This window comes from Mauremys mutica, chromosome 6 (assembly GCF_020497125.1).
Source record: "Mauremys mutica isolate MM-2020 ecotype Southern chromosome 6, ASM2049712v1, whole genome shotgun sequence".
Lineage (NCBI taxonomy): Eukaryota > Metazoa > Chordata > Testudines > Geoemydidae > Mauremys > Mauremys mutica.
This window is the reverse complement of record NC_059077.1, coordinates 58903176-59479891: the sequence shown is the minus strand read 5'-3', so window position 1 is coordinate 59479891 and position 576716 is coordinate 58903176. Positions and strand designations below refer to the sequence as shown.

Here is a 576716-nt window from a genome sequence, read left to right as displayed (position 1 = left end):
GACAGTAACCATAGGGATGTGAGTGATTGCTGGACCCAGACTAGAAGGAGGCTAGTTTGTAAAATAAACTTACTGGAACATCTCTGAAGGTGAGATTTCATCTGTAATCACTTTCTTACTGTATTAGGTTTAGACTGTCGTGTTTTATTTTATTTTGCTTGGTAATTCACTTTGTTCTGTCTGTTATTACTTGGAACCACTTAAATCCTACTTTCTGTATTTAATAAAATCACTTTTTACTTATTAATTAACTCAGAGTATGTATTAATACCTGGGGGGGCAAACAGCTGTGCATAGCTCTCTATCAGTGTTACAGAGGATGAATAATTTATGAGTTTACCCTGTATAAGCTTTATACAGGGTAAATGGATTTATTTGGAGTTTGGACCCCATTGGGAGATGGGCATCTGAGTGTTGGAGACAGGAACACTTCTTAAGCTGTTTTCAGTTTAGCCTGCAGCTTTTGAGGGACGTGCTTCAGTCCTGGGGCTGTGGTTGTGGCAGGCAAGCGTGTCTGGCACAACCAGGCAGGGCACTGAAGTCCCAAGCTAGCAGGGAAAACAGACTCAGAGGTAGCCAAAGCACATCAGGTGGCAGTCTCAAAGCGGGTTTCTGTGATCCAACCCATCACAACATGCCAGAAGCAAAAGTGCCAAAATATCATGAGTAAGACTACAGTATTTCTGCTGTGACCAGAAACACAAAGGATCATAAATCTTCTGGAAAAGCATGTTCTTCAGATATTTCCAAATAATTTTACAGACTTAAGAGGTGAGGATAGCTCAGTACTAGGCCTGTTGGATGCGTCTCAAAATAAAAATAGAATGCCAGACCTTGTGAGGTTCACCTTTCACTCTTTTTTAGGGACAGAATTTCAGTAAGAAATACCTGGTGAAGTCAATGGCAAAACCACACTGATTTCAAGCAGACAGGATCTCACCCCAGTTTTTTTACCCTTCTTTTGGAGTGGCCATTCTTCAGCACAGCTACAACATGTTTGTTGTTTGTGTCAAAAAAGACAGGAATTGACCAAAAAGGGTACATTATTAGTGCTCATGTTTAAATCTCCCTCAGCAAATGTCTCTATTACTTTTAAAGGACATGACATTACCATAGCAAAAAAAAAAATAAAAAAAAATCTGACTTGATATTTATCTAACTCATTTTTTATTTGTAAAATGAAGCCAATTACACATGACAAAGCTGGCACGCATATCAGAAAGACTAACAATTATATAAAGAATAAACACAAGGCCTAAAGCCAGCACCAACCCACCCATTAGTAACTGTCAAAGGTTTAAGAGAAATAAAAGTGACAATATGTAGAAAATATTTTAAGTGGTTTTTCTGTCAAGAACCAAAAACATTTATTGTGTCTATTATTCTTTACAGTGATGACTTATAATCTATGTCCCCAATCCTACGAGAATTGCTTCAATGAGAGTTTTCCCCAATAGGGGAATATTCCAGACCTTTCCCAAATACACAGTTACAGCCATATTAACTAAACTAACATTTATTTAAAAAGAAAAGATAGAGTGTGTTGGTTAAAAGATCAGTGTACATACAGACGTGAGTACAATTCTTGAGATTCAGATTCATAGCAGAGATGCCAAGTATCAGAGGGGTAGCCATGTTAATTGGTTATAGACTAACACGGCTGCCCTTCTGTCACTTGGCACCATGCAAGGCACTGAATTTAGCCGTATAACTTGGAAATCCATCAACCTCATGGAAAAACTCGCACAGATACAGACAGACATCATCTTCCTCTCCAAGTGCAAACAGATGAACATCATACCAAATGGACTGAAGGTAAAAAATCCATTGCAATTGACATACTACACTGACTATGGTGAGAGATTGTGCCACACACTCTCAAAGAAACTGAGGAACCACCTGATCAGCATCATGACAGCAAACAGGAGAAGATCAAGAATGAGTTCTCAAAACTGGAAACTCATACAAAACCAACCTTCCATACAAACTTCCACGTGGCTGGACTTTACAAAAATAAGACAAGCCATTTACAATGCACACTTTACTTCTCTACAGAGGAAAAAGGGCAGTAAACTATCTAAACTCCTACATGCCACAGGGGGCTACAACTGGGGTACCCTTAACTCACCCAACAATATTGTTAATCTATCCAACCACACACTTAGCATGGCAGAAGAGTCTGTCAAAGAGTCTGTCCTATCTTGGGACACTCTTTCTGTCCTCCCTTTCCCCTCCCCCGGAACAGTCTAGCTCCATCCTCTTTGGAACCCCCTTTCAGGTAGTTGAAAGCAGCTATCAAATCCCCCCTCATTCTTCTTTTCTGCAGACTAAATAATTCCAGTTCCCTCAGCCTCTCCTCATAAGTGATGTGCTCCAGCCCCCTAATCATTTTTGTTGCCCTCCGCTGGACTCTTTCCAATTTTTCCACATCCTTCTTGTAGTGTGGGGTGCAAAACTGGACACAGTATTCCAGATGAGGCCTCACCAATGCCAAATGCTAGATAAGTTTATGGAGGAGATGGTATGATAGTATACCGGGCATAGTCAATAGGTTAATTAAGTGCCACACTGGTAAATAGTACAATGGGTCAATGATATGATATTCTTAACCTTTTTCCAGAGGGTATGGCTGGAGAGTCTTGCCCGCATGCTCGGGGTTCAGCTGACCGCCATATTTGGGGTCGGGAAGGAATTTTCCTCCAGGGTAGATTGGCTGTGGCCCTGGAGGTTTTTCGCCTTCCTCCGAAGCATGGGGCAGGGGTCGCTTGCTAAAGGAGTGGGGGGATCAGCTTATGTGGCCTGCATCTTGCAGGAGGTCAGACTAGATGATCATAATGGTCCCTTCTGATCTTGAATTCTATGATTCTATGAAATGCTGTTAGCCTTCTTGGCAACAAGGGCAACACTGTTGACTCATATCCAGCTTCTCGTCCACCGTAACCCCTAGGTCCTTTTCTGCAGAACTGCTGCCCAGCCATTCGGTCCCTAGTCTGTAGCAGTGCATGGGATTCTTCCGTCCTAAGTGCAGGACTCTGCACTTGTCCTTGTTGAACCTCATCATATTTCTTTTGGCCCAATCCTCTAATTTGTCTAGGTCCCTCTGTATCCTATCCCTACCCTCCAGCGTATCAACCACTCCTCCCAGTTTAGTGTCATCTGCAAACTTGCTGAGAGTGCAGTCCACTCCATCCTCCAGATCATTAATGAAGATATTGACCAAAACTGGCCCCAGGACCAACCCTTGGGGCACTCTGCTTGATTCCGGCTGCCAACTAGACATGGAGCCATTGACCACTACCCGTTGAGCCTGATGATCTAGCCAGCTTTCTATCCACCTTATAGTCCATTCATCCAGCCCATACTTCTTTAACTTGCTGGCAAGAATACTGTGGGAGACCATATCAAAAGCTTTACTAATTCAAGGAATAACACGTCCACTGCTTTTCCCTCATCCACAGACCCAGTTATCTCATCATAGAAGGCAATTAGGTTAGTCAGGCATGACTTGCCCTTGGTGAATCCATGCTGACTGTTCGTGATCACTTTCTCTCCTCTAAGTGCTTCAAAATTGATTCCTTGAGGACCTGCTCCATGATTTTTCCAGGGACTGAGGTGAGGCTGACTGGCCTGTAGTTCTACGGATCCTCCTCCTTTCCTTTTTAAAGATGGGCACTACATTAGCCTTTTTCCAGTCATCTAGGACCTCCCCCTATCACTATGAGTTTTCAAAGATAATGGTCAATGGCTCTGCAATCACATCTGCCAACTACTTAACACCCTCAGATACAGTGCATCTGGCCCCAAGGACTTGTGCTCATCCAGCTTTTCTAAATAATCCTGAACCACTTCTTTCTCCACAGAGGGCTGACCACCTCCTCCCCATACTGTGCTGTCCAGTGCAGTAGTCTGGGAGCAATCTCTGTCACTAGGTTGCCTCCCCCATTCAGTAAGGGGCCCTGTAGTGGGGCAGCTGCCCCACTCCTGGATAACGGGTTAAAACAGCCAAGCTAGGCTGATTGGAGTAGCAGCCACAGCTGTGGCCAGCTCAATTAGGGCCCAGCTGGCCCTGATAAGATGTTTGTGGGCCAGAAGCTGTGAGTCTCTCTCTCTTGCTCTTGAGAGGGAAGGACTTGGCTGCCTGGGAGCTTAGGGTACTGGGAGTATAGCAAGGCTGAGGAAAGACAAGAGGAACTGGGGAGCTCTGGCCTTGCAACTCCCCAGGCTGCAGGCCTTGGGAAAAGGCCAAAACAGGTACTGGGGTTTCAGAGACTGCAGTCCGGGCTTAGGCTGAGGCAGCTGGTCTGAACCCTTTGCCAATGATGAGTAGCCATTACAGACTGCAGTCTGCCCCAGTAAGCAAGGGCTAGATGATAACTGGCAGTAGGCAAGGTGGATTTAGAGGGCTGGGGGTTCCTCTGGGAGGGGAGATCCAGAGCGTGGGGGTACTGCTGGGGCAGAATCCCGAGGTAAAGGGCACCGGGGTCCGAGAGGGACACGGGGCCAGCGGCAGGCCAGCGGCCTGCAGCGGGCATGCCATACGCTAGAGAGCTAATTCCCAAGACAACCAGCAGGAGGCGCCATGCTGGTGAGTCATATCTTCGCCACAGGCCCAAACTTTCCCTGACCTTCTTCTTGTTGCTAACATACCTGTAGAAATCCCTTTTGTTACTCTTAACATCCCTTGCTAGCTGCAACTACAAGTGTGATTTGGCCTTCCTGATTTCACGCCTGCATGCCTGAGCAATATTTTTATACTCGTCCCTGGTCATTTGTCCAATCTTCCTCTTCTTATAAGCTTCTTTTTTGTGTTTAAGATGAGCAAGGATTTCACAGTTAAGCCAAGCTGGTCGCCTGCCATATTTACTATTCTTTCTACACATCGGGATGGTTTGTTCCTGCAACCTTAATAATGATTCTTTAAAATACAGCCAGCTCTCCTGGACTCCTTTCCCCGTTATGTTATTCTCCCAGGGGATCCTGCCCATCAGTTCCCTGAGGGAGTCAAAGTCTGCTTTTCTGAAGTCCAGGGTCTGTGTTCTGCTGCTCTCCTTTCTTCCTTATGTCAGGATCCTGAACTCTACCATCTCATGGTCACTGCTTCCCAGGTTCCCATCCATTTTTGCATCCCCTACTAATCCTTCCCTGTTTGTCAGCAGCAGGTCAAGAAGAACTCTGCCCCTAGTTGGTTCCTCCAGCACTTGCACCATAACCTCAGCCATACAGAACACAACGCCATCCACAGCCTCAGAAACAACTCTGACATTATAATCAAAGGGGCTGACAAAGGAGGTGCTGTAGTCATCATGAACAGGTTAGATTATGAACAGGAGGCTGCCAGGCAACTCTCCAACACCACATTCTACAGGTCACTATCCTCCGATCTCACTGAGGAAAACCAAAAGAAACTACACCATCTGCACTGAGACACCCCTAGAGCCCTGACCAGGGGTATTTTATCTGCTACCCAAGATCCATAAACCCAGAAATCCTGGACACCCCATCATCTCAGGCACTGGCACTCTTACAGCAGGATTATCTGGCTATTTGGATTCTCTCCTCAGACCCTATGCTACCAGCACTCCTAGCTATCTTTAAGACACCACCAACTTTCTGAGGAAACTACATTGTATTGGCGATCTTCCTGAAAACACCATCCTGGCCACCATGTATGTAGAAGCTCTTTATACCAATATTGCACATGAGGATGGACTACAAGCTGTCAGGAATAGTATCCCTGATGAGGCCACGGCACACCTGGTGGCTGAGCTTTGTGACTTTGTCCTCACCCACAACCATTTCAGATTTGGGAACAACTTATACCTTCAAGTCAGCGGCACTGCTATAGGTACCCGCATGGCCTCACAGTATGCCAACATTTTTATGGCTGACTTAGAACAATGCTTCCTCAGCTCTCGTCCCCTAGTGCCCCTCCTCTACTTGCGCTACATTGATGACATTTTCATCATAGGGACCAACGGGAAGGAGGCCCTTGAAGAATTCCACTTGGATTTCAACAATTTCTACCTCCATCATCAACCTCAGCCTGGACCAGTCCACACAAGAGATCCACTTCCTGGATCAGTGCAAATAAGTTATGGTCACATAAACACCACCCTATACCAGAAACCTACTGACTGCTATACTTACCTACATGCCTCCAGTTTCCATCCAGGACACATCATACGACCCATTGTCTACAGCCAAGCGCTAAGATACAACCGCATTTGCTCCAGTCCCTCAGACAGAGACAAACACCTACAAAATCTTTATCAAACATTCTTAAAACTACAATACCCACCTGGGGAAGTGAGAAAACAGATTGACAGAGCGAGACGGGTAGCCAGAAGTCACCTACTACAGGACAGGCCCAACAAGGAAAACAACAGAACACCACAGCCCCCAGCTAAAACCTCTCCAGCACATCATCAATGACCTACAACCTATCCTGGAAAATGAACCCTCACTCTCACAGACCTTGTAAGGCAGGCCAGACCAGCAATTACACACCACACCACAGAAACACTGACCCAGGAACCAATCCGGGTAACAAATCCTGTTGCCTACTCTGTCCCCATATCTACTCTAGTCACACCATCAGAGGACCCAACCACATTAGCCACACCATCGGGGGCTCATTCACCTGCACATCTACTAATGTGATATATGCCATCATGTGCCAGCAGTGCCCCTCTGTCATGTATATTGGTCAAACTGGACAGCCTCTACGTAAAACAATAAATGGACACAAATCAGACATCGAGAATGGCGACATACAAAAGCCAGTAGGAGAACACTTCAATCTCCCTGGACATTCAATAACAGATTTAAAAGTAGCCATCCTTCAACAAAAAAACTTCAAAAACAGATTTCAAAGAGAAACTGCAGAGCTACCATTCATTTGCAAACTTAACACCATTAATTTGGGCTTGAATAGGGACTGGAAGTGGCTGGCTCACTACAAAAGCAATTTTCCCTCTCTTGAGGTACGTCTACACTACCCACCACATCGGCGGGTAGTGATCGATCTATCAGGGATCGATTTATCGTGTGTAGTGTAGACGCGATAAATTGATCCCCGATTGCTCTCCTGTCGACTGCTGAACTCCAGCTCGGCGAGAGGCAGAAGCAAAGTCGATGGGGGAGCCACGGCATGCCGCAAGGACGCGAAGTAATTTTAATTCGATCTAAGATACGTCTACTTCAGCTATGCTATTCTCGTAGCTGAAGTTGTGTATCTTAGATCAATTCTCCCCGCCCCAGTGTAGACCAGGCCTTGGTATTGATACTTCCTCATCAATTATTGACATCTCCTCATCAATTATTGGGAGGGGACCACATCCACCCTGACAGAATTGGCCTTGTCAACACTGGTTCTCCACTTTTCTTCATGTGCAAGTGTATTTATGCCTGTATCTGTAATTTTCACTCCATGCATCTGAAGAAGTGAGGTTTTTTACCCGTGAAAGCTTATGCCCAAATAAATCTGTTAGTCTTTAAGGTGTCACTGGACTCCTCGTTGTTTTTATAGCAGAGATGGTGAGCTTCATAGATGCAAACAGTTCTTTCAGAAATAGTCCATAGATTATAGTCTAATGTTTATTCTCAGGGCGGTCCAGTCAGAGCTGGGATCTCAGTCCTTAGGGCTTAGGCTCCCCTGCATGAAACCTCAAGCAGATATGAGATGACAGTATCAGGACCCAAGCCATTTTTATACAGTTTCAGGCCTTCTTGTGACAAGTTGGAGTCCCTCAGTGAACAATAAACACTAATTTCCTAAGCATCGCCTGTAATTATCCACACAGATTAACGTAAGACAATTGCCTGTTTTTCCACCACTTACAGATGATTTGCTATATATTTCAAAGAGAGATGAATACAGTGATATCCTATGTTTATAGTTCATTTAAATGTTAAGATATTCTTTTGATCTCTGAATTAACAGAATACAGCACAGACAGGGACTGTTTGATTACATTGTTGACCATTATCAATATATATGTAAATACACAAAAACACAAACATTATCTCCCCATATGTTTTTAAGGGTTCAATTTGAGTAATTTATCCTGCAGGATGCATAACCCTTTCTGGTCATGTGTCACACCCCCAACACAAGACTGGTGTGGAAGGGAGCTATTAGAGCTCCTGAATGCACCTCAAGAATCTCCCAACCTTGACAAGGCATCAGCCACAAGATTCTCTTTTCCTTTGATATGAATTATGTCCATATCAAACTCTTGCAAGGACAAATTCTAACGGCGTAAGCTAGAATTGGTTCCTTTTGCTTTGTGTAACCATACCAAGGGAATATGATTACTGAACACGGTAAACTTCTTGTTATACAAATAGGGTTTGAGTTGCTTTACTGCCCATAAAATTGCATAGCATTCTTTCTCTATAATAGCATAGTGTTGTTCAGTAGGTGTAAATATTTTGCTTAGATATGCAATGGAGTGTCTCTTACCTCCTTCCCCATCCTGCATCACCACAGACCCCCAACCCCACATTAGAAGTGCCTGTGCACAGCAAGAACCTCTGCTTGAGGTTTATTGCAAAGGAAGATTGGACCTCCCTGAATACAAACATTGAACTGAGACCTATGGACTCAATTCTAAAACTCTTTGCATCTACAAAGCTCCCCATCTCTTCTATGAATCTGAATCTCAAGATTGACTCATGTCTGTAGGTATACTGTTCTTTTAACCAATTCTCTCCCTTTTCTCTCTTTCTTTTTATGAATAAACCTTTAGATTTTAGATACTGAAGGATTAGCATCAGCATGATTTTGGGGTAAGAGTTAAGTTATATATTGATCTGGGTGTGTGGCCGGTCCTTTGGGATCAGAAGAACCTTTTATTTGAAGAGATTGGTTTTAAAGAGCCACTCATCTCCAAATCCAGTGTTTTTGGTAGTGATATAAGAACTTGAATGCCTAAGGGAACTGCTTTTATGACTTCTTGTTAACCAGTGCGGTGAAACAGAAGTTTACTTTTGTTGCTGGTTTGGTATATCTTATGGAAGAATAACCACCAGTTTTGGGTTGTGTTTGCTCTATTTCTCAGCAGTTTGTCCTGAATTTGGCACCCTCAGTTGTGACCCACTGAGGCACAGTTACAATGGGAATGAAGGGAGAGCCAAGTTTGGGGCAAATGTCACCAAATGTGAGAAGTAATCAATTTATTATTATTTTCCTCCATAATGTGCTGGTCTCTTCCCAATTATAAAAAGAATATACGATCACTGCCACAGGACTAGTCTTCACAACAAATGTTACACAAACAAGATAGTTATTCTGGTCTTGACTATGTCTCAAAGAGCTTACAGTCTGAAAGACAAACTGACAAAAAGTAGGAGAAAGGTCTCCAGTTTATAAATGAAGTGGTCAGTTGGCCATACATCCATGCCTTCTCTGTTGCTTCAGTTTGTTCATTACTGACTAACTTGAAAATTGCCATATTGAGTTTTGAGAAAATATTGCTTGGTCCATAAACTCTTTGGAAGCTTTTAGAGCCACTTAATGACAGTCTGAAATGTTCAGAAATAGCTGCCACAGCCAATGAACTTACTAACCTAACCTCAAGCAGAAGGCTACAACTCAGTGGGACTCCACTTTTGCATGCTTGAGTGGTTCTACAAGCAACAGAAAACTGTTCAAGTACATTATAAAAGCATTGTTCCAGTGACATTTTATTACTGTCAGTTGCCATTCAATGGTCATCTCAAGTTACTTACCAAAGCACATTTTTCAAAAGGTAGGGACTCAGGTAAATATGAAAAAGCACTCTTGTGTTTGCATGAGTAAATAGGGTTTGTATGCAGGTACAAAGAAGTCTAACTTTAGCCATTTCTGTATGCATTTAAATGATTTGTGCATACAGTTATGGTAATAGCAAATGGAATGCAAAGGTAGTTGGCTCTCAGGATTCCATTTTGTCATCATAAGTGTACAGAAATGAATTAGACAATTTCTTATCAACATATTTCTGATTATTCATGAGTATTTGTCCTAAATAAGAAGAAATGCAACGGTAAGAGTTTAGGCAATTGGGCATACAGAGGCAACTGTTGCATGGATCTGCTCAGTTTTCCATGCCCATTGTCAAAAGGGTACTCTAAAATCTTTACGGTTTTTTCTTCAGATTTTATCTCAGCAAAGAGGTGATGGGGGGATCCAGCAATGTTCTGAACAATCACAAAAGTGCATAGCTGAAATCCTGTAAAACGTTATCTTTCTTTGAAGGGAAAAAAGAAGCAAGTATTAAATGTCTAGAATAACAGTCATAAAATTGTGGGGATTCTTTTACAGCGGTATAGACTGAACACTCATTCCAGCTCTGCGCTAAGCTGATACAAGTGTATATTTGTGAAAATATCACAAAAAGAAGTGTAATACTTTATTTTAATTTATACTATTTCAAAATGTTAAATGAAACAAGTTATTGAATATACTAAAATGCATATGTAATACAGGAAGTAAGAGCAGTTGGTCCAAAATATTCCACAAATAAAATGATCAAGTTATCAGCAATGAGGTGAGGTGGAAGTGAGTTTACTGTTGTATTCTTAGACCTCCAACTGTAAACATTCCAGCTTTCACTTCATTTTCCATTTGTTTTCTGTATTGTTTTAACCTTTGGAGTGCAATCTATAATCTGACCATCACCAATTTATGTTGCATAGATAACAGAAACTGGTGGTGAGGTGGTATCAACTCCACCTTTCCTCTTTTAATAGTAACAGTTAGCTGACTTTTTTTTACCAAGACAATAATCTATAAAGCAGGAAGATAATTTGAAGTATTGTTAGATTAAATAAAAGGTAGTAGATCAAGGAAATGAAATGTTTCTTTTCATATGCTGTTTTTGTTTAATACTACATAGTATTAAACTGTACTCTGGCCTAAATGTCTCAATACTTATATTTGGCAGGAAACATTCCATGCAAAATTAATGACTTTGGCTGCTGGACTTTACACCTATGTTGTTAACCTTGTAAACATTTTAATAGCCCTTCATTGCCAAGTTGCTGTTGATAATGACTTTTGATTATATGTCAGTTCAATTTCTAAAAGCATCAGTCTTGTTTTCTGGTGTAATTTCTCTCCCCTTCCTCCTCTCCCACAGGTCCTTCAATAGTTTTTATTTGCCATAATTGGAGAAACCCTGTCTGGTTTTTTGGTTTAACCAAATAAAATCAGGTTATAACTTTTCCAAGCAGGGCAGAGAATTTGGAACACATTAAGTGATGCCCACTGAGTGAAGTTTAGAACCACCATGTACATTCAAAACCTGAACTAATGGCAAACTGAATCTCAGTTGGAAGTAACAGAACACTAGCATATTGTGCCATCTTTAAAAAAAAAATAAGTCCAGATTTTCAAAATTAGGTGCAGACAAGCACTTGTGCACATCTGACTCATTCTCATGTGTCCCAGATGTGTTCAAGTGAATAAATCTCTGCATGCCTAAACATGGCAAGTTAATTCTATAACTGGTTAAGTCCATGCACAAATACCTGATTGGCATATGTGCATTTAGTATTTGAATCCACAAGTTAGACATAAACACAAATATTTGCATATTTGAAAATCTGGCCCATAGAGTTGCTAATATTAACTAACCTATATTTACCCATTTTCATCTCTGAAATCTGCTTAAGGTTACAAAGTTAGTAGGTGACCACATGGGATTACAATGATAAAAACTCAAACTGGAACAGGGTGTAAAGTCCTCAGACGTAAAGGATATGTCAGAAACCAGTCTACCTAAACTTGCCCTCTGTTCAACACTTCTCTTGGGATGCACTAAATGCTTCCTCAGCTGTAACAAGTGAATAATTCATCCCCTGTATTTCCTCCCATGGCCAAACATGAAAGAGTACAGGGTCTTTGAAAGTTCACTGGTTACTGAATAATGAAACTGCTTACAAATGGGATGAATTGCAATGGTTATTAAATATGTAATGATGGTGACATTAATCTAATTTTATTTTAGACTGAGTTGTTTGTTGAAGACTGCGGCCTTGATTCATAAAGTCAGATTTTGCTTATGGAACTTTCATGATGATTTCACAAGAAGAAAATGTAAAGCACAGTTAAAAGCATGCTAAAGTTTTTGCTGTGGATTAAACAATAATATTACAAGTGGTTACCATTAAAATAAATGTCAACACTTACTGAATTTCATAGATCTAAAGTCTGGAAGGGACCATTTTGATAATCTATTCTGACCTATTGTGTATAAAACACAATTTCCCACCCAGTTTTTTTTTCCTGTTTGAACTACAGCATAGCTTTCAGAAAAACATCCAATCATGATTTTAAAATTGCCAGTGATGGAGAATCTACCAAAACCCTTGGTAAGTTGTTCCACTTTTTACCTTCACTTTTACAAATTTACACCTTATCTTCAGTCTGAAAAGTTACCACAGCACAATCGGAAATTAGCACAATCCACTGTACCTTGGAATGAAACTGACAGCCCTTAAAACTCCAGTTGGTTCAGAATGTAGGAGGCTGCTTACTCAGCAACACTGGCTACTGACATCACATCTCACTGCGTAGGGCTGCTTAGGGATACTGGCTACTCAATGATATGAGCTTCCAGCACCTCAGAGCAGCAACAGGTCTCTTAACCACTAAGCAGGCTCACAGCTCTTCCATCATCCTCCCCAACCAGCCCAACTATTACTCATTATTGAGGACATGGAGCAATAAGGGATAATATGCCCTTTACTGCTGTGTAAAACACTGTTTTGCATTCATTACAATATTTTTTGACTGTCCTCTTAACCTAAAAGTTTTTTACTGTTAAATTTTGCCAGGTTACTCTGCTGAGTTCAGGAGAATGTCAGCAGGTGAATGTGTGCACTATATAAAGCTGTACTAATGCAATCATACTTCACATCAATGTACTGCAAGGCACTTCACAAATTAAATAAAACCAGCTTATCTCAAATCAACAGGAATAGGCATAGCAAACAGATCATCTTTACTCTTGATTTAAAAAGTCAGTGGCTCAGTCCATGGATGTCAAGAGGGATAAAGTTCTCAAGGTGTGATGCATGACAGGCAAGCATTTCACAGGAAAATCTTTGGACTAAAGATAAGTCAGAGGATGAAGATTTGAAAAATCATTTTTTTCTGTAGAGAATGAATAGAAGTCATTAATATAAGAAATAGGTCTATATTCCACATTCAGTGCTGAATCAAATGAGACCCTGAAAAGTCACTGAGTTTTAAAGGAAACTAATAGCAAACAGTTCCATTTTTATCCAAATATAAATCATATCAAAATACAAGCCAGACAGACTACTTTTCAATAAACTGCCTTTCTAACTCAACTAAAACACTATTTGATGAGTGGAAATTATAAAAAAATTCAGATTTGGGCTACACATAGAAAATGTGCTCTCGGACATGCAAAATATGTAACTGTGCACATAAAAAAGATGATTGTATATGCAATTATTTTGCAGATGCATAACCCTAGACCAGCTGCTCATTGTCTCTTTTATCTGTGATGCTCCATATTTTGCACACGTAACTTAGGGTTTGTTTGTTTGTTTGTTTGTTTGTTTAAGATTTGGCCCCTTCTGTTTAAAGGTTAAAATGAAACTTTCAAGTGCTAAATTTTCAACTAACAATCTAAATTGCCATCATGAAAAGTGTGCTCTTATATGCTGTGTCCTCAGAATCTATATTTGTATTCATAAACTGGGTAATGGTGTATGTACACGAGCATGTGTAATTAGCTGATTTCCATGCACAAATGAGAGTTTCTCAAGCACTTTTCTGTGCACCTGGACACAAAGGCACAATACTGTAAGCTGTGGGTTATGGTCCTCTGCACTCACTGAGCTCTATTACATTAAATGAGACTTTATGCATGCATAAGGGTGCACAAGAATTTGTTCAATTTGAAGTATTGGGCCATATGTTGTTCCCACAACTTTAACTATATTGTATGATAATTTAGCCTTTAGAAGTCAATGTAGGAAGCCAGTCAGGTATTATGTATTGTGATTTTTTTGAATGATACAGCTACTTAGCTGTTTACTTTCTATTCCCTTTGTGGATGATATATTGATTTATATAATGGCCATGTTTGTTTTACTTTGTACTCATACGGTACTATCTAATCATGGATGTCTATTTTTCTATAGAAGAAAATAAATAAATAATTCAATTTATTTAAAAATATGATAAGAGACCTGCTGCAACTGCACAAACAAATGAGGTCACTTTTTTTCCTGGGTTAAACAGAAGCAACTCACAGTGAAGTCTGTGTTTCACCAGTTTCTGTGTTAGTATAATATTTTATTAGTGAATCATAACAAATAAATAGTATCTTAACAACAAGGACAAAAGCGCTCAAACCAGAATAGGGAAACAACAGGTTAATGAATATGTGGATATGATAGATGTATTCAAGTCATCAGGGCCTGACAAAATGTACCCTAGAGTACTTAAGGAAACAGCTGAAGCAATATCCAAGCCATTAACAGATATTTTTGAGAACTCATGGATGAGTATGGCTCCAGAGGACTAGAAAAGGGAAAAAAATCATAGTACCTTTCTTCAAAAAAAGAATAAAAGGAGCACCTGGAAAATTATAGACCAGTTAGCATAACTTCAATACTGGAACAAATTATTAAACAATCAGTTGGTTCAAACCTAAAGGATAAGGTAATAAGTAATAACCAGCATGGATTATCAAGAACAAATCATGCCAGACTTATCTAATTTCCTTCTTTGACAAGGTAACTGGACTAGTGGATAAGGGGGAAGAAAAAGATGCAATATCTCTGGACTTTAGTAAGGCTTTTCATACAGTCTCATATGACATTCTGATAAACTAGAGAAATACAGTCTAGATGAAATTACTTGTTATGTTCATGGCATATATACAGATAAAAACATAAAATACTCTTTGCTGAAAGGTCACAATGTAACCCTACTTTATTTCTTAGAATTCAGAACTCTAACAGACAAGAACCCAAAAAACAGAGAGAGAGAGAAAGCAGATTGGCTGAAGACTGCTGCTAGACCCAGATCACATGCTTTCCTATAGAGCCCCCTATCCTGCAAGCAGGACTGGCTTCTGCAGCTAACTCAGTTGTCTTCACCTTCATTTTCCTGTTTGTTCATAATCTGGAAAAGAAAAACAAGCTTTCCTGCTTCTTCAGGTCCCAAACGATTTCTCAATTTGGAATGAATCAGTCCAAAGGAAGAAAATATTCTTTCTACATCGGCAGAAGAAGCTACTGCTATTAAAAGTGAGATTATCATTTCAACAGTCTCCAAGTGCTTAAGTGACTTCCACCAGTTCACTGGTGTGACTTTCTTTAAAACATCATCAGCAACGTATATTTCTTGAATGGTTCATCCTTAGCTCTGAAGTTTACTATAGTTAGCATTATGGAAGGATGATTGCTGGATGTCCATGTCATAGCCAACTCCTCTTCTTCAGCAGTTAAGGTTTGACTCTGGTAGTGAGTATTGAGAATATTTGCAAGAAAATGAGCTGGAGATAGTGCTTGTCCCATTTTTTTTTAATGCTTGTCATTTAACTCTGTCATTGCATATTTCTCTTTTTAAGAGCTCACTCAGTTCCTTCCAAATTTAAACAACATCAGCAATAAAAAAAGTTATTTCCCTGAATTTTGTTCAAGGCTACAGAAATAGGCTTCAGGGTACTCAGCATGTGTTCAACATTTCTCTTAAGCCCAGTGTTGAGAACTTTGGCTATGACAGTGCCATCTACTTTTTTCATGATTTTGTTCACAAACTGTCATCAGATTAGGCCAGTTCTTGATATAGTGCTCAAAACAGTCCACTACTGAGTTCAGTCACACGTCTTGTGGGAGAGTTAGCTTGGTTCCTCTCACTTTTTTCAGAGCAACTGCTGCAAAGTGGTTGTTACGGAAGTATTTAGCAATTTTAACATTAGCCTTTATTTCTGGAACACTGAAGTCTTTGGCTAAGAGGTGTATCAAATGAGCACTGCAACTGTGCTTGGGACTCTCGTCACTCTCTTCTAAATAATTTCTTCTCATCTTGGATACATTTGCAGCATTGTCTGTGACCAAGCTGTGTACTATACATTTGAATTTTTTTTCCACAGTTTGTTATAGCTTTTACTGGTATTTCTTGTAAGTATTCTGCTATGTGTGCATTTTCTGATGTATCAATTGTTTCTGTAAGGAAGACATTCCCTTCTTCTGTTGTCACACAGGTACATACAACAGTATCACTGTGGACATTGCTCCACCCAAGACTCAGGTTAACAATTTTACCCAATTTTACCCAATTTTAGACCTTTTGCACACTGCTCAATTTCTCTTTCATACACTTTATCCAGCAATTTGCCCGTGACATCTACTCTGTTGGTATCCTGGTCATAATGACTGAACCATGTTAATGAAGTGTGGGTTCTCAATCATACAGAAAGGAGAGTTTGTTGCAATTTTTCATCAATTACCTTTTTTTGTAATCTGCTGGTTCTTATCACAAACTTATCTATGGTTGTTTCTGGATGATGGAGATTTTTTTTTCCTGTTTGCTACAGGTGATAAACTCTGGCTATGTGACTGAAACACTATAATTGGCAGATAACTCTGAACCTATAGAAAATGATGGTGATCTTGAAGGTGGATAGTCTTCAGAATCCTGTATAAAGAACAGGAGTACTTGTGGCACCTTAGAGACTAACATATTTATTTGAGCATAAGCTTTCATGGGCTACAACTCACTTCATTGGATGCATAGAATGGAACATATAGTAAGAAGATATATATACACATACAGAGAACATGATGGCCAGCAATGCCCCCTTGCCATGTATATTGGCCAAACCAGACAGTCTCTACACAAAAGAATAAATGGGCACAAATCTGACATCAGGAATCATAACATTAAAAAACCAGTAGGAGAACACTTCAATCTCTCTGGTCACTCAGTAACACACTTAAAGGTGCCAATCTTGCAACAGAAAAGGTTCAAAAACAGACTCCAATGAGAAACTGCTGAACTTGAATTAATATGCAAACTAGATACCTGCCTGAGGACCTGAGCCACTGACTCTGTACTGCCACACCCTGACCCAGGACCGGGGCTTATTGTTTAATGGTTTGCTCCACCCCATCTGATGACCGGAGCGTGGGACTCGCTACTGCTCACCAGCCTGGGAGGAGTAACCATTTGTTTTGCCTCTATCGCTGCTGCGGCATGAGATCCCACAGCCAGACTAGTTCCTCGATGTAACCGGATGGACGTAGTGAGGCGGTGTGGTTCCCCACTGCCCCGGGAAGGGACGAGCTCTGGCCAAACCCTTCTACATTCAGCTATTTATTTTTTATCACAACTGCATCTAAAATTATAGTACCAGAAAGTAACAACTACATTTTTTGTTCAAACATGAGAATTCAAGAATAGTCCAGAAGGAAGACAGGCAGTCCTTAAGAAATAAGTATGAAATAAAAAAGTTTGCCAACATGAAGATCTCTAGCATGTACAGTCATGTTCCTTTCATCATCTTCAACACAGCTTCCTCCTGAGAAGGAACACTTCTCATGATGTTGTTTCATTCGGGCAACCAGGCCTTGCATTTCTTTGTTGCACTATTTGCATTTTGCACACATTCCTGTCTTACCCACAGGTAGAGGAACTTCATTCAATTATTCCCAAATTGGGTCTCTTTTATGGCCTTCTGCCAATATAGGTTTTTCCTTCTAGTGAGAGAATGAGAGTATGGTAGGTCTCAAATCAATGAAGGCTACACTCAGAAAGACCTCAAGACTTCTGGAATATGCTGCTCAAATAGTTTCACTTTTGTTTCTACTGCCTGTCCCTCACTTTTCATATTTATCTCCAGACTTCTTGTCCAGATCTATTCCGCCCCCAACAATCTTCCATTCATTGAACTTTTTGAAACTTTGCACTTTTAGAGAGAGGTAAGGGACTGACTCTGTGTACACAAATTTGCAGAGGGACAATAGAGTTGAGGTCTGTTATTTCTCACCTCTATATATTATTTATTTATTTATTTATATGAAAACATTTTTGCTGTTAACAAGCATGTTATCTCTGGAGACACAACTCCTCAGTCTGAGAACTGCAAAACTAAGCATCTCTGATGGTATCTTCTAGACTGAGCACTGAGTCCCATTGGGTAGATAGAAAGATTAACCTAAATAATCTATACAGAAGTCCCTGGAACCCCATAAGATTAGGTCCATAATCCATGAACTATTGGAACTGATTTACAAATCTTATCTTAACCATTACATGACTATATTGTCTCATACTGTAGAATTAGAATTTATAATCCCTATTCCATGATGAGATATCTTTGAGCTATAATGTATCTTAATTAAAACTATGTTTAGATAGGTTTTTTCCTCAAAAAGCATTTTATCAAAAAAACCTGATTTAAATAAAAAAAATCCGATTTTTTTTAAAATCATTGATTTTTATCGACCCTGCCCAGGAATTCTCAAAGACCTCTAAACGTTTAAAACATCACAGCTATTCAAGTTGTTCCACTGGGACTTCATATTCCAGGGTACTGTTGGGAGATCCAAAAGTGCCAACACTGACTCTGCCCCACTATTAGCCAAATGAATTACATTACTTCATACTTGAGTTCAGGCATGGCGGTTTTGGTAGTGCTACCCAAATTAAATTCTGATTAAACCTTACTACATATCCTATTTGCATATCACTGAGCCAAAACCTCTTTGTACCTTCCCTGGTATCTTTCTTAATAGCAGCAAGTTAAAAATTGAATGAAAGTGAACAGGATCATCAGCCAAAAAAGGATGCTTTTAAAAATAAATAAATAACTGTTTCTTAATAGATGTTGGTGCTATACCAGAACAAACAACCTCATGATTGCATAAATGATTGATCTAATTAAATTAGTACACCCTTAAAAGTCATGTAGGGCATGGGTCCAAAGAACAGATGGCTGAATGCATCTGCTGAAACACTTTGACAAACTTAGATAAAGAGATAATAAAAACTATTAAGATAATTTACTTGCGATTCAGACAATGTCTGCATTTTCACAGCTGGGGGAATAGTCAACAAAATGCCTATGGAGTCCGCTTTACTTGAACATAATTATTAAATTGCTGAGATTCAGCTACTGAATGATGCCAGCATGGACAGATGAAAGATTTAGATTTAAAACAGTTACTGTAATGGAAAAGAGTTGCAGGTTATATTTCCCTGCAGCCAGTCTCTTTCCTACATCTCTCTCTCTCACACACACACACTTTGGTATGGGCTGGTATTGCTATTATGTCTTCTAGACATCAGATGCAGGAAAAAATTAGGTGTCATAATTTTAGATACCTACTCCCTCTGTTTTATTTCTATCTGCTTCATGTGGTTTTGATTCTCTGTTCCTACCCCATCTTGTATAGGAATACTTTTCCTGGTATAGGTTACTTCACTCCGGCAGGGAGGAAGGCCAAAAGCTGTGTAGGCTGTGTCTGCACTAGGAGCACTTTGCCAGTATAGAATACTAGTATGGCCATACTGTCAAAGCTTTTCAAATGTAGACCTGTCCTTATTAAACAAACATTTAATGCACACACAAGCATTATAAATACTATTTAGAAAATTTAACTTTAAAAAAAATATATTAGGTAGCAGATCTACTGGTCCTTCTCCCTATTCAAACTCCCCCACTTTGTGGCTATTGCATATATTTAAATGAAAGATTTCAACATACATATAGATATATATACACACACACACACTTTAGCACATACATATTAAAATGTTCCACTCGCTGCTTCTTTCAGTGACGATTTCTCCATTTCTCTAGCATGTCCATAATATTTAGTGTGTGTTCCCTGGAATTTTCAGAGCTTGAGAAGAATGGCAGCATCTCCATTGTTTTTTAAACACAGAGCCTAATCAGCAAGCAGAAATCTGCAGATCCTTACAGCTAACAGCATTCCAGCCCTTGGGTTAATAAGTCTTCTCAATTTCTGGTGAGATAGGAAATCTGTAGCCTGTATCCAGTACAGTATAGTACAGGCTAGCTGTGCAATGGACACATCTTTTGGTCCTGCGTTGATCAGCTACTGTGTTCACAGGGCTGTCTTTAACTCTTATTTTAAGGCCTTTCTCCTCCAGTCCTCCAAGCTTTAATTATCTCAGCTGTTTAATTTGTGGAACCTGCAGGATTGTTTGCTCTTATTGAAAACTTCTCAAACAGTTTCAGAAACTGTGGCAGTGTCTCAATGGGACCTTACTAGCTGAAGCACCTTGTTAGCTGTGGTTGAGCCTAGTTCAATTTCTCTGAAACGAAAACACTGACCTAGCAATGACATATTTCAATACCCTAAATAAAATGGATTGCTTGAGGGTGGATATCTTTCCCTACCATCAATAAACATAATTGAAGATCATTAGAGATGATCAACAGTCTAACTCACACACAAAAATATTAAATTGATAATTGGAATTTCTAAATATAATAGATGACAATTTCCTAATTCAAATAGTGTTGCAGCCAGCATGGGGGGATTCTATATTAGACCTTGTCCTACCAAATAAAGAAGAACTGATCACAGAATTGGGTACAAGTGACCATGACTTGATCAAATTTATACTGTACATGCAGAATAAAGTCCAGAACAGTAATATATATACTTGGTGTTTTAATAGGACCAATTTCACAAAGCTGAAAACAATTATGAGTCAAGTCAGCTGGGAGGAAGAATTAAATCAGAAAAATGTGAATGATAGTTGTGAATTATTTAAGAAAACCTTACTAGATACCCCCAAACCCACAATCCCATAATTGAGGAAGGCGGATGTGTTGGTTAAAAAAATGGTTAAAAAGTGAAGATAGCTGTACAAAATAAATAATATATAAAAATGGAAGAAAGGGAAACTTGATAGTAATGAAGTAAAGCAGAAGTTAGGAACTGTTGAAAAATGATAAGGGAAGCCAAGGGATACAAGGAGAAATCTATGGCCAGCAGAGATAAGGACAATGAAAAGGAGTTGTTTAAATATAATATGAACAAAAAGAATCCTGACATATGGAAATAGTAGAAAAGGCAGAAGTGTTCAATAGATATTTCTGTTCTGCATTTAGGAAAAAAAGATAGTATAGTCTCAATATATGGTGACAGTACACTCTTTCCATTCCACTAATATTTCTGGAGAATGTTATACAGAAGCTACTAAAGTTAAACATTTTTAAATTAGCAGGTCCAGACAACTTGGATCCAAGAGTTTTAAAAGAGCTGAAACAAGGGTTTTCTGGATAATTAATGCTGATTTTTAATAAGTCTTGGAACACTGGGGAACTCCAGAAGACGGGAAGAAAAATAATGTTGGGCCAATTTTTAAAAAAGGGTAAACATTATGACCTGGGCAATTATAGGCCTGTCAACCTGACATTAATCCTGGGCAAGGTAATGGAGTGGGTGATACAGGAGTCGATTAAATCAAGACAGGATGTTTTTCTAAAAGATAAGCTCTAGAAAGTTCTTTATGGAAGTTATATGGCCTGTGTTATACAGGAACTCAGACTAGATGATCAAAATGATCCCTTCTGGCCTTAGAATCTATGAATGAACTTCAAACAATTTAAGGATACTTCAAAGACAGAGAGAAAGAAGTGCTTGTTCATGAAAGAACTTCTCCATATTTGTGTAGCAACTATGGCTCTAAAATTATGAGTTATTACTATTTAAAAATTGCCCAGAGAGCAAGGCCTTTTTAGAAAAGGTAGAATGGAGGGCTAAAAGAATAAAAGCCCACGGTCTAATGGCTAGATTTCTTCAAAAGTCTGACGAAACTAGAGTTGTTGCTGCTTTTTTTGCAAGAGTGTACAGCTGGTACAGCTAAAAAAAAGATTTCCCATTTTTCCCCTTAATCAGACTAAATTAATATCAAACATTGATATTATATGATGTGTCAGGTACAGTAATAAAATAGGGAACTTGATGGACTCTAATATTATAATTAAAATGAGTGTAAAAGGGAAGTTAGTTATAAATGATAGATTTGGGCAAAATATTGTAAATTTTAATGACAAGGTTTAGCTCATGGGCACGCCGGTAAGAAAAGAAAAGGGGTTGCATTCATATTGATTTCTTTTAGTTTTAGTGATAAAGTGAAGAAATAAGGCTAATGTTTCCAATTGAGCATGCTTATGCTATCCAGTTAACAAAATACACCTGTGCTAAAAAAGGCAATAAAAAAGGAACTGAAACCAAATATCGTGTTTATAAGCACACTTGACCACAGAGAGGAATAATCAGAAAAGTAACTGTTTGATTAATAATGCAGAGACTCAGTTCAGGCGTACCCACCAAAGTCCCACCGTTGTTGTTAAAACAAGCAAAACAGAAATGGAAGATTTATACAGCAGTTCTGGACTGCCAGACTGTACAATGGATTGTTAAAACAAGTTTAAAGAGCATCAACAAATATGGACTGACTTCATATAAATTATATAAACTTTAACTAGACATTTCAGCAGCTAGCAGAATGTTGATGGAGAAACTAAAACTTGAGCAAGTTTAATGGCAAAGTTGGCCAAGGGATACACTGCAAGGGGTCCATGGAAAGTGACTTATAGAGGTAAGTTGCTAACTAGAGCAATTGGTATTCAAGTTATGTACTAATATGGCTGTACCAACAGTTCTGACCTAATTTGTCTTACAGAAGCTGGTGTGATAACATGTGTTGCACAAAGAGACTGGAAACTTCCAGTTCCAATTGCATAAACTCAAAATCTGATATCTCATTCCCTGATTGGATGGTGAGAGAAGACATCTCTCGTTTTTGTTTGGATTTGTCAAGTCTTCAGAAGACGTATGGGTACTATTTGTGCCACTGTACATTTTATATGTCAATAAATCCTGTATGCCAATAAATTTAGAGGAGAAGAATTAACTCCTTGATTGTATTCATCGTGTGAACCACCTGCATTTACATCAAATCTCAAATGGTTTTACTGGGTTTGTCAATGACATTTGTCATTCAGTGCCAGCAACTACAATATTTCCCATTTAAAAAAATGATAATATTAGTAGACAAGCTATCTTTTCACTTGCTTCCAAAGGTTCAGCTAAGGTGAGGGCAATAGAGAAGAGAGGCAGAGCAATTTGATTAGGTACAGTATTATGCATACACTGAAGGAAAGCTTAAAATGATACCTGTATAGCCTTCTCTCAGATATCAGTCCACTGTTGTGTGTGAAGTACATACAGAAACCATTAAATATTAGACTGCGCTATGAACAATAGAAACACTGAATAGGATTTCCATGAGTCTCTTCAAAAATATCTTTGGCTTGAAGGCAACAGGTCAGGTATACAGGAAAGCCAAATATAAGTGAGATGGCAGGAATACCCTACCAGCCAGAGAGACCTGCAAATCTTTTATTTGAGCATTTCTATTCTATTCAAATTCATAATGCCTATGACAGTGTTATGTTACATTTGGTGTTTTCTCCACTCTAGATGTAGAATTTGAGATTGTGTATTACACGCATTTAAACCACAGATGGTGGAACAACAGAAATGTGTCAGACAAGGTGTTTGAGGTAATATCTTGTGTTGGACCAAGTTCCTATAAGAGATATTACTTCACCCTCCTTGTCACTCTAATAACCTGGGACCAACACAGCTACACCAGCACTGCAAACAAAACAAAACAAAAAAGAAAGAATGGGGGGGGGGAGGAATAAGTCTGTCTATTATAGATCACAAATAAATTTATGAGTGAAACCCTAACCCCAACAAAGTCAATGGCAAATCTCCCATTGACTTTAATAGGCCAGGATTTCAATTTATATATCTAGTTACCCTAGCCCCCCAAAAGAAGTGGATTAGTCCTGCTTTGGTATCTTTAACCACATAAATTTGGTTATAAACAGATTCATTCTAATCATCGCTAATGTCTATTGTCTTAAGAAAATTAAGCATAAATGATATTTTTAAAAGGCTAAATATGTGAGATACACCTCTACCCCAATATAATGCTGTCCTCAGGAACCAAAAAATCTTACCGCATTATAAGTGAAATTGCGTTATCGAACTTGCTTTGATCCATCGGAGCACGCGGCCTCACCCCCCCGGAGTGCTGCTTTACCACGTTATAGCCGAATTCATGTTATATCGGGTCGCGTTATATCGGGGTAGAGGTGTATAATAAACACATCTTGTAAACTGGACTGAGAGAGGGTTCACAGAATGGCATGAAAACAGAGATCAGAAAGGCTTTCAAAGCTCTGCTCTTACTGTTATTAAAGAAAATACCTAGTAATATAAAGCCTTATCCTGTTGTGAACAGGTGAAGCTACAATCAATGGTAAAGCTACAATTGATTACAACGGGTATATTATTGGGGTGTAAAATATCAGAATGAAAGTTAAGGAAAGGAAAAGTTAAAAGGAAAGGAAATTTTAAAAAAATGTTTACACTTAGGAATATTCACAGATCTTGATAGATTTCCTTATAGGGAAATTCTGAGTATCGGAGGCACCCTTGTTGTGATAAGTATAAATATTAAATAGTTGACAAACATATGATGGAAAATACATTTCCTCTAGACAGAACATAGATTACTCTTCTTTTCCAACTAAATCGAAGCATTTTGATTCATTTGTCTGTGTTGCCATGTAAGTAATCTTCTAGAAGTCCTGTGGGCCATATCTCCAGATGGTGGACATTGGCATAGATCCATTAGCTTCAATGGAGCTATGCTAATTTACTCCAGCTGAGGATCTGGTCTTGTATGTTTTTTTTTCTCTGTAGATAATTTTAGACCAGCAGTAAGAGCCTCATATTCTCCAAATGTTCTATTAGGTTTTTTTTTCCTTTCTTTCTGGAAATGAATTAACACACTTTTCTCCTGAGATATGCTCTCATGTTCCTCTCTGCTTTTCTGTGGAAAGTCATTTCAGAGGAGATTGCTTAGATTCTGTTCCACGATAAAGTTATTTTCCTGCATTGCACCCAATATTGCCTAAGAATGCTTGAATGCTTGGCTTCAGTTTTCTCTTCAAAATAAAAAAATATCAACCAATATTATTGTGTGTCAACATGTAATCTTTTTTCCAGATTTGGCTTGTTTTTTGGTTTGGTTTTTGGTGCATTCTTGACAATGAATAGTATATACACACATTTTCCATTATAATTCTTAATTTCTGGCTATATTTGCAGTGGTTTGTCCTGCGTCATTTCATAATATTGATTTCAGAAGATACAATTCTAAAGGGTTCTGAAGGTCAGATGTTATTAGGCATGCAAGTATACAATTTGCAGTTAAAGTGCTCTCCCTATCGCTGACTAGATATTAATCCCCGGTTTATTGCCAGTGTCTAAGGGTCTTGGAGAGACAAAACCTTTGCACTTTCATCCACATAATTTATATACAGTATAACTGAATTGAACATGGTAAAGGAAAACATGACTAATAAATTACTTACAATTTTACTAGTGAAAATTCTACCCCAATCCTTTTATCTAGTATCATCAGGAAACGTTGTCTAACCCATAGCACGTATATTAGAGACATTGTGTGTGGTAATAAATATAGGCCAGATCCAACAGCAACATGTAACATTGTTGTAAAAAAAAATATTCTTCACAAATATTTTGCTGATCTATTTTTTTTCACCAACCCAATTTACTTGCCTACATTTTTCTCTACACAAAGCAAGAAATAAAACCAGCAAAGACATACAAGTTATCCTGGAATAATTTAATACCTGATGAAGAACAGTTTCCTACTTTGTTTGCTGTCATGGAGTGCACAAATCCACCACTGGACAACAAGGTGTTAAAGAGCTACTCTGGGCTCAGCTTCACCACACCACACCTGCAAGGCATGCACAGGCTGGAGGAGGAGCTGGAGGGGAGTAGCACAGCTCACTTGTTGGCAGACCAGGGGAGAGAACAGATCTTCAGCCCTCATCTCCTGAGGAAAAGGTTGCCTGAAGGTCCCTTCCTGAAGGAAGGGAGGCCCAGATTCTGATACACCCTGAGGGGGAATCATTCCCCTCTATTTCTTATTAACTCTGTTTATTTGTGTTAATTCCCTTTTCTTTTTGTTCATGGACTACTCTGGAAGGGAAGAGACTTCAAAGTGTCCTGGCTGGAGGAAGAGGCACGTCACCACAGAGGTGGAGCTACCTTGGTGGGAGAGAGCTGCTACGCCACACCTGGCCACAAGGAGGGGCCAGCAGTGAATTGACTCCTTCACAATGCATACAGGCATGTTGCAAAATTGTCAAATCTTTAGTACTATATTAGGCATATTTTAAACACTGAACAAAAAGAAATATGGTTAAAAGCATCTAAGAATGAAATTTAGAAACTCACTTTGTATTGAGTATAAAAACCCAGCTTTATGTTTCAATGGTATGGTAACAGTCTTCTTAAAAATTTAAGACATCCAGTAATTATCCATTACTTAAACTGAACATTAACAGTAAGAGAAAAGGAGACCAACTGTTGTGTTCAGTGTCTCATGACTAGTACATACATTATTATTATTCAGCACTGTTTCTAGTTGAGTTCATTTATGTCTCCTCAAAGCTTCACAGAGACTGACTTTAAATTATTCCTGACAAATAACCACCATGTCAGTATTGAAACAATTGTGCACACTTCTTCTGAGAAAAAGCACTAAATTAGCCTCTAGAAGGAAAGGGACTCTTCATCAAAAAACAATAGTAGAAGACAATATGCAGTATAGCCATCAGCCCTTTTTATACTTCAAGAGAAAAGGAAAGGAGACAAGCAGTGCAAAGCTTTGGATATTAAATTCCTAAAACTTCTCCAGCTCCATCATGTATTTTTCATGATGTCTCATCAAAGCCATTTTACAGTGATCAAATTCTCTGAATAATGCTGTAAGAATAAAAAACATGTCAATATTAGAACAAATCATGAATAAACCAGTTCTGTAGAGAACTGTTTTGAAGATCTATTGGAAAAGAGAAACTACTGTTGCTGGAAAATAATTCTTAGAATACAATATCTGTATCCGGTAATGGATGAGTTTTGTATTGTACAGTACAGTGTTTAATGACTAATCAAAACACAGCCTGGAAATCAAACAATGCCAATACTTCCAAAAACACTGTGAGCCATTTAAAAAAAAAAGTTTCAGATCCCAATGCAATTGCACACCTGCATTTGAGTACACAATTAACTGTTCAGTAAATAGCCCATTCACTTATTTTACCTTATAAGAACTATTTCCCTGTAATGACACAAAGCCCTACAGCAAAATATAGTTTTCTACAGTATAGCATTTGTAAATGATTATCTGCTTTAGACCTCTGTATCAATATATATCAACAGTTACTTTAGACCTCTGTTTGGTAACTGTTGATATATATTGATACTTTGGGAGCCAAGTATTCCAGAGAGGGCAGAGTATATATCAGACATTTACAGAAATATGTGCTTCAGCTGATGCAATGTAGAATAAAGGTAAAATGTTTAAAACCTGAATAGTTTCTGTTAAAACAACTTGCTCCTAGTTCTTTCCAAAATATCCCTTTGTTCTGTATCTTCCAGATTAAATAATACCTCCATAGCCATGTCCTCATTATGTTTCAATTAGACGTGACACGCTTTCTTGCAATACTTTCATCCTCATTCTCACTCATAAGCTACAGCTACCTACATTTCATTTTGTTGGCAAAACCTTAAGAACAGCTGAGGAAGCAAGCTGGAAAAAGAGAGAAATATTTAGGTTTTCAAGCTCAGATACCAAAACAAAAGGAAAAAGATTTCTCTTTATCCATTACACCCTGTTAAAATGCAGGTGGAAACTCTATAATCACACCATATAGCTGACTTCCTGTATCTCAAAAATATATACATAATAAATATTCATAGTCAAAGCTAATGGACCCCACCAAATTAGTAGCATTTTAACTTTTTGACTGATGGATAAAGCTAATTCACAATGATTATGAAGCTTGTCTCTCTCACCAATAGACACTGACCTAATAAGAGATACCTCCCCCACCCTGTCTCTATAATACCCTGGGACCAACATGGCTACTACAATACTGCGAACTCAGAATTACTCAGGTATTTATAAACACGAGTAACTCATGTCTCCACCAAGGAAGGAGCAGCTAATTGGAAATAATTTAGATCTTGTTCCTATTCATAGTTTCTAGTCTGATCTCCTGCATCAGTGGTTCTCAACTAGGAGTACACGTACCCCTGGGGGTACACAAAGGTCTTCCAGGGGATACATCAACTCATCTAGATATTTGCCTAGTTTTACAAAAGGCTACATAAAAAGTAGTCAGTACAACTAAAGTCAGTACAAACTAAAATTTCATACAGAAAATGACTTGTTTATACTTCTCTATATACTTATACACTGAAATGTAAGTGCAATATTTATATTCCATCTGATTTATTTTATAATTATAGGGTAAAAATTAGAAAGTGAGCAATTTTTTGGCAATAGTGTGCTGTGACACTTTTGTATTTTTATGTCTGATTTTGTAAGCAAGTAGTTTTGAAATGAGGTGAAACTGGTGGGTACACAAGACAAATCAGACTCATGAAAGGGGTACAGTAGCCTGGAAAGGTTGAGAGACACTGTCCTGCATGACCAGCCATAGAACTTCCCTGAATTAATGCCTGTTTAAACTACAGCATCTCTTTGAAGCTATGTCTACCCTAGTGACTGTACATGGCTACTTGTGTTATTGTGCCATAACCCCTCTATTGTCCACACCTGAACCACTGAAGCCCATGCATGAAGGAGCACAGTGAAAAAGGTAGCATGCATGAGCGGTGTGGGTATATACATGTGCCATGGTATGGTACAGCGTGGATGGTGGAAAAGATGTATCTCAGATCAAAAATTTCAGTAGTGACTCTGTTCCATTTCCACAATGCATAGAATCCTTTCGTGCCTGACCCCTACCCAGTGTATAAAGGTCCCCGGCTTCCAATTGTCAGAGAGAGAGAAAAAAAAACCACTCCCTTTCCCAAACTTCCTGTAAAAACTTCTCTATTTGCTGTCTCTTGTTCCTCCTCTCCCAAATTCGCTTTTCAGCTGCTTTACAAGCCAGCCTACCTGAGTCGGCACCAACCCAGTTGCTAACAGGGAGGGGGTCACTTGACAGAGAACACACACAGGGCCTGATCAAAGGTCTGATCAGGCCACAGAGCTCCGCCACATGGCCCTTGCCATAAACAGTAACACACCAACCACATAACCTTCACAGACAGACACCAGCCACAGACACACATGCAGTAGTCAAGTCCCTTCCTCAGGATCTGCAGTTCTTCCAAAAAGTCCTGTTTGCTACCTCCTTTCCTAGAAAGACTGCAACCAATTAAAACACGTTGCATCAGACAGAGCTGCTAACACAATAGAGTAACAAAGGATTGTGCCTAAACTATAGCCACAGTTTCAATTTTTAGATGTCCTAATTTATACACCCATCCAGTAAGACCTATTTTCAGAAATGATGATCATCTACAACTCTGCTGAAAACCAGGTCCTGGGTTTCTGAAGTACTGAGCAGTCAGCAGTCAGCTAGAGATCAATCTTGAAAATTTGCTTGAGCACTTGCTCCAGGCATTTCTCTTAGCATGGCCTTTAATTACTTTCTGAACAACAAGAATGCTGAAACTATATGAAAAGCAATAACAAGGCCAGATCTTCAACTGGTGTAAACAGCTGTATCTCCATTAGCTTCAGGAAATAGGCTGATTTACACCAGATGAGGATCTGGCTCACATATATAGTTCACTGGAAATAAGTTTCTCATAAACAAAGAGCAACAAGTATGTAAGAGTCTGTCTTTCTCCCCTACTTCCTACAGATCACTTAGGATTTGATGCTGCAAGTTTCTGGGCACCCTCAACTCCCCTCTGACTCCAATGGGAATCAACAGCAGAGAGTCTTGTGGCACCTTATAGACTAACAGACGTTTTGGAGCACGAGCTTTTATGGGTGAATACCCACTTCGTCGGATGCATGTAGTGGAAATTTCCAGGGGCAGGTATATATAAGCAAGCAAGAAGCAGGCTAGAGATAACGAGGTTAGTTCAATCAGGGAGAATGAGGCCCTCTTCTAGCAGTTGAGGTATGAAAACCAAGGGAGGAGAAACAGCTTTTGTAGTTGGAAAGCTATTCACAGTCTTTGTTTAATCCTGAGCTGATGGTGTCAAATTTGCAGATGAACTGAAGCTCAGCAGTTTCTCTTTGAAGTCTGGTCCTGAAGTTTTTTTGCTGCAGGATGGCTACCTTTAGATCTGCTATTGTGTGTCCAGGGAGATTGAAGTGTTCTCCTACAGGTTTTTGTATATTTGCCATTCCTAATATCTGATTTGTGTCCATCTATCCTTTTCCGTAGAGACTGTCCAGTTTGGCCAATGTACATAGCAGAGGGGCATTGCTGGCATATGATGGCATATATTACATCGGTGGATGTGCAGGTAAATGAACCGGTGATGGTGTGGCTGATCTGGTTAGGTCCTGTGATGGTGTCGCTGGTGTAGATATGTGGGCATCGAGGTTTGTTGCATGGATTGGTTCCTGAGTTAGAGTTACTATGGTGCGGTGTGCAGTTACTGGTGAGAATATGCTTCAGGTTAGCAGGTTGTCTGTGGGTGAGGACTGGCCTGTCACCCAAGGCCTGTGAAAGTGAAGGATCATTGTCCAGGATGGGTTGTAGATCACTGATGATGCGTTGGAGGGGTTTTAGCTGGGGACTGTATGTGATGGCCAGTGGAGTCCTGTTGGTTTCTTTCTTGGGTTTGTCTTGCATCGGTAGGTTTTCGGTATAGGGTGGTGTTAATGTGACCATCACTTATTTGCACCATGGTGTCTAAGAAGTGGACCTCCTGTGTAGATTGGTCCAGGCTGAGGTTGATGGTGGGGTGGAAGCTGTTGAAATCGTGGTGGAATTTTTCCAGAGTCTCCTTCCCATGGGTCCAGATGATGAAGATGTCATCAATGTAGCGTAGGGGTGTGAGTGGACGAGAGCTGAGGAAGCGTTGTTCCAGGTCAGCCATAAAAATATTGGCATATTGTGGGGCCATGCGGGTGCCCATAGCGCTGCCACTGATCTGGAGGTATATATTGTCATCAAATTTGAAATAGTTGTGTGTGAGGATAAAGGCACAGAGCTCAGCAACCAGTTGTGCTGTGGCATCATCAGGGATACTGTTCCTGACAGCTTGTGTTTCATCTGTGTGTGGGATGTTTGTGTAGAGAGCCTCTACATCCATGGTGGCCAGGATGGTGTTTTCTGGAAGGTCACGAATGCATTGTAGTTTTCTCAGGAAATCAGTGGTGTCACAGAGATAGCTTGGAGTGCTAGTGGCATAGGGTCTGAGTACAGAGTCCGCATATCCAGACATTAGGAAATGTGTATTTGATTTTATCTTACTCCCCACCTTATGGCTTATCCTCTAAACAGGTCAGATCCCTCCCCCCCTTCCCTTCAAGCAATGACAGTGCTACATTATACTGGATAGTGAGCAGAGCTAGTCTTGTTTTGTGGAAAAATTTCTTTACATATGAAAAACCCAACTTGCACATCTTCGATTCTAAGTGGGTCAGTTTGGTTACTGGGTGTACCCAGGTGGGTAGGGAAATTTATTCTGGCCCACTGTATTCTTTACATTCCATTAGTTTACAGTTTATTATTCAGTCTCAGTTAAAAGTGATGCATGAGGGTCAGATCCACAGTCCTTTTCAATCCCAATGATCTTATATCATACCAAAGGTTATAGTCTCTAAGTACCCTATAATTGAAGTGGAAATCAAATGACATATACTGGCAATCTGTATAGGAAATATTGATGGGGTCCCAACAAACCAAATTTCTTGCCTTGTGTCTTGCCTTGTGTCTTACACTAGGGAGATGACCCCAGCTGACAAAGAGACGCCTGGCACTGAATAGAGTCAGAAAGCATCTGGTCTAAGGTCATTAATCTTTACAAATTCTGCAGAGAAGACTGAAATCTGAAAGTACACTTGAAAATGAGAAGGCAGGCTCTTCATATCTAAAAAGGTAAATGTGACACTCCTGCATCACCTATTTTCTTACTGTTTCCCATTGTCCATGTCAGTGCCACTTGTACACCAAATAGTCTAAAGCCAACAAAATGATCTTGAGCAATTTCAGCAACTTAATAGTAAGTCCCAGCTCATTTTAAAAGAGAATTCTGAAATAACCTGTACATGCGAAAGGTCCTGCTTCAGGTAATTCATTTTTTTAACTGTTCAATGCTTTTAAGGATTCAGCCATGCCAAACACATTAGATTATGGAATCAGTGATCTTTTGCAGTAAATTATACCGTCTCTGAATAAAAAGCCATTCTGATATTGGCATGACTAACATAACTTTCCACCCTATTTGTGAGCTAACGTGAAAAAAAATCTACATTTAAATAGATATGTTTTCTAAAGACTGGAACATAAACCTGCACCTTGCAGATTTTTCTGTGACTGTAGCTTAGATCTCTTTCAATTACAGATAATGTTCTCTATTTCATTCTGTAGACAGATACGGTGGCCTTATTTCATGTTCCCATATTAAAATACACAAAGAAAATTGATGTGCTATTTTATGTAATGGGGGGAAAAAAGGTAATTTATATATTATTGTGATCTACTTGGGTTGAACTTGAAGTGTAGAATGCTATTTTATAATAAAGTACTTAAAATGTTAATTAATACAGTGATAGTTTAAATAAAGTGTGCTAAGTGCAACCATTGCACATTTAAATTAAATGGAAAGTGATAAATATTGTAAGTTAAATAAATACTAATTAATTGTTAAGAACCTTCTTTATGTCAAATATCATATCTTAAGACAAAAATAAATGTTTTTCATAAATAAACTAAGATTTTACAAGGTGTGCTTTGTTTAGCTATTGGTGCAAACCCTCACTGCCAGGGGGACATGGGGTTAAAATTTCAGCCACCCAAGAAGTGCATTACCAATCAAGTAATGTGCATCTTGATTTATTAGTGTACATTGAAACAATTATTTTGGAGCATTAAAAACTTATCGATTAAGACACATGCACAAACATGCATAGGGTGCATTTTGTGCATGAAAATTCTATTACTTTGTATAATGAAGAACTTCAATTAATTTGTACACCAGCAAGGGCCCTGCTTCAAAGTACTTAAGGATGTGCTTAAATTTAAGCACGTGATGAAGTCTCGGCAACTTCAGTGGGACTTCAGCACTTGCTTGTCCATTGCTGAATAGGGATGGACTTAAATGTACTCATAGTTAAGCATGTGCTTAAGCATTTTGCTGAATCAGGGCCTAGGTGCCTGAATCTCAAACCAGTTTTGCACTGCTGTAATTCTACTGACACCTGTAGTTACTCATAATTTATATCAGTGTAAATGAGATTAGAAGAAAGTTCACGGCCTGTTGCTCCTATTGTAAACTTCTTCACTTTTTATCTCAGAGAGGTGGGCTCTTTGGACACACAATCCCATAGAATTACAAGTATTACACTTAAAAATGCATTTAATCTTCCTTAGTGATGTCTCAGCTTTTGACTTGTGAGCCCATGCAACTAAACTACTACACTTTTTCCTTTTCACTAAGTGTAATGGTTTTCTAGCACTTGGACACTGTACAAAGTGTGTCTGAACTGACATTTCTGCTAACCTTGTATGGTCTATAAAAATCAATGAGCCTGTTTCTTACATTTCACAGTTGTGAATTAGAATACAAGGTGCATACAAGTTAGGTGTAAATTGCTACAATACTAATCTGGTAATAATTTACACCCACTTTTCACAGAAATAAGTCACCACACACCATACAAGGCAATGGAGAATCAGGCCAGTAAATGATATACAGAAAGGTGAAAAAATACTCACCAACTTACAACATGAAATTCAGATTCCTAAGAATGGTCACTGTCAAACAAGAACCTTCATCTTTTGCTACTGATTATGCACACTTTTAAAACTACTTTAGATTTTATTTTTTAAAAAACTTAGAGCAGATCCTGCTTTAGGCTCACAATGTTTGGATATTTAAACATTATTGGCAAGCTGAACTCAATATCATGTTCTGCATTTTACATTCTGTATTCCAAGTTTTAAAACCTAAATTACATTAACAATAAAAGAGGGGATTAAGCCCTGATACTTTTAACTTTTTCAGAGAAACTGTATGAACATAAGAAATTCACATTGATTGAATTATATTTTAATGGTACAAATCCTTTTTTTAAGTTCTCATCACTAGTCCACCAGATGCCTGAAGGATAACATAAATTAGTGAGTTATCTAGACATGCTGAAATAATAAACAAATGCTTTCCCGACAAAACTGTCATCAAAAGCTTTAATCACTGAAATCATAATTAGAACACTGGAACCTTATCAGAGTATGAGGTAATGATTCATTAGTTTAAAGAGCTCTACAGAAGTGTATGTCCCACATAATCATATTTATTTTCTTGTCCTCACTGAGTTTTAATTATTCACAGGTTGGTTTGATCACGGCTTCTAAGTACTCATTTGGCACTATGCAGGATATCTTCCTGCTGCATTTTTCTTGATCTTCTCTTCAGTCATTTATATTCTCATGTTAATGATGCTGTATGTTTAAGCAGTTAATAAAGCTCATTTATCTTTTACACTACATGCCATTGCTAAGTTGTTTTGTAGTTCAGGTGTTTCCTCCATCCCTTTAATCTGTTTTCCTGTGTTTATTTCCCCTATGCATGTGTTTCAGTATATCATTATGGGCCTCATTATGGACAATCTAGTTGATTGACTGTGGTTTTGTTAATTCCATGAAGTGCAGACAAGGAGGGAAATAATATATCAAACTCCTCTGGTTCATCAGGTCCACTGGACAATTAAAACAGTCAGAAGAGCCTATGACCAGTAAAGATTGCAGCTTATTATTAATCATGTTTATTACAGCAGTTTCTATGGACCAGCTAAGTTTGGCCCCATTGTGCTAGGCACTGTACAAACAGAGTAATGCTCCAAATTGCTTATAAGCTAAATAGACAACACAAACAGAGGTTATGGGAAAGGACTAAATACATTTTTCCTCATGTTACCATAGGATTCTAACCACTGCAGCATACTAGAATGTTACTGAGGTATTTGGTACTATTGCTGTACAATCATTTAATACTTTTAAAAAGAGCTGGTGGAGCCAACAAATTAATTAATCTTTTCTAACTACTTGGGCACATGAAAAGTGGCCTTATTCATTAAGTTGTTACAGTGTCCTTAAAAGGTATTCATCTACTGCATCACTTTCATAGATATGGCCTGATCTGATTTTTCTTGCATCAGCTAATTTAGATATAATTAATTCAGTTGAAATACTTCATAGAGTATCTCCTAAAATAATTAATTATATTTACTATAATGATGGGCAAGGCACAAATACCCAGACAGTATAAAATGTAACTAATTTTTGGACACTAGAGCTTTATCTATATAGGGAGTTATTCTGGAATATCTACGCCTGGTTAGCTCCATGTGTGGATCTTCTTATTTTGGAATAAGAGCATCACTAGATAGAGCAGAACAGCTATTCCTGATAAGCTCTAAATTCACATCCTACATTATTCCAGATTAACTTCCATGTGGAGACAAGCTGAGTGTGAGATCATAGAATCCTGGAAAAGATACAGATCTGAACTCAGTCTGTTTGCTTTTTTCCTTTTATTAGGAAGACAGCATGTTGCATTATTGTAATTTATATGGGATGCAAGTGAAAATGTTTCTAATCTTTTAGGGGAATTACAAATGCAATTTTATATAGAGATGAGCAGAACTAGACAAATTTAATTTAAGTAGTCAACAAACAAGCAGATGCAGCAAACAGCTCACTGCCTGCTCAGTTTCCACTTGCCATTTTCATTTCAAATACCGTATGTCATCTGCTTTGTAGATCAATAACAGGTTTCTGAACCAAACGAACATACAGAGAACCTGAGTAATACTGCAGTGTGTTGAATTACACAAACAAAATGACAAGAACAAAAAAAAAATCCTTGAAATGAGCAAAGTTGAAAGCAAGCATTTTGAATTTTTCCTGGGTAGCTGATCCAATGTCATTCTGTTCACCCCAATTTATGGCAAGTATCATCCATAAAAGTGGGGAAATAAAATTAAAGAGTACATTTTTCCTAGCTGCTCAGGAAGTGCTGTATTACTGGCTTTGAGACAATCAAATAGAAAGAATTTAAAAATGTAGATTCTTTTAATAATATGTATCCTTTCCCCTATTAAACTCTAATTGTCTTGCTATAGTTGCTTAACAGCTTCACTGTGGAAATATTATGACCTCATGCATTGCACATCAATGATCCACTGAAATGAACAGCTTCACATTAATAACTTGAGACGATAAAATTCTGCTAGTTTCTGTTTTATGGATGCTTGCACAAGGACCACACATTGATTTCTGAACAATTTCACATCACAAAAGACAGACAGTTTTTATCAATGACACTGGCACTAAAATTGTCCAAATACCCTATTGTCCTGGCCCACAATGTATAAAGGTTTGTTAGATGTCCATATGGTCATTTAATTAATAACACCTATTTTTTTTACTTCGTTATCAATGACACGGTTTTACATTGATGCAGGAAGATGATAACAGTGAGCACTCTGGGACAAATTTTGGCCCACTGTTCCAATAGCACATGGATCAGAAAGCCTGCAGTAAGAAATGCCATTGCTATAGTGCAAAACAGAAGATATCCACATTAGTCAAGGCTTTCTAAATAGTAAAGAACCTTCAGCCCTAGAGTTCTCAGGGAACATAATGAAGCCTGGTCAAGGGCTCTGGGGCCATGTGCCAAAAATTAAATATTCAGTGGTCTTAGAATCATAGAATTGTAGGATTGGAAGGGACCTTGTTAGGTCATCTAGTCCCACCCCCTACACGGAGGCAGGACTAAGTATTACCTAGATCATCCCTAACAGGTGTTTGTCTAACCTGTTATTTAAAACCTCTAGTGACAAAGATTCCACAACCTCCCTGGGTAATTTGTTCCAGTGCTTAACTACCCTTAGTTTTTCCCAGTGTCTAACCTAAACCTCCCTTGATGCAATTTAAGCCCATTGCTTCTTGTCCTGTCCCTGGTGGTTAAAGAAGAACAATTTATCACCTTCCTCTTTATAACAACCTTTTACATACTTGAAAAATGTTTGTGATGCTGTCTAGCAGGTTGTCAGCTCAAATCAGAGCCATAGGTCAATTCACTTGTGTTAGTTTAGTTCAAAGGGAATGTTAATAGCATTGTATTCACTTATCTGTTAATCTGTTGCTTGCTATCACATTACATTAAGCATGTTCCTGTAATTAAATAACCCTAGATCAAAGTATGTGCATATTCAGGTGTTAGAACTTCTAATGAATACTAATGAATGATACTTGTATTGTTTCACTTGTCTATCCCTATTATAATATAATGGCAGGAAATTGCATTACGGATATCATTGTAACTAAATTATTTGTGAATGTCAGGAAATAGAATGCTAACTCCATAGCAGGGGTTGTTGCGTTCAACAATGGAAATTCACAAACTCAATCTGTGACTGCTACTCATCAAAACCCATGTGAGTGATGACACTCTTCAGATTGTTTTCTGTGAGCAGAGTCTATAAATGCTGGTTTAAAGGAATGATCCTGCATCTCTGGACTGATGGATTCTGACAGGGTGGAATACTAAGTGATTGAACAGAATTCCCTTGAGTTATTCCAGGTAACCCCCAGAGATTTACGAAAGGCTAGCAGATTACTACATCTGTACTATCATATTGGACTCTCAAACTTGGACTCACCTGTTAATCTATTTTACCTGCTTTAACCTCTCAATAAGTCTCATTTTATTTTCTTGGCTAATAAACTCTTAGTTAGTTTACTAGAGAAATTGGCTTCCAGCATTGTCTTTGGTAAGAGATCCAGAGTAACCATTGACCTGGGGTAAGTGATCAACCACTTGGGGTTGGGAGTAACCTAATGTGATGTGGTATTTGGTATAGAGACTAACATCACAAAGACTGAGTGGCAAGATTCCCTGGAGAGCCTAAGGGACTCCATGGTAAGGCTAGTACTGTATAGTGATCCAGGAGTATACATTTGTTACTGGCTTGGTGAAATCTAATTTATAGAATATATCACTAATTTGGGGTTTCTGCCCTGTTTTCTAACAGTCTGACCTGAGTTTGGCCCTCTCAGTGGTGAGTCACTTCAGACAGCGTGACACTGTTACCATGTCCCACCTCAGTCTTCTCTTCAGACTAAACAAACCCAATTTTTTCAATATTTAATCTTAGGTCATGTTTTCTAGACCTGTAATTATTTTTGGTTGCTCTCCTTTGGACTTAGTCCAATTTGTCCACATCTTTCCCAAATTGTGGTGTGTTTTGAATTCTAATTTTGTTCTCCAAAGCACTTGCAACCCCTCCAAATGATACTAAGTGTACCCTCTATGCCAGTAGTGTGCAACCTGTAACCCATCAGGGTAATCTGCTGGCAGGCCACCAGACAGTTTGTTTACATTTTCACGGCCACCCGCAGCCCCCAGTGGCCACAGTTCACTGTTCTCAGCCAATGGGAGCTGCAGGAAGTGGCGTGGGCTGCAGGGATGTGCTGGCCACTGCTTCCCACAGCTTCCATTGGCTGGGAATGGCTAACCATGGCCACCGGGAGCTGCAGGAAGCCATGCAAATGTAAACAAACTGTCTCATGGCCTGCCAGCAGATTACTCTGAGAGGCCACATGCAGCCCGCGGGCCGCAGGTTGCCTACCCCTGCTCTATGCCATGACCCAAATCATTTTGGAAGATATTGAATAGAACTGGACTCTAAACAGATCCCTGCAAGACCCCATTCAATATGCCCTTCCAGCTTGCTTGTGAACCATTGATAACTATATGAGTATGGTTTTCCAGCCAGTTGTGCGGTCACCTTATAGTACATCCATATGGGCTATATTTCCCTAGTTTGTTTACAAGAAGGTAATGTGAGACAGTATCAAAAGCTTTACTAAAAATCAATCCAAATCACGTCTACTGCTTCCTCCATATCTACAAGGCTTGTTACCCTGTCAAAGAAGGATAGTAGAATAACCTAGCTCTGATCCCCATGTACAGTTCCCTCCTTCCTCACATAATGCCCTGCTCTCAATTTATTCCTACTTCTAGGAGAAGAGATTTTGAAGTTGAGAGTGGGGGGCTTCCCCTGTTTGGGTGGACAAGGGGAGAAGACATGAGGAGCCTTATCCCCCTACTTATGATGCCACTGGGTATGTACCACTCACAGCCCTGCATTCCCTTGAGCACATGGAGTCTTTGAACCTAGTGTCACCCTTGGCTGTAGACTGCCAGAGGGGTTAGGGAGAGAAGGAGAAGATCCTCCTCCTGCCTTTACCAGTCATCAGAGGCAAAGGGGATGTTGCATCCTTTTAAAGGGAGTAGCAGCAACCACACCACACCAGAACTCTTGGAGACATTATAGCTTGCCTTTAGAAACTGCCACTAGGGCAGTACATCTCGGCACTGGCCCCAACTTGTCCAGTGGCAGAACAGCCACAGACTGATCCTGCAGTTGAATATGAAGAGCTAAAACTTTATTTCATACCATCACTAAATAAAGATGCATTTACAGACCACAATGGGATTTAGCAGGAATGAAATGGGTCAGAGGTCAAATTAAATGTTATTCCAACCAAACAGATGATGTCTTGTTTGTACAAATGAATTTCTGGAGGTAACAAGCATTTCTCCCTAAAGAAAAGATCAGAATGCACACTGGAGATTAGGCAGGCAAACCAATCATGTTGTTTACAAAAACCAAATTGGAAAAATTGTTGAAAAAGGATTATGGAAAATTATCTGAGCAGGAAATAGTAATATACATATATATACACACATACATATGCTTTCCCAAATGAATTCAATCATGTGGAAAACATAATCTTGCCATTTTGAAACTATTGCCAAGTGAGTTAATAATCTTTAAGAAAAAGTACTGTAGCAAACATATTTGCTTAAACTGAAAAACATTTAAGGGGAGAAATGTTCATATTCCACCTGGCCTAAAGTCTGGATGGGAAGGCAACTTTCCTGGCTTGGTTTTTAATTTTAGAATACTGATGACGACGACAATGCCTGAAGTCTGGGATCAGATTAGTTCCATTTATAGAAATAAATCAAGAGGATATATGTTTACCAAGCATATTAAAAATGGGCTATGGATGTAATTTCCTGTCTTCTACAAATCTCTTTAATTGATCTGTGTCAACAGATGTACCTCCTACTGCACCACCAGGACAATAATTGTTCCCAGCAATAAATATATATGTATATATAAAGATGGTTCCACTTTTAAAGAACCCATTCCCAATCCATGAATATGGGTTCTTTTTATATCAGTTTCTATCATTCAGTTTCCCCTACCAATACACAACATTATAGATCCATGGGTAGTTAAACAGCATTTTTCAGAATGCATAACTGAACATAATATTTTGTCAGTGCCAATCTGATTGTAATTCTGGATATAATACATAAAAAGACCCTTATGACCAGGGGTGAAAGTGAGCCAGTATGGGCCAGTATAGCATACCGGTAAGAAGCTGGTACCGGCACGTATGCAGCCCACATGAAAGCACTGCCAAGGCAGTGCTTTAACATCCCTGCCCCTTTTGCCTTCCCCGTCGGCGGTCCTGCTGGTAGGGTCCATTCTGGCAGGGCCACTGAGGGAGGAAGAGGGGGGAAGGGGTAGCAATGTTAAAGCTAAAACACCTATCATAATTTAGGTAGTATCCAAAGATGGAAACACCTACCCACAGGCAAGACAAATCTGCCACATTTGAAATATCTAAATAGGAATAGTTGGAGAGGAAAAAAATAGGGATTTGACTTTTAAGGGCATGGAAAGAGACTGGACACAGAGCTTTTTGGACAGACTAAGTGAGGAAACAATCAGTGTGCCTCAGCAGAAACAGCTGACTAGTCTGAGAACATGTTAAAAAAAACAGCTCTGCAAAGGTGCAGCACAAGGGCTATTAGCCCTATTTAATTAATTTAATTAAATTTCACTCCGTGGTTTCCCTGGCGTTTACCCGACCAAAGAAAGGAGTTTGATATCTACTTTTAATATGGTATCAACAAAAGGCAGGAGGTCAGGGAGAAGGAACAGAGAAACTGCCCACTAGCTGCTGCTCTCCAATATCTCTAATGAAATGCTCAGCCAGAAAGGAAAAAGGGGAAAATATGATTTGATTTTCACTTTTTGTAGACTGACATCATTGCTACCACCTGCTTTTAACAAATTAACAAACAAAAAAAAATATCAGCCACCTTTTGTGTCCACTGTTACAGAAAACCACTTTCAAGAAACATGCTGCCCATCCCTCAAAGCTTATTTTCCCATGGAAGTACTCACATGCTTCAAATCAAGCATGTGCTTAAGTGCTTTGCTGCTGCATTTAGCTTCAGTGCCCAGCACCTTGCAGGATCATGATAGTAATTCATAACCTAGTGTCACACCATTTCCTAATGGGCTAATGGTTCCCCCCACCACACACACCTGCATCCCCCAGCAAATGGCAACATGGTAACTGGTACAGTCTTTTTCTGCTTCTGTCCAATACAGATAACGCAGCTTCAGGCTTTAACTGAGTGTATGGGGCTGCTGACGCCTTAGTTGTTGTCTCACACAAAATATACACTAATATTTGGATTTCAAAGCTTAAATCTGGAGTAAGGTTCAAGTTAAGAGTCACAGCACTGAAATCTCACAAGATGCTACAGTGAGAATTTGGCTCAAAATTATGAAAAAAAAATGGTAAAATGTAATGTTTTCACAAGATTCCATATGCAACTGAACTGAAATTTGAGAGAGAAAATACCTTCTAGCTTTGAAAAACATACAGAACGAAAACTGGAGGGATGAGTTTGCACACAGGCATTTTGTACCTGCATCAGTCTTTAAATCTCCGCCAAATACTAATAATTCAAAATTACTTACCTGGCAAGCATTCACATGTGAAAACTGCTATTTTCAGTGACATTCATTGATTTGATTTAGGAGGAGGATTATAAAAAGGTGAACATTTTCCATATCGATGGAGAAAAACTGCAGTTAACACAGTGAAAATGCCTGTAATAAAATAAAATAATAATAATAATAATACAGAACGCATTGAATGTTACATTTATATGGCACCAGTGTTAGCCAAATTAATTAAGACTGGGGTAATAATGTATATCTACTTTATTGTAAGAAATAGATGGCATTAATTAAGAAAACTGTGATGAAGCTTTAATGAGAAGGTCTCCAAATAAGTTCTTTTAATATGCCTCTGCCCCCACACTCCCATCCCTCAGACATCCATATCTTTATAGTAAGAAAAGACACTTGGAGGAACATATGAAGGTGCTTTGGTTGATCAGCAACCATATCCTCTTTTTTAGTATCTTATCTTTTCCAGAGAGCTTGTTCCATGATTCAGTATCATTTGATATTCATCATTCCAGGCCTTTTACCTATTGGTCTAAATGTCAGAAATAACATCTGTTCTGAATTGTCTTTCATTTTGATTTACATCACTTTGTCACAGCACATGTATTTCTGATATGTTGTAAAAGAGTAACTCAGGTTTGGAAGGTTGTTTTCTGTAGAAGTTACAATTTTACATACTTAGTGAAATCCTCTTTTAGCTATCAGTTATTGGACCAGATGGAGGAAAGATTTCTAGCCTCCCTTCAGGGCTTTTTAGTGCTCTAATTAGTATCCATCTGCCATGTATATTTCCATATATTTATATGTATGTATTTATTTATATGTATATTTCCATATATTTCTTTCATTTTAGAGAAACAATATCAAGAGTAGCATAAAAAGAAGAACAAAGTCACTCCCAAGCCCCAGTTCAGCAAAGTACTTTAAATCCACGCTTAAGTTTAAGCACATTGTGAAGTTCTATTGATTACATTTGAAATTTAAGCATGTGCCTAAGTGCTTTGCTGAATAAAAACAGATCCAAGGTTGTTAATCAGTGCCTAAGAGAGAAGGGTTTTTTTTAGGGTTTCTCTGTTGTTCATTGTACATTTATATTATACTTTCTTTAGCACAGAAACCTATTCTCCATATCCTGCACCACTTCAAGTGTGTGGTCTCATCTTAAGAAATTAGATTAATAAAATAATAATACAAGAATGATACTGTCAAGCAATTTTAGGCACACTTTATGGTAACCAGTCTAAGCTGCTATCAATCTAAAATAAGACCTTTTTTGTGACACATGAACTAAACATAATAAGTTGCAAGCTAACCTACAGCAGATGTCACCTAGGAAAGATACATTTTCCTGAGTTCTTATCCAATATAAGAATCCCTGTGTTCCCCAAATGTGGGGCAGAATCCACTACCATAAAAGTAAAACCAGAGACAATTTCCTCTATTTTCATGGTAAAAATGTATATATCGTTGATATTTAATAAATCATTTAAAAGGTTACAAGAATAATTAGTTCTAAGTGGAAAAATCTGTCCCTATTAATGCCACATTTTAAACAAATTAGCTTTGGCCAAATTTTTGTCCCGTGTGTATATTCTCTTCATGCACTTGAGTTTTAATGACAAGTTTTCACAGAAAGTAAATTTCAAAGTAGCTCACATGCTACTCTAGTATTCTCAGGTAAAGTGGTAAAATAGCATGTAACTTAGCTGACTAATCAGCTCTTACCAAAGGAGCTTCAATAAGAAATAAAGATTAACTATTACAAGAGAACTGTTCACAATCAATCCATAGAGTTAACAAAATTCACACAACACTTGTCAAATATATACAAATAATGAATGGATTTGGGGAAAATCATGGTCTGCTTGCAGAATTTCAGTAAGCAGAAATTCATCTGATGAATTTTTCATCACATATTATTTGCTAATCTCTATGAAAAACCAAAACACAATTTGTTTAAGCACAGTTGGCACATTCACTGGAGGAAATTATTTTGAATCTGATTCTGTACCATTAAAATGCATGGAAGTTTTCCCATTGACTTCAAGGGAGCTTCGATTAGGTCCTAAAAGGCACAACACATCTGAAATGGTTTTCCAACTGTGTCTGTTTAAGGCAAGTGAAATTTGCCAGGTTGTCCCTACTTTCCATCCTGAAGTTCCATCTGAATTAGTTGAATGGCAGGGACCTCTCACTTCAGGGACATCTCTGGAACTCCTGTCCTAAGAATTTTCACTAGAATGCTTCTTGAGTGATTTCAAGGCTCTTTGCAAGGCCTTTTTTGTCCAGGTTAGCACATCTCTGGTTTATTTAGGTCTCCATTGTTCAACATCTCTTCATTTTTAAATCATTTTCCCCCTAGGTTTGTTGTGAGAGTGGCTATTTTCTCTTGAGATTGGAACCAATGTAGATTTTATTTTTATTTAAATCTTGACTGTGAACTCTAGAAAATCAAATTCTGATTAAAAAATAAAAGATTTAAGTATACTACATCTTTGGAATCATGGTGGGAAGCAGTGCTAATTGAGCAAACCTACTCAAATAACCAGCAGCAATCCTAACATACAAAAAGTCAGCCAAGTCCTACAAAGTGTGCCTAAAAGATACATTCACCACACTGCATATTAGCATAAGTGTAATGCTATACTGTAAAAGCATTACTCAGTAAAAGAAATAGGTGTTGTCACTATTTCTAAAATATTTACAGTCAGCCAGTACTCAACAATGATCTAGTAGCTAGAGATAAAGAAGTAATTCTAAAGAACAATATGAAATGCTAATTAAACTCCTAATTCAGAATCGCCTAGGTTTGTTGTTTGTGGATCCATTCAGCCTTGCACATTGGCAATTATTGGGATTATCGCCAAGTATTGTTAATTTATATATATGATTATGAGAGGATAATGAAATATTGAAGAGTACACAGATTCAGTTTCATCAATATCTAATGAGCTGGAGAAGGTTAATACTAGTTGATGATGGTTCTTTGGACAAAAACAAAGAAGGAATTTCCAGACTTTCAGACCCTTAAATAATTGTGGAGTGTGGTGGTCAGATCATCAACCGGTGTAAATTGACATAGATCCATTAGAGCCACACTGATTTATACAAGCTGAGGACTTAGCCTCTTAAATATACAATACAGTGTCTTCCCTTGATTTGATAGTACCATGAGGAATAATACATTCTATATTACCCTGTACAGAAGAGATTTAGCCTGGAACATGCTGCAGTGGACAGCTGCTTTTCACTGTGGCCATCCACTAAGGTCAGCTGATTATCACATTGGGCATCTCTTGTCCATTTGAGCAGATGCTCAAGATGAAGAAACACTGTTTCAGAGTGCACAACATGATAAACAAATGAATATAATGATATGGGGCTAGAATAGCATACCCAACAGGGAAACAGTAATTCCGTGGACTATCAGTAGAATTGGGCCAAATTCCGCTGTCGTTTACATGTATGCAACTCCAGAGGGCATGCTCATGTATAGGTGAAAGCAAAATTAGGACCATTTGTGTACCAATAAACCACTGAGAGATATAAATGGAACTGCCTGATTAGCTCTTGTATACATTTACTGAATTTCCAGCAAAACAACTGAGATTGTATGCAAACATTGTATATAATACAAAGCAAACCTGAAATGTCAGAGACTATATGTAATAGATTAAGATCCTCCTAAAAACAGTCCCCTAATACATAAATCATTGTCATGCATTGTCGTTGTATCTGATTTTAACCAACATTTTGTTGGCAAGTAAAGATCTTGCATTAAAGCACAGAACCAGGAGTCAAAAAAAAAACAACAGGTTGTGTTCATGGCCTATTAACTTCAGTGAGGCTCTGCACAGAGGAGGGTGCATCTGCGCATAATCAGTTGCAAGACTGGGGTCTTGGCCTCTTATAAAAAATGGCGTCTAGTACCTGAGGTGTTATTTCACTCCTGCAATCAAGCATACAATTGGGATCTTTGATTCTTTGGGAAAAGTGCTTTAAAACACTGTTTTAATTATTTATGTTTTAAATATTCATGCATATGTACAGTTTGTATCTGTAATTTTATTTGTAATTAATAATTGAATGGGCATGTGACTGGGTTCTGTTTCCACAGCCTCAGGACTTGTGGGAAGTAAGAGATGAATGTTGATAAGTTCATTCCTGAGGAAAATAATAAAGAAGTAAATTGAACTGAACTGAATTGAAGCTAAATACTAAAACCAAAACTGGGAACAGGGTCTTACAGTATGCTTTTAAAAAAACAACAACAGTGATTATGATTTGTCTCTTTCAGATCAGCTCTTTCAAGAAGTAAAAGAAAGAACGTGTTATCGCAGTTCTACTATTTCGCTTTTAACAAGGTTCTGTGAAATAAACCCAGGCACATAAGGTCATAAAGGCAAGTACTACAATACATGGGTGTTTTGTAATAGGCGTTGATCTCTAATTCAATAATAAAATAATTGTTATTGCAACACTGTGGTTGAGAATTTAAGTGTATAACAATCAGATGATTCAAATGGCTCCTTCAGCAACAGTATCTTGGCATTTTTGCACATATGTAGCATTTTGTATTGCTGTACAATATGTATCTATCTAATCTAGGTAAGATTTTCAAAAGTTCTCAGCATTGGCCTAATTCTGTTAAACTCCCTAGTAACTAGTTTAGGGAATCTATCATCACAGTATCTGTTAACAGTGTATCAAGATTAATTGTTCACACGTACAATGTGGGTGGAGTTATAGTTGCAATGAAGTTATAGTATAGGACAGTGGTTCTCAAATTTTAATAACCCAAGTATCCCCATTTTGATTTAAAAATTTTCAGGGACCCCCAAACCCGCTCGCTCAGCCCCAGACCCCACCCCCACTCCACCCCTTCCCCCAAAGCCCCAGTCCCACCCCTCTTCTTCCCGCCCCCCACTCACGCCATACCCCCTCCCTCCATCACTCACTCTCCCCCACCCTCACTCATTTTCACCAGGCTGGGGCAGAGAGTTGGGTTGCAGGAGGGGATGCAGCGTGCAGGCTCTGGGAGGGAATTTGGGTGCATGAGGGTGTGTGGGGTGCAGGCTCTGGGAGGGAGTTTGGGTGCAGGAGAGGGTTTGGGGTGAGAGCTCTGGGCTGGTGTGCGGGAGAGGGTAAGGGGTGTGGGCTCCAGCTGGGCAGCGCTTACCTTGGGCAGCTCCTGAAAGCGACTGGCACATCTCTCTGGCAGTGGCTTCTAGGCGGTGAGAGCGGGGGATCACCATGTGCTGCCCCTGCCCACAGGCACTGCCCCTGCAGCTCCCATTGGCTGCAGTTCCCAGCAAATGGGAGCTGTGGAGTAGGCACTTGGAGCTGGGACAATGCACAGAGACTCCCTGGCATCCCCCCTAGGGGCCACAGGGATGTGCTGGACACTTCTGGGAGTGGCATGGAGCCAGGTCAGGTAAGCCTGCCTTAGCCCCACTGAGCTGCCGGACTCTCAGCACCTAAAATCTCCCGGTTTGGCTTCAGTAGCCTCTGAGAGATACAGGGAGGGGAAGGAGATGATCAGTGGGGCCCGCAGACCCCCTGGAGTACCCTTGGGGACCCCCAGGGGTCCATGGACTCCAGTTTGAGAAATGCTGGCATAGGATGCATAAGGCTTAATTCTGTGCAGAAAGTTCCTCTTTAAAGTTCAAGTTCATTGAACTTCCAACCACCTAGCAAACATAAACAGGTTAGTTCACTGGCACTCCTGGGAACCGAGCCAGACTGTGTACACATCCCTCTGTTCTCTATTGAAGGCTCTACTTTGCCATTGCATTCTGTTGTAAAGCTGCAATTTACATAGGTGGATCTTACCCTGGGGGTTAAAGAAGTAATAAGGTCCACCAGTGCAATTCACAGCATTCCCAGTCTACCCATGGGGTTTACACTGGCATGTCTATATCAAGGACCAAACATTAATTGCTAGTATCAGGGCAAATTCTCAGTGCAGAGAAGGCCTAAATAAAAAGCCTCTCTCTTTTTGATTGTGTGCCTATCAGTTAGAAAGGCAAGTCATACTTCTTGCCCATCGTTCTTATCTGTGTCTGTCTTAAATACCTCTCTTAAAGCCTTGATCTGTGGTGATTGGTGATGTGTGAATGACACTGTAATTATTAGATAACCCAAGGCTATTAATTTAACATGTTGAAATCTCACCTCAGGACCAAAATCTATTGTTTCCTTTCCTGCAATTTCTCAAGGTTACTGCATCCCACTGTGAGGTCTTGACAGAATTAGCATGTGATCTGTGGCTCAGTCTTTATAAAATATCTAGTGCAATCAGATTCCTGCGTGCAGCACAGTGTATTATTCTCTTGCCTCCTTGTAATATCATTCATTATTTCATTTGTCCTTCCTAGGATTCTCAGGGTTATGATGTTAAAGCTTAATGAAGCATTTATTCTCAATCATCAAGAAGCTATTTAAGAATGCCATCATTCAAATAAGCTTTGCAGATCACTTAATATTATTCAATCTTCTCCTTGAGGAAGATTCCCTAGGAAAAAATGGTGACGTGTCTGATGGCTTGAACGTTGTATGATCAAGATTCAATATAAAATCAGAATCTGAAAGCAAATATTTAACAATTCTGTGACACTCTGCATCCCATAGTCACCACGGTGATATAATTATATGTTTTGTACAAATTATGCCTTGTGAGGTATCATTCTAAAAATCTTAGTCTCTTAAACATTAATATCCTGTTAAGTTGCATGTGCTATCATTGCATATGAAGTTTTGCTATGTATGTGCCACTGAAACATGTTGTGAGGTTGGGAACACCCACAAGCAGCCTTTCAGGTACAACAATAAAAACAATGTTGATGGGTCACTGAGAAGAATACACAGACTCACAAGGATTACCCCAGGAACTGCAAACAATGGAAACTTCTCAGTGATAGCACAAGAATTACCCCAAGAACTATGTACATTGGAAAGCTCTCAAAGATAGTGTATATCCAAGGGAGATTGTTTGACTCCAATCAAAGCAAAAGATCTTTCCAGCAAGTTGGGAAAGGATATAAAAGGGGGGGAGTTACATCATGAGTGGGCCTCACTCCCCACACAAGAGACCACCTGGAAACACCTGAGGAACAAAGACTGAACTGGGGGAAGTGCTGTTCTCAGACAGGAAAGAAGGAAGCCTGCATGCATATGAATCCTTGGTGGACTGCTTGTACAGGGTGAGACACTGCTTGATTTAAATCCTATTTAGTATATCAGGCTTAAATTGAGTTTTTGTTTATTTGCTAGGTAATCTACTTTGGTCTGTTTGTTATCACTTATAATAAATTAAAATCTATCTTTCTGTAGTTAATAAATCTATTTTATATTTTTTACCTAAAACAGTGTGAGATTTGAGTGAAGTACTTGGGGGAAAAAATCTCAGCTCAGGAACAAAAGTCAGTGCATGTCCTTTCCTTTGTAGACGTTCCACTCCTGAATAGATTTATTTCTGTTATAAATATTTCAGTTTCTGAAATGATATCTTAAGCCAAATTCTGTCCTCATTTGAGCACATACAAATCCCACTGAAGTCACTGGGAGCTGTACATGTAAATATAAGGCCCTGCAACATCCAAAATTTATAGAAAATTGCATTTGAATGTTTTATCTTGACCATTTTACTGATACATTCCAACTATTTTTAGCAATATGGAAACATTGTTTATTCCCATGAACCATTCCCCATACCATCATGAAGTCCTGGTAAATCTTACCTACAAACACTATTTACTAGTCTTCTTACCGGGAAACATAAATTTGTTGTGAAGCATTAATGTAATATACTCTTCTTGTGGGCCCTGCCTTATACACTAGCTTTCCTACTCCACCTGATCAAACTATTGAAGATTATCCAAAGGATTGCTTTAAAGCTGACTAACAAGTGTGAAAGAAGAAATTGCAAGTGTGTTAGGGTTGTAAATCCCATGTTATGTCCTAATCTGGAGCCTGAGAGTCACCATCCCTCCCCAAAAATAAGAGATGATGTTCTGCTAGTTTTAGACATTTACCTTATTTCAGAAACCAAATGGGTCACTCTTTTAATAATAGGAGAGAAGTGTCATTTGGGGCCGGATTAACAGCAGTCTCTCCTCATATGTAACAATGGATTGGTTTTCTACCACTGCAAAGATTGAGAATAAAATAAAAAACACCACACACTAAATCGAAAGGCAAACTTAAAAAATAATGCTAACCAAATTACACATTTGTCAAATAGATGACTAAAGACCACAGCAGGAAATTGTCAGGAATTGGAAAACTTTTTTTAAATAAACTAATCCTTTGCTTCAAATAGGAGAGTGCATCCTTTAAAATGAGCCTTTACCCTCAGATACACACTACCAAGAAGTGGCCATGGTTATTGACAGTTGCTACTATGAACTGTTGATGAATCTTATTCAAACATTAGAAAAAAATCATCGTGGCTATTGTGCCCTTTGACTCTGGTAAGTAAAACTCACTGTATGAGATGATGGTGAATGTGTGGATATTTTCGTTTTATTTTAATTGGACAAGCAGTTTCCACAATATATTGTACTATGCAGCTAGTGTCAGTTTCATTTCACTTCCCCTCAGTGTACATGACCTAGGGGAGGAGTAGCACTTTATTCTATATGTTTGCTTGCACTATCCCACATTTTGGATGATAGACAAACAAGTTTTCTGTTGACCTATGGGTAAGGTTATTTTCCCCCTAAAGATTATACTGATCTACCTCTTCCATTTGAAGAATCCAAGAATCTTTGTTGCACAGATATACTTAGACATAACCGTCCAACTGCATCGATTTAATACGTGCAATCTGCCAACAAACATGAGCAAAACATCCTTATAACCACTAATAAAACAACCTTTCCATTTAGATTAGCTTATATAACTTCACATTTCAACAAAAGTAAATGAACAGTTACTTGTGTGAAATATATTTTAAAACATTCAGGTTGTCATTTGCGAACAGGGGCTGCTAACAGGGAGTTTCGCAAGGGAGTTCTCCAGGTGAAGGAGGAGCTAATACAGCATCTGTGGGGTAAGTGACTGTCTGTAGTGTGTGTTTGTTTGTGTTTGGGGGTTACTTGCTGTGTGCTGAGCTTGTGTTTGTCAGTCTGTTTGGTTATTTGGTTGTTTGAGGGACCGTGTGCTCTGGCTGGCAGTTGGAGGCAGGTTTGAAAGCTCGAAGCCTCTGGTAATTGGCTGAGCCTTAATCAGTGGGCGGGGCATTCACTCAGGCCAGTGCTTTATAAAGCCACGCACAAGCGACCAGGGGCTGCTAACAGGGAGTTTCGCAAGGGAGTTTAGAAGGGGAGTGGGAAGGGAGTGGGAGCCCCTCGCCGGCCGTAACCCCTTCCCTGTGCCCCCCCCCCTAAAATCCTGAAACCTATAAACCAAACTACGTTCAAAACCTCTTTCTTTAAACCACCCTTACATTAACTAGGAGACAATGCAGGCAGAAGCCCAGCAGCAGGGTGGAGGCTATCCAGTTTATTGCGCTGAGTGTAGCATGTATGATTACCTGCCCTGTGGGCGGGTGGCATATGTGTGCAGTCGGTGCAAGGAGCTCCTGGCCCTCAGAGACTATGTACGGACTTTGGAGGCCAGGAGGAGAACTGGAGGAGCTAAGAGAGGCAGAGAGGTATGTTGATGAGGCTTTCCGGGACACTGTAGAATTGTCCCACCTCCGCTCAGACAGCTCCTGTGCTGTTGAGGAGGAAGAAAGGCCCAGGGAAGCAGAGCAGTCAATGGGAGCAGAGGGAAACCTTCCCATAGTTGGGACCCTCCTTCCAGATGGTGCTGGGGTTGCCTCTCGCACTGAGGTTGCCTCTCCGGGGGAGGGAACTCCAGTTTCTAGGAAAAGGCAGGTGTTAGTAATGGGAGATTATTAGAAATGTAGATAGCTGGGTCTGTGATGACCGGGAGAACCGTATGGTGACTTGCCTGCCTGGTGCGAAGGTTGCGGATATCTCGAGGCATCTAGATAGACTTATGTGTAGTGCTGGGGAGGAGCCGGTGGTCGTGGTACATGTAGGTACCAATGACATAGGGAAGGGTAGGAGAGATGTCCTGGAAGCCAAATTTAGGCTGCTAGGAAAGAGACTGAAATCCAGGACCTCTATGGTGGCATTTTCAGAAATGCTCCCAGTTCCACGTGCAGGGCCAGGTAGGCAGGCAGAGCTTCAGAGTCTCAATGCGTGGATGAGATGATGGTGTAGAGAGGAGGGGTTCACGTTCATTAGGAACTGGGGAAACTTCTGGGATGGGAGGAGCCTATACAGGAGAGATGGGCTCCACCTAAACCAAAGTGGAACCAGACTGCTGGCACTAAACATTAAAAAGGTTGTAGAGCAGTTTTTAAACTAGGAGATGGGGGAAAGCCGACTGCTGCAGAGGAGCGTGTGGATCGGACACAGACTTCTCTTAGGGGAGAGTCTGATGATAGAGAATCTCCAGGTTATAGTCAGGAGCAGAGGACTGAAAAGTATAATGTAAGGGCCGGATCAGATGATAAACAGTCACATAAAAAAGAATCTGGCACATCAGAAAAAGGCAGGCTAATAAACAGGGACAAGTTTTTAAAGTGCTTATACACAAATGCCAGAAGTCTAAATAATAAGATGGGTGAACTAGAGTGCCTTGTGATAAAGGAGGATATAGATATAATAGGCATCACAGAAACCTGGTGGACTGAGAGCAACCAATGGGACACAATCATTCCGGGAAACAAAATATATCAGAAGGACAGAACAGGTCGTGCAGGGGGAAGAGTGGCACTATATGTGAAAGAAAGTGTAGAGTCAAATGAAGTAAAAATCTTAAGCGAATCCACATGTTCCATAGAGTCTCTATGGATAGAAATTTCATGCTCTAGTAAAAATATAACATTAGGGATCTATTATCAACCACCTGACCAGGACAGTAATAGTGATGATGAAATGCTAAGGGAAATTAGAGAGGCTATCAAAATTAAGAACACAATAATAGTGGGGGATTTCAATTATCCCCATATTGACTGGGAACATTTCACTTCAGGACGAAATGCAGAGATAAAATTTCTCGATACTTTAAATGACTGCTTCATGGAGCAGCTGGTACGGGAACCCACAAGGGGAGAGGCAACTCTAGATTTAATCCTGAGTGGAGCGCAGGAGCTGGTCCAAGAGGTAACTATAGCAGGACCGCTTGGAAATAGTGACCATAATACAATAGCATTCAACATCCCTGTGGTGGGAAGAACACAACTGCCCAACACTGTGGCATTTAATTTCAAAATGGCGAACTATACAAAAATGAGGGGGTTAGTTAGACAAAAGTTAAAAGGTACAGTGACTAAAGTGAAATCCCTGCAAGTTGCATGGGCCCTTTTTAAAGACACCATAATAGAGGCCCAACTTCAATGTATACCCCAAATTAAGAAAAACAGTAAAAGAACTAAAAAAGAGCCACCGTGGCTTAACAACCATGTAAAAGAAGCAGTGAGAGATAAAAAGACTTCCTTTAAAAAGTGGAAGTCAAATCCTAGTGAGGCAAATAGAAAGAAATAAGAAATAATAAGAAAATAAGAAATAAGAAAAGCCAAAGAGGAGTTTGAAGAACGGCTAGCCAAAAACTCCAAAGGTAATAACAAAATGTTTTTTAAGTACATCAGAAGCAGGAAGCCTGCTAAACAACCAGTGGGGCCCCTTGATGATCCAAATACAAAAGGAGCGCTTAAAGACGATAAAGTCATTGCGGAGAAACTAAATGGATTCTTTGCTTCAGTCTTCACGGCTGAGGATGTTAGGGAGATTCCCAAACCTGAGCTGGCTTTTGTAGGTGACAAATCTGAGGAACTGTCACAGATTGAAGTGTCACTAGAGGAGGTTTTGGAATTAATTGATAAACTCAACATTAACAAGTCACCGGGACCAGATGGCATTCACCCAAGAGTTATGAAAGAACTCAAATGTGAAGTTGCGGAACTATTAACTAAGGTTTGTAACCTTTCCTTTAAATCGGCTTCGGTACCCAATGACTGGAAGTTAGCTAATGTAACGCCAATATTTAAAAAGGGCTCTAGGGGTGATCCCGGCAATTACAGACCGGTAAGTCTAACGTCGGTACCGGGCAAATTAGTTGAAACAATAGTAAAGAATAAAATTGTCAGACACATAGAAAAACATGAACTCTTGAGCAATAGTCAACATGGTTTCTGTAAAGGGAAATCGTGTCTTACTAATCTATTAGAATTCTTTGAAGGGGTCAACAAACATGTGGACAAGGGGGATCCGGTGGACATAGTGTACTTGGATTTCCAGAAAGCCTTTGACAAGGTCCCTCACCAAAGGCTCTTACGTAAATTAAGCTGTCATGGGATAAAAGGGAAGGTCCTTTCATGGATTGAGAACTGGTTAAAGGAGAGGGAACAAAGGGTAGGAATTAATGGTAAATTCTCAGAATGGAGAGGGGTAACTAGTGGTGTTCCCCAAGGGTCAGTCCTAGGACCAATCCTATTCAATTTATTCATAAATGATCTGGAGAAAGGGGTAAACAGTGAGGTGGCCAAGTTTGCAGATGATACTAAACTTCTCAAGATAGTTAAGACCAAAGCAGATTGTGAAGAACTTCAAAAAGATCTCACAAAACTAAGTGATTGGGCAACAAAATGGCAAATGAAATTTAATGTGGATAAATGTAAAGTAATGCACATTGGAAAAAATAACCCCAGCTATACATACAACATGATAGGGGCTAATTTAGCTACAACGAGTCAGGAAAAAGATCTTGGCGTCATCGTGGATAGTTCTCTGAAGATGTCCACGCAGTGTGCAGAGGCGGTCAAAAAAGCAAACAGGATGTTAGGAATCATTAAAAAGGGGATAGAGAATAAGACTGAGAATATATTATTGCCCTTATATAAATCCATGGTACGCCCACATCTCGAATACTGTGTACAGATGTGGTCTCCTCACCTCAAAAAAGATATTCTAGCACTAGAAAAGGTTCAGAAAAGGGCAACTAAAATGATTAGGGGTTTAGAGAGGGTCCCATACGAGGAAAGATTAAAGAGGTTAGCACTCTTCAGCTTGGAAAAGAGAAGACTAAGGGGGGACATGATAGAAGTATATAAAATCATGAGTGATGTTGAGAAAGTGGATAAGGAAAAGTTATTTACTTATTCCCATAATACAAGAACTAGGGGTCACCAAATGAAATTAATAGGCAGCAGGTTTAAAACAAATAAAAGGAAGTTCTTCTTCACGCAGCGCACAGTCAACTTGTGGAACTCCTTACCTGAGGAGGTTGTGAAGGCTAGGACTATAACAATGTTTAAAAGGGGACTGGATAAATTCATGGTGGCTAAGTCCATAAATGGCTATTAGCCAGAATGGGTAAGAATGGTGTCCCTAGCCTCTGTTTGTCAGAGGATGGAGATGGATGGCAGGAGAGAAATCACTTGATCATTGCCTGTTAGGTTCACTCCCTCTGGGGCACCTGGCATTGGCCACTGTTGGTAGACAGATACTGGGCTAGATGGACCTTTGGTCTGACCCGGTACGGCCTTTCTTATGTTCTTATATTTAGTTGCTCTCTTTTTTTAATTTCAATTTACAATACAAACTACAAACAATGATGGTAATGTAAGATGACAGCATTTCCTTTGAGGAGTTGCCTCTGAGACTATTCTTTAGCTATTCAGTGTAACATTGATCACACAATGTATTTTGTATTAACGTGGCATTTGCATTTTATTTCGATGGTTGCTCTGTTGTTAAACTTTAGTTAATTAACTCTTAAAGTGTGACCATAATGTCATTTTCAGTCCTCCTGCATTAACTCAAAAGTCAGAGTAATAAATTAGTGCAGTACAGGTCTGGTCTACACTGGCGGAGTGGGGGGAGCAGGAATCAATCTAAGTTACACAACTTCAGCTACGTGAATAACGTAGCTGAAGTCGATGTACTTAGATCGACTTACTGGGGTGTCTTCTCCTCGGTGAGTCAACTGCTGCCTCTCCCCTGTCGACAGGGGCAACTCCAGGCACCAGCTCACCAAGCGCATGCCTGGAGAGGCAAGCCACGGGGGGGGGCAGCCTACTGGTCGCCATGAGGGCGGCAATCAGGCAGCCTTCGGCAGCATGCCTGCGGGAGGTCCGCTGGTCCCGTGGTTTCGGCGGCAATTCGGCAGTGGGTACTCTGAAGGTGCGGGACAGGCAGACCTCCCACAGGCATGCCACCGAAAGCTGCCTGACTGCCGTGCTTGGGGCGGCAAAATACATAAAGCCACCCCTGCCCGTCAACTCTGCCTGTGCCTCTCACCGAGCTGGAGTACAGGAGTTGATGGGAGAGCACTCGGGAATCGATTTATCGCATCTAGACTAGACATGATAAATCGATCCCCGCCCACCAATCCGGCTGGTAGTGAAGACATACCCCCTTAAGCACGTACTTAAATTTAACTAGCAGTTCACATTCCAGTCTCCTTAAATCTTCTTTATACATTATCATTTTAGTTTGTATTGTAGGTTGGAATTACACTGCAGTGGGACTTAAATACCTGTTTAAATAGATGCTTAATAAATAACATCCAGCTTTTACATAGCTCAAGTGATTTCCTGGAGAGTGATGAACTTAAGCACGTGCCTAAGAAGGACCACAGTGCTGGGCCATAGCCCTGATAGAAAAATCTTTCTAGAAATCAACCAACCTTCCTCTCACCTTCTCATCATCCATATCAGGAAAGCACTCTTCAAATTGTGACATTACGTAAGACTGAGGGCTTTGGGGGGGGTCTCTTTAAATTGCATCACATGTATGCATCTTTGAGTGATATTGTGAAGGTCATTAGGGAAACTGTTCATGTAGGATTTTCCCTTTTAGTTTAGCAAAATCATCATGTATTCATCTACCTTGTAGATGTAAACACGTTTAGATAAAGCTGTCCCCCCACATTAATACTAAAAATGAATTTTATAAAAGCAACTCACTATACATAGTCACACTCCTCTCCTCAGAAGAGCAAACAGAAACCCAGCCTTTTGTTCTAGCTGTTTTGCAGTGATTAAATGCCTGTGAAAGCCATGTAAAGTCTTTAGTCCTGATACTGCTAAGACTTTTAGCACATGCCATATTATTGTGTTTAAAATAAAAACAAAAAACTCAATGTTACAGAGCATGGTTTAACCTTTAATGGTCTATTTTAATTTTTTTAAAGTCAGCCTAATTAAGAGACCACACATTTCAAATAAAAAAATTCTGAGTAATCAAATTGAATGAAGTCTTCTTACCCTGTTGATTCAGTCCCTTTGGTTCCACACTCTTGACAAAACAAAAGTTGTCATGAATATTTTTTTAATCATACTGGTATGTTGAGGACTACGATGCAACCTACATATAATGACATCAGTATACAAAGAAACTCCATTTGGAAGAGACGTAGATTGAAAACCCTGAATTATTTCCGAACAACGCAGCATGCCAGCTGCAGTTCTAATTATAATGTACCTCTGCTTTGAGAGAAGTTGTTCTCTGAAAAAGAAAAAAAGTGAGTGAGGATTCCATTGAATATAAAAAATATATATTGTAGGGTTACATCATCTTTTCATGGATATTTTATTGTTTCCATATATTTCACTGGTGAGACAAGTTTAGAATGACATTTGTCATATGTCTAATAGAGTGTTTTAATGTTTATGTCTCCATGTTACATCTAAGTCTCCAGGACAAGTTCATCCCTGGTGTAATTCCACTTGCTTCAATGAAATTACAACACAGATGAACCTGTCTGTCTGTGTGTGGGTTCTCTCTTGGTGACTGAATGAACTCAAACAGTAATTTAGGTGACAGAGCCAATTTAAGTGTATGTTATGTAAGTGCCAGACAATCTCCACATCCCTGTAGGCAGATATCTGGGAGTTATATGAACACTGGGGAGGGGAAGGAAGAAATATGAATACATACACTAAAATAAGTTACATTTAAGTTGTTTTAGCACAAAAAATTTGTGTTTAGTCAAATACTGAAGCAATTTTAACAATCTGAACAGGCTATATGGGCTATACCATGAGGAAATAAAAGTCTTAGCTGCATTAAATTCAACTAAGAATAATGCAGGGGTTGAATTGGTGGGAATAAAGTAGTAGTACTTTCACAAGCACCACCTACAAGAAAAGACTTGGCCACTTGAGACACTAAAATGATGTATCAATCACAAAACATTGGGCAGATGTTAAAAATATAATCATACATGCTTTAGTGGTATTCTCAGGCTTGGCAGTCATTCAGTGGCCATTAAACTAATAGCAAAGGGGGAGAATAAAAAGAGCACTGGTTTAGCACAAAATTGAGATGTTGAGAAGAAAGTTAAATCAAGGAACCAAAGGACACGAAGAAAAGAAACTTTTAAATTGCCTAGACACCAATGCTAGGAGTCTGGGTAACAGATTGGAATTGGTTTCAGAGTGGTAGCTGTGTTAGTCTGTATCAACAAAAAGAACGAGGAGTACTTGTGGCACTTTAGAGACTAACAAATTTATTTGAGCATAAGCTTTCATGGGCTAAAACCCACTTCATTGGATGCATGCAGTGGAAAATACTGTAGGAAGATATATATACACAGAGGACATGAAAAAATGGGTGTTGCCATACTAACTATAATGAGAGTAATCAATTAAGGTGGGCTATTATCAGCAGGAGAAAAAAAACTTTTGTATTGATAATCAGGATGGCCCATTTCCAACAGTTTACAAGAAGGCAAGAGTAACAGTGGGGGGAAAAATAGCATGGGGAAATAGGTTTTACTTTGTGTAATGGCCCATCCACTCCCAGTCTTTATTCAAGCCTAATTTAATGGTGTCCAGTTTGCAAATTAATTCCAATTCTGCAGTTTCTCGTTGAAGGCTGTTTTTGAACTGCTCAACCTAGCTGATATTACTGAAAGCCAATTGGATGATTCACATGACTGGAATGTTAAAAGTCAGTGTTTATAATCTATTTAGGATGAGCAAAAGGGGAGGGAGAGTGACATTATGTCAAAAGTGGCATTACCTCTTTCCTAGTCACTGATAATGCAAAAGAATATGGTCTTGAATGCTTATGGATCAATGTTCTAACAGATAAAGCAAAAATAGGGTACCAGTTGGAGTCTGCTACAGACCACCAGTCAACAAGGGAACAGAACGACCAGCTCCTTATGCCTATATGTACAATGTGTGAGGAAGAAAAGCAGCTTTTTCATGGGGTATTCTATTTGAGTGACATACACTAGAAGTCTCATTCTGCCAGTAACAAAGCATCCTTGGAATTTCTTAACATTAGAGATAACTTTCCTAATTCAAGAAGTGTTTCATCCAACACAGGAGAATTCTATATTAGACCTCTTATTGGCAGAGGAACTGTTCACAGACCTAAAAAATAATGGTAACTTTCGTAAAAGTGATTATGACTTGATCACATTGCACATTATCAAACATAATAAAGTTCAGACCAGTGATCTATATATTTAGTACTTGAATAGAGCCAAGCATATAAATTTGGAGGAAGAATTTAACCAGAAAAATGTGAATGATAATTGGGAATTGTTTAAGAACATTTTACTAGATGTCCAAAAAGCCACAATCCAAGAAACCACTTACCAAGGAAGAAAGCCATATTAGTTAAAAAAAAAAGAGCTTAGTTAGCAGGGAAGTGAATGCAGCTATAAACAATATATAATAAAATGAAAGAAAGGGGAAGTGAATAACAATGAATATAAATCAGAAGCTAGGAATTGTAGAAAATAGACAAGGGAAGCAAAAGGAACAATCAGTTGCACACATACAAAATGGGAAATGACTGCCTAGGAAGGAGTACTGCGGAAAAGGATCTTGGGGTCATAGTGGATCACAAGCTAAATATGAGTCAACAGTGTAATGCTGTTACAAAAAAAACAAGCATCATTATGGGATGTATTAGCAGGAGTATTGTAAGCAAGACACGAGAAGTAATTCTTCCCCTCTACTTCACGCTGATTAAGCCTCAACTGGAGTATTGTCCAGTTCTGGGTGCCACATTTCAGGAAGGATGTAGACAAATTGGAGAAAGTCCAGAGAAGAGCAACAAAAATGATTAAAGGTCTAGAAAACATGACCTATGAGGGAAGACTGAAAAAATTGGGTTTGTTTAGTCTGGAGAAGAGAAGACCGAGAGGGGACATGATAACAGTTTTCAAGTACATAAAAGGTTGTTACAAGGAGAAGGGAGAAAAATTGTTCTTCTTATCCTCTGAGGATAGGACAAGAAGCATTGGTCTTAAACTGCAGCAAGGGCGGTTTAGGTTAGACATTAGGAAAAACTTCTTAACTGTCAGAGTGGTTAAGCACTGGAATAAATTGCCTAGGGAGGTTGTGGATCTCCATCATTTGGGATTTTTAAGAGCAGATTGGACAAAGACCTGTCAGGGATGGTCTAGATAATACTTAGTCCTGCCTTAAGTGCAGGGGACTGGACTAGATGACCTCTCAAGGTCCCTTCCAGTTCTGTGATTCTATTAAAAGAACACAAGGACATATCTATGGCCAGTTGAGTTAAAGACAGTAATAAGGAGTTTTAAACAGTATATTAGGAACAAACAAAATCCTAACAATGATATTGGTCCATTACTAGATGAAAATGGTAGAAATGTCAATAATGCAGAAAACTGTTCAATAAGTATTTCTGTTCTGTATTTGGAGGAAAAACAGATTATGTAGTCATATCATACTGTAACACTTCTACTCCACTAGTATCTCAAGAGGATGTTAAATAGCAGCTACTAAAGTTAGATATTTTTAAAATCAGCAGGTCTGGATAGCGTGCATCCAAGAATTTTAAGAGAGCTGGCTGAGAAATTCAGTGGACCATTAATATGGATTTTCAATAAGTCCTGGAACACTGTGGAAGTTCCAGAAGAATGGAAGAAAGCTAAAGTTGTGCCAATATTTAAAAAGGGTAAACTGTATGACCCAGGTAATTATAGGACTTTCAGTCTAACATCAATCCCAGACAAGATAATGGAGCATCTGATACAAGACTTGATTAATTAAGAATTAAAGGGAGATAACAAAAAATCAATCAACATGCATTTATGGAAGGTAGATCCTGTCAGAGTTGCTTGATTTGTTAAAAACAAGACCACAAGTTTGGTTGATAAAAGGTAATAGTGTTGATATAACATACTTGGACTTCAGTAGGGCATTTGACTTGATACCACACAACATTTTGATTTAAAAACTAGAACAATAACATTAACATAATGGTATGCAGTGTTGTAGCCATGTTGGTCCCAGGATATTAGTGAGACAAGGTGGGTGAGGTAATATCTTTTACTGGACCAACCTCTGTTAGTGAGAGAGACACACAAGCTTTTGAGCTTACACAAAACTCTTCTTGTGTGCTGTGGCCTGAAGAAGCGCTCTCTGTAAACGTGAAAGTCTGACTTTCTCATACAGAGCTCTTCTTCGGGTCTGGGCCAGAACCCTCAGACCACAACACACAAGAAGAGCTCTGTGTAAGCTCAGAAGCTTGTCTCTCTCACCTACAGCAGTCAGTCCAATAAAAGATATTACCTCACCCACCTTGTCTTTCTAATATTAACATGACATACATTAAATGGACTAAAAGCTGGCTAACCAATAGGTCTCAAAATGTAATTGTAAACAGAGAAATCACCAACAAGTGTTTCCAGTGGGATCCCACAGGGACTGGTTCTTGGACCTAGGCTGTTTGACACTTATCAAGGACCTAGAAGAGAACATAAAATCATCACTGATAAAGTCTGGAGATGGCACAAAAATTGGGGAATTGATAAACAATTAAAAGAACAGGGCCTGAGATCTGAATCATTGAGTAAGCTGAGCGTAAGCAAATAAGATGCATTTTAATACAGATAAATGTAAACATATACATTTAGAAACAAAGAATCTAGGCTATACTTACTATCCTGGGAAGATAGTGACTCTGAAAAATAACCAGCTGAACATGAACTTTGAGTGTGATGCTGTTACCAAAAGAGCTAATGTGATCCATGGATCCCTAAAAAGGGGGAATCTCAGGTAGGTGTGATTGCTTCTAGAATGCTTAGAATGTTGTGGTGAATTCTCCTCACCAGCAATTTTTTAATCAAGACCGGATATTTTTGTGTAAGATCTGCTGTGGAAATCATTTTGGGGAAGTCCATGGCCTGTGTTATTACAGGAGCTTAGACTAGATGTTCACAATGGTCCCTTCTGGCCTTGGAATCTATGAATGTGGGTCAGATCAGAATAAAGGCACAGACCTGCATCTAGGGCAGGGCTGCCCAGAGGATTCAGGGGGCCTGGGACAAAGCAGGGGAGCTGCGGCGCTTGTACTTACCCGGCTGCGGTCTGGGTCTTCGGCAGCATTTCAGCGGCAGGGAGCCCTTCAGTCGCTTCACGTCTTCAGCAGCACTGAAGGGCCCCCCGCCGCCAAAAGCCACCGAAGACCCGGACCGCCGCCAGGCCAGGGCTCGCGGGGCATTTCAGTGGCAGGGGGCCCTTCAGTCGCTCCACAGCTTCAGCAGCACTGAAGGGCCCCCTGCCGCCAAAGACCCAGACCACCGCTGGGCCAGGGCTTGCGGGGCCCCTGCGGGACCCAGGGCTTGGGGGAAATTGCCCCACTTGCCCCCCGCCTCTGGGCGGCCCTGATCTAGGGCCCCATCACCCAGACTCTTGCAAGGACATCAAAATCTAAGCTTTCATTTTGAACAAAAAATATATTTCTAGCCATTTTGGTCACAAAGAAAAGCTTGAAAATGTGAATTGAGTGTAACCATTGCAGTGGCATATGGCTGAGTCTGCAAACAGCCCCCAGTAAGAAGAGCAGCAGTATCCAAAAGAATCAGAGAAGAAGCTGACCCTGCTCCCCCCACTGCACTGCAATAGCCTAGGCCCCCACTGCTTGGCAGATGTAGAGAAGTTGAGAGGGTTAGGCTGGTTGGAGTTGGGTTTGGATGTTCCTTTGGACTCCACAGGATTGGCTCCCCTTTCATGGGGCATAGATGATCCTCTGGGCTCTACTCCTCCCTTCTGGCCTTTTGACACCAAAATTCAAATTGGGAAGAAAAAAATCATGGTACTCTCCCATTGCACCAAAATGAGATACTATTCACAGTAGATTATGCAGATTCTCCTCCTTAACATGCTTTGATCAGGAGTAAAACAGAAACCAATGTAGACCTTTAAGCAATGATCGGCCATCTAAGTTAGCACCCCAGCAAGATGAATGGGACAATGTACTTCTCTCAGAACTGTTGTTTCAGGCTGTCTATAAAGGGAGACACATCACTAACAGTCAATTCACATCTCAGTTTTTTTCACAGACAGAAACTGATATTTTTAAAATGAACACTGAAATTTTCAAGAACAAGATAGCAGCCTTCAGAAAAGTGCCAGGTCACTGATCCACTGCATCTCCACATAAATCTATCGCAGATTTTTATTGACTCCAGACACCTCTATGAATTACAAAATGTCTTTAAAATAAGTGCCTATCTGTGTTTTTCTTATGCATTGTAACTGGCTAATGGACCCACCCTATAAAGAGCCAATGATCGTTAAAGCTTAATAATTGCTTTCCAAACTCTTGCAAGAGTCTCCAGCCAGGTCTACACAACAGACCTACATCAGTATAACTATGTCATGCAGGGGTGTGAAAAATCCACACCCCAGAGTGACACAGTTATACCAATCCAACCCCCATGTAGGGAGTGCTATGTCGACAGGAGAGCTTGTCCCATCGACTTAACTACCGTCTGTTGGGGAGGTGGATTAATTACACCACGAGGAGAAGCTTTCTGGTTGATGGAGGAGCGTCTTCACTGAAGCGCTACAGCGGTGCAGTTGCATCAGTGCAGCTGTGCCGATGCAGCGTTAAGTGTAGACTTGCCGGAAGTAAAACTAAAAGATACTCTCAAAACACATTTACACTCAGACCACCACTACCATTCAGATAATTAAAGAAATGAGTATGACATTTTGTGAGAGCTGAATATGATTCAGTGAATATATGGAAGAGGTCATATTTATACTGGCAATGCCTTTATGTATTAGTATAAATTTGTCACACATGTACAATGCAATGAGTCAAAGATAGTTCTGTCCCCAAGAAGCCATCCAAGTTTCAGAATTTGGATTGCATGAGTTCACTTGATATATTTTTTTAGCATAATTAGCCAAATTCAACATGTTAGCATATGGTTCTGCCAGTAAATGGGTGATGCTGATACAGTTTAAAACAAACAGATTTTGCTGGAATTCCACAATTGGACACCACATGTCTCTACTAGAGCCAACTCATGATAAATATCAACTCATCTCACGCCCTTCTCTGCATGGAGGATACCAGCCATCCCTACAGAATGCAAAGCTCATCCGCTCCTCAAAAATGTTTCCTTATTTTCTATATTTATTCATGAAGTGTGCTTCTCACTGTAATATCTCATTATGATACTAGCACATACATGGGAAGATAGTAAAATTTTACATTTTCAAAATAGCAATGTGTGTGTTTTGCACCCACAAAACTGCATGCAAACACATATGCAGAAATTGCTGAGCGCGATTATTTAGCTTGTGTTCAGCAGATGATCACTGTGGGCCCCTCTGGCCTGAAAGTCTAAGGATCTAGGAAAAAGGTATCAGAATGCACAATTCAACTAGATTTCAGTGTACAAATAAATGTGCGTGCACAGTTTGTGAGAAACCAGAAGAAGTTTTTTCTTAGGAGTGTAGTTGGATTCCCTAACTCCTTTAACTATCCCAGTAGTGTGTATGTATATATACACACTATAAATAACTATCCCTATTATGTTTTACTGTTTGACAATTCTACAACTATAAATACCACTCAACTCATCATATTGTGAGAGGGTCAGAGATATTTTAAAACAGGAGCAGAGAACAGGAAGCAGATTATTATTATCATAGAGCCTAAGAGTCCCAGTCATGGACCCAGGACCTCATTATGCTGGTGCTAAAACTTAGACTGTAACTTTTTGCCATTATAATGGAGATTTAGAACTCTTAAAAATATTTTATAAGACCAAAAACCCTACTTGTCAAGATCCTAAAAACCTAATATTAAATTCTGAAACAATATGTTGCATTTCTTCTCCTCCCCCTCATGCCCCCAATATACTCAGCCATGACAATTTATTTTTGGATTAGAAATCACTCATCTCCAAAAGTATGCCTCTCAGCTTTATATCTATCTATTACTATTCTTCAGGTAGGGAAAGGAAAGGAACCAGAACTTTTCAAGCTTTGTAAAACAAAAGGCAAAACAGCTATGATACACTGCATCCACGCTGACAAATCTGTGCAAGGTGAAAAAACAGATGTTTCTCAAATTTATTTCCTGTTTCCTTGTGACAATGAGGTAACCCTCAATGCTGGAATCAGATTTGCAACCCAGATGGCCCATCACCATTGGAATCATGGCCGAGGGCCCACTTTAGACAAAAACATTAAAATATATGGTAGTTTCATTACTTTACTACAGATCTTATTACAGGCAAGCCTAATGCCTCAGTTCGGAAAGGTTTTTCATTATTATTATTGTTGTTGTTTTTTTTAAAAGCCGCTACTCACAATATATGCTGGGTTATGGCTGGAGTTCAGGCAAGAACAGACTGTAGTTAGCTCAGTTATAAAAAAACAAAAACAGAGTCAGGGGAAAATATGTTTAAAAAAACAGATTGGCTGATCACATGCTCAGCACTGGCAACTGCATTGTTCCTTATTCAATAAAAAACGTAAAAGGCCCTCTATTGCTGCACTTGCACATCAGCAACCAAATATCATGTCACACTTTGATTGTCCTTTGCTCTTAGAAATTTCCTTCCACCACAAACATAGGCAACGAGGGGAAAACTTTCAACCAAAATGAGACAACATGGTATGAAGCAAAGAACTGGAAAGCTAGTAGTACTCTCAGTTCCAGTTCAAGCCGAGCTACTGACTCACTGTGGAATTTTGATAAAGTAATCATTCTTTGCACCTCTGTTTATTAAGCTATAAAACTAGGAAAAGACAGACTCTCATCATTAAACACACAGAGAGAAGAGGGATCTGGGCTGAGGTCTCCCTGCTAAATAAATCACAAGACAAATGTTTAATGGAATCGTGGAAGAGATCTGTTAGCTCATCTACCTTATCTTTATGCCAATGCAAGATTGTTCTCTTAAAATAGCTGCAGATATTTTCATTCACTCTTTTGAAAAACAAGACACTTTTTGAACCCTGCTTATAATTTTTTTTACACTTTATAAGGCTGGTACCCAAGATTTTTTTAAAAAACAAGAGCCTATGACTACAGTATCTCTCCCCAGCGTGGAAACTCAATTGTGGCCTCACCTTCCTTCCCTCTGATGATTTTCCACATGGCTGCTCCACAGTCTCCCCTGGTCATAGTGATGATTTGGCACATGACCTTTCTGCAAAATCCAAAAGATTTTCTTTCAAATCCAAAGGAAACAGCTTCCCCACCAAGCCCTCTCCTGGAGATCTAACTCCATAGTCCTTTATGCCCCACATGGCTGGCTCAACTTGACCCCACCCAGTGGCACAGCAAAGATGTAGGCAAGTCTAATCCCTCCATCAGTTCTAGGCTCCAGAGACTCCACATAGTGAAGCAAAGAGTCCCCTTGATTTAAAACTCCACTTCAAGTTTTCCCATCCAAAGTTTTGAATGAGACTAATTCTCATACACCTTTCATTGTACAGGGAACCTAAAATAAGTCAGGATTTGAAGTCTTATCTCTAGAGAGGCTCAAAAAATTCCCAACAAAACTTTTTTTTTTCCTGGTCAAAAAATGCCAGGATCACAACCAGAGAGAGACCCTCTCCCACTTCAGAATAACCAATAGCCCAGTCGTTGGGAATCCAGGTTCAAATGCTTTCTCTACCTGATTGAACCTGAGTTTCCCACATTCCAGGCAAGTGCCCTAACCACCGGGTTATTGATTAAGTTGGGAGTGGGTCTCTTTCTCTCCCTCCCTGTCAATGAGAGGAGAAACCTTGAAATGTTTGTGAAATGGAATTCTTGTTTTCCAGGCAGCCTGAATTATATCAGGTCATTCCACAGCTAGAGTGCTCGGTCCTATGGGGAAGCTGGTGATAACTCCTTTCATTTGGTTTAAACTTCTGCTTCTATCCCTGTAAGGCCACAAAGTACTAGACTTTAAAGCAATGACAGTTCTATACACAGAAAAGCTGTCACTGGGACGGAACTGAACCTTGACTGTCTTGGGCCTGAGACCAGTATAATTTGGAGATTCCAGTTTTGGGTATTAAAGAGAACATTTCACTGTCAGGCTGATTTTAAAAATATTTGGAGCTACTCTGGGGTTTGGAATGATGGAATAAATTATAGGTGTGATGGAATAATGGGCAGAAGACGGGCCAGGAAGTCAAAAGTGCCTGGGAAATAAAATTTGTCACATGGTTTTCACCTTCACATTTATGATGTATGTAAATTAAATCTGTGAGGGAAACTATTTATCCATCCCAGGAAAATATCTGAGATTTCAAAAAGTGTTCTTGGCCTGATTCAGGATAATGTCAAAATCTTGAAAGATTTTGCAAAACAGAACCAAAGAGATTCAGTTTGGTCAATCAAAACATTTTGTTTCAATTTTGAAGTTTCTGATTTTGATATTTGTAATATGTTTAATTCACATACAACATTACTTTTCATTTTGAAACTGGGAAAATGGACTGGTTTATTTTTAAAGGTGTCAAAACAGGATGTTTTGACAATTTTTTCAATTACATGTTTTTGCTAATACCAACTGTTCCCATGTAAGTAAGTATAGCGGTCAGTGGGTCGAGGAATTCCACCGTGATTTTAACAATTTCCATCCCACCATCAACCTCAGCCTAGACCAATCCACACAAGCGGTCCATTTCCTAGACACTACTGTGCTAATAAACGATGGTCACATAAATACCACCCTATACCGGAAACCCACTGACCGCTATACTTACTTACATGCCTCCAGCTTCCATCCCGGACACACCACATGATCCATTGTCTACAGCCAAGCTCTAAGATACAACCGTATTTGCTCCAATCCCTCAGACAGAGATAAACACCTACAAGATCTCTATCAAGCATTCTTAAACCTACAATACCCACCTGCTGAAGTGAAAAAACAGATTGACAGAGCCAGAAGAGTACCCAGAAGCCACCTACTACAGGACAGGCCTAAAAAAGAAAATAACAGAACACCACTAGCCATCACCTACAGCCCCCAACTAAAACCTCTCCAGCGCATCATCAAAGATTTACAACCTATCCTTAAAGATGATCCCTCACTCTCACAGATCTTGGGAGACAGGCCAGTCCTCGCTTATAGACAGCCTCCCAACCTGAAGCAAATACTCACCAGCAACCGCACACCATACAACATAAACACTAACCCAGGAACCTATCCTTGCAACAAAGCCCGATGCCAGCTCTGTCCACATATCCATTCAAGAGACACCATCATAGGACCTAATCACATCAGACACGCCATCAGGGGCTCGTACACCTGCACATCTACCAACGTGATATATGCCATCATGTGCCAGCAATGCCCCTCTGCCATGTACATTGGCCAAACCGGACAGTCTCTACGCAAAAGAATAAATGGACACAAATATGACATCAGGAATCATAACATTCAAAAACCAGTGGGAGAACACTTCAACCTCTCTAACCACTCAGTGACAGACTTGAAGGTGGCAATTTTGCAACAAAAAAACTTCAAAAACAGACTCCAAAGAGAAACTGCTGAACTTGAATTAATATGCAAACTAGATACTATTAACTGTGGCCTAAACAAAGACTGGGAATGGTTGGGTCATTACACCAATTGAATCTATTTCCCTATGTTAAGTTCTCCTCACACCTTCTATGGGACATCTTAATTATCACTTCAAAAAGTTTTTTTTCCTCCTGCTGACGATAGCTCATCTCAATTGATTAGACTCTGCCTGTTGGTATGCATACTTCCACCTTTTCATGTTCTCTGTATGTATAAATATCCCCTGTCTGTGTGTTCCATTCTATGCATCCGAAGAAGTGAGCTGCAGCTCACGAAAGCTCATGCTAAAATAAATTTGTTAGTCTTTAAGGTGCCACAAGTACTCCTGTTCTTTTTAGGGTTAAGTAAACAATTCCAGACAGAGTTATAGTTGTTGTTTTTATCTCGCTTTTCAGTTTTAGTTCTGAGGTTAGATGAGTGATGTCTATGTAAAACTACAACTGAAATGAGATTTCTCCCCACTAACTTTTTCTCTCAGAATATCTCTCTTCCATTACTGCTGACCAGTACATCTAGTGCAGCGTCCTGTTGTCACAGCCACAGGCTGTCTCACACAGCATCTTCTTAACAATGAAGCTAACCAGTGTCCATTTTCATGACATTTCATGGGATTAGAGTTTTGATGTTCTTTTTCCCATCTGTATTCAGTTACGCACACATCTAGTAGCGCCTCCGTTCTCCAGATACATGAGTAGAATTGTTTTGTTTTTATAAAAACAGGATTAACATGGACACTGCCAAATACCACAAGATTTTTCTCTGCTAAAGGATCCCCTCTTCCTTTTGGATTAGGCTTCCAAATTTGTAGCAAAGACCCATCTAATTATAAATCAATAGTAATTACCATTTACTTGAAGCAATAGTTCCTGAAGATTATTACTATGTACTATATTTTATCATGTACTGTAATGGAACAGGTACAGAGGCATAGCTTCTAATGAATGACAACGTTATCTTCTATAACTGTCACCATCGATTGGATATAACTCTTGGATGTAAAGTTTCATGGAGGGGCGTGGAAAGAGGAAGAGACCTTACTTCCATGAATATCAAGAAAATCATAAAGCAAACACCTTAATCTTTCTATACCTATTCCTGTGATCAGGGGCGGCTCTAGGCACCAGCAAAACAAGCTGCTGCCTAGGGCGGCAAAATATAGGGGGCGGCAAAAGGCTGGGGCTGGGGCCCCAGCTCCTCCTGCCGCTGCGAGCCGAGGAGCGGCCCGTCCCCTGCAGCCGGGCAGGGCCGCACTACCGGCTCCGCTTGGGGGAGAGGGATGGCCCCTTACCGGTAGCGCGGCCCCGCCTGGCTGCAGAAGACGGGCCGCTCCTCCTCCGCTTGTTCCCCGGGTCCTAAACAGCCCGGCAGCAGCTTGGCGGCGGGGCCGAGCCCCGCCCCACTCAGAGCCGCATGGTCAGGGGGCGGGGCTACAAGCTCCGGGCCGAGTGGAGGCAGCTGAGCTGAGCCTGGAGCTCACGGCCCCGCCCCCTCCCCACACGGCTCTGAGCGGGGAAGAGCTCAGCCCCCTCCGGAGCCATGCGGCTGCCGCGCGGTGAGCCGGGGGTAAGCAGCCGGGGCTAAGGGGCAGGGAGTCCCGCAGACACTCAGGGGGCAGGGAGGGGGCACAGGTTTTGTGGAGGGGGCGGTCAGGGGCCAGGGAAGGGGGGGTTGGATTGGGGGGGTCTCAGGGAGGTGTTTGTCAGGCACCCCCCGACCCCATTACCCCCCAGGCCCAGCACTGACCCCCAGCTCTGAGCCCAGCCCCTCTGATCCAGACACCCCCTTCACCCCATTCCCCCCACAGCCCTGACCCCCAGCTCCAAGCCCAGCCCCTAGGACCTGGGCACCCCCCCCCGGCCCCATCCCCCTCACAGCCCTGACCCCCAGCTCTGAGCCCAGCCCCTCTGATCCAGACACCCCCTGACCCCATTCCCCCCACAGCCCTGACCCCCAGCTCTGAGCCCAGCCCCTCTGATCCAGACACCCCCTTCACCCCATTCCCCCCACAGCCCTGACCCCCAGCTCTGAGCCCAGCCCCTCTGATCCAGACACCCCCCTCAGCCCATTCCCCCCACAGCCCTGACCCCCAGCTCTGAGCCCAGCCCCTCTGAGCTGGGCACCCCCCTGACCCCATTCCCCCCACAGCCCTGACCCCCAGCTCCGAGCCCAGCCCCTCTGATCCAGACACCCCCCTCACCCCATTCCCCCCACAGCCCTGACCCCCAGCTCCGAGCCCAGCCCCTCTGATCCGGACACCCCCCTGACCCCATTCCCCCCACAGCCCTGACCCCCAGCTCTGAGCCCAGCCCCTCTGATCCAGACACCCCCCTGACCCCATTCCCCCCACAGCCCTGACCCCCAGCTCCGAGCCCAGCCCCTCTGATCCGGACACCCCCCTGACCCCATTCCCCCCACAGCCCGGACCCCCCAGCTCTGAGCCCAGCCCCTCTGATCCAGACACCCCCCTGACCCCATTCCCCCCACAGCCCTGACCCCCAGCTCTGAGCCCAGCCCCTCTGATCCAGACACCCCCCTCACCCCATTCCCCCCACAGCCCTGACCCCCAGCTCCAAGCCCAGGACCTGGGCACCCCCCCTGGCCCCATTCCCCCCACAGCCCTGACCCCCAGCTCTGAGCCCAGCCCCTCTGAGCTGGGCACCCCCCTGACCCCATTCCCCCCATAGCCCTGAGCCCCAGCTCCGAGCCCAGCCCCTCTGATCCAGACACCCCCCTGACCCCATTCCCCCCACAGCTCTGAGCCCCAGCTCCGAGCCCAGCCCCTCTGATCCGGACACCCCTCTCACCCCATTCCCCCCACAGCCCTGACCCCCAGCTCCGAGCCCAGCCCCTCTGATCCGGACACCCCCCACCCCATTCCCACCACAGCCCTGACCCCCAGCTCCGAGCCCAGCCCCTCTGATCCGGACACCCCCCTGACCCCATTCCCCCCACAGCCCTGACCCCCAGCTCCGAGCCCAGCCCTTCTGATCCGGACACCTCCCTGACCCCATTCCCCCCACAGCCCTGACCCCGAGCTCTGAGCCCAGCCCCTCTGATCCGGACACCTCCCTGACCCCATTCCCCCCACAGCCCTGACCCCTAGCTCTGAGCCCAGCCCCTCTGATCCGGACACCCCCCCTCACCCCATTCCCCCCACAGTCCTGACCCCCAGCTCTGAGCCCAGCTGCTCTGAGGTGGGCACCCTCCGACCCCATCCCCCCACCCCAGACCCCCAGCTCTGAGGCGAGCCCCTCTGAGCCAGACAACCTCCGACCCCATCTCCTCACAGTCCTGAGCCCAGCCCCTGTGAGCCGGGCACCCCCCAGAACCCAGCTCCCCACCCAGCCCTGGGCAACAGCAGCACCACCTCCAGGCAGTGACAGCCCATTGGCACCATCACCCAGCAACAGCCCATTATGTAATTGCAAATGTATACAGACCAGTAAAGCATTTAATGTTTTTAAATAATGTATTTGGTGTATTTTCAAATTATTACAAATTAATTTTCACTAGTTATTTTTTACATTTCCAAATACATGTTACTATAGTATTGCAACTTTTTCTTATGGAAGGGGCCCCCAAAATTGCTTTGCCCTGAATCCTCTGGGCGGCCCTACCCAGTGTGTGTGAGGAGCCGGGGAGGGAGGGAAACGGGGTCCCCTGGAGCCGAGCCCGGGCTGCGATGGTGGCGAGGGGCTCCTGGAGTGTGTGAGGAGGTGAGCGGCCGACTGGGTTCGTCGGTGCTGAGCAGGTAGCCCCGCAGCCGGAGATCCTCGCCTTCCCTCCTGCCAGGGCTGGGCCAGGGCACCGTGAGGCTGAAGAGCAGCAGGTCCAGGGGGCTCTCCAGGTCCTCGGCCGCCAGCATGTCGGGGGTGAGGGCGGTGAGCGCGAACTGATCCACCTTGGCCACCAGCAGTGCTGCGAAGCCCAGGGAGGGGGCCGTGTTCTTTGCGCCACCCCGTAGCCGTGCCGCCACCTGGAAGTACTCCCGCTCCGTGCTGCCCAGCAGCTCCACCCGCATGGGGACGGAGTCTCAGCTGGGCCAGGGCTCGGCTGCAGTGTGCTGGTAGCGGATCCCACATTTGGGGGGGGAGGCCAGTGCTGGGGCAACAGGGGGTATGAGTGGGGGGTACTGGTGGGCGGGGGGGGTCTCATGTCTGGGGGCGGGGGGGGGGGCAGCCAAAAAATTTTTTGCTTGGGGCGGCAAAAAACCTAGAGCCGGCCCTGCCTGTGATTATAAAATAAGCGTAAGATTGTAAAATTTGAGAACAAGTTTATGTTTACTTAGCACAAAATCTCAATGGATTGCAGCATCAGGCTTGGTATAATCTTGATACAAAGGTTGTGAGGTATAATGAAATTCTGTAGTTCAGGACTCTTCCTCAGCAGCTGGGGAATCCTATGTAGCCATGAGCTATCAAGCTGCTCCATGAGGTGGAGTTTGATCCAAAATGAAGCTTTTCATCAGTACAGAGACCAAGTGCAATTGGTGGCAAAGAGAGTCCTCTCCATCTACTACAAATAGTTCTGCCCCCACACACACACACCGTCCACTCCCCTGCTTTGTTCTCCCTCCTTTATATATTGGTGCCCAGGGTTATCCAGGGGACAGAAACTTGGTTGCATCTTTTCTTTACCCACTTCAACAGGTCCATGGACCCTATACTCAATATTGGCTCAACTGGTGTACAGCCCTGATACAGTACACAAGACTAACAGGTTAATTTAGACCATTTTCCCTATGAAATAGATGGACAGGATTTGAGCCATAGCTTATAAACAGTTTTAGTTTAAAAAGTAAAATTTGACTTGCCAATTACATTAGGAAGTTTGGAAAATAACCATTTTAAACATCTAAAGGAATCACATTTGAAGAATGCCCACTATGCAAAGACATCAGTGATTTTCTAGATTTTTTTTAATATGTGCTTAAAACAGGGACATACATAATTGTCCTAAATTAGTAGGTGACATTATGGTATATTGGGTCATTTTAAAATCTGTTTATAAAGTTCCTTTGGAGACACTTTCATTACAAACCAAAGAATATATAAATTCTACATAAACTCACTTAATGGCTCTAAAGCGGTGGTTCCCAAACTTGTTCCACTGCTTATGCAGGTAAAGTCCCTGGCGGGCCGGGCCAGTTTGTTTACCAGCCACGTCCACAGGTTCGGCCAATCACAGCTCCCAGTGGCCTCAGTTCGCTCCTCCAGGCCAATGGGAGCTGCAGAAAGCAGCGCGGGCTGAGGGATGTACTGGCCGCTTCTTCCAGCAGCTCCCATTGGCCTGGAGCAGTGAACCGTGGCCACTGGGAGCTGTGATCGGCCAAACCTGTGGATGTGGCAGGTAAACAAACCAGCCCGGCCCACCAGGGGCTTTCCTTGCACAAGTGGTGGAACAAGTTTGGAAACCACCGCTCTAAAGAAATTTGTCAATAAATACAATGGGAGTGGAATCCATTCACATTCCCACTGAAATCAAAAACGAGTCCCATTGACTTCAAAGGGAATAAGATTGGGCCTATGTTATTTGACAAATGACAGATACTCTGGGTGGAATTTTTAAAAGTCCTCAATATTGACCTAATTCTACTACCATTGAAGTCACATTCCCATTGACTTTACTAAGAGTGGAGTTAGGTTAATGCTGAATTTTTTTTTAAGAAATCCCACCCTAGATGTATTTGTCTGATAGACTCATGTACAAATATAAATAAAAGCCCTGACTATCTAGCTTTACAATGAACCACACTTACTAGTTGTGGCAAGAACTGCTGTAGCTTAGTCTAAACTGATGCTTTTATTTTTGCTACCCTTAGTGCTAGACCAGTGTTGGGGAAAATGCTGAAAATTCCCAGTGAGCTGTTATTGTTTTCTTGAATTTCATTGATTATTTTGACCCTCACCATCGGGCAAAGATTTTGTGAATACGTAATACAGATATTGCTTCTCTGTCTTTAAATAAAACTACTCAACCACTTTCTACAGTTATTGTTTCTTTTGAAAGAGTTATTGATCAAGAAAGATTGATGAAGGCAGCATGGAAAAAAACGTAATATTCTTTACAATGAGCAAAAGGCATATATTTTCCCTGATGTGGCCAAGGCCAGAAAGCTTATAGAAAGAAGATTACTCTGTCTGTGAAGATGTTGTCTCTCTGAGTCCTAACCTTGACTATTTCCTGTAAAACTGCAATTGTGTGGAAGGAGAAAAAAAAACACATATCGTTTTTATTATGACCAAGTGGAGGTCTTGTTGACCTCATGAACTCATAGTAAATCATCTGAAAGAATGACTTACAATTTCACATATTTATTTTCCAAAATCTATGTTGTCTAGTTTGTTAATTTTTATTAACAGCTGTTTGTTGCTTCCTAAAATAATTGAATTCTGCCTTTGGGAACAAAATAGCAGGTTTAATATTGCTTATGTTTACTACTACTACTACTACTACTATGTTTTATTTTGTTTTTTAAAAGACACCCACTCCCTTCTCTTTCCCGCTCCTCTCCTTCTCCACACCCCAGTGATAATGGTATCATGGGGTGTATGTAGTAGAGAATTCTTCTCTTTTGTGAACAGAAATTTTAAGTTGGATGTGATTACATATATGGAAATTTATTTTTTTGTCCTGAACGCCTTTTACTTTTCTTATGCCTTTTTCTTATTAAAGATAGATTAAAAGTTTCACAAATTTCAAAGATGTTGGCACCATCATTTTTTAAGTGTGTGTAACATATTGTAACCATTCTAAATCACTCTCAACTCACTGCCCAAGCCCTGATCCCAGAAGTCTAATGCATGATATCTGTGCTCCTCCACTGGAAAACCATTAGCTTTGATTCTTGTGTCTTACTCATTAAGGACATTATCCTCATTACACTTTTTCAGAAATAGGTAAGTGGGTTACCAAGACTTTACTATTTTCAACAGTTTAACAATGAATGTCAGCCAGTTACAATCAGCAGGTCTCATCCCAAACATCTGTAGGCAGTTAGGCATCACAAGAAAACTGACAACATTATCTAGAAAAAAAAGTCTTGACAGCCCTATCAATCTTCTATAATATATTTCAATCACACCTGAAGAGGAACAGATTGAGAAGATTGGTCCTGGACAATTTCTCCTTTGCTCCCAAGCCCCAGAAACTCTCTTCTTCAAAGTGCCCCACAAGGCATTTTCATGATGGAAATTGTTCACACAAGTGCTCATCATAACTTATTGATTATAACTGAGCGAGCATGAAAAATGCTTGCTTGTGAAACTGCATTGATCCAGGCTAGATAAAAAACAATGAGTTTTTTAATCTGATTTTCTATTTAAGTTAAATATATTCTTCTTTGTAAAAAACCTGATTGAAATTCAGTTTGAAATTATGACAACCTATGTTAAGACCTAAGTAACTATAAACTATCAAAATCATTTAATAAAGAATATGCTGCGTCAGTGAGCCCTCCTCACATTTTAAAAAAGCAACACCATTTATACAGACTTGGGGGAAAACATCTCTAAGATTTTAAGTCAGCTCACATTTTAGGAGTATGTCACTATATCATTTACTGCATCTAGTATCTACATTTTCAGTCTTTACAATCAAGCAAATGGTGGTATTTACATGTTTCCCAACTGAATGTACTTACATTTGTTGTGCAAGCTTATCTTAGTTACTTTGGGATTTCAGTGAAGCAAGCAGGTGCAGAGAATATTTTCTTCATTTGGACTGGTTCATTCAAAGAGAAAGAGAAACCAATTGGGAGTTGAAAAAGCAGGAAAGCTTTTTTTTCCTTCTTCCAATCTATGCATAAGAACCTGGTGGGAGAGGATAAGATCTACTAATTCTAAAACTTGGAAAGATGTGGGGCCAGGTTTTCAAAGGCATTTAAGCAGCTAAGATGCAGATAGATGCTGTGAGATTTTCAAAAGCACCTAATTGCTGATTTCAGTAGGAGTTAGGCACCCAAACTGCTTAGGAGCCCTTGGCAATCTCACTAGGCACCTAAATACCTTTGAAAATCTGGTCCATGGTGATCAGAATCAACACATTGACTGTAATTCACACATCCTTTGTTAATAAACCAATTTGTTTTAAATGCAACACAGTTTTGATAGTTATATTTTTCTTATGTATCCAGCACTTTTAACGTATTCAATTATTAAAAGCAAACTATGCTAAAATGTTGTTTTGTATTTTTAACTGAATTACAATTTCTAACCCTCAAATGCAGTTTGACACAAATCCACAGTAAAAAAGTTATCTAGCAAATAAGAAATGCAACATTCACCTTTTTCTTACTCAATTAAAGTAAAAATTAAGAATCTGAAAAAAAATGTGTTAAGATGTACATTATATTTATATATGTGTGTGTGTGTGTGTGTGGATATTATATATCCTCCTGGCTAGCAAAAAGAAGTACCAGACAGTCTATAGGTTACTTTTGTTTACAAAGTATTCTAATGGTTACCAACCAATGAGAATGGATCTTCCATTAGGAAAATAACTAAGTATAAGTGATTAAAATCTATTATTTAAATCAATCCACTTTGCATTGAACAAAATGCAGATTGTGGTAACAAATTATCATGAGAATGACACAAAAGTACTGCTGGAAAAGAGAAGGCAAAACTAAAAATTCACAAAGGGAAGATGATTGTCAGGGTAGGGAATTATTAAATGAGACTTGGTTTAAACATGTCTCTGTCTCACTATCTGTTTAGAATCTATAGCTGTTTGCTCCAACTACCTCCTACTCTTTCCCTCACAGAGTCTTCACTTCAGCCCCAGTCTCCCTGCCAACTATGCTCCCCCTCTTCTCCACTCTCCTCCTTTCCTGTCCCCTTAACCTTGCTTCTCCTTTCCATTGTCTTAGGCATTTCCCTCCCAACAAACCCCACCCACATTTTAAAATAAATCATGGCTTAACTAACAACAGTTGCAAACCAGCACATTTGTTAACTCCACTTATGTGTTACATCCCTTTCCCCCATAACCCTTTCTCTTCTATTTAGATAGTGAACTCTTTGCAGCAAGGATTGTTTTTACTCTATGTTTGTACAGAGACTAGCACAATTGGCTCGTGATCTGGACACTAGGGGAATACAAAATAAAATAATAAATAATAATAATAATAATAGTAATAATAATAAGAATGCAGCGTTTTACCCTTTAGAAAGGGATATATAAAAAAGAAACAATGGAAAATTGTGTAAATCACAAATAATTAACACCAGATACCATCTTGACTCTTTGCACTTTCACAAGAATGCATGTTAGAAACATTCAAGATTGACATTCGCATTTTTCCCCAGTATTGATTCCTTGACTTTACATCACTGTTGCATTGAAGTGTCTGGAAACATAACTGAAGTCAGCAGTTGTGATGAATGGAAAACTGTTTCCTTTACTAGGAGGTAGGCAGATACACAGCAAAGAAAAGGACACAAAGGCTTGATTAAAATAGAAAGCAGGTTCATTTCCTCTTCTAAAAGAGTTATTTGAATTATATTTGATTAATTTACTTGTGGATTTCACAAAATGTTTCTAATAACATATTTGTGTTATCCCCCATTAAATTACCCCGCTTTAGAAGCTTAAGGAGCAATAGACTGAGCACTTCTGAGTTTTTATCACAAACAATGATTTCTATCTTTATTCACAATAAGTACAATATCTATTTTCCAGTTTGATAATGTTGTTCGTCCTTTGAGTTCGAAGATGACAATGGCATCACTGATTCATTGAACACATGAGTGGCTGATCAGGCCAATTTGAACTTTGAATGGTCTGTGGCCATAATGCAAGCGAGCATGCCATCATGGAATTGACAAACCATTGCGATGAATTTCTCCGGGCACCGAAATTTTGCCATGATCTTCCAAAGACCTCCCAACTGACTGTGTCAAATGCTTTTTTCTGGTCAATGAAAGTCCATATACAGGTTGGAATTCTGTTCCTGTCATTTCTCCTGAAGTTGATGAGCTGCAAACACTATGTCTATGGTCCCTCATCCTTTCCAGAAGCTACACTGACTCTCAAGCAGGAGCACTTGTTCAGTGTGTGGCACAGGGTGATTCAGCAGAATTCTGACGAGAATTTCGCCAGCTATTGATAACAAAGAGATACCCCAATAGTTGTTGCAGGATTATCTGTTACCTTTCCACTTGTACAAGTGGACAATGGATGCATTCTTGTACTCCTGGGGTATAGTTCCTTGTGTCCACATTGACTGGAAAAATTCAGTTAGATAATACTTGTTCAGGGATAATACTAAACTATAAAGTGACTTAAGGCATATTGTTCACATATAGTTTCACATTTGGTTTTGAAACCAGAAAGCACTGGTGTGAATAAACATTTTTCCTTTCTCAAAACCAAATGCACAATCAAATCATTTCAGAGGCAAGCAATTCTAACAACCATAGTTTGATAGTTTAGAACACTGAGGTCTATTTTCATGTAGCACTGAAGTATTAAGAAGTTAAATCTGGAATTGGGTTAACACTTCTAGAGTACATTTGCCTTTAGAATGAGAGCAAGCAAGCAAGCACACAAATTCTCATGTTGCAATTCTTTGTAAGACTAAACTAGCCGAGAGAGGGGCGTTCAGTGGGAATGTTCCCTCCTCCTTCCTGATTTCCCGGAAGGACACGTGCATAGACTGAGGAGGCTATGACCACCTCGCTTTCCCCTGAAAACATCATTAGAACCTCCTTCACCTCTTTGGATTCACAAGGCAAAAAAACATAGAAATAATGTCTAAACCAAAATAACTTTGTATATTTGAATGCAGTGGCTGAATTGCAGATTCTAATTATCATAACATAAGCACGGGAAATACAGCAACACAGAGTTCCCAAATTGACAGACCATTCTTTATTTGAGTTGAGGCCAGTAACTGATTTCAAATGTACACTCCATTAGATGAATTTTACACACTATACTAAAAAAATAAAAATAATTAAGTCCTGCATTGTGTAATGGCTAAGTAATGCATGCACCGCTGTGAAAGTTACTGTATTATGTTAATTACAAGGACAGCCTGATCTTTCATACCACATGTGCACATTGATCCCCATTAGGGATCAATAAACCGGTATTGACAGAGTCAGAACACCTTTCCCCAATGTCTTGCCTGAAACCTGAACTCAAGCCCACGTTTTCAGTGTTCAAGAAGATTTTTTTTACTCATTCCACATTTCTTTCTCCCTTCTCCCTTTGCACTCCTCTGCACTTACAGATCTGGCCCAACTTGAAGCAAGATTACTGGGATACCTCATGAGATTTCTACTCCACTTTTGGGTACTTACTTAAATAGACCATGAAAACTGAATCTTTTAAGGGTCACCTCCACTTCATGTCTGTAATTCAAGGCACACCAACACATATTATTGGGCTTGTCTACACTTGAAACACTACAGAAGCAGAGCTGCAGCACTTTAGCATAGACACTACCTACGCCCATGGGAGGGGTTCTACTGTCGGCATAGATGTAATCCCCCTCCCTGAGAGGTGGCAGCTAGGTAGACGGAATAATTTTTCTGTTGACCTAGCACTGTCTGCACAGGGGGTTAGGCCAGCTTAACTATGTTATTCAAGGGTGTGGCTTTTTCAGTCGTATCCAATATATTTTGTTGACCATGAAAGAGCCACTCATATATATTCTTTCCTTTGTGTATTTGCTGTGCATTATCACTCTATTGTCATTCTGTTCATTTAGGTGACGTTGGTTTAAGCTAGTTGAAAATTTTTGAGATTGATAAAAATCTGTCAGCAAAATTTTAACCAAAAAACAAGACAACTGGAAACAAAAAACTAAAGCAATATTTTTGCCACTTAAATTTTTCAACCAGTACCAGCTCTGAATATTTATAAAGGAAAAGGTAGTTTAAAGTAGAAACACTAGGGGCCGTCTTGATGTATATACCATATGCCCATTACTCTCAATGGGAGGGAATGTGCATGCATCAGTAGTAAACTGCGGTGAGTAGTTGTGGTTAGTGACGGGTGAACCGCCAAAAGTTTGGTTTTGTCTACATAAGCACTAAAGTTCAGATCCTTTTTCAAAACTTATCCGAAACTCCAGAGCCTATGAAGCTGAGCGCACAGATTTTTCCAGCCTTTCCTGGTTTTGGCACAACAATTGCAGAGACTTTCTTGCAATGTTCAATTACTGCTGCTTTGGTCCAGTATGAAACTCGGAACATGAAATGAAGCTATCTTTTTTTTTTTTAAAGACACATTTTCCCAAAGCTTTTTTATTTAAAGAGTGAGGGGAGGTTGGTTTAAGCTCTTATTTAATATCAAATAGTTCACTCTTCCTTAAATATGGATTTTAAAAAATCTTGTTCTTAAAACCATTTTAATCTAAATGCGATTGAAGGCAGTGGGAGGAGGAAGTTCTGTGAGTTTTGTGTAGGTGGGAAAAGTTAAGATTCAGTTCTACACAGATCCTTAATCAAGAGGTAAGTGGACATGCTTTAAACTGCCATTGGTCAACCTTTGTCACATAAAACACAGCCTCCAACATAATGTTGGCCATGATTTTGCTTTATTTTGCATTCATGCTGACTTTTCCCATTACTTTAAAAGTGTCCTTAAACCATAGAAAAACAAAATGTAAATTTATCAGGTAATGTTCTCAGATTATAGAAAATTTATTTAAAATGACACTTGTATTTGAGCAATATATTTTAATAACATTACCATTATACTCTCACCATGGTCTTGTGATAGAGTTACTCATAACTTAACTATAGTAATGTTTTATTAAGTTGTGGAATTCTCATCTCTTTTCTTTTTCCTCTCTGGTGTGACAAGAATAAAATGCATAATTCCCAATATGCAATCAAATAAACCTTTTGATAGGTCAGTAAAAAGATAAGGATGCCCTTGCTTAACCTCTTGTCTGCTGTTTTCCCCTGCAGCCTATTGGGTGATGGAAAAATGCTGTTTTCTTGTACCATTGACACTTCATTGCTCATGTGCCCAATACATGAAGTATAAGGTTTGTGTGTTATATATATCATGAGTGTTGTATGTTAAAGAAAGTTTCTGAATTTTAACTATGCTACATTACATCTAAAAACTTTTGGAAGGGGTGTTGATTGTTTTCATTTTGGTTTAGAAAAGTCTAATCCTTACAGGGCAGTTTAAGCAGCAATTTGTTATTATTTCCTTTTTTCATAGCAGAGTCCGATTTATTTCAAGATTACTGTGCATTTAAGACTTTTCAGCCTGCTCTGGTAACACTATATTAGCTTTTCAAGTGAATTTTCTACTAATCATTAGCAGCAATGGTTGTGTATCCTGCTAAATTACATTTATAGGCAGGCTGCACCAGAAAGGTCAAACCAGGTTTTCCTTCTGTTTTGTTTTTTTAACCCCTATCTAATAGCTCTATAGAGAAAGTGGTTCTATCCCTGATCTTTCTTCCCTGATATCTCTATATGTTATAAATCCAGGAGGAACCTATGTTGCTCTCCAGAGCAGGTGTTTAAAATGTCTGTTTTAAACCTAACAGCAGTGACCTCCTACTGTAGCACTTATTTGCTGAATCATTGATGCTAATTTCTCTGTGACAACTAGAAAACCTTGTCTTCTGTAATCTTCTGGTTTGTTCTATGAAGTGGGCCTATGACTCATAAAACTGAATAAACATTTATGTTAACTATTACATGTTACTTCCCAAGAGCCACTAACAGCATTTGAGATAGATGGCCTACCCTGTGGAATGCTATCTTTATTTGCTTGAAATATTTTAATCAGCAAAAAGTTCACTATAAGCACAACATCTCATTTTTCAGAGCATCCCAGTGGGCATGAAGAAAACCATAAGTGACATGACATAAGATTAATAGACTTTCAAAACTCAAAAGAACAAGAACAATCAGAGTCCTTCAGAATACAGACCAGGTCAATGAATTTTGAGAATGTTCTTATAATGCACTCTTGAATTTCACTGTAAATAGATGGCAACTGCCGATATGTTGCTGAACTGTTTTAGGCTGGATTGGATCAAAGCTCCAACCAATGACCTAGCCGCTGCAACAGATAATTTAACATAGTTTTGAATGTGTAACACAAGAATGTTCAGGTTGCAAAGTGAAGGGTCTGAATAACATTCACTAAATAAGCCCAATGGTCACTCATTGAACGAGGATGATAAAACAAAATATTGAATAGCTGCTCATTCAGTGCGCATCATCCAGTTTGTTCACTGAATGAGATGGCGGAGGGCTGTAAAAATACAGTATGTGATCATATAATTAAAGACTGTGCCATAAGGCATATGCACATAGGGTGAGGGAGGCAAATTAAGGTTGCACAAGTACCCTTAATTCTGGCATTTCCTCATTTTTGAGTGCTTGACTTTGCAACCCCAGTGTTTGCACGTATGCATATATGAGTATGTACTTTCCTAGGTTTGTATAGCAAACAAATAAAACCACAGAAGGTATATCATGATATACAATAACTGCTCACTTAACGTTGCAGTTATATTCCTGAAAAATGCGACTTTAAGTGTAACGATGTTAAGCAAATCCAATTTCCCCATAAGAATTCATGTAAATGGGGGGGTTAGGTTCCAGGGAAATTTTTTTCACCAGACAAAAGACTATATTTTATATATATATAGTCTTTTGTCTGGTGAAAATATATATATATATATATATATATATATATATATATATATATACACACACACACACAATATAAGCTTTAAACAAAGAATTTAATACTGTACACAGCAATGATGATTGTGAAGCTTGGCTGAGGTGGTGAAGTCAGAGGGTGGAAGAGGGTGGGGTTTTTCCCAGGGAATGCCTTACTGCTAAATGATGAACTAGAACAGCTGAGCCCTCAAAGGTTAACACATTGTTAATGTAGCCTCACACTCTACAAGGTGGCACAAATGGAGGGAGGGGAGACAGAGACAGACACACACCCTGTGTGTGTCAGAGAGAGATGCGTATTGCCCCTTTAAGTACGCTGACTCCACTCTAAGTATGTTGCCTTTTTAAGTAGATCAGCAAGTTGAGACAGCCCCTGCTGCCAGCACACTCCCTCCATCCTGAGCCCTGTCGTGTTCCCCCACCCTCGCTCTATGAAATGGGGTAATTGAGGAGTAGAAGCAGGCAGGAGGGAGACAGCTGAACTGCTGGCAATTGATAGCCTGCTGGGCGGCTGCCTCACAGGGAACTTAGGGGAGTGAGGAGCTGATAGGGGGGCTGCCAGTCCACCCTGATTCCAAGCCCCCAACAGCTCACTCCAATGGGCTGCTCTTTCTGAAAGCAGTGGACATATCAGGCGGCTGCCAAACAACGTTATAAGGGAGCATTGCGCAACTTTAAATGAGTATGTTCCCTAATTGATCAGCAATGTAACAATGAAACAATATTAACCAGGACGACTTTAAGTGAGGAGTTACTGTATCATTGAAACCAACATGGTAAATCAGCAGGGTTGGGATCCTTTGGATCCACTGCACAGACTTCTCCCTTCGGAGTTAACAGAGCAACTGATAGCTGAAGCAGATTATCTTTCTATGGGTACGTCTACACTACCCACCAGATCAGGGATAGTGATCGATCTATCAGAGATTGATTTATCGCGTCTAACTCTGCCGTTGACTCCGGAACTCCACCGTGGCGAGAGGTGGAAGCAGAGTTGACGGGGGAGCAGCAGCGGTCGACTCACCGCCGTCCTCACAGCCAGGTAAATCAACCTAAGATACACCAACTTCAGCTACTATTTGTGTAATTGTGTAGCTGAAGTTGTGTATGTTAGGTCGAACCCCCCCCCTCCAGTGTAGACTTAGCCTATATATGGGACATCACTAGAGGGTAATGGGGACACTTAGCCAGTGGAGTTCACAAATATTTGCTGAGTGCAGAAGAATAGTGAGACAAGGGAATCTCGGTTCCATTCTCAGCTGTGGAAGAGAGAGACAGACCTGTCTGCCTATTTCCGCATAGACTGTTGGTTGTATCACTTTTTCCAGTTGTTTCCAAATGGTGGCATTATTAATCTGACTGAGTATTGTGACAGACCCAGACTGGTGGAAGGAAGGATGCAGGAGTCTGGTGGAAGGAAAACACACTGGACACTGGATGAATAGTTTTCTGTTTCCGGAGTAACCAGGGCAGGTTCCAGAGCAGTCAGGAAGGTGCTCGAAGCAATTAAGTCAGGCAGACTCCATAAGACACCTCGAACCAGTTAAGAACTGATTAGAAGCAATAAAGGGAAACAGGGTAATCAGATCACCTGAAGCCCATTTAGAATCGGCTGGGACTAGTTTAAAAGGAAGCCCCTTCAGAGAGGCTGGCTGGTAGGAGCTGGGAGTAAGTAGGTGTGTTGTGGGAAGACTTGAAGAGAGAAGGTGTGCAGTAAAAGAGCTGAGAGAACAAGAGTGGTCAGGTACCTAGGAGGGGCTGTTTGGGGAAGTAGCCTAGGGAAGGGGTGGAGCTCCAGTAGTATAGGAAAATTACCTGTTGCTGCTGCCAATTAGGGTCCCTGGGCTGGAACCTGGAGAAGAGGGTGGGCGTTGGTTCCTCCCAACCCCCCTTCTTCCCCCACCCCAACTTCTATACAAATGCTCCCTGAGAAGGAAGCTAGGGACTAAAGAGGGTTCTTACACCGAACCCGTTGACTGACTGATGATGGAGAATCAGTAAGCTGTAACTCTTGCCTCTAGGAGGGGAGAGAGGCTACACTGAGGGTCACAGCAAACCTCTGAGACAAACCCTAACTGTCCAGAAGTGCAGGACCCTCCAATGCAAAGCCGGTGCTCTATCACAGTATCCAATCAATGCCTTCACTGTTGTGTTATGTGGGGGTTTTGGCTAATTTCCTGGGATAATTGTTACAAAACTCCATAAAGGCAGAGAAGCTGCATCTCACAGAAGCTTTGGAACAGTGATTTCAGTGCATTGTATAGCCCTGAAAAGTGTGAGGGCAAAGAAAGAGAACTTTAGAAAGAAACAATACTAAATACTAATACTAGTTTCTAATACTAAAGAAACTTTGGTAAGGCTGTTCCACACCTGTAACTTGGCAAACATCGATATCTTATTTTGAGTCCACAGCTATCTGAGTGACAAGAAATTAGAAAAGCAATCAGTCTAGCTTTGTACCTAAATTGCTGCAGAACAAATAACCTCATATACTGAGCTCTAAAAGGTTCTCTCCTTGTATTTATTTGCTCTCAGCAGATCTACAACAGTCTAATGTAGGAAATGAAGTAAGCAATCATAGGTTTCAAGTACATATCCAGAAAATGGTTGACTTAAGTCACCAGTAGAACTTTTATAAGTGACTATAGTTACAAGACATGAATAAAGAACATGTATTTCGCCTATATATGAAGACCACAAAGTGCTCTAATGATGTTTGGCTCATTTGATCTGATAGCAAAAGAAGTGGAAGCATGCAAAAAGCTCAAGGAATTCAAGTCCAAAGAGTATTAACCTAGAATGCCTTTGCTGGGAATATCTGCAGTCTCCCAGCCTGATGCACACAGACCACTCAGGGCTTTTTAATTTAGCTGACTGGGTAAGTTGTGGGGAAAACTGTGGTGGTCTAGACATTCCCAGTGCAGAAGACAGTACTGTGTGTTCTCAAAGAGCACCTAGAATCCATTCAGAAGAGATGTTTCAGTTGTGTAAATACGTGAGCTGCCACTAGTGCACAGTACTTCCTATGGACTCAATTCAAAAGAATCAACTCAGAGTTTTTTCCCCATGACTAAGAAGATGATGGAGAGGATCAAAACTCCACAAGCCTAGCAAAGACCTATGTGACAAGGTAGAACCAAGAGGAACAATGACAATACCATCATTCACAAGTCACAAAGTTCTTTCCATATATATTTTACTCGACATTTTGTTCAACAGCCTGAGACCTACTGGTTTTGGCCCTCCCATAATTACCCTCCATTGCTGGAAAGGAGTGTTTCCAGACTCAAAATGCAGTTTTTGACCATCAGACTTTGCTTTCAACTCAGCTGTTGAAAATAGCTGTAAAAATAGTTGGAGAAGAGACAAATTTAGTTTCAGCTTAGGGGCCAAATGTCCAAAGTGACCTCTAAATTTATACCGACAAAATTACAGGCACCCATTTTGGGTTTGTATATCCAAAGGCAGCTATATGTAACTGTGTGACAGCACGGTGCTCTATCCCCATCCTTCGATGCCCCAGAAACTGCTCAGACCCACTTTCTTCTAGTATTCAAAGTGTATTTTATTGCACACCCTTCCACCAACATCAGTACAGTGCAACATCACTGTTTTCAGTTCCTACATTTTTCAGTCTCTCTTTGCCAGGGCCCTAAAAGGGAAAAAGATCCCCCCATTTTGAGATCTTTCAGCCTGGGTTCAGCTACCCCTGTCCTCTCCCTTTGTAACAATTCCTTCCCCACTTTTATCAGATTAGCCAGCTGATGGCAAATTAGTTCCTTACCTCCTTACTGTCTCTTTCTGATTAGCTAATTGCTCAATCAGCCATCACTGGGGAAACTAACTGAGGCTACAGTGATCAGAGTACTGACCCACTTGTCAGGCCTCAGCACTTTGTCACAAACTACCTACCTGATATACTCAGCCAAGGTGTCATTGATCCCACAGGATCAGTGCTATGCCCCAGCTTTTAAATAGTCCTTGGGAAGTACCCTTCAGTGTGCCATGCCCCCAGGGGCGCCAACTCTTCCACAAGGGTAAGCCATGTGGCCTTAATGCTTCCAGGACTGAACCTCTGGGTCCAGCACTCTTGTTTCACTCCCTGAACTGTGCTGAGTAAATCCAGCTAAGCTAGACTCCTGTTCAGAGACTTTTCTCCTCTGCAAGATCAATGCACCTTAGAGAGTATTCACAGTGGCACCAAAGAAGCCTATTCAAAGCAGAGTAGGGGTTACTAGTCAATTGGAACAGAGCATCAGAAGACCTTTGAGTATCAGTGAGAAGCAAAGGTTAAAGCACAATCCATGGTGGCCAACATCAGGGTTCCCTTGAGCCATGCTTCTGTAGGAACCATCTTGGTTTTCTTTTTCTCTGTGTCTTTGTCTTAGGCCTGGTCTACAGTCGAAAATTAAGCTGACCCAGCTATGTTGCTAAGGGATATGAAAAATCCACACACCCCAAGTGACGTTATTAAGCCAACCTAACCCACGATGTAGACAGGGCTAAGTTGACAGGAGAATTCTTCCATCAATCTAGCTACTGCAGCTCATAGATGTGGATTACCTAAACTTATGGGAGAAGCCCTCTGGTCAGCATATGTAGTTTCTATACCAAAGTGCTACTGCAGCACAGCTGCAGCATTTCAAGTGTACACAAGCTATTAGCTAAAGGAGAAGAACCCTGTATCTCTTTCTGAGCCCAGTTCTTCTTACTACCTCCTGCCATCGCCTCCATTGTCTTCCTTCTGAGTTCACCTGTGCTTCACCCAGTCAAGGTGGGAGCCCCCTGTTGGAAAGTGCCAATTGTTCAGTTCTTGGGGTTTCCATTGGCTCTGGAGGGTCTTCCATTGATGTGGGTTGGTCCAAGTCAGTTCTTAACAACCCATTTGTTTCATTTTGTTCTTTACACTCAGTGCATAGCAATTCCAAACACATGCAGAAACCAAGGCACATATTAGAATAAAAAATATCAAAATTCCCACATTCACCTCACAAGGTCACAGGTGCATGCATAAATATGTTTTATAGCAATGTCTGGGGAGAAATGTGGGAAAATAGCAAGAATTTTCCCCAAAAATGTTCCACCTTCCCTTTATTTCCGCCCCCTCCTTCAAGCTTTGAAAAATTTCAATAAGCTCAATGGCTAGTACAGGAACAGGGGAAGCTTTTCATACAAAAATGGGAATTTTTTTCCTATGTTCATTTGAATTTTATATGACAAAATTTGAAAAATGTTTGGCGAGAGTGTGTTTAAAGAATGTCTGTCACTTAAGTTCTTCACTTGTCAGGCAGCAAATTACATTAAAGGCCTTTTTCGTACTCTGGAGTATATAGCTCTGTGCTGTGAATAAAGAGGCTTGAAATGCTTTTAGTTCCACTCCATCACTGGAAGTTCTATACATATGAATAGTGCATATTTAAAAAAAATACACTTAAGAAGCAGGAGATTTAATATTTTAAACATATCATGCATTAAAATCAGTTGTCTCACCTCCTTTTATGCTCCAGACTGGAGACGGGCATCACCCACAAAATCTGATTAATTTTTTTTTTTTTTTTTACTTTTTAGAGCTTGGATCCAGGGTTCTCCTTCAGTCCATTATAGACATAGAAACCAGCTTGAAATTTGGGTCCCAATGTGGTGTTATTTGTTGCAGATTATACAACAACAATGTCTGGACATGCTCAGAGTTTGCGATATGCTGAGATCTGTTTCTACTCCAGATCCTAAGTACAATGCTACTTAGTATATGCCACAGGCAAGGAAAACAAAAGAAATCCAACAGAGGTGGTATTCTTTCTTCTTCATTGTTGTTACAACACAAGAAGTGTTTAACTGAGAGCCTGAGTGGGCCCCAGGTAGCTCTGAGAGTAGGCTGTGCATATGGAGGCTTTGGGGTATGCTTTCAATCCAACCAATTTGCACATAGCCTCTTGCAGTACACACATATGCACATGCCCAGCCATTGCCTTTGAAAATCCTGTGTGTATCTATCTCCCCACTTACACCCTGGAATAAATGCTTAAACAACTACTGGAACCCATGCATGCACACACAAATGCTTCTGAAAAGTTAGGCCTGAATGTATAGAAAAACTCACTACCACTTTAAACGTTGAAAGCCAAAATCTCATATTAAACTCAGATTCCTATTTCCTACACAAAAGGTATAGCATTACTTTGGCAACAGCTATTGATCACTCTTTTCTTACCATTTATCCTACTGGAGAACAAAGTTGCTCATATCTTCTGTGTCTGAATGTTTCCCTCCTACTTACATCCCTGGCTTCTTAGGACATAGCATCCTCTTTTTCCTGTAAGTGACTACTACTATTTTAAGACATCTCTTCCAGGACTAGTATTTTGGATTAACCAGGATTAGCATGTTCAAGTGAAACTGGAGTAGACACCCTTATTCAAAGGGTAGTTCTCTGTGTGTTTCACTAAATATCTTGCAGGCCAATCCAGGCAGCCGAAGTCACTCTAGAATCCTGACTTTAGCAATGTGCAATCACATAAGCACTGGGCTGCCATGTGTTTAAACAACTACCTCAAAAGTCAGTAGAAAATTAGAGAAACAGGTGATCCATGAAAAGCAGGAAATTTTAGACTGCCTACAGGCCTGAAAATAGAAGGTGTTTTATTACCTCCATCTGTTTAGTTAGGAAACTTCATGATAGAAGCAGCAACCATGTAAGTGAAAGCTTTTATTCTAAAATTAGGATAATCTTTTACCCCCTGACTAAGACATGTTTATGGAAATCAGTCTGGTCAATTGGTTGTTCTCATTAAGAATCTGACCAGAGAACAAACTCACTATTAACTTCCCAGTTCATACCAAAATACAAACTGATTAACATAAATAGGCATTGAGTGCTTTACTAAACAAGAATCTATCCAGCCTGCAAATCTATTCATCCTTCTCCACACTGATGCCAAACAGTTCTGGGGGAGCTGGTCTCATCCAGTATTTACTCAGGTCTTCACATTCTCCTCAGTTCTTGAGCAAATTTCCCATGTGTTACTGCACAGCTGCAGAAACCTGCCAGCAAGAACAACACTATTTAGGTTCATTGGTTTAATGACAGTTACACTAAAAGGCGGTAAAGAGGCCTATTTTCAAAATGTAGCTTTTTGCCTTCACCTTTATCTTTTGACAGTTTGAATTCGATCCTTAAAAGAAAAAGAAAGAAAGAAAGAAAGGTTGCTTGTCTTTTCTTCAGTTGCCATTTCATTTAATCCTGTCAACACCACTTCTTACAGAAATGAGCTCTTCTCCCTCAGTTACACTCAACTGATCACTAGCAAGCAGCTGCTATGCAAGTCTATTTGTTAGCTCTGGGTGAATAACAACAGTATATAGTCTTGATTTTACCATATTCATTGCATAAATGTGTTGAATTATTAGAACATCTCCATAAAAGAGTGGACAGCTTTGCTTTGTTTTTTAAGTTTATTTGATAGATTTATTTTCCAAATCTGATGACATTATCAAATCAATTATTTGACAATATTAATTGGCCAACTCTAGTACATAACAATATAGTTACATATATAGTATTAAAATGATTATCCTGATTTTCTTTGAAACACAGGCTATGATTACTGTAGTTGAGTATATGCTATTGTTCAGTGCATATATAGAATAAAATACAGAATTACATTCATAACTTTAATTATATTGTATCTTGATCTGTTAATGCTAGGGCTACTTCCCAAAAAGATCCCCTAGTGTACTGCTAATCTCCATACTTAAAATTGAAACTAGTGTTTTATTGTAAGCCTAATATTGACTGCTTCCTAGTTTTGCCAAAACTAAACCAATCCACCTCAAATTTTAAATATTTTCTGAGGAGTTGAAACAAATGAACTAAGTATTTAAGAGGTATAAGAGTTTTAAAAAAAATAGGATCTCACTTCTTGAACTTTTACAAACTTTTGACGCAAAAACTTCAAAAAGCATGATCTAGAAACCCTATGTTTTAGTTCATTGGATTTGACAGGGATGGTTGACTTGGTTTTGAGAGGGCTGGATGGCAGTGGGGCTGTTGACAGAATTTAGTAGTTAAATATTGTTTACATGTATGTTGGGCAGCAAGGAATCTTTAATGCCCTATGTCCTTGATGTGGAGTATAGAAATGATCTATGACCTTGATGCAGAAGGCCAAAATAGGAGAAGCATCTGGAAGTGAACTAGGAGAGAGAGACACCTACATAGATTCAAACTGGTGACCTACAAGTGAAAGGCTCTATAGCTCATTAGCTATACCTAAGGTATCCAATCCCCCCCAACAACTGCTAGTATTACTGAAGAAGGCTTGCATTCTTGAACGATGAGTTTATTAAATCATGATCTGACCATTTTGAAGCCTACAAAGGCAGGGCCATCCACTATCTAGACACAGAAAAAAGCCTCAAAACATACCACATTCAGTCTCCTGTAAACATTCTCCACAAGTAAATGTCCTAATATGTTCCTAAAAGGACAGTTCCCATTAACCAAAATACAAACAAGTAAAAGAAATATTAACACAACCTTCACATTCTCTTCTAATTATGTGTTACATCAGAAAGTATCTCCAACAATTATTGCAGGACCGTCATGCTAATTAAGAGGGGATCCTACACTACATACAAAAATGCTGGGCACTTGATCCTTTATTTAACTGCATTACAACGGGATGGAGGACTCCACTAACTACACAGGAAGTATGGGGTGGTGGAGCTTGGCTCCATAATACTCCGAGTAGCCTAGTTAACGTCTTGATGACCACTTTACTAGAGCTGGGCTAGGGTCAAGGCCGGGGCCAGCAAAGCCAGGGCTAGGCTTTGGTTTGGGGCCAGAAAGGCTCACCAGGCTAGGCCTGGGGCTGTATTTCTTATACCCAAAATGTCAATCCATGATATGGGAGACCCACAGTCAAATCCCCCTTCTCTCTGATGTAGATCAAGTTCTTGAACTCAGGTCTTTCACCACTCAAATTAGTGCCCAAACTACTGGGATATGGTATCAATATCATCTGTTGTAGTTATTCTACTTTTTATGAAATACTTAAATAGTCATTGGAGAAGGGACTGGAACTCAGGTCTCTCAGGTAAGTGTTCTAACTCCTGAGCTATAGAGTTTCTCTCACTATGGCCTAAAATGAATCAAACAGGCAATATGAACTGCTACCTGCTTATTCTTTTTTGGTGTAGAAAAGAATGTTTGAAAAGGTTGTTTCTTTACTACTTCTTTGTTTAAACTAGTTAATTTCTATTGCCTTAAGTGATATGATGGGATAACTTTCTCAATAACTATGGGGCAAGAAGGTTTCTGGTTCCTTTAATTGAAGAAGAGATTTCTGTATAAAAATGCTTACACTAAAGTCTGAGCCTTTTTTGAAGGCTATTTTTAGCTGCTAGGTTAATAGAAATGGCTTGCTGTGGTCACATGTCTTATTTCTAATGGCAAATAAATGTCAAAGCAAATCATACTTGTTGCTAAACTGGAAGATTTATTCCACAAATATAGCAGCATAAAACCAACAACTATTAACAGATGGGTGATGAAAATATGTGCTGTAAAACTGTTAAGTAGTGTTGAACAGAAGGTTTTGGCTAGACCAATTTTGGCTTAGTTTTGCTACCAGCAATTGCAGTACATATCATAAATGCTCACAAAATACGTATGATGGCAATATGCTCCCATCTCCTCTCATCTATTATTTAAATTCCCATGTCTTATTTTGGGGAAAATTTGGAACTCCAAGTAGCTTAAAAAGTGACTGTAGTAATCCCAGAGATGCAACTGTTTTTATTTTCTTTCAAATTCATTGTAGAGTGATTTATGATATAAAATTCAAAAAAGCAGCTTCTGCCTTAATGGATAGAATCCCAGGCATCCTGTTTGGAAATGACCTTCAAACACCTGGATTCCACCAGCCTAGAAAGTGTGGAGTGGTGAAGCACTCAACCTCCTAGCAGGGAAGAGTTGATTCTTAGTGCAACTCCTGCTGGGTGTTCCAAATCCAATCCGAGTGGCCTCAGTAGCACACCCTGCCCTCTTTATCAGATCCAGAAGAAACATACATGGTGGAAGCTGTTGCTGTAGAATTGTGTTAAGAAAGAGGGGAAAGTGTGTGTTGGAGGAAGGGGGGAATGGAGAGACAGTCCTAGAATGAAAGGAGGATCCCATACACATACAAAGGAGGATCCTATACACAAGGGAGGAGCTGGGAGAGAGAACTGAGAAGTTTTATATATTTGTGAACCTGTTTATAAATAGCTTAATATGAAATGTTTGTAACTTGACTCTCACGAATGGTTTCCAAAAGCATGGATTATAATCCTAATAGTTTGAGATTGTTGCTTAGTATACTAAAACAGGATCATTTCACCATCACCTTATCCTCTTCCCCAGGGCCGCCCAGAGGATTCCGGGGGCCCGGGGTCTTCGGCGGCGGGGGGCCCTTCCGTTCCGGGACCCGCAGCCAAAGTGCCCCGAAGACCCGCGGCGGGAGCCCCCCGCCGCCGAATTACTGCTGAAGCGGGACCCGCTGCCCGGTCTTCGGCGGTAATTCGGTGGCGGGGGGGGTGTCCCCGCCGCGGGCCTTCGGGGCACTTCGGCGGCGGGTCCCGGAACAGAAGGGGCCCCCCGCCGCCGAAGACTGGGCTGCGCTTCGACGGCCCTGGGTCCCGCTTCCCCCCCCCCGCCTGGCCCCGGCTGCCGCTTCTCCCCCCCCCCGCCTGGCCCTGGCCCCGGCCCCGGCCCCCGCTTCTCCTCCCGGCCCCGGCCCCGGCTTCTCCCCGGCCCCGGCCTCGGCCTCTTACCGAGCGCGACTCCGGCGGGGCCTGAGCTCCGTCCCGCTCAGAGCCGCGTGGTGAGGGGGCGGGGCTGTGAGCTCCACGCCGAGCGGAGGCAGCTGCCCCACCCCCTCCCCACGCCGCTCTGAGCGGGGCGGGGCTCAGGCCCCGTTGGAGCTCCCAGCCCCGCCCCCTCACCACGCGGCTTGGATCGGGGCGGGGCTCAGGGGCTCGGCCGGAGACTCGGCGCTTGATGCGCTGAGGCTCCAGGAGCGGGGTGGAGGCGGGAGCCTCCGCTCTTCTCTTGGGGGCCCCTGCAGAGCCCGGGGCCCGGGGCAAATTGCCCCCTTTGCCCCCCCCTCTGGGCGGCCCTGCTCTTCCCCTCTTATTCCCCTCCCCTCACTGTATCTCAACATACACTAAGACTGTAAACTCTATAGGGCAGGGACAAACTTTTTGTGTGTGCAGAACCTATCACCAAGTATGCTGCCCCCTACCTGAATACAAATAAATTATATAAAATGTGTTTGTTAAAATATACATTAAAATAGTCTAAATACCAATCAAGCTCTCCTCCCCTGATATTCATCGATATCACTGATATTCATTTGACAAGCTAGCAGACTCAAGCATGAAGTCCAGGAAGCTGCCCTCGTGAGATGTGTGATACTGTATGCTCTCAACAGCTGCTACCCACCCAGTACTTGAACTGGGCGACAGATTACAGGTGAGAATGTCACAGTCACACTTCTCACAGCTGCCAGTTTAAAAAAAAAAGACATGTTCGGGTAAAAATTGACACTTCCTCTTGTTTCTTCACCCACTCCCATTCCCACAACTCAAGCACTTGGACCTGCTAGACTAGTTGTTAGCTTAACAGGGACACCAAGTCACAGAAGGCCTATATTCTATTTTCTGACCTTTCTTGGCAAGGAAAACTGTTTCCTCACAGAGGGTGGATTTGCTGATTTAAAGTGGTCAGCAGTTTAGGCTCACTGCTTCAGGACTCGTCCCAAAAAGAAAAGAGCAAGTGAGCTAAAAATCTGGCACTACTCTGCAAATTCGCATCTGCTGTATGGAATTGTTTTCACATTAATCTCTGAAGAATAATCCAATCCAGTTTGCTTGTTATAAGATGACATAAATGTGTGTTGTATTTAGCTTGGCCCAAGCATGAATTTTTTGGCAATTCAGACCTAATACATCATCTCTGCAGAGCATCTTCCAATAAATTTTTCCCATGGCACCAACACTTGCCCTTGGGAGACCTATAGGAATTGCAGAAGAGATTGTGAGATGGGATGTATGGTGTGAGGCACAGAAGTGGTCTCTGGAATGTTATCCCCAAAAGCTCTAAAAACAGCTGGAAGTTGTATTTTAGCCCCAGCTGGGAAGTCATGTTTGTTTAGCACATAAAGCATTATGTTATCTTGGATGGTGACTGCATCAGCAAACAACAAATATAATAATAATCTTTACATACCATAAAGTGATTGGTTTTAATAAAGGATATAATAAGAAAGCAACACAGATATGCACATACTCATATACCTTATGATACACACATCCAGCTGTCTAGCAAATTACAGTTTTAGTTTAAAAAAATCATGTTCAAGATTTTCTCTGTTCCAGTTTTTCTACTATCAAATTCTCCAAGAGCAACAATGACAGACAAGTGAGAAAAGGGAAAATAGCTTCAATAGAAAATACGAATGGCCATACAAGGTCAGACCAATGGTCCTTTGAGCCCAGTATCCTGTCTAACAACAGTGGCCAACAGAATGTGTCAGAAGGAATGAACAGAACAGGGCAATTATCAAGTGATCCATCCCCTGTCTCCAATCTCAGTATCTGGCAGTCAAAGTTTAGGGACACCCAGAGCAGGTGGTTGACTCCCTGAGCATCTTGGCTAATAGCCATTGATGGACCGATCCTCCATGAACTTTTTTTTTTTTTAACTCATTTATACTTTTGGCCTTCACAGCATCCCCTGGTAACAAGTTCTACAGGTAGATGGTGTGTTGTGTTGTGTGAAGAAGTACTTCTTTTTGTTTGTTTTAAACCTACTGCCTATTAATTTCATCTTTTTAATCTCTCATCACATGGAAGCTGTTCCATAATCCTAATAATTTTTGTTGCCCTTCTCTGTACCTTTTCCATTTCTAATATATCTTTTTTGAGTGGGGCAACAAGAACAAACAAGCTTTATTCTCCTCTCACTTACATGAGGGCAAATAAAAGAACAATTCTATTGAAGCCAATGGTGTAAAATTAGTGAGAGTGAAGATTCAGGCCCAGTGAATTGTAAAGAACTATAATCTAAAAGCTGCCCTTTTGGCTCACTGCACTAATATTCTTGTCTGTTGGACTACAGGTGAACACTCACTGATTCAATCAAACCCTGGCACTGTTAGCTGTGGGTCAGCACATTGTCAGCCCTTCACATAGAGTAGAGGGAAATCATAAAATGTGATTTAAAATATCATCCTGGGAATGTTTAATTGCTTTTTAAAAGAATTTAAAAAAATACATAAAAGGCAATTTACAAACAGTGCTGGGAGGAAAGAATTGCTATATTTGCTAATAGCAATATCTAGCTAAAGGAAATATAAACTGGTATAGGGGCATTAAGAAATAGGGGTAATATAGGGGAAACCATTAAGGCTCATGGAGTGCATGCCAATAGCCAAACATAGCAGTGTGAAGGAAAATAATGTATTGTTTTTTGAACTCCATGCAGAGAAGGAGGGCGCCATAAACCCTCCTTGCACAATAGCCTTTTTGTTCACCATCACCACTCATCAGCTGCTCTGCCAGGTATCATGTTTTCCTTCTTTGGGAGGCATGTGGCACGGTACTTCTGAATGGCTGGAGCATGTTGATTCTGGAGTGGGTGGCACAATAGTTGCTGAGTGTTAACTGTGGCAGACCGACAAAACCGTTTCCAACACACTGAAAGGCTCTTCAGTAAAGAAAATTGATCATTTGAAAGGTGCTCTTCCCCCTTGCTTTCCTTCTCCCTTGCAGGTTATTGCCAAAAGACTTTAAATAGAATTCCTGTACTTTTTCTCCCCATTTAATGGCACATTGGGTCTTGAAAGCTTATCCCAGACACTTTAGCTGACAGTATGGGCTATTTCATATTTCAGCCAGCATCAGTAAACAACCCAACTACTGGTGGTGAAAACCAGAAGAAAATTTAGAAAAATAGCACAAAAGCAAGCTGTATGTAGTGTCAAGGTGAAGTCAAAGTTTGCTGCACATGTTTTTAATGGTCTCTAGCATAGGCTTCATATTGCTAACCTATTCAAATGAATTGAGCATAGGCAGAAATGTTTATTGTCATGAAATCTGTACTAATATACATTTTGAAAGGCATTGGAAAGACGTGAACAACACACAAAAAAGGGTTGTTAAGAGATTCAGCATAGATTAAATCAGTTTATGGGATACAAATAGGACCTTTTTCTAGTATTTTTGGTCAGTGCAGAGAACTATTAAAAGCACATCCTTTTTTCCCCTTCTGAATTATTCAGGCTTGTCATTGATTCTCATATTGCTAGTAAACCTGTTTCCTGTTAGTATTGCCATTCACAATTTGTTGCTCTGAATTCTGGATGAACATTTTCCCCAATCACCCACATTCACATCACACAACCAAGAAGTTTCTCTTAAACAGGGTAGGAGATAATCCAGAATAATAATGGTAGTTCATTGAATAGTGCCAGTTCATTGCTGCAATGTTTTAAGATTATGGATTAGATTTGTGTGGGATAGAAAAACATGACAGAAGCATCTGTGTGAAATTCAGTTGTTACCATTTCCACAGCCCTTTGCCTTAGTTTCACTTTGCAGTGGTTTTGACCCTAAAATTTTGCTTTTCATTTGGGGGTTTATATAAATACCCTGCATTTTAACACAGAACTGTTCGGGGAGAGAGGGCAAGCCTAGGTTCCTCAAAAGGTTTGTGACTCTTATGAAAAAAGCTAGACTGAATTTTGAGTTTTCAGCAAATTCCAAATGCAGGTGAATTTTTCTATTGCTTTTAAAGTTTCATAATTACAATTTGTACAACTCTAATGTGACATTGCACTCCATATGCTTTATGGAAATATGCTTATGAATATAACAACTGGAATATGCTTTATGCTAAATACCCCTTGTATGGTATCATTAGAAAGCTTGTAATCTACTAAGTGTGTTCATCCTATTTGTTTGCATGTATTATTTCTATATCTGGAGTTAGGAGAATAAGATATAAACTTGTATCACTGATGTAAACATATTAAGTGGAGGCCATTAAGGGTGCCCCAGAAACAATCAGTTGTAGATGGCCTTAGTTACTTGAAAACCTTCCTGTGTATGTGTGGTCCAGCCCATGGGGAATGGAGACTAGGGGTCTTACAGTGACATGTGACCATGTCACCTGATAATAAAGTCCATCTTAAGTCTGGTACTTTTCCATTTAGAAGGAAGAGTGAGGACCCAGAGAGACAAAAGATTCCCGCCTTGTGCCAAAGCTATAAAAGGGGGTGAAGCAGAACAAAGGAGGCTGCCAGTCATGAGAAGAACCCTTCTTACCACCTGAGATGTCTGCTGAAACTAACAAGGACTATACCAGGGGAAAGGATTGGGCCCAGACTAGAAAGGAGTCTAGTCTGTGAAAGAAGCTTATTGGAACATCTCTAAGGGTGAGATATTACCTGTAAACAGTTTTTTTAATGTATCAGGCTTAGACTTTCATATTTTTGCTTTATTTTGCTTGGTGACTTACTTTGTTCAGTCTGTTATTACTTGAAAACAACTTAAATCCTACTTTTTATACTTAATAAATCACTTTTGTTTACTAATAAACCCAGAGTAAGTGACTGATACCTAGGAGGGTAAATGGCTGTGCATATCTCTCTATCAGTGTTATAGAGGGTGGACAATTTATAAATTTACCCTGTATAAGCTTTATACAGAGTAAAACTGATGTATTTGGGGTTTGGATCCCATTGGGAACTGGGTGTCTAGGTGCTGGAGACAGATAACCTGCTGAGCCATTTTCAGTTAAGTCTGCAGCTTTGGGGGCGTGGACCAGACTCTGGGTCTTTGTTGCAGCAGGCTAGTGTGTCTGGCTCAACAATGCAGGGTGCTGGAGTCCCAAGCTAGCAGGGAAAATGGTCTCCGAGATAATTTCAGCACTTCAGGTGGCAGTCTCAAGGGGGTCTCTGTGGCTGAATCCATCACATCTAGAATTAATCTTAAATTCTAAATAATAAAATTGGATTAGTTTCAACACAAAGTAACAGGTGGCTGAGTACTGCCAACAAGCGTTGATAAAGGTTTCAGATTTTGAAAGGTGGTTCAGTTCAACCATATTCATGCTGTTTGAGACATAGTGTTAAGATTCCTACATGAATCTAAGCTTTCAATTTCCTTATTTTTAAGTTTTTATTAAATTTTGACGGTAACATTCATTTAACCTTTTTAGAAAGTTAAATATATTCACAACTATAACTCTGTCTTAGCATCTTTGGGTGTGAGGAAAGATGTGCAGGAGAAGGAAAGAGACTGGGAGTGGATAGTGAACCAAATTCTGCAGAGAATATGTGTTAGAGAGAACTATGACCTGGTTATGGTAGTGCTCTTTGCCTAACAGACCTTCCACTAGGAGTCTATGTAGAAAAGCTTTCAGTACCTAAGTCCTGTCACTCTTCATAAAGCTCTCGAGTGCTATCCGGATAGAATACATCCTCGTCAGTATCAACTGAGAAGTCCTGAGCAATTCTGATGTACAAAATTATTTTAACATCTGTAACACAAGCTACAGTTTCAGTTAAAATATTGTTTGTCCTTTAAAACCCATTCTATATTAGTCATTTGTATAGCACCAAATCAACATAATATTTCATTGCAAGTGTACAACAGATGTTAGCATCTGTCTCCCTCCCCAGTCATGCTCCCTTTGGGTATGTCTACAGTGCAATAATAAAAGACTAGCCTGGGTTAGTGGACTCAGACTTGTGGGGCTTGGGCTGAGGGACTATAAAATTTCAGTGCAGATGCTCGGGCTCAGGGTGGAGCCTAGGCTCTGAGACCACATGGGTGGGGAAAGTATTTTATAGCCCTGCAGCCCAAGCCTTGTGAGCCCAAGTCTGCTGATGCAGGTATTTTAACTGCAGTGTAGATGTACCCTGAAGGACTCAGTGCTGTGGTTTTTTTAATCACATTGTAGACATACCCAAAGTGAGGCCTATCTAACTTCTTTTAACAATGCCTTGACTTCCCCTCTTGAAGCACCAAGCCATTCTTTCTCTTCACAAGCAGAGTTTCATATCTCTTACCCCATTTACCTTTGCTCTCAGCCCCCTCCCTGCCTCTCTTCAGGTCTTCTTGTCAATTCATCAGATTGCTGGTTCCTCCCTGTCTCTGGTCTCAGTCTGTTAGCAGTAACTGTGCCACTTCCCCTCTGCTGCTAGAAAAGGAGATGGTATGGAACCTAGCAGCTTGGCACAGGCACAGACGGCACACAAAATAGGAAGGAGTCATACCGGTGAATGCCAATTCCTTTCAGAAGTCCTGATCCAACTGCTGGTACCAGCTGCAGACCTTTCTTTTAACCTTCTGTAAGTCACTATAAGGTGAAGCCTGTTTCTTAAGAATACTATTAATCATCAAATGCTATGGGAGCCCACCTAAGCTAGTTTCAGTCGTAAACAGAAGTATATTCCTTTGAAGTTCTACATGAGGTCATCAAAACATAGGATAATTAATGCAAGTGGCAGGCTGGCAGCAGCTTTGCACAAGACTATGGGCTAATTAGCTTCAGGCATTATCGGCACATTCCTTTCTAAAAACAAATTTATTTGGACACAGACAGTTGCTAGAACATGTACTTGTCTTCTTAGATGTACAATTAGAATTCAGTTGTCTGGACGCATGATTTTTGCATGTCTTTCAGCAGACTCAGAGATCCAAGTGAAAAATCCTAAACCAGGGACATAATGTGAATTTGTGATACACTCTGATTGACTTGGGGTACAAAGAAAATGCATGTAGGGTATAAACAAAATCAGTGGTGTGGCAGATATAATATGGCTAATTTAATTTATTAAGCAATACAAGGGTAATTCCGTACAAGAAAATACTCTTCATATTACTGAGCTGTTTCAAAACACTAAATATAAGAGACCACCATGTATGAAAATTGCTTATACAAATATAAGAGAGGATTGGAGGATTTTGTGGCACACCTCAGTGAAAGGCACATTATAATGAAGTGTATTTACTGAAACATTCCAGAGCCTAGGTGGAATGTCACAGCTGACAGGCCAACCTGAGCTATGCCTCTCACTTCATCGAGTGGCATACCTCAAATATACTGTGAAATACTGCAACCTTAACCAAAAAATAATAGAAATAAAAAGCACCCTGGATGCACTCCTCCCTGCTACTACACCAGCATTGGTTGGAATGAGGGGATCTTGTCAGGAAAGCAGGGTAGATTAAACCTTCCAGTTTCATTATGAAATGGCCTAGTTTGAAGCAAACCCAAAACTCCTAGGGAAAAACAATTTACCATTGACTTTAATGAGGCCAGAGGTTCACCCATGGGGCACATACCTTTGCATAATAAGCTGCAACTTATGGGTTGCCAAAGAAGTCTGAACCAAGAGCATCAGGTTTAGCACAGCTCAACCTACTACTACACTGGCCTATTGTGGGTCAGTCTCTCTTTTAGCTATAACTACCAGCCAGTTCTGCCACCTCCCAGGTGAGTTCCCTAACCACTGGCTATGGGATATTCTGATGTGTCTCTCTCTTGTTAAACCATTACATTTTAACAATTAGTATTAATTAGGCTAGAGAAAGTGAGAATCACAGTATAGTCAAGTGATTAGCGCACAGACCTGGGAAAAGGTCCCTAGATGTGAATCACAAGCAGAAACAGGCTGAATTTTGTGAGGGGGTGCAGTTTAGGACACACTCCTCTTGTTGACATCTCCCATGGTTTAATTTAGCATAGCATGCACCATACTAAGCTGCATCTCTCCCCCACTCATTTCATAACGGTCACTTCCTACCAATACTGGTTATGCGGGCTGCTTAGCTCGATGTGGTATAGTTAGACTACAGGCTGTGATTCTTTTAACTCAAGGTAGTTGATTGCCAATTACCTCAAGTGAATTAGCACAATTGTAAATGCAAGTCTAGGGACACACACAGACATCGGATCCACGTCTCATCCTAGGGAAAAACAAACAGTTGTGGAACAAGTACTTTGAGGCCAGGTCTACACTGTAAACTTATATTGGTATAACTACATCACTCAGGGATATGAAAAATCCACACCCCTGAATGACACAGTTATACCAACCTCAGTCATGGTGCAGACAGACTATGTTGACAGGAGAGCTTCTCCCATCAACACAGCTACCATCTCTCATGGAGGTGGATTAACTAGGCCAACGATAGAAGCTCTCCTGTCATTGACAAAAATGGAAATAAAATACAGGAGTCCTAAATGTTATCTTTCAGAACCAGAAAAAGATACATATACTTTCCGGTTTCTTTATGAATGACATTTATACGAATCTCTAACCCAAGTTTGTGGATCTCCAAGGAAAGTGTTGGAGATGTTTTGAGAACTGGGATATCTTGATTTTGAAGGAGCTATATAAAATACTCTGTTCCATAGATTTTTGCTGATTATAGTGATTTCCACATATTTCTGCCCCACCCCACCCCGCTTTCGCAAAATGAGCAAAAAAAACCCAAATTTAAGTGAACATGTGTCATAGGTCAGCCCCCATATAGGGCACCCTCCATCTGCATGCCATGGTACAACACATGCACCCTCTTCTGTTTTCCCTTTCTTCTGCCCCTGAAGGGAACATAGTCTCCCAGTGCCTGATACAAAGCCCACCACGAGGCATAATTTATTCATGTGCACATATGACACTCTGTAGAACCCTCATGATAAAAAACATTCTCACAATTCCCACCATAAAACATAGAAAGGTACAACAGATTTCCCATTCTCTTCTGCAGGGACACCATCTGAACTCACCACCACGAGTCCACAAGCAACTTGGTGCCCATGTTCCAAGGTCTCCAGGCCATCTACCCAAGAGTGACCAGTCTCATAACTCTTCTGCACAAAACACAGTCTAAGAACGCAGGCCTTTTCAGCCTCCAGGCACTGGTTCTGTAGCTCAGGAAGGTCAGCAGGAGAGCTCCTATGCTAGCCAATTCCTCCCTTTTACCAGGGAGGTCCTGCAGAGCATTCTATTCTCTACAGACTGTCTCTCCCAGGCAGTTCTCACCTGTCCCTTTCCTTGATCCTCCAGTCTGTGCTATCAGACAACTCTGAGTCACCAGGTCTCCCTCCCCACACAGGCCCTAAGCTCCCTCTTAAAGGGTTAGTGTCAGTCTCTGACAATATGGAATTGTATTTATTTTTAAAAAAATTAGAAACTAGAAATTAAGGAAAAAATAATGTAATTGATTTTGCTTTGAAGGCCAAATCCTTCCTCCTCTCGCACACCTGTAGATTGCCTTCCTGTTTCAGTGAAACCAGTGTGGTTCCACTGAGTGGGTGGGCAGGATTTGTGAAGAGTGTGGACAGCCTTCCTCCATGGCGATTTTCTGTTCATCTATGCACAGTGGGGATGGGGATGGTCGACCTACCCCTCCACACTAGCTTTATCTCCCTGCCTAGGGTGTGACAAGATGGCCATGTAGGCTACTGAGGCTGGAGCAGCAGGGCATGCTCCAAGCCTTGGACAAAAAACGTTCCTTCCCACTGCCCCATGGAGCCACACATTCATATGAGTTACAATGATGACATTAGGCAGATGAAACCAGATAAGGCATTGATCTTTCAGGAGTTTCATGCATGCAATAGACCAACAAGCCAAAGCACAATATCTGATTGCTTGTCTCTGGTACCAAATGTCTAACATCATTACCGTAACTGGCATGGATGTGTGAATCCATAGGGTACAGTGGGAAGAAATGCCTACATCTTGACCTCAATCCTTCCCTTCATTACGTTTTTAATGAAGTGAATGGGAAATGGACCCATTTAACTGTGAGAACAAGATTCTATATTTCGAAAAGTTCTCCCTTGGTCCACAGAAATTTCTGAGCTTCAAAGGAGGTGAGAAGGGAGATGCAGGCAGGTAGAAGGCAGCCAGGGATTGGGAAGGCTAGGGAGTATGTTGACTTAAGTGACGACAGAGCTGGATATGGTCTTGGTATGTTACTTTGCATAGTGCCATGGCAAAACTCAGAGCTAACCAGTGCTATTTGTACAGAAAATCCTAAAAGGATTTAAACCAGGGGGCCTCAACAAGGTCAAATACTTATTCTCACAATTCCCACAATTATTTGTTCAAGAAATTAAATTATAATACTACATTGGTGCTGCAGTGGGATAACTAGTATAGCAGCTGCTATTTTGTTAAGAATGTTAATACAAAGGCAAAATGTTTGCCTACCCAAATTTTAAATATTTTCTTTATGCAAGTCAAACAAGCCAGATTCACATGCACGTTGGTACTTTTTGTTCCATTGCCTGCAATTCCACTTCTATACTTCTTATTTTTTTTACAAGTTTGATTAACTCTCCCAGGTACAGTAATGCCAACATACTACCTTATTTACAAAGGAAACATCCATTTCAGTAAGAACGCAGTTTAGGAAAAATCCTTCCTCTAAATTACATTGTTAAATGTAATGCAAAGAACACTAAGCCCCATCGTTTGTTTTTCAGAATTTTGCATAATGATCAGATTTATATGCATGCTGTTTCAATCTTTGTGTAATTAGAAAAAATATGTACACAGGATTATATGTGTTTACTTTTCAGTTAAGCACATTAATGCAGCCAAGTAATTTATATAAAATGAATTATGCATTTCAAAATTGTTAATAAGCAAAAGGAATTCTGTAATTTCATTATTTTACTCTACAAGAAGTGTCTACTGAGATGAAAAGCAATGTATGGTGTTCTCTGCTGTAAATTATAGGGCTCCAATTCTGCAAACATTATACTACCAGGTATAGTGCTGTGGAAATAAAAAAAAGTCAATGTGCTATGTGTGTCAATGCAGTGACAGGACAAATGCTATCCATATGCTAGAGCAATTAAGTAATTATTTATTATTTGTGCACAAATGTGTATGGTGCTTTGCAGACAAAATTAACAAGACAGGCCTTTGCCGGAAGAATCTACAAAAGAGTCCAGTACTGCATCATGTTCAGAGTCCACAATGAGCCTATTCAGCAGCTTTTGAGATTAGGTTTTAACACATGATAGCATGGAAAGGACAATGGTTACAGTGTAAGGTCAGGAAATACATGTCACGTGCACATCTTGTTGGTTCCTTTTTTAATAATAATTTGTGGAGCTAGTCAGGAATTTTCTAGCAAAATGTTTGACAAAGAAACTGTGGCTTCCACAAAATGAAAATTTTCCGTGGTAATTTAACATTTTCACCAACTTTTTTTGGATTTTCCATTGGGGGAAAAAAACAAAATATTTTCAGTCAGGTCAACCTGAATTAACACACCAAATCTTAACATTTTTTGTGGGGCATCTGGACTTTAGTGTAGGTCTGTCTGCACCACCACAGTGACTCGTGGGAACTGCAGTCAGGTAAAACTCCTGCCCCCATTCAGCCCCTATGGGCTGGGCTCTCCTGCTAGACTACACCTCCCAGGAGGCATTGCAGTCTGCCCTCTGGCTGAACTGCTTCAGTTCAGCATGCACATAAGGAAACATGAGAATTTAGTTCATCACAGTATGTCTGCACATAAGGACCTGTCCTATTTTAAATTTATGTTCTATTTAAAAAGTTAGATAAAAGTAAATCAAATGTCAAAAGGGTGAGAGATTTCATTTCTCATTGTTCCCCCATTCCATTCCACTGTGATCTAAGTATGTATTAAAGAAATGTAGCATTTAATGTCACATTAAATTTGAGATTTAATCCCACAAAAGTTTATGGAAAACAGATGATGTAGTCATGTCATATGATGGTGATAAAACTCTTTCCATTCCACTAGTATCTGAGGAAGATGTTAAACAGCAGCTACTAAAATTAGATATTTGTAAATTATCAACATCACAGTACCAGGCAATTCCATGGTCCCTCAAGGGCACCGACTCTAGGCTACAGGCATCTCAACCACCACCGAGTCTCTTGTCTAGAGACCCATGTGTCTCTCTCGCCTGACCAATGTTTTTCCAGGCTGCACAGTTCCCTGCTTACACTGTGATATCTCTTGCAAGCCAGACTGCCTACAGAGGTCAGCACCTGCACTTTGCTCTCTTTGAAGGCTATGGACAGATGTAATGGCCAGTAGTTACAAGTTACCACACAGACCTTTAAAAACAACCTGATTTATTCTTAAGGAGAAAGAACTACAGAGAAAATATATTTAACAACAAAAACATTCCTCGAGATGTGCTAAGAGTTTAACAGATTATACCCATTGGTCCTATGGAACCCTAGAAGGCCCTGAGTCAGTTTAAAGTCAGACTATTTATCCAAAAGTCCATCTCTTTGTCTGTTAGGCTCTGGAGAATCCAGTTTGAACCAGTAAATGTGACCCTCTTGAGGTATCCCTCTAGAGGTGTTACAATCTGAGTGAATTTGGCTAATCACCCCCCACTGTTCTTAATTCCTGGAGGAGCTGTGGTCACCCTCCACCATGGAATTATATACCATCTCTGGTCCACAATGGTATATGAACTTAATACAGTAAAATCTCCCAAAGATATTGCAGGAATTTGCCATGTCTTTCACAATAAAGTCCAGAAAAATTGAATCCAAGAGTTTTAAATGAGCTGGCAGAGGAACTCACTGGACAGTTAGGTTGATTTTCAATGAGTCTTAGAACACTAGGGAAGTTCTAGAAGACTGGAAGAAACCTAATGTTGTGCCAATATTTTAAAAAGATAAACGGGATGACCTGGGTAATCATAGGCCTTTCAGCCTAACATCAATCCTGGACAAGATAATGCTGAGGCTGATACGGGACTTGGTTAATAAAGAATAAGAGGAGGGTAATATAATTAATGCTGATCAATGTGTATGTATGGAAAAATAGATCCTGTCAAATTAACTTTATCTTTTTTTGATGAGATTACAAATCTGATTGATAAAGGTCATGGTGTTCATGTAATAGACTTCTGTAAGGCATTTGACTTGTACCATATGACATTTTTATTAAAAAACTAGAATGATCTAAAATTAACATGACGCACATTAAATGAATTAGATATTGGCTAACTGATGGGTTTCAAAATGGGATTCAAAATGTAATCGTAAATAGGAACTCATAATCTAGTGGGATCCCACAGGAATTGGTTCTTGGACCTATACTATTTGACCTTTTTATGACCAGGAAGAAAACAAAATCATCACTGATAAAGTTTGCAGATGACACAAAAATTGAGGGAGTGGTAAATAATGAAGAGGACAAGCACTAATACACAGGAATCTGGATCACTTAGTAAGCTGGTCACAAACAATAAGGGTTTTAATATGACTGATTATAAATGTATAAATTAAGGAACAAAGAACATAGGCCATACTTTCAGGATGGAGGGGGTCGGCGGGAGACCCTATACTGGGAAATAGAGACTCTGAAAAATATTTGGAGGTCATGGTGGATAATCAGCTGAATATGAGCTCCCAGTGTGACACTGTGGCCAAAAGGGCTAATGCAATCCTTGGATGCATAAAGAGGCAAATCTCTTTATGTAGGTAGGAGTAGAGAGGTTATTTTACCTCTGTATCTGCTATTTGGTGCAACTGCCGCTGGAGTATTGTGTCCAGTTCTGGTGCCCACTGTTCAAGAAGGATTTTGATAAATCAGAGTTCAGAGAAGAGCCAAGAGAATGAGTAAAGAATTAGAGAAAATACCTTATTGTGATAGACTCAACGATCTCAATGTATCTTAACAAAGAAATGGTTTAGGGGTAACTTGATTACAGTCTGTAAGTATCTATGTAGGGAATAAATATTTGATAATGAGTTATTCAATCTAGCAGAGAAAGGTACAACAGTCAATGGCTTGAAGTTGAAGCTAGACAAATTCAGATAGGAAATAAGGTGTACATTTTTCACAGTGAGAGTAATTAATGATTGGAATAATTTAGCAAGGATTGTGGTGGATTCTCCATCACTGACAATTTTTAAACCAGGATTGGATGCTTTTCAAAAGATTGAATGTAGGAATTATTTTGGGAATATTCTACGGCTGTGTTATACATGATGTCAGACCTGATGATCAGAATGGTACTTTCTGGCTTTGGAATTTATGAATCTATGGAAAGTTGGTACATCCAGAGTTCAGACTTCTACTCTTACAATCATGTACATATACATTTTAATAGTCTTATTTTTATTCCAAGGTAAGTGTCAGAAGTCTCTTCACTTGAGACTTTTCAAAGCAGACAGGACAAGACACAAGGGTTTTCATAATTTCTCCCTGTTGGCCTAACCTGGCTCCTGCTGAGCTGAATGGGACTATTAATCTGGTTAAGATTTTTCATTATCAGGCCTTCAGAGTGAAGTATTCTACAGTTATGGAAAATGGGACAAAAAAAACCTTCAACAAGTTATAACAGGGATGAATTTGGACCATTCACCATAGTGTTAGCAATAGAAGGGTTTGATTTATGAGGGCTAATACATAAAAAAGTCATAACTTACAACAGTTTGTAGACATAGCGTCCTCTTGGAATGATTGTCGTTCAGATCTCACCCCCTGGTGACACTATAAATCTGTTGCAATGAGAACACATTTAAAATATACCTGCCTTGTCAAAAGTATGGATGCACTGGTATCACTATAAATGTACTATACATGAATATAAAAACTTGGGAGAAAATCCTGGTCCTTTTGAAGTCAATGGCAAACCTCCAAGAGATTTCAACACATCTAAGATTTTACACCTGAAATTCTCATATTTATTCAACCAGCTGACCAACAGGGTTACTTATACTGTATGCATTTACATCACAGAGCCACTGCTTACCCCTAGACTCTCCATTCCTTGAATAAATACTCCTTGCCTCAGCTTTTTGACAGACCATTCATAGCCAAGCAGAGTCACTGCCTTAGTATAACTTCACTGTTACTCGCTTAAGAAATTATATTAATCTAAAGACCTGAGTGGCTAGGCAAATAAAGCTGTTTCACCTTGGAATTTCTGTGTATGTTCACGGTCAGAATGAGGCCCTATGAAGTGAATGTGGTTGTCTGAGCTGTTTCACTACTGAACATTTCACATTACTAAAATCTCACAGTAATTGTCAGCCTCAGTCTCCAGAGAGGCTTGGGACTGAGCTAGCAGGGAGATGTAATAACCTATCATTATACACACCACTAGCACAAGGTTCTTGGTTTCTTTTCTCTGATAAAAAGAAGCATGTTGTTTCCTCCATGTGCTTTTTGGGATTCATTAGTTCCTTTTATCATCTGCCTGAGAATGACCTCCATCTCAGTTTCACGCTTGCAAGACGGCCCTCTCCACACATACATACAATAATAAAGAACCCAGTGAGTTATTTTGGTGATGAAAGGCGTATTTGTCCCTTTAGATATGCATGCACATATTTCACCCTCTAATACACCACATTCTGGTCACATTTTGTCTACTATAAAGAAAAAAACAAGTAGAGGAAAGTCAAGTTACATTGTAACTGGGAACCCAAAGGCTATATTTGAAAATGAGAGATGGGGGCTAGGGAGAGTGTCATATAAGGGAAACAATATTGTGTGGCCTGTTTAATGGGGCATTACATATACTTAGTCCTTTTTTCCTTTTCGCAAATGGTATTTTTGTTAAACAAGGACTAAAAAGATGCCACATTTAGAGATGAAAGATAGCTGGGGTGAGTAATGCAGCCATAACCTGCTGTGCTGACATTCAGTAACTGCTGTGTGAGTGCAGAAAAATACCAGCTGAAAAGATTTCAAGGAAGTCAGTTACCATCGCTATAGAGAAATAGAAAAATGCTAAAAATGAGGCATTCAGCTTCACAATCAGATTTTATAGCAATTTCTCTTCCATTAGATTCTCCAGGGAGCAAATCCACTCCCCGCCGCCCCCCTTGCAGGGCACAGAGTTCCACAGCAGCAGAACCAGCCTAGTTCCAATGTGCAAAGGGTACCATGGGTGAGATGGATGCAGCTGAGAAAAGTGGGGGTCTATGAGGTAGTTGTCCCCGGTACAGAACTCAGCTACATAGAGACCCCATGCCTGACAGCATTCAGGACACAGCTGTGAGCAGAACATAGTGGAGCTAGGAAAGGGATACTGGAGTGCAAGGACACATTGTTGCACCAATCCTACCCATCTTAGGGAAAAAAAGGCATATAACAAGCCATACAACATACTCCTGCCATTGGTCTGTAGTAGCCACCACAGAGCAGCTTTACAGCTATTCTACAGATGATTAGGATTTTGCCCAAGGGTACAGATTTGGACCTAAATGACTCTCTTCAATTTCTCATCACCACAAGGAGGAACCGGTAAGGCCAGAGGCATCAGGATGGGTACTGTATCCACCTGACATGATTTTGTGGGACCTGAAGAAAAAAATTGTGTGTTTATTTGGAATGTGCATCTTACAGTCTTAGCATAGTTAATAGGGCATTCATTCAACCCATCTCTCAAGTAAAGGAAATTTGCACTTTTAGTTTTAGCAATTGTTCAGAATTTCATGAATTTTGTTGGCCTATGTCCACTCTTTGAATGGGTTTGGGGTTTTTGGTACTTTACTAATAAACAGTCAAGTGAGTTAGCAGTATGTTGGAAGAGAAATCTAATAAGTCTCATATAAAACAGCTACAATAGCTATGTGTACAATGAACAGGACTAGCTCTACCAAGCCATCAATAGAGATAGCAAATACAATAAATATGTTTGCCTGGGTGAATGCAGCCTGGTAAGAGGATGGATATTTGCCAGTCTGAATATGGGACCAGATTCATCACAACCACTCCTAAGAATGTATAATACATAACTATCCAGAATTACCAGACATGTCTTGAATACTCCACAATTGCTTCAGCTCCGTAGTATCTGATTTCATAGCAACATTTGTTAGCTAAACAAAAAGCCCCATATGAATCTAGAAACAGTTACTGTTCAACTTCATGAAGGGAAATAATCTGCCTTGTTTTTATTTTTTCTCCGGACAAATGGAAGCATGGTTTCTCCCCAACTTTACCTGCAAGGAGGCTGTTTTCATACATCTGAGGATCTGTGACAAGTGCTTTACTTTAAAAAAAAAACCCTTCAACTATTCCTCCCCCATTTCATGATCTGAGAATAAAGGGCTCTTAGGGATCTTACATAGCAGAGAATAGGGTTTCTTGTCAAACACTTCTTTGGTTAGGGATCCTTGAAATTGAATTTAGGAATGGAGGAAATAGTTTCCCCCTCTTCCATTAGGCTGTGGAGGCAGGCTAATATCTAACTCCTTCTGTTCACTGGGAATGGGGTGTTTGTAAGCTATAAAAATAATATTTAACTAACCTATTTCTTTTCTTCTATACATTGCTGCAGAAATGGTCTTTTTTCCTACTACAGAGTTAACTGGATATGTAAGGATTGCTGCTGTTGAGCTAAACTCAGGAGGAGAGGCTAGTGCCTTCCACTAAAAGGGAAAGCTATACTTTTGTTTTCCACCCTCCGTATTGCCAACTCTCATGATATTTAGTGCTTTTCCTCAGAGCTCTTACTGCTGGAGTTATGGGAATACACGAGAATCCCAGCTTTCATTTTTGTTTTTAAAGTACATTTCTATCCTTTATGGTTGTGCAGAAAAGCTTGAAAACCAAGAAACCAAGTTTAACTTAAACACTCAAAAAACAGAAGGTTAATAAAACAAGATTTTTTTAAATTTCATTATTTTTAAACAAGTCTTATTTGGGGGAAGGGGAACTAGATTCACAATTTTTGAATACTTAAGGTTGGCAAAACTGCTTTTGCAACCCCTGGATATAGATATTACCTTACCTGTTATGGAAACAACCATTGTCTATACTCCCACTCCCTCAGTGTATTAGTTGATCACAGGATAACTAAGAGTCACCAATGCGATGCGGTCATGAAAAAGGCTAATGCAATCCTAGGATGCATCAGGTGAGGTATTTCCAGTAGAGCTAGGGAAAAGTTAGTACCATTATACCAGGCACTCGTGAGACATCACTTGGTCTCCCATATTTAAAAAAGATGAACTCAAACTGGAACGGTTGCAGAAAAGGGCTAATAGGATGATTAGAGGAATGGAAACCCTTGCTTATGAGAGGAGACTCAAAGAGATTGGCTTGTTTAGCCTAACCAAAAGAAGATATGAGGGGAGATGTGATTGCTCTCTATAAATATATCAGAGATAAATACCAGGGAGGGAGAGGAGTTATTTAAGTTAAGTGCCAATGTTGACACAAGAACAAATGGATATAAACAGACCATCTACAAGTTTAGGCTTGGAAATGAGATGAAGGTTTCTAGCCATCAGAGGAGTGAAGTTCTGGAACAGCCTTCCAAGGGAAGCAGTGGCAGCAAAAATCCTAACTGGCTTCAAGACTGAACTTGATAAGTTATGAAGGGGATGGTATGATGAAACTGCCTACGATGGCATATAGCCGATCTGTGACTGTTAGTAGCAAATATGCCCAATGGCCGGTGATGGGTCACTAAATGGGAAGGGCTCTGAGTTACAAAGATAATTCTTTCCCTGGTATATGGCTGGTGGGTCTTGCCCACATGATCCAACTTACCACCATATTTGGGGTCGGGAATGAATTTCCCCCCAGTTCAAATTGGCAGAAACTGTGGCGGAGAGGCGGGGAGGGGTTCGCCTGTCTCTGTAGCATGGGTCATGGGTCATTTGCCATTTAAAAATAGTGTATATGGTGGATTGTTTGTAACGTGAAGTCTTTAAATCATGATTTGAGGATTTCAGTAACTCAGATAGAGGTTATGGGTCTATTGTGGGGAGTGGGTGGGCAAAGTGAGATGTGCAGGAGGTCAGACAAGATGATCATGATGGTCCCTTCTGGCCTTAACATCTATCACAGGCTGGATCTGTTAGGTATTCATTACTCCCCTCATGATGCCTATGATCAAGGCACCAATAGCCAATCAAAAGGAACTGAAACAGTCCGGACAAATTTTGATGTATAAGAGATTGCAGCTGTAGCCTGGAGTTCACATCAGGTAGGATTGTAGCTATGGATGCACTCCAAGTTTAAATTCTAATAATTTCCCCCAAAACATTTTCAGAGTGTCCTGTTACAACACACTGCTACTTCCCTGAACAATACAACCCTCTCCTCTGCCCCCTCCCTTCTCATGAGGCAACTTGTGGCAACTCTTTGAAGGCAGGAATTCCCACTTATCTTTCATATATATAATAGCCCAACTACTGACACACCAAGACTGTTCCTCTTCCCTCCAGCTGGCAGATTCACCTCACATGCACCAGTAGTTGGTTGAGAAGCAGCATGCCTCTTGAACTTCTAGAGAGACAAGGTGGGTGACCTGATATCTTTTACTGGTGACCTGAAGAAGAGCTCTACGTAAGCTCAAAAACATCTCTCTCTCACCAATAAAAGATATTACCTCACCCACCTTGTCTCTCTAATATCCTGGAATTGTCATGGCTATAACACTGCATACAATATCTTGAACTCCTAGGCAGTACAGGACTATGGGTCATTACAGGTAGGAACCCCAGCAAGGCACAGCAGGTGGACAGAAGGTTCTAATAAAACCTCAAAAGCTAAACTCCTAATTCTGAATTTTGGAATCCATATTTTATCTATGTTTTCTTTTATTAATAAGAGTCTTGTTTTATGCCTCTCACCTACCGTTGCTCTGAATCTTTTCTTTGCAAGACTGTCCACATCACTCAGCTAGTGATAGTATCTGTCCTCATCCATCCTTAATTATTCATGGCTATTTTCAATAAAGTATTTTTAAGGGTATGAAATACATCTCAGGCTAAATAATCCTATCGTCATTTTCACCAGGGTGTGCTGCTTTCACCATAAAACTGATCACCCGATTATGACCTTCATAGTGAGGTCAATGTAGTTCCACTCATAAAGCTGAAGGATGGCTCAGATACCATAATAAGAGAACAAATACAATACACATAAAAACCACAAGAGCAAAATACTTCCATTGTACTTACAAATTGTTTCATCAACTGCCTGCACTGCAGCTAAGTTGGAAACAGCTAAACAGACAGGCTGCTGAATGAAGATTTATTGACATTCACTATTAATTGTGCCCAAATAACTCCATTTAGTTTATAAGTCCGTATGATCTTGTGTGCCCCTAAATGCTTCAGCACACAATGATCATTTGTTTTAGCTACAGATTAGTCTATCTATGGTGGCCAGTTTCAAATAAAAGTAATACAAGCCAATTTAATAGCAATATGAGGTGTGAAGAATTTCTCAGCATAAAGAAAAGCATAGGGATTAGAGCAAATCTGTTTCCCAGTGCAAAGAACAGGCTGTTAGCATTGCTTTTCTTAGTCTAGTTTTCATTACTAAAACAACAATAATAAAGAACCTTCTTTGGCCATCTGGCTTTTGTTGTTTGTTTGGGGGGGGGGATTGTTTTTTAAATCATTAAACTGAAAATCCCACGCCAAGTTATAATACAAACCTGCATCTTAAGGTAGATAGGCAAAGTAGGGTAGAAAGTAGGTTCTTAATATAATTCAAAAAGATCTGATTTGAGGCATTCAGTATAACAATAGGGGCTGTCAAGTCTGAAGAAGAGGAGCATGTAGTTAGAGATCATTTTAATATAAAACAATATAGACAACATTTATATCCATAGTCTAAGAAATTCCAAGGTTTTTATAATAATTATTGTATTAAATTGTTCTCAAAAGCTGTGCCTGCTCATTTTTTGATGTAAAATCCCTTTGGGATGGGAGAAAGAGAGGTATTGATTAGAAACCTGCATACAACCTATACACTTTCTAAATAGGTGGTATTACAACTCTAGCTGTCCTCACCTTGAGGTGCTTTCTTGCTATATTTTTCCCAGTTCTCTTAACATGGATTTGTAAGATTAATTCTGATTTTTAATATAACCTATTTTTGTAAACAATTTCAACTTTTTTAAAGAAAACGTATCTGTTATAGGGTAACCATTTCATGTAACCCTCGGGTCATCAAACACCTCTCGACTAAACTGCTCATATCAACAGAGCCCATTACATCCTACTGATGTGCCTTCATTCTGATCTGCAGCAGCCCCTGCCATTGTCCGTTGGCCTCTCTTGAGTAGAGACTGTTGTAACTGTGCCCAACTGTGTCACATTGGGTGCTTGTTTTCCTGGTCGTATCAGAAATCTAGATTCCTCTAGAAAGTTTTCCTGAAGAACTAATTGACTGAGTGTTCCACTGGTCAGGGCACTAGCCTGGGAGTTGGGAGTCTGGTTCAATCCATTGCCCTGACACAGGCTTTTTGTATGACTTTGGGCAAGTCACCCACACCCAAATTCCCAAAGGTATTTAGGCTCCTAACTTCCTCTGCAACCAATGGGAGTTAGGTGCCTGTAAAGATCTAGGTCTTAGTCTATCTGCACCTGTTAAATGGGAATAATAGCACTTCTCAACTTCAGCAGGTTGTTCTGAGGATAAATCCATTAAAGATTGCAAGGTGCTTGGATAGTATGGTGATTTGGGCCCTGCATGTACCTAAAAGGGACTATGGCTCTCAGTGATTGCAAAAATAACATTGTGGGGTTCTGTATTTGTGGTGTCTCAATTAGTTTCATATCAGATAGGGATTGTTTGCAAGCAAACATAAGATTTTTCTAATTACCAGCCCTGCAAACTCAATGGGAGTTTGGAGAACCAAGGCAGATTCTTTCCTTCTCATGTACCATCCTTAGTGCTAAGAGTTCCAACGCCCAAATTATGCTGTCAGTGACACTTGTGCACCCCCCTTCACCTTCAGTCAGTTTTACAGATATAAACACGTGTAAACAACTCTATTAGTGATGCACAAGAGAAATAACAGAGTCATAAGAACAGCCACACTGGGTCAGACCAAAGGTCCATCTAGCCCAGTATCCTGTTTTACAACAGTGGCCAATGCCAGCTGCTTCAGAGAGAATGAACAGAACAGGTAATCAACTGATCCACTCCCTGTTGCCCATTCCCAGCATCTGGAGAACAGAGGCTAGGGACACCATCCCTGCCCATCCTGGCTAATAGCCATTGATGGACCTATCCTCCATGAATTTATATAGTTCTTTTTTGAATCCTGTTATAGTCTTGGCCTTCACAACATCCTCTGGCAAAGAGTTCCACAGGTTGACTGTGTGTTGTGTGAAGAAACACTTCCTTTTATTTGTTTTAAATCTGCTGCCTATTAATTTCATTTGGTGAGCCCTAGTTCTTGAGTTATGAGAAGGAGTAAATAACACTTCCTTATTTACTTTCTCCACGCCAATCATGATTTTGTAGGTCTCTATCATATCCCCCCCTTAGTCATCTCTTTTCCAAGCTGAGAATGGAAAATTCAAGCTGAGACGGGGCAACCACATCTGCATGCAGTATTCAAGATGTGGGTATACCTTGGATTTATATAGAGGCAATATGATATTTTCTGTCTTATTATCTATTCTTTTCTTAATGATTCCCAACATTCTGTTTGCTTTTTTGACTGCGGCTGCACATTGAGTGGATGTTTTCAGGGAACTATCCACAAGTGACTCCAAGATCTCTTTCTCATCCTGCTCATTTCCCCTTAGCTAGATTTGCTGGGCCATCAGAAGTATAAAGCAGTAAAGACTAATGAAAAACAGGCCACATTCTGCTTGTTGCAGCAGCCCCCACACAATACTATCAGTGTAACAAATATACAACAGAATGACCAGGCACAATATTAGGGCTATAGTGTAGTTTTAAAACCATGAGTCACAGTGCAGGGGGTTTTCAGGGCTGACTCACCCAGATTACCTCATGGACTCCTGTACGTTCCAGGGGCAACTCCATCACCACTTCATTGGGTGCAGTGTGCATTCCCGACCCCACTGTCCAGGCCTACTACCCTCTCCCTGCCACTTCACATCCTCTTATAGTTAAATAGTACCACTAGTGGTATTAGAATTGTGTCTGTACTTTCTTCCCACATATGGATGCAAAGAGAAGTATCCTCACAAACCATTGCTTACCTGCATAGGGCTGGAGACAGTGGAGCCATTACAGTTCATGGTACAAGTTACAGTGCCTTTTAGAATCATACATTTCCTAAGTGCTTTATTTTCATATTCAGAATACCCTACTTAATTTCCAGGAGCAACAATTCACTCCCAGTCCAGACTATGAGCAGAGAACACTGCTAGAAGCATCTCCCTCTAATACAATGTCTTGTATGTATGTATTCATCTAGCTATCTGTCTCAGGTCTTTCCAGCTATGGGCCCTCCCCACAGCCTGACAACAAAGATCACAAAGATCACAATGCTCAAAGCTTATTGTTCTTAATAGATATTTCTACAGCATGCACCATGACACCACCAAAGATGGTCTGGCTTTTAAATAATACATTGGAACAGGTCCCATTTAATCAATAATTTTTTTCAAGTCCCTCAATTCACAAGTAGATGAGTTGATTCATTTATTTCTCACTCCTTTTATTAGAAGGAGCCACTAACCCTCTTGATTACTTATAGTTACACACCATCTTAAACTGGGGCTCCACCAGGACACTCTGTGATCTCAGTCAGCTAAAAAGTTCTCTAGAACTTACTTATATTTTCTGCTTCAGTCACCAACTCTGATATTGTATTGCTAGCTTGATTCTGTAGTCTAATACTAATTAATGATACACATCTGCCTTAATTGTACTACAATGGCCATCTACTGGTCCTGTCACCCACAAGCTGAATGCTTTTGAATCAGCTTGCATTGCATGTCACTATATGCTCTACCTCCAGTTTCCGTATCCTGTGCAGTCTTGAAAAAAAAACACTTATTTTCAATATCATCATCCAAATAATTTAGATATAAAAGTGGGTCATATCAAGGTTCAATTTTAAGACTTAAAATTGAGCTTTTGGGATACACTATTTAAGCAAAAATCTTTCCAATTTGAATTTTTTCACCAATGGTTCCCCTTTGTATTCTGCTTCTAAGACAGATATCTCTATTTTATTCCCTCTTACTAGATTTTTACCTTAGCCATTAATCTCAGATGTGGTATACTGTTAACTGTTTTTTGAGTCTAAGGAAACTATACCCATTGAACTTCCCTTAATTCTCTCTCCCCTTTGTTCTCTCTATTCTCAGATCCCCTTTCAGACAAAGCACAGCTTTCAATGCTAAGATGTGAAAAGTGGTCATTGGTTGTAGCAAAACTGTGCTGCACTAAAAGTGATTTTATAGTTTTATCTAATAGAAACAACTATGGGAAGTGACTGAACACTTCCCATTTCATTTCAGTGCAAACTCAGCTCCATACCCAATCATCTGTTTTTATAGCCAACAAACAAGTTTCTATAGGACCATAGTGTTGATATAGCTTCTTAGAATTTCCGCTGTCCCTGAAAATTAGAGGACTGTTTTGTTTATCCTACAGATGCATCTGGTTGGAATCTGACTGAATGTTTATAGTTCATTCTTAACCCTTTGATTACTCTCAGGATTCTGCTTCAGCAATATACAGGTCTTGAACAAGACCTTGAATCTGAACTTTCTGGTAATTTGAATGCTCTTTTAATTAATTAAATTAAGTAAAAAAGAAAAAAGAACAAGGTATCCCCTGGCCGAGTAGACTGATATATTTCATCCTTAAGAAAAAGGCTCCCAACGGTTCAAATTTTGTTATATCTGATTTTGAAAATACCAACTCTACTTAATATAGCTTTGCATCAAAACAGCTCATCCTGCAGAAATAAAAAGTGCTTATCTCTCACAGACAGCATTTTATTGATGTCATATATTCATAAATAAATCCACTATGCATCAAAATACCTCAAACATTTGGGGATCTGTGATAAAACCTTCATTCATACTGTGACTACCCAGATGCTAGATTTTTCTACAGTTAAACCCTGTTATCTCGACGGCCTAGGGGTTTGCCAAAAGCCATCGAGATAACCAATGATCGAGATAAACCCCTATCCACCCCCCCACCCCCTCCCTGCCCCCTTACCGCGCTGCCTGCACGTGGCTGGATCCGGCAAAGCGGAGCCGGGCGGACGGACGGACGGACGGGCGGGCGGGGAAGCGGAGCCGGCGGGCGGGCGGCAGGCGAAGCCGGGACCAGGTATGTGGGGCGGGGACGGGCAGGGACCAGGTATGCGGGCCGGGCGGGTGGGCGGGGACAGGCAGGGACCGGGTATGCGGGGGCGGGGACCGGCGGGCGGGGAAGCGGAGCCGGCGGGCGGGCGGCAGGAGAAGCCGGGACCAGGTATGTGGGGCGGGGACGGGCAGGGACCAGGTATGCGGGCCGGGCGGGCGGGGCCGGGCAGGGACCAGGTATGCGGGCCGGGCGGGCGGGCGGGGACGGGCAGGGACCAGGTATGCGGGGGCGGGGAAGCGGGGACCGGCGGGCGGGGAAGCGGAGCCGGCGGGCGGGCGGCAAGAGAAGCCGGGACCAGGTATGTGGGGCGGGGACGGGCGGGGACGGGCAGGGACCAGGTATGCGGGCCGGGCGGGCGGGCGGGGACGGGCAGGGACCAGGTATGCGGGGGCGGGGAAGCGGGGACCGGCGGGTGGGGAAGCGGAGCCGGCGGGCGGGCGGCAAGAGAAGCCGGGACCAGGTATGTGGGGCGGGGACGGGCGGGGACGGGCAGGGACCAGTTATGCGGGCCGGGCGGGCGGGCGGGGACGGGCAGGGACCAGGTATGCGGGGGCGGGGAAGCGGGGACCGGCAGGCGGGGAAGCGGAGCCGGCGGGCGGGCGGCAAGAGAAGCCGGGACCAGGTATGTGGGGCGGGGACGGGCGGGGACGGGCGGGGACCAGGTATGCGGGCCGGGCGGGCGGGCGGGGCCGGGCAGGGACCAGGTATGCGGGCCGGGCGGGCGGGCGGGGACAGGCAGGGACCGGGTATGCGGGGGCGGGGAAGCGGGGACCGGCGGGCGGGGAAGCGGAGCCGGCGGGCGGGCGGCAGGAGAAGCCGGGACCAGGTATGTGGGGCGGGGACGGGCAGGGACCAGGTATGCGGGGCCAGGCGGGCGGGGACAGGCAGGGACCGGGTATACGGGGGCGGGCGGGGAAGCGGAGCCGGGCGGCGAAGCGGGGAACCGCGGGGCTGGGGAGCCGGGGAGCGGGCGGCTGGGGACACGGTGGGTCGGGGACGCGGGGAGCCGGGCGGCTGGGGACGCGGGAAGCGGGCGGCTGGGGAACCGCGCGGCTGGAGAGCCGGGGAGCCGGCGGCTGGGGACGCGGGAAGCGGGCGGCTGGGGAACCGCGCGGCTGGAGAGCCGGGGAGCCGGCGGCTGGGGACACGGTGGGTCGGGGACGGGCTCGAGATATTAGGGTTCGGCAAATCGACATAACGGATGAGAAACTCATAAGCCAAAGAGGGAGTCTGGCGGTTCCACCCTTAAACCGTCGACTTAACAGGATTGGCAAGTTAACCGAGGTCGACATAAATGGGTTCGACTGTAGTATGTCTTAAATCAACTCCATTTGACTACTCCATTTGACTACTGAGTTGACCATCAAATCAAAATGATTTGGGAGTCTTCTTCAACCCAGGAAGTTTAATGTATGAATGAGTGATTATCCCAGGTCTGTTTTTTATAAGCTCAAAAAGGGGTCAAAGTGTCATTGCTGTTGTACAGTTCCCAGGCAAAAAAAGTTCAGTAAGCTGGAGTTAAAGTTGACCAGATGTACCACTAACCTTATTGGAATGTGCCTTTAAAGAACATCAGTTTTCAAAAAAATAAAACAAACTTTGAGGTCTGGAAGTCCAAATTTAAGCTTCCACTTAAAAAAAAATGGAAGTATGGAAATACATGTGTAAAGTCACATGACCTCCACTCTGCTCCTACAACACTGCTTCAAAGAAAGCTGAACACTGGGTGACAAGCCTTTCTTCACACAATGTACATCAGGGAGTCATAGACATGTTGGGGCAGATCCTCAGCAGGTATAAATTGGCATAGCTTTATTGACTCCAAGTGCTCTGTTGATTCCAATAGCGCTACATCAGTTCACACCTGCTAAGGATCTGCCCAGTAAAAATATTTTAAGTGACTCAATATAAAACCCATCATATCTGTAAATTTGCTAGACTGAACTCCTCCAAACGTTCCAGAAAATATAGGCTGTGTCTTGGCAAAGTTAGTGACCAGGCCAGTCCTCATTACTTATTGTGTCTTTCTCACATATAAAGCTTTCAAAGTAATAAGTTTTTTAGATCAAAATACTAAGTGTTATAGTTAGGAAAATACCTTAATTAAAAGTTATCCATTTTTTAAAATGTAGACTGATTTATCAAAAAGAGATTTAGATTCATGTTTCTTGGCTAATGAAATATTGAATATTTGCTCTTTAGGGTACCAGAACTGTTCAACTTGATTTCTGAAATCAACAATAGCAGAGGTGAAGTCCTGGTCCCATTGAAATCAATGGGAGTTTTGGCACTGCTTCTGTGGGGCCAGCTACCTTAATTCTGTTTGATCTCTGATTTTCAGGACAGACATGCAGTAGAACAGTTCAATAAGGTCTTTATGATAGAAACACTACTATTGCTACAGTACCTGGAATAGTAACTCTATAGGCATCTCTTGGTATTTTAGTTATATCAAGCAAATAAACTCTCAAACAGAGAGAACAGATAAGCTAATTACTGGCAAGAAACACTGAAGAGTCATTATGAACATGATTCATATCAGCCTCAGCAAAGTCCCATTTGCAGGCTTCTGAAATACCATGTATTCTAATGTTCCAACAGTGCTCACACTGCAGTGACAAAGATGAAATTCTGCCATCAAGGTGTGCATACTATGCAGAAGACAATTTGCTTAAAGCAAATAATAAAGAACCAACTAATTATAAGCTCCTCTCACAGCTCATTAAGTGAGTACCATCTGTCCTGTGCACTGACTGAGGCAGGGGTCCAATGGAAAAAAATAGTATAACCATGTAGTTAAAAACAGTATCATAATGCATAAGGGCACCAAATTAAGGTTACATAGACAACCTTAATACTGGTATTTCCTAACTTTTAAGAGATTGATTTTGCAACCTTAATGATGTTTTTTCACCAAAGGTTTGTGTGTGTATTTTCTTCGGTTTAAAAAACACAAAAACCATCATATGGCATCATATTGACACCCACATGGTTCATCAGCAGGTTTGGAACCTTTAGATTCACCACACAGTCCTCTGCCACTTGACCTAACAGAGTTACTTATAGCAGCAGTAGGTGTCATCCTCTCGGTGGACCAGAACTAGAGAGGGATGGGCTGCTTTGCCAGAGGATTTCACAGATATTTGCTCTCACCAGAAGAATGTTGAGACTCAGCAATCTTCGGTTCCAGTCCAGGCTCTGGAGGAGTATATGCTCTAGTGGTCACACTCTTCTGCCTGTTTGCCCCAAGTTTCACCCTTTCTGCTCTTCCCTTCCAACCTGTCTCTCTCCCAGTTCTGACTTTTACCCATCCCTGTCTCCTTGTCCAAGTCCAATTCTCCTTGTCTATTCAGTCCCAGACTCCGTTCCTCAAACTTCTTATCCCAGCTGCAGTCTCCTCGCCCAGCCAGTCCCAGTTCCCCCCTGCTGGATCTTTGTCTGATCTGCCTCTCCCTTTCCCCACATTTGCTTCCATTCCAGTTCTGTTCCCCAATTCTTCATCCTACCTCAGTCCTTCCCACCCACTCCTTGTCTCAGGGCCTTTGCCCCATCATTCCCAGTTCTCCACCACCCGTCCCTGTTCCTCTCTCACTATTTCATAGTCTCGCTTAGCTAATTCCAATCTCCCCCTGCTCTATACCCACTGACTGATCTCAGTGTCACCCTGTCCTCCTTCCCCTGACTTCCATTATTAACTCTCAGTTTCAGTCTCCCCCATCCATAGCTTCCAGTCCAAGTCTCCTTGCCCACCCAGTCGCAGCCTCTCCTCTGCCCCCAGCTCCTTATCCAGTGCAGTCCAGGCTCCCATTCCAACTCTCAGTCACAGTGCCTTTTCCCTCTTCCAGGCCCAGTCTCACCAGACTCCTTGTTTTAATCTGTTATGTTCCCTCCACTCTGATCTGGCTTTTATCTTTGTTTAATTTCAATCAGATGGCTTCCTCCTCTATGATGCCTGCTCACCAGTGGGGATGGGAGGTTGTCAATGGGAGCACAGGACAGACAGGATCTCAGTTCTGGTGCCCAGCCCTATCTAGCCCAGAACAGCTATTAAAGGGAAAGACTTTCTGAGCCCCCAAAAAGTCCTGCTATAGAACGTGCTCAGTAACTCCGTGGGGGTGGCACATACACAGTCTGGTCAGCACCAGGAGCTGTGAGTGGCTCAAACATGCGCAATGAGGACAGAATCTTCAAAGCTGTCAAGCTCTAGCAAATCTCTACAGAGCAAGTGAAACTGCAATTTTCCAGAGACTTAGCCGAATGTGCATGGATTTTCACAGGAACAGTAAAAGGCATATCCTTAATACAAGACTGCTCCCCTGCCAAATATCAAATCCCTGCTCCAAAGCATGGGGGTTCTAGAGCTGTTCAATTAAAGGTTTAAAAAAAAAAAACCTTTAACATGGGCAAAATAACATATCTTTCCTTAGCCAAATTTCTGGAAACAGAAGAACTATTGTGGCTGAAATTTTCCAAAATGATTTCAACCCGAGGCAAACACCTGGCATGGAAAGTTCCAGCCAAAACTGTTAAACATTGGCAAAGTTACAAGCAACTGAAAACAGAGTCTTATAGTCGGAAGTTGTGATGCTCTGTACCTCAGGGGAACACCCTGCACCCCCATGTTCATCCTTATAATATGATTATGTGGTATCCAATGCAATGTTTGTCATGTCAGGTGTCTTCAGAAGGCTCATGATGCACTGAGCATTGCTGCAATAGTAATGTTATAGGTTGTAATTTCATGCATATAATTATGAGGCTGAAAATGTGTCCTCATGGCTTAAAACAAGCCCAGGCAAAAACTGTCAAGGAGCAGAGACCCAAGCAGAACTCTCCAGTAGCAGAGGGGCAGTTCACACCTCATCAGGGCATGTATGGGACAAACCCAGCCCACCCTCACAGGAACAAAGGACACTGGCCTAGGCAGCAACAAAAGATTTGTTGGACTCTGGAGTGAGTCACCCCCTTTCCCTTAGTCAGTTTGGGACTATGATGCTCACCAGACTCTGAAGTAGGGGCAAAGCCAAGAGAGACGAAAAGGTCTCTCTTTTCTAACATGTCATTTGTCATGCTCTCTCTCTCTTCAAGCTCCAGCTACAGACACCACCACCAAGCAACTGAAGTGCTGATCAAAGGGGAGAGCCTGGCTGAAGGGCAACCAGCCAGTCTGTGATGAGAAGCATCTAAGTTTGTAAGGGCACTGAAAGTGCTAAGAACAGCTTAGAATGCATTTTGCTTTTATTTCATTTGACCAATCTGACTTGTGCTTTGATTTATAATCACTTAAAATCTACTTTTGTAGTTAATTTGTTTGTTTATTCTACCTGAAGCAGTGCATTTGTTTTGAAGCATGGGATGACAAGCCTGGCATATAATCAATTTTTTTGTTAAACTGACAAACTCATATAAGCTGGCAGCAGCCAACAGTCATAATTGGACGCTGCAAGAAGGCGGTTCCTAGGGTTGTGTCTGGGATGGGAGATATTGGCTAGAGTCATTCAGTTGCACAATCCAAGCAGAGGCTGGCCAAAAGTGCTCACTCACATAGCTGGGAGCATCTTATGTGCTAGAGGCTGTGCGTGAACAGCCCAGGAGTAAGGGATCTCACCGTGTCAGGGATTGGAGTGACCTAGCCGATCAGCAGTCCAAATAACACCAGGGAAACGTCACAGAAGTGTTGGGCAACTTTAATAATAGATGATGCTATCAGCCCTGTCTATAATAATAATATTCTGATAATATTTTGGAGCGCATACACAAATGCTGTAGAAGAGCTTTTTTAAAAAGTCTTTTCCTTAATCTCCAGGCAGTCACTATTTCACACAGCCCTTTCTTTATGAAACTGGAGATCCTGTCTTTTTTAAAATATTTCTCATAATAAGAGAGAAGGTCTGTTAAAGAATTTGGCTTCTATTTTTATTTGATAGTAAAGCCATACTGGAAATACATCTGGGGTGTCTTTCAGTTGCAGTGACTGTTGGACAGGCTATTTCTCAGGGGAAAAAATGCCAGTTTTTGATACTAACCACCCAATGATTTTCATTCATATTCAGCATTCTCCATATAAATCACTGTAGTGGTGTTTCTAGCTGCCAAGAAATGCCAAGTTTGCATATCATACTGTAAACAACCAGTTCCCTAGTTTCAGTGGTTAATTACTCTTACTTCAGTGGTTAAAACTACATCTTTTTTCTAGTGTGAATTTGTCTAGCTTCAACTTCCAGTCATTGGTTCACATTATACCTTTCTCTGCTAGATTATAGAGGCCACAATTAAATATTTGTTCCTCATGTAGATATTCGGACTGTTAAGCTAAATAAATGGAGCTCTTTGAGTCTATCCTACAAGGCATGTTTTCTAATCATTTAATCATTCTCATGGCTCTTCTCTAAACTTTCTCCAATTTATCAACATCCTTCTTGAATTGTTGACAACAGACCTGGACATAATATTCCAGCAGCAGTCACTCTAATGCCAAACATAAAAGTAAAATAACCTCTGTACTCCTACTCAAGATTCCCCTGTTTATTCACCCAAGGTTTGCCTTAGCCCTTTTGGCTACAGCATTGCATGGGGAGCTCATGTGCAGCTAATTATCTATCATAACCCCCAAGTCTTTTTCAGAGTCACTGCTTCCCAAGACAGAGTCCTCCATTCTGTAAGCATGGCCTACGTTCTTTGTTCCTGAATGTATACGTTCACATTTAGCCATGTTAAAATGCATATTGTTTGCTTACACCCAGCTTAGCAAGTGACATGTATATTTAAATTCTATGTTCCCACTTACGCATTCTACAGACCTGATTTTGCTCTCACTTATGCCATTTTTATGTCTGGATGATTCCATTGATTTCAGTGGAGTTACTCTTGTCTTATGGCAGTGTAAGTTCCCATTGGAGTCAATGGAAAGACTCCCTTCAACTTCAATGGTCTTTGGACATAAGGTAAGGACATAAGGTCAAAGGACATAAAGTAAGACTAGAATCATGATCTACCCCATGAATAACTGTACACCATACAGTTCATTTCCATATATGCACCATTGTTTTTCTGCTCCTAGCATTTATTTTATTATATTTTGTGGAACACTCTAGAATGAATGATAAGGGTCCTTCTCTAGTACAACTGGGTTATTAATAAAGTCAAAGACCTGGAGTTTAAGGTAAAAGAGTTTGCCAAATTACATTTCCTGTTCCCATTTTGTTCCATTATTTTGCAAATTTGGTAACTTTCCAGGAGCTCTGCAAAAGGGCATTTGGAGAAAGCTGAGGATATGGTTTCCACAATGATGAAGGACAAGAAAGGAGTCTTTGTAAGTGGCTGGGTAGCTGAATTCCTGCTAAATTTATTATTTAATAATATTATTTTAATTTAATCATTGTAATGCTGCCAAGATGTAATTATAATGTGTTAAAGCACATGAAACCTATCTAAGGCTTTATTTTAGTTATTATGTAAATGGAAATAAATAAAAATAAAATAAATATCATTTTCATTGATTGCTTTGTATATATTAGTAGCAAGGCCGGCTCCAGAACCCAGCGCGCCAAGCGCGCGCTTGGGGCGGCGTCCCAGCGGGAGGGCGACAGGCGGCTCCGGCGGACCTCCTGCAGGCATGCCTGCGGAAGGTCCGCTGGGTAGACCTCCCGCAAACGTGCCTGCGGAGGGGCCACTGGTCCCGCGGCTCTGATGAAGCATCCGCAGGCATGCCTGCGGGAGGTCCACCAGAGCCGCGGGGCCAGCGGACCCTCCACAGGCACGTCTGCGGGAGGTTCACCGGAGCCACGGGACCGGCGACCGCTAGAGCGCCCCCTGCGGCGTGCCGCCCTGCTTGGGGCAGCGGAAATCCTAGAGCCGCCCCTGATTAGTAGTACTTTTGGATTCAAACTTTTGTTTAGGAAAAATGAAATGGTGTTTGCTTGCTTCCATTGTTTTAACCCCAAAGTATTTGCTCTATACTCCAGATAGTGACTAATCCATGCCCAGATGCATGGGGATGGGAATGTGCAAGGAACCCTCTCCCAACATTTGCACAGACTTTGTATGAACCACACAGAGTTGCATTCCCAGCACTCACGTGAGACTGGAGACTGCTTTTTCCATGCACCTGCTAGGATGCCCCAAAGCTGGTAGGGAAGGCAGGGAAATGGCCCTGCATCCCTTCCACATCAACCCTCCCAACAGGTCACATGAACCCTATGCTCATTTCATGGAGCTCAAGGAGTAGTTATGATTTAAGAACATAAGAGCTGCCATACTGTGTCAGACCATGGTCCACCTTGCCCACTATCTTGTCTCTGACAGTGGCCCGTACCTGAGTCTCAGAGAAAGTGTGCAGAACAGGGCAATTTTAGAGAGGTCCACCCTGCCTTCCCTTTCTGGCTTCTGGCAGTCAGAGGTTTAGGGTCATCCTGAGCATGAGGTTACATCAATTCATGATTTTATAGGACCTCTAACATATACCTCCTTAATTGTCTTTTTTTTAAGATGAACAGCCCTAATCTTTTTTATCTCCCCTTGTATGGAAGCCATTCCATAACTTTGATCATCTTTGTTGCCCTTCTCGGAACCTTTTCTAGTTCCACTATATCTTTTTGGAGATGGGGCAACTGGATACAGTATTGAAGGTGTGAATGCACCTGGATTTACATAATGGTATTATAATATATTCTGTCTTACTTTCTATCCCTTTCCTAATAGTTCTTAACACACTGTTAGCCTTTTTGATCACTGCTGTGCGTTAGGAGGAAGTTTTCAGAGAATTATCCACGGTGATGCTAAGATCTCTTTCTTGGATAACAACAGCTAATTTAGACCCCTTCATTTTATATATAGATATAGAGCTGGGGTAATTTTTTCCCCATGTGCATTACTTTTCATTTAGTAATGGTGAATTTCATTTGCCATTTTGTTAACCAGTCACAAGAGATCCCTCTGTAACTCCTTGCAGTCTGCATTGGACTTAACGATAATTGAATAATTTTGTATTGTCCGCAAACTTTGCCACTTAGTTCATCCCCTTTTACAGATTATTAATCTATATGTTGAACAGCACAGGTCTTGAGGTATAATACCGCCCCATCTCCCAATGGCAAAGTGCATCTCCATACAAATCTCTACATGGGACAGTATCTACCAGGAACAATTTGGCCCTAAATTTTTGGTGCTCAAAACTTACCTAAATCATGCCAACACTAATTCAGACTGGTCTCTCCACACTAGAATTTCACTTTTCATCCACAATTGAGGCCCTTCAAAATTTGCTAGCTGTGCTGTTCAACTCCTTGGATAACTAATTTTAACTCAGTATCTGAGTTATTCCCTATGGTAAATACAAGGAAGAGCAAAGGAATGCTGCATATACTGAGATAACTTCATGTATTTAGCTTAGGTGAAACTGGCAAGTTTATAAATAGTTTAGTTTTATATACAGCAGTCTATTTTCTCCAGTGTGTGAGCCAAACAGGGGAAAATATTAAATCCCATTGGTGGATCCATTGCTATGAAAGAGTAGGTAGCACTCCTGTTTTCTAGAACTCAAAGTCATCTAGGAATTGAACTGCTGGTTGTTCAAAATATTTTTAGCTGGGATCATATACCAAATAAACAGAGAGTCCAGTTAAATGGCAGTTGGCTCAGGTTTTTATGAGGGAGTGGGGTTTTAGATCCAAGCACTTTGGTTACTGAACCAAAATACTGTCATGGGAAAAACACCTGCTTACATAATCAGGGTCCAAATTTTTGTGAGCATTAAAAAGCCTCTCTAAAACACACAGTAAGGCCCAAACTGAGGGGAGGGACTAGAAAAAAAAATCAAGCAAGTTAAATTGTTTTTCGCACTTTAATATTTAAAATGGCTACATTTCCGACATTGACACCTTAATACTGCTACTATATTAGTGCAACATATTGCCATTTATTAATGACCATAGTACCTCTAACCTCCCTCCCCCACCACTGCCAACTTTGCCCAAAATTGACTGAATTTATTTTTAAAATATCAGAACAGACACTGTTTCAGAATTAAGCAATAAAGTGCTCACAGGTCTAGAGTTAATTAAGGCCAACATTCAGCAGCGTTACCTCACTCAGTTGAAAGTTAGCATGAGGGAATCTGGGCCAACTGTCATCTTCTTATGTTTCCTTTTGGCTACACTTTGTCTTCCTTGGGGCCTGATCCAAAGCCCACTGAGACCAATGGAAAGACCCCCTAGTGACTTCAGTGGCCTTTGGATCAGCCCCTTTGTAGTGCCTATGGAAGTACCAATGAACTCCATTTATCCTGACAAAACAGAATTTGCAGAAGTGGGAATTCCAATGAGAGAGATCACTTCAGTATGCCTCTTGTTTCAATCACTAGAATATGCCCAACTAAGTGGTAATGCCCACCAACATGTCTGAAGAGCTCAAGCGGCCATCGTTAATCTGAACTGCAAGTAGCTGACAGCTTTTTATTTGGCTGCTGCCATGCTGTGTGTTTTAACTAAAGCCCAGTCTGGCGGTAGCCAGATTACATCTGTACTCTCCTGCATAACTATTCTCCCATTCGTCATGTCATTAGTATTCACTCCAAGTGGACTTTTTATTCTGAATCCATAGAAATAGTCTCTGAAACATTTACTCAGGATGTCTGCAGAATTTCTAATGCATGTGTGCTAGCTTTGAAGTCAGCTAAAGGAGGTTTTACACTACAAAACCAGCTCATGTCAAGTCATCTCAAGTGGCACAGAGCTGTGAAGCACTCATCTCTCTCTCTCTCTCTTTCATTTTTAAAGACAGTGCAGATGACATGCCCTCACTTAAAAGGAGTTCTTCCCTGGCACACAGGGTCTTTCCACCAATGCCTACAGCAGCTGCTCCTTTTAATTTCAGTATATATTACCAGGAGAATAGTCTGAGAGGGAAAAAATTCTTTTTGACAAAGCCTTTGAGGTCTGACTCCTCAGAGTTCTCTGGAACCTTGAGCTTTGTACTATGACATTACCATCCTAGGCAGAGGAGGATACACATGAGCTCTTAGTGCAATAAGTGTCATAGACAACAAAAAGTATCGGGGAATGCAGTGAAAATTCACTACAGAAGCATCCATGATAAAACTGTAAGGCTTGTGGGTCATTAGTATATGGAGATAACTGGATCTTCCATTTTAGTGGATAATGACAACACTATTTATATTCAACACAAGTATCTGCTCGAGAACTAAAGCTTAACAAGCGCTTCCTGACCCAAAATCACTCCCTTCCTTCCCTCAGACACATGCACTGCTGTTCTTTAACAAAGCTTTTCAATAACATTGAGATGGAAGTTTGCTGTTAAACACGATATGTTGACAAACAAATCTGTCATGGATAATCAGCAAAGTCATCCTGGGTAAGTTAGTAGGAGGCTATTATTGCAGAACTCCATTCCAAAATCAGGGGTGTAGACAATGTGTGTCTGCACGGGGGAGGGAAACAGGGCTGCCACAGACAGAAGGTTGGTTTGAAATAATTAGCACTCTTTGAATTAAAGCCAAGGTGTCAAGTAAAACACAGAGAAACAGAACAAAAAGATATTGACTGAGCTAGTTCAGAAAAAATTCTGGCACCTGGGTCATCCTTGCAGGTTTGTAATAGCACAATTACAGTCCTGAAGGCATAAAATCCCATCTATCCTGTAGGGAGAGAGTCTGTTGTTAGAGGTACTTGGTGTCATTCCTTAGATATGGACTGGAGGGCAGGAAAATCACTAAAGGATACGGGGAATGTTTAAAGGTTTCTCAGTGTATAGGTCAGAGACAGATCCAAATCAGAATCCCAAATCTGATCATCCCTGAACTTTCCCACCTACTCCCTTCAAACTTTGGACAAGTTTGGCTCCAGATCTGAACTATGCAGCTTGGGCACATATCTATTACCTGGGACTCAAACTTGATCCTTTGGAACCCAGACTCACTTGTGGTCAGGCAAGGGCTAGTTGTGCTCTGGAGTGAGCCCCTTGTCCTTGGGGGAGGGAATACATCACATTCCTGTGTGGCAACCCATCTGATAATCTTCAGAATGGAATTAACAGGTTCTGGAAGTTAAGAGCTTCATGCAAAAAAACTGCACTGAGTTTGCAGTGCACAACAAATTTTATTGGTCCTGAAAAACTCAGGAACAATGCTGCATATTCTTGAATACCACCTACAGATACATTACCTAATAACTAACTACAGAGTTCTCTCTTTCATAGAAGTCACTCCTGTAACAAAAGTTTTTGTATTCTGTGCTCCTCGAGCACAGAGATGGTTATTTTAGTTCTGGAGCTTTGACAGGGTGCAGATGGGTAGGAGTGGAAGAGAATCAGTAAAAATCTGTTGGGAGACCCTAGCCTGTCCTTGAGAGAGTCTGCTTAACAATCAAATTGCTGTTTTCCAACTCTACCTACTATGATCATGAAGCTGTCAATACAATGCCAAATACATATACATATTTAAGCTAATGGTAACTTTCCTCGCTCTGATTATAGTCAACTGAAAGCCTCTTGTCTTTGTTCTGAGTGAATGTGGTGTAGCAGTCCCCATGAATCTGTAGCACCCATAGATTCGAAATAAAACTGTAACCCTGGGGCAAAGTCCGTGAGATAAAAAAATCCATTAGGATAGGCTAAAGGGGCACAGAGTTGCCACAAGTTCCCTTCTGCTGGGGAGCCTGAAGAGGGCCAGGGTTGCCCCCCCAAAAGGGATAGGAGTGGCTGTGGAGTGGTGGGCTGGCTATACACCAGTTTAGGAGCCTCTGCCAGCAGGTCTTCTGTAGAGGTCCCCAGCAATTATTAAAGTTGCTTTCTCCTAACAGAAACCAGGTGGTAAGGCAAACAGCTATATTAGCACCTGGCCTGTGTGGAGTGAATCCTTCCTGAGTCTCAGGAGGCCCTGCTGGCCTATTTAGATGTCCTTTACATCTCCTTGTGCTACATTCACTGAATCAAACCTCTCTCTCCAGTCTAAGGTCTACACCAAACGCCACTAGTGTGTAACTGACAGTTACACTGTTACCAGGCTAATTGCACCTCAGACCCCTCATGGTCTCTTCAAGAGCACCCCCCCACCCTCAGGTTTCAGACCTCAAGCAGTAACCTGACTCGCAATAGAATCATACAATTCTCCAACTCTCAGACTGGCCCATTGCTACGTCCTCTACAATCAACCATAATTTACCTCAGCAGGTCTGACTTATGTCCGGGGCCTGCCATTCTGTTCTCTCCAGAAACAATGACAGTGGAAGCCAGTGACTAAATGGCCTCCTAAAACCAAAGCAATATTTATTTAGAACAAAAGCATTTAAAAGACAACAGGTCTTAAAACAATAAAACAAACTGTGTGCATGCCTGATGTTATGTTCCCTAAGGCTTATCTGCCTGGGACCTTGGAATATTCAGCTCCTGCACACACTCTCAGCCCAGTCTCTCCCTGTATCCACCTATTGCTCACTTCTGATAACTTAACTTCCTTCTTCTCTCAAGAAAGAGGTTTTTTTAAACTGTTTGTTGTTCTTTTGATCTCCTGGCTCCTAGCTTTGACAAAACAAGGTTTGCAACTTGTTGGAGATTGGATACAGGATCCCGGAAGCTAATAGCTTGCCCCATTGTTGTTCACATGTATCCCTGGATGTTCTCATCTGGGATGCCACTGGGTTGCCTTCCTGTTTCTTTCCCCCACAGGACTCTATAGATCAGTGCATTCACACAGGAAAGTCTTATGTAATCCAACATTCAGTAACTTGACCTCACTGACTAGGTTACATAATATGTTAATAAAATTATTATATAGCACCTCTACATCCATTCCAACATCATGATTAGCTTCATTTTTAAAAGACTAAAATTGTCAGCAAGTGTTGTGGTTACAATGTTGCCATTACATTTTTTTTTTATAGCTCAGAGAGAAATCAAATTAGGACTCCTAGGCCTGATTCTGATCTCGAACTAACTTGACACTGGTGTAACTCCATTAGAGATCATTCGTAATTACACCAAAGTAAATAAAGTAAGAATCAGCCACCCCTGCAACTACAAGTGATTAGAATTTGTTACTGATATATTAAAAAAACCTTCATGCTAACAATGAGAAATTATTCACAGATAATTAGAGCACAATTTTAAAACATGCTTAGAAACACTTGGCTTCTCTTTTCGAACTAGAATCAAATAAACATACAAATTATTGTACTCCATGTCCTGCCAAATAGCATTTATGGACCCAGCTATCTGCAAAGATATCATAGAAACTGAGCAAAAGCACAAATAGGCAGATGTAAGTCTTTTGAGATGCCATCTGAACACTAAAGAACCTAACTAAGTTTGAATAATTAGCATTAGCTTAAGCTATCTACATTATACGTATTAGACCAGATAGAAAGGTATCTGACCTAATATGAGGTTTTATATAACAGTTCACTAGTGGGATACATCACAGACAGGGCCGGCTCCAGGCACCAGCTCAGCAAGCAGGTGTTTGGGGTGGTCAAAGGGAAGAGGTGGCACGTTGGGCTTTTTGGCACCAATTCAGTGGCTGGTCCCTCAGTACCTCTCGAAGGGAAGGACCTACTGCCAAAGAAGAAAGCAGCTCGCGGTCGTGGCTTTTTTTTTTCCCCCTGCCGCTTGGGGCAGCAAAAACCCTGGAGCCAGCCCTGAGCACAGAAATAAGGTCTGCCAGATGAAATGAGTGACTGCATTTTAAGAATGAGAGTTTTCTGATCACTTGAGAAACAAAAAAACATATTTGTTAGAGCTTATTTTGAGAATATAATTGCTGCAGCTGCCCTCACTCTTTCACTTTCTGGGCCAGATCGGAATCTCAATTACAGCAGTGCAAACACAAGGTTACTCCAGAATTACACTAGTGTAACAGAATGATGCCTTTCCTGTACATATAATAGAACTACTCGCATGCTTAAAAGTTAAGCATACATATAAGTGCTTTCCTGGATACTCGCCAGACTATTCATCATCTTGCAGGATTAAGTCCTATAAGGAGAACTAAGATTTGCACATGGAGAAGACTCAACTGTTAAATGTTAGTAACTAAAAGGACTTACCTCACCCACCTGGTAATGAAACTAGGCAACCAGATCCCACATTTTGTGCTCAGTCTGGCATTTATGCACCTAAAATGGACATTGGGGCAAAAAAAGACATGAAACAGAGGCTTGAAAATATTAGATAGCACTCACTTTTCAATTTTTTCCGCTGAAAGCAGATAAAATATATTTAGTAATATAATGTATTCATTCCAATTCTTCTTCTCTCTTTGAAGAATCTTTAAGGATAATGACCTTGTCCATATTCTGACCAGAGACGAGCTTTGTAGTGTTGTTATACTAAATGTGCTGGAGATAGCATACAAATTAGCATTACACATTGCTAGTAGTTTAGCAATGAAAATTACAGCCCACAATTAAAGTCCCCAGAAACCCTTCTAAAAGAGTGTGCATTATCTGAACATTAACAGGGTCATATTGTGCACTCAACTCAATGGGAGTCTTAGGCCTTGTCTACACTACAAGACTATTTCGAATCTACTTAAGTCGAATTTGTGGATTCGACCTTATGAAGTCGAATTTGTGTATCCACAGTAAATACACTAATTTGAATTTCTGAGTCCACAGTAACGGGGCTGGCGTCGACTTTGGAAGCGGTGCACTGTGGGAAGCTATCCCACAGTTCCCGCAGTCCCCGCTGCCCATTGGAATGCTGGGTAGAGCTCCCAATGCCTCCTGGGGGAAAAATGTGTCGAGGGTGCTTTTGGGTAACTGTTGTCATTGAACCGTCAATCACGCCCTCCCTCCCTGAAAGCTCCGGCGGGAAATCTGTTCGCGCCCTTCTCTTGTCAGTTACAGCGTGTACGCCACAGTACTGCGAGCATGGAGCCCGCTGCGATCATCGCTGCACTTATGGTCGTTGTCAACTCCTCTCACCTTATCGTCCACCTCTTCCACAGTCAGCTGCTGAGAAATCGGGCGAGGAGGCTCCGGCAGCGCGGTGAGGACAGGAATTCACAGAGTGGCGCAGACCTCTCACAAAGCAGGGTACGCCGCGCCGTGGAGATCATGGTGGCAATGGGTCAAGTTCATGGTGTGGAACGGCGATTCTGGGCCCAGGAAACAAGCACGGACTGGTGGGACCGCATAGTGCTGCAGGTCTGGGATGAATCACAGTGGCTGCGAAACTTCAGGATGCGTAAGGGCACTTTCCTTGAACTCTGTGACTTGCTGTCCCCTGCCCTGAAGCGCCAGGACACCCGGATGCGAGCAGCCCTGAGTGTGCAGAAGCGAGTGGCCATAGCCCTCTGGAAACTTGCAACGCCAGACAGCTACCAGTCAGTAGCGAACCACTTTGGCGTGGGCAAATCTACCGTGGGGGTTGCTGTGATTGAAGTAGCCCACGCAATCGTTGAGCAACTTCTCTCAAAGGTAGTGACTCTCGGAAACGTCCAGGACATCATAGATGGCTTCGCCGCGATGGGATTCCCAAACTGCGGTGGGGCTATAGATGGGACTCACATCCCTATCCTGGCACCAGCCCACCAGGCCAGCGAGTACATTAACCGAAAGGGCTACTTTTCAATGGTGCTGCAAGCACTGGTAGACCATAGGGGACGTTTTACCAACATCTTCGTTGGGTGGGCGGGCAAGGTTCATGACGCGCGTGTGTTCAGGAACTCTGGTCTGTTTAAACGCCTCCAGGCAGGTACTTTCTTCCCGGACCACAAAATAACGGTTGGGGATGTGCAGATGCCTACAGTGATCCTCGGGGACCCAGCCTACCCGCTAATGCCCTGGCTCATGAAGCCCTATACAGGCGCCTTGGACAGAGAGAAGGAACTCTTCAACTACCGGCTGAGCAAGTGCAGAATGGTGGTGGAGTGTGCTTTCGGACGTCTCAAGGGGAGATGGCGGAGCTTACTGACTCGCTCGGACATCAGCGAAAAGAATATCCCCGTAGTTATTGCTGCTTGCTGTGTGCTACACAATCTCTGTGAGAGCAAGGGCGAGACCTTTTTGTCCGGATGGGAGGTTGAGGCAAATCGCCTGGCTGCAGTTTACGCTCAGCCAGACACCCGTGCCGAGAGAATATCCCAGCGGGAAGCGCTGTGTATCCGGGAGGCTTTGAAAGCAAGTTTCCTCGGAGAGCAGGGTAACCTATGACTCTCCACTTGCTTTCAAGAGAAACTGACCCTGGGCCTGTGTCTGTATGTGTCGATTTCGATCTGCGGTTACATACCCCATTCTCCAAGTTTCCCCCACTTCCAAAGCACGTTTTAAAGCAAATTAATTGTAACACTCATTATTAATAAATCTTTGTTTTACTTTGCATTTCTGTTCAGGTGTTGAAACATGGACGCATACTGTGCTGGGCACGGTGTGCACTGATGTACAGACCGCTTGTTCCATAGAGGAATGACATCCTCCTGCTCCTACATAGGTCTCTGGGGTGGGGGATGGTTGCAAGTGGTTGTGCATGAAGGGGAGGGTTTGCAGGAAGGGGTGAGTGGTGCCTTCTTTGGATAGGGGTTTGGATGACAGCAGTGGGCTGCGGGTTTGGGCGTAGGAAGGGGTGAGGGGTGTGGGGGAAGGGTGAGTATCTGTCCGTGGATGAGGGCTCTTGTTGGGGCTCAGGGCAGCGGAGAGGCTCGTTGCTACGGTGGAAGTGCATGGTAAGGGCAGCGTGCCTTAACATTAAGGGGGTGGCAGGAGCTAGGACCCTGGACAAGCATACACATCACAGAATGACCCGGGGCAGCATACACCACACAGAGTGACCCTGGTGCCTACTGACTGCAGTGTTTGTGTGCCCTGCAATTGATCATGCCCCCAAGTCTGTACCCTGGTAATGTAGGCTATACCGTGCAATTATAAATCCCCTCCCCCCCCATACACAAAAAAATCCTCTGACACGAAAGACGTGACCGAAACAGTGAATAACAGCAAACAGCTTTTAATAATCTAATACACAGTGGGGGGATGAAACTTGGATTTGGGACTGGGTGAGCCTGTAAGGGAAGCACGTCTACAAATTTATAGCGTGAGAGGTGTGTGGTACATTAGCGCTATGCAGTGGTGCAGTGACAGTTCTCACGGCCCCTACCGCCCCTCCGTCTTGTACTTTTGGGTGAGGGGGGGGGCAGGACTTCTTGGCGGGGGAGGGCGGTTGCAGATACACTGCAGGGGGGCTCTGTCCTCCTGCCTGCGGTCCTGCAGAACATCAACAAGGCGCCGGAGCGTGTCCGTTTGCTCCCTCATTAGCCCAAGCAGCGTTTGAGGCGCCTGCTGGTCTTCCTGCCGCCACCTATCCTCCCGTTCGATGTGTGTGCGATGCTGTTGACATAGGGTCTCCCTCCACCGTCTCTGCTCTGCCGCCTCGGCTCTGGAGCAGGCCATCAGTTCTGTGAACATCTCGTCCCTAGTCTTTTTCTTTCGCCGCCTAATCTGCGCCAGCCTCTGCGAGGGGGATGCCGGGGCAGTCCGGGAAAGAGCCGAAGCTGTGTGATGGGAAAAGTAACTGATTTCCTTGAACAGATACATGTTTGCGAACAGTGAACACAGTCTAGTCAGTTTCTCTGAACAAGACCATACAGGGCAACAAGTCTCACGAGATTTCAGGACAAGTTCGAGATTTCGGAATACGCTCTCATTGGCTGCGGCATTGCACAGGAGAGCGGACAAGTGGGGAGAGACAGCTGAATCCGTCTAGCAGACAGTCCTGGTAAGCCTTACAGTACATTCTGCTTATCAGTTAATGGATAGCTGTGCCCTCCCACTAAAGGCAATCTGGAAATCATATACTCTGACCCTTTTCCAGCCACTCCCGCCAGTGCACGGGAAAGATCAATGTATGCTTTTCCTATGTGGCCTACAACACGTGGCTGTTAAGCGAGGGTCATTGTTATGCAAAGTAAAAGTCAACCATTCACAACAGTAACAATACACTAATTGCCCTAATTAGATGCAGCATTTCATGAACGAGATCACCCTGAGGCGGGTCCCTCGGAGTCACAAAGAGCGGATGCTAAGGGAAGCCCTGCAGAGACCAGGACCATATGCGGCCATGCTTGTGGAGGCGATGATTCCCATGTACATAAGGATGTCCTGGCATGGAAGAGTGTGCTTCCACGGAGCACCCAACAAGGCACCTCTCCCCAGGAACCTCCTGCGGAGGCTTTTCGAGGACCTCTATGAGACCTTTGTTGAATTGTCCCTGGAGGATTACTGTTCAATCCCTATATGTGTGGACCTACTTTTCATATAGTTTTTCATTGAAAATTTTATATATAGTATTTCTATTTTTTTATACCTGTTTTATAAAAAATAAATGTTTACATGTTTATAGCACTTACCGCCTGATCCTTCCCCTGATTCAGAGTCCGGGTTAACGGCCAGGGAGGGTTGGTAGGGGATCTCTGTGAGGGTGATGAAGAGATCCTGGCTGTCAGGGAAAGCGGTATTGTGTTCGCTGTCGCCTGCGCCGTCCTCCACAGACCCTTCCTCATCTTCCCCATCGGCGAACATCGAGGAGGAACTGTCCAGGTTCACTATGCCATCCACTGAGTCCACGGTCACTGGTGGGGCAGTGGTGGCAGACCCACCTAGAATGGCATGCAGTGCCTCGTAGAAGCGGCATGTCTGGGGCTGGGCTCCGGAGCGTCCGTTTGCCGCTCTGACTTTTTGGTAGCCTTGTCTCAGGTCCTTGATTTTCACGCGGCACTGCATTGCATCCCGGCTGTATCCTTTCTCTATCATTGCTTTGGAGACCTTCTCGAAGGTCTTTGCATTCCGCTTGTTGGAGCGCAGCTCCGACAGCACAGACTCCTCGCCCCACACACCGATCAGATCCAGGACTTCCCGGTCTGTCCATGCTGGGGACCTCTTTCTATTCTTGGATTGGCCGGACTCCTCTGCTGGAGAGCTCTGCATCGTTGAAGGTGCTGCGGAGCTCGCCCCGATGTCCAGCCAGGACGTCAGATTCAAAGTTCCCAGACAGGAAAAAGAATTCAAATTTTCCCGGGTCATTTCCTGTGTGGCTGGTCAGAGAATCCAAGCTTGGACTGCTGTCCAGAGCGTCAACAGAGTGGTGCACTGTGGGATAGCTCCCGGAGCTACTAAGTTCGATTTGCATCCACACCTAGCCTAATTCGAGCTAGCCATGCCGAATTTAGCGTTACTCCACCTGTCGGGGTGGAGTACCGAATTCGAACTAAAGAGCCCTCTAGTTCGAATTAAATGGCTTCCTGGTGTGGACGGTTGAGCGGTTAGTTCGAATTAACGCTGCTAAATTCGATTTAAAGTCCTAGTGTAGACCAGGCCTTAGACAAAAAATTTCTATTGCTGGACCTCTAAGAGATCATGTCAGAACAGCTGTTTGTTAATCTTTCATATCCCAGAAGAGCAGTTGCACAAAAACCCCACGAAAGCAGGAACATGCAATTTTAAGTCAGCCCCTTATGTTGTTTGTCTTGTGTTCAATAACACATTCATAGTTATCTGTCAATGAGGTCAGAGACTTCCATCCCCCATATAACATCAAAGACATCATTAGGAGATTTAACTGAGATTTGATGCCATTGATTTAGAACAGTATTACGCATACTGCATTTGGGACTGGTAAATACAGTGTACATTTCATTCAACTTTGCATATAATTCTTAATACTTGTTCATGACATTCATAGGGTTTAAACAATTGCATTGGGGCCATCTCAGTATATGCTTCAAATGCACATCACTAATTATAAAACATCTTTTTTTAATTTTGAAAATGCACAACTTTAAAGTTACTAAGAAGCGGCACTTTCCACATAATGTTTGAGATCACATAGGTCATACAGTCATCACCTGATTTTTCTTCTTCAAATGCAATTTACTTTTTTTTTACACCTCAGAGCCACCTTCACCTCCCCTGGCCTTATCTGCATTGAGCCTTGCTCTGTCACAGCTGAAGATGGAGTCCTAAGAGGAGTTGGTTCATTTTTTAAATAAGCTTTAGATAATCATCCAGTTTTGGGGTTGCCTCAGAATTGATGTGAATTTTTCTCTCTTTTTTGCATGTCACCCATCACTAATCAGGAGGATGGTCAGTCTGAATTATAAGAGCACTTAGTGCCAAATTTAGTCTTCTGATATGCATTAGCAATTCCCATTGAAGTCAATGGGAAGAACCAGCAGAAATACAAGAGCAGCACTTGGTCTAGCATACAGTTATAGCATCCCAATAAGCATTTTTCATTCAATGCTTTCAGAATTGCAACACCATTAAAGCAGTTCATGATTAGGTTCTGAACCAGCCTACATTAACCCAGATTTTACATATAGTACAATCAACAAACACAGGCTCAGATACTAATTTTATTTACAATGGTGTAAATCTGGAATAACTCCACTGATACATATAAGATGACTTTGTTCTGAAGGAAGTGCTTGAAGAGCTAAGGCAATGGATCCCTATCCTGGCCACTACTTCAGAGAATTTCAAGTAGCAGAACTGACTCTCAGCTGACTACTGCAGGTATGGTAGAGTAGCAGATTGATGTCAGTTACACCGGAGAAATCAGTGGTGTTACCCTAGTGTAAATAAGGACAGATCATGATGATATGATAAGAGATGGAGGACTGAGCTCTTTATTTGTCCTGATACTGTAGAAATCTTACTGGGTACTGTTAAAAAGAATGTGCAGTTGAGACAACACATGACTGACACAAATAACAGTAAAAGTTTGATACAGAAACAAAAGCTCTATCCACTAAGGTCAAATTCAAACCTGTTGTAAACTTAAACTACACCTATTGTTTTCAATGGAAGTTACACCCTCGTCCTAAGTCAGGCTGAATTTGATCCAAACTCTTTCCAATACACATTTTCAGCATCTGACACAAATTTTAATGTATTATTCTTTGACCAACATTATTTCCCCCACCTCTGCCAACCAAAAAAAGGATAAATTTTCAAAAATAATGTTAAAAACAGTACTCAAATAACGGCTGAGATTACAGCTAGTCATTATTTGCAATCCTTTGTAGACTCATTCAAACAGAGTTTTTTTGAAAAAAAAAATCAAATCACATTTTAACTAGAACATAGCAAAGATAACCTGTTTTGATGTCACTTTTGAATCCATTACAGAGAAGAGGTACAGTGAATGTGTCATTTTTATGGGCTATATAACAAATTCGCATGGGGCCTTTATCATTCAGGATCTTGGGAGAGCTTAAGGCTTCTCTTATATAAAGAAGTGCCTTCAAACTAAATTACATCAAACAATTAAAAACACATCTGTCTGTAGTTCCTTTTAACCCATTTATCCCCAGGCACTGAACAAGAGGATAAAAGTACAAAATCAGCACCAATAGCATGGTATTTCAACTATATTCTGCTAGATCAAACTGGTAAGACTTTAAGCCTGGATTTTAAGACTGAAATCATTCCAGAGTGTACATTTTAAACATTATCTCTGATTGAGGAAAAGGTACAGGGCAATACCTCCAATCTACATGGGTTGATTTTACAGCACAGGGTATGAAAAGAAGAGGTATGATTCATCACTTCTGTACTCTTCACTGATTGAAATGTAAGACACTGTCATTTTAATTGAGTAGTCAAAGAATACTTTCCAAAGACTGGTATTAACAGAGCCCCCACACTGAACTTTATTGACAAAACCAGTGCAATTGTTTTTATATATTCCATCCCCTGGATGCTGCCTATTTCCCTCCATAGTTGTTGCTATTATGATGTCACACAACCTCTGGATGGGTTGGCAAAAAATATGGCACTTTCTATAGCTACCACCAAAGTTATTCCATTTGACAACTAGCAGAAGGGGATTCTAAAATTGGCATATATTTGCATGTCACCTGCTCCTATTACTGTTTATTATGGAGCAGCATAAAGTGACCACAGTGGGGCCAAGTTTCTGGCTGATAGACACTACCCAAGAGCCCTTACGATCTCTGAGTTAGGAAAGAGGAAGCTGAAGGTTAGACTATAACCTTGTGGATACTTTGATTAGCAATGCATGCATCTTCAATGTTTTGTCATTTCCCTCCTTCTCCTCTTAAATATTGTTACAACAAGACTACAATGATTACACTGCTCCCAGAAACCCATTCTCATCTCCCCATGGCCCAAGAATCACAGGTGAAATCCTGGCCAAGTCACTAGTAGTTTTGACACTCAATGAGGCCAGGATTTCACCCCAGGAGTCCAACTCACCCAAACCTAGTTTTCCAGTGTAGCAAGATGAGCACACCTCTGAACAGAACAAACAAAACCATCTATTTGTAATTCTCTCAATCCACTCTTAGCCTTGGGAGACAGATGTCTCTTTGAGGCAAGGTCTGTGTGTTATTGTGTGATTGACCTATCAGGAGTCTCATTTGCTTCTCCATATGAGCGGTTATATTATTTTGTTCGGATAGCTTTTAGCTGGAATGGTCATTAAAAACCTGAAGCTTTCTGCTTTCCTGAAGTTAATTTTACTTTGATCTCAGGATCCCAACATTCCGTGTAATCCCACTAAAAATTAAATGATTGAATGATTAAATTAAATTAACCTTTCTTTATCCATTTCATGGCATTTATCTTTGTGTAATAGGAGGTATATGTAAAATTCCAATATATTGTAACTGGTGATGCTGAAATTCTGGGATGTTAAGATTGGAAAATGTTGCTCTGCAGCTGTACTTCTAGTTTTAGTAACTTGATAGAAAATACCTTGAAGTGTAACACGTATGCCCATAAATAATAATCCATATTAAAAATGTTTTAGCATAGTTTAGGTTTGTACACAATGCATACCATGTATTGTATACTTGTATTTGGATAGATGTAAAGACTGATTCTCTTGCTGTCAAAGAGGACAGCTGTACAGACAGACTTTGATAGTTTAAAATGATAATTGAATTTACAGGAAGAGAAAGATATCAGCTGTTTCGATAGTTAAAATCTAACTATCTAACTATGGATGATAGAGACACTGCATGACTCTGAGGATTTATCACCTCTAGGTCTCCGATTCACACCCAGCTAAGCTAATAGTAAGTTGCAATTGAAACACATTACTATCATAACTCCTAGTAGGAAGGTGTTCATAGTACAAAACCCACCATTATAATCAGTGCTATCCTTAGAACTTTTGTTGACAATATTAGTAGAGAAGGAAATGAGATACTTTCTGCATGGGCCACTGATACTGAAATACTCTGTAACATTTAGAGTTGGTTGCCATGGGCCGGGGTTCAAGTGGAGGCAGTTGGCTGTTGAGAAGAAGCTTATGAAATCATTAACCATTCTGTAATTGTTGTATGCTTCACTCTTCAGAGCCGAGAGCCTGGCACCTTTCACAAACCTAAGAGCTCCCTCATTCACTTTGAAAAAGAACATCTAAGTTTCATTCAACTCTATTTCTATTCTAGTGGTGATGGGCATTCTAGCCTTTTGAAGTTTAAACTCTCACCACTAGCATCCTAACCTTCAGGACTAAATAGCTCAGGGGTAGGCAACCTATGGGACGCGTGCCGAAGGCAGCACACGAGCTGATTTTCAGTGGCACTCACACTGCCCGGGTCCTGACCACTGGTCCGGGGGGGCTCTGCATTGAAGCTTCTTAAACATTTTAAAAATCTTATGTACTTTACATACAACAATAGTTTAGTTATATATTATAGACTTAGAGAAAGAGACCTTCTAAAAATGTTAAAATGTATTACTGGCACGCGAAACCTTAAATTAGAGTGAATAAATGAAGACTTGGCACACCACTTCTGAAAGTTTGCTGACCCCTGAAATAGCTACTCAGCTATGTGTCTCCAAAGTCACCAACTTTGTGGGATTGATTCTGACTGATGTCCACCCTTTGACATCAATAACATTAGTCCAAATTTAGAGTGGCGTAAGAAGGACACTGCTTCCTTTCAAGGAAGACTTGCTGAGCTTTCCCATTTTGTTAAAATACGTTATAACATCTCTGTTAAAAACAAGATGGTTTGAGGAAGAGAAGGGACAACATCAACTCACAGTTATCCTATTGTCTTTCTCTTTTCATATTTCTTAATATTAGACTGTCCAATTCCCTGAGTTTGGCCTCATTGTCATGCTCAAGTCTCCTTGTTAAAAGAGTACACAAGCAAATGAGACCCCATGAAGTATAGAAATAGCTACAAAAATGTGTGCTTTCATCATCTCTACATCCCTACCTTTGAAAATGCAAGCTACCAGTGAACGCTACATTTGGGGGTTTATCTCAGTAACCAAAAGGGATATAAATATTGAAACCATATCATATCACCATCTTTTACTTTCTATGCAAATTATAAATCCAATATTTTGTAAGTTGATTTAGCATGCAGCATATATTAGTAGCAAGAATAACCAGGTTATTTTCTGGATGAGGAAGGGAAGAGATTAAATCAACGGCATTGTTTAGTTACTCACAGAATCTAAGGAAATGAAAAGATAAAGTATCTTCACATTCAGTCAAAACTATATCTCCATGGTACTATGTACTCAGTTTGGTGTTAAACATATTAATGAAATATGGTAAGATGTTAAAACTAAACAATTCCTGACAGACGTCAACAATGGATCTGTAACTTCTCCTTTCTAGGACAACAAAGCTACAATAGACTGATGTTACATGGAAATTAAGTCACACTAAAACCAACTGTTGGGGGAAAGCTTTGAATGGCAGGTCAACAAACTGCTCCTTCAAAAATAAATCTTGTAAGGAAATAAAGTAGGCCCAGACTTCATTTGTCATTAAACTAAATATGTCGCCAGTTTTTTAATGATTCCCAAAGCAGAGCTAAATGAAGAGATGTTGATTTAATTAATTAAAAAAAACAACACACACCATACAGTGGCAGTGCTGGAAAACTTGCCAGTCTTACCTGAGTCAGATAGCTATGGATACTTCAGTATTTGCAGAATTGCCTTTTACTTGTTTTTTTTCTACAGGAAATACCCTTAATATTTTCATTATTCAATGTAACTAACTACTGTTTGCATTTCATTATCTAAGGCAATTACCAAAGTTTAGTATCATGTGCCACCTGATATGGAACCTGTAGCCCCACAACTCCTATTTAGAGGATGCATAAGGGCAGCATATTCAATAGGCTTGAACAGATGGTATGGATGAGGCTGTGTTACAGCTCCACATCCCGTCTGTAGTGCAACACAGGGAGAAGGATAAATTCCATCCTCCTCCACGCCCAAACACTTACAGACTTGTAGTTCATCATACAAAAATGGATTACTCAGGCTTTGTTCAAAGACTGTGAATTTCACCCTCTTTGTGTGTTTGTACACACTGATATGAGCAGTATAGTATTATTTTGTGTCCCTTGTGTATTATTAGGTTGGGAAAACTATACAAGCAAAGCTGAGAGGTTCTGGCATCCCATGGGTGTACATAGAAACACTCCTATTATTAGCACTCTAAAAGTGCTGCAAACACCACAGAAAGGAAATTTGCTTAGAATTTAATTTTACAGACCTCTTACATTCCTCTCAAAAGTTGATAGCTTCAGATGTGCATAAAAATAGACCTCTGATCACTGAACATGCTTCAGTGCCATAGAAAAACATAAGCAGAGATGAGAGGACCCAACTCAAATCCTTTGAGCATTTCATGAGAATCTAGTTTTTCAAGCCTTTTAGAATAGCATAAGCTTTATATTCATTAGAGAGCAGGGAACAAGAGACTCAGAGAGGTGAGGGAATCGCCTATAGAACACATGCAGTTCAATAACGGTAAGAGATGTGCTAGATCTATAAGATTCCTGTTTTAAAAATCCAAATCCTGATCCTACATTCCACGGCAGAAAGATGCACGGTGTCCTATACATTTTCAGCTTTTTTGTTCTAGTTTTCATCATTTTTAAGAGACCTAGTCTGAATACCATGGTCCTAATTCACCCTTTGTAACGTTACTGGAGTTATGCTATAGAGGAATTTGACCAGTGTTTTATTTGAAACAGTTTGTTTCATTGTATTATTTGTATTATCGTAGTGCCAAGGACTCCCAAGCATGGCCTAGTACTCGTAAATATTTTGATTCTTACAGAATGCTTTATAATTCTGATCTGGTAACTCCAACTTCAGACTGACAATCACTAATACCGGGGTGACAGCAAATATATTTTATATAATATTAATGACATTCAGAAATACCTGCCTACAATTAGAAAAAGTAGTACGAATTGGCTAAATTTGTTCTACATATAGTTGTCTTCCTTACTGATAGCCGACTTTGTTTTCTTTAATGTAATGCTTAATAATGTTGATGTGAAAAATTATAAAGTAACAATTTTACTTCTATTCATACTTGTTAAGGGTACATTCAAAATAGATTTTATGAACACTTTTGGAAAACTGAGCTCCTTATGGAGAAAAAAAAATCATTTTTTTCCTTTATTCAGAGACATTGAAAATGAAAAAAAAAAACAAAATAAATTCACAAATCTGTCAGTACAAGCATGAGAAATCGCTCATCATCAGCCACGGGCGATGCTAACATTGTTTTAAATATTCATACACCTCATAATGCAGTCGTCTGTTTTTTTCCTTTGTCTGATTCACACATCATCTGACACATGGAGAAAGTGAATGTCAAACAGCATCTGGGGCTCCTTTGTATATAACCAATTAGAGGGATCCACATTTAAGGCATTTTTCCCCAGGGTTCAGTGAAGAGTAATGGGGCGCAAAGAAACCAAGACCCCCATCTCACCGTGCAGAACTGTTCAATCTTTCCTGACATTGAGCTTTGATTTATGAGTCAGTGACATATGGCTGAGTTTTCTGAGGGTCTGATAATTCCGACAATAATTGCTTAGGTGTGAAACTGTGAATGATCAATAACATTATTGTGGAGTATGTGGGCAATGAGCATTCATGTTCACATGATTTACAGCTCTTCAAAACTGAATAGCGGAAACATACAGAGGTTGCTTAATAGTGTGGAAGATTGAAAAAAAAAAGAAACACATCACTAGTGTTTTTTTCCCTTTAGTGGTGTTTTTCCTTTAATGCAAATTGGGGGTCATATGCAAATAGATTATGTTTGTGTTTGTAGGTCAAGATGTTGGACAGTATTGAAATGTCTAGCCTCAGACCAAGGACCCATCTTGTTCAGTTGCAGCAAACCACAAGTTCACTGAAAGATCCTGAGCATTTTGAGCGAATTGGGAATGCTTGTTCTTCTACACTAAACCAGGTGAAACTTAGGGCTGGCTCCAGTTTTTTCACCACCCCAAGCGGCAAAGGAGAAAAAAAAAGAAAAACCCCATTGAGCTGCTGCTGAAGAGAAAGAGACAGAGTGAAGGACCCACCGCTGAATTGCCGCCAAAGACTAAAGGGGAGCTCTTGAGCTGCTGCCGAAGTGCCACTGAAGATAACGGATGGACGTGCTGCCCCTTTCTATTGCCTACCCCAGGAACCTGCTTCCTTCGCTGGTGCCTGGAACAGGCCCTGAACTTAGTGATTTAAAGCTTGTTTTGCTTTCAAACCCACTCCAACACTAAAACTTAAAGCAAATATTGGGTCTGTGATGAACAGACACTGAAAGCAAAGAAAAAGTTTCTGCAAACCCCTTATGAAGTGAAATGGCCATATTTCCTACAGAGATGGCTATAAACCATTGTTCACAGCCAGGTTAACTCATGCTGAAATGCATTAATGCCACCACATTATCAAGTAATAAGAGCCCATTAACCAAGCACTCATTATTAATTCATTTCGTATTTCCTGTAGTAACACTGATCATCATGCATGTATTTAGTACAATCTTGCCAGCTGTTGGCAAATATAATATTCCATAAGAATACTGTTGAACTTCAGAAGTAATTAAGGTACTGATACCGCAAGGAATTGATGAGTACAGTTTTCCAATTAGCTTTTAAAATTCATAAATTCTCATTCTCTGCTTATTTTTGCCAGTGGTTCCTCTTTTTCCCCCAAACTCTCTATTACCTTCCATCCTTGAACATCCGATTCAAGCTGAGTATCCTGCCACATGGCAAACATCTCATGTGGACAAATTCTAATTCTATATGAACTATGCAGAAGAGAGTGTTGATAACTCTTGATTTTCTACCCATACTCTGCAAATGAAGAAAAAAAATGGGGAAATATTTCATTGACATTTTGAAAATTCAAAAAATGTTGATGAGCTCTCATAACTAACAGTCTGGTTCTTCCACACTGACTCAGAATGATATCAATCGAATAACTCATGGAATAAGACACTGCTCCCTCTGAGCAAAGGTGGTAGAATAGAATCTGCTTGAGAACTAACCTATGTATCTATTTACCTATCTCTTGAGTTTGTACTACCACCTATCACCGCAATATGTAAGCACCTTTTATTTAAAAAGATCAGCAATAGTGAAGTCCCTAGTGGACTTCATGGAGCATCTGACTTCTCCATCACAAAGCTCTTCTAAGACTCAGAGTAGGGTTTGGGGACGGGAGTTTTGTTGGAGTGGTTAATATTACTAGTGTAATTCTTATGGTTTAAAAAAAGCTTCATCAAAGAGGAAGGTTTTGCAATGTTTTCTAAAGATTGTCACTCCTTGGACACCAAGGCAGGCAGGTGGCATTTCCACCATTGTTTTCCCCAGGTGTTCTAATAGACCAGTATGATCCAGGTACCCTATGATGGCAACAGAGAGAGAGAGAGAGAGGAATGCACAGTCCATACCCAAAGACTTGCCTGGAATGCCCAGGCAGGCACATTCCTGAGATTGCCATCTTCACAGTATTTCTCCAAAGGGGGCCATGTGCAGTCTCTCCCAAAAGCTCTCGCTGGTTGTTGTGTGATGTGTGCATGGAAAGTATTTTAACAGTTATGTAACCCATAGACTATTGTGTTCCAAAGCTGCTGGAGGTGAAATTGGTCACCTGGCAGGGGGTGGGGGGCAGTGATTCTCAGAGTTAACTCAATCGAACATGAGAAAAAAAATTATTGGAAATCCTGGGAGATGGGTGGGCGCAAGCCCGCCCATGTCTAAAGGCCCCTCCCCCAGCCTTGCGGGAGGGACCACTGGACCTTGGAACAAGGGTCAACTAATGAATAACAGGGTCAGGAGTGAAGGTCATAGGTTCAAAATTAGGATCCAGAGGGAGACACAGAGCAGAGAACTCCGGACAGCGCCCAATGCTCCTCAAAGCTGTCTAGGGAGCCAGCGGATGCCACCCAGAGGAACTCTGCCCAGATGTGTGAGACCAGGAAGGAGTGGAAATATGCCCCACAGTCACAGAGCACCCCCTCCTCTAACATCCTCCTCCTGGCGTTGAAGATGACCACTTTGGCCAGGGCCAGGATGAGGTTGACGAGAAGGTCTCGTGACTTGGTGAGGCCGCAGACAGGATGTGCAAATATAAACAGGTGTGGGGGGAAAATGCAGCCAGAACCTCAGCAGGAGGTTCTGGAGGCACCAGAACAGGGGCTGCAACCTGGTGCATTTGAGATAAGCTTGCGACAGGTTCTCCCTCATGCCCCAAGAGGGGCAGGTGTCGGAGATAGGGGTGAACCATGCCAGGTACATGCCTGTGCTCACAGCTCCATGGAGGAACCATGGGGCCAGGGTGGAATAGAGGCGGGGCCACCAGGAACCAGCTGACAACCCATCAACAGACAACCCAGCCAACATTTACAGTCTAGACAAGGCACAAGCTTGGGTCTTCTCAAAGCACAACAGTGCCCAGGAAGATGACCTTGAATAGGGAGAAACCATCAGGGACCACCTGACATTAACAAAATGCCCTGGTTATGAAAAGAGACAAAAGGTCTGGAATTGTATAATAGGAAAAAGAAGGGAACAAAATGATTTCATGAGACAGGCTGGCAGAATGTTGCCTCTGTCAATGAAAAGTGGATCCCAGCTCTCTGGATACGACAAGCACTGTACCGCCTGACCACTGGCTGAGAAATACCTTATTCATGTTAATAAGGATAATATCTAAACTGCATTTTAATCCTTATATTTGCTTCAATTTGCATCTTTATCTTAGGCATTGTCAGACTTCCATGTGATTTGACTATAGACACAACAAAGTGCTGGATGCTAAGGAGAGTGTTTAACGGAGGTAACGCTAGTGAACTGGGGGGCCACGCCTCCATGGAAGCAGCAAATCTGTGTGCATTGTGAGTGTCCAGGAGTCAAGAGACTGGACACTTGAGTGTAACGAAGTGGGTGTACAAACAAATTGGAGAGTCCTGGGCCCTGAGGCCAGCCTGGAACCTTGGGGTCTAACTACCCCACAGATTTAGCCACAGGTTCTCTCTGCTCTACCCCAACGACTCATACAGGGAGCCTAAGGCCTGTGATGTGCATACCACCAGCCTGCCGAAGGAAAGAGCACAGCTTGCAGAACCCAGAGTGGAGCGCTTGTGTTGCCAGCAGCTGGCAGTTTGGGGCGAGTTTCTCTCAGTAGGCACAGACCACACTCCCTTGTGCTATAAGCAGGTGGTAGCAATTCACCCTGTGCCCCAGGGTAGCCCCAAATATGTCACAGTGGCAGCTTTAAATTCCAGCAAATGCTCCACAGGACCATGAGCAAAGCTTGCTGATTCAGCACATCCCTAGCCACCCTCCCTACATGTCTTACAGAATAGTACCAGTCATTCTCTAGGCCCTTATGCCCCCCATATCGCACCGCAGCAGCAAGGAGGTTGCTGACAGCTTGCACAATGGCAGCCCACCCCAGCAAACTTTATACCACTGGGGGCTCTCTGCCTTCTGCTGGCACAGATCCTGAACGAATTTGGCTCATAGTGACCCTACAGCAATTCTTCCACAATACACTGAGTGCACATAGGGCTTTTTCAATGTCATGCCTCACATTCTTTGCAATCTCTTGTCACTGAAGAAAGAGTGGGCTACATTTTCTGCAGTAGTGACTTAACATCACGACCAGCCCCTTTACTTCTCATCAAACAAGCAGATGTACAGAGCAGTGACGCTACTTAGTTCAATGTACCTGACACATCAGACTCCAAGGTGTCATAGTAGTAATATGAGTGGGCTGATCCTGCCACCTTTGAATTTGATGGCAAAATATGCATTGAATTCAGTCTGAGCAAGAGTAGGACTAAGATCTCTCTTTTGTAGGAGTGATGAGGAGTAGGGACACACAGTTAACATACTGGCTTTTCTAAAGAATCTAGGGTTCATCATGCTGCACAAGAAATATTTTAGGTTATATATTATTATACTGGGTATTTTTCCCCACTGTGTTTGAGAAAAACTGATCTTATTTTTATCTGCCTAAAAGACTGGCCGTAGGACTTTTGCTCTGAAATAACCTCCCCCGAGTCAGTGGGGTGGCTATGCAACACATTTGAGAGTGAGATGGATGTTATAATGGTAGAAACTTGTCAATGCCAATCCAAACCTCACTGATAATGCATGAAATGAAGCTCCAGCCTCTTGATTACACTCTGCATGTTGCCTTCATGCAAGGCCAACTACCTTGCTCTCTTATCTCCACTGCTGTTTTGATTTGCATAGCTTTAATTTCATTGCAGAATCTGACTTGCGGTGAAGACCTAAAGGAGACATTTTCTCATATTTTTGTAACAATTTATTCTATATTTTTCATTACAAGATTGTAGTTCTATTCTGTTGTAGCCTACTTTGACTTCAGTGCTGACCTCCCTCAGACAAAGCATAGGGACACTCGGAGTCCCACCTTAGAGGCTATGTCTACACTATGAGCTAAAAGTGTGATTCCTCTGCTTGTGGACATGTACTCGTGCTACTGCGAGTATAAATAGTCGGGTAGCCGCAGTAGCATGGGCAGCAGCAGCACAACTCCACGTATCCGTTATTTTCAGGTAGGTTTGTACTTAGCGTGGGTGAGCCATGCCTCTGCTGCTGCTGCTGCCGCCGCCGCCGCCCAGGCTACTGCAGCTACATTGCTATTTAGCGTAGTATGTGTACACAAGCAGGGGAAATCGCACCCCTAGCTCATAGCGTAGACAGAGAGTTAAAACAAGGTATTGTTTATAGAAAAAAGAAAACCCAGAACAGTTCTGAGTAAAACAAACTGTGGTGTAATAGAAACTTCAGACTAAATGACAGTGATTCATGTAAACTCTGTTTTTACCAGCCTGCAGTAAACTTAGTATATGGTCAGGATGAAGCTTTTACTATTAGACATTCCACTATGAAAAAAGATAAAATACTGGCCCCACCGATGTCAATGGCAGAACTCCCTTCGACTTCACTGGGGTAAGCATTTCAACCAAGCCGTGACCGCATATGTGGTGCTGAGCCTAAATGGAGATGAGGGAAGGTATAAAAGCATAGGGGTCTTTTAAATGGAAGGTGGTACATTATGTAAAATAGTAATAGGATATTGTTAGGAGCTCAGCGAAATCTTGTTATTAGACCATTTAAAACCACTCTGACTGCTGGGTGTAAACTCACCCTTTAGTTTAGCCTCACAATTATGTTAGCTGATCATAAGCCTCTACCTACGGCAAAAAGGGTTATGTGAGCCCATCCAGGAGTTTTGGACTGAGTGGGCAGAGCGCTTTTGTTGAATAGTGTGTGTGAGGCAAAACACACAGAAAGTGAAAACAGAATACAGACAGTAAGAAGCAAAAAAATGCAAGAAAGTCAAGCGATAGCCTGTGAGTGCAGCGTGACCCTGGAAAAAGCTAACGAGAGCACCTTTGGGTCTGGTGTTGACTAAAGAGGCTTGGTGCAATAATGCAAGAAATGATTTTCTTAGCTTTTTTCTTGGTTCCTCCCTCATTCGGAGTAGAACTTTGTACATTTCTTTCAAATAAACAAGATTGAAACAAAGATGATACTAAACTCCATCAATTTCTACTTCCAACTGGAACATCCCCAGGGTCCACAGACTGGACAAGCTGCTCAGGTCAAGAAGAGGCAATAATATTATCTTAAAGCAAAGAAGAATCTAAACCTTATTCCTTTGGGCAAGATTGAAGAATTTGCAGTGAGGCTAGCATTCATTTGGCTTCAGTGTCCCTGGTCTTTCAGATTGCCTTTGAGACACCACAGCAAATGGTCCAGGAGCCCCAGCTACATGGTGCCGCAATAGTATAGGGGCTTCACTTCACTCCCACCTAAATGACCTGTCAGGGGCGCAGACTCAGGGGAGTTTACTTGTTACATTGGATATCTGGATACATGCATTTCAATTTAGCAGTAAATATCACATATACCATACGAATCTTGCCTTTTTTTCCTTCATAGTGTTGCTATCCTGCACTGTACATCAAGATAGCAATGCTATGCAGGAATAGAAAACAGAACTGGCTTCCAAAAGGTATTTTATATGATATCCCAGAGGCACAGCATCTGAAAACAGGAATGCAGCTGGGTTCAGCAGCATGGGTTGCATGCCCACTTATATATTTTACGGAGGGCCAGATTTTCAAAACAACTGAGCTCCCATGTAACTAAGGGCCAGATTTGCAAAAGTGCTCAGTACTCCCAGCGTGGCATTTATGGCCAGATTCTCAGAAAAGAACATTGGGCGCTTAGTTCTTAGTATTCTGGGCATTTTTTTACCTCCCCCCTCCCCCCAACTCACACACATACACACACATGACCCGAAGAGCTTAAGAGTCTAAGTAGACACAACATGTTAAGAGAAGAGAAAGGGAGCAGAGGTAGGGAGTAAAAAGAACAATGGCTACCAAATATACTCTTCTTATATGTCCCATTCTATGCATCCGATGAAGTGAGCTGTAGCCCATGAAGGCTTATGCTCAAATAAGTTTGTTAGTCTCTAAGGTGCCACAAGTACTCCTGCTCTTTTTACCAAATCTAAGATCTTTTATTTCAGAACTATACTACTCGGGGGGGGGGGGGGGGGAAAGGAAGGGGGAAGTGTGGGAGAAAAAAATGGATGTAGATAAAATGAAGAAGAGAAATAGTCAGCAAGGATAAAGGGCTAGGAAAAGTGGCAGAAGAGAGAATGAAGGAGAGAGGTGGGGACAGGGAGGGTGTTTATTCAAATGGTGCAATATCTTTGGGGATGGGAACATCTTTTTGTTCTGTGTATGTACAGTATCTAGCACAATGGGACCCAGGTTCATGACCAGCACTCCCACAAGACAGACAGACAGACCAATAAGCATGAGGCTTCAGCATGGGGAGAGTAGAGGTGTCAGTAAGAGGTTAGAACCATGTCCAGAGTTGAAGTTAGGATGTTGAAAAGTCCAATGATGTCACAATGCTGTGAGGGTAGTGAAGATCTCAGTTACTGCCATCATTGCTATGGTGAGATCACAACCATGGGGGAATGGGGCTTTTAAAAGGAAATAATTCTCCTTCCCTTTTGTAATTTCTTCCTTCCAGACATAAATCACTTCAGAACTTCAGGGTGGGAAGGTTATCCACCTATCTTTCAATAACAACACTGCATCTGAACAATGTGCTGAGTGCAATCCCAATCACTCTAAAGGAGTGGAGGTTTCATGGGAGCCAGTCACACTGCATTTTCAAGTTTAAAAAAAGGAAAAAAAGGGGGGGGGAGAAGAGTCTCACTACATTTAAAAGTCAGTTTTGTGCCACCTCCGCTCTCTCAGCAATTTGCATTGCACACATGATCTAAATTCCATTAGTCTGAATGGGGACTTTTACTGAAAGAAAAATTGATGCTGTAGCAGCAGTGAAAATATAACAAAAGGGAGGCTATTTTAACAGCAATCACTAAACTGCAATATTTCTCCTACTGAAGGCATAACTGCTGCAGTAAAGGACAGGACAGCCATGCGTGTCTGTGTGTGCAGAGTGCCAGTCAGTCAGCTTCTAGATTAGGATAATTGTGCTTGTGCACCAAAGTACTGACTGTGTAAGTAGAGAAGAAGAGGTTAAGTAGACTGGGTATTACATGAAGTATGGGCAACATTCATTCCTGGCATAGCCCTACTGACATCAGTGGGATTACACCAAGGATGATGGCCCTTGGTCCTCTCTAAGCTGTTTCCACTCTTTTTTAATTGTTCAGCTACTGCTCTATTTTTCCCTTGCTAAATCATGTACATACAGACACCAATATATGTTTCCCACAGAGTGAGGAACTTTTGTTGTCTCCATGCATTCAGAAGGCTCTATTCAACCCTCAGCTGCTGCAAAGAGACTCAGTCAACGTCCCATATTTTGCAGACTCAGGAGAAGATCCCTGTTCCATATGACACCTTACATAGTTGCTAAAACCTACCCCATTTTCATAGGTGGCCCACTCAACTGGCACATGTGGCAATCTGCCCTTTTGGATTAATGTCAATATCCCAGTAGGAGATGATCAGTTAGGCTGCAAATAACTGCTAACTAGGTAATTAGGCCTGAATTGCTCCTAAACAAAATCAACCCATTGGGAGAAGACACAGCTCATCAGACTGAATAGTCCCTACCCAACTGCGAACTTGAAAGACAGAAGGAGGAAGGAGACCTCAATACCAGGCAAGCAACCCCCAAGCAACAACAGCAGAATAATTGAAAACCATGGATTACAACTTGGAGTAGAAATGCCCCCAGCCTCACATTTCATTGACTGAGGTGGGAATGATCCATCCTTAAGTGAGACTGTTTTTAAACCAAAAAATAAATAAATAAAATAAATAATGCAGCCAGCCCCTCCCTTGCCTGTTACTACAGACCAGTGAACTGTGTCTCACCAGCCCTCATCTTCAGTGACTTGTACAGTCCCATTGAGGAGATGGCAGCTGAAGGGAAGGACACACCAAGAAAAGGAGTATTTCTACACATCCTGCCTATGGAGCAGGGTTATTTCTGCACCATTGGTATCCAGACAATATGGTTTTAGAATTTGCTTTCATTCAGGGGTCTATTAAGGTATAGGCCCGTGCTTAGGCCCTAGCTCCTGGAGTTATATGATTACATCAGAATCTTAGCTTTCATTTTCCAAAAAAAAATGAAGACCTGAAGAAGAGCTGTGGAGCTTAGAAGCTTGTCTCTCTAACAACAGAAGTTGGTCCAATAAATGATATTACCCCACCCACCCTGTCTCTCTCATTAAAAAAAAAGTATGAGCTCTACTGGTTGCTAATAAAAGCTTGAAAATGTAACCCAAGAACAACTAACACAGTAATGTCTTCCTGAGTCTGCAGAGAGCCTGAGTCAACAGTTCTGAGAGGTGTGAAATGTCCCATTCCTCTCCATTAACACCAAGACCCATTGCTTTGGGAGCCTTACCAACCACCCTCCCTCACCCAAGGACTTGTGTGGTTGGAAGAGAAGATAACAGAGGGTCCGGCTTCCCACCCAAGCATATACACCCCAGCTACTGGAGTAAGTACTTGGGCACTCCCTTACTACCTCTCCTTCTTCCCCCAGGAGATAAGGAGCCCCCTTGCTGACACTCCTGCAGGGAGCATCATGCTGCTGCTTCTGCCTTTTTGGAAGGGTAGGGAAGACCCCCTGCCTTTGCCACCCTAAGCAGGGGGGCAGGTCATAGTGCAAGGGTGGGGCCACAGAGCACTGCAGTGTGGTTTTGCATCCGACGAAGTGGATATTCACCCACGAAAGCTCATGCTGCAAAACGTCTGTTAGTCTATAAGGTGCCACAGGACTCTTTGCTGCTTTTACAGATCCAGACTAACACGGCTACCCCTCTGATACTTGACCTCCAGTAAAAAGAGAAGGAAATTTCCTCTCCTGGCAGCCTCAGGGAAGTAGAATGGGATAGTAAGTAATGATGATAAACAATCCATATCACTACTGTACTGCTTTAAAAATACCATCAGTCATTAAACCCACCTTGTCAGAGGAAGAGTTGCTAGGTATGTCCCTGTTTCTCCTTTGTTGCTGATGAAGCATCCCCAGTCTCTTCTACCATTGCACCTGGACATCAGAAACAGAAGGGGAGAAAAGTTAATAAGAGCAAGACCTAAAAGGAAATAAATCCCACAAAGGGAGGAAAAGAATAAATGAGGAGGGTTCTGCTGCTAGGTGGCAATTACACCGTAAAGTCCTTACAGCCTAGAGATAAAGCTGCTCCGTGACTTCTGCAAATCTCTTGCTTTTCTAGGCAGTGCATTGCCACCTAGCAGCAGTTTGGGTAAGCAGCATGGTTAGGACTTTAAAAATCCAAAATCTCTTGAAGTACAGAGTGGATTGCATTAGTAATATGCAAGGGTAGAAAACCAGCTAGCAGCTTTCACAACTGTATGGACTTTATGCAAATACAATACAAGGCCCTAAAGCATTCGATCAGCATGTCATTTGGACAAGGTGTGAAGGAGTGCATCCACCACTAGAGTTCTTCCTTGGGGGTAGGCGTGGTGTAGCCTCTCTCCATCTGCCACCCATGGCCGACCATCTCTCTGGTGGTCTCTCTTCCCATAACTCGGCCCTCCATCCAGCTCACAATTTAAGTCCAACCTTTCCAGGTTACCAGAAAAGTGCAACAAAAAAAGTCCAAGACCTTTTATCAGATCTTTTGCCCCTAGTCTGGACCTCATAGTCCTCACACCCTTTTCTCAGGGCTCTTCACCATCTTTCTCCCTGCCCCCCCTTGGGGCTTCATGCCACCTTCCCTCATGCCTTCTCACTAAACCAGGTTCTAGCCCAGGGATAACCAGCAGCCAAAGTCTGCTCCTTCAGACTATTTGTTATGGGTTCCCTCCACTTCTTCCTACCATGATCTCTTCTCAGGCCTCCTCCTCTTCATTAACCTCTCTAGGCTCAACCTTCTCTCAGGGCCAGGATTTTCAGGGCACTCCCTTGGAATCCCCAACAAACAGGGGCGGCTCTAGGGATTTTGCCGCCCCAAGCACGGCAGGCAGGCTGCCTCTGGCAGTTTGCCTGCAGAGGGTCCGCTGGTCCCACGGCTTTGGTGGGTCCTCCGAAGCCGCGGGACCAGCGGACCCTCCGCAGCCAAACCACCAGAGGCAGCCTGCCTGTCACCCTCGCAGCGCCGGCAGAGCACCCCCCACGGCTTGCCGCCCCAAGCATGCGCTTGGCGTCCTGGGGCCTGGAGCCGCCCCTGCCAACAAAGTCCCAAACTAAAATATAAACTTAAACACCCTGCTGCCCTTTTCAGGCTTTTTCCACTCTCTGATCCCAGAGAGCTACAGCAGAGTTCCTGTCTCTTTTCCTACAACCCCCAGGTTCCTTTCTTCATGCTGACTTCCAGCTCTTCCTCAGCTGGGATTCATCAACAATTGGGACTGGCCCACCCAATTGGTATGGCCAGGTACCTTAACTGAACTCTCTAGCTCTACCCTTTTCAATGCTAGCGTGGGGGTACGTACCACATCACACAGGGTAACAGTCAGTTTACAGGAACAAAGAGTCCTGTGGCACCTTAAAGACTAACAGATGTATTGGAGCATAAGCTTTCATGGGTGACAAAGTGAGTATTCACCCATGAAAGCTTATGCTCCAATACACTTGTTAGTCTTTAAGGTGCCATAGGACTCTTTGTTGCTTTTTACAGATCCAGACGAACACGGCTACCCCTCTGATTCAGTTTCCAATGGTTTTAGCTTAGCAAAGGAGACCCACATAGAAATAAATTAGGGGCCAGGTCTTGGAAACCTTTATTCATATGGGTACTCCTTAACTGTGTGAGCAGTCTGGCTGCAGTCAGGATTTGTAGGATGCTTGACCATTTGGCTGGTGAAATCTGCCTTGGTGCAGCAGCATAGGTCAGTTGGAGTGCCAGCTCCTCAGTCACAACTTGTTTTCAGCAGGGCACTCAAAAGCTGAGACTCACAAAATTAGTGAGCCCTTCTGAATAGCTGACTACCCTGAGATAAGGGGAGATTTAGTACCATTATTCAGGGTGCTTGTTTTAAACAAGAGCTCAGTTAGAAAGCAGAGCCACAGCTGCTCTCAATCCTGTGAGGAGAACAATGACCTCTAGGGGTTTACAACAACTCTTTGCTTTTTAGGCATTTCATTTAAGGAAATCTGAGATCTTTTTGCTGCACCCAGCAACCAAGGGTTGTATATACGGTTGTCCAATGCGTCCAGCTGCAGGGGTCAGGGCCAGAAAGCAAGTTAGCTGTTCTGAGAGATGAATGTGAGGCACTAGATAATGAGGAAATTGATTTGTCATCAGGGATGGATCTAATGGGCAGCATACAGGCCTGCTGCTCATGGAAACAAAGGTTTGGTAGCACTTCTGGAGGTCTGGCTCTTTGATCTGAGTAACAGAGCCAGCTGAGGAGCAGCTGCTAGCAACAGACCTGGCTACTGCTACTCCTTCCCCGCTCCCCTTCCGCTCACTAAGTCTTTGCCAAACCTTTTCCCACCAGCTTATCAACCTGTCACTCCACTGCTCCCAGGGCCCGATCTGGCTCCCATCAGTCCCCGCATAAGGGAGGAACAAAGCTTTCCCTCTTGGTCCCTGCCCCAGGATGAATTCCCAAGTCTTTTTAGGCTGGCACAGCTGTGGATAACATGGAGGAAGAAGCTGGAACACACCTAGAATGGTTGTCCAGATAAATGAAGATGGAGGTTTGGTATAAAATCCACAAAATGAAATCCCGACAATGTCAATACCAAAAAAACTTGATACCAGAACAACTCAGAAATCAGAGTTATAATTAGGGCTTCTGATTTTAGGTTTTAACTGATAAAATACTCCAATACAAAATAATTACATTGATATTTTTCCAATAAACACTGGAAAAAACTGGAATTGATTGTTGGTATCTAGGGCTTGTCTACGTGGAGCAGTAATTTCTAAAGCACACTAATGTGTTGTGTGTTAATTGGTCCATGTCGTCCCTCCTGGTGTACACTGAAGGTTCCCCAGAGCACTTTAGCGTAGTGCTGTTTGGAACCATACAACATTAAAGCGCACTAGGGAACAAGACAAAAAGATTACTCATTACGGTATATACCTTACTCATGTACAAAGAAAAAGCCCTGAAAAACCCTGATTTTTGGCCATCTGCATGTGAAACCCATCTCAGAAATTGCTAAAAATAAACCCCAAAAACATAATTAATAAACCCTGACAAACAGAAGCCCTAATTTTATAATATATGAGAATTTGCAGTGGGGCCCAGAGGTGAGTAGCAGAGATTTCACACCAGACTGAGACCATGGGAAGAGTTTAGAATGAAAGAAATATAATTGTTTCAAAATTATAAATAAGAAATGGTTTAAACATGAATAAGCCCTTTTTTTTAAAAGGTAGCATATAAAATGCTTTGAGAATAATTTTACTAATCGAAAAGAACAGCACTGTGGGAAAAGCCTGAGTGTAGTACTCAGGGCTACAGCAGTACCGTCAATGCTAATCTACAGGCTTAGCTGGATTTGGTCTCAGGAGAGATGGGTTCTAGTCCTAGCTCTGGCCCTGGCCTGCTGGGTGACTTTACCTCTCTGTACCTCTTTCCCAATTTGTGAAAAAAATGACACTTACCTCCTTAGCAGGATGCTTTGAGATCTATGGATGACAAGAGCTAAGTATTATTGATAATACTAAAATAAATGAGTTTCAAATTTAAGGAGCATGATATGTGCCTCAGTTTTTATCCAAGATGAGCTCTACAAAGGGACTTAGGAATTGCAATGCTGATCATGGAACCTAGAAAATCATAGGAACTACACTGCAATCCACAAAGCTGAGTTAGGTGCCCAGGCTCCTTATACAATGCAGATAGGTGCCTGAGAATGCCAGCCACAAATGCCAGCATGCTAGACAGGGAGCCACCTAAACTTGCTAATGGGAGATTCCGATGACAAGAGTGTGTCCTAAGACCTGCCCGACCCTCAGAGATAGATGTCTAAATCCAGGCTGCAGGGAGGTATCTAGTGCTGCTTAATGATCCACAAATGGGAACTAGCCACCTGCAGTGCCTAAGGCATTTCTTGTGATAATGAGATAGGCAACTGTCTCACACCACAGAAAATGACCAGAGGAGGAAATTGTGCTCACCAGGTAATTTTAAACCTGGTGATTAGAGCTCTCACCTGCCCTACAGAAGACCAAGTTTCAATTCCCGGTCTCTGCCGCAGCAGGAGAACAGAGTTGAAGAGGAGATCTACTGCTAAGCTGTGTGCTCTAAGCACTGGGCTATAGGATATTCTGCTCTGGGGGGGTCTCTCAATCTCTCCTGTTGAAGCTGTTCTGTTGTGGCTAAATAATGAACAACTGATTGGAGCAGGGAGACTGATCCTAGGCTATCCCAGCTCTGTGCCCTAACCACTGGGTTACAGTCATTCACTTACTCAGCCTCTCTCTCTCTCTGGCCCAGTGACTATTTAAGTATTTATCCACAGTGTAACAGTCTTTGGGCCAGAGGCAGTGTTAGCCAATTGGGCCCTCAAGCAGGAATATCTTGGGGGCCCTCCCCACACAACACACAATAAAAAGCTAATAGGGGGCTGCCTTGAGCTGCTTGGGGCCCTAAGCAATTGCTTAGTCTGCTTATCCCTCACGGTTCTGGGGCCAGAGAAGAGAGAGTGAAAGTGAGAATGACTCTGAGTGATAAGTACTTGGTAGATAGATAGAACACAATATTCAACTGTACGTCCAAACATGAAAATAAGAAGCCCTGTTTGCAGCCTTTACCCACTCCAATTGTGTGAATTTCCATTCAATAAAAAAACATATTCTAGATATTCACAAGGAGTGAAATTCATCCCTGTGCAGAGAACCGGCAAAAGGGACATCCACCACCTAAGTCCTATTTTGAGGGCTTAACTTTTTGTTTTCTTGTGTTCCCACTGTAGTAGAAAGTGAGCCTGAGACAAAAGTCCCTGTATCAGAGGCCTGATCTAAAGTAGTGGTCAAGCCTTGCTTATATAAAGCAAAGTTAGCAGGAGACAGGCTGTAAGCAGAAGTCCAGCTCTGTCTGTGTGCAAGCTCACAGAACCTGGCAAGAACAGGGCTGGGACTGCAAAAATATAAACATTTCTAAGAAGTACTAGACACAGGACACTCATGCAAACACATTCCATAAGGGTGGTACCAGAACACACCATACCAAATATGGTACAACACCCGGCCCCAAAGATAACGAGAACACACTCCTAAAAATAAGTTCAGGGTGACAGTGTGATGGATAGAGATGTTTTGATCAAACCAACATGTAAAAGGTAATGGGTGGTAGCTAACCACGTCCGGGGGCAGTAAGTAACTTGTTTGTATTGATGTATAAAATGAAGTATCAAAGGGAATGTCCCTGTCTGGCCTAGGTAGGAATGGAAAGTCCCACCGTTCACTGAGCCGGTCCATTGTTGAGGGCCTACATGTATTAGTGGTCCAGTAGAGTTTGCGGGATACTAGTACCATGCTTTGTTGACAATAAACCTGGCTGGGTGCCTTCATACCTTAACAGATCTTGTGATCATTGGGTGGTTCGCTCAAGGTCTTCTGTGCCAGCTGTCTGCGCAGAGCTAGGCCAGCCCTCAGAGAAGACACACACTTGCAACAGAACATCTGACAACATCCACTATATATCATTTCTATCGTTACTTGTTATCTCTTGTCTTGACTGTAAACTCTTTGGGGCAGGAACTGTCTCTTTATATATGTTTTCACAGTGTCTAGCCTAGCCCAACTGGACCCTGGCCTTTAAGGACTACTGCAATGCAATAATAAATAATAAACTGGAACATAAAATGTGATTAGACCTTGCCCTGGTCTTCTGTACAGGGTCAAATTTCACCACTAATTCCTATAGAATGATTGGTGTATCCATCTATAAGCTGCTTTAAGCATATAATTTACCCCTTATTACTTCTATATTGCTGGTGCTGGAATAATTAAAATACTGTATTATTTATTAATGAATTTTATTATACCTCTACAACTAAAAAACAAAAAGCTCTTCCTGCAAAAGCAGAAAAGAAAAGAACAGAACTAGGCTCCAGGGTGTGAGTATGTTCAGTAGAGTGTAAGAGATCTGCAATGTTCTGTAAGTAATTTGATACTTCATAGCTACCAGCGCCAGCCTGAGAGCAATTGCTGTCCCAAGTGAGACTAGATTACATTGCCACACATGCAGCTAGTGATGAGAGAGGATTTTATTTCCATTCAAACTATGCCAATAAAAGCAAATACCCCCATGGTGCACTGGTAGCAGACATACTAGTAACATGACTGATGTGTTAGCGTAGGAAGCCAAAAAACGGGAATTCTGCCTCTGGGTGCTGAAATACCTACTCGTTTAAAAAATGGCAATAGTTTTTCTACATTTGAAAGGAAACTAAAGCAAGTACTTTTTTTCCAGCGAGACAAATGAAAGTATACCACATCTGCACCTCTGACTGCCCCATGAGGCCATTACTTCTGATGTGTACCCTTGGTCATCCCTGATAGCAATGGTGAATTCACTGAGAAAAATTTAACATGCACTTCAAACCTGCTTGTTGCACTGCTATGCAAAAGACCTGAGGTTTATTTTGGGGCAGTATGGAGGCGAGTAGAGATCAGGGATGGCAAAGTTCACAGGTACTATAAGTGCAGTAAGATGCTTTCATTCTCTGTGGGGAATGTACATATTGTCATGCTCCTATTTCCTTCCCACCCCGCATCCCCTTAGCTAATCCTTGGAGCCGAAACAGGCTGTCCCAAATGAAAGGAAATAAACACACGGGGAAATTTGAAGCTCTTTCAAAAGAGGAGTAAATCACCACTCCCAAGAAACATAACTCTGCCATGGGCTTTGTTTCTTTGTTTTTTTAAAACTCCACACACATAAGAAAGGGGGAAGTATAAAATGGTTGATTTTGTTTTTGTTTTTGTTTTTTTTGTTAATTATTTTTTAAAAGCATAGACTGATGGAAAAAGTGCCTGCTTGAAACCACGCAGTGTTCGGACGAGCCCCTGAACCTCTCTATAGGCCTGTCAAATGAAACCCCACAGTTTCAGATGGGAGGTGAATCGTGCAGTCACACCGGGGAAGTGATGTAACATGCAGTTACAGTGGTTCTTCTCCTTATCTGTTCACCTACTGATGTCCTTTACTTTGACAGAGGAGAGGAAGAAGGGGATCCTCTAGGTGGGAAGGACACAGAGTAGTGGAGCATAGTGGTGCTCTTTAAGGTATGATGAAAGATTAAGTTTGGTAGATTAAAAAGAAAGATATTTTCACATCTCAATGAGGTTAGACATTTCCCATTGCTGTCATAGCACATTGTATAGTTAATTGATTCAAAAGCAACAGGTAATTTTGTGATACCTGTTAACCTTATTCTCTTACCCCAGATGGAAAAAAAAAAGGCTGAGCAGTATAAGGATGTACAATCTCATATATATTATAAAAATCTAATTTCTCATAATACTTGAGTCTTTAAATATAACCCTTAACCCTTTACAAACATTAATTAATCTTTCCAACACTTCTGTGTGATATTACTGTACACATTTTACAGGTATATAATTCAGACAAGGGGAACAAGTGACTGGTCTACAACTAACCAAAATAAGTGGCAGCTCAAGGTAAAGAACCCAGGTGGCCTGATTCTCAGTCCTCAGCTCTGAACGATACATAATATCCTCTCACAAAAGAGCCCATTGATTCAAATGCTGAATGTCTATCATTTGTATTAAAGGAGAATCTCCATTATCGTTGAGCAGTAGGGTTCACTGTGCACTTTGTTATATTTGAGGAATCTTGCATTAGGTCCCTGCAGTGACAGGTGTCTCACAGAGGGAGGAAAATTGAACCAATAACCACTCTGACCCCAGTAAATAGCGTGACATTCTCACAGTAAATAGGCTTTGACTAAAGTGGGGGAATGCAGTGAATCACAGAAAAGAACCTTATATGAATCAAGAGTAATGAACTTGAACCACAGAAAAGTGTGAATGTAACTCTGAGGTACAAAAATAGTTTCTTTCCTCAGAGAACACTATAAAATTCAGTCTATAAAACCTGACCCTTCTAGTTCATTAGCACTCTGTGCAGTAGATTATGTGATAGTTTGATTTTTGTGTTATGAACTATGGCCTAATAAGTCCAACCAATTAATTTGCACAGGATTTCATGATTCCTTTTCTTATGCTCTCACAGTAAATCACTGGTTGGATTCTTCGGGGTTTTTTAAATAGAGAGCCATGATTGCTTTTTGTCGCATTTCCAAATCCTCAGTCCAGTGTCTTAGAACATCAGGCAGTGGAACATTTCCAAAACTGCTAATGTACATAATGGCCTGATCAGACCCCAACTATTGCCTTCCAGAGGAAATGATTCATTTATTAAGGTTGTAATTACAGGCAATGAAACAGCTGGTTATGGGCTCTTTCCCCAGGCCTCAACTACTTTCTAACATCTGTTCATGTGAGCAAGAGCAGGCCACTAACTCATTATGGAGAGACTATTAGCTTCCACATATATAATATTGCAACCACAGCTTCATTTTAAGATCTGCTTCCACTCTGCCCCCCTTTAAAACTCCAATACAAAAATTCACATATTCAAGGTTGGGATTAACTTTTAGTCATACACGGTGAAATTCATCTGTGTACAAAAGGCCAGCACAAGGCCTCAGGGCCAGATTTTCAAAGGCATTTATTTAGGTGCCGAGTGGGATTTTTAAAAGTGTGTATACAGGTTCAGTGCCTAACTCTCACTGGAATCAATGCATGTTAGGCACCTATCCTTCTTAGGCCCTTTTGACAAACCCACTAGGCACCGAAATACTTTGGAAATCTGGCCCAAAGCACCACTTACATCTCACTTAAGCTCCCGAGAAAAAGGAGTAAGTTGTTCTTTCAGAGTATGACAATTAAAAATGATTTCTGGTTGAACTTTTGAAAAGTATCTATCTTTTGCTTTCCCTATGGCTGGAAAATGGAATCAAATCATACTTCATCACTAACCATGGCAATCACTTCCATAATTACCTGGCCCCAAGATCCCCCCTAAAATAATGAAAATCTTAATTAGAATTTTTTAAAACTCTGGAAGTGCAGCATTCGCTCTAGCCAATGGAGAGCCAAAAAAAGCCAGTCAGCCAAAATGTTTGATGTCAACCATTTACATATATTCACTGACATAGTAGCTCCCCATGTCCCTAAGGGAGACTGAGGAAAGGGGAGCATGGTGCAAAAGAGGGGAAGGAGGAGAATCTCCCCTCAAGCTTCCCAAACTGTACGGCAGAAGGTGGCAGCTCACGCATATCTCCAAAGTCTCACAAAGGAGGGGAGTTGCTAACTTTAACTCTGACCCAAAGCACAAACCCATCACTGTTCAGCAAAGTACTTAAACATGTGCTTAACTTCAAGTGTGTGCTTAATTGACACTGAATGAAGGCAACTAAAGCACATGCTTAAACATGTACATAAGTGCATTCCTGAATTGGGCCCCAAGTACATATTTTGCATAGAAGTTGTAGGCATATTAGTAGTCTATAAACTGAAAGAGTTTACATTTTGGGGAGGTGATCAAATCTGGAATAAAGCAAAAATTCAACTACACTAAATTTTTGTGCAAGATTTCACACACAAAAACAGTGATTGTCTCATGGTTCACATACTTAGTGTCACCTTAGAGACTAACAAATTTATTTGGGCATCAGATACAACTGCATTTGCTCTGATCCCTCAGACAGAGAAAAACACCTACAGGATCTCTAGCAAGGGTTCTTAAAACTATAACACCCACTTGGTGAAGTGAAGAAACAGATTGACAGAGGCAGAAGGGTACCCAGAAGTCACCTACTACAAGACAGGCCCAACAAAGAAAGTAACAGAACACCACTAGCCATCACCTACAGCCTCCAACTAAAACCTCTCCAGCACATCATCAAGGATCTACAACCTATCCTGAAGTACAATCCTACTCTCTCACAGACCTTGGGAGACAGGCCAGCCCTCGCTTACAGACAACCCCAGCAACTACACATCACACAACAAAAACACCAACCCAGGAACAAAAACCCTGTTACAAACCCCCGTGCCAACTCTGTCCACATATCTATTCAAGGGACAGCATCATAGGACCTAACCACATCAGCCAAACCATCAGGGGCTCGTTCACCTGCACATCTACCAATGTGATATATGCCATCATGTGCCAGCAATGCTCCTCTGCCATGTACATTGGCCAGACTGGACAATCTCTATGCAAAAGAATAAATGGACACAAATCTGATATCAGGAATCATAACATTCAAAAGCCATTAGGAGAACATTTCAAAATCTCTAGTCACTCAATAGCGGACCTAAAAGTGGCAATTCTTTAACAAAAAAACCTTCAAAAACAGACTCCAACGTGAAGCTGCAAAACTGGAATTAATTTGCAAACTGGACACCATCAGATTAGGACTGGGAGTGGTTGGGTCATTACAGAACCTAAACCTAATTTCCCCAATATTAATTTCTCCCTACTGTTACTCACACCTTCTTGTCAACTGTCTGTTATGGTCCACTCTCATTACCACTTCAAAAGTTATTTTTCCTCCCTTGGTATCCTGCTGTTAATTGATTTGTCTCATTAGACTGACCTCACACTTTCCCACATCCTTTCATGTATTTATACCTGCTCCTGTATTTTCCACTCCATACATCTGATGAAGTGGGTTCTAGCCCATGAAAGCTTATGCCTAAATAAATTTGTTAGGTGGCACAAGGACTCCTCATTGTTTTTGCTGATACAGACTAACACGGCTACCACTCATACTTAGTGTCATCATTCAAGTATGCCCACAAACCAAAGATCTTGTCTGAATGTTTATATTCACCAAATGATCTTGTGCTAGGGAATAAACAACAATTAAAAGGGGATAAAAGTACCCTTCTGTAAAAACGCTACATCGTTTTCAATACCTCTGATGTTCACTTCCGGGATCCAGCCAGGGAAGAGTTTGAGATCACCAAATACCCGAGATAAGATACTCTAGAAAAAATATTAGTGGCTCCTCCTACAAGGAGTGACATGAATGTGTCTGCATTGCAGTGAGGGGAAAATGTAGAAAAATCCATGCTGGACTGTGATATCTGTGTAGCTGTTATGTAATAATCTGCAATAATTGTATGAGAACCGCATGGGTCAGTGAGGGGAGTCACTGTATATTTGAATTTCCTGTATGACTGTAGCCACCTAACTTATGCTGGGGGCTGTGGGAAGAATAAACAGAGAAGAAACATCATAACTTCCTAGATAAGAGTACACACTTGAAAGACAATGGGACAAGCTGTTAGCTTCAAGGATCCTGTCTCTTCTGTGGCCAAAGAGTTGCAAACCTTGCTTTTCCAAAGCCGGGGTTAGCAGATCAAAGGGCTATAAACAGTTAAAAAGTGACTTGATTCCCTGTGAAGGGGGAGCTGTCTAGGGAGATAGGCTGACACAGACAGGCTCTGTGGAGGAGTTAGAAAGAACTGGACTTTGCCAAGTAGAGGACAGAGATGTGGCACAACTCTTGTGAATTAATTGTGAGAGACACAATTTCTAAGTAGAATTAAGCCTGACTCATGATCTCACGATAGCACTCTCAAATGTCAGGATTGTTTTTTCAGATGTGGCTAAGAGTTCTATCCTGAGATCATGAGTCAGCTAGCCTCGGGCAGCCAGGGCTCCCACTGTCAGCTGGGTATGGGACCTGAGAGCACCTTAAAGGCTCAGAAACTGGAAGGGAAATAAAGCAAACCCACATTTAATTTAAAAAAAAAAACTCTCTTGATTTTTAAGCCAATCTCATGATTTTCGGGGGTCTGACTCATGATTTCCCAGTGGTGAGGGTTGGGAATATTGAGATATGTCATGGGCCTGACTGTTCTCTGCATTGCTTCTGAGGTTGCCTCTCTTTGAGGTTCACTAGCAGGAAATAGTCTCAGGACAGCATGGATGCAGTTATGTCTGGCCTTGGCAAAGCGGTACCAAGGGGGAAGGCTACTTACATCTCACTCATGGGCTCTAATCATTCAAAGTACTAACAATTCCCCTGGGAGGTGGATGAGCATTATTTAGATAAGGAAACTAAGAGGTGAAGTGATTTGCCAAAGGTCACACAGCAAATCATTGGTAGAGCCAGGAACAGAAACCAGGAGTTCCGGACTAGCATCCCATGCTCATTCCTTCCGACCTCCCTGCCATGGGCTGCCTCTGTGTCATTAATTACAAATCTGTAATTGAATTACAAGATGTGATGGGAATAGACTTCACTAATCTGATTTCTCATGCTTTAATAAGGCACGTTATTTAATAAAGAATTGGTAAACAAGAGTTTGGGCTTTTTTTTTTTTTAAAAAACTGTACTGCCTCAGTCTAGTCTTTCCATGTGGCTGTTCTCAGCAGAAGGCTACCCCCAGAGTCTATGAAAGAAGATGCAGGGCTGTGCTAATACAGGGCCAGATTCTGCTACCTTTGCTCAGAGGGAATAATATCTTACTCTGGGACGTAAGTGAGACTACATGTAGCGAAAGGTACTGTTCAATGAGAGCAAAGATAGTAGAATTTTGTCTGCAAAGAAAAGAAATCACACCATCTGCCCTCCAGGTCATGTTAATAAAGACATGTAATATTCAGTACAATACCCAGCCTCTCTTAAGCATAAATATTCATCCACATCTAAAACAAAATTCTTATTCTGTTCATTCAAGGTAATTTGGAATTTGTATTGCTCCGTTTATTGTATTGTTGCTCTGTGCTATGTCCTGCAATTAGCTGATATCCCACAGCCACAAAAGCTCTTTGGAAACATGACAATGTCTAACCTTTCAAAATACATCTAATGCACATAACAGAAAAACAATCCCTGGAATTAATGAAGCTGTAATAGGTGCAATGAAAGGAATGAATTGAATTATGATAACATTGTTAGCAATAATTGAACCAATGTTATAAAAATGAAAAGTCAGCCTGTGCTTTAATAGCATGGAGATTTGTGAGGCTATTGTTTTAGAACTCTTCTTTTAGGATTTTTGCTTTGTTGTATTGCGGCAAATTATAAAGCAGTACATAGGATTCATAGGACTCTGCATTTCCTGATGTATCTTTGTCTTCCAGGAAAAACTAGGGGGGAGGATGAGGGAAGCAAGCAGGGAGGATGAGCTCATTAGAAGCTTGCACTGTGGGTGATTGCAACAGGCTCAGATAAGGGACTTCAAGTTTTCAGGCCTCTTTCCTTTAACTATGATGAGCACTTTTAAAAGATGATCCTTTTAACCATGATGGCAGTGAGCTGCATTTGCAGAAGAGAAAAACACAGAAAATGACCAATGAATATTAGTTAGCTACTTGCTCATACATTCTGAGTACAAATAAATGTGGAGGTGGCATTCTATCACCACATTGAATTTAGTCTTTGGATTCATTAAGCCCCACCCTCAACAAGTCAAACTTCTGGAATCTGTACTGTCCTGGGAATAGGACAGTGAGCTGTCAAATCTGTAATACCCATTTTCTTTTTGTTAGAATTTTATACTGACTGGAGAGGGAATGCTGTGCTTGACTACATCCACAAAAGTGAAGATAACACTGGATAAATTACAGAGGTGTGTTGGTGCATTTGCAAAGGACAATGAGAGTAGCTAATCCCATCCATATGGTATCATACCACTCAGAATGTACTAAATGCATGCTGCTTTCATTATTTCCCTTCTGCAGTATTAATACTGAACTATAAGCTAAATTATACCACTTCCCATAATATTGGCTTCTTTGGAACACCACATGAGAGATTAATAGGCAGTGTTATGATAGCCCAATTGTCTTTGTCTGTGCTTGGTAGTTAAGTCCTCATTCCAGTTGATAATACAGGATCATCCCTTAATGGAGAACAAGGGGTGCTTTCACATACCTATGTATTTTTCCTACATTTATCTTCAGTTGTTTTAAGAAGGCATGCCAGGTTTAAAGTCCCACAAATTGCTGCCAGGATGCCTCAAAGGATTTTTAATCTTTTAATGGAGCTACATAGCCAAACACTTAACTGTCTAGGAGAAGGAGTTCACATCCCAGCATACATACATCAGGATGCTCATCTTACTGTATAGAAATTATTGTCTACCATCACAAATTCATGTCCATAAGAAAGTGGAGTTTCCCATGATGTTGTCTGAGATAATCTCTTCAGACAAGAACAAAGTTTCCTCAGAATCACTTGATGCCCATGCATTCAGCTGATTTACATCACAAGAAGAAAATGACACAAACCTGACACAATAAAAACCCTTGTCTTCCACACATCTGAAAATTAGATACTACATGAATCATCATGTTCTGTACCTCATTTACTAAAGACATTACTGACTGAGAAAATATCTGCAGTTTAACTCCACATTTTTCCTAATATAAGGCCCATATTGTCAGCATTTTTTATTTTACCTAAGGTTCTACAGCCCCAAGTATGGCCACAACTGCAAATTAGAGAGATCAAAGAAACAGCCCTTTGCAGGTCGGTTTGCTTTCTGTCTGATGGACAAAGAGGCTGGTGTCAGTCTTCAGATCTTTGGTTTAGTTTGTTTCAGGTGCCAGAGATGTCCCATTTTAAAACATCTATTTAAACTAGAGTTCTCTGGGTATAAGTGATAACATACTTAAAATTTAATCAAAGCTAAGGAAAAATTGCCATTTGATATAGCAGCAAGGAACATCTATGATAATGGTTCCTTCATAGGGTTTTAATCCCTGCATCCCTGTGGCTGCAACTGTTGCTTGGATTCGTTCTATGATGTTGGCATGGAGCTTTTTCAAAACTCAACAATTGCACATTCCTTTTTGCAAATACTGGGAAAATATACAGATTTTCTTGGCGTACTCTATAATTTACATTGCTACTAGAACTGGAAAAACTTAAAAGGAACCATATTCTATCAGAATATGTAATTTCACCAAAACCGAAACACTTCACAAAATTGAAGATTAGCTGGGATTTTGTTTTGGAAGAAAAATGGAAAAAAGTTCTGACAATGTTGAAAACATCCTGTTTTGCCATTTTCAGAATGAAACATTTCATTTTTTCTTTCAAAGTCATTTTATTTTGTGTTATAATATAATATAAAAATTAAAAATTGAAATTTTTTTTGATTTTGCCAAAAGTAAACATTTCAATCACTTTCAAAACAATTTTTTTCCAGAAGTTTTCTTCATGGAGATTTTCTAAATTTTTGGTTTTTATTCCTAGTCATAACAAAGCCAAATTTAAAAAACTCAAAATCCTTTGAGAAATGGAGCTTCTGTCCTCCACACAGCCCTAAATGCTACCAGAGATTTGTGAGTGCCTGGTTATCTGAGCACAAATATCCATGCAAAGTGTAAAGAGAAACACAGCGGTAATAATGTTCACGACAGATTGGTCATTGTAAATATGTGAAAATTACAAGTTCTGTGCAATGGAACTGAAATGTCTATAAAAAGTGATCTTTTAAAGACCTTTTGATTAGTGCCAAGAATGCTAAAGTACATGCATTTAAAGAGCACTATGACCGAAGTGTTTATTTCATTGGTGAAATATACACCACCCCCATGGATATGCTGAGCAATAATGAAATACAGAGGCCATGTACAGTACTCTTCTATTATACTGTGCAGTACACTATTATGCTGAATATTGCCACCTGTTTTCCAGGATAGCTGGTATGCCAGGAGCTGCTCAGAGGGACAATAAAGTGCAAGTAAGAGAGTGCAAAGAGAACAATCTGAAACTATTTTATTGTATTCCCAGAACCAGGGGAAGTGATAATCACAAGGCAAGTCCAGGAGGATGGTCTTAAGGTACTCAGGAAATCAGGGTTCAGTTTCTGGCTCTGTCATAGACTTCCTGTGGGACTTTGGGCAAGTCACTTAGGGCCTAATCCAAAACCCACTGAAGTCAGTGGAAAGACTCCCTTTGACTTCGGTGGACTTTGGATTGGAATCATAAACTTTGTGATTCAGTTCCCCATCTGTAAAATGGTAAGAATCATATTATAGGTCTTCTTTGGACTGTAATCTGTATCAGAGGAGTGCTACTACTACCTTCTAAAGTACAAAATGAGAAATAAGGACTGCACAAGACCGATTCCTAAACAAAGTATATCAAAATAATTCTATTTCACAGTGCTCTTCTGAACAGCTTGGAAGAGTCTCTTAATCTTGTAAAATGAGCACAGTTCTGCATTGCTGGATGCTAGGCTGTATAACTTCCCTCAAGAATTAATGTCTGATAAATATAAACTATAAATGTATGAATCAATTCCATCCATCTTCCTAATAAAACAGACTGAACAATCCTCCTTTCTGGGCCTTGGTGCTTACATAAGACTACTCATTGTCCACATCCAGCATTGTTCTACAACCAGAAGTATTTCAAATTGAAGTAATACAATCTCCACCAAAAGGCTGGCTGTCATCTGTAAGCAATGTCTGCTTTCCTCAAATGGGCTGCATGCTTTTTCTAGGATTCCTCTAAGTAATAAATAGAAGAGTGGTTAGTTTTAGGAATGAATACAAGTCACAACATTTGGATTGTCTGATAAATATAAACTATAAATGTATGAATCAATTCCATCCATCTTCCTAATAAAACAGACTGAACAATCCTCCTTTCTGGGCCTTGGTGCTTACATAAGACTACTCATTGTCCACATCCAGCATTGTTCTACAACCAGAAGTATTTCAAATTGAAGTAATACAATCTCCACCAAAAGGCTGGCTGTCATCTGTAAGCAATGTCTGCTTTCCTCAAATGGGCTGCATGCTTTTTCTAGGATTCCTCTAAGTAATAAATAGAAGAGTGGTTAGTTTTAGGAATGAATACAAGTCACAACATTTGGATTTTCATACTCATTAAATGCAGTAGATCTGGATTCAGGGAAGCTTACCTTTTGCTTTCATAGAATCATAGAATATCAGGGTTGGAAGGGACCTCAGGAGGTCATCTAGTCCAACCCTCTGCTCAAAGCAGGACCAATCCCCAACTAAATCATCCCAGCCAGGGCTTTGTCAAGCCAGGCATTAAAAACCTCTAAGGAAGGAGAGTCCACCGCCTCCCTAGATAACCCATTCCAGTGCTTCACCACCCTCCTAGTGTAAAAGATTTTCCTAATATCCAACCTAAACCTCCCCCACTGCAACTTGAGACCATTACTCCTTGTTCTGTCATCTGCTACCACTGAGAACAGTCTAGATCTATCCTCTTTGGAACCCCCTTTCAGGTAGTTGAAAGCAGCTATCAAATCCCCACTCATTCTTCTCTTCTGCAGACTAAATAATCCCAGTTCCCTCAGCCTTTCCTCATAAATCATACTGGGTCCTTCCATCTTGTGGCCAAGGAAGATAAGTCTCTTTCTTCCTCTCTTACATGGTCAAAAGAGGCCCAGGAGTTCATTTCCTTTCACTTACTTCAATCGTATGAAATCATTCTCTTTTCTCCCATCCTTCATGATCTGACATAAACACAGCAACTCAATCTCCACTCTCATTGGGTCTTTCAAATTAGGGAGTACAGTGATTGGCAGAACTAGTGGAGCACACCATTAAATGTGTTTGAAGCTCTCAGCTCCTCCACCCCCAAAGAGGATTTTCCACCAGAAAATGCTCCCAGATAGTACTGGAAAGGGGTCACACAGACATTAATGAAAACATTGCCCAAATCCAGAATGACGCTCTCAAAGAATCAAAGATGTTGCTTCAGCCCCAAATACTGCAAATTTTGTAACATTCAAGCTTCAGGCCTGCGCACATTCCCAATATCTTTTAAATGGCACATTCAGTCAGAGAATTTGTGGCCAACAGTATCTTGTGTCCTTCTGTGTGACACTCACAGTGGACTTCAAATATATTTCTTTACCTTGGGTATTTATAAAGCAGTGGGCACCATAGTGATTTGACTAGGATTTAGGGGTAGGGGGTGCGTGCATGTGTTCATGTGTACTTAGCTGTAAAAAGCCTATTGAGTGAGTTACACCATATGCCACACTACACACTTGTGTGCTTTTAATTTTAAATGGGTTCAGGTTATCAGATATGAGGCTGAAAATCACAAACAGCTGGTAGCCTACAAATGGTAGTCTACTAGCTATTATTGTTGGGTGGTGGGAGGTTAAATATACAGTAAAAACATTTTACATCACTGACAATTCTAGAATCTCAGTTTTTAATAAAAATATAAAATGTTCATGTGCCATTGTAAGCCTTCTGTATTTGCTCCATCCTACATCCCCCCGGTGCTGTAATTTGTTACACATCTAGGTTTTGCTTTGTGGAAGTTTTCTGCTCTTAAACACTCTTACTCACTCTCAGCAGTAATAGTAAGAGGGAAGGTACACATTCTCCTCTTCAGAAGTATATTTACCTCTGTGTTAAAACTGCAGAGAGGATAGCTCTTAAATAAGATCTAGGTTCTCTGGTGTCAAGCTGCTTTAAAAAAGCTTAGAAAAGAAGAGCAAAGGCTGCTATAGATCTTATCCATGGTTTGTAGAATCCATCACAAAGAGACTGTGCTCACAACCAATTTTCAAATTCAAATCTAAAGGTGGTGGCGGCCCATTCCTTTGGAATATATTCCCCGTGGGCAATCTGAGATGAAATTCCCATCTTCCAGGAATGAGAAAGCTGCAGAGGCAATGGTTAGGGTTCACCTTGAATCTCTCTCAGGAGACACTCTTTGGGTATGTCCACACTACAAAAGAAATGGGGAGGAGTGTTATTGACGTAATCCCAAATATTAGCTGAGTTATAGCTATAGCTCTAAACCAAAGGGTTCCTATGCTTAGAAGCCATGCAGAGGGTCCCCTGCTGAAAGTAGACTTGTGCTCTATCAATTTTAGAAGCCAGTAATAATATTAATACTAATTATCCAAGTGGCTGAATGGATCTTCCCTTTACATCTTTTGGATGACTGTCATCAAGGACAAAGAGAACTGTTTTTACCAAGTTCTTGCTGCTGTCTGAGAAGGATACCGAAAAGATCCATTCATTCATTTATTATTTTATATGACATTTTTTTCCCTCCTGCAATTACTAAAACAGAGAGATACTATGATTAGCCACTTGGGTGTTGCCTAGCATGACTAATACTTGGGGCAAAATGCACATCCGGTGCTTTCCTGGATGTACAGATACACCCTTTGAAGTGCTGACATTAGCCCTTGAGAGAATGCTATTACACTCCTGCACCACCGTGGCAGCAAGAAAGAAAAACAACAAACAAGAGGGTTTTGTTTTCTTGCCAGCCGTCCCCTATGTTCTTGCTAAAGTTCCTTGGAAGGTGAGATTCAGTCATTTGTCAGTTTCATCAGTGTCATTATTGTTAATTATTATTATTATTATTATTACTGGCTTTTAAAAATGAAATATATCACTACATTTTGCAAACTCCCTAGTCTGTCTTTGATTCACACTCTTGACCACAAAAGTTACAGTGAACATTTATTCATTATAGCAGGTGCTGGTAGGGACCACTGTAATTAAAGTTGCTAAACACTTTCCATTTTCACCTCACCCCAACCCCCACTGTTTTTCACAAACTCTTAACTCTCCAAAATATTGACTCTTGGGACTGAAATTTTCCATGCTGGGCCTCTGCATGAAGGTTAATAGTTCTGGAAAATTTGAGCATAATCCATTCAGCCATTTTGAGTTATGGCATATGGCAGCCAGAGGCTTAGGGACATTTCTTAGGGACTTCCTGCTGGCTTTCCAATTTTACAGAGATTTCATGTTACCACCCCAGATTAACCCCAGATTGCAGACCAAACACATTTAACTAATTTCTTCATATGTTTGGTCTTTGGAACTTGTGAAGGAGGATTGCAGTAATAAGGATCTATACAATGTTATAAAGTAAACATCTCTCCACAGCCATAATGGAAAACTGTACCCCACAACCATTCCCCTCCTCCCAGTCCTGACATGTTCGGGTTTTAGGAAACATGAACTAAAGAGAGATACCTTGAATCACGCCTCCAAGCTGACAGAGGTAGCAGATTCCACCATCATGGATCCTCCACTAAGAATACTTTAGGGACCGACAGTAGCTGTATCTCAAGCTCTTCTCAGCTACCACAATAGGCCAGGGGAAAGGCAACCTTTTTGGGTAGCTGGTTCCCAGATAACTTGAGGAGAGGAGGAAGGGCCAAGGTGCTGTTGCAAAGTGGGAGTCCTGACGCCATTGCAGCTGCCTCTCTATGCCCAGGTCTGCCTGTCCAACCGTAGGCCAGAGTATCAACTGCTGGTAGTAGGAAGGAGCTTGGAACCCCCCATGGCCCACTTGGCCACTACCACTCAAGAGACACCTATCCCCACCAGCTTCAGGAGACCTATAGTATGTGTGGGGCCTGGGGACAGGAGAGGGATAGAATAGAAATAGTGGGTGTTTTGCTGAGGGAAAAAGCATGGAATGGACAGATTTTTTAGGAGATTATTTTGTCCAGAGAATAGCATGTCATTCACTGACTGAGGCAGAGAACAATTGAGGGACGTCCTTGCTAAAATTTCAGCAGTACACACTGTTCATGCTATCTTTATATATTTCTAATGTTCCCAGCACTGTTCAGACACAATATGCCTAATTAGGGATAACATTATTTCTGTCATAACAGCAGGCCAGTTGCTCACCCATCCCTCATCATAAACCATTTTCCCTTGCGGGATTAAATTTTGAAAAGATAAACAACTTCAACTATGGCCAGAAGTGAATAGGGAAAGCAGGTGTGTACTAACATGAATGACAAGACAATGTCCATAATGATCATAAACTGTATGGAACCAGACCTATGCCCATATAGCACTAGATACAGGTACTGTGATCCTGAACAGTGAACCTACAAGAAATGCAGAGCAATAAAGGGGTTAACAAAATAGCATTTTCCCTTGACATGCACTCAGCTCTTATCAGAGAGCAATCTTCAAGAGCCAGGATTTTGGGTGCTGTAAAAAGGTGGTTGTTAGTGTATGAGTAATTACAATGAATTTCCATAAGGCTGGAAGCCTTGAATCAGAGTATTAACATGACTGAGATGTGCATATCATTTCTGGACTAGCTTCAAAGAAAATGTATGATTCAAAAGCAAAGCACAGTTTGTTTTATTGTAAAATGGATGCTGTGCTTTACAGACTGAAAATTTTCAAAGAAAATAGTTTTTATGTTTTGAAAATTAATGTATTAATCATGCTCTTAAGGTTATTGTAAAATAAATACTTCATGATCATACACGTGTTTTTGATATATGGCTTAATTAAATCACAATGATTTGTAATACAAAGATGCCAACGAATATGAAACGAGCTCCATTTTACTTAGAAAGGTCATTCTTTTTTCTCCTGATTAAAACTCCTAATAAAATTACAGCAGCTATGTTTTTCATCAAGGAAGTAGTTAAACAACTAATTTTTATATAAATACATTCCATGCCAGTTCAATAAATTAGAAAAAAACAAGAATAACCTAGTTAAAATGCAATTCAGAGGAAACAGTGGGCGGATGACTATTTACATGAGAAAGCACAGACTAAGTGAGCCTCATAAATTATTCACGGCTAACCAATAGAATTTAGGGGATCAGATCTCTTTAGAAATTAAGTGAGAGCTACTGGCAGAGAGACTCCATTTTTTCCCACCAGCGCTGACAGGAGAATCTACTTCAAACATCCTAATGAATTTCAGTCCCACATCTGCTTGCGAGCAAGGCCAAGATCACCTTAAAAAGGAATCTGTGACAAATCACTCTGTCATTTGTGCCAGTAGTCGCTGTCCTGATATATTCCCTACCTTCTGAGGCATAAAATACAAAGGATTCAGTGATGAGATCAAGCAGCAAAGGAAATACGTGCTTTTTATGATTTTTTTTGTCTGTTCTGTGCATTGTTTTCCCTTTTTTGCACCCGAGTTAATTAAATCTTTCCCTGTAAAAGCCAAACTCCATTTCTCTCAACTGCCTCTTTTTTTTAAAAAAAGGTTCAGTTGCCTTGCACACACCACAGATTTCATTCTCATCTCTCCAGCAGTTCTTTTTCTCCAAATGGGGAAAGAGAGGAAATGACACTCTTTCATTCCTGCTTTTTGCGCCCAAACAAAGGCAATTATGTAATTTTCATTTTTCACATGTAATGTCAAGGCCTTATTAAGTTTAATTTAGATTAATAAAATTGGAGCCAAGGAGAGGAAAGCTGCTCTCATCATAAAGGGAAACATCTCAGGAGCTGGCCTCTTTTCCTCCCCCAACTTTACCACATCTTGTCCTATACTGGCTGTTTCAAGCTGAGAAATAAGCTAAAGGGGAGGAATTAGGCCCTCTTCTACGGCTGGATCCCACAAGGCACAGAGCTCTTCAGTGCTGATCCAGCAAAGCATGTACAATTCTGGCAACTGCACATACAAATCAGTTGTTTGTATGAATATATGGGTTATGATGAATTCAGTTGGTTATTTACATCTACTTGAGTGAAAAATTACAATAATTATGCAAATAAATATGGCATGGAATTCTGTATGCAGTTTTAAAAATCAGCTCTTTGTGACCATGTTCCCTCCCCACCCAAATTTCAGAAGGTTTTTCGATATGGCTCAGCATCTGAAGTATGTCTTCATTTTAAATTATCTCCTATCTCTTCTGATAATGACTATGGCTTCAGAAAGTAAATCAATGCACTGCTGTCATTTTGTTTCTGCAGAGTCTGAAATAATTATCTAGGACCAGGTCACGAATAAAAGAAGATACAAAGTGAGGGGTCAAATTAGCCACTGCTTTTGTTAAGTAATAAAGTGAGCCAAATCAGCCAAACCTAAGCAAGGTAGGATGTCCTTGCTAAAAATGACGTAGACCATTGTGTGCTTGGGTAATCTGCACCACAGCAGAAACCAAAGGCACTACTCCACTGGGACCAGCATCCATTGGTGAAGTCCTACCCTGGGATGGGTTACCCTGGCAAAGATGCAGCCTGGTATACTGGGCCTTCATGCAGTCATGTCCCGCCATTTGATGCACCTTACAGACACCAGTAGCTTGAATCCCTCAATGTGTGCACATGGCATAAATGGATCACTTTACCACATGAAGTTCTTTGGGAGTTCCAGGTTTGATTGAACATAACATCAAGTGAACAGTAACAAAACTGGCTGGTTTTGTAGGGTGCCTGGCGAGTTTGGCTATCCCCACCCTACCCACAAGCAGCTCCTGGCACATACCCTTTCCCTGTTGATGTTTTCTGGGAGATGACACAGTGACCTGTATCCCCAATTCTCCCTATAGACTTGTCTGGTGTCAGCCATTACTTTGTATTTGACACCTGTGATTATAGGTGTCAAAGGGGAGGGTTTGGAGACTTATAGCAGGTAGAATTTTAGCTCCCCCCCTCCCAAGCAGGCACCCTGCCCTGCAGTCCTACCTTCGTGAACAAGTCTGTTGTCCTGTGAGTGTCTTCAAAGGAGCTGGCCCTGAGGAGACAGTCATCCAAGTATGGGTAGATCATGATCCCCAGGGTGTGTAAGTGTGCCGCTACTATGGAGAGGACTTGGAGAATACACTGGGGGCCCACGAGAGGCCAAAAGACAGTACTACTGTACTGGTAGTAGTCCTAACCTAGGGTAAACTGGAGGAATCATCTGTGGGCCGGTAGAATCAGTATGTGGAAAGTAGGCATCCTGAAGGTCAAGGGCCGAGAACCAATCTCCCTGTTCCCTGGATGGAATAATCACTGCTAATGTGACCATCTTGAATTTTTGAGCCTTCACATATTTGGTCAGTGCTCTGAGGTCCAGTATGGGTCTCCAACTTCCCTTTTTCTTGGGGATCAGGAAATATCAGGAATAAAACCCCTTTGCCTCAGAAATGTGCAGGCATAGATGTGTCTATGGCTCCTAGAGATAGGAGATGAACTATTTCCTGTCTTAATAGTCTCTCATGAGAGGAGACCCTGAAGAGGGAAGGGGAGGGAGGGTGGGAAGTGGATAGAATACCCATGAGAGATAATTTCCGAAACTCATCTGTCAGATGTTATGTGTTCCCAATTCTGATGGAACAGAACCAGACGATATCCAAAGGCATGAGAGGTCAGAAAGTTGCAGTTGGTGTTGTGGGGAGTAGTCTCATGGGGCCTCAACCAAGGAGTCAAAATTGGTGTTTTGAAGTGGAGGTTTGTGACATGGAGGATTGAGGGCATGATGATTTACACCTCTGAATTTTAGACTTTTTCCATTGTGGCTCATAATAGCACTGTAATGGGTACTGGGTTGGACATAACTTTTAGGAAGGCTGAGGGGTAAATTTCCTTTTTTGCCTAGCTGCAGTGACCGAAGTGTGGCTCTGGAGTCTTATGGTGCATGGCATCGGTCTTATCTGCAAACAAATTGAAGGGGAGATGCTCGACAGTCATCTGAACCTCCTTTGGCAGTCCCAAAAGATGCAGCCACATCACTCACCACATCACGACCACTGTGGAGATCGAACAGGATGCAGTATCCATGGCATCTAGTGCAGTCTGGAGTTCTGTTTTTGCCACCAACTGCCCCTCTTGTATGATGGCCTGAAATTGGTCTCTGTATGACTCTGGAAGGTGATCAATAAAGTTGTTAAGTTTGGCATAATTTGTGCAATTGTATTTGGCCCTTAGCACTTGGTAGTTTGCAATTAGAAATTGCAAAATCATGGAAGAGTAGACCTTTCTCCCAAACAAGTCCAATCTCTTCCAATCCCTATAGTAAGGGATGGATTTCAAATAGTGCCATGGTGGCCACAGGAGTTCACTTTATCCACCACAATGGAATTAGGTGGAGGGTGGGAGAAGAAGAACCCTGAGTTTTTGGTGGGGGCATAATACTTTTTGTTGGCCTCTGTGCACATCTGTGCAGCCAATGCTGTTGTTTGCCATATGAATCTTACTGGGTCCAAAAGCACCTCATTAATAGGGAGGGTGATCCTTGAGGAGGAAGAAGTATGTAGAATGTCCAGCAGTTTATGGTGGGTGTCCCTCATCTTGAGAGGGATTTGTACTGAATCCCCCATCGTCTTTGTAAGGTCCTGAAAGGACCTTAAATTGGCTGCCATGGACGGAGGAGGGGGCATTACGGCCTTATCTGAAGAAAAGGAAGAAAAATGAGTTGGTGCTGTGGTCTCCTCTTTTGGCTCAATCTCCTGCTGTTTGGAGATTTCCTCAGTAGGCTCTGAGGCTCTAGATCAGCAGTTCTTAACCCATGGTCTAATTAGCACACAGCTGCAGCCCAGCTGTGTGCTAAAGGCTGTGGGGCTGAGTTACCAGCTGCCTGGCCTCCCAGTGCCTCGGGGTCCGGGCAGGGTCTGGGGCTACCTGCATGACGGGGTCTGCGGCTGCCGCTCTGCCGTCCAAGTTAATGAATAAGCTCTCACTTCCTGTCTTTCTGACATTTGACTGGCACCAAGACATAAAAAAGGCAAACCCAAAACACTGGTCTTTTGACTAAGTTTACTCTGTTACGTCTATTACAGCCAGCGAATTAATCACACTTGTGAATTCACAGCAGCTCTCTTGAAGTGGTTGGTGTAATCATTGCAGAACACTTGCTTTTGGTAGAACAGAGAAAAATGACACAAGCAAATATTTCAGTTATTGCATTCCTGTCTGCACCATCCCAACATCCAGGCTCTTTGGAAAGTTAAATGCTCCAATGGACCTTCCGATCGTACTAGTACTATGAAAAAGGAAGGAAGAACAGTAATAGAAATACAACAAAAATTCTATGTCTGCAACTTCAATTTTTCACTCACCAGAAAATAAAACTTTATATTCTTTAGAATTAACAAAAAAGTGATTTAGAATACAAATATAATAATATCAAATTTTAAAAACAGGAAACATTACACACTCAATTCTGACTTATTTACATTGTTGTTCTCAGTAAAGTAAGGCTCTCCAAAACCATTTGTTATCAGTAAACATTGTGAACGCAGTCCTTTTCCCCTTGCATATGTAGTAATTTGGGGCATTCAAGAGTTTTATCATTCACATGAGCATGGGAATCTAGAGAGATTTTCTTTCAACACAGATGCCATGTCAAGTAAAAACAAATTTATAAACATTTGTCATATGGTTGTGGTCTGTCAAGCCCACTACGTGTTTTTGGTAATGAAACAAAACCAAGCCTGGTGCCAGCGATTTATTTTTTTAGTCATTCTATAATCTTCATAAGGTGTAAAAACACATCTGTGATGAAACAGCACATACATCCAGCATAACATTAGTACAGTCCATGTGCTGAGTGCAAATATTACCTCTTCAAAAGCTATTCGTTCTAGTTTAACACCAGCCCTCTATTTCTGTCCTTCTGTTTTCATGCATTCTAGCATGAATACTAAGGACCTGATCCAAAGCCCATGGATGGGAATTCTTGTCACTGACTTTAATGAGCTTTGATCGGGCCCCCTATGAGGTTTCCAACACCATTTACAAGGTGTTGAGTGCCCTCAGTCCTCTTGACTTAATTCTTTTCCCAACACCTTGCAGGATTGCCCCTTGCCCCTGGAGTTCATCATAACACATAATATTACAAACTAGCTCAGACCATTTTTGAAGAAAAAGATATTAAAGTGATGGTTGATCTTGCCAAGGTGGCCTTGCAGTGGGCTTCACGCTCTTACTCCTGTGGGAGCTCTTCCCCTTCTGGTGAAGGGCTAACCCCGTAGAACTCTGCTGCTGCAGCTTGGCTGATGAGCTGCCACCGCAGACACATGTTTGGGCAAAAGACTCTCACTGTGTGGAGGAGGCAGGGGTGTTGAATCTGGCACTGGGTTATCTTTTGAAATCTTATCCAAGCCGCTTGCAGCTCCTCCTCCTGCACTCTCCCCCCTTCAGACTTTGTAAAATGAGGAATGGATTCTGCTTTCTTCTCTTTTCGTTCCTTTCTTAAGCTCTGAAGGTTTTCAAAGGCCAAAGCCAGTTCAGTTTGTAAGGTTTCCATTTCACTGGCTGCTTTATCCCGTTGTTCCCCACAGTCTTTGAGTGAATGCTCCAAAGAGAGGAAGAATTCTTTTCCAAACCTTGACAGGGCCTCATCACCTTAAGAGATAACAGGGCAGTGAGTTAAATTACAACAGACATTTCACATCAACAGGAATAATCAGGGAGATTTATAAGTGCCAGTAGTCGCATTAAAGTATAAAAGCATAAATCAGTAGTAGTTTTGACATGGCTTGGAATGTGTCAGTAAAGCTTTAAATCTCTTGTCCTGTGGATCACCTGGTTCTTTGCAACATGTGGTTCATCATTTATCTAGAAAAGCTAAGACTGACAATACAATGTGTTAGAGAAAGTATTTCCCCTTCTACCAGAAATCAATAGCGCCTGTGTGTAGTAGTCACTAGCCTTCTGCCAAAGATGCCTGAATGCTACTCCCAAATTGGTCAGACAAGTTGCTTTCAGATTATGTAAGCCACTCCCTTTCTCCCTCTCAGCAGTTGTCTAAAATTCAGATTTTGTATTCCCATTAGACTGTCAGCCCACACCTTGGCATTTCAACTAGAAAAACACTAACCTAGAGTAGCCACAATGGAAATCATCACTGATTATGCATGTTCTTGTTCATTCACAGTTTAGATTCAATAACGAAAAATGTATAAGAAAGTCAGGGTTATGGAATTTCTTCCCTTTATAAATCCAAGTCAAGGTGCCACTGAGAAGTGGCACTTTTCCCTTTTATAAGTTTGTCTTTTTATTGTTATACAAATCAGATACAAAGGCACAGACATTGTTATACAGTAGAACTGTGCAGAACTTTTTCCTTTTCCTCCTGGGTTTGGTGCCAAGACTATTGGTTAGACACTGCAGAGTTCAAAGCTTCTAACTGATACAACAATAAATGATAGCACTGACTTTCTTTTTTAATAAGGTTATGTTTGGAAAGGTACAAAAAAAGAAAGTATTTAAGAATCTACTCATTTTTTACGCCTGCATAGAGTTGAACTTCTACAAGATCTATAACTGTCTACTTCCGAGATCCTAGACAGAAACAATCCATCCCCTTTGTGGAGAAGACAATGGAGAGAGATTATAATCGATTTAAGATCCACTTATGATCTCATCCTGCACCACCCTGTCCTACCAGGATGTGTCATTTTGGGGAAGTTTTCTTCAGGTGATTTCACTGTCAATTGACAGTGGCCTCACACCTCAGCCAAATTAGGGCAATAAAAATCTAAAAGCCAGTGTAGCTTCTATGGGATGATAAATAGACCTGATGTAAGAACGTAAAAGCTCCTATACCATCTCCTTCCTTGCAGCCAGTGTAAGATGCATGACTGGGGCTTTCCCTCACCCTGGTGATCCTTGACTGAGGTGTGGTATAGAAGAATGAACAGAAGACTAGAATCCAGGGACTCAAGTCTTGCTGTGTGATGTGGGGGAAGAGACTTCTATATTGACGCAAATATAATATTAATCAAACGGTTATATCTTATTTTTAAGTCATTAATATTAAATAAAGGTGCAAACAAGTTAGTAAAGATATATCTACAAGAATGTTCTAGCCAGGATGTTTGGAAATATAAAACATATGTTTAATTTGTAATGTTACAAAATGTTAAAGCTTATCAAAGAAATTCCAGAAGGTTTCTGCTTCTATCTCCCAAAGACAAGCAAACATCAAGACGACAGACCATGTCAGACATTAAGGTGTTAAGTCGAGGCCTAATTATGTTGTGTTCTTAAAAACTTTAGAGAAAAATATGTCAAAAATTTTAAACTTTTATTTCTTAAGTAATGAATAATTATTTTTAAATGTTAAAAATATAAAAACCTTTGTAAAATGCAGACTTGCAAATACGTTAGCTAAATGCAAAACTGCTAATATAATTCCTGATGTTATTGCTATGTAAATTTTAAAATGCTTTATGAACCACCTGGAATCTAATGACCTTGCTAAACTAGTGTAGGAAGTCATTTAAGTACAGACTATTTATATTACTGGGGAACTAATTACATACTGGCAGTACACACACAAACCCTAACCAATTCTGGAAGATGAGTATCACCTCTCCAAAGTCATCAACTTTAAATTATTTAAGATAAAGACTTTGTAAGAGTTATTTAATTTTAAAAGACTTTTGAAAACTGAAAACTTTCATATAAAGAACAGGAACGTTTGGACTTTTTTAAAAGAGAATTTTATTTCTTCTCAAACTCTAATAAAACTGAAAGATTATTTCAAACAGGACTGAATAAAAAAGAGTTAAAACAAACTTTAAAAGTTTTCTGGATCATTCCTGCCACAAGAAAAACAAAAGCAATTAAAGAAACGTTGCATATTCATTAAACAGAATATTTAGGCATATTTAGGAACTGAAAGTGCCACCTAAGCCAACCCTAAAGGCATAAAGCCAATGAAAGAGTGACAGTGACCAATTTACAATCTAAACAAGCCTAGAAGAGGTGTGCTTTCCTAGAATCTCAAGAAAACAGGAAGGACAAGGGTAAAAACAAAAAAAAACCTCTGTAAAGTGAGCTCCTCTCAAACACACACACACACACACGCGCGCGCGGGCGGCTCCAGGCATCAGCACGCCAAGCACGTGCTTGGGGCGGCAAGCCACTGAGGGCGCTCTGCCGGTTGCCGCGAGGGCGGCAGGCAGGCTGCCTTCGGAGGGTCCGCCGAAGGCAGCCTGCCTGCCATGCTTGGGGCGGCAAAATGCCTAGAGCCGCCCCTGCACACACACACTGCAACCCTGCTCAAACACAGCATTCCACAAGCAAAGTGCCATAAACAAATTAACAAAAACAGAGAAGACTCAAGATGAAAGCAATCCAAGGAAAACCTCCGTAAAACTTCAACATGGATTGGTGAGAGGAAATTAACTAAAATAGTGCCAAGGGATTAGATTTGCAACTCTTGTAATGATTTTCCTGGAATATTAAAATGCTGCTGTAATTTAAAAGACTAACAGTTTCTCCTGAAACACCAAATGATTGGACCATGTATTTGGAGAGGAGACAGGGACTAAACATTGGTAAACAGTGAACCAGTGGAATGTAAAATTCTTAATATTTGCAACTGGCGTTTCTTAAAACAGCTCCTCAAATGGCTTTTTCTAGGTAACTAATTTAAATATGTTCTTCAATTTCATAGGATTTAGTTAAGATTGATTACTTTGCCAACTACAAACTGGCTGATTATTTATTAATAACCAATGGGTTCCCTCCCCTGCACAAAATTCTTTTGCCCATTGTAACGCTACACACCATATTCTTCATAGAAATATTGTTATAATATAATTATAGCATGATCATGATATGTTTTGTGCAAGATAAGGCACGTGAGAAATCATTGGAAAGATTATGATTTGCTGAATATGATTATCCCATTTGTAAGCATGTATCATTTTTGTATCTAAAGTTAGGAATATTGACTATACATCTGTACTACAAAAGTATTTGCACCTGGGAAACACCCACCAGAGAGAATACAATCAGTCTGGCTGGTTAGCTGGGGACAAGTCAATGGACCATTAGGGAGAACGATAGGTCTTTGAAGATGCTAATCTCCCACCTTCCTAGGATGCTACAAATGGCTGCTTTGACACTGCAGGGTCCTGTAATCATGTCACCTGGTACTGGACTCCATGATAGAATACCAATATTTTTCCACTGAGGGAAGGGGGACCACACCAGAAAACAAAAGGTTCCTGCCATATGTAAAACCTATTTAAGGCAAAAGGAGAGAGATTATCAGTGGTCATTCTTCCCTGAATCCCCACCCAGGATGACTGCTGTGAACATCTAAGAAACAAAGACAAGGGGAGGAGAAGGACTGAGCTCAGGCTGGGAAGGCGTCTGGCCTGTCAAAGAAATATCTGGAGTTTTAAGCTGCAAGCAGGAGCAGCTTGCCTTCAAGAATCTCTGCGATCTGCCTGGAACATTTAAGGTGAGAAATTACTACTTGTAACCAATTTCTTTAGTCTATTAAACTTAGTTTGCATGTTTATTTCATTTGCTAGGTAATCTGCTTTGATCTGTTTGTGATCCCTTATAATCTATCTTTTGTAGTTAATAAACTTGTTTTTGTTTTCTCTAAAACCAGTTTGTGGAATTCATAACTGGGGGCGGGGGGGACAAAAGCTGTGCACATCTTCCTCCACACTGAGGGAGGGGGCAAATTTCATGTGCAGTGCACGACAATACAATTTTGGGTTTATACTCCAGAGGGGATGTGCACTGGAGTGCCAGGCAATTCCCTAGCTGAAGCCTATCCATGCAGTGCTGATTTCAGTATCTTTGTCTTTCTGCAGCTGGGTGTGTCCCTACCTGTGTGTACGTTGGAGGAGGCTTGAGGGCCTGACTCAGCAGGGCAGTGTAAGGGAGCCCAGGCTGGTGGAACAGACGGGCTCAGTGGCACCCCGGGGAGAGAGGGGGGGTAACCCATCACACCCATCTATAAACGTTCTTAGTTGTCTAAGAGTATACTAAAGAATGGATTCACAATAATTTTGGAAAATAATAGACTTTGATCTAAACTTACACACATTCACAAAAATCCATGCATCCCCAGAGGTGGTTCACTCTCAAGGATGTAATCTCTGTTAAAGTTCTCCAAAGAGATGTACAGAAAAGACTGTAATGGAAGTCACCAGTTTATTTGCCTGTATTCTGTCATTTGTGTTGTGTTGTTCAGGGTCTTCTTTTCCTTTCTTTAATAGTAAAATAGCCCTGGTTAATAATTATGATTATTTTGCTTGGTCTTGATATGGCCTTCCCTAGATCAAGATCATGTAAAATAATCCCTTGACTAAATAGTGGGAGTCACACCCATGAGTTGCACTAAGAGAAACAATTATTAAGACCATTTCTTGTTTCTCTAAACTAAATATTTTTAGTAATTTTTTCAATAAATTTACTTGGTGTCCAAAAATTTTAAAGTACCCCTTCCAACTGCACACTGACCTTTCAATGTCTCTATAACTCAGAATCCCCATTTGTAAAACCAGGATAATGATACTTAAATTACTTAATTCAGATGGGTGAATATTAATGTTTGTAAAGTGTGAGCATGTAAAATTCTGTGTAAGTGTTGAGTGGCTTTGCCATTAACATACACCTTATTTCTCTACCATTCCAGTGTCTCAGCATCTACTCGCTCAGCATTTGACTGAACATAGATGCCTTCTTGATTACTGCAGAATCAACACTGAAGGGGCAGGCAGTGCAACTGGCCACTACACCCCATATGCAGCCTTTGTTACTTTTAGGTCCTCTTATAACACCACAGAATGGATACTTGTTGCTGTTGATGCTCACTCCAGTTTGCAAATGAAAAAGGCCCGGTTGGTACAGTTTTGTATATTTTGGAGAGAAGAGATATATATCTGCTGCAAAGCCTCAGCAACATCATTTAGCTGTTGTATAGTTATCTCCAGTAGCATGACTGTTAATCTGGTGCCATTTGGGGTTAGTGAAGCCCAATAATGAAGAAGGAACCACAGTTTTTGAAGTGGCCAAGATAAGACTAATGCCGGGTACCAGATCCTCTATCCTTCACACTGTTTTGCCAACAGAAATCTAACTTAACCTGCCCAAGGACAATCATCTCAGCAATCCAGCCAGATCCTCCAGTGGCATACAGCAGATGTAAGGGCTCTTTTGCTACACATCTTCCCTGGAGCAGGGGAAAGAATGTATGCCCAGAACTCCCCAATGCAAGACCAAATATGGCTTGTGAATTCAGCTATGTCTACACTACAGCCTATGTCACTCAGGGATATGAATAAACCACCCCTGACATACATTACTCCAACATAAGCGCTAGTGTGCACAGTGCTATGTTGGCAGGAGAACTTCTCCCACCGACATAGCTTCTGCTGCTCACAGAGGTGGTTATATTATGCCGACCAGGCAACTCTCTACCATCGGTATAGAGCGTCTTCACCAGACTCACTGTTGCAGTGCAGCTGCATTAGCACAGCTGCACCACTGTACATGTAGACATGTCCTAACTGACTGTGCCTTGACATCAGGTCCTTAACTGCAAAAGTCCATATGTTTGTGGATTCAAATCACAAACACTGCACTTTAAATGTAGTTTTTGGCTGTGGATTTGAATTCCTTTTGACATAGATTCAAATTTTTGCTAACTGAAGCTCCATCTGATACCAAAGTGAAACAGATAAAGAATTTTGAGATAGAAAACAAAGCCAAAGGTGACAAGTGTTGCTAAAATGAAAAGAAAACATGGTTTAGTTGCTCTAATTTCCAATCAGTTACAGTACATTACACAGCAGCCCTACCAATCAGCTATTATAGAAAGAAAAATAAAATCAAGCACTATACACAGATGAGCAAAGCTACAGTGTATGTCAGAAAGTAGAGATGACAGGCATAACAGGGTCCCTTATTTCTTGTTGTTGGAAGAAATTGATAAAGCCCAGCTTGAGCACTCCCTGTCAAGTCTCTTGGATGAAGTTGGCAAGGCAGAAGTTAACACAGCTGTGGGAAGTGTCATGAAATGCTATAGAAAACGGTCATTAAGAGGGTGCTATCCTGAAATAGAAGGGCCTGGTCCCTTGTTAAGTCCCCTTTGTGCCCCTATCCAACACAAGGGAATCTTCAGCCATAGGCACTGACTTTGTGGGGGCTCCAGGGCTTAAGCACCCACACAAAAAAAATAGAGGGTGCTCAGGACCCACCAGCCACAGCTGTTCAGTGGGACTCCCTCTGAGCTGCTGGCAGGAGGTGCTCGGGGAACGGCAGAGAGCAGCGAGTGGCAGGCAGTTGGAGAGGTCTGGGGGGGGGACGGAGTTGGGGCGGGGCGTCGGGGTGGAACGGGCATGGAGCACCAACCAGGAAAAATAAAAGTCAGCGCCTGTGTCCTCAGCAGAGCGATAGCTTTGTGCCACCTGCTCTCCACCCCACAATGTCCTCAGCCTATGGACTATTCCAGGTCATGTCAAGGACCAGGGTGGAGCTATGGAGACACCTTTGCCTCTTTCACTTTCATGTGCATTGAATCTGCACTCAGCACAGCTGAGAATCCAGTCTGAAGAATTATAAAGTCATTTTATAGCAGCCTTTCCAGACCATCATGAAAATTTACCAATCCCAGCACAAAGTCTACTTGTCCACTCTTTACCATTAGTTCAAATGATTGGAGGGTAGGGAGGGGGAATAGGTATTTCAATAGCCTGTCAAAAGAAAGGCTAAACACCATGATATGTGAGCAGTTTTCTACAGAAAAATATATTTTATCTATCCACCCCAGTACTGGAGTTCATTTGATCTCTGCTCCCAATTGCACTGATACTTACTACACATATATTTGCAGGGTGCTATTTTAAGGGTCCGGTTAGGACCTTTTTGGAAAATTAAAACTTAGAGCCCTAATCCTGTAATGGAGGAACACTCCTATTCCTGCACGTAGCCCCACTGAAATCAATGGAGCCCCATGCAGCCAGACCCCTGCATCCATGTGCAATCAATTTCAGGATTGGGTTTTTTGTGCATCTTTATTCTTTAGTCCTTGAGACATTGAGATGGCCAGTTCTGCATTTATTTTCTAATTTGCAGCAATTAATAACTAATTGCAAGTTCTGGAAAAGATATGAAACTTTTACAGTTTATAATGTCATCAACATTTCTGCACCGCTGATGAGCTCTGAAATGTCCAATGTTCAACAAAAATCTAGATGCCAAGGGTCTCTCAAACCAATTCTAAACTAATCTATGTTTCTGCCTACTACACAAGTGCAAAACTTCCTGGCAATAAGTCAATTCTGCTGTCAGTATATCCTGAAAAACAAGGTGTCATTCCAGGTTCTTTTTGTTTTTATAACAATGGCCTTCACAAAATCTAGTCTTTATGCCTCTGATATATAGCAGTGCTGTTACTATTTATGAAATGTGGCATATGGCACTAAGTATAATTTTACCTCCTGTTATAAAAATGTAGTAACAATAATAAACTAAAGAATAAAAAGCTATATCCTGTGCTCCTTACTCAGTTTTTAATTAGGAAAACATACTCAAAAATTGAGTACGAACTTCCAGATTTGGCGCAATAAAAGTGAGGATATAGATTTACTGTAGTCTTGAAAAAAATGCCACAGTTTAAAAGTGGACACAGTCATCTGACAAACTCAAAATGAGACACTTATTGTTAAAGCTGACTTGAGGGTTCTCCCTCTAATGCTACTTTCACCCACTTTATTCAAATATAATTGGAATGTTCATATTAGAATTCTTACAAGAAAGGAACCAAACAGCTGCCAGAGTTTTTTTTAGAGATAACAATACATGGTCTTGATATAAAACAAAAGAGTGCAAAGCTGTATTACACTGAGAACTTCAGGGGTTTGACCAATTTTAACCATACTGCCAATTACAGAGTTTCTAGTGTGGAAAAAAAATCTACTGTTATTTCACCTTTTCTTTAGGAAGTTAAGTGTAGATGAAGTTAGGTAGCGAAGAGCTCAGTTGCAGGATGGGATAATTTGTGTGTTTTAGAAGAAAGGGTTTTTTGTGGGGGGGGGTTCTGATGTATTTACTCATGAACCTTTTGCTTAGATGCAGTATCTGGTTTTCACTGAGAACCAGCTTGGACCCTGGTTTGCAGCTGAGTTGAGTAAGACACAAAGGGACAAAATGACTTGTCTTTTGATACACAAATCCTGCTTGTGCTATGAATGTGTAACCTGTTACTAGCATGGGTAACCCTAAATATTTTGTGTTGGCACACAATGTTATTAAAACTTGCTTAGTGACCATGGCAAGCTAACAGTATTTCACCGAGGCCCACACCTATCTTCCATAACCAGTTCAGCTCACTAGGTTTTCCAGGGGGGACAGGACCCCCTTTTAACTGGTTCGGCCAGTCCCTCTTCCTCCACGCTCTCTATGCGACAGGACATTCCAGAGTGCACTGTCCCAGCGTTGCTATGTGCATGTCTTCTGGATATTCTATTCCCTATTACAGCAGTATGGGATAGTTTTCATGATATTCTCAGAATGCATTGATGCAAATACAGTTAATCATTGTGATAAGTGTGGACTTATAAACATGATTGTGAAGTCAGAAAAGCATTTGTGTGGACACAAAGTGAACCATATTACTAGCAGGTGGTTAAGATGACCTTGTCTCTAAACAGTTATAAAGCCAATGTTAACATCCTGTACACATGACTTGTTCTATATTTGAGCCAGTAGTTCAGGCCAAATTGTCACAGCTCCAAGTCCTTCAAATCTAATCATATGACTTCTTTCACAGCTCTCTACTAAAAGCAGACTTCAGAAACCTATCTGGAAAAAACTATTAGTGCCTAATATTTTCCAGTTTGTTACTATAATAGTGTAAATGTGAATGATTGAGGTTTATTTCTGAGTTTGAATTTACTACCATGTTTATGACTGATAATGATGAGGTCTTAGTATTGCAATTAGACCCAAATTCTTGCCCAGCACATATCCCAAGCAACCATCCTCTGCACTGGAAAGAACTACATGGCCTGGCTGAAAAACATCCTTCTTCCCAAGCAACTCTGAAACTACTATTGCAGCCTCATGGCTGCCGTAGCCACCATATTCATGGCTGATCTCCACTCTCTATATGCACACACCTCTCTCTCCTCAGCTCTATACCATCCTGTAAGCTGGAACTTAGGGAGCCTCCAAGGGAACTTATTCATAGTATGTAGAAGCCACAGATCTCCTGCGCATTCTCCAAGAATCTTCTCTCCAATTAACCTTTGCACAGGCATGCGGGATTGGTGAAACGACCTGATCCTTAATGTATTCATTTACAAAGACTGACAAATTGTAATCAATGTCTATTTGGCTTTCAGTGAAATCAGTGAAGATCACTGTACAGGCCAAACTTATTGTTTTATTTTGCCATCCAATACTCAGGAGTGTGCATTGGCTAGAATCATATCCTGCAATTATAATGCACACATCTATACTTGATGGGAGTGACTGAGCCCTTTGTGTATATGCATGAGCTTCTTTTACTATTACTATTAAAGGGTATAAATAAATTGCTTATTTTGGGAAAAATGACTAATTTACTACAGCTTGGTTCGATCTTCACTCCCTTTCCGATTACACTACACAAGCATCGATATACTATCTTCTAATAGCAAAATAACTGACTAGTAGTATTAAGCCTTTATAACATGTACTATGGATATGAACCTGAAAAGTTGTGTTTTCTGATTTGGCCTTTGAGTCTCATATTGTAGGTGACAAGAATCAGTAGCTAGATCTTCAGGACTAAACCCTCAGCTATATTGAGGGTGGAGGTTACGAGATGGGGGAAGGCAAATAAGACTCTTTAAGCCACCCTTTGACCTCTGACCAAGTTGGGACTGGCCAGGAGCCAAATAAGCCCCAGCACAAGTTAAGGCAGCTACTGGCAGTTTTAACTGATTCCAGGTGGAACACATGCACACCCTCCATTCTCAGCATGACCCGGAAAGTCCCCTGCAGAGAAAGAAGCATGGGTAGCGATGCCAACTTCAAGGCACTGGGAGTGTCTTCTAGGATAGCTTTAAATCCCCTTTGCAAAGGAGTACAAAGGGGACATGTCCTGGGCTGAAGAGTCAGTCCTCAGACCCTGAAGCTACTGCAAAGTAAGCATCCATTGTCTAGATTTGTAATGCCTTTTCCTGCTGTAAACTATATTAACCCAAACTGTAATAGCTGTGTATGCTCAGTCAACCTGAATCTTTATCTTCTTCTCAGTAGTCTGATCACAAACTGAGAGATGAAAAGATTAGAAAATGCATAAAATTATTTCATGCTTGGAGGATTTTCCAAAACGGATTTAATAGGTCCCAATTTAGATAACTGACGAATTATGGTAAAACTTTAAAACATATTAACAAATCTGTCAATACACACTTGCTACTATTTAAGCAAAAAAATACCCAATAATGTAATCTGCAAGTATTTATTGAGCATACTGTAAAGTATGCAGAATTCATGCAGTTGTCTTTGCAGTCATAATAAATAATACAACTTCACATAAAAAGCACCTTTCATCTGCGAACCTCAGAGCTACGAAAAAGCATTATCGGTGACTAATGGGAAAAGGGAAACATAGAAAAGTCCAGTAACTGGCTAAACATCCCACTGAGTCAATGGCAGCACTGAGACTAGATCCTAGGTCTCCTGACTCTCTCTCTCTCATGCTCAAACCACTAAAACAACACTGCTCCACCAATGAAAAATTACTGTTTTCCCCTCTTTGCTCTGAATAATGTTTTAAAATTAATTTAGTGCATGTAAAGTGCCATAGTGACACAACACTGCCTGCCTCCACCACCGATCTTTGTTCTTTCTGCCATCTTGCCCCTCATGCTTGGGAGGAGCTCCCAGTAAACATCCACAAAGCTACCACACCATGCTCCTTCAAATCTCCTTTGCTGTGATGTCTACAAAACACTTGATAATAGCTAGTGTCACGTGACCAGCATGTGGGTGGCTGGAGCAGGAGTCAGGCTCAGTGATCAGAACAGATGTCAGACCTAGTGGTTAGAACAGGAGTCGGTCACAGCAGGAGTCAGCGCCCAGGGTCAGAACTGGAGTCAAAGGCCCGATGCCAGAGCCAAGGGTCAGAGCTGAAGTCAGTGGTCAGGAATCAGAGCTGACGGTTAGAACTGGGTTACCTGGAGTGAGGCGAAGCAGGGGCAAGGCTGGGTCCAAGGCAGGAGCAAAGAGGGAGCAAGGCTGGGAACAAGCAAGAGCAGGAGATACTTCAGCCGTGGGCGAATGTTTTGAGCAGCCACAGAACTGTTGTTGGGTTTAGGAGCTGGTCTGCTGACTCTTCCAGCCAATCAGGCAGTGTAGCCAACCAGTTAGACCAGTGGTACACAGAGGTCTTACAGGGGGTACATCGACTTATCTAGCTATTTGCCTAGTTTTACAACAGGCTACATAAAAAGCACCAGCGAAGTCAGTACGAGCTGAAATTTCATACAATGATTTGTTTATACTGTGCTATTTACTATACATTGAAATGTAAGTACAATATTTATATGCCTACTGATTTATTTTATAATTATATGGTAAAGATGAGAAAGTAAGCAATTTTTCAATAATAGTGTGCTGTGACACTTTTGTATTTTTATGTCTGATTTTGTAAGCAAGTCATTTTTAAGTGAGATGAAACTCGGGGGGTACGCAAGACAAATCAGACTCCTGAAAGGGGTACAGTAGCCTGGAAGGATTGAGAGCCAATGAGTTAGACTACTACAGGCCAGCTGCGCTCATTAGATTGCCCAGCTACTGGCTCTGCTGCAGGCCCTGATTCCTGACAGCTAGTATGCTGGTGTGCAGAGAGCACTGCTAACCTATCATGCTGTCCAACACTTTCTCACTGTTTCCTTGTAACAAGCGCCTCCCTCTATCTGTCTGTATCCATCTTTTTTCTTATGCTTGGATATTAAGCTCTTTTGGGTTGGCAACTGTCTCTTTGTTCTATTTGTACAGCACCAAGCACAATGGGGTCCTAGTCCATGAGTAGAGTTCCTAGGCACTGTGGTAGGCATAAAGATAACTAAAACTACCACGACCAATGTGGCTCAATATTATTCGGTAAAGCCAACCTCTAACAGTGAGAGGATAGTTCAGTTTCTTTGCCCATTGAGCCCTTGGCTTCTGGACTAAGCTAGTCAACAAGGTACCAGATCACTAGAGAAGGATACTTGTCCTCTAGGAACTGAGACTATCAACTTACTTCATGTGTGCCACCAGAAGTACATCAAGTCACTGTTTCTAAGTAGGTCTACAAATGTTCAAGTTTATTAGAATTCCAGGATTACATGAAAATTGGAGTGCAATTGCTTTAGAAACATATACAAGCCTCATTTTATTTACGTATTATGAATGCAACTACTGCTTATCAGAGCTGTTCGATGCAGGGAGCACATATCACCCGTGATAGCACTGGCTAAAGGCAGACACAGTGTGAGTAGGCACTCCCGAAGTTTACCTAGCACAGCAATCCTGATATTAATATAATCACCAATCATCTCCTGAACAGACTGCCAGTAATTTATAGTGTATTGTAACAGTCACCTTAGCATCTTCCTACTATAGGTAATACTGCAAATATGATATAGAGAAATTTAAGTAATGCCAAAACTGAGGCAACTGTATTGATTTATTGATAGCCAATCAGCAACTTTTTAAGGTAATTATTGTAAATCATATGGGAGATTTTTGACATGAACAAACAAAGAAAATGCGCTTTTACTGATGATGTAAACAGATTTGAGCCCAGGTATTCAAAGACTAAAGTCTAGAGTGATATCCCACTGAATCATCTAGCCCTTGAATAAAATGTATTGGCACTTGACTATTATATTGTACACTGTAAAGTGAATATATGAAAGTAATTAACACTAAAATATGTTTTTTAAAAACACCCTCAGAGTCATATATGGTAGTTTAGTTAAATGATAAAGACAAAAGGCTGCATTTTGGTCACGAAGGAAATAGATTGTTCTGTGCTACTAAAATGTGTCAAGACACAGATGATTTTACACACATTGTTTAATCATGACATCTGAAAATTTTGCCTATCCTGGTATTCAGCGTCTGTAGGAAAGTTCAAGTGAAGCACTATTCTCATGAGCTGCTGGTGGCAGATGAAAGGGTAAAAAGTTTTCTCAGAGTAGCAGTCGGGAGAGTTTTATAAAACCCCTCAGGACTGGCCTACTCTGCTCCATTTATATCAGTGGGATAACTCCCACTGATTTCAAAGGGAGCCGAGTTGGACCAATGCTGAGCGCGTTGGAAAATCCCATCAAAAGTGTGCAATAATCAACAGTAGTATCCCATAGCTAAGATAGTAAAGGGTCAAAAACAGAACCATAGTAGTCTAAATAGTCTGAATTTGTGAACTTCTGCTATTTACATATAATATACCCTGAAAGTCACAAAATTTACTATTTCTCTCCCATAAATTAAAAGACACGCGAACTTCTGTCCAAGTATTATTATTTTTAACTACTTTTTATTGCCATAAAAATGTAACTTATACCTTTAAGAAACATACCTACAAAACTAGGAAATATTTAAATTTTTGCTCTCCTTTGTTCTAGAAGTTCAAAGCTTAATGCTCTGTATGGTAACTGCAACCTGAAATCATCCTTGTAATGTAGTAAAGCACAATAATTTTTTTCAGTCACTGAGATAAGATATCTTTATTTCTAGTAATAAACAAATCAAAACTTCAAGGGCAATATTTTGATCTCAGTTACACTAGTGTAAATCTAGAGTAACTCTCTTGAAGTCAATGGACTGGAAAGATTTAATGTAAATGCGATTGGAATCTGGCCCCAGGTGTTTAATTATTTTAACAATAGGATTCCATTTTTCAGATTTTCTTAATTCTAATTGCAGTCTCTTAAAGCAGCTGAGATTTTTTTAAGGAGATTAATGCACTAATCTCCAGATGATGGGGCTCAATGCCAAATTCCAAGTATAATATATTTGGTGGTCTTCCCCAACAGCCTGATCCTGCATACACTTACGCACATGAATGATTTAACCCAAGTGATAAATCCATGGAACAACTCCTGTAGATTAATCACTCTGACCTATGTCTAAATCTTTGCAAGATCAGGCTCCCAGTCCTTAGCTGAGATGGATACTTGTCCTCTAGGAACTGAGACTATCAACTTACTTCATGTGTGCCACCAGAAGTATATCAATTCACTGTTTCTAAGGAGGGGGGAGGGATAGCTCACTGGTTTAAGCATTGGCCTGCTAAACCCAGGGTTATGAGTTAAATCCTTGAGGGGGCCTCTTAGGGACATGGGGTAAAAATCTGTTTGGGATTGGTCCTGCTTTGAGAAGGGGGACTGGACTAGATAACCTCCTGAGGTCCCTTCCAACCTTGATATTCTATGATTTACCCACAATACAAACAGAGTTAGAAGCCATAGCATAGAAGAGGACCTCAAATAGCATATCAGGAGTACTGTAAGTCAGAATTGAGGTACTATGGCTGAACCATATGGGGGAAAGCTTGAATATTACAAATACTTGCATTATACATCATAGATTTTAAGGCCAGAAGGGACCATTATGATCATCTAGTCTGATCTGCTAGCATAACACAGGCCAAAGAACCTCACCCAATAATTCCTACATCAAGTCCATAACTTCTGTTTGAGCTAAAGCATCTCTTTTAGAAAGCCATCCTGTCTTGATTTAAAGACGGCAAGTGATGGAGAATCTACTACATCCCTAAATACTTGGGCCTCCATCCAATGTTATCAGTTTCTTAATTTCATGGTAATTGAAATTCACTACAAATATACACATAATGAAAAAGAAAGCATTCAATCCTTCATAGTTTTAGTACAATTTCAATAAAGCTATAACCAACAGGGAAAACTAAACTGTAAAGCAACGGAGAGCTAAATACTGCTCACATTTGCACCACTGTAAATCTGGAATAACTCCACTGACATTAGTGCAGCTACTCTGGATTTTATCCCATGTAACTGAGGTCAGAATATACTATGACTTTAGTCTGTAAGAACGCACAGAGGAATTACTTTCCTTCCAAAACCTATGACTTGTTTTTACAGACTCAAGAATACTGAAAACAGCTATTTTTTTTTCATTTCTTGTTGTCTTAAACTGAACAAATAAAAATTATTACCTTCGTGATGCTGATTCTTTGATGGAGTCAAAGTGTCAACTGTATTTTGGATCTGTTCAGCATTGTTTTTAAAAGCAGTGAGAAAGTCCCTTAAAGCAACCTCTGAAGCTTCCGCTTTAAGGTTTATGTAAGAAGAAAGAACATCTGCAAAGAAAGTAGGGTTGGGGAGAGACAGAGAGAGGAACAGACATGTTATCTAATGTACGCTGGAGAGCAAGCCCAGTTCTGACAGCTGAAATACTACAACAGTACAGAAAAAACAATTGTTCAGCACTTCCTACAAGCAAGTCCAGATATATAGTACACTTATGTGTCTATGAATGTACATATGAACACATAATGGCTGCAAAATGATGAGAAAGTTTATCCCAAACGCATGGTATCACTTAGGATTGAAAATTCCACCTTGATTCATTAGCACAAACTATGCCAATTTACATGGGATGAGGTGCTGAATTTTTGCATAAAAGTTGCTGATTTTTTTTTTAAATAGACACCTGTAGAGAGTGAACAGCATTTGCAGTATTGCATTTTTATTTTTTTTTATTAACTAAAGTAAAAATCAGTCTGTCAACACTCCATTTTAAATTTGTCTATTTACATTTCATATTGAGTCAGTAATGTTACCTACAACACTCTACCACTCTCTGAGTACCAATCCCAGACCTGAAGAAGAGCTCTGTGTGACTCAAAAGCATGTCTCTTTCACCAACAGTAGTTGGTCCAATAAAAGATATTACCTCACCCACCTTGTCTCTCTAAATTATTTACTACTTTTTTTTTTTAAGATCACATTTGTAACTAGTACGGTATATAATGACCATATGGTTGTGGACTTTTCTGTGCTAAAATTGAAAGGAAAAAGGAAAAGAGACAGAACTGACTTATATATTTGCATTCCTTTGCTGTAATGATTTTTTTATTAATTTAAAGTGTCTTCATCATTGCATTAGATTTTAGTTTGTTTTGTACTCTTCTTGAAAACTTAATAAATAAAATATGAAAAAACCCACACTAGAGTTCCCACTGCATATTTAGGATGGATTTTTACATATATTTCTTTCCCAATAATTTTTTTAATAAAAAGTAATAAACATTTTTATTTTCCTTATGAATGCCATATAATATTGTTATATTATTATGTATTTTGTGTAAGGAATTTTGAATTTTTGAGTCTACAAATGTGCATACAAAATCCAATATACACATGAAGGGATTATTTAAAATACAGGGAAGAAAAACCGATGCTAGGTGGGATTGGTGCTGATTGTAAATTCCAGCTTTTCAGATCTTTTATTTAATGCTTATCAGTATTTTCCAACTGGTTTCAGTTTGTGTTGCTGGAAATATCACAAAAACACACACTAACCTTGTAGCGGTGAACACAGAACTGACACAACATTCTCTTGAAAAGTGTGGTAGGCTTGCTTTATCCCCTCAAAAACAGCTTCAGTGTACTTAACTTGGAGGTTGTATATGCTTCTATGGAAATTGAGTTCAGCCTGCAGAGCATGTATCTAGAAGACAGAATATATATAAAACATAATGATGGTTAGCTACAATAACTGCCACTATTCACATCCTATGCAGAGGTCACATTCAAAATTTTCTTCTGTTTTGAGAGACATTACCAGTCCCAGAATGATTCCCCATTTTAAGTACATACAATCTCTCTCAGATTGGCAGAATCTTTCAAAGTAGAGGAATCTTTTAAAGTGTGAATAGACTGGGAATTGGAATTTCCATCCTTTGGGAAATTTCACATTTCTGATTTGTTTGGTTGTTTGTTCTGATTTGGAAGAAGCTGGAAATTCAGATTTTTCCAGGGAACAGACATTTTTGAGAAGTTCAATTTCAGAAGAACCAAAACAGATTTTTTTTGAAAATTCCGCACTAGCAAACCAAGCAGGCCAGGGAGCATATTTGCAGCTTAAATACACCTTTAATATACTGAATTGCAAGCAGTGCAGTTCAGCACAGAAATCTTTTAGGGCCTGATCCAGTGTGCCATTGATGTCAATAGGGAATCTTTCCATTGATTTCAATGGGCAATGGCTCAGAATTATTATAAATGAAATTCTAGCAAAATCTCTGTGAGGATTGAGAAACAGATGGTTTCTGGTGACCACATTTTTTCTTTCTTTCAACTCCATAATTTTTTTAAGTGTTGTGAGGAAATAAAATAATATGTGAACACAAAGCTGATATAAAACATTACAAATATTTTCCATTATTTCAGTGTAATAAATATAATAAAATCCATAAAATATGGTTGGGTCTTAGTTTCTGAGTAATACTGATATGCAGAAACAGTTTTCTAAGCCCAGCTAGAGAGTTCCCCCTGAAGTGAGCAGAAAATTGGAGATATTCCACTCTCCACTTGGCATTTCAGAGGGAGAAGTTACAGCTGAAAGCCACAGTAAGGAATCAGATTCTAGTAAAGAAAAGGTGGTTTGGCATTATTAATTACTATTGTCATGACTTATTTGTTAAGCACCAAGATGTACATGGTACTATATAAATCAGTTCCTGCCTCCAAAGATCTTGCAATCTAAAAAAGAGAAACAGAGAAGATTAAGAAGGATGGAAAATTCAGAGGAGAAATAGCGCTTTTTTTTTTAAACACTGTTAACTAATTTGGATTAGTACTGTAAATTCATGCAGTAACAGGTAACAATCAGGAAAAAGGGTGCCAACTTTACCATGGAAAAAAAATGAGCTCTCTTTCATTGCTAACTCCATGAGTCTGGCTAGCCCACAGGAATTGAAACAAAAACTGATGGCCTCTAGAAAACACAATACTTTGCCTACATCTCTGTACATTTGAAGTGTGCAGAAAAGAACCATCCTCCAAAATAGTCCAGTCTTAGACCTTAGATCAAACATTTCCAAGACTAGTGAGCTGTACTGGAAGAAAAATGCAGAGCAGAACTACAAGAAACCCAAGGAAGTTGTCATCAACATAATGTAACAACTGTCATATCCAAATGTTAGTCAGGTAACAGTAGTGCCTAGAAATGCAATGAGTATTATCCTGGACTCACTGAAGTCAAGAGTAAAACTCCCATTGACTTCAATGGGGCTTCTATATTCTTAGTAACTGAAATGACAGTCTGCAAAATGCTTTCTCAACACAATGGCCTTTCTGTGGGCTCCTCTTCATGAATGATATGGCTTTCTGAACAGTTATGAAGACTTACATTAACTTCATCAAAAATAAAGAGGCAAAAACTTGTAACTAGTAATGTCTTAATTGGTCCCTTTGGCAGGCCTGATAATATGAAACTCTCATATAATGAGAGTAACTCTCTTATCCATCCTGATAGCATTAGATCTCTTTGGATTGAAGAATCCAACAAAACAGAAACCCAAAACTGAACTATATTCTAGGCTCGGAGAACATGATGTCCATCTTTCAAAGTGTACCATATGAACTGATATTGCCAGTGAGCCTGGGTAAAGATGAGGAGACAGGAAAAAACTACCTACACTTGGTTGTCAAATGCTTCTAATCACAGCTAATTAAAATTTGAACAAACAGCTCTTTCCTGAGCACCTAGCATTGAGCAATGGTAAAGTAGAGAAGGACCTGATATAGCATAACTTTTCCAACAGGGTTACCTAAGAGAGAGAGAGATTTAGCCTTTACTCTTTCCCCCCCATTCTTTGGTTCTGACATTCTTACAGTGACTACAGTCCTATGCCATATGAAGACCAGGCCTATCATGACAACATGATCAGTGGATGATGCTTAAAAGAAAGTGACTCTCAAAGGAGTAAGACCTATGGACAATTGGACTCTCATTCTCAGACTCCAAATAAAGATCTAAAATCACTTCGCTGTAGTGATGCTCACGAAAGGACTGAGTGCTTTCAGGGAACCTTGTTTTGAAAACTGGACTGTTGTTGAAGTTTCTTGATTCTTTCATGGTTTTCATGGTCTTTGAAACAGACAAGATTGTATGAACAAAGGAAATTATTGGAAGAACCTGGTAAAGATCTTCTATGGACAACCTAAGTTCCCCATGACCTGAGAGAAGCCTGAATTTGGATGGGGGACAGCATCATTCATTTGGTTCATCTTAGCACTATATGCAATGAGAATGTGCATCGTTTCTTTTTTTAAGTAATTTTTATTTTATGTTCTAGGTTATCGGCTTAACCAGTTAGTACAGCCTTCATACTCAAGGGTTTGGCATTCCTTGGGAGTGAAAACATTATCTAAATTATTCTTATTGGTCTATAGCTTAGAGCCTGACATTCTCTTTGCTTGTTTCCACCCCTGGAAGAAAATGGAAACTTCATCCAATAACTAGATGTCATCTCCTGCTCTGCTCCAGTCTTCCAGCCTGACCTTTGCCAAGATGATGGGCCTTTATCCATCAGAGCAAACTCCTACCTCAGAAGACAGCAACCACAGCCACCCATCAACCACTTAACTTCTCCTTCACCAGTCTTTCTCTAGTGTTTGTCTGTGTTACTCTATGTCTGATTTAGGGAAACTAAATTTTCTGGGAAAAAAAACGTACTGTTTTGTATAACCCAATTAATATTCTCCATCATAAAGAGCTGAATTTGATTTTGTGACTTGCAATATGCTTTGCTTTATGAAATTAAAATCAGAATATTTTGAACACTGTATTTTAATACTGAGCTAAACCTCAGACCATCCAAAAGAATGTTATCTTCTTTGCACTAGCTATGAACTCCTTTAAATAACATCCATCTAATCAATGAACCATGAACATTTAGTGTCAGAGAAGCTGCACACGTTTTATTCTTTTTTGCTTGGTTGGTTTGGCCTTTTTAATAAGCACCTGCACTGTATTTTTGATCAGCATTTTACAAGTGGGAGAATGGAATAGCTGTGCTGAGAAAGCAGAGAACACAACTGTTTTCACCTTATCGTTATTTGACTTACAGTTTTTGTGGCTATTGCATCCCATATTTCTATTACAATATTCTGCCAATAAAATTCTTCATTAAAGCACATGAGGCTCTCCCTCACTCCTACTCCCCTTCTCTTAAATATAGGAAGTTTACATAAAGTTACCCCCAACCAATATTTCCATTAAACTTGAAAAAGTAGTTGATTTTAGGATGACATTGTGAGTGTGTAAGCACTGCCCATTACCTTACCTGCCTCATCTTCCCACCTCCAAACAGTTTGCTGGTTCCCTTTTCCCCATTAGCGGGACATAAGAATGACCATACTGGGTCAAAACAAAGGTCCATCGAGCCCAGTATCCTGTCTTCCGACAGCTGCCAATGCCAGGTGCCCCAGAGGGAATGAACAGAACATGAAATCATCAAGTGATCCATCCCCTGTCACCCATTCCCAGCTTCTGGCAAACAGAGGCTAGGGACACCATCCCTGCCCATCTTGGCTAATAGCCACTGACAGACCTATCCTCCATGAATTTATATAGATCTTTTTAAAACCCTATTATAGTCTTGGCCTTCACAACATCCTCTGTCAAAGAGTTCCACAGGTCGATTGTGCATTGTGTGAAGAAATACTTCCTTTTGTTTGTTTTAAACCTGTTGCCTATTAACTATCTGCGCTCCCAAGCTAGATCTTTAAGAGATAATGTATAAGATGGGAATGGTGTGAAAATATCCTTGATGTTAGGTTCAAGAGTGACCTAAAGATGCTGCATATCTATCCAAATTAACTCCGGTTTAGAACACTGATCTTGGGGAAGGAATCTTTGTGACATGATAAGTAGCATTACAAAGCCCTGAGAAGACCATAATTTAATTGTTCTGAAAGTTCCATTTTACTGAAAAGTTTTATCCATTTTTGTTTTTTTTAAGACTGGTCTTGTCTCAAAGGTTGAATAAACTGTTATTATGGATGCCAGTTTGGTTACTGAAATTACAATTAAAACTGCAAGAGGAGAGATGTGGGGACATAACCTAAATTTACTTTTATTCAGTTAATATGCAAATGTTCTCTTTAGCTTATTGTCAACATTTAAATTTGGTTGGCCCTACCTCTGCATGGAAAACTGTGTTAGTGGAAGATCTGAATGACATGCACTTTGAAAACTTACGTTAATTACTAAGGGGCTATATCTTGAAAAAAACATTTGTCTTTAATCAAGAAAAATATTTATCTTTTGGAACAATTTCAGTTTCCATCCCTAAAGAATCCCAGTCCTACTCTTCAGGGAGGCCAGATTGAAAGACTGTTGCGTACAAGAGAGATCCAGTAAACCTGCCAAACATCTGGTGAAGAGACCCAGAGGAATAGTAGGCCAGATCAAGAAATGTCCTGCTAGTGTGCTGATGAGACAGAGATAACTTAAACAACTGATTGAGAGACAAAGATGCAAGAAGACAAGACCATAACCAGAGGCCGATTACTTAGGAATAAGGAGACGCCAGCTTCACTTGGAACAACAGCATCCACAAATCTATGCCTGAATGTATTATGGGAGAAAATGGCTCCTTTATTAAAATCCTTTGCAAAAAAGTGTTTGGTGTTTTCTAATGAAGGATTTACAAATGAATTGGTCAGAAAAGAGGAACATTTATGGCAAAAAAGTCTTTGTCAGAATTTTGAATTTTGAAAAATTCTGGCTGGCTCTATAGTATGTCATCTATGGTTTTTATCAGAAAAATCAAAATTTGGAAAATTTCTATTGGCTCATGTTTGCAGGGATTTTTATTTGGCATTTTAAAATAACCCATGAAACTGTTTTAACAAGGATTATTAAGAATATGCCCAGGCTCGTTCGCAGAGGAGGTGGAGGTGAGCTGGAGCAGGGGGGTGGAGCGGGTCCATGGGGAGCTGCCGGTGGGTGCTGAGCACTCACCAATTTTTTTCCATGGGTGCTCCAGCCCCGGAGCACCCATGGAGTCGGCACCTATGCATACAGCAATGTACTGAGGCTGTACAGTTTCATGAGAAATTTAATTAAAAATCCTCTTAATGGAGGCCAAAGGATTAGAATTGGCTACAGTTAGCAATCAAAAGAAAGATGTTTTTCTCCAAAGTTAAAAATGTAAATGGCATTGAAGCAATACCAAATTCAGACTTTAGTCCCCGTTGAATCTCAGACTTCTAATGCTTTCATACTATGGAAGTGCTTCACTGAACTACCTAATTTCTTTACGTATCTATTTTATTATACCCCCTTCATGATTATTCACTTACTGGGGTCCAAAGAAAACATGAAATTAACATACAAACTGATTCCATTGCTTTTCTTGTAGACTAACTGACCAATGTCTATTGCTGTGATTATACACTTGGCCAAACTATAGACTCCGCCACAAGGCCTCAATTCCACAAACACTTAAGTGCTAATTTTAAGCATACAAGTAGTCTCAGTGAGCACACGTGTTAAGTGTTTGCAGGATCAGGGCCTGAATTTATAACAGTTCTGCCCTCCAGATGTTGACTTGCTCCTTTTGGACTAATTGTTTTGTTTATACTTAGCAGATCACACAGTAGTATTCTGAGTTTTACTGCTACTAAACACACCATAAACTGACCATCAGTTTTTCAATTCTCTTTCGCCACCTTCTTCATCTCGGGCTGATACCATATTTAGGGGAGTTGTGACAAATTGACAGTATTAGGAACAGCAGACAAAGCATGGTAATAGCAGACAAGAGTGAATGGTAAGTGTCAGTGTTGGACAAGGAAATACTTCAAAGGCTTGAGAAGAATTCTCTGGGAATCAATAATGGATAGTTCTGGAGATGCCACTGTATTGGCAAGGGCACAGCTGGCTCCCAGCAAGGTCACTAGGCAACCCAGCAAGCACAGCTGGGTCCAGCGAGCCCCCTCAAACTGTTGTGCTTCCTGATTGTCCACGAATGTCTGCAGTCTGCTACTTGAGCCTTGCAGCTGCTCAGTATGTACCATGCCCGCAGCTCTGCCTACTCTGATCTCACTTCTGCTGCCTACTCAGTCCTGCTCCTGCTCCAGCACCAGCCTCCCTACCCACTCTGATTTCTGACTCCTAGCTCTGATCCTCTGGCTACATCCAGGACTCTGACTCCAGCTTACTCTTCAGTTTAGACTTCAACTTCTGACTCCAGTTCTGACCTTGACTTGGCCCCTCAACCCTGACTCTGGTTTTACCCTTGGACTGGTGCCTGATCCCTGGATCTTCACTTGTCCTTACCCAAACTGCCACCACAACCACCAGGCGAGGTCCTGCTCCACTCAGATAGGCTGCCCAGGCCCCAGCAGCTTACATGTATGCTCCAAAATATTAAGAAACAAGAAGAGCTTCAACATTGCGCTACTCAGTTATGTGATCCATGACATAAACAATGTACTGAAAGAGCACCACTAGGGTGGATCATCAGAGAGAAGTCATTCATGCTATCTAGATACTGATCCATCCATAATTATATAAATATAATAAATACTAATACTAATTATACAAGAAAGCTTCTGATATTAAAGATTAATATATTAATATAATTTTCATTATATTCTCTGGTAGGTTTCAAAATGACTTGATCCCTCTAACCAGGGCTGGCTCCAGGCACCAGCATTCCAAGCAGGTGCTTGGGGCAGCAATCTGCAAGGGGCGGCAGTCTATGTGTTTTTGCCCCCAAGCAGCGCGCCAAATTGCCGACACAGACGGCGGGGGCAGTCCATCTGCTGTTAGGGCGGCATGCATGTTTCTGCGGCGGTGGCAATTTGGCGGCAACTTCTATGTTCAGCTGTCTGCAGCGGCTCAGCTTCTTTCTTGCTGCTGAATTGCCACTGCTGCGGAAACACGTGTCCCGCCCTAACAGCACACGGACCCGCCCCGTCTGCGGTGGCAATTCAGCACGCTGCTTGGGGCGGCAAAAACAGTAGAGCCGGCCCTGCCTCTCACAGAAGAACTACTGGAAAAAAAAGACTAGATTTAAAGCTAAGGAAACTGGAAAACATTTACACATTTGCATCTTCCTCCTAAATCAAAACATTATGCGATTTTCTATACTTCGCTATGATATTGTGCCTTAGTAAATGTCCTTTGTTGTAATTTTGAAGTTATAAATAAATCCTTTGTTTTTTTCAACCAATTCCTATTGTGCAGCAATTCTTTGAAATCTACAAGCATTAAAAATCAGAGATAAGTTAAGCCAGACATTGTCTTTTTCTATACTGCTTCTGCATCAACCTACGTAGAAGAATTAAACCTTTTATTAACATCCCCAAACCATAGCAATCATGAATAAGATTACAAGCAATTCAGATTAAATGAATGAATACATAAAATCTTAAAGATCAAGTTTCTCAGGCTGTTTTTGACTGCCATGGTGTAAATACAAGTATTATAACACTCCTCAAATATTGTTTTATACATTTCCTGTTCAACGTGTGCTCAAACATAGATAACTTGTTTCTTTAAAATTAAGTAGAGTGGGAACTAACTAGTTGTAAGATAACTGATTATCAGAGCCTACAGTATGGAACTTCCACAGATCATACACGTAAAAGTTCAGACAGAAGTAGGGCTGTTTCTTCTTATGAATTTGTACAGGACCTACAAAAATGGACTCTGATCCTGACAGGGAGCCTCTAAACCCTATTATAGTATTATTATGAAAAAATAATATTGAAGTCTAGTAGTGCTTACTGTTTAAACACTGCCTCATCAAACTCTTATGCTTCAGTGTTTGACTCCTCACCAAAACAGACTGTATATTATTCCAATCATAATATTAACAAGTCACAAGTTTAATTACTTAAAAGCACTCTTAATGCTTCTCAAAGAACTGCCATGAAATCTGATTAATTAGACAGGCTCTACTTTGATAAATCCATAAATTGACTGTGTAAATAACAGAGGGTCTCATTAATACCAGCTCTCATCAAATGTGAGGTTAAAAAGCTTTGGCAGACCAGGAAGACTAACATTCTGATGGTCTTAATTCTGAACAAGTTGCTAATGTCTCATATTGTTAATTTCAGCTTTGCAAACATTAGACAATATTTAAAAAATGGTAAAAATGTTAGTTATCTTTTCCCTCATTATAGAATGTTGGAATCAATCTTTTTCAAATATTTGAATTTGCTGTTTGTTGATTTTTTTAATGTTAAACAGATTCAGAGGCTAAAAAACATGCTCCACACGTGGTAACATTTATTTATGGGAGAGCATTTTACATCCCTTGATCAATGCAAAAAAAAGCTTGGTATTAAAAATACTTGGTTTTATAGTGGTTTATAACTTAGAAACACTTTTCTTTATCAGACAAGCTGTAAATATTTTGAAAAAGTATATTGACAATGCAATGTAAACTAACTTATATTATACTGAAACATTATCTAGTATATATCAAAATACAGAAAGCACAAATGGGCCACACGTGGAAAAACAAAAAAAGAATAATATTTTGGCTGGCCTAGAGCTAGGAGCCTTTTCTGACACGTTAAACCCCTGTACCAGTGCCTGCACTCTCTCGGCTTTACCACCACCACCCACTGCTACACCACCAGTCAGTGGAACAAAGTCAGCACAACAGGAGCCTCACCAGATACAAAAAAATTTTTTAAAAAATGCAGAAAAAAAGTTAAAACTTCAGTAAACCCAACAATATTCCCTCACCTGTTGCATTGTCATTAGTCTGGAACAATTACAAGCTTTCACCAGGGCTTCTGCAGCCCTTTTGGCCCGTTGCTGAGGGGCCCCCTTGGGAAATGCAGGCAATATTGCAAGCACATTCTCCACAGTGAATTTTTGGCTCAATGAGTGCTCCAGTTTTACCTGTAAAACATTTGCAAATTTCAATGATACAAACCACCACTTTAATTAACAGTGTTTTTAGAATTCATTAAAGTTTCAAGAAAACATGTGGAAAGAGAGTACATGCTGCAGGACTAAATAATTCAGTGACATGCAAGGCACCTACTGTACACACGGAATGAGTTTTAACTGCTGAGCCGCTTATACTATCTGCAGGAGACACCACTAATCCAAACAACCCTATTTAAACATTTCAGACTGTAACACACTTTTAAAACATGGAAAGCAATAAACTTTCAAAATAAAAGACAAATAAAACAGAAAGTGTCTGCTCATTGGTTTGAAACCAGTCTGTCTGCATCTGATATATCAGCAGAAGGTTGAAGGTTAAAAGCCTCTTCTGTTGTTGTCTTGTGGTACTGTTAATATATGATTTACAAGATTATACACAATTTGGTGTTAACACATAAATGTACATTTCTCTGCTAGAGCAAAAGGGAGCATAAGCCTAATTCTGCTAGTCATCCATGACAGAAATAGCATTTGTAAGCGAATACCGTTAGACTAAAACTTAGCTCACAAATGCTCTACTAGGTTACATCTCTTGCAGTGACAGTTAATGGGATGCTTGGGAATGCACGTGAGCAGACCTGGAAGCCTTATTCTGCTTAGTGCAGAATGAGGAATAATCTATGAAGTGCATTCAAGCAGTGGGCACTTACTACACCTGTACAAAAGGCACTCTCCCTGTCCCGGCACTGGTCTCTAGGTAATAACCAGTGTATTTGGGGGGGAAGGAAAGCTATGGCTTGCCTATGCCCCTAACGCATTTCATTAGTGCAGCAAGCAGGGCTTCATCTCCCCTATTGGCCCTTGCACTCACAGTTGCATTATTATTATGATCTGTTCTGAGATACCACCAGTCTCCAGATGCTGTCTGCCATTGCAGCGCACCCTTGCAGTGGTAACCATAATTTGGCCCTAAGCATTTTGTGGGATGTGTGAAATTTGTGGTATTTATAATAATTTGTATCAATCTATAACCATGTGTAGGCTTTACAGAACTGCAGAACTATAGGTAAATTATGCAGTGATGAAGACGCATATCACCACAAGAGAGTGTGTGGTTTGTTTTTAGTCCCTTTTCTAATCCTTCCTTTATTTATATATTTTAAAAATGAAGCTCTACAGCACTTGTGGAAGAGTACAAAAAGCTTTTTTTTTTAATTATTTTAAACAAGGCTCACAAATCTTCAGAATATTTCACCCAAAGTCCATTTCAATGATCAAATGGTTGATTACTTCTTTGTAAAGAGATAATCAAAGAAAACTGCCAAAAACTGTCAGCATGTTAACGCTCCAATGGAATTATGCTAAATTGCATTTTTTTTTTTGCAGACATTCCCACCACTCCATTCCTAATTATGTATATGTCCGTGCTCCAGGGAGAATTATTTGGTCTAATTAAATATGGTTAAAAGAGCACATAAAGAATTTCAGAAAACAGACCCGAAAACAAACAAATGATGTTCAGCAGTGGAAACCACTACCTAATCTAGACAAATTGTTCTTCCAGCATCATCATTATCCTGGCGTAACAGACCCACATGTGATTATAAAGTCTTAACAGTCTACTATAAGAACAAAATGGTCATTTGGAACTAAATTTATTTTTTAAAAGGAGCACAAAATATGCACCAGGACCCCACTGTGCTAGGCACTTTACAAACACAGAACAAAAAGACAGTCCCTTCCCCAAAGAGCTTCCAGTCAGTATTACAAATGTCACCCATATGCTCACGTTGTCACACACTCACTCTTGCTAGCTGAAACATCACTCATAGCAGGATTGCAGCCAGTGAACAAGGTTCCCCCTTCACTTCCTTCTCCCAGCTACCAAATGCTACTCATGGGCATTACCCCCAAAGATTCACTTTTCCCTCGGCTGGCTCCCTCACCCTCCACTCTGCATTTCAGTGCAGCACACTGGAGCAGGAAGCAATAGGTGACCAGCAGTGCTGCTTCCTGCTTCTAAGCAGCAGCATTCCATCCTTGGAGGCACCTATGGCATGAGGAAGATAGGGCTACAGGGAATGTAATAAAGTTCAGGGAGAGAAAGGATGGAGGCAAAGTGAGAAGAGAGAGACTGGTCCATTGCAGGAAATAGGCCAACAAAAAAGTGGCAGAGAAAGGGCCAAGACTGGGATCTAGGCAAGGGGCTTAGGTATTGCAACACCTAACTTCTAGGCACCAAGAAAATCACTGGAACTACACTGGAAACCACAAAGTCTGAGTTAGGCACCTAGGATCCCGTACAATGAATGGGGAGAAAGAGGTGGCTAAAAGCGAAATCCGCAAAAGCCAGCATGCCAGGGGTGGGGGGGAGCCACCTAAACTAGCCAATGGGAGATGCCAACAACAAGTGTGACCTAAGCCTCACCCCTCTCATGGAATTAGGTGCCTAAGTCTGGGCCGCAGGAGTCACTTATTGCTGATTGTGATCAATAGCTGGAAATCCCTCTCCTGGAGCTTAGGTGCCTAAGCAGTTTCTTGTGGGAATTAGTTAAGCACCTGCCTCACTCCACACAAACAGCTAGAGAAGGAAGCGGCAGAACTCACCTTATAAAATTTTAGCCCAGTAGTTAGAGTACTCAACTGGGATGTGGGAGACCCAGGTTCCATTCCCCACTGCCTGAGAGGGAGAAAAGATTTAAACACGTGGTCTCCTACCTCTCAGGAGAGCTCTCTGGGCTATGGCATATTCTGATGTGGAGGTTCTCCCTCAATCTCTCCTGTGGAATCTGATTTGAATCTGAATCTCCCTAAGTATCTCACCTCCTAGGTGGGTGCCCTAACCATCCAGCTATAGTGTCATTCTCACTGTTCTGTCTCAGGCACAATGACTAAGGCTATGTCTACACAATGACTTATGTCGGCAAAACTTATGTCGCTCAGGGGTCTGAATATTCCACCCCCCTGAGTTACATAAGTTATGCTGTCATAAGCGCTAGTGTGCACAGCACTGTCGGCTGGAGAGCTTCTCCCACCAACGTAGCTACCACCGCTCATTGGTCATGGATTAATTATGTTGACTGGAGAGCTCTCTTCTGTCGGCATAAAGTGGCTACAGGAGAGATCTTACAGCAGTGCAGCTGCATTGGTACAGCTGTGGCACCATAAACCCTCTAGTGTAGACATAGCTCAAGTACTTATCCAACCTGGAATAGCTTCAACAGGAGAGATTGAAGGAGACCCCTCTCCCCCGCTCCCAACAGAATACCCCATAGTTCAATGGTTAGTGGGACAGCTCTGTTCAAATCCCTTCTCTCAATCAGGCAGAGGCAGGAATTGAATCTGGGGTCTCTTACATCTCTAGCCATTGAGGTAAAAGAAGTTATAAGGTCATCTCCTCCTCTGGCCAGATTTTAATGGAACACAATCCAGTAGACACCTCTGAGCTCAGCTACCAGTTCAGGCCCCACAAAGAAGACAGGCATTCACCTGCTTATCTTCCCCTGGCCTCTGGATTATGCTGAGTTTAGGCAAGAGATATGCATCCTGACACTTGCAGTGCATGTGCCTAGAGACAGAAATGTAGGCCTCTACGGGGACTTTTCCAGCACAAATTTAGGCACTGAGTGAGTTTAGGCCACAGCTGAGCTGGGGTTTTATGGATCACAGTGGCACCTAAGACTGGGACTTAGGCACCTAAATCTGATACCAAGTGAAAGACAGCACAGACAATAATGATCAAATAAAAAGAGATGGGGAGAGACTGGGACCGTGAGACGGAAAGAGAGGAATGAAATGCGGGAGGATGTTATTGTGGTTAACACACAGGATTGGGTGTCAGGACTTTCAAATCCTATTTGCAGCTGAGTCACTGTGTGACCATGGGAAGTCATGCCAGTTTTTGGTGCCTTACCCATTTGCAAAACATGGATAACAACACTAGCCCCCAGGTGATAGCACTTTATGGTCTTACGGTAGAAGCATTATAATTCATGTATCATTGTTAGATGGAGGAAGGAAGGCTGACTTGTAAAAGGAGTTTCATTCAAACACTTTCATCCACAAAAATGTCACTTGATGAGGGACATAAAATTTGACAGCTATGCCTGGTGTGAACCTGAGCAGTAGGAATAGAGCAGTATCTCTTTCTATTATGCTTTCAATGGAGTAAACAATGCTACTTAGAAGATTAATTAGGCTCAGGCATTGTAGGCAATTAATTAACCAAACAGTCCTAACTGCATGCAGATAATGAACAAATTCTGGAGTGGCAGTGTGAATATGGGTTTTCTCTCCGAGTGAAAGATTTCTTAGGAAAATGTATGAAAAGCCTCAACGGAAACATAAAACCAGTTTTTCTAGTTCACTTTGATCATTCATCAATATTCTCATATCTATTGCAGATGAATTACTTTTCAAGATTTAAGCCTGTTATTACTATAGTATTCTAATTATTTGTTCCCTGCTACAGAAATAGCACCAGAGGATTTCTTCTCTCTCCATTTCCATGAACATTTGTTCCAATTTCTTCAACACGCAGAAGAAAATTAGATTTTAATTACTTTGTCTCTCAAATATATAGTAATAACATCTGAAGCTCTAATGGTATAAGACAAATTAACAAATGTTATCTGACCTCCTGCAAGATGCAGGCCACATTAGCCGATAGCCATACCCTCTGAAAGAGGTTAAGAATATCATATTATTGACCCAATTTGACTATTGACTAGTTATCCTATTATACCATCTCCTCCATAAACTTATCTAGCTTAATCTTAACTGTTTCCCTCGGTAGGCTGTTCCAGTATTGCACTCCTTCGTCTAATTTCAAGCCTAAATTTCCTGACTGACAATTTATATCCGTTTGTCCTCGTGTCTACATTAGCACTGAGCTGAAATAATTCCTCTCCTTCCCTGGTATTTATCCCTCTGATATATTTAAAGAGTGCAATCATATCTCCCGGGACTAGCACTTCCTTATCCCTACTAGAAATACCCCGCCTAATGCAACCCAAGACCGCATTAGCTTTTTTAACTACGATCAACCAGGACTCCCAGGTCCTTCTCCTCCTCCGTTACTTCCAACTGGTGCGTCCCTAGCTTATAACTAAAATTCTTGTTAGTCATCCCTAAATGCATAACCTTACACTTCTCACTATTGAATTTCATCCTGTTACTAATACTCCAGTTTACAAGGTCATCCAAATCTCCCTGGAGGATATCCCGATCCTTCTCCGAATTGGCAATACCTCCCAACTTGGTGTCGTCCGCAAAGTTCCTTTCAGTACTACCCTCTGCAGTCTCCCCTTTAACCAACTCCTTATCCACCTCTGGATTTTCATTTCGATCCCCATCTTTTCCAATTTAGCGGTACCGTATCAAACGCCTTACTGAAATCCAGATATACCGCATTTCCCTTGTCTAAAACTCAAAGACGGAGATCAGATTGGTTTGGCACGATCTACCTTTCGTAAATCCATGCTGTAATCTATCCCAGTTGTCATCGGCCTCCTGCTCCTTAACCACTCTCTCTTTCAAAATTTTTTCCATTACTTTGCATACTACAGATGTTAAACTAACAGGCCTGTAGTTACCCGGGTCACTTTTTTTCCCCTTCTTGAATATAGGAACTACATTAGCTAATCTCCAGTCCAACGGTACTATCCCCGAATTTAGAGATTTATTAAAAATCATCGCTAACGGGCTAGCAATATCACTCGCCAATTCCCTTAATATTCTAGGATGAAGATTATCCGGGCCCCCCGATTTACTTCCGTTAAGCTGTTCAAGTTTGGCCTCCACCTCAGATACCGAAATGTCTACCCCCATATCTTCATTCCCATCGGTCCCTCTATCACTATTCCTTAGCCCTTCATTAGCCTCATTAAAGACCGTGGCAAAATATTCATTCAGATATTGTGCCATTCCAAGATTATCCCTAATCTCCACTCCGTTTAAAGTTTTAAGCGGTCCCACTTCTTCCTTCTTGGTTTTCTTCCTATTTATATGGCTAAAAAACCTTTTGCTATTGGTTTTAATCCCCTTCGCTAAGTCCATCTCCACCCGTCGCTTTGCCTTTCTCACTGCATCCCTACACCCTCTGACCTCAATAAGGTAGGTTTCTTTGCTGATCCCTCCCATTTTCCACTCCCGGTACGCTTTCTGTTTTTTCTTAATGACCCCTCTAAGACGCTTGGTCATCCAGCTCGGTCTAAAGTTCCCTTTCTCGGGATACATGCCTCTGACAACTCCTGCAATTTCAACCTGAAGTAACCCCAGGCGTCATCTACCTTTAGATTCCTAAATATGTTGGTCCAGTCCACTTCCCTAACTAGTCGTCTTAATTTAGTAAAGTTAGCCCTTTTGAAATCGTAAACCCTAGTCTCAGATGCAATATTAATTATCCTCTCATTACGAATTAGCTCGTGATCACTCGAGCCAAGTACTACTATTTCCTCAACAAGGTCCTCATTACTCACCAAAATCAGATCTAAAATGGCATCCCCCCTCGTCGGTTCAGCAACCACTTGATGTAGGAATTCATCAGCTATCACGTCTAGGAAAAGCTGAGCCCTATTGTTATTACTAGCATTTGTTTCCCAATCTATATCTGGGAAGTTAAAGTCTCCCATGATCAAGCAGTTCCTATTAGTGTTTACCTCCTTAAAAACATTAAAGAGCTCTCTATCCGTCTCCAAGCTAGATCCTGGCGGTCTATAGCACACCCCAATCACAATCCCGGGTGAGGCTCTGGTAGTTTTCTTCCCTAACGTGACCATTGCCCACACAGACTCCGTATTAACCATTGCATTGCTAGTTATTTCATTACATTTCACCTCATTATTGATATACAATGCTACTCCCCCACCTTTACCTTTGCATCGGTCTTTTCTAAACAGCACATACCCTTCCATACCTGTACTCCAGTCATGGCTATCGTTCCACCATGTTTCGGTAATTCCTACGATATCCGGTTTCAATTCTCGGACCAGGAGCTCCAGTTCCTCCATTTTATTACCTAAGCTTCTCGCATTGGTGAACAAACATCCTACCTTTTGCTGTTGGGCTCCTCTCACTCTTCTCACCCCGCTCGGTAGGGACACAGTACTACCAGTATGACCTGTCGATCTAGTATCCGTCCCCCCCGTCTTCCTTACACCTAACCGTCCCCCTCTGGCTATATCTGTTGTTATCTTCTTGTTCTCACTCCCAATGTATAAATTTGGCGTGGAGTGCACCAGGGCCTCTCCCAACCGTCTCCCCCCAGTGTCTAGTTTAAAGCTCTTTTAATCAGATGAGCCAGCCTCCCTCCTAGAAGTCTACTTCCTTCCCTACTTAGGTGGAGCCCATCCCGTGAGAACAGTTGTCTGTCCCCAAAAGCCTCCCAGTGCCCATACATCCCAAAGCCCTCCTTGTAACACCACTCTCTCAGCCAACTATTAATCGTCAGGATTCTCTCACCCCTTTGGCGCCCTTCCCTAGGGACAGGTAAGATCCCACTGAAGATCACCTGAGCCTCAATTTCCTTAAGCGTCTTACCCAACCTGGCATAGTCACCCTTGATCCTGTCTAGCGAGAATCTAGCAGTATCATTCGTTCCCACATGAAGGATGACCAAAGGGTTCTTACCTGCTCCTCTTAGGATCCTTTTCAACCTCAGGTCCACATCCCGTATTTTAGCGCCCGGTAGACAGCACACCCTTCTGTTCTCCGGATCGGCCCTGGTCACAGGCCTGTCCAACCTTCTCAGTATGGAGTCCCCAATCACGTAGACCTGCCTTTGCCTGGGGACAGTGCGGTCCTCTAACCTATCCCCCGTTCCCCCTGGTTGCAAGCTCCTTCCATTCCTATCTTCCCTTGTGGTTCCCCTTAAGCCATCCTGTAGTCTCCCCTGACCCAAACTTGGTGTTGCCTCCATAGACTCCTCCCCTCTATCTATGGGACTGGCCGCTCGTCTCTTTTTCCTTGGCCTCCCACCATCAGCTACCATATTCTTTACCCCTTCCTCATTCTCCAAACCTTCAAACCTGTTCCTTAGCTCTATTTCCCCGTCACTGGCTCTCCTTTTCCTTGGCCTGCTTCTCACAGTCACATGCTTCCACCGCCCATCCTCCTCGTCTGGTGGTCCCCCCTCAGTGGTCTTAGCCCTGCCATTGCTCCATCAGCTGCTCGAACCCCCTTCTATTCTCTATCAGGGTTTCTACCTGCAGCTCTAGGCCCTGGATCTTTTCCTCCAGCAGCTCTATTAGGCGGCACTTCATACATACATAGTACTGCTCTGGGTCCCCTGCTAGAACCAGGTACATACCGCAGCTGCTGCATGCTCTCATCCTCGGTGTGTCCTCTGCTGCTTGGCTCATGGCTGCTGCTGTCCCGGCCTCGCTCGGTGCTTGTACCTAGGGAAACACGGGGGACACGGCGCGGCCCCCTTCCACCTCCCCCTGCTAACTCCCACGCAAACTCCCCTGTTAGCAGCTCTGTTTGCTGCCTCCTGTGCCGCTGCTCGCAACTATGTTAAATTCTTCATGGAGGCAGGGCCGGCTCTAGCTTTTTTGCCGCCTCAAGCAAAAAAAAAAAAAAAAAGGGGTGGCCGGACTGCTGCAGGGAGCACATGGAGGGCAGTCAAGGCGGCTCGCAGGGGGGTGAAGGGCGGTGCCCGCCTGGTCCCTCCACCCGTGGGCAGCCAGGTGCTGGGCTGGGCTGGGCTGGGACGGGACTGGCTGAGCACGGGTACCTGGCCAGGGGCTCCAGAGCTGCGGACCGGGCAAGAGGGGCTCCCCGCTCCGGCCTTGGGGTACCCCAGGGGGCTGCAGGAGGTGCTGGCTCAGCCGCTCCTTTAAAGGCAGCTCGGCCAGGACGGGCTCTGAGTGGCGCGGGAGGGGGAGGCTGGTGCAGGCGGTGGGGAATGGCGCATTGCAGGGAGTTCCTGTGCCCCCGGGGCAGGGTCTGTGCCCCTGCAGGGCTGGGCTGGGACTGGCGGAGTGCTGGGAGCTGGCTGGGGGCTCTGGAGCTGCAGACCAGGCTGCCAAAACAAAACAAAACAAAAAAACACGGCAGGGCAGCTGTAATCTGCCACTCCAAGATTGGCCAGAATGCCGCCCCTTACAATGTGCCGCCCCAGGCACGTGCTTTCTCGTCTGGTGCCTGGAGCCAGCCCTGCATGGAGGATCACACTGTAAAATGTGTATATATAATTTCATTCAGGGATTTTTCTAGAGAAGTTATTCCAATTTAGTTTTAGAACAAATATAATATTTATGAAGTGTTTTCTTTTCTGAATGACTATACTGCTTAACAATCATCTTATTTCTTAGGTACCTACCATCATAGAATTTCTGTGCATCTTCAACAAGAAACACTGAAACAGATAATGTAAAAGACAGGCAGAAAAGCAGTCTGCTTTGTTTAAGAGTTCCGAAATAAAGTTTTTTAAGCCTGATTTATAAAAGGTTAGTTCCATGGTCATTTTAAAGGTGAAGAAGAAAGGATACTCCAGTGATCCAGGACTACAGATGCAAATATATCAAGCCTTCTGGCTCTAAATGTTATAGGTTTCATACTGTGAGATTGTAGAGGATGTGTTGGTACTTTACATAAAAAACTACAAGAACATTAAGGTTGCAAATTCAAGTACGCAACAGTTAGGAAATGCAAGAATTATGTTTGCCTGTGCAACCTTAATTCAGTTATCTTGTGCATATGCATTATGATACAGTCTTTAATTACATGATCACATATTTTTTCTACTTAGCACTTACCATTTTATTTGTTCTGCACAGACCTCAAATTGGACTTCAGTTGCAGTTATGCAGTGCTCAGCACTTCTGCAAATCCAACACCAGAGTTTCAAGATGGGCATCCAGAACTGTGAACATACTTTAAGTTTAAGTGACTTGCTCAGCATTAAATAGCAGCTTTTCTCCAGGGCAGTATTCAACTGTCTTAATAAGACCATCCCTTCTTTTTCTGCAGTTCACTGGCTCCTCATTTCCCTGCATTCTGGTCAGGTAGCTATCTCTTCTTTGCTGCCTGGGTCGTTGGCAGGGGGAGCACTGAGAGCACAGGAAAGATTTTCTGCTCTCCGTTCCTTTGCCTGGCACCACAGCAGCTTGTTGCAGCATGGAGGACCAACTGCAGGGAATCTTCTACAGATGGAATCTTTGGGGAATTTAGCTGCCAAACTCTAACAAGTTTCTACCAAGCAGGTGCTAACTGAGATTTTCAAAAGGCTCATATGTTAGACAAATTTGGATGGAGATTTTCACAGGGACAGCCAAAGGCACATCCTTGACACCAGAGCCAACATCCCCTGCCGTCCCCTCGATCCCCTTTCCCCCACTCAGCCAAATGTAAAGTTCCTGCTGTTTGGTAAAGTTATAAGAAATTGAAAACAGGATCTTTTTATGGAAATTATCATGCAAGCTTAAGTATAGGCATCACTACCTATGTTTCCTGTAATGTAGTTGGGAGCCAAAGCCCAGTAAACTTTCTGGGACTCTACTTTATTTCCTAATTGAATTTCAATGAGAGGTAATTCTATTTCTAAAATGGCTTCCATAATGCCTAAAAAATATTATGCAGAATTTATGCAAAATAACTGCTCTATACCAATTAAACAAAAACAATAATATTTAGCATTAAGATTAACAACCCTGAAATGGATATTATAAACTGAGGAAGATATAGGCACTTAGTAATTTCACAGTCATTGGAACTTTACTGTTTAGTATTTGAGCATTTTTCTTTCATAAAGGAGATTACCGTATATACTCGTTCATAAGCCAAATTTTTTTAGTAAAAAAGGGAAGCATCAGAGAAGGGGGTCGGCTTATGAATGGGTATAGAAAGGGAGAGGTGGGACACAGCTTGTCCCCCCAACAGAGGCAGCACAACCAGCAGAGCCAGAAGGGAAGAGGTGGGGCCAGAGTCTCTCCACTTCTCGCCACGCTGCTCTCCCCCCAGCCTCCGAAGCAGCTGCAGCTCCGGGGCTGGCAGGCTGCAGCCGTGCCGCTCAGTCCTGCCCCCCAGAGCAGGCTGTGGCCGTGCCGCCCGACCTGCCAGAGCACACTGCAGCCGTGCCGCCCGGCCCAGCCCGTTGGAACATGCTGCAGCTGCGCCGCTTGGTCTGGCCCACTGGAGCAGGCTGTGGCCATGCTGCCCAGCCTGCCAGAGCAGCTCCAGCCAGGCCAGAGACATCCTCTCCTGGCCCTCCCCAGATAAGGTGGGAAGGGATGGGATGGGGAGAGTGTGGGAGTCCCAGGCTAGGGTCATGTGGGGGGTGGTCACAGGGGTTACTCCCCTGACCCCCAGCTTCTCCCCCTCCCAAAATTTCCCCACCAGTTGCGGTCCTGGCCCATCAGCTGGCGCACCGGGACACATTGTTTACTTAGGTTTACCTCCGTGCCTGCTGACGCGAGGTAAACAAACCATCTTGGCCTGCCAGTGGCTTATCCTGATGGCTCAGGAGCCAAAGTTTGCTGACCCCTTAATTATAGGGTCAGCTTACGTACGGGTCATAAACATTTTCCATTTCTACTTTTCCATCTTGGAGAAGTTGGCTTCAGTGCACACCAAGTAAATACCCACTGTTTAATAGTAAAACCAGCTAGTTTAATAGTAAATACCAGAGCCAGTATTGGCATGCTAGTATTGTACTGTACAGTGGGATTTGAGTACGAAGTTTTCATAGCCCAAAGTATAAAACAGAAAAAGAAAAAATGATCAAAGTCCTAACAGAACAGTTTATGATTAAACATTATTCAAACTTACGTTTTTTGTATTTAGAGTCTGAGGTTGCCATCTGTAAATTGGGCAACTATTACTCTATCTTGAAATTATTTTACACTATATTGAAATAGATAATTAGATGCACTGTCTCTTTACCTTGTAATCATTCTATTGTCAGCTAGTAATACTTTTGCCACACAAAAACTACTAAGTATCTGAATCTTGTGCTGAATCCTTTTCAATATTACATGCTGTACAGTGTATGAGACTATATTTTAAAGATGATGTCAAGGCATTAGAAAGAGTATAATTAACTGTCAGATTCCTAATAACTAAATTGCTTGTATGCTATATTTGAAGTTTATGACATTATACTGTTCAAGACTCTTTCTGAAATCATATGAAAAACAACACAGATATTGCAGTAAGCTGAAAAGAAATAATTCCATCAAAGGGCTCTGATGTCATGATCCACAAAGACCAAAACTCCTTGAAATAATTAGTATCATGTAAATCACTGAAGCCATTGTTATTTTTTAATTATATGGGTGAAAACATGAATCTGTTGTTATAAAATATGTTCATGGTATAATTGCAATATTTTATGACTGATTAAAACTATTAACATAGTAGTTATATGAGTAAAAGCAAAGACAATCTATGCTGTAAACTCTTTGGTTCAGGGCCCATAGCATCTTGTGTGTTTGTGCAGTGTCTAGCATAATGGGATGCTGATCCTCATAGGGGCTTTTGGGAGTTTATTTAAAGAATTGTAAAGAATAATCAGTTCTCAACCAGTATTTAACAGAGTGTTTGAACTACAATTCCCAGGATACACCTTACGAGTCAATAAAGCCAAAATAGCCATCAGATGGATTATAGATTATGAATTTCAGATGCAAAAATGATGTTTTAAGGCTTTTAAAAGTAAGTACACGATCATCATTATATGAAACAATGTCATTATATTGCCATGGGACAATCATGAGGATCTGTGATTTATCTAACTTGATTTCTCAGTGAACAAAGATACCATTTCAAGGCAATTCCAATCCAGTTTTATAATTCCCAAGGTAAACTGAGCCCCCATTCATCATGCTGTCTCCTCCATGAAAGGAGAGGGCCCTGAAGGCAGCAGAATTTGAAGAGCAGTAGAACAGCAATGGCGGGTGAGGCTGAGGTTACAGACTTTTACATGCTTTAGAGCAGAGACTGTTGGGGTCTCCATGCATCTCACTGTGCTTTCATGGGTGCTGAAGACAGGGAAAGACATTGCATGTGTAACACCAACAGACCCCGGTCATGGGTGGGTGGAATTGAACCTGGTACCTCTGGAGCTAAAAGGATGAGCCTCTACTGCATGAGCTAAAAGCCACATGGCTCTTAGTTGAGGCTGTAGAGCAGACTCATTAATCTCTCTCTCTAAGTGGTCTTGGTGCCACTAGATGGGCCAGAACACCACACCAAGGAGGTGTGTGGGTTACACATGGATCACCTGGTAATCCCCCCTGTAAGGGGTGCACTGAAGCCACAAAGTATACTGCAGCCCTGAGCCTTTGCACCAGCTAAAATTACTTCTCTGTCTGCCTCCTCAGTGAAATAATGCATGACAACATCACCTCTGTAGGCATATTGTCATGCAGATCTGATTTACCTGGGAAGGTCTTAAATGCTATAATGATGGATGCTATAGAAAATACAAAAGTAGAGGGAAAGAAATCTAACGTAATCAAATGAATTACATTTTGAATCACTACTTTTGAGACCATCTGCCTATTGCCTAAATTTCCCCCACTCAAGACAAACAGGAGCAAGCAGCCCCATGTTATATAGTAATTCATTGTAATGCAGAGCGTTTGGAGTGAGTGTGGTTTAAAGATGAGAGAAAGCCAAAGCTAACCTTTTCTCATAAACCTTTTCTCAACTAAGGCCACGTCTACACAACCACTTTTGTCAACAAAACTTATGTTGCTCAGGGGAGTGAAAAAACATACCCCGGAGTGACATCAGTTTCACCAGTGTAAGCGATAGTGTGCACAGCACTATGTTGGCAGGAGAGCTTCTCTCACTGGCATAACTACCACCGCTCCTTGGGAGTGGTTTAATTATGTCCACAGGAGCTCTCTCCCATCAGCATAGAGCAGCTACGTGAGAAAACTTACAGCGGCACACCTGCATTGGTACAGCTGTGTTGCTGTAAATTCTCTACTATAGGCATAGCCTAAAACATGAGCATCTCCACCAATCGTAAAAAATAATCAACTCCACATTCTTTATCCTCTTCCCTTCAAGTCATCTGTTCCCTCCTTCCTTGGCTAAGTGATTCCCAACTCACCAGGCTTTCCCTCTCCTACACCTCGTGAACATTCCTCACAGCAAGTAGACTGTATGTAGCCTCAGGCTGACTGATTGGAGCGGGTCTCTTCTACTGCTTCACTAGGTAGTCAAGTTGAAGAATGGATTTTCTTAGTTCCTGAAGTGGGTGGTGTGTGTCCCCTGACTGCTGGCAATCTCATTTAGGTAGGAGGATGGGTCATACTGGGGAGCAGGTCTTTTATGGCTAGGGTTTAGGGACTAAGTGATGTGACCCTTGAACACTGGTGCAGGAGCTCCTCTTGCAACAGCTGCCATAACTACACCAGGCATTGAGAAGAATGTTTTTTTAGTTAAGCCACTGTTTCAGCATTCTGTTACAGATGCTACTACAGACTTCCTGTGTGCCCCAGGGCAAGTCACTTAACCTTTCTGCCCCTCGTCTGTAAAATGGAAATAAAAGTACTTCCTTACCTCACAGGGTTGTTTTGAGGATAAATTTATTAAGTGACTAAGGCTGTCAGATACTATAGTTATGAGTGTTATAGTAAAGCTTATAAATAAATATTTTCAAACCTATAAATGAATATTCACTCATGATGCAGCACATGCCTGAGTGAAAAGCCACTGGCTCAGTCAGAGCTTCAAAAAAGGATGAAAATGAAAAATTTAATAAGCAGAGCGAGCTTTAGCATTATTAGTGAGCCTGCAAATTTTTTTTTGGACCACTGAACTGCATATTAACATTATTCCACAACTATACATGGGCACAGCCTGAATTTTTTGGAGTAGATAAGTTTCTTTAGGCTATAACCCAAAATGACTTGTTGGGGGGGGGGGGGGGGCAAGAGAAGTGGAGCTGAACATTAGGTTTCCTTCCCAGCCTCCTGCTGTAGAAGTAAAACCCAGCTGCTTGTTCCTTTCAACCCCTGTTGAAACTGTTCCCATCTGTTTTCAAGGCTATCTTTGCAAAAGAGCTTTGAAAAAAAAGAAAAATTAGGTTCTCTTTCATGAGGCCAATGATTGCCTCTTTTAATAAGAGGCTTACATAAACTGTCCACAAGGCTTACCAGTTCAGTGAGAATGTGGTATTTAGCTTTCCTCCCCACAGCCATCAGTTTTGTAGGAGTCTAAAGCTGTCTCCACTTTGAATTCATGAAAGATTATCCTTTTTTTCCAAAGAAGGATATTAGATGAAATAAAGTGTCATAGGTTCCTGAAGAGTTATGGAGGGGCTGTAACACGTACTGGTTCAAGTTATACTCAGTTATGTTGTGTAAAGTCAAAATAATTCCACAGACTTCAATGAATACACACACACACAACCACAGTCCAACCATCAAACCCTTCTTGTTAGTGCAACTTTTCATCCTCAGATTTTGTTTACACGGCAATCTTTACTTGTTTAAAAGAAATATTTTTCTGTATGTTTGGACAGAAATGAAGACAAAATACTCACACATTCAATACCTAGTCTTGCCAATTTTGCAAATTCTTTACAGGATTAATGAAAGCTATATTTATGATAAAATTATGCGGTGCATGAAAACATATCAAAGAATGAAAAACACATCCAACTATATTTAGGAAAACTTAAAGAATGATTTCAGCTATTCAAAGAACATTATGTTTGCCTATTATCTTGATAACTCCCATATGGTTCTCATCTCTGTTGATTACAAGCATTTAGATTAACTATTTAGTTATATATCAATTAGATACAAATTAATTTGTTTGATCACGGCACAAATTAGCTGTTCAATCTCACGGTGGAATTTTGACCTCACAATATCTAATGTTCCTTCGTCATGTCAAATGAATCATTGCCAAACCACTGCAAAACTGTTAAATACAGGAAGAAATATAGGTTATTCTGAAGAGAATATTACTATATAATGGTCCCACATGTCTAACCTTAATATAAACTACAGACTTTATTCAGAAGCTTTTATCTGAAAATTTAGATACTTTAACAAATAAGCTTGTTTCAATTTGTCAAAACTGAGAAAAATACCAAAACGAAAACAAACAAATCATTTTCTTATTGAGGTGTCAGTATTTTGCAGATATTGGGCACTAGTCTGATATAGGCCTAGATCATTGGCTACAACTGAAAAACACACCGAAAAATTCAGACGTGGGTAAGGAGAGGGGTCTCAGCAAAGGTGGCTAAAAGCCACTTTTATGCTCCCCTGATCCTGGCCTGATGTTGGTGCCCCAGCATGACTTAGAACAGACTTAATTTAGCAGGCAGCCAAGGATACGTGAAGCCTGCGGAAACCCTAGGCTCTTCCACCACCACAACCACACACCTTATCTATGCATACTACAGGGAAGGGGTGGTGGTCTAGGAAGTGAACTTCCATGGCCAGCTAAGTCAACTTTAGGACAAGTGTGGGATCAATGCTAAGTGGCCACCCTACAGCACAGGATCTGTCCCATGGGTCTTTTCCTATAAAAAGTATGAAAATTAATAATGCTAAGTAACTATAAACTGAATATTTGTAAATATGAAATGACTATTGGCATATACGTATGACCTAAATGAAGCTAATTTGTTAAATTTAAACATAAGCTTTCATCTTTTCCAAGTTCACATGGCCTGTAACTGATACAAATTTGCAGAAAAATGCAAATTAAAAACAGTTTATTTTGAAAATTAAGTAGGGCATTTATAAACACATCTTCGTTTCACATTTCATTTTTTAGGAAATAAATGATGCTGTTATCCTGATACATTTAGCAGTGTGAGGCTGGGACAGTTATCCATATACATATAAAGAAAACTAGTTACACCTGGGACTTTGGATAGATCAGGAAAATTGGAAGTGGTGCATTAGACAGTCTAATGACTTCCATATAAATATTAGTCAGCTAACTTGAGAAGATGTGTGACTAAAACTGATTACTAGAAATCTTTGAATATTACCAAATAAAATAATAATGCAGGATAAGTCTGGTAGTAAACATAATTGTGTACACAGTTTGCACACCTAGTTTTTTTAACCCAGTATCATATCTGTCAGATCATTAGTAAACAATGCATACAGCATATTTAGAGTAGGTTCTCTGAGCAGACTGAGGTAGGGATAGTAAATTACTATGTTTGTACAGCACTGAGCACAATGGGGCCCTAGACTCAGTGGCGGCTACAGGCACCAGTGCTCCAAGAGTGTGCCTGGGGTGGCAAGCCGCGGGGGGGGGGGGGGGGGCAACAGTCAGGTCACAGTGAGGGCAGCAGTCAGGCTGCCTTCGGCGGCTTGCCTGCGGGAGGTCTGCTGGTCCCGCGGATTCAGCGGCAATTCAGTGGTGGGTACACCGAAGCCACGGGACTGGCGGACCTCCCGCAGGCACGATGCTGAATCCGCGGGACTGGGGACCTCCCGCAGGCGCACCTTGCCTGCTGTGCTTGGGGTGGCAAAAAAGCTAGAGCCGCCCCTGCCTAGACTGGTTACCCTATAGGTGTTACTGCAATAAAAATGTTAAATTCACCCACTGCATTAAATGTGGTAAAACATCTTGCCTTTGAATTATATAGTAGAGATGAATAGGAGGTTCCCTCAAGGCTCAATATGCTAGGTTGATTGATTTGCTGGATGACCCTGATAAAGCCCCAAAAGAAAAAAAAAGTTATTTACCCGCTCTGTAATTGTTCTTCCAGATGCGGGTGCAGACGTGCATTTCACTCAGGTGTCTTTGCTCCAAGTACACTGGAGTCAGAGACTTCTTTTCCTTAGCAGTACCCGTTGCGGGCCATGCACGTGCGCGCCCTACTCCTTCTCTTGGACCCTCCAGAGGCAATATAAGGGTGGCACCACTTTGACCATCCCCCCCCCCCTCAGTTCTTATGCACCAGAGCAGATGGATTGAGTCTCTGACCCAGAGGAGATTGAGGGTAGGGTCATGGAACACATGTCTGCACCCACATCTCAAAGAACACCAATTACAGAACAGATAAGTAATTGTTTTTTTTCGAGTGGTTGTGGACGTGTATTCTGTTCAGGTAACTCTCAAGTAATACTGTGTAGCCAAGAATTGAAGATAAAGTACAGTTAGGATATAGAGGTGAAATATAAGTATTAATTAATATTGTAACACAGGGCCAACAGGCCTCAGGCCTGTAAGATATTCAGCAAGTTGCTGAGCAATGACCTGGATCTGTAAATTGCAAGATTACAATAAAAGATGTGTTAATTGCTGATGTTTTGACATTGCAATGTATCAGTTCATATTGCAAGATGACCAGCAGAAACGTCTTAGGGAATTTTAGCTTGACCACAAGTTACTATGATAACTATTTGACATAAATGTTAATGAATAAAAAAGGAATTAATGAAGTAACCTATGAAAATGGGGCATCCTTACATTAGTGGGGTACTGAAGTATAAATAAGCAAAAAGGAGCTGGAATCCTTATGCATATGTATGAGCCTTAATAGGCATAAGCATAACTCATGACAAAAGGTATTGCCCAGTCTGTGTGCTGGGGGAAATGCCCGGAAAGCGCTAGGAGGACAACCCTGGTGATGATGGTGATGAAGATGATGAAGAGGTAGAAAATAAGTAACACTCCAGGGTCCCCCAGCAGGAGATGATAGATGTGAGTGATGTTAGACCTACAGCTAACCACTTTGTATTTTCCTTCTATGTTTCAGTGTTTGTGAGATTGTTTATCTGCTTAGTGGAGTTGTTAATAAAGGGACTTTTGATAAATAGCTATTGTGCCTTATGTGCTTCTAAGAGCTCTCATTCTAATGATACTGATAATTATATTCCTTATCAGCATCGGGCTGTAGTATGCAAAGTCATGGAAAAAATTATAAAGGAAAGAGTGGTTACGGACCTTGAGGCCAATGGCAACTGGGACAAATTACAGCATGGTTTTACGAAAGGTAGATCGTGTCAAACCAACCTGATCTCCTTCTTTGAGAAAGTAACAGATTTTTTAGACAAGGGAAATGCGGTGGACCTAATATATCTTGATTTCAGTAAGGCGTTTGATACGGTACCGCATGAGGAATTACTGGTTAAATTGGAAAAGATGGGGATCGAAATGAAAATCCAGAGGTGGATAAGGATCTGGTTAAAGGGGAGACTGCAGAGGGTCGTATTAAAGGGTGATCTGTCGGGTTGGAGGGGGGTTACCAGTGGAGTTCCTCAAGGTTCGGTTTTGGGTCCGATTTTATTTAATCTATTTATCGCTGACCTCGGAACCAAAAGTAGGAGTGGGCTGATAAAGTTTGCGGATGACACCAAGTTGGGAGGTATTGCCGATTCGGAAAAGGATCGGGATATCCTCCAGGGAGATTTGGATGACCTTGTAAACTGGAGTATTAGTAACAAAATGAAATTCAATAATGAGAAGTGTAAGGTTATGCATTTAGGGATGACTAACAAGAATTTTAGTTATAAGCTGGGGAAGCACCAGTTGGAAGTAACGGAGGAGGAGAAGGACCTAGGAGTCCTGGTTGATCGTAGGATGACTATGAGTAAGCAATGTGATGTGGCCGTTAAAAAAGCTAATGCGGTCTTGGGATGCATTAGGCGAGGTATTTCTAGTAGACATAAGGAGGTGCTAGTCCCATTATATAAGGCGTTGGTAAGACCTCATTTGGAGTATTGTATGCAGTTTTGGTCTCCCATGTTTAAGAAGGATGAATTCAAACCGGAACGAGTACAAAGAAGGGCCACTAGAATGATCCGAGGAATGGAAGGCCTGTCGTATGAAAGGAGATTTGAGGAGCTCGGTTTGTTTTCCTTAACCAAAAGAAGAAGAGGAGATATGATTGCACTCTTTAAATATATCAGAGGGATAAATACCAGGGAAGGAGAGGAATTATTTCAGCTCAGTGCTAATGTAAACACGAGGACAAACGGATATAAATTGTCAGTTAGGAAATTTAGGCTTGAAATTAGACGAAGGTTTCTAACCATCAGAGGAGTGCAATTCTGGAACAGCCTACCGAGGGAAATAGTGGGGGCAAAGGACCTCCATGACTTTAAGATTAAGCTGGATAAGTTTATGGAGGGGATGGTACGATAGGATAACAGGTTTAGTCAATAGGTCAATAACGTGCCACTGGTAATTAGTACAAAGGGTGAATGTTGGGATATTGTTAGCCCTTTCCAGAGGGTCTGGCTGGAGAGTCCTGCCCGCATGCTCGGGGTTCAGCTGATCACCATATTTGGGGTCAGGAAGGAATTTTCCTCCAGGGTAGATTGGCAGTGGCCCTGGAGGTTTTTCGCCTTCCTCCGAAGCATGGGGCAGGGGTCGCTTGCTGGTGGATTATCTGCTACTTGAAGTCTCTAAATCACGATTTGGAGCATTCAACAGCAGAGTCAAGGGAGAGAATTAGTTCAGGAGTGGGTGGATCGGCTTATGTGGCCTGCATCTTGCAGGAGGTCAGACTAGATGATCATAATGGTCCCTTCTGATCTTGAATTCTATGATTCTATGATCCACACCATCTGAGTATTGCGTGAATCTCAAAACAGTGAGTGATCTTACAGAGTACATTACACTGTACTTAGGCACAAAGCTTTTGTCTTAAATGTTTGTACCCTTACACTACCACTGGTGCAACTTCACCAGCAGGATCAATGATGAGAGTGCTAGAATAGACAGAGAACTAGCCCTTTTTACCACCATGTTGTGCAATGGTGAAATAATTTAAGAAAAGTCTAGGGTAGATGAAGATATAGTGGTCCATCATATATGAAGTGGGAAATGCAGACTGACGTTAGTTCCTTTTAGCAGTTTATATAAAATATTTAATGATGCTTTACTTATTTTGCATTTTTATTAACAACTTCATATAAATAAAATATCTCACTGAACTCTGTCAGTACAAGAGTATAATTTTCATAAAAATGTAATATATCATTGGATCCAATGTAAAGAGTGACCCAAAGTTAACTCGCTAGCAACAGAAGTTATACTATGTTCAACTTCTCCCATACACACTTTCTTTTAATCCTGTCTTCTGTGATCGTCATTCAAGGTATAATTCTCATATTAAATACTAATAGTAATTGATCTAAATATGACTTAGTAGCCAACGAGTGGCAATACTGTGCAATTAGGCACATATCTGGGTATTTTGTGGGAGGCAATCATCCATTTATTTCCTCTTTGAAGGGTTGTGTGTGTTTTGTCCTACATCACTTCATAGTCATGTATTTATTTCAAAACTAACAGAATATTACCAGAAACTCATTACTGCTGAGTCTTTCCAAAAGGAATTATGCTATACTGCACTGTAAGACAGGAATATTTTGAAAGCAATAAATATCACAAATCTATTCAAATATACATAGATAAAAAAATTGCTAGAGGTTCCTGTGCTAATTCAAAATGCATGTTCCACCTGAATTTCAAAGAAGATTATGAAAAGAAAAGAAATATCTTTTTCAAATTTGGTACTGGATATTAGAATTAAACATCAACTATAAAATTGAATCTCGACATAGTATTTCAAATTCAAAACATATATTCAGAATATTTCAATTATATATACACAAATATTTGGGATAGGAATCAATATTCAAATTCATTTATTCAGCATATAATTAAAATGCTAATTAGGAGTAACAGTGGACAGAACATATATTCTATGTACAAACATTCGATATTAAAAATATTGCCATATTCGCTCTATGTTATGGACTGGCAAAATAAGACATTTCTCATACATATATGGATTATCTGGGTTTTAAAAAATTCCGTAAAACAAATACTTTTTCCAGTGTACTCTGTGCCATACTATGGTTATTGCTTTCCTGAACTGTAAACTACAGGGGCTTGATTCTGATCACATATTTATTAGTTCTGCACTGGAGTCATTCTTTTGGAGTAACATCAGATTTACTGCAGTTTAAAGGGGAGCGGAATTTGAGCCCATGTGAACACAGTTCTTAGGTATGGATTGGACTGGATTTCTCCCGCATTCTCATCCCATTCTTTATTTTAAAATGTTGCCTTATTACTTTCAGAGCAGTTTCTCTCTTTCTCCACCAATTGATCACTAGTGCAGTATGCACCTGTTGAATTTTTGCTCATTGGACAGCTGCAGTTGGGAGCAGGGTGAGTGTGTAACAACACAAACCCTTAGTAGGGTAGCTGGTAAATTTTGGTTGGTTTTTTTTTCCAACATAGCCAGATACATAGCTGGATTCAATCAAATAGTTTTGGCTAGCTGCAAAATCCCTTCCAATAGAGTGATCTTAGAATTAGAAGGAGCTCCTAGGATATCAAAGTTGGGATAAGAGGTCTGTTCTATATGGACTGATGGTATATTCAGTGTGGAAGCCATTCTAGAGACCAGTTCATGGAACTATATGGCATCTTTGGATAGTGAAGATGCTGCAGTGATTTCGATTCCCCAGTGATGTAGATAGATCTGAGGCCACCAGATCTGAGGAACTGGCTTTCCCCTGAGGTCTCTGAGGCGATGACTCCCTGTATAAATGCATACATTTAGCCTCCATATAATATCTAGGAGGTGGCCAGTAGGACCATCCAGCCCAAGGAGAAAACTGTCATTCTCACTCACAATCAGAATCAGGTTCTCTGTTATTGAATTATGCCAATAAGAAGGAATTGATAGCATGGCATTTGTCAGGGGAATGGAAGCAAGGTGAAAAGGTAACCTCCTTGTCCATATCTGATTCAACACTGGATTGTGGATCTGAATTCAGAGCCAAGCCATTTGGATGCAGTGAAACTAGAGGTCTGGGGAATCTTAAAATTGAAAAGGGGGAAGGGAACTTCTGCTGTAAGCCTGTCGGAGTTTTGGAAGGAGGAAGGTGTTGAGGTAGCCTCTGAGACTTTATCCACTCAGTTTCCAAGAACTCAGCTCAACTGCAAACTCATCACTGAGATTTTTTTTTATTGGCATACAATCAAACATTTGAGTTGATTGGGCTCAAGCGGAGTGGGCACCGGGCATACCCCACATCCAAAGTTACACAGTGAATTCTTCCTTCATATACATTTACACATTGCACTGCATTTGCTATACATTGTATTTACATGTTTGAGGATTAGCTTCGTCACTTTGTAGGAACCAATCCCTATATAGCATGCTCTATCCATGATTTACTCTTCACCTCATCTTATGTTCCAGGCTTATTTTATCCACTGTTATCTTGTCCATTGTAAATGGCTCCCTGGGTGTTTACCCTTATCTTAGCTAGTACAGACAGCCTGCTGATCTATTTACCTCCCTACTCTTGTCCCCCAAGAAAGGAGGCCTCACCCCATGTCCAATTACTCATGTCAAGCCAGGTCCACAGAAAGGACTGATCTGGCAAAAACCTGAACATGTTCCATAACCTTTTGTCTTTTCACCAAAGGCAAAGTAGGAGCGGGTTTCTGTAGATTGTCTTTTATCCCCTTGATGACTTCCTTCAGGAGGTCTAGTAACATGAGTATCTTTTGCATCTAAAGCAATTTGCAGATCTAGATGGTGTACCTGGGCTACAACCATTAACCTCAGCACCAGCAGATGCTTGGCACTAGAACTGGTTTTCAGAATTGTAATGCTGGTTACAATACAGATATGACCTGCCTTATAGGATTTAACATGAGCTCCCAATTTAGGCTTCAATTTAGGATCTGAGGAGAATATTGAAACAGTCTCTGAGGACTCCAAAAAGGACTCCAGATGGTGCTAAACACTAAGAGGGGCCACATTATGCTTCACCCCAGAACTGGGAGAATCAGATCTGAATGGTACTGATGGTTTTACCCTTTTTCCCAGATCAGAAGATAGCACCTTTAGCAGAACTTTCACCTTTTGCATCTTAGTTCTTTAGGGAACTGAGGCCAACGCAGGCCTATCTTTACTCTTGGAAATTAATTGGCCAGCAGTGGAGAGTTTGGCTGCTAGGGCCTCCTACAGCAGAAGGGCTCGGACACTCCTTGCTCACTGGGAAGGGCAGTGTCTTTCTCCTAAGTTTGCTAGACATCTTGCATGGGTATTGGAAACAAGACAGTTTGACATCTCTTAAATACTGCCCGCTTTCTCTTAGGATCTGCACAGGATCTGTGAGACCACACTAGAGGGCAGAACCTACAGGCACCTCAGTAAATAAAATTTACTACTTTGAATAAAATAAAGGATTAAACTCACTAAGAACAAGTACAACTAGCTAATGGCATTGTTGATTGAAGACGTGGACGTTCCAGGATATCTGCAACCACAGGTGGAAGAAAATGAGGCATCTAGAGGGCCCATACGCCCTTTTACAGCCTCTCTCCTGAGTGTTCAGGAACAGCAAGCGGGGGGGGGGGCAGGAAGGAGTAGAAGAGTGCTCTCAAGTGGTACAGATCTGGGGTATTGCACTGTCACAGCTGCATCGCCGGCTCAGCCCCAGAGTGGGAACGTGTTGTGGCTAACCAATAGACACTGCAACACTTCATCTTAGAGCCTTAGGCATTTAAGAAGGAACAGGAGTGGTGGCGGGTCCGCACCTCCCCATATGCCCTTATACTGAAGCATGAGGGTGTCTAGGGCACAGACCTGCGGATAGTGCTGATGAAAAATCTTTGATTCAGAATGCACAGGTGTGCACACATCCTGATGTGGAGCACCCACAGGGACACTACTCGAATAAAAAGTATTTTTCTTTAATATTCCATGTATGCTCCAATGCAACCCACATTCTTGAGTCCTTATTCAGCCCCACCAAATACACAATTCCCACTTATGCCAGGGCACGTGCTCTCTCCCCTCCCACCTCCATATATATACAGTCCTTGCAATTGATATGCCTAATATTCTTTAATGCTTCTTTTAGTAATTTAAATTGCCCATACAGATATAAATAAAAAATGGAATTTTTTTATTAAAAATCATATTTTTATCTATCAGACTTAAATTTAAATTAAATACAGGTGTATTTTTTTAAATAAATCCATTTAAAATTAATTTTGAAAGTGATACACTATGTTAAGGCCTAAACATAATATATTAAAATCATTTAAATTAAATTAAAAAAATATTAAGCCACACACATTTGCTGCTAAGTTTTAAAGAAACTTAAACCATTGAACTGAAGAAAGTCACTGACTAAGCACCTGAAATCAGTTTGCGGAAGTGCTAAACCAGCTTGTGGCAGCAGTCACCTCTTCTGCAGGCACGAAGAGAATATTCCCCTTATTTCAGTTTATTCAAATAGTTCAGTTCAATGACCAGTTCATTCAATGTTAAGAAAGCAACTAGGTGTTGAAAAAGCAGGAAAGTTTGTTTTCCAATCTACAAATAAGTGTAAAAGGATGTAATCTATTAGTTCCATAACCTTGAAAAACATGATGACCAGAAACAATCAATTCAATTTACTAACTACAAATACTGCCTTTGTATAATAAATCATTCAGTTTTAAGTGCAAAACATGTTTTCATAAACTTTGTTAAACTTTTACTTATGTATCCATCACTTTTAAGGTAGTTTTATTTAATAAAATAATTAAAATACTGTTTGTGCACTTTTAATTGTACTTGAATTTCCATCCAAATAGAGCTTGACACAAATCACAAATAAAAAACTAATCATCTGAATAAATATAAATTAAGCAATGTAATTTCTTAAATAAAAAGATAAAGTGTCTCCTTGTCATTAGCAAAAAGACACAACACATTTAGGGTAAGGGCTATATTTAATTGCAAACCAATATGTTTCAAAGGTTACCAACTAATGAGAATCAATGTTTTCTTAGGAAAGTAACTGAAAAATACACATGCAAAACATGATTAAGATCAGTGACGTAAATTGCTTTGCTTTGATTTAAATCAATCCACCCTGCAAAATCAGGATTACAAACCCTGAAACAACTAACTTCAATCAAATAACTGAATGCAGGCCTCCCCAGGATCAGAGAGTGGCCCAGAATGTTACCACAAGAAACTCTATATACACTTCATGATAAGTACCAGGTCTACAGGTCTATAAGTACCAGGTCTAGTCAATAGGTCAATAACGTGCGACCACTGGTAATTAGTACCGAGGGTCAATGTTGGGATATTGAAAGTCTTTTTCCTGAATGTCTGGCTGGAGAATCTTGCCTGCATGCTCAGGGTTCAGCTGATTGCCATATTTGGGGTCGGGAAGGAATTTTCCTCCAGGGTAGATTGGCAGTGGCCCTGGAGGTTTTTCGCCTTCCTCCGCAGCATGGGGCAGGGGTCGCTTGCTGGAGGATTATCTGCTACTTGAAGTCTTTAAATCAGGATTTGCGGACTTCAACAGCTGAGTCAAGGGAGAGAATTATTTCAGGAGTGGGTGGGTCAGCTTGTGTGGCCTGCATCTTGCGGGAGGTCAGACTAGATGATCATAATAGTCCCTTCTGATCTTAAGTTCTATGATTCTATGATTCTATGATACACTGGAGTGCTTTGCTGATATATACTTACCGATATACATATAGTCATACTGCTCCTAGTGTGGAAGCAGCTTATCCTGGCAAAACTGAACTTTTATTCCTGCCCTGTCAAATGAAATAAGATGTTCCAAAAGAAGTGCAGTTTTGCTAGTATAGCTGTGTCAGGCACAAATCACACACCTGATCAATATAGTTATGTCGGCGAAAGTTTTTAGCATAGATCTGACAAGTCGCAAGACTATCTCTCGGAATTCAAATCCATTCAGTGTTTCATAGCCCTAATCCTGGAATTATGTACTACTAGACTGTATTTTTTTTTAACCGAAACAGATACAGATAATATGAACTATGCAAAATTACAGTATTTACATAAAGTCATTTTAAACCCATGAAAGACTTTTTATTAGAATAAGATGGTCCAAAACAACCCCACTGGCATGGAAAACCACATGCAAACCACTCTTCACAATAAAAAGAATGTATACATAAGAAAACACATTATCGCACTAAACCAGTCTCCAAGGCCATATCAATAACCATTCTCCAATGAGGGCAGTTGAGGAGCAGAGCTGTACTCTTTCCAGTCAGATATCAGTTCTCCCTTTTGGATTCTAAACTATTTTCACTTGCTGGTCATTTTCCAAAGCTTGACTCTCACACCTGAGGTTGAAATCCCAAGAATGTGGATATGTTGTAACTCATGTACACTTCAAGATTTTAATGGTCCTATTAGACATCAGAACAACAAACATGCTATTTATTCTTGGTTGAAATATATTCATGTCTTTAAAGCAGCCTGAAGGTGCAAAGCCAATGCAAACTTAGCATCAGCCCCTACTCCAGCAGAAAGAGAGGTGTACACATTCCTTTATGTACTAAAAGCAACTGGTATTTAGGTCCATCACAATCATTTTATAGATACATGTTGCACACAGTCAGTGTCCAGATTTTTCTTTTTTAATCAAGATCAGCTTCAAGTTGGGCCATGCAAAACAAAGAATAGTTTGGTGCTACATAACAGCGAGGGGAGTAATAACATGGACCTAATTATCTTAACAAGATCACTACGCTGTGGCTAAATTATATATTTGTAAAACCATTCTATAAATCCTATATGTGGTGGTGGAATCCATGTGATAAACTGGAAAGGCAAATGACAAATTTATAACATGCTTTTGCAATTTGCCAAATGCCTATGAGCGCATTAATTTATCTTTAACTCATCTCCCTCCAGATCTCCAGGCCCTTGAGGAAGCGACTGACTGGTGGGTTCACGAAGAGCAAGAAACCATCAGTCCCTGGGTGAAACGCGGAGATGGTAGCAAGATGGACCCAAACCGAGGAGAGTGAAAGTCCCTGCTGTTTCGGGTGACATAAGTAATCTAGTATGAGCAGGAGCGAGCAACGGAGCCTGTCCCTGCTGCCCTGCCCAGATGGAAAACCGTTTCCACTTGGCCATGTATGTGACCCTGTTAGAGGGTTTCCTACTACCAAGGAGGACTTGCCTAACTTGATGGGAGCATCCCATTTCTACAGGGTTCAGCCATGGAGCATCCAGGCTGTGAGGTGGAGCGACTCTAGGTTCGGGTGCTGGAGATGGCCTCGATCCTGTGTGATCAGGTCTGGGAGCAAGGGTAGCACGATAGGCACCTGCACCACAGACATCTGCAGCAGCGACATGAACCGACGCTATCAGTATGACTTGAGTGCGATCCCTGCAAATCTTGAGGAGTACCCAGTGGACTATTGGGATTGGTGGGAAAGCGTAAAGCAGGCCACCCTCCCATGAGAGGACGACTATCGGGATTGGTGGGAAAGCGTAAAGCAGGCCACCCTCCCGGGCTGCTCCCCATGAGGGAGCAGAACCATTGATACTTCCTGTTGTCCCGTATGGCGAACAGGTCTATCTGGGGAGAGCCCCAGAGACAGAAGATTGAATGTACGACATCCTGGCAGAGAGACCACTCGTGACCATGAAACGATTGACTGAGGGCGTCTGCTAGGCTGTTCTGCACCCCCGGAAGGTAAGATGCAATCAGATGAATTGCATCTTCTATGCAAAATTGCCATAGCGCGAGGGCTTCCCGGCACAAGGGAGAGGAGCATGCACCACCCTGTTTGTTGATATAGAACATCGCTGAGGTATTGTCCATGAGAACTGCGACACACCTGCCTGCCAAGCGGGACTTGAAAGTCTGGCAGGTGACACGCACCGCCAGCAGCTCCCTGATGTTAATGTGCAAGGTGAGGTCCTCCAAGGACCAAAGACCCTGAGACCACCAGGTGCGCCTCCCACCCCAGGTCTGAAGCGTCGGTTACTAAGGATAGGGAGGGCTGAGGGCTGGCGAAGGGCACTCCCACACAAACCTCCCATGGGTCAAGCCACCACCAGAGGGAGTCTAACACCACCCAAGGCAGCATCACCACAGAGTCCAGCGCATCCCTGGTTGGTCTGTACACAGTCACGAACCAGGACTGAAGCGGACGCAATCTGAGCCTGGCATGACTCACCACATAGGTACTCGCAGCCATGTGCCTCAGCAACTTCAGGCAGTTCCTTGCTGTAGTGGTCGGAAAATGCCTGAGACAAAGAATGATGTCGGACATGGACCGGAACCTGGACTCTGGGAGGTACGCTCTGGCTTGAGTCGAGTCCAGGACTGCCCCTATGAACTCTATCGACTGGACAGGGCACAGGGTAGACTTGGCCTCGTTTAGCAGGAGGCCGAGCTCGAGGAAGATCTGTCTGATAAAAACCACCTGAGCCTCCACCTGTATCTTGGAGCGGCCCTTGATGAGACAGTCATCGAGGTAGGGAAACACCTAAATTTGGTGTTTGCGCAGGAAAGCTGTGACAATTGCCATGCACTTTGTGAAGACCCTCGGGGCCATCAACAGACTGAACGGCAGGACTGCAAACTGAAGATGGGTGTTGCCCACCACAAATCTGAGGTAATGTCTGTGTTGAGGTATTATTGCGATATGGAAGTACGCATCCTTTAAGTTAAGGGCGGCATACCAGTCTCCTTGATCCATGGAGGGAATGCTGGAGGACAGAGACACTATACGGAACTTGAGTTTCTTCACAAACTTGTTCAGACGCCGCAAGTCCAGAATGGGTCTGAGGCCCCCTTGTACCTTTGGTATTAGGAAATACCAGGAGTAGAACCCTCTTCCCCGAGTACCTAAGGAACTTCCTCCACTGCCCCTACAGTGAGGAGGGACTGCACTTCCTGAATGAGAAGTTGCTCGTGAGAGGGGTGCCTGAAGAGGGGCGGGGGCTGATGGGGCGGCAGGGAGGCGAATTGGATGGAATATCCCCTCTCTACCGTACGGAGCACCCATTGGTCCGATGTGATTCGGGACCAAGCACGGTAGAAGGAGGATAGACGGGATGAGAAGGAAGGGGTTGGTAGGATCCAAGGTCCTGACTGGTAGGTCGTCCTCAACTGCACCATCAAATTTGGTGGCCTTGGTTGGCCCGAGGACTCTCCAGCAGACGGATACTGCCTCCTCCTGCCACTCCAGTTCCTTCTGCATGGGGCCCCTGGGTGGTTCTGTGGCTGATACAGCTGTGGGGCTGGCTGCGGCCTAAATTGTCTACCCTGAGTGGCCGGAGTGTGCAGGCCGAGCAAGCGTAAAGTAGCCCTTGAGTCCTTTAGGATGGAGCCACTTGTCCGTTTTCTCAGAAAGCAACATGGGCACCTCAAAGGGAAGGTCCTGGATCGTCTGCTGGACCTCATGGGGAAGGCCGGAAACCTGAAGCCAGGACCCTCGCCGCATCAGTGTGCGGGAGGCTGCGTCCACCGCGTCCAGGGCCGCTGGGAGGGATGCTCGTGAGATCAGCTTCCCCTCCTCCACCAGAGCAGAGAATTCTTTTCACGAATCCTGGGGAAGGAGTTCTGCGAACTTGGACAGGGCCGAGCATGTATTGTGTCCATATCGGCTTACTATAGCCTGTTGGTTGGCTATACGCAGTTGCAGACCCCCTGCTGAGTAGATCTTTCTACCAAAGAGGTCTAGTTTCTTGGCCTCTCGGTTCTTTGGGGTAGACCCCTGGAACCCCTGATTCTCCCTTTGGTTAGCCGCATCAACTACCAGAGAGTCTGGGAGAGGGTGGGCATACAGGTGCTCATGCCCTTTGAAGGGTACACAGTAACGTCTCTCCGTCCTTTTGGCCGTAGGGGCTAGAGAGTCTGGGGTCTGCCATAGGGTGCAGGAATTGTCTATTACCGTCTTAACGGTAGAGCGACCCTAGATGGCCCCGAGGGAGCTAAGATGTCCACTACTGGGTCCACATCCACCTCGACCTCCTCAGCCTGAATAGCCAGGCTCTGGACAGCTCGTCTGAGCAGTTCCCGAAGCACCCGGTTGTCTTCCAGAGCTGGTGCCGAAGTTCCCGCCACCACTTCATACAGCAAGGAAGGGGAGGAAGTTGCAGGAAGGTGACCTTCCTCGCTACCCTCAGCTCCTGTAGGGTCCTTCAGCACATGGTACTCGCGTTGCGTGGACGGTGCACATGGAGGGGGTGGCACCGTGATCGGTACCACGGTCGACACCGAACGACGAGGCATGCTGGGCTGTGCCTGTGGTGGTGAAGACATAGCCCCCTCCGGTGCCAATGTTTGACGAGGCGGTGCCGGATCCTGTTGAATAGGTGGCACCCACCTCTTGGACAGCAGTGCCACTGGTAGTAGCAATTGCGCCAGAGCTACTGACGTCGCAGAGACCGACGCGGACCTGAAGCGTGGACCGTGCACCTGCCCCGGGACTGATGATAAACCCAGGGAGTCCAGAACGGCCACTGGGAAAGTGGCTGCCAATGCTGCTGCCACGGCGCCGGGTAAGGTTGCTGACTTCTCTGTGAAGCTGACCTCCGGCTCCTTGATCTACTGGAGCGATAGGATTCCCCTTCCGACTCCAAGGTCTCTGCGTATGAAGATGGAGGGGCAGTACGGTGCCACAAGAGGGAGCGGGGAGGCACTTCCCTCTGCGCCAGCAGAGCCAAAATGGTGTGAGGTGGGGACTGTGGTGCCATCATGGCCAGCTTGCCCCTTGATTGGACCAGGGGTCGGGCAGTTACTGGCGGCTCTTCCCTCCTGCGCGGGGAGGCCGGCATCGGCAGGCTCATCAAGTCCAAAGCCAACTCAAACACCTCCGGCATCAATGGGAGGCGCACTTCCTCGCAATGGTCCAGGGACTTGGACTGGTCCGGACTCGACTGAACCCCAACCGGGGCAGGAGTCAGCGCAACCTTGGGAGGAAGTGCCAATGGCATTGGTTGTCCCACCACACTTGTGGATGTCGCCAGCCTTTTAATGTCCTGGTGGGGCAATCGGGCCCTCACCGGCCTCTTCTTTTTCACGAGACTGGGGATGGCAAGTGGTGCCGCATGGAGGCCGGCTTCCTATGCCCCAAGTCTCTCCGGTGCTGGGGCCTGGAGTCCTTAGACTGGGCCTCCTCTCTTGCTAGCGGTGCCGGAGCGCTTCGCACCGAAGACAAGGTGCTAGGCGCCGGGTCTGGATCCGCATGTGGCCACAGAGCCGCCTCCATCGGGAGAACTCTAAGTCTCTGCTCTCTATCTTTGAGAGTCCTGGGACAGAATCTCTTGCAGATACTGCACCGATCTCTCTGGTGGGTCTCTCCAAGGCAGCTCAAGCAGGAAGAGTGTGGGTCTCTCTTTGGCATAAAGTTCCTGCAGACCACACAGAGTTTAAACCCTGGGGACCCAGGCATGCCCCAGGAGAGGGGTTGAGTTGGGAGGGAAGCTCCCCAATGGCTAACTAACTAACTTATAACTAACACTAAGTATGAAACTATGAGAATCAGAACTATATACACGAACTGAGACACTGCTAGGCTTACTGCGAGAGCACAGCAAAGTTCCAGCCAGCTGTCACCGATGGTAAGAAGGAACTGAGGGAGTGGGAGGTTGGCAGGCCCCTATATTGGGCACCATGGAGGCGCCACTCCAGGGGGAGCCCAGGCCGACCCTACGGACGCTGCTAAGGGAAAATCTTCTGACTTGTGTGCACGTGGCGTGCACACACCTGCTTGGAATGGACATGAACAATCACTTGAAGAAGAATGATTGCTACAGTAGTAAGAAAGTAACTGAGGTGACAGAAGAATCCCTTTTACATTTTAATTAACATTCATTTTTAAATTGTTAATTCTCGCCACTTAGCGTGTTCCATGGATAAAGACAGAGATGTTGAAAAATGTGTTTGCTGGTTTTGGTCAACTCTAATCTTCAGATCTTCAGCAGCACATGTGTGTGGTCCAACAATCATCGATTTTTAGATGGTTCCTGGGCCTGTGGTTCACTTTAATTGATTTTCATACACATGAAAAATGCCAGATAGACAGCCTTGGAGATTTATATTTACCCACAAATTAAATATTGCAAGTGCAAGCAAACTGTAAACTTTCCCAAAATGTCCTGCTAGTATTCCTAAAACCCTTTTTTCTGGGTACAAAGGTAGATCAATATCCTTCGCACATTCAAACCTTACCTTCTCTACAAAGATGCCTCACAAGCATGCCAAACGTAAGTGTTTATGATAGAGACATCTATCTACCAGGAATTAGCCTGAGACCACCAACTTATTTCATAAGGATGACCAAGCAAAACAGGCAAGAGATAGTCATGGTTGGTCATTTCTGAGTGGGGCTGGCTTTGCATCAGTGACCTAGGAGATAAGCTCCATACCCCATTATTAAACTTGTGGATCTGTAATGTTCCAAGAATGATCTTTCTTTTTTTCTACATTCCTCCACTAAACACATTCAGGCATCCTTGTTTATCAGCAAAATTACTTTTGTATAGCTTAATATGGACAAATAATTGCACAGTATTTTATGTTGATAAAGAACTTAAATTACAATCAAACTTTGCTGAACTTAATTATCTGAAATGCACAGAAACACAACTCTCTGCCCCCATGGATGCATGCAGGACATACACACCTGAAAGTAATAAACATAATACAAAACCATGAAAAATGCTGTGGAAACCTTCTAAAATAGCATGTTTTTATGAGTGAATTAAAAATATGAAGCCTTGACTTGTAACTCACCCAAAGGGGGCAGATGGTACAATAAGTGTCAAAACAAGCAAGTCGCTGCAGCATTCCTCCAGAGATTGATGACATCTAGTCACATGATTTAGCAATCTAGCATAAACAACAGTTGGTAGTATCTGATGAGCTTTCTCACAGGACTCCTGTCCTGGGGCAAGTATGAAGCTCAGTGTTTGCCTCATGGCAAGCAGGTGTTTGAGCAACTTGCTGAGTTTTCCTTCAAGAGCACTCTGTAAAAACAAAAAGGTTAAGGAAAGAAATGGTAAACATTGTGAAATAAAAGGAAGTTAATTATGCTAGGTGAAAGGCCACAAGTCCCTGTGTAAGCACCTGCATGAACAGCCACAAATATGCTGACATTTATAAAACAATCTCCTGGGAATTTATTGGAGATGTCAAACTCTAGGCACTCTGCCTTTTCTTTTTCCCCCCTCCAAACCATCTGTGGATAACATGTGTTGAGGGGATATGATCTGACAAAGCATGAAATACAACAAATTGCCAGACTTTTAGCCTCTTACAACAAATATGAAAACAAAGATCAAAGCTGTCATATAGACTGGGCTGATTGTTTGGTTTTTCTAAAGAACAGGCCCAAAGCTAGTATAAAAAAAAAATTCAAACTTCTAAACAATCAGAGTATCAACAAAGCATAAACAAGAGCATGTTTATCTTATACCTACCACAGAATCTTCTTATGTCCTTTTCCTGTTTAAACCTTTAGCCAGCTGGACACTCAATTTATTGAACAGCATGTTTTCTTTTACTAACAAGAGATTGTTTTAAAGATCGAGAACTTATTCTGAAGGAAACTCCATGAAAGGAACACACACTTAAAAGGATATATACTGAAGTAAATGAGAAAGGAAATATGCAATCATGTAACATCACCACCAGACACACCAAAACAAATATAGCATGCTTCCCAAATTTAAAACAGAAACCATTTCCATTTACAATAACTCACAATACAAACACTCTCTGATTTAAAACTTTATGTATATTTTCATCTTAAAATATGAGCATTTGCTTATAAATTATATTTCATCTTCTTAATAAAATTGTATTCATATCTGTTTTTCTTGATTGTAAATACTCATTTGATGTGTCCCATATAATTCAGTATTTTGATCTACTAAGATATTGCTCTTCCATTTCACTAAGAGACAGACGGCAGTGATCACCCACAGAAAATTAGCTTACTTTTGGATTCTTTCCACAAAGCAAAAAAGCTTGTAAGAGAGAGTTGTGCTACTAGATTCACAATCAAAACAAAGCCATATTGTTCAGATTCCACTTTAACAAAATGCTAGAAAATTTTGCACCAGAGATTGCTTGGCATTTTCCACATGCCTTATGAGGTCAAAACCGCTTGCCATGAACACTAATGGTTAGCGCTGACTGAAAGGAAAGTTACATCAGGCCCAACGGAAGTTAACTACTTTTCTGAAGAAGCTCCACACTTGGATTCTGCCTATTTGCTCAAGTGATTGCTCAGTTCCCAGAGGGGTTAGTGAACTTTTTGATGGTGCTTCATCAGTTAGTCACCTGCCCCAGAGGGAACTCAGGGCTAGTCTACACTTACCTGCCGGGTCGACGCGGTGAGTTCGACTTCTCGGAGTTCGAACTATCGCGTCTAATCTGGACGCGATAGTTTGAACTCCCCGCGCGCTCCGGTCGACTCCGGTACTCTACCACTGCAAACGGCGGTGGCAGAGTCGACCTTGGAGCTGCGGACTTCGATCCCACGGCGTCTGGACGGGTAAGTAGTTCGAACTAGGGTACTTCGAGTTCAGCTACGCTATTCACGTAGCTGAACTTGCATACCCTAGTTCGACCCCCGCCCTTAGTGTAGACCTGCCCTCAGTAACAGCCCAGTGCCTAGTGTAGAAGCAAGGGCCTGTGTAGTCTGTGGCACAGTGAAACTACATTAGGTGTCAAGCCCACCTGTTTTCAGCAGTGCACTAGAGCTACATTGTACAGAAAAATGAAAGATCTGGGGCAGTGTTAACTGATTGAAAAATCATTACCAAACTTATGAATCTAGTGATATAATTCTAAATTTCACCACACATGATAAGGGGCTATATTCAGTGCTGTGGCTGCCTTGCACTCCCCCTTTGGCACAAAGCAGCTCCAAAGCTGGTGTAGCTGATTGTGAGAGTGAGGCTATGTCTATACTACATGCACTACAGCAGCCCAGTTTCCACACTGCAGCTACGCTACTGTAGCGTGGTAGTATAGGCACTTGCTACAGCCATGGAAAGGGGTTTTCCACCACTCCAAGAGGCAGAAGATAGGTCAATGGCAAAACTCTTGTCTTGACCTAGCAGTGCTATACCAGGGCTTAGAGTGGCTTAATTTTTCGCACCCATGAACGATGTAGCTTGGTCAACTTATCTTTCAGGAATAGACCAGGCCTCTAAGGGTATGTCTACATTGCAATTAGACACCCATGGCTGGCCCATGTCAACTGACTCAGGCTAAGGGACTCAGACTCAAATGTCTTCACCTCAATTAAACAGCCCCATAGCCCAAGTCCCATGAACCCAAGTCAGCTGGCACAGGCCAGCCACAGGTTTTTAACTGCAGTGTAGACATACCCTGAGGATACGGTGACCAGATGTCCTGATTTATATGGATAGTCCCAATATTCGGGGGTTTATCTTATAAAGGCACCTATTAGTCCCCCCACCCCCATCCCAATTTTTCTCACTTGCTATCTGGTCACCCTACTTGAGGATCACTCCAGCATAGGGAAATGTTCCAGTGGCATAAAGCCAGCCTAGTGACTGCTGACCAGGGAAAAGGGGGCAAAGGCAGGTCTTCCAATACCCAGCTGAGCCATTGTTGTATATCAGCTCCTTAAGTCTGTTGGCAGCTGTCACTAGTTAGAACTACTTCAGCTTATACTGGAAGTGCATCACCAGTACAGGATCGGGGTGCACAAAAAGTAGCTTACAGCCATCATTTCTTAGCAACAGCAGGGATTCTTTGCCATTCTATTTACACATGTTGGGCTAGATCCTCAACTGGTGTAAATGAGAATTGCTTCATTGCAATTAAAGTTGCAGATTTACACAAGCTGAAGATCTTATTTACTGATGACAAGATTTTAAAATGAGCTTTCTGGGTACTCTTGGGTAGTTTTCTAACTGGTTTAGATTCTCTAGCCCAATGGATTTATTAGACATCTGATTTTAACCCCTTCCTTCCCAACAAGTTTTCAACAGGTTTGCATAGAAATTTTTCCCCCACTCCAGAAGACTCTCCACTCCTATGTACTTTACAGCATAAAATTTCCTTCTTAAAATCATAACAAAATGAAAAAAAATCTCTTCTGAAACACTGGAATAATGAGAATTGGATCTCATGTGTCTTAAGGTAGTTGCTTTATGTCCTTGGGAAAAAGTTATTGAGCTTTACAAATTTGTATGAAACACATGTAACTATTTAACAAATCATCAGTAACACAATAAATCTTAACCAACAATACTCCACTACTTAAAGTTCCACACCAAATAGACCAACTTTGCACTCTTAATTAAAAGCCCACCGGGGCCGGGGGGGTGGAGGTGGGGACAGGGAGGAAGAGGAGAGGAAGGAGTGAGGGAAGCCTATGCTCTACTTCTATATGAGAAGAAACAATGTTTCACAGGAACATAACAATATACTATATCTCCTATCATAAAAATTGAACATCAGAGTTCATGGCCTATTTTCAGCACACATAGACCAGTATAGGTGAAAAATCAAAGCTTCACTGTGTGCAAGTTTGTACTATAGTGTATATTGATGAGTTTACCATCTATACAGTAAATGTAAATTTTGGCACATTGAAAGATAGCCATTACATTCCTAAGGGCTTGTCTATACTGCCCTGCAATTCAGGCTACAGGGATGTGACTAGCTGTGCACACCAAAGTGCTGTGCTCTAACTCCCCTGAGTGGACTCTGCTGGTGCAAACTAGAAGGTTCCCACTTCCTGTTAACACAGTCCTCTTCAAACAGGACTACATTAATCCAAACTAGGAACCTTATCATTTGAGCCCGCAGTGTCCCCATGGGGGAGTTATAGCACAGCACTTTGGTGCACATTCACACACCTCCACCTCACATAGTCTGAACTGCGGCCAACATAGACATAGCCTAAGTCTCATTTGTACCGTGTATTTGACAGTTCTGCCATACAAGTTAACCAATTGTTAGTTTGTTGCAGCATTTGCTGACCATTTTTGTAAACAGTAGGCTTTTTTATTTTAGTTTAAAAAAATTTGTTTTGAAGTCAGTATATTCTGGACAGTTATGAGAAAGTCACATTAAAGGATCTCTTTTTAGCATGGTTCATTTTTGCATTTAATATAATATCAAATTTAATAATTGTTTACTCCTGAGTTACCAGCTCCTTTATACACAAAAGAACATTAGAGACTATAACTCTAACATTTAAAAGACTAAGAACAATGTATGCAATTGTTACCTGGGGGTTTTTTTAACCCAAAGCTTTTGGTAACTTTTACACTGTGTGAGGTGGTGTTAGGAAATAAATCAGGGGAGACACGGCCGTTCGACCGATAGATGGCTGGCACAAACAGGACAACACAAGAGTGCTTTCACTTAAAGCTAAACTTTACTTAATCTCAAGCACTTACACACATCCGCAACAGGTTAGTAAAACACCCCCAACCTTGATGATTACCAAAGCTGAGTGTGACTTTCGAGTGACACAGCGGCAGGCTTCCGGTGGCCAAATCTTCCGTCTGTCGGTGGGGACCACAAGATGTATTCAGAGGGAGAGTCCAAAAAGAGTCCAACTATCTCAAACTCTTCCCCCTTATTTATACATTAGTAATAGAATGGCATGTCCCTTAAAGAAAACTTGGTAAGTAAACAGTTTCAATGGTGAAGCAAGAGGTTCCTTCTGATTATTGTTTAACCAGGTGTGGGTTTTTCCAGAGACCCCAATAGACATTCCTGGGCACATCCTGCTTTCCTAAAATGCATGTATCAGCAACTTTAACACAACTCTTATTAGGAAGGATCAGGGTCAAGCTGCCCTTTCTGTGGCACCCCAAACACCCCTCCCCTCCTGCCTTGGTCAAGCTGAGACTGCTGAATAGGCTGCTTTTAACAATAAGCCATAGTGGTTTCAGGCATTTTACTGGTTTGCCAAAATCTCCCCGTACACAATAAAGAACAACAAAGATTTTATATTGCTACCTAAATGCATCATCCACCCAACACATTCACTTCTGATTATCAAACCAGCAGGAAAAGGTTAGCTAACTCCAACATGCTTTGATTAGTGTCACAGAAGAATTTTCAAGAGGCCTTTGAAGTGACATCTGTCAGTGTTAGTTCAGATACTTGTCTGTCTTTTCTTTAGATGAGGCCATCTACTATAATATGAAACCATCAGAAATGAAAAAGAAAGTGCAAGAAAGTAATGAACCCACCATCTAGCACTACAATCAGAGCCAAGTAGCTCCTACTTTTTAAAGATTTCTTCTTAGACTCGCTGAACCACAAGGGACTCATTTGGTTGTACAGTTGAAGCCCACACTTCAGTGAGATTTTTTTATGTATATTTCACCACATTACTTCAAATGCTGTTAATTGCTCAATGAACACTATTTGCATTTCTGACAAATAAATAATCATTCTGTGCAGTTATTATAAATATATCTTGAACTTAATATGACATTCTCTACTTATCTTTAAACTAAGCACAGAGACTGCTTGGCCTTTTACAATTGAGATGCAAGTGTGTATTTGCATATTAATGATGTTATGCTTAAAGAAAGCATTACTAGCAATCTTTAATAATACACAGAGAAAGATAATTACTATTTACCAACAATGTGCAAGGTGCTTTCAGGCAAGTATGTCCCAAACAGCTTACAATTTAAATAAACAATGTATGCATGAAGCATAGGGATGAACAATAAGATATTATGAGAAACTGTGATCCAACAGTGAGGTTTTGAAAACATCTTATTAATGCCATAACTTTACCTGTATATTTTTGCCTTTAGGGAAGGAGGAAAGAACTTCAGTCATCTAACTGGTTAATACTTCTCTGTGGAGAGGACTAATGATTATAGCATTTTGGAGAAAGAGTTTTCAGGTGGCACTTAATATAAGAGAAAATTGAGGCATAACAATCGGATCCTGGTCCATGACTAGGGCTCCTAGGCACAACATACAGACAGAAAGAAAGAGCAGAGCAGGGTTCAGCTACGGGGATTGCATGGAAGAACGCAAGAAGACAAGAGTGGGAGAAAGACACAAAGGGAGAGGGATAAAACACACTTTGATACTAAACAGTTCAGTTATTAAAAAGCATCTATCAAACAATGATGGAGTCTCTGGATCAAAGACTTATTTGATATTGACTAGAGCTGAGAGAATACTGCAAACAAGTATTCAAGACTATTTGTACGCATAGCATATATTAATTCACATGGATGATATTAGAGATCCTTTTTATTCACATTGCATTTAAATTAATGAACTGTCAGGACATAACAGGTACATCAAACAGCAGAGGATGCACATTTCTGCTGGATACAGAGTGGTATCAACACCAGTCAACAGAATCACTCTCCTTTATAAACTTCAAAGAACAGTTTTCTAAATAGAAAGTATGTGCTGAACAATCAATACAATGGTGAGATATAAATTAAAGAACTAACCAAAATAAAGGGGGAAGTTACTATTATTAGACTATTATTTAGACCTTTCGCAAATGGCTCACAGTAACTATCCATAAGATCTTGGGATGTGACCTTTTCAAGCATTAATTAAAAATGTTTAAAGCTCCAAGAATGCAAATACATATTTGTCATTGCCCTTAGCATGGTGCATTATAAACTGATTATCTAAGCAAAGTGAATTTTCATACTGAAGGTTTAATTGCAGGACTTGTTGCATATACATTAATATGCAATGCAAAACCCTCTCAGCAGGTGCTCTACGTGATGAAGAGATTTTCATGAATAATTCATCATGAAAAGCACTTCTACTGAGATACAATTTGCAATAATGTTTTTCAAGTGAGATCAGTGAAAATCAGAAGCTGTCATTGCCAATTTGTTTCAGTTCAGATTCAAAAGGTCACACCCTTGACACACAATGGAAGTTAGAAATGCCCTTTTCTTCTTTTACATGTCAGCATCATATAATCTGTATTTTTTCTACACTTTCCATTCCAACCCTCAGAGGGTAGTTATTTCAAGACTTAATAAAAAAGTGACTTTGGAAACAAGATTTTTATATCAGATTTCAATAAATACATTTTCCATATGTCAATCACTCAAGTTTTCTGCAACAGGCAAGATAACAGTGTGCTATAATTATATAGATATAAATATTTATATATCCCACTCCAAATCATTTAAATAGGTGAGCTATATATCACCTCAACTCTACACAGCAACAAATTAGATGAGAAAAGATTCTTTATGCAATATTTTAAAACTCACACACAAAATGGGGTTTGTTTCTTCACATTGCAGTTGAGTGTAAATATTAATGCAGCACATAAATTATGAATATTTATTTATTTTGAAAGTTACATGTGTAAATCATTTTAATGAATTTGAGCCATTAGAATTTTAAAGCTTTTCTGTTTTCCTTACATCATTTTAGTTTCTTGGGGAAAAAACTCATTACAAGACTACGATATGGTCTCATTTTATCTAGAGTTTCTCATCCATAATTCTGCAGTTTTAAAAATACATGCTGGGATGTTTTCTCAACATCATCATTTAAGCTACTTTGGATATGTATACTCAATTTCATGTTGCCAACACATCTGAAAATTTTTAAACACTTCACAGCACAAGAATTCTGCTATAATGTACTTTGTATGTTAATTATTAGAATACTACTAGCACATATTTATATGCTGATATGATGTAAAGTTTAAATACTCTCAATGTGCAATGATTTTTTCCTGAAACTTTTATGTCAAAAGTGTTCTGACTTGTATGTTTTCTCACAATGAAATATTAATCTGTCCAGAGATACTAATGAGAGTTGCAAAAAGTCAGGCACAACTGCCATAGTTTTATGCATCCAAATTAGGTATTTGCAAGTATAAATGACCAGCTGTGCAACTAAGTGGCTGCTGCTCATGAAAAACCCCACTTTCATGCACATTCACAAAAACCACCTATGCAAATTAGGCACATAATGACACTGATTTTTGCAAGCATTGCTGTGAAAACGTCCTAATAAAACAGCCTGCAGTGTCACAACCCATAAATGAAACATTTAAAAATAACAAACATTAAAATATCAACTCAATTGCATAAACACAGCAGTCAGTAGAAAAGGCCCTCTGCACTAACAGATATTCCACTATGTGAAGACTAATATTCTGTGTGTGAATATTATATTCTCTGTGTGAAATTCTAGGCCCATGATAATCAATAGAAGTTTGTCAATGACGTCCGTGGGCCAGGATTTCATCTTTAATCTCTCAGTACAGAGGTACTAAAGAAAGATAGCGCACAGAAGTAAAACCTGGAAAAATGGAGGAAAGAAGGAACAAAATGCTAACTTGTTGATGTGGTCTTTCGGTGCAATGTTGTTGCTGGGCATTTTGTTGGTTTGGGTGTCTTGAGTGGGGGTGGAGTGAGTAGAATAGATGTGGGTAGTTTCGGTGGAAAATCTGGGCCTTTTAGCTTTTGGAATATTATATCATTTTAAGCATAATTTGATCTATTTTCTTAATTTTCATAATTTAATCTGGTCTTAATTTCACTTATTTTATTTTCTCCCGAGCCAGTCATTCTGGGCAAATTCTAGTGTACCTGTAGAAGGAATTAATTCCAAGGGCTCCAGGATGGAGGCAGCCAACTCAGTACTCACCACTACAGGGGGCTTTAATTTTAAGAGGATTCTTATTTGGGCATGTCTGCGGATTTTGTTTTTGGGGCTCCGAAATCACTATCACTATATCGAATGAATCTGTCCAGTTTGTTTGGATTAATGGACTCTCTCAGGATGCAGAAAGGAATCAGATTATGAAATTCCCCCTGTCCAGTGGAGATAAGACTTAAAAGAATGCTAGTTTTTTCATTATTCTCAAATGTTTTTTGTCTTCCTTTTCCCTTGGGAAGGAAACCAAGGAAGACAGAGAGATATTAGAATAGTCCTAATAGAATCCTTAGGCTCTCTCTAGGGTCACATACACTGCACCTGTCATTGTGGTGTCCAAGCACTCCCTCAAAACGGTTTCTTAAGTGAAACAAAAGGAAGAGATGGTCTAAGAAAGAGGCTTTGACATACTCCTCCTTGCTATATCAGTTCCCCCTATTGCTGATGAAAAGAGCTTTACAATGAAAGAAAACAGTGCCTGTATGTCTCTGGTTTAATAGATGTTTCAACTTTGCTTCTCCCACTTCCTCTGCTTCTCAAGAAAGAGGAAGTGAAATGGAGGAACCAAAAGTCAGGAAACTATGTAAATGGGGAAGGCAACAGCATTGGTATGTTGGATTAGCTGTCTGAGAATCTGCTGTGGGGGAGGAGATTGTACCTGTGCCACCTGGTAAGATAAATACCAGTATGCATGATGCCAATAGACAGGAGCCATCTCCATGCCTTGCTAGGCCTATGTTCTTCCGTCCCCTCAGCCACCATGCTCCAAGAGCATTGCTGGTTTCTTGCGAGACAAGGATGTTTGGCTGCTTCTGTTTAAAAACAAGGCCAGTACTGCTGAAGGCTCATGAGTAAACTACAGCTGGAAGTGCCACTTCCACCATTGCTGGTAGTTCAAAGAAAGTCTGCAGTTTTGGTTGCTGTCTGCAGGAAAACCCATGGAGAGAGATTGAAAAAAGCAGATATACAGGAGAGAGTTGCTCTAGGGAACTGTCTCCATTACAAAAACTACACTAGTTTTTGCCTCCTTCCTGAGGCTATAAATCCTAAAATGAAGTAAAGGGAAAGCTTCCCTTCTGGGAGACAGTGCCAGAGAGCTGCCTCTGCAGCAAACAGAAGAATAATACTGGGACTACAATGGGAAAAGGATTTAAAGGATGTATTAAGAAGAGTTGCCTTTGTGGATGTAGCCTAATCTCACTAGACTCTCTGGGCTGCTGGATACAATGCATGAGAAAGCATCTATATCTCAACATCATGAGTCTAATGATTTTCATATTACAAGAACAAAGTGAACATCCTGAAGTAATTAAAGCATACCCAATAAAACAAGTTATACTCTCACAGAATAAAGAAACAAAATGGGACATTTGTTATATTTGCATTTTACAGCACTTGTAGAAATAATTTATAGTGTCTTCCTCCAATTCTTAGCACATGTGCAAGAATATTTCTTTAGAGATTTGACAAAAATGTAGAACTCTGTAAAATGACAAATGCAATTAGTTCAGACTTTATTGTTGCATATATATCACTATTATTCAGCACTGAATTGAACTTTTTTTTGTTCTTTCTTGTAGGTACATAATTTGATAAATTATCTACAGTGCACAATGAGGTCCTTCACTCAAGCAACTGAGAGCTGCGTGAAATGGAAAGTCAGGCAATAGCTCAGGGACAGATTTATTACCCCTCTGTTTGATCTTTCTTCTGTCTAGTCTTGACTTTCATCTGCTTCTCAAGAAAATATGCTAAACACTGACCTTTTTCTCTAAAATTCTCTCCTCTTCCCTACATTGGCACTTCCATTCTATTTCCCAAAATCTGTGCTTTTAAATTATTTCCACACTATATCAAGCTCTCAGGAAATCCATTTGCTGCTTCCACTTTAACATTTCTCTGTCTCCGCTGTTAAAAGCCTGATTCATGCCTTGGCTCTCTTTCACCTCATCACTAAATTCTTCCTCTCTGGCTCCATTCTTGCCACCTCATCTCTATTCAATCTATCCAAAGTACTGCTGCTAAAATGTTCTTCTCTCCCTGGTGGCTCCAGTCATGTAACTGCCCTCACCTCAAAACTCTTAAAAGGAAAGGGCCACAAGTGTTCTGCATCAAGTTCAAATAGCTCATCCTCTCCCTTCAAGGCTACCCACAGATCTGACCAGGGCCAGCTCCAGGCACCAGCCGAGCAAGCTCATGCTTGGGGCGGCAGATTCTATAGGGTGGCATTCCGTCCAATCCTAGGGCAGCACAACAGGTGTTTTTATTTTTGGTTCCCCGATCCGGCCACCCTATAGGGGGCGGCGGCGTGGAGGAGGGGAGCACCCTGCAGCAAACTCGGCAGGGCAGCCCGCGTCCTTCCCTTCCAGCCGACCGGAGCGGCGCAGAGCCCTCCCGGCAGGCGACGCGGCGGTCGGGTCTGCGCTGAAGCCCTGGCCGCCTCCCTTCTCCCTCTCCCCCCTGTTCCCTCCCCCTTCCTCCCATTAGATCGGGAGCATACTCTGCAGCACAGGGAGTCCCCCTGCACCCTGGCTCTGGCTGCCCTGTAGGGGTTTTTTTGTTTTTTTTTTTTCCTGCTTTGCCGGCCACGCCTCCCCGCTTTGCCACTCCAGCCGCGATGTTTTTTTGGTTTTTTCCCCCCTGCTTTGCCGCTCCGGCCGCGCCGTGTTTTTATTTTATTTTTTTTCCCCTGCTTTGCCACTCCGGCTGTCCTCCCCCACCCCTTTTTTTTTTCTTTTTTTTGCTTGGGGCGGCAAAAAAGCCAGAGCCAGCCCTGGATCTGACAACCTACAGATCAACTCTAGTTTTCACTACTTCCCATTCATGTCATGCACGCTACTCAGTTTTCCCCTTGGTTTTCCCTCAGCTTCTTTCTATCACTTTCCCACCCCTTGATTCCCAGAATAACCTTCCACTTCAAGTGAGCCAACCAATCTCACTCTCCTTCAAACATTCTTCCAACCACATTTCTGTCACTAATCTCAGCTCCAGTGTTATCTGCTCCCTCTGTTTTCCCTTATCCTTCTGTGCTCTGTCTCATTAAAAAATAGGGGACAGAAACAAACTAAATTATTTCAGTACTTTGCAAACAAACAACAAAACCACCTGCCTCTTGAAGAGCAATTTCCTTTTCCCCTTATTTCCCTTGTCTCTTTTCCTTCCATCCCCATTGTGTGTTATAATCTTTCATTATCTATCTAATTCATATGGTAAGCATGTCGGATCACAGTGTCTCCATACTTGTTTGGGAAGTGCCATACATATCTACACTGCAGTATACAAATTAGCAATGAGATAATACCGTAGGGGGCCTCTAGGCAGGCACTTAAGGTCTAAAAGTGGCTTTAAAAACTGCAAGTTGTCTGAATGTGGAAGCAAGAGCAATTTCTCTGGTGGAGCAATACTACTCCCTAAAGAGTAGAAACAGGTGCTGGATGAAGTAGGAAAAGAATGCAGTTTCACTAGCCAGTCTAGTCTATGTTACTTAGATTTTTGCACAAAGTTGATCTGGGAGCCCCAACCTCCATATGAGAAGCAGCAGTAGAGAATAGCTGTAATAGCAGATAAAGGACAGCTGCAGTCACACCCCAACCATTAGGGTTTGAGAATCTTGTTTCTAGCCCTTGTACTCATGTTTTCCCAATGAGGCATAAAACATCAAGACAAATGCTCATTGATTCAACATTTGCTAGAAATTTAAGAAACAATGAGTGAAGAAGCTCATGTAGTAAAATTAAAGCTTGAGCAATAGAAAATTAGTCCCAATATTTCTGGTTTAAAGTTCTTACCGGATATCGTAGGTTTAAGTTTTCTGTCTTCCCATAGCAAAGGTCTATGGGAAGGGTCAGAGGTTGTTTTTCTAGGTTTCTTCCTGATATCATCCACGATAATGCAAGATTATCCATACCAGTTGCCTAAGAAAAGGACAGAAAATGAAAAAAATAACCTATGTAATTGTTTATTATAACCAATTAAGTTCATGCATACGTAGCTAAAGCTAATTATGTCTGTAATCCCAAAATTAAGGAATGGAGTGATGGTTTGGATAAAATTATAAAATACTGTACCACCAGAAAAGCCGTACTTCTTGCTTAAATTAGTTATTCAACACACAGAACAAAAAAGCAAAAGCAGTTGACAACAACAAAACAAAGGACTATGAAAATTTAACAGACCTTAGTGTAGGCTTTTTTCCACAGGTCATTTCACAAACTTGGCTCCCCTATCTGTGAAATGGGATGCTGGCACTTACTCATCTTTGTAAAATACTTTGTGACCTTTGGACAAAAAGTGCTATACAAGCCTACAATATCATGAGAGTCATGGCACCCTAACTCAGGGGAATTGAGCCTATTTCCCTCCTTTTCAAGGAGTTGCTTCCCTAATTTAAAGACTGCTCTAGGGTGGAAAAGAAATAGCTTAATTGCAGTTTCATCCCCACAGGGCGGAAGGAGCTGGGAAACATTCCGTCTGCCAGTAGCTTACTCACTGAGCAGAGGCAGAAGGGTATCTTACCATTAGAGGACCCTTTCCTCCAAAGCCTGAAATGGAACCCAAGATTCCTGAATTTCACCATTTTTTGCTGTCAGCAAATATTAGTGAATCCCATTGCCAAAGTGTTCATCTCATCCCCCTCTATATGCTTCTCCACACTGAGGATGACAGCCTACTACTGCTATCAGGTACACCACTGGCTCAAATGACAGAGATTTGGGCTGTGGATAGAACTGTTACCCTACAGTAAGTGTAGTTCTTCAAGGTATCAAAGTAAATGTAGATCTCACTGTAAGCACACATGTGACTTGTGCATGAGACTGTTTTTCAAACAAGCAGTGTCCATCAGGGCCAGGCATGTACCCTGTGCCTCTTCCTGCTCCCATGCAATGGCATAAAGAGTGGGGTTAGGGTTAAGGTTGACATATACAGACCAGAGAAAGGGAAGAAACCTCTTGCATATTTTACGTACTGCCAAAAGCTTGAGAAGATTTGATACATAGTGTGGACTCCTGAAGAATCCAGGGATGTGTGGTTACCCAGGTGTGGCCGTCATCCCAGTAGTGAGGCATCTATAATGAGTGCCTTTGTGGGCTAAGGGTGAACAAACTGAACCCCTACACAGACATTATCCTTCTTCACCAGGTGACTATTGTCAAGATACTGTGAGCAAGCTATAGTCACTTCTCCTGGGAGTCTCTGCTTAGAGCATACATTTAACTTCATGCCTGGAGTTACTAAAGAAGAAGTGTTGTGACAGGTGTCACATAGGTGCATGATGCCACATGGCCTTGCAAGACCAGATAGAATCAGACTGATGTCTGGGCTCTGAGTCAAAGTTGGGTAATGAGGTCCCTTATCACAAGGAATCTGTCATGAGGTAAATAGACTTTGCTTATAATAGAGTTCTATAATTGCTTTTTTGAACGTACAGACAATGTACAAAACAGGGAAGCTAGCTCAGGTCACAGCAGAGATGAGACACTACAGCTTACACATTCTGTTGTCACCAAGAGCAGATGGACGAGATCAGGAAGATTAACAACAGCCTCAGGAGAAACTTTGCTGTATTCTGGACTGGATGATGGACAACACTATGAGGATGCTGCCATCTTTTTGAAGAAGGCAGTGGATCATTTCCTGCTTGAGTGGAAGTCCATCAGCAGCAGACTTATGAGAGCCAGACTGAAAGAGAAACACAATATCACCACCCTGATTCAGTTCTATGCTCCGACAAATGACAGTGATGAAGTAGTAAAGGACAAATTCGACTTTACATTACAAGGAGTTAGAGTACTACGCCATGATCTAATTATCATAATGGGAGACCTGAATGCCAAGACTGGTAAGGACAAGACAAACAACAACAGAGCAATGGGAAGAAATGGGTATGGCACAAAGAATGAAAACGGAGAGAGGCTTGTTGATTTCTGCAGTATGAATGATCTAGTCATTGGCGGAATCTTATTTCAAAATAATGAAATTCACAAGCTGACATCATGTTCTCCAAATGGTACAAATAAGACCCTGATTGACCATATGATGATCAGTGGGAAATGGTGATGCCCACTGACAGAAGTGAAAGTGAGAAGGGGTGCAGATGTTGGCAGTGACCATCACCTTGTGACAGACTCCATCAAGCTAAAACTGAGAAGTGTGGGTCCACCAGACAAGGGACATAAACATTATGGCATTAACAAGCTGAAGTCCCCTGAAATACAGAAAGCCTTTGTTCTGCAGTTAAAGAACAGGTTTCAGGCACTTGCAGACCTTGATGAAGAGGAGGGGAATGCAGAGGAGGAGATCAACAAGAAGTGGGACAAAGTAACAGCAATTTATAAACAGAGCAGTGAAGCCTGTCTAGGCTACAGGCAAGAGAGAAGAAAGGAGTGGATTACACCCAGCACATGGAACACCATAGAACCAGATGAGCCCTTAAGGAAAGATGTTTTAGATACAAAATCCCAGAAGCTAAAGGACAAATACCACAAGCAGTATAATAAGGCACACCTTGTGAGAGCAGACAGACGACATTATATTGATAATCTGGCTTTGACAGGTTCGGTCCCGGACACCCCTCTGGGACTGTTACCTGATATGCTGAAACTACCTCTGAGCCCATTTTCCATGTCAGCTTGGGACTCCAGAACCTGCCTTGTTGAGCCAGACATGCTAGTCTGCTGCAACACAGACCCAGGGCTGGTCCATGCCCCCAAAGCTGCACACTTTAACCAAAAACTGCTCAGCCAGTCACCTATCTCCAGCACCCAGACACTCAGTTCCCAATGGGATCCAAACCCCACATAAATCTGTTTTACTCTGTATAAAGCTTATACAGGGTAAACTCATAAATTGTCGCCCTCTATAACACTGATAGATATGCACAGCTGTTTGCTCCCCCCGATATTAATCACTTACTCTGGTTTAATTAATAAACAAAAGTGATTTTATTAAGTATAAAAAGTAGGATTTGAGTGGTTTAAAGTAATAATGGAAAGAACAAAGTAAGTTACCAAGCAAAATAAAACAAAACACGCAAGTCTAAGCCTAATACATTTAAGAAACTGAATGCAGGTAAATCTCACCCGCCGAGATGTTCCAATAAGTGTCTTTCACAGACTAGACTCCTCCTTAGTGTGGGACCAATCCTTTCCCCTGGTACAGTTCTTGTTAGTTCCAGTTCAGGTGATAACTAGGGGATTTCTCAAGACTGGCAGCCCCCCTTTTATCTTTGGCCCAAGGTGGGAATTCTTTGTCTCTCTGGAAAATGGAAAAGCACCAGGTTTAAGATGGATTCCAGTAGTATGTGACATGGTCACATGTCCTGTGAGACACCAAGCCTGCATTCTTTCCGGCCTGACTCACAGGAATGCTTTCAAGTAAACAGAGCCATTTACAACCAGTTGTCCTGGTCAATGGGAACCATCAAGATTCCAAACCACCATTAATGGCCCACACTTTGCATAATTACAATAGGACTTTGGAGTAATACTTCATATTCCTAGCTTCAGATACAAGAATGATACGTTCATACAAATAGGATGAACACACTCTAAAGATTATAAGATTTGTAATGATACTTTACAAGACACCCTTTGCATGAAGCATATTCCAGCTACATTATATTCACACCCATTAGCATATTTTTATAAAACATGTGGAGTGCAACGTCACACTGGTAACACAAGTAGAGGATGCAGCTGCTCATAGTGAACAAAGAACGATGTGGCTTATCAGTGGTAAACAGCAGACACCAACAAACACACTCATCAGGGACAAACAAGGCCACCTACTAACAACAGAAAAAGAATAAGTAATGCGCTGGACAGAGCATTTCAAAGAATTGCTGAACAGGGAGCCACCTAAAGAGGAAGTAAACATCCAGAAGGCAGAAGAAGATCTTGATGTCAACACAGACACACCCCAACTAAGGAAGAGGCATTAAATGGACACCCTTCTCATCTCTTGAAGACCGGGACTTCACAGATGATCTCGCTTGCCTATCACATACCCAACACCATATACAAGAAAAAACAACTTGACTCAACGCATTCAGCCAGCAAATTGGACTGAAAATCATCTGCAATAAGACCAATATCATTACTTTTAATATTGCCTCACCATCACCAGTACGGATAGAGGATTATGTTCTCACCAATGTAGAAACATTCACATACTTGGGTAGCACCATCAGCCAGAACAGTAGAACAAGCCAGGACATCTGGAACAAAATCAGTAAAGCCAAGAACACCTTCAGGAGCTTAAATACTGTCTGGAAATCATCAAAATACAACACGAAAACCAAACTCCAGATTTATCAGAGCTGTGTACGTTCAACATTACTTTATAGTGCAGAATGTTGGGGAATGAGAAAGTATGACATGTTCAAACTGTCTTCTTTACATACAACCTGCCTCAGAAAAATCCTCCATATCTTTCAGCTCAGAACAATCTCAAACCAAGATCTATTCACACAGTGCAGCCAAGAAGATATGACCACCATCCTTGCCAGGAGGCATTGGAGATGGATTGGCCATGTGCTTCAGATGGAAACTGATTCCATCACCGGAGTAGCAATAAGACGGACACCTGAAGGCAAGCAAAAATGAGGCTGCCTGAAAACAACATGGCGAGGAGTGGTGGGAGCCAAGCTGAAAAACCTGGGGCACAGCTGGGGAACCATTGAAAGACTTGCCAGAAACAGACAGGAGTGGAGGAGCTTCATCGCTGCCCTAATCACTAGAGGCGTAATGCGAACATGATGATGATGATAATCGAGTTCAGACTCACCCAATAAACTGGGTCCTGGTCAGAAAGGGTTCTCATGGAGAGTTTCATTAAGTGTCTATGGAATCTTAACACCCAAAACTACCTAGTACGAGGGGGGAATGAGTGTCAGATATCACACTTTGAGGGAATGTGTAATTCCCTGAGGTGGTACAGGCAACTCTCATGCAGATCACGCACAGAGAAGACCCCAGGGAAGGCCAGCCTTCACTAAGCTAAACATCTAAGATAAAAAGTATTTACAAGTTATTTACGCTTGAAATTCAAGCAGAACTCTAGAAGGTTAGTGACACAGAAAGGTTCCATCCCAAACCACAAGTGGCAGAAAAGAACTGGAGAGACAGTCTGCACTGCCCCTTATGCCATTGCTTCAGAGCATGATGAGGTGAAGGAGGCAGGCATGGACCAATGGACACTGCTATTGAACAGGATTCCAGCCTTGGGTTCATGGAGTCTATTCTATTTAAATGAAAATAAAAAAAGAATAAAGTAAGAAAGAAAGAATTCTAGAACAAAATTCAATGCAAACTGTTGGAACTGACGCAATATTTGTGCTGCCAGACTTTTGAGCTGTACCTGCTTTGTGGATGCAGTCTGTTCAAAAAAGCAAATCTGGACTAAGTCCAAGGCTATACATTGCAATGACTCAAAATTTAGGTTTTCATTAAAGCTGTTGTAGAGTGCTGCAGTTTTCATAAAATTATGTTGTTTTCTCTTTTGAAAAATGTACATGGACTATAATTAGTATAAGTAAAAATAAAAATGTCCACTACCAAAATATTCATAATGGAACCCAAAAAAGTTTTATGAAAAACAACTGACAGGGGAGACTTTTACAGCAAAGGTGGCTACCCATGATTTTGCCACAATTACAAGCATTATGTACATTATTATTATGCCAAGTTCTCAAAGCACATAGACTTATTAACGATGATGGGATTACTACAATTCTAACACTCTAATACTTGCACCTGACCCCTCTCATTAACCTACTGCCTGCATTTAAAAAAACCGATACATGAGCACCATGTGTCTCTCTCCATTTCTGAATATACATCAAATTCATTAAATAGTACACATGGTGCAATTGTGGCTCTTGATGAGAAACCAATTTTTCTATCATATGCACAGTTGAGCTACAGAATTAACGTTAAGCACACATCGGACATGCTATATGTCCAAATACTTAGGGGAAAAAAGCCTTGAAGCCATATGTGCAAATTTTCACCCTCTAGAAGTCCTAAAGGGATGTTTCTAGAACAATACAGGTTTAATTTCATTCTTCCGGACTCAATAGCAATGCTATCTCTGAAATGAATTTCATCATTAATTTATATTGTTTCCTTTAGGCTGTATTCCTGTGAGAACTGAAAAAGCATATGAAGGATCTGAAATGGTTCTAAATTTTAGGCTAGCCTCTTTCATTATTGCCCATTTTTAAATTAAGATGATAAATAAAAATGATCCAATAAAATAAGACATTTCTTTTATTATCTTGAAAATAAAGATTTATTTTCATATCTATTTCTAATGAGCCCAATTTTCAGAAGTGCTGACCCCACAAAGCTGCCACTGACAAGGTAGTTTTCATTTTATATTGCAATATGCAGTTTAGGCAGTGTGTCTTGCAGTTTCTCATTAGGGTAAAGATTCATAAATGGTGCAGTTGCTGTAGTGCTTTGGAAACTGTAGTGGCCAAGCATCACTTTACCATTGACGTCTACAGTGAACATGCAGAAAGACCTTTCTGAAATCAAATCTAATGGATTTGAACAGAATTATGACCTAATTTTGTTAAACTTCTTTATACATAATTTGTACTATATGATTATGGGGTATATATTATTAAACATTACATGGCAAAGGTGAAACATGCCTAAGGCAAAGACCTACTGGAAAAGGGCAAATATAGTGCCAATCTATAAAAAGGGAATAAGGACAACCCAGGGAATTACAGACTAGTCATCTTAACTTGAGTACCTGGAAAGATAATGGAGCAAATAATTAAGCGATCAATTTGAAAACACCTAGAAGATAATAAGGTGATAAATAACTGTCAGTATACATTTGTCAAGAACAAAACAGTGTCAAACCAACCTAATAGCTTTCTCTGACAGGGTAAAAACCTTGTAGATGGAGGGAAGTGGTAGATGTGGTGTATTTTGACTTTAGTAAGGTTTTTTTATACTGTCTCACATGACCTTCTCATAAACAAACTAGGGAAATACAACTGGAGCTACTATAAGGTGGGTGCATAATGGTTGGAAAACCATTCTCACAGAGTAATCAGCGGTTCATAGTCAAGTGGGGTTCTGGACCGCAAGGACCAGTTCTGAGTCTGGTTCTGTTCAATATCTTCATAAATTATTTAGATAATGGCATAGAGAATACACTTATAAAGTTTGTGGATGATACCAAGATGGGCGGGGTTGCAAGTACAAGTGCTTTGGAGGATAAGATTAAAATTCAAAATAATCTGGACAAACTGGAGAAATGGTCTGAAGTAAATTGGATGAAATTCAGTAAGGACAAATTCATAGTACTCCACTTATGAAGAAACAATCAATTGCATACATACTAAATGGGAAATGACTGCTTAGGAAGGAGTACTGTGCAAAGTGACCTGGTAGTCATAGTGAATTACAAGCTAAATATGAGTCAACAGTGTAACACTTGCAAAAAAAGCAAACATCATTCTGGGATGTATTAGCAGGAATGTTATAAGCAAGACACGAAGTAATTCTTCTGCTCTGCTCTGTGCTGATTAGGTCTGAACTGAAGTACTATGTCCACATTTCAGGAAAGATATGGATAAATTGGAGAACATTCAGAGAAGAGCCACAAAAATGGTTAAAGCTCTAGAAAACATGACCTATGAAGGAAGATTGAAAAAATTGACTGAGGAGGCACATGATAACTGTTTTCAAGTATATAAATGATTGTTACAAAGAGGAGGAAGAGAAATTGTTGTTCTTAACCTCTGAGGATAGGACAAAAAACAATGGGCTTAAATTGCAGCAAGGGCAGTTTAAATTGGACATTAGGAATAACTTTCTAACAGTCAGGGTAGTTAAGCACTGGAATAAATTGTTGTTGTATCCTTTTTGAGATAGGGCAACCAGACTTGAACACAGCACTTCAGGTGCAGGAATACCATTAATTTATATAATGACACTTATTTTCAGTATTATTTCGGTCATATTCATTATACATCTTAATGCTTTATTTGCTTTTTTGACTGCATTATTCTCTCCAGAATGAAACCTATAGGGGAAATCCTGGCCCCACAAGTCAATGACAAAACTCCCATTGACCTGAAGGAGGCCAGGATTTTATCCCATGCCTTTTTCCTGAGTGGTTTCAGTATGCAATGGTATATGTAATGGGTTTACATTATTCCTTCCAGGATGCATTACCTTGCATTTGTCAACAATGCTGCCCATTCATCTAGCTTTGTAGAGTCCCTCTGAAGTTGCTCAGAGTCTTTGCTAGTCTTAATTAACACATAATTGTGCATCATCTGCAAGTTTTGCCACTTCATTGCTCACTTCCTTTTTCAGAATGTAACATAATGCATAGGCCCAAGCAGAGAGTTAATGTTGGCATTTTATGACCGCTTTGCAACCTGCATATTAGTATAATATAGCTTTTTGTATGGATTTGACAAATAATATATTTTCTTAACAGTTATGCAAATTACTGTTATTATGGTGATGAGCAATGTGTGCAATAAATTAACATATTAAATAGCAGCCAAGTAATTTCTGTTACTTCTTGGAAAACCCGATTACTTTGAGCCTAGGACAACATAAATATATAGCAGCATGTATGTTTAAAAACCTAAAACACTACCAAAACAAGACACTCCACTGCATACACTTCTTCCCCTAGGGAAAGGATCAGAGAACAAACATGTGACTGATGTTAATCACTGTTATCTATCCACAGGATCAGTGCTATGCCCCCAGCTTTGAAACAGTCTCTTGAAGAAATCCCTTCTATGTGCCAGACTGCCAGGGGTCTCACCCTTCCTTCAGAGTAGGCCGTGCGGCCTCACCACCACCTGAGACTGAATCTCTGGGGCTTCAGCAGTCCTGCTTCACACTGTGAGGTCTATTCAGCAAGTCCAACTGAAGTACACTCTGGGTAGAGGCTTGCACACTCATCAGGGATTAATGCACCTCACTTAATTATTTACAGTGACACTGATTCAAGCAGCATTTTCAAAATGGTAGCGTTTATTATTCAACTGGAACACAGCATAGGAAATCTTAAAAGTAGCAAAGAGAGGCAGAAGTTAAGCCATAGTCCATCCTGGCCAAGCCAGTGCCATGATGAGCCAGCCAAACTGTAATGAACACCATCTCTGGCTCTCCTTCTCATTTCCTTTTCTAGTCAGTTCCCAGGTGAGAAAGCTACCAAGCTTCTTCCACAGCTCAAATTTATTTCCCCCTAACTCACACTTCTCAGTCCTTTGTTCTCAAGCTGAGTTGTCTGCTCTGATTCCCTGCTTCGAGGCTGGGAAATCCTCCTCTCTCTGGATCACTGGTTGCTAGGTGTTGATGTCCTGGTGATCAGGCTTTCCATTGTCATCTTGGTTTTTTCACTGAGATGGATCAGCTTAGGCCAGTCCTTTTTAATGACCTACTCAGTCCACAAAAATCCACAGCCCTGAGTGAAGTTATACTGACCTAACTTCCAGGGAAGAGCTTCACATAGCTATTGTCTCTCAGGGAGGTGGATTAACTACACTGTCAGGAGCTCTCCCATCAGCATAGGAGCATCTTCACTAAAGCACTGCAGCTGTGCTGCTGTAGCACTGTATGTGAACACAAGCTCTATGTCTCTTAGCCTCTCCTGAGAGCAAACTTAATTCTGTTTCCCTCACTGGGTAGCAATGCAATATATGGGGGAAACTGAGGCAAGTATAGGCTTCATACAAATATTACCAAAAATTCCCACTGTGTCACAGTCACATTTCTTAATGCAGTACAGGAAGGTGCTCAGATACTGTTGTGATGAGCATGGTATGAGAACATATATAGAATTGGAGATCAAAAGTTAACTATTAGGAATTGATTTTTAATATCAAGATGATAGGATGGGACACATCTAACTGGCTTTCTTGAAAAAATATGGCAGAGACACTTTTTAATCAGTTGCTGCTGAGTCAGGATTAGTTGATTATGTTGTTGTGGAAATGGCTAAAACTGAAACTGTCCAACGCTTAGGCAATATTTACTAGGAACAAGGCAGACCCATTTGTCACCTAAAACCAGATTTGAATTTAAAGTGTCCAAAGAAGACAGGGTACTGCATTAGTCCAATGGATTTGCTTTTCTTTTTTTCCTTCCATCCAAGTTTTATGGAAGTTCGACAGGAAAACAATGTGTTTCATACCCTACAACTTTTCAGCCTTAAACCATCTCATGCAAAGCTAGTAATTTACCTTAGAAATTCCTCATCATTTAAATGTATCCAGTAGATTGCAAGGTTTTTGTTTTCCTTTTTAAATCTGAAAGGCCTTGTCTATACTTAAAAGCTTTGCCAGCATAGCTACACAGGTAAGCCCTCCTAATGTAGTTTATACCAGGTTTGCCAGTATCGTTTATACCATTTATTTTTATGTAAAATAAGCTACCCCACCAAAACAACATTTTTGCAAGCATAACTGCATCTGTAGTAGGCCTTTTGCCAGTACAGCTCTACTGGGGGTCGGAAGGATGATCACATCCTTAACTGACATTGCTATCCCAGCAAACCTTTTAAGTGTAGACCAGGGCTTAAATAGACCTATACAATAAAATTTCAGGTCCTGAACTGATTGCCCTTTTCCTAACAATGTCACAACAATCAAATCAGAAATGAAAAGAAAACCTTAAGGACAATTTTCATATCACATTGTTACATCAATTTTACATAATAAAGGTGTTGGCTTTAAACTTTCTACAGCAAAGAAGTTTTAAGAATCTCTGAGTGAAGATTCTCTTCCCTATACCCAAGGGAGAGAAAAAAAATCAGAATTAAGGCAAAACATTTCTTTGACTGTGTATTGGTTTTATTTTACATCTGTGAAAAATATACTTACAGAAGAGTAATAATGTGCTGCTACAATGTGACACAGAAAACGGTGTAGGATTCATTTCCCTACCTGCCCCAATTTCCTCTTTTAGAGCCAGATTTGAAGAGGTAGCGGGTGGGGGAGACAAAGGTCTAAAGAAGCTTTGACTTTAAGCCCTGTGGGCATTGGTGCTTTGTTTCTTGCATATATTGCTATTATTAAAAAAATACTTTTGGTCCCCCATCAAATGTTTCAATTATTGCAAGGAAAACCAAACTATGATAAAAACAGATGAGATCCTAGGCTCTATAGCATTCTAATACAAAAGGTCTCAATAGACATAGCCTTTACCTTTATTTCTAATTAAGAAACAGATGGATCAATATGACATTGATTGATTCTGTTACATTCAATACTCTGCAACAGAATAACTTTATATTTGTTTTTTTAAACATTAAAGTCTTACTTTTAAATCAATTTTAGCAAAGCATTAAAGATAATATAATTTTCTGAATTTAAAATCACTCAAATTGATCTTCACAGACATTCTATATTATTCTTGTATAGAACGAATGCCATGAATGTTATGAGTCCCTCTATTCAAACATTACAAGACCCAATCATACTGAAATCTGTTGAAAGCACTTATCCCAACTCAGAAAAAAAATGCCATTTATATATGATGGAGTGGAATCAGAGTTCATATATATAAAATACATTGCTTTCTTACACTGTTTCTATTTAGGTCATAAACTGTTACTATATACTATTAGCAATGGAAAATTGAGGTGTATTTCTTCTTTAGCCAGTGAAGTACTGTTTATTTGGAAACAAAAAGTCATTCCAAAGCCATCATCTAAACTCTACTACATTCTCAATCATAGTAGCCACCCAGTGGAAAAATTTTGTAATGCTCATATATGTTAAGGGTTTGGACTTCAGAGGTGCAGAGGACCCACAGTTTCCACCGATATCAGCTGTCCATGAATGCTCAGTACCACTGAAAATGAGACTCTAAAAACATTAGCATTTACTCTTTGAAAATAATCTTTATCTGAAATGTAAAATACGGCACCCAAGAACCAGAAATTCAAAAGATTTTATAAATTTTAAACTAAATTTATAAAACAAAGCTTTCTAAAAAGAAAATAGAGACTAGCTCTCAACTTGAGTTTCTCTAACCTTTCAATGCAATTATTGAACAAAAAGTACTGTATAAAAATCACTAAAAGAATTAATAGAAAACATTTAAATGTAGGATTTAAATTTTATATATGTATTCAGTTATAAATGCCATCTAAAACATAAGTTTCAGTGGTAGCCATGTTAGTCTGTATCAGAAAAAAAAAAACAAGGAGTCCTTGTGGCACCTTAGAGACTAACAATTTTATTTGGGCATAAGCTTTCATGGGCTAGAACCCACTTCATCAGATGCATGGAGTGGAAAATACGGGAGCAGGTATAAATACATGAAGGGATGTGGGTTGCTTTACCAAGTGTTAAGCCTAGTCTGATGGTATCTAGTTTGAAAATTAATTCCAGTTCTGCAGCTTTACGTTGGAGTCTGTTTTAAAGTTTTTTTTGTTGAAGAACAAAACGTTGAAGTAACAGAACGCCACTAGCCGTCACCTACAGCCCCCCCAACTAAAACCTCTCCAGCGCATCAAGGGTCTACATACAACCTATCCTGAAGGACGATCCCTCACTCTCACCGACCTTGGGAGACAGGCCAGTCCTCGCTTACAGACAGCTCCCCAACCTGAAGCAAATACTCACCAGCAACTATACACCACACAACAAAAACACCAACCCAGGAACCAAACCCTGCTACAAACCCCCGTGCCAACTCTGTCCACATATCTATTCAAGGGACAGCATCATAGGACCTAACCACATCAGCCACACCATCAGGGGCTCATTCACCTGCACATCTACCAATGTGATATATGCCATCATGTGCCAGCAATGCCCCTCTGCCATGTACATTGGCCAAACCAGACAGACAGTCTCTATGCAAAACAATAAATGGACACAAATCTGACATCAGGAATCATAACATTCAAAAACCAGTAGGAGAACACTTCAATCTCTCTGGTCACTCAATAACAGACCTCAAAGTGGCACTTCAACAAAAAACCTTCAAAAACAGACTCCTACGTGAAGCTGCAGAACTGGAATTAATTTCCAAACTAGATAGTATCAGATTAGGCCTGAATAAAGACTGGGAGTGGTGGGGTCATTACAAAACCTAAACTTAATTTCCCCAATACTCATTTCTTCCAAATGTTACTCACACCCTCTTGTCTGTAATGGGCTACTCTCTTACCACTTCAAAAGTTATTTTCCTCCCTTGGTATCCTGCTGTTAATTGATTTTTCTTGTTAGATTGACTTAACACTTGGTATCCTGCTGTTAATTGATTTTTCTTGTTAGATTGACTTAACACATCCTTTCATGTATTTATACCTGCTCCTGTATCTTTTACTTCATACATCTGATGAAGTGGGTTCTAGCCCACGAAAGCTTACATCAAAGGCCTGGTCTACACTACGCGTTTATACTGAATTTAGCAGCATTAAACCGATTTAACCCTGCACCCGTCCACACAACGAAGCCCTTTATATCGATATAAAGGGCTCTTAAAACCGATTTCTGTACTCCTCCCCGACGAGGGGAGTAGTGCTCAAATCGGTATTGCCATGTCGGATTAGGGTTAGTGTGGCCGCAATTCGATGGTATTGGCCTCCAGGTGGTATCCCACAGTGCACCATTGTGACTGCTCTGGAAAGCCATCTGAACTCGGATGCACTGGCCAGGTGGACAGGAAAAGCCCCGTGAACTTTTGAATTTCATTTCCTGTTTGGCCAGTGTGGAGAGCTCACCAGCACAGGTGACCACGCAGAGCTCATCAGCACAGGTAACAATGCAGTCTCCGGAGAATCGAAAAAGAGCTCCAGCATGGACTGCATGGGAGGTACTGGATCTGATCACTGTATGGGGAGAGGATTCCGTGTTAACAGAACTCCGTTCCAAAAGACGCAATGAAAAAACATTTGAAAAAATTTCCAAGGCCATGATGCAGAGAGACCACACCAGGGACTCAGTTCAGTGCCGTGTGAAAGTTAAGGAGCTCAGACAAGCCTACCAGAAAACCAAAGAAGCAAATGGAAGGTCTAGGGCAGGGCCGAAAACATGCCGCTTCTACGCTGAGCTGCATGCAATTCTATGGGGGGGGTCCGTCACCACTACCCCACCCCTGTCCGTGGATTCTGAGGTGGGGGTAATCTTAGCCATGCCTGAGGATTCTGCGGACGGGGAAGATAAGGAGGAGGAAGAGGAGGACGAGCTTGCAGAGAGCACACAGCACTCCGTTCTCCCCAACAGCCAGGAGCTTTTTCTCACCCTGACGGAATTACTCTCCCAGCCCTCCCAAGCCACTATCCCAGACAATGAAGCCATGGAAGGGACTTCTGGTGAGTGTACCTTTGTAAATATAAAACATGGTTTAAAAGCGTTTTTAATGACTAATTTGCCCTGAGGACTTGGGATGCATTCACGGACAGTACAGTTACTGGAAAAGTCTGTTAACATGTCTGGGGATGGAGCGGAAATCCTCCAGGGACATCTCCATGAAGCTTTCCTGGAGGTACTCCAAAAGCCTTTGCAAAAGGTTTCTGGGCAGGGCAGCCTTATTCCGTCCTCCATGGTAGAACACTTGACCACGCCATGCATGTAGAAAGTAATCTGGTATCATTGCATGAAAAAGCCTAGCTGCGTATCGTCCTGGTGTTTGCTGGCATTCAAGCAACATCCGTTCTTTATCTCGCTGTGTTATCCTCAGGAGAGTGATATCGTTCATGGTAACCTGGTTGAAATTCAGGAATTTAATTAAGGGGACAGAGATGGCCATTCCTACTGGGCTGTTTACCTGTGGCTTAAAAGAAATCCTTCTCTGCAGGTAGCCAAGCAGGGGGAAGAGGGGGGAGGTGATTGGCGCTGAGCTTTTTCGCGTTTGACTAGCAGGGATCTTCCCTGCTACCAGCCACGCGGTGAGGGGGGCAGGGGGGTGTTTAGCAGTGATCTTCCATGATACCAGCCACGTGGTGGGGGGAGAAGTAAAGCGATCATCCCAGAGAATTGGATCAGGGGGTGGTTTCTGCTGCTGCACGTTAACAGGAAAGAAGCAGCACTCAATGGGCTTTGCTTGCTATTTGGGAAAGGAGGGCGCTGGATATATGAAGGCTGCAGAAGCCGAAAGACAGTGGCTTACCATGGCCGCATGCAAGCCGAATTCTGCTGCCCGGACCTGCGTCTGTGAGATCTCTAACACCAGAGCCGCAGGCACTCAATATTAAGATGCAAAATGCGACCTTGTAGTGAAATCACATGTGCTATGTAAGGTGAATAGTGTTGTTCACCGTTAAAGAGTATAACCATTGTTCTGTAAAATGTATCTTTTTAAATACTTCTCTCCCTTTTTTCCCTCCCTCATGTAGCTGCAAATTTTTCAAGCCTCCCTACTCCGTCCCGAAGGCTATCTCAGATAAGGTGGCGGAAAAAAAAGACGCGAGACGAAACGTTCTCAGAAATCATGGAAGTGACCCGCAATGAAAGAGCTCATCTGAATGAGTGAAAGGACGTGGTATCAAAGTACAGGAAAGATGCCAGTGACCGTGAGGACAGGAGGGACGAACGTGAGGACAGGAGGGACGAACGTGAGGAGAGGAGAGACGCTTGAGATGAGAGGAGGCGGCAGAAAGATCAGCGGTGGCGGGATGCAATGCTGGGGCTGCTGCGTGATCAAACAGACATGCTCCGGCGTCTGGTGGAGCTTCAGGAACGGCAGCAGGATCACAGAGTGCCACTGCAGCCCCTGTATAACCACCCTCCCCCCTCACCATGTTCCTTAGCCTCTTCACCCACCAGAAGACTAAGAACGCGTGGGGGGAGGCTCCATGCACCCGCCCATTCCACCCCAGTGGACAGCCCAACCAAAAGGCTGTCATTATTATGAAATTTTTTTAGTGGCCTTTTCCTTCCCCCCTAACCTCCTCCCAAACCCCACCCAGGCTACCTTGTCAGTTCTCTCCCTCTTTTTATAATTAATTAATAAAGAATACATGATTTTTAAACGAGAGTGACTTTATTTCCTTAGAAAGCAAGCTGTGTTCGAAGGCGGGGGGTGGCTTACAGGGAATGAGTCAATCAAGGGGTGGTGGGTTTCATCAAGGAGAAACAAACATAACAATCACACTGTACCCTGGCCAGTGATGAAACTGGTTTTCAAAGCTTCTCTAATGCGTACCGCTTCCTGGTGTGCTCTTCTAATTGCCCTGGTGTCTGGCTGCGCGTAATCAGTAGCCAGGTGTTTTGCCTCAGCCTCCCACCCCGCCATGAAGGTCTCCCCCTTACTCTCACAGAGATTGCTGCTTGCTGTGTGCTCCACAATAACAATGGGGACATTGGTTTGGCTGAGGTCTGAGCGAGTCAGCAATGTGCGCCAGCGCGCCTTTAAACAGCCAAATGCACATTCTACCACCATTCTGCACTTGCTCAGCCTGTAGTTGAACAGCTCCTGACTACTGTCCAGGCTGCCTGTGTATGGCTTCATGAGTCATGGCATCAAGGGGTAGGCTGGGTCCCCCAGGATAACTACAGGCATTTCAACTGTTATTTTCTGGTCTGGGAAGTAATTCCCTTGCTGCAGCCGTTTAAACAGAGTAGTGTTCCTGAAGACGCGAGCATCATGAACCCTTCCCGGCCATCCCACGTGGATGTTAGTGAAACGTCCCTTGTGATCCACCAGTGCTTGCAGCACCATTGAAAAGTACCCCTTGCGGTTTATGTACTAGGTGCTCCGGTGCCAAGATACAGATATGGGTTCCATCTATCGCCCCACCACAGTTAGGGAATCCCATTGCAGCAAAGCCATCCACTATGACCTGCACATTTCCCAGAGTCACAACCTTTCGTAGCAGCAGCTTAGTGATTGCTTTGGCTACTTGCATCACAGCAGCCCCCACAGTAGATTTTCCAACTCCAAATTGATTCCCGACTGACCGGTAGCTGTCTGGCATTGCAAGCTTCCAGAGGACTATTGCCACTCGCTTCTCAACTGTGAGGGCTGCTCTCATCTTGGTATTCTGGCATTTCAGGGCCGGGGAAAGCAAGTCACAAAGTTCCATGAAAGTGCCCTTATGCATGCGAAAGTTTTGCAGCCACTGGGAATCGTCCCACACCTGCAACACTATACGGTCCCACCAGTCTGTGCTTGTTTCCCGGGCCCAAAATCGGAGTTCCATGGCTAGAACCTGCCCCATTACCAGCAGGATCTCCAACGCGCCGGGGCCCGCAGTTTGAGAGAATTCTGTGTCCATGTCCTCATCACTCTCGTCGCCGCTCTGCCGTAGCCGCCTCCTCCTCGCCTGGCTTTGCAGGTCCTGGTTCAGCATAGACTGCACAAGAATGCGCGAGGTCTTTAAAACGTCCATGATTGCTGTCTTGAGCTCAGCAGGGTCCATGCTTGCCGTGGTATGGCGTCTGCACAGTTCACCCAGGAAAAAAGGCACAAAACGGTTCTCTGCCGCTGCTTTCACGGAGGGAGGGGTGAGGCTGTACCCAGAAGCACCAGCGACAATGTTTTTTGCCCCATCAGGTACTCGGATCTCAACCCAGAATTCCAGTGGGCGGGGGAGACTGCGGGAACTATGGGATAGCTATGGGATAGCTACCCACAGTGCAACGCTCCGGAAATGGATGCTAGCCTCGGTACAGGGACGCACACCGCCGAATTACCGTGCTTAGTGTGGCCGCATGCGCTCGACTTTATACAATCTGTTTTAAAAAACTGGTTTCTGGAAAATCGGAATAATCCTGTAGTGCAGATGTACTCTAAAACAAAAAACCGAGACATCCTTGTGGCACCTTAGAGACTAACAAATTTATTTGGGCATAAGCTTTCATGGGCTAGAAAGTGGTTTCTAGCCCATGAAAGCTTATGCCCAAAATAAATTTGTTAGTCTGTAAGGTGCCAAAAGGACTCAGTTTTTTTGCTGATACAGACTAACACAGCTACCACTGAAATCTAAAACATAGGAATCCTAGCAAATTAGCATTATAGAAAAAAATGTCTTTGCAAAGCTGGAGAGAGGAACAGACCTAAATGATCTTACTAGTACTAGTGAAACTGACCTACATATAAAGGTAGATGGGGAATATGTCATATTGTGGAATCAAAGCTTCTGAGGTAACCCAATCCTTTAAACATAATCAAGGATAACATGTCTAAAGCTATTCCAGCAGCATAACCTTGACTCGGCCCTCCAAATATATATATATTATATATATATATAATGGGTTTGTAATATACTGTATTGATAAAATTCCAAATGGAGTACAGAATTAAAAAATGGACAAAAATTTTTTGAAATACAACCATGTATTGCTTTAGTGCTTTCCGCCACTGTTCATGTCATTACTAGAAAGTAACAGTAAGAACACAAAATTTATTTTTTATCATCCAACTATCCATATCCAATTAATCCTGAGACTGGGATTTTTCCTCCTTTCAGTCTCTCTATTGTGATTTGGAGCACATCTCAGGGCCGCCCAGAGGGGGGGGCAAAGGGGGCAATTTGCCCCAGGCTCCGCAGGGGCCCCCAAGAGAAGAGCGGAGGCTCCTGCCTCCGCCCCTCTCCTGGAGCCTCAGCGTCTCCGGCGAGGCCCCTGAGCCCCGCCCCGCTCAGAGACGCGTGGTGAGCGGGGTGGGGCTGGGAGCTCCAACGGGGCCTGAGCTCCGCCCCGCTCAGAGCGGTGTGGGGAGGGGGCGGGGCAGCTGCCTCCGCTCGGCGTGGAGCTCACAGCCCCGCCCCCTCACCACGAGGCTCTGAGCGGGACGGAGCTCAGGCCCCGCCGGAGACGCGCTCGGTAAGAGGCTGGGGCCGGGGGCGGGACCGGTGGCGGGGGGGGAAGCGGGACCCGCCGCCGCCGCAGCAGCGCAGCCCGGTCTTCGGCGGCGGGGGGCCCCTTCTGTTCCGGGACCCGCCGCCTAAGGGCCCGGAAGGCCCGCGGCGGGGACCCCCCCCGCCACCGAATTACCGCCGAAGACCGGGCTGCACTTCAGCGGCGGTCCCGCTTCGGCGGTAATTCGGCGGCGGGGGGCTCCCGCCGCGGGTCTTCGGGGCACTTTGGCGGCGGGTCCCGGAACGGAAGGGCCCCCCGCCGCCGAAGACCCCGGGCCCCCGGAATCCTCTGGGCGGCCCTGGCACATCTTTGTACCATCTGCTAGGGTTTAAAATTGATTCAGGAAGAAAAATCTTCCCAGATTTGATTACTTCAGAAGCTGTAAATGTAGATTATACATGAGTTGCATTTTTTGCATAAAGCTTTCTTTTGGGTAACAATGAACCTTTTCTTCTCCAGAGGGAAAGGTCAAGTAGCTGGAGATGGATAGCTAAAGAATGAAAAATTTCTACTAAAAAGTAGAGATGGTCTAACTATTCATAGAAAAAACAATGTACACGGTAAATTCAGCCCTCAATTTTGTTTGCAAATTATCCATGAGTTGACTCATTTTTACAAATTTGTTAGTCACAATTATTTGACAAGCCTTTAATGGGAACAAATTTCAATCTATAAATTGCTTGCAAACTATTTTTTTAGTCTTTTCTATATCTAAAGTAGATTCTGCTTAATAGCAACCTGCATGTTAACAACTTCCAGTTAATAGCAACCTATTGCCAAAAACAATCCCATCCCATTGACTTTAATGTTAATGGGATTTGGATATTTGCAATGGCATGTTGCTTATTAAGAACATTTTTTTGGAGAACGGCCCTAGCTGCAGGCAGGTTTGCAAGGCTGCAGCCACGGAAGGAAGAGCTGAGACATGCCTTCTTGGCTGCAGCCCCACAAACCTGCTTGCTCACAAGGACTAGGAGAGGTAAGGGGCTGCAGGCTCCCTGCAGTCTTCAGGCTGCACCCTGTCAGAGGGCGGCACCCAGGGAAGAAAGCACTGGGATATGCTGAGCTCTGACCTCTGGAGAACACAGGAAGAAGTACTGTATACTTCTGTGGGCACTCACCACCCTGGCTCCCCACAGAAAGCCCCAGCATCCAGGCAGCAGCCCTCCTCTCTGCAGCTACTCTGCCCACAGGAAGGTTTGCAGGACTGCAACCAGGGAAGGCACATCTCAGCACTTCCGTCCTGGCTACAGTCTCACAAACCTACCTTCTGTTCATTTGCAACTGCTGGACAAAAGCAAAATTTTGATAGCAATTAAGGGGTTGCTAATAAGCTGAATCTACTGTATTTGCCTTGTGTGATCATTAACCTAAGTTGTATGCTATGATTCCTACTCCATAATTAGATGACTACAACTTCTGTTAAAGGCAGAGGGCTTGAATTAGTCATTTGTGGCATGAAGGTTTGTGCTAACACATATTTGAGTATTCCAGCCGCCTTTTCTTCCAGTGAACATTTTTGCAAACAAACAAAACAAAGCCCTCATACTAATATTCATGGAAAGGAGGTGTTAAAGGGATCACAAATGCTAAAGTGAATTTGAACAAATAATCATAAATATCTTTTCCAGTATTTACCTAGCTCTATGGGAACAAATGTTTCCTTTCTTCATTTCATTTACATTCAACCCTCATCAGTCTGATATTTTACCAGATGTAATTAATCAATTAGGGAGGGATATGTTTAATGTATGGACTATATACAAATGTGCAGGTTTAGACTTAATAGATTCAGACTTATTATATTCCGTAACATCCTCCAGGCTCAGGAAGTCATGCTTATACTTGGATATCCAGTTATCCAATGAAATTATGTAAAGAGAACCATGTACTTAATTTAAAACATGTGGGCAGTCCTACTGAGAACAGTGAGAATACTCACATGCTTAAAATTAAGCATGTGCATAAATGTTTGCAATGTTTGGATATTTCTCAATCCACAAATGAAAGGTGATTTCTTGTATGCAATGTGCTGCGATGCTTAATATCTGTCTTGCTATGAATACTTTATATGTTTTGTTCTCCCTAACTGTTGGGTAAGATAGACTACAAGGAAGATTGTGTTTCCGTTAACAATGCACACATGCCATTGCTCTTGGGTTGTCTACCAAATTCAATATCTTTGGCAATCTCTATAATGATTACACAAAGGTACACAAAAGAATTAGATAAGTTCATGCAGGATAGATCCATCAATGGCTATTATCCAGGATGGGCCGGGATGGTGCCCCTAGCCTCTGTTTGCCGGAAGCTGGGAATGGGCGACAGGGGTGGATCACTTGATGATTACATGTTCTGTTCATTACTTGTGGGGCACCTGGCATTGGCCCCTGTGGGAAGACAGGATACTGGGCTAGATGGACCTTTGGTCTGACCCAGTATGGCCGTTCTTATGTTCATACATTATCTACCCTTTTGAAAGCAAAGCATCTTAACAAAAGTACCATTATTACTTGGTGATGTAAAGATACAAAACGAAAACCTCTGTTTGATTTCTGGAAGGGGAAATTAACTTTCTGCAGGGGAAAAAAAAAGAGAACTGTTTCCTTCCTACATCATCAAAATGTTGCTGGAAACTAGAAATCAACTCAGAAGGCAAGGAAATTTTTTGTGCATTTTTTTATTATGGCTATGAGTATTTAAAAGCGCAATCCAAATTATGATAACTACAAACAACCCACAACCTAAACTTTAAAACAATAAGTGAACAAAACAAGAGAAGTTAAAGTAAATCCTGATATAGTAACAACGTACTTGATGATTTCTTTGCAGTCTATTTCTCAGGGCCTGACATAATTCAATCATTTGTATAAGTTCAGCTTGGGCAACTAGTACTTCAGAGAAATGGTTTTCAAAGTCAAGTAAAGACCTGTGTTTAAAAAAAATATGCATACATATATGTTCATATATATAGTAAAGCCATATTATGTACAGTTTCAGATTTGTACTAGAAGCAACACAAAACAATATTTGCAACCACAACTCATTTGGTAAAGATTCAGAAGGTAAGCATCTGAAGCAAGATCCATTTTTAAGTTTTGAAGAAATCAAGGGTTTTTTTTCTAGATGGGTTATGTCAATGCAGATTTTGTAGACACTAAAGCAAGCCTCTTTATAAATCAGAGATGCATTTATATTTAGACATACTAGGCAGATCAACTAAATACAGATTTTAAAAGTATGTTTGGAAAGCACAGTTTAGGCTAGATAACAATCAGGGCCGCTGATGGGGGAGGATAAAAATGGCAGCTTCCCCAGGGCCCGGCTGATTTAAAAGGGCCTGGGGCTCCCAGCTGCTGCCATTGCTACTACCACAGCAACAGATGGAGCCCCAGTCCCTTTTAAATCTCTGCCAGAGCCCTGGTAACGTGGGCCAGGCAGCGCGGTTGAGCTGACTGGGGGAGGCTGACCCCAGCTCCACCACTTCCACCCGAGGCCCCGCCCCTTCTGGGGGTCCAGAGCCAAGCCCCCACACCAATAAGTCTTCTATGTTATGTTCACCCCTGACTATACTGCTATACTCTTAAACAAACAATAAGAGTATAGCAATAGGAAACACCTGACTAGGATAGCGATGGTGACTGTGAAATGCTCAGCTACATGAGAGGCTACAAAGGCATAATAATAATGGGAGATTTCAACTATCTTCATACTGAGTAGGGGTGTGTCATGTTAGGAAGGGATGCAGAGAAAAAAATTCTAGACACCATGAATGACTGCTTCTTGGAGCAGCTTGTACTGGAACCCACAAGGCAAGAGGTAATTCTAGATGTAGTCTTAAGTGGAGCACAGGATCTGGTTTAAGAGGTGAATATAGCTGAATTGCTCAATAATAGCGATCATAATGTAATTAAATTTAACAGCCTTGTGGGGGGAAAAATGCCAAAGAAACCCACCACAGCAGCATTTAACTTCATAAAGGGAACTACAAAATATGAGAAAGCTAAATAAATGGCAATTAAAAAGAACAGTCACAAGGGTGAAATGCCTGAAAACGGCATGGAGACTCTTTAAAAACACTGTAACAGAAGCTCAAACTAAATGTATGCCCCAAATTAAAAAAAAAAAAGAAAACCAAAAAATGCCACCAGCATAGTAAAAGAGGAAGTTAGAGGCAAAAAGGCATCCTTTAGAAATTGGAAATCAAATCCTAATGAGGAAAATAGAAAGGAGCATAAACTCTGGCAAGTTAAATGCAAAAATACAATATGGCAGGGCAAGACAGAATTTCAAGAACCTACCTAAAGACAAAAAACCTAACTGCATTTTTTTTAAAAATAGACCAGAAGCAAGAAGCCTGCAAAGCACTCACTGGGGCATCTGGACAACTGAGGTGCTAAAAGAGCACTCAAAGAATACAAGGTCATTGCTGAGAAGCTAAATGAATTCTTTGCATTGGTCTTCACTGTAGAAGATGTGGGGAAGATTCCCACACAAAAGCCATTCTTTTAGGTGACAAATCTGAGGAACTGTCCCAGATTGGGGTGTCAATAGAGAAGTTTTTGGAACAAACTGATAATTTAAACAGTAATAAGTCACCAGATGGTACTCATCCAAGAGAGCTGAGGGAACTCAAGTATGAAATTGCAGAACTACTAACTATGGAAGGAATATTATCACTGAAATCAGCCTCTGTACCAGATGACTGGAGGGTAGCTAACATAATGTCAATTTTTTAAAAAAAGCCCTATAGGCAACCCTGGCAATTACAGGCCGGTAAGCCTAACTTCAGTTCCAGGCATATTGTTTGAAACTATAGTAAAAAACAGAATTATCAGACACACATAAACATGATATGTTGGGGAAGAGACAACACGGCTTTTAGAAAGGGAAACCATGTCTTACCAATCTATTAGAATTCTTTGAGGGAGTCAACAAGCATGTGGACAAGGATGATCCAGTAGATACAACATATTTGGACTTTCAGAAAGCCTTTGACAAGGGCCCTCACCAAAGGCTCTTAAGCAAATTAGGCAGCCCTGGGATAAGAGGGAAAGTTCTCATGGATCAGTAACTGGTTAAAAGATAGGAAACAAAGGGTAGCAAAAATGGTTAGTTTTCACAACGGAGTGAGGAAATTAGTGATGTTCCCTGGATTTGTAATGGGACCAGTTGTGTTCAACATATTCATAAATGATCTGGAAAAGGAGATGAGGTGGCAAAATCTGCAGATTATATGAAATTATTCAGGATATTAAATCCAAAATTGACTGCAAAGAATTACAAAGAGATCTCACAAAACTGAGTGACTGGGCAAAACAATGGCAGATGAAATTCAATGTTGGTAAGTGCAAAGTAATGCATATTGGAAAACATAGTCCGAACTATACAAACAAAATGGAGTCTAAATTAGCTGTTACCGCTCAAGAAAGAGATCTTGGACTCATTGTGGACAGTTCTCTGAAAACATCAGCTCATTGTGCAGCAGCAGTTAAAAAAGCTAACAGAACATTAGGAACCATTAGGAAAGGGATAGGTAATAAAACAGAAAATATAATATGCCCACACCTTGAATATTGCAGTTCTGGTCGCCCCACCTCAAAAAGTGTGTATTAGAACTGGAAAAGGTGCAGAGAAAAGCAATGAAAATTATTAGGCATATAGAACAGCTTCCATATAGGAGAGATTAAAAAGACTAGGGCTGTTCATCTTAGAAAAGAGACGACTAAGGGCGAATATGATAGAGGTCTATAAAATCATGAATAGTGTGGAGAAAGTGAATAGGGAAGTGCTATTTACCCCTTCACATAAAACAAGAACTTAACCCGGTTAAATTAATAGTCAGCAGGCTTTAAACAAACAAAAAAAAAAGTACTTCTCCCATAACACACAGTCACCCTGTGGAATTAATTGTCAAGGGATGTTGTGAAGGCCAAAAGTATAACTGGATTCAAAAAAGAATTAGATAAATTCACAGAGGATTGGTCCATCAATGGCTATTAATCAGGGATGCAACCCCATGTTCATGGTGTCCCTAAACCTCATGCCACAAGCTGGGGATGGATCACTGGAATTTGCCCTGTTCTGTTCATCCCCTTGGAATTATCTGACACTGGCCACTGTCAGAAGGCAGGATACTAGACTAGATGGACCATTGGTCTGACCCAGTATGGCCGTTCTTATTTCTATAAAGTAGAAGGAAGAGATGGATTTCAAAACATGGTAGGAAAGTCTTTAATATTTTCTGATGAATTACCTCTGCTCTGGAATGCATTCCCTCTAGTCCAACAGTATCAAATTTAGATTACATTTCGGTTGTACTGTGAAGCTCAGCCTATCTATTCAGGATTTTTTGTTTGTTTGTTTTTTGAGGGTATGGCCAAATGGAGAGGGTTTTTCTTGTGGTGGGGAATGAGAGAGAGAAATGTGTGTAAGGGTTAATATCCATATTTGTCAAGTCAGGTATATTTTTATATGTATTTTTTAAAATAGTTATGTAAGTGCACCCTGAGGTTTCAAATGGTACACGACAAAAGTTATAGGAACAAATACATACCTGACAGACCAGATTACAAAGGGGGCTAAATTTGCCCTCTATTTGTGCCCCCATGGCTATTGTGTGCACTCTCTTTTGTGTACTATAGCCTTCAAGTGCAAATGAAGTCTGTATATGTCAAATCTATAATTTCTAAAAATTATACCATGCAAACACATATGTGAAAGACATCATCTACAAGCTGCATGTAGAAAAGGAGAGACCACATTCTAAAAATTTGACTCAGAAAGTCAACTTACTTCGACTTGAGTAAGGCATTGAATATTGTTCCACAGCCCCTCCCCATAGTTAGTGAAATGCAGATTGAGCATAAAATGAATATGCAACTGACTACACAGAAATTTTTTTTTTTAAATAAGAGCAACTACTGATTAGTTGTCAAGTTCAGAAGAAGAATCAAGTGAGATCCCAAAGGACACTGTTTTATGCCCAAGACCATTCTATTTTTTTTATAACAAATTCTTGTAGGATAAAAAGCAAATGGGGAGAGCAAATACTATAGAAAATAAAGTTTAATCTTCAAAGTCTAGACAGATAATTCCCACTATTCTAATTTACCTAGGGCATAAATCCACTCAGAATAAAGCCATGCTGCGCATATTAGTAAGAGTAAAAGGTGACATTTACACCTGCGTAGAGGGCCCACACAAGCCCCTATGCCATATTTAAAACCCTTAACATTAGACTTACAGTGTCCACCCAGGGCATTAGGGCAAATTTTGTCAAAGAAAATGGCAAAACATACAAATGTTTTCTCTGTTTCCTTACCTGAGTTTCTCAGTCAGAGACTCTAAAGAATTCTTTAACTCCAGCATAAGGACTGCTCGAGAACTTAATCCTTCAGTAAGTAGGACCACCTATTGGAAAATAATTCATAACATTATTTCTAAATGCATATGGAGAGTGTTTATTTTTTCTTCTGCAAATACATTTTATGAAGCATTCCACTCAGATGTTACTTATCTTGCTGCTTATTATCCTTATAATCTGTCATTTCCCCCCTCAAGAACTATTTTATTTTTATGCGTTTCATTCATTCATTCATTCATTCATTCATTCATTCAGTAGTTTTATCTCATCTAATAAATTAGAGAGCTCAGTTATCATGGAAATATAGTACATGAACAAGTATAACGAAGTACAGAAAAAGTAATACAATGAGAGCTTTAACCGGTTAGTTTTGTTTATTGCAAACAACCTATAAAAAGGCAAATTGATCACTGGTTTTATAAGTCTGTCACCATGAATCTTCCTAAAAATTATAGATAATCAATATATTTTAGAGAAAATCCCTGTCCCCCTCTCACCCATCCATTCCACCAGACAGTGGGCATCAAATTCTCTAACTCAAATTTTTGTTTTAGTTCCATTTCAAACATCTAGCATCGTCATCCCACCTACAACCAGAACTGGCCAAAAATATTTTGGCCGAATTTGACTTGAATTCGCTGACTTGTTTCGGACCCCAAATTTTTCAGGGGTTGGGACTAAGATACTGAGCAGCGTTGGTGTGCGTGGCCCCCCTTATCAGTGCTGAGTTTACAATGGCACCCATGGCACCGTGGAGCTGGGCCCATGCTCAGAAGAGGACCCGGCCTGCTCTGCTTGCCCTGTGCTCTGAGAACCCACCAGCCACTGGTTCCCCCGGCCCCCATCCACCACTTGGTCCTCTCTACCTGCCTGCCAGCCGGCCGAGGGCTCCTCTCCAGCCCCAGGCGGGGGACTGTGTGGCATGACATGGCCCACCCCCAAATGGGAAAGGGCACACTGGCAGCACACGGCCAGGGGGGCCATTGTGCATCTGGCAACTATCTGTTTGTAAATAATGCCCTCGCACTGGGCTGGCCGGAACGGGGCCGTCCCTGCCGTGCCATGCCCCATCTCCCCTGCCTGGCCCCTTGCTCCAGGGACTGAACCCCCTGCGCCATGCTTCACTGCCCCCATAGGGGCCCACAAATATGTTTGGCGCTGGGCCCACAAAAGGTTAATCCAGCCCTGCCCCTTATATCTTTAACCCAGTGATTAGGGCACTCACCAGGAATGACGAAGATCCAGGTTCAACTTCCCCCTTTTCCTGATATGGAAAAAAGGTTTGAACTTGGGTCTCCCACATTTTAGGAGAGTGCCCTAGCCTATGGGATATTCTGGAGAAGGTTTCCTTCAGTTTCTCCAGCTGAAACTGTAACCATTTTTTATAAAAAGGAAATTGATAATCACTTCAAGCAGGGACTTGAACATTGGTCTCCTACATTCTAGGTAAGTGCCCTAACCACTAGGTTTGTCTGTCCCTCTTCCCCTCATGCCAGGACTATTCTTTGTCATTATGAATGACCGTGAATTACAGGTTTCAGAGTAGCAGGCGTGTTAGTCTGTATCCGCAAAAAGAACAGGAGTACTTGTGGCACCTTAAAGACTAACAAATTTATTTTAGCATGAGCTTTCATGAGCTACAGCTCACTTCTTCGGATGCATAGAATGGAACACACAGACAGGAGAAATTTATACATACAGAGAACATGAAAAGGTGGAAGTATGCATAACAACAGAAAAAGTCTAATCAATTGAGATGAGCTATCATCAGCAGGAGGAAAAAAAACTTTTTGAAGTGATAATTAAGATGGCCCATAGAAGGTGTGAGGAGAACTTAACATAGGGAAATAGATTCAATTAGTGTAATGACCCAACCATTCCCAGTCTCTGTTTAGGCCAGTGTTAATTGTATCTAATTTGCATATTAATTCGAGTTCAGCAGTTTCTCTTTGGAGTCTGTTTTTGAAGTTTTTTTGTTGCAAAATTGCCACCTTCAAGTCTGTCACTGAGTGGTTAGAGAGGTTGAAGTGTTCTCCCACTGGTTTTTGAATGTTATGATTCCTGATGTCAGATTTGTGTCCATTTATTCTTTTGCGTAGAGACTGTCCGGTTTGGCCAATGTACATGGCAGAGGGGCATTGCTGGCACATGATGGCATATATCACATTGGTAGATGTGCAGGTGTACGAGCCCCTGATGGCGTGTCTGATGTGATTAGGTCCTATGATGGTGTCACTTGAATGGATATGTGGACAGAGCTGGCATTGGGCTTTGTTGCAAGGATAGGTTCCTGGGTTAGTGTTTATGTTGTATGGTGTGCGGTTGCTGGTGAGTATTTGCTTCAGGTTGGGAGGCTGTCTATAAGCGAGGACTGGCCTGTCTCCCAAGATCTGTGAGAGTGAGGGGTCATCTTTAAGGATAGGTTGTAAATCTTTGATGATGCGCTGGAGAGGTTTTAGTTGGGGGCTGTAGGTGATGGCTAGTGGCGTTCTGTTATTTTCTTTTTTAGGCCTGTCCTGTAGTAGGTGGCTTCTGGGTACTCTTCTGGCTCTGTCAATCTGTTTTTTCACTTCAGCAGGTGGGTATTGTAGTTTTAAGAATGCTTGATAGAGAGATCTTGTAGGTGTTTATCTCTGTCTGAGGGATTGGAGCAAATACAGTTGTATCTTAGAGCTTGGCTGTAGACAATGGATCGTGTGGTGTGTCCGGGATGGAAGCTGGAGGCATGTAAGTAAGTATAGCGGTCAGTGGGTTTCCGGTATAGGGTGGTATTTATGTGACCATCGTTTATTAGCACAGTAGTGTCTAGGAAATGGACCGCTTGTGTGGATTGGTCTAGGCTGAGGTTGATGGTGGGATGGAAATTGTTAAAATCACGGTGGAATTCCTCGAGGGCTTCTTTTCCATGAGTCCAGATGATGAAGATGTCATCAATGTAGCGCAAGTAGAGAAGGGGCGTTAGGGAACGAGAGCTAAGGAAGCGTTGTTCTAAGTCAGCCATAAAGATGTTGGCATACTGAGGGGCCATGCGGGTACCCATAGCAGTGCCACTGACTTGAAGATATATTTTGTCCCCAAATGTGAAATAGTTGTAGGTGAGGACAAAGTCACAAAGTTCAGCCACCAGGTTAGCCGTGATATTATCGGGGATACTGTTCCTGATGGCTTGTAGTCCATCTTTGTGTGGAATGTTGGTGTAAAGGGCTTCCACATCCATAGTGGCCAGAATGGTGTTTTCTGGAAGATCACCGATGGATTGTAGTTTCCTCAGGAAGTCAGTGGTGTCTCGAAGATAGCTGGGGGTGCTGGTAGCATAGGGCCTGAGGAGATAGTCCACATAGCCAGACAATCCTGCTGTTAAGGTGCCAATGCTTGAGATGATGGGGCGTCCAGGATTTCCAGGTTTATGGATCTTGGAATTACAGCTTCCCCAGCAGTGCCACCTAGAGGAGACTGTACGTTCAGTGGATGTTCCTCATCCATTCCCAATACTCCCTTTCAAGTGGACCTTTCTGAAGTTGTGGCAGAGTCAACCACTGCAATATACAGGACAGATGCCCCTATGCCACACTTTTCATGTTCAGTGTTACTGTGTGGGTTCCAGGTGCAAGCCCTCCACAACGTAATAAATTTTAATAAAAATACAAAATCTGACCATATCAAAATGCTAGGAAAGTAATTCAGAATAGAATTTCCTACAATATAGACCAGAATCATCTGTGTATGAGACAGAGATTTTCTCAGGAGTCGGCCCAAGACTGTGGAATGAATTCCCCCAGGAACCAAAACCTCACCATTTTCTGCTCTAAGTGAAAGGTGCATGTCTAGGACCTTGCAATCTGTAAGATAAATATATAGCCAATGTGTGTGTGTATGCGCACATGTATACGTGCACGCGCGTGTGTGTGTAAATTCCAAAACAAAACACTGCATAAACTTCTTCCCTTGGGAATCAGATGAGAGAACAAATATTTGTGACAGATATTATTATTCATTATTTGTATTACAGCACTGCCTAAGAGGGGGACCAGAACTCCATTGTGCTAAGTGCTGTACAAACACAGAAAAATGTTAGCCATACTGCTCAATGCACTACTGGAAGGCTCTCAGATGCTAGAGTGATGAACATGGTGTAAGAACCTATACAGGACAACATGAATTGCCATATACAAAAATTCAACATAAATATCACTGTTTGTAGCTATTCTTGGTTCTCATACATGCTCAACTAGGACTTGGTAGGTAACTGAAATGCTAAGGAGTAAATTTTCGGTGATAGAATTTAGACATCAGGTGCCATTAATGTTAATGCATCTAAATCCCTGTGCATCGTGCTAAAAATTTCCATCTCACTGTTCAATTATCCTTCTCATCCACTTACAAGGCCCTTTTATGTATGTTACAAATACAGCTTCATAGCCTTAAGCTCTCAATTCCTTTTCTCTTGGTGAAGACATATTGAAAGGGCTTTAAAACTTTTCACATTTATGTAAGGTGTAGAAAAGAACAGTTACCTGTTCTGTAACTGGCGTTCAAGATGTGTTGCACATGTCTATTCCACAGTAGGTGTGCGTGCTCGCCACATGCACTAGTGCCGAAAGTTTTTCTCTTAGCAATATCCCCCCACCCTCGGTTGCTTCTTGCCAGACAACTCCGACAGAGGGGAAAGAGGGTGGGGTGTGGAATAGACATGAGCAACACATCTCAAAGAACGCCAGTTACGGAACAGGTAACTATCCTTTCTTCTTCACGTTCCCTGGGTCTGCCCATTCCCTGTGTGGGCTCCCCGATGAGGTCTGAAGCATCGGACGCCAGGTCTATGGACAGGCTGGCATCCCGAAAAGGAACTCCTTGCAGCATATCACTCGGGCAAGACCGTCATTGAAGGGAAGCCAGTATCGGGGACGGAACCATGAGCACCTTGTCTAGGCCGTCCCGAGCTTGAGAGAATTGGGAGGCTAGCCAGATCTGGAGGGGCCTCGTTCGGAGTCTGGCATGGCAGACCATGTATGTACACTCCACCATGTGCCCCAGAATTCGAAGGCATGCCCTCGCCGTGGTCACCGGGAAAGCCGTAACTGAGGCGATGAGGTCCCTTCGGGTCTCGAATCTGTCCAAGGGGAGAGAGGCTGTGGCCCTCAAGGAGTCCAGCAGGGCCCCAATTAATTCTATGTGCTGAATGGGAACTAATGTTGATTTGGTCTCATTCACCACTAGGCCGAGACCAGCACATGTCCATAGGAGCAGCTCCACGTGGGTCTTTACCTCGGAGCGGGACTCCCCCTTGAGGACCCAGTCGTCCAGGTAAGGAAAGATCTGTACCCCCTCCTGCCTGAGATAGGCCGCTACCACAGCCATACATTTCATAAAGACCCTGGGTGCCGTGGATAGGCCAAATGGAAGGACCGCAAACTGGTAGTGGTCCATCCCCATCAGAAAGCGGAGGAAACGCCTGTGCCCCTCAAAAATATGGATGTGCAAATACGTGTCCTGAAGGTCCAGGGCCGCGTACCTGTGCCCCAGGTCCAGGGAGGGGATAATGGAGGCCAGGGACACCATGTGGAACTTGGAACGGATTAGAAACCGGTTTAGGTCCTAGAGGTCCACGATGGGCCTGAGGCCGCCTTTGGCCTTCAGGATCAAGAAGTACCGGGAGTAAAACCCTTTGCCCTGGAATTCTACGGGTACCCTTTCCACCGCCCCCAGGTGCAGTAGCCGGTCCACCTCCTGCCCCAGGAGGTGGACATGCTCCGTGTCCCCCGGGGCCACCATGGAGGGAGGGTGATTTGGCGGGTGTGAGATGAACTGCAACATGTAGCCCTTGGAAATGTTACTGAAGACCCACTGATCCGATGTTATGCAGGACCACGCCCTGTGGAAGGCAGACAATCAGTTGCAGAACACAAACTTCATTAAACAGGGGGTCTCCCTGGCAACAGGCCCGGGACCCCCTGCAAATAGTCAAAACCGCCTCTTGCCCTGCCTCTTGCCCTTGGAAGGCCCAGGCTGTGGGGCAGAGTGGAACTGCCACTGAGACCGGCGTTTCTGGTCTCTGGGTCTTTTATACGGGGGCTCATATCTGCTCCTCAAAGGTTGAGCCGCCGGAAGCAATTGGGCCTTGTCCTTAGCTGGAGGAATGTACAAGCCCAAGGTCTGCAAGGTAGTGCAGGAATCCTTCATCCCATGCAGCCTGACATCCGTCTGGCCTGCAAAGAGCGCCTTCCCATCGAACGGGAGGTCCTGCATCAGGGATTGGGCCTCCGTCGACAGTCCCAACAACAGGAGACACAATGCCCTGCACATGGAAATCACGGAAGCCATTGAGTGGGCTGCAGTGTCAGCTGCATCCGACGCCGCTTGAGCTGCCGCTGCCCCCTCTTCCACTAGCACCTTGAAGTCCTTCCTATCCCAATCCGGGAGGAGGGGCTCGAACTTAGGCAGAGACTCCCAAAGGTTAAAGTCATACCTGCTCAGTAAGGCCTGGAGGTTGGCTACCCGACGCTGGAAACTCGCAGAGGAATAACGCTTTCTCCCAAAGGAGTCCAGCCACCTGGCATCCTTATTTTTGGGGGTGGACACGAGCTGGCCCTGTCTCTCCCTGTGGTTTACTCATTCCACCATGAACGAGTTGGGTGCTGGGTGGGAATAGAGGTATTCATGGTCCTTGGCCCCCTCTCCACCTTCTTGGAGAGGGGGCCAAGGAGGCAGGGGTTTGCCACAGGGTGTTGGAGATGTTGGTGATACCCTGGTGCAGGGGCAGGGCCACATGGCCTGGTGCTGAGGGAGACAGGACGTTGAAGAGGGAATCGGAGGCTGGATGCCACCCGCTTTAGCAGGTCTTGGTGTGTCTTGAAGTCCTCCTGTGGGACTGATGTCGGAGGTGCTGTTATGATGTTGTCCGGTGCTGGAGAGAGGGCCCGCACAGAGCCGAGAGCCTCAGTCGGTGCCAGGGCATCGAGCCCCAGATCAGAGTCCGGGTGTGGGTCCGCCAACTCGTGACCCGCCGACTTGTCCCGTAGGTGGCCGGACGAGGCCAATGGCGCCTGAGACGCTCCGGCGACCGAATGAGCCCTTGTCCGCGCTGGCATCGGTGGCCACGGTGCCCACTAGCACCACTGTCCTTGCCACGGGGCCCCTTGCCATTGACCCGGCTGAGAGCCCGATGGCACCTGAACAGTGCGAACCAAGGTTTGGTGACCGGGTACCGAAGCCGAGGTCGCCGACGAACGCTCGGTGCCCCGGGAGTGGTAGGAACGGTGCCTGTGACGTCGTCTCCCTCAGGACCTGGGCCTCAACGTCGAGGAACGGTACTCACCTGAAGAACTACTTCGGAACCCATGACAGCGATGCAAGGTCCGGTGCCCTGGTGCCGAAGCACCCTGGGGGGAGTCTCAAGCGCAACGTCTAGCTGATCGGGAGCTGGAACAGGAACGACGTCGTCTATCCCGTCGAGAGTAGCTGTGGTACCCACGCTGCGCCGGGGAGCGCTCCCGGTGCCTCTCTTGGTGCCTACACTCACTGGCAGGCAACGTCGAGGGTCCCGGCAACTCCCATCCCGACGGCGACCCAGATGGCCTGGCCGGCGTCGAGAGTGGGCGGGAGCTGCAAGACGAGCAGCCACTGCGCGCCAACCGGTGCGGGGAGCGATCCTCAGAGTGGGAACTGCGGGTGGCTGGAGAGGTCTGGTGGGCACCCAATGAAGGCTTGCCACAAGACCTGGGGACCATGCCTGGCTGCGTGCTCGGGACTGGCAGGCTCATAATGTCCTTTGCAGCCTGCATCGCCTCCAGTGGGGGGCATCTGTACCGGTGGGGATGCATGGGCCGACGGTTCCAGGCTGCTCCGCTCCACACGAGTTGGAGGCCTTGAGCCTGGGGGGACCGAGGGCTGCCCAACGCGGGACCAGCCTCCCCCTTTTCCTTAACACTGTGCCACTGCGAGGCAGGGCCCTTCCCTTGCTTTTTGGAGGGAGAGTGGCGCTGACTGGTCGAAGGGGCCTCGCTACGCACCGATGACGTAACGGCCGGCACCGAGTCGGATTGGCATGCCAGCGTTGGGGCCAGCGCCGACTCCATCAGGAAAGCTCGATGTCTAATGTCTCTCTCCTTAGTCCTTGGCTTGAACGACCTGTAGATCTTACAACGGTTGCTGATGTGAGTTTCACCCAGGCAGCGGAGACACTCAGCGTGCGGGTCACTCCTAGGCATAAAACAGTGACAGGAGTTGCACGACTTGAAGCCTGGGACACGGGGCATGCCCCGAGCCCACTTTAACAATTGAAGAAACGATCCATGAACAGTACCACTAAGGTCGAGAAGAAAAGGCTGCGCAGAGCTGGAGCACAAAGTTCCGACTACCTTCACTGGTGGCAAGAAGGAACTGAGGGTGGGGGGAGCCTGTAGCTCCCCTCATAACGTGATATACAGGCGCCACTCCAGGGGTTGTTGCGGTGCTCCCCCCAGTATGGATACTGCTAAGGGGAAAACTTCCAGCACCAGTGCATGTGGCGAGCATGCACACCTACTGTGGAATACACGTGAGCAATCACTCGAAGCTGTCAGATAGCTTGAGCTCAACATTCAGCTTCTTAAAGCATGTTTCACTCTGAAATATTAAGTAAAAATGGCATCTTCTTGTTCAATGTGTTATATGTTTAGTATATCTGGCTTATTTTAGTGACAAAAATAAAAGTTTTTATTCTTCAGCTCTGTGTAGCTCAAAAGCTTGTCTCTTTCACCAACAGAAGTTGGTCCAATAAAAGATCTGACCTCACACAACTTGTCTTACTAATATCCTGGAACCAAAATGGCTATAACACTGCAAACTATATATGTATATATCCAATTAGAAATTGGGACTACTTTACTTATAAAACTTTTGTTCATTTGTTCAATATTTTGGAGGCCTACAGAACAACATTTTCTTGGGGGTTTTGCAGATTAATTGAAATCCTAAGAAAAATCTCAGGAAAATTCCAAATTCATCAGCTTCAAACAGCTTTTTCTGAATGATAGAGCAGCAGTAGTCAGTGGGAGTTCTGCTATTACCAATGAAAAAAGAACAGCCAGATAATAGACAGGCAACACTATACCTCCTTAGTGTTAATGGATTGCTGCCAGGTATGAAGGAAGAACTGCCCTTCCTATAAATCTATAGAGAGTCAAGGTGGGTGAGATAATATTTTTACAGGACCAACTTCTATTGGTGAGAGAGAAGATTTCAATGCACATTTGAAAGCTTGTCTCTCTCACTAACAGAAGTTGGTCCAAAAGAAGATAGTGCCTCACTCACCTTGTCTCTCTAATATCCTGGGACCGACACCGCTACAACTACACTGCATACTATAAGTCTATAATCATGGCGTTCTTTCCAGACTTGTGCTACAAGTGTGAACCACAATGCTGGGGATCTACTATTGTACACCTACCTTTGAACAAAAATACTATTTCCACATTCAAGCAAACAGTTTCAGAAAAAAAAATTGAAATACAAACTAGTTCTCATTTCCTATGTGTCAACATTATTACCTGCCTCTCCAGCTACATTACTTGTGCCTTCAAAAGACTGACACGTCTTTCATCAAAATATTCACTCTTCCCTTCTTCTATAAGCTGTTCATATTGACTTCTAGGAAACAAAATATTACACTACATATTATGAAGCCAACTATAATAAAAAATCCCACAAGATGACCTTCAACTAAAACATTTTGATGTAATTCTAGAAATTATTCTGAAGCACAAATCACACTTTCAGCCTCAATTTGCAAAACTGCACATACAGTCAGGAAATGTAAGGTAAAGGGTGAACGAATGTTCATGGTTTGGGCTGCTGTGCCCCTGACATGAAACTGTATGGCCCATATTATTACTCCCTTATAATGCACCTATCCACCAATCAAACTGAGACAGAGGTCTGGACTGAATTCCCTGGGCAGTGTCCCCTGACTCCTTTGATTCTTTTTTGTAGTAGGACTCGGCACTGTTAAGGGTTATCTGCTCAGTGTCTCCCCTTCTGTATCCCTTTTTTGAACCTGTGATCTCACTCCTATTATTGTTTTTTTCATTATTTGTCCCATTGTTTAGGTGAGAGAGAGAGAGAGAGAGTGAGTGGCCATCCTTCTGTTGTGGGCTGACCATGTTTTTTTCTTTGGGACGGAGCCCTCGCCCACCCCAGCCTCTGCAAAAAAAAAAGGATCAAATAGGCCAGGACAGAGACCTGAAGGAAATCTAACTGGAAATACAATGCCCTTTTATGTACTAACATATTATGAAATAATGTAAAAATGTAAATACGTAAAAATATAAAAGTGAAAAAACACATTTCTAAAGAAACATTTCATTTTGAAACAAATTTGAATTTTTTCTTAAACAAAATTTTCTAAAATGAAAACATTTGCATTGTGGAAATACTTGTTTTCATGGGAAATTTCATTAAAATCAATAAGATATTGCCCAAAAAAATCAGTTTAATTGAAATGCAATTTTCTAGTAAAAAAATTAAGAAAATTTTCCAACCAGCTCTAATTAGGAATCAGCTCTTATGAGGCATCCTCCTGTCCCTTTAAACTGGGAAGCAAACACAAGTAGTTCTTCAGATACATACTCTCATTTTATCTGAAATAGCACATGTGGTTTTGAAGTTACAACTCTGTTTTTCCTCTTAAATGAGCATGCACAGTGACTACACACTAGTCTTTAATTCTGCATTTAGATCAGTGTTAATGTCCCCTGCTAGAATTTTAAACCACTTGGAAGAGAGATTAAATCAGAATCAATAATGTAACTGACTCTGAAATACATATTATATACATATATACACACACAAAAAGATATAGATATAGATTAAAACTTTACCTTATATAAGTTATTAGTTAACATGTAAATGGCTGCTTTCTTTAGAGACAGAAAAGCAGGGGGAGGGGAGTTTCAGTTGTAAATTTCTTGCTTGTTCTCTCTCTTTTTTTTTTCTTCTCACTCCCAAATAGGAATGTGAGCTCCTTCTTGTAGCCATTTACTACTGGCCATAAACTATTGAATATTGATACCTTAAGTCTCCTAGTTCATGCTTTAATTTAGTATTTTCCTCCTGAAGTTTCTGGAACCAAAACAAAAAGAGTTTATAAATACAAATAGTACATCAAATATAAAATTTGATCTTTAAAATATATAGAAACCTTTTATTATTTAATAACTAACTATAAGTTTTTCAAGTAATATCCACCATATAAGAAATATAAACATCCAACTGATGCAGTATTTTAGATTAAATAATTGTAACTAACAAAAGACCATTTTAGATTATTTGAAATCCTACATTCTTTGCCTTAAAACCAGGGTGGGGAGAGGATTATAATAATAATATTTGCATTTGAAAATATTTTCATCCAAAAATATTTGTTCGTTGTTTTCAAATCTGCATTTCCCCTAAGAACCAATCATTTCAAATTATTGGATGGCATTATTTAAAAATAAATGGGGCTAAATGTTCATAATATGCATTACTCACAACAACCTGCATATATGCATACAAACAGGCAGAAGGATAGTAAAGTCCATAACTATTCAAACAAGTTAATTAGTCTGCATGTACAAGCATAGAGTTTTGCAGATACTTTGTATACTTCTTTTAAATCTTGACCCAATGAGCCACAAACATTTTTTTAAAACTTAGGTGCCATGTAGGACATGTGAAATAAAATCTTAACTATCTTGGCTTTTATGCTTAAAATAATAATATTAATATTGATACACATAATCAAACTGCAAACTATGCTTATTTCTACAGCACTTGTTGCCAGGGCAACTAGACATTTCCAATACAGAGATCAAAACAAAAATTAAAACACAAGAGAAACAAGATAAATGCATATTGCATTATGCCCTGAAGAGTGGCATGGTATGGTATTGCCTAGGCTCTAATGAATTTCCAAGGGGAGAGAATTGCAAAGGTCACAGTGGTTAACTGAGAAAGCTTGTTTATTACTATTCTAGTTTAAAAACCATGTATATCATTAATTTACATAGTTTTTACAAAACAGAGCAAACATTCATACCCCCAAAAAATTATAGTCTAATTAAGGCAAACATAAGGGCAATAGTTCTGAGGAGGAAGGGTGTGAGGATTATTTGCGATGAGAAGAAGGGAGAAGCAACTAAGCTAAGAAAAACTGGCGGAATGGTAAATAATGATGGGTACAGGACAGTTACATAGAATGACCTGCATCGAACAAAACATTCATTTTAACACAGCCAAATAGAAAGTCATATATCTAAAAACAAAGAATGTGGGTCACACAAAATGTGTCCTGCAATGCAATGACAATGAGTAAGACTTAACGGTCATGGAAGGAAACCCACTTGATCATGAGTTCCCAGTAGCTAATAGGGCTAATGTAATCCTTGAATGTATAAGCAGGTGAATATCAAGCAGGAACAGGGATGTTGTATTACCTCTATCTATGGCCTTAGCAAGACCATTACTTGAATACTGTGTCCAGTTCTGGTGTACATACTGCAAAAAGGATGTTGAAAAACTGAAAAGGGTTCAGAAACGTGCTACAAGAACCATCTGTGGTCTAGAAAATATGTCTAAGGGTGAGATATTTAAGCAGTTCAAGCTATTTAGTTTATCCAAGAAAACATTAGGAGGTGACGATCATAGTCTGCATGTCCCTACATGGGGAAGAAATATCTGATAGTAGGACTCTCTAATTTAGCAGATAAAGGCAGAATAAGATTTGAGAGCTGAAGCTAGACAAATTCAGACTACAAATAAGGCACAAATTCTTAACAGTGAGGGTAACTAAACATTATCATCATCACTTACCTAGGGATATGGAGGATTAGGGTTACCATACGTCCAGGTTTTCCTGGACATGACCTCTTTTTTGGTCCTCTTTGCTGGTAGCAGCACTGCTTTCAGAGTTGGCTTCAGCCACCCAGCTCTGAAGCAGCACTGCTGCCAGCAGTAGCACAGAACTAAGAGTGGCATGGTATGGTATTGCCACCCTTACTTCTGCACTGCTGCTAGCAGTGGCATGTCTTCAGAGCTGGGCGGCTGGCCAGTGGCGGCTGCTGGCGAGGCACCCAGCTCTGAAGGCAGCACTGCTGCCAGCAGTAGCACAGAAGTAATGGTGGCATGGTATGGTATTGCCATAGAAACTCTACCCTTCCTCTCCCTCTACCTCCCATTTCCCCTGGCAGTGTCTTCTATTTGAGAACTTGAAATATGGTAATCCTATGGGGATTCTCCATCACAGAAAGTCTTTAAATTGAGACTAGACATCATTCTAAAAGATACTCTACAGCAGCTATGGGCTTGATAAGGAAATTACTAGGTGAGGTTCTGTGGCCTGTGTTATGCAGGGGTCAGATCAGATGATCATTATTACAGACCTTGCTAAGACCCTCTTGTGGGTTGTCACCCTAGGCCCTGAAACCATTGCTGAACCTCTCAAAATTTCCCTGTTGCTTTTGCACACACCCACAGAACTGCACCCTCATGGGCAGACTGGTTAAAATTGTAACTGTTTGGGGACATGTGATAGGTAAAGTAAGGAACAAAAGCTTTGCAAAGGAATTTCACACATTCTCTCTCTCACACACACACGCACACGCACTTTACTCTTAAAAAGCACAGGAGTGTTGGAGTGTTACAGATCTATGGAAAACATACTCCTGAATGCAATCCCTCTTACTCTGGTCTCACTTCCTTTTGTGAGTCTCCAGGTTTGGGCTAAGTCCTTAGGAAAGGCAGAATCCCTCCTGCCTCCTCTCCTCTCACTAAGCCCTCTCGTTCTGGCAATGGGAAAGAAAGAACCCTTTTTAAAATAGTCTCTGTTCCTCTTTTGTTAGATGGTCAGCTGGAGAAAAACTGCAGTTCTTCCAGGCATATGCTCAGGCCAAGGAGGATTTCAGCCTTGCCACCCAAAAAACAGGTTTCTGTGAACTGGAGGGGCAAAACTGAGACCAGAGACTGAAGAAATTACTTCTAAAAAGTATACATTTTAAGTCCAAGTTTTGCTGTATTAATAATAGTGTGTGATTCTTCATCACAGAGATAAATAGATTAATTAATGACCTCCATATCTGATGCCTTGATGTGAAAGTAAACTAATTAAAACTACACTCATACTGGACATTTTTTTTAATTAAACTCCTCTGTGTCTAGACAGTATGCCAAAGAGATTATTTCAGAAAGATCACCACCATACTTGTCTAATAAATGAGAGCACACATTTTTAGAACTTAAATTTTTAAGAAATTGCAGCCATTCATGTCTACCTTTTGGTTATATCCTGAGAAGTTCCTATTCAGGGGAGGAGTATGAAGTTCATGGTTTTGTTCATCCCTTTTTAGCAGTGAATTATCTTGACATCCTGGACTCATGGAGAGGTGGCTGCCTGCAGGGTGCTTGGGTAAGTGCCTTCCAACCTTTAAAACAAAAACACAGCCGCAACTGTAAAAACAAGAATTTTAAACACAGACAGAAGAAAACCCTGCCAACTTTTGACAAATCTTTGCTGGCAGCATCTAAGCTGACAAAACTAAAAAATGATGACTATTTAATGTGGTTAAACCAACCAACCAACCAACCAACATGTAACTAATAGTGCAGATAACTTGATATGGATGTATCCAACTCCAAATTTAAACTTTAATTAGCTGAGCAGAACATATTAAAAATATTAGCGAGAGTGTGCTTATTCCAACTGCGGATATCAAGAAATAAAAAACTTTCACATCTAAACTAATAGCATTTGTTTACATTTTCTAGGAGACTTACAGTCAGTTATATATTTACAGCTACAGAAGAAGTCTGGAAAATATCCATCTATAATGCCAGTAGATGTTAAAGCCACAATAAATCATATTTAATTAATTTTCTTTACAAACCACTTGAAAAAGAATATGCCGTATTCTATTCTGCCTACATCCACATTTCAGCCATCAGCATACACTGAGCTAAATTTAGCCCAAAAACTAATCACCTTATAAAAATCATTTAATTGTGTTATCTATTGTTGTGGTTAATTCATATGTAATTAATATGTGATGAATAGATTTAAGTTGCAGGTATAAGTAGGACAGTATGGTAAGGGTATAAGGTTGCCTAAGTATTTATGAGTGATGAATGTATATTAGGTATATAAGTAAAGTAAGGGTGTAATACAAGACCTGCAGACTGAGACTTGTAAGCTTTTAGTTTAGCCACTTTAGGCTTTAAGAAGGGTTGACATGAGGAGGTGACCCAGGAGTCACCCTGTACCAGTAGACATACAAGATTAGTGTAAAACATGTGCTAATAGGTGATGTTTGGGAAAATATGCCATAATGCACCTGTCAATACTGCAAGATGCCTGATTGTAAAATTCTGCAACAACCACAGATTACCATGGCGACTTGATGATGTAAATGCTAATGAAAATAAGAGGAATTAAGAAGATAGTGTACGAAAAGTGGGTCACCCCAAATTTTATGGGGTGTGGAAGTTCCAATAAGGTAAAAGGGGTTGGGACCAACATGCATATGCATACAGGTTACAGGTATGACTGTAACACAGCATAAAAGGGGTTCCCCAGCATGAATAGGGAGGAAGAATATATCAGGAAACCCTCCACAGATGACCACCTATTGAGAGAGTCACCCATCTTTATGGTACCCTTGTGGATGTGAATATGAAAATACTGATGATGGACATCTTATGGTGTTGCTCCACCTTGTTTATGTATCTATAATACTGGCATTGAATATCTATGTAGTAAGGTTTTTAATAAAGAGAAGACTGATAACTTGTGAATGTTGTTGTGGTCACTGCTATCGTTCCTTGTGTGTTCCTAGAGACTCCAGACCTAATGATATTTCTAATGGTGGGTCTTGCTCTGCTAATTCTAATACTATAGCACTTAGGGAGTGCAAACCTTTGGCACAGGTTACTATGGTTTAAGATACCATTGGTAATATCAATCCATCAATAATATAAATGCTACAACCCTCTACATATTCTCTTTGACTTCAATGGAAATTACACGTTTACTCCAGAAACTTTGTTTTATAAAGTCTACAAAAATTGTCTTGCTGTTCTAAACAGAATGATTTGTCAACAGCATAACCCCAATGAATGCTTAAAGTTCGTTCAATGCTTTAATGTTACAAATCCTCTACAAAAACATACAGTATATACAAATTCCATTCAATTTCCATCTCAAATTCTATTACTTTCCTTCCATGAAGTTTTGGGGATTTACACCAGTTAAATTAAGATCAGATTTTGACTTGTAATCTTTATTTTTACTAGTTGAGATAAATTCCTGGCAAAGAACTGGAGATTTCAGATTGTTTATATTTATTTGATTTTCCAAAAAAGATTGCTTTAGGCAAGCCAAGTACTAAACCAAGAACCATACAGTTAACTTATAAATCTTATATAGTAATGTAAGGAACTGAATTCTATGAGTAGCATGGACAGAATTCAGGAAGGTATAATAACAGCAAAAAGATCTCCTACCAATCTGACGGAATTGTATTGCCACAGACACATAAGAGACCAATTTTTTTTTTTAAAAAGGTCTCCTTTTGTGCATGGAAATATAACTCATTTAACTCAGTGGGGAGTTAGCAACCACCTACAGTGGTGCAGGTGGTATGCACAAAATAGGAAAGCCCTTTAGAGGTTTGGTCTACTAGACTATACACTTAGATAGCATTCAAGTTTTAATATATCTTCGGGATCTGATGTTAATTACTACAAACTCAAAGGATGGTTAGCAACTTGTACTGTTTTAAGTCCCTAGCCTCTAGCACTGAATAAGGATTGTTATTTATTACAGTTAAGAATAAAATAATCTTGCTTATCAGGTTATTTGAAATTCTTTCAATAATCTGTTATTATTTATTATTTGTATTGCAGTAGTGCATAGAAGAAAGAGCCCTATTGTGCTACTCACTGTACAAACATGTAACAGCGAGACACTCACTGCCTCAAAGAGCTTAAAATATAAAGACAAGACACAACATGTGGATACAACAGACAGACTAAAACTCAGCCCGTTTGGGAGGTTTTTTATTCGTTTCCCTTTAAGGATGTGTTTTCTATTTAGGACTGTTGTTGATTAACATTAAAAGTTAAATATTCAAACTGGATCATGGGTAATTAAAACCCACTCCTTGTGACGTGTAAAGTGTTCTCAACTCCCATTGAATTCAGTGAGATTTAAAACCACTGAGGGACATTGAGCACATTGCATGAATCAGTCTCGAAGTGGACAACTTACATTAGCAATAAACAAAAGCTGAACAGTTCCAGCTACAACCACCAAAATTTATCTCAATGTGTTTTATTTTAGAGGAAAGAATTAAGTCAAATTACATTAGTTTATATTAAAAGAGTAGTTATTTTACAAAAATTATACTTTCAAATTTCCAGCATGTTATTCCATATTAATATAATGTTTCTGCAGAAACAAAAGTACATTTTCATAGAAAGACAGTGATGGCAAGTCTAGTGTGATGGTTTAGAAGAAATATATCCAAACAGAGCCTTTTTTAATCGAGACAAGATGGAAAATCAGTTTCCCATCAATGAAGATTTAATGTCAAATAGGTGCTGATTGTTTACAGTTGTAAATTACTAATTTGAAATAGTATCGCAATTTTGAGTCTTGTAAGATAATTGTATCTACGTGTACCTCAAATAATATTAGAACTTGTTTATCTGATGGAATTACATTATGTTCTATTGAATAATTAGTTGATATTAATGTGAAACCTCAGTCTTTACAATGTCACTGAGGAGCAGAAGCAACTCCTTGTTATTGTACTACAGTACAACCCTTTAAAAAACAATTTCTATTAATTTGAGACTATTTTCTGGCTCACCTTAAAGACAGTAAAATCTAGTGAAAAATGTCCTCTGGATTTGAAATATAATAGATAATACTTTGAACTTCTAGAGCAGCCAAGAATCTCTAAACACTTTACAAGCATTTATTAAAATTTAGCCTCACTACCCTTTTGTAAAATCAATATATATTATCCCATTATACAGATTAGAAAACTGAAGTCAAATTTAGAGGTCAATATTGCAAAGTTCTGTGCAATACTGACATTAATGTGAACTGAGGGCACTCAATCTTTATGGACACCCAGCCAGCAGGTGTCTTCTTGCCGTGGGGAAGGAGGGTGAGTCATGGAATAGACATGAGCAGCACATCTTGAAGAACACCAGTTATGGAAAAAGATAATTGTCTTTTCCCAGGCTTGTCTTTTGAAGGTTTCTTTTGAGAATGAGGACTGAGGGATCTGATATAGAGTGATACTCAGGTAATATCCGACAACATGACAGCAATGTTCTACAACAACAAGCAAGGGGTGTAGATTGCAACACAGCTCTGCTAAACCCAGCATCATCTCTGGCCTGCTGAGTGATGGCGTAGTGCGCTGTGAACGTGTGAACTGAAGACCACGACACAACTCTGCAAATGTCCTGAACAGTGACATGCGCCAGGAAGACCACCAAGGACACCTGAGTTCTGGTCGAGTGGTCCCTCACAATCTGCAGCAGTGGGACCTGCGCCAGCTTGTAACAGGTCTGGATGCAGGAAGTGATCCAGTTGGAAATTTTCTGTCTCGCAGATGTTATGGCCACAAGAAAAGTGACCTTCCATGACAGGTGGGAGTGGGGGAAGAAGCCCATAGGCTCAAAGGGCAGGCCCAGGAGCCTAGAAATAACCAAGTTAAAGTCCCACTGTGGGACAGGGGCTCAGGACCTGGGTCTGGAGGTTGCCGAGATGCTCTCCCCAGCCTAGGTCCGAGGCATCCGATATTAACTCGATTGAGTGACAAGGGCTGTCGAATGGAACTCCTTCCAGGACCGCCTTGGGTTCAGTCCACTATTGCAGCGAGGTAAGTATTGTTGGCAGGATGGTAATGACCTTTTCCAGGCAATCTCCGAACTGGGAATAGACCGTCGGCAGTCACTGCTGTAAGGGCCACATTCCAAGCCTGGCATGGTGGAGGACATATGTACATGCTGCCATGTGGCCCAGCAGACACAGACAAACCCTGGCCATGGTCAGAGGGAATGCAGACACTCCAGCGATGAGGTCCACCAATGCTTGGAACCTTTCCTGCAGTAGAAACGCTCTGGCACAGGTGGAGTCAAGCACCGCTCTAATGAACTCTATCCTCTGCACTGGAATTAACATCAACTTTTTGTCATTTACCAGTAAGCCCATGGAATCAGCATGTAGCCTGCAGCACTGTGACATCTCTTTGGTCCTGGATCAACCTTTAACCAGCCAGTCGTTGAGGTATGGGTAGATCTGGATACCCCAACACCTGAGGTAAGCTGCTATTACTGACATGCACTAGGTAAAGACCCTTGGTGCTGTCGCCAGGGCGAAAGGGAGGACCACAAATTGGTAATGGTCCGATCCCACCAGGAAGTGTAGGAAGTGCCTGTGTGCTTGGAAGATAGCTATATGAAAGTATGCGTCCTTCAAGTCGAGGGCGGCATACCAGTCTCCCGGATCCAGGGAGGGGATGATGGAGGCCAGGGAGACCATGCAGAACTTCAATTTCTTTAGGTATTTGTTGAGGTCTCGGGGGTCCAGGATGGGCCGTAGACTGTCCTTGGCCTTTGGGATTAAAAAGTACCAGGAACAGAACCCTTTGTTCCTGTACTCATGAGGAACCTCTTCCACCACATCCAGCTGTAGCAACACTTCTACCTCCTGTGTGAAGAGACTCTCATGAGAGGGGTCCCTGAAGAGGGACAGGGAAGGGGAGCAAGAGTGGGGGGTAGAAATAAACTGCAAGGTACAACCCTGCCCCACTGTATTGAGGACCCAACTGTCCAAAGTTATGGTGACCCATGCTGGGAGGAAAAAAGAAAGGTGGTTGGAGAAAGGTAGGAAAGATGGATCCAGGGTATAGTCTGGTAGGTTGCCTTTGGGCGCACCCTCAAAATGCCCACTTGCTCCCCTGCTTAGTACAGGTTGAGCCTGATTGGGCAGAGGGCAGAGGCAGGTGGCTCGGGCAGCACTTGTAGCCCCTGCTCTTTTTGTAGGGTGGCTCCTGTTGGGGTTGGCTCCCTTGGCCCTGAGATGGCTGCGGTTTGAACCGCTTATGGACTGGACCAGGGACATACAGTTCTAGAGTTTTCAGGGTAGTGTGGGAGTCTTTTAGCTCCCGCCCCCCAGAGCCTCCTGCACGCCACGAAACAGCTGATTGGGAGGTGTGGGAAGGGAGGGGGAGGTGCTGATTGGCGGGGCTGCTGATGGGTAGGAGGCGCTGGGAGCAGGGGGGGAGCTGATGAGGGGCTGCTAACGTATTACTGTGGCTCTTTGGCAAGGTACACTGGTACATTCTGGCTCCTTAACAAGCTCAGATTGGCCACCCCAGGGCTAGACCACTCGACTTGAGCTGACGGAGGTGATGAGCCACCCACCACTGGTCTTGGCTTTCCTCCAGCCCTCTCCTTTCCCTTATGGGAAGTGGGAGATCTTCCCCTCACGGTCCTCTTAGGCTTCTTGGCTGGAGCCAAGGAGGGGGATCAGTGCCAGCCTGAAGATGGCGCTGGCGGGGTGCTCCACACTGACGTTACAGTACTCGGGGCCAAGTCAGACCTCTGCTCCGGTGCCAGGGCTAGCACCGACTTCATTAGAAGCACCCTGAGATGGAAGTCTCTCTCCTTTTTTGTTCAGGGTTTGAAGGAGTTACAGATTCTGCACTTGTCACTTACGTGTCCTTCACTGAGATACCTCAAGCAGCTACTGTGCAGGTCACTGACAGGCATAGGCCACTTACAATGATCACAGGGCTTAAAGCATGGGGCCCGGCGCATGCCCTGACCCTAGGCTGAGTCTGGTGTGGGACCAACTAAAACTAAAACTAGCACTAAGGGAACTATTAACTTTTTAACTATTTTACAGGAAAACATTCAAGAGAACACTGAATGAAGCACAATGCTAGCCGAAGCAGCAGATGTTCCAGCACCATCACTGGCGGCAAGAAGGAACTGAGGAGGGGGGGAGTCGGCAGCACCCCTTATACCGTGGCATGTGCGCACTGCACCAGGGGATGCCAGAGCTGGTCCTCTACGAATATCACTGAGGGAAAAACTTCCGGCACCAGTGCATGTGGTGAGCACACACACCTAATATGGAATGGATATGAGCAATCACTCAAAGAAGAACTTAAATTCAGAACTCTGCGAGGCTGGTGACTAAATACAGAACAACAGAAAAAAAATAGGAAAAGCTATTCATAAATTCATGTAACTGTTTTATTGTGAAGGAAGGATGCAAATTATGCTTGGATCATGCCTTGAGAGCTAATCCAAGAAGCAGCACTGACAGTCTATACTTCAACTCATGAAAAAACCCCACCCACCCACACAGCCTACGGAGAAGGAAACAAATAGGAAATAAAACATTTACCTTGCCACTAACAATTACCTATTAATGACAATATCTGATATTTATCCTGAACACCACTCGTCACTCACATCAGTAACAAAAGGGCATTTACTTTATGTAAATCAGTTAATTTGCTATAATATTATGTTCGCTCAAGTGCTTAAAAAAGAACACTGAATTTTGTTCAAGTGTAAAAACACTTCCAGCACATAAGACTTAGGTCCCTAAGTTTGTCTACACTTATTTTAAAGACACAAAGAAGAGACACACTAAGGCCTCTAAGCACTAGATTGCATCCTGCAGAAGATAGCAAACCACCATTTTATGCAGTGAGTGGACTGATCAACATCTATTCCAATAGCTCTGTTTTGTGCCCATCATGGTAGTGTCTGCATTCTGTAAAGGCTTGAATTTGTTTCTTAATGCAAGCTAAGTACAGAGTTCTCCACTGTGATTTGTGTCTACTGTACATTTATGAAAGTGAACATGAATGCCATTGATCCCAGTAGGAAGGCTTGCAGGCATGACACATTCAGTGCCAAAGCAAAGGCTCTAATTGGTGAGTAGTTCCGGTCTGATAGTAAAGGCCTTAACCTTCCTCAGAAAATAATGAGCCAGGCAATGTCTGAAGACTCAAAGTAAGCTTTAGAGAACAAAGAGGGGGCTGAGAACTGCTTTAAAATGTGCTAAATTGACAAACACAGGTGACCGAACAGTGAACTGTACACTTGGCAATGAACAGTAAAATGTCTGGTATATGCAAGTGTCATCTGGCATTTGTTTTCTCTTCTGTTACTTAAGGAATTAAGGAACAACATTTGATAGGTCACATTATTTAATAGAGTTATTTAAAAATGAGAGATTTTGTGGAATACAGATATTGTCTGAAAACTTTGTCTGGATACCAATTTTTATAAGACAATATGTGGAGACTTCCCTGCACATCGTAAGAGAATCATAACAAAATGATAAAAAGTTCATTAGCAATAAAACTGAATAGTAAGATTATTTAAACTGTTCAAATGAAATATTACTAAAAATATTATCAAATAAAGGAGAAAACTTGTATTACTCTTGCTTTTATGTACATTCATTTCTAAATGAACAGCAATCCAATGTGGCACATCCTTTATTAATAATTACTTACCATTAAATTAAATTGAATCAAAAAAGGCAAAGTAATCATTTCAAAACTTCTTTATGAAAGATAAGGAAAAGATACAGTACTTCTGGTTACTATACATTACAGTTTTGACAGCTATAAAACGTCTTAGAAAGCAAAAATTAACTAACAAGATAGTTACAAATTTTTAAAAAATTAAATATGCTGAATTATGTGAAGCAGACTTAAGTATATATAGTACCAAAACTACTAACCAAAGAAAGCATGTTGAGGGACATCATACACTACAATTTTATAAGACGTACAAAGCCAATGTAGAGAATGGATGAAAAAGTATCTGCCATGCACATTCTAATGCCGTGTTAAGCTTGTGTGAATATGAATTCTGAATAAAGGCAACTTTTCCACTCCCTCTGGGAAAAGCTTACAATGCAACAGAGGGAACATCAAAAATAACTAGAACTTATGAGACCTTCTGACCCCTTTGGCTAGTCAAGTGTGAAATTAGAATTGTACTCAAAACTGTCTGCTTATCAAATACTTGTTCACAAGTCATGTCTATCTATTTTTAAGTTCTAAAAAGAACTATTAAAAAACTGACAGCCCTAGACACCCACACTAACAACAAAAAGGCAAACTTTAAATGTCATCCTTTCCTAAGTCTTAAAAAAAGGGTGAAATTAGACACTCAATATTTTTGTATATGTTGTTGTCCTTTTATTAATAACATTAAACTTATAAAAATACATTTATAGTTTTAAACAGGAGATACAATCATTTTTTAAATTTTTGTCACACCCAGACTTTATCAATGACCTGGAAGAAAATATAAAATCATTGCTGATAAAGATATTAAATACTGCAAGACCAAGAACCGATCCCTGTGGGACCCCTCTGGAAATAGACCTGCTCAGTGATGACTCCCCATTTACAGTTACATTTAGAGACCTGTCAGTTTAACATTCCAGTTGTACAATTCATACCACCAGGTTTCAGAAATATCAACTAGATTGAATGTATGCTCATAAATGAGCAATTCCAGTTCCTCTTTTTTGTTACCCAGGTTCCTAGCATTAGTGCATAGGCAATTCAAGAAATTCTTCTCTTCATGCCCTTTGGTTTTTTAATTAATTTTGTTCTCAACATCTCAATTTTGTGCTGAGTGCTCATATCTTCCCTCTTTTTACCCTTCCCTTTTGCTATTAGTTTAACACACACACACACACCTGACCACTCTAGCCTGTTTCTAAGGAGTTTGGTTCCTCTTCTATTGAAGTGTAGGCCATCCAACCTGTACAGCCCCATCTCCCCATAGAAGATGGACACACGTTCCACAAAACCAAAGCCCTCCACTCTATATTACTTACCTAGCCAGCAATTCACTTCCAGTGTTGGTGATAAGATGCATTTTAACTGGATTAAATATTGATCATTTGGATATTGAACTTTCTTTCTATAAACTAATCTATGCACATCTGTAGCACAGATAAAATCTAAAATGGTCACTAGGCAAAGAGAGACTGAGGTTTGTCTTGTAAAACTTATCTTTAAACTTTTATTAGGAACCTATAGTTCATCAGAAAATGTAATTCTTTTTCAAAAGCAGGTCTGGTAGTCATATATGTCAGGGGACTAGATGGCAATAAAAGCAGACTTGCACCAGGATTGTGCACCAACTGTTTCTTAGAACTACCTATCTTCAAGCAAAGGAAAATGGCAGCAGTTAGAGTACTCCATTCCAGTGCTTTTATTTCCCTCCTGGGCGGTTCTCACAGTGAATTCCCCTCTCAAAAAATGATTTTGGACAAGATTTAATTCCTTCCCTTTCCTAAGAAGATAATTTTTCAGTCTTTTATGGGTGCAATTTAATTGGCCTTCCTACCACAGCACTAAGTTTCTTCTCCTTCACCACTGTGTAGCAACTTAAAATTGTATCCAGTGATGACAAGATCAGGCCTAAGGCTGAACAGCACCTTTTCTCCCGCATAACCTCTCTTTCAGTGCCTTGCAGAAGTCCTGCACTTCATGCATCCAAGTACAACTGGGACCAGGGAAAGTTCCTCAGGCCAAGAGAATGACAGAGTAACTAAGCCCCAGTTCTCATCTCAAAGAGCATTGTTCTAAGCAAGCTCAATCACAGCAGCAACGTTCACTAGACACACACTCCAAAACTAGCCAGTGATGTTGTCTCTTAAAAGTGGAAATCAGATAGTATCACAGCCCTTCAAGAACTATGTTTTATATAATATCTTGTGAAAGCATTATAAAGCTTTACTCCTTTTTTTAGTAATGCTTTCACCTATCCCTACTGAGGACTGTTGATTACAAACAAAATTAGTGACGGATAGTTATTCTTCTTTTGGATTCTGGGCCCCTAATTCTGTTTTAACACCCCCTGAACACAAACACTACTGTGTTGGGTACCTCTCCTTGGTGTATCTGAACAGAGCTTGTGTTCCGTTTGCTCCAAACTTGTCTGAATTATATGCAGAAGTAAGAACTCACCTAAAAAAAAAAAACAGCCCATCTGGTGATTCTGAAGAGTCCTCCTCAGAAGTTTCAATGCAACTGATAACTAATTTAAAACTGTTCTGGAAGCTCTTTAAAGCTATCTGAAACACTTGAGAAATAAAGTATTCCTTATTCCACTTTTTGAAAAGAAAGAAAACATTTAGGAGAATGCTGAAGTTCTCATTACTATGAAAAGTACAAAATTACCAAAGAATGAAGGGAATTATGGGGAAAAATGCCTAAGACTGATTTTGGTGTAGCTATCTGCTCCCGAAAAAAAAAATCTATTCCTCTAGAGGGCAATACTTCACTTTTAAATTTCTGTTAGGAGGGATAATGAATTGCTCTCATCACTACTATTTTCCCTAGAACACTGCTTTTATGATTCATAGGTTTAAGGAATGATAAAGCTTTTAAAAACAGAATTCCTTAAAAAAATCTTGGAAAAATTTAGAATTTGCAGTTATACCTACAGGCTCTTTAAAAAAAAAAAGAAAAGAGAGAGAGAGATACTTTGCTGGACCTGTAGGGCTAGACTGTAATTATAGGCATAGCCCCTAACAGGAGTGGTGCGTAAACTGCACAACCCCAGGTGTAGCTCCAGGAGGTACTGTGACTCAGGGCTCGGCTACACTTGCGAGTTACAGCGCAATAAAGGAGCCCCGGGCACACTAGCTCACTACCCATCCACACTGGCCAGACATATAGAGTGCTCTGACTCCGCAGCTACAGTACTGCTGGTACTCCACCTCAGTGAGTAGAATAATGTTTGCTGTGCCCTCGCTGGAGCGCTGCCAGTGTGAACGAGGTGTTGCATTACTGCGCTCTGATTGACCTCTGGAAATGTCCCATAATCCCCTTAAGTCAAGTGGCCACTCTTGTCATTGTTTTGAACTCGCTGTAGGAATGTGGATATGCCCTTTCAAAGCTCTGTTTCTGACAGCTGGCTGCTTATCTGCTCCGGGACAAAGGAACCATTCCTGAGAAATGCTGCTTGCTTTGAGTGAGTGAGAGAGAGGTGGGGGTGAGGGAGGGAGGTCTGCTGCTGTCTGAACTTACAAGACAGCATGCTGACACACTGTCAGTCCCCAAAAACCCACTCTCTCCCCCTCCACATACACTCAACACACTCCCTGTCACACTCCACCCCACCCACCGCACGTTGCAGCCACTTGCATGCTGGGATAGCTATCACAATGCACTGCTCTTTGTGGCATTGCAAGAGATCCTAATGTGGCTACGCCAGTGCACTTCCAGCTGACAGTGTAAACACTCATCAGCATTTTCCCTGCTGCGGTCTCCAAAGGCTGGTTTAACTCCCAGTGCTCTACAACTGCAAGTGTAGCTATGTCCTCAGAGAACCGACTTCGAGTCACTTATTCACAACCTGTTTTCCCCTCCCACCCTCTTGCCCTGGAGGAGGGGTAAGTTACTTCACCTTTCCATGGAGCAATTTACAACTCAATGTGTGTCTCTGTATGTTGGGGCGAAACCACTCACTGGCTCACAGCAGGGATTATTGGACAAGTAGCTCCTGCTCTCCTCACTATGGATGGAGTAAAAATCTGAGCAGGGTTGAGCAGGAGAAAATGTAGGGGGGAGGGGGATGAGAGAAGAATGTCTTGCTTCACCTTGCAGCTGAACAAGGGCTAAGATAATTTAGCTCAAATTACTTATACACTGGCCAAAACTAGAATGATATAATAACACGGCACACGTTATGGATTAAAAATTGGCTGACAGGTCTCAAAATGTAACTATTAACCGAAAATTGTCATCAAGCAAGTGTGTTTCCAGTGGGGTCCCGCAGGGATCGTTTCTTGGCCCTATACTATTTAACATTTTCATCAATAACCTGGAAGAACACAAAATCATCACTGATAAATTTTGCAAATGACCCAAAGATTGGAAGAGCAGTAAATAATGAAGAGGACAGGTCACTGACAGAGCAATCTAAATTGCCTGTTAAGCTGGGTGCAAGCAAACTATATGCATTTTGATATAGATAAATGTAAATGTATATCCCTGGGAAAAAAGAACGTAGGCCATACTTCAAGATGGAGGATTCTATCCTGAGAAGCAATGACTCTGAAAAAGATTTAGGGTTGTGGTGAATAATCAGCAGACCTCCCAATGTGGCACTGTGACCAAAAGTGATCCTGGGATGCATAAACAGGGGAATCTTGTATAGGACTAGAGAAGTTATTTAACCTCTGTATTTGGCAATGGTGCGACTGCCGCTGGAAAACTGTGTCCAGTTCTGGTGGCCACAATTCAAGAAGGATGTTGATAAACTGGAGAAGATTCAGAGAAGAGCCACAAGAATGATTAAAGGAATACAAAACATGAATAATGATAAACTCAAAGAGCTCAGTCTATTTAGCTTAATAAAGAGAAGGTTAAAGGGGGACTTGATTACAGTCTACAAATTTCTACGTGGGGAAAAATGTATTGATAAGTGATCTGGAAAAAGGGGTAAACAGTGTAGTGGCAAAATGTGCAGATAATACAAAATTACTCAAGATAGTTAAGATCAAAGCAGACTGTGAAGAGTTACAGAGGATCTCACAAATCTGGGTGACTGGGCACCGAAATGGCAGATGAAATTCAATGTTGATTAGTGCAAACTTATGCAGGCTGGAAAACATACTCCCAACTATACATACAAAATGATGGGATCTAAATTAGTTGTTACCACTCAAGAAAGATCTTGGAGTCATTGTGGATTGTTCTCTGGAAACACCCACTCAATGTGCAGCAGCAGTCAAAAAAGCTAAAAGAATGTTAGGAACTATTAGGAAAGGGATAGATAATAAAACAAGAAATATTATAATACCACTGTATACGAGACACAAATTATTTATTGAAGTCATTGGACCAAGTTATCGTCTAAAATTACTCCATGTCTCAGTCTACTGTAGATCTTTCAGGGTAAGATAGAAGGTGACAAATCATTAGACAGTACTGCCAAAAAATGAGATGTACTTTTACCCAAACACTAAAGGCTGTATTCTACTCAATAACTTATTTTCCATGTACTTTGAGTGGAAGCACTGCAAGTCTTCCTTGGCTCTGTTCCTGTGGAGGCTAATTCTGACTCCACTTAACCAGTTTACTGCCACTGAATATAGACTTAGTGAGAAGGTGTTGTGTAACCTAAGCATGAAGAAACAAATCACATCTCTGTGTATAAAGTACTGAGGAGATTCAAGGACTTGCAGTAACTAGGAGAAAACACAAATGTTGACACGAGGGATGGCTCTAAGAAACTAATAATTTAATTCCTGTTGCTCTTCCGTTTGAAATACATATACAGTGAGTTTCTGTCCTGTGCACTGGTAAGCTTTAATACTAGTTATTTAATGGCTCTATATAAACTAGGTTTGTAACCAGAAGAGATTTTTATTTTATAATATGACTGGATCTTTAAAAAAATTAATAAATAAATAAGACCAAGCCTGGAATCCAGTAGGTCTATCAATTTGGCTCTTTCTGCACCTATACTCAGCCTGTTTCCTCACGGAACTGAGTTGGGAGAAGATTCCAATCTCTTTTGTCCATGACTGAAAGATCAGACCTATATTTCTTGCTAAGCATGGTTTGATTTTCTATGCACCCAACAGTGGGTATGCCCAAAATAAAAGCCACTACATCCAATTCAATGCATCATAAATAAAAACAAAGTTTATGAGCATAGCCTAGAAAATAAAGAGAAAATCATAAAATAATTAAGCAGAATATGAACACTGCTTCACTAATCATTAATGAAGCTGCTGCTAACATAGTAAAATCAGAGCCCGGTGTATTTCGCAACAGGAGAATTTGGTGCAGCATCCAGCCTGTGCCACAGAACTGTGCTCCAGAATCTAAACTCTAAGTGCATACATGTTCATATAAACATTTTTTTAAAAACATAATGCAAGTTTGTGAAGAAAATCCTCTAAACATGAACAAAGGTAATTGATGTAATGTTAGCCTCCAGAGTCTGTTCACAGTCTGAAACAAAAATTCTAAGAGAGCTGTAAACTATTCCATTCACCCCAATGTGTGGATAACTCTGAAACCTGAATGTGGCATTTCACGTGTCAATATTATTAACTATATCAAAGCTGTTCATTTGGACAGAAATGTCCACCTAATGTGCTTAGATTACAATCCCAATCTGCCTCCCATGCCTTCACTGTTGCTAAAAGTCCTAACTATCCCCAACCTTAGCTGCCACAGCCTTCTTTTCTTCCACCTTTTATAGTATTACATACAAAAATATGTTAAAAGAATATTAATCTTGCTACGTCAAGCAATCAACAGTTAGGAAATGCCAGAATTAAGGTTGCACGGACTACTTTAATTTATCTCCCTAGTGTATATGCATTATGACAGTCTCATTGACAGCCAGGGTGACAAAAAACATCTGAATGAGCAGCGAAAGCCAAGTTAGCGCATAGATGAACCACATGGCACCTGTCAGTCCAACTCAGCCCAGCCCAGGGCAGAGATCAGTTCCCAGCTCGCTCTGTGCTCAACTCCAACCCAGGCCAATGCTGCTGCTTCCTGTCCAGCCAACAAGGTGAGTGGGGCAGCACTTGGAATGCAGTGATTAGGAGACTTGGCCCAGCCTGCCCCATAGCCACTCCTCGCAGGCCTAAGGGAGACACCACAGCGCTGGCTGGCAAGAAGCTGAGACCAGGATTCTCCCCACCATTGCCAGCACAGTACCTAGCACCACACTGCCTGTTACACAAGCGTGTGACAGGGCCCTGCTCCGGCAGAGGGATTGGGGTGGAGGAATAAATCCCACTCAGCTCCTTGCCGACCCTGGCTCCTTGTGCTAGTCCCTTTCTCCTTTCCTACCCACTGCCAGTCTCCATTCCTCAGGCCTCTCATTGCAGTCCTTGCCCAGCCACTCTTAGTCTCCCACTCCAGGCTTGCTTTCTGAGTTCCAACTCCATCTCTGCTCCCTCCCACCCAAGCAATGATGGACTCTCAGAGAATTTAGCTGTTAAGCACAAGCAAGTCTCACCAGGCAGTGCAAAGTATGATTTTTCAAAGGCACATAACTTGGGCAGATTTTCACTGGGACAGCAAAAGGCACATACTCCCCTGCCAAATACCAAGTCCCTGCTCCAAAGCATAGGCGTGCTAACACTGTTTAAAGAAAAGGTCCAATGAATTTTTTTACAAGGGAAAAATAATGTATTTTTCACTATGTCCTTCTCTGAAATGGCTGAACTCCGTTCTCCCCACCAACAAAATCAGCTTGAGGCACATATCACTGCATGCAAAAATTCAGTCCAAATATTTTAAGTTTGGCAAAATTATAAGTAACTGAAAACTGTGTCTTACAATGGGAAGTGTCCGGCAATCGTAATAAGACGACAAGCTACCAGCCCCACCTATAATAGTTCTACACTTCAGGACAAAATAAAATTAAATTTAAATCAATGTAAACAATACGATACTGCATTGATTATAGAAATCAATTTACCTTCTTTAAACAAGATCTATTTTTTAAATTTACCTGAAACTGGCACAGAGGCTGTATTGCAGGTGAAGAAACAGGACTCCTGCCTCAGAATTTAGGCCCAGATTGATGCAGAATCAATACTTTCTTGATTACGGTTAACCATGAAGAAAACATCATCATCTTAAAGGCAGACATCTCACCCGTGCTAATGGAAATAGCCTGTTTCCAGGCTGGCTAAGTGTTGCACAGCCTATCTTCTGTAACCACAGGATAATGTTAAGAGTGGAATTTCAAAAGCAGCCAGTACTGAAGTTAATGGGAGCAGAGTCAAGACAATAGGAGCCCTTCTAAAAAAAAACTTCACCATAAATTTGTTAACACACTACTACAAAAATATAATTATATATACCTAGCAAGTGTAACCCACACACCTCCTGGATGTGGTGTTCTGTCCCATCTAGTAGCACTGAGACCACTTAGAGAGAGAGATACTAAGCTCCAGAGGTCCCCGGTTCGATCCTGCCCACCAACGACCAGAGTCTGTCCACGTTACACAAGGATTACATAGAGGTTCTCTCTTTTTCCCGTCACTATGACTATGCAAACCCTTCCTTCACTGGAACATAACTTTGCCAGAGACTCAGTTTGACAGCAGGTGCCTGAGCTTTAGGTGGCAAACTAGAAGCTGTTGTTTTTGAGGCAAACATTCCCAGCCAAGAAACATTATTCATCATTCATTATTATTACTCTTTTCTGAACTATTTCTACACTACTTAATACAGCTTCTTAACTCCTCCCACACAATACAATAGGGTCATGCAGCTGTGTGATGCCAACTAGTGGCACACAAGCAAGTGTGGTGACACAATGACTAACTAAATGAAATAAAGTCTTCTTTCTCTTTTGGCTCAGGATACATAGAACCTGGCAGCCTGGCTGACTCTGGCACAGCGGTTCTCAAACTGTGGGTTATTTTAATGGGGTCGCGAGGGCTGCTTAGGATTGCTGGGGCCCAGGACAGAAGCTGAAGCCTGAGCGCCACCGCCTGGGGCCAAAGTCAAAGCGTGAGGGCTTCTGCCCTGGGCAGCGGGGCTCACAATAAATGCCCTCTGCCTAGGGCTGAAGCCCTTGGGCTTCAGCTTTGGCCCCCCAGCCTGGGGCGGTGGATTTCAGGCTTTGGTCCCTCTGCCCAGACAGAACAGATTAAACTAATAAACAATTGAAATTCTTATGAATAAACCCTTTCAAAAATATTTTTAACTTCTGCCAGCAATTTTAACAGAAATACACGTCTGAAAAGGTAAGATTAAAATTTCAGCAGGAAAGCACTTTACTCAAATTAATCCATCCCATAATCAGACAGCAAGCCATTTTCTTAAAGAAACACAGACATGGAAGACATTTCAAATTGTTCTGACCGTAACAGAGAATATTGTTAGTGGAGAATATTGCATAAAAGTCTCACTTGCCCATATGCTACCATTAGAAGATTAGATGGCAGCAGCAAGTATCTCAATTATTAAAGCAAAGAATATGGAATGGTAATGGTACTCAGTTTAATGCTGCTGATGACAAAGTAAGAACAAATGGTATCATCACCACAGATTATACTCCAAGGACATTATAAAATAGACATATTAAATAGGTTTGAAATAAGCCTGGTAAGGGTCAATTTCAGTCATAACTTGTCACAGAATGAACTTTGTCCAACCTTTGTCCAAGAATTGTAATTGTTTTTCTAATGAACAGAGGAAAGATTTGGATAAAATTTAAAAAAACCCATAACTTACAATGTGGACAAACTGTATAGTCCAGTATCTCTGTAATAAGAGTAGAACTGAACTGAGAGGAGAGGAGAAAACAGCAGGGGCAGATTCAGAAATATGTGGACCCAAGTGAAGCTATTCTATGGGGACCCCAGCCATGAGATTCAGTTAGATACCGGATTGGATCAAACCAATGATCTATCTAGTCCAGTATCCTGTCTCTGAAAGCAGACAGCACCAGTTGCTTCATAGGAAGGTGCAAGAAACCCTGCAGAAAGGAGTTATGAGATAACCTGCACCCAAGAAATTTTTTTCCTAAACCCAAGTAGTTTGAGTTGGCTTAAACCCTGAAACATGAGTCAGTAAAAGTCTCAAACAGCTCTGCTTTGTCAATTAGAGGTTGACATCTTGGTCAAGATGGTGCATCCCAGACCCAGACAATCATGGTCCTCTCAGAGACAGCAGTGGCATTGGTCACAATTGTCTGTCTCAAACACCCATGTTCTTTACACTGTTTAAAGCAATTGAGAACCTGTCTACCTCCATAAAAATCTAAAAAATAAAGAAAGCAAAAAAACAGTGCATCAGAAGAGCCAGAAATGGACATGTGAGAACCAAAATGACAACTAATACTGAGAATGAGGTCAATTACATGGGTACTGGATCAACACACTAGGCTTTGTTGACTCTATGAGTCTAAGTGCTAAAAGCTGTTTCTTTAAGTAGACTGTCTGCTAGGACTACTGAGAAGGAATTTACATGTGCTACTGATGAACAAACATCAAGAGAAATTTGGATTAATTTTGATAATAATTCACAGTAGTGCAGGAATGTGAAAATGAATATTTAAAATCAAAGAAGTAGATATATGTTTTCATACCTCTAAGATGGTTCAGTTTAAATTTTGGGTTAAGTTTCAGGGGTGCAATCCTGGCCCATTGGGTATGTCTACACAGCAAAGAAAAACATGAAGCTGGCCCGTGACAGCTGACTTGGGCTCACAGGGCTTGGGTTGCCAGGCTGTTTCATTGCTGACTTTCAGGCTCGGACTGGAGACTGGGCTCTAGGACCCTGCAAGGTGGGATGGTCCCAGAGCTTGGGCTCTAGCTGGAGCCCAAAGTCTGCTCAACAATGAAACAGCCTGACAGCCCAAGACCCGTAAGCCCAAGTTGGCTGATATGGGCCAACCTCAGGATCTTCTTTGCTGTCTAGACAGACCCCACTGAAGTCAACAGCAAAATTCCCATTGACTTTTATAAGGCCAGAATTTCACCCTAGGTTTGGTTCTTGTTCCATTCAAACTTATTTCCTTAGCCCTAGCAAAGGCACCATAAAAGTAGGGATCTGGCCTGTGGTAACTGGGGTTTTTCATAGTGCAGAATGCATAACACATCACCAAAAAAAAAAAAGTTATTTTGTTGTTTCCTCAAACTTCTCAAGGTGCATGGTTAGGGTGGGTGAAACCCTGAAAGAACCAGTGAACTGAGTTTCGATACAATCTATAGCGTGAGAGGTAATTGCGTTTTTTTCCAGTAATAAAACTGTGTGATTGCTCCAAACAAGGAAACAATTTCACCAATGATTTAAGCCAATAAATATCACCCAATAAATAAAAAACTCAACATGTTGAAAATAGTTAGCTATGAGGTAGATTATGTACGTAAATTAAACTAATAATTATATATGTTGCACTATAGCAATTTTGAAAGTCTGTGAGATCTGAATTGGAAAAAACACTGTTAAAGTTTACCATACTGTAATATCCCCCAAAGCGCATTTTAGCTTTTTTTCTGCACTAAGCTTGTGTACATATTTTATGATACTGTCTCAGACACCTGCATGTTATAAATATATTTAACCTAAAAACCTATTTTGAGGGTTTTATTAAATCAGAAGTCTGTATCCAATATGTTTCCTTTCAGTGCTAGAAGTTATTAACAAGAGTTGTTGGCTAGTTGTAGGACACAGCAGAGCCAGAAAAAACATTTAATAGATTTACATACTGCAGCACCACAAAATGTCTCATTTACACTGTGCCCAGAAACACAAAATTTATCAAATACATTTCCAGACTCCCCAACCAAATAAAGGCTATATTTCCAAAGACACTTTGTGCAGTTCTATGTTTCGTTCACTCACATTGGCTGTGTACAATAGTAGTTCTGAAAAAAACAACCTCCTCAATTCCCTAAATGATAAAACATCAGGTACACAACTCCTGGTATGTGTGGGGATGGCAGACTTGCCTAAAAACTAAACAGCAAATGATCCACCCTCGATTTTCATGAATGTCTAATACAAAGTCCAGTAAGTAACAAAGCACCAAGCTGATGGGGCTGAGAAAGCCTGCATCTTGTGGAAAAATCAAAATGTGTGCCTAAGAAAAATGCCTTCTCTTCCCCCTTACAAGTAAGAACTTATATTCTTATTTCGATATTCCCATATTGTCATTTTACTGTTATACATAAAATTGTCACAAGCACTTAAATCCATTTTATGAAACCCATAAAAAATGTAAGTGGATTTATACTTTAGAATTGTAACAAGAAATTAATGTTGCTATAGTATTGCTTGCTCAGATCTGCCTTTCTAAAAGCAGTCTGCTACTTCTTCCTTCTCTGTTGTACTTGTTATATTTTAAGGACAGGTAATGACACAAATCTCCTAAAGTGGGTCCCCAAACTTCAGACAAAAGAAGCAAATATTACCTGTGTTACTGTACTTTTCCAAACATAATCTGAAATACAATTTTGAATGGGGAAGCAAACTAATTTATAGAGAGAGAAGTCCAGAGAGAGAAGTCACATTAGCCTGTTCAGGTCAACCGTATTTCCCAGATGACTGCAGGTGAAACCTCACTTATCCATGTTTCAGCACAACTTAAAAGTTTATTTAATGTTTCTTGTTGTATATCATGAGTTATATAACAGGTGATTGACCTGATTTTTTATTTTATATAAAAATAATCTAAAAAACAAACCAGTCAAGAACCCATGCTCAGTGGTACCAGAAACAAATCTAGTAGCAGGAACCCATACAGGGAAATGCTGGGGTCCCTGAGGCTGCTTCATAGACAACTGAAAGAGGATCCCGTAAAGAACCTGGTTAGGTTTACTTGAAGGATTTTTAAAAAACATATTTAATTATTAAACAAAGTATTTGTCTATATACAGAATTGTACTGGTTTTGTTCAACCAGTGCAAATCTCAGTGGGGCCACTTATTTGGGTTTATTTCTGTTTAAACAGTTGGATTAAGAGAAACCAAAATAAATCACTCAAACTGAAATAAAACCTGGTCAACACTTAAAAGTTACGTTGACCCAGCTGCATTACTCAGGGTGTGAAAAATCTATCCCATTATGCGACATAGTTAAGACAACCTATCCCCCAGTTTAGACAGTACTAGTTCAATGGAAGAATTCTGTCAACCTAGCTACCACCTCTCAAGAGGTGGATTACCTATAACAGGAAAACCCCTCCCATTGGTGTATGTAGGTCTACACTGAAGTGCTACGGCGGTAGCATTTCAAGCATCAACAAGCCCTAAAACTGCCCACATCTGGGCTTGCACTGGTTTAACTAAATAGGATTTACTAAACTGCTGCACATTTGTATGTAGAGAACACCTGAGAAATTATCCTGTCACACCAATATTTTTGTAACTGAGTAATAAAATTATTAGAGAGAGGTGGGTGAGGTAGTATCTTTTATTGGACCATCTTCTGTTGGTGAGAGAGATAAGCTTTTGAGCCATGGAGAGCTCCCTCCTCCATTCCCTCCCCCGCCCCCAAAAAAGGGATTTGGCACTCCTGAATGTGGGTGCCCAGAGCCAACCCTGGTGATCAGACTGTACATGCACAGAGCCACTGAGCATGCTCCAGCCCTGAACAGCAGTGGCTGAATAGAACTTTCGCTGCAATTGCTTTTTACAGTAGTTGTGGGGTTGCTGTGGCACTGGGCAGAAGAAGCGAGAGCAGCAAGAGACATACAGTCCTGAGCTCTCAATGCTCCCCTGCTGGTGCCCAGGCAATTTGAGGGAGAAGGAGGAAGCTGCCTGACTAGAATGCAGAAGAATGAGGACCATGGGCAAGAGGGAAGAAATGCAGGACACAGGGCAGTAAGGATAGGAGCTTAGATGGTGAGGATGGTTAGCAGCAGGATCCAGCGACGGGGGAAGCCAAAAAAACGTGGGGAAAGTATGCAGGATCCCTGGAGAGGAAAAGGGTAGGAGAAAGTAGGAGAGAGGGGTTGGGCGAGGAAGCTAGAGGCAGGAGCTGGACCAGGGCTGGAAAAAAACAGGGTGGGGGGATTAGAAGCAGGAGCTGGGGAGGAGTGGATAGGAGCAGGACAGAATCAGAAGGCTCTGTGACCATAGAGAACACTCCCCAACCAAACTTGGAATTGAGCATTATTCCTGATGCTCATCATTCCTTTGCAGTCTAGCAAATCCCTGTAAAATCCACGGGCAAACTGTCTCTACACCCCCTCTAGCGGCAGGTCAACATAAAAGATTGTAGTCATTTACTGTTATTAGGTATATCTCCATATGTTATAACTATCTCATAGAACTGGAAGGGACCTTGAAAGGTCATCAAGTCCAGCCTGCTGCCTTCACTAGCAGGACCAAGTACTGATTTTGCCCCAGATCCCTAAGTGGCTTCCTCAAGGATTGAACTCACCAACTTTGGGTTTAGCAAGCCACTGCTCAAACCACTGAGCTATCCATCCCCCTGTGGGTCATTAGCTCCCACAGATGACTCATGTGAAGGAGTCAAGATAGTTCTACATTACTTTTTTTTCAATTTTTAAGTTTAGAAACTTAAATTACATTAAAAACTATGTCAAGTTTCCAAAGTCAAGTGCTCAAAAGTTAAAAAAAGCCAGAATGAACATTGCCTGTGTAATCTTAAATCATCCTCCTTGTGCGTATGAATTATGATATAGTCTTTAGTTACATGACCACATACTATTTTTTCTACACAACCATTTTATTCAGTGCACAGATTGTGCTATGGGAATGGATAAGCGTAGCATAGGTAAAGAGACTATAGTCCGTAGGATCCCTGCTTCATTTGTTGCAGAAGTTGAAAAGTGTGTTATGAACAAATGAGGCAGGAAGTTGCAGGAAGAGAAAGGATGGTCTCACGGTTAAGGCAGCTGACTGCCATCCAGGAGAACTGGATTCTATCTCTGCCTCTGCCACAGAGTTTCTATGTAATGCTGGACAAGTCACAAACAAAAGTTTTCAAAGGTGGCCACTGTTTGTTCCTCATTTTCTGGGTACCCAACTTGCGACACCTACGGTCTGATTTTCAGAAAAGATGAGCACTCACAACAGCAACTGACATCAATGGGAATCCTCCTCTGAACATATAAAGTGTTAAGTACTCTGGAAACTCAGGCCCTACACTTACATTGAGCCCCTACAATTGGCTAAAAGTTTTGACAATTTTGGTTTTCATCTCTATGCCCCAATTCCTCATGTGTAAAATGGGGATAATACTATTGTGTATCAAGCGACAGTATTATATAATGATACACCCTCAGCAATGTTCTACAAATCAATTCTCATAAATAAACTCTCCAGACTCTTGAGGCCTGACATGATCCAGAATTTATGAGCACAATGAAGAGTTGTGCTCAGCAAAATCAGAATATAATTAAATCACATTAGTGAGAATAAAAACAGCAAAATTCTATCTAAGCTGAAGACAGACAAAAATGTAAGCAATAAAGATCAGACGCTTCCAAGAATTCTACTAAGAAATGAAGGGGGCACAAAAAAAATAGCCAGTGACACTACCTACACTCATGTGAAATCAATGGGATTACTCATGTGAGTAATGACCTGCAGTAAAGGACCCTAAAGGCATGTCTGTTTGTTTATTACGAGTTCTTAAGGGTAGGGACTGCATAGTACTGCAGCTGGGAGTGTGCTTCCCACCCCAGTAGACAGACATACGTTAGCTCTGCTAGAGCTGTACACTAAAAACAGCAGCATGGACATTGCAGCACAGGCAGCAGCAAGGGCTAACCATCCCAGGACAAGCCCACCTGACACCTTGGGTCCATCCTCAGGTGGGTAGCCTGTGTCACTGCCCCTGCCACAAGTGTCCACGCTGCTGTTTTTAGCATGCTAACTCCAGCAGAGCTAGCTTGTGTCTGTCTATACAGGCTTGGAAGCACACTCCCAGCTGCAGGGTAGACATCCCTAAGTAACCAAGGCCCTGATGCTGCACTTAGCTCTGTACAGGTGGGCTCCTCAATGCCATTTACTTCAAAAGAGCTTCAGGAGATCACAGGTGTCCACCTAACCAGAGCTCATGGCAGGATTGGGCCCCAAAATTATTGAAGCTCAGAAGTTCGGAAATACTTGTCTTGTTCTCTGATTAATTTTATTTTTGTAATTATTGCTCCCAATAGGAACAGTGAAATGTAATTAAAGTATCATCAAGGATTTTAGTGAGACAAAAACTACTAGCTTCCATAGGTAATATTTTTGGGAGAAAAAATGTAAATTTGTACTGATGTAACTATAATTGATAGGAAAATAAGGCTAGATTGGCTAAAGACAGCTCAAACAAATAACATTTATACTTTATATTCTAATTTGTGATGATCTAACATTACCTTTTACTTATAGTATGTAACAAAGAGTAAATGAAAAAGGAAGGACACTAGTGAAGTTTTCTGAATGCACAATAAATCTACTGAAGTGAAAATGCTACCCTAAAAAAAGAGAATTCAAAGATCCAATTAAAAGATATACGATTCTTTAACAAAATCTTAAAGCCAACATCATAACTTCAGGAAATAAATTCAGCAGGCATACCACAAAACTCCTTTTTGGAATGGTGTCCAGGAGACATCATCATCTTTTTCCTTAGCTAAGCTGGGGTGGGGGAGAGCTGTAATGTTGCAAAAATTTGAAGTAATTAAAGACAGAATAGATTAAGATACTTTTGAATGTGCTATAATGTTGGAATTTTCACTAATTTACATGGGTAACAGTTACAGGGCAGGGACAGTCTTTTTGTTCTGTTTGTACAGCGCCTAGCACAATGGGATCCTGCTCTATGGCTGGGGCCCCTAGGAATTACAGTTATACAAGTGAATAAATTAATTAATTAATATGACGACTTTGCAGTGCAGTACTGGAAGGGAGTGTAAACCTGACCTGCCTCCTCTGACAGTTTATAGCATCTATTTAGCTGGCAGTTTCCAAGAAGCTTACAGATAACCCAAGGGTCCTAATTAACATTTATTTTCTCACTAAATAAAATTCTAATGCCTAAGGCTGTTGTTCATCTTGAGCATATATGGTTCAATTCAACTCTCATTGAAGTCAGTGGAAAGATTCCCACGGTCTTCAATGGGAGTTGGATCTGGACCTCAGATACTAGTGAATTTGCTCACAAAATTACAGTAGGAGTATCTAACTCTTTACTTGAGAAATAGTCTACCTTCAACTTCAAAGACAAAATATTCCCAAACAAAAAACAAATTTTGCCTGTGAAGTTAAAGTTAAGAGTACATATCAGTAGTTTAAGGGTAAAAATCCTTATAACAACATTGTATAGTTAGCAAAAGACAAGCATTTAAAAAAAATCAGAATTAAGATTAAATTTACAAGAAACCAAAAGATTTCAAAGTATGGAAATTCACTGTTAAGACACTAACTATTAACTGTTAAGTCAAGCACTCTAGACTCTGTAGAAATGCCAGCCTCCAATCTTTTATTCTTTGTCCCTTTCATAGCTTCTTCAGAAGATGTCACTGATCCAAAAATAATACTTTTTCTAAGAGCTTTAAAGAATCCACTGTAGTTGTACATATTGCAGCCACAGCATCAGAAACGGAGCACTATATTTCTTTAATAAACTCATTTATCTGCATACAGCATACCACAAACATTTCTCCTACACCAACCAAGGATTAAACAAAAAACCACCCAAGTGAATCTTAAGCATATTAATCATTTACTGTAAAGATGAATCAGCACAAAGTTCCCAAATAATTCATAATATAGCAACTGCAAAAGCCAGAGAAGAAAGCCAAGCACTCTAGACCTTGAACAACCACCATCACACCACAAAGCTGCTCCAGGGGCCCAGCAGCCTCCCCCACACATGGCACACCTCCACCATGTCCACCATTTTTCTGGAGGTGGCTTATAAAAGAATCCAGACCCCCCATCCTTGAGGCATCTATAGCAGCAAGAGGAGCCAAGGGAGAGAACTGTCAGAGGTTCCTGAGTCTGAAATCAGTTCAGTTCTTAGGACTCAGCTCTGTCTTGACTGGTATTATTTGTTTTCTATCTTCTACCCCTTGATATATATACACACACACACCCCTTCCTCTTCTGGGCATCATTCACATATAACCACTGTGCATTTCACCATTCTCCCCTGCTGCCTCCACTCTCCTGCCTCACTTCCCACACTGTCTTCCTCTTTGATTTCCCCAAGAATATTACCATTTCCTTCTGTCTGACGTCAAAAATTCATACATCCTCAGCTCACATATCCACACCCAATCCTCTTTGGCACCGCTACCAACAATGATGCTGTCATAAATAAACAGATCAGGGTTAAGGTCTCTTTTACCTGGAAAGGGTTAACAAGCTCAGTAACCTGAGAAACACCTGACCAGATCAGGGACAAGATAATTTCAAATCTCTGTGGAGGGAAGCCTTTGTCTGTGTTCCTTGTTGGCTCTGTGCTCTCTTTTTGGATCTAAGAGAGGCCAGTCATGTCTCCAAGTTCTCCTGGAGTAGTTCCTACTATTCAATAGTGAGTATTAATTAGAAAGGCGGATTAGTCTTATAATTTAATTTCTACATTTGCAATTCTGTGTTTTGCTATAGAATTTCTTTAATTCTGTACTGTTATTGCTTTTACTGAGAAAGAAAGGAGGGGGGATTCTCTCCAGAGATTGATAAGTTTAGACCCTGTATTTTTGCATCTTGGTAATACAGAGATAGTGTACTTTTTTCTTTCTTTAATAAATTCTTTTCTTTGGACTTGGTTAATTCCTTCTCTTGTGGAGATTCAAGGGAAGGGGAGGGGGGAAAAGTGAGTTCCTCCTGAGGTTGATTCACAGGGTTGAATCGGTGTGAATCTCTCCAGAGTGGCTAGGAGAGAGGGAGGGGGGAAGTGGGCTGCTTCCCTGTGTGTAGAGATTCAGGGAGATTGAATCTGTGTTCCCCAGGGGAAGTTTGGGGAAGGACTGTGTCCCAATACACGTACATTATTGGGTGGTGGCAGCTTTTACCAGATCTAAACTAGGATTTAAGTTTAGAAGGATCCATGCAGGTCCCCATATTGGAACCCAACAGCTCCAAGTGGGGGTGAGACCTATGACATGGTAGGCAGCGGCTGGGATAAATTAAGAACCAGAGAAGCCATTGAGAGCTATTCTTTCCCTCCTTTTCAAACACAGAACACTCATATACTTCTAGTCAGAATGGCTTTTTGAAATTAAGGGAAAACAAAAACTCCATGAGAGAGTGCAGTGTATCTCCCTTCTGAAATAAGCTGCCTCTGAACTGAAGACATAGTCACAGCTGCCTCCAACAGAAAGCAGATCCCTAAAACACTCAAAGGTTCAGTACATAGAACACAAACCCTTAACAGTTACATAGTTATGCACGGCACACCCCTCCCTGCAACTAGATTTGTTAAAAAATTGTGATCCCATAATACGTTTTCTGTTTTTTTTTCCATCTAGTCCCTTAAGCTAAATTTTTTATGTTTATTATTGTAACACCTCCAGGCCTATTGTGCTAGGCCTTGTGTACACATATAGCAAGAGACAGTCCCTTCCCCTAAGAACTCATAATAAACAAACAGAGCAAGGGTGGGAAGGGAAACAGAAGGCCAGGAGTGAAATGATATACCCAAGGTGATAAAGAATAGAACTAGCACACTTATTTCTCCTGAAAAAATTAGGAATTTCTTAATAGTAAACTGAACTTCATTATCTGAAATTATCTCTATAGGTAACCTGTGTGTAGCAAACATATCCTGTAATTCTAGTATATTACTATTTCACTTCTGCGTATTTAAATAAACAAAAACTACAGTTAGGTATATTCTTTTTTTGTTTGTTTGTTTTATTCCCTATATAAATCAGTGTAGTCTTTACAACTGCAAGTCCACCTCTTCCAGGGATGACACAGGATAGTTTTTGGCAAGGCTAAGGGGCTACTAGATAATTCACATTAAATTACCCTGTCTTTCTATATTCTGGTCTCAGTCTAGTCACAAAATACAACATCCAGTAACCCTGATAAAAACTTTAAGATTTTTTAAAATTTTAAATTGGAATGTTATAATTAAAAAAAGAAATATACACACAGTTCAAAAAGATAAAGTAGTAGTCTCTAAAAGTTCAATACTGTTGGAACCTTTTATAGAAAAAAGTACATCTCTTGATTATTTTAATGTTTAGCTGTAAACAAAAAGCACACAAGGAAATTTATATCCTACATTTGGTCTCATTCTTTCTAATTCAAGAAACCAAATGGATTTCAAGAAAGCAGGAAAATTAGTCTCTTTGGCAGTAAACAAAGAACAGCTGGGTAAATGAAGGAATTGCATTCTAGAAAATCTCTCAGTGCAGTTTTTCCTCTTACTTAGTCAGTCAGTTTACTGAAATTTGCTTTGCTTTTAACTACTGTATGTTGACTTTTAGTACATATTGCATTAGCAAGTTTGATTTCAAAGTAGATTTAAAAACAAATTCTAACATGTTAGAGCGTTTCTTGGTTTAATTCTACAATGTCTTGTATATATTATGTTGGAATAAGATAATAACTAGTAAATCAGAAATATAATTGTCATTAATTTGTATTATTATAATGAAGTCTCTGAATAACTAATTAAGGTCACAATCCTATAAAGCCTAACACGCATGCTTTATTTTACCTACTGTGACTAGTCCTGCTGAAGTCAATAAAACTACTCACGCAGGCCATGTCTACACTACAAACTTCACTTGACACAAGTTCTGTTGTTGTACACGTGCTGACATTTGTATATTAGGCGCATGCATACTTTTTTGCTTGCATTGGAGTCGCACAAGTGCCTGGATCATTCAAAAGTGAAGTGCAGCCTGGGTAGGTATCCTAGTGTGCCATGGACAAGTGCAGTGCCTTTTGGGCCATTTTTCCAGTGTTTTGTGGGAAAGTAACAATTCACCTAGGCATTTCTGGAAAGCTAAAAGTCAAGTTCCCAGCATACAACATTCTCTATCCCATAATGCCTTCTGCATCCCATAATTTTCACACCGTTTTTTGAAAATCTCACAAACCCACATGGCACTTTTTGGTCTCTGCCATCGCTGACATAAGCATGGAGATTGCAGAGCTCAGCATTATTCTCATGAATGTTGCAAATACAGGACACGATTCTCCTATATTTGCAGACTTTCAGGAAATACTGCAACAATTAGGAGAGCAATGATGAAGAAGAGAATATCTTCAAGGAGGATTTTTTGATGAACATAGCAAAAAAAAATTCTAGGTTGCTCAGGGTGTTCATGGAGCAGCTGCAAACAGTGGAATGCCGCTTCTGAGTCAAAGAAATGAGCATTCACTGGTAGGATTGCAGCGTAATAAAGGTTTGGGATGGCAAGCAGTGGCTGCAGAACTTTCAGATGCAAAAGGCCACGTTCCTGGATCTGTGTACCAAGCTCACCACAACCCCCCAGTAGGGGGACACCAGAATGAGAGCTGCATTGACAGTGGAGAAGCAAATGGTCATTGTGTTCTGGAAGCTTTCAATATTGGATTGCTAGCAGTCGGTGGGAAATCATTTTGGAGTTGAAAAATCCACAGTGGCAGCCATGAACTGTGGTGGGGCAATAGACGGCATGCATATCCCTATTTTAGCACCTTACTACTGAATACAACAGAAAGGGATATTTATGCGCTAGTGGATCACCAGGGATGCTTCACTGACATCAATGTGGGTTGGTCAGGGAAGGTGCATGACGCTTGCCTCTCTAAGAACATCGGACTGTTCAGAAAGCTGTATGCAGGGACATTCTTTCCTGAGTAGTGGACAACCATTAGTGATGTGGAAATGACAATCATTCTGGGGGACCCAGCCTACCCCTTGTGCCCATGGCTTAGGAAGCTGTATACTAGTCATCTGGATGGTGCCAAGAAAAGATTCAGCTACTGGCTCAGTAGGTGCAGAATGACTGTGGAACGTACTTTTGGTAGGCCAAAGGGTCGCTAGCAGTGTTTACTCACTAGATTAGATCTCAGTGAGAGAAGCATCCCCATGGTTATAGGTGAGTGTTGTGTACTGCATAATATCTGTGAGGAAAAGCTGCCACCAGGGGCAAGCTGGAGCAGCTGTCTGCAGAATCTGAACAGCCAGACACTAAAGCTATTCCAAGAGCCCACCATGGAGCTATGCATTTGAGGGATGCGTAAAGGTTCATTTAAACAGTCCAGCTCAGCAGTATTCTGCCTTGAGACAATGTCTCTCTTGTGTAATTAAGATTATGTATTATTTGGTTTTTGCCTGTTGATATCTGTTCTGTAGTGCCTGCTGCATATTACAAATTGTGCTGGCTCTGGGCCTTTGCCTGCCACTCTAAATTGTGTGGCGCTTGCTGTACATTTATAAACAAGGCTTTGCATTGTCATGATGCTATGGATTCCACGGTGCTTGGTGTACATTTATAAATACTGTTTGATTTCCTGACTGCCACTATGCACTCTGCAATATTTGTTGTGAACTAATAAAGATATTTTAATACTCCAAAAATAGAACTTTGAGTACAAAAATTCAGTGCACAAAAATCGAAGTGCAAACAACCACATACGTCATACAACCTTCTAACAACTTAACAGGGTGACACTTTAAAAATTCCTGTTGAAAAGGAAGTAAATGTTTATGTCCATTTGTGAAAACAAAATGGTAGTTCAATGTAGTCTGTTGTGGCTACACATACACCAATCTGAGGCTTTCACAGGCCAATGTATGCGAAGCTGTGGTTTTCCTTGTTGTCCACCAGCATGGAGTTGTAGGGGTAAGAATGCCACTTGGTATGTTGTGGGGTGTAAGAAGCAGCAACCATCAAGCTCTCCAGAGTGAGTCTGGGTTTCTTGGACCAGTATGACAACAAGGGTCTGCAACATTTGGGTTTGCTGTCTGAGAAAATTCATAATGCATTTCACACTATTTGTCCTGCTGGGACTCACAGGCCTGTTGCCTCTCCTCTCTGTTTTTCTCCATACTCTCAATCAGACTGACCATTCAAGCCCTTCGTTCACGGTTCAGTGCAGCACTGGCTCACAGGATCTTGCAGAACATGTGTTCCCTAGTCTTCTTCCTTCTCTTCCTCCTCATAGTCAGGCATTCTGTGGCCATGGAAGGGATACCTTCCAAAGCCACCACGCCAGAAGCTGCTGATAAAAAACAGATGCATGCACCATTAAATTTACAGTCACAATGGAAAGCGAAAGATGGATTTCAAAATTCCTTTCCCTTATTCCAATGAATATTTGTAATAAGATACTTTTTATTCACACTTTAGCTTTGGAGGGACTAGTTGCAGCACTGCTCTCCAGTCCCAAGCATGAGTATGGCCTGTTGAGGAAGCTCACAAAGACACAGAGAATACAGCAGTCCTGATGTTCCAAAGCTACCTAGGCTCATATACTACCCAGTTTGTTACGATGGTGCCAGACAAACTCATCTCAGAATGGCATGGGAAAGTATCCTATCATAAAAGAAGAAATAAAGTGTCAGTATATAGGCTTGTAAAAGCAGCAAAGAATCCTGTGGCACCTTATAGACTAACAGACGTTTTGCAGCATAAGCTTTCGTGGATGTTTGCATCCGACGAAGTGGGTATTCACCCACGAAAGCTCATGCTGCAAAACGTCTGTTAGTCTATAAGGTGCCACAGGATTCTTTGCTGCTTTTACAGAACCAGACTAACACGGCTACCTCTCTGATACTTGACACCATGCAAAGTATATAGGCTTGTTTGTCAGCTTAAGATAGAATTTTGTGTTTGACTTTTTGGATACTCCTATTTTATACTAATGTGTGAAGAACAATGAACAAAGACACTGTGTGTTGTATTTCCCATAACCAGATGGGGGTTTTAGTACAATGAGAAAAGATAAGGGATAGAGCTAAAGTATTACAAGGCATGGTGGGAGTGTAATATATGAGCACACTAAGATTGCCTCAATCCCTATCTCAAGGCAAGGTCAAGCAACCAGTCAGGAGGGGCCAGGGGAAATTGAGGGGGAAGGTATAAAATACTAAAGGGCCAAAGAAATGCCTGTCCCTGGCTGTAGCACAACTTCACGCTTCACCCCTCCCATGGGCTACAAAAAAAGAGGTGGGATGAAGATCCTAGACTCACGACCCTCCAAAACAGAACATGACCATAAACTGTAAGGGGTGGGACTCTGGGCATGCATTGCAGGTATATATGGGTCTGCTAAGAAGAAGGAGATGGGAAATAGAAATGGGGAGGGAGGAATAGGGAAAGGGGACACGGGCAAAACTCTGTGGTGTCAGAGCTGGGAAGGGGGCCACAGGGTAAACACTCTACGGCATCAGAGCTGGGAACAGAACACTGGGAAAACAGACTCTGCTGGCGTGCAGAGCTTTGGATATGTTTGCTTGGAACTAACCCCAATAAACATCGAACCATCTGCATTTTGAACTTCTACTCTTCAGCTTTCTGTCTGCGTGACAAGAACCAGGGGAGAGGGTGATGGGAAAGCCCTCTAACATAAGGCTATGAGGGATAGATTGCACAGTATCCCTATGAGAGTTTCATTGAGGTCTCTCAGGAGGATAGAAGAGACATCCCTAGCCACATAAACAACGTGCTCTGAAAAGCCATCCCACGACTTGGCCCAACAAGGGAATGAAAAGCAAAATATGATTATCTGTTTGTACTTTGGTAGGGGTAGAATAAGATACCTAATTGATTTGGATCATGTAATCGGACTGTCATAGTAATAATTCAAGAATTTGTTTTTAATTGACTTCCTTTTTATTTTCTCACAATATACCAGTAAAGCAAAGTAAAGTAGAAGTTGCTACCTCTGTCTTGTAAAATTGGGGATAGGCCAGGCACCATCTTTAAATGGGGGAGTGGAAGGGAGAAGAGGAAAGAAAAGCAAATAAAACATTTAAAGAGAAATGCATGTATGCACTTACCTGAGCTCCCTTCCTCTTCATCTGCGGGCTCATTGCACTCACCTGGCATGACTCACTAGACTCCTGCTGAGCTTCAAATGGGTCTTGGCTCGCGGCATGGTTGAAGTCCCCCGTCCAGTCTTCCCTATCTTCTTCCTCGCTGTTCATGGCAGACATCCCCGTCTCAGGCTCCTCCCAGGTAGCCAAAGTGGTCTGTGGGGTGCTAGTGAGACCACCACCAAGTATGGCATGTAGTTCATTGCAAAAGTGGCAGATCTACAGGGCAACACCAGGATTTCTTCTTGCCCTTCTTGGCCTTGTGGTATCTCTGTTGAAGTTCCTTCACTTTTACACATGGATGCTGATCCCTGTCATGCCCCTTTGTCAGCATCCCCCATACAATCTATTCGTAGATGTCCACATTTCTACAGCTGTTCCATAGCTTGCACAGCCTCTTCTTCCCACAAGCCAAGGAGATCCAATACTTCTTTCCTGCTCCAGAGAGGGTCATGTCTGGTACTTCTCTCTCAGTGTGAAACCAGCACAGTTCGTCGGGCAGTGAGATGCACACAAAAAAAGGTAACCTGCTAGGTGAGCTCACCAAGATAGGCAATCAGGAGAGGACATTTCAAAAACATGCAGGGTTTTTAACAGGGGGAGAGGCAGGCAGTAGAGTTTAAATTGTGAGCATTGCAGTCACTGTTGTGAGGAATGGGGCATTGTGAGATAGTGACTGGATGATTGCTAGGGTCAACCTGCTAGGTCCTGCAGAGTCTACCTCCACCTTGCGTTTACCGAAGTAGAACGACCATGCTGTTTTAGGAGCTAGTTTTACTGCATCACTGTAATGCAATACTTACATCAACTGAAGACAAATTTGAATGTAGACACATGCATCAATAGGTCGACGCAGGGCAACTTACACTGATGTAACTTTATGGTGCAGACCAGGCCTCAGCGTGTATTAGGTTAAGCATGTGCTTAAGTCTTTGCAGGACCTGGGCCTTATTTAGGCAAACAAATCACTGCTTGAATAAGGCACATATACATTACCAAACAGCACTATTAGCCAACACTTTTTATACATCAAATAGATAAAAATATTTTGGGTCTGCTGTAAACATAAGAAAACAAGCTTGATGTGTACACAGTGGCAAAATGAGGACAGACACATGCATGGACTTAAGCGGTAGGCCACAACTTTTATTAAACTTTAACATAGGTGTGGAAGCAGGGAAAGCTTCAATAAGGATTTGAAGGGGATTTTAATGCGTGTCAGTCAGTTAGCAAGAGTCAGGCCATACTGTAACCCTAATGACGTGAGACTTGTAGGAGCAAAGATAGTGCGAGGCGACAGGACAAGAACTGTGTACAAAGTTATTACGACCTTGCAATCACTAACCAAAATGCAGGCTTGCTTTTCTTAAGAGAGAGACAAATAAGATAAGCCTTTCTGCTATGTATAAACAAAATGTATTTGTTGCTTTTTACTGTCTCCATGATTGCTAGAAATTGTCTGTAACAAAGGTATAAAGGCTTCATGTAATTGTTTACCAGTGGAGAGACCTGTCCAAGACTGGGGCGACCCTGTGTCCTATGGCACTCTCTCCCTCCATTGTAATTACTGGAGAAATAATAAAGTATTTGATTTTGCTGCACCCAAACAAAAAGCGAGAACTGAGTTTTTCTTCGACAATTTGGGGGCTCGTCCAGGATGGCAATGCCCACGGACGGCTACTACGGATCATTCCCCTTCGAACCCCATGGCGCCACATGAGAGGTATGAGACCTTTTGAAATCTCTATTGGGGTATCGGAGGAGGACTTTCCGTGAGGACGTCTGTCTCTGTTGGGCTCACGCCATCTGAACTTATTGACTGTGCAGCAGGATCAGATGCAAAGTGGTATTGGGGAGAGGCCCCAATAAGGTTAGTTTATAGCAGTACTGGGAACTGCTGAGTTGGCCAAGGTAAATGCATAAGGTAAATGCATAAGGTAATGCATAGGTAAATGCATTAGAATGCACCGGTGCTGAGGGGTTTTTACCACCTCAAGAGGGGTTGTCATACCGCCTCATGGTATTGGTCCGGACCAGGTAAAGATGCATCATGGTTTAAAAAAAAAATGCTAAAGAGAACAGTTTTTTGGTGTCTTTGACATGTTTGTAAATAAATTCAGGCAAATAAATTTATTAGATTGTAATAATTTGGCTGTGACCAATTTTGTTGAATTAGCTGACAAATGGATATAGTGCTATGTAATTAAAATTGTATTAGGCTCTAACGGCACTGTAAGAGGTGATGTTTTCTGTCAGTGTTTAAAAGCAGGAGTTAAAAGTAAAAAAAGCAAGCCAGAAAGCATCTGTGTTAATGCAAATTAACTAACTGATAAGGTAGAGGCCGCTGAACCAGGGCTGTCTAAGAAACACATATGAGATAATATGGGGTAGTTCCCCTGTTTTGCCTAAAATCAACAAGGGTATTTGTATATTTTAAGCAATGATTGACTGCCCAGAAGGGGTAGACCTCTGTTTTTGTCTTTCAGATAATCAGAGAAAACTAATGCCAGCTGAACAGCATTCAACGTACCATGATTTATTGGCACAGTGAAAATTATGTTGTGTGTTCTATGTTCTGTCTTGTGGTGTTTGTCTCGTGGCCAGAATTGTTGTTTAATATTTTCATGGGATGGTCTGATTTGAACTCAAGCGGAAGTGTTGGCTTGAAATGCAGATACTTGTTTTGTTCAACTTAGAATACAAAGTGTTTGGTTACATCAGAAAAATGTGATATACTAAAGTCTAATACATTTTCTTCAGTAAGAGAAAGAAACTACATTGGCCAAATCTTTTAATTAAGAATTGTTGTTAAAATTTGCATACCAACAGTCTTTCGAAGCAAGGACATGAAAAGTTAACCCACTCCCCATATTGTACAAGGGATCCTTCTGGCTACCTCAGACTTTTAGCCAGAGGGCTGGGGATGGTGGAAAGCTTTTGGACTAGAGGTTATATTAAGTGAACTTCTCAAAGTGGGTGTGCTTGTCCTGGCTTGTTATTCCAAAGTTCTGTAATAAGGTTATTTTCGTGAAAGGGTATATGTGGCATACATTGAATAATAAGACTAATGTACTGTATAACAGTAATGTTTATGTGTTCATGGTATAAAAGAAGGTGTATAAGTAAAGAGTAAAAGTTTCCTTTGTATGTTAACGAAAAAAAAAAAAAAAGCCAAGAAGGGAGAAAAAAGAGAATAGCTAACATGCTCAGTCTAGGAAAGGGGGGATGGTTGCTGCAGTTAAACGAGGTTGGTGTGCAGCGGGCAGCCCACCCTCCTCTTTGGGGACCTTTTGTAAATATTCAGATTGATTTTATTTCAATGTCTAAATGTTGTGGTTATGGGTATGTATTAGTTTTAGTTGATGTATTTACCAATTGGGTTGAAGCTTTTCCCGGCAGGAAAGCAGATGTCAAGACTGTTGTGAAATTTTGCTTAAAGATTTTGTGCCACGTTTTGGCATCCCTGTGAGTATCAACAGTGATCGTGGAACTCATTTTACTGGACAGATTGTAAAGGAGTTATGTGCAGCTCACTGCCCTCACCACCCACAGTCTGCTGGGACAGTGGAACGCCAGAACGGGATTTTAAGAAAATAAACTGGCCAAGATTTGTGCTGAAACAAACTTAAAGTGGCCAGATGCCCTTCCTTTGGCACTGATGAGTATGAGAGCCATTCCCAATCGAAAGACTGGACTCAGCCCTCATGCAATTTTGACAGGACGCCCAATGTGACTACCAACTGCATCCCCACTAACCCCAGCTCAGATGGACATTCATTTGATGGATAACATAATGCTTAAGTATTGTCAGGCACTAATGAAATGTGTTAAGTCTTTTTATACACAGGTGAAGGAAGCACTACCGAAGGATCCTGTGCAACCTTGCCACTCCTTGAAACCAGGAGACTGGCTCTACATAAAGATCCATCAACGAAAGACTGCCTTGGCTCCACGCTGGAATGGCCCTTTCCAAGTCCTGCTGTCCTGCTGTGAAGTGCCAAAGACTGACTGCTTGGACCCAGGATTCTCACTGCAAAAAGACCCCTCCACATCGGAAGAATTTTCCTACTGATGATTAGCCTATTCTTCTTCTAGCTCTACTGTGCTTCTGGACAGCAGGGAAAAAGGACAAGGTGACGTACTGGCAACCTCTCCCTTGTCCACTGACAGACCAACTGTGCCTTTAGACTTTTCAAGAAGAAGCAAAGCCATTACAGGGTGATATGTGCTGGCAACCTCTCCCCTGTAGGATGCTAAACCACAATTGTTTTGGGAAAGAAGAAGAAACACTCACTCCACTGACATTGCCAAAGTCCAGGAATTCCTGCCTAAAAAAGACATTGAGAACTGACCCTGGTGAAGAAACAAAGTATTGTACACTGGCAGGAAGAAATTTATGGGACCCATGCTTGGGGATGTGGTATTAATTGGATTTTGGGGTTTGATCTACAGGCTGCGCCCTGTGTTTTGGATAAATCCTTCAGGATGTATTGCCCTCCCTAATTGGATTTTAAATGACATTGCCCTTATCAGGTTTTCAAATCACTTCTACATACCCAGATTGCTCACAAGGGGCTGCCATTAGATTAGCACAACAGAGGGCCTGGGTTATTTCCTCTGGAAAGAAAGAGAACTGAGCAGATCCCTGTGGGCTAGGGCCAATATCTTAAAAGCCAAGAACATGATAAGAAATTGGGCCAACTGGAACAGGCTACTAGCCTTATTCTTTAAACTCAGCTATCTTAAGTACAGGCTGGAGTTGGTGAGTTACATGTCATTTCAGCCCTTAGTTCTATGACCCAGAAGTTACTGACAGAGATGGTATTGAATATCACTGAGGCTGGGAAGGCATTGCAGTGGGATCTAGACGCATCAGGAGTACCATCTGATCTGTGGTCATGGAGACATACTTGGACACTTTCTGAATGGAAGTGTGGACATTCACAGTGCTCCTTCCAAGCATATGGACCGGTTAGGGTGGGTGTGGGCTCCCACATACCGAATCCTGCTGGGTTTTTCTTCGACATAGGGGAGGGATGCTACCTGCCCATCACCCTAACTTTCCTTACCATATAACCTGTAACTGGCACCCATACACATAATGCAGCATAGGCTCTCCTCTCTGAGTCCTAGCAACCTCTCCCTTGCGAGGGAGACAGAGAGGGCAGCAGGGTGGGGAACCCGGCCCGTGAGGGCCACAAGGTCTGACCTCAGCCCACAGAAGACACAAAGTCTTACCCTAATACTTGAGCCCAAGGCCCAACACCAAAATCCCAGGTCTTTTACCTCTGGGAACTGTTCATTTTATTCTCTTAAGTGCACTGGAAACTGGCCACAAGTTGCTACAAATAAAGAATTCTATCCTAGTACCTCAGTTAGGTACTAAGTATGTTCCTACTTAACCTACTGTGGCTTGCAAGTGCTGCAAGGAAGGCAAAAAACTCCCTGGGCCTCTACCAATTGTCCCACGGGAGAAAAAAAATTCCTGCCTGATCCCCTAAACAAGTGATCAGCTAGACCCGCAGCATCTATCAGGCACGGCTCCCATTCCCATGGGTAGGATAGACTGCTGGAATGCAGCTGACAGAGGCTCTACCTGGCCCTTGTGCTAGGTTAAATCCTGGGAGCTAGCCAATAAGCACCCCTCTCTCCCAGCTGGCCAATGGTTGCCAGAGACTCCCACGGAGAGGAGCTACCTACTGTCCTCTGGTGAATGTCTCCCTCCCTTGCTACTGGGACTATGCCCCTTTCACCACTGGCCCCATCAAGCTCTCCCACCCATTGATGTGGTTGGGTGTTATTTTTCTTTTGAAAGGGGAAAAAAAGATTAAAGACAATCTTTATTTTTAAAATAAATATTACTTTTGATTAAATTCACTCTTCTTCCAGCCAAACCTTACATTTTCACTCAGTCCTGGTGATGTTCATTTAATTCAACCAGCATTCTCACATGCAAGCTTTTTGACATTACTACCCATTTACCTGATAGCTACCGTATACAATCACTGTTTCCCAAAAGCTTCATTTTTTAACCCTTTGAGAAATAAGCAGAAATTGGCTATCCAGAAAAAATATGCACAACTATAAACAAAACAGGTTCATTTTTGTGTTTCCAAGTGCTTCTTTTCATGTAATCTGAAGGAGTTTGTGCACTGACTTTACTTCTGGTTGTGTTTCTATTTTTAGTGGCAGTTTGTGTTTAACACTCCAAACTTAAATTACTTTGCATGCACCATTTTAATGTTATGTTAAAGGAATATTATGTGTGTCAATAACTGAGAATGCATAAAGGTAACCTGAGAAAAACAAGATGCACCCAGATCTCAAAGGACTAGTTATAAAAAGTGTTGGGGAAGCGATGGAATCAAAATAACGTTTGCAATTCATTCAATTTACCAAGAGTGTTAAAAATGAGAATTCTGACATATTTAAACTCTGTGTTACTCTGCATTAGGACAATAATACATATTTTTTCTATCCTAGTTCTTTCTGTAGTGGATAAGGCTAGGGTTTGTAGATACTGCAAGAGCAGTGAAAGAATGTAAATGAAGTATATTTATATACTGTCTTCTGCATATACAAAGTCTAGGTGAAGAATACTATACCTAAGGGAAACTGCAGGGGAGGAATTAGGAAACTGAAACACATCTTAATTAAGGATCACAAACAATCAAGGTGCATGCAGATGAGAATTGGCATGGGATGGTGCAGAAGAACTGTGGCAACTGGGAGAGTTGTTTCACTTGTTACATAAAAGCTATTGCGACCTCACCTAGACTTTCCTTCCCTTGCTTAAGCAGTTGAAATTCAGGCCCAACTACACATGTATTGGCTTCTGTATAGCATATCCCATTTCAACTGTGTATCAGAACTCTCAACAGAGGGAGTTTGACACACGCAGAGCATACAAGATGCCAAATATATGACAGAGAGATCAACAAATGAAAAGGAAGCACTATGACGGGTCTCAGGATAGATACAGTTAGGCCCTAATTTGAGGTATAAAGAGTGAATGATTGATCACAAAACCTTATGACTCCTAAATTTGACCACAAACCACTAGCTGACCAAATCACTTTCTCTATACAGAAGTACGAAAAAAGAAAGTCAGGTCACTCAGGAAACTGGGAATGGAATATGCAGCATTTCAACTTTATGTCAACAATTTGTACCAAGCCCATGTTGGAAGTGACCAAACTCTGTAACCATTTAGTGACTATTCAGTACTCTATATGAAATGAACTGGTGGTTTCAGTCTGGGTCCCAGCAGATATGAATCTACATCTCAAAACATACTGTTATAATTAGCACTTGTGCTATAAGTCACACCATAGAGGCTATAGATTGAACAGGCCCTGAGACTCAACTACCCCTGTGATGGTGTGCTCCCCCACCAGTAGGATGGCACCTCCTCCTAGTCACCCAGGGGAATAGCTCACCAAGTCAATGCTGCTTTCCACAGTTACATGCCGTCCTCTGCCTCTCTCTCTCTGGGTCTGCAGCCCTTCTCACACCACGGGCTGCTGCTGTCTCTTTGTGACTTGGCCCTCCAGACAGATCATTTTGGCATTTTACCCTTCTGGGATACCAAAGTCTTTGCTCGCTCACAGTCCTAGGCAGTCTTCCCATTCACTGCCTTGTAGTGCCACTCCCTCAGTGGTTGGCAGGGGAACCCGGGCCCACTCCCTACTCTGAATTCCAGCTCAGGGACCCTCTGGCCAGCAGTCAAGATCTGTTCCCTTCTAGACCTTACTGCCTTTTCCCAGAGCCCTTTCCTACCTTCCTAGCTTCCCCACTCTCTGGGTTTGCCAGCCAGCCCAAATGCACCTCCCTTCTCCAAGGGAGTGACTGCAGATTTTCCCAGCAGCCCCCATCTGCTGCCAATTTCCTGCCTTTCTAGGCCCAGCACAGCTCATTCCTCTTCAGCTGGGCTTCCTCATTCAATCAGAGGATTGCTTAGCCACCTGATTCCCTTCAGCTGTGGCCTGTTGCATTAATTAGCCCCCTTCTCGGTCTGCCTTAACCCTCTCAGTGCATGTGGGTTGAACACCCTATCACAGCCTTACATCCTTAAAGCTGGTCAAGACTGTGTCACATTGATGAGGCAGAGTAGCGAAACTTTGCTGCCCTTGCTATACCTGTTCTGTGAATAAATGTAGTACTTCAGTCTCCAAGTCCCCCTAACCAACAAAAGCACTAAAACACTTCATGAGCACTAAACTTCACACCACAATCCATTATGAGTATTAAACTAATAATGTGCTTTGTGAGCACTAACATTTATAACACAAATTATGAAGAATAGTAGCCTAAACCAGTATTATGGGAAAGATTAAACTATGTTAAACTTTTACCTCACCTAATTAGAACTGAAAAGTTCCAGTATTAGTTACACCAGACCCCTTTAAACCATTTTCAAGAGGATATTTTCAGCCATATCATCAAGGGAATTGACCCCAGGTAGACCTCATATGTACTGGATGAACTATCACTCTGTTGCAAAAAGAGTTGGTTTACCACCAACTAAGGTTCATGAGGTGACTCAACACCATCATGGCCAATGCCAACTACTGACTTGCGGATCTAAGGAGCAATATGCAAATGAAGTTTGAGGATCACTGCGGGCTCGTTAAACCAACTTTTAGTTAAGACATTTTTCCACTATTAGTTGAATACAGATGTCAATGTAACTAAATTGAGAATTTTAACAGTACCAGATCTAATCCCGGGAGATCTGTTACTGGCTTTCATTTGAAAAGGGACACCTGCAGTAATAAAAATGTGACCATTCATATGTATTCTGAGAACAGTGGTTTTCTAACACTACTATGAAAGAGCCTAGTATATGAACCACTCTGTTCAAGCCTTGCTTTCAACAAGAGCTTTTGGGTGTTAGTAAATCTTTCCTAATGAATGGCAGTATCCCTGCCAGATTTACAAATGCTGTACATTCCTTTCTGAGGGTAGATTTATAAACACCCACTTTCTCTATGCTAATCTTCTTAATATATGGATCAAAGCTACAATATTTAGAAATATCAAAATGCACATTCTTGTTTTTCATGAAGTTAACATCAGCATAAGTTTGTTGACAAACCAATAATCACTTTTTATAATTTACATTAGTTTTGTTGTATCAATGCAGACTCTTAAAAACATTTTTACACCAGATAAACTTGTGACTGTTGAGCTCATAATGAATTTTTAGGAAAGACTCCTTATTGACTGTTTCTGCTGTAAGTTTAACAATTCATTTTATTTGAATTAACTATCAAGTTATCTTCCTGTAAGCAATGAATGTTTTCATGTGGTGTTATATTAAGAGTATTTAGCAGGGCTTGATTAATTCAGAAGCCAAGGTACAGCAACATAGCTTACACCAGAAAAAATGTTTTAAACAGGCAGGCGCTTAAATGTCCTACAGTCTGGAGAAAACTGTAAAAGCTAACATTCCTTGTCCAAAGCCAAGAACATGAAGCTCAGTACAGTCTTTATATGGAAACATTCCAAATGTCAGTATTTACTAAACTAGAAAGGTATAGTGGCTTAATAGTCTCATTTTTCACCTGGAGACAGCAAGATTCAGAAACCAACTCACAGTTCAGGTATTCTCAGTGTTCTAAGATACATCAGAAAGCCACCACATTCATTGGGGCAGTTGACAAACTGCTCAAGAGAGGCCAAGAAATGAATCAGGAAGAGGTGCAGTAACTCATTATGCCATGAAAATGTCCATAAATGAACAACAAAACAGCAGTGAAGAATTTAGCTTTAAAATTCACACCACACTGGGCATGAATTAGCATAAGTCATAATCCAATGTGTGTTTTACTACTTAAATACACTGACCTGATAATAGATTAACCCCACTTTCCTTCCCTTTTAACATATTTTGCACTTCATAAACATATTAATACACCAGAGGCAAAAGTGGCTAATGAAGTCCATGCTATAAATTGTGTTTAATACAGCCATGGCTTAGAAAGCTCATTAGAAAGAATAAAGTAAACCATAGAATAGGTTATTTTTCAACTTTTTCCTTTATACTCTTTATATAGTTTAAACACAGCATACACCATTTCTTGGAATTCAGTTTGTGAAAACAGGAACATCACAAATGATTACTGTACATAAATTACATTAAGAATGAAGATCCAAGTTAACAGCCAACCATCAAAACAAGTACAGACAACATGTAAGGCAAACGAAGTACATTAACCTCTTCACAAATATGAATCCTGTTTTTAAACAAAGACACTGGATGTATTCAATCAAGTAATAATTTCATAACTTGTCATTCCAATAAAAATAATACAACTAAAAAAGAAAAAGACGACATTAAAAAGTTTGATCACCCAAATTTCTGATCCAGATAATCTGCACATGGAGAATATATATTTATATTTTAAGAGGCAAAAGTTTAAGATAATGGAAAAATATTCTCCATGTCACCTAAATAACTTCAGAAGGAAACTGGGATGAAAAAAGAAGTGTCATTAGGCAGTTACACAAATTCAGTAGCAGAAAGTGAACATTTCATCATATAAATATACATTCAAGACACACACCTACCAACTACTTTTTCTGGTATCATTTTAGAAAGTATTTGAGGAGATGCCAACGCTTTTCCATTATTATGAAATGACACATTATAACTAGGAAGCAAAACAAATGTATTTCTTAAACTTCCACTGGTGCAAATAAAATAATTTACAGACAGAACAATTACGAACAAAAGAGAATAAAATAGAACATTATTGCCTCTCAATTCATAAACATCAAGTGTAAATCACCAACAATACACAGGGCTTGAAAAAGGGCCCTGGTAGAATCAGAGATTTTTAAGTTCATAAAGGTCCATTATGATGATTACATGTAACTGGACTTCCAGCCACTGGATTTTATTATGCATTTGTCCGTCAGATTAAAAAGTCTTCTTGTAGCAGGTATCTTCTCCACATGTAGTCACCTATTATTAACCTTTTCTGTGACAAAATTAAATTGAGCTCCTTTAGTCTCTCACACCAAGGTATATTTTCCAGTTCTCAAATCATTCTTGGAGCTCTTCTCTGAATCCTATCCATTTTTTCAACATCCTTTTAGAAGTGACACAACAGAAATGGACATAATATTGATCTACTTGTCTCACCAAAGCCACGTGCAAAGGTAATGTCACGTCTCTCCTTTGGTTTGATATTGCCTCTTAATACCTCCAAGTATTGCATTATCCCTTTTTGCCACAGTTCACGTTTAGCTGGTGATCTTAAATGACTCTTACGTCCTTTTCAAAGACACAGCTTTCCAAAATACAGTCCCCCAATCCCGAAAGCATGCCCAACATTATTTTCTGCTAGATGACTGTTGTACAGGTTGAACCTCTCAAATCCGGCACTCCCTGGTCCGGCAACATCCGTGGTCCAGCATAGGCACCGACTCTATGGGTGCTCCAGCCCTGGAGCACCCAGGGGGAAAGATTAGTGGGTGCGGTGCATCCACCAGCACCAAGCTCCCTCCTTTGCCCCCCTCCCGCTGTGCCTCTCGTGAGCCAGCGGCCCCGCGCTTACCAACTCCTCCTCCTCCCTCCCAGCCCTTCCGGAGCACTGTGAACAGCTGATTCGCAGTGTTCAAGCTCTGGGAGGGAGTGGGAAGACCTGGGGCCAGCGGCTAGGACCCTGGCGAATGGACGGTGGCTGGGACCTGGGGCTGGCAGTGGGGCCCCTGGGCGGAGGGCCATGCTGGGTGCAAAGCCTGGGTATGCTGCAGCATCCCCTGCACTCCTATTTCCCATGCCTATGGAGACCTGCTGGCACTCTGCATTGACCTCCCGTGGTTCAGCAAATTCTCTGGTTCAGCACTGGTCAGGTCCCAAGAGTGGCGGACTAGAGAGGTTCAATCTGTATTACAACTAGAGTTGGTTGAAAGCATTCAAATTTCAAAATTTTCCAGGAAAAAATGGGACTTTTTTAAATAAAAATGTCTGCTGAAAAATTCATCTCATATTTCAGCCAGCTCTAATTAATATACATGCTGTTTAATTATGTCCATCTGTAACATACCCAGGGTACAATCTAGACTATTAAGTAGCTGTGCCACCCCTGTTCTTACCTGCGATGCTTTGCTGCTGTGGTCTCCAGTCAGGATTGCTCCCAAATAGCCTCCAGCATGTAAGTTACTCCTATGTTACATCTATGCCTGTGTGCACTGGCACCCTGCTAGTCACCTCCAGGCTTTTACCAGCTGAATCACACTGCAGGGTGACCCCAACTCATGCCCAGTCCCAGATTTTTCCCAGAAATTTACGTCTGATACTTCCCAGCTCTCTTCTGTTCTGAACAATACAAGCTTATATAAAGTCCATCATTTCATTAATAGAAATTATATGCACAAACCTTGTTACCCCAGATGGAGTTTCCCAAAAACACGAATTCAAACACTGGGTTAGATAAAACAATAAAACAAATGTATTAACTACAAAGAGATATATTTTTCGTGAATACAAGTAATGAGGCAAAATGTTACAAGAATAATAAAGATAAAATGCAACTGGTGCCTAACTTAAACTATGTTAAATTCAAAACAAAGTTTTTCTCGCCAAATGTACTCAACAATCTTACTGGCCAAACTCCTTAGGCCAAGATCCCTTCTTCTATGTAATGACTGCTTCCTTTGTTCCTTCTCATGCAGTGAATTGGCCTAGAGAGGAGGAGGGGTACTTTGGGGTGTCTGCCCCTTCTTTTTTAAAGCCCTGTCCACCCTTTGAGAAGCATTTCCAGCTGGGAGCATAGTGACAGGCAGACTGTGTGGATGGGAACCCCAGGCTGTTTCTTTGCTAAGATTTAGATTTTCTGCTTATGCCAATTTCCTGCCAACAAATAGTCACTTAGCAAGTAATGGCCCACTGACCTTGTTTACACCTGGCTGAGGCATTGGCTGCCCTTTGTCTCTGAGGAACTGGTTTGTTCGCTACCCAGACTTGGAACATGTTTTAATAACACCATACAGTGGAATCTTATAACTTTACATACAATGTTGCCACACAGATTTTACAGTTTTTAAATGATACTTCACAGGGCATACTTTGTATAAAGATTATTACAATAATGTGCAAGGGGGGAAAATACAGGGGTACAGTCTGTCACACCATTCTACAAAGTGAGCCAGATTGCTCTCTAACAATGACCTGTCCTCGATATTATTTGCCACCGCATTTCTCTTTGTGCCATCTACAAACTTTATTGGAAGTGACTTTACATTTTTCTTCCAGATCATCACTAAAAATGTTGACTATCATAAAGTCACTGATGCAGATTTTGGAACCACTTAATGACTTGTCTAGTATTTTAATTTATATTAGTGTTTACAAATTATAGCTAAACCTCCCACTAACACACAAAACACATTTTTGGAAAGTACCATCTACAATTGGTAGATGCTAAATGTGCAATGTTCTTTCTCATTCCACATGCTGCCTAAGTGCACAAGGTAACAAACAGGTTACTCAAAATTTCCTTTCTTCTCCTTCACCAGGTGTATATTCAGTGTAATGTGCTCTCCAGGTTTCTTCTCAAACATAATAATTCTACACACTAATGTGAATCTAAACAACTTAATGGGTTGAAGCCTTCCATTTCAATTGGCTCACATTTTCATATAAACTTCCTGGTTCCTTATTCATATTTTAAGTCAGCCTATGATCAGACATACGTTTGACTCCTTTGTATATTTGCTCTTCCAATACCTCCCATGTGCAAGGGGAAAACTTTGCTTTCCTGTATAATCATATGCTTATATCAACACCTTACAGAGGTAACTATTACTAGATCAATTTCACTCACCACTATTAAACCAACATTTGGAAGAGCCGTCTCTCTATATTGCAAGGTACAGACAGATCATTTTCCCATAAATATTGCCAGAATTGTATTGCCAGAAAACCTAATTTTTCCAGGTGGGCTGCACATCTAAACTGTACTGTTTTAGTAAAGCTCATTAAAGACTGAATTTCACATGTGGCACTAAAACTAAAGTGTATAACCTTTAATCTGATAAAGTCTGATGGGATCTTATTTGTGCCAAGTAGCAGTTGCCGTGGGCCTCTCTTTCTAGTCTCACACTAATCTCTCTGTATTCCTGCCCCAGCTTCTGAACTTTATAAGTGTTTTAACCTTCTAGCTCACAGCAGCTTCTTTGGAACAAACTGAGCATCGGTCTTCCTTTTGTGCAGCTGCTTTGCAATATAAAGGAAGCTCAGGGTTCCTAACTGCCAAAGAAATGTGCTTTAGCCCACGCAATCTCCTCAGCTAGAGTTTAGGTGCTTGTAAAGCAAAGACCCAGTTCAGCATAACAGGAAAAACATTTTAAAGAAGCTTTGAGGAGCGAAAGATCAACCCAGGAAGAATAAGATTATCTGCAGTGGAGTGGGCGAGACAAACTAATTCAGACATTTTCCAGGAGATCTGCTACTCCAAGAACTGCTGCCACTACCTAGAAAATAGCTATGCTGTTCATGGTTGTTATTTGTGTGAAAGCAGCACCTAGTACTGGGGTGTGGAATATTCTCCAGGGAATAGGCATCCCTAAAGGCAGCATCAAAAAACAATTGCCCAACATTGACAGCAACGCACCAAGAAATGGGAAGCAGATCCCAAATTAAAAGTATACATCTTTGTAGTTATTTAATGTTTTTTGTTTCTAGTGACAAATATTACTGTTTGCACTATTTTTGTGCTTCTAATTTAATTTCTTAAAATGTGCAGACAATGGGCTTGATTCAACAACATATCCATTCCAAAATTTCTTTTATGAGATGTTTTACATCTCTTTTACAAATATTTCTCAGTAAAACAAACAATCATTATAAATAGTTCTTTATTTTTTGGGTGAAGTGGGGGTGGGAGGTTATTTTTTTGGTACAAACTTAGTTTTGAACAAAATTGCTTCATTGTTAACTTGACTGTGAGTTTTCATGGTTATTCTCTGTAGATTAGCCGTGGCCTGTGCAAGGGAATGCCTTTGTGGCTTTCTGTGCTGTGTCACTGCACTCTGCATGCTTAGAAAAATCTTCTGGCACACTTCAAATTGCAGAAGCGTATTTCAAACACCCAAAAAGAGAAGGCACCAAGTGAACTACAATCAACTCAACAGGTTTCAGAGTAGCAGCCGTGTTAGTCTGTATCCGCAAAAAGAACAGGAGTACTTGTGGCACCTTAAAGACTAACAAATTTATTGAAGCATGAGCTTTCGTGAGCTACAGCTCACTTCTTCGGATGCATAGAATGGAACACACAGACAGGAGATATTTATACATACAGAGAACATGAAAAGGTGGAAGTATGCATACCAACAGGCAGAGTCTAATCAATTGAGATGAGCTATCGTCAGCAGGAGGAAAAAAACTGTTTGAAGTGATAATTAAGATGGCCCATAGAAGGTGTGAGGAGAACTTAATCTCCTCACACCTTCTATGGGCCATCTTAATTATCACTTCAAACAGTTTTTTTCCTCCTGCTGACGATAGCTCATCTCAATTGATTAGACTCTGCCTGTTGGTATGCATACTTCCACCTTTTCATGTTCTCTGTATGTATAAATATCTCCTGTCTGTGTGTTCCATTCTATGCATCCGAAGAAGTGAGCTGTAGCTCACGAAAGCTCATGCTTCAATAAATTTGTTAGTCTTTAAGGTGCCACAAGTACTCCTGTTCTTTTTGCAATCAACTCAACAGTATTTCATTTAGAATATTTCAGGGAATAAAAAGTAGCAGAATTAAAATTGGCTGGCTATATAGCACTGCACAGCTCAGCTCAAACAGTTGACCATTTAAGAGAGCTAATCACATCACTGAATCCTAACTCTAAGGTATTATAGACATACCAAATGTACAGCACTCTTTAATGTTTTGAGTCTTGAGCCGCACAAGGAACTACTAGCAGATATTGGTGACAGCTTCTTTTCACTTCTAATTGATGAGAACACTGGTATACTTACAAAGACTCTTTCTGTTGTGATTAGATACTCTAGTTTTTCAAAAAGAAAGATGATGTCAATTTTCTTCAGCGTTATTTCAGTAATTGTCACTGATATGGGCACATTAGTACATTCTTTGCATAAAGCTTTAAAAGAAGATGACCTGGACTTGAAAAAGTACATTGGCATTGGTGCAGATAGAAGGTGCCAACGTTATGGCAGGATGCAACCATTCAGTATACAAGATACTGAAAGAAAAGGTGCCATACACAGAGGGCAGGACAAGAAGTAATAGATTCAAACGACAACATAGCAGATTTAGATTAAATCTCAGGAAAAGCTTCCTAACTGTAAGAACAGTAGGACTGCCTAGGGAGGTTGTGGAAGCTCCTTCACTGGAGGTTTTCAAAAGGAGGCTGGAATAGCCATCTGTCTTAGATTGTTTAGACACAATAAATCCTGCATCTTGGCAGGGGGTTAGACTAGATGACCCTTGTGGTCCCTCCTAACCCTGTGGTTCTATGATCTCATCCTGGTAAAGTTCTTTAGCCATTTTCTAAACCTAGTTGGAAACAAATCAAATGAAGTATTACCAACAGATCTGGATTTCCTTGTGCATAATATCCAGTTCTCACATAGTTCAAAGAGAAAATTTTTGTACAGGGAATTGTACAAGACTACAGAAGGTCCTGAACCAAGAACGATGATTCAACTAGCAACAACTAGGTGGCTCAGTCAAGAAGAATGCATTTCCACTATTTGGAAGAAGTGGGATGCTCTTAACTTACACTTTCAATTGTAAAAGAACTCAGAATGGTGTTACACAGCAAGTCTCCTTAGTAACATGTTGGCTGACACAACAAACTTTATACAATCATCTTGAAATCAACCCTTTGTTCCAGTTGGAGCCAGGCAGTCCCTACAAGGTATTTCATGATCTAATATGTACTGTCAGTCAGGGTTCAAAATGATAGTTAATCCAAGTCAACTAAAGAAAATTCCCTCCTCAGAATTGGCCATTTTAACTCTGAAGCATACATCATGCCCACTTCTGCCATGTAACCAGGTTATGATTTCAATTGCTAAGCTTATATTCTGAAAGACAAAGCAGCTGTTCAGACAGTAAAGGAGAAGTGCAAGGCTATGCTGGTGCAGATGGCTCACAAACTGAGGAGTCGACTACCAACAAATATTCAAATTCAGCAGAACCTCAGAGTTACGAACACACACCTCATTTGGACCCTGAAGTATGCAATCAGGCAGCAGCAGAGACAAAAAAAGCAAATACAGTACAGTTAAATGTGTTAAATGTAAACTACTAAAAAAATAAAGGGAAACTTTTAAAAAAATATTTGACAAGGTAAGAAAACTTTCTGTGCTTGTTTAATTTAAATTAAGATGGTTAAAAGCAGCATTTTTCTTCCACACAGTAAAGTTCCATAGCTGCATTAAGTCAATGTACAGCTGTAAACTTTTGAAAGAACGATGTTTCATTCAGAATTATGAACATTTCAGAGTTATGAACAACCTCCATTCCCAAGGGGTTCATAACTCTGAGGTTCTACTCTATTGGACAAACTGGACACACTGCACCCAAAAGAGGCACTGTCTACAAGTTAAAAGCCCAATCACTGGCCTTGCACAGCAGTGCCATATCATGTCATGTCAAGAAATACTGCACTGAGAAGGAATGGTGCAACTCAGCAAACAAAAGGTGGAATAATACAAGTGACTAATCATCTTTCTGCTTTCAAGTGTTTGATGGTATGGACGCTGCAGAAGACAGGTGATTTGATTACGTTGCACAGCTTGCCCTGACCACGTTGACTCTACTTATTTCAAATGGCACTGCGAAAAGAACTTTCAGTACTGCAACTAGCATGAAAACAAAACAGACGTTAGAAAGCCTGTTTTGTGTGTGTGAAATATGGCTTGCAGTGGAGGGGGAAGCACTGTAGGAACTTTCAACTAAAACAGCAATTATTGCAGAAATTCACCTGCAAGATTTGTAACCGTCCTACGGAGCAGGACTGCCTGGATGCTCCTCTGTTGGCTGACTAGATGGGGAAATGGCTCATTTAATCAATTCAAATGGTATCTCGACCCAAGGCACACTAATAAATTTTATAAAGTATAAGTAAAGTTTAAGTTAAAAGCACATTTGTTGTTGTTTTTATGGAGGCAAGTCACACGCATGCCCACGCAGGGAAAGCTGCTGCTGCAAACGGGGAGTTTGTTGGCATCAATCACTAGCTCAGCAATCCTGAGCTGAGAGGTAGTTTCTGGCAACCCCGGCACGGGCCAGGCGCGGTGCAGACGGACGCTGCTTCAGGGCAACCACGTCTCTGAGACGGGCTCGGATAACACGGAGACCAGGGTCGGCGCGGGCCGCGGAGCGACACCCACAGTTCGGCGCGGCGGCCCCGCTACCCGGCCCGGGAGACGCTGGCGCCCCGGGGACAGGGCTGGACGGATCCGCTCCGCACCCAGTTCCTTGCCCGTCGGCCCGCCTCGGAGCCCCGTCGCGCATGCGCACTTGGAAATGTAGCGTCCGGCCCTCACGCTCCACCCCACGCGCGATAGCCCACGGGGCCCCCGCCCGCCCGCTCGGCCCTCGAAACGCAGCGCTCAGACGCAGTAGCCGCACACTCCCCTGGTGGCGCAGGCGCAGTTGCATTGTCACTTTGTAAGTTACCCTTGGGGGCGGCCTCTGGAGCTCATCGCCCGCGCAGTGGGCAGGCGCTGGGACAGAGCCTCTGCTTCGGGAAACGTGCTGCTCTGTGTCTCGCAGAAGGACGCTTCTCCTAGGCAGCCGATCCTGGCAGATACATATACGGCTCATGGTAAAACAACCCAGAGCGAAAGGGTAGTCAGTTAATTCAGCCTGGCCCCATGAAAGCAACCCTAGAGAACGGGTATTCTACGATGGATCTGTCGCGAGGCTACGCGGACATATAACCGATCAGGAATATCAATGTTTATGCAGCTACTAGGACCTGAGATGCACGGGTTGCCGGAAGTAACGCCACCTTCTGCGCGTCCCAGCGGTCGCGCATGCGGACAGCGGCAGAACTGGGACACGGGGTTCCGGGACTCGGCTCCTTGTGGCCCCGGCAAGTACCACTCGTCTGTCGGGGGGAGCAGGGCGAGACCATGGGCCGGCTGAACGTGGTGATGCTCCGCTACCTCTCCCGCGACCACTTCAGAGCCCTGACGGCGGTAAGGAGGCACCCGGGGCGGGGCTGGCCGGGCCGGGCCGGGCGGGGCCGCGGGAGGGAGAGCGCGGCAGGGTCGGGGCTTGGCGGGGAGGCCGGGTCTCTGCAGGAGCTGAGGCTGGGGCTGTCGGTAGCGATGGAAGTTCAGAGCGTGGCGCTAGTCACTGCTCACCTAGGGTGGCACGGGAGTGAGGTGCCCTGGCTCCGCTCAGACGTCGCCCCTGGCGACCAGTGAGTTCGGGGGGGGGGTTAAATTCAAGCTCGTGTAACTACTTGCTGCTAATTGGATTCCCCCGGCTGTGCCAGACAGGCAGTGTTGTAAAGGGTTTGGTTGGCTACACTGTTAATATCCGGATGTACATTGTTGTGTGGTGGTGCTGCTGCCGCTGCTATGTTCCATCCCAAGTGCAGCTGTGATTCGGTCTTTGAAGCAACTTAAAGGCTTTGGGATTGTTTCCGATGAAAGGCACTCATTACCTGGTTAAGCAGAGCTGGATTTCCAGTCACTTACTGAAGTATGGGAGTGTCAACATTAGGCTTTTTCCCCATAAAAATTTCCCATCATTTCAGCTCTACCTGTGATAGTAATAGTGGGCATGCTAAAGTAGACATGGCTCCTGGTGGCTACTGATGCTCTAACCACTGCATAATCTAATCCTTTTAGAGCAGGTCTACACATGTGCTCAAAATGCCAGTGACCATCTATGTCTTATCTACTCTGGCACTCTTACTAGTGTTACCATCTGTACAGTTGAAGTGGTAGTAGAACAGTGGGAAATCTTCCAAAAAAATGTAACACAGATCTATCTGTCTGAATCTTTATATTGCACCCATCATTGTAGTGTGTGAGAAATAAAGCAATTTTGCTGACCTGTAAGTTCTGTAGCTTCAAGGTAACTCTTGACTACTGCTCTGATTTCCCAACAGGAGCAGGACATTGAAGCTTACAGGAAGCCTGGCATTTAACATATTATTTGCTGTACCAAGTAAGCAACAGAAAGGTTTAGAACTTAGGTCATGATCCCATAGGGATTATCCTACTGGGAAATCCAGCGCTCCTTTTGTCCTGCCATCTATCTATACATCCCTCATATTGGCCTTTCGTTCATAGTTTTTCTGGCTAGGACAGTAGGTTTCTGTTAAACTTCTCAAGCCTTACATATATTAGAGGCTTTATGTTACATTCCCTAAACAAGAGATTCTCCATTTGCATTATAGATTTTCTTTTCAAACAACTCTGTCAATACTGCTAGTCAAGCAAACAAATGTAAAGACTGAGTTAAATTAAAGAAACTTTGTGCAGTACAATATGTTTGTGTCAATGTATGTATGGAAAGTAAGTTTAGGCTTGATGTAGGGAACTGTTATTTCATTGTCTAATTGGAGGGTTCATGTATGTCTTTCATTTATTATTTCAGGTGGAAATGGGTATGAAGAATCATGAAATAGTCCCTGCTAGCTTGATTGCCTCCATAGCCAGCCTGAAACATGGAGGATGTAACAAAATTCTGAGAGAGTTAGTGAAACACAAACTCCTAGCTTATGAACGAACTAAAAGTGAGTATGAATCCCCCATGAAAATCATAGTTACTTTTGACTTGAAATGCACTTGAGCAACTTTCTGTCAATGCAATTGTTAAAAATCAGAGAAATTATCAGCGAAGACAACATTTGCATCTGTTCAAATGCCTTGTTACCTAAACATAATGCCCAAACATGCTTAGACTGAGCAACTCCACAATAAACTCCCTGTCCATTCTAGTATAGTCATCCAATGTGCACACATTTATTTCTTCACAATTACATTGAAATGCAAAACCCCAGGGTGGCAGCGATTGGGCGGGCTCAGGCTTTGGTCCCCCCCTCCTTGGGTCATATAGTAATTTTTGTTGTCAGTGCGGTGACAATGAAGTTTGAGAACCCCTAGCCTGGGGACTGCCAATCATGGCTAAGAGAGGTTTTGCCATAGGAGGAGAGTGAAGTCTTGTCTACACTGAAAAGTTGTAGACTTTTTAACTATACCAATAGACGTGATAGAAGCACAAAGGGGATTATACTGTTTTAACTCTGGCTTTTCCATACTGGAAAGAGAATAACTATACTGACATGTTTTCTTTATACCAGTATAAATGCATCCACACTAGAGCTTTTACCAGTATAACTATTCTGGTTAAAAAAAAAAAAATCAAATCCATAACAGAAATTGTTACATAGGTAAAACTTTTAGATGTAGACCAGACATTAATTCAATCTACAGGATGTATAATGTCAGGTTTCAGTCTAATTTAAGTGCAAATCTCGGCACAATTTTATGATGGGGCTGCTAAGATGCCTGCATAATACTAATATTATTCAGAAAATTCAGAGCACTAAATATATACAGAACAGTAATGTCCCAATCCTGCAAAAAAAATTATGCACATGCTTATCGTTACACACTATCAGTAGACCCCTCAATTTAAGTAGGGTAATTCAGAATGCATAAATTTAAGCATGTGTGTAAGTCTTGTAGGATTAGGACCTACCATAATAAGAATGAAATATATTGATGTGTGATGATTATTTCTAATGCTTGATGTATCTGAGAAAGCTTTTGGTTTTGATAAATAGAATTCTGAATCTTTAGGATTTTGGGTTTTTTTTTAAAGAAATTTAAAATTAATGTGTCAAAAAAGAATTGATGTGGAAATATTAGAGTATGTTCCTTTTGGAAAAATTAGCATTCATAGTCTTTTTAAAAACCTTAACACAGATCTGGTGAAGTAGTTTGACTGCATCTCTATAACAAGAGTCCAATCTGCCAACAATTTCACCAAGTTATGCGAGTTACATAAGTACTGATTGATCTTTCCATGAGTTCTCTGGAGCAACTGATCTTTGGTTTTTCAGTGACAATAACAAACCCTCTGTATATGTTCATAACTTTCTGTACTTGTGTTTTTACAGTGCAAAGCTATCAAAAATTTGAAGGAGATGATTTTTTTTTATATTAGCTGTTTGCTGCACATAAAACATTAAACACTGAGTATTTTTAACAATACAATCAGCAAATGTTTATCCAGGTTCAAAGGAAATCCTGTCTTTTGTAGCAGTTATCTCATTCTCTTATATATTGTAAATCCATAATTCTCATGCGGATATGTAAGCAATTAACAAAGCATTTTTTTCTTGACATCCCCTATTCATACTACAAAAATATAAAATTTGCCATCACTTCATTATGTGTAAGAAAGTCCTGGAATCCTTCACCCTGTATTCTTTACTGTCACCCTCTCTTTAGTTATCACCCTTCATTCCCTTTTTTCTTTCTCACCATTTTTGCTTCCTTCCCGTCAGCCACCCCAATATCTTCATGTGAGTGCATTGTTCTCCACTGGTTTCATTTAGCTGGCATCTCAGAGTGAACATTTTAGGAAATTTTACTTAACTAGAATGGAGCAGTTAAAGTTGAGACTTTTCACACACTACCGTAACATGGCTTAAAAAAGAAAGATTCTAATGGTGGTGTGTGCATAACGTTTCACGCAATTTTCTCTCTTATATTTTTCAGCTGTCCAGGGCTACCGATTAACTAACGGAGGGTATGATTATCTTGCCTTGAAAACTCTATCATCTCGACAAGTTGTCAACTCTGTTGGAAACCAAATGGGTGTTGGCAAAGAATCAGGTAATTTTAAAAATATTTTTTTAAACAAATGTAGCTGTTATATTGAATATTGGACTTGTCACAAGTAATCCAGTAAAGTTTCATCTGGCTAAATAGTTCACTAATTTATCAGAAACTTGAACTACATTGTCATTCTGTTTGAAATGCCATGCAATGCCATCAGCAAAATTTGAATTTTTCTTTACTTGAATGACTAGAATTTTCCCTTCACTTTGGCCACTCTTCCTAATATTTGAGTAGTCATTTGAAATGATAGTTAGATGGCATTTGTATTACTTTTGATAAATTTTTATTTATTTGAACTGTTTAAAGATCTTGTGAAGAACTTTGAGAAACAGGTGAAATTCTGAACACATTGAAGTCAATGGGAATTTTGCCTTTGACTTCAGTGGAGCTATGATTTCACCCTTCATTTTGATACAGTGCTCCTTCTATATAGTGTTCTTTCTATTCTTTTGTTATGTATTAATAAAGAAAAATTGCATGTGACTAGGATATCTGTTTTTCAGAATTCCTTCTATACTAAGGACAGACACTAGATCTAAGCATGCAAACATTTGCAAACAATTCAGTGTATTCAAACTTAGCACCCTATTTTGAGTAAAATGGGGCAGCTTCAGCAGTTCTCAGCTGAGATGGGATACTATGGCACAGTAAATTAGCCTTGTACTACCTTGGTTGCACTTAGCCTTGATGGAATGCAGTGAGGTTGTGAGGTGTGTTGTTAGATGACTTAGCATAGAACTGTCACTGAAGGATGAGGAAAGCATTGCAGGACTGACTTGTAAGGACCAAGTACATCTCTGTAGGTGCAGTGTCCGGTTTTCCTGGTGCACAGTGAATCAGAGCAACTAGAAGCATTATTGAAACTTGTTCCCATTATTGAAGTATGTTCCCAACAGTACTGGAAACGTTTGTGCTACATTAGGAGCACTTTTGGGCATGTACACAAATACCTAACTTCCTTGTTGAAGACAGACCTCAGAAAGTTCCTTAGCCACTGTAATTTATCCCTTCATCTGGAGCTGTTGTATTGTGCCAGTGTCTTGTTATGTCAAGAAGGACTGTTTACAAAGCTTGGGAGTAAGAAGCAGAAACAGACAGTAGTGTCAACTGCTCATTATCACACTGACAGTTGTCACAGGTCATACCAAAATAAAAACTAATGAATTAGGGAGCTTTTTGAGGAACTTTAGGACTAATAGAACATTCATTTTTCAAATATACAGGTGGTGTGCTGTCATTGGTAATTTTGCTGATTCTTCTGCAATATGTTTGCTTTTTGCAATCGTATAAGTAGTAATCAAGCAAAAAGTGGCATGGAAAGTTAGTCACTTCACAAATGTTTTGTCTGTTTGGCACATTCTCTCAGATAAATGTAATTATTTCTTATGTTTTACAGATATTTATATTGTTGCAAATGAAGAGGAGCAACAGCTTGCATTAAAGTTGCATAGGCTTGGGAGAACCTCCTTTCGTAATCTAAAAAACAAACGTGACTACCATAAGCACAGACACAAAATGTCATGGCTTTATTTGTCCCGCCTGGCTGCCATGAAAGAATTTGCCTACATGAAGGTATTTTAAATCATAAATGTAACTGTTCATGTCCAAAATGTGTCATCGGTAAGGCTACCATTTAATCATGGGTATTTTTAGTAAAAGTCATGGAGAGGTCACAGGCAATAAACAAAAAGTCACGGCCTCTTACCTGTCTGACTTGTGCTATATAAATACATCTGGGAAAATGTAGGTGCTGGGTGGGGTGTCTCCCACAGCTGCTGCTCTGGGGGCAGGGGGTGGGGTGGCGCACCCCCGCTACTCCAGGGGGGTGGCCCTAACAGCAGCCAGTGTGGCTGGCCCTGGAGCCGCCTCAGCTGTTCAGGAGGCCCTGGGGTCAGTCACACCCATGGCTGCGGAAGTCATGTAGGTCCTGGAGAGTCACAGAATCCGTGACCTCCATGAAAGACTCGCAGCATTAGTCATCAGTGCTGTAATACAGTGGAAATGGTGATGATGCAAGGTGCTTTTCAGATCCCCTCTTATGTAATTCACATTTGCAATATAAACAGGATTTGTATACATGTTTCCAACCCCAGATTTAAAGTTGCAGGGTGTGTATCGTACATGGAATCCCTAATGTGTACTACTTTAATATACAAGATTTGACAGAGGCAGTGAAGCTATAGCAAAATAGTCTGGCTTCTGAAACATGGTGTTCCACATAAGAATTTAATATGGATCTCATGATTTTTTTTATACATAAAATTCTCTTTAACCATAGGGCAACTTTACATGTTATTTATCACATAATACAGTGGTTCTCAAACTTTTGTACTGGCAACCCCTTTCACATAGCAATCCTCGGCGTGCGACCCCCTCCCCCCCACACATAAATTAAGAACATTTTTTATATATTTAACACCATTATAAATGCTAGAGGCAAAGTGGGGTTGGGGTGGAGGCTGACAGCTCATGACCCCCTCATGTAATAACCTCGTGACCCCCGTTTGAGAATCCTTGACATAATACCTTAATGTGGTGGTAAGCCAGCTACTTCCATTTATATTAATCTTTGAGCATGTTTTAGAAATGCAAAGAAATACCTTCCTAAGTAGCCATGTTGTTCTAAAAGTGGGAAGACTTGCCTTCATCTTCATCTCCAGCAGCTAGGGAATTCCAGTTCTCTCTCTCTCTCTTCCCTTCCCCCTCCCCCGCCCCCCACATCCCAGCACAACTCTGCAGTCATTTGGTGTCTGTTTATATAGTCCCTTGCCTTTATTTTCATTTCCTAGTTGAATGTAGCAATATCCCATTAATGTTATGTCCTCTGCCTAAGTTGCTGCAGTGTATAGTTGAGTGCAGTTTTCTAGAATTTAATGACTGTTGGAATTAAATTGAATATACAGTAGAATCTTTGTGCTGTACTCTGACAGATTTATTTGATTATTGTGATTTTTTTTCTTGTCTAATTGAAAAAAAGCACTTAGTCACTTGAGAGTAGGCCTTAAAACCAACGAAGGAATAATAGTTATTTCTTTTTTGTGTATTGTTTCTCCAGTGTGACTAGTAAGCAGTATGGCTCTCAACAGGGGGAATTTGATTAGTGGGATGACAGAATTCTGTGTTATAAAACTTAACTGCATCTGAAGGCAAGAATGCAACGATAACAGTATATTTTAATATGTTCTCAAAATACACTGGAATTTATCCAGCAGTGCTTAAAGATACAATCATTTAAGTTAGTTTGTTCTAAACAACAGATCTCTGCATTTTTGGCTGGATTTATGAATGAGTTTGTGATAAAAGAAACAGTGTTCTGAGTTTGTTGTTGGTCACTCAGCTGAGCTGAATCACATTTCTTGCAGAAATTTTTAACTGCTATTTTTGCAAACACCACCTCAGATTGTCAAGATTCTAACAAGGGTAGTCAGGGTCAGAGCAGGGGCAAACCTGAAGCTAGGAGTAGCCATGGAGTTTGTAGTCAGATCCAGGCCAGGGTCAATACCAAAGATCAGAGTCTGAAGTCCAAATCAAGCCAGGAGTTCAGGAGCAAGGAGCTGGAATGGTGAATTGAAAAATACTATTTTTTGTTTTTTACAGTGCAAATATTTGTTATTCAAAATAAATATAAAGTGTGCATTGTACACTTTGTATTCTGTGTTGTACCTGCAGCCAGTATAGTTGAAAACGTATTTAAAATATTTAAATAAATAATATTCTATTCAAGAAGAACGTTGAGTAATTGGAGCAGGGTTCAGAGAAGAGCCATAAGAACAATTAAAGGATTGGAAAGTATCTTATAGTGATAAGCTAAATATATTGAGCTATTTGACTCTAACAAAGAGACGGTTAAGGGGTGACTTGATGAGTCTATTAGTATCTAGATAGGGAACAAATATTTGATTGTGGGCTCTTTAATCTAGCAGAGAAAGGTATAACATGATCCAATGGCTGGAAGTTGAAGCTAGACAAATTCAGACTGGAAATAATGCACAAATTTTTAATGATGAGAATAAATTATCCACTGCAATAATTCACCAATGGTTTTGGTGGATTCTCCCTCACTGGAAATTTTAAAATCAAGAATGTATATTTTCCGAAAGAGATGCCCTAGTTCAAACAGGAATTAATTCAGGGAAGTCCTATAGCCTGTGTTTATACAGGAGGTCAAACTAGATGATCACAGTGGTACCTTGTGGCCTTATGATCTATAAATCATTTTACTCAATTATTTGATGCCAAAATAGTTTATGGGACACATTAATCTTTTTGTTCTAAGTTGTATTATGGTGCTGCCCAAAACATGCTAGGTGCTGTACATCAATAGGAATACATATGCTCTGCCACTAAGAGTTTACAATTTAATAATATATGAGAACTTGCTTATTTGCCTTGGTATCCAGTAGCACTAACCTTCCAACACATTGTCTCTTTCCAGGCTTTGCATGATCGAAAATTTCCTGTTCCAAAACCATTTGACTACAATAGACATGCAGTAGTTATGGAACTTATTAGTGGTTACCCTCTGTAAGTATTAATTGAAACACGAACTCCCATTTAAGACTAAATTGAATACAGTAACTATGATTTTGGAAATCTTAATTGAGGTCCTTGCTCAGAGGCACTCTGATTCAGTAGTATAGGTAAAAATGATAGCTGAATATTTATGCATGAGACAATGACTGTGCTTTTTAAGTCAGATAGGAGCTAACAGTGGCCCACCATTCTCCATGGAGTCAATTGATACTCTGTAGCCCAGCCTGACTATAGTAACAGAGCACCCTTCGAATCCAGGTTAGTTGGGAGGGGAATTCCAGTTATGCTCCGCTCCTTTCTTCCTTCCCCATACAAAGAAGTGTACTGTTCCTTTATCCAGTAAAAAGGAATTAAAACAGATTGGTAACATGTTTAAAAACCTCAAACAGTGGTCGAACAGTGCTGGCAAGTATCACAAGTAATGCCACTACCCAGATGAAGAGATTCAGAAGTGCAAAATTTGATACAAAGCAAGAAGTATTTCTCATCATCCAGCTTTTTTAATGATTGCAGCTTTAAGTATTTTAGTAAGTCCCACTGAAACTGCATGTCAATTTGATATTGGACACTATAGAATTACTAACGACTATGAAGTCTCTTTAGGGTCATTTCTTCTTGTTTTATCAGTTACACCTGATTTTTTTTTTTCCCCCCTTCAAACAATTTGTTTATGCAGTTCACCAAAGACTGTAACAGGGCAGCTTACTCTCTGTGACAACTGCATACTGTGAAAAGTGTCATTCATGTTACTCTGTGGTCTTACCTTGGCTTCAGTTCATGCTCCTTTGTTCTTGTAATTGACTCTTAAGTTACTACTCACCACTTTCAAATTCAGAAAGAAATCTTTTCTTTTTTACATACAGATTTTTGTGTTACAACAATAGTGCTGGAGGTAGGTAATCTTCAGTCAGGAGCAGTCATGTTGTGTTTAATTAAGTCATTTTGCACTATCTGACAAAATTATTTTTAAAACATTAAAATATTTTTAAAGTTTAGATTTGAAAAGTTGATTTGATTTATTTGCATAGCTAAATGCATAAAGCCAATTTGGTAGTGGATATAGTCCAATACGACCTTTATACGTATCCTAGTATCTAAAGTAAATCAACTGTAGTTTTAGAACAAACCAGGTCACATTCTAACACGGGTAGGCAACCTATGGCACGTGTGCCGAAGGCAGCATGTGAGCTGATTTTCAGTGACACTCACAGTGACTGGGTCCTGGCCATCAGTCTGGGGGAGTCTCTGCATTTTAATTTAATTTTAAATGAAGCTTCTTAAACATTTTAAAAAACTTATTTACTTTACATACAACAATAGTTTAGTTATATGTTATAGACTTATAGAAAGAGACCTTCTAAAAAGGTTAAAATGTATTACTGGCACGCAAAACCTTAAGTTAGAGTGAATAAATGAAGACTCGGCACACCACTTCTGAAAAGTTGCCAACCCCTGTTCTAACATAAGGTAGGCATCTGAAGTGAGCTGTTTAATCAAAAAAGAATCAAAATTTAAATTAATTGAATAGTAATTAAAAGAAAATTCCTTTCAGATTTTCAGCACTCCTCAGCCCGTCCCCCCCCCCCCCCCACCATTTTATGAAGTGAATTTAGTGCGGTGTAAGGTGCTACAGATGGAAGTTTTATCTTTAATTCCACAACAGGTAATGCATGAGATCAGTACTACAAGCTTCACCACCCTTCTCCATCATTATTTTGCAATTCTGCTCTGGAGAAAATACTATAAGGGATATAAAAAAAAAAACGTTATTTTCCATACTCAGTTATTCTTAGGTCTCATAAGAAGTCAGCCAAAGAGTGCCAAATGTGAAGATGGGTGGGGTTTATTTTGCAATGGAGTTGTGGTTTTTGCTTTAACTTTTCATTTTCTTACACCCTTAATAGTTTAGAGGGTTTTTTTTTATGTTTTTAGGTGCCAAGTGCATCAAATAGAAGATCCTGCATCTGTGTATAGTGAGTTAATGGAACTAATTGTAAAACTTGCCAACCATGGTTTGATTCACGGAGATTTCAATGAATTCAATCTCTTATTGGACAGCAAGGACCAGGTTACCATGATTGATTTCCCACAGATGGTGTCAACATCTCATCCAAATGCTGAATGGTATATATTCAGTCTTACGGCATTTTCAAAATCAGTTTGGCCATTTCAGATTATTGTAATTTGTTAGCACTGATTATTCATTCTTATGTATACACTCTTAACGGTCTTCTAGCAATGTCATCTCGTACAATGAATAGTGCCACAAAAATATACTCAGTTTTATTTATCCACAGATATAAATGTCAAAATTTAGAGTGGACATATGATTGGTTCTTGCAAATGTTCTCAGGAAGCCAGGTCAAACTTCAATTGATACTGTGTGGTTCATTTTTGTGTCTTTTGGGTTTTCTGTTTTTTCAGCTATGTGGTAGCTTAATCACTGTTTAGTAAAGTGGAAAAAAAGACAACAGGGATTTCCTTTCCAGAACAAATCTGGCTAATAGAAAATGACGTTTGACAAAGCTGGAAGAATACCTCATTTTCTAAAATTCAGAAGAAATTTAAGATGTGCTTATGTGGAAGGATTAATACACAGAAGCTATTGAAGCTATGACAGTAACAGATATGAAGTACAACTTGAGATGTTTAGAAGTGTACCAAAATGCTTGTCACTCTCAACTTTAATTCTGTGTAAAACAATCCTTTATTTTTCCAGGTATTTTGACAGAGATGTTAAATGTATTAGAGACTTTTTTAAGAAGCGTTTCAGCTATGAAAGTGAACTTTTCCCAACCTTCCAGGATATCAGGTGAGAAATGTAACTTGATTAGGGGTCGTCTTATTCATCAGTAAATATGACAGAGTGCTCTCTGTACGAGTTTTATATTATGAGAACACTGGCCAAAATGTTCACAACTGGTTTTCAGTTGTATGCTGTTTGTTTAATGGCCTCCATGAAGTCTTTTGCTGGAGAACTGGGGGGACACCCTTGCAGCTCTTTACTTTTTCCTTTTCATTTTAATATAGAATTTTCTTTATTCTTAATATCAGAAATGTCAGTGCTCAGTCCAACCAAAATCATTGTAGGTGACATCTTGAAACTTTACCCCCATTTTACTACCATCAGGAAACCAGTAATGCCTGTGTTCTTGTAGCTCGGAAGAGGGCTCTTCCAAGACCTGATCCAAATGGTCCTCCAGGACACATTGCTAAGAGATGCCACAATAATACAGAACAGTATTTTTCTTACCCCTCAACCCAATTATTGCACTTGTGGGGCATTCCTTTATGTGGATTCATTTGGAGTAGAGGTTTTTCAAGAAAGTTAGTAAATCATGGTCACTGCTTTTCTAAAGAACACATTTTTCAGGCCTCAGATAATGAAAAATCACTGAAATATAGTTCTGTTTTGAAAAACTACTGTATAAAAATGACACCTGTTATTCAACAGATCAGTTCATTGCCTATACTCTGTCATACCAGTTTACTTCAAAGTACATTTTTATTCCACTTTGAACAACGCTGCTATGAAAGAGTGAGCTGTTGGTCTCTGTACTGCTGATGATGGGCAAGGCAGAGTTGTTTTCTAAGTTCCAAAGTTTTCAAATGGAAATTTGCTTTTTCAAATTTCATGTCCTTTTTTGAAAGTTAAAACAAAACCATTGTGAGTACATTTGATCTAGGCGATATTGAAATAATAAACCCTAGCAGGTTCTTTTTCAGTCACTTTTCAGAAGGGAACCACATTTTAACCAGAACATGCAAAATATATAACTTTTTGATAAGTGCAGAATTAGTGCTTCTAGATTATGTAATATAGTGTAATATACTTAACTCTACGTTAAATTATAATTACACTTCAGCAGAAACGTACGGACATTGTTCAGTCATATAGCTGTAAATGCTGAAATCATCATCTGAGCATGTGGTAACTTCTTACACAAATGACATTGTACTTTTGTCGGCCATATTCTGTCACTTGTACTCATATTAAGTTCAGTGAGACTCTTATTTATGTAAGGTTCTACTCAGCATGTGTAAGGGTAGCAGAATTATATACCTTTGATAGTCCCTTAACTCTGGAAGTTTAATGATAGTGCACATTGGTAGTCATTTCTTAAAAAAAAAGAATTACTAAATTGATCTAATATGTTGAGGGGAAACAATTTATTTATGCTTCAGTCTTTTTATCTTCTCCAGGAGAGAGTGCTCTCTTGACGTAGAGATTGCCGCCAGTGGCTACACAAAAGAAATGCGGGAGGATGATGAACTGCTTTACCCAGCAGGTCCTGATGAGGAAGATTATAAAACAGTTTTTACACCACTTGTAGATGATTTCGATGGGAAAGTAAATTTGTATACCACAGAAGAAAACAAAAATTTCACAGATGAATTGGAAGATGACGCTGAAAGCAAATCCTCTAAAGTTTTGGTGAATAGCAGTAAAGAAGTTGATATAGCTGACAGTAGTAAAAAAGCAGAAAGTTTAGATATGACTGAGTTCAGCCATGCTCTAGAACAAGTTGAAGGGCAAATAATTGCAGGGAAAGCCAGTAATAATGCAGAGAGTTCTGCAATTGATTTTTCTGGGGATGAAAAGAGAACTGAAAATACCACCAAAATTGAAGATCATATAGGTCAAGGAGAAGACCCTGCTGACAAAGAGTATGAAGATGAATGCCCTGATCTGGTTGACTTGTCAACATTAAACAGAGAATTCAGGCCTTTCAGGTATAGATTCATATTGACTGTTTTGGAAGGCTTCCATTTTTTTCCCCTTTTCAGTAAATGAACTTCTTTCAAGTAGTTCAGCATGCACTGCTGTTCAGCTGCTTAAATTGAAAATATATTTCTAATCTTAGAGTGAACATACGCTACTTTCCTTTTGACCAGATGTTAGGTAACCTATTGATTAGTATTACATTTGTGCTTTCTAGTGTGACAGATCAGTTGTCTTGCCCCAGAGTACAAAATGTAATAACTAGACTTGAGTGTCTGAGTTTAGTTCCACTTACCTTCTATAGCTAGTGTACACTTTTCTATTGAATAAATATTTAAACTGTTTATACCAATGAAAAAGGGTTTTGTGTTAAAATACTACTCCACAATTATTTGTATGGTGCAGTTTGTAATTTAAACACCGTTTCTTGAAGTGCGATTATTCTAGTTAGCTGAGGAGCACAAACCCCCTGAGATCCAATCATAATAACTTAGCTATTTGTTGTTCTGGCTATCAGTTCCTTGCCTTTCCTGTTTAGAGATCATAATTATCTCTATCCTAGCCCCTAGAGATGGGCAGACGGGTGCATGTAATAGAATGAGTACACCAAATCAGTAGCCCCATTTCCTCTTCCCATCCACAGCCCACCCAGTCAGTTTTGAATTAAATGATTTGTTGTCTGGACAGCATGGCATAGGCATCAGGAAAACTTAATATTTAACTTATGTAATGCGCTTTACTAGCGAGGGAATTAGAAACTTAGATATCGCATGTCACTTTTTAAGTTAGGAAATGTTGCCATCATGGTTTGTTAGGGTTTTTTCTTTGGCATGTAGGGAATGGAAGTAGTGTTGTAGTGAAAACATCATTCTGCTACATGTCATATTGGTTTACTTTGCTGACAGACAAGTTTTAGTACTGTTGGCATTGCAAAGCCAATACAGTGATACAAGAAGCAAGTCCGCTTGGTTTTGGTTTTTATTTGGCTTGTTTATTTTTTTACATGTAAACTTAGCAAATTTGAAATGAAGATCATTTACTGAGCATAAATATAAAATATCACTGTCACTTAGTTTTTTAGAACATTTCTGGCATTTAATGTTGGTCATTGCATCATGTTACAAATCAGATCTGAAAATCTTTAGAGGTTATAAAACACCTGTCACGCTGAAGTCAAGTTAATATTGCAAAATGTAAATTTTCCTTGTTATGCAAATATTACATTGTGTTGGAAATTTTTAGACTGTATCGATAAAAATTATTAGAATATGGTGGATTGTAGCCAAAGGATATTTGTCTTGTCTTTTTGCCAGATTAAATAAAAATCCAATTTATATATTGTAGAGACGAAGAAAGTATGATTCACATCAATGAACACAGAATGAGAACCTTAAGTACCACCTCCACTGGCAGTTTTAGGAGCTGTTCAACAATTCCTCAGGTAACTAATGTATACATGCTTTCTAGTTTACCTCTGTAGATTTTTAAAATTGTAAGATGTCAATGTTTTGTTATTAAAACTGTCTTCCAACTGTAACTTGTGGGTCAGTCCAAATTAGCGTTATCGGATTCTGGTGTCTTCTGTGATTCCATGATCATGGAATTGTGTTCCAGAATCTAAGTTTTTTGTTTAAAAAAAAAACCTTAAAATTTAAAATGAAGGTAAACTAAAGCAATTTTGTCTTCAGAAACTTCAGAAAGCCTGAAACCTTAGCTCCAAAGTGTGTGAATTGTTTCATATTTCCTTGATTGATGTAACTTTAACCATATCTGCTATTTAAAGAGGAATTGTGCTCTTCAGAATTCAAAAGAGCAGTTGTGCTTTTTTTCTTTTTGCCTCTAGCAACCTTGTGATCTAAGGAGAAAGCATGGTGCTCTTGTAGACTTGTTTCTTCTATCATCATACATTTTTCAGCAGAGAGGATTTTTAGATTGTGTATGTTCACTTGTGCCAGACAACTTATAGGCCTTATTTGTATATTTTTTTTAATGTTGTCTTGGCAGCATACTCCTAAATTTGCAGTCTCAGCCAGTGGAGATCAAGAGCATCAAAGATGGTGTGTTCACTCTCTGGGATGAAGGTTGCCACCCATTCCGAGTGCCAGCAGGCTTTTTTATAGCTTATGTATGAAATGGCATTGCCTGCACACTGTGTACTTTCTAATCCCCCTATTAAACTTTTGAATTTGAAGTGTGACATGTACCTGGAATGAATAATGGCTCTTTCCAGGGAAAGAAGGAGAAAACAGGGCCGGCTAATACCATTTTAAGTAATCATGTTAACCCTTCTTCTCTTCCCTCCCTCCCCCCCCCCCGCCCCAAAAAAAGGTAATGATTAGATCTCCAATAGTTCCCAAAGATTTGTTTGCCACCAGGCTGTGCTCAGCTTTGGTTGCAGCTGCCAGTTAGATGTCCGACAACTTAAGTTCAGCTCCAGTATATGATACTCCTGGGGGAATTCTGTGCCAAAAATTAAAAATTGTGCACACAGTATTTGAAAATTCTGCATAAGTATGCTTATTTGATTTGTCAAAATAACAATATAATCATGCAAGTTTCAATTATTTTGGTACTTTATTGCAAAATATCTGTCAGCGAGTACGTCTGTAACAATACAGACCCCAAAAAAAAGATTGTGGGTGGTGGTTTTTTTGTCTAATAGATTCCTTATAGGCATATTAATATAGAACTTTGAGTAATTCATTTAAATTACAGTACAGAACTGGATTTCCTGCCCCTGTCAGAAGTAGTGCAAAGGCTTGGGGGAGTCGGGGTAACGGAGGAGCTAAGTAGGAGGGAAGGAGTGAACCTGGAGGTGGGTGGGAAAGGGTTGGGTTTTTTTAGGGAGGAGGGAAGGGGGCGTTGTTGGAGGGTTGGGAAGCCTCTCCCATGCAGCCCCTGGCTGACCCCAAGTCTCTCCCCTTAGGTCAAGCACATCTGCCCCTGTCCCCAGACTCTTCATCCCCATGGGTCTCTGCATCCCCCATCTCCATGCTCAACATTGTCACCCCACTAGCTCCTGAGTCCATGCCTAAGTCTGTCTCTGCCACTGGCCATTCTGAACCCCGGTCTGTGGACCACCCTTCCCACCCCCCCAACAGCCCTGTGTGCTCCACTCTGTCCGAACCTGGCTCCGCAGACAGGGTGCTATGATGAACTTCTACTCCTTGGGTCAATTCTGCAGCATTGGGCATAGAATTTTTTTCCCTGCAGAAAATGCATTCTGCCCCAGAAGTGCTGCAGTTCTGCCTTTTGCCCCCCTGCCAGAGGCCATTGTGGCACTAGAACAGCCATCTGCGTTCATGCAACTGGTGTTCTGGTGCCACAGCGGCCTCTGGTGGGCAAAAGGCAGAACTGCAGCACTTATTGGGCAAAATGCATTTTATGTGGGAAAATACGAAATTATGTGGCACAGAAGATTTCTGCATGTCTGCAGATGCGCAGAATTCCCCCAGGAATAATATGAACTCTTACAGGTAAGCAACCACAAATCTATATGTTGGTAGTCCACTATCTAACATAGTCAGTTTGTTCCCTTCTATTGCTTGTCAGACTTTAAAAAAAAAAAAAATGGTTTGGGAAGTAAAGTGAGAAGTACATTTAAAATAAGTCGATGACCTACCCACCTCCTCTCTTCCTAGAAATTTCTTCAGCACCTTTCCCTAAAACTTTAGCATTAAACCACTTCAGTAGTGTAAATTTGACACTCTGAAGAATGAGAGAATTTTTATAGCTGTATTTAATACCTCAAACACCTCCCCCCCCCCCCCCAACTAAAAATAGCTATGCTGGCTCCTTGTGTCATACTTTAAATAAATGCAAGCTCATTTTAGAAAGCTCCCTGAAGGAAAGGATGGCTAATACTCTGTACAAGTTAACATACCTTCTGCTGCACCAAATGAAGAAATAATTCAGTAATTTCTACTGAACACCTCACTAGTAAAATAACCTTACTATGGGTTAAAAAAAATCTGTTTATAGCTGTAGATGCTTTCCTTTGTAAACCAGGTGAGATGGTTTCATTTGCAAATAGGAATAGGAAACAAACTCTGCAGATTATCTCTGCACACTTTTAGAAATGTACCCTTATCCAAACATGGCATATTTCATGAATCAGAATGTCCAGATGATTGTTGCAGAGTATTTTATATCACATAATAAGGGCACATATTCTAGGAATGTTTTGTTTAACAACCAGTATATGACTATCATAATTATTTTGGTAGGCCTTTTCATTCTTGATAGATTGTAGTTTGTGTATGAAGGACTTCACTTGTTTGAAGAACATTATAATAGTGATTTTTTTCCTCCTATTAACTGATGCTTTCAAGTGGTTGTATTATTTCCAGAGCATTCACCTGTTTATTTTTTTTAGTATATTTTATCTATCTATGTATATGATGGATTAATTTTGTGTGTTGGGTGTATTTGAGTAATTCTAGCCAAAAAGTATTTTCCAGAACTTAAAAGGATTAAGAATGAATTTATTTATATGCATAATAGTAGCCTGGAGTAAGAAGTGTCACCTTTTTATTGAAATCCTATTGTCAGTGCTAGAAGGAACTTCAGGATTAGAACCATGTGCTAACAGGCAGCTAAGGGATGGGCTGACAACACTACAGGCACAGTCTTTAAATTCTTAGAAATGAATGCAATCTTGCAGGTAGGATTCCAAAAAGAGGGAGGCACTACTGAATCCAGACAGAAGAAATTACAGATTTGAGATTGAAAAACCACTTGGTGGCAGCAGCGACCTTAATAGGGTTGTGGCTTTCCAAATAAGCTACATGTCTTAATGGAAGTACATTAGCATTGTGCTTGCAAAAGCAGGAACTCTAATAAATCAACAGGCCCAGATGAGTTGTATCCATGGAATAATAAGAGTGCTCTGTGTGGGTTTTGTAGCTATGTTAAAATAGGCTATATAAACAGTACAGTATATAATATATACACACACATATTGAAGAATGTCCAGAAAAGATACTAAATTGATCAGCTATAGAAAATCCAAGCTATTTTAGGCTAAAACATTTAATTACTTTGATGTGGAGACTGGGGGCATCTTACTGTACTCTCACAAACTTGACTAAAGATTTATTCAAAATGAGCCACCAGAGGAAAACTGGATTTTGCAAAATTTTAAAATAATAAAGCTTTGATCTATTCAGTCCAATGCACTCAACCTAGTCATCCACCCATAGCATGAGTATGATGAAAAGACTGAGATTTACTTGCTCAGAGCACATAGGCCGGTATATGCACTTCAGTCTGAGAATTTTTCACTTGTGGTAGGGTCTGGGAGGGTGGTAGGGTCCCCTATTTCCCATCTGCCCGGATCACTTAAGTATGAGTTGTTAGGATCAGGTTTGCATATCCCGTGTTACTAACTTCTTGCAATTGCTGCATAATAGGAATTGGTGGACCTTTGTCATATTTTCTGGTTTTTGTCAGAGGAGACTGTGGAAGGTTAATATTCAAAGAAGTAGCATCTCAGTAGTATTGGATATGGTAGCAGAAATGTATCTGACCAGGTATTTCCATTTACGAACTGAAGCTGCAGTTCTGTTTCATTATGCTTAGTTCAAGAACCAATTTTATAAGAAGCTGGTATTGAGAAGAGGCAGGAGAAGTAGATGTGATGTTACAATTCATTTGTTGGATGCTAAGTATCAGAGGGGTAGACATGTTAGTCTGGATCTGTAAAAAGCAGCAAAGAGTCCTGTATCAGAGGGGTAGCCGTGTTAGTCTGGATCTGTAAAAGCAACAAAGAATCCTGTGGCACCTTATAGACTAACAGACGTTTTGCAGCATGAGCTTTCGTGGGTGAATACCCACTTCTTCAGATGCAAGTGGTGGAAATTTCCAGGGGCAGGTTTATATATGCAAGCAAGAAGCAAGCTTGTGGCACCTTAAAGACTAACAGATATATTGGTGCATAAGCTTTCATGGGTACATCTGACAAAGTGGGCATTCACCCACAAAAGCTTATTCTCCGATACATCTGTTAGTCTTTAAGGTGCCATAGGACTCTTTGCTGCTTCTTGTTGGATGTTGGTACTTATAAACCAACAAGAGAAAAGTTTCCATGGACCTGGGTAGCTCACATCAGGCGTAATTACTCATTTCAACATTGACCTGCAAGAGGAGACTCTCTATATTTAGTGGAAAATGTTTGATGTCACTGTATGACAGTAAATAGATTTCATGAGTAATCCACTTTTTAAAATTTGATGTTCTTTTGCTTCTTTTTGTGTTAACGCTGCAAAAGTTCTCCAGTTGTTGTGTACATGTTGCCAGAAAAAACTCTGTACTATTTTGAACCACAAGGGGGAGAAGTTTACTTTCAAATTTCTCCAAGCTACAAAATGTTAAATGGAATTGTTTGCACAAACAAAGAAAAAAATAAGCAAGTGTGAGGAGAAACAATAACTAAAAACAATTGTCCCTATTTTTATTTAAAATTTTTTGAATGTGAACTGCAGCTTTCCCCTCCCCCCAAAAAAATATCTTGAGGCGGAGTGCCCTAAATAACTAGGGAAATAAGGGGCACTTAGCATGTAAGGGTTGGGTTGAGAAGGGGGTGTCTTCTGAAGTTCATTTCCTGCACACAAGCTACCCTGGCAAATCTCTCTTGTGCTATAGAAGAGTTACAAAGGGATTGCACAAAACTGGATGATGGGCAACAAAATGGCAGATGTAATGCGCATTGGAAAACAATCCCGACGATACAAAATTATAGCATCTAACTTAGCTGTTACCACTCAAGAAAAAACATCTTGGCATCATTGTGATTAGTTTTCTGAAAACACCAACTCAATGTGCATCAGCAATCAAAAAAGCTAACAGTGTTAGGAACTATTCAGAATGGATAGATAATAAGACAGGAAACTATCATAATGCCATTATATAAATCGATTGTTTGCCCATACCTTGAGTCCTGCTTGCAGTTCTGGTCACTTCTGAAAAAAAAAGTGCATTAAAATTGGAAAAATTACAGAGACCCCCTAACAAAAATGATTGGGGTATGGAACAGCTTCCATATGAAGAGAAATTAAAAAGTTGCTGTTCAGTGTGGAAAAGAGACTAAGGGGATATGATCAAGGTCTGTAAATCATGAATGGTGTGGAGAAAGTGAATAAAGAGATGTTGTTTACCCCTTTAAATAACACAAGAACCAGAGGTTACCTATTGAAATTAATAGCAGGTTTAAAACAAATAAAAGGAAGTACATCTTCACACAACACACAGTCAACTTATGGGACTTGTTGCCTTGGAACATTGTTAAGGCCAAAAGTATAACTGTGGTAAAAAAAAATTTGAGTTCATGAAGGATAGGTCCATCAATGGTTATTAGATGGTCAGGGATGCAACCCTGGCTGTCTGTTAACCTCTGACTGCCAGAAGGTGGGACTACATGACGGGGAATGGATCCACTCAATAAATCGCCCTTGTCTGTTCATTCCCTCTGAAGTATCTGGCACCGGCCACAGTCAAAAGACAGGATGCTGGGCTAGGTGGACCAACTAATTTTGTGGTCAGTGCTGAGGGTAGAAAGTATGAGAGGGTTTGTTCTCCCCCCCCCCCCCCCGCCAATGCTTTGTTTTCTCCACACCTCCCCCCCCCCATGTAGAGCTTCTTTGTAGAAGAGCCCTTGCATTCTTTTATATAATGCTGAGGTTGAAAAAGTTGGGCTTCAACTGCAGGCTGTTCTCGGTTTATAAAATAATTTGGTTAAATGAAATAAATGCAATTTTTGGATTGAACAGTGAAAAATCACAATGGAAGTAATTTTGTGCCAGTCCTGTAGCAGTAGCAGCTTACTTCTATGTGCTAGCTCATTTCTGCTGGCTTGCATGTTAAGAGGATGAAAGACAAGGCTGTGACATTCCCCACCCACATGCACAGGCCGGGTAAGAAGTGATCCAACGAGGCTGTTTTCTCTCTCAAGCCACAATGCGGTCTCACTCTTTTACCTTAATTGCTCTCTTATATAGTGTCATAACGGCCCTAAATTAGGAAATGCAAAAACTAAAGTTACAGTAACACTAACTCAGCTACATTTTAAACTATGCATTTTATGGAGTATATTTTACAATAAAAATAGTTATTCAGTTACACATTTAACAGGAACAGAACATACCACATGTGCAACCCAATCAGGTTGATGGTGCTTTTGGGACCTCAACTTCTGTACTACTTGAGTTGCTGTGGGGATTTTGTTTTGAGGTTAGTCTACATGAGAAGTGTTACATTGGCGCAGCTGCAGCACATCTGGTGAAGAGGCTGTATGTTGGCGAGAGAGCATTCCACACTGACATAGCACTAGTGTGGACAGCGCATAGGATAACTTTGTCACTCCTGGGTGGCTTTTTCACACCAGTGAGTGACATAAGTTATATCAACATAAGGGGTAGTATAGACCTGCCCTTTGTTTTTTTTGTTTTCAACTGGTCAGTCTTTTAGCCCTATGCCTAGGTACATGGTTTATCCTTAGTTCATGCCTGCCTTTCACTGAAGTTTAGGCTAATATGGGAGGTTGTTTTGTTTTTATGAAAGATTGTTGTTTTTGTTTTGATGAGATGTATGAAGCTTGCCTCCTGCAAGTTATCCCAACAGAAGCAGCCACAGCTGTGTTTTTTGTCAAATTGGGTAAGGAGGAAGATGCATTATGATGTGTCAAAGGAGAAGAGGCTACAATATACTGCTAAAATATCCATCAGTTACTTGCTCAGGCATGATTTTTCAAATATTGCAACTTTAACTATTCTCCCAATATCAGTTAACTGTATTAATCCCCTTAATCAGATCTAGGTCCCTTTCTAGTTAGTTCATTCTGAGGAATTAAGTGAAATGAGTTAATTGAATTGTGCATGTTCTCCACTACACAGGGCCGCCCAGAGGGGGGGGGCAAAGGGGGCAATTTGCCCCGGGCCCCGCGCTCCGCAGGGGCCCCCAAGAGAACAGCTGAGGCTCCCGCCTCCGCCCCTCTCCTGGAGCCTCAGCGCATCAAGCGCCAAGTCTCCGCCGGGGCCTCTGAGCCCCGCCCCGCTCAGAGCCACGTGGTCAGCGGGCGGGGCTGGGAGCTCCAGGCTGAGCTCCCTCCGCTCGGCGTGGAGCTCCCAGCCCCGCCCCCTCACCACGCGGATCAGAGCGGGACGGAGCTCAGGCCCCGCCGGCCACACGCTGCGGCTGTTCCGGCGAGGCGCTGAGACTCCGGGTGAGGAGGGAGCCGGGGGTAAGAGGCTGGGGCTGGAGCCGGGGCGGGGGGGAAGTGGGACCCGCCGCTGAAGCGCAGCCCGGTCTTCGGCGGCGGGGGGCCCCTTCCGTTCCGGGACCCGCCGCCGAAGTGCCCCAAAGACCCGCGGCGGGGACCCCCCCGCCGAATTACCGCCGAAGACCAGGCTGCACTTCAGCGGCGGGTCCCGCTTCGGCGGTAATTCGGCGGCGGGGGGGCCCCGCCGCGGGTCTTGGGGCACTTCGGCGGCAGGTTCAGGAACAGAAGGGCCCCCCGCCGCCGAAGACCCCGGGCCCCCGGAATCCTCTGGGCGGCCCTGCCACTACAGAGCAATCGGCAGCCAAAATCTACTAAGCTGTGGTTTGATTTTTTTTTTATGTGTAGCTATTGCCATAATGATGGCAAGTAGGACCTAGCATGAATAAATAATTGTGGATGGTATGTATGAAAGCACTAGAAAACTACTGCCTGTTTATGTAAATGGCAGTTACTGTTCCTGTTCAAGTGACCATCTGTGTTTGAGGCTGCGCAAGACACAAAAGATGACATAGTCCCTGCCTTGTGGGTCTTTGTAAGAGCATATACCCTAAAATATGTTAGGTATATTGCCTCTTTGCAGGGGAACAACTGAAGGAAGAATTTCAAATCACTTCTGCAGACAGTACTTTTTTAAAAAATAAAATAAATAAATAAATGGTGCCAGAAAATATAGCCACAAGGCAAATAACAAGTACCAAGGACTTACAAGGTAACTTTTTTCATTTAAAAAGGCACAAGTCTCCAGGCACCAAACTTCACCTTTTTTTTTTATCTGTGCATAAAGCACTTTCGGATGGGAAAGCACTGTGTAAATATAAACTAGTATGCCCTAAAACGTTATATGTCAATCAAACAATACTGATGCATGCGGTTGTGTTTATTTTTAGGAACTGGTGAAACAGAAGATAAAACGTCAACTGACTCAACAGCAGAAAGCTGCTCTGAGACGACGGTTACAGAAAGGAGAGGCAAATGTTTATACCAAACAGCGTCGAGAAAATATGTTCAATATTAAGTCAAGTTTGGATGCTGCTAGTTTCTGGGGCTAATGCATTATAACTTCCAATGGAGTATTAGTATTTTTATCCATGATGCATAAATTACATACTTTCAATTTCCAGAAAAAGCAATGTTTATATCTATAGTCAATAAATTTCATTCTTGCTATTGTAACCTTGTCCTTTTGTTTTGTAGTTTGAAACTGTAAAACCTAGGATTGTACCTAATTTTTAAATTAGGGACTCAGTTAAGATAATTAAACTGGAATAATGACCTACAGTATCTCTTATAGGCACATTTTAGTGTGGATGTTTAGTCTGAAAATTGTCCATGAAGTATTTCTTCTTAAAACATGTTTGCAATGACAAGAAATTGACAACCAAAGTTATTCAACACATCCCAGATATGCTACCCACCTGATTTATAAGCAGAGGTCTTTGAAGAATCTGTATCATGTGCACCTGAAGACAGTCAGAAACAAAGTAGTTTACACCCTTAGCAAGAATTTGGGTTTTATACCTGTACAAAGAATAAGCCCATAATTAATGAGAGCTTTGCACCTAGTAACTCATTTATTTTACTCACTCCAAGCCTTCTTATATAAATCTTGCCCAGAAAGACAAGTAATAAAAATGATGTTGCATAGGTCTGGCAGGCACTCAGACTCTGAATTTGCCTGTTCAGTTGCCAATAAATACAGCTCTTGTACATCTAGTAATTTACCAGATAGCCTGTTGCAGATGATTCTGGAAGCTATATATCAAAGAACATTACCATAACTTTCAGCACCTAATTTGCTCATGCATTTTGAAAACCTTGTGCAAACATAAACCTCTTCATCCTTTAAGCCAGTGGTTCTCAAGCAGGGACTTGGGGGCCTCCTGGGAGTCCATGAGCAGGCTTCAGGGACCCTGCCAACCAAGGCCAGCATTAGACTTGCTGGGGCTCACACTAAACCCTGAGCAATGTAGCTTTGCGGGGCTGTAGACAGGCCAGACTCACCCCTGCGGCACCTCCTGCTGGTTGTCCTTGGGAATTGGCTCACTGCCAGCCCAGAGCGCCTTCTGCAGGCCAGTGATCCGCCTTCCAGCTACTGGCCCCAGTGCCCCTTTAACTAGGTCTCCCCCTCCCAGGGGAACCCCCACCCCACTATTCCCACTTTGCCTCAGTATTGGCTACTGCCCAGTCTCCATCTAGCCCTTGTTCACTGGGGCAGACAGCAGTATCAGCGACTCATCATCGGCAAAGGGGTTTGGACCTGCTGCCTTTGCCTACCTCTGAGCTGCCCCCTGCAACCCCCAGTACCTCTTAGCCTAATGCTAGGCCGCAGCCTGGAGCTTTCCAGGCAGGAGTTCCCCAGCCCTACTCCACTCTAGGTACCTTATCTAGCTCCCTGCAGCCAGGCCCTTCTTCCTCTACAGGCAGAGGGAGAATGCTGAGCTCCTGGCTCCCCGCCTCTTTATAGGGCCAGCTGTGGCCTGATTGGGGTGTGGCCCAGCTGCGGCCACTTTCCCAATCAGCCCAGCTTTGAGAGCTGCAGCTTTCAAGCCCTGCCAGGCCACTTTTTAAACCCCTCAGGGAGGGAGAGGGTAACCAGCCCACTACAGGGGCCCACTGTGGTGTGGGCCTTGCAGGCAACTGCACTGTTTGCTACCTTCTAACCCTGGCACTGGCTTTTATATGCAGAAAAACAGTTGTGGCACAGGTGGGCTATGGAGTTTTGGGGGGGCTGAAAGAAAAAGGTTGAGAACTCCTACTTTAAGCAAGCCTAATGCCTAGGCAAAAAAAAACCCCCAAAAACAAACAAGGTTTTATATGTCTTTGATTTATTTATGGGGGAAGCCCTTAAGAGAACACTAGTTTCTGTGGGAAAAATCAGAAAGATTAGCCTGAAAATTCAAATATAAGGTTGCACTTTAAAATAAAACTAGAAAGAATAGAAATACATTCACCCAAACAACCTTAACTCTTCTCACATTTTCCTTTGACCTTTCATCCCCACCACACCTTATGTGTAAGATGGAGACCTCACGAAGAAGAATTTGATATGAATTTGAAATTTACAGTCTGTGCAGAGCTGGCCTTACCAGGAGGCGAACCAAGGTATGGGAACAGGGCGGGGGACGCCACTAGGACCCAGAGTGTAGAAAATTGTCTGTTGCTGGTACATATGTATTCTCTCTGCTCTAGATGCACAGAGATGGTGGAGTGCTGTGCTGGAGGAAGAAGGGCACAAGAGACAACAGGCAGGCAGGAGAAAAGGTGAGAGGGAATAACAGAAAGCAGCAGGAGCTGCAGGGAGAGAGGAGGAGGAGCCTCTTATGTACCTCTCTAGCACCCCCAGGATCCTGGACTGATTAAGACGAGCTTCTCAGGGAGCTTCCTGTTTCCTGCTCCTTCCCTGAACCTACTTGAGGAGAACAGGCAGTCAACTGAAGTAGTAACAGCCAGTTAGGCCCTTAAGACGCTGATATCTTTCCTCAGGCCCTGCTACCAGCCTGCTTATTTGTCACCTTCAATTGAGTGTTGAGAGCCACTATAGCTGGCACAGAACAGCAGTCATGAGTGAAAGAAGAAAACGCCCCTCTGGGGCTGCATTCAGAAAAAGAAAGCAAAGGAAGCTTTTCTATCTAAGCAGAAAGGAGCTCTCCTGAGATACATAGACACAAATGTTTATGGTGAGCCTTCCAGCCCCAGTGAGGATGTGAGTGGTGAGGAGATGCCTGATCTTCCAGTTAGTCAGAGTGCAGGTGACCTGGCAGCTACTGCGGCATCCATATCTCCATCTCAAATGGATGTAACCATGCACATTCCTGAAGAAAAGTGTTGATCAGAGAAGAATGTGGTGGAGGCACAAGAAACAGCTGCTGCTGAGTTTAGTTCCTTAAGTCTAGGTGATCTAGGACTGTGGACCTACTTGAGCAGTAGCCTGAGGGACTTCCTTGTACTGCATGGGCCACAGTAAGTGAAAAACTTCATGTTCCCCAAAGGCAATGAAAATAGAAGTTTCCATCCAATACATTACTGGTGTGAAATCCCCAATGGTGGCAAAGTGGAGAGGCCATGGCTTATGTACTCAAAAACCCAGAATGCTGCATACTGTTTTTGTTGCAAACTCTTCCAGTCTAATGTTCCAACCACATTGGGGTCTACAGGAACAAAGGACTGGAAAAATCTGGCATGCCGTGGGAAGGCAGCAAATCGTCAGAGAGCATTCCATAGGTGGAAAGAGCTTAAGATGAGACTAAGGTTAAAGGCCACCATAGATGATCAGCATTAAGATAAGATTGCATCAGAGTCTCTCTACTGGCAAAATGTTCTGAAAAGGCTCATTGACATTGTGAGAATTCTTGCTACCCAAAACCTAGCACTGCGTGGCACTTCAGATCAGCTGCATGTTCCAAACAATGGAAACTTCCTTAAAATTGTGGAGCTGATGGCTGAGTTTGATGCTGTACTCCAGGAGCATCTAAGAAGAGTCACCACCTAATAAATGTACACACACCACTACCTTGGAAAAACCATTCAAAATGAGATCATACAGTTACTAGCAGCAAAAGTCAAACAGAAGATTGTGGCAGATCTGAAGTCAGCAAGATATTACTCTGTTATCTGGACTGCACACCTGACATCAGCCATACGGAACAAATAACTTTAATGATGTGTTTTGTAACAACAACAGAACCTAATGAGAATGTCCCTGCAATGGTGATGTCAGAGAGCATTTTCTAGAATTTATTGACGATGATGATACTACAGGAGCTGGTATGACAAATGTGCTTCTTAAAAAGCTGAAAGATACGGGAATTGTGATAGCTGACATGAGAGGTCAGGGCTACGATAATGGTGCCAACATGAGAAGAAAGAACAGAGGAGTGCAGACACAGATCTAAGAGTTAAAACCTCGAGGTTTTTTTTATCCCATGCAGTTCTCATTCATTGAACTTGGTGGTCAGTGATGCAGCATCAGCTTCTAGTGAGGCTGCTGAATTTTTTAATGTAATTCAAAACATGTATGTATTTTTCTTTGCATCAACTCATCGATGGCAAATTTTGAAGCAACATCTGGGAACATCTTCTCTGACACTGAAACCACTGAGTGCCACATGATGGAAAAGCGAGTGGACACGATAAAGCCTGACAAACACCAAATTGGGAAGATAGATGATGCCATAGTTGCCATTATGGAGGACAATGCTATGACAGGAACTATTTGTGGGAGAATAGTGGCAGAGGGAAATGGAATCACCAGAATCATACATAACTTGAAATTTCTGTGTGACTTAGTGTTGTGGCATGACATACTGTTTGAAATAAATGTTGTAAGCAAGAGACTCCAAGGTGTGGACCTTGATATATCTGGAGCAATGGAACAACTAGACAAAACAAAGTCATACCTACAGTCTTACTGGTCAGATGAAGGATTTCAAAACGTTCTGAAGAGTGCACAGAAATTGGCAGAGGAACTTCACACTGAAGCTATTTTCCCACCCATTCAAGAATACAAGAGTTACCGAAGAAGACATTTTGATTACGAGGCATGGGATAATCCCATAAGAGACCCCAAAGAACAATTCAAAATTTAATTCTTTAACCAGGTGGTAGATTGTGCAATACAGTCAGTTGAAGAACATTTCATGCAGCTCAAGGAACACAGCAGTATATTTGGGATGTTGTATGATATTCCAAAACTCCTCACTATACCTGAAGAAGACCTATACCAGCAATACAGGGCACTAGAGACAGTGTTGACACATGATGATGTGCGATATTGATGTGAGTGATTTAGGTGATGAACTGAAAGCCCTTTCAAGATACATTTCAGGAGGATCAACTCCAAGGGCTGTTCTGGAATATATGTGCACAAATAAGATGATCACCCTCTTTCCAAATGCTTTTGTTGCTCTGCACATACTTCTAATACTTCCTGTAACAGTTGCCAGTAGAGAATGCAGCTTCTCCCAGCTGAAGTTAATAAAAACAGCTATGCTCCACACTGGCACAGGAGACATTGGTCGGCCTTGCAACCATCTAAATAGAGCATGAGCTGGCCCAGACTGTGGACCTTCAGCAGGAAGCACTTCAAACCTTTGCAACCAAGAAGGCACGGAAAGCATCACTTTGATTATTCAAATAGATAAAAATGCCAGTTTACACTATGCAGACAAGAAAAGTTACATTTGCTGTTCAGGTGTTTGAAAGTTAAGTGTTACTTAAAATATTTGAACAAGGCATTTTTAGTAGTTAGTTCTCCTTTATTGGGGTAGGTAGCAGAGCAGTACCATGAGAGGAGTAGAACGGGAAGAAGGCAGAATTGAGACCTTTCAAAGTTTTGGCCCAAGCGAGGGGGCATGTGGGTGTCATTTGAGCTCCCCGCCTCAGGGGCCAAAATGTTGTGGACCGGCCCTGAGTCTGTGGCTATAGACATCTTAAATCTATTGTACTTCCATAGTTTGCCTGCAGAGTCAAGAAACTCTAGACTGGACATTGTGTTTTTTTAAGCACCTCTGATACATACGTATACATCTCTACCCTGTGCTTCTGGTATGCAAACTACCATTTGGATTTTGGCCCATCAGAGAGTTATAGCCTCAGATATAGGGTACGTCTACCCTTCAATAAAAGACTCATGGCTGAGCTGCTGCTGGCCCAGCTCAGCTGACTTAGGCTCACAGGGTCAGGCTGTGGAAGTTTAAATTGCTGTGTAGACATTCAGACTCAGGCTGGAGCCCAGCCTCTGGGTCCCTCTGCCCTTGCAGGATCCCAGAGCCCGGGCTTCAGCCCAAGCCCAAACATCTCCACAATTTAACTACCTTGGAGCCGAAAGCCCCACTAGCCTGAGTCAGCTGTGGATGTTTAATTGCAGTCTAGCAATACTGATAGTGATTCTATGAAGTCTCACAGCATGACCCCTTTCACTTTTGAAATCCTATTTGCAGTGGGGTCACTTGGTGAAAAGTTGAAACAGCTTGTATCTACCAGCAACAGCATATGGTCTTAAACAAAGCAGTAGCAGTTTGCTGAAGAGATGTAACAGACACGTGCACTTCAGTCCACAGTAAGTTATTAGTCTCTCTACAAAAGTAAGGAAATCCATGATTTAATTGGATTTTCAGGTTATTGATGTGATAAAGGTGTGTGTTTGAGAATTGTCTCTTATGTTGCTGTGGTCAGTGATATTGGAGCAGAGTTAAGGTTGTTTAGGTGACCTTAATTGTGTATTGCCATACTTTAACATTTGCAGGGGTATTGCATGTAATCTTACCTTTGAATATCTAGACTCTGTCACATTTATGTCTTTAAGAAAAGTTGTGATGTTGTCACATTCATCCTGAGAGATAAGATCTCAAAAAAATACTATAGTCCGGTTTGACTAGGATGAGCCCTACTTGTTTTCTAATTTAGACTTCTTTTTCTGTTAGAGAACAAGTTTATTTTGATGTGTGGACATTGACAGTGAAATCTTTCAAATGGTTCTATTTATTTTTGGCACCAATTACTATGCAAAGGTTGTTCAGATTGGTTCAGCTTTCTGTCAGAACAGAAGGGATTATGGAAATCCATGCAGTTTGTTTTTCAAAATGTTCCATTAAGTCTTTGAAATACTGATGGATGGCCATAAGCAATCCTTTTTACTTATTCTGCCAGTGTACTTGGATAGACACATCTCTCTTCAGAAACTGGAGTTAGTGAGGGAAGAACTGAACCTCAACGTTATAGCTTAATATATATTTATTAAACCTCACTTTTGTCAGCAGCAGAATTCCTGAAATATCTGAAGTCATCAAAGGTCATAACGAAGTTTACACAAGAATGAACTTTGCAGTGCTCAGTTTATGTTTCATATGTGGTCATTCAAACAAAGTTTACTTTATTTAGAGTGAGCTTTGGGAAACGTAGAGGTTAAGTCAATAACGTTCTTGACAGTCTTAACAAATTCACATATTTAGGACCAATGAGTATCTTGATATTATCATACTGGTTTAAATGACTGCATTTAAGGTAACTTTAGCACTCTTATGGTTTTGTAACCAATCAAGCCTCTTGAAAATCAATGCACAGCAAACAAAAAGGCATTTCTTATAGAGTGAATACTTAACTTTCAATACAATATGTGCCTAAAACTTCCAAGTAATTAGATGTAGAAACGTTTTATAATCATATCTGCCAAGAAATGTGGCTCTTACCTCCAAGAAAATGAATTAATTTGGGAATATAAGAAGAATGGAGAAGGGGCTATCCTTATTGACAAGATGGCTACTTTCTCCTTGCTTTAAGGGTTTGTTTTCATAGATGCTATACTTTGTCCAAGATAAATATGTAAATGTAGTTTGATGTATTCACATTTTAACCTACAATACTTGGGAGTTCGTATCAGATTTATATAGTGTAATTTTGAGATTAATTTTCTTATGCACTCATATACTTGTCAAGTTCTCAATTTTTTTCCTGGTATTTCCCCCTCCCCCAAAAAAAGGCAGTGTAGAGGGGCATTACCATAAATGTTCTTGTCAAGGCAAATTGTTACTCCCTAACACCTGTATCCACGTAGATTAATAGGGAGATACATCAACAAAACATCAAGTCAAATTGCATGTTCAACAAAACTCATCACAAGTAGTTTAATTTTTCTACCTAACTCAATTTTTTTCCACCTGCGGTTTGGCCTAGTAACGTAGAAGAACCTATACGATTTTTATTCTTAAAGTGAATGTGGCTCTTACCACATTGGGTTATTTCATTGCTAATATTTCTCTGGAGAGTTCTACAGAACTTTAGCTGGGTTGTCTAATGAGAACCTTATGAATCTCAGTCTCAGCCTAACATTCCAAGAGTACATGGGGGGAAAAAACTTGTACTAATTCAGGGAAACCAAAACTATGTCTGTTTCAGCACATGCAGTCAATATCTGGATGAAAGAGAAATGTCTTTCACATGATTAGCTTCTCCAGCTAGCCTGTAGGTGGGTGTGTTTAACAGAAGGAAGCAGTAGGAATGAGCCTGTCAGACTGCCTTTACAGCTAATTAGCTCAGCATATAACAAAGATAAGTGAGCCAGGGAGGAGGACCCCCGGAAGGGTCTTTTGATTCTGGGCAATGTCTGATTGGCAGATGTTAAAAGAGAAGCGTTAGTAATCCAGAACATCAATGAACTGCACAAAGTCAGTACAGGACTGGAATAATTCAGGCATGAGGACACTTTGTGGGTACACTCTGGAAAAGCAGAACCAGGATGGACAGAACCTTGGAGTCTCTGCAATATTTAATTGCCCAAGTACTGCCTCATAGAGACCCTGCCCTTGTATTTAAAGACTGTAAGTACCAAAGAAAGTTTCGAGACTTCTCAAACAATAGTTTTATTAATGTCAACTTTAAGTATTTTACCATTAAGATACCGAGGAGCACAGGATATTAAGCAAATAGTCTGATTTTATAGGACATAGATGATGCTAATTTAAACTGAAGCTATACTATCTTCTGCTCTTTTTTTTGGTGATAATTGACTTAATACATTTCAAGTGTATATTCTAAAAGACTAATGTTCTTTCAAAACAGTTCTTTGTAAGGGATAATTTGATAATAATTCAACAAATGTTTTTGGGTCCTGTGGTGAAATCCCAGAAAATGATGGTGTAATTCTATAATAAATATTTACTCTTTCTAACAATTAGTTTATTATATTAGACCAAGTATTTCATATATATGTTTCCTGTAAAAATTTTCTAAAAGCTGAACTCTCAACTCTGAGCACTTCTATTGGAACAGATGTAAAGCGGTACAGTATGCTGCTGTTTAAACCACAGCATGCTGTCCTGCAAACAGACTAACCTTTTTTTCCCTCTAAGACTTCTGAACAAACTATCTACATACTTTATTTGTGGTATTTTGTGTGACAGCAAATCTGTCAAACTGTTCAATTTTCCTTTCAAATCATATTAGTCAATTGCTATATAAAAGTCTTTATTTCAGCATCAGCATTAAACTACTTCATGCAACTTTGTTTCTGAAGCTAATATGATTAACTGCTGTATATTGAATTCATTCATCTCTTGGTAACTCAGCTGAAATATATGCAGTTGAATTTAGCTCTCTATTCTACCGAGCCAGATTCTGATTCCCTTATTCATGATTTCAGTGGGCTTATTCATGGAGTGCGGTGCTTTTCTACATGAGTAAGGATAACAATCTTTCCCATTGTTTCTTACCTAGATTCATATATCAGTGCCTGGAGAAACAGGAATTGATAAGAAACATTATCCATGAGCAAATTCAGCAAAACATTACTTTAGATTCCATTATTTTGCAGTTTCCTCCATGATGAATGGGATCACTTAGTTTGTCTCCCTAAAGGCAGTTTTTAGTTTATACCATTGGTTTCTGATTGTGATATTATGATGCTTTCAGGTGTAATTTTAATCTAAATTGCTCTGTTATGTGCTGTAAAAAGATCCTACTAACATAGCATTTGACTCTGTTTGGGAACGCTTTCTTCACATACATATCTAACTGTAATCTATTTTACACCCTCAAGCACAGTGTGGAAGGTGCTTATTGAATCTCAGCTTCATTCATTTGTCAGCAGCTATATTAACAGCTTATTGCTATTTCTTTCAAACATGGTAGGGGAGAAACTACTTAAGTGCGCAACTGATAAAGGAACTAGAGGAAGATTCCAATACCCTTACTTGCACTGAAAAATACTTCACTGTATAAATAGTCTCCCTGAAATTAATAGGATCACTACTGTAGAAAGGTGCTACTCAGTGAGTAAAGTATCAGAGTCTGACCCTGAAGTAAGAGACCTAGACAGCTCCATACACAAATAATATGGTTTCTCAGGCCACCCAGCAGGAGAACTTTGTGTTGCTGTGGTAGACTCATGTAGTGCTGCAGTCCTGAGACCTTGCTTAAAGAGCCAGGGAGAGCAGACATTGCAGGAGCAAAGAACTTGATATCAATAGGGGGAGGAAAAGCATTCCCCTTTTTGAGTTTCCTTTGGTAACCAGTTCATAAAGATCAACTGACAAGATTTTGATTGAAAATGTATGTACCAGCTGCCCAGACAATGATACCATGACCACCCACAGATCTAGAGATGGATAAAGTAAAAGAGAAAAAGCAGATGCCCAAAATTATAGATAGGTTGGAATGTCACTTTCATAAGGGCTTTTTGAGCCACACCAGGAAGCACTCATTTTAAAGAATTCTAATATAGAAACTGTCCATCTTATGCCTGATCCTGCTATGTGCTCCCACTGAAGCCAGAACGTACACAGCACTGTATTCTAAAAGGTCCAAGCTACTGCATAAATCTGCTGCTATTGAAGTTAGTGGGAGATTAAAGCCAAAATGATACTGTAGTTAATGGCATTGTCATGAAGAGGTTAGTATTGTCCTAAACCACGAGTCCTGGTACTGGGAGCAGTATTTTGTCAGTGGATTTAAATATGATGTGGGTAGAAATTATATTATAGAACAGGATATCATTATGAGCATGCCTGTGTGTATTATTATTTCTACAGCTTTTACAAACATTCAAGGTGTACAGGCTTCAAATATTATCAGAAATAATCCAGTAATGAAATCGTATCTGTCAGCTATAATAGTGCTTTACTGCGTGTCACAATGCATTAAGAAAAAGATGGTTTTCCTTTACCTGACTGGGCAAAAATAACATCGCTGAGTATAACTGAAATATTATCAGCGGGGCTGGTAGCACCACCTGTTGTTAAGCTTACCTGACACTTCCCATTTTAAGACCCTGTTTTCAGTACCTTATAACTTTGCCAAACTTTAACCATTCAGACTGAATTTTTTCTATCCCATGTATCTGTCTCAGCATGAATTTTGTTGGAAAATGTCAGCCAAAATGGGTCAGCAATTTCTGATAACAAGGCTAGGGAAATACATTTTGCCCATGGTAAAAAATTCTGGTGATTTTTTTTTTGTTTGTTTGTTTTGAAAACTCCAGCACCCCCGTACTTTCCATTAGAGACTTGAGATTTTTCCAAGAAATTGGCATTTGTGTCTGGACTATGCTTTTTGTTGTAGTTATGAAAGTCTGCCCAAATTTAGCCAAGTTAAAAGCCTTTGGGGGAAAAAAAATCTCAGTTTACACATGCTCTATAAAGACTTCTTCGATTTTAGCAGCTAAATTCCCATGAGATTCCATTCGCATTGAGCATGATCCAGCAGAACTGAGCAGAACTTTCCCTGCATCATCACTTGCTGTAGAATGCCTTTCCAACATTGCTATTACATTTATTATGGTAGTACCTTGGAGTCCCCATTATGGATCAGAACCCCATTGTGCTAGGTGCTGTACAACTATAAAACAAAAAGATGGACCCTTTCTCATAGAGTTTACAATTTGAGTAGGCTTGGAAAGATTAGATTTTTGTTGATACATACATACACACAAACCAATTAAAAAAAATTTCCATCAATTTACTTTCACAGACAAACAAAGTAAGAAAAATGCTGTTTAAGAACTGATTAGAATTTGATTTAAGTATATGTACTTTGTATATTTTGATATGTAATATTGAAATTTTGTTTTCACAGTTGTAGAGATTGGGAAAAAATGAAAGATTATCTACTTTCTTAAAATAATTATCTGCCCTTTGTCTGACTCTCCCCCCCGCATAACTTCCCACAACTGTGAAAATTTAAATAGATTAAAAAAATGAAAAAATACTTTAAAAAGCATTGATACAATCAGTAGAAATTTTATTTAAAAAATTGAATTCTGTCAAGCCTAAACTTAAGTAATGGACTATTGGCTTTTCCCTCACTACAGCTTTGCTGTAAAGCACTACGAAGTGTTCCAAAATTATCATCCTGGAATGCAGAATTTAAAAATTGTCTGTATGGAAACACGTTTACTTTTTTAGAAATATTTAAAATTAATGTTTTTGTGAACGTAAAGGTCAGTCTGTTTCTCAGAACCAGATTCTTGGCAGTGGCACCTATATCCTACAGTGTTGGTTTCCTTAGAAATGGGTGTCATTTTGTTTTTCAAGTAGAAGGGAAAAAGAGTAAACCTGATCCTGAAGTCAATGGAAAGACTCCTACCCTAATACTTTGGATCAGGCTCTGTATGATCTTGGTAAATATTTCTCTGGCAGTTTTATTTATATAAATGGTGTCTGTTTGAAGCTGCTAGAAGGTTTGGAATGTAAGTAATAGTCATCCCAGCAAAAATAGATCAGTGGACAGAGTGCAGGCGAGGCCTTCAAAAGTGCATGATATATACAGTTATCCCATGGATCTACATTTATTACACTGATGATCTGTGCTATCAATTTTTTTATTGCCATAAATTTGGGATTATCAAATCACTCATGAGCTGTGGAGCCATGAGCCAGTCTTTCCAAAGGAGCGGCAATAAAAGCTTTATATCAGACACCATTATTTAGACTATAAGCCCCCAGGATTATTATTTATTGACAGTAATGCCTACTGTGTGCTGGATACTTTCCAAATACTTACGAAGGATGGTCCCAGTTCCAAGACCTCACAATCAAAATCCTCAAGAAACTTTGGCCCCAATCCTTGGGTTTCAGCAAAGAACCCGACAGAGGCAAAGATGGCTTTAGGCCACACTTATGTCCCCTAAATTCTGGACAGCGACAGGGAGAAACCAGAGTCTATGTCAGTCTCAAGTGCAAATTAGAGCATCCTCAAAGCTGCTCTAACTTTTGTGAACTGGTGAAAGCAGCACTCCAGCCACCTCCCCTTCACTCCAACATGCCACCAACCTGCACCTCTACACTAGAGGCTATGATGGCTCTATGCCACCAGGGGTTTCCCTCCCACCAAAGAAGTTTCAGCTGCCTGAGTAGTGCACAGGGGCTATCCTGAAATCAGGTTCTGGCCCCTTGTATTTGTACATTACTCTAATACTTTTGGAGCTCCAATATGCACATAAACAGTAACATCTTGTTCATTACCAATTAGTCTTCTTTTAGTGGGAATTTTTGTCTTCACTTATGTTTGAAGTATATTATGTCCTGTAGAAATTTAGCATGGGGATAAATGCAGCTTCATGGCATCACTATTAATGTACTATCATATAAATCTGCAAACCATTATAGCATTGTTAGTGAAAATCCTAGTTTGTGATTATTACACCCATGTCTGCAGCAGAGATCTGTATATATGTGTACGTATACATTTATTCCTTTATTTATTCCTTTAAAATAGACTCTCAACTGATGGAAAAAAAATGAACATGAAATACCAAAACTCCTATAGAACCTGATGGTTCCCACCTAAATTTCTGCCCCTTTTCTCCACATATTTAAACAATATAGGTTTGTTAGTCTGAACTCAATTTAACAACTTTTCCAAGATGCATGTGTTAAGTTACAGTCCATAATAGGATACAGCTGCAGGAGGGTGCACTTATAACTTATGATCTTTGTTTAAATGATATGGTTTCACTGATTATGTGCCACAGATTGATTTAAGAAATGTAAGACAACTTTAGTAGCCTTTCACTAAAGAATCTTCTTTAATGCTTAGCTTTTTTAACTCCAAAAGCTTTATTATTGTTCTCTGCATTTGAGTGTTCATTTAATGATAGTCTGTCAAGTTAGTTAAAACAACCCTTTTCCAGAAATCCTTTTAAGTTTAAAAATGACAACATAGATGGTTATTCTGCGTGTTCTTTGTATCCTGCTTTCTTTTGACATTGAAATGTTGTCAGGGTTATGACTCCATTTCACTCTACTGGTAAGACTGTATGACTTCTGTTCTGAATAGCTCCATTAGTCTAAGGGTTTCCCTTCTCAAATAATATCCCCATCTATGTGTGTGTGTTGTCTACTGTCCTGTTTACTGCCAATCCTCTACATGTTTGTTCACCTCGGGTAGGGTAACTATAACCATGCTTTAATATTAGTCCTAGAAATATGGAACCAAGTTCACTGCTGGCATAAGTGGACACACATCCTCTGAAGTAATTAATTTTCATTAAATTATGTTCTTGCTTATGCCAATGTTGAATTTGACTTGTGGTCTCTAGAATGTTCCATATGCTTCCTTCCACAAAAAAAAAGAAAATATGTCCCCCTTCCCACAAGTAATGGAGTGGGTAGCAATACCTTGCATAGAGTATGCATCCTCATTCCAATCATGGCAATTACCCAACCCAGAGACATAAAATATTTCTGTACACCTGGCAGAAATTAGTCATTTTAAGATCAGAGTTACAAGGAAATCCCATGCATTTATGCTAGTGGAGGTAGTAGGGAGAGCAGCCATTTTCCTCAGCCCCAAACCATCCATAACTACATACAAAGCCCACACTGAACTTTAGTAACATTAAGGCTAGTACCATGATTATGGAATATGCAACAGAATCTAAACTTTCATTTAAAGAAATAAATTAAATTCCTTGCCTCTTGTGGTTCTGAGGAAAGCTTTCCAATTGTAAACCAATTCAGTGTTGTCCTCCTGACTCTGCCACCACCCGGGTACTAAAGCTCTGAGGTATAGCCTGCCCTGTTCATCTCAAAGCAGCATTAACTTCTAATAACTATAGACAATTAAAATGCCAAAAATGTTAAGTGGTTCACTGCTGGTCAATCAGTGATGGATGCAGTAGCAGTTTTTGTGGTGGGATCAGTGAAGTGGTTGGTTGTTATCAAGGATTTCCTAGGTAGGGTATCACAGTTACCAGGCCAGCTGCACTTGAGCTCTCACAGGGTGAAATCATGTCTCCCCCCTGACTTTGATTGGCCTGCAGCCACGCTGGGTACCAACAATGCCTGTCTCAGAAGGTCCTACAGGGTTCAGCCCCCTGCCCAATGTACTCCTCTTCATGAGATATGGCAGGTGGTAATTACAGTGATTGTGCAGGTTTCATACAGCAAAGTATTGATTATTCAGAACTAAGGCATTCAGAAAAGCAAATCTTAAAACATTAAACAATCTATCTGCATCTTATCTAACTCCCCAGTTTTCCTTGCAAAAATAGCTAGATCCCATTTGTCTTCTAGGCACTCATTTCAAGGAGTTGGGATGACAAAGAGCATCCCTAGTGGTCTGTGGATATGTCTTTGTAGTTAACCCCTCTGACTGGCATCCAGGTTTTTTGTATGCAGGTTAGCCTCTCCTGATTACAAGCAACCTCACAACAAAGTCCTATCCACCTTACTCTGTATCCTCAGTGTTTCTGCACTCACCCACATGTCTATGGGGGTGTATCTCATGATTCTTTATCCTGTAACATTCATGCAGGAACACTTGTCCATTCTTCAGAGGGAAATGTGGGAAGGGCATTGGAGGAATGGTACTTGAGAGATTTTTGCCTGCAGCCTCACTGCAAAGTGAGTGGGTTCCAGGCTGAGTTAAATCGAAGCCTGGATTCTAACCTATACCCCCAGCCAAATAAGCTAGCCTGGGATTAAAGCACCTCCAGTCTTGGGTCAAAGAGTTTCTGTGTGAATGGTGTGGAGTGACAGTTGGGCTGACACCTGTGTAAGAACCCCAGTTAACTGTGCAGTGAAGACATGTCCTCAGTCTGCCCCCCTATTTATCAGGGGCTGTTTTTATTAGGATCCCAGCTCTTTGTCTCAGCTTTCCCACCAGAATCTTCCCCGCTCCTACCCTTGGCCATACTAGCCAGAGCCCAGCAGACCTGAGACTTCAAAGGAATTGGCCCCTCTTGTTTCTGAGCACCAGACAATAAGGTTGATCTGGAGCCATTGTCTGCTTTCTGGCCCTCCTAGTTGGAGAGCTCTGGCTCGGGTTAACCCTTTGATACCATGTAGCCAGCAACATAATAAGAACCAAGTAAGAAGAGGCATACCTAATATTCACACAAATAATATAGGTATCTCCCATGTTCTCCACATGGGGGAATTGAAATTTGAAGCAACTTGGAATTCTTAAGTCATCTCTTCTCCTGCCCACTAGGAGATATCAACTTTCCAAAGACAAAATTCTCAACTGGTCCCTGTGTGTCAAAAGCCCTAGGTCAGCTGTCAAAGCCTCTATTTCACCCTCCCTCAAAAACTTCTGTAATGGTTACACATTATTAGTACAAAAGCTGAACATTTGCAGAACAGCATAAAATACAGGTAATTCTAAAATAATATGGATAATATTGATTGTGCTAGTCATTTTTTTGTATTTAATTCAATTTTTTTTTATTAACTTGGCACTGCCACATCTTTTCCTGTTTGTTGTAAAATTCAGTATCCGTGTCCCAGAAGCCAGGGGACTCTTACCACAGAAGTTAGGTCCAGTTTACTGTATAGTCCACAAAGCCTTGGCTATTATGGGAACAAACAAAAGCACAGAAATGCACAGTAAAAAGATGTTCTTTCTATCCCCTTGTAACTAGAAGTTATGTCACATCAAGTACCATGCACTGGTCTGAAACCCTTATAATGCCCATGAATGGAGGTAAATTAAGGATAAAGAATCCATGAAATCCTTATATTGTATAGTGGTCACATTCCTACCATTACTTAGATATTTGTATTACATGTTTGCAACAGATTAAAAGAGAGAGGAAAATGCATATGTAGAATACGTGGGTGAAATTCTGGCCAATTGAAGTTCATGGGAGTTTTGGCATTGACTTCAATGGAGTCAGGATTTCATCCTATATCTTTGTTTAACTGATTCAGTGATGATACAATATACCGAATAACAGATTTTAGAGCACATGTAATTAAACTGTTAGGAAAAGTAGTCACCAATGCACATAGGTACTCTAGTCATTGTTTAAACATCTTTGGCCATATTATATTTATTTTTTCAAATACAAAAAGCAAATTAAAGTGAATGACATTAATTCAAAATGAGATGTAGATCACAATGCTAAGTTTAGTGTGTTCAACACTTCCAACATTAAAAAAAAAAAGAATATCTAGCTTTTTCATTTGTACACTGTTACTGGATGGTTTAAAATTTGGATTGCTGCTGCACTGCATTCCTGTGGAGCCGGGGTAGGCAACCTATGGCACGGGTGCCGAAGGCAGCATGCGAGCTGATTTTCAGTGGCACTCACACTGCCCAGGTCCTGGCCACCAGTCTGGGGGGCTCTGCATTTTAATTTAATTTTAAATGAAGCTTCTTAAACATTTTAAAAACCGTATTTACTTTATATACAACAATAGTTTAGTTATATATTATAGACTTCTAGAAAGAGACCTTCCAAAAATGTTACAATGTATTACTGGCACACGAAACCTTAAATTAGAGTCAATAAATGAAGACTCGTAACAGCATTTCTGAAAGGTTGCTGACCCCTGCTGTGGAGCATGCAAAAATGTGTGTGCAGAAAAATGTGTAAATATCAGTTGATTTGACAAGACTTCACCCAGAAAGTTCAAAAAAATCAATAATGCAATTCCTTATATGAAAATGAATGTAGAGGGTCTGAATAAACTATGCATATTGCTATGGTACCTGTTTCAAGAAGGATTAAACAGCCACCTACATACCTGATAGTGGTAGAACGGTTCCTGAATATCTCTATAGTGCTCCTGGGATTACTATAAAACACAAAGGAACTTTTTCAAACCTCTCTGGTTGCCGGTTACATCCTGCTTTTTTTTCTTCTTTTTTTTAAATTAAATGCCTGTTTTTGGAATGGATATGTTTAAAATAACTTGTGATACCATTTTTAAAATATGTATGAATATGAGAGTATAATACATTGTCTACACACAGAATTTGCACTGGTTTAATTTACATTTTTTTAGTTAAACCATTGCAAGTTGTGAGTATAGACTCTTATATCGATTTTAAAACTGCCCTATATCAGTTTACTTTGTGCCTATAAATTTACTTATGCCAGCTAAACTGCTACAGGCCTGCTTTAAACCAATCACACAAAGTCTTGCTGCTTTAACTAAATGAGGAATAAAATCACAACTTGATTTAAACTGGTACTATTTTGTGTGTACACAAGCCCTAAATTTTCTTGGATTGTAAACTCTTTGGGATTATAAATTCAGTCTTTCTGTGTGTGTGAATAGAGTGTAACAGTTTATGGGTGCTCCCAGAATACTACTACTGCTAATAGTTATACATGGCCTTTTTCTAGATACTTGTCTTATTAGCTTAACCTGTAACAAACTCTCTCATAGTTTAGAGAATGACAGCCAAAGTTAAGTTTCACGACTTCAACAAAAGAAGAGACTCTGCCTTATTTTCCTTTGACCAAGAAGAATCTCTTGGTTGCTTAGGGAACTTTATGTAGATTAATTTTTAAAACAGCTGAAGGTATCACAAAATCCAGTGAAAACTTTGAACCAACCAAGAAGTATTCACAGGCTGTCCAAATGCTGAACTAGTAACAGCAAAAGAGAACAAAAATGATATAGTACAAATTTTCTCAATCTTGCTATAAAACTGACAAAAGATATGATAGACAGATGATACAAAAAAGGAAAGGAAAAACTGATTTAGAAGGCCAACCATTACTGTGCACATTGAACAGTTCTTAAGAGCTAGTGTTTGTCATTTGGATAACTATCATTTTTCTTTGATAAACAAGTATTGAGTCTAATTTTTCAACGGTGTTTCAGCCCCCCAAATCCAGTCCAAATTCAGTGGGAGTTAAGCACCAGACTCTCTTATGCTCCTTTGAAAATGCCAGCCTAAAAGTTACTAAAACACTATTTTTTTTTCTGAGGAGGAGGCAGCTGTGGCTCTGATTTGAAAGGCTGAAGAATATTTGGTCTGAAAACTAGGTTATCAGTTGATGTTTTCTTAAATTAACATTTTATGTCACAAGTATATCAGGGGTCTGAGAAAGATCTGTGGGTGGTATTCATGTTGGTGGTATAGGATCCATGGCGTAGACATCTAAAGTTTTGGTTTGTTGTTTTTAAAGAAAAATCAAACAGTTAAATGTCAATTTTCCCAAGAGGCGCTAGGGCCACAACTGCCTTATAGGGATGTCGTAAGCCTTTGTTGTTCTTGTTGTCATTTGTTTTTATTCTGGTGCTCTATTTCAAGCTAGTTTCTTTTAACCTAAACATGACCTTTTCAATAAAGATTTAATATCAATACAATTTCTCCAATAAATGTGGCACTTTCCTTCTATTAAACCATCAAGCTCAAAGCTTAGAAATTTGACATTTAACATGCATGAAGTTTATTCCTAGATATCAACTTTCACTTAATGGCTTTTAAACTGAATCGTTACCAAACATGAATGTAAAAGACAGAGTGAAGCAACCAGCGATGTAAAAGATGTATTTCACTCAGGGTCAGTGAGAAGTTCTCAACACAGCAGACCCTAGACATTTTCCTTGACCTAGGCTGCATTTGGTTCTGTGGTCTGTTCTGCTGGCAGTTATCTGGTTTAAAGATTTGATTTTTTGCTCAAACTCCTCATGGCTCAAAGTTGAAAATAAGAGGATAATTACCCTTGTTGAACATAAAAATGATAGGTCACCAATTTCATCTAGTCACTTTATTCTTCTGGATTGCTGTGATGAATATCAAAAATCAACAGCAGGTAGTATCGATCACTAAGTATGCAGTTCATAAATTCTAGCAGTCTCAATGGGGAAGGAGATACAGCTATAATTTAGAAAAGTAGAAGTCAGTTTCTGTGGTTTGGGTTTCACTCTTATGCAGTTTGTGTCAAAGCACCATCATACATTGAGATAACCATCTGTTTCTTATTCCATTAGTTATTCAAAATAGGGGGCGGGGGTTAGCCATACCATTCTGAAGGCCCAATGTAAGGACTTTCTTTCTTATTTTCTGTATTCTCATTGCTTTCCCTGTTATGGCTATCCAAGCAAGCAATCATAGGAAATAGATCATAGAATCATAGAATCTCAGGGTTGGAAGGGACCTCAGGAGGTCATCTAGTCCAACCCCCTGCTCAAAGCAGGACCAAACCCAACTAAATCATCCCAGCCAGGGCTTTGTCAAGCCTGACCTTAAAAACCTCTAAGGAAGGAGATTCCACTACCTCCCTAGGTAACTCATTCCAGTTCTTCACCACCCTACTAGTGAAAAAGTTTTTCCTAATATCCAACCTAAACCTCCCCCTCTGCAACTTGAGACCATTACTCCTTGTTCTATCATCTTCTACCACTGAGAACAGTCTAGATCCATCCTCTTTGGAACCCCCTTTCAGGTAGTTGAAAGCAGCTATCAAATCCCCCCTCATTCTTCTCTTCTGCAGACTAAACAATCCCAGTTCCCTCAGCCTCTCCTCATAAGTCATGTGCTCCAGCCCCCTAATCATTTTTGTTGCCCTCCGCTGGACTCTCTCCATTTTATCCACATCCTTCTTGTAGTGTGGGGCCCAAAACTGGACACAGTACTCCAAATGAGGCCTCACCAGTGCTGAGTAGAGGGGGATGATCACATCCCTTGATCTGCTGGAAATGCCCCTACTTATACAACCCAAAATGCCATTAGCCTTCTTGGCAACAAGGGCACACTGTTGACTCATATTCAGCTTTTCGTCCACCGTAACCCCTAGGTCCTTTTCTGCAGAACTGCTACCCAGACATTCGGTCCCTAGTCTGTAGCAGTGCATGGGATTCTTCCGTCCTAAGTGCAGGACTCTGCACTTGTCCTTGTTGAACCTCATCATATTTCTTTTGGCCCAATCCTCTAATTTGTCTAGGTCCCTCTGTATCCTATCCCTACCCTCCAGTGTATCAACAACTCCTCCCAGTTTAGTGTCATCTGCAAACTTGCTAAGGGTGCAGTCCACACCATCCTCCAGATCGTTAATGAAGATATTGAACAAAACCGGCCCCAGCACCGACCCTTGGGGCACTCCACTTGATACCGGCTGCCATCTAGACATGGAACCATTGATCACTACCCGTTGACAGAGATAACATCTTGTGTTTTTACAATGACCCTCCAATAAGCCTGTTCTTGGAAGAGGTAAACGGGCATGTTGTTTGAGAGCGGCATGGTCTAAAATAGAAACTGGTAATATTTTTGACAGAGTGTAAAAAGTTCCATCACTATTAGGTGGTTGCCAAGAAACATCAGCTATAATCTTGTGACTGGGCTTTTCAAAGGAGCCTAAAGGAGGTACACCCAATTTTTATTCACTTTAAATGGGAGCTGAGTGGCTAAGACTCTTACAAAGCTTTGAAAATCGCATCCCTGAAACTTAAAGCTTTGTAGTGCAGGAGAACTGTATCAATTTTTAGTTTGTACATTAGTATTTTAATGTTCATGTTAACTGGCAGCTCTCTCTGCCCTAATATACAGCATCTTCCCTTCTGACCAAATCACAAGGCAGTGTGGAAACACATCACTTCGTGCACCATTAAAATCCAGCCCCTTCTACTGTGGAACACAGCAACTGTGACCCTTCTTGTGACGGATAAATGGGAATTTCTATATAGTTCCCCATTCATCTGAAAGACAGCTGCTTCAACAGTACAGTGCCTCTTAATATCATGCTGGAGCAAAATACAGTTACAGGCTTCGACTGAATCTTCAACTCTCACATGTATATAACCAGAATATTTCTTGTTTAAATCTAGCAAATGAAGTTACAAGTGAAGATAAAATGTACCAAATATTTGTCACTTCTGTGTCTTTGATAGTGAATGTCGTAGCAATGCTGCAGGAATTCTGGGAGAACAAACAGAAACAGAGAGCTGTATTTCCAAGTGAAGGCACAGTGGTGTATGAGTCATTGAACTCTCCTGGTCCTCCATTTGTCAGTTATGTCACCCTACCTGGAGGAAGCTGTTTTGGCAACTTTCAGGTAAGATGCATACTTCAATTTTTGCCAAGGGGAAATCTTTCTTCAAAGTTTTTTTTTTAAAGGGAAAATAAATGGTTACTTATTTTCAGAGCACAATATATATTTACACTTAATCCTTAAGTGCCAGACCACAGTATCTTCAGGGACATAAATTGTTTAAAGAAAAATAACGGGCAGTACTGTGAATTAATTGATCATGGCATGACTGACTGTTCTAATCATGGATCTTATAAGAATGTCTGTAATGAAGGGGATTCTCGTGAATAGAATATCCAAAGTCAAATATCTTTGTCAGATAGTTTTAAGACCACATTTTTGGTTTGGTTAGGTTTTTTCCCATAATCTTTAGAAAACCTCTTTGTAATAGCACTGTTTTCATTATTTTGATGGTCAGTGAAAAGATATTTTTATTATAAGATTCCCCTGCAATCTGTGCAACCCAAACACATCAATACAGTGCTAATGCATGAGATCCAGAAAATGAAACTAATTAGAAACAGGTCAGTTTTTCACATTGAATGAAAGTCATAATCTGAACAATAGAACCAACTTGAATTTAAGCTAAAAATAAATTAAACCAGGGGTGGGGGGGGAAGTGGGGGAGGGAAGAAAGGTACATTTTGACTAGAAAAATGTATGAGCACTCATAAATTCAAGAAAAATATTTTATCTAGCTACATAAGTATACATATTTGAAATTTAGTTATGAGCAAAATCTAGTAGTGGAAGTTGAAAAAAAGTGGGGGGGGGACAGGCAATTTTAAAAACAGTAAATGTTTGTGAAATTATTTAAAACTAAATTCTGTCCCTTGTTCATTTCTAGTAGACAACATAAATAATGAAAAGTAAATTCAGTCTTTAGCTTTTGATTTTAACAGTCTAAAATGTTAGTAATACACATATATTTTTATATATGATTTTAACTCGCTGTTCTTTTTATATTTAGTTAACTTTAATTATTCAGGGCCCAAACCTGGGAGGTTCTGGACCCCTTCAATTCTTTTTGACATTAAAGGATTGCAGGACGGACCAGAATAACTAAATCTTAGTTTGAGCATTTTTAAATTAGTTGCTTTTTTATTCTGAATCCATTTGAAGAAGAAAATGCTACACAGTCAGACTCTAAACATTTAATCAACAGAAAAGGTAATTTGATTGGTCAATTTTTGTGAAGAGGAGGAGAGGGTTCTATAGCTGAGCATTGTAGCTAATTAAATTATATCCTATATATCCCTTCAATTTACTGTCAGTGACTTCCAACATAGGCTTGATCCTGGGAGTTACTGAGCACCTGCAACTCCTCCTCAAGTCAAGGGAGCAGAGGTAACACTGTCTCTCATAGGCTCAAGCCCATGATTTGGAAAAAAGGACCTGAGATAAGATTTTGAAAATCCTTCTCTCAAGAACCACATTCCTGGGACAAAAATGAAATTATTTCACCATTATTATGTCATCCATGAAGTTAGTGGGACATTATTCAGTTTTCAGACATTTAAAATTTCTTACCAGCTGTTGGCCGTATGGCTTTTGTGAAATGAATTCGTGGCTTTAGTCCAGTTACCAGTGGAGAAGAGTCCACATCATAGAAAAACACCATCAGAAGTGGCAATGTCCTTGGAAATCCCTGCATAAAAGCTAAACACTGAATAACTAAACACTGAATGGCCTGGAGACCATACTATTTATCTTCTATCCAGAGGTGGGCCTCTCCTGGTCAAGACTGAGGAGAGGGTACTTTTTAGTCTGTCATCAGAGATACAGATATTCAAACTACTATGACAAGTGGACAGGAGAATCTGATTTAGGAGCTGGTTTGCCAAAGAGCATTGTACAGCAATTATGTAGCTAGCTGTATGCTGAATAGAGCAACTTTTAAAAGTTATTTTGATTCCTTTTACTTTTTTGGGTGAAAAAAAGCATGTAGACCCATAAACTATATTGTGGGAAGATGGGGAGGGGGGCAGGGATGTATACTGCTGAAATCATACATTATAATTTTTTTCCTACATGCTCAGCTATGCAAGCATTTTGGTGACACATTAATTGTGCATTCTTCATGTAATATCTAGTATTCACTACCTCTGGAAGGTGGTGGCAAAAAGGATGGGGGAGTAATTTGTTGGCATCATTGTTGAAAAACGATATTCTAGCAGCATATTTGAATTGTGGGGGCTTGGCAGACCCACTGGTGTATACAGAGTACATGTGTATTTAATTAATAGCACATCTCCATTTTGATGTACACATGATGTGTAAGTAAAGAGTATAATGTTAAATTAGATATACAAGAGGAACAAACCCTGGAATTCTCCCTCAGGCAGAGCTCTCACTGAAGTCAATAGGGATTTAGTCTGAATAAGGAGTTTATCATCAGGCTCAAAGTTTGCTCTGACTAGTAATAGCAAGCTTTTTCTTCTTTTGCTTTGTCATCTCAGTTTGTATTTATCCATTTGTTTGTGTGAGTGGTGCAGAGCAAGAGCTGTTTTCATAGAATTTCCTACATTTTAGCATGATAACATTGGTGCCTGGCTTTTTTTCTACTCAAATTTAAAAACCCTAGACTAATGCACATCCCATCTTGCTACAGCTATCCAACTACAGTGGTAGCACCAAAGGAAAGAATGGTAATTCTACATTCAGGAAAAAGCTGGTTGCTTCAGTGGACAAGTCAAATCAAATTCCAGTAGTCCACTTGACAAAGAAACAAAAGAGCTGCTGTGCTTTGGAAAATCTGGGGCCAGGCAGTAGGATATGCATTAGGATTATGAAGGTGTGATTTGAGTTCCAGGGGATCCAACTGAGGTCACTCAATTAACTGCAAAAAAATGGGGCAGACAATCCCCAAAGCTGGTGGATATTCAAGTACTTAAATTTACCAAGCCAGCACAAAACAGCTTCTATAATACCTCACTGGTTACCCAGAAGCCAACAATAAAGTTCCCTTAAAGCCTCCCTCATGCCTCCACCCAGACACCCAAGTCAAATATGATGAGGATTGCTGAAAATCTTATTCATCATATAAGAAAGTTCTACCAATCCCAAAGAATTGGACACATTATCTCCCAAGTTAATGAATATTCCAGATCTTACCCAAATACATGCTTACAGCCAATTCTTATTCACTAAACTAAAATTTATTTAAAAAGAAAAAAGAGAGTATTGGCTAAAAGATCAGTATACATGCAGACATGAGTACAATTCTTAAGAATCAGATTCATAGTAGAGATGGTGAGCTTTGTAGTTGCAAAGAGTTCTTTCAGAATTAGCAGCAAAGAATCCTGTGGCACCTTATAGACTAACAGCCGTTTTGGAGCATGAGCTTTCGTGGGTGAATACCCACTTCGTCGGATGCAAGTTCATTTGTTAGTCTATAAGGTGCCACAGGATTCTTTGCTGCTTTTACAGATCCAGACTAACACGGCTACCCCTCTGATACTTTCAGAACTAGTTAGATGATGAATCCAAATGCCAATTCAGAGACAGAAAATGTTGCATTATTTGCTTTCTGGATCAGTTTTTCAGGACACAATGAGAAGGAAGATCCTCTGAAAGTGATGGGACAATAGCCCTTTTTCAGCTAAGCATGGGAGAACCAGATCCTCAGCTGGTACATGTTAATTGAACTCCACTGACATCAGTGGAACTATGCCAATTTACGCCAGCTTTGATTATGACCAGGAGATTTTATTCCATTTAGCTGCACAGGACAGCAATAAGTGTTCCACAATGCTAAACATTTTTTTAGTTTTAAACTTTTGAGGCCAGGTCTTCATCTAGTATAAATCACATAGCTCCATTGAAGTCAAGGATCTGGTCTTATAGTCTACGGAATTATGCTCCAGTTTAGGATAAGTCCCTCATTCTTTAGTGACAGTAAACAGAGCTCCAAATTCTTTATCTTGCTCTATTTCTGTAGCTGTTTTTCCCTCATAAGGGGTTTGGGAGAATTACCATGTCATCATTTGTCTGGCTAGAGCATCTGAAACCTCCAACAGGTCACTGAAGTGTACTAAAAGATGTTTAGGAGAGCACACAGTGTTTTCCATCAGCTCAAGTACTGCATATTTTTTGTGCTGTGTACTTCAGAATAAAAAATAAACCTCTAATACAATATGAAGAGATATATGACTTGATTTCAATCCAAAATACTTCACTTGGGGAAAAGTGTATTTAAATATTGCTGTCACATTCTTTTTTACAAAAAAATTGAAGATCAAGAGTCCTCTTTTGGGATTTCTGTTTGGTTTTGAGTACTTATCATTTTGGGTCTAATTTTCCTTATAGACTCATAGACTTTAAGGTCAGAAGGGACCATTATGATCATCTAGTCTGACGACCTGCCAGGGCCGGCTCCAGACCCCAGCGCGCCAAGTGCGCGCTTGGGGCGGCGTCCCGCGGGAGGGCAGCAGGCGGCTCCGGCGGACCTCCCACAGGCATGCCCGCGGCGCTGGTGGACCTCCCGCAGACGTGCCTGTGAAGGGGCCGCTGGTCCCACGGCTCCGGTGGAGCATCCGCAGGCACGTCTGCAAGAGGTCCACCGGCGCCGCGGGACCAGCGACCGGCAGAGCGCCCCCCGCGGCGTGCCGCCCTGCTTGGGGCGGCGGAAATCCTAGAGCCGCCCCTGCCTCCTGCACAAAGCAGGCCACAGAATCTTACCCATCCACTTCTATAACAAACCCCTAACCTATGTCTGAGTTCTTGAAGTCTTCAAATTGTGGTCTGAAGACCTCAAGCTGCAGAGAATCCTCCAGCAAGTGACCCATGCCCCATGCTGCAGAGGAAGGCAAAAAACCTCCAGGGCCTCTGCCAATCTGCCCTGAAGGAAAATTCCTTCCCGACCCCAAATATGGCGATCAGTTAAACCCTGAGCATGTGGGCAAGACTCACCTGCCAGCACCCAGGAAAGAATTCTCTGCAGTAACTCAGATCCCATCCCATCTAACATCCCATCACAGACCACTGGGCATACTTACCTGCTTATGTTTAAATCATCATGTTATGAAATTCTCCAGAGCGTTGTTAACATTGTTGCTTAAAACAACTTAGAATTTCCTGAATCTAAAATGTTTTGAAAACTTACCATGAAGTCTGACTGTCAAAGTTGGTCAGTTTTATCCACTTGGCTTTTCAAAATAAGACAAGAGAAAGGAAAATTGAGGAAATGTATTCTGGCGAATTTGCCATACATGTTTTGTAAATTCTGATATACCTTATATGCCATCATCACTATATAATATTTCAACATACTTTGCCAACACTAGGCCCACAAATGCACAAATATTCATTTCTATAATGCTCTTCACATAATCATATATCTCTCCTGTGCATTACAAAACATTTGATTATGTAATTTTAATGCTATGACTGTGCATGTAACATCCATTTTATGCCAGCAATATTTCTACAGCCAGTCATGAATGTCTGCTTTGATGCCAGCTAACTGCAGTGATGGAATGTGAGAGAAGGAATATTAGGCTGGCTACCCTGGGTAATCCCTCTCCTCTCTTTAAGTAGTCCCACAAGGACTTCAGTAGATTGGTTCCATTCATCCTTTAGGGAAGGGTATTAGGAATGAGCAGATGGGTCTAATTGCCAACTGCTCATCAGAGAAAAGCACTGAAATTCCACTAGAAAGGTTTAATAATGAACTACCGGTATCTTACCCAATAGCTATCCAGGCTTTCAATCTACAGACTTCTTTAAATGTACTAAGTTCATGATTTTTATTATTTTACAGCACCCCCAAGAAGCCCTAGGCACCACAGTCCAAATAAATTAGAGTCTCTGCTCAAACTAAATTAGTTTTAAACAATGATCTGTTCTGAGTCTTTGCTCAGAATTTAGAAGTATACACTATGGGATACAGTTTTGACACTTGCATTTCTCTTGCATTTATTTTAAGTCCCATTGTCTAATATATATGAAGGCAATGTCTGAAGGAGTTTCTTTATACCGTTTTTATTCTGGGTTGTTTATACCAACAACAACAGACCATGACCAACTCTGAAAACTGAAGTAATTTCCATTTACCAAAAGGGCACCAACATAAAGCCCAGCTGATCAGCTTCTGGCTCCCCTTTTGCTGAACTTATTCATCAAGCCACTCATGGTTTTTAGTGGATGTTTTTGCTTTTAATACCCAGGGGAACTTTGCTGAATATTTTAACTTTAAAAACACATTGAAAAAAATTGTGATCCAAGCTTAGCTTTCATTTTAACGACAACAGTAATGAATTAATTGTGTGATTTTGAACAATGAACTTTTAGCTTGGTGTGGAGGGAGTGGGGGGAGTAAAAGCTTCCTTGAGCAGATTTAAAATGACAATGTATTGTATATTATCAGAATGTGTATTACTAGAATGCTAAAGTATGTTTTGACAATAACAGTGGTATCAAACTTTAGCTGAAAAGTAGAATTAAAATTGCTCATTTTAATTTGTAAAAATCAAATGCACCAAAAAAGAGAACTCTGTATTGCTTTCTTCCCCTCTCACATCAAAAATATTTCTAAGCCAAAAATCTAGTTCTCTTCCATGCTCGCTCACTATGCAGCATTTTTATCCCTGGTTTCAGTTATTTTTGCAGTTCTATCTTTCATCGGATAACCTGGGAAGCAGTAAAGTCTACCCCTCTTGCTGTGTCTTCTTTCTCCAACTGGAAATAATTCTATATTTTAGATCATTATAGCTAAAACTTGTGACTGGGGGGCTGGGGAGGAGAAGGAGACCGTTGATGTTAGGCAGGCTAGCAGAATCTCACACACTCCTTGTTAACGTAACTGCCCTTTGGCCTCCCATAAGGAATATCTCATCTTGCTTTATTTTCCAGTCTGTTACCCTGAAAAGACAGTCTTGATCATCTAAACTGATAAAAAAAATTATTGCTAGAGCTAAAGGAGCAAACAGCTGTGCAGTGGAGCTGGAACAGTTTTTACAGTGGCGGTGCTGAAGGCAGAAACCATGTATTTGGGTTGTTATTACTACTTCAAGCCTGGTGTGTGTGGCAGCATCCCTAGTTCCAGCACCCTTTGGCAGCAGGCAGTAGGAAGGAAGGCAGCAAAAACTAAAGATCCTGGTTTCCACCTCCTTATGCTTTTTATGTAAAATGAGTCGGTCAAATTTGGAGGTTTCCCAAAGAATCATATAATCAAAGCTGGCTCTGTGCATAATCAAGAGATAATGGGGCACATGAGTCTGTTAAAATAACAGGGGAGGCTGGTGGGGAGACAATAAGTTTTTCATAAGTCTGCCCAGAAAAACTAAGGTAGGCTCTGCTTGCTAAAATTTTCAGGTTTTTCTTGGGCTGGGCTGGCAGCTGCTACAAGAGAAACTCTCTTCCTGAATTCCCTGTAAGCACCGCTAGGTTCATGGGGGAGGAGGGGAAAGGCATGCCCTAGTTCTGCTCCCTCCATCTCACTTTCCAGCCTCTCCAGGTGCACAACAAGATCAGGTAGGAGGAAACTGCAGACATAAGTACTAGGGCCACACCCTGTTCCTCCAGAAAGAGGGAGGACTGCTGCCTCTCCTGGAGTGAAGAAGTGGGACTCAGGCTGCTAAACTGGCCTCTTTGACAGGGGTTTATCCATTCCCTCCCAGGAGAAGCAGCAGTCCCTCCTCTTTCTGGAGGAACAGGAATGGGTAAGCAGGGTGCGGCCCTAGTACTTATGTCTGCAGCCAGGGTATATCTGCTTGGGTAGGAGTGGACAAGGCCCACCATCCTCCTCTGGATTTTGTAGTTAACACCCCCATTGAGATGTGCTGAACACAGTCAGCTTCTCAAAGCTATTGTTTCAAGCTCTCTGACCAGTACCCCTGCATTGGTTATGTTCAGGTCACGTTTTCCAGCTTCTCTTCACAACCAAGAGGGCCAAAAACTTACCTTTAAAAAAAAAAAAAAAAGCTGAGGTTCTGCTAGCCTCCCTTCCAAGAGCTGAGGCCCTAGATACCGGAGTATCCTACCTACGCCTTATTCCAACCCTGCTAGTAGCTGCCAGCCGAGTCTTACAACAGAGTTTAAAGAACTCAGAGCCTCATTTCCTCTTACCCCAACACCACAGAAGGCAAACTTGTTACCCCTACCAGGCCTTCCAAACCCACAAGGGAAGACATTCACTGTCATTCACAAGTGGCACTTCATAGTCATTCATGATCATGATTCATTATCCTGTTTCTATGACATGCCACTATGAATAAGAATGAATAGTCATTGGGCTATTGAAGGTGGGGGGGAGAGAGAGAGAGAATGGCTCTACCCTGGTAATTTGTGCTCTCACAGAGGAAATGGGAGACCCAAGTTCAAGTCCCTCCTCCAATGACTAATTATTTATCTCAAGTGGAACAGCTTCAATCAGTGATTGAGAGAGAATATCCCATAGCCTAGTACCCTAGTGGCTTGGGTACTCTCCTGAGAGGTGAGGATACCTATGTTCAAATCCTTTTCCATAGTAGGCAGAGGGGGAAATTGAACCTGGGTCTCCCTTGTTCCAGGTGAGTGCCCTAACCACTGGGTTAAAGGCTACAGGGAAGCTGCCAACACTTACTCCATGCCTCCCCTCCTTCCTGTTTTGTGAATTTAAAAAATCCATTTGTGCTTGAACAAAACAAGTTTTTTGATCCTAAACTGTTTTTTTTAACTTGCCTAAATTTGTCACTAGTTTTTTATTCAGTTAGACATGAAATAAAATAAAAGTTCTCAAAATTGCCCATGAACCAAAAAAATCAATTATTTGCCCAGTTCTACCAACAAGCCTCCTCAACAGCCTGGGGGCAAGCTGATGTCCTCACAACACAGATATTTCCATCAGTTAGAGGCAACCTGCCCACCCCAAAAGCCATTCCTGCAACCTACACCCACCACTAGAGATGATTCACTGTCTACCCAATCAATCATCCCAGAGCCAGAGGCTGCAGGACAACCTTCCTGCCTCAACCACAGTTGTAATACAATACAACTACAGTTGTACTCTGCCAGGTAGGGAAGTCACTAGAGTAGCCTCTGTAAGGTCCTGGGTAGTTGGAAGCATGGTGGGTTGAGAGGTTTAGTGTAAGGAGGTATAAATAAAATTGAGAAGGATAGAATTGTTCTGTTGTGGAGGGGTGGAAGAGTATTGGTTTGCTAGACATGAGGGTGGAGTTAGGAGAAAGTATTGGGTTTGACGGAATTTTATATTTTTGGAGGGAAGAGCCTTTTACTTTGGAAAAGTCACATGTATTGCAGACATTTGGAACATTTTTGAGGGATCTGCTTGTTAGACTGTTGGCAGCACATCACTGAAATTCTGTGCAGTGAGTGAAAGTGGCTGGTAATCAGATTTTTGGTTTTGGTGTGAGGTGGGATGAAGAGAGTCACCCCTCCAATGGTGGGATGAGCCTAAAAGATGGAGTCCAAACCCCATGAGGCAATTCATATTAATGAGCTTTACTTTAAACCCCAGCCCAGTTTTACTATAAAATCTGGGGATTAAAATAAAGACAGGCAAAAATATTTGAGGATGGAAAAAGGCAGAGGCTTATGGGAAAATTGCATGCCTCCTAACAGTCGAGTATGTGGTTTTGGGAAGTTACCTAAGGCTACAATGAAGATGTAGATGAAAACCATATGTTTATGTACATCAGGTGATGTTCAGTGAATTAAGATACTCCTTTCTCACAATAAATTGGGTTTATAAAACTAAGTTATTCCGAAGAGAGAAATAAGTAAAGGACAACTTTACTGTGTACATGGCATATGGCAAATGGCTTGCCTGAATATTATTATAGGGTTTTTTTAGTTATGAAATAATACCTATTTTAAATATTCTATACTCCTTCCTTGCAAAGTTTGAAGAGGCTTTAGTTTTTATTGTGTGTTTTAAAGTACTGTCCATTTCTAATGAGGTTATTTTAATGTCAGGTATTTCTATCTGGAGACATTAAAATCACAAAGAACAGTGAGAGCCTTTTAATCAAACAATGTAATGTTAATTTTACAGGGAATGTTAGGTAGTGGAACTCCCTAAACAGAAACATGAAGATGGAGAGAAGTCAGTTATATTCTAAAGTCTAATTGGCAATTTTTAAATACCAGCCCAATGAATCAGAAGATGCTGATTATTTTAACAAAAGGCAGGAGGATATCTACCCGCCCCCCATAAATTTTGGTTTGTTTTTTTTGTTGAGCAGAGTGAATAGAAGGAGCTTTGCCTCAAAATAGAACAGTAGCGTGCAAGAGGGTAAAGTGTAGAATAAGGATTGAATAGGAATTCAAGGAAGCTCCATAAGAATCCCTTACCCCCACAGTTCATAAGCTTTTCTAGGATTCTCTTTCAAATAGGTTGTTGAATGCATAATAATGAAAGCTTCAGTTTTCTTGTAGACCTGTGTGAAAAGTTTCTTGCTCAAGGACTTGGGTCAGTTTTGGTTGAGCATTTTCATATCTGAGAGTAAAAAAATCAGCTTTAACAATAAACCAAGTTCTCAAACCCTATTCAGTGGAGGGAAGGAAAGATACTCTCATTTTACACATTTAAGAACAAGTCTGTAGAATTTTCCAGCTATTGTGTTTGTCTCTTGTGTCTTTGTTAAAATAACCAGGTGGTTGCAAAAATAGCACTGATCTATAGTATTTATTATGTTTTCAGGGTCAGTGAAATTCATCTCAAAGTTCTGCAGATGAAAAACTGTTACCTAAACTATTTAAAGGAACTGCAGTTTGAATGTTTCAGGGGAACTGCTAAATGAGCTTCTCTCTCCATGGAAGTGATTGCAGTACTAGTGAAAGGTATTGAGTTCAGCCCATAAAACTGAAGTCCTCAATTTATCCCAGTAACAGCCTACACAGTAGAGTTGCTTTTCAATGTCTCCATTCTTCTCTATTTGAGGGCAGTACTGGACCATTGGTCCTCTGCCCAGATAGGATTCTATTCTTTTTCATATATATGTGAGACGCTATCATAATGGTATTAGTAATGTGGCATCATTAGAAGATGGATGACTCTCACCTCACCATCTCTATTTCATCAGATCTGGAACTACTTTCCCCCAAGACTTTTAAAGATTTGAGTCTTTGTGGGAGAGCTAGCTGGCTGAAAATTGGTGAGACAGAAGGGATGTGAAGCAATAGCTACAGGAAATATCTGTGCACTTATTTATTTGCCCACCTTTTGTTACTCAGGTTTGCCAGCTAGTGGGAGGGGATCTTGTTAGATCCTTATCTGTTTGGGAATATCCAAACAGCATCCCAAAAAAAGACTCCTTTTCTCATCTGTGCTTGGCAACAAAATTGCCACATTTGAACTTTTTTTTTTCTCCTCAATTTTATTGGTGAACTCCCTGAATTTTGCCCAAGGCTGGTTTACTATGGGGGGTAAGGGTTGATCAGGTCTCCTCAGGCCTACACCTATGTGATGCAAACCTTGGCACAGTTGCCCCTGTTTTATCCAGATTTTGATTATAATGTACTCAATTTTGGGGCAACACTTGAAAACCGCTGAGAAGCTTAACTGGAGCAGAAAGCAGATGCTTCCTTACTTCACAGTGCTTTGGGTGGGGAACACGTTACATGTGTGCTCCAAAAACTGTACTTTTCTCATCATTTGCTTCGAGGTGTGACAAAAGGTATTGATTCTGATCTATGAAGCCCTTTATGTTTTGAGCCTTTTGTGATTCAGAGATTGTTTCTCTTCTCATGTTTAATCTGGCATTTGAGATCAACTAAGGATGCTTAAGCATATGTTTGCCTGGGGTAGGTTTGTCCTCCTGTCAGCTCTGGAACTTACTCTCTTGCCCCTGGTGATCCCACAGAACCAAATTGGTTGACTTTTAGGCGACATTGCAAATTTTATTTCTTTTTCCAAGCTGCTTTCTGGACTCTCATTAACTAATATGCACTTGAACAGGGCCTCCATCTCAAACCTGATTGACACTTCAGTGCCACGCAGGTTTGGCCCAGCCACCTCTCCATCATGACAGGGGGGGCAGCTGGGCCAACTTTGAGTGAGAGACATTACGACCTGGTGCACAGTGTCTTGTGGGTGGGGTGAGATGTGGGGCCAGAATATTTGAGGGTGAGTGGTAGGTGACCATACAGCCTGTTTTGGCCAGGACAGTCCCTTTTTTAAGCCCTGTCCTGGCTGTCCCCACTTTTTTGGCAAAACTGGGCATTTGTCCCACTTGCTCTTGCCAACAATTCATCAATTCACATGAGCAAACAGGTCAAATGCCAAATTTTGGCAAAAAAGCAGGATGTGTCCCCCCAGTGGGGCACAGTGGAACATGCAGGTGGGGGGCAATGTCAGCATCGCACCGGGGGAAGGAGGGCTCAAGCATGCGGCTCGGGCCAGCCCCACGTGGGCCTGGGGGGTGAGCAGCTTGGGGAAAGGGGGTGAATGGCATGGATCATCCCCAGGCATGGGAGGGGGCGAAGCTTGATCTAGCCCCAGGTAGTGTCCTGTTTTCCCTTTGGGGAAATATGTCACCTGAATGAATGGGGAACAGTGGGGGCTGTGACTGGTTGGGCTGAGGTGACAGAGACTGCAGTGAGTGGGATGTACATGGGAGCTGCAGCCCTCCTCAGCCAATCAGCTACATTGTTTTTAAAACATCATACCAAAGCTGATATAACTGCTGGTTACTACCTGTCAATAGGCATAAAGTTACATCACTGCAGACCTCCCACCATCTCTCTTCCCTACCCCCATCCACTGCCAGGGAGTATAAAGATGGTCCCAGGGCTGAGCTCCAATCATTAAGGGAGCTTTCACCCTTTTTTATTAATATTCACTGCTCCACTATAACTTAAGCCCTGGATAATTCAAGACTTCTTTGTAACATTTTAGTCAAACAGCCCATGCCGAAAACCTTTGCCCTCTGACAAACTAAATTAAAATTTTGCCCTTTTACTCCCCAGCTCAAATGAGTTCTAATCAGTTTCATTCTCCAGAGACTGAAAACATTTAAATTAAAGAAAAAATTGCAGAGGGAAAGTCATATGTCACAGTTTACAATTATAATCTATTTTGGTTAAGTCTATATATCTCCTGTTACATTTAGAAAATGTTAAGGATTGTTCTACTCTTCCAGATTTGTAAATCTCTTGATCTCTAAAGACTTACCATTTGCTTATAAATGTATGCAACTTCTTTGATCTGCTGCTTTGCTGGCCTTACTAAAAACTAAGTTTCTTTTATCTGTCATTTTCACTGGGTTTCATCTTCACAAAGATGGTTTAAATCTAAATTATTTGGATTGTTTTTTATTATAAAGTTTATTATTAAAAACATACAAGTCTGAGTTTTGTTCTCTGAATTTTAGAAAGCAGAGATACTTACAAGAGAATATTTCAAACTAATGAAGGAAAAACAGAGTGGTAAAATGTATTGATCTAGGCAACTCTAAATGGATATAAAAGGTGCACGGAATTGCTCAGAGAAGGGTCAAGTATTTTACATACCATGAGTAGCTGTGGGGTTAGGCTACTTGAGGCACGTTCAAAATATTAAATGTAGTGAGTAAAAATTAAGCTATAAAAGGGGAATTAAAATGATTTTCCTTTTAGAAAACTCATTCTTTAAACAGATGTGCTAAGAATGGATTTTTTGTAAAAAGAAAGCAAAATGGTTTTCTTTGACTCTAAACATTAAGTGTAATCATTTAAAAAGATAAGCTTTTGAAAGATCACAATTACTTGTTTTTGGTGAATATACCTGCATTTTCCTTGCTTGTAGAGAGGACAGAAATAATCATCATATTCATAGGTGCCCAAGTCTCCTACTGGTAAAATAGCACATCTGTACTCACACATCTATACCAAGGGTTTCATCCACAGCCAATTAAAATAAATTGAAAGACTGCAGCTGACTTCAATGGACCTTGGATCAGGCTTTAAATAATTCCGTATCTGAGGAAAGCTGATGGAAGAATCATTTAAATGTGTGTTGGGTAATTGGGCAACCACTAAAGAGTAGTTAGTTTGTCATATGCAGGGTAAAAAATGAAGGTGTCTAATTACTGACATCATATCTAAAATGTATCACATTCTATCCAAGTTGCCTATATGAGATGCACTTCAGCAGAACTCCCAGTATGTGATAAATGAATAAACTGAAGAGGTCGCTTCTGTTTTAGTTTCTATTTACAATGTTTTGCTGGTGGGATAGCAAGTACGGTGCTTGAAAGTGCTAATAAGATTTTCTCGCACTATGACTAGAATAGCGGAAATTAACATGAGCTTGGATTTTTAAAGGTGCATAATGAAGGGAAAGTCAGTGGAAGCTGGGAGCCTTGCTCTCAGGCACCTTTGAAAACCGCATCCATAGAATGTTTGGATAATACTGATTAGCCGAGCTGGTAAAAAAATCAGGAAACAATTTCATCAAGAAATTCAGGGTCTTTTCCTATTTCTTTGTTTAAATTGGCTCTATTTTTCATGAATGTCTCTGTTATTTTTTACCCAGGTTTTTATTTTAAAAAAAATCTTTACCAGAAACTCGGTTTTCAGTGAAAATCAGGTTTGCAGTCAATGAAAAAATTGATAGATTTCAACAATTATTTCAGTAAAAATATATCAGAATTTTGCGAAAATTAGAAAATTTTGATAATGTTTACAATTTTCTGAAAAATCCAATTTTGGAGAAAAGGCAATTTTTCAGTGAAAAATATTTTTGTGTGAGAAGTCAACCAACTTTACTGATAAAAGCACATTGGCCAATGTTAATATAGAAATACAGTTTTCATTTGGGCTTGAAAAGGGCTTTCTGTTGTATTAATAAAGACAAAAATAGCCCTAAGGTGAACTAGAGTAGTTTTCCTGAGGTCTGTAACTCCCTCTGTATTTATGTGCAATTTCAGTGCTGCTTAAGCAGAGCAGAGGCAAGACGAGATGCTGCAAAAGTGGCTCTGATCAACTCTCTGTTCAATGAATTGCCCTGTCGCAAGATCACAAAGGAATTCATTATGGAAAGTGTTCAAGAAGCTATTTCCTCAACCAGTGTAAGTACCAATCTATGTTTCCTGAGTTGTTGTCCGCTGTGTTGAAAATTGTAGCTAATTGAGGAAACTACTTCAATTGGATTAATATTAGATCCTACATAACTGTGTCTTCACCGATAATCCGTTAACTCTTTAGTAAACACTTAAACACAAGCTCTGGAACTCAGGGAGTTTAATTTGTTTATGTAATCTGTAAGGGACTCTAGTACCAGATCCTTAATTTATTTCAATGCATCTCTATTTCAGTGATTTATTCCTTAACATTATAGTTACTCTGGTAGGGAAATGGGTGAGGGAAGGAACCTTTGTCATTAAATACCAAAACTGAATCAACCACAATTGATGGAACAGACCCCCAACACCTGCACTCACTGTCAATTGTGCAGGATGGCCAGTGAAAATCCACTGTGTGCTGTTAAATTAAAGTTTGAAATAAAAAACATAATCTGATAACTGAAGACTAAATGTCATTTAAGGTGGTTATTATTTAATATTTATTTAATTGTACTGCCCTGAAGGCCCCAGTCAAGATCAGGGCCCAGTTGTGCTAAGCACTGCACAAACACAGAGGGGGGACATGGTTCCTGCCCCAGAGAGTTTATACTCTAAGGGTATGTCTACACTACGGGATTATTCCAATTTTACATAAACTGGTTTTGTAAAACAGATTGTATAAAGTCGAGTGCACGCGGCCACACTAAGCACATTAATTCGGCGGTGTGCGTCCATGTACCGAGGCTAGCGTCAATTTCCGGAGCATTGCACTATGGGTAGCTATCCTGTAGCTATCCCATAGTCTCCCCCGCCCATTGGAATTCTGGGTTGAGATCTCAATGCAAAAACAGTGTCGCAGGTGATTCTGGGTAAATGTCGTCACTCAATCCTTCCTCCGTGAAAGCAACGGCAGCCAATCATTTCGCGCCCTTTGTCCCTGGATTGCCCTGGCAGACGCCATAGCATGGCAACCATGGAGCCCGTTTTGCCTTGTCACTGTCACCGTATGTGTACTGGATGCTGCTGACAGATGCGGTACTGCACTGCTACACAGCAGCATTCATTTGCCTTTGCAAGGTAGCAGAGACAGTTATCATCCCTATTGCACCATCTGCCATTGTAAATTGGCGATGAGATGATGGTTATCAGTCGTTTTGTACCGTCTGCTGCTGTCATGGGTGCTCCTGGCTGGCCTCGCTGAGGTCAGCCGGGGGCGCATGGACAAAAATGAGAATGACTCCCCAGGTCATTATTTTATGTTTTGTCTAAAAATAGAGTCAGTCCTGCCTAGAATATGGGGCAAGTGTACTAGAGAACCAGAGAGCACAGCCGCTCCGTGGTAGAGCCCCAGAGATCCTGCAGAAATGATGAGCTGCATGCCATTCTAGGGAGTGCCCCTGCAACAATCCCACCCGTTGCTTCCCTCCTCCCCCAACCCTCCTGGGCTACCATGGCAGTGTCCCCCCATTTGTGTGATGATGTAATAAAGAATGCAGGAATAAGAAACACTGACTTTTTAGTGAGATAAAATGAGGGGGAGGAAGCCTCCAGCTGCTATGATAGTCCAGGCAGGACATTAAAGGGTAGAGGGGGAGAGGAGCGCAGCCTCCCGCTGCTATGATAGTCCAGGCAGTACAGAATCTTTTCTTTAGACATGAAAGGGGGGGGCTGATGGAGCTCAGCCTCCAGTTGCTATGATGAGGACGGTTACCAGCCGTTTTGTACCATCTGCCAGGAATGACCGGGAGTCATTCCCATTTTTACCCAGGCACCCCCGGCTGACCTCACCAAGGCCAGCCAGGAGCACTCACGGGCTGATGATGAAGACGGATATCAGTCATTTTGCACCATCTGCCACCACGAAGGGGATGCTGGTGTTCAGCGCTGCAGCACCCCGTCTACCAGCAGCATGCAGTAGACATAGGGTGACATTGAAAAAAGATGAGAAATGATGTTTTCCCTTTTCTTTTGGGGTGCGGGGAGGGAAGGGTGTAAATTGACGACATATACCCTGAAACACCTGGGAAAATGTTTTTGACCCTTCAGGCATTGGGAGCTCAGCCAAGAATGCAAATGATTTTCGGAGACTGCGGGGACTGTGGGATAGCTGGAGTCCTCAGTACCCTCTCCCTCCCTCCATGAGCGTCCATTTGATTCTTTGGCTTTCCGTTATGCTTGTCACACAGCACTGTGCTGTGGCCTCTGTATCATAGCCTGGAGATTTTTTCAAATGCTTTGGCATTTCGTCTTCTGTAACGGAGCTCTGATAGAACAGATTTGTCTCCCCATACAGCGATCAGATCCAGTATCTCCCGTACGATCCATGCTGGAGCTCTTTTTGGATTTGGGACTGCATCGCCACCTGTGCTGATCAGAGCTCCATGCTGGGCAAACAGGAAATGAAATTCAAAAGTTCGTGGGGCTTTTTCCTGTCTACCTGGCCAGTGCATCCGAGTTCAGATTGCTTTCCAGAGCGGTCACAATGGTGCACTGTGGGATACCGCCCAGAGGCCAATACTGTCGATTTGCGACCACACTAACCCTAATCCAACATGGCAATACCGATTTCAGCACTACTCCCCTCATCAGGGAGGAGTACAGAAATCGGTTTAAAGAGCCCTTTATATCGATATAAAGGGCTTTGTTGTGTGGACGGGTGCAGGATTAAATCGGTTTAATGCTGCTAAAATTGGTTTAAACGCGTAGTGTAGACCAGGCCTAAGAGCAAGGAGACAGATATTTAGGTGATATCACTGGAGCTGCTGTACATCAATGGAGCTGTGCTGATGTATGGCAACTGAGGACCTGGCCCAAGGTCTGTATTTTCCTTCTTCTCAAGTGTGTGTGTGGGAAAATTCTTTTAGTTTCATTTTTAATTATCTAATGTAAAGTATGAAAATTGGGAATATTTGTGATGTTGTGTACTGTTTTCAGCTACAATTTTCCACCAGCCAGAGATGGGTGCATTTCAATATAGGGGGAAGTTTAACAGATGTCTAACACATATTATATACATAGCTTATATGAATGATTCATATCTATAGCTAAACATAAAATATTATAAGCTGATATAAATAAAACTCATCTATATTTACATAAGGCTGATCTAAATGTAAAATTAGCTATACCTGGAAAATGTGTCACTGTGTCTATGTAACAAGTAACGGATGAGCTAAGGTTTAGTATCCCCTCCCACACTATTGAGGTAATGGAAGTTGACTGTTCTCAGCACATTCAAGGAGTTGATCCTAATAGTTCTAATGGATACTTGAGATATTTTGAAACAGTGTTTGAGGACTGTCTTGCACTGTCCTTTCAATTAGTGGAAGGTGTATGGCTAAATTTCCTGCATTGCTTTGAAAAGATCAGCCAAATCTGTTTTCTTCTTAAATTATCATATATAAGTAAAAATGAGTGGGAAAACATAATTCCATTGTAAACTTTCCTAAATAGTTTCAAGGAACAATTTCTCTTGATACCCATACTAACTCCCATTAACTCTGCTACTTGTCCCCTGACAAATAAACCATCACTAGGGTCTGGGTTTTTCCCACTATTGTCATGGTAAAGATCGGCCAAACAGACTTTGGAGTTATTATTAGAAAACAAAACAAAACAAACAAGACTCGATTTCTAGTTCAGCATTGTGCCCTGTGGCTAAAATCAATGTGGGATGTAGCAAATCTTTATAAATGAAAGTGCAGGCTCACTGATAGGTTTATGTCCTGGATTGACAAAGAGTTCATTGAATTCTTCCCATCTTTTCAGAAGAAGCTTCTGATAACAAATGTGGAGTGGATTTAAAATAGTTTAGAAACACTGTTAACAGCTTTTAGTGAGTTAACTAAAAGGCACACTAGCTGAAGTTTTCCCCTTTTCTCCTTTACGAGATGGAGGGGGAGAAGGGAAGAGGAGTGGCTATAATTTAGGTGAACTGATAGAGCAATGTAAGGAGGCCTGGTCTATATCTGGTCTGTGGATGAAAGGAGAGCTTTCTTTCCCAGTATTTTGAATCTCATACACTTTAGAGGAACAAAAATCCATGTCAGTTAGGCAAAATGGGGCATGATTTATTTATATATGAAATGTAAAGGGAGGTTCAATTTAAGGTAATTCATCATTTTTTATGGAAATTTTGAAGGTAAAAGGGTATACGCTTTGCAGACTTCAGGGTGGATTTCCTCAGGGATATTTAAAGGCCAGCATAAATATTTCAGCAGCAGTGTGTTAATGTTACAGCATTCAAAAGCTATAAATTTGCTGGCAGTTCAGTTAGAGGAACTATCTTGTGTAGGGATCTGTTCAACTCTGCACAGCTGCCACTGAACACCTAGAATTATGAGAGGGAATTTATCAAAAGTAGTTGACTCAGATGCTCCTTTTTTAGGTTTTCAAAAAGAAAAAAAAGAAACAAATTCAAATTTATGGGGAATTTAGCCCCTTCCATACCTAGCTACTTCATGATACTCCAGAGGTCCATTGAAAAAGTATTTGCTTAATTATGGCTCATGTTTCTACAGGTCCATCAATATGCCCTGATTATCATAGAGATAGTGTATGGGATTCCAAGTGTGAACAGCCAGCACATAGGTACCAGGGTGATAAGTCTTTCATAAATGCCTGCAGGTAGACTGGACTAATTTAACTGACATTTTTGGTGGATCATCTCAAATAAGTAAACCTTAATGTTCAGATGAATGGGCAGCAATCCTGCAGAGCCAGGAAAAGACTGGGGGCAGGAGGTAGAGTTTCATATCAATGGATCACTGAGACAGTGAAGAGCAGGTAGAGGGCAATAGGCATCAACATAAAACACTGTGTATTTCTGAACTACCACTGACTCTCAGATTAATTCAGAAGTGATCTGGAGAGTTAACTCCTGGTTTTTTTACTTGTCAGAAATTTCTATTCCAATCAAAAGCCAAGCCCCACCTCAAAATTCCAGAAAGTCACTGAGGGTCCATTGAAGCCAATTCAAGTTGCACATCCATAGCCAAGGGCAGAAAGTGGCCACCCAGCTGCCTGAACAGCTGGGGGAAGCAAAGAGAGACATTTGATGAGGGTGTGGTGGGTTGCACTTTCTTTTTTGAGCACCCACTGATGTCCAGGAGCAGTGCTGCCATTTTCTTCAGCTCCCATTGACCATGCAGGCTGTACGTCGGCCTCTGTGGGTCTTCTGTGGCTTGGTCTTCTGGCCAGATAATCCAGGTCTTCTGGTCACATAATCCAACCACCTTCTGGGGTACAATGAACACAAATAAAAATCATTCCTTGGCCTTCAAGATCAACAGCAGCTAAAATGGTCTAGGCTTAATTTCCTTTCTGCAATTAACTCAGCAGGGTTCCTCCCGCATGCCTGCCCTTGATTTTGGTGTGTTGGTATGGGCCAGTCATGACAAAGCACTTCCTGTGTCCCAAATTCCATGAGTTCTGTAAGGCTGGCCTGATAGACCTTTAGAGTCTTCCAGATGTGCTTCCAGGGTGTTGAGATGGGGTGGGGGGAGAGGCCAAGTGATGATGGCACTCTCCCTCTTTTATACTTTCTTCCAGCTGCTAGAAAGATCCTTGCTGTGAGGTGGGGTCAGTCAGCCCCCATTGGTGAAGCAGTCTGCATTGCATATGTCTCTTCTCTAAGGAGCCTTTGGGATAATGGATTGTTTTCATGTTGAGCCATTAACAATGTCTGGGCTCTCCTTTGTTGCAACTGAAAGGCTGGCTGTGGGCATTCCCAACCTCACAACATATTTCAGCAATACTTCATAACCTCACATACAATCCAACAGGCTAACAATGTTCAACTGATCAAGACTTTTAAAATGATACCTCACAAGGCATACTTTGTACAAAATATATCATAATCATATCACAGTGGTGAATATGGGGGGTTACAAGGTGCTATTTTGAGGTACAGAGTGTCACACACAGAGACATCTGTTCCAATTGGCCTGAATTTTTCAGGGATGATGGTGAACATTTGCCAGAGGCCGGTACCAGAGTATGTCAGAATGGATGGAGTTGTGATACCCGGTGGTTTGGTTGTGGGGAGTGTGATCAAGCTAGTCACTGGCTAGTCCTGTGGCTGGTTTACAGTGTGGTTAAAAGGATACACTGAATGGTTCCCAAAGGTAAAAGACCTGAGATTTTGCTGACTGGCCGTGGGCTCATGTGATATGATGAGACATTGTGACTCTCACAGGCTGAGGTCCCCACCCTTGTGAATCATAGAATATTAGGGTTGGAAGAGACCTCAGGAGGTTATCTAGTCCAATCCCCTGCTCAAAGCAGGACCAACGCGAACTAAATCATCCCAGCCAGGGCTTTGTCAAGCCGGCCCTTAAAAACCTCTAAGGATGGAGATTCCACCACTTCCCTAGGTAACCCATTCCAGTGCTTCTCCACTCTCCTAGTGAAATAGTGCTTCCTAATATCCAGTGTAGAACTCCCCCACTGAAACTTGAAACCATTGCTTCTTGTTCTGTCATCTGCCACCACTGAGAACAGCCGAGCTCCATCCTCTTTGGAACCCCCCTTCAGGTAGTTGAAGGGTGCTATCAAATCCCCCCTCACTCTTCTCTTCTGCAGACTAAATAACCCCAGTTCCCTCAGCCTCTCCTCGTAAGTCATGTGCCCCAGCCCCCTAATAATTTTTGTTGCCCTCCTCTGGACTCTCTCCAATTTGTCCACATCCCTTCTGTTGTGGAGGGACCAAAACTGGACACAATACTTTAGGTGTGGCCTCACCAGTGCTGAATAGAGGGGAATAATCACTTTCCTCGATCTGCTGGCAATGCTCCTACTAATACAGCCCAATATGCCATTGGCCTTCTTGGCAACAAGGGTTCACTGCTGACTCATATCCAGTTTCTCATCCACTGTAATCCCCAGGTCCTTTTCTGCAGAATCCTTTGTTCCCTTCACAGGAGGGAGGGAGTAGGACTCAAAGCGAGTTGAGTCCCAGCGGTAGGCTGAGGGGACCCTCCGTTGAGTTATGGGTGATTTGGTAGGAGCCCTGTAACCCCTGCACTGGAATGCCGGGTATAAGGGAATATGGAGGATGGGTGAGTAATATCCCTCCCCTGTGCAATAAAAGTTGCGGCCTACTACTTAAAATTCATCCTTTATCTGACCTCATTTTGCCATCACGTCCAGATCAATCAGATGTGCTGCATTTTTTTGGCTTAGCATGGGGCATCAGAACCTATCAAGCGCATCCCCTGGGTGATGGATGGGGAAGTCTCCACATGTGGACAGCTCTGAATTATAAATAAGGAGACATGGACCTAAGGTTATGTGTGGGACTTGTAACCTCATCACATAAAACAAACATACTACAGAAACAAACACCAGCACCTATAACAGTGGGCAGCAGACTCAAACAAGAGATCACTTCCTGTGAAGAATATAGATGGTAGACATAAAGCTGGAGTAGGAATTCTAATGTTGAATGAAGCTAAGCAGGCACTGAATGAGTGGGAATCAGTCAATGAAATAATTACTAAAGCTTGATTTCAGACTATATTCTTTAAACTAACAGTCATACAAAACTATATACCAATCAATGAAAAGCTAGATAATGAAAAAGATACTTTTTAAAATTTGTTACAGGATGTGTTAACCGAGGTCCCAAAATATGATATTATGACAACGGGTGATTTTAACACAAACGTTGGAAGTAACAATGATTAGTTTGATAAAGTTATGGGCAAGTGTGGCAGGAGTGGGACATGAATCAAACTAGTGAACAATTAGTAGACATTTCCTGCATGAACAACCTAGTGATAGTTGAAACAATATTCCCTCCTAAAAAATTCCATAAAGTGACATGGAACTCCACAAATGCTACTACAAAAAAAACCAGATAGAATACTTCTGCATTTCAAGAAAGCTTCACAGCTCATTGGCAGATGTACATACAAGGGAGCAGAAGTGGCCAGTAACCATAATCATAACCTTTATACTGCTAAACTGAAGATCAAGTTAAAGTGTCTGAAGAAGGTTAAAAGAAGACCATGCATTAGCAGTGCACAATTAAAAGAACCAGACATTTAAAAAAAAGTGCTTTTCAATCTGAACTGAAGGTCATGTTCAGTGTTCTAATGGAGTCAACTGAAGAAAACCAAGACATTGATACTCTGTGGGAAAACATCAGAGTGCTATCTAGAAAGTGCAAACACAGCCTTAATAAGAACAAATCTAGAAGGGAACAATGGATTAGTGATTTATTTGGGCAGAAGAGGAAAAGAGAAGTGTAAAGCAAAAACTGATGAATGCTGACATGCAAAGAGACAGGCAAGTGGCAAGAAAAATATAAAAATGGGAAAACAGTTAGAAAGAATAAAATTATTTGAAAGATGCTTAAAACAAGTGATGAAACAGCTCTCCAGACTTTCTTTTGGTTCTTGGATAGAATATGAAGTGAAGAAAAAAACCCAGTGGAAGAAAGGCCTCATAGTAAAATTGCCAGAGAAGGGTGAACTTACTGACTGCAATAAGTGGAGAGGAATCACAACACTCTCAAAGCCTGGTAAATCATGTGCAACATTACCCTGAAACATATCAAGAAAGAAATGGACCTTCAATTTACAGAGGAACAAGCAGATTTTAGACCACTGAGATCCTATGATGACTATATTGTTGTTCTCAGGGTACGTCTACACTACGGGATTATTCCGAATTTACATAAACCGGTTTAGCAAAACAGATTGTATAAAATCGAGTGTGCGCGGCCACCCTAAACACATTAAATCGGTGGTGTGCGTCCACGGTCCGAGGCTAGCGTCGATTTCTGGAGCATTGCACTGTGGGTAGCTATTCCGTAGCTATCCCATAGTTCCCACAGCCTCCCCCGCCCCTTGGAATTTCCGGGTTGAGATTCCAGTGCCTGATGGGGCAAAAATCATTGTCGCGGGTGGTTCTGGGTAAATGTCGTCAGTCACTCCTTCCGCTGGGAAAGCAACGGCAGACAAGCATTTCGTGCCTTTTTTCCCTGGATTGCCCTGGCAGATGCCATAGCATGGCAATCATGGAGCCTGTTTTGCCTTTTGTGACTGTCACCGTATGTGTACTAGATGCCGCTCACAGAGGCAATTCAGCAGCGCTACACAGCAGCATGCTTTTGCTTTTGCATGATAGCAGAGATGGTTACCAGCCATATTGCACCATCTACCATACCATAAATTGGTAATAAGATGATTGTGGCTACCAGTCCTTTTGCACTGCACCATTTGCTGCTGTCATAAGTGCCCCTGGCTGAGATCAGCCAGGGGCGCAAAAGCCAAAATTGGGAATGACTCCCTGAGTCAATCCCTCCTTTTTGGTATCTAGAAATAGAATCAGTCCTGCCTAGAATATGGGCAAGTGTACTAGAGAACCACTGTATCATAGAACCAGAGAGCACAGCTGCTCTGTGTCAGATCCTGCAGAAATTATGAGCTGTATGCTATTCACAGGGGGTGCCTCCTGCAACAACCCCACCTGTTCATTCTGTTCTTCCCCCAGCCTTCCTGGGCTACCATAGCATTGTCCCCCCACTTGTGTGATGACACAGTGACTTGTTAGTGAGAAATGAGTGGAAGGCAGCCTCCAGCTGCTATGATAGTCCAGACAGGACATTAAGCAGTGTGTAGGAGAGGAGCCCAGCATCCCACTGCTAGTCCAGGGGCAACTGAATCTTTTCTTTACACATGAAGGGTGGGGGCTGATGGAGCTCAGCCCCCTGTTGCTATGATGAAGACGGTTACCAGCCATATTGCACCATCTACCAGGAAAAATTAGGGGCAGGCACCCTTGATCGACCTAACTGATGCTAGTCGGCATGGTTACCAGTCCTTTTGCACTGCCCCATGTGCCAATAGGCTGATGATGATGATGGATATCAGTCTTATTGCACCATCAGCCACCCATGGCAGGGGGGGAGCAAGGATGTTGGTGTTGAGTGCTGCAGCATCGTGTCTATCTGCAGCATTCAGTAAAGATAGGGTGACATGTAAAAGAGTCAAGAGAGGATTGTTTTCCCTTTCAGTTCTGGGGGTGGGTGGGGGGGTGCGTAAATTGCCGAGCTATGCCCTGACCCACCGCGGACACTGTGTTTGACCCTAGAAGCATTTGGAGCTCAGCCAAGAATGCAAATACTTTTCGGAGGCTGCAAGAACTGTGGGATAGCTTGAGTCCTCCAGGCCATGAGCGTCCATTTGATTCTTTGGCTTTCCGTTACGCTTGTCACGCAGCAGTGAGCTGAGTCCCTGCTATGGCGTCTGTCTGGAGATTTTTTAAAAATGATTTTGAATTTCGTCTTCTGTAACGGAGCACTGATAGAACAGATTTGCCTGCCCTTACAGCAATCACATCCGCATGGTCCATGCTGGAGCTCTTTCTTTATTTTGATTTTTAACTGCCTCGCCACACGTGCTGATCGGAGCTCCACGCTGGGCAAACAGAAAATATTCAAAAGTTTGTGGGGCTTTTCCTGTCTACCTGGCCACTGCATCCGAGTTCAGATTGCTGTCCAGAGCGGTCAGTGGTGCACTGTGGGATACCACCCGGAGGCCAATACCATCGATCTGCGGCCACACTAACCCTAATCCGATATGGTAATACCGATACTAGCGCTACTCCTCTCGTTAGGGAGGAGTACAGAAACCGGTTTAAAGAGCCCTTTATATCGATATAAAGGGCCTCTTAGTGTGGACGGGTGTGGCGTTAAATCGGTTTTACGCTCCTTAAACCGGTTTAAACACGTAGTGTAGACCAGGCCTCAGACATATTATACAACAAAGTATGGCATGGCAAGCACCTTTTGTGATAAATTTTGTAGAATTCCAGAAGCTTTTTGACAGTGTATGCATAGACTGTCTTTGGAAAATTATGGCATACTACAGAATACCAGCAAAAATAATTAGAATCATCAAGGCCAATATAATGCGCAGTTAGAGATAGTGATTACATCAGTCAATGGTTTGCAGTGACAACTGGAGTAAGGCAAGGGTGTTTGCCCTGGTCATTGCTCAGTCATGAGGAAAGTAACCATAGAAAGCAACCAAGAAATTTCATGGATAAATGACAAAGTGCAATTTGATTACCTTGTTTTTGCTGATGACATTGTACTGCTTAGTCCAACATATTTAATGGAAGACCCAGCTTTTTGCAGACATAGCCAAACAAGTTGGTTTGTTTCATCAATAAGGAGAAGACCAAATACATGGCTATTAATGTTCCAAAAGCAACTGTCAGAGTAGATGGAGAAATATTAGAAGAAATAAATCATTTTGCCTAGCTAGGGGGTGAGATGTGCAATGGTGGTGATACCATGCAAGCTACTAAGCAACAAATATAAAAACCAGCAAAAAAAAAACTTTCATAAACTCGAAAAGATTTGGAAAAATAGCATGATTGGCAATGACACAAAAATATGAATTTTTAACACCAGCATTATCTCTGTCCTCTTTCATGGAACAGAGTCATGAAAATCTACAACAGAAATTGATAAGATCAACTAATTCCAAAGTAAATTCCTGAAGATTCCAAAGATCTTCAGAGTTCATTGGAAAGATTGCAAGATCTGAAATTCTAAGGCGAGCAAATCAACCTGAAGCATCAAACCTGGTAAGATTATATTGATGGACATGCTTTAAAGATGACACCAACACAACTTCCACATCAAGAGATAACATGGACACCACCTGGAAAGAGAAATAGAGTAACCTAGAGAAACATTAAGCAGAACAATGAAGAAGACAAATCCATCAGTTCGACACTAGAAGCCTGTGAACAGATCAACACAAGATTAACATAAATGGCAGAAAATGGCAGAAAGAAAGGAAGGGAGGGTAAATAGGTATGGACAAATTTAAGATCCATTTCCTTCCCCCATACTGCACCCAAAATGTACACCTAGAAGAAACCTTTATTGAAAAAGTTCTGAAATGGTCAAATATATGACCTTCATCTCTTTTAGGGGAGATACTGGAAGTCCCAAATTTGCCCTTTCTCCCTCTACACCCTTACTTGCATGAGTGGCAGGTTTTTTGGTGGGAGGGGGGTGTGAGACCCAGCATCCTGCTACTCAACCCCTCCAGTGCACTCTCTTTTAATCTGGAGCAGACCAAATGCTTCTGCCCTCCTCTGATCTTATATGTTTGGATGTTTAGTCTGCGCTTTCCTCCTGCTTCTTTGTGGAAACAGCGAGTTGACTTGATCTTCTGCAGATCTGAAGAATGAAATCTTCTGAAGGGAAGGGGGAACTGCACACTAGCCTTTAATTCTAGTGTGCAAAGACTGAGATGGCTCAAATGCACTTGCACTAACATAAAACATCAAGTCAGTGTGAAAGCCTTACAGAAGGAAGTGAGTGAGCCAATTAGCCAAGTGTGGATGAATGAGGGCAGTGGGCTGCCGGGGTAGGTGGGGAAAAAAGGAAACCTAGTATTGGAGGAGCTAACAGGTCACAGGGCTTATACTCAAGATCAGGCCTATTTTGTGTGGAAATGGCTCCCAGACATGTCACTAGAAATATGATTGGAACTACAAAAGGGCATGGGGTATGTGGGTGGTGGGTACAGGTCAGCACATCAAGCAAGCACCTAAGCTTCTGGATGCTTATACAAACACAAGCCTTTAGAGGTTCAACCATCTCTAGTTGGTCTTTTTTCCCCCTGTATCTCCACTCCCAATGATGATATGATAGTTGGAGTCCTCATTCAGCATCAGTCCAGGAAGACTGGCAAATCTCCTAAGGGTGCACAAGGTTTCCTGTTAGGAAGATCAATATTTAACTAGAAGTAAACTAAAATTTACTAGCTGTCACAGCACTTTCAGAATTCCCAGATGGTGCTGGAAAGGATTGGCATCACAAAGGATCATGTCAATGTAGCTGTGATTCACTGATCTGCACTTCCAAATAGTTTATTGGGATGGGGGAGGGAGGGGCATGACGGATGGTTCAAGTTTTCAACACTAGAATTGTTTTCATAAACTATTAAAACTTAGAATATATATATATATATATTTAACCAAACATCCCAATACTAATCTCTCTGTCTTGTTTCCTTCCCAAGGGTACTTCAAGTGATGCTGATGACCCAAGCACAAGCATCGGGGCTTATCATTATATGTTGGAGTCAAACATGGGGAAAACTATGTTAGAATTTCAGGTACAAGGATATAAAATTGTGCTTCCTGGTTTATTCACTTTCAAATAGTTAAGTCTGAAGACAATGTGTTGGGTAGGCTGGCTGATGTCAAGAGGGAACTGTCAGACCCTCTGTCCACCTGGCCAATTGCCTTGTTCTCTGCTTTCTCTGTTTTGGAGTAGCACCTTTTCAGACTTGGTTATTTGTTTTTCTTCATGGAAATGCTGTCTGTCTTTATTTGATCCAGCTCATGATACCTAAAAAAGGAAGGTGTTATGTCTTCTGTAAAGAAGCATAGAGCAGCTGAACCTGAAAAAAAGAGCTTTGATCAGAAAGAATTATGGTTGCTGTAGAATGAAGTAAGTAAGTGGACTTAGTAAAGTATGAATCTCTCCAAGAAGGAAACAGCTGTATAGACCACCTCAAAGGGCTTTTTAGGCTGGAATGCAGCTTGCTGCTCATGAATCCAAGTTCTGTGATATCTAGTTGTCACCAAGGTACATCACACCCTGTTAAAGATCATCAGCTTGGATTGATAAATACTGAAAGCCTATCTGTATTAGTTCTTAAACATAAAGGGCCCACTTCTTCCTCTTGACATTAGTACTTGGTGGTAGACTCACATGACTTGACACATGTTAAAACAGGCCTCACAAAATACCACTACAATAATCATGCACTAACTAGCAGGACTTCACCACTTAACAGGTTTTTCCAGCATTAAACTTAATGTTTGATTTCTATTTGAATATATGTTGGAAAAATGCTTTTTAAAAACTCAGGAGTACTTGTGGCACCTTAAAAACTCGACTCATTTGTAAGTCTTTGTGTGTCAAATAGAAGTAGATGCATTTCAGAGGAGGGCTCGGGACTGCATGGCAACCATGGGGAAAGTTAAATTAACATCACACTTCAAATTTGAGTGACTAAAAGCCATAAAACAAATACCAATTATCATAAAATGGCAACATCATGTGATCATGGCTATTGGCCCACCTCTCTTCTTCCCCTACTCCTCTGCTGCCAACCTCCTTCCATCCAGACCTTTGGTGTGTGAATCTTCTGATTTCCCTGTTCATATCCTCCAGAGTGCTATGTTCATATTCAGTACTTGAGAATTGCTAACAGCAATTATCCAGCTGAATTTAAAAAGCCTGACTTTGTTCGAGTCCCTAATTAAAAGTGGCAGTTGTCTTAATCTGCATTATTGGAGAATATGCCATGAAAACTAACCAAAAATCCGATAGGCCTCTGCAATAATCAGCATTTCAATTAACAGTAATATTCTCTATTTGCATATATGCATTCTTATACTGATTAGATATATCCTAAAGACAATGCAAGTGTTCTACTGCTTTAGCACTTACAGGGAAGTCTGAAGTCCAACACTGCACATTAAATTTGATTTTACCATGAATAGCTAAATGCTATGTAACATAGTGTATACAAGGAAGAATATTCCTGTTTTAATGCCTGGTAATTGGGAGGAACGGTGATTATGTCTTGTACTTTGTCAGCTAGTCTTTTCAAGGTTATAGTCCAGTCAGAGAGATGTTGCCCCTGACTCATGCCTGTGAGCATTTAATATATTGTAGAACTAATACAGTCTCCAGGCAGATGTGTTTGTTTATATCATTCTAAATTGCCAAGACGTATTTAAAAACCTCATCCCAAAAACATTTTCTTTATGTAGGTTTCAATATAGAGAACTCTATGAAAGAAACATGTTTATGGGATGAGGTTTTTAAATATGACCCACCTATTTTTCAAATTCTCATTTAATGAGGTATTTGCTTCTGATGAAAAAATAGACTAAGGAGTGCATGTGAATCACAAACTGACTGTAATTTAGGATGGGGGGTTGTTTGTTTTGTTGTTTGTTTGGTTGTTAGTTACAATGTTTATGAATCGAGACTGGCTCAAGCACTCCTCCTGTGAACATTCAGATTTGTCTAACTGGGGCAAGCAAATACATTCGCAATGTAAAGATCAGAATCAAATTAGTGGATGGGGAAATGGCTATGCAAATGAGGTGGCACAATCTCACTATTATTGCAAGATGTGATTTTTGAACTAGATTATTTTGAGTATCCCAAGAAGGTTGGCTGAGCTGTACTCTGCTGATAGTAAACTTCAGATTTGGGTTGATGGATGAGCGAAGGGAGGATACCAATTCAAATAAAAAAAAAATCAACAAATGGAATTTTATTGCATATATTAAGATTAACAATTGAGAAAAGAGGGTTCAGCTGGGATGAACTGACTTTCAAAGTTATTGACAGACCTTTTGCCATGACAATGGGAATATCTACAGGGATTCAGAATCTATAAAGGCTCAGTTCTTCTGAATTCCCATTTGTATTTGCTCCCTCTCCTTCAGTACTTATAGAAGGTTCTCCAGGGCTGCCCAGAGCGGAGGGCCGGGGGGAAGTGGGGCAATTTGCCCCAGGCCCCGCAGGGGCCCCCACGAGAATATAGTATTCTATAATATTGCAACTTTTTTTTCTGGAAGGGGCCCCCGAAATTGCTTTGCCCCAGGCCCCCTGAATCCTCTGGGCGGCCCTGAGGTTCTCAACAATTCTTTAAATAAAAATCTTAATATTTGCTTTTTCACGAGAAATGTGTAATAAGAATATCACTTATAACAGATTATTGTAAAGTATCATTATCAATACCTACAGCTTTTACAAATTTCTCTTCAGTTATCCATGTGGGAAAACATGCCGTGCTTTTAGCTAACACCTGTGTTTACAAATGTCCCTTTTTCCTTAAAACCATCTCTTTGCAAGGCTTTTAAATCCTCTCTTTTTGCATTTTTGCTTTTCTCATACTTTTAGTTGCAGTTCTCTCTCATTTCCAAGAGGTTGGTGCTACTTATCAGCAGGGCTGCCCAGAAGATTCAGGGGGCCTGAATTGCCACCGAAGACCCAGGACTTCGGTGGCGGGTCCTGGGGCGGAAGGACCCCCTGCCGCGGGTCTTCAGGGCACTTCAGCGGCAGGTCCTGGAGCAGAAGGACCCCCCGCAGCCGAATTGCCAACGGAGACCCAGAGCAGAAGAAGCTCCAGAGGCCCAGGCGAGAGTTTTCTGGGACCCCCAGAGCGAGTGAAGGACCCCGCTCCAGGAGCCCCAAAAAACTCCTGTGGGGGCCCCTGCGGGGAACAGGGCCTGGGGCAAATTGCCCCACTTGCCCCCCCCCTCTGGGTGGCCCTGCTTATCAGGCTCGGGTTTACAAGTTTGAGGCCGCATACTACATCCTCTCTAGCAAAGGAGGGTTTGGGGTCTAGTAATAGAGGCTTGGTTAGGCCCCTTTCAAATTATTCATGTGAGAAAAAATATTGGGGTGGTTTTGGTTAACATTTAAATTTTAACATTTTTTTAAAAAAGATCCTTTATTTCCCTTTTAACAGGTCTCATCACAAATTTTTAAACCTCACTCTCTCTTCCTTTTATATTTTGCCCGTTTCCCTGCATTTACCTGTGTTTCTTAATTTTCTTTCCTTTTTTGGGTGGGGATATTCATTAGGCCCTGGTTTAGGGGTCCTGCCCTATCCATCAAATCCTGTTGGTTTTCCTCATTAGGTAAGGTGGGCCTTCCCATGAGGGGTCAGGAGTTGGATAGGATTAGGACAGATTCTTGAAGGGCAAAGGTTTAGGTCATAACATTTCTGGTACACAGTAATTTCCAGTATATCATTTCCTGTCACATCGAGGTAAAGCTGGACTCCCAGTTATGGCAGGATTTTCAGTGATATCATCATCATCTTTATCTCATCCATCAATCTAAATCTAATGTTTACGATGGGCAGGGCACTAGTGATGTGCACTCAAAGCCAATAAAAAGTGCTGTGTCTTCTCTCACGATAAACACGTCTGAGTGTTCGCTAAATATATTCCAGGCAGCAGTATAGATAGATTTTACAGAAGTCCCTTGCATGCACCCTGGAGCTAACTCTCTCTGAGGCCTCATTTAACATGCCTGCTAACTTTCTCCATCTGTAAAACTGAGGTAATAAAATTAGTAGTAAAATGTGCACTCTAATGCACAAATCTAAAAGAAATAGCTGACCTTATGTTTTAGGGAAAAGTTTACAAAACAAAGTTTTTTAAATTAATGAATCTAATTTAGCAGCTTTGTAAAAGAAACAGTATTTAGAAGTAAAATTCTCTGCGCTTTGCATGGACTGTGGGGAGCTAAGAGACTATTTTTCTCATTAGTACTCCAAATGTAGTAAATACTGAGACAGTGACTCAAGTTGAGTGCAAATGTACACAGCGTAGTTTTGCCCTGTTAAAGCATGTAAGGCAAGCTCCAATTTTATATCCATTTATTTTTTACTGGCGCAATATCTATTCTTGTTTCACTATAAAAAATTGGTAATTTACAACGTTTCCATTTCATTTTACCCTGATAATCAGTGATAATCTGATTGAGGAAGGCATCTGTTTAAAAACTGGTGTCCCTCAACAGGAGTTTATTAGAGACCAGTATTAATTTGGACATGATGATCTACTGTTGCCTACCCCAGAAAATGTATCATTGCTAGTTATGTAGCTATTTATATGTGAAGGTAACCCTGTTGAATTCAAAGAGTTTTCAGATTACTGATATGTGTCTTCTAGTGCTGATACAATACTGCTTCAGTTTGGTGCAAGGCAAGGGGTTAGGTTAATTTCACATGCTGAACAAAATTTGGTTTTATGTGGTGCCTTCCATAATAGAAGTATCTCAGTGCAAAGTAAATAATTAAACTTGTTGCCATGCAGTCACTATGTAGAAAAACAAAGAGATTCTACTGTGCTTTCAACAATAGTTCACACATGCTGTCAATTTTAAGGAGGTTGATCCTTCCAGATATTGAGTGCCCTCAAACCTGTGACTAAAGGCAAGGGTTGCTGAGGCCACAACACCTAACAAGAGATGCTCAACACGTTGCAGGATCAAGCCTAAAACCTATACTATTTAGAGTGAGAATATTGTCCAGCACACAGGAGTTATTGCCTATTCTCTTTGAAAAGGGCCATGGAATGTCTAGCTTCCAGCAGCATGTCCATATGCCTTTCATTAATGTATTAGACCCTTTAATGTGATTAGGGTCAATTTTGTTTCTTTGACACCAAATCTACACTCTTTTACTTGTCTTAAAAGAGCAAAGGTGCTGCTTTTGAAGATTTCCATCAGTAATCAATGTGCTTTCATTCCGCAGGAGCTGATGATAGTCTTTCAGCTGCTGCATTGGAATGGAAGCCTTAAAGCCCTACGTGAAACAAAGTGCTCCCGTCAGGTAAGATATTACAATAAGCTCCCACTTTGTGACTGGTTTGTATAACCAGGAACTGAGATCGAGGGATTCAGAGAAGCAAAAACAAGTTTGTGCAGAGGTGACAGTTGGAAGAAATTGCTTTTCTAAATCATCTCTTGTGATGACCAAACAACAGTCTATTTTGATATAACTAAGGTAAAAGAAAACAAACCTAGGCATAACTATTAGCCTCCTTTGTTTTAATTCTTCTTCTTCAATTATTTAAGGTTTGCGCTTACCCTTCCCATTTTAAGTCCAAAGTATAATTTATATGGATGCTCCATTTACATTTGGTCCCCAAGTACGTACTGTAACATCTATAAATAAAAATATTTTCATGGCTCTTAATTTTTTTTATTAAGTGTTCTTATTCAACAAAACACCTTCTCCTGCAGTGCCTGAAATCCAAACCCTGCAGCACCAAGAAAGTGAGACTGACTCTAAACAAAACTGACCATTGAAAAGTAAAGTTCTTGAACAGATTTATGTCCCTCGCATTTATCTGTTGCCAGTTGTTGTCTAGTTAGCAATTGACAAAGATGGAAAATAAATAAGCAGAAAATTTACTGAAATAAACTATAGTCTAAACTTCTTATTCTCATCTTCTGTTTTTGTGAAAATACTTGAAAGTGTTTCAGGTTGAATGCTTATATCTTAAAGATAATTCATGCACCCTATAGAGTATGTTGCCTGAAAGTGATTTTTTTCCCCCTTTGGACATCTGTTAAAAAAGTTACTTTTCAAAGCGTACTTGCAAATATTAACTATGAAGAACCTTAAAAGTGCTGGTACACAAATATACTTTCTACTTACAACATTCCTTCTGGAATCACCGGTGACTGAGGGCAGTTTCTACACTAGGGGGCTAAGTCGACCTAAGTGACCCAACTCCAGCTATATTATTCACATTATTCACCTTAGGTTAACTTATTCCAGTGACTGCACAAGTTGACTTATTCCAGTGTCTGGGTCAACACGAGAGTTCTCCTGTTGAGTTACCTTATGCTTCTCGTTCCATTGGAGTCAACAGGAGAGCAATCGGCGGTCAATTTAGCCGGTCTTCACTAGACCTGCTAAATCGGCCCCCGGTGGATCAATCGCTGTGTGTTGATCCCCCGGTAAGTCTCCCCCGGGGGAGACAAGCCCCAAGGTGTTCTGATTTCCTCTTCTAAAAATATAGTGCTTACTCAATGTTATGCACTGTTAAACAGTTGCTGTGTGTCATCCCACATGGGGCTGGATTTCAGTGGTGGTTGATGCGATCTAAGTGCAGAGTCTGTATATCTGTTTCAGACCCTGATCTGAAAAGAGCATTCACAAGTACAGAGCCTTATCTGTTTGAAGATAATTACACACATAGGCACCAATCCTACCAATATTTATTTGTGTTTAGCTTTTCACATACACACACACTCACTCTCCCCCCACCCCCGCCTCCCCTCCCCACTCAGGTTAAGTAGTAAGAGCCCATAAAGTTGAGCATATACATAAATCTTTGCAGGATTGAGACCTATATTTGTAAAGAGCTTTGAGAGTCTTCATAGTGAATGATGCAATATAATGTAAAATGCTATATTGCTTGCACAAGAATTCCTTCAAAATCTAAATGGCATGTTTTATTATTTGTAAATTATATGATTATAAATTCTTTTATTTATTTTAAAAAAATAAGGATTGTTTTAAAAATTAATTATATTAAATGTTCTAAATTTAAAATTAAGATTAGGATGTTAAATTTTTCATCATTAGATTTATGATCACGTTAGCTTCTTCTAGCTAGTTGTGTTTGACAGATACAAATTTGCTGATATACTCTGGAATATCATATTGGCTAAAATTCCAGAACAGAAACTAAAAAGTTCTGCTAGAGCCTGTTTGACTAAAAGGAGAATCTCTTTATTAATAACTTATTTCTGTTGTGAATTTCTTGGGTAATAGGAAGTAATTTCCTATTATTCCCAGTATTCCTTAGATGAAAGGATGAGAAGTCATATGGCCCTGGACTGGATTATGAAGGAGCAAGACTCTCCAGGAATTATTTCCCAAGAGTTACAAGTGGCACTGCGAGAGCTGGAGGAAGCCAGGAAAGCTGGACAAGAATTGCGGTTTTACAAAGAAAAGAAAGAAATACTGAGTTTAGCACTAAGTCAGATCTACAGCAACCAAGTTACCTCATCCTCAACTGATGATCAAATGGGCCTGACCCTAAGTGGCTATCACTAGCACAACCCTGCTGCCCTGAAGTAGGATTATAACACTGAACTGTAACCTACTAACCCGTGGTAGTTAGGCTACACATGGAAGTAGCCATTAGTCACTTTCATTTGTTGTTTTGTGTATTCACTAGAGGAGCTGAAGAAATCACATTTTTGAAAGAAAATGTTTTTCAGCTTCAGCTCAACCCCAAAACACTATCCTTTGGTCTATTAAGTGATATATGAATGGTATATTAAAGCTAACTTGAATGGGAAATTGCTGCAGAAAACTTTGTACTGATCAACACTGTCCTTCACTAATATGCACCAGTCGTCTTTCTCACCAAGAGAACTTAGTACAGAGATGAGGAAAATATTTGGTCACAGGGTTCATACAGACCTAATCAGAAAAGCTAGAGATTACTACTACTAGGTGAAGGACTATAGTTTATGCATAGGGGCTTATTATGCCTACAAACTCTTTTACACCATTCTGGTTTCCTATTGACAATGCAAGCAAATAGTATTGCTGAAGTCCATGTAGTTTATTTTCTCAATGTTACTGTAGGAAGATTCTTCCAGTGGCACAAACTGTAAAAAATAATTTATAAACAGCTTTTCTGCAAAAGCCTCACTGCATTTACAACTGCAAACCAGTACAAGACTTTTGACCGTATATGTCTAATGGTAGTTTGGGTACCAGAGCAGTGACACTATGGCAACACAGGCTTCGGCTCATGCTACCTGAGTAGAGTTCTGGATGGGCTTGTACAGCCTGTGCTGAAGCCCATGCTGCCACAGCTTCAATGCTCTGGTACCAGAACTAGTTAAGATATGTCTACCTGTGATTGCAGTATAGACCGACCTTAGGTGTCTTAAATTTTACACTTTTATTATTGCAAAAATGCAAGCAAAGAAAAGCCAGCAAATATTAGAGTGGAATGACTTACTTATACTATGTAAAACGTAGTGTGAATAATTGTCAGGTGTTAGAGTATTATTATAAATACCAGTAGCTTATTTTGTAATAATGTTTTTAAAATCTACAACTAAATATTTAACCACCAAAAGCCTGATTCTGTAGTCCTTTCTCAAGCAAAATCAGCTGACTGGGAGTTTTTTCAATTAATTGAACTAACTTAAATTAGTATTTTTCTTGTGTAAGAAGTGCAGGTCCAATCTAGTACTCCCACTGTTATGAAGATATGGCCATTAATACTTTTAAATGTCAGTATTTCAATGTAGAGAAATGAATACTTTGAAACAAAACTGCCTCATTCTTTTACCATCCAAAGTAAAGTTAGGGTCCAGGAAGGTAGCCACCTGTGAAGCGAAAGAGGAAATCAGGAATTGTGCAACAAGAATGATAGAACGGCTGCTGGAAAGCTATTCACCTTACTAGTGGTGATGGAAGCATGGTGAAGTAAAACATAGCTTGTCAAGATTCTTTTCTCTGCAGATAAGATGTCAATTGTCTTCAGGCTTTTTTGTGCAGTGACTGTATCTTAGTCTGTTTGTACAGGGTCTAATACAGTTGGGATCTGTTCTCAGATGGCCTCTAGGAACTACCATAATATACACAATAAATGAAAAAAAATTAGCAAATATTTGTCAGGTTTCCAAGATTTCTGGTAGAAGTTATTTAGTAAGGAGCAGTTTCTTCTGGCAAGAAAATAAATTTTCTCTTAATTTTGCTCATTGTACTAGGAGCTTCCACAAGACTAGAAAAGAAAACAGCTTCTTCAAAAGCAGCAGCAGCTGGGATTGAAGTCTGTGCTGGGTAGCACCAAGCTGCTTTTAAGTGCTTGTAGTTCTCACTTTTTGCCGACTGAAAGAATCCTCACATGAAAGCATTTGTTGAGAAAGCAGAAATCCATCATACAGCAAATTTGCTATATTAAGTTGAGAAACATATACCAAGGCCATTCAAATTCTCAGGCAGTATAATCTTGCCAATTATGTCATTAAAACAAATATTAGATAATGGAAAATTATGAATTTTTAATTTATCTGACTCAGCATGAGAGAGACTGAGTGGTGGTTGCTCTCTCTCAGAACAAATTCAATTGTAATTAATGAAGCACTAACATCTAATAGTTTGCTTGGACTACTTTGGAAAAAATAGCCTTCATTCAGGCTGTGTTTTCAAAACGTGATTCATGGAGTACAATGAATTTTATACAGCATCAGTAAACAGTACATGCTCTATTTTGCATTTGATAAACAATTGTTATCTACCTGTATCATCCCTATCTATCAGTGTCACAAAGTATTTAAACAACTGCTTGTAAATGGCAAAGTGTTGGAATAACTTAGTTTTTATATTTGTTTATTTAGATGATGAAATAAACAGTCCTACTGGACACTTAAAATGGACTAATAATTTGATTTTTCTTCAACAGAATTTAATTTCTTACCTTTCTTTCAATTATGTGAGCTGTTATCTGCCCATAGATAAATCAAAGTAAAGCCGAATTAAAAATCACTAGCCACCAAATCCTGGATCCCAGATGATCTGCTGTGCTAGTGTTAAGTAATTTAATCAGGTAGCTGCCTTAAGCCTAACACAGCATGCTGCTCAAGAGAAAAATTGATGCCGACTACTTTCACACTTCTATTGCCCTCCTGTTCCGTTTCAGTTGTGTTTCTTCCACTAACCTGAACTCTGGGAGGGGCTGATGAAGCTCAAGCACCTTGTCGGCTCAGGTCCCATACTCCATGCTGTTTCTCCTGGTAGTAGCCACCACTGCCAGAACCATAATTCTAGAAAATAATGCAGTCTTTCCAACTCCCCTTCAGGTGGGCTCTTTGTTCTGTAGCCCAAATTACTGCTGTTGCAACTGTATACAAAATAGTTTGTCTTTACAGACTAAAATGGTTAGTACCTCCATAGACCATACAATGGGTAGAGTCTGGATACATAATTTCTCTCTACTCCTCGTTATATTTCCAACCTTCCCTTCGTCTTACACTCAGAAGATGTGTGATCAGCCATAACTTCTGGAAATAGATGATGTATTGAGAGACAGCTTAGTGTAGAGCCTTCCAGCATTTATCTATTGCAACCTAGTGATTTGCCAGATGTTATGGAGCTATAGTCATCTTACTGTGTAACCAGTGAGTTCTTTCCAGGGGCCTTTTTTAAGTAAACAAAGCTCAAACATTTATGGAAGTCTACTGCTGCCCCAGTGAGCTGGGAAGGAAGGAAGTTGTAGGAGCTGTGACAAGTTGCCCTCTTTGCTCTAGTGCTTGAACTCTTTACAAACATAAGGAAGCATATCTTTCAGCTTCGTCCCTCACACAGGGATAAAAATTTAGCGGACAATTTAATTCCCTGACTAGAATGGATTCTGTCTTGTTCATTCAGAAGTAATGACAAATAATTGTTTGTTAAATAGATAAGAGAGAGAACAAAAAAACACCCTACCATTCTTTATTTACATTTCTTTATATTGGAATATTCCTATTGGCAGACTTGTCATATGCATTGGCAAACCTATTTGACAGGACTGCAACCAGGCTAACATTTTCTCTCATTTTTTACCAGTCATTTGTAAAAAGCCAGGGTTCCTTCGCTTGCACACCATTAAAAAGAGGCTTAAGGAGGCTCCGTCTCGCCACATGAGCCACTTCATCCCAAGCGTTGCTGTTCTCACACACATTAAATGTTGGGTTTGCAGGATCCAAAATGAACGGCCTGAGAGGAAAAATAAGAATCAATATGAACATCGATACCAAGAGGTGAGATCTAGCAATTTACTAAGACCCAACTGTAGCTCTGATGTAAGTAGGTAACCAACCAAAATCTAGTCCAATAGTATTGGAAAGCAGCACTTTGTAGTAAGATTAAAAAAGCTGATTTTTCAAAAATGTCAGAAGGTCAAGACATATATAGTGCTTGAAAGTAGACAGACATCATGTTTTGCTTTATATAGTCTATCACTACTATTTTATTCTCCTTAACAGGGACTTGTACCACTTCTTTCTTACTCCTCCTTCTCTGAAGTAATAAATTAAACCCCTCAACAGATGTGCTGACTGTCTTTGTGACATAAGAAAGCAAAGAAAGGGGGGAACTTGATAATACACAGGACATAAGGCTAAAAGCTGGAGGAGTTTGACCTTTTCACTCTTCAATCCCTTCTGCTTTTAGAATCACATAGCATCATCTGTTTTCTCTGGTCATGTTAGTTACATTTCCCCATGAGTCTGTCCCTTTAAATTAGTATGTAACCCATAGGTACTCTTACTCCATGATTATTTCTTTAAAGTTTTAAATATGTCATAAACAGTAGAACTATTGATGCAGGATTATTCACATGAACTTTATATTACAATTTAAAACAGAATCTAGTCTCCTTATATTAAAGTAGTAGTAAGATTGCACAGAATACAAAAAGACAGAAAATGCCAAGTTACATTTGAATGAGCTTCCTTAATTTTGCGCCTCGTATACATATACATTACAATACAGTCTTTCGTTAATTACATGATCACATTCTAAAATGATACAATATCAACATACAACTTTTAGACCCATGTGGCATCTGATAGTACAGTCTTGTACTATCTTGTGTTCCAATCAAGCAGAGCCCATGCAAGCTGTTTATATGAAAGATGCTTAGTAACTGCACCTACAAGCAATACTACAGATAACATATATAAGGGAGAGTAATGGTGGAAAATTTGCTGCCATATTTATAGACCACCTTTGTTTGCAGCATAGTTAACTGCTTAATGCTTGGAACTGCACCTCTGGAAGGCTGTAATATTGGTTGAAAGGAACATACATATGGGTATTAACAAAACTATTAAAATACATACCGTAGAGAGAAGAGAATACAACATATAAAAAAAAAGTCTTGTCAAGTCAATCCAGAGAGATGGTATCATATGGTAGTACTGTTAGTGCAAGTATAAAACTCAAAACTATAATAAAATGCTACAAAACATATATATGTAAGGCTGTATAAAATGTATTCTATAACATATTAAACTGAGGTTATGTAATCAAGTAATTAAAGATTAACATACATGCAAGAGCACATAATTGTTATTTGTTCCCTGAGCACTTAGAAGCCCTAAGCAGGATGCCCTGGAGCTGTACAATCACCGAACAATGAAATCTTAAACTGTCTCATTTCCTGATTTATTTACTTATTTAATCATGGAATCTCCATGTTCTCTTAATACATTTTTGACATGGAATTTCCTAGGATCCTTTTTTTTTTATAGTTATTACTACTATTATTTTTTTGTGTTATGGTAGCACCTAGGAGCCCCAGTAATGGACCAGGACCCTATTGTGCTAGCTGCTGCACATAAAGTAAAAGTAAAAACAAAAAGCAGCTTCAGTCTGGCAGGACTGTGGATCTCTGCTAGCTTGCCAGAAATTGACAAAAGCATTCGTAAGTTCCATAATTTGGAACACATTTTCTAGATATCGCAGTAATGCCCTGTCTTATACATAGGCCTGGCAGAATTCAATTTTGTATATAATTTTGACAGATAATCTATGTTTATTTAAGCATTTATGTAGATTATCATCAATTTAATTTTCATAGTTTGATGAAATTATGGGGAGGAGTTCAGACAATTATTTAATGACAACAGACCATAAGATTCCAAAAGTTATGAAGTTTGTTTTAAACTGTCAATTTCACATGTCAAAACATACAAAGTAAATATTCTTAAATCAAACTCTAATAAGTTCTCAAGCAGCATGTTCTTTGTCTATCTGTAATTTTTTATTATCATGTCGTTTTGTGTATGTACAGTGAAATTGATACTTACTAACATCTACTGATAAAAACAGAATCCTTTCAAACCTACTTATGTCTTTGGAGGACTTCCAGAAAAGACCCTTCTCCTGACAATTGGAGCAGTGGAGCACCTCACGCCACATAGCCTATGGGGCAGATGGAAGCATTTTTCTTCCCTCGTGTATCTGCCCATCAACTAGTTACAGAAGATTTGCCCTTTAATGTTTAGCCCCTTGTGCAGGCGATATGCACTGGGGTAAATTTCACTTCCTACTATTCCTCTAGCTAGAATAGTAAAGGGAGTGCCCCTCAGTAAATAGGTTTTGATACAAACTGTGGAGGCATTGTGTGTCTCTTTAAAGAACGTTAGTAATCTCTTAATGGAAAGTTGCATTGCCTCCCAGGAGTTATGGGGCCTCCTTTTCCCCAGGAACTACTGAGGACAGAAGCAGAATTCAGCAGCTGCAGCTATGCCTGTCGGGTGGTATATTTACATTAAGATGACAGTAGATATTTTGTCATATAGTTACCTGGTTTGCTTCTGGAATGCCTTTTTGAAAATTGTAGAGTTTGGGCTGTAGTGTTTGTGCCAAACAATGCACATTTCTGGGTATCTAACCAGAAGCATCAGGATAGCTCTCATTCCCTGAATCAGGCTGAAAAAGACTGGCTTCCCTGCCAGCTGCCAGATGGAGATTGTGATGAGCTCTATAGCATAGGAAGAAGGAAGCCTGCGAAACCTAAATACACCAAATACAGACTTAGCACATCACAAAGTCTACACAGGAAACTTACAAACAAAATGCTAGTAAAAACAAACACTAACAAGCAGCAAACGTCAGCTTTGTACTTTCACGGTGTTTGTTATCCATTGCAAACATTATGCTGTTGTCCCCAGTCAGGGCCTTGGGCACTGAAAAGTTTATTTTATTCTGCATAATAAAGAAAATTGATCAGTAAAAAGGAGAGCAGCAGCTTTGTGGTTAAATTACAAATGTGTCCAGATCAGGTACAGAATGCATCAAGAATATGCCATACGTTCTGCTGTGCAAGCTGAGCCATGCATGCCAGAAGTCACAAGCTCTATGGCTCAATAGCTGAAACAATAAGCTCATGGTGCCAAAGAAAGAATTGGAACCATTTACGACCATCACAAATGCCTCTGATTACTTTGTAGCATTGGGTGAGGAGAAGAAAAGAGACAGACCATACACCACCAAAAGTGAGGTGGCTTCCATTTAAGGCCTTGATTCTGCTCCTATTGAAGTAGAGGGCAAAACTCTCATTTGACTTCAACTGGTGCAAAAATTAGGCTCAGAGGGAATATCTGCACTGCAATAAACCAATGCAATGAAGAATCAGTCACTAGCAAACCAATATTTTCCTCTCAACATCAAGGAGGGGTCATTCACTCATCGGCCAGTCTTGAAACATAGGTCTTTGCCATATCTATAATCTAGTAGCTCATCTGCTCCGTCCCCCAGCTAGTACAGGGAGGTAAAGCAAACAGCACCAGTGTAATTCATGATTTTTTCATATCACACCACCACTGTCACTTCCTCAGCCGCACAGCAAGATGCACAGAATCCTTCACTTACACATTAGCTTTATTCAGCATACAAAATTTACCCTCAGCACCACTTGAAACCAGACACCCCTCCAGTACTGCAGGAAAATGCTAAATGCCCTTCCTGCACCAGTGAGAACTATTGCAATTGGCAGAGAGGGAAAGCATATTTAGTTCCTTTGGAGAAGGAAACTTTAGTTTCCACTTGGGACTTCATCAGAGCTCTGCCAGAGAAGGCTAATAGGGAAGCACCCCAAATCACCCCAAGTCACACTACCACTATGGGCAGCGCTGGCCATTTTTTGTGCAAAAAGTAGACTGGCTGCAGGGCCATTGTAGTCCCCTCCCTTTTCGTGGAATTTTTGCTGCTGGCGCTGTTTTTCTGGTGCAAATCCTGAAGTGAATCTGGCCCATCTGAAAACAGCTAAAGAGGAAAGAGCTGAAATCAGTGATGAGTCAGCAAATTTGCAGTTCAGGATTAGTGTGAACAATCATCCCAAGAAGTGAGGATGATTGTGTTCACGTCAGAAATAGAATGTGAAAAATCTATCACGTGGTGCTTCAGCCATAGTTTGTAAGTGCAAAGGCAGAAGAAGTGAACAAAAGAAAATGTAAAGTAACCAACTTTTTGAAGCCACGCAGTAGTTTTGCTTCAGATATAGATGGCCAGACACCAAAACCCAGATCCAAACCACCCCACACGTTAGGACAGTTTGAATCCAGATCCAAACTTTGCATATCAAGCCCATCTCTAGATTCAGGTTCAGGTTTGGTTTTGCTTTTGCTTTTTTAAGTACAGGAGCTTCTTATTTTACCAATCGATCATGTGTCCGTGGGGATCAATATTAATAACAGTTATCTGCTAGTTACCTGCTAAATTTGTATTAGTTGCTTAGAAAATAAATTTATGCTAAATTTGGTAAAAGACATTTAGTCCTGTGCCCAAGTTTGTGTAGGTCACTTCACATCAGAGATTTTCTAGTTCTCAAACATGTCTGGTGTAACCCCTCAGAGTATACCTGCCTCAGGCATTTTGTTGGAAGAAATTATGGTTGCAAGGATTCTTCAGTTCATCATCAGAAGGACTCAGAAGCCAGGGGATATATAGTAAGAGGGGATCACACAGCTCAGAAGAGGAAAACAGGAGCATGTAGACGACCATGTTGCTGTTACTTTTTTTAAAAAAAGATACATAGAGGCACATACCCCTACATCTAACTGCTCTGAAAGGGGGTGGAGCAAGAAAAACATGGGATTCTAGAAATCACATGCTACAGATAGGGTGTCTATACAGATAGTGAGTCACAAAAGTAGTTTCTTAAATAGTTTAAATGGCCATTAGTGCTTGTCCTTCCTGAATAGATGAGAAAGCAGTGATAAGCTAAACAGAGGAGACAGAGAACCACATGAAGGTCACATAGCAGGCAGAGCACAACAGACACTTTGTTCCTTTTATGGCTCCCACTTCTGTAGTATCTGGTGTGTCACAAACATTAATGAATTTATCCTCTCAAGATCCCTGTAACCTGAAGAAGTATTATTGTTATAGCCCTATTTCATAGATAGGAACTGAAGCACAGAAAGATTAACTGACTTGCCCAACGTCACACAGGAAGACTAAAGCAGAACTGAAAATTGAAGAGAGATCTCCTGAGTTCCAATCCAGTGTGTTATCTACAAACCCATTCTTCCTTCACTTTACTCTCCAGAATGTATGTTCCACCTACATATTAGGTTAATTTTTCAGAACAGTAATTCAGAATTAATAAATAAACAGAAGTTACTTATTGTAAAAGGCTCTGTTTATTCAGCTGATTTGTTTCACACATTTTTAACAGTGTGTGCCAGATTTCTACTCTGTTTGGTTTGGAAAGGTTTGAAAAGTCCAGCGAGTCATGCATTTGCAGAAACTCGTCTGTCAGCTGTACAGGTGGAGGGTCCTTTATCCCAATCAACAGTGAGTCACTTTAATTGGAAAAAGAGAATGCCAAGCCAATATATTAATAGCATTAGCACAGCTGTGCAGTATTTTCTCTTCCTCTCCATTCCCCCCATCCCTTCTTGCTCGAGGGCACTGTCTAACTGGATCACATTCTAGTTCAGTTATAAAACAGCCATTAAGATGTAGTGAAGAAGCATAATACACACATTATGTAAAATCCATTATACAGTACTCACTGTTGTTCATTCTTCAAAAAACATAAGGATGTTAAAAGGAAAAGAGGCTCAAGTGTTAGTTACATACTTATTTTGTGCTGTTGGTTTAGCAAATGAAGTCCTGAACCAGTGCTTAACCAAACGAATCAGGTCCTTCACCTTCATGGTAGATGCCTTGATAAACTCAACCTGGTACTGCAGCAAGGACATTGAGTACAGCTGGATTTCATCAGTGTCATTGCAGAGATAGATCTTGTGGTAAAAGCTCTGTTTAAAACCTGTTAACACAAAGAAAAGGATAAGACTGCATTCCCTAATATTTTACTTTTTTGTTTTAAATAGTGAGGCTTCGTAACAGCTATAAAATCCTGTTAGATATCGCACAAGTCCATAATATTAACAACCCCACTTCATGTCCAGACTAAATTTATTCCAAGTTTGGTGGCATGCAAAAACATGCAAGATCCAGTAATGTTATTAGGAGAATATTATGTTTATCAAACAGATTTAATCTGCTATGCAAGAGATTATCCAAAAAACTGCTAGGTTTGTGTGGGTTTTTTCCCCCCTCTCCCTCTCCTCCCATCTCTCCCTATATTTATTTATTTTCTGGCTGATAGCTGTTATACATTCTGCATATGCATACATGGACACACACACACATGATTAAAATAATGTTCCCCTATTAGGAAAGTTCCTGATTTGGGCAACCCCGTTTTAGTTTGTTCCACAATCTCTGTGGAAAAAGGAAAATTATAATCATGATTTTTTAAAGTTAAAAATTGGGGCCAAATTTTTTTAAATAAACGTTACTGAATATACAAAAATGTTTGTATGATGCACACACAGTTATTCGGACTGCATGTGAACAGTTAGTTGTGACTAATTAAGTATTTGCATGTTTTTCATAAATTCAGAGATTCCCAGGCCAGTATTGAATATTGTGATCTTCATATCTCACTTCCTGTACAACGCAGGCCACAGAACTTCCCCAAAATAATTTCTAATGCATCTCTCTAAGAAAAACATCCAATCTTGATTCAGAAATGGACAGTGATGGAAATTCAACCATAACCCTTGGTAAATTGTTCCAATGGTTAATTACTCTGGTTGTTGAAATTTACACCCTATTTCCAGTCTGAATCTGTCTGGCTTCAACTTCCAGCCATTGGACTGTGTTACACCTTTCTCTGCTAGACTGAGGAGCCTATTACTAAATATTTGTTCCCTATGTAGATACTTACAGACTGTAATCAAGTCACCCCTTAACTGACCCTTTATTGAGCTAAATACACGGAGCTCTGAGTCTGTCACTATAAGGCAGGCTTTCCAATCCTTTAATCAGTCTCTGAACTGCCTCCAATTTATCAACATCCTTCTTGAATTGTGGGCACCAGAACTGGATGCAGTATTCCAGCAGCAGTCACACCAGTGCTAAATAAATATAGTGGTAAAATAACTTCTCTATTCCTATGAAAGATTCCCCTGTTTATACATTCCAGGATAGCATTAACTCTTTTGGCAACAGCATAAAACTGGAAACTCATGTTCAGCCAATTATCCGCCCCCACCCCCAAATCTTTTTCAGAGTCACTGCTTCCAGGGATAGAGTCCCCCATTCTGTAAGTATGGCCTATAGTCTTTGTTACCAGATGTTTACATTTGGTCATATGAAAACACATATTTGTCTGCACACCGTTTCAGAGCGATCTGGATCGCTTGGTAATCAGTGACCTATATACATACCTGATTTATGTGTGCAACTGCAGATATTACACACACAGGGTATGTGTACACTGCAGCTGGAGGTATGCCTGTAGCACATGTATGCATACTCTCCTTAGCTTTGTTCAACTAGCTCATTAAAAATAGCAGAGAAGCCATAGCACACAGGCGATGGAAAAATGGGACCAGATCACAAGCCCACCCAGGATGCTGAATGGCAAGCTTGTGCTGTTGCAGCTTCATTCCTATTATTAGTAAGCTAGCTCACACCTTTATGCCAAATGAAGATCCAATGATTCTCATGCATCTAAAGTTGTTAAGAGATATGAAGTATACCTAGAAATACATTATGGAATGGAATCCATTAACTAAGTACAGTAAGAATTGCACAAATAAGACATTGCATCTGAATACCTAGTTTATAGATGTTTGCTGGTTCCTGCATAGAGAGTGCATGTGTGTGTTTGTGTATGTATGTATGGGAAGGCGCTTGGAGTTTAAAAGCATCACAGTCATTAGCAAGTAGTGAGGCAAAAGTGCCATTTCCCTCAAAATTCGGTAACAGATTATAATCTACTGAGAATACTATAACCATCAAAACTAAAATAGATCTACAGCCTGGATTCACAAGGCATAGCTGGAATATTATGCAATTTATACAGCTATATGATGGGTATAAATGGTCACGAGTAATCATTCCCTGATCAAGAAAGTTTCTCCCCAAAGGAAAACATTCATCCCCTACCTGTTGATGGTGCAGGCCCCAGCATGTCATAGCAAGGCATGATATCAAACGAGTGACCATGGTGATTCTTATAGCATTTGAAATGAAACCGTAAGGATGACTGGTTCCTTTTCTCCATCATTATCCTAAAACAAACCTTAGTTAAAAAATATTACTGAACAGTAATACTGGGGGAAGGAAGGGTTCAACGGTTTCCAATCTTTCTACTGTGTAGTAAGGATGGAGGAAGGTGGCTGGAAAGTCTCCTTTCTCAGAAATAAAAGAATATATCAGTCAGTTCGCTATTTACAAAAGGCCACACAGACATCTCAGGGCCAAATTAACCACCAGTGTAAATGGATTAAACACTACTGAAGTCAGCAAACTCGTGCTTGTTTACACCAGTGGCCAGTGTGGCCCTTCATATTTCTTTTATAAAGCTAGTAATTTATAAACATCTCATAGCAATACATTTACTGACGTGTATAAAATGCAAAACCTCACATTAATAGGAAATGAAGGTCAATTTCTCAAACTAGCCAGTAGTGTAAGTGGCTTTGTCATATTCTTGCTTCTCGCTGCTGGGTGGTAAAAATAAGAGGAAATACAAAGAAGACAGAGTACACCACCTGTCCATTAAACTCCCTCTGGAACACTCCTGTACCAGTATCCACTTCCTGGACACCATGACCAACTTCAACAATGGAACTCTACAGAGAGCTACATACAAAAAAAATCCAGCAATCATCACATCTGCCTTCATAGATCCAGTAATCAAGCCAAGAAATCTGTTCTCTACAGCCAGGCTCTCAGATACCACAGAACGTACTCGGAGGAGAAAATCCAGGATATACATCTTAACACACTCAAACCCACCTTCACCATACCCTGAAAGAACTTGATTCAATACAGAAATAAAACCACCTCTGACTGCATGCCCTTAGTTGTCACCGAACACCCCACACTGGAACCTATATGGGATATCATCAAACAACTACAACCCATACTCAATGGGGACCCCATCTTGAAAGAATTATTTTCCTGACCCTCCTCTTCTGGCCTTCAAACAACCCTGCAGCCTCTCCAAGCTCATCATCAGAAGCAAGATCCCCACAGACCAGCACACTCCAACTCAAAGTGGCACCAGACTCTGCCAGAACAACAGATGCAAAACCTGCACACATATCTTCACTGCTACAATGATCAATACCCCCTCCCCAACAGACCTTTCAAGATCCAAAGATCCTACACATGTGGTGTACCTCATTCAGTGCACTAAATATCCCAACAGCAACTATGTGGGTGAAATCAATCACTACACTCTTGAATGAAATCTCACAGGAAAATATCAGACTAAAACACCATATTACCCATGAATGAACACTTTTCACAAAGGGATCACTCCATATTGGACTTAGTCCTCATCCTCAAAGGAAACCTGCACAATACTTTCAAAAGGTGAGCCTGGGAGCTTAAATTCATAACTTTATTCAGTCCATGACTTTTAGTATCTGGCAGAGACACTGGATTATGGCTTATTACAACAATCTGTAACACACTAACAACTGCTTTCTACCCCCGCCCTTCCTTTCCTCCTTATGACTGGATAAGTCATAGGCTATTTAACACATATTTCAAGGGACCATTCATTATGAACTACTTATGCTAAATGATCTGTTCCACCTTGTATTTAGCTGTGACACTCTGAGGCTAAGGGCTTGTGTACACTGGCACTTTACAGACACTCCCCAGAGCTCAGCAAATTTCAGCTCTGGTAGCTACAACCCTCGTGGAGGTGGTTTTTTTAATGGCAGTGCTTTAATATTGCCAGTGTAGACTAGCCCTATATGTTTACACTACAAAGCTTACAGTGGCACAGATCTCTCATGTAGCCACACTATTCTGACAAGTGAGAGCTCTCCCATCTACATAATTAAACCACCCCCAAAGAGTGGTGATAGCTATGTCAGTGGGAGACGCTCTCCTACCAACATAGCACTTTTTTACACCCCGAGTGACTTAAATTTTGCCGACATAAGTGGTAGTGTAGACATGGCCTAAGTTTTCCAGACCTGAAGAAGTGCTCTGTGAAACCTCGAAAGCTTGTCTCTCTCACCAACAGAAGTTGATCCAATAAAATATGTTACCGCATCCACCTTCACACTCGAATATCCTGGGAGTGACATGGCTACCACAACACTGCATACAGAGTACAACCCTGTAACCTGAGCACTGGTTATACTTAATGGATCAGGCTGGAAAAAAAAAATCAAGCAAACAGAAGAAACAAGGAAACTCAAAAGTTAAAGTTTCTATAATATTGCACTTCCTGCACACTGGATGACATAAGGACATAAGAACAGCCATACTGGGTCAGACCAAAGGTCCATCTAGCCCAGTATCCTGTCTTCCGACAGTGGCCAATGCCAGGTGTCCCAGAGGGAATGAACAGAACAGGTAATCAAGTGATCCATCCCCTGTCACCCATTCCCAGCTTCTGGCAAACAGAGGCTAGGGACACCATCCCTGCCCATCCCGGCTAATAGACATTCATGGATCCTATCCTCCATGAATTTATCTAGTTCTTTTTTGAACCTTGTTATAGTCTTGGCTTTACTACATCCTCCAGCAAACAGTTCCACAGGTTGACTGTACGTTGTGTGAAGAAATACTCCCTTTTGTTTGTTTTAAACCTGCTATCTATTTACTCTACCTTATTTACTCTCTCCACACTAATCATGATTTTATAGACTTCTATCATATCCCCCTAAGTCCTCTCTTTTTCAAGGTGAAAAGTCTCAGGCTTATTTATCTCTCCTCATATGGAAGCTGTTGCACACCCCTAGTCATTTTTGTTACCCTTTCCTGAACCTTTTCCAATTCCAATAGATCTTTTTTGAGATGGGGCAACCACATCTGCACGCATTCAAGAAGTGGGCACACCGTGGATTTATATAGATGCAATATGGTATTTTCTGTCTTATTAACTATCCCTTTCTTAACAATTCCCAACATTCTGTTCACTTTTTTGACTGCTGCTGCACATTGAGTGGATGTTTTCAGAAAACTATCCACAATGACTAAGATCTTTCTTGAGTGGTAACAGCTAATTTAGACCCCATCATTTTATATGTATAATTGGGATTATGTTTTCCAATGTGCATTACTTTGCATTTATCAACATTGAATTTTATTTGCCATTTTGTTGCCCAGTCATCCAGTTTTGTGAGATCCTTTTTTAGCTCTTCACAGACTGCTTGGGACTTAACTATCTTGAGTAGTTTTGTATCATCTGCAAATTTGGCCACCTCACTGTTTACCCCTTTTTCCAGATAACATAAACCAATATCAGAGGAAAATAGGAATAAAAATCGTATAGCCCTGATTCAACAAAGCACTTAAGCACATGCTTAACTTTAAGCACAAGATTTTCATAGACTCAGATTTTTAGGTCAGAAGATACCATTATAATCATTCTAGTCTGACCTCACATGGACTTCAATAGGATTTAAGCAAGTGCTTTAGTGAAAGCACTTGCTGAAAAAGGGCCATGGCCTTTTTATTCCTGTGTTCCTTTATATTATTGGTTTATTTTGTTAGATATATGTGCAATGTTGCAGAGTAAGTGTGGCTGTAGAACCCATAACTTTTGCATTAATATATACAAATATTCAGATGAGGCTGGTAAGTTGTCCGACACTTCCCAGTAGAAGACCCTGTTTCCTGTTGCTTATAACTTTGCCAAATGATAATAGTTTAGGCTGAAATTTTCCATGCCAGTTGTCTCCCTCAGGCTGAATCTTTTTGGAAAGTTTCAGCCAAAATGGTTCAGCCATTTCAACAAACAAGGACAGGGAAAATATGTTCTGCAATTTTAAAAAATAATCTGGTGATTTTTTCTAGCTCCCCTGTGCTTTTAAAACAGGGACTTGAAATTTGGCAGAGGTGACCTTTGTGTCAGGTATGTGCCTTTTCCTGTTCCTGAGAAAATCTGCTCAAATTTGCCCAAGTTTACACCTTTGAAAAAAAAATTTCCATTTGCACATGCTCAGTAAATTCTTGCTAAAGTTTAGCAGCTAAAGTTTCTGAAGATTGCATCCTCACAGAGACTTCTGCAGTCTCTCACAGTTCCTAGTGCTGACCACACTATGCACATGCCATCTCTACAAAGCGGCTGAGTAAGCTCCAGCCCAGGACTACATGGTCTCACTGCGACTTTCTTTGCAATCGCAGCTCCCAACCAGCATGGATCAGGGTGGAGATGGGCACCAGAACAGAGCAGGAAGCCTCTCTCTCCTGTGCTCCTGCTGGCACCCTGTAGTGTTGAGGAGGAAACCATCTGACTAATGCTGTGGGGATAAAAGGCAGATTGGGGGGCAGGGATACAACTAGACTGGGACAAGGAGCCTGGTGAAGATGGGACTGGAGTGGGGAAAGAAAAGGGAAACTGTTACTGGAAGTTGTGAAGGACAGGAACTGGTTGGGTAAAGAGGAGGGGAGATAGATCTGACAAGCAGCCAAGGGGCAGAACCGGGATTAGCTGAGGAGGGAAGCAACTGGAACAAGGAGCCAGGGAAGGAGTGAGGGATAAAGAGGGAAACAGAGTGAATGAAGATCCTGAGGACCGACAGACTGTGTGTGTGAAATCACTGGAGGCTGGTGGAGAGACAGATCAGATGAGGAGCTGGGAGGTGGGAACCGGGACTGGCTGGATAAAGAGACTGGGACTCAGATCAGGGGCCTGAAGATGGAGACTATTGGCTGGGCAAAGAGACTGGGATGAGAAGCCTGAGGAAAGGAGATGGGGTAGGTCAGAAAAGTAGGAATGGGACTGAGATGAAGATAGGTGACCACGTGCCCCAATTTTATAGGGACAGTCCTGAGTTTTGGATCTTTTGCTTATATAGGCTCCTATTACCGCCCCCCCACGCCATCCCGATTTTTCACATTTGCTGTCTGGTCACCATAGATGAGGAGACAATGGTAGGAAAGAGACAGAACTGGGATGTGAACAGGTTGGAAGGGAAAAGCCAGAAGAGGTTAAGTTTTGGGGAAGAACAGACAGTCTGACTATTAGAGAACAATCCCCTCTCCTGTGACTATTAGAGAACAATGGAACCCAAGTTTCCAGAGTCTCACCACTCCTCTGCGGTCAGCAAATATCTGTGAAATTCACTGGCAAAATGTGTGTCCCCTAGCCCCCTCTCGTACTAGTCCACCCAGAAAGGCTATTAACCTACTACTGCTACCAGTTATTCCGTTAGTTAAAGTGGCAGAAGCCTGTGTGGTTGGACCTGCTGATGTCAATAAGACGCCACATTAAAAAGTTTTTAAAAAGAAAACTGAAAAAAAATGCTAAGTAATTATACACAAAAACTATGATAAAAGAACATTATTCAATTGCAAAGTCAAGCAGTGCAAAGTCCACTGGAATCTGTACGGGGACCACGAAACATATTCCACATAGGTTACCCACAGCCATGGTAACAACTGCAGGTCCCTTCTGTTTGGGATGGATTCAAACCACTGACTCAGAGCTAAAAACCTCTATATTTTATTGCTCATCCCCTGTCACCCAGTTCTCCCTAAATCATAGACCTCAATTCTCCCCTCTAATTTGTCCCACCACAATCTCAGTGCCTCCTCCCCAGAGAGAGTATTTATATGAAGTTTCTGGAGTGACACTGGGTTGGAATAAAATTAAATATAAAAACAGGTTGGTTTAAAACAGGATCCCAAATGTGTTTTATCGTGATTCTTATAGGAAACAAAACCCATGTGCATTTTGGGTTGGATGGGACTTCTACTAGAGAAAAAAAATATTTAGGGGACACTCTTTGGCTTTCATGCTAAAACAATTCTTTACTGGCGATATCACCACATCTCTTTCCACAACCTCAAAATCCCACAGCCTGGGAGTACACAATACACCCTGTGCCTGCTCAGTAGACAAGAGTCCCCTGAAAACCAGGTCTGCTGCCTCCATGTATCCTCCACACACACCATGGATCACCAGGTGTCATGATTAGCCAAAGCAGAAAGATACGTAGTATTTGTTTGCACTGTGGCTAGAGCACGTGTAGTCTCTAGACAAGTTCATTGAGATGAGAGAGGAGCACAGTACTTCATATTATAGATGAACAGTCTGTATGGAGTCCCATTTAGTTGCTTTCATTCATGCTAGAGAAGCTAGAGGGTGAAGGTGCAAAGTGGGAGAAAATGATGAATCATTAAGGCTTGACAAGATGGTGTGATCTACCTTATAAATCTCTAATGGGAATTTTACCTATGTCTGTATTGGGATGCACACCATTGTGTCTAGTTTTCTAGTTTGATTTTATCCACTTTATTTTCTGATTTTGCTGTGCTCTGTGAAGTAGGCAGTCTGTGGGGGAGGATCACATCTGAGATGCCTGTGTAACATCTGGAGCAAGTAAAAGCCCTAATACTAGCTAAACATAGAAAATACACACAACCATCGTGATCCAAACCTGCTGGCCCACGAAGATTTCTTCAGTCTTTTTCCAAGATCATCTATAACTTCTGGCAGTTTCTTTTTGCAGTCTTCTAGATTTTCAAAGGCTTCACTAAATAGCACTATATCAACATCAGACCAGCCTTGTGTATCAGTTCCTTTTATATACGAGCCTCCCTGTTATGCAAGAGATGCCAGAAAGATGATTAGCACTTGATTTTTTTCTGTAAACAGGACATTTTTGCAATGTTGGTAAAGCAGGCTTTAGATGCCTTCTGTATTTCTTAGACTGTCTTGTCTACCTACTTGCAAGTAGTTTATAGTTTACATGTTACTAAGGTGAGATGCAAGATGGGCCTGATCCCTGGGTCTTTCAAATGGACTTTGGATCAGGCACTTTATTAGTAACAGGATTCACAGTATCATTGGTGGTATCTACTATAGGAATGGAATTGGGTTCAATATCCAAATCACAAGGGCAAATCAAGTTTTCTTCACTGGGTGTTGAATATGGTTTAACCCAGTTTATGCCAGTATTCAAATTGTAGTCAACCATGTGGGGGAAAGTGGGGGACAGAGGAGAAAGGCAGTAAGAGCCTTTTTGAAATTTGGTGTCAAAACAGTTTATTTTCTAATGCAGAAGTACTTATTAGTAACTAACAGATTCTCAACCTGTTGATCACTCTCTTGATTTTGTTAAATACATTTTAAACTAGAGCATATCTATCAATACACATCTAGAGTTCTGCTTGATGCAATCACTGTAGTAAGAGCATAGGGCCCAACTAGGCAACCCCTACTCATGCTAATGAGTACATCCTCATGTATTTGGTATTAAGAGCCTTCTTACAATAATGCAACAGCCACACTGCAGGTAGGGGTGTTTATAATCAGTTAGGAATCTCAGGTCAGTTCTTAGCAGACAGTTGTCTGCAACAAAAATCCAGCACCAATTTCTTAGTAAACAGGCTTCATATGGAATGGGCATGGAAGTCGAATTGCCCTCTCACCCCTAAAAATGGTTCCTTCAGAACGAAGTTGATGTACAGTGACAGGGAGTTATGGGGAAGTTGATACGGCTATTATCTGTTCTACATCAGTCCTGTGAGGATATTCAGTCTCTAGGGATGTCACTTTAGGACCTCTGGAGAACTAAATGAGCCAGTAATTTGCCTTAAAAAAAGTTTAAAAAAACACTAAAAAAGGTGTTTTCCTCCTGCTGATAATACCTCATCTTAATTAGCCTCTTACAGTTGGTATAGCTACTTGCACCTTTTCATGTTCTCTGTATTATATATTATATCTTCTTACTATATGTTCCATTCTATGCATCTGATGAAGTGGGCTGTAGCCCACGAAAGCTTATGCTCAAATAAATGTGTTCATCTCTAAGGTGCCACAAGTACTCCGCTTCTTTTAAAAAAAAATGTGTACATCCAGATTTACACAATTATTATAATTGGTCTAAAAGAGCAATTACAGCTAGAGGAAAGATTATCATCATAGGCTCAACTCATATTTAGATGCCAGAAACTAAATGCTAGTCTTTTAAAAAGGTTAAATCCTCAGACAATATGGTGGATCTAAATAATGCTACAGGTCAGACCTGAATCTAACCCAAAAGGAAATTCACTGTTTATGAGATGACTCCCTCAAGAGGAGCTTGTGGTACAGATACATACGGGCTGCAACACCTTGACAAGTGAAGGAAATGCTATTTTGTTGAACCACAATAAAAAGAGGAAATGTTTACCTTGATTAGCCGAGCTATTGGTAATGGGAAGCATTCCTTGATCAAATTAATAATTGCCTCAATTTCTGTTGCACAGGCAATGCTTGCAGGGCCTGGAACGGGTCGAAGCTTTTCTTCTACAAATCTCTTTAGTTCTGTTGGATTTTTATAATCCAAGATATTATCAGGTGAAAATCCAGTGGCCATTTGAGCTGCACAGAAAGAAAATTGAAGTCTGATCACTAATTTGCTTGAAAAGGGCTTGTTAAGAAGCTCTCATTTCATGGTAATTTCAAACTGAGTAAAATTCATCTCCAGAACAGATATGATTGTAACATAATAACAATGCTATAAATTCCTTGCTTCCTTTTAATCAGCTGTGGCAGACAGCTAGTACTCAACACCCAAGGACCCACAAGTGATGTGGTATTAAGTAAAAAATCATTAGTATAATGCCTCAAAACCTGACATTTTATTTCCACTACACTGTCTCAAATTCTGCCCCTTCCTTTTTATCTTCACTGCTAAAACCCTAGCACACACCTTTTCTCTCTCTCAACTACTACAAATTCCTCATTCCCAGATTATCTGCTTCCCCTTCTCCAGTTTACCCCAAATACCAGAGTTAAAATCTTCCTCCACACCCACTACATCAAGCTGTGGCTTTTTATGATCTCCTTCAGGCCTATCCCTAGCTGCAGATTAGAGACAGTAGCCTCCCAGTACCAGGAGACTAGGAACACATTGGGAGAGGCGAAGAGTTTTATTGGCCCTCTTGAAGAGGCACCTGCTGAAAACAGCTATGGAGATTCTTGCACAGATTCTCCAAGTGCAGTGAGGGCATGTGGGAGAAGTTCCTTTTGGAAGGATACAGCTCCTGGTGAGGGCAAGAAAAAATGTGAAGGTGGCCAACCACCTGGAGCTCCTAAAACAGGATTCTCCAAGGACAAAGGGTCCCATACTCCTGTTAATTTGCTTTCCCTACTGTGTTATTGCAGGGTTGCAAGATCAGAAGGTAGGTGGAATTCTGTGGTGGGGTTTTAAAAAGGGGCCTTAGAATTCCTCATCATGGGTAAAGGACACTGTCAGATAATTTGAAGTTATTATCTACTCTTCCAGAATTTGTAAGGGAAAAGAAAGCTGGTGAAGTGAGATCTGGTTTAGTGACAGGACCTCTGACAGGGCCCTTTAACAATTTGAAGATTTCATAACTGGGGGGGGGGGTGCCAAGAAAGTCTGGACTGATTCATCATTTGACCTATTCATGGGAGGGTTTGAATAACAAACTCATTGACTTGCAGAATTGCTCAGTAAAGTAGCCATCTTTTAATCACCTTGTCTGTTGTGGTAAACAGACTCACAAAAATGTAGACAGAGAAATGAGAAAGGGGTGATGGTTTTGAGCACTGAAGTATCATGTGCTTGCCCAGGACTGTTCCACCGACAAAGGGCATTTGTTGGACATCTGTTATGGCATTTTTATCCTGGGCATTCAACTATGACAGGAGAGGTATTTGTGTGAGTGGTTGGCTTGGTGAGATGCCAAGCAAGCAGCTGCTAGTGGCATCTGATGGTAGTGTGGTTTTTACAGGTAGGAAAATTCAGGCCAGCTTTGGCTGAGAGAGTTTGGAGCGGGAAATAGTCATGTCCAGGACTAATTTGTTGTAACAAGGGGACAGCCATAAAGATAGTTATATCTACTGGTGAAGACTGCTGGGAGCTCAGCCTAGGGGCTGCTCCAATCTTCTTTATGGGACTCAAATTTTTGGTTTTATGGTCATGCCTATCGCCCACATCTTTAGTGGGCCAGATGGTTTTCAGATGACCTGAAGCAATGATTTTATAACCTTTGGGTCAGCAAACAGTGATTGGCTCAAACAGCAGCTCATTTCTGTAGCAGCTGGCCCATTACTGTAAGAATTACACATTCCACTTCTATGTTTGGTTACTGTGTGCAGGGGCGGCTCTACCTATTTGGCCGCCCCAAGCAGTCATGCGCGGGAGGCGCCCCGGAGCCACGGGAGCAGCGGACCTCCCGCGGGCATGACTGGGTCCGCTGCTCCCGCCCACCTGCCGCCCCCCGGGGAAAGGGCCGCCCCACACGCGTGCTTGCCGCGCTGGGGTCTGGAGCCGGCCCTGACTGTGTGGTTGTTATTTAATAGAACTGAAGCTTGTATGCCAAAAAAATGTGTTTGGTTGTAGGGTGGTTTTCCTGAGGGTGCCTTTCCTAAAGGCCTCGAATAAACCCCCCCACACACACACTTTCCACATGTGTGTGAAGAATTCTACAAACTGATCAAGCACTAAGAGAATTCCAAGTGAGCTTCATTGCCAGAGAAGTACAAAATGTGGATGAGGACAATAGCACAAGCTATTTCTTATCCATATCCCTCTCCAACATTTAAAATAACAAGCCTGATGGCTAAGGGAGGGTTGGGTAAGTCAGGGTCGTGTCAGTGAACACAAACTAATAATGATGTCGATTTTCAATACACTTTCTGTTCTGTAGCTTCTGGTGTAGATTCATTTACTGGTGGAACATTGGGCCATCTCTCTTTATTTATACCAAAAATGTTAATGCCCAGCTGTCAAATATAAAGGGAAGGGTAACAACCCTTATGTATGCAGTAACATAAAATTCCTCCTGGCCAAAGGTACAGAATCCCCTTACCTATAAGGGGTTAATCAGTTCAATTAACCTAGATAGTCTCAAAGCAAGGAGGTATTATATTTCATAACTGCAAAATGAGGAGATTCATTGTAACCTTCACCACAAGTCCTCACCAGACACACGAGTTGTATCTAGTTGGTTACCAGTAACTACAATTACCAGTGTGAGTGTCCCATCCTACGTATCCTCCGCTCCTACCAACTACAGTGGGTGTTGAGAACAATCAGTTTTGCTGGGTAAGGGTGATTAAATTTCCTTGACCATTTATCATCTTGGGAGTGATCTCACCAGTGAAAGCGTTTGATACTTATGGTATTTAGCAGCCCTTGCTGCTCCTTCCCTAATGGCCAGTGCACTCTAGCAGAACTTCCTGTCTGTTGTGAGCAGCAGTGATACCTCTTTTGCTGGCTGTGAAGTGATGATCTTGTTTCTCATGGTGTTCCCTGCTGTGGATTGTTCCAAACTTCCTTGGGCACATCCTGCAGGAGGTAGACATTTCTATGGCCACAAATTTTGCTTCCCTCTTTGAAGGCATGTCCCAGAAACACCCTTGTCTTTCAGCAGTCATCCTTTCATGGTTGGCCTGTTAAAAGGAAGATGGGGCACACCATACATAGAAGTAAGTTGGATATGGAAAAAGGAGGCTGGTTAATACAGTGAATTGGAGGTACCTCCAGAAGCTCATCTCAAGATAAACCTCAACATTTTTAAAGCACACTACACAGGGAAAGAAGATGGGCTACATCCATAAAGCAGATATAATAAAAAAAATAGAAACCGCTCCAACAATTCCATTTTTTAGAAGTCCACCTTGAAGCTTTCCATGATTTACAATAAAATTTATATAGGAATTATTTGAGACACTATACTTAGAATAGGAAAGAACAGTGGTAACTATGTGGTATCTGCAGGGGATGTGGACTTTTCATTGGTGACTTCTGTAACTATAGCAGCAGTGAAATAAAGCCACCACCATGGCAGCAAGCAGTAGTCAATTGGACCACAGCACAGTGCCACATTTCCTTCCACATATAGGAACTTGATGGTCCAAATAAGAAAAGTATTCATGAGATTAAGAGCAAACCACCCAAAGGAATTATTTTCTAAGAAATGTCTTCTGATAAAATCTGTACTTTACTGTTTGCAGTAGGAGCTTCCATAAGCACCAGAGCATGTACTCTCCCATGCTATGTCTGAGCCAGACAGGACTTTAGTCAATCCATGGAGGTTCCTTTGATTTTCTTTATAGTTTTATATAAAACTAATCAAGGTTTCCTTGGCAGGGGTGGCACTGTATTATAATGTAACAAACTAAATGGCTGTTGCTTTTAGATTGGGTGTGAAACACCTACAGACAGACCATACTTGGAATGCACTGAGCACAGAAATTAGAGATAAAATCTGTTGGGTTATATTATCTATCCACATGCTATGACAGGATTTTCACCTATACTGCACTGAGATGTTCAGATACGTATATTCACTATGTATATATAATGTAAGCCATTTTTCAATTACAAGATGTACTTTCTGTTCCAATGTAAATGTCTCTATTGAATGAAAAGTAAATACAAACTGAACATACAAAAGGAAGAGCAGAGACTGGGAATAATAAAATCTGTGTTGTGAGAAAGAGACAGAATCAGAGCTCTCAAACAGCCTTACCACTTCATGGTCCTGAAGTGTTTCTCTCAAAACTTCCCTACCACATTTTTCACAGTGAACTTTTCCAAGATGTTTTGCTCGTAAATGATACCTCAAGGCGGTGCGGCTGACAAAATCATTCCCACATTGCTCACAGTTGTAGGATTTTAGAGACCCCATCCTTTATAAAAAGAAATAAAAGTAAGAGGCTTCACTCCAGAGGGGCACAGAATGATTTTATACACTTGAAAAACAGTATAAGCCTCTGAACAGAGCTGTGGTTAAGATCGTGATTCAAAATATATTGCACAGATATTTGTAGTATTTATCAAAATTGTTTCAAAACTTGTTTAGTCAAACTTTAGTGTAATCAAATGCTGTTAAAGTTAGTGATATATTAATAATAGCTTCTATTGTACAAAGGAAAAGAGGAGAACACTCCTGAATTACCTACCTAAACATTTTCTGAAGAATAAGCTGTACAGAAGCCCTGGTTTCTTTCCATTACTTTTCTTTTTCATGCATACCCATTCAAAAAGGAGTGTATCACATTGAAAGAACTTTACTGGTACAGGCCCCTGTCAAAGAAGATTCCTTTTACTTTTGCAAAAAAGGTACTTTCGCTTCATGGCAAGTGTGTTTATTTCTTCGTTTCCCAGTTACCTCCATGTGAACAGGCTGAAAGCCTTTCTGCACCACGCCCCAGATGCAGAGAATTGTGGGACTTGTAGTTTACATGTCACCAGAATGAGACCATCTTATTAATGATTGTGTGTGGCGCAAGAGTTTTTCAAAAGCACGAAGAGACATGCATGATTTGATGATAGAGTACCCATGCTTTCTATGCAGGTTAACGTGACTCTGGAAACACAAACCTGAACCAGAAACTGACAAGCTGTGGTCTCAGCTTCTGTTCTTAGACTTTCAGCCTATGCTGACAGTGGAGCATTATAAGTCTTGCATTGGTCAAGGTTCATTAATTATGTTAGATGTTAAACTAAAATCTCTTTTGCCTGGTCTCTGGAACATAGATTCTTTGGCATTTTGTGGAAAGTGTACCAGATAACACTGGTGTTCTCATCAACATTCCTTCTGTACATAAAACTGGTTTGAATGTCCAATAATATCCAGCAACACAGAGTTCCACAGGTTATATATTATGTACAAAGTATTGGTAGTTTTGACAGGATGTCTTGTGTCAAAGTTCTACTACTTGCAGTATATTTCACAGGGAGAGTCAGACAGACATTAGTGTGTTATCTCCCATACAATGGTATTTTACTATACATATTGTGTCTTCTTTTAAAATATTGTCTTTGCTGTTTTTGTCACATTCATACTTTAAAAAGCCAAGTGAGGTCAGAGTATATCCCCAGAGTGAACTTGAGAGAAAAGTCTAAGAACTATACAAACTCTATTTTAAGAAAGTAAGAGACCTTCTCTTACTTGCTGGTTTGGGAAAGTGCTGTTTTGACATTATAAGTAAGGGAGGGTAGTATTCTACCTACTCACATCAATGAGAGTAAACAAAATTATTCAGTCAGTAAGTAAACTATCTTCTTGTCAGTAAATTTTGTTCTGTTGACATCCATGTCACTACAGTATGTATGAGTTTATATGATAGCGCTGTGTGATGCCTTCATTAATGTAATACCCAATATGGGGAAAGTCCATCTCTACTAGCTACTGTCAGTCCTGGGTCACATCCATGGCTACAAAAATCAGATCAAGATAATATGGGGGAAAAAGCAGAAAGGAAACAAAACAGGCCCCCTCTCTCCCAGCTATGTGAAGTGTCAGATAACCAGAAACAGCTGCTGTTTGGCTGGCTGTGGCTGCTGGCATCACTATGCTGGTTTGGCTGGCTTGCCTACCCAAGAAGCCTCCAGGAGTAGCTTCGTTTTCACTCCAGAAAAGAAAGAATGGGATCTCCATGTTGTGGGGTTGCTGGGTGCCTCTCTGTTGAGCACCACACACTGAGCATAGCCCATTCCAATGAACATAGCACAATATAAATGTTCTCTCTTTTCTCCCATCCACGGTGGCTCATTTTAACAAATATTCTCCTTCACTAGCTTCCAACTGCTCGTGACCAGGCAAACAGTAGGTCTCGGTTCCCAATACAATTCTCATCTGAAGTATCCTAAATATATCAGGACATGGTCTATACTCACCTCTCTCTCCCCCTCTTCTGAGCTCCAACAGAGTAAGGACAGCAGCCAGCAGTAATACCATGGCCCTCAGCCCAAACCTTCATCTCTGGCTGGCTTTTTCTAGTGATCTCATAGTAGCTCTCCGCACAACTAGCTAGCCAAGGGTTCTTGCAAGGACTGGCACAATGTCCTTCAGAATCTCCCTTGTCCATATTCTTAAGGCAATTACCATTACTGTAAGATAGAACGATTGTCAAGAATAATTCATTCCTGTTAGCTAAGTCCTCAAAGCTTGTCATGGTCCTTACTGAACGAGGTAAAAGGCAACAACAAAAAGTCTATTCACTCTAGGCAATTGGCCTGCACAGAAAGACAGCAGCTACTCAGGCCAATAGAAGCCAGAGAGTATGCTGTTTCCAGAATGGTTCTCCATGTGTTTTTGGCAAAGAAACAATTATTAAATATTAAGTAGATACATCTCATTGATGAACAAAATGCAAGCAAAATATCAAAGGGTTCCCTGAAAAATTTCCTGCTTTAATGAAAAGTGACTACACATTTCGTGGATAAAAATAAATCCCATCGCCATCACTCTCTCTCTCACTGCCACTCCAAAAATTCCATATTCTTCTGCCATCCAAATGCATATGCCTTTCCCCTCCTCTCCCTGGGCCCATATGCTTGCCACCACCCCAATACTCCATGGAAAGTCCTCTAGGAGGCTCCCTTACCTAGCAGTTGGTTTTAGCAACAGCAGAGATAGGCAGGCTGTCCGGCAGCCTTTGGTGGCACCAGTAATGGCAGGTAGGCATCCTGGTGGCCTATGGTTGTGGAGATGATTGCTTGGGCAGGTGAGGAGCAGGCATCCCCCTCCTTTTTGGTGATAGATTATAGATTAGAGCACGGGACCTGTCTGGTTCTTGAAGTGGATCAGTCTCTGCTGACAGTTGTGTCCTTTAATTTGTGTGAGGATTGGGTGGTGGAGCGGGTTTCCCCAAACTGGTTTGAGTGGGGGGCAGGGGAGAGAGAAAGTAGTACGGGAAAGGACTAGTGGCTTCCTCCCAGTGCTATTTTCTTCATGCTGGAGGCTGAGGCTGAGCAGGTGGACATCAGCAATGAGCAAGGCTTGAGCAATGAGTGTGACATCAGCTTGGCCCTACCTTCTCCTATTTGGGCACAGAGAGGTTACAGGGACCATATAGTACAATGCCCATCCTCTCCAAGTTGTGTTGATGGGGGGACCCTGGAAAGTCATTCCACTTTAATAGCTGGCACTTCACTGGTCCAAACTGAGCAGCAATTGGCTCAGTCCTGGGCATAAAGGAGAATGAAAGGGTTAACAAGAAATTCTTCCTTAACATTTTTGGTTGGGCCTGCAAAACACTTTTGGGGGGCCCTTCCCCCAAACATAGTTCGATCCTGTCCTCCAATATTCCACCACCACACTGAAGTCAGGATGCTGGGATGGGTAAGGGAATATTCTTTGGGACACCCAAAATGCAAGTGTAAGTGTATGGGGGAGGGATAATTAAATGTGTTCCCCAAATCTCCATCCATGCACACATTTTCTGTCTTCTGCTGAAGAAGTTGAGCCTGGTTTCTTGTGCCTGTCAACCCTAGCAACTGGAGGTTTTATTTAAATCCCTGTATTGTGCAGCACTCCTGGGCAGAAGACTAGAAATTCTAAGTCAGTTGCAGAGTCTACATTTTAAAAAGAGGGTGTTTTAGAATCAAATAGGAATAGTACAGTCATTACTGTAGTGCTTGTATTATTTAACTGGATATTAAATTCAATATTATGTCCTTCATTTTTAATATGTTGCAGACTTTTGGCTTTGAACATACATAACTACACTGTAGAACTAGTTGGGGGCTCATTGGGAAGTTAAAGGTTTTGACTTTCAAATTGTCATCATTAGGTTTCAATGTAAACACCTTGGTGTGATGAACTGGAGCACCTCACATTTTTCAGAGCTATTGGTTCAGGCCACGTACGAGCTCAGGAAGCTAACATTGCTCCATTTTATATTGAGTTCACATTTGGAACGTTTCCACTACAACAATAGCGGCAAGACGTTTTCTCTTTTAAAAAGAAAGATTAGGCAGTAAATCATGATTTGGCATCAGGGAGCTGATGCTGCAGTCATTTGATCCTGGAATTCCTGCAGCCTTAATTGTATTTCTGACTCACCCTTGGACTTGTCTGAGTAACTCAACATGTTACTTGGGCTGCAATACCAAGGGAGGAATGTTTACTTATTGGCCTCTTTGCCTTTTTTTGTCCTAATATCTCATTTTCCACTTCACTCTCTGACCAGGCTTAAATTTTAAGTCCATTTTAGATGTAACCTGTTCAGGTGTTATAAGTAAATATGGTGCTGTGATAGGGTGTTCTCCCCACATCAGCCCTGAGAGTGCTGAATTAGGCCAGGTGGGCCCAATCAGCCAATGAAGCAGCAAAGGCGGGAGATTTAGGCTGTGGAGAGCCTTGAAAGTGGCTAGCTGGGCCAATTAATTGCTCAGGTTGCACCTGGAGGAGGAGCCAGACAGCAAGGATTGATTGGATGAGGCTCAGCTGGACAGGATAAGAAAGTGTCCCTATAAGTCCAGGAGCTGGAAGCAGCTAGGAGCTGCAGGAAGTAGCCTGTGCTTACTCCCTGGGAGAACAGAGGTATGGTTGGGAGGAGGGAAGTGTGTGTGGCTGGCAAACCCAGAGAGCAGGGAGACCCAGAAAGGCTCAGGGGAAGAGCAGCAAGGCATAGGATAGTGTAGACCTTGGCTGCTGAAGAGAGGCCCCTGAGCTGGAACCCTGACTGGAGTGGGAAACGTTCTCCTGCCAGCTACTGGGGAAGTGGCACAGACCAGGCAGTGGAGGAGAGTGGACTGCCTGGAAGAATTTACCTTGAAAGACTGATATCCAGGAAGGGGAGGACCATGGCCAGAGGGCTGAGTCACAAAGAGGAAGCAGCAGCTCGAGGAGCGAGAGGGGGCTACAGACAGAGAGAGAGACTGAGGGCAGCCACAGGAAGGGTGTCAGCCTGTCAGAGCTAATCCCCAGAATTGCCAGGAGGAGGCACTCTGCCTTGCTGTGAGTGGACCCCATCACAGGTACTTATGAAAGGTGCTGCACTGAAATCCTCCATTTACCCTTTTAATAATAATACCACCACCTTTACATAGTGCTTTTCATCTGTAACTCTCAAAGCCTTTGCAAAAGGAGATCAGTATTAGTATTGCCATTTTACAGAGGGTGAAACTGAAGCACAGAGGTGAAGTGACTTGCTCACCATCACCCAGAAGGCCAGTGGCAGATCTGGGAATAGAAACCAGGGATCACAGTCCAATATTCTATTGACTATACCACAGTGTCACGCACACACAATGGCAGTAACTGTGTAAACTTACTGACACAATCCTGCCAATGTGCTTCAAACCTGACCTCCAAGGACTATCTTTACAGGGCAGATTTCCTAACTAGTGAGTCCTTGGTTTGTCTGCTGATACTGCAAACAATGGTGCCAATTGTGATGATGGTGGCCTTGTGATGTGGACTGGACTGAGAGCAGTAGCTCATTTCACATTGAGCAACCAGTTGCTGGAGAACAATTTTTGCTTACAACTTGAACAAGTTACTTTGCATTGAAAGGCTCCTGATAACCAGTTAATAGCTCTGATTAACCCCTCCACAACATTTGAGATTCCAAGAAAACACACTGTTGGGGGATAAATCAAAACAGTCAATAGATGTTAATGTTAATTATGACAAACATTCAGGGTGAAGTGAAAAGTACTTGGCTCTGGAATTTGCTTCCAAGCTTGGTTCACCACACTACCATATCTGATCACTTTTACTATGTACTATAAGATACTGCTGTTTTCCCAGGAGTACTCAGTAGCACTTCAGCATGTGCTCACATGCTTTTTTGAATATTGGTGACTTAGACGTGTGCTTAAAGTTAAGCATGTGCTTATATACTTTGCTGAACTAAGGCTTTGTTGCAGTTTACTCTCAGAACTATCAATTTTCTGATTCTTTGAATATAGAAAAGTATGGATAGAGAGGGGGAACAATCCAAATTCAGGAGTGTATAATCCAAAAAAAATTGTGTGGGGAAGGGGGAAATTAAATAGATTAATAATTGTACCATAGTTTGATAAGTACCTTTACAATTAACTCAAATGCTCACATCATTCTCCCAAAGCTAAATTGTCACCTATAAAGGTCTGGATTTGTACTACTGCTGCAGATTTAAGTACCAGTGTAAAAAGTGGATGTTTAAATTCTTCAGCAGTATGACCTGAGAGTTTAACATGGTAAATATCATTTTAACTTCATTGGAGTATTGGAAATCATGCTTTTTAAATCCTCCAACTTTGAATAACATATTAATAAAAATAACTAAGCACAAATAGCATAATGCAAGAGTAACTTTCCCCATACATATTTTTCTACATTGTATAGCCAAATGTGGAACAGTAACATTTACCATGTGGTGGAGTGAAGTAACTATGTGAAATATGATACAGGAACTCTGAAAGCTAACATACAAGTCCGGATGCATGAAATGCATGGTTAATGAGGCAGCATTGTTTTAAATTTCAGAGTGCAATGAAAGATAACATCTTCCAGCAAAAAAAAAAAAGGGGGGGGGGGAGAGAGAATCAATCTGTCAGAAAAAGGAATGTTCCATCTAATGGAGAACAGGTGAAAGATATGGAGTCATAAAGCAGAACTCATGTTAAGGGTCAAACTTCCTGCAGCACATATGTACCAAATGAAAATAATTAAGGTCACCACCATATTTCATGCAGCCTTACTTTTACAATGCACGCCCAATTTCCTCTGCCTTGAAATGTTGCAAGATATTGTAAGCAGAACAAATGTTTGAATTTCTATGGCAAAAATGTAGCACAGCTGCAGTTAAAGGGAGCTGTGTAGGCACTGAGACAAATGCGCAATAATTCTATACAAGATGCAGGTGTTTGGGGAAAGTAGGTTTTGGGGTTTTTTCTTACATTAAGTGCATCAATTTGGCTCAAGTTGAGATGCTTGTTAGGACAAACATTGCTTAAGAGAATAATATGTAATCTTGTTTCAGTAAGTTATTGGCACATGTTGGATTATGTATGCGTTTATATTCAATAGGGCCAGGCTCATCACTTTACCTAGATGGTATGTATGTCTTCACAAGATTTGTATAGGATCACCCAGAACAGAGTTGTCATGCATGATCATGGTTATATTCTGTTCTCTCTTCCTAGCTCATTCCTAGGCATCTTCCTAGCTCATTCACTAAAATTAACATTGGTTGCTTTGCCACAAAATGATATCCTTCACAATCTTGCTCTGTGGCAGGTTTGGTTAAGGTAGAGAACAGTAAATGTTAACTTCAAGATTAGTAGCCATGAAGTCAGATGCTGTTGAAGACCAGGTATAATTAATAACTGTACCATCTAAAAGTACTGGCTCTCCTTTTTCTGTGACAAACAAGCTGTTTGTCTTCAATTTCAAGGCCATTTATGGCTTATCTCCTCCCTACTTCTCTCTTTCTCTACTGAAATGGCAATCTCAGCCAGTTATGCCAACCTGCATATTTTGTTAAATCTTCAAACAAGCACCATTATGCTTTCTCCCATGCTGCCCACCACACTTGGGAGGAGCTCCCCATAAACATCTGCTGAATGAATAATAATCCTCCTTCAACTCCCTCCTTTTAAAAAGTCTCTTCTGTCACAAGACCCATATAAAACAACGCTTAGGCCACTGTTGTGCTGAGACCACTGCCTATCATGCTGACCAATCACTATTGTTTCCTTGTACTCCCCACATCCACATTCACCTGCTATCACTAGTCTTATACTTGGATTATGAACACCTTAGGACAGGAACTTCAGTTCTGTGTTTGTGCAACACTTTGCACAATGGGGGCCTGGCCCATGACAAATGCTCCTAGATTAGTGGTGGGCAACCTGTCGGCCGCCTGGCAGGGTGACTGTCCGCAAGCACGGCCACCCGCAGCTCCCAGTGGCCGCAGTTCACCGTTCCCGGCCAATGCTCCCATTGGAAGCACGGCCACTGCAGCTGCAGGCAGCCATGCTTGCAGACGGTCAATGGAAACAAACTGTCTGGTGGCCTGCCAGTGGATTACTCTGACGGGCCAGGTGCAGGCCGCAGGTTGCCCACCACTGTCCTAGATGCTACAATGATAAATATGGGATACACATACAAATATGGGAAACACAGCAGTTCAGAAACTAATGCCCAGTTCAGTACACTTTGATACTCAAGCCAAACACAGCAAGTCACTAAGGCAATGTGGGAGATTTTTGCTGAAGACCAACAAAGAAAGCTAAAAATCTGACTCTCCTTCATGTTAAGCATAGTTTCAGTGTACTGCTTAGTAGTTCTTTGGTCTGGGCTGTAATGAAAAGGAGACTCTAGATCCAGCTTTGCTAGAAACTTCCAATTTGAGGGAATCCCAATTTGAGTATTCAGCTCAAAAAATTAAATGTCAAGTCTCCAATATCTACACCCATTGGCAGGCTCTGAGCAGAAGCATCTGCAGAGTTTGCATCACAGGAGAGCAGCTCTAACAGGCACTCTTAATGCTTTCAGTGACAATCATATGAAAATTTAGGGGACGGCAACACACTGGCAGAAGTTGGTGCTTGTTAAAAGTGAAGGAAACAGAGGACGCTGTTTGACATGCACAAGAACAAATTCGTATTGGTCCTACAAACCTATAGAAGCATGCTGAACACATCTGAGCACCATCCAATGGCCCCTTATCTATTAACTCAATGCAGAGAGATTCAGAGCACTCTTGTGACAGTGCTATGTGACACAGGTCAGAGGGGTAAGCCCAGAAGAACAAACTAGGGCTTGAAATGGGTGGCAAATTAATTTTAAGGACAATTTTGAATTGTATTTCACTTTGAAAGGGGGAGAAATATATTGAGTTACCAGGTTAAGGGGAAAGGCCAGAGCAACATTTGGAACGCAATGTGTGGGGTGGATGTATATGATAGAGCTGAGGCTCCCCAGCTCCATTGCAGGGACTTTTAAAGCCCTGGGCTCCCCAACTCCAAGGCAGTCAGCATGGGAGGGCTGTCCCAGACCTGAAAGCCCAGGCTTCCCAGCAGCCTACCTGGTGTTCTGTTGGAAATCTGCCCATGTTTCATGGGAAGGTCACAGAAACGGACATTTCCACAACATTTTGGTTTCAATGAATTGGCTTTTCCCAACAAAACCCTGTTTTCTTGCAACATTCCCAACCAACTCTATTCATAACCCCTTCCTGGCTTTCTGCCTCCAACACACACAGCCTGCAACTGATATCCCAGCCCCTGCCTCTTACAATGAGGGAAACTCCTCAGTCCACATGTTTTAGCTCTAATCCTCCATATGGCATAGTACCCAGGGCAGTTCCCACCATTAACTTCAGCTGCTGTTACTACAGAAAGGAACTTGAGCACTGTCTGATGAGCCTGAAAGAGTGCTTGACACACCCATTGGCTTTAACAAGGACCACAATTATCTTTGGATCCAAGACTCAGCTGCTGGCAGCTACAGGCACCTTGCAGCAAGAATTGTATATTTCTGATCGAAGTGGACAGCCAAAGGGCAGGTCTACACTGAAAAACACTGCATCAATGCAGCTGTGCCACTGTAGCGCTTTAGTGAAGACATTCTAAGCTGACAGGAGAGAGCTTCTCCTGTCGGCTCAGTTAATCCACCTCAGAGGCAGTAGCTATCTCGGCAGGAGAAGCTCTCCCACCAATGTAATGTTTTCTATACTAGCACTTAGTATAACAAAGTCGCTCAGGGGCAAGGATTATTCATACCCCTGAATGACAGTTATTCTGAAGTAATTCTGTAGTGCAGACCAGGGCAAAGTTCCAGGACCTCTGGGTTACTTCCACTATGAGGAGAAATTGATGGTAGATAGAACCAGGGTTTGGTTTGGGTTTCAATGCAGTTATGTTTCTTTACAAAGATTTTACATGAAGCCTTGTTTCCCTGAACACAGTAGGAATCAAACTGCAAGAGACCATTCTTTTGGTTTCCTGTTCCAAACCTGCCTTTCTATCTAGTACTGTGCCCAAAAAGCTCTCGTTTAGTTCTCTCTCAGTGCTAGGTTACCAATGCTCTTGTGACTGACACACACACACAAAATCCTCCGTCCACATAATTCTAATGCCTGAGCAAACTCCATGCTTTTGACTGGTACCCAGGGCCGGTTCCAGGGCTTTTGCTGCCCCAAGCAGCAAAAAAAAAAAAAAAAAAAAAGCTGCGATCGCGATCTGCAGCTCTACCGCCGCCACTTCAGTCTTCGGCAGCAATTTGGCAGCTGGTCCTTCGCTCCGAGAGGGAGTGAGGGACCCGCTGCCAAATTGCCACCGAAGACCCAGACGTGCCACCCCTCACCGTTGGCCGCCCCAAGCAGCTGCTTGCTGGGCTGGTGCCTGGAGCCGGCCCTGCTGGTACCTGTTATCCTCCATGAATTTATCTAGTTCTGTTTTGAACCCTGTTATAGTCTTGGCCTTCACAACATCCTCTGGCAAACAGTTCCACGGGATGACTGTGCGTTGTGTGAAAAAATACTTCCTTTTGTTTTTACAGATTTTATAGACCTCTACATATCCCCCCCCTCCCATGTAGGGAGAATATACATAAAAACTAATACATAAGAATCAGACTAAAAATTACTTTACAAAATCTCATTATGAAACTATGGATGCATGTTTTCTAGAAAATGGAGTTATACACGTGATCAAAGAACACAAATGAACAGACTCAATGACGGATGAGGAAGTACTATCAGTGTCAAATGCACTTTCAGTTCATGCAAAATGCATTCATTTCCATTGGCTGAGAGCTTCAAAAATGTTAGAACTACAGAAGCAATTTTCAAAGTGAACTACCAAAGAATTTTGAGGAAATATTTTCTCCAAGCAGAGATGGTGTGTAACTGTTGATAGTGTGTGGGGGAGGGGTGCGGGGGCACTGAGACCTTGCACCCCATAATGCTTTAGACATATGCTTCTGAGTGTAAATGACATAACTGGAATATGGTTTATGCTAGATGCACCATGTAACATATCTTCACAAAGGTTATGTTCCTCTGCATGTATTCATCCTATTTGTATGCATGTATCACTTTTATATCTGAAGTTATTAGCACTGGCTCTATGCTTGCATTTAAACTGTTTGCTGTAGAAAGCACACAAGGCAAATTTGGTCAAGATAGTGTGAAGGGATTATTCAAGTAATCGAGAGTACTTGGTTAGCAATGGACCTTAATAGACACCAATCCATATCTGAGCTTTCCTGGGAATGTCTTGTAGAAAACTGAGTCATGCATGGACATGTGACTTGCCCATGTGACTCCAAAACTCCATTTTGTAGCTGGATTCTGCACAGGAGGAGAGAAGGGTTTCCACCCACAAGAGAGAGACTATATATGGCCCTGGGAAAACCACTCCGTTTTGTCTTCAGCTGGTGCAAGAGATAGCCTCTCCACCCCAAAGAGATGCCTGAAAGAAACTGGATTGCTAGACCCAGACTAGGAGGAGGCTAGTCTATCAAGAAAGCCTATTGGAACATCTGAGGGTGAGATTTACCTGCATTTAGTTTCCTACTGTATTAGGCATAGACTTGAGTGTTTTATTTTATTTTGCTTGGTAATTCACTTTGTTCTGTCTGTTATTACTTGGAACCACTTAAATCCTACTTTCTGTATTTAATAAAATCACTTTTTTACTTATTAACCCAGAGTATGTATTAATACCGGGGGGGCGGGGGGAGGAGACAGCTGTGCATACCTCTCTATCAGTGCTATAGAGGGCAAACAATTGGAATTTACTCTGTATAAGCTTTATATGGGGTAAAATGGATTTATTTGGGGTTTGGTCAATCCCAGTGGGAATTGGGTATCTGAGTGCTGGAGACAGGAGCACTTCTTTAGCTGTTTTCAGTTAAGCCTGCAGCTTGTGGAGGATGTGGTTGAGACTTGTACCTGTCTTTGCAGCAGGCAAGTGTGTCTGGCTCAAACCAGGCAGGGCACTGAAGTCCCAAGCTGGCAGGGAAAACAGGCTCAGAGGTAGTCTAAGCACATCAGGTGGCAGTCCCCAAGGGGGTTTCTGTGATCCAACCCATCACAAGCACTATTTAAATATTCTGGTGGTCTGCAGCAGGGTTCAGGGTGGAGCATATAAACCCTGGCAAAAATCGGGGGACGTGACCCCATGTGCCTCCAACACGTGTTGCCTTTGCCCCCAAGCACTGTTAGTCTTAACATATGGGAATGAAGCTGTAGGATTTAATTTTTTTCAAAGTAATTAAAAGATGACATATGCAAATATTGTGTTGTTTTGCTCACAATAAGATTTCAAACAGATTGAGGCTGGCATTATACCTATAATATAATTAGTGTGCTGCATTGTCAGTTTACCTATTTTCACTGGTAAGTTACCAGTTTTTTAGGTAAAGGAGTTTGAGTAGAATGATAAATTGGTGTAAACCAGTAAAGAAAAAAATCAATTTTGGGGGGAGGGTTACTTATTTTTGTTAACCACTAACACTTTATACAATTCTTGTATCCTGTAGCTCTGAGACAGCAGTTCCCACAGTGTAAAACAGCACACAAAATGGAGGTTGGAAAATCAAACAGTTAATAGTGTGCTATGATTGGCTCATAAGGGGGCACGGCCCGCCTATTTCTTTGCATCTATTTAATGTGATGCTGAATTTAAACACTCTGCAGATAAAGATAAGATAAACAGGTGAATATGGGGTGAAAATGCAAATTTATGCCTGAACACCAGCCAAATAAATAAATCAGTACTTAGACATTTTCAAGAAAATTAAAGATGGGAGCGAAGAGGCTGCATTGTGCTGCGAGCTCTGCAGCACTTGCACTGACAGAATAAAGGATAATGTCAAAAGCGAGTGACGCAAGAAGTTTAAAGAACACACAGACAATTAAAACCTCTCCAGCGCATCATCAAAGATCTACAACCTATCCTGGAAGATGATCCCTCACTCTCACAGATCTTGGGAGACAGGCCAGTCCTCGCTTATAGACAGCCTCCCAGCCTGAAGCAAATACTCACCAGCAACCGCACACCATACAACATAAACACTATTTCCCTATGTTAAGTTCTCCTCACACCTTCTATGGGTCATCTCAATTATCACTTCAAAGGTTTTTTTTCTCCTGCTGACGATAGCTCATCTCAATTGATTGGACTCTGCCTGTTGGTATGCATACTTCCACCTTTTCATGTTCTCTGTATGTATAAATATCTCCTGTCTGTGTGTTCCATTCTATGCATCCGAAGAAGTGAGCTGTAGCTCATGAAAGCTTATGCTGAAATAAATGTGTTACTCTCTAAGGTGCCACAAGTACTCCTGTTCTTTTTGCGGATACAGACTAACATGGCTGCTACTCTGAAAGAAGTTTAAAGAAGAAAGTGAGCTTTGGGATAAACAATCAATATCAAGAGCTTTCACCAGGGTTTTAATGAAAGAGGACACAGCACAATAGCCTCAATGAATTCATGCATGCTCTGTTTTGCTGGATAGCTGCTGTTAATTACACTGGTCTACAATTTTTGAGAAGTCGTCTGCTTCAGAGATAAAATGTGCTATTTATTATGTATTTTGATGTGCTGAATTCAAATATGACAATTAAAACAACTGATTGGCTACTGTTTCTAAGTTATGTAAGTTTTTACATTTGATGTCTATGTATATTGTGTAGATGATAGAGTTTTAATCATAAATTGTAAACCTAGGTCTTTTCATGTGCTTATGGTTGCTTTACATGATAATATTTCACCTGTCCTGTTTATGTAACACTTTAAAAATCAGCAAAAGGGTTATATAACTAAAATTTATTATGAAACAAAAGGCAAATAACTATTATGTACATAGTTTAGTCCTATTCAGTGTCTACTCGGCGCTTCTTGGCTTGTCTCTTGTATTCATTAAATGGAGCATCTCTTGTCACTGTCCAGCAATAGTCTGCAAGCATTGATGGGCTCCATTTGCCCTGATAGCGTTTCTCCATTGTTGCAATGTCCTGGTGAAATTGCTCGCTGTGCTCGTCGCTCACTGCTCCGCAGTTTGGTGGGAAAAAAATCTAGATGAGAGTGCAAAAAATGTATCTTTAGTGACATGTTGCAACCAAGGCTTTTGTATGCCTTGAGGAGGTTTTCCACCAACAACCTGTAGTTGTCTGCCTTGTTGTTTCCAAGAAAATTTATTGCCACTAACTGGAAGGCTTTCCATGCAGTCTTTTCCTTGCCACGCAGTGCATGGTCCAATGCATCATCTCGAAGAAGTTCACGAATCTGAGGACAAACAAAGACACCTTCCTTTATCTTAGCTTCACTTAACCTTGGAAATTTTCCACGGAGGTACTTGAAAGCTGCTTGTGTTTTGTCAATGGCCTTGACAAAGTTCTTCATCAGACCCAGCTTGATGTGTAAGGGTGGTAACAAAATCTTCCTTGATTCAACAAGTGATGGATGCTGAACACATTTCCTCCCAGGCTCCAGTGACTGTTGGAGTGGCCAGTCTGTCTTGATGTAGTGGGAATCTCTTGCACGACTATCCCATTCGCAGAGAAAACAACAGTACTTTGTGTATCCAGTCTGCAGACCAAGCAAGAAAGCAACAACCTTCAAATCGCCACAAAGCTGCCACTGATGTTGGTCATAGTTTATGCACCTCAAAAGTTGTTTCATGTTGTCATAGGTCTCCTTCATATGGACTGCATGACCAACTGGAATTGATGGCAAAACATTGCCATTATGCAGTAAAACAGCTTTAAGACTCGTCTTCGATGAATCAATGAACAGTCTCTACTCATCTGGATCGTGAACGATGTTGAGGGCTGCCATCACACCATCGATGTTGTTGCAGGCTACAAGATCACCTTCCATGAAGAAGAATGGGACAAGATCCTTTTGATGGTCACGGAACATGGAAACCCTAACATCACCTGCCAGGAGATTCCACTGCTGTAGTCTGGAGCCCAACAGCTCTGCCTTACTCTTGGGTAGTTCCAAATCCCTGACAAGGTCATTCAGTTCACCTTGTGTTATGAGGTGTGGTTCAGAGGAGGAGGATGGGAGAAAAGGTGAGTCCTGTGGCATTGATGGTTCAGGACCAGAAGTTTCATCCTCTTCCTCTTTCTCGTCTGACTCAAGTGAGAATGATTCTGGTGCATCAGGAACCAGCAGTCCTTCTCCGTGGGGTACTGGGCGTATAGCTGATGGAATGTCTGGATAATGCACAGTCCACTTTTTCTTCTTTGACACACCTTTCCCAACTGGAGGCACCATGCAGAAGTAACAATTGCTGGTATGATCTGTTGGCTCTCTCCAAATCATTGGCACTGCAAAAGGCATAGATTTCCTTTTCCTGTTCAACCACTGGCGAAGATTTGTTGCACAAGTGTTGCAGCATATGTGTGGGGCCCACCTCTTGTCCTGATCTCCAATTTTGCAGCCAAAATAAAGGTGATAGGCTCTCTTAACCATAGTGGTTATACTGCGCTTTTGTGATGCAAAAGTCACTTCACCACAAACATAGCAGAAGTTATCTGCACTATTCACACAAGTACGAGGCATCTCTGCTCACTTTGGCTAAACAGAAATGTGTCCCTTTGCAAAATCAAACACTGACAAATAAGAGAGCACGACACTCTATGAGTTCTAGAGCTGATATAGGGCAATTTGTTCAGCAGAGTGATGTAAGCTTCATTATGATTGCATCATCCATGACTTCTAGGAATAACATGATGCAATTCATATCATGTATGACGCAATACCAGCTTCAGATTGCATCATTCATTGTTTTGCCTAAAAAGCAAGTACTGTCCAAACCCAGTCATAGATTTATTCATAGATCCAGTCAAAGATGTATTTTAGTCATTTCTTGTTTAAATTGAGATCCCTTCCCTTTATAACTCACTTATTCCCAAGTCAAGGGTCGTATATACTGACCCAATAGCATATGTTGAAAACTAGAGCCAGTCAACAATTTTAAGCATCATTTTCGTTCTCAGTGACCCAGAATTAGTAAAGTTAGACTACATTTATTTCAGAAGCATTTTGGCTGTAGAGCAGTGTTACACAGGGGCCCATTGGCAACTTTGTGCGACAATACTGTCCAGCAGCAAAAACCCTTCCTAATACAGACAACCTCACTCGTAAGCATCTGAAACAAAAATGACAATGCTTTAGTATCTAAACCAGGGGCAGGCAAACTTTTTGGCCTTAGGGCCGCATCGGGTTTCGGAAATTGTATGGAGGGCTGGTTAGAGGAGGGGGTTGTGCCCTCCCTGGACCCTTGCCCCATCCAACCACCCCTTCTCCCTGTCCCTTGACTGCCACCAGAACCCCCGCCCCTGACTGCACCCTACCACCCCATCCAACCGCCCCTCCTTCCTGACTGCCCTCATTCAATCCTATTCCCCCACCCATGACCTCCCCAACCCCTATCCACACCCTCACGACCACCCCAAAATCCCCTGCCCTCTATCCAACCCCCTCTGCTCTATGCCTCCTTACCACACTACCTGGCGCACCGGTGGAGCCGGGCCACACCACCACCACATAGCACAGAGACCCGGTCAGGCTGGGCTCTGCAGCTGTGCTGCCCCAAGAGCTCACAGCCCTACCACCCAGAACATTGCACCAGCGGCAGAGCGAGTGAGCTGAGGCTGTGGGTGGGGGGACTGAGGGAAGCCTCCCGGGCCAGGGGCCGGGCAGGATAGTCCCCCAGGCCAGATGTGGCCCACGGGCCATAGTTTGCCCACCCCGATCTAAACTGATGGAACAAATTGATGGAAATGCATCTAGTCTGATTTTTGACTAGTCTCCTGATGCTTTGGACTGTCCAATTCTTGGCATTTTGTGTTCAGGTTTTTTATTTCAGAGAATAAACCTACATTGTTTTGTGCGGATGTGAGTGTCATCCCCTTTGCTGACATCCATTTTGTTGAGGCAGCAATAACTGACATGTTTGAGATGTACTAACTAACTTGGGAAAATGTGGCCACAACTAACACAGACTGTGCTTTCTACATGGCTAAATTTGCACAGGAGATTAAACTCAATCAGACGTCATAGTTGCTATGTATTACTTATCTTGCTCATCTGATTAACCTTGCATTGTCAGCTGCTACTTCTACAGAAGAAATGAAAGATGTGAAATCTTGCATCATTGGCTTTGGGTCCATTTTCAAGCATGCAAACAAGTTGAAGGCTTTGTTTTACACAGTGGGAGACAAGTGCAGAGCGGATTACCTACCCCTGTTATGCCACATCAGTGGATGAGCTTGTACTTTGCTGCCTGTCATGTAAATAAAGTGTGGACTGTGCTAATTTAGCTCCAAGATCATCATAAGTTTCTGGGTTCTAAATCAGAAGCTCTGAAGGGAGACTGGCAAATAACCAAAATGACTGACAGATTCCGCACACCATGGTAATGTTCATTGTTGAAAACACTGACACACATGGAAAACACTGGAGTTTTCTCTGACTACTACTAACATGTTGGCTAATACAGACATTTACCAGATCCTGACAACCAAAATCTCATCTGAATTGAGCACAAAATCTTCAGGAGAAACATACTGCAAAAAAAACCCAGCTGCTTCTGGAAATCCTTCAGACCCTGTGTCAAACAGATAGTTAAGGGTTAATGTCTCTTTTACCTGTAAAGGGTTAAGAAGCTCAGTAAACCTGGCTGACACCTAACCAGAGGACCAATAAGGGGACAAGATACTTTCAAATCTTGGTGGAGGAAAGTCTTTTGTTTGTGCTCTTTGTTTGGGGGGTGTTCGCTCTTGGGACTAAGAGGGACTAGACATCAATCCAGGCTCTCCAAATCTTTCTGAATCAGTCTCTCATGTTTCAAACTTGTAAGTAATAGCCAGGCAAGGCGTGTTAGTCTTATTTTTGTTTTCTCAACTTGTAAATGTTCCTTTTTGCTGAGAGGATTTTACCTCTGTTTGCTGTAACTTTGAACCTAAGGCTAGAGGGGGTTCCTCTGAGCTATATGAATCTGATTAGCCTGTAAAGTATTTTCCATCCTGATTTTACAGAGATAATTTTTACCTTTCTTTCTTTAATTAAAAGCTTTCTTTTTAAGAACCTGATTGATATTTTCCTTGTGTTAAGATCCAAGGGGATTGGATCTGGACTCACCAGGAATTGGTGGGGGGAAGGGAGAGGGGATGGTTAAATTCTCCTTGTGTTAAGATCCAAGGGGTTGGATCGGTGTTCACCAGGAACTTGGTGAAAAAACCTCTCAAGGCTGCCCAGGGAGGGGAAGGTTTTGGGGGGACAAAGTGATCCAGACACTGAAATTTCTCGATGGTGGCAGTGTTACCAGATCTAAGCTAGTAATTAAGCTTAGAAGTGTCCATGCAGGTTCCCACATCTGTACCCTAAAGTTCAGAGTGGGAGAGGAACCTTGACACCCTGGAACATGAGAAAAACCAAAAAAAGCATTCAAAACCTTCAGCGAGAAATGGGAAACAACCATAGCCTGTAATCTGAACCCCAAAGTGTTTGGTGCTGAAGGTTCTTCTTGCATTGTCATTTAGGTGTTGCACCCCTTTCTCAAGGTGAATTTTGCAGCAGACTACAACTGTTATGCCAGAATGTTTCAACCATTTGCCACTGAAGATCAAATTTCAAGTCTGAAAGGGGAATTTACTACCTACCTGAACATGCCCAACTCTGACCATGTGAAACCGGATGTGTTGGCTTTTTGGAACAGTCATCAACACACACTTCTCAACTTCAGTAAAGTGGCACGGCGAGCTTTGAGTGTACCGCCGGATCTACTGATGCAGAGCGCTTATTTTCAAAGTTTTCCACAACAGCAAGAGGCTCAACATGAGGGAAGACACTTTGAAGAAAATTATGTGAGCATATGCAAACCAGAATTTCTGGAAAAACGACTAGTCAGACAAAAATTACCTTTGTACATAAAAAATTTCAATTATACTGTAGTAAAATGTGTATATTATGAAAAGTTTGTGTATTTTTCTGATTTTTTTTCCCATTGTAAACCTGATTTCATCCCAGTTTTAATGTTTGGAAAATAAACACCAAAAAATTCTCCCCCTTTAAAAAAAAAACCAACAACACACACCTGAAAACACAGAACACTAATCATAATGCAGGTTGAATACTAAGTCAAATTGTAGGGGTAAGCATGTTGGCTTACTCATAAATAACTGATTGCTCTTTCCCAGTTCTACAATTAGAGATTTTTGCACTAGTTGGCGCTATACTGTTGTAGGAATCCCAGTGTAAGCCTCCAGAATATAAGTGTAGCGGCAATATAAAACAAAGTGCATTAGTTGACTTACACACTGACTTCACAACTATGCACTAATCTCCCCAAAATCCAAAGCTCGGAGGCCTGAATTTCCTCTTCTAGTATTACAAAAAAAATATATCTCCATTGACTTCTAGGGAGCAGGGCCGGCTCCAGGGTTTCCAGGGCAGCAGGAGGAGTGGGGGGAAAAAAAAAAAGCCGTGATCGGTGGTAGTTCCACCACGCCACTTTCTTCTTCGGCGGCTGGTTCTTCCCTCCGAGAGGGACCGAGGGACGCACCACTGAATTGCCACCGAAGAGGCCGATGTGCCACCGCTTCCCCTTGGCCGCCCCAAGCACCTGCTTGCTGGGCTGGTGCCTGGAGCCGGCCCTGCTAGGGAGTTAGAAATGACTTGTGCCAAAATAATTGTGTGGTGCATCAGACCCTTTGTATTTAAATATATGGAACTATGCAACTTATTTTATTACATTTTTCTCTAGATCTGCTGGAGTCTTGAGGCAGCTACAAAATAGTGCCAATAAGCAAAATCACAACCAATTAATATAATGGTTTTGAAACTGAAGAAAATAAAATCCAGGCTGGCAAAAAAAATTGTTTTTTACATTATGCATTACGTAATCTTTTGGCAATTTCATACCAGATCTGTTTTCTAACATCTTCTGTGCCTGCTACAGTGTCAAGCATTTTGTGCTTCTCAGCTTCAGAAACTGAAGACACTATAACATGCTGAAAAGGAACCCCACCATAAATACAATCTTCATAACATCAGTAAGCAGACTAGACAAGAAGACAGCCCTCTAAGACAGCGTGAAGGAAGCCTCCACGCGAAAGTTTTAACTAAAATGAGGGAAGTGATGCCTTTCATTAGAGTGCTTAACTTGGTGGTGCCAATAATCCCGTAGGACAGATGAGGTCATGTCAAGAGAGCCATCGTTCATACATTCTAGACAGTGGGGAAGGCAGAGTTATAGAATACATATTTACAGTAAATTGTTCAAAATGTTCAGACAGCACGGCACAAGAACCACACATTTATAACAATGAATTCTGAGAAATGATGCTACTACTGAATAACTTCCTCATGAGCTTACAATGTTAAATTCAGATGCTAGTGACACCATGGAGAGAAAGTATTAGTCTCAAGCATATTTTGTCTCTTGCCTCATGGCATTTAAACATCATATGCTGATTCTTGGTCATATAGCTTTAAAAGGCTTTGAAAACAAGGACCTAACAAAGATTTTTCAGGAAAAAAAAAAGAGGCTTAATTGCAATGCATGTTAATCAGACAAGATTCAAGGAGCAGTGTTTGGATATCTAAAGTAGCTAAAAGAGGACTTGCAATTTCACCAAATGCAAAACAGATCTGTCGGTCTCTATTACTGGTCTGGCTGCAAAGTTAGCATATTCTTGTTTCAAGTTTATTCCTTTTCCAATCAGTCGTCAAGCTCCAAACATAACATCAGGAACAGATACTAAGATAAACCAAATGCAAATGTATTTGGCTAAGATATCTTACTACAGTGATTTATCCCAATGGGAGTATCTTGTGGTACATTTCCTCTTTTTGGTTTGACTATTTGAAGACAAAAGGTGACCACATTTGGGTTGGTGAAGCAGCAAAGAACAACATCTTTCACTGCTCTGGGCCAAGTTGTGACTTGTCCTTATATGGGTGTTCCTGGGTAGGGTACAAGGGTAACAAGAAGCTTTTTCCGCTTGCGTGGGCTATTAAACGGCTAGGCAGAATTGTAGCCTCTGCAGTCCGAGGAGCACAGAATCTGCCAAATCCATTTTTTCAGGGTCACACAATGTCCCAAATCACAAGGAAGTATGGAGAGTGGGGAGATGGTGACACCCCCCCCCCACACACACACACTAACCTGCAGGCCTCAGGAAGAATGCTTCCAGTGTCCACCTCCCCAGGCTGATGTGGTTTCTACCTTCCCCTTACTATGGGTTGGGCCTAAATGAGTATGACATTTATCACTGTACATACAGTACTTAAAAATGCAATAAGTAATTTGTAACAAACCCGTGTAAACTCCCAGTGTCCTGAATGTCAAGGGCACATTTTACTAAAAAGTTGCTTTAAGGCGGATCCTGCTGCAGAGGCCTGTCTTGTAGGTATTTATCGATGCATAACCAAGTCTCTTGCTTTTATTATATGAGAAAATTTACATTTCATGAGTTGCCAAGAGACATGGAAACTGATCCCTATCTGTCAGAAATACTTCCTTTTGTAAATGTTGTTTCTTTTATCTAGGACAGCACTGTTTTGAATGCAAGAACAAACAACTTTATGCCCAATTATACATTCTCAGTACAGAGTTCCATATACGTTGCCACAATGGATCCTGATTGGTCGATGTCTTTACAATGATTTAGGAGAGAAAATGCCTCAGACGTTCCATTTGGGTTGCAAGACCTCAGTTCTTGTGTTTAGATGAAAGAATTACTTGTTCTAGATTCACAGGCAATAGAAATATGGAGGATGAAATCCTGCCCCCTACCACGGACTTCAATAGGAACAGGATTTCACCTGGAGCGTTCTACACTTTCAAAGTCTCCACTACTCACTTGTATCTTTGTAAAGTTACAATCTCCCACTTTCAAAAAATAATTTGCCCAGCTTCCAAGCCTCTACGACAATGAAACAAACACCACACAATCCACTGGCCCACATCACAAATAAATGAACATACGTTACTAAATTAACATGCATACTTTCCCTTCCATCTAAAGAGAGCTGCCTGCATGCATCCTGCTCTCAAAAATGTCATCCTGGTTCTTGAGAGCCGCATCATCTCTGAGAAGCATCTCTCTGTAACTGGGTCATGGATAAAGAAATATGCACTGTAAAATAAAAAAGTTAAACATTCAAGGTCTATTTATCCTGGTTCTTACAATGTACCACCACCTCTGTGACATCTGGACAATTTAGGTTCTGGTACTAATCTTTAGTGCTCGCAACACACTTTATCTTAGAGACAATCCCTTCATTTATGATCCAACCAGACAACCATGCAGCAGAGCTAAAATGCTTAGTATTAGACAAATCTTTCCATCATCTAGGCTCAGGAAGTTCTTCAGCACCTTGCTTAGGATACAGCATAATAAAAAAAAAGTTTTATTAGATAAGGGAAAAGTTGAGCACTGGATTGGGAATCAGGTGATTTGGGTTTTATGTCTGGCTCTGCCACAGCTCTGCTGCGTAACCTTGAACAAAATAATTTAATCGGTCTGTGCTTTGGTTTCTCCATCTGTAACATGGTTATAAGAGGGATTTAACACAGCAAGGGCTAATTCAGAAAGGTGGACACTATCCCTGTGAGCCACACTTTCTTTGTATGATAGTCATGGCCACAGTGCACTATGGCACCATTAAGGAGTTACTTGCACTGTACATAACACACACAGAAGTAGAGGACACCATTACCTGCTAGAATCTGGACTTCATTCCTTAATTTTTGCAGCCTGTGAGATATTGCAATGTGCTGCTGACTGAGCCAAATGAGCCTAGTCAAATTCTCCCCAAATTTTTCATTTTTTTTAACTAGGTAAGGAAAGTCGGTATTTAGTGTATAGAATTGGTTTAGTTACCATTCAAAGTAAATATTTCTGTTCTGTAGTTGGAAAGATGCAGGATGATGTACTTACATCACAAGTATGATATTACTTTCCAGACTGTTAGTAACTGAGGATATTAGACAACATCTACTAGGGATAACCATTTTTAAATCAGCAGACTCAGATAACTTGCACTCAAGAATCATAAAAGAGTTGGCTGAGGAGATCTCTGGCCTGCTGTTAATTTTTAATAAATCTTGGAATACTGGGGTAATTTGAGGGACTGGAAGAGTGTTCGAGTTGTGCTCCCTACACTATTACCTGGGGAGTGGAGGAGGAGAGCAAATGCTGGTGGTGCCTGAGCCAGGACTATGCAGCTTCCTTTGCCACTGCTGCTGCCTGGGTGTGGGATAAACAACATGCCAGGTGAGCCTGGGTACTAATTGAGTGGACTATGCCCTTTGTCTCTAAAGGGATCAGCACTAGGCTTGATGCTATTCAACAATTTCATCAATAATCTGGAAGTAAGTCAAATAATTGCTGACAGGCTTTGTCCTCTACAAAGATTCGTGGAAGTAGTAAATAATGGAGGAGGACACAGCAGTCATACAGAAAGATCTGAATCACTTAGTAAGCTGAGTCCTTCAAACAAAATGCAATACAGGCACACGCAAAGTTATACATCTAGGAACAGGGATTGCAAGTCATACCTATAGAATAGCAGGGGCTATAATGTGGGAAACAGTAACTGAGAAAAGGATTTAGGGGTCACAGTGGACAAGCAACTCAGCATGAGATCTGAATATGATGCTGTAGCATTATGGACTAATGAGATCCTTGGATGTATAAGCAGGGGAATAGCAAGTAGTGAATAGGAAAGTGATTTTACCAACATATATGGCATTGATGAGATTGATACTGGAATACTGCATCAGTTCTCGTATCCACCCTTTAAAAAGGATGTCAAAAATTGGAGAGTGCACAGTTTAGCTTATCAAAAAGATTGAGAGGTGACTTGATTACAGGGTACAAGTACCTTCATGGGGATAAAATACTGCATCCTAAAATGCTCTTTAATCTAGCTGAGACAGGGATAATAAGAACCAAAGGCTGGAAGCTGAAGCCAGATAAATTCAAATTAGAAAATCAGGCATAATTTTTTCCACAGAGAAGCAGGTTAACCACTGGAACAAACCACCAAGGGAAGTGATTGGAGACTTCAGGAGATGGAGAATCAAAACTGGATGCCTTTCTGGAAGGTCAATCACAAGTTACTGGGCTGGGGTAACTGGATGAAATTGAATGGCCTGTAAGGAGGTAAGACTAAATGATCAAGTGTTGTCTTCCAGCTTTAAAAATCTAGGAAAACAATTCAAAACCATACACTAATGAGGTGATATAGTAGTTACAAAAAAAAATAAAAAATAAAAAAAGAGCAATTTGTATTTAAATACTTTATTTTCATCTCACAAAAGCAACAGTGTTTGCAGTATACATGCCTTTTCGTCAGTGCCAGTTATATGCAAACAAGTTTATCTGAAATATAAAGAAAATACGCTCCCCACCCCATCCAAATGGAACAAAACAGATCTGCACATGTGTATGCATTACACATATATACACATACACTATTTCAAACCCGCTTTCCCCACCACCTAAAGGCAAATATTGTACAACCTGGAATTTCACCACCCAAAGCTCACGTGATTGTACATTGTACTTGTATTTTAAGTATTTTAGAAATAGACAAGTGTTCTCCCTTTACAAGTCCTTACAGTATTTAACTTTTCCAAAATAATTTGAAAGGGATCATTCTTCTGGACTATTTAACTTCATAAAGACTGGAATATAGGACTCTTGTCTGATTGCAAGTTTAGCAGTAGTTTGATGCAATTTGCTCTCAAAATACTCCATTCCCTAATTCGTTGAATAGAAAACATTATTGATCTTTAATAAGAATCCAAATTTTAATGCATTTAAATCCATTCAAGCACCTATCTTTTCTCAATATTTTACTGCAATTTGCTAAATGCCACCATGGTCAACTCAAAAAAAGATGCCTGATCAAAACTAAGTTATCACGAATAAAAGTCTGTATTTCTACTTCAGCAACAGGTTTAAACAGAAAAACTAGAAGTTTAAATTCTTCAGCAATATGACCTAAGAGTTTAATGTGGTAAATTACATCTTTTTAAAACTTTCCAGGAATCATGTGAATCCATGCCTCATTTAAAAAAAAAAAAAGAAATCTTCCAACATTTAGTGGCATCTTAATTAAAAAAAGCCAATAAAATAATATAAAAGTAAGTTTACTCAAGCATTTTCTTCTCCTCTACAGTATAGCCAAATGTGAGAGAACAAACATTTACTATGTGATAGAGTTAATTAACTACATGAAACCTGATTCAGAAATATACAAAGAAAGCCAAAATACAAGCCTAGATGCATGAAATGCATACAAAAGTGTATGGTTAATGAGGCAGCATTGTTTTTAAATTTCAGAGTGCAATGAAAGATAACATCTTCCAGGGGAGGAGAAGACCAATCTGTTGGAAAAGGAATGTTCCAACTAATATAGAAGAAGTAAAAGATATGCCATCATAATGCAGGATTCACTTCAAGAGTCAGACTTCCTGCAGCATATGGTCACTAAAAAACCCCAACACAATGAAGGCCATTACCATGTTCCTTAAAGCATTACTTTTACAATGCATGTCCAACATAAAATGCCTCAAGTGTTGCAAGATGCAGTGAGCAGGTGAAATGTAAATATTTCTATGGCAAAAACCATCTCTTTGGCCAGGTACAAAATTAATATCACTCCTAGAGTAAAAGTGAGCTCTTCAGATTGACAATGCTGTTCAGGAAAAGGTGCAGGTGTTTTATGAAAGCAGGGTTTTACAAACTAAAATTTAGAGTGGATTCAATTCAATAGTGATGAAGTACTTACTATGACGTGTATCATTGCTTATGGAAGCACATGCAACCTTGCTTCTGTACCGAGTTACTAGAAGATGTCAGATTGTGTAAATGCTGAAGTACAATTCTATATGCAACATACTTTCAATTCATGAAGGAATCCACAGTGCATATCCAAATTTGGCAAATTGCAATATCTCCAATTTCCACATGTTATCACGGTGCCCCTACAGTTTGCATCAGAGGAAGGCTGCTCTAGCGACTGGTGTTTTCAGCTTTCCCACGAGCAGGCAGGTGAACATTTGGAGGATGAGCATGTGCTTGAAGAAATTAGCTCAATGACTGGGATGGAGAGATACATTCAAGAGAGCAAACTAAGGTTTAAAATAGGTGACCAAGAACTTGAGTTATAGTATTGCTCTCAGAATTTGAGTTACTTTGTTAATGTGAAGGGGGACAAGATTGGGAATGCAACTGGAATATTGTGCTTGTGGTTTAATATCTAAAACTGAAAGCCTCTGGACTACTACAAATTGCCACCCTACTCAAAGGGTGTGGGGAGTGGGAAACAAAGTATCATTGACCTCCAATAGAACATGAATAGCACTAACACCTCTAGCCTAAAGAGTAAAAAAAAAAACATAGCAGCTATGGAACAGGAGTTTTACTGTCCCACTGCAAAAAAGTATGGCCTCCTTTTATTCCAATCTCTAGGTAGAATATGATCTTGCATGTCACTGTAATATAATCCATAAGGCACAGACTATTGCTACAATCAGATCTAAACAGCCACGTATTATCCATTTCAGGCTCCTTTTCTCCTCACAGCCTGATCCTTTCCATACTATGGAGTAAATTTAAGAAGCCAAAAAACTCATGAATCACAAAGTAAATGCAGGATTTAGCATTAATTAAATGAATTTGCAATTTTAATAAAATCAAAGATACATCAGCATGCAGACTGCTGTTTTCCAGGGATAAGCTAAAAAACCTCATTCTTTAGCACATCCCCCCCCAGTTAGGCTAATTTTATACGTGAAATGTCAAAGAAAATAAGACAATGGCCCAAGCCTTACACAGCCTCTTGTTCTATAACGTTTACCTGTAAACTATTATGGAATCGTAACAAGAAGTGTTTTGCTACAATGTGTGTGTTTCTTTTGACTGGAAGACAAAAGAACTGGTAAGATCCACTCAGTTCATGTAAAACATGCCTTGTGTCTTGATCCTTAGCCACGCCAATTCTCCTCAATTCCCACTGAGCTCTGGAAGAGATGAGGGTTCTTAGTGCTATTCAGTATCAGGGCTTGATCCAACTCTTACCGAAGTCAAGGAAAAGCTTCTCATTGAAGTCAATAGGGGCTGGCTCCCAAGTACATACTATGCACTCCAGAGAAGGACAAGTGATATTGAAAACATGAATCATGTTAAAAAAAGGTGAAAAACTCAGTTCACTGGGTGGCAAAATGAAACAATCCTTGGGGGGGGAGGGGTTTAAAGCCGTGATTTTCCAAACTCTGTTTTTCAGTTTTTACTATATTTTGCACTCTAAAATGGAAGTGTGTGGTATTTCCTAATACAGACTACATTACCAGTAACATGTTTAAGCTCAATGGTAGAACATACTTAAAATCCCAGAGTTCGAATGGAGGAGATTATTATTAGTTCTCACTCTACAAAGTTTGACATCCATCATCTTTGCTGTTGTCAATGGGGAAAAAATTTAAAAGACCGAGGAAATGGAAAAAGGAAAAAACACACAGAGAAGAATATACAGAGATGTAACTAACACATTAACTGGGGGTGGGTGAAAACATCACTGCACAATGCAGTTAATACAAGTGATTTGAGAACACAATGAATTAGGATTACATCTAATTCAATTACTGAGGAGGAGTACAAATCCACTTTCAGTGCATGCAAAATGCATTCATTTCCACTTGCTGACAGGGTTTTTTGTGCACCGAGGAGGAGTAACATTCCTTTTCAAGGTTAGAACTGCAGAACTCATTTTTAAAGTAAACTACTGGCAAATTGAGGAAATTTTTCCCCAAACTTTTGTCAGAGAAGCACAAAATATGGAAATGAAACTGCATAGTTCAAATGATTTAGTACATACCTACTGATGAAAAGCCAACAAATACTATAATTTTCACTAGGTAGTTTTCACTAATCACCTACCTACCTCTCTTGCACATTACTATCACAATTTGCAGGTGAAAGTCATTATAAATTTTAAAAACCAGAGCCTGTATTAAAATGGTGACAAATTCAAAGTGAAACCTGATTATGGCTGAAAATAGTCTCCCCACCTTTTGAAGAAAATTTTTCTCAGGGCTTCTCTCTGCACAAAATTTGCACTGGTTTAACTTAAATCCATTTAATTAACTGATGCAACTTGTTTGTTTGGATTCTCTTACAGTGGCTTAAAACTTGTTATATCAGTTTGGCTGTACAGGAAAGTTTTCTGATGCAAACTAATGTGATGTTAGCCAGCTTTAAATAGGCATAAGAATATTCACACATTCTCTCTTTCCACCACTTTAACTAAACAGGTATAAAAATAATCTCTTTAGTTAAGGAGGTACAACTCTGTTTACACCAGGCCTCTAAAAGGGCCTTAAATGAGAATTGCTTTAGAAAAAAGGCACACTGTATTGTGGCAATCCTGCCTTTTAGCCTATCATGCCGGATTTTAGGGCACTTGTTTTCAGAATAAGTTTTAGGCTTTGTCCCCAATAACTGTGGCATGATACCATCCAAATACAGACAAAAAGTTCCCCACTGCTGTGTTACACCAAGCAAGCATTACAGAGTAAGCAGTGTACACAAATCATACCAGTGATACTGAAAAATTAAGTGAAAAATATAAAGACCCAAACAAAATGCTTGGCACACATGTACCAAATGCAGGCCCTCCACAAAGAGGAATGGTGAAAAGGATCAGTAGTCAGTCAGGGGTCAGTCCACCATCAGAACTAGTCTGGAGCAACTTCTCTATGGCATTTTGGGGTGGTGTGGAGGGGCACTGTTGCTCAGACATCAACAAAACAATATTAATAAATACAGTCTGGCAATTGAACGTTTGATCCTTAAAAGTGCCTAATGAGTTAGGAGCACACTCCTCACTGACTTTCAGTGGGTCATGTGCTCCCAAGTCACTGAGATGCTTCTGAAAATCTCTCCCCTCCTAAAACATTCATATTTGCTATTTGGCTGTTTTCTTTTTATATAGTATCAGTAGCACCTGGCCACTTAATAGACAAAAATACATATAATAATAATAGCTGTATATTCTTATGTTTTTAGAACGTCTAGAAAAAACATTTTGATCATCAAAAGCTAAACCCAAAGCTACCAACAGTTTTGCATAAAGAACACTGATTAGCCAGCGCTCTGCAAAGAAAAAGCATCTCTCATGGCAGTTTTTTCCTTTGTTGCTCTCTTTTTCAATACTTACCCAGTGTTGAGAACAATAGGACAGGATTTCAAATGACAGGGTGTTTCAAATATAAAATTACTGTACTTATTAGTTATTTATGCAGCTGTTTGGTCTATAAATGAACACAGTTCCAGAATAAATAAATATCTACATCTGGCCCACAAATGACCAAAAGAAAAACAAACTTAAGTGAGATGTGCCCTGAGCTAACTAGAACCCCTAATAGTGCAAACAATGTTGCAGCGATGCCTGGTTTCACCCTGGCCTTTGCAAAAGCAACAGTTCACAAGCTCTCTTAATGTCTAACACACACACACACACACACACACACACACACAGAGGCATTGTGTTCTCTACAGCCATTGCTGCAGCGTCGCTAAGTTCCTCTCCATCCACTTAATATTCAGCTGAATTGTCTCAATAGCCTCTTTGACACAGCGAAGTTGAGAAATCTTCTCTGACTTGGACTCAAAGAAAGTTTTAACCTGCAGAGTAAGGAAAATGTGCATTTCAGGCTGAGACATGTAGGCAGTTTCCAAGTTAAGAGAGTGCCACCTGCCTGCCCTCCACCCCCAGCACAAAGCACCAATCATCCACATTCACATAGTTGGCAAAACGCAAAAGAGGGCTGCTGAAATCTGGAGTGATTACAGCTCATGAGAACTGCAGCAATGATCTGTGTAGCTTCAATAAAATTCAACAAGAAATTCTGTATATTTGGTGGAATCCCCTATCTTTCACTCAAAGCACAATCAAGTTGTAGTCGTACAGCACTCAGAAATAAACTAGCTTTCTGGAGAAGGATTCTGTTCTTGTGACAAACGGGATTGCTTGAAATTATTCTATCTTTGGTACACTGAAAATCCACTTATCACTGGGGCATTTGACACAACAAAGTATGTAAATGCTAAAGCATATGAAAATATATTCTGTGTACAGGTAAGATTTGCACACATTATGCATGCATGTTTTTACTTGGGCAACTTTAAAGATTTTGACCTTTAACCCTTTCCCTAGAAGTTGACCATCTACAGAAGAAGCTATAGTGGCTTCTATGCCACCTTCTACGCTACTAAGCCACTGGAGTAGAAGGTGGTGTGGGTAAGGAAAACGGGGAGACAGCTGTGGCACCTCAGCAACTGGCTGATCCTCAACTGCCAGAATGACCTCTTAGGCTGCTGATAGCCAAAGTAAAATGCAGCGACCTTTGGGCTGCTCTATCATACACCAGAGATCTGGATAGGGTCAGCGGTTCTGGAATCAGAAAGACAAAGCCACCTTTGGCTCAGTCTCCTACTGGCATGCTCAAGTCGCAGTCCGCTAGGTTCATACAATCTGAGCCAAATTATCTCCAACATGGGTGATAGCCACAGACTTTCTACGTAACTTTGGGCAAGTCACTTCTCTGACTATTTTCCCATGTGTAGAATAGGGATACTAATACTTATACACTATTGAAAAGGATCTTTAAATCTATGGTGAAATGCACTATGTACATGCCAGGTATGGTATCAATAGCAAGTGCACAGAATTTTTTTGGGAGAAGCCAATATTTAGGAAATAGTACTTTACACCACCAACCTCAAGTAGATGGGCCTCTGTTGAAAACTGAAAGGTTGACACAGTAACTATATTCTGGATAGCAAATGACCCCAAGTGGAATCTGAAATATGGAAGAAAAAATAAGGAAGAAAAAGTAACGTGTGGTAACCAGTTTATGAACCAAGTGCACTTCGCATACTTTTTAAAAAGAAGACTTCAAACAACAAAGGGTAAAATTTGAAAATTACTTAATGGCTTTTGGTTTTGGTTTGTTTTTTTTTGAAAAAGTGAATCTTCTGATACTGATCATCACATTGAGTTATTCTATCATATAGTAACACAATGTTTTTTGGGGGAAAAACAGCTTAAAGTTGTAACACTTGCAACAAGCTGTGATGTTCCAAGAAAAGCAAGTCTATTTCTGAAGACGGGTTCCCCACACACACACACACGAACTTTCAGTGTCTCCAAAAGGAAAAACACCTTTTTCCAATCTGTTTCAAAGCATGCTGAGAGACCACTGTGGATGCAAGATATTATTCACCATGGAATGAAGAACAATACATGCACCACTCTAATAGTTTCATATCACTGTCCCTTTAATAAGGACAGACTAATATTTTCTGAACCAGGCAACTGACGTGTAAGCCTAAGTCTCTGGGGGCGACAAACAACAATCGAAATTAACTACCTAAACCATTTTTTGGGGGAAAAAAATGGGACTTGGGAACTTTTGAAAATTTTATTCCAAGTTAGCTCAGTCTCTTATTTTGCGGTGGAAAAAATGCATGCATACAAATGCTGCACCTAACACTTCGTGCTAGTAATTAATTTAATAATTAAAGACCAAACAAACAATCTTACTTCCGTATAAGCTTTTCCCAGTTCTCTTTGATAAAGTCCCAGGCCAACAAGTGCCCAGGCAGACTTTGGCTGACAGTTGTTATGATATGCGAAAGTTCCTGTACCCTGATGAGGTCTCCCTCCAGGCTTGTTTGCATTAACCTAAGAGACAAAACAGATCCAGTCAACTCAAAAGTACTATACAAACATTTCACAGCTAGACTGCAGTGGCTCTCATAGGTTACTTAGCCAATTAGAACAGAGTATATGGTAGGTCAGAGGCTACTTACAGATATTCTTAAGATATCTGTAAAAGATAAGAAAGTAACTAGATGTAGTCAACTACCAGGGCCAATACGGCAAATTTCATTATTTACCTTTGGTTTCCAAATGCCACACATGGGGCCCAATCCCATGAAATACAGAATAGCTTCAACGCCCATTTGAGTCATTTAATTCCCATCAAAGTGCCAGGGGCTCAGTGACTTTTGCATGGTCATAAGGGGAAACAAAAATCACTGGTAATCATGAGAAACTACACTAGTCCCACAACACAGCAGTCATGGAAACCTTCCACAGTCTCTGCTACACCCTCCAGACAGTCCTCTGAAGTGGTCAGTGAACATACACATAATGGCTGTAGGTGTTGGAGATAAGGTGCCTCTTAGTTCCTGCATAAAGCAAGTTCAAGATTTCATCCACACAGCAAGCAAATGCTATCTGAACTCTTGGTTCTTTCTTTGTTATGAAATAGGCCTGTACTTTGACGGCTTCACAGGATTTCTAATCTAAAGCAACTCCACACTGATCTTCCAAGAGTGCAAAGCTTTCAAGCTTGATTCTCCTCTTACTATACATTCCAAGCAGTGTAACTACACTGAATTCTAGGGAGTTTCTAATGATTTTCACCAGCATAAGTGAGCAGAGTATCAGGACCGTTGCATTTGATTATATGGAATCCTGTTCCTGATGTGTTGGGGTGTAGAGGGGTGGTCACCCGCTCTGGCCCTGAAAGGGTTACAGCCAGCCCTGGGGGAGGGCTGGGGCTGCGAGCCAAAGACTAGGCTGATGGGGAAGGCAGCCACAGCTGGGGCCATGCCCCATCAGGCCACAGCTGGACCTATAAAAGACTGTGGGCCACGAGCTCAGACACTCTCTCTCTAGCTTCTGAGAAAGAAGGACCTGGCTGCTTGGGAACCAAGAAGGGTACCTGAGGTGCAGCAGTGCTGGGGAAGGGCAGAGGGAGCTGGGGAGCTCCAATTTGATAAAACCCCAGGCTGCAGGCCTTGGTGAAGGCCTATGAAAGGGTACTTGGGTTTACAGACTGCAGTCCGCCCCAGTGAGCGGGGCCTAGATGGTGACTGGCAGTAGCCACTGAGGCAAGGTGGGGATAGAGGGTTGGGGGTTCCCCTGCGTGGGGACACCCAGATTGTGGGTTGCTGAGGTGGGCAGAACCCCTGGGCAAAGGGCACCAGGGTCCAGGAGGGACACGGGTGCCAGTGGCAGGCAAGACATCAGCCAGCAGAGGGCACTCTGGAGCTGGAAAAGAGCTAATCCCCTGGACAACCAGCAGGAGCCGCCACACCAGCAAGGCATTGCCTTGCTACAGCTACATTTTGCTTTAATAAGCAGAAGCCTACTAAAAAAAGTCTTCCTAGCACTATGTTTAGCCAATGTAAGAAAACCAGTCAGTTATTTTAAGTGTTGAGGAGAAAAGCCACATTTCCAAAGAAGCTGTTTTTTTTTGTTTTTGTTTTTAAAGTTTATACATTACATAATATTTTGAGAGAGACAAGGACAGTGAGGTAAAAAAAAAATCTTGTATTGGACCAATTTCTGTTGGTGAAAGATACAAGCTTTTGAACTGAAGAAGAGCTCTGTGTGGCTTAAAAATTTGTCTCCTTCCCCAACAGAAGTTGGTCCAATAAAAAAGTACCTCACTTCTCCTTTCCCCCGCCCCTCCCATTGTGTCTCTCATATTTTGGGACCACCACAACAATCTTTTGGCATTTTCATACCAGATCAGTTTTCTAACATCTTCTGTGCTGGCTAGAGCTTCAAGCATTTTGTGCTTCTCAGCTTCAGAAACTGAAGATGTGTACATGCTTAAAAGGAACTCCCAGCCATCATCAGTTTTTGCTCCTGCTGTGAATACAGTCTTCATAACATCAGTAGGCAGACTATAAAAAAGTTACAAAACAAGAACAGGCCTGCATGAAACAGTATGGAAGAAACCACCACATAAAAGCTTTAGGCAAATAGCACAAGTGATGTCTTTTGCCAGAGCACTTAATTTGGTAGTAATAGTAGTTTTGTAGGACCAGATTAATTCATTTCCAGAGAGACATCACTCAGATTCTAGGTAACTGGGGACGGCTGAGATACAGAATACATGGAATCACAGTTAATCATGCAAAAGGCTCAGACACGCTATGATACAAAATCCACAATGACTCTCAGCAGAGTACATTCTGGAAGGTGAAAAAGTTAGCTTTGCAAGAACAGCTACAATATGCTAACATCTGAATTTTTGAAGCTGTAAACTCAAGTGAGAATTATCTAGTAGGCATAGCAGTCACATTCAATAACACTGTGGATACAAAGTTTTAATTTCTAAAATATAGTTCCTCTTGTTTTATGCCACGCTATATTCAAAAGAAATGCTGTAAAAACTGCTGAATGAAGCATAGTCTCTGTACTTCGGTGGCCAAGACTAATTAAGATCTTTCTTCAAAACAAAGGTGGAGAAGCGACAGATACATAAACAGAATATGCTCAGACTAGTTTGTGCTTTACCTCTTTGTGCCATTGGAAGCCTTCCATTCGTTAAACAGCTTGGTGGCCGTGGTGCTACAGTTTCCCAAGTGATGGGAGCAGGCAAAGGCTAGCACAGTAGACCGGAACTCTCGTTCAGATAAGGTCCCATTATCAGTCCAAGTCTGTTGATCAATTTTGCTTCCAAGTAGCTTTTCAACTCTGTCCTAGATGGTGAAAGACAGCGAGCAATACCAAGACACATTAAATTGCTCAGAGAGGAATTCACAAGCAAGATAAAGAACTAATTTAAGGGTGTAAGATTGTGTAGACCACCCCCTATTTCTGACTCCTCCCTGTTTAAGCTACTCCCAATTAGACTACCATACACATAGCTAGTGGGTGTAAATAGATTTAAGCAGACTCTCTGCATCTGAATGTTAGGCCTCTAGTATGTCTGTAACCTGACAGTTTCATCCAGATTGGGACTAGTCAGCTTCAAGAACTTTTGAAATAGCAAACTCGTGTGTTTTCTCCCCATTTCTATAGCAGAAGAGGACCTGGATTTTAAACAGTTTATTATTGAATATCTATTGCAGTAGCACATAAGAGCCCCAATGATGGACCAGGACCCCCACTGCGCTAGGTACCATAAACAGAACAAGAAAACAGTCCCTGCCTCAGTGTAATTATTAACCTTTATTACTCAGGGCAGACTGACAGAATAGCCTTACAAATATAAGGCAAGCCAATGAGATTCCTGAATGTTGGTCCATCAGAGTCTGACCAGAGAACGCAGTTGTGAATCAATGTTATGGGAAAATATTTCAAACACTGATATGGAGAAGAGGAAGACGTACCACTACTCTTGCTGCAAGATTCGGCATTCCTCTTTTTTCTACGAGGTCATAGATGAGACTCAGTTGGAACAGAGCTTGACTGATTGGTGCAGTGTAGTTCTCTTTCACTAGGTAATCAAGCAGATGAAAGGCCTTCAACAGAGACACCTTTCCTATACTAAAAGGTCAAAGAACACAAAAGGAATTAAAATGGATTCAAACAGACTTTCTGGCTAAAATGAAATCTTAAGGATGGCAGCTACCTTTGTACAAGACTCCTAATTAAAAAAAGAGCTCTCTCATGAGCTGGAAGCAAATGGAAGTAAACATATATAAAGTGTTACTGTTCTTGTAATAGAACAATGATGGCAACAATCATGCCTTTGATTAAGGGGCGGAATTAAAATAAGGTGAGGCACGGTGGTAACTGAAAGTAAGTGAAATTACTGGTTAAGGAAGCAGCTGTCACAGAAAGGCCACCCAGAGTTCTCAGCCTCATTCCAACTGCAGAGCCAACAGAGGGGTACATAAATGTTTTAATGGCTCTCTTTCATTGTGTCAGAAGCAACTAGTTTACTTCTCTCGAGCACAACAGGTACTTTTCCTTTGATAGGACAAAATCACATGGCATTTCTCTCAGACTTATTAAAGAACATGTCGTCCTCCATGCCAACAGAACTAGCAGGTGTCCTTTACAATACAAAGGGATGAATGACGGCATTAAATGAATGGAGATCAACATCTGATGTTTTATCATTGAAACTTCAGCATCAATGATAGCGGATACTGAACAAAAGTATCTTTAAAGCATTCTTCCCCACAATGTTCTTAAGTATAATCCTTTGTCTTGCATGAACTTAAAATTTAAAAAGCTATACTTCCTCCCAATACCAAGAATTACCCCACAAGACTGAAGATATTGTTGATCAGGTGAGCTCGGTCTTTGGTACTCAGAGCAAAGGGATCTGTCCTCAGCAGGTTAATGAGAGTATTCCAGTCATCTTCAGCATAGTGCACTATATAGTACCCATTCATGTCCACATTGAACTTTATCCACTTCACCTCCTCCTGAAGTTCAATGGTAGCTAGTTGGGAGAGAGAGAGAAGGGTAGAGAGACCCACACAGTTATGCTGTTAATACTGAACATTTTAAAAACCTATTTTCTAATGCTGAGTGTTCAGAGTACTAAATGGTTTGGGCCCAGCTTACTCAGGAGGTAATATCTCTTCCCATCTATACTATTGCAGAGATAGTATCTGAGCTGGAAGCTCCCTGGTCATAAAAAAAAAGTTCCATGGTGTAAAGTCAGGCTAGCCGTGGAGACCCGGCGGTGGGGGAATAAGACAGCTGCAAGATAATAGTAATATGCTGTTATCAGAGAGAATGGAATGCAGGCAGACTGGCAAGCGGTGCAAAACTAGAGGAGATTCTACAGATCTCACATATGGGGTTCCCCTCCCCCCAGTTCCTGAAGTGACCTGGGGACATGCATGATGAAAAAAGGCATTCAAAAGCAATAACTATTCTTTGTTTATCAATGAACATTGAGGCTGACTACTTACTTGACTAATGGGTCTGACAATGTGAAGAACATGCACACAAGTTAACACCTTGGTTTTCCCACAGATTATTGGGCTGTAAACTACTTTTCAGCCAACATCTCAAATAGCAGAGGTGCAGAAACAATTAAATGAGATTTTGTAAATCAAATTGTGAAAATTAAATTTAAAAAAAAACCATTATCTGCTTAAATTACTGTACTTTTAACAGTCATTTTATGGAAAATGACCACATTATACCAAAATAGCTATAAAGGTTTCAAGATCGGCATTAAGCATTCAACTTCAATTTTGTATGGTTTATTTGAAGCAATAGAGATGGAGGAGACATTTTTACACAGTATGTCATCATGAAATGTAATGAGTGTAATGGATAGGGGGAGGGATCAGTATGATAATAGGATTAATGGCATTTTAAAAGATCAAATTCTCAGCTGGCGTACAGTAAATCAGCAAAGATCCACTGATGTCCCTTCTTACACCAATGCTGGCCAAGTATTTAGTACAATACTGAGTAACAATCACTTTCATCATTAAAAAGAAAGTTAATCCAGCCCTCTGACAGATTAGCACCTAGGCACTCAAAATGGCCACTGCAGCAAAGAAAAGGTGGGGAGAACATGGGAAGGTTCCAAGTTCTAGACTGCCATACATTAAAAAAAGTGTTCTAACCAAGTAATTATTTTATGCCACAAAACAAAAGTAAATAATAATATCAGAGGGGGAAATACACCTCCTCAGAGTCATGTTGGCTGTGTCAATCTACCAGGGCTGATTCCCTTAAGTCCACACTGCTCAGAGCCCACTCTACTTCCTCAAGGCCCCTCTCCCCAACCTGTCAGCTTGCAAAAAGACCAAGTCCTGTTTACTCCCTGTATTGTCATGATGAATTAATACACTCCCGACATCACTGCCACTGAATGCTAAGTACTCCAGACATGCTCAGCACCATTGGTTCCTAACCGTATCCTTATGTGATAAAGCCAGCCTAAAGCAACCATGCCTACAAAAGTGATTAAAATTACCCTGTTCTCTGTTCCCTATGGTATCTTCCCAGTTATATTCTCCTCTGCAATTACTTTATACCATCCACGCCCTTGGCCTCAAACCCTACTCAGGTGTGTGCAAACGAAGGCTGATCCACAAAACTGAAGTAACCTGCTTTCACTGTACATCCTAACTACAGAGGCTTCAAGTCACATACCTGACTTCTGGTCCAGTAAATATGCGTAAGGACAGAGGAAAGGGCTGCAACTGCTAGTTGTGTAGGAGAGAGGAATATGCCACAGATAACTGTAAGAGAAAAATTATATTTTTTCAGACTTATACAGTAGTCTAGCTTTATGTAATAGGTCACATCCAATACAATCAGTTTTGCTGTTTGTCTCGCTTTTTTTTTTTTTTTTAATTGCTTTAACATATTATGGCATTTCAACAAAATAATGTTAAGAGATCTATTATATGCCCCCCACCATTACAGTATCCGAGTAATTCTCAAACCATTTTTAATCACATCTCCTCTGTTCCTCACCTTACACGTGGAGAACTGAGGCACAGAAATATTAAGCCACTTGTCCAAAAAAATTAAAGGAAATCTGTGGCAGTGCCACAAATTGAACTTGAGGCACTTCAGTCCCAGTCCAGCGTTTTACCCACAAGACAACCTTCCTCTCTGAAGTTTTACAGTTTTGTATGGGATTTATGTAAAAAGTAAAAGGACACTGGTCATGTCCCAAATCCCTCTAACAAATAGCACAAGCAGTTACACAAGCCAAAAATTCAAGATAATCCCATAGTAGAAGAGTAAATAATATCCTCATCTTCCAATTAGGGCTGTTGATTAAATCGCAGTTAACTCGCGATTATTATTTTTTTGAGTTAATCGCAGTTTTAATCACATTGTTAAATAGAATACCAAGTGAAGTTTGTTAATTTTTTGATGTTTTCAAAATTTTCATATATAATTGATTTCAATTACAACAAATACAGAGTGTACACTGCTCACTTTATATTTATTTGCACTATAAAAAAAAATTTCAATTCGCCTCATACAAGTACCGAGTGCAATCTCTTTATCATGAAAGCGCAATTTACAAATCTAGATTTTTTTGTTTTGTTACATAACTGCACTCAAAAACAAGACACTGTAAAACTTCAGTCTACAAGTCCTCTGAGTCCTACTTCTTGTCCAGCCAATTGCTCAGACAAACAAGTTTGTTTACATTTATGGGAGATAATGCTGCCCACTTCTTGTTTACAATGTCATCTGAAAGTGAGAACAGATGTTCTCATGGGACTTTTGTAGCCGGCATTGTCAGGTGTTTACGTGCCAGATATGCTAAACATTCGTATGCCCCTTCATGCTTTGGCCACCATTCCAAAGGACATGCTTCCATGCTGATACCGCTTGTTAAAAAAAAAATGCATTAATTAAATTTGTGACTGAACTCCTTGGGAGAGAACTGTATGTCTACAGCTCTGTTTTACCCGCATTGTGCTATATATTTCATGTTATAGAAGTCTTGAATGATGACCCAGCATGTTTTCGTTTTAGGAACACTTTCACTGCAGATTTGACAAAACACAAAGAAGGTACCAATGTGAGATTTCTAAAAATAGCTACAGCACTCAACCCAAGGTTTAAGAATCTGAAGTGCCTTCCAAAATCTGAGAGGGATGAGGTGTGGAGCATGCTTTCAGAAGTCTTAAAAGAGCAACACTCCAATGCGGAAACTACAGAACCCGAAGCACCAAAAAAAGAAAAATCAATCTTCTGCTGGTGGCATCTGACTTAGATGATGAAAATGAACATGTGTCAGTCCTCACTGCTTTAGATCGTTATCAAGAAGAACCCATCATCAGCATGGACACATGTCCTCTGGAATGGTGATTGAAGCATGAAGGAACATATGACTCTTTAGCACATCTGGCATGTAAATATCTTGCGACGCTGCCTACAACAGTGCCATGAGAACACCTGTTCGCACTTTCAGGTGACATTGTGAACAAGAAGTGGGCAGCATTATCTCCTGCAAATGTAAACAAACTTGTTTGAGCGATTGGCTGAACAAGAAGTAGGACTGAGTGGACTTGTAGGCTCTAAAGTTTTACATTGTTTTGTTTTTGAATGCAGTTTATTTTTGTACATAATTCTACATTTTTAAGTTCAACTTTCATGATAAAGAGATTTCACTACAGTACTTGTAATGGGGGAATTGAAAAATAGTATTTATTTTGTTTTTACAGTGAAAATATTTGTAATAAAAAATATAAAGTGAGCACTGTACACATTGTATTCTATGTTGTAACTGAAATCAATATATTTGAAAATGTAGAAAACATCCACAAATATTTAAATAAATGGTATTCTATTATTGTTTAACAGCGTAATCAATCGTGTAATTTTATCTAGGGCAAACCCACTGAGGGGAGGGGAAAAGGGTTGTACACCAATTTCCACACAAATCACTATAAATTATTCATCTGAAAAGTCATCCTTCAAGAGCTATTCACCTAAGTGCAACTCCAAAGGGACATCCATGGAAAACCCAGGAAGACAGATGTACAAAACCAACCTTCCAATCCTCATAAAGGCAAGTGGTTTTTTAGGGCCTAATTTTGCGTGATGTGACGTGCCCTCAACTCCCCATTAAATCGCAACTGTGGTAGAGAAAACCAGGGTCTGCAGTTTGAGAATGTTCTTGTCTTGTTAAACAACAAGGATAAGGTGCCTGGTAATGGAGTACATTTGACAAATAGATTTTTGAGGTTATCAGTTGCTTCATATTTGCACCAGTATCTAACCACCCATAACAAAAAAAAAAAAAGGATGTTTATTGCCATGTATTCCTCTACTACTATGAATATTATTTCTAAACAAGGAATCTTTAGCTATTAACTGACACACACAAATGCTAATTTATGGTCAGTCTTAACTTTTGTAAGGGGAAGAGCTTCCTTATCCACAGTCTATACTGTCCTCTATCAGCACTCACCTTGCAGATTTGGCCTGGTAGGAAAATGTGCAGGTTCAAGAAGAAAAAGTTTCCTGGTCCTTTAGACACCACCAGCATTTCTCTGCAGAGAAATGCTACTTCATTTGCTAACTCCTCTCATCTACCTTCTATCTCATCCTCATATACCCATCCTTTATATACCCCAACTACTTGAGCCTGAAGATTAAACACTGCAACTACTTGAAATTTTTTTTCACTTTAAATAGGAAAATGAATCCAAACATAATCCTGACAGTTGTATGATTAACTCCAGTGCACAACAGGACAAGCCAATTAAAAACCATCAGAAAAATGAATTCATAAAATTTAAGTTATGATGAACTCTGTTCCGAGAAAAAGCAATGTAAGGTCTATTTCAATTGCTGACCTGGAAGCAGACAGGTGAACTGCTGTCTCTCACTTCATTTATAACTACCTGCTCTTTAGAGAAGAGTGTGTCAAAGTGCAAGGAACATGCACTTTGAAGACAGTTAAATTGCATGAAAGTAAAAGGTAAATATTTTCTGAGTGCTGGGGGAGAATAACCTTGCATCTGACGTCCAATTTTCTGATTCCACACTGCGCAAGAATCTCTCCTGCTGGACATAGAGACTCTTTCCTTTTCTTTTAACAGTTACTAAGGGAAATCCTTTCTGCAGAATCCAGGTTTTCATCAGTTTTTTTACATCTAGTGTTCCATTTGTGATCTGTAAAACACAAAGACATTCACTTTCAACAGGAAGATAATGGGTATTCTTCATTTCTTTGTCAAATTCTATCCTCAGCTTACCACACAAGAGCCATCTTGAAACTAGTGCTAATGTAAGTAGCAGGTTAAGCCCCTGTGCAGAATTATTCTGTATTGGCTTGCCAATTTTGTTAGCAGTCACTGAGGCGAACAAGTGTTTTATCTTCTTGAATGGAAGAGATCCAAGCGACAACCAAATAAAGAGAAACACGAGAATGCCAAGCAGGCTAAAGTAGGATGTGGACGGAGGAAAACAGAGCAAGTAATTTATGGATTAATTTTAAGGGGAAGGAGGGGGCTGTGTGTATGCACTGGGGTCAGCCTACCTGGAACAACTTGCAGGACCAGGCTCTAAAGGAAAAAGGAAGTTTATCACTGTTCAAATCACCTATATTACTTGCTATTCCGTCCAGCTCTCTCTTCTTCAGCTGCCCTCACTGTCCATCTGAAAATCGAGTTATTGGTCTAGGCCTACAAGGATCTGCACATCCTACACTTATGGAAGAGTCCTATAGAATTGAATAGGGATTAACAATTCTATTGAGTTTTTAACCCAAGGGAAATAATTCTCTGTAAAAAGCTTCTGTTAAAATTTCTAGAGAAAGCTCATCCTTCGTTCTTAAATTATTTACTTTTTAATTGATTAGGGGTTGATGCCAAAAGGGCATTTCCCAGCTCCCTCTCATTTCATTCACCCTCTCTTCCTCCCACCCCCACCCTAGTTGACAAAACTCCCCCTTATGCTCTCTGTGTCCTTCCTACACTTGTAAAACCTTCTCTGGCACACTCTGCCCACTCTCCACTTTCTTCTCCTCAAAATACACTTTAGCCAAGAGACCTACTAATCCTAGTCCACCAGCAAAGTGCTTGTTTAATTAAACAAAGAAAATATCATGGAACTAACAATGCTCGTTACCACCATCAATCTTCTTGCTTTCTTACATCCCATCTCCTTTGTTTCTGTGTTGTCTGCTTAGATTGCAAGCCATATAGGGCAGGGATCAAGTCTTCTTGCATGTCTGTACAGTATCTTGATGGTCTACAGTGTCTAGGCACCATGCTAGCCGATGTAAATTGTGTGCCATTGAAGCCCCTCCCCAGTTCTAGGAAATCACTGAAGTGTAAGTAATGCTCTTAAAAATTAATATCTGAAATTTTCAGCAAGCTAACACTGATCTATGTTCTTATCTGGCTTCTATCACTAGAGCATCTCTTAAATCCAATAAAAGCAGGAAGGACTCCAACAAGGGAAATAATTTCTTTCCTCCCACAGGAAGTGACTGAAAAGTTTATTTTCAGTTTTTCTTTTAAATGCTTTAAAAAGAACCTCCTCTTCTCCTTTACCTCAGTTCTTGAGGCTATAGTAGGAGGCTAGAAGAAAAATGGATTTTCCATTTTGCTCTAAAGACAATGATGTTTATGATCAAAAGGAAACCAGATTTTATGGTTGGGATTTTCAGAAGTACTCAGCTTTGGCCTAACTGCTCCCACTGAAATAAATGGAGAGAGTTAGGTCATTGATGAGTATTTTTAAAAGTCCAACCCAGTAAGTATCATTGGAGGAACAGAGATTCAAGCTTTTCTTCTGTACAAGGGCCCAAATTCTACAGATGTTTAAGCACATGAGTAATTTTATTCATCTGTCTAGTCCATACTGACATCAGTGAGACTACTCGTGTGGGTGAAATTATGCATATGCTTAAGTGTCTGTAGGCTCAGGGACTATAGCTTAACACTAGCACTATGATAGTTATGGTTCTGAATACCTTTCCCATTCCACTTATGCACTCTTTTTAAAATAACACGGGGGAGAGGAGGGCTAGCAAGTTTGGCAGGCTCTCTTCTAGGCACAAGCGTTGCTCATTTATGTTTGTGCATCTCCGCACAGAATTTTGGAATGAGTGACCATGAGCAGAGTGACTGATAAACCAAGTCTTTTCAATATATGATCTTATTTAGCAGCACTAATATAAGGAAATAGAAAATGTCTTTGATTTTCACATCTCATTATAGTCCGTCATGCAAAAACCAAAACTAAGAATATCCAAGATGGTTACCTCATTCATGCTATCCCATAAATCATCGCTCCGGGTGGATCTGTAGCTGTGATTATGCAAGTAATTCTCAATCCCAGCTTGAAAACTATCATGTTTGATATACTTTTTCAGCATCAACAAAAGGGAAGCTCCCTAAAAAAAAAACAAAAAAAAGTCTGTAAGAGGAAAAAAAGTTTAAGAACCCGATTCAGGAGAAGCATGTACAGATTACAAGACTGTCAGTACCATTGGCTTTAGGAGATAATTTAGGAAAGAATAATTGAAATTCCGTCCCAGGGAGTTTAGTCTGAATGCAATTATTTTGAAAGTGTAAGTTGCTTAGGAAAAAGGTTTACAGATTTAAAAAAAAAAAAAAAAAAAAAGACAAAAAACAAAAAAAATCCAATCAAGTTTCACTGACATTAACTTAGTTTGAAAGAAAGATTTTCTAATTAGTACCATGTGAAAGAAATGGCGTTCTAGTGGATGCATTGTCCGTGGATGTCAGATTTCATTAATAATACTGTTAAGTGCTGTACCTCACCGCCCTTGCTGGTATTAAATACTAATATGTAAGCAACTACACAAGAATGATACAGCCAAACAGCAAGCACAAAAGAAAGTGAGATACGTCAGTAAGTTAAAACAGGGACGAGAAATGCCAACAAGTATATTTACACATGCTGCCTGTTTAAAAGCTTGAAAAGCACATGAAAATATTGTGTAAAATAAGCCTTTCAAACTGCTAAGTCTGCATAGAGCTGAATATTATTTTTAGATCTGTTTCCATCAGTGAAGTCATGGAGCAATTCATGTCTGTGGACAGACCTGGGGTTTTACTCAGTTGAACACTAGGATCCTCCATGGAAACATTCCTATATCACATCAAAACCCAGTCAATAAATGGCCCAAGGATAGACAGATTGCAGCTAAAGTGACACTGACCCTGAATAGTTTATGTACGTCACACTGTTGGTATCAAAACATACATTTGAGAAAGAATAAAGAAAACTGAAAGACCGTCAGCGAACTCGAGCTATTTAACATTTGTGCCTTGTCTACACCGGCAAGTTTCTGCGCAGCCAAGAAGCTTTCTGCATTGTAATTCCCAAGGTGTACATGCTGCCAAGCCACTTAGTGCGCAGAAACTGCGCAGTTGCACTGCTGTAAAAAAGCCACCTCGATGAGAGGTGTACAGCTTTCTGCACCAGGGCTACAGCGCCGCAGTGCCAGTGTAGACACTCTGGTCCATTACAGAGCTTCAATTGGCCTCCGGGAGGTGTCCCACAATGCCTATTCTCACCTCTCTAGTCATCAGTTTGACCTCTATTGCCCTGCCCTCAGGTGACCAACCGTGAGCCCCACCCCTTAAATTCCTTGGGAATTTTGAAAGTCCCCTTCCTGTTTGCTTGGTGACACGTGCAGTGGTCTCAGTGCATCTTTCCAGGTAACCATGCCTGCTCCATGCACCAGGCGATACCCCACTTGGAGCAATGCCGAGCTGCAGGACCGCATCAGCATTTGGGGAGAGGAGGCTATCCAGTCCCAGCTGCGCTCCAGCCATAGGAATTATGATGCCTACAGATAGATTTCATGATGCATGACAGAAAGGGGCCATGATCGGGACACACTGTAGTGCAGGGTCAAAGAGAAGGAGCTGCACAACGCCTACCACAAGGTGCAGAAGGTAAAACGCAGCTCCGGTGCTGTGCCCACAAGCTGCTGGTTCTACAAAGAGGTGGACATGATACTCGGTGACGACTCCATCTCCACTGCGGAGGCCCCTGTGGATACTTTGGTGGCTCACGTGCCAGACGAGAGTAGACAGAGCCAGGAGGAGGAAATCTTGGATGAGGATGTGGAGGGGGACCCAGAGGCAGAGGATGACTCGGATGTCAGAGATGCATGCAGCCAAGCCCTCGTCTCTATCCTGGAGGAGGCTAGCCAGTCACAGCTGTTGGAGCCTGGCGAAGCGCAAACAGGAAAGGAGGCCTCTGGTAAGTGGCTTTGATTTTGGGAATCACTGAAGCGAGTTGTTGTGGGCAGGAGGGTTGGAGAAAGCAGGCTTGTCTCTGTATGATGCGTGTACCGCCACATGCCTAGTTTGAGCAGTTTAACAGGGTGTTGATTGACTCCCTCACTTCATGGGAATCTCCCTCACCTCTCCATGATAATCTAATGGAGATACTGGGAAATCCGCTGCCGCAGGTTCTTTGGCAGAGCTGCTTTGTTTCTTGCTCCATTAATGGTAACTTTCCCATGGGGGGGGGGGGGCAGGGGGTGCTGCACACAGGCAAGCTGCATAAGGGCCAGGGTGGAAGCTGCAGTCTTGGAGAAGACCCTCCCTTGACTCCCTGCTCACCCTCAGCAGCGAGATATCTTCCATAATGAACACAGCCTGTGGAAAATGTGGGGACAGGAATGATTATAAGGGCCCCCCTACACTGCTGGCTCTCCCCAAGAGCCACATGCCCAGTGTACAGTATGGTCCTGGAACAGTAGCTTCCCCTACCTCTGTGGTTACTCACCATTTTGGGAGTCTTGTGGCTCATGTGTGCTTGCGTGGGGTCAGCCCGATAGTGCCTTGTGTTAGTGATGGTGGCTGTATTTTAAATCACTGAATCAGTGGTTTCCATGTTGCAAACAATAGTGCTTCTGTAAAATGTTGCATTTTGGCTTCACAGATGAGACCTTGGGATCCCAGCCTCCCCCTTTGTTATTGCCGGCTGAACAGCTGCGCAGAATTAGAAAGCGGCCACAAAGTACTAAGGAGGACTTTCTGCGCGAGGTTATGATGCACGCCACAGCCGAAAAACAGGAATTGTAGGAGTGGCAGGACAGCAGGAAGAGACCCAAAGGAGAATGCGGCGCGCCAGAACGAAGCCATGGAACAACTCTCAAATGTTATGAAGCATCAAGCAGACGTGCTCCAGGCGCTACTAGCACTGCAAACCGAGCAGCTCCACGCCTGCCCTCCCCTGCAGCCGCTGTCCCAAAACGCTCTCTCATGCACACACACCGCCCAGACACCACCACCACACTCTTATCAACCTCCTGGCTCCAGTCTGTACCCGCTTCATTCCACTCCTGCCCCATCACAGTCCAGCCCTGCAGACTCCCAGTACCCACTACACTCAACACCCAACCCTCTGCAGTGTAGCCCTGCTGAAGTACAGTACTCACTGCACTGTACTCCAAAGGAGAAGGTTGGATATGATACCTGGACATACACAAATCTTTAACAGTCCCAGGACCCCAACTCTTCCTGGAACCCTTCCTTCCCCCATCCCCCTCAGTGCTGATGTGTTCTTTTTGCTTGGCTCTCTCTCTTCCGGTTGTTTATTAATAAAAAGAATTGTTTTGGTTTTAAAGCACTCTTTATTCCATGAATTGAAAGCAAACAGAGCCCTGAAAAGCAACAGGCAATTTTCTTAAACCTTCATAGTGCATCTTCAGCACCAATCACAATCACCTCCTAGCATTACAAGCACTGCACTCCTGAGCATAGCAACAAATATTGGTGGATTTCAGCTTCAGATTACTACCCCAAAGCATCCCTGATCCTTATGGCCCTGTGCTGTGCCCCTCTAATAGCCCTGGTCTCTGGCTGTTCAAATTCAGTCTCCAGATGCTAAGCCTCAGCAGTCCAGCCCTGAGCAAAGCTTTCACCCTTCTCTTCACAAATATTATGGAGTGTACAACACACAGCTATAAGCATAGGAAAACTGTCATCAGCCAGGTCCAGCCTCCCATATAGGCAGCACCAGCAGGCCTTTAAAATGGCAAAAAGCACAGTCATTCTGCACTCGCTCAGCCTGTAGTTGAAACGCTCCTTGCTGCTGTCAAAGTGCCCCATGTATGGCTTCATAAGCCATGACATTAAGGGGTAGGCAAGGTCTCAGGGGATCACAATGGGCATCTTCTGGTCTGGGAAGAAAGTCCCTGCTTGCAGCTTCCTGAACAGGCCAGTGTTCAAAAAGATGTGTGCATCTTTCCAGACCAGCCTGTGTTAATGTCAGTGAAACACCCACAGTGATCCACAAGCGCCCGGAGAACCATTGAGAAATACCCCTTGCAATTAATGTACTTGGTAGCTAGGTGGTCTGGTGTCAGAATTGGAATGTGCGTGCCAGCTATCGCCCATCTACAGTTTGCCCATTTGTGCAAAGCCATCCACAATGTCACACATGTTGCCCAGAGTCACGGTCTTTCGGAACAGGATGCAATTAAATGACCCAGCACACTTCCGTCAACATGAGTCCAACAGTTGACTTTCCCACTCTGAACTGGTTAGCGACCAATCGGTAGCAGTCTGAAGTAGCCAGCTTCCACAGTGCAATCACCACATGCCTCTCCCACGGCAGGGCAGCTCTCATTCTCATGTCCTTGTGCCGCAAGGCTGGGGTGAGCTCATCACACACAGTCCCAGGAATGTGTCTTTCCTCATCCAAAAGTTCTGCAGCCACTGCTCGTCATCCCAGACGTGCATGATGATGTGATCCCATCACTCAGTGCTTGTTTCTCAAGCCCAAATGCGGAGTTCCACTGTGGTCAGCACCTCCATGAATGCCACAAGCAATCCCATGTCGTAGCAACTACACAATGTCAAACTGCTCTTGCCTTTGTAGTTTAAGGAGGAACTCCACTGCCACCCGTGACGTGTTAGTCAGAGCGAGCAACATATTGGTCAACAGTGCTGGATCCATTCCTGCTGCCCAAAGAGGCAGAACAGAGCGCGCAGTACACAAACCATTGAAAGATGGTGTCAAATGCAGATGGAAGCACAGAGATTGCTGGGATGCGAAGCAATGAATCATGGGGCATTGAGGGGACAGGACCCTGGGTGTCCCACGACCCCCTCTGCCTTCCCACAACTCTTAGCGGCAGAAGAGGAAGATGCACTGTGGGATAGCTACCCAGAGTGCACTGCTCCAAATACCGCTGCCAGTGCCGCAAGTGTGAACATGCTATTGCTCAGGCAGCTGACAGTGGGAACACACAACAGCGGTTTACCTTCAGCACTCTGAGTGACGCTGTAACTGGGCCAGTGTAGACCTACCCTCAGTTGTAAACTAGGATCCTTCATGGAAACATTCCTACATCACAGCAAAACCCAGTCAATAAATGGCCCAAGGATAGACAGATTGCAGCTAAAGTGACACTGACCTTGAATAGTTTAATTATGTACATCACACTGTTAGTATAAACAAAAAACATACACTGGAGAAAAAAGAAAGAAAACAAAGACCTCTGGGGAACTCCAGCTACTTAACATTTGTGAGACATCACAAGTGCTGCTCTTAACAAATTCTAAAATATACATGCAAAACTTAAGGAAGACATCCTCAGAGAATTTAAAGGCTTTAGCTATCTGAACTGCAGAAGTCATTTACTACAAAGCTTTATAAACACTGGCAATCTTCACTTCTTTGCATGCATGCATTTGTGCTTTAGATTTGACTTTATTTGCTCACTGGTATAGGTAGGGCTTTGATGGCCAGTAGGCACCCGGCCAGGGGCCTACACCCTGCCCTCGAGGTACATTTCAACACTGGTATCCATAGAGGTTCCCCCGGTGGCCTCCATAGTCTCTCTGGCAAAGTCAAACAGGAAAAGGAAGAGCCATACTCTGAGTCATCAGAGTCCCGGAACCCTGGCAACATGGGGGTGCCAGTTTTGGATGGAGCCAGGAGACGATCAGATTCGTTCATAGCCCAGCTAAGTAGACTGCACCACTGGCTGCACAAGGGTCGGTGCCACTGGTAGTCGGTTCTGGTGTGGGTCAACTATGCTGATACCAAGGAAGGGCCCAGTACTGAAGGGTCTTGCACTGCCTCCAGTACAGTGTCCCCAGCAGCCCCAGAGGGGGTGTCTCCAGGGACCCACATGCTGAGGAGGTCCGCCACAGTCTGGTGCGCAGACAACTCTTGAACCGTTGGTACCAAACTCAATGGACACCCAGAGGCCAGAACCAGAGTTGACAGTATGGTATGTCTGCCCTCCCATCCTGTATCAAGGGAGAGTCAGAAGCACCTGCACCATCAGGCATGCTGGAGCCAGCACTGAGCCAGTCCGTGCTCCTCTTAGGGGAGACAAAAAAGTCACCTCAGGACCTGGAGTGTCCCTGATCAGCTTCATGGGACCTCTTAATTGGTGCTGACGATGGAGAACGACTCCTGCGCCTCTTCAGCAACAACCCAGTCCCAGAATAGGTAGCAGACTTTCTCTCTGAGCCAGAGGACAATCTGTGGCCCGAGGAAGGCCTCGGTACTGGGTGAGCCCTCATGGCTCAGCTCAGCCTCATGGCTGCTTCAAATAAAAGGTCCCATGCCACCTGAGTCCATCTGCTGCTCTTTTAAGAAGGAGCAGCACTCCTTTAGATGGGCTTTGCCCAGAAAAAGCAAGAACCACATGTGGGGGTCGCTATCGGGCAATTGCCCCTCCACACAAAGGGCAATGCTTGAACCCAGTGAGGGCATCACCAGGGAGCACTACCACTAAACAAAAAACACTACACTAGCTACTTATTACTAATTATCAACTATGTACAACAACTAGGCTAAGGGGAAAAACAAACAAACAAACAAACACCAAACCACAAGCCAAAAGTCAAAAGTTTGTAAACAAACACCATTGCCCAGAGCTCCAACTCCAGCTGACAGATGGTAAGAAGGAACTGAAGGAGGTTTGGGTGATGCAGCCTTATATAGCCAGGGGAGGGGGCTAGAGTCATGAGGCACAAGCGCCATCCCTCTATGGATACTGCTAGATCTCTGGCGTGCACTCACCTACTTAGAATACACATCTGTATCTACTTGAAGAACTACACTTACCAGGGCAAGAATAAATCAAAGTTATTCAGTACAATACTGAATATTTCATATTCAATATTTAGTGGACTCTGGATCAGGCCCTAAAGTCATTAGGAGTCTTTTCATGAACTCCATGAATAGGTTTTAGATCAGGCCATTAAACCGTAGGATTTAAATGTGAAATAAACCACTCTTAAAACCACATTAGTCTCTCTGAAGATATTCTGAGTGAAAGATTGGATTCTGTGTGAAAGACTGGATCAACTGCAGTTCTATTTCCTATTGATTCCCCAGTAGCCCCTTAAAAATAATCTCTTTATTAAGGTGTGTACAATAATCATCTGGAGCCCCAAGACAACATTCAGGTGCTTTTTGGCAGTGCAAAGCTCCTGTCATCAGACATCTTAGGGACAGATACCTATCAGAGCCTCATAAGCAAGGCAGCTTGAAAGTGACATGCTCTTGTGCTTCCACTTGTGAGAGAGAGGGGCACCAATGGAAATGCAGAGGCTTCTTTATGGCAAGCTGCTTCAATTGTAATGCTCCAATTGGCATCTAAGATGTCCCCAGGGTGTTGGGATGATAAGTGTTAGATTTTAAGCTCTGTATCTATTTTAAAAGAAAAAAACAAAAACAAAAAAGTCTTTCTTTAGATACTAGTTTCCCCCTTCACCACCCCCCAAAAAGCACAAAGATGATGAAAAGGTCAAAGTCAAAAGTTAACAAGGAAAAAAAATGTCTTGCTTTCAAATTAATGTGGAATACACCACATAAGCTGAAAGAATAAAACAGGTTTAGCAAATCTAAATATGTGTTTAAGATGTGATGGTGTCAATATTTGGGTTTATTTTTGTGTTGTAGTAAACTGGAAGTGTTTACAGAAACTATGGAGGAGGAAGGTGAGGGACACAAGCAATAGAGATGTTCATGAAATCTTTTCCTATGGAAAAACAGACAGATTATTGGGTGCAGCTGAGTTCTGCTCAACATACAATTGAAATGTGAGGGGGAAAGGGTGATTTTGACACTTTTACATCTTACTAATGCTGGGTCCAATCCTGATCCTAGGTCCAGTCCCTGACACAATTTACAACAGTCTCAGGGCTGCCCTAATTTTAATCCACCTACGATTGCCCTCAAGGAGTAATTCCAGGATCTGGAGATCACCAGAGTGCAAGGGGACTCCATGCCCCCACTGCCCCACCTAAGTCCCTGGAGGGTGGGGGTTGACGGGTAAAGTCATGGAGGCTGGGGTGCGAAAGGAGAGGCACGGAACCAGCTACCCTGGTGTAACATGATGCTGGGCATGTATGTTTGTATACTGAATGGGATCAAATGCCTACTCATAGGAAAATAATTTAATCAGTATTAAAACCACAGAAAATCCCTCATGAAATGTACAGAGATAAAAATAATGGAGGCCAAGTAAAGAAACTGGCACTTTGTGAGCAGCCTAACTTGCATTTTAGTCACAAGGATAATTAAAGAAAAAGTTCCTGACTTAAATGTGTTATTTCCCAAAAGAAGAATATTTTGGAAAAAAAGTATACAACACACAAAAGACAGAGTGATTTGTTAGCCTCTTCTGAGGTTACCTTGATATAGGAAAGCGCATCAAACATTTCTTCAATCTGCTCTGAAGACTGGACAGCAGAGGAGATTGGACGTGAGGCATTTAAGGAGTCTTTCATCATAGTCTTGAATCGTAGTTTCAGGAATTCTTCATCCTAGAAGAGGAATAGGAGTTTATGCCCACGTGAGAAGTTAGAACAATAAAGGATCATGCCAAATTCTCCGTAATTCAGAACTGGAACTCAGAGCCTGGACTAGATAAGTTAAGCTTTCCTTCTCCCTGCTGTCCTATTTACTTGGCACGGTAGCCGAGTCTTCTGACCCTCTCTGTTTTGAGGCTCAAACTCTCTCTCTTTTCTTCTCACATTGGAGACCGGAAACCAGTCCATCTCCTCTAAGATTATCATTGTTAGCTCACTGTGGAACCATCAGCTCTCTTCCTCCCAAGCTCTAGCAGCAGAAGCTTACTAATGGACACATTCTGTAAACCTTTATCTGCATTGCCATGAAGAGAGCTACCATGCACAACTCCATTGCCTACAAGAATAAAGAGTCCAAAGACCCAGTCTCTCCACAGCAACCTGCCTCTCTTCACAGCAGTGATTCAGCTATAGTTAAAATCCAATCGAGGTAGGATTTCTCTCAAACAGTAGGATTTTGTAGACTCTGTAATTGGCATAATTTGTAACTTGATTATGCTGCTAGACACAGAATCAAGGCATATACATATTAAAGTCAGGGTCATATACCGTAAATTTGTTGGTACAGGAACCAGTGTCTACTATTTGCATCTGTAAAGCAGCCTGCACACCCACAGTATGATGATGTATAATAATCTAACCATAATCACCTGCCATAGGTATGAATATCTTCAGAAATACTGAAGTGTTTTAGCTAATACATTGTCTAACATAGGTTGATTTGGGCTGGCAAGGATTTATATAATCCTTCCCCAAATAAATGAAGTAATTCCACAACAATTAAAGTCTAAAAAATTGCAGTGAAGTCACTGGATTATAGAATGACTTGTTAGCAATACGCACACTGAACATTAAACCCGATCTTAACTCCAGAACCTTGAATCTTTATTACATTCTAGATTTACATGCAGCAACTTTAAATAAACGTACTGAATATTAGCAGAGTACCGGTACCTCCTACACTTAAGTCTGACCTACTACAGTGTGATAGCTGATATTTTGCCTTTTTTTTTTTTATTTCAATGGGGCTCTGTCTGGGTGCAGAGGTCTGCTAATGTGGGTACTAGTGCAGGATTGAGTCCTTAGAGCACTCTTGATCAGAAAAAAAAAAATCAATGAATAAAATAGTCAAGTTGCTCTGGAGCCAACATATATTTTATGTGAAGATTTAGATACTATTTTCTTTAAGTGTGCATGCAGGGGAAGTTTGATAAAACATTTTTGGCACCACCAAGTGGTGAAATTTTGGGCTTCAAAGCAGCAATTTTGCTTTTTTTTTTTTTAAAAAGCAGCTTGTTTGACTGAAAAGTTACAACCACAAGATTCTAAATGAGATGTAGAAGCATGCAACATGTAAATTGCACAGTACATTAAAATACACACTCGTGCAAAGTGAGATTCAGCGTTAACACTAGATCAGTGATTAAACAAGGCAAAGAAGTTTTGCCCATTATTTTGTGCCCATGAAGAAAACATCAATTTATCTGTTTCAAAGGAGGTTGCATGTAAAGGAGTGAATGTGCAAACCTGTAGGCCACTTTTGAAAATTTGGCCCACGCACAATTTTATTTAAACAGCGATTAAGGATTCCACATTATTTGTTATGTTATCAGTGAGTGTCCTTGGAACTATTTAGAGCACAATTTAAGTTAGATTTTCATCACCTAAACTTCATGAAAAAGGAGGTAAACAAATTTTTTTATGTCAGAATGAAAAGAAACCTAATTGATAGGACAAAACTTCAGATTTAGAAGAAGTACTCACAGTCTGCAGCCCTGGGAAAGTTTTTTCCATGGCAAAGTATTCCATAAAAGTGGCAAATCCTTCATTCAGCCAAAGATCATTCCACCATTCCATAGTTACTAGATTACCAAACCACTGCGGGGGGGGGGGGGGGGGAGGAAACGGAGACCAAAAAACGCAACAGTTTTAATTGTGCAAGATGTGAGAAAGGTCAGTCAAGTTTCAAGATCATAATAAATGTATAACCCAAACAAGAAAAGATACTTTATGAAGGGCTACATTGTGGTTTTGCCACAAGCCCGATGTGTAGGGCAACACTTAGTTGTGCTTCCCCAGGAACAAGCTAGAAAAGAGATTGTGACCCAGAAGTCTAGTAACTTTCAGTTTCCTGTTACACCAAGAGTAAAATACCCACAAGCTCTATACCCGGTGCAGTGCAGATCCTAGGCAAGTATAACAGGGAAGGGGGAGTGTCAGAGTGAGAGAAGACTGCGCTGTTAAAATACAGCATTTCAATCCAGTACCTGATGAGCCAGCTCATGAGCGATCACAGCAGTTACCAGCTTTTTATCCATTGCTGAAGACGTTTTATCATCATAAAGGAGTGTTGTCTCTCTAAAGGTGATTAAACCCCAGTTTTCCATAGCGCCTGCCTGGAAATCAGGAATAGCTACTAAATCTAGGGAGGGAGGGGAAATAAATAAATGAACCAGACAATCATAAGTTACAGTAATGCTGCACTTCAGATCTATCTGTTCTACCACATCTGTATCTACAGAGAGCAATCTACCAAACTTCACTATTTAGCCACCAATGCTGAAAACACTACATACTAGCTGAAGGTAAAGTAGTCCCATTGATTTAAAGAGCAATTACGTACGGAGAAATAGTGTTGCAGGTTTGTGTCAGGTAAATATGTCACACACCCACCCCGAAAATTCTCTATGTCCCTATCTGAGCACATGGTGTTAAAGGTACAGCAAAACTTCTCCAGAGGGCACACTGAATTGGCCTTTCTTACCTTTAAGCCAAAGGTTTGCAAACTTCTTGAGCCTGAGACCCATTTCCCACACACTCATACAAGCCCAGCTAAACAGGTATTGAACTTTTTGTTTTTTTTAGTCTGGTTTTGGAGGGGTTTTTATTCTTAAGTTATTTTTATTTTGAAGAACCCTCTGAAGTATGGAAAAAACTACTACTTATTAGAAAATATTATATATGATAGATGAAAATACTTTACCTAATTTTTGAAGAGGATACTCTATATGAAAATACTTCTGATAAAAGTCCAGGAGCGTCACTGCTGTGTCTAGGGCATACTCAACTTGGCCTAGCTTCTGTGGCAAGGCATATATAGATACCTGGCAAAATAAAATAATAATAATAATAATGAGAAGCAAGAAAATATTTCATGGGATGAATCACAAACAGCAAGAGAGTGGTAGGCAAAACACTAAGTGGATAAGGGCAATTCCCTGGCCAGTTTTAAGGAAATATATTTAAAAATCACATGCATTTGATATCAAAATGTTTGAAGATTGTTGTTGCTTCTTTTATTCATCAATTGACCCTGCTTAGGTATATTTATCCCCCAAATGCATAGGAATGTGTGTAATGCGAATTTGAGTCCTGATGCATAGGTTATGCATTTGTTGATGACAACTCTAAGAATACAATTCTCCCAGGAGTTACTGCTCTTCGCACCATTTAAGCCCTGAGGCCTGGTCTACACTAGGAGTTTATGTCGAATTTAGCAGCGTTAATTCGATTTAACCGTGCAACTGTCCACACCAGGAAGCTAATTAGTTCGACCTAGAGGGCTCTTTAGTTCGAATTCTGTACTCCTCCCCGACGAGGGGAGTAGCGCTAAATTCGACATGGCTATGTCGAGTTAGCCTATGTGTGGACGGAAATCGACCTTAGTAGCTCCAGGAGCTATCCCACAGTGCACCACTGTGTTGACGCTCTGGACAGCAGTCCGAGCTCAGATGTTCTGACCAGCCATACAGGAAAAGCCCCGGGAAAATTTGAATTCCTTTTCCTGTCTGGCCAGTTTGAATCTCAATTCCTGGTTGGACATTGGGGCGAGCTCAGCAGCACCGGCAACGATGCAGAGCTCTCCAGCAGAGGGGTCCATGTAATCTCAGAGTAGAAAGAGGGCCCCAGCATGGACTGACCGGGAAGTCTTGGATCTGATCGCTGTGTGGGGCGATGAGTCTGTGCTTTCGGAGCTGCACTCCAAAAAACGGAATGCAAAGACCTACGAGAAGGTCTCCAAAGCCATGGCACTCAGAGGATACAGCCGGGATGCAACGCAGTGCCGCGTGAAAATCAAGGACCTGAGACAAGGCTACCAAAAAATCAAAGCGGCAAACGGACGCTCCGGAGCCCAGCCCCAGACATGCCGCTTCTACGAGGCACTGCATGCCATTCTCGGTGGGTCTGCCACCACTGCCCCACCAGTGACCGTGGACTTTGAGGATGGGATAGTGTCGACGGGCAGTTTCTCGGCGATGTTCGCGGATGGGGAAGATGAGGAAGGGTTTGTGGAGGACGAGGCAGGCGACAGCGCTTACAATACTGATTTCCCCGACAGCCAGGATCTCTTCATCACCCTCACAATCCTTCATCACCCTACCAACCCTCCCTGGCCGTTAACCCGGACTCTGAATCAGGGGAAGGATCAGTCGGTAAGTGCTATAAACATGTAAACATTTATTTTTTAAAAAACACGAATAAAAACTATATGAAAAGAAGGTCAATGCATATGGGGATAGAACAGAAATCCTCTTGGGAGAGTTCCACGAAGCTCTCGTAAAGGTACTCGAAAAGCCTCCGCAGGAGGTTCCTGGGGAGAGGTGCCTTATTGGGTGCTCCGTGGAAGCACACTCTTCCGCGCCAAGCTATCCTCAGGTACAGTGGGAGCCTTGCCTCCACGAGCATGGCAGCATAGGGCCCTGGTCTGTGCAGGGTTTCACGCAGCATGCACTCTCTGTCTTAGTGACCTGCCTCAGGGTGATCTCGCTCGGTGACTGCTGCCTCTAATTAGGGGAATTAGTGTAATGTTACTATTGGGAATGCTTCACTTTTCCTTTGCATAACAATAAGCGTCGTTTAACAGCCACGTGGTGGAGGCTGCAGAAGGGCGGCATACAGGGATCTTTCCCGGGGACAGCCGCGAGGGGGTGGAACAGGGTCAGAGTTTATGCTTTCCGGATTGCCTGCAGCAGGAGGGCACTGCTATACATTAACTTTTAAGCAGCCTAAAGTTTACGGCTTACCAGGCCTGGCTGCTACACGGATTCTGCTGTCCTGCCCCGCTTGTCTGACCTCCAGTGCTAGACCCCAGGCAATGAAAGCGAATGCCGAAAATTCGAACTTGTCCTGAGAGCGCATGAAATAGGTGCCGTGCATGGTCTTGTTCACAGAGATAGACTAGACTGTGTTCAGTGTTCGCAAACATGTATCTTTGCAAGGAAATCACTTCCTTTTTCCCATCACACAGCTGCGGCTGTTTCCCGACTTGCCCCGGCATCCCCCTCACAGAGGCTGGCGCAGATTAGGCGGCGAAAGAAAAAGACTCGGGACGAGATGTTCGCTGAACTGATGGCCTGCTCCAGAGCCGAGGCTGTCCAGCAGAGCCAGTGGAGGGAGACCCTCTCTCAGTACCAGCGCTCACACAGCGAACGGGAGGACAGGTGGCGGCAGGAAGACCAGCAGGTGACTCAAACGCTGCTTGGCCTAATGAGGGAGCAAACGGACACGCTCCGGCGCCTTGTGGATGTTCTGCAGGATCGCAGGCAGGAGGAGAGAGCCCCCCTGCACTGTATCTGCAACCGCCCTCCCCCGCCACAAAGTCCTGTCCCCCCCTCACCCAAAATAACAAGAAGGAGGGGCGCTAGGGGCCGTGAAAACTGTCACTCCACCCCAGCAGAGCGCTCATGTACCAAACAGCTCTCATTCCCTAAAGTTTGAGAAGTGCTTCCCTTCCTGGCTCACCCAATCCCAAATCCCAGTTTCATCCCCCAACTGTGTAGTTGAGTTTTAAAAATAGTTTGCTGTTAATTACTGTTTCCGTCATGTTTCTTTGCAGAAGACTTTGTGTGAAGGGGGGAGGGGTTTGTTAATTGCATAGGACAGCCACCATTACCAGGGTACAGACATGGGGGGCAGGATCAACAGCAGGTCACACACAGAGTGCAGTCACTAGGCACCCGGATCACTCTGGGAGGTGTCTGCTGCCCCATGGTCCTAGCGCCTGGCATCCACAAATGGCAAAGCAGGCTGCCCTTACCATGCCCTTCCACCCTAGCCATGAGCCTCTCCGATGCCCTGAGCCCCAGCCAGAGCCCTCATCCCCCTACACCTACTCACCCTTCCCACACACCCCTCACCCCTTCCTGCAAACCCACCCCTTCCTGCACACCCTCCGGTAACCGTCCTCCCCCCAGAGACCGCTGTAGGAGCGTGAGCCTGTCATTCCTCAAGTGTAGAAGCAGTCTGTACATCACTGCACACCGTACCCACCACAGTCTGCGTCCCTGTTTGAACCCTTTAACGCCAATTCATTAGTAAAGAAAACTTTGTTAATTAACAATGTTCCATTAACTTTATTTTTAAACGTCTGTTGGAAGGGGGGAAACCTGGTGAACGGGGTAGGTAACCGCAGAAAAAAGTCAACAGTAACTGAAACAGGGGCAGGTTCAGCTTCTCTGGAAAGGAACTGGACAGTCATAGGTTACCCTGCTCTCTGAGGAACCTAGCTTTCAAAGCCTCCCGGATGCACAGCGCTTCCGCTGGGCTCTTCTAATCACACGGGTGTCTGGCTGAGCGTAATCAGCAGCCAGGCGATTTGCTTCAACCTCCCATCCCGCCATAAAGGTCTCCCCCTTGCTCTCAGAGATCGTGGAGCACACAGCAAGCTGCAATAACAATGGGGATATTGGTTTCGCTGAGATCCGAGCGAGTCAGTAAGCTCCTCCATCTCCCCTTGAGACGTCCGAAAGCACACTCCACCACCATTCTGCACTTGCTCAGCCAGTAGTTGAAGAGTTCTTTGTCACTGTCCAGGGCGCCTGTATAGGGCTTCATGAGCCAGGGCATTAGCGGGTAGGCTGGGTCCCCGAGGATCACTGTAGGCATCTCCACATCCCCAACAGTTATTTTGTGGTCCGGGAAGAAACTACCTTCCTGCAGGCGTCTAAACAGACAAGAGTTCCTGAAAACACACGCGTCATGAACCTTGCCCGGCCACCCGACGTAGATGTTGGTAAAGCGTCCCCTATGGTCCACCAGTGCTTGCAGCACCATTGAAAAGTAGCCCTTTCGGTTAATATACTGGCTGGCCTGGTGGGCCGGTCCCAGGATAGGGATGCGAGTCCCATCTATAGCCCCACCGCAGTTTGGGAATCCCATCGCGCCGAAGCCATCTATGACGACCTGGACGTTTCCCAGGGTCACTACCTTTGAGAGCAGTAGGTCAACGATTGCGTTGGCTACTTGCATCACAGCAACCCCCACGGTAGATTTGCCCACGCCAAAGTGGTTCGCTACTGACCGGTAGCTGTCTGGCGTTGCAAGTTTCCAGAGGGCTATGGCCACTCGCTTCTGCACACTCAGGGCTGCTCGCATCCGGGTGTCCTGGCGCTTCAGGGCAGGGGACAGCAAGTCACAGAGTTCAAGGAAAGTGCCCTTGCGCATCCTGAAGTTTCGCAGCCACTGTGATTCATCCCAGACCTGCAGCACTATGCGGTCCCACCAGTCCGTGCTTGTTTCCCGGGCCCAGAATCGCCGTTCCACAGCATGAATTTGACCCATTGCCACCATGATCTCCGCGGCGCGGGATCCCGTGCTTTGTGAGAGGTCTGTGCCACTCTCTCACACTTCATGTCCTCACCGTGCTGCCGGAGACTCCTCGCCCGATTTCTCAGCAGCTGACTGTGGAAGAGGTGGACGATAAGGTGCGAGGAGTTGACAACGGCCATAAGTGCAGCGATGATCGCAGCGGGCTCCATGCTCGCAGTGCTGTGGCGTCCGTGCTGTCACTGACCAGAAAAGTGCGCGAACAGATTTCCCGCCGGCGCTTTCAGAGAGGGAGGGCAGGAGTGACGGTTGAATGACGACAGTTACCCAAAACCACCCTAGACACATTTTTCCCCCAGCAGGCATTGGGGGCTCTACCCAGCATTCCAATGGGAAGCGGGGACTGCGGGAACTGTGGGATAGCTGCCCAGAATGCACTGCTTCCAATGTCGACGCTTGCCCCGTTAGTGTGGACTCACAAAGTCGAATTAGTGTCCTTAGTGTGGATACACAAATTCGACTTCATAAGGTCAAATCCACAAATTCGACCTAAGTTAAATCGAACTACTCTTGTAGTGTAGACATACCCTGAGCTGGGGTAAACTGGATGTGGTGGAGAGGACAGAACAGAGATTCCATACATCTTGTGAGCCTGAGGGTCTCACTGTAACAGCTCCAAAGTAGCTAGAACCAAAGGGATTATTGGGGAGAGGTCAGAGGAATCTTGTTTAGGTACATCCAGTTGCTCCAATCGCTCCCCACCCAGTACAGTAGGTATGGAGAGATAGCAGCTGGAATAGCAGCTGCTGAGATGCTGTGTTCCACTCCGATGACTTGACTGTGGGAATGCACAAATTCTTCCCCCTTTAGTTTCCATTCAAAATCCAAAAACATTTCAACTGGATGGCTAAGGAGGCTCTTTCGTCTTGAGCGGAGAATTCTGAACCAGTTACATGTGCTGAAGAAGTTTGGGTTGGTCTTTCTAGAAATACTAAAAACTTGTCACAGCAGCACTACTAAGCACTACAAATAAATGGTGCCATTTAAGGGTTTTAAGTGCTCATTAACCCATATTTTATAATATAGTCATTTAAATAAAGCACTCTGTGTTTGATCCATTTTCCACGTTAAAGTGTTCATGATGCAAAAGGGAGTCTCAATACATATTATACAAGGGCTGGACACTTTAGATGCTCTCATAGGAGCCCAGCATAGTCTCCTTTACTTGACTCCCCTTCGGTAGAGTTTATATATATATACACCCAAGGGCACCGCTGGTCTCCTCAGGTCTGGCTCCCCCAGAGTGGGGCTTGGATACCTTCCGGGGCTTGGCTGAATTCTTTAGGTTTGGTTCCACCTGAGGGCGCTCAGATGCTGCACTGGGATCTGCTCCTAAACTCTGTTTTGTTTTGGGGACTCCATGGGTCAGAGTGGAAGGGGGAAAAAATAAAATAAGAGGTGGTAGTCTCTTGAGTGCCAGCCACTCATGGAGTCAAAAGGAAACCTCACTAATCACGCGCGCACACACAGTTTCAGATCTTGGGTCAACTGTCTCAGGCTCATGCTATGGGGCTAAAACTTGCGGTGTAGGAATTTGGGCTTGGACTCAGCTGTGAGCCTCTTTCCACTTACCGGATTTCAGAGCCCAGGCTCCAGCCCAAGCATTTACACTGTTATTTTTAGCCCTGTAGCATGAGCCCAAGACAGCTGACTTGGGCTTTTGGCCATGTGCTCTTAAAAAAAACAAAACAACCCCCCCACCACCACCATGCACGCATGCACACACAACACAGCAGTGTATATGCAACCACTGGGTATACTGAAGATCTGCAATCCTCCCTCTCATCTCTTACATGCTTTGATCAGCAATAAATATAGTTTAAATGTAGACATTTAAATAACCATCACTGGACATGTGAGTTAACCTCACTGACACGAACAAGAACGGGTCAGACATCTAAGGTGTAGTTTCAGGCTCTCTGCAAACACAGGCAGACAAATTTGCATACGTTTACACTTGCTTCATAACTTGTTAAGGTTCTCTTTGCAAACACATGGGCTAAAGACTTACCTTAGAAAGGAAAATGTGGTTAAATTATTGAGCTAAAATAGTAACCAAAAGAAAAAAAAAAGCCACTTGAAGCTGGACCACAGAGCCTGGCCTATTTAGCTCTAATTACAACTACTTGTCCAGGCTAAAAGGGAAGTCTGATAAAATCCACAATTTTACTCTATATATTGGTTTAGAGCAATTTAGATCAAGATAACATTTCTTAGCAGTATATCTGATCAGGGCTTCCTTTCCCTCCTGTAGCTTTGTTAACAAAGCTGCTCTTTGGCTCCTTCTAGACAAGGAATGGAAAATACTAGCACATCACAAAGGGGCAGCTCCTGCTACAGTGACAGGGTCTGATCCCCAAACTGTTGCTCATGTGATGCTCCCACACCTCCTGAATGACTAAATATTCCAAGATCCCCCCTAAGTATCTTCCTTCTTGTCATTCTCTAGTATACAGCTGCCTACCAACCCAGCAGGCCATATCCCTGAAGCAATGCCACCAAAGATTAAATGAAGAAGTCTAGAGCAGTTGCTAGCTGCTCAGCATTTTTGAAAAGTCAGGCCATAAATATTCAGGCACCTACATATGGCCTTAAAATTCTGGCCTGAGTCTGTCCTAACTGAAGCATAGACTAGTTTGGAAGGTTGGCTGCAGGTAACAGATATATAGAGCCAGACTCCCTTTGTTGGGTACGGGAGAGTGCTTCTGCAGCTCCTGCTCTCGTGCAGTGATGTGAGAGAGGAGTAGCACTATTGTCACCTATCATGACTCCGCTGGGGGTAGACAGGTTAACATTCCAGCTGGGGCGTCACCGGAACTCTGCCAATCGAGCCTGCGCAGGACAGGCACTGGCTGGCTTGGCACTGCTCCCTCACAGACAAGCCCTTCCCACTTTTGGCACCAGCTCTGGATCCCCCAGCACTGTGAGCTATGCAAGTGGCTTGCATCACTATACCCTGGCTCTGGGCAGACTTTCTGCAGCCAGGGGCCTGCTGTCAAGTTCTGGCAACACAAGCGGGCCGCAGCTCTGGATTCAATCCAGTCCATAGCATAAGATCATTTGCTAGACAGACACTCTTATAATAATGGGTGATAGGCACAGAGTCAGCAGGAAAACATTCCAGTGAGCTACTCATGTATGTGTAGAGGTTAAAAGTACAGTGGAAACATACCAGAGTCCTATTAGTCTCCTTACTGATATTCTTCAGATTTGCCACAATGAACGCTACCAGGTAAGTACTCATCTTCAAACTCACAGAGAACTCATCTTGAACTATTCCAGCTGCCACAGGGATGGTTACATTCTGCAGATTTAAAAGGAAAAAAAACAGAAGGTAATGTTACTACTGAGGACAACTGGCAAATCAATCAGATAAAGGGCTAGAGACAGTATAAAGAAGTTACACCTTAAGTGCACAATGGCAACTATAAGTAAGTTTGTTGGACAATTTTCACTACAGTAGAACCTCAGAGTTATGAGCTGATTGATCAACCACACCCCTCATTTGGAACCAAAAGTATACAATCAGGTAGCAGCAGGAAAACCAACAACAAATACAGTACACTACAGTACTGTGTTAAACAAGCTACTAAAAAGTAAAGGAAACGTTTAAAAAAAAATTTGTCCAGGTAAGGAAGCTGTCTGTGCTGGATTCATTTAAATAAGATGGTTAAAAGCAGCATTTTTCTTCTGCATAGTAAAGTTTTAAAGCTGTATTAAGTCAATGTTCAATTCTAAAGTTCCAAAACAACAACCATAACATTTTGTTCAGCGTTACCAATAACGGCCATTCCTGAAGTGTTCATAACTCTGAGGTTCTACTGTGTTTTAAGGTGCTAAGATACTACGATAGTGGCCATGTAAGACCCAAGATATATAGATAGGCAAGTTGTTCATAATGTAACAAAATTTACTTATGATGAAGCTAACGTTTCCCAGGCCTACTTTGCATGCCAGAGTTTATGAAAATCCTATATGAAAAGTACACAACATACTACAGATTAACTGACAACATAGAACAGAAGATTCTATGATTTGGGGACATATCTGTTATTTTAGGTGGCTTTTGTAACCACAAAATTGAGTTATCTGCCTTTTCCTCTGGATAGTGCCTGCACTGCTGATTGAATGAAAATGTATAGTTCATACAGCTGGGGGAAAAAAAACAAACCTTGAAATAATGTATTCCCTGTTTGTCAGGCAAGAAAACTTGGCCCTGATCCTGAAAACACATCAATTTTCAGCCTGAGTCTCAAATTTTAAGCTTGAAGGTACCATTATGATCCTCTAGTATAACCTCCTACATTACAGAGACCACATATTTTCACCTAGTAATTCCTGTATCAAGCCCACAACTTCTGGTTGAATTATAATGTGTCTTTCTGAGACATTCCAGTTTTACTTTAAAGACATCAAGTGATGGAGAATCTACCATATCCCCTTGGTAAGTTGTTTCAATGGCTAAATACCCTCACATAGAAGTTCACACTTATTTCCAACCTCAATTTGTTTAGCTTCAACTTGCAGCCATTAAATCTTTCTATGTCTTCATCAGCTAGTTGAAAGAGCACTCTTCTCTAAAACCTTCTCCCCGTGTAGGTACTATTTATAGACCTCAATCAAGTCACCTTTTAACCTTCTTGTGGATACATTAAATACTTGAGATTCTTAAGTCTCTCATCATAAACTCGGGTTTTCCCAGAGGCCTCCAATCATCCTTATAGTTAACAAAAATATGTCAAAAAATTGTAAGAGAGTGTGGACATTAGAACTGGACACAGTATTCCAGTCTCATTAGTGCTATATACAGAGGTAATGCCAATCCTCTGCTCCTATTTGATATTCCCCTGTTTATAGAGTCAAGATTCACTTTAGCCCTCTGGAGCGTCCATGTTCAGTTGGTTATCCACCACGCTCCCTAAATCCTGAGAAATCTCATGGACTTTAAGTTCAGCATGTACTCAAGTGTTGGTAGGATCTTGGCCTAAGTTATCAAATCTAAATTTATAAAGATGGATACTGCTTTCCTTGGCAGTGAGTTAGTATACAAGACTTAGAGCTCCTTATAGGGAGCCTGCACAGATGTCCTTAAAAAAAAAAATCAGAGTGAAAAGCCACTGAACCTGTTGTACTACATGTAATCGTATGGGATCGTATAACTAAAGACTATCGTAATGCATATGCACATGCACAAGATGGCAAGTTTTCTTGACAGAACACAAAATTCAGAATCAACTCAAATTGCATGTTCGGAAACAATCATTCAGTTCAGAAATCAAAAAGTATTATATATCAAATTACAAGGAGCCAATCTAAACATGGATGATGAGTGAAAATTTTATTTTGGATGACAATTCCATTAGTGAATTGATTTTACTTATTTTTATTTCTTTGGTCATGCACACAAAGTGGATTCTCAGTACTAAGTGAGGGACTTTACTACTCAATTCTCATCAACATCTTTTTCATATTGAGTGAAAAGGAACCTGGAAAATGCTGTTTTTAGAGGTTAGCAAACTGCACTCTCCAGATGGCAAGGTGCAGGGAGCAATTAGCACACAGCTGATTTTAAATAAGGGATGGTGGGGGGAGTAATAGGTGGTGTCTGCTTAATTCCACTGTCCCTTAATTAAAAAAAAAATTGAAACAAAAAAAATCAGGAATTGGGGAGGGGGGAGGAGAGGGAGAGAAAGGACTAATTACAGCTGGGCACAAGTACCACAGTGGGAGACAGACAAGCTTGGGTAGTGGTGCAAGGGCAGGAGCCGGGCAGATGGAGGGAACCAAACTGGGAACAGAGGAGTAGCAGTTGCTGACTAATCTAGGTAGGAAGCTCAGGAGAAGAGAAGCAGCATACAAATTTGCCATCTCATCTAGCTGCCAAACCCAGGGCACAATGTTTGGTAAAAGTAAGGGGCTGAGCACCAAATGGCTACCCAGCAGATCTCAGGCATAGGAATAGTTAATATATACTGAAGAGGTTGCCTGGGCTCTAGTTGAGTGGGCCCTGATGCCTGTGAGAATGGGCATATCTTCTATTTGGTAACATTGTAATGCATCAGGGATCCACTTGGATAATCCCTAGGAAGAGATGGCCTGACTTCTCATAGCCTTTTCCAGTACCACAGATAAAGGGGTCAACTGAATGGCTTTGTTTGGTCTAAACAAAGGTTACTGGAAACATCTAACTTATGGAACTTGGTTTTTCCCTAAGTCTGAGTATGATTTGGGGAAGAAGATATCGAGGTCGCTGGTTTGGATTAAGTGATAAATCAGACACCATCTTGGCAGGAATTTAAGTTGGGGACTCAGCACCACCTTAACCCTGTGGGCAGTATAATAAAGGGGAGGCAAGAGAAGTTGTCCTACTGTTAGTGCTCAAATCTCGCTAACTCTCCAGGCTGAGGTGATAGCCTGTTTTGACTAGGTTGGTGAAGTGAGGACTTGGATAAGATTTCCATGAGGCCCATAAGAACTACATTAAGGTCCCAGGATAGGAGAAGGGTGCATGAACCAGTCCTTTTAGAAATTTTGAAACAGTGGGATGAGAGACCACAATATAAAAGTTTTAACAGGAAGGTGGCAAGTTGAGATGACTGCTAAATGGACCCTGACAGAGCTGATGGTAAGCCTGACAGTTTGAACTGGAGGATATGATCTGCACTCTTGGGAAATAGAAGCTTGTAATGGGTTGAGACCTTGTTGTGAAGCCCAGATAGAAAAATTCTTCCACTTTAGAACATAGAAGAATGGCCACACTGGATCAAACCAATGGTCCATCTAGCCCAGTCCTGTCTTCAGACACTGGTGGTGCCAGATACTTCAGAGAGAGAGTGAACAGAACATGGTAATTATTGAGTGGCTCCATCCCCTTTTGTCCAGTCCCAGCTTCTGGTAGTCAGAGGTTTAGTGACACACAGAGCATGAGTGTTCCTAACTATCTTAATAGAGATCAGCCCTCCTTCTTGGGGAGCTCATCAGTGAATGATACCTTGTCCCAGGCTAGGTAGTCATATTTAGCAAACAGGGTTTTATAGTTGGTGTTTGCCCTTGAAGAGATGCCAGAAAGTAGGCCTTTCTACCTAAGCGATCAAACTCTTGGGCTTTTTGTTCTTAGGAGTGTGGTCCTATCTGCTTGGATCTTTCCTGTACTATAATCCTTTTGGAGTGACTTGGTATCTTTCTGTGCTCATTTTGATGTTGGAAATATAAAGGCTTGAACTGTCATAGGTATTTTACAGGCTCTAGAATGCCTTCATTTATTGGCATTGCCAATCTGCCTGGGAAATCAGAATGGGTAGTATCACATGACATATGTGGTTCCTCCTGTACAGATAATTCAGTGTCCTGAGTATCTGCTATCATTCCCAACAATTCCTGAAAGGGCTTGAAGTCATCAGAATGAGATATTGGTGGGGATGTCACCACCTCATCCAGAGAGAAGGACTATCAATTTTCAGGATTATTCAGCTGAAAAGGGTTAAGAGGAGTCTCTTGGGGATCTTGGAAGGAGTCATCTTCTGTTTCTTCCTACTGAGCATCTGCCTCCTACTCATATTCTTATTCTCTTGGGTTGTCTACTTCATCAAGTGATCTAGCAAGGGGCCTAACTGGCAAAGTGGATCAAGCTCACTTGTAGGTAGAGCAAGAGGCAGAGGAGCACCGTCCCAGAGGGTATATAAAGGGGCCCAGAATGGTTGAGAAGGTACAAGGAGAAGTCTATCAGGGATGTCAGGATGCTGTGGGTGGGTGTGGTGGAAGAGAGTTAGGAGTTCTGGAGGTTAAATCTAAGGGAGACTCCTAGTTGGTGGCAACTGGGAGTTGCTCTGCTTGAGGAATTCCTAGGAAGAGTGGTGGGAAGAACTTCTACATCAGGGCCTCTGGTAGATTCTGGAGAGAAAGTGAACAGCAAAGAGAAGGAGTTTAGGCTCAGCCATTAGGTGGCAAGGTGCCTTGGCACCAAGCAGTAATCTAACGAAAGGGAAGATTTTAAACAAAACCAACTAGACTGCCAACAGGGCAGAAATCCATCACTATGCTAACTTATCTAATATTTACAAACTGATTTGGTGGATGGCTCCTAGGGGATAGCAAGCAGACACTGCCAAGTTGTATTGCCTGTGGCAGCAAGGTAACTGGGAACTGAAAGACAGTCGGGGATGCTCTGCTCTATAAGCGATTGTGTTGGGGAGCACAAGGACATGTAGGGTGCAGGTACTGTCCCAACGGATGCTGCAGAACAGAAGATTTTAATCTTGTGCTCATGCACACCATAAATGGGATCCACATGTACCAAGCCTTCAAGAAGAATCTTAAGTTTGATAGAAAGTGGTGCAGCAACCAAAGCCCATGTAGATATACCGTCCCATGCCAGTTCAGCCAACTGCTGGCTGTAGCCATTCAACTGTTCCTACAGTACATCCAGTATCATGTAGTACATGGAACAGCTATTTGATCTGGGATACACATTTAGATTTAAAGTATAAGATCTTTGGAGCAAGGCAGCCTTTTCATTATATGTTTGTATGGTGTCTTGCACAGACCCCTGCCTGGGCCATCTATGCACTCTTGTGACACAAATCAACAAAGTGATTCAGAGTACTTTTAATACGGAGCACCTAAAAGACACACATCCATCCTCTAATATTCATGCATTAGAAGAGAATAACTGTACCTTTGGCATGTTTGACAGAGTGGAGTGCTGTTCATCTCTCTTGATCTTAATTAGAAAAGTGGCTTTAAATGCTGGTTCATCAAAACAGGGAAAAGCGGACCTTGCAGCAAGAGGCTCAAACTGAGTTGCTGCAAGCCAACTAATGGAGAGAAAAAAAACATGTTAAAAATATAAGAGTTGGCGTTACCATTCTTTAATAAATCAAGAACAGTTACTTTGAGGATTGGAATGGAAGGAAGTTTTACTGGGAGGGCCTGGGAACAGAGAGGTAGCCATGATTTGTCAGGATGGAATAAGCACACTTTTAAGAAAGGCCTGTCATCAGTTTAAGTCTCAAAAGATTTTTCAATGCAATTTTTATTCAAATGGTCTTTCCAGCATAATGCAGTCAGAAGATCCAGTTTGTCTAATTCATCAAACTATAAACCGATTAGATTGAAATATAGGGCACATTATCAGTAAACAATTGTCCCAGTAGCCAAGTACTCAAAAGCTCATATATCCTTAAGAGTACGTAGCTCAAAAGACGACTAAGACACATGTACCAGGCACTTTTATTTTGAAGTGTCTAATAATGGGAATAAACTTCATGCCTCACTGGCAGACAGGATGACTGACTGCTTCTGTCCATCCATAACTTTCAAGAGGCAGGAAGAGCCACTCCCAGGTCCCATCTAACTGTTCCCCATCCTGCCACTGACTTGTGGACAACTGCTGGCCCAGTCAGTATCTTTGGGTAGGTCTACATTAAAAATGCTACAGCAGCACAGATGCACCACTTCAGCGCAGACACTAAACCTTCCATCACTTTTCATCCATTGCAATAGTAAATCCATCTGTCTAAGAGGGGGTAGCTCAGGGGTTCTCAACAACATTTTTTGTGGACTCAGTGTGGCCATCAACTCTTGCTGGTGGCTGCCCCGACACTTTTCCTAAAATACTTAATTAACTTTGGAAAAAATAAAATAAATATTAAAGCTGTCAAGCGATTAAAAAAATTAATCACATTGTTAAACAATAGAATGAAATTTTTTAAATATTTTGGATGTTTTCTATATTCTCAAATATATTGATTTTAATTACAACACAGAATACAAAGTGCACAGTGCTCACTTTGTATATCTTTTTATTACAAATATTTGCACTGTAAAAAGTTTTTCAGTTCCCCCATTACAAGTACTTTAGTGCAATATCTTTATGATGAAAGTAGAACTTACAAATATAGAATTATGTACAAAAAGAAACCTGCACTCAAAAACAAAACAATGTAAAACTTTAGAGTCTACAAGTCCACTCAGTCCTACTGCTTGTTCAGCCAATCACTCAAACAAGTTTGTTTACATTTGCAGAAGATAATGCTGCCTACTTCTTGTTTATAATGTCAATTGAAATTGAGACCAGGCGTTCACATGGCACTGTTGTAGCCAGCATTGCAAGATATTTACATGCCAGATGTGCTAAAGATTTAAATATCCCTTCATGCTTCAACCACCATTCCAGAGGACATGCGTCCATGCTGTATGGACTGACGCATGTTCATTTTCATGATCTGAGTCAGATGCCACCAGCAGAAGATTGATTTTCTTTTTTGGTGGTTCAGGTTCTGTAGTTTCTGCATCGGAGTGTTGCTCTTTTAAGACATCTGAAGGCATGCTCTACACCTCGTCCCTCTCAGATTTTGGAAGACACTTCAGATTCTTAAACCTTGGGTTGAGTGCTGTATCTATCCTTAGATATCTCACATTGGTACCTTCTTTGCGTTTTGTCAAAATGTTGTTCATATTAAGAACACTTTCACAGCACGTGTGCTGGGTCATCATTTGAGACTGCTATAACATGAAATATATGGCAGAATGCAGGTAAAACAGAGCAGGAGGAATACAATTCTCCCCCAAGGAGTTCAGTCACAAATTTAATTAAAACATTTTTTTAAACGAGCACCGTCAGCATGGAAGCATGACCTCTGGAATGGTGGCCAAAGCATGAAGGGGCATACGAATGTTTTGCATATCTGGCACATAAGTACCTTGCAATGCCGGCTACAAAAGTGCCACGGGAATGCCTGTTCTCACTTTCAGGTGACATTGTAAATAAGAAGCAGGCAGCATTATCTCTTGTAAACAAATATGTTTGTCTTAGCGGCTGGCTGAACAAGTAGGACTGAGTGGACTTGTAGGCTCTAAAGTTTTACACTGTACTTGTTTTTGAGTGCAGTTATGTAACCAAAAAAAATAATAATCTAGATTTGTAAATTGCACTTTCATAATAAGGAGACTGCACTTCAGTACTTGTATCTGGTGAATTGAAAAATACTATTTCTTTTATCATTTGTATAGTGAAAATATTTGTAATAAAAAATAAAGTGTTTATATTAATATTAACTGTACACTTTGTATTCTGTGTTGTAATTGAAGTAAATATATTTGAAAATGTACAAAAAACATCCAAAAATATTTAATAAATGTCAACTGGGATTCTACTGTTTAACAGTGTGATTAAGACTGCGATTAATTGCCGTTAATTTTTGTGAGTTAATCACGTGAGTTAACTGCGATTAATCGACAGCCCTAATATATGGACATGTATACATGCCCAAATCATTGCCATTTATTTATGTAGGGTTTTTTTTGCAGACTAGATAATAAAAAATATACTATGAAAAGTGATACTTGTATCTGTGTTAATATCACTTTTCACTGCTTCCCTGCTAGCTGCTAAGTGTGTTTTGAAAAGTAACATTTGTATCTTTCCTATTATCATTTTTCACAAATAGTCCTGGCTAATTAAGACTTGGATGGAGGGATGGGGATCAGTGGGGGCCAGGGAGGATTGGGTGGGGACCCCGCCACCACATAGTTGGTGATGAGGGTCAACACCCTGAGCCAGCACCTACTGGAGCCCAGGCTCAGCGCCAGCTGCTCTGTGACCAGGACTGGGGACTGGCGTTCAGGGCCAGGGATCAGTGCCCACTGCCACACGGCCAGGGATCAGTGACCGGGGCCAGCGCCTGGTTCCACATGGCTGGGGCTAGCGGCAGAAGCCTGCTGCCAGACAGCTAAGGCTGAAGGTCAGCATCCAGGGCCAGCACACACCAGAGCCCAGGGTCAGCACCTGCTGCTGCACAACCGGGGCTGGGGATCTGCACTCGGGACTGATGCCTGAGGCTAATATATCATTCACACACTAACAGGTCAGTTTCACCCTTCAACAGCCTGCATTTTTAAAAAACTATAATGTTAAAGTAAATTAAATGTGGAGAATGAAGGGAGGCTTTTTGGAAGGGAACCTAATAGAAAACGAAAGCAAAATGGAACCAGTTGCCCACAATTATTGGCATAAATGAATTTTGCCTTCTAAGCTCTGACTGCAGTTATTTCATTTCATATATTTCATTGTAATGCCTGCATTCTCAGCTTCCTCACTGTGGCAGTGTATTTTATTTAAACTTTCAAGTAATGCTACTTAGATGTGATCGACACCTCAGATTATAGTGATCTTTGGCTCACTAGCATGAGAATCTTTGGTATTTTAATTCAAAGCCAAAAGAATAAGGGGAAAAGATCAACAGCTGGCTACAACACTGGGAAAAGAATCTGTCAACAGGTACCCTCCAGAGAGTGAATGTCACCATATGCTTATGAATATCCTCTCCTTGATGTTTGTTTATGGATAAGGTTTCTTTCTGAGTAGGAAAATATGGAACTTGTTTTGACTGTTCAGAAAATTGGCCAGCCAGACATAGCCAATCTGGAACAAACCAATGGTATCTAGCCCAGACTTCTGCCTTCGAAAAGCCAGGTGCTTAAGGAAAAAAAAGAAAAGTGTCAAACCCACTGTGATGTGCCCGGTTCCACAACAGAATATATCATTTGGGGACTGGAGGACAAGTGCCTGTGTTACATGAGGATTCTTCCTGTTAGAGGGTGATCAATGCATGCACTGCTACAATTTATAGACTAAGTGTACCCCAGTTTTTGTAGCAGAAGTTATTCTCAAATGACAACATGTATACAACCCTTTTCTTGTATATATTAAGCAATTTGCCTTATTGATAGCCTGATGGTGACAAGTTCTACAGGTTAATTTTAAGTGACATCAAAAAAAGCATTTATTTTTAAATGTGTTGCCTTTTAAATTTATCACTGTTAGCGTGTTATGGGAAGAGGCAGGGAGATACAACTGCATCATTTAGTTAGGTAAACAAGATTTTTTTTAAAAACTAGTGAAAGCTCAGCAAAGCATCTTTCCTATACTATGCAGCTCTCTTGCTTGCTTACCAAAAATAAATAAAATAATAAACTTTACACTAGATGGTTTTCTTTTTAAAATTGATTAAATTTAATTTTAAATCTGGATTATTCAGGTCCCTTATATGTCATTAATTAAGAGTTACAGGCAGCAAAATATTCTTGGTCAGCTTGTGCCACACTTTAATATTAATTTACTCCTCAAGTAGCCCCATTGAAATCAATGAGACTGCTCAAGGAGTCAGGTACTATTTTATGTGAGTAAGGGTAGTCTATACTACCCGACGGATTGGCGGGTAGTGTTCGATACATTGGGGATTGATGCCCATACTCCACCTCGGCAGGAGGAATAAGCGGAGTCGATGGGGGAGCTGCAGCAGTCGACTCGCTGCCGTGAGGACGGCCAGGTAAGTCGAACTAAGATATGCGACTTCAGCTACGCAAATAGCATAGCTGAAGTCAAAGTATCTTAGTTTGAACCTCCCCACTAGTGTAGCCCAGGCCTAAGGCTATCACAACCTGGCTACATATCGAGAAGAAAAAAAAAAAATAATAATAATAATAATAATAAAGCCTTTATTACTTGCCTACTTCTAAGAGACCAGAAGGAAGACGCTTAGTACAACCCTTGTGATTGTTTATTGATTTAGTAAGAGGTAGACCAAGTGGTCTTTTGGAAAAATTCCAATCATTAACATTCATGGCTAAGAGTATCGATCCCTCTGCCGTAGTGACTCATTACCACCACCACCATGACAAGAACAACAAAAACCAATCTGAGAGAAAACCAGGAAAGGACGCAAGATTAATATAACCTAACAAGATAACTATCCACAAGCTGGGAAACAGAACTGAAGTGAAGGACTGTGCTATAACGAACCAACCCATGCAAGAGATTCTTGAAGCAGCATTGATTTTAATCATGGAAACTTCTGCTTCACTCTCCCACAGTGGACCTGATCTTTGTATAAGCTGCCATCAACATGAAGAATTAATATTCAAAACAGAGGGAACATTGTATTTCCAAAGGAATTTTTTAAATAAAAAAGCAAAATCCTTGCTCGTTTTCAGACAGACACTGCTAGCGACGATCTCCTGAAGAACTCCTTTGCTATACACTTCAGGGCTCAGGTGCAGAGTCAGAAAAACCACACTGCCAAGCCATTGCTCCTCGCCCTCTCCCCACCCCACTCCCCACCATCATTATTTTTTAAGTTAATGAATCAAGTACAAATGAATACATACAAAACAACCTAGAAATACAAGGATGAGAAAAGTTATTCATAAGCCTACCTTTTATTAGCATGTTCATCCTTGTAGGAGACTTTGTAAAACCCATAATAGGTATCTGATAAATTAGATGAATAGTCTATGCTGAGGGTGTAGTTCTGCCCAACAAGTAGAGCATCAGGAGCCACAACTGCAATCTGATCACGCACTGGATATTCCAGGACTTCAACTGGTTTTGCCTGATTCCAACCTGCTGAAGTCAGAGTTGCCTTGGTGATATTAAGTCCTGAGCTATGAAGTATGATATTCCAAGTGACCTGGATGACATTAAGAGTTATCTGTACAGAACCTGCAAACTTTGTAGTTGTTAGGTTTGGCTGCAAGATGAGATCATAGTGTAGTGGTACAACATTACTGGGAAGCCTGGTTTTTGCCCATGGAAATCTCTTTCCATTAGTTGCTAGAGGATATATCAGTTCCATTGTATGGTTCTTTTTATGGCAGCCTTCTTTGGTAAAGGTACATTTGGGAAGAAGGTAGATCACCATTATTACTGAAACTGCAATCAGAAGAACAACTGCACAAACCACCATGGTCCTTAAAGAGGGCACTGAGCATGATCCATCTGAGCTCTGTCTATAGCCAGATGCATTATTACGGAGACCTGCGCTTCTGTTCATGAAGGACATGCCCAGCAATTTCGCTGATGATTCATAATCCTCTTCATCCTCATCCATTTCATTCTCTCCAAGGCCACGCACCAGTAGTCGTGAACTTCTTGGCTCATACTCCACTTCATCAGGCTCCAATGGATGCAAGCAAGGCTCCTTTGCCAAGTCAACCACATCAGGTTCTTCCTCAAACATGCTGTTTTCAATCATATTCCTGGGTAACTGAATTCGATCTGGGTGGGGAGAAGAGGAGGAGAGAAAAAAAGAGCATAGGTTATAACTAAAAAGGTATGGCTATGACGACTCAAAAGATAACTTACTGAGTGGGAGTAGTGGAGAATAGAAAGCACTTGTGCAGCATCTCTTACTGAGAAAGCGCCAATTCTGGAGAATATTTGTACAGATTTCTGCATACAGTGATGATTTTTGGTTTGACTAACAACATTCCTGGAGACATTCATGCAACCCTTTGGCCTAATCTGCTCTGGGAAACTGCATAACTAACATTTTAACATAATGTTACCAACATGATTTTGCCTTTCTTGTGGGGAGAGACATGTAAGAACATGGAGGATCCTATGGCTAACCACAGCCAACTAGTATATTTTTAAAAACACTAACTGCCCTGTCCACATTCAGTGTTAAGTTGTGCTGTAGAAAGAATTTAGCAAAGTGCTGATTGCTAAACCAGTGGAAGACAAATATCAAGCCACTATTTTGTTTCAGGAGAAGGATCTGGTTAAATTTTCTATTCCTTTTACATAAAAAAGATTATACTACATTTGCAACTGCGCTCTTCATTTAAGATTTAGTCCTTATGTCCTAGGTAAAAGCCTGTGCATAAAAGGAGTTAAAGTGCTTACTAAAGTAAAACATCTCCATAAATCTGGATCTTAATAATTAACTGTTATATGTATTCAATTAAAAGTTCAAATTCAAGAGTCACTTTTTACAAGAGTGACAGATAACTAGACGTGAAACATATGTGAAGAGCTGCTCTGTGTGGCTCGAAAGCTTGTCTCTCTCACCAACAGAATTTTGTCCAATAAAAGATATTACGTCATCTACCTCATGTCTCTAATATCCTGGGACCGACATGACTACAATGCTAACTTCTGTATAAGTAATTTATACTTTGGTCAACCAACTACCAAGGAGACAGAGGGAATAAGGAATCCTATCCCTGTGCATGGACAGAGCTGATGCAAGGCCTAGGGACCAGAAAGTAGGTGGCTTTGGAGAGAACAAGCATTTGTTCTCACCATGGGCCTGAAGCAAAGCCCACTGCTGACAGTGGAAAGACCCTGATTTTAAGGGACTTTGGCAGTGTTGGAGGAGACAGACTAAGAAAAGCTAGGGGGTGGGGGGGAGGCAGGGAAGAGAGACACACAGCAGTGGACTGGTACAACCCTGAATCTCTTTTGTGCCAGAAACCCCCAATACCAGCTTTGTATTTTGTTGAGACTTCTGTAATTTATGTTTAACTTCTGTTAGTGCTGCTTTCAGAAGTTTGTCTCCAAGAGACATTTAGACACTGTTTTGATCCATTTCTTCTCTTAAACATTATTTGAATTTAAATAAAATTTGAATCAACTCAGGGAATGAGTGCTGACTCCCATCCAGGGAGATGACAAAGCCTCCACAGTCAGATAAAGGAAAGACAAGTAAAGAAAACATGTGGGAAGCCCTCCAGTTACCACAGGCCCCAATTCTATAAAGATCCTAAGCATAAGCTTACATTTAGGCACACGTTTAAGCATTCTGCTGACTGAATAGGAAGAGACTCAAGTGCATGGCTGAAGCTGAACTAGGGCTTTAGCTGATCATTTAAGGAGGACACAGCTTGTAAGGGATGAAGTTTCTTAGCCAGATAGGTACAACAGAAAGCAGACATGTTTAACTGGTTGAAAGTTTCTATCTTCCCGTCTCTCCCCTCAAGAAAACAATTTATTTGCCACAGGGCCGCCCAGAGGATTCAGGGGGCCGCCCAGAGGATTCAGGGGGCCGCCCAGAGGATTCAGGGGGCCGCCCAGAGGATTCAGGGGGCCGCCCAGAGGATTCAGGGGGCCGCCCAGAGGATTCAGGGGGCCTGGGGCAAAGCGATTTTGGGGGCCCCTTCCATGAAAAAAAAAGTTGCAATACTATAGCAACATTTGGAAATGTAAAAAATAGCCAGTGAAATATATTCAAAAATTAATTTTTACTAATTTGAAAATACACAAAATACATTTAAAAACATTAAATGCTTTAATGGTATGTATTCATTTGGAACTACATAATGGACTGTCGCTGGGTGATGGTTGGTGCCAATGGGCTGGCGCTGCCTGGGGGTGGCGCTGGCGCTGCCCAGGGCTGGGTGGGGAGTTGGACTCTAGGTCAGGGGGTGCTTGCCTCAGAGGGGCTGGGCTCAGAGCTGGGGGGCTGGGCTGCGGAGGGATGGGATCAGGGGGTGCCGGAGTCAGAGCTGGGGGGGATTGGATCAGGGGGTGCCTGGGTCAGAGGGGCTGGGGGTCGGGGCTGTGGGCAGGCTGGGGTCAGGGGGGTGCCCGGCTCCTTACCATGACGCTTACCCTCGCCTACCCCCTCTCCCAGAGCCTCAGCGCGCCGCGTCTGGGAGCGGCCCTGGACAGCGCTGCAGCAGCGGTGAGGCTCCAGCAGGACCTGAGCTCCCCCTGCTCGGCCCACCAGAGCTTGCAGCCCCGCCCCATGACCACGCAGCTCTGAGCGGAAGGAGCTCAGGCCCCACCCAAGCCATGCCGCTGCTACAGCACTGTCCAGGGCAGCTCCTGGACGCGGCGCGCTGAGGCACCAGGGTATGGGGGGAGGCGGAGGCGAGGGGGAGCCTCCGACATTCTCGTGGGGGCCCCTGCCGGGCCTGGGGCAAATTGCCCCACTTGCCGCCCCCCCCGGCGGCCCTGATTTGCCAAAAAAAAGTCAATTTTTAAATGAAAACAGAGGGGAAGAAAGTGTTGGTCAAAATTTCACAAGGAAAAAAAATAATGTTTCCTTGAGCAGTTCTACAAAAGTGAGTTTCTGTGGCATAGAACAGGACCTTTCAACTAGAGCTAGGTGAACAATGGATTTTTTATTTATTATTTTTTTAATCCTGTCTAACATTGCAAGAGAATGCTGGAATAGAACTCAGTGGTTTCTGGTTACCAACCCTCTCTCTGTCATTCCACTCAATCAGACCCTCTCCCCGCTAGGTTATATTTCTAAATCCCAATTTAGCCTCTAAAATAAAGCTCCCCACCCCTCAAATATAATCCCATGCACTTCACCTCAGCAAAGTCAGATTAATAAACCTAATCTGAAGTTTCTTGGCTAAAACAGCTTTAAAACATCAAGGGACAACACCCACAACTCATCGAACCAGTGTTTTCCAAACAGGGGGAGGATAGACTAGTGAGGGGGACTGAGCATTGTCAGACTAGTCCAGGAGGCTGAGGATAGATGAGAGGAGTAGTGGGAGCAGGAAGGCTATATGAACCTGGATCTGTCCTGCTCTCACAGTATCTCAAATGTGAACATGCTGTCATGTCTGCAGACAAATAAGCAACTTCTTCAGAGTCATCTGTTGTTCCACTTGCTTTAAGGCAGCCCCTAACACAGTGCTCATGTACATGCCTCGGCCATGAAAGCACACGTCCACGCCACACCAATACCCACCCTGAGCAGCATGTAATTACATTAGAGGTGGGGGAGTGGAGAAGGGGTGAAGAAAGGAAAAAAAGTACCCAGAAGAGAAAGAACCAATAAGAAGAAAACTAGTGGATGGAAGGAGGAGAATATAGAGAGAAAAATGGAAAGAATAGATGGCAGAAGCCAAGTTAGTACATGGTAGGAAGTTCATCCACAACTCTTCTGTAAAGAGGATTTCAAAAGGTTGGGAACCACTACACTGTATTTTCAAAAAGCAGTTTACATCTAATTCTCCCTTGCTGCTCCTGAGCCAACTACCTCATATAATTCTCCAGTTCGGCTCAAAATTGTATACACAAAAAATTATTTGGGCCACAGAGCATATCTGTGACTGGAAAGAACTTTTCCCTAAGAAATTAAGATAGAAGACCAAACTAATCACGCTTGAACTAAAGAGAGAAATTCCAGCCTCTCTCTCTTTATATAAACCACCCCACACATGCACTTAGAATTATTTGCAGAAATTGGCGGCAATCTAGCCAGTAGGAGAAAAATGCCTTGTTTTTATTGTTAAAAACCACACAGCCATTTTTCAAACTCAGTGCTAGGTTAACAAGTCACAACTTTACTGACAATAAAGGGCACCACCCACACTATTTCCACTGGAACACACAGATAAGTAACAGAGCACTTGTGGGTCATTGAAGCTACCAAGCCTGAGATACGTACCTATGCAGGCAGAGGAATCAGACAGCTTAACAGGAACAACTTTGAGGCGAACCAGCTTTAAATACAGATTTATGTCTAGATAAGCTGCATTGTTTTTCCTCATGCTAGCAAGAATAAAGGGGCAAAGAATATATAATATTCTAAGCAAGCTGTATGTAGGGACTTTTTCCAGGCCTGAACAACAGGATTGTAATCTTTGTATTTTCACACTTCACTGTCCTCTTTCACACCAAGCACCAGTAGCAGGGAGAAGCATAGCCAAATCTTGACAAAAAAAGATTAATTTAAAATTCATATAAAGTTAGATTCCAGTCAAGACTAACAAGGGCAGAAAAGTAGAGTACAACAAGTGGGAGAAGTTTCATCTGCCAAGATAAAAGCAGTACAGGGCCACTGAGCTATCACAGCGGTTCCCAAAGTTACAAGTGCTTTAAACCCCAAGACTTAATTCTACAGTACCACGCCAAGAAACCTGAGACTGAGGCACAGGACCCAGCACAAGGACAATAGTTTCTGAATAAATGGAGCCTGCATTGCTCTAGGACTACTTTGCACATCACTGCCAGTGCTAAGCAGCCCTGAGAATCACCATAGCTAACATAGGGTGTATTCTGATGGTGCAGAAACAGCATACTGACTCCTCTGCCACCCCTCTCTAGTGCACAGGGTGTCCTTCTGACCCAGGGATCCCTAGTTACTTGCCAGCCCCTCTGGGGCCATTGGCATACCAAACAGTACATGGAAAAGTCGGCCTTTAGGCTCCTCTAGCTTACACCAGAGGTCACTCAGAGTGCACAGCTGGCCCAGGATTGGGAGAGCACGAAGATAAGAGAAGGAGAATTGGTTTTCTGAATTACAACTGTTGTGAAAATGTAGAATTGCAGAATCAGTCTGCCTTACTAGACTGAATTTGTAACCGATGACCCACATATAAGTCAATTTAGGGAACCCATGACAACACAGCTGTCAGAAACCTTGTCATGACACATACACTTCTACCTCAATATAACACTGTCCTCGGGAGCCAAAAAAAAAATCTTACCACGTTATAGGTGAAACCGCATTATATCTAGCTTGCTTTCATCTGCCAGAGTGCGCAGCCCCGCCTCCCCCGGAGCACTGTTTTACCATGTTATATCAGAATTCGTGTTATATCGGGGTAGAGGTATAGCTCCAATTTGAAATATTCATGGTATTGTAACTGTTTTGTAAACAGGATAAAACCTTGGATGTGAACTTCAACCAATGCTGAGAATGGGACAGGCCCACCATACGACAAACCAAGATATATATATAGGTTTTTTTTAAATTATGGGTATTTTGGTCCCTTTTATGCTGACATATTCTGTAGTATCAAAGAGGTTTAGATTGCTAAAATTACGATAACAGCACAAGACTATTTTAACAGTAACAATTGTATTGTTTTAATAAATCAACCTGAGTATCATTAGAAAAAGAATTAATTAGGAAATAAAAAGTCCTTTCTTCCTTTATACATTGACCTTGAAGTAATAACTATCCGATACTCTACATGTATACTGCAGCTCTGCCTCCCAGAACTCAAAATAATTAATTTGTTCTAGGAAGAGCTTCTTTAATATATTCACTTTTATTACACTGAAGGTGTAGCAGACCAATTCTCTAAGTTGGTGGATATTTTAACGTGTGGTTTAAATGAAGGACCAAGGACACATGGCTAAGACAATCAGGGCTAAGGGCACTGTAGCGGACCCTTCCACATCCAGGTCTTACCCTTGTAGAGTATATGACCTCAGGTTCATCCAGGCTTTCCAAGTCAGTCTTGTAATTTAATAAGCATTTCCATCAACTGCTCTTTTCACAAACTGAAGAAACACATAAGTTCACTGCAAGACATAGCTGGTCCTTTGATCACACTGAGGCAGTTAGACACAGTAAACTGTTTTTATGGGGAGAAGGAGTGGCACTCTACATCAAAAACAGCATTACCTGTTTCTGAATCACCGATAACTCAGAAGTAAGTGATCCAGAATCACATTTAGGATAAATGTCCTAACAGATAAAACACAAAAGATGGGGTACCAGCTGGTTTCTGCTACAGACCACCAAATCACACTAGAGAACAGAATTACTGCCTCCTCACAGGCCTATCACAGGGGACCTCAATTTGAGTGACATATCCTTAACAGTGAAGATAATTAACCAGTGGAACATCTAACCAGTGTAGTGGTGGATTGATCATCGCTGGCAATTTTAAAAATCAAGGGTGGATATTTTTCTAAAAAGATGCGCTCTGGTTCAAACAGGAATTAAATTTAAATAAGTTCTATGACCTGTATTATACAGGTCAAACTAGATGATCCCAGTGGTCCCTTCTGGCTTTGTAGTCTATGATCAAATGGCTTGATCCAGTACCCTCCTGGGTGTCAGACTACTCTGAGCCAACAGTGTTCTTTTTGCCTGGCCCCACTGTAGGACTTATAGGCAGAGGGTGTAAAATTAACTGAAGATTTTTTTTTTTAAATGATGCATGGCATCTGTTCTCTAGCCAGTATAACACTGAAACAGCATGCACCATAGCGGATTTTCAAAGATAGGAACTATGCTGATGCAAATTGTTCCCTCAGACTAGAATCAAATAATCAGTTTTAACAACTGAAAATACAGGGTATATATGCAAAGCTTTACATAGAAATATGAAAAGGAGTATATTTGAGGAACTGATACTTTAAATGCTGTTCATCTAATGCACTTTGAGTTGCAAGGTTTCAATTCTCAAATTTGAAGTATGGTACAAAACACAAAGACACAGATCCTAATATGCAAAAGATTGTTTCTGCAAGGGGTAGGCTTGTGTTTAACATGATAGCAAGATAATGGCTTTGGGGGGGAATGTTTTGTTTTTCAAGAGTCTTTTGCACTTTAACTTTTCAAAATATAGTAAGTCAAGCAAACATACAATAGAGCAAGTTTGCTGTAACTTATACTATTTTAATAAATACAATAAGACACCTTGACTTCTGCTAGAGGTAAAGTTGTCTGCTGGTATTCACACTACAGGGGAAACTATGCTCCTCTTAAGCAGGAATGGAAAGCTTCAAACAAAAATTAATGCCCTCTGGAGGCAAAGAGCAAACAAACAGATTCAAAGATTCTAAGGCCAGAGGGGACTGTTTTGATTATCTACTCTGACCTCTTTTATAACACAGGGCACAGAACTTCCCCAAAATAATTCCTAGCGCACACGTTAGAAAAAACATTGTCAGTGATGGAGAATCCACCACAACCCTTAGTAAATTTTCCAATGGTTAATTACTCTCAGTTAAAAATGTATGCCTTATTTCCAGTCTGAATTTGTCTAGCTTTAACTTCTAGCCATTGGATTCTGTTGTACCTTTCTCTGCTGGATCAAATATTTGCAGTCTGTAAGTATCTACAAGGTGAACAATCAAGTCACCCTTAACGTTCTCTTTGCGAAGCTAAATGGATTGAGCTCTTTGAGTCTATCGCTATAAGGCACATTTACTAATGCTTCAATCATTCTCATGGCTCTTCTCTGAACCTTTTCCAATTTGTCAAAATCTTTCTTGAATTGTAGGCACTACTCCTGGCTACAGTATTCTAGCAGCAGTCACACCACCACCAAATACAGGGAGAATATTCTCCCTATTTCCACATCCAAGGATTGCATCAGCCTTTTTGGCCAGTGTCACAACAGGTGCTCATGTTCAGCTGATTTTCACCTTTACCTCTACATCTTTTTCAGGCTCACTGCTTCCCAGGACATTTCCCTGTAAATATGGTCTACAGTCTTTGTACTACATGTATGACTTAGTGTTTGACCATACTAAAAAGTGTATTCTTTGCTTGCACCCTGTTTACCAAGCAATCCACGTGAGTGTATACCAGAAGTCTGGCCTCTTCATTACTTAACAGTCACTCTGTCTGGGTCATCTGCAAACTTCCAGGTCATTGATTTAAAAAATAAATAAAGTTACTCTCCAAAACTCCACTAGAAACACACCACATAAGTGATGATTGCCAGTTTGCAATTACATTGAAACGTGTCAGTTTGCCAGTTTTTAACCCATTTAATGTATGCCATGTTAATTTTGTATTGCTGTAGTTTAATACATGGTCTATATCTGATGGATGTTTACATGCATACAGTGGGCTGGTATTCCAGAATATTAGCCAAAAAAGGGTGGTCTAAATACACCCTATCTACAAATTGGAGGGCAAAATCCATCTCTCACAAAAACAAATCACCCCAGGCTGTGCAAAGACACTCCAGGAAGGGAGTGGATTTCATGCTAATAGATGAGACTTACTGTTGACTAAACATATATTTTCAGTAGATTGGAAAATGTTTCATATGCTTGGCTGGTAAATTAGAGATAGCAAACAGGTAAGAGCAGTTGCTTATTCATGTTAATATTAATGATGATGAAGGCCAGTTTGTTTAAAAGGGGCCATCCAAACATAAAAATTGATCAAAGTGTCAAGGGGTCATTAATCCAGCCCCAAGGCAGGACCAAGTATACTTCGACCACAGGTGTTCAACTAATCTTTGCTTAAAACCTTCAACAGGGATTCCGCAACCTCCTTTGGTAACCAATTCCATGACTACTTAACTATCCTTAAAGTTAGAAAGCTTTCCCTAACATCTAACCTAGATCTCCCTTGATGCAGATTAAGGCCATTACTTCTAGTTCTACCCTAGACATGGAGAACAATTGATCACAGTCCTCTAGACTAGAGCAGCCCTTAACATACCTGAAAACTTATCAGGCCCCCCTTTCACACAGTCTTCTTTTCTCAAGACTAAACATGCAAACAGGGGTGTGTGTTTGTTTTTTAACCTTTCCTCCCAGCTCAGGTTTTATGGTTACTCTCCTCTGGACTCTCCAATTTGTCCACATCTTTCCTAGAGCGTGCAGCCCAAAACTGGACACAAGACTCCAGCTGAGACCTCACCTGTGCCAAGTAGAGAAAAACAGTTACCCCCAGTGTGTTACATTGCACATCCCAGAATGGTACACCTCTACCCCGATATAACAAACATTCGGATATAACGCGGTAAAGCAGTGCTCCGGGGAGGCAGGGCTGCGCAATCTGGTGGATCAAAGCAAGTTTGATATAACGCAGTTTCACCTATAAGATTTTTTGGCTCTCGAGGACAGCGTTCTATTAGGGTAGAGGTGTATTAGCCTTTTTCACAACTGCACCACACTGTTGGCTCATTCAATCTGTAATCCACTATAACCCCAAGATCCCTTTCAGCAGCTCTAATATCCAACCAGTTATTGCCTATTTTGTATTGATGCATTTAATTTTTCCATCCAAAATGTAGTACTTTGCACTTGTCTTTATTGATTTATCTTGGTTGATTTCAGACCAAATTTGTGAAGGTCCTTGTGAAAGCTAGTTCAGTCCTCCAAACTGCTAGCAACCCTCCCAGCTTGCATTCATGCACAAACGTTATAAGCATATTCTTCAGTCCACCAGCCAGACTACCACCATGCCCAGCAGAGCCCCCTGAAGGACCCCATGAGATACAGTCTCCCAGTCTGACTTCCAACCATTGATAAGTACTCTGAATACCGTTTTTCAACCAGTTATGCACCCACTCTAGAGCACATTTTCCACATAATTCATTTTAGAGAAACTAGGCATTAAGAAACCGATGTAAATTCTAAAGGTAACATTTTACACCTGTATTAGTGAAAAAGAATGGACAGAATTAAAAATCCAGAGTTTAATGCAAAGTTGAGTGCCATAATTCCCTTCCCCTGCCCTACTGTATTTTAGAGACACAAAGTGGGTGAGGTAATATGGATACAGAGGGACCTAGACAAGTTAGAGGATTGGGCCAAAAGAAATCTGATGAAGTTCAACAAGGACAAGCACAGAGTCCTGCACTTAGGACGGAAGAATCCAATGCACTGCTACAGACTAGGGACCGAGTGGCTAGGCAGCAGTTCTGCAGAAAAGGACCTAGGGGTTATAGTGGACGAGAAGCTAGATAGGAGTCAACAGTGTGCCCTTGTTGCCAAGAAGGCTAACAGCATTTTGGGCTGTATAAGTAGGAGCTTTGCCAGCAGATCGAGGGACGTGATCACTCCCCTCTATTCGGCATTGGTGAGGCCTCATCTGGAGTATTGCATCCAGTTTTGGGCCTCACACTACAAGAAGGATGCTGAAAAATTGGAAAGAACCCAGCAGAGGGCAAAAATGATTAGGGGGCTGGAGCACATGACTTATGAGGAGAGGCTGAGGGAACTGGGATTATTTAGTCTGCAGAAGAGAAGAATCGGGGGGGGATTTGAGAGCAGCCTTCAACTACCTGAAAGGGGGTTGCAAAGAGGATGGATCTAGACCAGGGGTCGGCAACCGGTGGCTCGCGGCTCGCCAGGGTAAGCACCCTGGCGGGCCGGCCCGGTTTGTTTATCTGCCGCGTCGGCAAGTTCGGCCGATCGCGGCTCCCACTGGCCGCGGTTCGCAGTCCCAGGCCAATGTGGGAGGCAGGAAGCCGCGGCCAGAACATCCCTCGGCTTGCGCCGCTTCCTGCCTCCCGCATTGGCCTGGGACCACGAACCGCGGCCAGTGGGAGCCGCGATCGGCCGAACTTGCCGACACGGCAGATAAACAAACCGAGCCGGCCCGCCAGGGTGCTTACCCTGGCGAGCTGCGAGCCACCGGTTGCCGACCCCTGATCTAGACTGTTCTCAGCAGTACCAGATGACCAGGAGTAATGGTGTCAAGTTGCACTGGGGGAGGTTTAGTGTTTCCTAATATCCAACCTATTTCACTAGTAGGGTGGTGAAGCACTGGAATGGGTTACCTAGGGAGGTGGTGGAATCTCCATCCTTAGAGGTTTTTAAGGTCTGACTTGACAAAGCCCTGGCTGGGATGATTTAGTTGGGGACTGGTCCTGCTTTGACCAGGGGGTTGGACTAGATGACCTCCTAAGGTCCCTTCCAACCCAGATATTCTATGATAATATATTTTATTGGATCAACTCCTATTGGTGAGAGAGACAAGTTTCTGAGCATACACAGAGCTCTTCTCCAGGTCTGGGCAACGTACTCAGAGTGTGACAGCTAAATAATCTGTTCTACCTTGTAGTTAGCTCTCACACTGAGTGCAGTGACCTGTGTAAGTTCAAAAGCTTGTCTCCCGTCACCAACAGAAGATATTACCTCACCCATCTTGTCTCTCCAATATCCTTGAATCACCAGGGCTACAACAATGCTGCATTCTACTATATTTTGACAGAGCAAATAGCACGTGGGACTTCAGCTGATCTAATAACTATGAAACTTAGGTGTCAGAATTAGTGATGGTCTAATTGTGAGGCTTGAAAAGACATACTGATCTGTCATTAAAGAAATAAAACACAAAGAAACCAGACATTCTGGGGAATTTGAAATGAGCAAACAAAACACACTTCTAATATTAAGAGGTTGAAAGGAAGTCATTGCCCAAAATTATGAAATAGAAGCTGGGCACCTGGGAATGGTGAGTGCTGAACTAAGGACAATGGACTGATTTTGTGTCAATGAGAGGGATTTCGATGGGAGCTGCAAGTGCTCAACAACTCTGAAAGAGTCAGGCTTCTTTAGGGTCCTAAACATGGCTGTGTATACCAAACAAATATCCAGGAATCAAAATGTTGGCCTTTCCTTCGCGCTGGTTGCTAACAAACAGTACATATGTTAAACAAGTTGTGTTGACTTTGTCCCTGCTAAATGGATGCAGATTCAATTTTGTAAGATCAATATTGTATTTGTCTTATTAATGGAGAAAAACCAGCTTGAAGATACATTTTCTCTCAGCATTGGCTTTAGATAGTTGCATATTTATCAGTCTAAATAGTATTTTTCACAATGTGAGGTGTGCAACTCTCGCAAGATTTCAGAACAGGAAATTTAGAGCACATGAATCTCTAATGAACCTACTGGCTCATGTTTGGGTTCCCTCCCTCCAGGACCTCCACTATGGCTGAGCTGGAGGAAGATGATCTAGCCAGGAGAGGGCACTGTGCTTCCCAGTTCAGCATCTGGCCAGTAAAGTGCTCCGTAATTCCTTTGACAAAAAGGAATTAATATCCCATGTTCAGGGGAGACCAGGCTCTCGGGAGACAGCCAGAAGCTGTGCGTGAGAAGCAGCGGTAGCCGATGATTGAGAGATGGCTGCCAAGGGAAGGTTAGACAGCCTCCAAAACGGAACTGAAAGCGGAGAGCAGGACAAGGAATGAGGGCGGTAATAGCTGCAGAAGGAGGATACAGCAGTGTCTTGCAAGCATATGACACGGGGAAAACTGATTGTGCACAGCAGGATGATGGTTCACAAAAAGCCTTAACAAGACTGTTACTTTATACCCCTGTACCAAACTGCCCCTATGAGCTGGTTTAGGAACTGTTGGAAAATCTGTTCTTTTAATTGAAAGTATTTGTGCTTTTTGCACATTTCTGTTTCTGGTAGCCCTAGTAAAGTAATACTTACTTTACATGAACTCACATAAGACCTGGAGCATCTTCAGCTCCCGAAATACACACAGCTTGTGACCAGACATCTCAAGGAGAGGGATGTGCTGAAAGCACACCATCCTGTAGTGGCGTCAGTTACAATACTTATTGTGCATCTTATTCCCCTTCCCTTACTTTGCAGGCAGTCCCAAAGCTAAAGAAAAATTACAACAGAATGGAAACTAGATACAGCATGTTGCTAACACACAGCCATGAATTACTTCAAGACGACCCACCCACAGAGTGTGCACATGTTGTTGGTCTTTGTGAAGTCGCTGGCCTATGGCTGTGTAAGTCACTTTTAGGTCACATCATACAGATGGCCTAGTGAACAGCCTGAGCTTCAGAGATATTAAAGTGTCAGAGTTAGAAGCATTGTTTTATAGTCAAAACAAATTTTAATTTTCTACTTTTAGCACAATCCCTGCTTCACCCCCGCCCCCAAAAGCCACCAAAACCGGATGATAGAAATTAGAAGCAAAAGAGACTCTGATCACCTAATAATTTTGCTAGTCTTAATATGCTCACTAACCCAACTGTTTACCATCAAATCCACAAAACACCCTAAAATATCAGAAGTATTATGTGCTTTTTGGGGGGAGAATGGGTTTTTTTTTTAAACAACAAACCACAGAATCCATTACAACCAAGACAAATGTATTCAGTTCCTTAGAACAATTACAACACTCTGGTGTTAAAAGGTGATGAGATTCAAGTAACAGTACTTACTGTAATGGGATAGCCTGTGTTATGAAAAATAGGTTTGCTTTAAAAATGCCTGCAGCAAAACTGGGTTCTCTTGAAAAAGAAAAGGAGGGTGTTATGCACAACTAATCTGCACTAAGATTCCTTGCAAAGTAAAATGAAACCTCTTAGAAGCTTGCTATGCAGTGCTTCCCAGAGGCAGAGAAGAGGAAACTATATAAAAAAAATTTGAGGGCAGACACAGAATGGAGGAACTAAACAAATAGTTTAGTTCTGTGTTCTGTTTAGTTTAGTTCACTGTGTCTGAACATAGCTTTTTTCTTGCTATCAATATCGAGTAATAGACCAGCTTCTGTGAAGTTAGTGGTTATTGCTAATACATAATATTTACAGAAACTCTGGGAGTTTGTTGGGATAAATCAACAAAACATTTAATCATAAATATATGAATCAAGGAGTTTCTCCTTCACAAAGAACATTTTATTCTTAAAATTTGATAGGAAAGAAAGATTAGAATTCATAGCAGGAACAAAAACATATTTCACTCATACAAAGTCCCCAGGGTATGCCTCTGTAGGTTAGAGCCAGTGGGAATTTTAGAAAGACCAGGAGGGTTAGAGATTTCAGGAGAAAAATTTTCCACCAGAAAACACATTCCTTAACTTGATGACGAATGTCTAAAAAGCTGCACTGTTTACAAGGAAATTTTACTAGAAATACAGAAGCACTGTACGTATTAAAAATTACTTGTTAATGGCTTGATCTTGCTTCCATTGAAGCTAATAGCAAAACTAATGTCAATTTAATAGGAAGAAGGATCAGGCTCCAAAATCCTAACACAGAAATTTGCCTTACAATGACAGTGAAAGTTTTCAGCACACATTATGGACCAAAATCCTGATGTTTTTACTCAGTCCCTTTCAAACAAAAGTCTTATTTTACTTCAGTAAGGACTGAGCCAAGTGGCAGTTTCCTCTTTCTGCATGAAGATGTAATTTTAAATTAAGTTTTAACCAAATTTTTAGTCAAAATAAAAATATAGGCATCACTAATATTTTACAACAAAATAAAGCAATTCAATTTAAAAAAATCCTTATTTTAGATTACTGCAAAGAGGATAAAGGGAGAGGGGAACAGCAAGAGAGCACTAATGGACTGGCTGCCTGAAATACCTGAAACTAGAGCTAGAAAAACAAACAACACAAAAAGGTTTCAGACAAGCCTTTTTCCAGACACACAGACACCACCAACCCAAGGAAGGGGAGGGAGGCAGATTCAGGTCAATCAAAAACATTTTGGCAATTTGCCAAATTGTTTTGGTCTGGAGAAAGAAAAACAAAACCCAAACATTTTATTTAAAGTAGCAATATGAAATGTTTCAATTTGAAATTACTTTTTCTTCTTCAAAAATTAAGAAACCTTTGAAATAAAGCATTTCGTTTAGTTTTCAAACACATTTTGTCCAACCCCAATAATTATTAAATTTTTCAGTTTGTCAAAAGTTGTGAAACAAATTTGTTTCACATTGACCAGACATGAATCCACAGCCCCCAGAATAGTCAGCAAACAAACAGTTATTTACACAGCTCTAGGTGAAGTAACTGCAGTAACTGAGACCTCATCCACCACCGCCCCACTACACAATATATAGTTCGAGTAGTCAGTCATTTTCACTATAGTAAAGCTACATACCTGTCAGATACAGGCATAGATTAAACTTCAGGCATCTGCATGATAAAACCTTCAGTCTTCATACAGCAAATCAGATATACAGAAGGCAGTGCTTAATTTGTGCCAGAGCTGAGCCTTGGTACTTCTAGGCTTGGCAGTTCATAGCCCCAATGCCGCTTTCATTAGAAATTAAGCACTGACAGAAGGACTGTAGTTAGTGCAGTGATGGGTTCTACATAAACCCAAAACATATTTCTGCTCCACTAAAGTACAACTGCTTTCTGAACAATAGTGTTGGCTGACTTTTACTAATGGCCATAATAAAAATATGGTTACATTTCTTTTGTTTTCTTCAGTTACACAATGGTTTCAACTACTTTGCTCAAATCAGCAATATGTAGAGTCTAGATATTCCCTGTATGACAAAAATTTTCTTTTAACACTTTAAAAATGAGGAAGCCCAGTACTGCTGAGTGTAATTTGATGTTTGACATCTTTGTAGCGCTTTGTCTGGAAATGGAAGAGACCAAACAGTTAACCCATGTCTTAAAAATTTTGCATTTCAAAATGAATCCCAAAAATAAAAAAAAATTATTGATCTCTCTTCCAGATTTGTAAAGTTTATTTTTCTAAACAATATTTTAACATTCCCCATAAAGTATTTAAATATAAAAAACACCACATTTCTATACTAAATGTACAAATCAGATAAGAGTCAGAGAGATGTGTTTCGAAAATCCAGAAAGAAGGAAGTGACTCAAATGCTGTAACTCCCAACCACCTAATCAAGTTATATTGAAAGAAAGAAAAAAAAGACTGCCCACAAACTGTACAAAAAAAGTTAAACCAGTTATTTAACACTGAACAGCAGTAAATAGGACATGTATTTAAAATGCTGCTAAAATGCCACCTTTTGAAGAGCCAGGTCTCTTCAATATTTTTGTATTGAAAACTTAGTTGTATCTGTACCATTAAACAATGGTTTAAACTGCAAGTGCCTATCAGTAATGCACAAAGCTTCTCCTTTCTAAATTCTTCTTTTGATTATGATTCTAGATGGACAAATTGGGTAGAGTGTTTGGTTGTTTGCACAGGTCACCATATTCAGTTGCCATTCCTGCTAATTGGGTCACGAGTCAATCTCAGTTTTGTAAGTAATTAAGGCCCCAATCCCTCAAACATACATAATTTTGTGTGTATGTATATACACACACAAGTACTGTAGTTTCACTGAATTCTCAGTTGTGTAAGGGCATCTATCTATCTATCTATGACAGGATTAGGCACTTTAGAAACATGCAGAGATAGGTAAGGAATAGGCCAAGTTTTGGCTATTGAGCAAACTGATCTGCTGTGACTTGGCAGTAGTTCCATCTAAAAAGTTTTACATGGAAAGCATTTGCACACTTCCAACTCTCTAGCTGCACAGACAATTGTTTTTGCCAAATTAACTAAAACAAAATACAAAAAGGACTAACCTCAGGTCATTAGGCAAAAGGCAGCTGGACTATAATTACTACCATGATTTAAATTGCACCTTCCCTATTGGGAATGGTTAGCGTCACAGGTAGTGAAGGAAAAGTCTAGCTGTGATTCGTGAATGTGGAACACACCAGTGGACCTATATTTACAGACTAGCTTTTAAAAGACAGCTACTCTGACAACATCCAACTGAATTTATCCACTGGATTTCTAAAATATTACATCCTATGGTTGTCTAATGTTTGCAGGGATTAGAACGAGACCATAGAGGCATTTAAAGGTGAAGTGGTAATTATGAAATTCAACATCTTTACATACACATGACCATCTCTAAAGAAACTTAATATTAGGAAGACTTCCTTCTGCCCAACTACAAAATTACACCTGCTTCTTCAAGGATGGCACGGGGGGTGGGGGGGGAAGAGGGAAGGCTGTTTTTACTCTAATTCTCTCTATTTTAATCTCTCTCCAAGTGCACTACAAACAGATAACAAAAATTACCGAGGACAGACCTGTAACTCCTTCACTTTCACACAGTTAGTCTTTAGAATAATTTGCGGTCTTGTTTCTCTATAAGTGGCAAAGCCTTCTCTGTATCATGCTCAATCCATGGAACGAGTACTCTGTCCCAGGAAAGTAGCTCTCTTTTTTCCCCCTTTTGTGCTTATGATTGCATTTGCCCTGCATGTGCTTTTCTTAAGAGGAAAATCCACAAAGCTCTGCTGAAAGCCTGACCCATTTAGAGACAGTCTACTTTTTAAGCTAGTGCAGGAGAGTGCACCCATTTACACCAGCTTTAGATCTGACTAATCTTTCTTGGAAATTAATGTCTAAAAATGCTATACAATGAGGATGTAAGAAGTGTGAAAATCTGCACACTATTGAAAACAACTTTCCTAATTACAATTAGACACAGTAATTAGATTTTTCTTCTCAAAATGCTACATAGCGAAGACTGTTGAACCAGTTTGCCCCAGATACAAAAATGCCACTAGAAGCCAGCCCTTACATCCCACCCCAAGCAGGAATGGCTCAATACAGACCATTTTTAATCCAGAGCTGCAGACAGCAAACAGATTGCAGCTCTGCATCCACAACAGCAAGTATGTAATTAACTAAGAATATTGAAATGCAATAGTTTTACAAACACAGTCTGGGACCTGGTCAGTGAGATGAAGTTTCTGTAAATGGGGTTATTAGACTTTCCTGTACGAGTGTACAGATCTAGCTTAATAGGAATCTCTTGGAAATACAAGCAGGGAAGCAACACTGACTATAACAAAAACACAGTTGGGGGCAGTTAGAGGACAATGGCCTACTTCCAGGTTCCAACCTGAAGTGACACCACTGTTTTGTCAGTGCTGGGAACTAACTGATCAAAAGGTATAGACTGAGTGCCTTGTTCTCTTACAAAGGAAGGGATCAGAGGACTAGGCAAGATTTAAAGCAACACTCCTCAGCTCAGGGAGAGAGATAATTGGTTTGTGAGTTAAAGGAAAAGACTCAGACACCTTAACTGTCCCTGGGCATCTATACCAGTGGGTCTCAAACTCTTTTACTGGCAACCCCTTTCACATCACAAGCCTCTGAGTGCGACCCACCTTATAAGTCAGGAGTAGGTAACCTATGGCACGTGTGCCGAAAGGCGGCATGCACGCTGATTTTCAGTGGCACTCACACTGCCCAGGTCCTGGCCACTGGTCCAGGGGCTCTGCATTTTAATTTAATTTTAAATGAAGCTTCTTAAACATTTTAAAAACCTTATTTACTTTACATACAATAGTTTAGTTATATATTATAGACTTATAGCAAGAGACCTTCTAAAAACATTAAAATGTATTACTGGCACGCGAAACCTTAAATTAGAGTGAATAAATGAAGACTCAGCACACTACTTCTGAAAGGTTGCCGACCCCTGTTATAAGTGAAACACACTGTTTAATATATTAAACACCATTATAAATGCTACAGGCAAGCAGGGTTTGGGGTAGAGGTTGACAGCTCGCAATCCCCCATATAATGACCTCGTGACCCCCTAAGGGGTCCCAACCCCCAGTTTGAGAACCCCTGATCTATATGAAGTTTAGACCTATCAGCACTGCCACATGGAAGGTGGACAGCCATCTGGCAAACTAGTGTTGTCTATAGTTTTATTATTTAAGATCTTTTTCTCTATCATCATGCTTCTACATAAAACAACAATACTTTAAGACAACCGTTTGGTTACTGGATACCACTGTCATAGCTCCCAGAGAGAGCAGAACTGGGGGGCACTGAACATATATCAGAGCTGCTGGGGAAATCACAGCTGATCACTATGGTGTGCATCCCAGGGCCTGGTCTGAGAAAGGGAGAATCATGTGATGCCACCTGGAGAGAGTAGCTATGGTTTGAGGCCTGAAAAGGGGGGGGGGGTGCTATCGGGAGACCGGAGGGCAGACATGCAGTTAGCCTGGTAACTGAGACTCTTGCACAGATCAAGTTCTACCCCAAAAAACACACACCGATCCAGTGACAAGAGAGATTCATGGTGGGACAGAAATGGGGCCCCACATATTAAAACTGATAAAATAACCCAAAATATTACATATCCAGAAAGTCAAATATTACTTTCTGCAACAGTCTCCCAGTACGTGAGATTCAAGCTGCTGGTGACATTAAAAGTTTACTGAACATTTGCAGTTTTAATTTGCTAAAATTTCCTTAGTTTAAAACAAAACTGAAACACCACATAGCATTTTTGTACTGAAACCAAAAGGTAGGTGATTTTGAATTTACTAACTCCACTTTTTCCAAGCAGCAGTACTCCTCCCAACATCTGTAAAGAATACAAGTGTGTCCTGTCAACAGTGGAGAAGCAGTGGGGTCCAGCAGCTAGCACACTGGACTGGGACTCTGGTTTTATTCCTGCTCTGCCCTGCTGGGTGACCTTGGACTAGTCACTTAATCTTTCTACGCTTTCATTTAATTGTGCCTATGTAAACTGTAAGATCTTTGTGGTAGAGACTGGCTCCTATTATGTTACTTGGCTCTTGTGGTTCAGATTTTTCTTAATATAAAATCAGCTACTCTTTGCTTTAGAACCAATAATTGTAAATGTATTAGTTGAGCTAATCTCTTGCAATATACCTATTACATTTTGGGGCTGTCTCTAACATCTTACATATTTTAAAAAGGCTATCACATGGTTCTTTTCTTCCACAAGCTTGTTTCAATGATGCCAGTCAGATAATTTTTGTGGTAAGGTTGTGTTTTGTTTGCTCAAAACATTTACAACTGTAATGGTTGATTCCCTTCTGTTCAGTCTCCCTAACTGTTACACACACTTAAGTTCTTCCTAGAAAAAAAACCTGAGAGAAACAGCCCAATACTGTCTAATGAGATTATTCATTAGAAATAGAGAGGGTGCAAAATATGATTTAAAAACAAATCATAGAAGATGAGGGTTGGAAGAGACCTCAGGAGGTCATCTAGTCCAACCCCCTGCTCAAAGCAGGACCAACCCCAACTAAGGGCTTGTCTACACTTGCCATTTAAAGCAGAAAAAAAATCCCTTTTTTGCACAAAAACCAAGGGAGCATCTACACTTGCCAATGACTTTTTGCAGTGAAACTCAGAAATTTCACCTCAAAAAGAAAACCACCTCCACGAGAGGCATACAGCTCTTACTGGTGATGCTTTTGCGGTGATTTGCAAGTGAAGAGACATTCTTCCTGTTTATAGAGCTTTTAGCCTCTGCAGGATATCCTACAGTGCTTAAGTGATCACTCTCTGACGCCCAGGTAACTAGACATTCTCCCCTCCCCCGAACTCCCCTTCATGTTTTCTTGGCAACACTTATCTGGCCAGGGGACAATGCCTGCTCCACAGAGCAAACAATCCCCTGCTTGGAGAAATGCTGGGGTACTGGAGCTGATCAGTGTTTAGGGAGAGGAGGCTGTGCAGGGACACAGGATGCCCCAAGATCACTCTACCCCCTTCCCACAAGATCTAGCGTGAAAATGGAGAGAGCTGCACTGTGGGATAATTGCCCTCAGTATGTTCCTCTCATGATGATGGAAATACTGCAAATGTGAACACTCTGACACCTGTGGAAGTAATGAGTACACAAACCAGTGCTTTTCTTTCCCTATCTCCCATGAGAAACTGACAATGCAAAAAACTCTGCAAGTGTAGACATAGCCCTGGTTGGGATAATTTAGGCTTTGTCCAGATGTGATAAGAAATTGTATTAATAGTATTCATTTCTCTAGAATCAGACAGCCAATTGAGTGAAGAGGATAGGGAGAAAGCACTTAGCACTTCTAGATACATATACCAAAATGATACAAAGCACGATTCCACACATCCACCCCTTTTTGTTTAGGCTGAGCAAGACGGTCCACCTCACCAACTGCTGTGCCATCTCTGAAGGCACAACTAAATGCGGACTCTGCTTCTGTACACAACAGTCCCTCATGTTAAGCAGAAGTTTGAGCTCAGTAGAATCTGATGAGCCCACAGTCCCTCTAGAAATAAGTCTCAAGCAGTCTGCCAGACCTCCTAGTTTTTGTGGCTCTTGTACTCTTCAACTCAGTTTTGGAGGCCAAACCAGCAGGACTCTAACAGTCTTTCCGAGTTGGATCATCATCAGATTCTGTAAAGCTGAGACCTTTCTTCCACAACAGATAGCCTAAAGTTCCAATAGCTAGCTCCAAGAGTTGCAAACTTGCAAAAAGGACCATCCCATGGCCCTTAGGCTATAACAGTATCAGGGGAAGAGCCAGTTACTAAAACTCTTAACCATGTTTATCAATGGGTTGTAATGGTTTCCCTGTAATGCTATTAATACAGGTTTTGCATGACTTTGGACATGGTGACGTCCCGTCTATACAGCATGATTAAATGGTGCAGTGTGTCAGTCCCCTTTCTCTTACAGTTGCAGTGTGTTTGGCTCCTAAATATTGTATTAACTCTGAAGTTTAAATATGACAGTTTAAAAGTCAACTCTACTAGCAATTCACTAGCTTTCCATTACTGCTATTATGATCAGCAACATGCTTATAAAGTGCAATTAGACATCATGAAAATTAGAGATGGAACAGATCTAATCTTGCCCCACTCATGTTTATTCAGAATACTGCTATAAAGATCAAAGTGAAAGGGCCAGGAAAATCACCACATCATCTCTTTGCATTCCTCCACTAGCTCCATCAAACATAAGCTAGACTACATTTTCAAGATCCTTTATGATCCATCAGCTCTCATTCAGTATGGAAAGATCAACTCCTGTGTCCAATTGGCTTATGATGACTGCCTCCATTGCCAGCTTGTTAAATTATCAAACAAGCGCCTTCATGCTTTCTCCCATGCTGCCCATAATGCTTGAGAGGAGCTTCCTAGGAACATGGGATGAACGAATGAATACGTTATCCTCCTTAAAAACCAACCAACCATACTCCTCTGCCATGAGGCCTACACAAAACTTGACAGAAAGGCCTTTGCTGTGCTGAAACCACTGACCAATATTGCCTCATTTTTTCTCATTGCCTTATTGTACTTCCCCATCTGCCTTAATGATCTTTTGTCTCGTTTCATACTTAGATTATAATTCCTGCCGCTAGAAGCTTGTCTTTTAGTTGTGTGTTTGTATAGCTTCTAGCACAATGGGGTCCTGGTCCAGGACTGAGGTGCCTAACTGCTACGCTAATACAAATAATCTGTTAAATCATCTATTATGCCCTTTGCCAGTATGCAATTGCTCCCCTGCCCACAGTATATTCAGATGATTTGTCAAATCCAGTTTCCACTACTCTCCTAGGAAATTAAGTATTCAGTTGTGTACTAGGTATTGCTGTTAGGATTTGATTTTACCTCCTAGGGGAGGTAGGGGAAGATCAAATCTGAGAAAGGTCAGTGGAAGTCTGTAACAAGAGGAAAAGGGCAGATGTGAAAGACCAGTGGTGCGCAAGGTATGAACATAGTTCCAACACTATCTCTCCCCCATCTCATTTCCATCCCTGCACACATTATGGAAATAATTAGTTGCCAGAGCCTTCTACGAATTACGATTTTCTCTAATACAGGAACATGCGATCACAGTTACAGCTGTATCTGATAGCATGGGTTCATTACCATTGTGTGTCAACATTTACATTACACAGAGATTCATAACTTGGCTGTAAATATTTGCTTTGCATGGAACCATTTATGCCGTGTTCTGAACCTTCACACATTATGCAGTTTTCAATTGCTATGGAGAGATGTGAGAGACCTACTCATCATTCAGACCAGAGTATCAGAGAGTGGGTTCATAGGATTCTGAAAAGCTTGGGACCTTTTAAGCAAATAGAAAACTTGCTTAAGCCCTTTTTTTCTGAAAATAAATAAATAAATAAAAAATCCTAAAACATTTCAAGCTACCTGCACAAGAATTTATAGAGTGTTAAATGGTAATATCAGCTCTAATAACAGTATAGCAGATGTGTAAGTGGATCCTGAAGAGAATATATTATGGAACCACAGTACTTTGCAAGTTAAAGGGGCAGTTTATAGTTGCTCGGAAGCAAGGGCCCTAAGCACTCAAAGTATGCCTAAATTGGTCTTTTAAGAAGCCAGCCCAGTTCGGGGCAGGCTAGTATTTGGAAGGACGACCATTGCAAGTGTTTTAGAACTGCTGGGTGAGATTTTTTAAAGGGGGCCTAACAGAGTTAAGCAAATGATGCCTATTGAATTTTAATAGAATTTGTGCACCCAGATACTTAGGCTCCTTTCAAAATCCCAGCTCGTGTTTCCGTTGACAATGGCAGCTCTTACAGTATTTTTTGTTAGTACGGTATAAGATTTTATACACTTTGGGATATGCTTTCCAAGTAGCGTGCAACAGTTTTTTGTCATCACTCAAACACCAATAGTAGCTGTCCAGCTAAATCTCCATATACCTCTTTGGAAAGCACATCCCTTGCTATCTTGCCTGATGACCTTAACAGGGTTCTGTAGTGGTTTATGGGAGACCTGAATTTGTATTATGATCCTGTTAGCTTCAATAAAAACAATTAAAGGAAACCAAGAGCCTGGAACCAGAAGCACCACACACTGAAACTGTACCAGATTTCATACATTAAAGAGGGCTCGGAGGAAATGAGAGGAAAAGGAATTGCATACGCTCTCTTTGAGCCTCAACTCCTCTCATGTGATGCCTTTTCCTGCAACTCTGGTTGCATTTCTCCCTCTCCCCCACTTTCACCCATTAACAGAGCACATGTAAAAAGAAAAGGGTAAAATTTTAACATTCTAACACTACTTTAACTGCACAAAGTCAGCAAATTGAGGAGGTTCCCACAGTAATGGTAACTTCCTTGCACATATGCCTGACAAACAGGGTCTTTCATCACATCAACACACAACATGATACAATGTGGAAAACAGAATACATAAAGGTAAGAGCACTATCACTAAAGTGTCATGTCTACCAAACTTTCTATTTCTATATGAACTCTGATTATACAGCAAGTGACCCAACACTGTCCCTGCTTTAATGTTACTGAAGTTATCTCAAACCTGAAGTTCCTGACCTTTGTGAAATTAAATCTTAACCTTAACATTCTGTTAATGTGGCTTCCAAGCCAATTACTAATTCTTTGTTTTAGGCATGCAGCTCAGCTCAAAGTATACTGGTAATAAACAGGGACAAGCTAACACTGCAGACACGCACTCAGCATTATGTGGGTAATTTCATTTTCCCTTTAAATATGCACAGCAGGCAAAGACCATACAAGGGCTATTTACTCAGTATCCAGAACACATCCTGCAGAAACTCTCAGATGTTGGTAAGACAGTTTCTGAGATCTGAACTAGTGAAGGACTGTACTGACAATAAGCTGCACATACAGATCTCTAATGCCTCTGGTCTTTATTCACGTCATAAAAGGTAATTTACTGCTTGCTATGAAAATTATGATCTGCTACTTCACTACTGGCTTTTCCAATGTTCAGCATCTACTATACTGCTCTGTTTTAAAGTGGTTCTTGGTCTTTAAGAAAAGAAGTTCATCTCTGAGGTAGTCGCCTTTTGATCATGTGTACATGAGGAAAAATGCCCTTTTATAAGATGTATATGAGTATAAGGTACTATTGTTTTTCAAGGGTGCGGGCACTGCTAGTTCTAGATTTGTTGATTGTGTGCAATTGCTTTGTTATACATTTCGTGATTAAATGAACAACAGCAGGAGTTTAAAAGATACAGAGTCACGGAGAACACTAACATTCATTCTGTTTGATTAGTAAAGGGGAAAAGGGGGGAAAAAAATCATCCAAAAGTGCTGCAAAATGTTCTTCATAATTTAAAAAGCAGGACATTGGAGGGGGAGGAGGGGAAATACAGAACAAATGCCCAAACTACTTGTTTGGTTTATCCACCTGTTATGTCTTGTCTTTTAGACTGCAAGTTCCCTGGAGCAGGGACTGTGCTCTGCACAATCTAGATCCTGCCACAATATAAATAAGCAGTAATCATTTCAAAAGGCAGGATTTTCAAGTGATTAGGGATTCTGGGAGCCCAACTTGACACAATATATGGGACCGGAGCTACAGGAACTGCTGAACACCCACCCTGCAAGAATCAGTCCTCTATGAAATACATTTTAATTTGGATACCCAACAACGGAGGCAACAACAACATCAACAACAAAATTCACAAGTCACTAATGAAACTCTTGGCCAAAACAAATACAGAAGCCATCAGAAGGATCATCCTTTATCCAAGGACACTTGAAAGATCTTTAAGAAAGTACTGCAATTAAAAACAAAAACAAAAAGTCACAGTAGACATTAAAGAAAATGGTGTGTACAGATTGTCATTTTTTTCATATTTTTGAACAACACTTTATAATTAAGGGTAGTCTTAGCCCCTATCCAATTTGTTCAAGGTTAGAAAGACACTTAGACAATTTAATCCCCAAAGCCTTGGGAACACGGGTTGTACAGATAGTATTTAGCAAACCTGGTACAGCATCTCCATCACTGGATTCCTTACACAACACAAAAATAGAAAGTTAGGCTCAGTCCAGTGGGGAAATGTCAGCTTAAATAAAGACAAGCTGGGTGAGGCAATCTCTTTTATTAGACCAACTTCTGTTGGTGAAGATGACAAACTTTCGAGAAAGGTCCTCAAGGTGACATTTGGCATACCTTTCTCAGACCTGAAGAGCTTTTTATAAGCGCAAAAGCTTGTCTCTCACCAACTGACATCAGTCCAATAAAAGATGTTACCTCACCCACACTGTCTCTCTAATATCCTGGGACTGACACAGCTACAACTACACTGCATACAATAGCTGAAAACAAAGGCCATGCAAAGAGTGGAATCCTAATAGTCTCAAAACATTTACTGAACAGCCAACGCTGCCAGAGAAAGGTGTGACATTATTGACATGAAATGTAACCTTAGATCATTCTTGCAACCACTGTTATATATTTGCAGCAAATATTGTACATAGGTTGTTGAGTGATGTGTCTATAAAAAGGTTATGATTTGCTGGTTATGATTATGCTATCTGTGTACATGTATCATAAATTTTGTATTTCGAGTTATAAATATTGGCTATGTACTTGTATCTCAATGCGTTTGATTCTAAGTAGCACCAGTGAAGCATTTGACCACCTTATTGAGAAGGGACTCTTCAAATTAAGTGCCCAATCAAGAAACACTTAACTGACAATGGACCTTGGAAGACTCCAATCCACATGAGAAGTCTTCCTGGAAACGTTCAAGGTAGCATCTGAGCAATGGCTTCTCTCCCTGTAAAGAACTGAGTTATACATGGACATGTGACTTGCCCATGTGACTCCAAACTCCATCTTGCTGCTGTGATTTTCCACAGTAAGAACAAAGGGGTGTCCTTCTACATGGCAGAGGATATAAAAGGCCCTAGAAACGCCTCCATTTTGTCTTCAATCTTGCATCTTAGCTCTGGAGGAACTTTACTACAATCTGAAGCTTTGAACAAAGGACTGAATGACCCATCCAAGCCAGAGACTTGATTTGAACCTGCAGTTTATTCCATCACTGCTACAAGCCTGGACCAAGAACTTTGCCATTACTGCACATAATTGATTCCATTTAATCAATTTTAGCTCTCATTTATATTTATTTTTATGAATAAACCTTTAGATTCTAAAGAATTGGCAATAACGTGATTGGTGGGTAAGATCCGACTTATATATTGACCTGGGTCTGGGGCTTGGTCCTTTGGGATTGAGAGAACCTTTTTCCTTTTACTGGGGTATTGGTTTTCATAACCATTCATCCCTATAAAAAGTAGCTGCTGGTGGGGATACTGGAGTGTCTAAAGGAATTGCTTGTATGACTGCCAGTTAGCCAGTGGGGTGAGACCAAAGTGCTCTCTGTTTGGCTGGTTTGGTCTGCCTTAATAGTAAAGAAAACCCATCCTTGGGCTGTAACTGCCCTGCTCTAAACAATTTGTCCTGAAATGATACTCTCAGTTGTGTCCCACTACAACTACACTGCATACAAAGCTGAAAACAAAGGCCATGCAAAGAGAGGAATCCTAATAGTCTCAAAACACCAAAAGGTCAGAACTTTTGGAAAGTCAACATCTAAGTCCTCTTGGCTAACCCAAATCCGTCAAGAGAGCCAGGATACCAAAAACTGACATTTCTTTTTAGCATTTGATACTCAAACTGCTGCACAAACATTAGTTAATCCACACCACCACCACCCAACGTAGGGTAGAAAGAATAGTCCAGCAATTAGGGTGCTACCTTAGGACTCTGGCAACGCTGGTTCAATTTGCAGTTCCACCACACACTTACTGCGTGACTTTCAGCAAGTCTACATAAAAGTTGGGGCTTGTCTACACAAAAGTTGTGTGCAATCACCCAGCATAGAGGCATTTACACCAATATAAAAAAAAAGTGTTCATAGGCACCTTTACATTGGTATAATTACATCCGCACTAAAACATATCCCTAACCAACATGGTTACACCAGTACAAGAACTGTGTAGTCTTCGTGCCTTAGTCTGTGTCTCGGTTCCCCATCTGTAAAAAGGGGATATGGCACTTCCCTACCTCATGGGGTGTTGTGAGTGTAACTATATTAAAACATTACAAGGAGAGCTCAAATACTACAGTAATAGGACCACGTAAGTACTTGAGAAAGAATTAATTATGTACTTTCTTCATTATGCAATTGTGTAAGCAGACAAGTTAAAGCCCTGATGCTACAATTGATTCCACAGGTTGGAACCAAATGCCCATGTGAAGCCCCGCTCACTTCAGTTGTAGGTCTTCCAGGACATGGGTAAGACACAATGGTGATGCAGCAGAGGGAAGTTTGCAGTGATGCTGCCTGTATTATTCTAGTTCTGAAAACTGTTTCCAATGCTGTCAAGCCAGCTTTATTATTATTAGTTTTGTTTTTTAAACAGAGACACAGAGACAGCACTGTATTTCATAGAAAAGGCATGTGTCATCTGTGCGTTTAGCTGATGAGAACGGGAGAGTCTGGTCACCTGAAACATCTTAAGCATTCTACCATAAACACTGAAACAGGAGAAAATGGAGACGTGGAAGATGTACACAGGGTGTTCAAAAACCAACTGCTCTTGGTGAAAACCTGACCTTACTGAAGCCAATGAGAGTTTTGACATTGGTGACTTTATCTCTGTGGATACAGAGATACTGTCTCCTTATGGTCCCAGCAATAGAGCACAAACATGCTGTTGCTATTTTTATAATGCTTCATAACTTTAGTGCAAACAGACACATGCTATCTCGGCACCACATGACCATTTAGCTGTAGTAACACCATACTCGTTGCTCATATTTGGAAGGTGACATCTAATTTCAGGAGGACAGATCAGGCTGCAGAAATAGTCAAACTGGTACGGTGTTCTTGACAAGCAGAGGTCTAGGTAACCACAATGATACAGCTTTTCAAATATGGCAGGGAGACACAAAACAAGGAGGTGAATAAGGGAAAGAGGAAGAGGATGCTCAGCAATACCAGAAACAGTTCACCTAAACAAACAAACAAAAACACAAAAACAAACTAAGTGGCAAGACAGATTTACCAAAGAGAGAAAACCAGAAATGTTTCTGGAAAGGTTTTGAAAATCTGAGCCTTAATATTTTAGAAACACAATTCATTGGTATTTTATAGCACCTTGATGCAGAAATGCATTTATTTTCTTTATAGATATTAAAAGAAAGGAGAAAACATCTCTTTCCAAAAGGAAAAAAAGCCAAAACAAGGGAATGGCAGCTCTGAGATGTGCATGGCATCTTTTTACTGAAATATTCTGCTCTCTCTGTCTTAGACGGACCCTTTTTGCTGGCACAATGAAATTTTCAGACTTAAGCTGCTCTGAAAAATAGGAGATAAAATGTCGATCTTTTTAGAAGCACCCAAGAAAAATAAATAGTGGCTTCAACAAAAAACGTTTCCTTAAAGTCTCTTCCGGACTTCTAATAAAACTGCAAATGCATTTTCTTTGGCAGGACTTCAGATTGAAGACTCAATTAGATTACCAAAAAAATCTACCAGTATATCTTTAAGTGTATAATCAGATTACTATTGATAGATCACTTCAAATTTAGAAGTCATCAGCAATTTTTGGGCAGGTGAGGAGAGTGATCATCTACTGTATACTTTAAATACTTAAGGACCAAACTGTCCTCTTACCACATGAATATGCAATTTAGACTCAATAGGGCACTAGTGGAATAAGGGGATATTCACCAAAAAGTTATTTATACCACACCCATCCATCTCCATAATAGCCTACTGCCTTACAAAACTAACTATCCATTAGTGATCTAACTGATAGATGTGAGTTATCATCTCACCCTCATTCCAGAAGTAGGTAGGATCACCTTGACTCTTGCACCCTTCCATTTCTGGAGTGAAATCTTGGCTCCAATGAAGTTGGTGGTTGAACTCCCATTTGACTCAGTGGAGCCACCATTTCAGCCTTATTCCCCATCCCATCCAAGCACCCGGAGGTGGGTGGGGAGGAGGAGGAGTTTGGGGATCTTTTTAAGATGTTAGTTTCCGATTTGCAATTAATATATTATACATTTTGAATGTTTTTCAAGAACATTAGCCCAGTGAGGCAATATAGAGTCATGCTGTGATAAAAACTTTGCATTTTGGATAATAGTGCTCAGTGGCACAGTTCAAGTAATTTGGACCAGAGGGACGGATTTTCAGAGTTGCTGAGCATTGACAGCTCTTACTGACTTCAGCTGGAGTTGTGGGTACTCAGCACCTGTGAAGATCAGGCCCATAATTAAAGTTATGACAAAGTTTCTGTTATGTGGCAAATGCAGACCTCCCTCTACAACTTTCTGGAAAATACTCCTCTTTGGAGTATAGTACTTACATGTGATCTCAGCCAGAAGTTTCCAGGGAAAGACTTTGCAGTTAACCCTGCTAGTAATTTGGTTTAAGAGATCATACACATAGTGGTGGTCGCTTTATTCTTTAATTACAATTCTCCAGCTCTACACCCAAATCTCTAATTTTAGAAGCACTAGATTAAAGCACATCCTCATCGACTCAGATAGCTCCATTCTCTCAGTGATGCACTGTGTGACCCAGTCTTACAAACAGGTACTGCATGATTAGAAATTTCTTTTCATAACTGGGATTTGGACTGAAAGTGAAAACCCCATTTTAAATTGGGAGAGGTTAATATAGCAAATGTTCTCTCCTCTACAGATTATTTATAATTTATATTGTTGTAGCACTTAGAGGTCTCAATCAGGGACTGGAGCCCACTGCAAAGTTCTTACAGTCTCAGTATATAGCAGGGGTCGGCAAGCTTTCAGAAGTGCTGTGCCGAATCTTCATTTATTCATTCTAATTTAAGATTTCACGTGCCAGTAACACATTTTAACGTTTTTTAGAAGGTCTCTTTCTATAAGTCTATAATATATAACTAAACTATTGTTGTATGTAAAGTAAATAAGGTTTTCTAAATGTTTAAGAAGCTTCATTTAAAATTAAATTAAAATGCAGAGCCCCCAGGACGGGTGGCCAGGACCCGGGCAGTGAGAGTGCCACTGGAGGGGGGGGGGGGAAATCAGCTTGCATACTGCCTTCGGCACGTGTGCCACAGGTTGCCTACCCCTGGTATATAGCAACAGACAGCAGGTGGCTACCGACAGGCAGACAGGGAACACATGGTAACAACGACATTATTAGGATTAGATTTACCCACTAGTTTCAACACATGCTGCATATTCAGTCAATGGGAAAAGATCACTGGTGTGTAATGAGGTTGTTTTTTTTAAATATATCATACTAATCAGAATATTCAGAGGCAAAATAGTTTGAGAAGAGAAGAAAAAACCTGACTGGACATCTGTATGTTATTGTTCTACCTGAATATTACAACTTTGTTTTATGGGACCCAGAAAAAGAACAATTTAAAAACTGACTCATGCATCAGCTTCTGTGTTTGTTGATCTTCAGGTTAATGATTATGCGCCTTGTAGGTGTATGGTCAACATCATTAATCTACTTTTCCTCGTCATCTCTCTCCTTTCTACAAGCTCCTTGCTCCTCTGAGTAGCCTCCTCCAAGAACATGCTCCAAAGTTAAGCCTATCTTTGAAAGCAGTATATTACGGTTTCAAATGTCCTTTTATTCTACCTTTGCAGATGCTACTGCCTCACATAAAAATGGATTATGCTTCATACTTGCCATGAGACCTTCCATTACATCCACCATGCTTCCAGCAGAGGACCAGAAATAATTCCTCCAACTCTTGTCAGTGATATTCCTTCATTGCCAGCAAGCAACAGGAGGTGCTCCCTGCAGCTGAGCATCCTGGCCCAACTTCTTACCAGTAAGCACAGTGAAAGAATAAGAGTCTCCCCACCACCACCATAATGCAGACCATATTGGAGCAGCACCTTGATATTATAAAAACCAGTGTGATCGAGTGTGACGCTTTTGACATCCAGAATGTCAATAAGCAGTTACACCATAAGGGGATAAAGTATCTTGTTAAAAAGCACATTCATAACTTTAAGCTCGACTGGTCCCATTGAAGTCAATATGATTATTAATGTGAGCAAAATTACATATCATCTTAACTGTTTGCTGAATCAGAGCCTTCATTTCCAATATTTTGTTTTATAGGTTTAACAGTTCTGTAAAATGCAAAGATACTCTACCAGTAGCAGTATTTAAAACAAAAAACAAAGTATACAACTTAATCATAGATTTTAATCTAAAATCACAATAGTACAAACTGTCAAATTAGTCTGACAGGGCCTCAACTTGATTTAAATTATTAAAAAAACCCAAGGGATGTAAATCATGATTTATAAGAATAAATAAGTTAAAAACATTTTGAATCACTTCACTTTGCAACCACAACAGGTACACCTCTACCCCGATATAACGCCATCCTTGGGAGCCAAAAAAAAATCTTACCACTTTATAGGTGAAACCGTGTTATCTCAAACTTGCTTTGATCTGCCGGAGTGCACAGGCCCCCCCGGGAGCACTGCTTTACTGCGTTATATCTGAATTCTGTTATCCTGGGTCGCGTTATATCGGGGTAGAGGTGTAGTTTATACAGAGAGCCAAATATCTAAACAATGACCTTTTATTTAATCGGTCTTTGCTCCACAACCTTCCTCCCTATCTCCCCACCCCCCTGGAAGACTACTCAAGTCTCTCTGCAGCCAGTGGAATTGTACCTAGAAGCTAAGGCTGCTTTAAATAACCCAGGGTTTGTTCTCTTTTCTCAGAGACATACTGATCATTTCTGCTATACAACCAAACTCTTACAACAACAGGAACAGCAGAGTGAGTTTGCTTCCAAACCTAGTTTGTTGCTGGTCAACTAACACAATGTTATCTACTCACAGCTTCCAGATCCAGAAACCCCGGGGCGGGGGGGGGGGGGGAGGTTGGGGGGGGAAGAAGAGGTCTGAAGTAATTCCTGAGAAAAACAGTGAAGAAATCATAGTAGATTCCAGTGGCTGGCACTACATATGAAAGACAAGTTTCCACCCGCAGCATCAAAAATAAAGTAGTAACTGAAAAAATGGACAGAATGGAGCAATAATTCCAACAAAGTGGAAATTATCTGCAAATTATATTATATAGTATAAAAAAATATATAAGTGACCAAATTACCTCTGCACAAGAGGCTTAAAAGGTTTAAACTCTTGAAATGAGTATGCTCATTCCAAAGATCAAGGAACACAGACATGATTTGGGAGGTGCGAAATATAATACCCAGGAGTAAGTCTTTGAAATAAGCTACACATTTTGCACTGACATGCATGTTACTCCTTTGATATCAGCTTGTAATCTTGGGAAATACACAACAATTATGAGGTCACTACAATCTGAAAAGTGGTGCTACACAATTTTATTTTATTTTATTGGGGCGGGGGGAAAAGAGAAATACTGCCAGGGTTAAGTCTCTGGAAAGACAAAGAAATGCCCGTAATACAAAACAAAGGATGAATTCCCTGTTGAAAATATTGTAACGGAGGTGGGGGGGGAAATCCTTTAAGAGATCTAATATAGGGCACTACTCAAATATGTGGACAACTAAGGCCTGGTCTACACTAAGGGGGGGGGGGTCGAACAATGGGACCCAAGTTCGACTGACTTACCCGTCCAGACATGGCGGGGTCGAACTCCGCGGCTCCAAGGTCGACTCCGCCACCGCCGTTCGCGGTGGTGGAGTTCCGGAGTCGACCGGAGCGCACGGGGAGTTCGAACTATTGCGTCTTGATTAGACGCGATAGTTCGAACTCTGGGAAGTCAAACTCACCGCGTCGACCCGGACGGTGAGTATAGACCTACCCTAAGAGACAATCCCTAAATTAAACAGGGATAAAACTTAACCTGTGGAAACAGTTTCATATATACTATCCTAAAGAGGCCATCTCACTAAGTGTACTCTGCAATATTTACTAACAGAGGATGAAATCACAGCTCCACTGAAGTTCATAGCAAAATTTCCATTGACTTCAGAGGAGCCAGGATTTTACTCTTAGTTTTTACATATTGAAGCCAAAGAGTCCGGTAGCTGAGCAAAGTACTATTCAAAATAAATTAGAATGTCAGATTTGGGCACCAAGAGCTTGTTCAGCTCTTCCTAGGGAGACAAAAGCTCACACTGAAATAAGAGAGAGCGAATTCACTTGCTGAGGCACAGAATAGGGCCTTAACAGAGAAGAGTATTCACTTTGGTTAGATTGGAGAAGATATAATTTATCTCAATCATGGATTGCATTGGTCATCTGGCATTTCTGCCTTTCCTGTTTCCTTCAGGATTCTCTTTCTGCTCTTTTTTTGCCTTAGGGTATGTAGTGTTTCTAATCGGGTTTCCTAGTCAGATAATTTAAGTACAGTGTACTTACATCCCTGTAGGCAATATCAAGATACTTAAGTATACATTACTACAAGCATGTTGTGTATGTACTTTTCAAATACCCAACAGCAGACACAGTCTATCTAACAAAAATTATATTAATATAGCTGTATTGAACTATGCTAATCTATTTTAGAATTTAATTAGGTTTCATTTAAAAATGCCACTGAACTAAAATTTCATAAGTAGCAGCTGCCCTGTGTAAGAATAGCTCTAAGAGGCCAAGAAAGTGTACGGTCTTCCCCCATGAAGGAGTTCAAACATCAAAGGACACAGTCAAACAGTTTGCTTTGGGTAGTTTCTTTTCTTTGGAAAGCCCTTTTTGAAACTTGTTCTTTTTTCCCTACTATTTTGTCCTCTTTTCTCCTCTCCCGCCCATCTCTTACAAGGCTCTTTTCAGTAGAGTTTCTTTTACTCTGTTTGCACCACAATCGGCAAAAGCCAACCTGCTCCTGGGAATGGCGAGCCAAATCCAACCCAGATGAAACTCAGCTGAATCAGTGGTGTCATACCAGGGATGAATTTGGCCCCTTATTATTACCGGAGAGCCAGCCAAGAGATAACAATATTGTTTTTTATTAGCTAGCTAAATGGAGGTTGTTTTATGTTATCTTGTAATGGTTTTCCAAGATTCCTTACAGGTAGCTGTTTGTTATAGGGCCTGCAGATAGCAGGCTTTACACATGTGAGTAGCCTCAGAGACATCATGAGTATGGGCTGCTGGATTACACAGCAGTAAGTCATCATGCCGAAGAGAGCACAAGAAGAGAAAAGTTAAATACTTTTACTGATGACAGACATTTTAAGGTCAAAATAAGCTTTCAACCTCTTAGACTTGCGGGACATCTCCCAGACATCTAAGGGTTTGAGTTAACTAACTGGGATAGCATCCCACCAATGACAGAGATAGGGTCAATGGTTGTGCTAACTTTAGGACAAGAGGATTTCACCCTTCCTTGTTGTTCCTGACACTTCCCAAAGTGTGACTTAACTTATCTGGCAACAGGAACTTCTTCCTTTGTTACTTTCACCATCACCACTATCAAAATTGCTTCCAGTTCTAGTGCCTTGTTTAAGCACCGAACTAACAACAGCCTGAGTGTGCAGTGTAAAGCCCCATTAGAAAGATGGTAGAGTTTAGATCTGCATATACCAATGGAGCAATGAGGGGATAATCCATCCATAATCTGGCTCTGGTGAGACTGTACCTGGAGTATTGTGTTCAGATCTGGGTACCTCATTGCTAAAAAGATACGGGGAAGGACAAGGTGTTGGATATGGATTTTGGAGGAAAGAAAGAATGAAGTACACAAACTGTGCAGAGCTATGTCCCCTTAAGTGTTTTGGTGGAAAGGGATTATTTAGTAATGTGGCACACCTCACAACAATGGGATGAAATTAAGAAGAAAAATATTAGGCAAGCTATTCTGACAGTGAGATCTATTAGACTCTAGAATTGTTTCCCCAAAGAAAGTGGTGGAACCACTCACTGCTGGGAGAAACCACCACAAACAAAACAAAACAAAACAAAAAAAACGCACCCACAAACACAACACTACTGAGAACAATCTTGCACTGTCAGGATGATGAGCTAATTGATTTAATAGATCTTATCCATACCTTTTATAGGATTCAGTGATACGGTGCGGACAAGTAGCCTCCCTTCTGATCCATAATAGGACAGTGCATAATGCTGACAGAGAAGGATAAGAGTATTGCAACAGTGGATTTGGATTTGTATGGGCATGCTCCTGCAACTGAGAATACACTCTGTACACCTAACAATACTAGTTCCCAAAAGGAAGTATTTTTAGAAGTCATAAAACAGCTGAAATAAGTCCATTACCAAATCAACATTTTTCCTACAAATTTTAGTAGCAAAACTGGCTTATTTCTACTGTCTGCAACTCATTTCACTTTGCTCATCAATTTATTCTAATTAGATTTAATCTTAATTTCTGAGTTTATTTGTTTTGTCAAAAAAATGCACACCATAAATCAAAGGGTTCACCCTTTCTGCTTTTTGGCAGATCTCAACAAGCTATTCTTTCTCTAGATAATTGTTTCTTGTTTCAACCCATCTGTTTCAAACAAGTGACATGTAGAAACATTGCAAATATCTCCACCTCTATTTTTTCCCCTCCTTTTATAAAGGAAACCCTTAGCAATCTATTTATGCCTTCTACATTTTACAGGAAATGTTGAAAAGAGAACCTCCTCAGACACTTCAAACTGAAAGTAAAAACACAAACCTTGCAAGACATTTTGCAATATCATTAAGGAACATACAGAACTATAGAACAAATGCCATATGGCCAAGTTCTGCCACCCTTACTCACTTTGACTAATACTTACCTCCTCAAGTAATCCTATCAATTTCTAGTGGGACCATCCATAGAATCATAGAAATGCAAAGGACCTCAAGAGGTCATCAAGTCCAGCCCCTGCACTAAGGTAGGGTTCAGTACACCTAGGCCATCCATATTCTTAAAAACACTTGAACGATAAGTATTTCACACTCACATCACCCTTGCTGCAGATTAACCCCATTACTTCTTGTCCTACCCTTGACAGACATGGAGACCAACATATCAAAGTCCTGCTTATGACAAGCCTTAACATATCTGAAGACTTATCAGGTCCCCTCTCAGTCTTCTTTTCTCGAGACTGAACATGCCCAGTTTATTTAACCTTTCCCCATAGGTCAGATTTTTTTCTATACCTTATCATTTTGGTTGCCCTATTCTGGACTCTAGGAAAGATGTGGACAAATTGGCAAAAGTGTGTCCAGTTGCAGGTGCCACAAGACTCCAGCTGAGACCTCACCAGTGCTAAGTAGAGCAGGCCAATTATCTCCTGTGTCTTACATACACTCATATCCCAGAATGATAGCCTTTTCCAAAACTGCATGAAATTGATGGTTCATATTCAATTTGTGATCCACTATAAACCCCAATCCTTTTCAGCAGTGATACAAAATGAGGAGTAACTGGCTAAGCAGTATTTGTGCATTTGATTTCTCCTTTCTAAATAGTACTTTGCACTAGTCTTTATTGCATTTAATCTTGGTTGATTTCAGACAAATTCTCTGTATTCGTCACAGTAATCATGAATTCTAATCCTATCAGTCAAAGCGCTAGGAACCCTCCCATCTTAGTGTCATCTGGCAATTTTATTTTATAAGCTTACTCTTCACTCCATTATCCAAATCATTAAACAAAAATATTGACGAGTACTGGACCCAGGACAGATCCCTGCAAGATCCCGCTAGATATGCCCTCCCAGTTTGATAGCAAGCCATTGAAAATCTCTCTATTTAAAAAGTAGTTATGAATTGTAAACCCATTTAATAGTTATTTAATCTAAGCCACATTTCCCTACTTTATGAGAACGTCATGTGGGACCGTGTTAGAAGCCTTACTTAAAGAAAAGAAAAAGAAATCACATCTATGGCTTTCTTCTCCCCGTGGCCAGTAACCCCCTCAAAGGAGAAACTTAAGAACAAATCACACCAAACCAACAATAAATCCATGCTGGCTATTGCTTATCATCCTATTACTGTGGAGGTGCCTACAAACTGATTGTTCAATACTTGGAAAGATACTGGAACAAATTAATATTAAAGAGAAGATGACATCCCAGGTCAGTACAATATTTACCCTTCTCCAGTCCTCTAGGACTCTCTCTTAAATTGTAGTCCAATTTACAGAAGTACTGCAGTCACAGACAAAAACCAGAGACTTATGCAACAGTATGGGCCTTTGAGCCAGCATGTTTGTTTTGGTTAGATTGTGATTAGCCAGGTTGTAAAAAGGGTCTCCTATTGATTCCTGTGTTTAATTACTTATTAAAGAACAAAAAACAAACAAACACTATGACCAAGGGATTTATAAACGCAGTTATTTAGGCCCTCATCTTGTAATGACCTGCTCTGGCAGCCCCTGGCCTTACTGCCCACAGAGGACCAGGACCTATGTTTTGATCCAGGGTTTAACGAAAGACACACACACACACACTTTTTTTGTAGGCAAAGAAAGCCATAGCCTTCAAGTATTTATGCACACACTTAACACTCCACATGGGAATTGTCCTACTGAAGTGACTACTTGGGCAAGTAACGTTAAGCATAGACAAAAATATTTGCAGGATCAGGGCTATCATTCATGTTTAGAGGCAGGAACCTGTGTTTTCCTCTTATTTTAAGAACTGTTTCCCATCACAAAAGAAACGTTGACTAGAAGAACTGTGCCTTTCGGCTTGTCTACAGCTGAAATGCTAGAGGCACAGCTTCAGCACTGCAGCTGTGCTGTGCCACAGCACATCAGTTCAGACACTACCCATCCTGATAGCAGATACCCAAGAGGTGGAAGCTAAGTCGAAGGAAGAATTCTGCACTCAACCTAGCACTGCCTACACTGGGGTTGGGTCAGCATAGCTACGTCTCTTAGGGGTGTGGATTTTTCACCCCCCAAGAGACGTAACTATGCCAATGTGAGTTCCCATGGATGCTCCCTTATCTGAAGGGTTAGGTGTCAAGAAAGAGGAAATGATCCTTGACACCAAACTGTCACATAATACCCCTAAGCGTCAAGGGGAGTTTTGCATAAAATGAACTTGTGGACTAGAGCCCACAGTCCTCAGGGTGTGGTCAGTTTTCTCTCTTTTTCTGTTAAGAGAGAAAGCAAAAGCAAAGTGAACCAAAGGGTGGGGTTTTTTTGTTTGTTTGTTTTTTAAATAATGTTATTTGCTGAAATGATTCAATGCTCATACAAGGTGCAAGACTGCCAGCCCTAGAAACTAACTCTGTGTTCAGAAAGCCAGCAGTATGAATGTTCCCAGTTATTCGAGTGTGAGCAACAACACATCTCAACGTCTCATACTCTGACTATCATGAAAATCCCCTGTAGCTTCCTTTTGTGGGAGGAAATTGCAGCTTGTCTTTAACCTGGAGGATTGCTCCAAACACTCCCACCACCACCCTTCACCCAAAGGTATGTGTTTTAGCTTCCTGGAGGAAAGGAGGTTCTATTCCCAGCCCCTTCAACTACGATTGCCAATTTTGGTTGGACGTATTCCTGGAGATTTCATGTGACACTCTTTAATTAATCTTTAATTCCTGGGGACTCCAGGCCAATGCTGGAGGGTTGGTAACCCTATCGCCAACACAACTCCTCCATTAGCAGCAGAGACCACTTTTGAGCAGTGTTTCGGGGCCTACCACACTTCTCTGCTGCAGCCTTGGTGAGAAAAGAGCAGAATTCAAACACCACTCTCCTGCATGACAGTGAAGTACTATTAACCCAGATCCAAGGCTTTTGGAGTGAGGTTATTAACATGGCAGCACATATTCTTCAACATAAAAGCATGTACTTCTAGATCTTAAGTGATTTCCTTTATTAAAAATACCTCCTACAAACTAGGTTTCTGCTCATAGAGATGTAATCTTTTCCCAGATGTACAAAGAGCACAGAATATAAACTCTTTGACTGTAATAAGTTCTTAATATATTCTAAGTGACTGCCTACTTTGTTTATATTCTTGCTAAATCCTGGGAAGACTCCTATACTGAACAAGCTTCAATTTATTTAGTGATAATATGCAGTAGCGCTTAAACCAACTTTAAAGGGCCATCTCAAAAGTCAAAAGGGCAAAACATTTACAAAGTTAAGACTATCACCACTCCTATTTGGACATGCAAACATGAGGCTCTTTGGAGAAAAGCTAGCGTAATACTGGCATGACAAAAATATCTCATTAAGTTGACTAGAAAGGTCCAGTTTTCACTGCAAAGGCATTTCTCTGAATTTTGAAGCAGTTACTACATTATGGCTTGACAAATCACTGAGAAACTCAAGTACAATGCAGCGAATTCTGCCTGAGTTTCAGCTTTCACTCTTAATTCTTTTACTTGTATAACTTAACTGACCAAGACCCTGACCACATGTCCTTCAGAACCTCTCAGTATTTTTAATAAGTAGTAGTATACTACACTCACTGTCCTGTCCAAATTCTATTGTAGACCTCTACTTTCAAATTCCCTGCAGTTTCAAATGGTTTGGGCAACTTCATGTTCTGCCTTTAGCTGTTGGGAAGTGTTGCTTTTACACAGCTGCTGCATTCCACCCCAGACATGATTGCATTTTAACAATGGATGCAGAAACTCTAGTTGAATCTCACCTTTGTAAGGTAAGAATATACAAATCTTACCTATATGCTTTCAGAGTCTCATCTGAAAGGCAAAAGGAAATGCACAGTACTGCTGAAGCTGCATGGAAATAGTTTTGCAAGCCACTCTGTTGTGTGGTTAGGGGGGAGGCGGGAGGAAAGAGAGCACCTGCCCTTGTTTTCCTATTTCAATCTCTCCTCATTTTTGATTGGCTATTGACATTGTCTCTGGTGATTGAGTCATTTACATAATCATAGGATCTTGTTCCTTAGTTGCCCGTTGCCTATTCTCCACTGTCTATGCAAGTACTAACTCTAATGATGAGGGCCATGTATCTGAGCAAGAGCATTATTTGCCTGTTGTGTGTACCTCAGCGAAGCTCAGATACGGTTATGTTAGGTCCCACAGAGGATTATGACAGTGCTTGGGAAATAAACAAGAGCACATGAACTCCGCAGAAACAAAGAATCTGGTTCTCATGTGCTCTTGTAATTAAAAAGAAAAAAATTGCAGCAAAACTGCTCCCACATGGGAGGGTTTACAATTTTCAATTATCTGTTAGCAGCATTTTAAAGAAGCCTTTAACCCAGGCTCACTGGGCCACACCAGCTTGTGTTTCAGGACAGGAGGTGGTCAGGGAATGAGTGGCCAGGCTGCCTTCCACCAGCCCGCAAGGCGAACTCCTGCCAGCTAAAACACTTTCCTCCCTGCCGTGCTGTAGCCGTGGTGGGCCCAGGATATTAGAGAGGAGGTGGGCGAGGTAAGATCTTCCATCAGACCAAGAAAAACTATTACCGCCCCCATCTTGTCAAACTTTCTTCAGTGAGTCTTCAGTGTTGCAGCTGAGCTGGCTCCCTGCTCTGCTGCACCCCCAGGGCACTGGGCAGGGTGGGGTGCAGGAGCTGTGGGCATGCGTTGGGTGGGTGCTCCCCCCCGCCCGGAGCCCCCTGACCTTGAGCGTGCCCTGTGGGGCCTGCGCACTCAGCAGAGGCACGGAGTCAGGGGCTCCCTCTGGCAGGGCCGCGCCGGGGCCGGGGCAGCTGCCGCCAGCATCAAGGCTGCAGCGAGGAGTCCGCTTGCAGCAGGGCGCGGCCAGTGCCCGCGGCGCCACTCACTCACCGTGGGGGAACGGCTCCATTTTCCTGCGGGATCCCTCAGCCGGCAGAGCCCAGGCACGGAGGAAGCGAAGAGCACAGAGCAGCAGCGGCTGCCGGGCTGCGCCCCCTCAGTCCTGCTGCATGCTGCCGGGGCGGGCGCTCCGCTCAGTCCTGCTGCTGTGGGTCATGCACGAGTCACTGCGGCCGGCAGCTCAAGTGCTGCAGCCCGGCTGGCTGGACTGGGGAGGCGGCGCGGCGCGGGGAGCTCCCCGCCCCCTTGCACGGGGCTCCGGCTCGGCTCGGCTCTTCCTAGCAGCTTCGCCTTTGCACCAAGCCCCAAACGACCATTTTCTGCTCTGGCCTCTCTGCTGCTCCGAGCCGAGCCCTCGCTTCCCCCGCCTGGGCTGGGCCGCTGCTTCGCAGGGCTCCTCCTCCCGCTGCTGCCTCGCTAAGCTGCCAGGGGCAGGAGGCGGCTGGTTTCTCCTGCCTCAGCTGTGCTCGCCCGCAGCTCCGCGCCTTTAACCTCGCCCAGCCCTGAAGGAGCCGCTCTCCCTTTCCTGCCCGCCTGCAGGGGCACTGAGACCGAGCCACCGCTCTAAGCCTGGCCTGCCACTCCAGGGGCGCAACCACCTCTTCCCTGAGCAGCGCAAGCGGGGGGGCTGGAGCCATTGAACCAAGCTGTAACGCCTGTATATGATGGAAACCACCTCAAACCCAGGGGGTGCAAGAGCACCCCTACTTCCAGCACCTACGAGAATGTGTTTAATACTCCTGAGAATAGCAGATTTCAGCATACCCTAGGGACCCATAAACACTGATGCATGTGCATAGCTTTTACTCACAAAAGCAGTCCCACTGGCTCGAAAGATATTGACATAAATGTCTGCAGGCTTTGGGGTACAACACACCACTATGGGAACTACTTAACATTTGGGACAGAAGTAGTATCTCCACATCACACAATTTCAATCACAAGTCTCACTATGTTTGTTTTTCTTAAAGCGCTCTCTCTCTCTCGGCCTGTGATGAAAGCCAAGATTCTCAAGTCCTGGGGGCGGGGGAAGCTTGAAGATGTGACATGATACCCTGAAGATCCATGAACAAGGAAAGGCTTTTTTGCCCCCCCCCTCCCTTTTTTTAATTTAAGCTAATTTATTATTTGAGTGCTAACTTATGATTCTTAAGCACTTGGATCAGCAAAAGTGAGACAGTCAAGGAAATCCAATATAATGGAAGTGAAACTGCTTGGGAGACTCAGTTACCAGAATTAGAATTTAACATTAGCACTAACTCATAATCTTGCACAAAGTTCAATTAGTGCTAAAAGCAATTTAAACTATCAATATATTGTTACATCCCATGCAAAAGAGGATACCTCCAGCAACATGGGGCCCTGTGTAACACCAGAGCCAGGCACTGTTTCTGTCCTGACTTAAAATAAAAAGTGCTGACTATTGAATCAGCAACACCATTTGTTCTAACAGCTGGGATCTCCCTGGAGGTTTCCTATGTAAGTACTTACCCTGCTTGACCCAAATGTAAATAAATTAAATCAACATTAATTTCCTGGGCAGCAGACTCTACAGTGTTGGGATGCTACACCATATCAAATGGAGACTACACACAGACTTGTACTACAAATAATTTTGTCTTGGTTGCTCTATCAGTCCTTCCACCATCCTAGCTTCCTCAATGAAACTTGAAACACCTTCTCCTGTTATGTTCTGATAGTCAAATAATGCATTCTTCTGAGACAGCTCCTGCTGGAAATCCAAACTAAAATCTCCATCTAGTCCACCTTTATGGGCATGCTGAACTTTATGCACCTGGATTGTCTGATTGAAGTCAATTTCCCAAGAAGTCAGTGGGACAGCTCAGGTGCAACATGTGATTGTTTCCAGGTGGTGCTAACTTATAGCTGGGCAAAACTGGGCTGATAGAGTTTTTAATGTAATGCTTTCTATACAAGTTTTGTTTAGGACAAGGCTAACAAGAAAGCTATCAATTAACTGTGCTTAAATTTTTTGTTCATAAGACTACAATTTCTAGAATATTAAAAAGACAAATCCTATAGGGATCTAAGAAATAGACATTTTGCTTTACTGTAAACTATTTATAGTCTTTGGACTTAGTTCTAGTAATACAGGTGATTAATAAAATTGATGGATGTTAAATTCTGTCCAATATCAGATCTTTACTCCAGTTGCCATAGTTTTGTATTATAATTTGAAACATAACCAGGAACTTGTCTTGAATCTGCTCAAAGTCTTAAAATATATATTTTTAAAAAGCAGCCAGGAATGGTTATATTTCACTTTTGAAAGTATGCTAACCTTTAGGATCACCAAGCTCATAATTTTCTGCTATGATTAGTAAATTTTAAAGCATATAAAGCTTAATATTCCACTTTTTTAAAACAGTAATTTTTAACACAAAGTGTAGTGATTATCATGGGACAAGGAGAAACAGTATGGTATGTTCACCTTTATTTGGCAGTCTTCGATCTGTCCTAACTTTATAGCTAACTGCCTTCCTCATAGTAGCACAAATAGAAAATGAACGCTGTTTCCTAATAATGCTTGAGACCCTGTATCCCCCTGACAGAGCTTCCTATTGGGATCCAGGAAGTGGGAAGGCGGAAGCCCACTCACTGCTAAAGGACCTCCTCCCAGCCTAAGGGGAGGACCCACAGGACCAGGAAGCCAAGTGATTCTGGGGAACAACTAATGAAATAACAGGAACAGGAGTGTGGTCAAAGGGTTAAACGAAGGGAACCTGATTGGGACACTGAGCAGAGAACCCCGGACAGCGCCCACTGCTCCTCGAAGGCGTCAAGGGAGCCGGTGGACGCCACTCAGAGGAACTCTGCCTGGATGCATGAACGGACGGAGGAGCGGAAATAGGCCCCACAGTCACAGGAGACCCCATCGGCCAACCTCCTCTCCCTGGTTTTATAGATGGCCGTTTTAGCCAGGGCCAGGAGGAGGCTGAGTAGGAGGTCCTGTGACTTCGTGGGGCCACGGATGGTGAGTGCATACATAAGAAGGTGAGGGGAAAAGTGCAACCAAAAATCTAAGAGGAGCTGGAATAGGGGCTGCAACCTGGTGCACTCGAGGTAAACGTGCGCCAGGGTCTCCCTCACAGGGCCGGCTCCAGTCACCAAGCAGCAAGCAGGTGCCTGGGGTGGCCACGGGGAAGGGGCGGCACGTTGGGCTCTTCGGCGGTGGGTCCCTCACTCCCTCTCGGAGTGAAGGACCAGCTGCTGAATTGCCGCCGAAGACTGAAGCGGTGGCAGTAGAGTTGATCATGATCACGGCTTTTTTTTTTTTCCTGCTTGGGGTGGCAGAAACCCTGGAGCCGGCCCTGCTCCCTCACACCGCAAAAGGGGCTGGTGTCCGGGACGGGTAAACCGTGCCAAATACACTCCCATGCTCACGGCCCTGTGAAGGAGCTGCCAACTGATATCCCCAGCGGGCCTCGGGACCAGGGTAGAGCATAGGCTGGCCCACCAGGGTGCCTCACCCTCGAAAGGCGGCAGGAGGTCCCGCCACTTTGTGTCGGGGCAGGACACGAGGGTGAGGAAGTGAAGGGTGTGGAGCACAAGCGTGTATAGATGTTTCCTTGGTGTGGTCTGGAAATGAACCAGCTGCAAGTTGTGCAGCCGGCTCACGATGAAGGGGCGGGGGGGGCTGGTTGGGTCCACAGGACAGGGGCCTGATGAAAAGGTCCGGAGGGCCTGGGGTGGAGGGTGGATGGGGCCTCGCAGGACCCAGTCAAGGTAGGCCTGAGCAGTGGGCGACAAAGCGGCTCTCACCTCCTGAAGTATGCACTGGGGGGTACAAGGCCTGGAAAGCCCCATGCGCTGAGCGAGCGTCAGGGGATCCAGCCAGTTTCCCCAGTTGTAATCCAGGAGGTCTCCGATGCTAGTGACTTCTGCCAGGACCAACTTCTGGCGCACCGAGGGGGACTCCGCCACCTGCACATGGAGCTGAGGGTTGTGTAGCAGGGGCTCCCCTCTGACAGAGCTTCAGAAGGTTCAACTTCAAATACCAGCTTTCAAACATTTTCAAGGAAGCAAGACTCAGATGCTGCTGCTTTTTTTTTTTTCTGTAAGATATGAAGTGGCCCAATGGGAAGATTCCCGCTAACTTCTGTTGCAGCTGGATTAGGTCCTTTGTACAGCACATTGAAGGAAGCTACCCTGTGATGCAGTTTAAGAGCATTGGAGCTCTGAAGGCTGCCGAGCTAAAAAGTTTTTCAGGGAAGGGACTTTCTTCACAGATTTCCTAAGGTGTACCAGGGAGCTCAGCTCCAGACCTGGGGCTCTTCTAAATTATGTTGGCGGCCAAATTGGACAGACTCAAGCAGCATTCCATTACCCACCTGCACCTCCTTGATCCTGGGCATGACTCAAACCGTTCTGTTTATTCTGTGACATGAATGATCAGTGATATATGTTTCTCTCATTAACCCAAGGAGAGCTTGTATTTAACAGTTAAATTGTTTTATTCATATATTATATAACTTTAACAGCATAGAAACTAGAGCTGCTGCCTGTTCTGCCCTGCATCCCAGAGCCCCATCATCCAGCATGGAGAACGACCTTTTTTTACCTCTGCAGTCACATCCTTACACAACAGTAACAGCTGCTTTATATAATTAAGCCATTGTTGTACATTATAATTTTACCTCTGTCACACTTCCCTACAACCTGCTCTCCCATACTGAACACCCCAGGAATCATCCTTTCTCTGCTTCACTTCCTATTTTCTCTTTTTATTCCACTTTCAGTTCTTTCCTTTCTTGGGATCTGCATCCCTTTGTTTTTTGATTAATCATATAACTGTGTATTTTACTTAAAATCCTGTAAAAAGTCAAATAAAAATATGGAGTAAAATTTTCAAAAGTGCCTAAGTGATTTAGAAGCCTAAGTGTCATTATGACTTAGTGTATAAAGATATATGAATACTGCAATCAAACACCTATTTGTGCTGGAGTCCAAGCTCCGGGACCCTGCAGGGGGAGAGGGTCCCAAAGCATCAGATCCAGCACAAGCCTGAATGTCTGCACCACAGTTTTACAGTTTTAGCTTAAGCTAAGCCCCACAAGCCCAAGTCAGCTGACTCAGGCCAGCTGTGGCTGTTTAATTGCAGTGCAGACATACCCTAATCCATTTTGAAATAGGACTCAGGTTCCTAGACCATTTAGGCACTTTTGAAAAATTTACCCCGATCTCAACCATGAGACCTAACAGCAGTTTGAAAAGTAAAACAGTAGAAATTGTGACAATCTTTAGGAAAAGGGAGAGTGCTTGTGATTTTAAAGGGCATTTAAAATTGGGCGGCAAATAAAAAGGATTAACTGGCATTCAATTTTTATGACCTATGATATGTCAAGAAAGTGGCTGTGGTG

General features: G+C 41.4%; 5 protein-coding genes across 28 annotated transcripts; 2 read left to right on the top strand and 3 right to left on the bottom strand.

The window, feature by feature from the left end:
• Positions 1 to 182985: 182985 nt before the first annotated feature.
• LOC123372784 lies at positions 182986 to 349721 on the bottom strand. 12 transcript variants are annotated; one of them, XM_045021248.1, is made up of 11 exons: positions 330963 to 331591; positions 328986 to 329140; positions 297714 to 297863; positions 294476 to 294525; positions 292956 to 293055; positions 283387 to 283475; positions 278877 to 278991; positions 257047 to 257172; positions 201524 to 201671; positions 200155 to 200298; positions 182986 to 184562 (listed from the first exon to the last, which is right to left on the bottom strand). In XM_045021248.1, exons 6-11 carry the CDS (start codon positions 283431 to 283433, stop codon positions 184141 to 184143), a joined length of 1002 nt encoding a protein of 333 aa, XP_044877183.1. In that variant the 5' UTR covers positions 283434 to 283475; positions 292956 to 293055; positions 294476 to 294525; positions 297714 to 297863; positions 328986 to 329140; positions 330963 to 331591; the 3' UTR covers positions 182986 to 184140. The 12 variants fall into 12 exon arrangements, 11 of the variants coding, with proteins under 11 accessions (XP_044877183.1, XP_044877187.1, XP_044877181.1 ...); XM_045021252.1 differs by lacking the exons at positions 278877 to 278991; positions 330963 to 331591 and adding exons at positions 258748 to 258937; positions 260338 to 260512 and having other exon boundaries at positions 328986 to 329448; XR_006580447.1 differs by lacking the exons at positions 182986 to 184562; positions 200155 to 200298; positions 330963 to 331591 and adding exons at positions 210723 to 210881; positions 220631 to 220696; positions 244370 to 244602 and having other exon boundaries at positions 201535 to 201671; positions 328986 to 329448.
• Positions 349578 to 373459, top strand: RIOK2 (RIO kinase 2). The gene is made up of 10 exons (XM_045021245.1): positions 349578 to 350142; positions 351557 to 351695; positions 353689 to 353805; positions 355208 to 355383; positions 358247 to 358335; positions 360277 to 360468; positions 361064 to 361156; positions 362548 to 363078; positions 364412 to 364508; positions 373229 to 373459. The coding sequence occupies exons 1-10, from the start codon at positions 349978 to 349980 to the stop codon at positions 373388 to 373390; spliced, it is 1761 nt and encodes a 586-aa protein (XP_044877180.1). The 5' UTR covers positions 349578 to 349977; the 3' UTR covers positions 373391 to 373459.
• Positions 373460 to 381573: 8114 nt separating this feature from the next.
• On the top strand, positions 381574 to 431096 carry LIX1 (limb and CNS expressed 1). The gene is made up of 6 exons (XM_045021996.1): positions 381574 to 381655; positions 394907 to 395070; positions 409896 to 410036; positions 423083 to 423178; positions 428363 to 428440; positions 430397 to 431096. Exons 1-6 carry the CDS (start codon positions 381574 to 381576, stop codon positions 430679 to 430681), a joined length of 846 nt encoding a protein of 281 aa, XP_044877931.1. The 3' UTR covers positions 430682 to 431096.
• A 2996-nt stretch (positions 431097 to 434092) lies between these two features.
• Positions 434093 to 472680, bottom strand: LOC123372365 (2'-5'-oligoadenylate synthase 1-like). Of its 11 annotated transcripts, none has more exons than XM_045020406.1 (11): positions 457995 to 458363; positions 457285 to 457497; positions 455565 to 455688; positions 455132 to 455291; positions 453863 to 454049; positions 450817 to 451007; positions 449080 to 449240; positions 442610 to 442734; positions 440228 to 440417; positions 436946 to 437155; positions 434093 to 434350 (listed from the first exon to the last, which is right to left on the bottom strand). In XM_045020406.1, exons 3-11 carry the CDS (start codon positions 455570 to 455572, stop codon positions 434194 to 434196), a joined length of 1389 nt encoding a protein of 462 aa, XP_044876341.1. In that variant the 5' UTR covers positions 455573 to 455688; positions 457285 to 457497; positions 457995 to 458363; the 3' UTR covers positions 434093 to 434193. The 11 variants fall into 11 exon arrangements, 10 of the variants coding, with proteins under 10 accessions (XP_044876341.1, XP_044876345.1, XP_044876344.1 ...); XR_006580242.1 differs by having other exon boundaries at positions 434215 to 434350; positions 440299 to 440417; XM_045020410.1 differs by lacking the exons at positions 457285 to 457497; positions 457995 to 458363 and adding an exon at positions 472589 to 472680.
• Positions 472681 to 479641: 6961 nt separating this feature from the next.
• On the bottom strand, positions 479642 to 573055 carry LOC123372813 (leucyl and cystinyl aminopeptidase). 3 transcript variants are annotated; one of them, XM_045021295.1, is made up of 18 exons: positions 572827 to 573055; positions 529284 to 530124; positions 523744 to 523882; positions 518242 to 518373; positions 510448 to 510568; positions 509732 to 509886; positions 509229 to 509342; positions 507288 to 507419; positions 498902 to 499033; positions 496643 to 496803; positions 493306 to 493394; positions 491443 to 491626; positions 490563 to 490719; positions 489745 to 489929; positions 488967 to 489128; positions 486970 to 487110; positions 486145 to 486226; positions 479642 to 485048 (listed from the first exon to the last, which is right to left on the bottom strand). In XM_045021295.1, the coding sequence occupies exons 2-18, from the start codon at positions 530099 to 530101 to the stop codon at positions 484917 to 484919; spliced, it is 3036 nt and encodes a 1011-aa protein (XP_044877230.1). In that variant the 5' UTR covers positions 530102 to 530124; positions 572827 to 573055; the 3' UTR covers positions 479642 to 484916. The 3 variants fall into 3 exon arrangements, with proteins under 3 accessions (XP_044877230.1, XP_044877231.1, XP_044877229.1); XM_045021296.1 differs by having other exon boundaries at positions 573013 to 573051; XM_045021294.1 differs by lacking the exon at positions 572827 to 573055 and adding an exon at positions 571327 to 571780.
• Positions 573056 to 576716: the final 3661 nt, after the last annotated feature.

Coding starts and splice junctions, on each gene's coding strand:
- LOC123372365 (XM_045020410.1), bottom strand. Junction 440,418..442,609: donor GGGGCCTGCACCATCAACAG/GTAGGGGATGAA, acceptor TTGTGTTAACAG/GTTTTAAACAGAGCTTTTAC. Junction 437,156..440,227: donor AAACCAACAGCACAAAATAA/GTATGTAACTAA, acceptor TGGTGTATTTAG/GTTTCGCAGGCTTCCTTCTT.
- RIOK2 (XM_045021245.1), top strand. CDS start 349,978: ATGCGGACAGCGGCAGAACTGGGACACGGGGTTCCGGGACTCGGCTCC. Junction 351,696..353,688: donor AGCTTATGAACGAACTAAAA/GTGAGTATGAAT, acceptor TATATTTTTCAG/CTGTCCAGGGCTACCGATTA. Junction 360,469..361,063: donor TCTCATCCAAATGCTGAATG/GTATATATTCAG, acceptor TTATTTTTCCAG/GTATTTTGACAGAGATGTTA.
- LOC123372813 (XM_045021294.1), bottom strand. Junction 490,720..491,442: donor AATATCTTCAGTCTTGTGGG/GTAATTCTTGGT, acceptor TTGACCTTTTAG/TATAGGAAAGGTGTCTCTGT. Junction 489,129..489,744: donor GCTTCCAATGGCACAAAGAG/GTAAAGCACAAA, acceptor ACTTTTTTATAG/TCTGCCTACTGATGTTATGA.
- LOC123372784 (XM_045021246.1), bottom strand. CDS start 283,433: ATGCTGGAGTTAAAGAATTCTTTAGAGTCTCTGACTGAGAAACTCAG. Junction 278,992..283,386: donor TCTCTGACTGAGAAACTCAG/GTAAGGAAACAG, acceptor TTTTAAACACAG/GTCTTTACTTGACTTTGAAA. Junction 257,173..278,876: donor GACTGCAAAGAAATCATCAA/GTACGTTGTTAC, acceptor TCCTTTTCTTAG/GCAACTGGTATGGATAATCT.
- LIX1 (XM_045021996.1), top strand. CDS start 381,574: ATGGACAGAACCTTGGAGTCTCTGCAATATTTAATTGCCCAAGTACTG. Junction 381,656..394,906: donor TGCCCTTGTATTTAAAGACT/GTAAGTACCAAA, acceptor TGTCTTTGATAG/TGAATGTCGTAGCAATGCTG. Junction 410,037..423,082: donor AAGCTATTTCCTCAACCAGT/GTAAGTACCAAT, acceptor TTCCTTCCCAAG/GGTACTTCAAGTGATGCTGA.